General features: G+C 42.2%; 6 protein-coding genes and 1 long non-coding RNA gene across 19 annotated transcripts; 5 read left to right on the top strand and 2 right to left on the bottom strand.

The window, feature by feature from the left end:
• Positions 1-88,453: 88,453 nt before the first annotated feature.
• Positions 88,454-130,954, bottom strand: stradb (STE20 related adaptor beta). The gene is made up of 12 exons (XM_048533676.2): positions 130,656-130,954; positions 128,297-128,353; positions 118,435-118,488; positions 116,892-116,988; positions 115,756-115,877; positions 114,171-114,279; positions 113,919-114,042; positions 111,122-111,293; positions 107,843-107,947; positions 106,463-106,701; positions 105,824-105,866; positions 88,454-88,551 (listed from the first exon to the last, which is right to left on the bottom strand). Exons 2-12 carry the CDS (start codon positions 128,306-128,308, stop codon positions 88,528-88,530), a joined length of 1,101 nt encoding a protein of 366 aa, XP_048389633.1. The 5' UTR covers positions 128,309-128,353; positions 130,656-130,954; the 3' UTR covers positions 88,454-88,527.
• Positions 130,955-141,467: 10,513 nt separating this feature from the next.
• Positions 141,468-215,760, top strand: trak2 (trafficking protein, kinesin binding 2). Of its 6 annotated transcripts, none has more exons than XM_048534348.1 (16): positions 141,468-141,600; positions 164,573-164,895; positions 176,974-177,168; positions 188,145-188,221; positions 189,098-189,214; positions 191,904-192,113; positions 195,638-195,716; positions 197,424-197,554; positions 197,694-197,768; positions 200,210-200,344; positions 200,942-201,018; positions 201,468-201,668; positions 203,900-204,204; positions 205,131-205,439; positions 206,718-206,817; positions 211,019-215,760. In XM_048534348.1, the coding sequence occupies exons 2-16, from the start codon at positions 164,841-164,843 to the stop codon at positions 211,704-211,706; spliced, it is 2,754 nt and encodes a 917-aa protein (XP_048390305.1). In that variant the 5' UTR covers positions 141,468-141,600; positions 164,573-164,840; the 3' UTR covers positions 211,707-215,760. The 6 variants fall into 6 exon arrangements, with proteins under 6 accessions (XP_048390305.1, XP_048390308.1, XP_048390306.1 ...); XM_048534349.2 differs by lacking the exon at positions 141,468-141,600 and adding an exon at positions 141,757-141,877; XM_048534351.1 differs by lacking the exon at positions 176,974-177,168.
• Positions 215,761-227,066: 11,306 nt separating this feature from the next.
• Positions 227,067-263,194, top strand: LOC125454265 (flagellum-associated coiled-coil domain-containing protein 1-like). Of its 4 annotated transcripts, none has more exons than XM_048534858.1 (16): positions 227,067-227,168; positions 227,494-227,565; positions 229,558-229,614; positions 231,939-232,008; positions 234,185-234,306; positions 235,102-235,122; positions 237,116-237,209; positions 240,939-241,000; positions 242,346-242,443; positions 243,223-243,275; positions 245,301-245,400; positions 248,000-248,103; positions 251,451-251,522; positions 252,815-252,904; positions 254,401-254,510; positions 262,912-263,194. In XM_048534858.1, exons 3-16 carry the CDS (start codon positions 229,577-229,579, stop codon positions 263,012-263,014), a joined length of 1,137 nt encoding a protein of 378 aa, XP_048390815.1. In that variant the 5' UTR covers positions 227,067-227,168; positions 227,494-227,565; positions 229,558-229,576; the 3' UTR covers positions 263,015-263,194. The 4 variants fall into 4 exon arrangements, with proteins under 4 accessions (XP_048390815.1, XP_059503641.1, XP_059503642.1 ...); XM_048534860.2 differs by having other exon boundaries at positions 227,087-227,190; XM_059647658.1 differs by lacking the exon at positions 235,102-235,122 and having other exon boundaries at positions 227,079-227,565.
• A 6,511-nt stretch (positions 263,195-269,705) lies between these two features.
• Positions 269,706-387,009, bottom strand: usp40 (ubiquitin specific peptidase 40). Of its 2 annotated transcripts, none has more exons than XM_048533971.2 (32): positions 386,722-387,009; positions 379,392-379,753; positions 372,653-372,720; positions 361,665-361,778; positions 358,295-358,459; positions 353,470-353,616; positions 349,250-349,393; positions 345,413-345,541; positions 343,195-343,299; positions 342,239-342,346; positions 340,456-340,783; positions 337,123-337,204; positions 324,419-324,590; positions 321,525-321,609; positions 320,125-320,195; positions 314,158-314,504; positions 311,910-312,039; positions 308,418-308,475; positions 303,233-303,286; positions 302,800-302,888; positions 300,674-300,760; positions 296,676-296,712; positions 296,356-296,420; positions 294,485-294,559; positions 293,692-293,821; positions 289,344-289,438; positions 282,820-282,938; positions 281,834-281,899; positions 280,106-280,316; positions 276,001-276,096; positions 275,357-275,451; positions 269,706-273,394 (listed from the first exon to the last, which is right to left on the bottom strand). In XM_048533971.2, the coding sequence occupies exons 2-32, from the start codon at positions 379,594-379,596 to the stop codon at positions 273,274-273,276; spliced, it is 3,798 nt and encodes a 1,265-aa protein (XP_048389928.1). In that variant the 5' UTR covers positions 379,597-379,753; positions 386,722-387,009; the 3' UTR covers positions 269,706-273,273. The 2 variants fall into 2 exon arrangements, with proteins under 2 accessions (XP_048389928.1, XP_048389929.1); XM_048533972.2 differs by having other exon boundaries at positions 303,233-303,283.
• Positions 286,852-308,966, top strand: LOC125453880 (uncharacterized). Its single transcript, XR_007247885.1, has 3 exons — positions 286,852-286,972; positions 300,718-300,856; positions 308,440-308,966. It is a non-coding gene; the product is annotated as an uncharacterized LOC125453880 (long non-coding RNA).
• Positions 387,010-442,840: 55,831 nt separating the features above from the next.
• On the top strand, positions 442,841-463,057 carry lrrc3 (leucine rich repeat containing 3). Its single transcript, XM_048535031.1, has 2 exons — positions 442,841-442,975; positions 461,929-463,057. The coding sequence occupies exon 2, from the start codon at positions 462,036-462,038 to the stop codon at positions 462,819-462,821; it is 786 nt and encodes a 261-aa protein (XP_048390988.1). The 5' UTR covers positions 442,841-442,975; positions 461,929-462,035; the 3' UTR covers positions 462,822-463,057.
• Positions 463,058-521,433: 58,376 nt separating this feature from the next.
• mdh1b (malate dehydrogenase 1B, NAD (soluble)) lies at positions 521,434-575,690 on the top strand. 4 transcript variants are annotated; one of them, XM_048535169.2, is made up of 10 exons: positions 521,434-521,543; positions 523,806-523,918; positions 526,862-526,996; positions 532,235-532,377; positions 535,846-536,345; positions 550,972-551,113; positions 563,286-563,461; positions 565,364-565,503; positions 566,741-566,894; positions 574,369-575,690. In XM_048535169.2, the coding sequence occupies exons 1-9, from the start codon at positions 521,522-521,524 to the stop codon at positions 566,852-566,854; spliced, it is 1,485 nt and encodes a 494-aa protein (XP_048391126.1). In that variant the 5' UTR covers positions 521,434-521,521; the 3' UTR covers positions 566,855-566,894; positions 574,369-575,690. The 4 variants fall into 4 exon arrangements, 3 of the variants coding, with proteins under 3 accessions (XP_048391126.1, XP_048391127.1, XP_048391125.1); XM_048535170.2 differs by lacking the exon at positions 574,369-575,690 and adding an exon at positions 570,117-570,473 and having other exon boundaries at positions 535,912-536,345; XM_048535168.2 differs by lacking the exon at positions 574,369-575,690 and adding an exon at positions 570,117-570,473.
• The last annotated feature ends 1,026 nt before the right edge of the window (positions 575,691-576,716 follow it).

The following is a 576,716-nucleotide window of genomic DNA, read 5'->3' as shown; positions in this document are numbered from 1 at the left end:
CTGATGTTTGTTGAGCTCTCTTCAGGTACTTTTTATTTCCTTGTAGGTAGAATGACTGACTGGCTCACAAATTGAAAAGCCTTTTAGTTATTGTAGAAAAGCCACAGCTTACAGCAACTGGTGAGGGCAAACTAACTCACTTTTTTCAGGTTAAAGATACTTTTTACTGCTGAGAAAGACCACATCCTCTTTGAGAGCTCCTGGCCATATCGTTCACACCCAGGAGCTATTCAGCTACCTCGGAACCAACCACATAGGTGTTGGCAGGAAGAAGACCTTTGTCACTGATAACTGGTCACCACTGCACAGATCTATCAGCTACTTGTTGCCAGTCGAATCTCACTTTATACACACTCCTAGCTCCAGTTCATCTGCAACTCACCTTCCCCGCTGGTTGATCAAGTTTAGAATAAGTGCTGGTAACTTGCTTCTGAAAAGTGCAATAATCCTTCCACAATCCTTGGTTTCTAAAAAAGCTCTTTCCCAAGTCTAGTCTACTATCAAAAATACAGAAAAATTAAAAGATATGGTCTTTACAATAGCACTTAGAATTACAATGTCAACTACAATCTTTCGTCTTTCGATTTCTGTCACCAACTTGTCACATTTTAAAGTTTAAGAGGGGAGAACTTTTAAAGTCATAGTCATAGAATCATAGAGCTGTAAAGCATGGAAATAGACTCTTTGGTCCAACTTGTGTGTGCTGACCAGATATGTTAAATTAATCTAGTTGCATTTTCCAGCATTTGCTCCATAACCCTCCCTATTTATGTACCCATCCAGATGCCTTTTAAATGTTGTAATTGTATCATCACTTCCCTGGCAGTTCATTCCACACATACACCATCCTCTGCGTGAAAAAGCTGCCCCTTAGGCACCTTTCCCCTCTCACCTTAAACCTTTGTCCTTTAAGTTTTGGACTCATCTGCCCTAGGGAAAATACCTTGGCTATTTCCCTTATCCATGCCCCTCATGATTTTATAAACCTCTATAAGGTCACCCCTCAGCTTTCAATGCTCCAGGGAAAATAGCCCCAGCCTATTCAGCCTCTCCCTACAAGCTCAGACCCTCCAACCCCAGCAACATCCCTGTAAATCTTTTCTGAACCCTTTCAAGTTTCACAACATCGGATTTAAGGTAACACCAATAGAGGCTGCATTACCTCAGTTTGTACTTTTGAGCAGTAATTTGCTCTGTTGTGCTACAGTACTTGAACGTCCATCAATTACACAAAGGAACTGAAGGAGCCAAAGCCATGACACAAAACATACCACCAGTCATTGCTTAAGCTTATTTAGTTGACTTCACACAGCCTGGCGATTCGGGTGCTTCAATTGAATCTGCAACTCCAGCCTAGCAAAATAAGCGAAAGTATTTGTTCCACGAAATGACACAATGGTACAATGATTATACTATGGTACCAGCTCTCCAGAGAATTTGCATTCCAATCAAACAAACTAACTTAAATTTTTAAACTTAGAAAAAGCCATCAGTAAAAGTGATTATAACATTATTAAATCATCATAAAAATGGTGATGGTCTTGCGGAATTGCTAAACCAGTAATCGAGAGACCCAACCTATATTCTGGGGGCAAGTCTGAATCTCAGCTTCACAGATAGTAGAATTTAAATTCAATTTAAAAATGTGGACTTAAATGTCTAATGATGACCATGAAACTACTGTTGATTGTCGTACAAATTCATCTGGTTTTCTAATGTCTTTTTGGGACGAAACTGCTGTCCTTACCTGGCCGGGCCCATATATGACTCTGGATCAATGGAAATGTGAGCTCCTGTTAACTGTCTGAGCAAGCCAGTTACAATCAAGGGCAGCTAGTGATGAGCAATAAATGCTGGCCCAGCCAGAGCACCCATTTCCCATGAGTAAGTAAAAATAATGTCGCTCCTGGAACCACACTGATTTAATTAAAGTTGGCCAACCTTATCCAGTCTAGCCTATAGGAGATTCCTTCATGTCGTTAGCCAATGAAAGCGACTTTGTCAGCCCTTACCACCTTCCTGGGAAACTTGTGATGAACAATAAATGCCAGCTTTGCCAGTAATATCTGTGTCCAAAAAATACACACTTTCAATTGTTGGTTGAAGGGAGGATTGGGACCAACTAACTGACTGCATCCATGTAATCATACTTTAACAGAAGCCCTCAGGTTCTGGAGGAGTGAGGAAGAAAATTAATGAATGAACTATTCAGCAGTGATATTAGGAAGTACTTTTTCACACAAGTGTTAGTTATAATTTGGAACCTTGTTCCCCAAAGCACCAAGGCTGGGGATAAATGAAAATGCCAAAACTTTGTTTTTGGGTTACTGTTCAGTTTGGGTATTAAGGCTTACAAAACTGAGATGGGTGGAAGGGGGCTATAGTACAGATTAACCACATTTTAATAAGGGGATAGGCCTGAAGGCTGATTGGGCAGAAGCTATTTCTATGTTTCTGCAGCACGTTTAAAATTGAGAAATGTACAAGGTGGGTCTTGCACTGAGCCAACCGTAAGGAAGGAATTCCGAGTGGTGGAGGGTCTGTCCATCGAAGGCAGGAGGGAAAGATGAGGTATCCGTCTCTCTCATCACATGTCACTTCCCACTCCTTGTTGAGCTGATGGCCATCATAGAAACTTGTCATGGTCACTCTCTATAGACAGCGTTTGTTTAGCTTTTTATCTCCATCGATGCTGATGACGAATGATATTGTCCCAGTTACCCTTTATTACTCTGTTCTTTCCTACAGACAATCCTCCTATTCTTGAGGCTGAAGAACAGAAGATGGAAGTTAAGGTATTGAACACAAGTCACGCCCAGTACACGTCTCAGAGTGCAGTCTTTATCAGAACGGTGTACACTCACCCCACTGGCATTAGTCTGACCTGCTCTGCTGGGGAAAAAAAAGACGTGCCTTATTTATACATTGCAATAGACTCATAAAACGTAAGTGGGGCACCACTTACCCTTCACCTGACCCTTCTGTCACTGCCCGCTTCCCCCCTCCTCCAAGATTGAATCCCACAGGCAAGTCACACTCAAATAGGGGTCATTGTGAACCTAAACTCTGAATGTTGTCAGCAGGCCCTTCCACTGTGGAGTCCATCATATTCCAAGTGCAAATTAACATCGCGTTCTCAGTATGGGCAATAGTAAACACTATTTATGGTGTTAGGGTTATAGGCCATAGGCAGCAAGCATAGCCTTTCTTTACTGCTCAGTCCAGCCTCTGTTTGTCTGACACATTGATAAGGAATCAAATCTGTGCTGTTCTCAGCTAAGGACTCTGATCTAATCCTGTGTTGTTCTGCTCAAGAAGGTCCTAGTGCCTTGTCTGTGATTTACTGTGATGCTGTAAAACAGGGAGGATGTGGGGATGCTAGAAACCCTATCAGACTGGAGCCAGTGGTAACCAATTAGCCAAGACTCCTCTTAGCTGGTCTGCGAATACATGTTTATATATTCAACAAATACACCTTCTGAATAAACCTGCTGTTGAGCTGGAGTGTGTGCAGTACCATTCCAAAGTTCAAAATCTAGGCTTACACCTCTGTGCACTGCTGTGGAGGTGATGCATTGTCAGGGGGTCACAGAAAGCACCCTCCTGTCTTCGCAGGACACAAAATGCTTTCTCGTTCATGATGAAGTTTCAGAGCAAAATCTTGCGGCTGCGCCACAGGGAGGCTATCACTCCTGCTGCCGGTGTGGCACCAACCTATCAGTGTTGAGTGAACGCAGGGGTGCAGTGGTGGGAGGGCCACTGGACGGGAAGACAGGGTTGGGCTCTTGACTGCTCCCCAGACCCTTCCACCATTGCTTTGAGTCAGGGACAACACTTCCACTCTCCTTCCCTGGCACTATCATTCAACACCACATCAGTTTGCTTGTCATGGTGCTGCCTGTATTGCCACCTCTCCACCCAGAGCTGGGTGATATCAGGCCCTTAAGTATGTGCGTGAATCTGCCATCTGATTAAATGTGCTCCTGCCACCCCAATACCAAGCTCGCCACAGGTGAAGGCACTATATTGTGCCTAATTTATCAAAGGTGCTGTATAAATGTAAATGTTTTTACATAGACACAAAGCCAGTGCCACCCCAACGTCTGGAATTTCCACTTCAGCTCGATGTAAGATTTTTTTTCACGCTTCTCCTCATGTGAATTAGCTTCACAACCCACATTTCAGGAACTGCCCATGCTCTCAGTCCCACATTCCCCGTCCACATGGCTTCAGTCACAACATTATGCTGGTGCTTAGGAGATGGGGAAATATTTGTTCAGTTTGAAAAATTGGGGTCATCCTATTATCTAAACTTGCAAATATGGCTTCTTCTGAACAATGAACAAGTGATTTTGTTTCTGTATCCACTCTCCAGGTTTTAAAGCAAAACTCACAAAAAATCCCTAGACTTAGTGTATGGTGTGGTGTTTTATGCCTCAGTGACCTGCAGTGATGATAACTTCCACGTCGTATAACTGCAGGAGTAGTTTTACCCAATGCTTTAAAAAGTCTGCTCCCATGCTTATAGCAGCTCACCTACAGTTTGATTTCTCTTTCTAATTAGTCACATCCAGCTTTAACTAGTCATACACGTGAGATAAATACCAGATGCACATCATCAGAAATCAAACAATTGAACCAATGTAAACTGGATTCTGGGTAATCCAAGATGGAGGATGGGAAAAAAATTGTGGCTGTAAGAGCTGCTCCTTTTTTGATGTGTCTTTCAGTGTCTGAGCTGATTTCCTCAAATTTTTGGATCAGTAATTAATGTTTTGTAAGCTGTTGCACTGTTTTGGAACTTGGGGGGAGAAAAAAAAACAAAAAAAGGCACCTTTTTAAGAAAAGGAGGAAGAGAGAGGGAGCAGATACCACAAGGGAGGTGAAAAATGAACAGACACAGCTATGTGACTGAGCAGTGAACCTACACAGCTGACTGCCTTTACTATTTAGTAACAAGTATCTTTGGATATCAAAGTTTTTTGTGAATCTACAATAGTGAGTAGAATGAGTGTTTTTTTGATTATACCTTTTATTGAGATCTATCTCTTGATTAAACTTTAAAAATATAAAACATAGGTACTAAGTTATCCTGGAGGATAGTTTTAAGAGCAGTAAAACTGCACCATTTGTAGATGGTTAAGGTGCAAAGATGGCATTTGGTAGAATGATGTGTTCTTCCGGTTGGATGTGGAGGGTTAGGGAGAATTTCAGTGTTCCTGATGATTATAATAAAAACCAAAGGAACTGTGGATGCTATAAATCAGGAACAAAAACAAAGTTGCTGGAAAATCTCAGCAGGTCTGGCAGCATCTGTGAAGAAGAAAAATGAGTTAATGTTTCGGGTCCGGTGACCTTTCCTCAGAATGCCAATGTTCTGGCACCTTAATGTTACAGGATATAGATGCTACAGGAAAGATAGAAAAGGAGGCAATAGAGGTGGAATAACATTACAGCTGTACTTAGGGAGGATATTCCTGGGAGTATGTCCAGGGAAGTTATTTGGGTGGAACTGAGAAATAAGAAAGGGATGATCACCTTCTCCAGATGGTTACTATAGACTCCTCAATAGTCAGTAGAAATTGAGAAGCAACTTTGTAGGGAGATCTCAGTTATCTGTAAGAATAATAGGATGGTAATTGCAGGGGATTTCAACTTTCCAAACATCGACGGGAACTGCCATAGTGTTAAGGGCTTGGATGGAAAAAAAATTTGTAAAAGGTGTACCAGAAAATTTTCTGATTCAACATGGGATGTAACTACTAGAGAAGGAGCAAAACTTCATTTAGCCTTGGGAATTAAGGCAGGGCAGGTGAATAAAATCACAAGGAGCATAGATAAGGTGAATAGCCAAGGTCTTTTCCCCAGGGGAGCAGAGTCGAAAGCTAAAGGGCATAGGTTGAAGGTGAGAGGGGAAAGACTCAAAAGGGACCTAAGGGGCAACTTTTTTCATGCAGAGGGTACTGCGTGTATGGAATGAGCTGCCAGAGGAAGTGGTGGAGGCTGGTACAGTTACAACATTTAAAAGGCATTTGGATAGGTATGTGAAGAGAAAGGGTTCAGAAGGATATGGGCCAAATGCTGGCAAATGGGACTGGATCAATTTTGGATATGTGGTCAGCATGGACAAGTTGGACTGAAGGGTCCGTTTCTGTGCTGTACAGCTCCATGACTGTATGGTGCTCCTCAAGGGAGGGTGCAAAAACTAACAAAGCAAGAAGGCTATAAAATTGTAAACTCCGAATTGAGACAGGTGGCTGTTGGAGCTACAGAAAGCCTTAGGCAGTGCTTGCTGAATAGTTTATCTTGCCTCTGCTGAAGTTTTTCATGCACAAGACATATTCACCCAGGGCTAATCCATTCACTGGAAATGCTCCAAAGATGGATGTGCGCGGAATGATTCTCCTCAATTTCTGACTGACGTTTTGGCTCTTGCAGCAATTGCTCAGCCCGGTTGCCGGAGCTTTAACTGTGCAAAGCTCTGCAGACCAGACAACACCCAAGTCGAGCACTCAACGAGGCACACTGTTCCCACTTGTAAGTTTGCAGCTAATTCTCCACGTGGGGGCTATGAGAACAGGTGGGCTTGTAACTTGTCATATGCAAGATTGATTGGATAGTTATCTTTTTAGATGTTTTTGACTAGTTTGGACCCACCAACAACTTGTCACATGCAAGAGGGGACATGTACCCTAAGACAAAATAGCAGCTAAAAATATGCACATGGTTCAAGGTTGCACCCAGTGTCTCCCATCCATTAATTGGTCAATTGTGCTTCACTCCATCCAGTTCTAGTTGGCGGCAAATGCCTTAAATGCCCACCTACTATTCTCTGAAACTCTCACCCAACAGCCATGTTATTTAATTACTCCTAAAGTTCAGTATAATTCTAAACTGCCTCCCCCCAGTGCTTGGCTGCTGTGATATGGGGGAGGAGGTGTCATCAGGTGAATAAAAGTGGGATTTGGACCCATGAGTGGGTTTTATTTGGGCTGCGATTAGGGTAAGGGTTTATAATTTGTTGGCCAGGAACCAGCTTGGCGAGATTAGAAAAGGGGAGGGGCAATTGTCAGCCTCCTCATACACTGGGCTCATAAACAGAGCTGTCAATTGACTTGACCGATGAGTTTCTTTCACTTGTCATGTTTGCCAAGAGGAGACCAGGCTGAGATGTATGACAAACAAAATGCTGGAATCCATCCGTAAGGAGGTTGTAGCAAGGCATTCGGAAAATTTCATTTACATTAAATAACATATTTAAATTTTTCTCTCATTCTGAGTCAGGCAGTGGTAAAAGAATACTGATGAGCAAATTTCAGAAAGATAAGATCGGGAAAAACATACTGTTTAAAAGTAAAATTCAGTGTAGAAAAATTGATAATTTATATTGATAATAATATTAATAATTTATTACAGTTATTAATAAGAATGACCATTAGGAAGTGCTGAGCAGCAAAAATAAAATCTTCTGCTACCATCTGAGTTAATAAGCAGAGGCAGAGAGAAACAAAGTAGGCCCCAGGTCCTGACCACCAGGGAAATGGGTAAAGACAGGACCATACCAGATTGTGTTTAACCTAACTGTGTCACTATGTTCACCTCTGAAGATGTGCACTCTGAACTTAGCCAACCTTGGTGAAATTCACAGAAGAGCGAGGGTTGGAATTGGGTCACTTCTCAGCTTGGGTTTTTCTTCCTATCCCGTCTGCTTTGTGGAATCGCGCAGTTTATTTACCTTCAAATCCGGTTCAGAGGGAAACAGCATTAAAATATTTCTTTTGTTTGAACAGCCTGCAGTATCCATGTAACAGGTGAGCAAAACTAACATGACTCTCCCTGCACAAAGCCCGGAAGCTCAATTATACCAGAGGTAGTAGGAACTGCCGATGCTGGAGAATCTGAGATAACAAGGTGTAGAGCTGGACGAACACAGCAGGCCAAGCAGCGTCAAAGGAACAGGAAAGCTGACGTTTCGGGCCTAGACCCTTCTTCAGAAAATTCTGAAGAAGGGTCTAGACCCGAAACATCAACCTTCCTGCTCCTCTGATGCTGCTTGGCCTGCTGTGTTCATCCAAATCTACACCTTGTTATCTCAGTTATACCTGCAAGTTGAACAACGGTGACTGCTCTGCCCTACTGAACCCCCAGCATTAACCATGCCATTCTTCCAGCATCTGTATTAACCTTTCCACATTTCCAAGCCTGCATAAGATTACTTTACCCTTTTTTTTTCCCCCTTGGGGCATTAGCCAGCATTTGTCACCAAAGCCTTATAGCCCTTAATTCACTAGCTTGCTTAGCTATTTCAGAGGGAACTTAACGATAGCCCCCGTTTGGGAAACCAGTAAAAGTGCTGGATGAGACATACCCAACACAGAAGGAATCCATTTGACCCATTACACCCGCTCTGGCTCTATGACCTCCTGCCAACATCCTGCCTTATCCCCATATCCCTGCACGTACTGTTTTGACTTGTCTTGTATACTTCAAAATGGACAATGTGTACAACCAATACATTTGTGTTGATTATTAACTGTTATTCCCCCCCCGCCACCCTGATGGGTTGTTATTGTAGTTTTGCAGTGCACCCTCTGGTGAATTTGAATTTACTTATTTTTTTATTTGGGGTGTGCATCTGCCTGTTTAAATCTTGAATCCTCATGCAGTGAACAGCATCAACTTTGACTGATGCTTATTGGCCAAGTCCTTGTCCACTCCTCAGTTGTTGGCTGCAGCTTGACCCGGTCATGACAAGCCCTGCCCACTGTGGTTGACATTCTGACTGTAACCCTTCAGCTATTTCAATCCTTTTGAGGCTCAGGATGACATGGGTTAAATCAAAATTAGCAGCAACAATCAGAAAAATCTACATGCAGGACATTTGAAATAGACTCTGGGGCCAAGCAAACAAGGCAAAAACTCTTAAATCACTCACGTAAAATTACAAAGCTCCAATGAGATCCCCCGATTTTTATTTGGACGGGGATAATGGGAACTGCAGATGCTGGAAAATCCAAGATAACAAACTGTGAAGCTGGATGAACACAGCAGGCCAAGCAGCATCTCAGGAGCACAAAAGCTGACGTTTCGGACCGTAGGCCATCACAAGGGTGATGAAGGGTCTAGGCCCGAAACGTCAGCTTTTGTGCTCCTGAGATGCTGCTTGGCATGCTATGTTCATCCAGCTTCACACTTTGTTATCAAAGGTCAAGGTGGAATAGCTTTTCTACAAACTTCTAACCTTTCAGTTAGAGACAATTTTATTGAGAATTGCACAAAAGAGAAATTTCATCCTGATTTGAAGTGATCATCATTTCAAATAAAATACAACAAGTAGACATTTCTGGCAAAATTACTGCCGTATCCATTCCTTTTGGGTATAGTAGTTTTACAAAAATAAACAATATGTTCAATGTGGATTTCACCAGCTTCAAAATCTGCCCTCCCCCCACTGCATCCCAAAACCAGCCCAGCTTGTCCCTGCTTGCCTAACCGGTTCTTCCTCTCACCCATCCCCTCCAGCATCTGCAATTCCCATTATCTCTGACCACCTTGACCTTTAAAGGGTTTGAAGGTTGAGAAATTCAATACCTCTTTCTTGTCAAGTCACTGTTAGAACCCATGCTGTGCAGTCTCCCCGCCTCTAGAATCACAGTTAGTACATGCCTTTGAGTGTCAAAAAACCTGTAATCCTGACTGCTTGCACCAGCCGAAACAAGAAGTCTGTGAGAATCTCTCACCATGTCGGTGTCAACATGTTGTACTGATTTCTAGACAATACTTGCATTTACCTACTTCATCACAGAATGCAGGGTGGCCTATGTTTTTACGTTCAAAGTATTTGCACGGCATCATCTTTGTTCTGTTCATCGTTCTGTCTGAGAAACTGGAGCTCCTTTTTTGTAAATAGCATGGTTAATTTTCTTCAATTTTCGTATCTCCATCCAGTCTCCAGACTGACTGGCCCATTAGATTTCTCACCCCTTCTTGCAAACTGTTTCTGAGTAATTTCTGTTTGAACCTTACCCCAAGCCTATCTTGTGTATGACCCCTGAGAACAAATGCAGAGTTAAGTTACTGTAGGTGTGTTACATCCAACATTACTTCATGCTTATTAATTCCTCTATACTTGATGTATCTGTTTACTTATGGGAGAACAAGCCTTGTACCCTCAGTACAGCAGTGAAGTTGGAATAGCAAAAGCAGACAATAAGGTCTGTCATAAGAGGAGCCAGTTATCCCAGTTGGGTAAATGGCAAATGTGTGTTTCAGAATAACACCAATAATGCAAAGTTCAAACCCTCTCCACACTGTGGCAGACTTGGGTCTGCTTCCTTCCACTGCACTATAGTATCACATTAAATAATTATGGGTGCTATCTGGAGACTATAAAACAATAGCTTCAGAAACTCAGCCCTTTCTATAAGGTCAGTAAAGCTATGACTCAATTAAAGTTCACTATTTGATTGTTTTCTTAAGTAGTTGTGCATTATTAACCATTAGCTGGTAAAAACAAACATGCTTTGCTTCTAGCCTATGTTTATTAAAGCGTCTGTATACAGTGTAATACCTGGGAATACTAGAAGTGTTGCATTATTTGGACCCACATTATTTTCTGGATCAGAGGACATTGTGGGTCCAGCCCTTGTTTGATTAAGGCAATAATCTGGATAGGTCAATGTGAATGTTCATCTGTGTCTGTGACTAATGTTGACTTTTGCTCTTCCAGATTTCACCCTTTACTGTCCAGTCTGTTACAGTTCCAGAGAGACCTCAGGAAAGCAAATACTTCAGATCGATGAATTTTGCCTCAATTGTCACTTTACATAAGCAGTTTCTTAAATTCCTGGTATGAAGCCTTCTGTGTACTGTGCCTAATAGATTATAAGATCCAAAGGAAGCTGGAAATGTCTCTTTCTGAGGAAAGAAACAGACTTTTCATCAGAAGTGATGGGAAGTAGAAATTTCTCAGAGGTTTTAAGGCAGTGGAAGTGGGGAGGGTGCCAGAAGAATAAAGGAGGAGTTCTGCAATAGGGGTGGAGACCACGGGAGATTAAATAGCAAAAGATTTCATGAAACGACAGCCAAAAAGAGTGGCAATGGATATAGAAATGAAATGGGGAATGAAGATAAGTCTAAATGAGGCATAGCATTGATGTAAAAATCATTGGATTGCAACTAGAATGAATGGAGAAAGAAATGGGACAGAATCAAACCATTGAAATGATGGGAAAAGAAAAACATTCAGACCAAAATGAAGACAGCAGTTATGACCTAATATTGTTGAACTCAGGGTCAAGTCTATTAGGCTTGTGACTATAGCAGCTTATGCCTCATTTAGATAGAGTCTATTTCATTATTATATCCACTGTCATCCCTTCCAGCAGTTGTGTCCCAAAATCTTTTGTTAATTGATCTTCCTTGGCTTTCATCTTTTTGTTTAGCTTCTCTTTTGTTCATGCACCCTCTCCCCCTTGACTTAAAAACTCTTTCCATTGCCATTTCTAATGAGTTATGAAGGGTCATTGATAGGAAATGTTAACCCTGTTATTCTCTATAAATACCCTCTGACCTGCTGAGTTTCTGTATTTTTTTTATTTCAGGTTTCCAGTCATAAGATCATATGACATAGGAGCAGAAGTAGGTCATTCAGCCCATTTAGTCTGCTCTGTCATTCAATGAGATCATGGCTAAACTGATAACTCTGAACCCAACTTTCCTGCCTTTTCCCTGTATTCACTGGTTCACTTACTGGTGAGAGATCTGTCTAGCTCAGCCTTAACTTTATTTGATGATCCAGCTTTTATAGACTTCTGCAGTAAAGGGTTCCACAGATTCATTGCCCTCTGGGAAGAAATTCCTCCTCAACGAGGGCTGAAGGGCCTGTACTGCGCTGTAATGTTCTGTGTTCTATGTTCTATTTCTGTCTTATCCCACCAACCCATTGCTCTGAGATTATGCCTTCTGCTCCTTGTCTGTCCCATAAGGGGAAACAACCTCTCCACATCTACCATATCAAGCCCCCTAAAGGTATGATATTTTCTCTTATTCTTCAAAACCCAACCTATTCAATTTCCCTTCAATCTCTCCATAACCAGGATAAACCTTGTGAGACTTCTATGGACTATTTCCAATCCCAGTATATCTCCTTAGATAAGAGGACAAAAAATTGCTCATTGTACTCTAGGTGTTGTCTAAATTGTGCCTTGCATAGTTTTGAGCTAGATGTCCGCACTGTTATATTTCATTTCCTTTGAAATAAAGGCGAACATTCTATCTGCTTTCCTTATTACCTGCAGTACACATATGTTAGTTTTTTGTGATTCGTGCAGAATGACCCCTAAATCTGTCTGTGCTGCATCTTTCTGTGGCCTCTTTCCATTTAACTGATATTCAGCTCCTCTTCTTCCTATCAACGAGCATAACCCCACATTTTCCCACAATGTGTTCCATCTGCTAAGTTTTTTTTGCCCATTCATTTGACCTGACTACATCCCTCTGTAGACCCTGTGACATCCACAACACTTGCCTACTCACCTATGATTTCACCATCTGCAAACTTGGCTATAATACATTCACTTTCTTCATCCAAGTCACTAGTATGTATTGTAAATAATTGTAGCCCAGCACTGATCCACGGGGGACTCCACCAGTTACACATTATCATCCTGAAATTGCCCCCTTACACCAACTCCTTGCCTTCTATTAGTTAGCCAAACCTCTACCCTTGCTGACAGACCATCCCCAGCATCATGGGCTCTTATTTTATTAAAACGTCTTACGCATGACACCTTGTCAAATGTCCTTTGGAGATACAAATAAATTGCTTCTCCTGGTTCTCCTTTAACATGTTTGTTAGTTCAGAAAACTCTAATAAATTTGCTAGACATGATTTCCCCTTGCAGACTCTGCTTGGTCATATTCTATATTTTAAGTGCTCTGTTATATCGTTTAACAATAGATTGAAACATTTTCCCAGTGACAAATGTTAAACCAATTGGCCTGTTGTTACGTGTTTTATTGTCTCCTTCCCTTTTTAACTAAAACTATTATATTGGTGTGCTCCCATCATCTGGGACTCTGCCAGAATCTAAGGGTTCTTTAAAGTTTACCACCCGTGCGCTCATTATCTCTATTTCACTACCTACTTCCTTTAATATCCTAGGATGCATCCCATGGGGTCCATTACTATCTCTAATAAATTATTTTCTCATTATAAAATATTATAATTTGTTCCTCATCCCTCTTTTAACCCTTGATTATTTAGTATTTTGAAATGCTATTAGTGTCTTCAGAAAACTGATGCAAAATACTTGTTCAAGTCCTCTGCCATTTCAAGGTTCCTCATTATTATTCCCCAGCCTTATTCCCAAAGGAGCCTATGTCCATTTCAGCCTCTCCCCTCATATTTATACTTTAAAGGGACACTTGATGTTTCTTTTGATATTTCAGCTTCCCCACAAATCTTATTTTCTCCATCCATTCTATTTTAATTGTCTTTCACTGCTTTTTGAAACTTTCCCACTTCCCTGGTTTATCAATAATAAATTCCTCTTTAACCGTGATTGGTTTAGTACTTTTTTAGGTTATTTCTTCACTGGGATGTATCTTTATTGTGATCCTTGAACTATTTTCTTAAGTATCTACCATTGTTCCTGACTACTCTTTGCTGCTAAACTCCTTTCCCAGCTCACTCCAGCCACCTCTTCCATCATTCTTTTGTAGTTACCTGAGCGCAGTTGTTTCTAGCCAAGTTGTTGTGTCTCAAACTGAATGCTAAACTGTACCATATTACGGTCATTGTTTCCTAAGGAACCATCTTTTACTCTTTAATCTTTGACATCTACTCATCCTGCCATCGTTACACATTAACAATTTCAAAATAACCTGATCTCTGGTTGGATCCACAACATATTGTTCTAGGAATTTGTCCCTAATGCACTGTGAATTCATCCTCATGGCCGTCTCTGCCAATTTGATTTTTCCAGTCTACACAAAAATTAAATTTACCCAGGATTAATGTGCTTCTTTTTAAATATGCCCTAATTACCTCCTGACATGTTTTTTGTACAACAGTATAACCATCGTTAGGGGCCCTATATAACATTCTTACCAGTGTATTTTTCCCCATGTTATACTTTTTATCTCCATGCGTATGGATTTTACATCGTTGATCCCAGATCATTTCTTGATGCTGTACTCATTCCATCTCGCACGAACAAAGCTACTCTTTCCTCCTGCCAATCCTTTTGAAGTCACATACCCCTAAATATTTAGTTCCTCGCTTTGATCTCCTTGTAACCATGTCTCCATGCTAACTACACGATCATGCACATTAATGTCTATTTGTGCTGTTAATTCATTTATTTTGTTCTGAAGTTTATGGATATTTAAGTAAAGAATCATTCAGTTTGCCTTTTTACCATTTTTTTCCTCCTTTGATCCTAGTTGGTGCTGCTTATCGATTTTTGCACATTCTGACCCTTCCTGCAGTATTCTGGGTATCACTACTTAAAAAGCTGCCCTGTAGTGTTACCATATCCTTTTGCTCAGTAAGTCTGTACTTCCGCTTTCCCAAAACACCAAAAACATTAACAAAGCCTGCTGACCAGTGAGTTTTTTCCCTGCATTTGCGATATGTTGTGGTGTGTGCAGGTCACCCATTGATTTATGCCTTTCCTGTACTTTCCTCTCATCTGGAGATTTTATTTCTTGCAGTAAACCTTACTCAGAGCATCCCTTTCTCCTTCTGGCCCAAATTCCTACTTTGAACCAAATTCCCAGAAATTTTATTGCAGGAATACTCATTTGCACTCTATCTCTGGCAATGTCTCCACTCACACTGCCCATGCACTGACAGGAGTTAATGGGCAAGTGCACTTTGAGGAAATTTGATAAATACATGAGTGAGAACACAAGGCCTTGCAAATAAAGGGGTAGCAGGAGGATTCCATAGAATATAAAGACAATCATAGGCCATCAACAACAGCAGAATCAGGTGCCAACACGATCTACAACCGCATGGCTGGGCATATCCTCCTCTCTTCCATTACCATCAAGCCCAGAAATCAACCCTGATTCAACGGAGAGTGCAGGAGGGTATGCCAGGAGCAGCAGTAGGCATACCTAAAAATGAGGTGTCAACCTAGTGGAGGTACCAGGCAGGACCACTGTGTACGAAACAGCATAAGCTACATGCCATAGACTGAGCTAAGTGACCCCCTGGCCAATGGATCATATCTGCAGGCCTGCCACATCCAGTCATGAATGATGGTGGGCAGAAACTACTCAATGAAGGAGGTGGGTCCACAAATATCCCCATCTTCAAAGATGGAAGGGCCCAAACCATTAGTGCAAAAGATAAGGCTTAAGCTCTCACAACAATCTTTAGACAGCCGAATGGATGATCCATCTTGGCCTCCTCCTGTGGCCCCCTGTATCACAGGTACTAGGCTTCAGCCAATTCAAATAAATCCACTTGATATCAAGAAATGGTTGGACACACTGGCTACTGAAACATTTATGGGCCCTGTTGACATTTTGGCAATAATTCTGAAGTCTTACACTTCAAAACTTGTCATGGTCCTTGCTAACAATGTGGGAAAATTTCCCAGGTATATACTGTACGCAAAAAGCAGGACAAATCAAACTTAGCCAATTATCGCCCTATCAGTCTACTCTCAACCATCAGTAAAGTGATGGAAGATGTCATCAACAGTGATATCAAGCAGCACCTACTCAGCAATAACCTGCTTAGTGACACCCAGTTTGGGTTCTGCCAGGGCCACTCATCTCCTGACCTCATTACAGCCATGGTTCAGATATGGAAAAAAGAGCTGAATTCCAGAGGTGAGATGAGAGTGGAAGCCCTTGGTATCAAATGTGCATTCAACCAAATGTGGCATTAAGGTGCCCCAGCAAAACTGGGATTAATGGATATCGGAGGAAAATCCTCCTCTGATTGGATTTGTACCTTGCACGTGGAAGATGGTTGGGGTTACTGGAGGTCAGCCATCTCAGGTCCAGAACATCCCTGCAGAAGTTCCTTGGATAGTGCCCTAGGGCCAAACATAGAATAGTACAGGACAGTACAGGCCCTTCAGCCCTTTCATCAATGACTTTCCGTCCATCATAAGGGATGTGGGGATGGTTGTACAATGTTCAGCACCATTTTCAACTCCTCAGATGCTGGAGCAATCCATGCTCAAATGCAATAAAAACTGGAAAATATCCAAGTTTAGGCTCAAAAATGGCAAGTAACATTCATGTCACACAAATGCCAGGCTATGACCAGCTCCAATAAGAGTCAACCTAACCACTGCGATTTGACATTCACTGGTAATATCATCACTTAATTCCACAATATCAACATCCTGGTGATTCCCATTGACCAGAAACTCAACTGGACTTGCCACATAAACACAGCGGCTGCAAGAGCAGGTCAGAAACTATGAATACTGCAAACGCGTGATTCACCTCCTGATTCTCCATTGCCTGTCCACCATCTTCAAGTCGGCAGCATGCTGGAATACTCCCCTCTTGGATGGGGTGCAGCTCCATTTACATTCAGGAAGCTTGATGCGATCCAGGACAAAGCTGCCTTCTTGATTGCCACCACATCCACAAGCATCCACTTCCTCCGCTACTAATGCTCAGTAGCAGCGGTGTGTACTATCTACAAGATGCACTGCTGAAATCCACCAAAGCTGCTCAGACCACACCTTCCAAACCCACAACTACTTCCATCTGGAAAGGCAAAGGCAGCCGATACACAGGAACACCACCCTCCAAGTCTTTCACTATCCTGACTGGGAATGATATCAGCGTTCTTTCAGCATTGCTGGGTCAAAATTCTGGAATTCCCTCCCTAATAGCATTGTAGATCCACCTATGGCACATGGACTGCAGTAGTTCAAGAAGGCAGCTCACCATCACCAACTCAAGAGCAACCAGCGATGGACAATAAATTATTGCCAGCCAGCGATGCCCATGTCCTGTGAGAGGATTTTTTTATAACTTTGGTCAGCTAGCCTGTATCTGTGTTAGAGATTTCTGCGTAAAATGTAGAGAGGAATTGGTTTCACTGGCAGGATGATTGATAACGCAGGGGCAACAAACTGAAGATAATTGCCATTTATGAAGAATAATTGATATAATTCTAGTGAAGAATTTTTGCACCTTCGCCAGTATCCCAATCTCATTTTGTTTTTGTGACACAGAAGAAAGGTGCGTTGAAAGCAAGAGAAATTCCTTTACAAAGTCAATTTCATCATTCAGAAGACATTGCTGGATTTGTTGATTTCGAGTAGTAACTCTTTAAAGGGAATTGACTGTGTACTTGAAAGGGAAATGTTTACAAGGCTGTTAGGATGTAGCAGTAGTGTAGAACTGATTGGTGATCTTGATCAAATGTTTGTGATGAAGTCAGAAACTGAATGGCATCCTATGCTATATGAGTCTATGAAATCTGAACAAATCTAAGCCACTGCTCTCGACCACTTGTTACAGCTTCCTGTCTGCATGCAATTGTTAACCCTTGTGTAAAGGACCGAGGTTGACAGTTAAACAGGAGCTACAAAGATCTGACCACAGGATAGATCTTTAATTCTTTTTACACATAGCCATATCACACTACAATTAAAATGCAGTATTTGCTCAAATAAAGGAGCTAAGGGCAAGGTTTTTGTGAGTGAAGGGAGACAGTGTTTTATTACTAACCCTACCGAAAAAAAATGAAATTGGAACAAACACACACACACAGATTGACAAAGGTATAAAGTTTCGGAAAGGAGAGTATCTAGAGCAGAGATCAAGAATAAGCAGTTGAAAAGTCAGAGTCTTGTAGGTGTTGGGTGTTAATCTGAGACCAAAGTTATTTAGTTCATGACTTGCATCCTCATCTGTGACAAAATTTGCAGAGATCCTTGAGTTCTTAGTGAATTGATATTTCCCCAATTTGCATAGTCACTGGCTGTTGCTTTTCAAGAGCAAGGCTTCTACTTTGACTGTTATGAATCCATTTTCTTCTCTCTGCTGTGATTGAAATACAGTTCAATTGCCTAATTCTACGCCTGCTTTCATTGTTTACCACAAACTGGATAATCCACAGGTGACTTCATCCCAACGTGTGAAACTTCCAGAAAAGCATGAATCAACCAAAAGAGTTTCAGTCCCATTACCAAACAATGTTAATTTTTGCTCAAATTGTCTTTTTATTTATAATGGTTTCATGAGTTTGGTTGAATGTGGTCAGGTGTTGACTTCAGCCAACACAGTTCGTTTTTGAGATAACAAGGTGTAGAGCTGGATGAACACAGCAGGCCAAGCAGCATCAGAGGAACAGGAAGGCTGACGATTCGGGTCTAGACTCTTCTTCAGAAATAGTTCCGAGATAGTTCCTACTATCTCTGAAACAATGAGTTTGTTTTTCTCCTCTATAAATAAAACATTTTAGTCCATCAAGTCCCTAGGTGTTAACGTCAGAAAATGCAAATTGAATATGAGTAGTCCATTTTTACCACTATCACAACAATGATCACCAGCTGTATTTCCAATTTCTGTTTCTCCTCAGAATTCAGCATTTTCTCTGAGAGTGCGAAGGCTGGAGGTACCATCATCTAATATGTCAGAATTTGATCGTTCCCAAGTGGAGCCTGTGAATGTTACACCTCACGAAACAAAATCTTCCTTCAACCAAGAAATGGGCTTGGAAAACAAAGATTATCTGCTAAACTCCCAAAGTGTTGTAAGTTCAGAGCCAGATGGAAACCTATAGTGATACTCAAGCGATTTGAGTCTAAATGATTGGGTGGGTTTTGCTGAACTGTTACAAACAATTTTATTTTATATGTTTTCGGGATGACCTGTTGGATGTTAAATATTCCTGGTTCAAGGTGTTCAGAAAATGTAGAATAGGGAAAAAGGAAGGATGGGATTTTTGATTAAGTATGAGAGAAAGAGTTCTTTTCAGAAGATCCTGGGATAAGTCAATTTGGTTGGAGCTAACAAATAAGATGTAAATACTTGGTCCAGCCTATAGACCACGAACTAGTAGGAAGGATGTAGAGGAACAAATTTGCAAAGAAATTATAGAGAGGTGTAAGCATCGTACAGTATCTATAATGGGAAACTTTAATTCCCCTGAATATAGACCGAGGTTGTGACAGTGTAAAGAACAGTCAGGGACAAGTGTTTCTACACTGTTCAGCAGAATACCCTACAGCAGAGTCTGCCTATTCGAACAAGAAAAGAAGCAAGGCTAGACCTAGTTTTTGGGAATGAGATGGCCAAATAGTCCAACTGACGATGGGAGAACATTTAGGGGACGGTGATCATTATATCATCAGGTTTAGGATGATGTTGAGAAATGACAATGAGCAACGTGGAGTAAGAACAGTCAACTGGTGGAGACCTAACTTCAATGGGGCAAGAATGGAGCTGGGCTGAATAGGCTGGAACCAGTGCTTGGCAATAAAAACAGTAGCTGAGCAATGAGCTACCTTCAAAGAAGAAGTGGTTTGAGTACAATCAAGGTATATTCCTTCGAAAGGAAAAAGTAGAACAAACGTATCTAGAGCTGCCTGGGTGACAAAGGTGATAAAAAAATAAGCTGATGAAGCAGCGTGCTTATGACATGTGTCAGTAAATACAAATTGACAACAAGAGCAATACACGGGTTAAGAAGGAGTGTGAAAAAGAAAAGAAAAGAATCAAAGATAAATCAGGAAAGAAACAGACTGGCAGCCAACATAAAAAGAGACCCCAGTCTTCTGTAAAGGCATTAATAGTAAAAAGGTTGTAAGAAAGTAGGTGTGCTTGATAAATTTGATGAGGAGGAAGCATCAGTGAAGGTGTGTGTACCTCAATTTGATAACGGTGAAACACCCTGAAATGAGTATTCAGTATAGATTTAACAGGTACAGGGGAAAATGTGGATGACTTAGGAAAATTCAGTATGGATTTGTTAAGGTAAAGTCATGTCTGATGGACTTGCTGGAGTTTTTTTGAAGGGGTTACAAAAGGTTGATGTGGGGAAGACAGTTGATTTAGTGTCCATGGATTTCAAAACGGCCTTTGATACAGTGCCACCCAACAGGCTTGTGAAGGAGGTTCGGTGCCATGCAATAAAAGGGACAGTAGCAACATGGATATAAATGTGGCTGAAGGATAGGAAACAGAGAGTATTTTTTGATCAGGGAAAGCTTTGAAGTGGACCTCCTCACTGGTGAGTATGGGGACCGTTGCTTTTCATGACATTCATGTGTGAGCTTGATCTTGATCCGCAGAAGGCAGTTTCAAAGTTAAAATTTGAGGAAGACAATGCAGAATTTCTCAGGACATTGATAGTTTGATAGTGTGGGCAGATAGGTGGCAGATGGACTTCAGTGCAAAGAAATGTGAGGTGATACACAATCAAGGAACATGGAGAAACAATATCAACTAAAGGATGTACAAGAACTGAGAGAATATAGGTAGAGAGATCTTTTAATAAAGTGTTATAGGCTTCATTAACATGAGTATCGAGCACAAGGGCAAGGAGGTAACCTTGAATTTACATGGGACACTGGTTAAATCTCAGCTGGACTATTGTGAACTGTTCTGGGAGCCACATTGTCAGAAGGATGTGAATGCATTGGAAATAGCGACAAAGAGGTTTAAGAAAGTGGTTACAGGAATGAGAAAATTCAGTTATAGAATCGTCTGGAGAAAATTGGACTGTTTTCCTTGGAGCAAAGAAAGCTGAGAGGAGATAGAAATTTTCAAAATCATGAAATGTCTGGACAGTGTCGATGCAGAGAAACTGTTCCTGCTTTTAAAAAGATTGAGAAACAGAGGATATAGTGTTTAAAATGCAAAAACTAAAATGCGTGGAAAGGAGAGTAATAACATGGTGAGTGGTTCGGGTCTAGAATGTACTGCCTGGAAGTGTGGTGGAAGTAAGTTCAGTTGGTGGAAGTAAGTTCAGTTGAGGCATTCAAGAGGGTATTGCATGATTCTTTAAAAAGAAGCAATGTGCAGGGTTATGGGAAAAGGCCAGGGGATTGGCTTTAATTAAATGCTCGCAGAGCCACTGTGGATACAATGGGCTCAATGGCCTCTTTTTACATTGTAACAATTCTCTGCAGCAGAATGTACTGAATAACCTTAAACAACCCAGGAGAAGGCAGCAGAGCTGGTGTGAATTGACACATCTTTCAGGGACACTTTGTATGATAGACCCAAAGATTCTTAAAGTTGGAACATTCCAGTTGGCACTTATTCTGGACTCTGCTACACACACAGTTAGTGATCCGCAGTGGTCTATCAGTGAGCAATCTGAGATAACTGACCAGATTTACCTTGTGGCCACTGGCACAGCAGGGAATCTCAGAGAAAGGGAGTGAGCAGTTAGTGAGTGGCCAAGAATTCCCAGCTTTAGTGAACGATGTTTCCGTCTCTTTAATTTCTACCAAAAAGGTAGAATTTCAGGAGACAATACTGAGTCAAAGTCCCAGAGACATTGCCAGAGGAATGTGTGATGATTTTTATCTGTGGTTGTGCCTTTTCCTGTTTCAGCCTTTCCCTCCAAAGACAGTGAAACCAGAACAGGACAAGCTGACAGTCCATGAAGAGGCAGATGAATTGGAACTAAATCTTAGGACCAAGAGCTTGACAAGTATGGTGAGTCCGAAGCCACTTCATAAACTGAATGTTTGTAGTGTTTTCTATTTAATTAATTTGTGGGGTGTGGGCATTGCTCCCTTCGTTGGTGTTGTTGGCCTTGAGAAGGTGGGAGTGAGCCACATCTTGAACCGCTGCAGTCACTATGCTGCAGATAGACCCACAGTGTCCATAGGAAGGGATCTCCAGGATTTTAACCCAGCAATAGTGAAGGAATGATGACCTGTTTCCAAGTCAAGATGGTGAATGGCTTGGAGGGGAACTTGCAGGTGGTGGCATTCCATCTAGGGCAGCGCAGTGGCTCAGTGGTTAGCACTGCTGCCTCAATAGTGCCAGGAACTCAGTTTCAATTCCACCCTTGGGCGACTGTGTGGAGTTTGCACATTATTTCTGTGTCTACGTGGGTTTCCTCCGAGTTCTCTGGCTTCCTCACACAGTCCAAAGATGTGCAGGCTAGGTGGATTAGCCATGCTAAATTGCCCGTAGTGTACAGATGAGGTGGGTTGTGGGAGGATGGGTCTGGATGGGATGCTCTGAGGGTCATTGTGGACTCGGGCCAATGGGCCCGTTTCCACACTGCAGGGAATCTATGAAATCTGTTGCCTGTGTCATTATGGTTGGAAGTGGTGGTGGGTTTGGATCCTGTATAAGGACCTTTGGTGTTTATTTGCAGTGCATCTTGTAGATAGCGCACCTTATTGGAACTGAGTGTTGGGGGTAGAGAGAGTGAATGCTGAAGAAATTCGTGTCCGAGTCCTGATTATTGAATTTCTTTAACAATGATTTATGTAAATATTTACCAGCCTTACATCCTACTGTATTGCTGTTGTGGATTGCAACAAGAAATCTGAACACCTCATTCTAACCAATAGAATGACACTACAAAATCTGACTTTTTAAAATCAAAACACAAGTTTTAATGTATAAGAAATAATTAAACAGGGCAACCATTATAATCGCAATATGATTTATAACTACATATAATTTGCAGTTCTTGTTTACCTTTAGAATTCCTTTATAAGGCATTTCACTCTTAAAGTTATTCACTTGTTTAGGACTACCGTAAGTATGCCATGATCATCTGGAGAATTCTCCCCAGTTCTAGCTGGGAGTATGGTTCAGACGGGCTTGGATGTTCACAAAATCATGGGAGGAGCATTTTGCCAAAGCGAGGCAGAAACTGGGCTTTTGACAGCATCACTCCCTCTCCATCGACCAGAATAAAAACCTAGTCATCAGGTGTGAGTTTGTACATGGCTCAGGTCTGGCCCATTCCCAGAACCTGCACTATTGCAGTCTCCCGAGCCATCTTCTAAGAAGGATTTTGTCCACAGTATAAAACTCTGGAGAAAGGGTGGAGGGGGTGGGGGAGGAGCGTACCCAATGCCACCCTCATTCTGATGGCCACCTTCGTGTGTAGCTGCATCAAGCTGTGCATAGTCCTTCAGTACACAAATGCCAAGTGCCACTGTGTGCTGATGTTCTATTTGTCCACATTGTTGCGAAAGATGAGACTGGCCTCGTTGCTGCTGAATGCTCCAAGTAGTTGGACTGTTCCATATCACCTGTCCTTTCCAGAGAAATTTGCAAAGAAAAACACTTTTGACCACCAAGTCCATCAGGAAGTGGTCAGTACATCGCATCCTCGGGACCTGGGCAAAAGGAGAGGGTAAAAGTCATTTGGCAGAATGCCTCATCACCAGAACTTTCCAACAAGCACCAAGACACTGCTTGGCTAGTAGTAAGAAAAGCATTACCTGTGAGATCCATTCATGTATGCCTGGATTCTGTGAGCCACTGCACACTGCCTTCAAAGCAGCTGCGGGATTTGGAGACGGTCTCCCATCTTTGGAAAGACGGTCTGGAGACAGATGCAGTGGTTCTTGTCGAGGTTCATCCCGAGCAGCTCTGTGATGCAGAACCCTGTGCTCTACAGTCTGTTCCCCGGCATGCACACCAAGACAAACATCAGCTATGTCTGGAGAACCATCAACTTGGTGAAAGACACTCTTGGAATTTCGTCTGCTCGAAACTTGTCAATCTTCCAGATTAAGGTGTTGACCCCAACCAAGTGTTGCAGACTGGCACATTCCAAGGTCCAGGATCACATGCTAAAGGACGGACTAAAGCTTAGAGCAGCTGATACCAAGGTGCAGTAGGGAAAGACCACCATTTAAGGTCTTTATGCCAAAATTAAATAGGCGTCTATTCAGTAATTGGACCTTCTCGGTGCCTCAAATGTATGTAAATATCATCTTGTACAAAGAAGAAATGCCTTTGGTCTGGTTATTGGATAGAGTCAAATTCCTATGTGTACTGATGTCTTCTTATGCTGCTGTACAGAACCAAACTGTTCTAGTGGCTAAGTATGTTTAAAAGGATTTTTTATGGATTTTTTATTTATATTTGAAATAAAACAAATCTAATTTTCAAACTTAAGGCAGCTGCAGAGGGGAAAGGCCACGATCTAAGATTTTTCTGCCAATATATAAGAAGGGTCTGTTCAGTTGTCAGAACACCCTGTTGCCTCAAAATTTAAGTGTATACTTTTCCTGCATGTGTTAAAAATGCCTTTGTGGTGGCAAATGCACAGTAGCTCTGTGGGATGTCAAAGTCCACTTTGTCATTTCTGCCTCTTTTCGTCTACAGAATATATTGAGAACTACTCACAGATAATTTTTTTGTATATTTTTGCAATCAAAAGAAACCTTTCATTTATCACCACTTGACTTGTTCCTTGTTCTGGCCACTCTTCAATGCTATAACCCACAGGTGTAGTAAGCTGGAAGCCCTGCTATTCCTGAAGTCATCGCAAATAGAGTCATACGGTCTCTTTCTAACCTGTATATTCTATGACTCTTCAGTCCTACTCATCAGCGCCGACTAGATAGCGTAAACTGACCTGGCTCCATTTGCCAGCACTTTAGCTCTAAACTTTTCCTATTCATGTAACCATCTAAGTGTCTTTTAAATGTTGTAATTATAGCCACTTCCACCATCTCCTCTGGAAACTTGTCCCATACATGCACCACCCTCTACGTGAGAAGTTGTCCCCCAGGTCCCTTCTAAATCTTTGCCCTCTCACTTTAAACATATGCCATCTAGTTTTGGACTCCCCTACCCTGTGGAAAAGACATTGGCTATTCACCATATCCAAGAAATCTAGTTAAATTAGCCATTTTTCCTGAGTGAGGAACTTAGGTCAAATGAACATGCACCATTAGTTTTGTATACTTAACTAGAAGATCAAAATCCGGAGGAATGGAATTGTGGGAGATATAGCAGTTTGGATCGGAAATTGGCTTGCTGAAAGAAGACAGAGGGTGGTAGTTGATGGGAAATGTTCATCCTGGAGACCAGTTACTAGTGGTGTACCGCAAGGGTCAGTGTTGGGTCCACTGCTGTTTGTCATTTTTATAAATGACCTGGATGAGGGCGTAGAAGGATGGGTTAGTAAATTTGCAGACAACACTAAGGTCGGTGGAGTTGTGGGTAGTGATGAAGGATGCTGTAGGTTGCAGAGCGACATAGATAAGCTGCAGAGCTGGGCTGAGAGGTGGCAAATGGAGTTTAATGCAGACAAGTGTGAGGTGATGCACTTTGGTAGGAGTAACCGGAAGGCAAAGTACAGCGCTAATGGTAAGATTCTTAGCAGTGTAGATGAGCAGAGAGATCTCGGTGTCCACGTACACAGATCCTTGACAGTTGCCACCCAGGTTGACAGGGTTGTTAAGAAGGCATACAGTGTTTTAGCTTTTATTAATAGAGGGATCGAGTTCCAGAACCAAGAGGTTATGGTGAAGCTGTACAAAACTCTGGTGTGGCCGCACTTGGAGTATTGTGTACAGTTCTGGTCACCGCATTATAAGAAGGATGTGGAAGCTTTGGAAAGGGTGCAGAGGAGATTTACTAGGATGTTGCCTGGTATGGAGGGAAGGTCTTACGAGGATAGGCTGAGGGACTTGAGGCTGTTTTCATTAGAGAGAAGAAGGTTGAGAGGTGACTTAATTGAAACATATAAAATAATCAGAGGGTTAGAAAGGGTGGATAGGGAGAGCCTTTTTCCTAGGATGGTGACGGCAAGCATGAGGGGGCATAGCTTTAAATTGAGGGGTGAAAGATATAGGACAGATGTCAGAGGAGTTTCTTTACTCAGAGAGTAGTAAGGGAATGGAACGCTTTGCCTGCAACGGTAGTAGATTCGCCAACTTTAGGTACATTTAAATCGTCATTGGACAAGCATATGGACGTACATGGAATAGTGTAGGTTAGATGGGCTTCAGATCGGTATGACAGGTCGGCACAACATCGAGGGCCGAAGGGCCTGTACTGTGCTGTAATGTTCTATGTTCTATGTTCTAAAACCAGAATTGTGAACAACTTGTCGTTAAATGATGGTAGCAAACAATTACTCACCTAAAGCTCTACAACTCTACGAAACGTAGAAATGCACTTAGGCAGATTTTTTTTAAATTCATTTGTGGAATGTGGGTGTTGCTAGCTGGGCCAACATTTCTTGCCCATCCCTAGCTGCCCTTGAGAAGGTGGTGGTGAGCTGCCTCCTTGAACCGCTGCAATCCTCCTGCTGTGGATTGACCCACAATCCTATTAGGGAGGGAATTACAGGATTTTGACCCAGCAACAGTGAAGGAATGGTGGTATATTTCCAAGTCAGGATGGTGAATGACTTGGAGCGGAACTTGCAGGTGATGGTATTCTCATATACCTGCTGCCCTTGTCCTTCCAGATGGCAGTGCTCCTGGGTTTGGAAGGTGCTTTCGGAGGATCTTTGGTGAATATATGAATATACTGTGTATTAAGTGTGAAAAATATAGTGATAATATAATTCAACAGTATCAATATAGAATACAAGATTTGGTGAGAGGTTTTATTTCAATGCATTCCTTCAATCTCTTTTAGTTCTTCACTTGTGACGCAAAGTTGTTTGCATTAAAATTCAGCCAATCAGTTATTGATTGAGCATTGATCGTTTGAATACACCAAAAGGCTTCTTTCAGCAAGGGATACGCGAAAAGCAATTTGCAGGAGAAGATGATACAGCTGGCTGGATTTGCTAGTGTGCTTCACACACAGGAAGGAGGGGGAGAGATTCCTTAATGCTTTCCCTTCAGAATGCAGGTTCTGTCAGCCAGTCTTACTTATACACAGGACTGGTCTCCTCCTCAGACAACAATCCCAATGTTGCTGCTCTCACACCCATCTCAGCTGTTTTGATGAAAAAGCCAAACAACCTATGTCACTGATAATAAAATGTGAGGCTGGATGAACACAGCAGGCCCAGCAGCATCCCAGGAGCACAAAAGCTGACGTTTCGGGCCTAGACCCTTCATCAGAAAGGGGGATGGGGAGAGGGTTCCGGAATAAATAGGGAGAGAGGGGGAGGCGGACCAGAGATGGAGAGAAAAGAGGATAGGTGGAGAGGAGAGTATAGGTGGGGAGGTAGGGAGGGGATAGGTCAGTCCAGGGAAGACGGACAGTTCAAGGAGGTGGGATGAGATTAGTAGGTAGGAGATGGAGGTGCGGCTTGGGGTGGGAGGAAGGGATGGGTGAGAGGAAGAACAGGTTTGGGAAGCAGAGACAGGCTGGGCTGGTTTTGGGATGCAGTGGGTGGAGGGGACAAACTGGGCTGGCTTTGGGATGCAGTGGGGGGAGGCAACGAACTGGGCTGGTTTTGGGATGCGGTGGGGGGAAGGGGAGATTTTGAAGCTGGTGAAGTCCACATTGATACCATTGGGCTGCAGGAGGGCTGGCTCATTGAGTAAATTCGGGATTGAGGTAGAGTTTTTATCAGGAAGAGTATTGAGGGAAAAGGCATGCAAATGGGAGGTGAGTGTGAGCAGGTTGGCCATAGATGGGCAGAGCAGACTCGATGGGCTGAATGGCCCACTCCCGCTCCTCTATTGTAGCTCTTTGAGGTCTGCTCCTGACACCCTCCAACTGCTGGCCCACATCATCCGAGCCAACCCCTCCCTCTGCCCTTCCCCAGGCCCACCGCCAGCCCGACTGCCTCCTACTCTCTCTCGCTCTCTCCATCCTCTACATAAATCTACCCTTCTCTTATCTGTCTCCTTCTCTCCTCCGCTCCCTCCTCACACCTCTCTCTCTTGCCTACTCCTGTCTCTCTTCCTAGCCCTCCACACCTCTCTCTGTCTGTCTATCCCTTTTCTGCTTCTTTTCTCTCACTCTATCCTGGTCCCTCTCTCTCCGCCAGCATAAATCTCTCTCTTCTGCTCTCTCTCTCTCCCTCTGTCTTAGTCCCCATCTCCGTCACTCTCTCAGTTCGCAACAAACAACTGCACCTCCCAGTCGCGAACCATTTTAACTCCCCCTCCCATTCTTTAGATGACATGTCCATCATGGGCCTCCTGCAGTGCCACAATGATACCACCCGAAGGTTGCAGGAACAGCAACTCATATTCCACTTGGGAACCCTGCAGCCCAATGGTATCAATGTGGACTTCACCAGCTTCAAAATCTCCCCTTCCCCCACCACATCCCAAAACCAGCCCAGTTCATCCCCTCCCCCCACTGCATCCCAAAACCAGCCCAGCCTGACTCTGCTTCCCAAACCTGTTCTTCCTTTCACCCATCCCTTCCTCCCACCCCAACCCGCACCTCCATTTCCTACCTACTAATCTCATCCCACCTCCTTGAACTGTCCGTCTTCCCTGGACTGACCTATCCCCTCCCTACCTCCTCACCTATACTCTCCTCTCCACCTATCCTCTTTTCTCTCCATCTCTGGTCCGCCTCCCCCTCTCTCCCTATTTATTCCGGAACCCTCTCCCCATCCCCCTCTCTGATGAAGGGTCTAGGCCCGAAACGTCAGCTTTTGTGCTCCTGGGATGCTGCTGGGCCTGCTGTGTTCATCCAGCCTCACATTTTCTCCAGCATCTGCAGTTCCCATTATCACTGATACAACCTATGTCACTGGGCGGGTTTTCCCAGAACTCAAAGTGGAGCTAGTTTGTGGATTGGAGCAATGTAAGCCGAAGCATCTCTTGGGGACCTGTCCGGCAAAATCTATCGAGAGTACAGTGAGCTGCAAGGTTTGTAATCTTGCTGAGTTTGAGAGTTCTCCCAGCAGACAGCGATGCCTCTCCTACACTGTCAGCTGTTCCAGACCCATCTCGTGGCAAAACAGTGAAAGCTTTGCTGTGTTCATCCAGCCTCACATTTTATCAGTTAAAGCTTTGCATTAATTTTAGAAAGATGGAGTCTCACCCAAATTATCCCTGTCTTTGTTGGGGAGCACTATCTGCCTTGGGGAAAGGGTATCAGCGTAACAGTGCATACAGATTTCCCATCAAATAATTTCCTTGACAACCCTGGTTCAGTAAATGACACTCACCCCTGTGTTGGAGGATGACAATGACAGGGAAACCTAGAGACATTGGGAGAAGGGTTGCGTGTCCCGATTTATCTTTTGTTTCTTCATGTTGCAGTATAACTATATTACACCGATCATTACTGAAACAAACTCCATGCTTTCAACAACTGAGACTCAGAAAGATGCAAATCCTACCAGTGCTCCAGAAAGCAGTAAGCTTCAGGAAATGTCCATCAGCTTCCTAACAACCAGCCACCCAGAGCCTGTAAGTCTATATTGCAGTAATATAATAGAGAATGGTGAGATAACAAAGTGTAGAGCTGGATGAACACAGCAGGCCAAACAGCATCAGAGGAGCAGGAAAGCTGACATTTTGGGCCTCAACCCTTCTTCAAGTGAACACGCTGGGCTCGAATCTGCTGGAGTTTGGAAGACTGAGAGATGACTTGATTAGAACATATAAAATCCCAAGGAGTCTTGACTATTGTGGAGTAGATGCAGAGGTGAGTAGTTAATTTCTGAAGAAGGGTCTAGGCGCAAAACATCAGCCTTCCTGCTTGTCTGACGCTGCTTGGCCTGTGTTCATCCAGCTCTACACCTTTGTATATCAGATTCTCCAGTGTCTGCAGTTCCTACTATCTCTGAAACAGTAAAGAATGGTGGTAATTTTTAAATAATTTAAGAAAGAAAGAAGGGCAGTAATAAAGTAAACCATTTGAATCTTTGCTTATGAATCCGTTTATTTATAGGAGGAATATAGAACATTTTCAGGGAACTACCTGTGGTAGGAAAGACATTGGAATGTTTATTTCACTGTAATAGGCCATCTCAAAGTTAAGAACTTAAGCAAATAGTCAGCACAAGTTTCTGAAGGGCTCAAGTTTAATCAATCTTTCTAAACTCTTTGAAGTGGTAACAGAATAGACCAAAGTAACGCAGCGGATGTAATTTATAGACATTCAAATGGGTCTTTGACAAAATAACAACAGAACACTCAAAATTAAGTTCTGATCATGTTCACTCGGGGGCAAGGTGCAGTGTGGAGTACGCTGGCTGCAGAACAGAATACACTGTAAAAGTAATTAACTCACGGGAGAAAATAAGCAAATGTTGTTTACAATTGGAGCCTTGGGGGTTTCTGATGTCACCGTTTGTATGAAGGATTTGGACTCAGGAATTAGAAAAACAAAATCAAATGTGTGGATGACACCAAGCTGCGAGTGATAGTTGACACTGGAACATAGCAATATGATGTCTTAATATATAGAAGAGGAGCAAATAAGGAGATGTACTTATTGGAGATAACAGTATTGGTGAAAAATGACACTGATATCAGTTTGTCATAAATAAGATTCATATTTTTAAAAACATGATTAAAAAAATACTGATCACACTATGAGTGGGAGTACTGAGTACCCCGTAGTTGGAAGGAGGCAGGGGATGGAGGAGATGCTGAGAGACTCTTCTATGTTCTTGGGAGTCTAGAATTAGCCATTCAGAACTAGGATAGGGAAGATTTTCTTCACTCAGAGGATTGTTAATCTTTGGATGTCTCCAGCCCAGTGGGTTGCTCAGTTACAGGGTGCATTCAAAGTAGAGACGGATAGGATTCTGAGCTCAGAGGGAACCAATGGACATAGAGATTGATGGGAAAGTTGAGGTCAAAGATCAGTTTTGATCTTACAGAGCAAGCTGGGGGGATTATTTGTTTAGTCCTGATTTTTTATTTTGTTTTTCTTTTTATATAATGAAATTGTGGAAATGAGCAAATGAACAAGATGAATTGGGTTGTAATAGAGAAATAGAATGAAAATATTCAACCCCTCGAACCTACACCACCATTCAATTACACTATTCATAGTCTGTCCATTTGCCAGTAAAAAGCCTAGTCACGGGTCGACCACACTTTTTGTAAGTAAATGTTTCCTATTGTCTCTCCAATGTGGACTGGTTCTGATTTTAAGTTTACATTCCCTTGGACAAAACTGTCCCACCAACTAAAAGAGTTGGTTGCTATCTATCCCCATTAATTCAAAATCCCAAAACCTCAAATGCAATTACTCCTTACAGCTCTGATGCTGCCCGGCCTGCTGTGTTCCTCCAGCTCCACTCTGTGTTATCTCTGACTCCAGCATCGGCAGTTCTTACTAGCTCTGCAATTACTCCTTGACGTTTTATAGTAAATGGAGTACAAACCTAGTCTATGTAATCTTTCTCCATAATCTAACCCAGAGGCATTGGTAACACGTTGTGTATTCCTTCCCAGGGCCAGTCTAAGGTGTAGTGCCCTGAATTGCATGCAGCACTCAACATGGTCTAACCTTGGCATGGTTATGGCTGTTTCAGAAGCTCCTCTCCTTTATGTTTTAGACTGCTATTCAAAAAAGACTGACCTCCCGTTAAGCTGTGATTTTATTTTTGTTCCTGACTTACTTACATTTTTTTCACAATTTGTTTATGGGATGTGAGTATTGCTGATAACACATTCCATGAAAGAAATGCTTAAAAGAGGAACTTGATTGTGGTACTGGGTGGGAGGAGACATGAATAAGAGCAGAAGGGTAGGAATGGCACAAGCCTATTCCGACATTCATAGTGGGGCAGAACCCATGCTTGAGGTAAATGGAAGAAATCAGAAATTCAGTGATATTGTGCCATGCTGATACTTCATGACAATATCAGTGTGAGTGGGCACTTATAAAGATTTAACCTGTGTTTTTCTGACTTTCTAACCAATTATGCAATTGTTCCTGTTTGCTATTATAATGATTTTTCTCTCACTGGTAAGCTTCAAACAGTTTTAACACCTCGAAACAGCTTGGGAAAGGAGGATGATGAGCAGAAATATATTCCAGAAACCATACCTTTATCAAATGTGAGTATAACACCTGAATATGAGCATTGTTAGTGGGGAGTCAACCGTCGAATGGAGAACCACTTTGACAGTCCAGAAATTTAAATTCACAAGTTTGGATAGTTATTGGTGAACTGCAGTCAAAAGCATGAATATGATATTTGCTCAATTATCTTTCCTCAACACTTTCCCATATATTTTTAATCAACCCATTTAGGTGTTATAATAGATCTCTGGAGCAGGTAGGACCTGAACCTTCTGGCCCAGAGTTATGGGACAACTCTACTGCACCGCCACATGTTCACTGGGCATCTTTTATCTCTCAACCGATATCACTGCTCACTTGGGTGGCACGGTGGCTGAGTAGTTGTGGCACCAGGGACCCGGGATCGATTGTCTGTGTGGAGTTTGCACATTCTCCCTATATCTGTGTGGGTTTCCTCTGGGTGCTCCGGTTTCCTCCTACAGTCCAAAGATGTGCAGGCTAGGTGGATTGGATATGCCAAATGCAGGGTTTCAGGGATAGGGATGGGTCTGGGAGGGATGCCATTCAGAGGGTTGGTGTGGATTCAAGAGGCCGAATGTAGAGATTCTATGATCTCATTACTATTTATAAAACTTGACTTTTTAAGAATTAGTTACAAATTTCATGACATGTGTAATGTGTAGTATTAGAATGGGCTTGAAATTCCCTCCTGTTCTCCTCAAAGAGTTATAGTGAGGGTACAATGTTTAAACTTTCGAAGGGAAGTTGTACACCACAGTTGCATTTTACGAACCACCTGCAGATGGCCAAGGAAGGGGAGGGACATACAAAACAAGGGAAGGTATTGAGTGAATGGCTATCACAGACCCTCTGTTGGGTCGGGAGACCAGCTGAAGAACCCTGGCACCCACCCACCAGTTTGGGTGAGGTATAAGAAGTGCCCATCTAACCAGGCACTCTGTATTCCAAAGGCAGGCTCCAACAATCCTGGGCAAGGTACTAGCATCGATTCCAGAAAGCAGTGGGCTTTTGGAACTGCGACAACCAGCTTCCTAACAGTCAGCTTCCCAGCTCGTGCAAGGCTGTTAAACTAAAGGGCGGTTGTCGTGGTTACATGATTTAAGGTACAAAGTTGCGAAGAGAACCTTCAGAAAAATCCACACGCAGACCACTTTTTGTTTTGGAAAAATGTTCAACAAAAGCTACAAGGTAACTTGGGGCACCTTTGTGGGTTGGGCTATCTCCAATTAAGGGCTGCATTAACCAATCACCATTTGGTAACTTAAGACTTCAGTTGGCTGGATGGATGGTTTGTTGACGCCGAATGATACCAGCAGCATGGGTGCAATTCCCTAACGGACTGAGGTCACCAGGAAGCATTAGCCTTCTCAACCATTCCCCTGACCTGAGGCGTGGTGACCCTCAGTTTAAACCACCACCAGTCGCCTATCTTTGTAATGAGAGAGCAACCTCATGGCCTGGTAGGACTATGTCAACTCTGCCTTTTCCTAATTTTTTATACTGTTGTATCCAGGTTGAGTTCAGGAAATGATAGACCGGTCAGCAAGACATTGATAGAAAATCAGTTGGCTATTTTATTGCAAAGCTTAACCGAAAAACAAAGGGAAACCAAAAATATCACAGTGAATAGAGATAACAAAGTGTGAGGCTGGATGAACACAGCAGGCCAAGCAGCATCTCAGGAGCACAAAAGCTGACGTTACGGGCCTAGACCCTTCATCAGAGAGTATCACAGTGAATAGTCACTCAGATATCAGAAGGAAAGTCTTACTTTGCCAAGCTGCTTGAATTGTCGACAAAGGCAGTGCAACAAATACGTACTTTCATGGATGTTCAAAGGGAATTCAGTGATCTACCATACGACGGATGCACAATTAAATCAGAAAGTGGAATTCTGTTCTGCAGAAAATAGCCGAAACTGCATCACTGAATTCATTCAGGGCTGATTTGGATACAATCTTGAGAGACAGGGATTTAAAGGATTATTGGGTGGTGGGAGAATGCAGGCAAGGTAGGGAAGTTCAAACTATAACAAAGCCAGCCATTGAACGGCAGAGCAAATTTGAAAGGCCAGCTGGCCCACCCCAGCTGCTTGGTCCCGTGTTCCTATAGCTGCAGAAAGGATGGTGTGTCAACAAGGAAAATGTGATTACAGGGAAGGCAAAAAGATAGACAGCAAGCAAGGGAATTAAGATGACTAGTGCTCATTTCTCATCTCACAGTTCCTCCGACAACACTGGCCTGGCAAGTTATCTGTCTGATTCCTGACAAATTGGGGAGGCACAGCAGTGTGATTAAAAGGCCCAGGGACATTGTGAGAGACGTGTGGAGTATGATCGTGTAGGTCCCTGTGTGCAGGGCGGATTATCTGCATTTATTTAATTCTTTATAATACGCTCTTATCCCCGCTTAGAACGAGGCTTATCTGAAATAAGTCCAAGGCAGCCTGACAAGAAGCAGGCAGACAGCTCAGACTCACTTGAAATTATTTCAGGCTTAACAACCAGCCTGACCCATGTGGTACGCCAGGGGCTAACTGGGATGCTGGAGAACTGTCAATCTCAAACCCCCTTCCTTCCTCACTTTTCCTTGGAATCCCATCTGCAGCTCCTTTTCCAAACCCCTCTTCAAGTCACGATTCAGTTTTCATGTTCTCAGACAGTGCATTCCGAATTATAAGCACTCACCGCAGTCGAGTCTCAATAAAGTTGTGAATCAGCAGAGGTATACACAGGCTAAAGCCCCAAGATCCATTGGAGACAGGTTTACAAACTGGCGAATCTCTACCTCTCATCCTGAGGGAATGAAAACAGTTCATAAAACTGTCCATAGTTCATGTTCTTTGTGCAGTAAATGATCTCAACAATCAGATGTTCTCAATAAGATTCAGTCGCTGACACACTTGCCTCAGAGTTCAATGATTTTGCCTCAATTTTCTGGGGACTTGCAGACTATGTTCAACCTAACACCTCTGTAAGTACTGATGGAGTGCTACATTGTTGTCGGAGGTTCTGCCTTTCCAATGCGATGTTAATTTGAGGACCCATTAGTCCCCTCAGATTCACATAGTCCTGGCTGGAAGAAGAGTAAGATAGTTCTCTCTGCTACCATGGGAGGTAATGACCTCTCAAACAAGATCATTTAGCAGATTGCTTTGTCCATTTTGAGAATGCTTTTTGAGGGAGACTGTGATGTACAAGTCACCTGCTTTGCAACAGTGACTACAGATCAAAATTGCATACCTGATTATGAAATGTACGGGGATATCCTGGCGTTTTGAAAGGCCATGGTTTAATTTGTAGGGTCACATTTTGTTTTGTCAGGTACTTGCGCTTATGATGGTAAATTCCAATCCCTGACAGAGTGACACTTATGTCGCTCAGTTATGGGAGAATGTCCAGGTTGTCTTAGCCATGTATCTCTTAGCATTGAAATGACAGTAATTACCTTCTTCTGTATCACAACTGAACCCTCTTTCTCTCTTTCTTTCAGGGAATTAAGCTAGGATCTCTTTCAAATGCAGATTTAGGTGATGATAGATTTTCCCACTTATCTCTTTATGCTGAAGGCATCAGTGTAGTGTTTCATGTGACATCAGCAACAGATGCAGGTGTTGCGAAGTTGTGTAGCGTATTCATGAATTGGAAGGCAGGAAGTAAGGATTTGTTGGTATAAAGGATAGTGGGGGAAAGCAGTGCATGGTCCCTTTAAGAGACTGTGCTTTGTGCTTGAAGTTTACAAGTACTGTACACACAGTCCCAGAATTAAAGCAAGTGTATCAAAAGGCTTACAGCTGGTAAGCAAAACAGCAGTTTTGTTTAGGTATTGAAACAAGTTGAAAGTTGAACTTAGCCAATTAATTTAAAACAAGCACCTAGATATAGAAAACCAATTGAATCTAAAACTGATGGTTTTGACAACCTAAAACTAGTCATATTATAAGAAATTGATGTGTCACTGAGGGGTCTATAAGACAAGGGTTTTTGAGAACCAGCTGTCATCTGAGGGCAAAGCAAGCCTTCCATCTGGGAAATAAGCCCCGAGATCTCACAAGAAATCACTGAGCTCTCTAAGAAAGCACCATCTATCAAGAGAAAGGTTCAGCAGAATTATAGCTCAAAGTCCTCACCGAAGAAATTACAAAAGAAAAACATCCTTGCACAGAATCAGTGGAAGAAAGGCATTTGTGGTGTAACGGAGAAGGCAGGGCATTCCAGAAGATACAGCCTGTGTGAATTTGGAGAGATTAAGTTTCAGCTTATGACTGTCTTTTAACTGAGTTTATATAAATGGAACTTGTGTTTATTTGAACAGCATTCCAGTGGAATTTGGCCCAATTAGGAAGCAGTTAGTAGTCTAGGAGGGAATTGTTCAGTTTGTTAGTAAATCTGTTAATTTGTTCACTGTTAGGATTAAGTAAATAAATAGTTACTTGTTATTTATAAAGTGGATCAGGGATTTTCTTTCGTTTAATCACTCTTTTAACAGATTGCAAGGGGAAACACAAGCTTCTTTGGGTGTTCCGAGGGTAATTATTAGAAGGGAACGTCTACTCCCGTTATAACAGATTGAGGCTTGTGTTTCGGTTTTAATTATCAGAAGAGTTCGATTTCCCTCTTCTCCATAACACAGATTACATGGTAGGTACAGAATTACCCAAGTATGAGACTTCAGCTCACAGAAGAGAACTCAACGAGGTTCATTTATAGGAAATGCACTCCCAGCAAAGCCTTTTCAAACCTGAAACATTCCAACTTTAATTTATGTGGGACCAGAGTTCATTTTTATCCTGGGCATTCTGATTTACTATTTGTCAGTAAATATGTGGTTTCATTTGCATAGGTTTCAGTCTCATTGGTTGCAAAGGAGACATTCCTTGCTCACTTGTGGCATAATTGTGACTGTTTTGTAAACTGTGTATTCTTTTGTAATTTTCAGTTATTCCCATCCTCTGTGCTAATGAAGATTGAGTTTGTAAATTTGTTTTTGCAGTGTGGCTGACAATAAAGTGGCTGTGTATCAGTCTGTATTCTTAGTTGCCTGCAAAAGTGAATGCCTTTGCAAACCTTGGAGTGTTAGTGATTCTGTGTAGACTTACCATAAGATGTAGGAGTGGAAGTAAGGCCATTCAGCCCATTGAGTCCATTCTGCCATTTAATCATGACTGATGGGCATTTCAACCCCACTTCCCTGCACTCTCCCCGTAGCCCTTAATTCCTTGCAAGATCAAGAATTTGTCAATCTCTGCCTTGAAGACATTTAACGTCCCGGCCTCCACTGCGCTCTGTGGCAATGAATTCCACAGGCCCACCACTCTCTGGCTGAAGAAATGTCTCCTCATTTTCAATCTAAATTGACCCCATCTAATTCTAAGGCTGTACCCACGGGTCCTAGTCTCCCCGCCTAACGGAAACAACTTCCCAGCGTCCACCCTTTCTAAGCCTTGCAATATCTTGTAAGTTTCTATTAGATCTCCCCATAACCTTCTAAACTCTAATGAATACAATCCAAGGATCGTCAGCTGTTCATCGTATGCTAGGCCCACCATTCCAGGGATCATCAGTGTAAATCTCCGCTGGACACGCTCCAGGACCAGTATGTCCTTCCTGAGGTGTGGGGCCCAAAATTGGACACAGTATCCTAAATGGGGCCTTGTAGAAGCTGGGTTTTTTCAATTTTTAGAAAATGTGGATTAAAATGAAAGGGAACTCTTTTGAAGCTCAGGGATTTACAAGGATGGCTGTGCATTTTGAAAACAAGGAATTTGACATCTTCTGTGAATGACTTTTGTTTAGCTGTGATTTCCAGCAATGTGCAGATGAACTAGAACCGAGGGGTAGCCTAGAAGTGAAGCTGATTGATTTTGACTTGGCACCAATGATCAATGGCAGAGGTTCTCTTGCCTGCTGCCAGTTGTCAGGTGGCTGAACAGCTGGGGTTGCGAACAATACAGAAACAGAAACTGGTCAGACCGGAGGAGAAGCCAGCAGATTTGCATCAGCTGAAGACCTCTCTCTTTCTCAGTTCTTGACAGCAAGCCACTTTCAATCTGAGGAAACCCGCTTACCTTCAGATGCTGCGAGTTGTCACTTTGGACCAGACAAGTCAAAGACCTTTCATAGGTGAATCAGCCAGCCAGTGCCCATTGCTAGTCAGAGAGATCATTTGGAAAACAAGGATGAATCTTTCTATCGGCAAGAACCTTCCCAACTTGTGAACAAAAAACTGTTTTACAGTTTTCCCCCAATCTATGTGTGGGTTTTTTTTGTTCCTATTTAGGTTTGTCTGTCTGTTTGTAAGGGAGAGTTCATAAGGGGTTTTGTGTTTTCTTTAGCAGTGATTTATGCCATTTGTTTAAAGCTGTGAACCTGCAATAACTGTACAGAGACTGGTATCCCATCACTAAGTCACCCTTTGTTTACATGGGCACAGCACATGGGCTCTGAACTGCCAGCTCAATGTCAGTCCTAAACTGAGGAGACCTTCTGAATCCCCTGTTTATATCTGTCAGCCAGGGCTCGCTGATTGACCCAGGTTAACAGCCCCAATCAATGATCACACAGTTAATGGATCTATCTGGCCCTTGTTCCAATCACTATAGAAGCTGTAGCTAGATTTAATTACTGTATCAAATAATAATTCCTGTTAAGTACAGAAACCTGGTCTATGCTTTCTATAGCAGAACAGGCTATGAAGGGGATGAATGGCCTACTCCTGCTCCAATGTTACCATCAACCTGGGTCTGAAAATCAAGTAGCTTGGGGATTTTGCACATCTATTTTAAAAACTTTAAATTTTGTGACATAGGGAATAGCGGAGCTTGATTTCCAGCAGGCTGTGACAGCATTGAGTCATAACAGTACTGAATCGTGATAGTACTGAGTCCTCACAGTACTGAGTTGTAACAGTCTTGAGTCATGGCAATATTAAGTCATTACAGTACTGAAATCGAGAATTGCCAGGATGTTGCATCTGAGTCAGAGATGTGTTATGGGCTGAAGGACACTTGGAGATGAGCTTTCCACAGTCTAGGCTTCTGGGTTTTCTTGATGGTGACTGTTAGAAGGTATGTTGTCAAAGAACCTTGACCAGGATCTGGAAATGCATCGTGTTGAGGTCACATTCTCCGGCCACATTATCCTGTTTTGATATTCAACATAGTGACAGGTCCATTGATGAAATTATTGCTCTGCCTTGGACAATGGCAAAGCATTTGAAGGTTGCAGCTCTCCAGACAGATAGTGAGTGTTCCATTTGCCTGCTTGCTTGTTGAGGTTTCAGGAGATTAGTTAGTTTGGTTAGAATACACAGTGTTATCTTGGCTTATTATTTTACATTTGAGTTTGAAGAATTCTAGTGATACCTGATCATATGGAAGCAGGCTCTTTGATCGATTCGATGCTGACCATCCGAAGAACATCCCACCCAGACCCACACCCCTATGCTATCCCTGTAACTCTGCATTTACCCTGGCCAACCCACATATCCCTGAATACTATGGGAAATTTAGAATCCACCTAACCTGTACATCTTTAGACCATGGGATAAAACTGGAGCATGCAGAGGAAACCCATGCAGACACACAGAGAATGTTGAAACTCCACACAGAGGGTCAATTGAGGCTGAAATCAAACCTGGGTCCCTGCCTCAGTGAGGCCATAGTGCTAACCACTGAGCCACTGTACCACTTGATTGTTATTTTTCTTTAAACAGGTCAATGAAAAGATAAATTTGACTTTAGTTTTTAAACAAGGCATTTCTTTGCAACTACATAATACCAGATAGTTGCTGGTCTTGGTTGTTTGAATTCACTTCAGTAAAAGCACCTAATTATTACTATGACTGGATATTTTTGGCTGTTCCATTTGAACAGTGATATTGCAAGAGGCTGGTTTTGGATTTCTCTTCAGGAAACCCCTCCAAAGGGATAGGCTTCTCAATGTGTGTCAACTGTTTCTGAAACCCATTGTTGTGAATCCACTGTGCAACCTGATTGTCCTCTTGAAGGGTGACTGAAGGACCTTTCTGTACTGTGTTTCCTGAGCAAGCTGCAAATGCCAAGACCCCAGACACAACTATATATATTTGATGATGCACATGTCAGAATGTCAGACTGACAGCTGTCTGCATGTCTCAAACTGTATCCTTTTTCCTTTAAAGGACTACGACTAATTGGCCAAAGTGGTTTTTCTTCCCCAAAATGCACTTTTGTGGGGAGGAATTTAATTTTGTCCTCTACCCACATGGGTATGCATTAATATGTATATTTTGAGTTATTTAGTGGGGTAAATGTTAATAATTAAATACAACAAACTGAGTGTGTTCACAATTTTGTATCTTCATTGAATGAGTTTTGTTTGATAATAAATAAATGATTTTGTATTTATTAAAGAAACCTGTTTGATGAAAATTTTAATGTTAAGCCTAATATAGATTGGCCATTATCAGGAACTGGATAAAACAATTAAATTTGTGTCGTGATCCATGAAGGAATGAGATGAGAGAGAGACTGTGTACTCCTCCCATCTCAGTCTTAACAGTTTTTGTAGCAGCCCTGTTGTTGGATTCACGCTACTGACATAAGTGATTCATTTAAGCTTCTGCTCAGTGGCTTAGTGAAACTTTGTTCTAATTTCTTTTTATGGCGGTACTTAGACATAAGTGAAACTTGCTGCTTTTGGTGTTTAGGCATAAAGGTCACTTTGTGTTGTAGCTCTGCTTTAGCACCTCATTGTAAGGTAGGCTCAATATTGCTCCTAACATTATTGTCTGGTCTCGGTATTGAACCAGGATTGATCTCATGGCTTGATAATGATGGAAAAGTAAAGAATGTATTGGGGCACAAATTTACAAGGTGTTGTGATTCTGCTACTGTGGATGGACCAGAGTCCTTCGTGAGTTCCTTGTTTATGGCTGTTATATCTGTTCATTGTTGCACGTGGACATTAGGGGCTTGTAGCAATGTTGCAACAAAGACAGAGTGATGCTCCTTAGAGGGTATTAATAGCTACAATTAATCTTTGTTTCTGTATCTTATGTAATAACTCTTATGCATGTAATTGTGTGGTGTTGAAGGTGACTTGACACGGGAGCTAGGGGAAGCAGTCTGGGACCAGCTGTGGAGCTGAGATGATGCACAATAAAATATCCCCTGTTTAGGGTTACTTCCAAACTACCTCATCTTCTATTCATGGCTCTCATGAACCACAAACACAACATAACTACATCACATTTGAATTCATAACCTTCACATAATTGGTGTAATTAATTAACATGTAACATTTTCTAAAACTAGACTTTGATGCCCATAATTTTTAAGTTGGGATGCTCAGAAACTAAAATGAGCTAAACAAACTGCAAAACTCACAGTTCATTGGCTACATTGCCTGTTGATTTTGGGTTAGTGAGGAAGACCTTAGAGGGAACTGGGATGGGAATTCCATATTCTTGTTCTAACCAATGCCTGCATTTTTGTTGAGAGGCCTATGTAATGTTCCACTTGTCCTGTTTTGTGGCAAATGTTTACAGCAGACTTAAGCTGCAAGGTCACCTCAGAGGCCCTTCACTGAACAATAGATTCAGTGATAGAAATCACATTCAGGCCAGTCATAGAAGGGATGAGACATTTCCACCTCACACCCCACCCAGACCCATTTCCCAAACCCACCCTATGTGCACGATGGACAATTTAGCATGGCTAATCCATCTAGCCTGCACATCTTTGGACTATGGGAGGAAACCACTGCACCCAGAGGGGCCCTACACAGGCACGGGCAGAACGTGCCAAGTCCACACAGATTGTTGCCCGAGGGGGAATTGAACCCACGTCCCTGGTGCTGTGAGGTGGCAGTGCTAACCGTTGAGCCATTGAACCACCATGCTATCCTGAACTCACCTCAGGATTCAGTGTTCAATAACAGTAAAGTGATTGTATTGGGGTCATTGAATCCTTTCAAGACTCTCATCTTGGCTCAGTGTATTCAAGATCTGTGTTAGCGGGATTATTGAACTTGTACAGTCTGAACAGTCTCTGATAGGAGCAGCGGAATAACTTCCTCAGAGGAATGAATATTCCAACAGAGGGAGGTAGATGTTTTGTAAACAGTATCAAATCTGGCCAAATGGTTTTGCATGAGGAGAAATTCAGTGAAAGTATGTCGGATCGAGTTGAAAAGTTTCTTGTTAACGGTCCTTGTGCAGTGAAGGGGGAATCTCTCACACAAGCTACGGCAAGAGTCAATGGTTGATTCACATTTATCTCAGATACTTGTGAGTAAGAAGTACTAATCCCTCACACACAACGTGCACTAGATTAAAACTGATAGCCCTATTCAATGTGGGAGAATTATGCAGTATCTATCAGAATAGAAATGATAATTCCTGTGTTATTTTTATTGAACTCTCCCTGCCTCTCTCCCTCTCTTTTTCAATATAGTATGAGCAACAAGGAACTGTTTCCCCATTGGAAATCAAAGATGAGGAAATTCCTAAAATAAATATTCCCGATTCAGGCAGTGAAGTGACTTCTGACGTGATGTCAGAAGCAAGCACATTTCTCACACATCGACCAACAGATCGAGACTTCACCATCCCTGAGATTCCACCCCATGAGAGAGAACTTCAGGAGATTGAACGCTGGGAAATGAACTTTCAACGTAATCTCTTCAAACCAGAAGCATCCCTAGGGGTATGTTACATTGTAGAGATCGGTCTGAAACCTGGGGCTTTCTGTTTTGCTTTAGTTTCTGATGATGAAGTATGTAACATTTGATTTTATTCCAGTCGTTGCAGCTTTCCTGATTGTGTCATAGATACATTGCAGCTTTGCTGTGCACCCTGTGCATTCCCCGTCATTTCAGAGCATTTCCCTTATTGAACAAAAGGCGCTTTATCCTGCTGCATCAGTCCACCAGTTAGGCCTATCACCAATTATGACAGCTCTGATGCAACCAACACCCATCAGCTACAGACTGATTATCACCAGATTTAGATGAGATAGGGTTAAGGTTAGGAGAAACACATCACAATTGAACCTAGCTATCCCACTAGCAAATGTGCACTCACTGGGCTCACAGGGAGATAAGTATAATACAAGGATGAGGACAGAGGTCAACATAGAGAACTGTTCAGTTCAGTGAGTTAATCATGGCCAACACCATAACAATATCGGAAACATCCGAGTTACAGGAAATAGGATCACAAGAAGATTATTTCAACATGGATGAATGGTAACATTGACTCCACCCCAGCTGCCGTATTCCCATATCCATGATTCCCTTTATGCCCAAAATCTTCCATTCTCAGTCTTGAGCTGAACGTCCAGAGCTCCTGAGGATAGGAAATTCCAAGGATTGACCCGAAATGAAGAGGTTTCTCCTCATCTATTTTCACATTGATATCCTTCGACCTTGACACTATCAGCTTCTGTTCTGGACTCTCCAGTGAGTAGGGACAGCCTCTCAGCATTTACCCTGTCAAGACCCTTAGGAATTTTCCACTTTTCAAGGAGACTACCTCCCCTTCTCCAATCAATATAAATTGCATCAATATAAACCAAGAGCCAGAAAGTAGGAATTGCCTGGTTCATCCCATCTCAGTTGGAACAGACACGATAGACCTCATAGCTCCTCCTGTGATGATCATGTTCTCTGATCTATGGGCTGTTACCAAAAGTTCTGTCCAGTGTTACTTTTACGCTGTTGTCGTGGACAGTTTCCAGTTGAAATAATTTCCCTGGCAACTTCAGAGGGCATTGAGTCAACCAGACACTGTGTGGCGAGAATCATACCTAGCTGATGTTAGCTCTCAATTCAGTAAGTTACAGAACACAGTTACCTAAAGTTGACCATCGATCACCAAAATCATGGCACTCTCCATGGTGGGATTTGAACACTCAGGATTCCCAGTGCCATTCTGCCATAATCATCCAGCTGGAATGCCAACAAGATCTTCATCAACAGCAAATAGCTGCATTATTACAGCCAGTAATGATCTGGTACAGATTCCCAAACAGAAGTGTCATAAGATGTATAGACTTCTCTCTACATTCCTGCAGAATTGTGGACAGAAATTCTGCTCTGCTTCTCTGTCTTTTGAGCAAAAAAGTGTTTGACCTGTGGTTTCACTTTCATGGTTCTAAAAGAATCCTAGTGCATTTTCCTGAAATTCTTCAGATGATATTCCAGTAAAGAATTTGAAAACTCTCACTATGGCCACAAGGGATACCTGCTACTATTGGTACTGTCATCTGAGTAAAACCTAGGATGAAAGGGTTATCATATGAGGAAAGGCGGGCTCTGTATCCAGTGGCGTTTAGAAGAATGAGAGGTGATCTTATTGAAACATGTAAGAATGTGAGGGGACTTATACATGGTGTCCCTGAGAGGATACCTTCCCTTGTGAGAGACACTAGAACTACAGGACAGGGTTTAAAAATAACAGGCCTCGTATTTCCAAATGAGAACAAAAGAGTTTTTTCTTCTTTAGAGGATCATTGATCTGTGGAATTTTCTTTCCCAGAGAGCAGTAGTGAAGGGGGAGGGGGTTCTGGGTGATGTGGGGTGTTGGTTATTGAATATTTTTAATACTGAATTGGATTTTTTAAGTGACAGTGGAGTCAAAGGTTATCAGGGCAGGCAGAGCTGAGGCCGCAGTCAGATTAGCCATGACTTATCAAATGGGGGAGCAGGCTGGAGGGGCTTACTCCGATCTCCATTCATATATTTGTGTACATCTTGGACAGTAGCAATTTCAGAAAAATAATATCACAGCTCAGCTACCTCTGTCTCTCTGTCTTTAAATGCAGAGACTGATGACAAAAGTAACTGATGATCTAGAACAACATCCCCAACACCCAACGACAGACTCAGAGAGTCACACAACAGCCAGCGAACGCAAATCTACATCCGTTTTTGTGGTAGACATTAATTTCCCCGAAAGGAGAGGTTAAAGTTGTGAACTGGCTGCCCTCTCCTAGAGAGGTCTTGGATCACGTTGCATTATTTGCAAAATGGGCAAGGGAGGTATCCCAGGTATCCCTGCCAAAACACTTTTCCCAATCATTGTCAAGAAACAGAAAATACTAGAAACACTCTACAAGTGTGGTGAGAAAATCAGTGCTAATATTTCAGGTCAGGACTTCACTTTAGATTTTCTGTGAAGCATAGTCATTGTTATAATAGAAGCAACACAGGCAACCAATGTGTGCACAGTTAAGTCCCCACCGACTTGGACAAAGTATCCAACGAGGAAAAAGAAGTGCAGGGTTATAGTGACAGAGCAGGCAACTTAGACAAAATGGGTTGATCTTTCAAAGAGTCAACGTAGGTGTGATGGGCCAAATAGATTCCACACTGAATGTTTCTATGATTCTAATTCCTAATGCATACAAGAGATTAATTCCCTATTCTGTTCTGGGTGCAGGAATGGAAATTGCAGAAAAATGTCACTACAGCTTACCTTCAAATGCCAGAATCCTGGCTTAGTTTACAGGAGCATCCAAAGTCACTCACTGTGCAGGGTACAATCTGCATTCCGGGCAGTGGAAATTTCAGAAAATACAGGCGTTAAACCGTCTCTCTCTCTCTCTCTCTCTCTGTCTCTGTCTCTCTCTGTTTGAATTGCAGAAACAGCATGACGTACATGAAAATCTGCTGGAGATTGAAAAACCAACACCTATTACAAGCTGGGAGATGGACAGTGAACTGAAATCACCAAGTAAAAGACTGTTGTACTTAATAGACACAAACTTTCCAGAGACATGGACGAAACCACTACAGATAAAAGACGGCAATGATCGAGAAGGAATTGAATCTTTGGCACGCAGGAAATCACTGCAGGAAAACAAAGAGGTGCAAGAGTTAATTTATTTCTTTCTTCTCTTGATGATTTCACCTCCCACCCTCCCCACAATGGCCTCAATGCTTATGGCACAGTGGCACACTTTCATTCCTCCCCCTCACTAGCAACTATTCACAAGTGAGCCTTTGCAGTGAGTGTCAATCAGTTACTTGATCACATGGACACTACAGCTGGGCATATTGCCCGGGTCTCCTCGCATGCACCTGGCTGACATCACTGTATGGAAAGCAGGAGTGTGAGATACGACTGCTGTTTTCTCCACCTCTTCGTGAGCCATGCCAGCTGTCAGAGCCTGGTGCCACACTCATGAGACTGGACCTGATCAGCAAGCTGCTAATGAGGTTTATCACTCAGAAGAAAAATGGTAGAGGATCAAAATCTTTCTTGGTTTTGGAGCTCAATTCAATCGATAAATTTTCTCAATTTTTTTTTTACCCTTCTTGGTTTGAATGCCTCGCCCTTCAGTTCTGAAGAAGGGTCACTGGACCTGAAACATTAACTCTGCTTTCCCTCCCCAGATGCTGCCAGATCTGCTTGTGTTTTCACAGCAGTTTCTGATTTTGGGGTTTTTTTCAGCCTTCTCTGTTCTTCAAAGTTGCAAATATTGTCACTGCCCCAGCACATTGCAGTCAATTGCTCTTGATTGCCGTACAATGAAGTTCAGAAGAGATCTACCAGAACGTTGTTAGGCATGAAGGTTTTGCGTTATAAAGAAAGGCTGGATAGGCTGGGACCTTTTTCACTGGAGCACAGGACGTTGAGAGGTGACCTTATAGAGGTTTATGCAATCATAAGGGATATAGATAGGGTTAATGGTGGGTGTCTTTTCCCGAGGATGGGCAATTTCAAGACTGGGATCACATTTTTAAGGCGAGTGGAGAGCGATTTAAAGAGATGGGGCAAATTTTTTTTACACTGAGAGTGATTTGCATGTGGAATGAATTTCCAGAGAAAGTAGTGGATTTGGGCACAGGTATAATGTTTAAAAAACACTTAGCTAAGTACATGAATAGGAAAGGTTTAGAGCGATATGGGCCAGGAGCAGGCAGGTTTTAGAGATAATTGGAACTGCAGATGCTGGAGAATCCGAGGTAACAAGGTGTGAAGCTGGATGAACACAGCAGGCCAAGCAGCATCTCAGGAGCACAAAAGCTGACGTTTCGGGCCTAGACCCTTCATCAGAAAAGGGTGGTTTTAGTTTAGTTGAATCTGTGACTCTATGACTTGAGAAAAGAAATGTCCATTGAGCTGATTGGAATTTACTCCTTTCATAGCCTGAATGTAAGATTAACAAACACAATCGTATGTTGAAGTTCTTAATGTTGCCTCTTGATGGCCCACCAGGTAGGTTGGTTCAAGCATGGAACAATGAATAGTGACATTCTTCCTATAGTTGCAAATTACACTCCATTAATTAAGAAAGGAATGAGGGTGAAACCAGAAGATGACAGATGGCCTCTTTGATACCTGTTGTGGGAAGTTCCTGGAAATTACCATCAGGGACAAAGTGTGAATAGATATGAGGCAATTAAAGGTGTTGATATTGCCAGACTTTATTGTGAAACTCAACTGACTGATTGAGTTTATGGAGACATAGAACCCTGTGGTGTGGGAGCAGGCCTTTCAGCCCATCAAGTTCACACCAACCCTCTGAAGAACATCCCACCCACCCCCACCATATCCTGAATTTCCCATGGCTAATCCATCTAGCCTACACAATCTTGGACACTATGAGCCATTTAGCATGCACATCTTTGGATCGTGGGAGGAGACCCACACAGACGGGGTGGGTAGAATGTGTACACTCCGCACAAACAGTTGCCCGATGGTGGAATCGAACCCCAGGTGCCTCGCACTGTGAGGCAGCAGTGCTAACCACTGAGCCACCGTGCCGTCCCAAATCAACTGGCTGAACTGAATTTGGATTTTCCTGGTTCCGGTCGACGGGACGCACTCAGATACGTTTCCACGTGGTCAGGCAGATCCCAGAGCTGTAGCTGCAGTGGAAGAATTTGGCTCAATGCATGGTTCATTCTGAAGCACAGGTCGCCAGCCCTGAAAGGGGCTTTTCTTGGGGTCTTCGATGTATCCACTTCACGCTGAAGATTAATTCCTGTGGTGGCAGAGATATTAGGAAGGGACACAACGGGATAGAGGAAGCCCGTCTTCTTTTCACCATATTCCAACACTGCCCCCCCCCCCCCCCCATCCCAAGAAATGTAAAGAGTTGTTTGAAAAGTTTTGTGGCATTCACATTGTCTCGCCTGTTTAGCCATTGCTTGAAATATCAGCTCCCCGTCCAGCCCCATCTTGTGGCCACAGCGATCCCTACACCTTTCAGTCACATGAGGCATTCGATATATTGGAGCCCCTGCTGACACAGCCAGCCAGGGGACAGCCTGGGGAATTTGGCTGTATGTGGAGATCATATAAGACAGCTGCCAGCACTGTCACCTTTGCAAGGGTCAGTCCCACTTGAAAATTCCCACGCCCATTTTCAGAGATTAGTGGTTATTGTTTTACAGCACACAAGAGATGGTTCAGACTCTCCTTCTTACTCAGATTTTGCCCAATATCCTTTTAATGCCTTTGAAGAGCAGCCAGTGTTTCCATGTCGAAAACATGGAAGCTAATTTTGGTTGCAGCAAGCTCCGATGAAACAGGAATGAGATAATGATGAGATAATCCAGAGTCTGGAGGGGCACAAAAACAAAATTCCAATTCTGCACGTGCCGGAGTTCTTAATATGGGTGGCGTGGTGGAGAATTGTGCTGGGGACCCAGGTTCGATTCCGGACTCGGGTGACTGTCTCTGTAGAGTTTGCACGCTCTCCCATCCGGGTGTTCCAGTTTTCTCCCACAGTCCAAAGGTGTGCAGGTTAGGTGGATTGGCCATGCTAAATTGCCCCATAGGGCCCAGGGATGTGCAGTCTAGGGTGGATTGGCCATGGTTAATGCAGAGTTACAGGAATGGTGCGTATCTGGGAGGGATGCTCTTTGAAGGACCAGTATTGACTCAATGGGCCAAATGGCAGGACTGGCTGTATCTAGGGGGAGAGCAAAAGAGTCAGCATTTTGAACCATCTGAGACATTGACTCTGTTCCTGTCTTGACAGACATTGTTAAATTGGCTAAGTTTCCCCATCACTTCCTGTTTTTATTACTGAGGTGAGCTTCCTTGCTCTCCTTTTGAAGTAATGCCATGCAATCTTTCATAGCCACAAGGGGGCAGCTGCGGCCTTGGTTGAACAGCATCCCCGGGAGGCACCTCCTTGCACAGGCCGGGCAGCACCCTGTTGTGTTGGCCCAGAGTTTCCCTGCAGTGGGAGCTGGGCTCAGAGCCATTGTTGTTGGGGGAGGCGGGGTGGTGCAGAGGATCAGAAAATTACCTGCAGTTTTGCTCAAAAATCTTCTCCTACTTTTTAACAGAGATTTTTAGATATTTGGACCAGGCAGGATTTCTCATTGACCACACCTCCTCAGTCAACACTGAAAAGTGACATGGATGACGAAGAGAGTACAAACGTCCCTGAACCATTCATCACTTCCAAGGTAATGGCAGATCTGCACTGATCCAGGGTCATGTGTCTGAAGAGATTGACCAGCAACAAGGGGTCAGTGAAGTTTGTTCAATCTGGTGGGGTTGAGGATGGGAGTGAACTGCTGGTTGGACTACATTTGCACGCACATACACACACTTACATGTACACACACACTTATGCATACACAAACATGCACAGACATACACTCACTCACGTGTACATATACACACACACGTACACTCCCTCACACACCCACACACACACACATATACAAAGGGTCATGTACACACACACGCACTCGAGTTTATTTGTGCCCATTTTGTGACTTTTGGAGGTTTACAACCTTTGGTGTCTCTTGGTTTGTTCAGGATCTGCTGTCTCGGGCCATCAAGCGACGTTGGTATCACTGATGGTGATTAGAGACAGCAGATTGAGAGGCCTGGCCATGTGATCGAACCTGTAGGATCCATTGTGCAAGCTCCTGTTGGAATTGATGCTCAGGATGTAACGTGTGAATGAATGAGATATGCAACCAGTATCTCTCTGTACAGCATGTAGGCAAAGGCGACTGAATTTCAGAATTTTCGACACACCTTGAAGACAGTTGGCTCCTTGAATCACAGAATCCCTATGGTGCAGAAAGAGGCCATTCAGCCCATCAAGTCTCCTTGACTCACCAACAAGCATCCCACGCAGACCCAGCCTTCCTTAAATTTTAAATTAATTGACAGATTCAAGGAAATGTAACAATTGTGATTGTGTGTAAATGACTTGGCCTTTAACACTTCTGTTTAATGTTAGACGTACAATTTTTACTGCACCTTCTTACGATTGATGCTGGAAAAATACCCCATTGTTCGAGGGCCACTGCTCTCCACAGGTCACAGCATAAAATATAATTACCTGTTACAGTTTGATCTCCATCAAGTTTTAAGCTGCAAGATCGATCCGTCAGATTTCTTGATAAACACAATTATGAGTTTATCAGAACAAAATATATGTATTAAAGGTACAATAATTGGGGAACACACACAACCAGTAAAATAGAAATATAAATGTTTGCTTCCTCAATGTCCTTAAATTGCACACACAATCATGAAGGTGAACGCTCTTCAGGAAGAGCGGAAAAAGAACCAGGTTTCTCTGCAAATTGAATAACATTTGGCAAGGGAGAAACAGAGTGAACCTTTCAGATCAGTGACCTTCCATGGACACTGAAAGATGTTCTACATTCAACAACATGTGAGCAAATACAGAGTGAAGAGGGTGGGGTGAAGGTAGGAAGAAAACAAAGGGAAGGGTCTGAAAGAATAGGATGAAGGGCCGGAAAGATTCTCCATTTGATTCCTGACATTTGCCACTCTGCCAGTTTGTGTGTCTGTGCTACTGGGTCAAAGGTGTTTGCTGCCAGCAGTCACCCCTTTGTTTTTACTTTGTCTCAGCCCGATCTAGTGCTCAGGGATAGAAGATGCACCATTTTAGACTATTTATAGAACAGCACTGTTAATCATAAGGTGATTTCTTGTGTGATAGCAATAAATGGATCCACATTTATTTTGGCATCATTGCTGGAGCTGTAGGGATAAAGGTATCTGCTTCCTCCAAAAATGCATTGTCCTTCACAGTCTGAGAAAGATATTAGGAGAGGGGGAGGGCCCGATGGAACATGAACATCAACCCCTTTGGAACCATTACCTCATACAGCAAGGACAAGGTAAGAGAGGTGAGAATGGAAAGAATATAAAAATAATATGTTCAAGCCCACAGCGCCGCAAATGATTAAAGCAGGATAGCAGAGGAAAGAGGAAGCACAGCGAGTCTGACAACATGGCAAGTATTTACGTGGTCCAAGAACATCATGGAAGAAAGTTAAGTCATCCCCAGAAGATACTCAGATGCTGGAAAATGGTTATTGATCTAAAATGACTTGGGAGGATTTCCATCTCTTGGCATATCGCAAGGCAGGAAGGCCTTGAACCCCACTGCTTCTCCCTAAACCGCCAAATAATGAGCACTCAAGGCCTCATCCATTTGCCGCTGATATTAACCCAGTACGGATTGGCCTGATGTCACATAGGGTTTAGTGGATGCTCCCCGATGCTTAAGGCCAACTTGTCCTGAACCCCCCTCTTCCCATGACCCCTACCCTTCAAATGCTCTGCTGCCTGTGGTTTGGGTTACACCACAATCCTGGACATCTGCTTCTGTGTCGTTCCCTGGCCACACTGCTGTTCAAAAGATCTGCTGGGTTGTCCTCAACCAACAGGCCTGGGTGGGCAGGATTTCCAGGGTCCACGAATCTCGGCAAAGACCTGTCAGTCATCACTTGACCTAATAGCAGTAGATCTTCCTGTAGGAGGCAGCATGGGGTCCTGACCAGCTCCAGTGTGATTTCTCGTATCTCTGTTAAATCCAACACAACTGGACGCTGCCTGTATCCTATTCCAGTATGTTTTATTTTGACTCCCCGGCGTAGGGAGTAGAAACCAGACTGAGGTTCCATTGAGGCCTGAGAAACAGGATCGTGCCCTTCAGCTCAGTGCTCTCTAACCTTTTGGACTCAACATTGAGTTCAATGCTTTTAGAAAATAACCTTTGCTACAGATTGGACACAAATCTACTCATTTCCTTTTCTTTGTTATTTCGCTTGGGCTGGGATGGCTGCGGCCCAGCCATTCACTCCTCACCTTGACTCAATTCTATTTCTTTTCTTCACCCATTACCAATCCCTTTGGTGCCTGCACCACAATCATCTGTTGATTCATCTCTGCTGCCCACCAGCCTATGTCACATTTTCTTTCTTGCTCTTCCTCCCTCTCTTCAGCTGCACAAATCCTACAACATATCTATCGGTCCTCACTTCTGCTGAAAGCTTGTTGGCTTGAGACATTAAATATCTTTCTGTCACTTCAGAAGCTGCCTGTTCTGCTGGCTATTTCCCGCCTTTTCTGTTTTTTTTTACTTCAGATTCCCCGCATGTTCTGTGTCTTGCTTTTGTATTACCCATGGTTCCTCCGGTCAAACATTCTACATTCTACATGCAACAAATTAATATCAATGAATTAGCAATCCTGGGCCACATGCTGATGCTCTGGAGCCATGTGTTCAGATCTTACCCTGGCACATGGTAAAATTTGGATATTTTTAACGTCTGGAATTATCAGCCAGTTTTGAGTCAACTATGTAACCACTGGAGATTGTTGTTGCAAAAAAAAACCCAAATTGTTTACTGTTATCAATTACAGAGAGAAATCTGCTGATCTCACCTAGTCTGGCCTACTTATAACTCCAGAGGCACAGAAATGTGGTTAACTCTTAACATCCCTCAGGGCAGTTAGAGATGGACAATAAATACTGGCCTAGTCTGTGGTGCCCACATCGCAGGAACAAATCAATAAAATTCTATATTTCCTCCTATTTAATGTCAATATTTGTTCCAGCTATCATTCAACAATCTGGACCACCAATCTGTTTTCAGTTTTGTCTCCCTGAAATCAGACTTCTAATGGCACGGCCCCCAAGCACTGACAGAAGCTGGCAAGTTATTTCCGAGCTGATGGTGTTATTGTTGCTGGACCCCTTTATCTCTCTCCGACAGAATTTTGTGTAACTGGAAAGAATAAAGGAGTCCAGGGTTACATGGGACACAGACAGGAAGCTGGAGATGAGACCACACCCAGATCAGTCATGAACTGATTGAATGGTGGAGCAAGGATAACAAAGCGTGGAGCTGGATGAACACAGCAGGCCAAGCAGCATCTCAGGAGCACAAAAGCTGACGTTTCGGGCCTGGACCCTTCATCAGAAAAAGGTGGAGCAAGTTTGCACCAAAGCCCTGAATAGAAATCATAGCCATTTGCAGATTACAGTTCATAATAACTTGAAGAGAAGGGCATGGAAATGACCTGAGTTCATCAACCACATTTAGCATTCAGACTTAGCTCCGAAATAATGAAAGTCAATAAACTGATCATTTTAATCTATTCTGCAAATTTCCTGTTACCACAAAGCCCAGTGAATAGTTTTACAAATGTTTATATGTGAGCAGTGAGTAGAGCTAACAAGTGGAGGCAGCGGTTATGATCAGAAATTGTTGAACTCCAGGTTGAGTCCAGAATCACAGCCCTCGAGGTGTGTCTTGCATTCCTTTACTTGGCCCATTGTGAGCTCCCTCTAGTGCGGAAACTTTCTCATCTCCCTTCCACCTCATGACTTCTGTTCATTCATGTCCCCTCCCACCCCATCCCTTGCCTACCTTTTTAAAAAATGTTACATCTTAAAGCATTCCCAGTTTTATGAAGGATCGCAACCGAATGTTAATTCTGCTTCTTTTGTCAGAGACACTACTGGTCAGCTGAGATTTCCAGTGGTCACGGTGCTTTGTCCTTGACTCAGTTGTTACCTCGGCCTCATCTGTCACAGTGTATGAGTATGCTGTAGATGTTCTGCCTTGTTCAGTAGAGGAGACAGAGTGAAAGTTAGAGACTCGTGCATCATTGCAGAAAGTAATCACATCCTTTCAATTTTTCGATACAGAAATATGCAGGAAAAGATCACAAACCAATATACTCAAAAACTACAACCTCAGTTTTCTCACCGGATATTTCAGAGACTGAAACAGAAGCTGAAGAACTTACAGATGACTCACTTTTCCAGAGGTATCAGGTAATAATGGAACATTGTTTATTATAATTCTCCGAAACTGAGCAAAGTGGATTGAGGAGAAAGTATCAGCGAATGTCAAAAAATGTTAAATAGTAGAAGAATTAATTGTAGGTGGTATAATTCGAACAAATGGTAAAGTTAGATCCCAGAATGAAAACTGGCCTGGCCGATCATATGCCTAATTTGTGCAGTTGGTTAGCATGGTGCTTAGTCACTGAAACGTTATTCGCATGAGGCTGTAGACGTTCTCGAGTCAAACAGTCATACAGCGTGGAAACAGACCCTTCAGTCCAACCAGTCCATGCCAAACATAATCCCAAACTAAATTTCCCACCTGCCTGCTCCAAGCCCATATCCCTCCAAACCTTTCCTATTCATGTATCTATCCAAATGTCTTCTAAATGTTAGAATTGTGCCCACATCCATCATTTCCTCAGGAAGTTCATTCCACATGCAAACCACCCTCTGTGTAAAATATTTGCCCCTCATGTTGTTTTTAAATCTATCTCCTCTCACCATAAAAATGTACCCCCTAGTCCTGAAATTCCCAATCCTGGGGAAGAGACAACTACCATTAATTCTGTTTGTACCCCTCATTGTTTTATAAACTTTTATGAAGTCACCTCTCAACCTCCTGTGTCCCAGTGAAAAATGTCCCGGCCTATCCAGCCTTTCTTTATAGCTTTAACCTTCCAAATCCAGCAACATCCTGGTAAAATGATTTGCTGAAACAATTTTATGAGTCTGCCAGCATAAATGATTTTTCAACTCTGGCAGCATAAACTTTTCTCTGATGTAAAAACTTGAAATCATCTTTATAAACTCCTGGCTTGGAAGATTCACAATCTAAAAGCAATTTGGCAAGGGAGGCTGGTTTCACTTAATTCTTAACATAATTCTCCGAAACAAGAAAATGTTTCTTCCCCTTCTGAACTAAACTTCCGATTCTTCTGACCTGTCCAAACACTAAACTAATGTATCTGGTTTGTTTTAAACTCAGCAGCACAAACATTTCATCCAGTAAAACCACAGGTAGCCTACTTGACTGAAGTTACATGCCTCCTTGGCAATGATGTGTTTAGGTCACTGTTTCGAATGACGTTCTGTCCTTTTAAGAACAAATCACCTTCACAAAACTGACCGTAATCGACCTGCCTTCATTTTAAAATCCAAATCCCAGTTTTAAATTATCCTAATACAGACTGGGGAAAATATAAAGGCCATGGTTGATAAAGAACTTCAACAAAAGACACACACATAAGATCTATCTCAGCCAATGAAGAATGAAACAGTTTTGGATCTAGTTATAAGGAATAAAGTAGGGTAAATCAGCGAACATTCAGGGAACAGGAAACATAATATAATTAGATTTAAAGATGGTAGTATTTGGAACCAGGTGGACCTTGTTGACTACAAAATCCTTGATTGGGATTGTTAACCTGGGCCTGAGATTAGCATCCCTTAGTTCAAGGGACTGACTTGGAGCTGGTTGGCCACAGCCAGTGTGCTGTGCACAAGTAAATAAATTTGATGATGGGATACCAGCCTCTGTGCAGTTATTGGAAAAAAAAATTATGGAAACGGGTTTAAAAAACCCAACAGGGTAACTATTTAAATTGAAGGGTGCAGTTTGATGAAAGATCCACCACTTGTGGCCAGAAAGACAATAAATTAGTAATGGGGAGCTTTAAGGAAGAGGTAGTTCAAATCTGAAGGAAGCATATTCTTCTAAAGTGTTTAATGCAACACTGGGAAACCTGGTGTATGACAAATATGAGGTACCGAATAATCCCGAAAACAAACAGCATGTAAAGAGAAAAGAGGTCAACTGAAAAATGATATGCCTTGCGCAAGAACAAAAACTTTGAAAGTGGTAGTGAGTAACAGAGGGAGAACTGAAAATTATTTTACTATCAAATAAAAGAAGCGTTAAAAGCCTTGAATGGTGCACGAGCGGAACAAAGTGAAATCATCTTTTGGGACAGAGGCATGACTGAGGGATTGAATGAGCGCTTTGCAGTCATCTTCACAGACATAAGTTCAAGTTAGTCCAAAATTAATTCTTACCTTGGGTTAAAATTAACAGCCAGCATTGATTTCTATCCAGTAGACAAAACTCATTTTGCCATTCTCAATAAATCGAATGAAAGGATTTATAAACATTTCATCTGTTCACACTCAGCATTATTTGCCCAGTTGATGGCGATTCAGTTGTGTTCACAGTTTTAAAAATGGCTCAGTATTTATCTTTGTTTTCTAATTTGGGAAATGTAAATTTCTCTAGACCTCATTGGTCTGCAGTGCTCAGTATAGACAATGGTGTGGAGTAATTGAAAACTATCGATACATCTTTGAAAAAAAATTACCTTTATATTTCCCACTACAGAGAAAAACATCCACTTCATCTAAGCCAAGAGACTCGTCATCGTATGCATCACTGATGACCTCAGACAGTGAAACAGATTTTGGTGAAAATGCATTCATTGTGTCTCAGGTGAGACAGTATTTAATATTGACCCCTAAACAATGAAGGGCAGACCTCTTCTCGAATTTCAGATATGTGTGAAAATGGCAGGGCAGTTCCAGCAGGGGATTTCAATTAACCAAATATAACCTGAGAAAAGAACAAATGGGAAAGGTGTGGAGGGTACAGAATTCCTGAAATGTGTAGAGGACAACATTCTTAGCCCAATGAGGATGCTAGATCTAGTTCTGAGGAATGAGGTGTTTCTGTTGGGGTCCTGTAATTTTAATGCTGGCCAATCATCATCAAGAAGGAGGTCCACTGCTACTGTTTCCCACCTCCTCATTGGTCAGCCAGCATCCGTCAAGTGGAAGGTGAATCCTGACTGCATAGAATGCCTATTTGGAAGGCTAGGTACAGTTCAGATATATACCTAGAAGGCCTGGGGATGTTCTAAAGTTGCTATAGGGTCATGCATTAGGAGAAAGATGCCTCATCCATGCTCAAACCTTCCAAGTATCAACAGCATCATCAGTCAGAAGAGATTGCATTGATATGACTTGCAACGTAAGGTCCCTTTGTGTATCAATGCTGCTAAGGGTCCTACCAATTACTGTATGCATGATTTCAATGGCTTTATTTGTTAAATCATTAGAACATTTCTGATGTGTATCTCATTTCAAATGGCGTCATTTTACATTGGTAACATCCATCTGTTGTTACAAAGTCTGATTTGTCTTTGGCTTGATCAGTCAGTGGATCGTATCAATATTCTTTTATCAAGGCAATTCTTGCAACAAGTTGTGTTTCTCCACTCCTTTCAGTACAATCTTCCAATCATGCAATTGGAAATTGGATCTTTTATTACCATATTCACATTTCAATATTGAGTAAATAATGTCCACTATTTAGATGGGGATTTCATGAGCCATCTGTAAAATTTTATACCAGTTACGAGCTGATGTACTTCCGCCTGGTATTTGAAGTGGTTTCCATTTCCTCATTATAATTTTGCCTTTTAATGAGTAACACTCAGGAATTGGTTCTGATTAAATTTCGGGGTAGACCAGTAGATTTTTTTTTCAGTATAGGATCCATTTGTTATATTCCTATTCAAAGAGTTGGGTTAAATATGTTGCCCTCAGTCCCTATTTTCAACTCTTTTACATAAATTTTCAAAAGTTGTATCAGATAATTGAATTTCAAGTCATCTCCCTTTTTCATGTCTTCCTCCTCTTTCTGTCTAACTCTATGAGCTTTAGATCCAGTCACAACACAGTCAGGGAACAACCCAGGAAATTCTTCCAATAGCATCTGTATTCCCTTCCACTGGTTGTTCCATTACCCTCAGTGAGGCTAATATTTTTGAATGAGCCATGATATTGCCCTGTATAAAATCAATTTCTTCTAAAGGTATTTGTTTTTATTGCTCCACCTGCATCTTCTCCATTTTCTAATTCATTCTTTAATCCAATTCTGTATAATGGTACCATTTTGTATCACATCCTTATTTATATGCAATTAATATCTTCATTAATATCTAATACCTTCATTAGCCTCGAGAAGACAAATGGTAACCTCAGCCAGTATTAATGACTGACTTTCTCCACTATCTCTCAGTAATTTTTATTGATTTACCTCCTGATGAATAAGGAACAATCTCTATATTTTTTATTTAAAAAGTAAAGCTCAAGTGATCTGATTCTCAATTGTTGAAGTTTTCTTGACTGTCCTGAGTCATGTCTTCCACTTCCAGCAATTGGCTTTAGTATGCTCAGTCTTATTACACTGAAAGGACATCATATTTTAAATCTCTTTTCAGCTCTGTCCTTTCTCCCTTATCATTTTAGAATCTTTCTATTTCCTTTATTCATTCATGGGACGAGGGCATCACTGGCCAGGCAGCATTTATTGTCCATCCGGAATTGCCCAGAGGGCAGTTCAGAGTCAATCACATTGCTGTGGGTATGGAGTCACATGTAGGCCAGACCCGGTAAGGATGGCAGTTTCCTTCCGTAAAGGGTATAAGTGAATCAGATGAGTTTTTCCTGACAATCGACAATGGATTAATGGTCATCATTTACTTCCTTGATGATTCAAATGTTGAGCATTCATTTTAATCATCCTTAAAAGATTTGTGCTTTTATTTCCACTTTCAACTCACCTGCTCAGTTTTTCAGTTTAGCTTTAGCCAAAGATATCAAATAATCCACTGTTATGCCTTCTACCTCCAGAGAAGTTTTTGCAATATCCGTAGCCATTTTGAAATTCCAATCAATTCAAAACAACTTGCCTGTTTATGTCCAGTACCTTCATGTGTTAATTTCTTTAAAAGAGACACTGATCCCTCTTAAATTTTTGAAGTCCTATCTTACCAAAGGCCCCCATTTAGTTATGATTCCAACTAATGGTAATACTGGGCAAGTCAAACCCTAGAGTAAAAACTGGCTTGATGGATCATCAGTTTTTTCCATTGTTTACCTGGCGATTAGACACTGAACATATACATTATGAAGCTGCCAATATTCTTTAACAAAATGGCACAACTTCATTACACAAAAGAAAAACAAGAAAAGCTGTATTTTAGAAATATATGTATATAAGTCCATCTAAAAACATAAACAACAACATAAAATTTCAACTTTTTCTTCCCATTGATATCTTTTTCAGATACTCAGTCCCAGAGAAATGCCACTCCCATGTCAACTCTTTAATTTCTTACTAATTGACACTTTCCATTTCTCTTTAGAATGCTAAGATAGTTTTATGACCCTTTTATGGCTCAGATGGCCTGAATTACTTTCTGCTTTGACAATTTGAAAATGTTTATGCAAACTGTTACAGGCTGGAGGTTTCACAAAATAAAAATATTGTGCTAGGGTGAAACTATTCTCTTGAACTCAAACTTAGTCCCTCTGCTAGGGTGACACTGTTCTCCTAAATTGAATTCTTCATTGTTCTGACTAACCTCAGACTGAAATAATGGCCTCTGATCTGTCATAAGCATTCCTTTTTTTAAAATCTTTATCAGTCACACCATTGTACTGTGCTAGGCATTTGGCTGAAGTGTATGCTTTTTCACAAATGATGTATTTATGTCACTATTCCAAATGTCTTTCTGACCGCTTGAAAATTGCCTTCGCAGAACTGAAGCCGAATATTTCTAAGTTATCATTCTGAATTCCCAAATGATGATTATATATATTGTACTCCTTTATCACAACACAGTAGATGCCACTTATTGTGAGCTAGTAGGAAGTAATGTACTTATGGAGAATGTAAGAGGCAGCATAATCAAAATGGTTGTATATTGATGGGGGTGAGGTAACAGAAGGACTGAGGGCTGCACACTCAGAAATCTTTGAAGGTGGCAGGGTGAGATGGTGAAGGTAGCGTTTAGAATACCTGGCTTTGTTAAACAGCGGATTTGGGGACAAAGCATGGAGGTAAGGCTAAGCCTTTCCAAATCTCAGGTTACTTCTCAGCTGGGAAAAACCATCATTATGTAACTCTCTCACTCACATTCTCTCTCTACCTCTCTCACATGTTCATCCTCACTATATTTCTCTCTCTTAGTTCTTTGCAATGTCTCTGTAACCACACTTACTTTGTCTTTCTCTCTCTCTGTCTCACTGTCTCTCACTATATCCATGTCTGCCTCTCACTCAGTCTCTCACTATCTCTGACTTCCTTTCTCAATCAACTCGCTCACTATTTCTCTGTCTCTCCCTGTTAGTAACTCCCCCTGTCTCTCAATCACTCCCTCACCCTCTATCCCTCTCTCAATAATGCTCCCACTGTCTCTCTGTCTTTCCTTCCCTCCCTCACTACCTTTCTTTCTCACTACGTCAATTCCTCACCTCTCACCTTTAGCTCTGGAATCCCTCATCTCCTCATTCCCTCACCCATTCTCTCCTTTACTCACCTCTTCACTCTCTTTGTCTCCATAATTCTCTCTCACTCAATCCCTCACTCATTCTCTTACTTTCACATCCCCTCACTCCTTACTTATCTCCTCACTCTTCCCATCACACACTCCCTCCCTCATACACAAACTTGGGAGGCCAGCCCCATCATATTGATGGTCACCATGAGAAGGAGTAGGTTTCATCTTCTGAAGAAGGATCACTGGACCTGAATGTAAACTCAGCTTCTCTCTCCACAGATGCTGCCAGACCTGTTGAGTTTCTCCAGCAATTTCTGTTTTTGTTTCTGATCTCCAGCATCTGCAGTTCTTCTTTTTGTTTTAACCTCAGTTTCCAGCTTTCTAACTTCTAGTTTCCTGAAACAGAATTACATTTGCTATGTTCCAGTGTGTTGGGATCTTTCTAGCATCAGGGCACTTTAGTATATTACAATCAATGCATCTACTATCTCAGCAGTCACTTCTTTCCAGACCAATAGATGTAAGCTCATCAGAACAAGGGGACTTGTCAGTCTTAAGCTCAAACAGGTTTACAGGTATCCCTGATAACAAAGTGTGGAGCTGGATGAACACAGCAGGTATCCCTATCTGTTATGCCTTTAATTAAGTTCCCACCCCCACCACACCCCCAAAAGAGTATACAAGGCAGCAAGAACTCAGAAAATATATGCAGCAGTACAAACAATAATTGTGATCTATTTCCTTTTCAATACAGGAACATAAATCAGCACGTGGGAGCTTGGACTTGTCGATGGCTAATTTGTTACGCTCCAATAGAAATTCATTAACTGATATAGATGATGAATTCCTCATGTCACTGACATCTTATAAGGTAATTACAGAGCTGCCCAAAGCTGAGGTGCACGTCACACCAGCAACAACAAAAGAATGACAAAAAGGAAAGTGTCAGCAAATGTGTATTGAAGGTTGGAGGTTGTCAGTCGTGTATAGTGATCTGTACGTTTACAGGGCAAGGAGTTTATTGTGAACTGTCCCACATTAAGCAGGTCATTCTAACATGAGGAAATCTCCTTCTACCATTCTTGAAAGATTGAATGAAAGGTTTTTTCAAAAGGTTTGTTTGTTCCTGTTTAGTGTGCATGCCCAATCAATGGTGAATCACTCACTGACCTCCACACCCACCATGCATCAGTCACAACTACTGCCCTCCTCAATACAAAAGGAGGTGCAGAGGAATTGAAAAAGATATGCAGCTTGTTTCCAATAACTCATACCTTTCTACTTTTATGCAGAAGTATATAGAAGGACAAAATGCAATGAACTTAGAAGACAAAGAGTCACTCACATCTGTTTCCAGTTTTGCTACAGAAATTCTCATGGATTTGTCTGATTCTCAGGTACATGCAACGTTGCTTAAAGCTGGGGTATACCTGAACGTGGTCGACTTCTGGTTGTGTCCATAGTCAAGTCATTTGGAGAACTAGAATAATGATTTGATGAAATGTGTTGAAATTCCACACAGTGGCAATTCAGACATTTAGGTTCACGCACTAAACAAGTGCAACACAAAAAAGATAGCATCGTGATTGCTCAGAACACCAATCTGGCTCGCTGTTAACCATTTGAGAAGGAAGCCTCACTCAGTGTGATCTCCACATGAGCAGCAATGCACTTGACTCTTAATTGCCCCCAGTTTTGTTATGCTGAAAGTACATAACTGGTTCTTTAAGGTGTAATTAAAGCAAATACAAAAAGAAAACATGCACTTCAATACACAGCAAATTTATTAGCTTCATCTATGTAATATATACAACTAATGAGTGAATCTGTTAGCTTAAACTATATTGTCATGTACAATTAACCCTGAACGGTCTGGTTTGGAGATACCAGTTTTTTTTAAAGCCCAACAGTATACCAGCTCAGCACCCCACTCAGTTGGCTAGGAATGGACTAGAAACGCTGGCCTTACCAGTGATGCTAATATCTCCTGAATAAATTTAAACAAACAGCTGGTGATGTTAACTGTGAAAGGGCGAATTGCAAAAGGGAATGAATGATCAAGTTTGGAAACTATTGTAATTGTCACAGGCAGCAGAATCCTTGTTAAGTAAATTACAGCCTTTCCTTTGTCTTAGCCAAGTTCTTTGAAAATCCTTTTGTCCCTTGAAGTAAAATTGTGCCCTAGCAATCACCTCTAACCTTTAATAAAGCCAAACTGTTTAATTTCCTCAGAGACTCATATGACCATATTTATCAGAAGTTTAATTTGCGAACTTCTTCTACTCACTACTAATGACCTCTTTTCCACTTATTACTTTGACCCAGCGCTAATTGCTGATCTTGGGTTAGCTCTTACACTTTTGCCCTTCAAGACTGACATTAAAGTGTCAACCAGAATAGCCCCAGTCCCAAACAGTATCAACACCTCCTGAAAAAAGCCATTTCTGCCTGATCATTGCTGAAATCTATCTGTTTCTGAATGCAGAAAGTATTAGCAACGTCCAATTCCAAATCAGATGCAAAAATAGACGAATCTGAGAAAGAAAGAAACGTGAGTTCAAAACGTAAGGAATGGCCTGATCAAAAGAGAGAAATTGCCATTTCATACATCAGGGATTTAGTTCATTCACATCATCCTATATCTGCAGAAAAAAATAGACAGAATGAGCAGCTGAACCTGGTAAGTGGTAGATATTAAAATTTAAAGGTTTGGAACAAAAGTGTTATGATTTGGAACATACAGTGTGCTATACAGACTTTTTTCTGCCCTGGCTGTGACCTTGGTGGGTCTTGTCTCCCTCTCAGTAAAATCTGAGTTATTCGTAACAGGTACAACTTTGCTATTATCATTTGACCTTCATTAGTAACCAGGTCACTCTATCCTCTTGACAAACCTCTGCTCAGTTCTCGCAGGAAATCTACTTTGAGATTAGGAATCAAGTAAGCACGAGGTGGTGGTTCCTTTCCCAGAGAGTGGTCAGCCTCACAAATACATTGCCAGCTGGTGGGTCAGATGCTCACCCTTCTCCACCTGCTGAATCTCTTCTAAACTTAGACACACTCACACTGGTAGCTGTCTTTGAGAAGGCACATGTGATTTCCTGGGCTTGGCATTTACGTCTGGAAGAGGGTCAGAGGGGAATTTAGCATTCACTGTGTAAACCTGTTGTCATTATCTCAGACCATATGAATATCACAGATGAGGCAGGGAGGCAGCTCTCTCTGAGCTGCTCATGTAATAAAACTCTTGATACTCTCTAAGGGAAGAAATTCCTCCACATCTCTGTCTTAAATGGGATGACCCTTTAGTCTGAGATTTTACTATTTGGTCCTAAATTCTCCCACAAGGGGAAACAACCTCAGTGTATTTATTCTATCAAGTTATCGAGGGTTAGCACAAGGGAAATTCTTCATTATAAATTTAAAAAGATGATGTCAGAAGCATTAGCAGGTGAGACAGTAACTAGGAAATGAGAGATGGTGGAAAAATTACCATAAAATTAATGAATGAAACAAACTGATCTGACTCATCTCGTATATTTCAAAATGAGCTCCAGTACAAACAGAATATTCATTTCAAAGCATTACGTTTATTTTTTGCTGGTGTTTCTTTGGGGCTGGAAAGAGTGAAAAATAGAAGTTGCATTTCATTCATCTCTACCAGCTTACCCTTGTCTGCCTTTCTGCAATTACGTAATAGACTGTCTTGTGGAACAGTGGTTCGTGTCCAATTCTCTGAGGCAGACGATCCAGGTTCAACTCCCATTGCAGGACCCAATGTCCAAATGAATTAGTTGTCAGCCTGCACATCTTTCCAGTGTGTCTAAATGAAATGCAGGAACAGAAGTAGGCTGTTCATTCTTTCTGTCATTCAATAAGATCATGGCTGAACTGATAATCCTCAGCACCTGCCTCGTCCCCATACTAACTAATAATCTTTTTATATTAGTTTTCAGCTTGTTTCACAACACATCTACATCCCTCTACAGTAAAAACTAATTCCACAGTTTCAATACTGTCCAAGAAAAGAAATTCCTCCTCACCTCCGCCTTAAATGGGTGACCCTTTATTCTGAGATTGTGCCCTCTGGTCCTAGACTCTCCCACAAGGGAAACAACCTTTCCACTTTTTTCCATATCAAGCTCCCAGAAGGATCTTACAGGATCTTTCTCATCCTTCTAAATTTCAAGGAGTACAAGCCCAGAAAATCCCTCCATACCCAGAATTAACCTAGCAAACCTTCTCTGGTCTGTCTCCAATGCCTGTTCCTCTTCCCAAAACTGTTCACAGTCTTCCAGCTGTTGTCTAAGAATAGGGAGAATTCCCTGGTCAGCCGTACTGGATACAAAGTGACACCCCTTTAAGCTATAATCTCATGCTTTAGCCAAGCAACCAGTTTGCAGAAAACATAGCTTATGGAAAGCAAGTGTATTTTGCCTGCTTCATACCTCTGTAGACATTGGAGTTCTTCTTGTGCAATGTTCTTCCTAGATGCGGTTAATCTTAAGTCTTCCGTGTTGCGCCTGCTTCCATTAGCAAGCTACCCTCTGTGGAAAAGAAACTTCCCCTGAATTAATCGATTAGTTGGTGACTATCTGATATTTATGACTGCACAGTGTCGGTCAGCTCCAGAAGGGGAGCGATGTTGCTGTGTCCACTTGATCAAACCAATTTTAAAAACCTTTCTTAGTTCATCTGTTAGCTTTTTCTCTTCCTGAGAAGACAGCCCCGGTCTTTTCCAACTTTCCTTACTGTTTAGGAGACTGAACATGGATATTTTTCCATGTCATGATCACCCCTTCTGATGTCAACAGGGTCTTCTGGCTCAGATGCAGGGAGTCACCTACTCACCCACAGGGTGTGCATCATGATCAGTCACGTGCTTTCTCCTAGTGACTCCCATAAGGTGTCCAGCAGCATTTTTAAATGGGATCCTTAAGCAATGAATGTTGATAGAGATTCCACTGAATTTCAGAACTCCTCTTCCATTCTCCGGCAGCATGTAAAAGTTAAAAACTTATTATGTCTAAGGAGGACTCAAAATCCTCAGTCACTAAAATATTCTACAAATGACACACTGCAGAAATAGACTATGAGACTATCCAATTCCCTACTTTATGAACAGTGTGTAAATTTAATGAATTCATCCTGACCACATATGATCTGCGGACTTGAACACAATGCAGTTGACCTTTGTTTATTTTTCTGTAAATTCAGGAGACCTGCATTTTGTAATAACTGTAAATATTTATCCTGAAATGTTCAATATTTTGCATGGTCCTTTAATTATTTTCTGCTTTATTTTTATTTTCATTACAAGGAGATAACTTTATTATGAATTATGAATATTGACTTTATTTGCACAGTCATCTTATCTTGACACCTGCCACCCTGGAGATGTTTTCAATAAACCAATTTTCTGTCTATTTGCAGTAGACTCTCATTCAGCTGTTCACTGTCTGGAGTGGGTGATCATCCAAATTCCAGGTGCCAAAATGCTATGCAGCTTCTTCAGTGAATGCTAGCAGGCGATTTAAATAATAATCTACACCTCTTGACTCTCTAGCTGGCCATTCCTGACATGTTTTGTTGTTCTCTATATGTAAGCCTATGTGACATATACCACAAAGACTGGATTTTTGTTGAGTCAGATATCTTGAAGTTTACTTACAATACTAACCATTTACAATGCTATAATATCATAGACTTGTATACATAAACTAGTTTCTGCAACTACTAATGTGTGTGTACTATTCAGTGACATAACTGACTGATTAGCGTTACTTGATTACGCAGACCGAGTGACTGAAGGTACCTTTGTACTTGAATGTCACATGTCATGATGTCATGTGATTATCCAAAAGGTACAGACCTGTCTGGTGTGGAATCTATGCTCTAATACAGCAATTCTTAGCACATGCTTCCCTTAATAAAACAGCATTCTCTGTTAAAGGATATGCTAAACTAATACTGCAGTTCCGACAGCTTGTTGTGGCCATCTTAGAGGCTGTTGACAAGTAAAATATGTCAGAAAAAACCAGCCCTCAACACCTTGAGGATATACTTTACATCACAGATTTAATAATAATAGTAATCTCCTGGCAAAGAATCCATTCAACTTAAATCGCTTTCAACCTCCTGTGTGGTGTTAATCTGTCCTAGTCATCTGTGGTATCAACAGTTAGATGGCTTCAAAGCTGAACATATTGTGGACCCCCACCTAGCCCTTTATAAACTGAACTTTTAGCAGTGAATGGGTTTATTAAAAGCACTGAGTGTTCCTTGAACACTAACTTGTGAAACACTTGCATTAGCAGTCATAAAAACTGAATGTTCCAGTCATTATCTTGGCTTCTTGTTTTGCAGTCAATAGACCACAGATCACACTGGTCTTCCATGTTCAGTGTGTGAGGCTGTGCATAGCAAGATAAAAATGTATGCTGCAGTATTAAAAATAACAATATCTTTCTGTTTAGAACAATTTGAAAACAAGATTAATTTCAGCAACATCAAGTTCGGGTTCAGAGACGGACTTAGAGTATGACGCAGCTCCTAAAACTTTTAAAACATACACAGCTTATCAGGTAATTATTGAACCCCGCTAAACTGAGGCTATAGATGAAAAAGGCAAACATGAAGATGTCTTTTGTGGGACAATAAGCTGTGCATCTTAAAATGTGAAGGAGTGAGATGTTTTAGAGGTGATTTTATAACATTTTAAATCAACCAGAGGTATATCTTGGACAAGGTAGTATTTTGGACCTAGACCATCCGGCCCAGAGGCAGACAATGAGATGTAGAAGCAAACGTAGGCCAGTCAGCCCATTCTGTCTGCTCTGCCATTCAGTGAGACCCCGGCTGTTTTAATAATTCTCAACTCCACTTCCCTGCCTTCTCTCCCCATTGCCCTTGATTCACTGCATGATTAAAAATTTTTCTGTCTCAGCCTTGAATACACTGAAAGACCTAAACCTGTGAGGTAAGGGATTCCATGAAATGACTGCCCACTGAGGAAAGAAATTCCTTCTCATCCCTGTCCTAAATGGACAACTCCTAACTCGGGGACTACACCTTCTGATTCTAGACTCTCCCAAAAGGGGAAGCAATCTCTTCACTTCTAACCTGTCAAGTTCCCTAAAGCTCACTGGGATGGGACCTCTGAGCACAAGTGCTGCTCCAGCAGATTTGATAGTTTGGTGATGGTTGTCCAGACATTCTCAATGGGAGCCCTCAATGTCTTTCAGAGCATTGAAAAAAAAAGAGGCCCGTGGATCCATACACCCGCTCGGTGGATCTTCACTTGCTGCTGGTTCTGAACCGCAACCACCCCAGGCTGTTTATCACTGGGCTTTCTGACAATATTCTAAATACTGTGTCCTTCTGTGTTACTTTTGGATGTGAAGCAAGTCCACAAGGCCATCCAGCCACCATGACGTTCGTGTCAGATGGGTGAGCAAGTAGCCTGTGAGGAATATCAGGAAAATGACCACTATTGAAGGAACTCCTAAGCCTTCATTGATAATGGGAACTGCAGATGCTGTAGAATCCAAGATAACAAAGTGTGGAGCTGGATGAACACAGCAGGCCAAGCAGCATCTCAGGAGCACAAAAGCTGACGTTTCGGGCCTAGACCCTTCATCAGAGAGGGGGATGTGGAGAGGGTTCTGGAATAAATAGGGAGAGAGGGGGAGGCGGACCGAAGATGGAGAGAAAAGAAGATAGGTAGAGAGGAGAGTATAGGTGGGGAGGTAGGGATGGGATATGTCAGCCCAGGGAAGACGGACAGGTCAAGGAGGCGGGATGAGGTGGTAGGTAGGAAATGGAGGTGCGGCTTGAGGTGAGAGGAAGAACAGGTTAGGGAGGCAGAGACAGGCTGGGCTGGTTTTGGGATGCAGTGAGGGGAGGGGTTGAGATGGGCTGGTTTTGTGATGCAGTGGGGGGAGGGGACGAACTGGGCTGGTTTTGGGTTGCAGTGGGGGGAGGGGAGATTTTGAAGCTTGTGAAGTCCACGTTGATACCATTGGGCTGCAGGGTTCCCAAGCGGAATACGGGTTGCTGTTCTTGCAACCTTCGGGTGGCATCATTGTGGCACTGCGAGAGGCCCATGATGGACATGTCGTCTGAGGAATGGGAGGGGGAGTTAAAATGGTTCGCGACTGGGAGGTGCAGTTGTTTGTTGCGAACTGAGCGGAGGTGTTCTGCAAAGCGGTCCCCAAGCCTCCACTTGGTTTCCCCAATGTAGAGAAAGCCACACCGGGTACAATGGATACAATATACCACATTGGCAGATGTGCAGGTGAACATCTGCTTGATATGGAAAATCATCTTGGGGCCTGGGATAGGGGTGAGGGAGGAGGCGTGGGGGCAAGTGTAGCATTTCCTGCGGTTGCAGGGGAAGGTGCCGGGTGTGGTGGGGTTGGAGGGGAGTGTGGAGCAGACAAGGGAGTCGCAGAGAGAGTGGTCTCTCCGGAAGGCAGAAAAGGGTGGGGATGGAAAATTGTCTTGGGTGGTGGGTTCGGATTGTAGATGGCGGAAGTGTCGGAGGATGATGCGTTGTATCTGGAGGTCGGTGGGGTGGTATGTGAGAACGAGGGGGATCATCTGGGGGCGGTTGTGGCAGGGGCAGTGTGGTGGAGTTGGAGGGGAGTGTGGAGCGGACAAGGGAGTCCCGGCATCTTACCCTGCAACCGCAGGAAGTGCTACACTTGCCCATTCACCTCCTCCCTCACCCCTATCCGAGGCCCCAAGATGATTTTCCATATCAAGCAGATGTTCACCTGCACATCTGCCAATGTGGTATATTGTATCCATTGTACCCGGTGTGGCTTCCTCTACATTGGGGAAACCAAGCGGAGGCTTGGTGACCGCTTTGCAGAACACCTCCGCTCAGTTCGCAACAAACAACTGCACCTCCCAGTCGCGAACCATTTTAACTCCCCCTCCCATTCCTCAGACGACATGTCCATCATGGGTCTCCTGCAGTGCTACAATGATGCCACCCGAAGGTTGCAAGAACAGCAACTCATATTCCGCTTGGGAACCCTGCAGCCCAATGGTATCAATGTGGACATCACAAGCTTCAAAATCACCCCTTCCCCCACTGCATCCCAAAACCAGCCCAATTCTTCCCCTCCCCCCACTGCATCACAAAACCAGCCCAGCTCAACATCTCCCCCCACTGTATCCCAAAACCAGCCCAACCCGTCTCTGCCTCCCTAACCTGTTCTTCCTCTCACCCATCCCTTCCTCCCACCTCAAGCCGCACCTCCATTTCCTACCTACCACCTCATCCCGCCTCCTTGACCTGTCCGTCTTCCCTGGACTGACCTATCCCCTCCCTACCTCCCCACTCATACTCTCCTCTCTACCTGTCTTCTTTTCTCTCCATCTTCGGTCCTCCTCCCCCTCTCTCCCTATTTATTCCAGAACCCTCTCCCCATCCCCATATCTGATGAAGGGTCTAGGCCCGAAACGTCAGCTTTTGTGCTCCTGAGATGCTGCTTGGCCTGCTGTGTTCATCCAGCTCCACACTTTGTTATCCTAAGCCTTCATGTTCATCACAATGAAACTTCAAGTTGTGTCCTCACAGAGTGCGACAGGGAGATTTTCCCAGGAGGTCAATATCATGTCTCCATAAGGCACTCTGAGGTACGTCACCTTATCCAAGTGTACATTAAACAAGCAAAGCTTTCATATCGCATTGAGAGCTCTAGAAGTCTGCCAGCAGACCAACATAGTTACCCACCCGCTGAATCAGAAACCTCCATTGCAAATACCTGATCGCGTCCTTGCATGCTTACAGTGGCATATGCAATTATAGCAGCTGAGAAGCGTTTTTTTTTGGGTAATGGAGTGAAATGTTTAGAATTTGAGGCTCTGCTTGGGAGAATTGCAGTAATCATCCTTCGCTCTCTCATTCAGCAGCGCCCTCCCACTGGCCTGTTTTCAATTTGCAGTCCATTGGCAGGTCATTCATCCTCTAATAATGAATACAAAGAATTATGTCTCAATATTTGCTGTTGTATAAGGCAACTGTTCTGAAAGAGTTCCATGTCAAAGTTGCATTAAGTCCCACTCAATCCAATAATGTCGCACAGTCTTTGAATTGAGAAGCAGGCATACTAACCGAAGGTTGCAATGGAGAAAGATGTGTTATCTCTGGCTCCTGATATGTATAACTAGTTAAATATTCTTTGTACCTGCTACTATCATGTATTAAGTTACAACTTGTTATGTTACACCAGTGCCTCTTCTCATTAAGGTTCAATCATGGCTTCTCCTCTACCACTGGTAATTAGACACGTTCTTCAACTCAGCTTGGTAGTGGATTAGGGCTCTTGTGGTGCAGTGGTAATGCTCCTGCCTCTAGACTATAAAGTCCAACTTCAAGTCACACTTGCCTGGCATTTAATTATTCCAACCACAAGCCACCAGTGGGTGCTACCAATGTGACATGGAGTTCAGCAATGGACTCCAATGCTGAAATACAGAATCAAAAATGAAGAGAATCCATTTAACCCAGAGGAATAAAAGTATCAGATGACAAGTAGCTTACCACTTTAAAACATTGCCTCTTTAAGAAGACGCAGAGAAGTCAATCAGCAGCTGAAATAAATAGCCAGCAGTCAACAACTGAAGTCTTGTTGGACTGCTAGTTCAGTTTGGGAAACTTGGTCTGCATGGATGAGTTGGACTGAAAAGTCTGCTTCCACGCTGTCTGACTCTAAATCCCATTTGCCAATGAGGTCCACCCAAATAGGTTGCTTTTTCTTGAAGAACAAAACTCACGGGAGTAGCAGCAGGGTTTAAAACAGCACTCCAGAAGAAAATCTTGCCCTAAAGTTAGTAAGAGGTGCAGGGAGATAAGTGCAGACCAGGGGAAAAAGGTAGCCACACTAGGAAGAGACAGAGAAAAACATTCTTTGGGAGCAATTAGGAGTTTAAGGAATTAAGTTTGAGATCCCTGAGAACAAAGAAGAGACTCTCAGGGATCTCAAACTTAACTCCTTAAACTCCTAAGAGAAACTTCTTTGTGGAAAAAATGGAGAAGGAAAGAAGTGAAAGAGAGGACTGTATTTATCTTTCAACACCAATATTGCCACCATCCAGCTAAGACTCCCTCAGGCACAGTTACAGTATGTGGAACAAGGATCAGAAAACTCATTTATACTTATAAACGGTAATGTCAGAGAAATTACTATCTTTTAAAGGGACCAAGAGGTAAATTGAAAAGAAAGAAGAGCCTAACAGAAGAAAACAAGGGTCACACCTGGTAGATTAACTAATGTTAATTCGATCTGCAGGCAGGGGCAGCAGTGTGTGACTGCGAATGAGGCAGGTAGCGGGACCCTGCAGACAGAAACACAGGAGCTACAGGCCTTGACATTGTCCCATGGCTATGAGGCACTTGCTCTCTGCGTGGATGAGGAACAGGGCTGCAGGAAGGATGAGTCAACTGACCATGGCACCATGGTCCAGGAGGCCATTCAAGAGGGAGGAGCTAAAGGACAGATTGTCGTTATCGGGGATTCCATCATCTGGGGGATAGACAGTTTCCTTTGTGAGCAGGATAGAGAATCCCACAGGGTGTGTTGCCTGCCGGGGCCAGGGTCCGAGACATCTCTGACCAGCTTGAGAGGATACTAGAGAGGGAGGGGGAGGATCTAGTTGTTGTGGTCCACGTAGGTACCAACAACAAAGTCAGGACTAGGAAAAAAGACCTGTTTCGGGATTATGAAAAACTAGGAACAAAATTAAAGAACAAGTCTTCAAGGGTCATAATCTCTGGATTGCTGCCCGAGCCACATGCAAATTGGCATAGGGAGGCAAGGATCAGGGATGTACACACGTGGCTAAAAGAGTGGTGTGGGAAAGAGGGTTTCCTTTCCATGGGGTATTGGCATCACTTCCGGGACAGAAGGGATCTATACAGCTGGGATGGAGTCCACCTGAACAGGGCCGGGTCCAGTGTTCTGGTGAAAAGGGTAAATAGGGTGGTTTATAGGACTTTAAACTAGTAAGTGGGGTGGGGGGGAGGGAGAAGTGAGCATAGAGGGAGAAAAGCAATTAATGGAAGGCATAGCAGCAGGTTAGCAGGTGATGAGGAAGCTTCAACTCCATTGAAAATTAGGAAAAATTAAAGGGAAGGAGAACTCGAGCTGTTAGTAATGAGGGTAATAGGACCCAAAAAGAAGGTGCAAAACTGGCAGAAGGGTATTTTATCCGAATGCTTGGAGCATTCGAAACAAGGTGAATGAGTTGATGGTGCACATCATGGCAAATGGGTATGATTTAGTGGCTATTACAGAGACATGGTTACAGGATGGTCATGACTGGGAGTTAAATATCCAGGAGTATCAATCTGTTCGGAAGGACAGATAGAAAGGTAAGGGAGGTGGTGTCGCTCTGATTTTTTAAGGATGATATCAGGGCAGAAGTGAGACATGATATAAGTTCTACTAAACAAGAGGTTGAACCCAATTTAATAACTGGGAATGAGGAAATAGCTGAGACATTAAACAGTTATTTCACATCGGTCTTCACAGTGAAAGACACAAATAACATGCTGAGAACTGATGGCAAGAAGGTTATAGTAGGTAAGGCCCTAGAAACTATCATCATCACTAAGGAGGCAGTGCTGGGTAAGCTAATGGCGCTAAAGGTAGACAAGTCTCCTGGCCCTGATGAAATGCTTCCCAGGGTGATGGGGGAAATAGCAAATGCACTAGTAATTATATACCAAAATTCGCTGGACTCTGGGGTGGTTCTTGCAGGTTGGAAAACAGCCAATGTGACGCCACTGTTTAAAAAAGGGAATAGACAAAAAGCAGGTAACTATAGGCCGGTTAGCCTACCTTCGGTAGTGGGGAAAATGCTTGAATCTATCATTAAGGAAGAAATAGCAAAACATCTGGATACAAGTTCTCCCACTGGGGACACCCAGCATGGGTTCATGAAGGCTAGGCCGTGCTTAACTAATTGGTGGAATTCTTTGAGGACATTACTTGCATCATGGACAATGGGGAACCTGTGGATGTGGTGTATCTGGATTTCCAAAAGGCATTTGACAAAGTGCCACACCAAAGGCTGCTACATAAGATAAAGTTACATGGTATTACAGGTGATGCATCGGCATGGACAGAGGATTGGTTGACTAGTAGAAAGCAAAGAGTGGGGCAAATGGGTGCATTTTTGGTTGGCGGTGAGTGGCTAGTGGTGCGCCTCAGGGATCAGTGTTGGGACTGCAATTGTTTACAATTTGCATGTATGATTTAGAGTTGGGAACTAAGTGTGGTATGTCAAAATTTGCAGATGACACTAAGGTGAGTGGTAGAGCAAAATGTGCAGAAGACACTGAAAGTCTGCAGAAGGATATAGATAGTCTAAGTGAGTGGGAAAAGGTCTGGCAGATGGAGTACAATGTCGATAAGTGTGAGGTCATCCATTTTGGTAGGGATAACAGGAAAATGGACTGTGTTTTGAATGGTAAAAAAAATTGCAGCACGCTGCTGTGCAGAGGGATTTGGGTGTTCTTCTGCATGAGTCGCCAGATGAGACAGCCAATTTAATAACTGGCAATGAGGAAATAGCTGAGACATTAAACAGTTATTTCGTGTCAGTCTTCACAGTGAAAGACACAAATAACATGCTGAGAACTGATGGCAAGAAGGTTATAGTAGGTGCAAAGGCAAATGGAATTTTGTCTGCCATTGCTTGAGAGATGGAGTTTAAAAACAGGGAGGCTATGCTGCAGCTGTATAGGGTCCTGGTGCGGCCACACCTGGAATACTGTGTGCAGCTTTGGTCTCCTTACTAGCAGTGCCTACTAGCACTGGAGGGGATGCAGAGGAGATTCACTTGGTTGATTCCAGAGTTGAGAGGGTTGGATTATGAAGAGAGACTGAGTAGGCTGGGAGTATACTCATTGGAATTCAGAAGAATGAGTGGAGATCTTATAGAAACATATAAGATTATGACGGGAATAGATAAGGTGGAGGCAGGGAGGTTGTTTCCACTCGCAGGTGAAACTAGGACTAGGGGGCATAGCCTCAAAATAAAGGGAAGCAGATGCAGGACTGAGCTCAGGAGGAACTTCTTCACCCGTAGGGTTGTGAATCTGTGGACTTCCCTGCCCAGTGAAGCAGTTCAAGCTACCTCGCTGAATGTGTTTAAGGCAAGGCTAGATAAATTTTTGAACAGTAAAGGAATTAAGGGTGATGGTGAGTGGGCGGGTTAGTGGACCTGAGTCTCGAAAAGATCAGCCATGATCTTATTAAATGGCAGGGCAGCCTTGAGGGTCCAGATGGCCTATTCCTGCTCCTAGCTCTTACGTTCTTCTGTCATATTTGGGGAAAATTACCCCCTTATTATTTGGTCTGAAAATTAAGTTGTTTACCAAAGGATGTACTTTGTGCTGCATTTTCATGAATGCTTGTGATCTCTGTCTGTTTATATCCAGGATATCTATTGGCAATACTTCAAATTTCTTCCTGAAGGCCCATTTTTTTTTTGTAGTAATCTTCTGGCAGAAGATCTTTATATTTCTGAATGATGGCTAGAATCCGAGTTACTTGTCACTGGTAATCACCTGAGACAGTGGATAGAAATGTCCATGAACTACCATCAGCACTCAAGATAAAGCTCCAGCCCAATATGAAACTAATCCTGTCCATTTTACAAACCTCCACTTCACCACTCACAAGAAATCCAGATACACTACATCCACAGGTTCCCCATTGTCCACCATGCAAGTAATGTCCTCAAAGAATTCCACCAAATTAGTCAAGCACGATCTAGCCTTCATGAACCCATGCTGGGTGTTCCCAATGGATGAGTGGATGTATAAAAGGGTTCTGCATTCACAATGAACATTCATCACCTGGGAAATGGGGAATCAGCCACCTTGAGCTGTGGCTCATCTGTTATCTTGGATGCCAACTGCACAATGGGAAACAGATCTCAGATCTCACTGCTCTGTCTCACTCAAAGCAGGAGATGGGGCAGAGTGTCTGGAAAAGGCGGCAGCATTGTGAGCAATCATCTTTTTTTTTAACTGTAGAAATTTTCAGCCAGATCTCGTGACCAGAATTTGTTAGAAACGAGCCTTTCATTGAAGGCAGATGGAAACTCAGACCAGGAATTTTCTGCTTCTGTGCCGGGTAGAAATCTCACAAGTGAAAACACAACAGATGAAGATCGCTATAAAGATACGGAAGAGGTCAGTAATTTATGGTGTTAGAAGTGGAATGCCGTCAGGAATGCAGTTTTCTTGTACTCCGGGTAAGATTGTGGAGTTTTATCTCTGGTAGCAAAAATTGATTTATTTTGGATTTTTTGATCTGTTCCCTCGGATTATCAATTAAATTATCACTGACTATAATTAAAGATGGAAAGAGCTGAGCATCTGATTGCATCCAGAAGTGGCCGTGTAGAGGGTGACATGTGAACTGCACATGCCCACTAAACTCATTCAGGCAGCATTTGTAAATTACAGTTCTGAGGAAGGGTCACCGGAGCCAAAATGTGAACTCTGTTTTCTCCTTCACGGATACTGCCAGACCTGCTGAGCTTTTCCAGCGACTTTGTTTTTGTTCCTGTGTTTGTAAATTACAGAGTGCGGTCAGAAATCCCACACTGCTCACTGGTCACATGCCAGTTAAGTGGCAGCTAGGCTTCGGGTGTCCATGACCCTGTGTAAGGGAAGGCCACAGCTCTTAATCAGGGGAGTATCTGGCTGCACACACCCTGGAGAAACTTGAGGGAGGAGATACTCTCTTCCAATGATGTTCCAGAGGCCCTGGATGTGAGGTGGGAGGGGAGGGGGCAAGAATCTCCTCTCTCCACCTAGTGGCTGGATGTCCACACTAGCATCAATGGGAAGAAATTGCTGGGAATTTGAGCAGCGAAGAGCCTGCCAACTCCAGATTTGTCCCTCTCAGTACTGCAGTTGACAATGTGTCATGCAGACCCCCTTAAAATCGAACATTCAGCAATGAATCTTGAGTTTTCCTTGCATTTTTACTGTCCTATTTACTTGCATTGTTATTGTTAACAGCTGTAAATCAGTCCCTCTAGATTCCATCGCTCTTCCACTTTATTTAAATTCTTACTGTCCAAGGATTTGTAACCTCTTTATTTCCACTCTCAAAATTCAGTGTCTGAAAAGAATCTATTCCTATCCACTCAGTCTTTGAGCCTATTATTCCCCCCATATTTTGTGATATTCCTCCATAGTAACTCTATGTCCTGACTTGATGCCAGTCACAAATCTTAACACTCTATTCACATTCCTGAGTCCAGATTATTTGTGTGACTCACGGGCATCATTTCCCAGTGCATGGGGCACTTGGAGATGGCACCAAACATACCAGCCCTGAAAAGAGTGAACATCTCGAACATCTCCCACCGCACGGGGCTCTTGGCGCTGATTCTGAGGGTCCTAGATACTAGGCAGATGGCCCAGTTCTCTGGGCAAGCCTGCTAGCAAGTTGGCACACACCGTGGCACTGAGCAGGGGGGCAACTGTCTCAAGGCTTTGCATGTGGAGAGCACTTCCTTCAATCTGCACTGAGCTCTAAGCTGCCTCGACAGTGCAGTGCAGAGATCCTGACCGCCTGCAGTGGATGGCTCGAGTCTGATCATGTAACTGGGGGAAAGCAGGTAGACTGCAGGGCTGCAGATCTAAACTGGGAGACAATCTGTGCTTCTTAGGTGTTCTCCAACAAGACCAATCGTATCCTGTCTCTAACTCAAGTTAACACGAGTACGTTTTTTCCTGAAAATTTAATAATACCAGTTTTTGTGTCTTTTTTTTCTGAGCTATCTCAGCAAGATGTACCAGGTAATTTCTTTTACTTTAATCCTGGTAAAATCATATTTTAAGTGTATATTATTTTTATAGCCAGATGGTCTGCACCCGAACAGGAGTGTGTAAATATCCTTTCAAGGAGGTTTGCTAGCGCCACTTGAGAGGGTTTAAACAAGATTTACACTGGGAATAGGAATCTGGGAGCAAGTTTCAAGTAGGGAACATGAGGCAAAGACTTAGTGAGTGACTCTCAAAGAACAAGCAAAGGTTAGGGAATGTACAGCACAGGAATTTGGCAGTACTAAAAGCTATAAATGTAAAGGCAAAGAGTATGGCGAATAAAGCTGATGCACTGAGAGTACATGGCAACGCCGGAGACATTACCAGGATACTTCATGCCTATATTGTCTCTATCATCTCAAAGGAGAGGGATGTAGAAGTTCCAGTTAAGGAGAAATGTGAAATACTAGATACAATAAACGCATTAAGAAGGGAACTACTGAAGGGACTGACCTTCCAGAGGGTGAATAAATCACCAGGACTGGATGGATTGTCACAAAAACTGAAATACTGGAAAAGCTCAGCAGGCCTAGCAGCATCTGTGGAGAGAAATCAGAGTTAGCATTTCAGGTCTGGTGACCAGATGGATAAAATCCTTCAAAGTTAGGGAGGGAATAGTGACTGTTCAGAAGTTCATTCTGAATTTGAATTTTGAATTTGAAATAGCTTTATTTTAACACGTACTGACATGAGTGTAGTGAAAAGGTTACATGTCGCCGCTTATAGGGCAATCTTAGTTACAAAGATACCTGGGTACAGATTCTTGAGTATAAATTCTTCAGTAAAAGAAAATTGGAATAAAAGTCCAGCACTACAGATCCTCAAAAGTACAAGATCATAGTAATAAATTAGAAAAATAAAGAAATAAAAGTTTAAAATAATAGTCCTGCCACAATAATATAAAAAAAGAAATTAAAGGAAACATAAAAAATGAGAGGCTTTGCAAATTTCACACAATACAGTAGAGGTACCAGAGATTGGAGCTCTGCAAGCATTGTACCATTGCTGAAAAAGGACGTGAGGGATAGGATCAGTAACTAAAAGCCTGACTTCCATGATAGGCAAATTATTAGAATCAAGACTGAGAATTAACTGCTATTTAGAAAGGCACAAATTAATCAGGGGTAGCCAGTATAGTTTTGTTCAGGGGATTACAGCCCTAATTGCATTTTTTGATGCAATAACATAGAGGATTGATGAGGTAGTGCAGTGGATGTTGTCTACCTGAATTTTGGGAATGTATTTGACAAGGTCTTGCATATCAGAAAATTAAAGACAGGGATACAGGGGAATGTGGAAAATTGGATCCAAAACCGGCTCAGCGACAGCAAGCAATGGGCAATGTTTGACAATGCTTCTGTGAGCAGCAAGTGGTTTCAGTGTTGTTCTACAGGGCTCAGTGTTGGGTTCCTTGCTGTCTGTGGTATATATATGTGGCACAGTGGTGATATCCCTACCTTTGACCCAGGATGCCCAGGCTCAAGTCTCAACTATTCCAGCGGTGTGTAATAATATCTGAACAGGTTGATTAAAAAATAGTTTAGATTTAAATATGAGAGGCATGGGTTGGAAATTTGCAGACAACACAAAAAATTGCTGTGTAGTTGATAGTGAAGAGAGCAGCTTTGATTGCAGGAAGGAATCAAAGGTTTGGTTGAGTAGGTGAAAAATGGCATTCAATCTGGAGAAGTTCAAGGCTATGCATTTGGCGGCAACAAACAAAGCAAGGGAAAACACTGAGAGAGGAAGAGGAAGTGAGACACTTTGTCACACATGCCTACAGGTCCATGGAGATTGGGAAGAGAAGGTGATAGCGGCAGTCTATGGAATGCTTTTCTTCATTGAATGATGAACTGAATGCAACAGCAGGGATGTAATGCTGAAACTATATCAGACGCTGGTTAGGTAACAGCCAGATTTTATGAAAAGTTCTGGTCACCAGGAAGGACAAAATTGCTCTTGGGCAAGTACAGAGGAGACTCACAAGAATATTGCCAGGGCTTGAAAATAGCAGCTTTGAGGAAAGATTGCATAGGTTAGGGCTTTTATTTCCCCTTGACAACAGAGGAGGCCAAGGGGATGATTTAGTTGTAGCACATTAATAAATGAGGGACTAAGATAGAGTGGACACTAAATTCTTGTTTTCTCTTGTGAAGAGGTCAGATACCAGGGGAATAGAGTTGGGGTGGTTGGTAGAAGAATGAACGGGGACAATGAGGTGGAATTTTCTGCCCCCATAGGGAGTAGGTATCTGGAATTCTCAGCGTAATTTGGTGGTTGAGGTGGAAACACTGAATTTATTTAAAAGGAACTTGCACCTGGAATGCTGTAACCTGCAAGGCTACGGACCAGGTATTACAACATGGGATTGGAATAGTTTATTCAGCTGACACAGTCATGATGGGCTGAATGGCCTCTTTCTGTGCTGTAATTTTTTTTATTGTTCTATGTTCCTGGCTGGAATCAATGGTTTCAAAACTAGAGAGAGGGAAATGGAAGACTGCCTCTCCTGCGGGGATATGGGTTTGAAAGGTTCTAATCTGCTCTTGTTGAATAACACCAGAGGTGCTTAAACAGGAAAGATTTAAAGACATATGGGCCAAACGTAGTTTAATTTGGGAAACCCAGTCAGCATGGACAGGTTGGGCCGAAAGGACTGTTTCCATCCTGTACGACTCCCTGAGTCACTTACTGGTGATATTCTAGTTTACTCAGCTGCAGGCTACTGCACTATCGCATGCTCACCACACATTCCATGGACATGCAATTAAAACCCTGCCATGACAACAAGGATGTTTAACCCACTCCCAACTGAGTGTTGTTATCCTGCATGCTGCATAGTAATGTGATCTTCATTTTGAGAGATGGAAAAAGTCATGATCAGCGCTGAGGCCTCCAAAACCCCATCAAGGGACGGCTTAAAAAAAAACTGCCTTTTTCTCTGAGACCGGGTAACTAACAGTCAAGCCACTGGTGTTGGACCTATACTCACAGGCTGGAATTGTGGAATGCACATAGCATAAAGATCAGGCTGGGCCTGCACTTTCCTTCTGGGCTCACAATTCAGAGGTAAGGGCTATTGCTGAGTCCTGAACAAGTTCCCGAGGATGACAGTTACATGTTCACATTTAGTCAGAGGTGCTCCCTTCATCTTCACAGAAGCAGGTTCCCTTACCGGGTTGAGGGCAGCAGGCATGCTCGCAAGCTAGAGCTCAGGTCGATCAGCGGTCTGCCAGTCTGGGGACAGCAGCAGCAAGCACACTAGAGGGCCAGCCAAACATTTACCTGTTGCCAAGATTTCTGAAATAAAAATGGTTCTACAGCCAAGTTGGTAACTCCAACTCAATTTCTCAGGGGGCTACTGAATGCATAGCTGGGCTTTCATGGTAGGAACATGTACATGACATGAAATTTATTGTAGGGCCTGTATAGATTGTACTGTAGTTGGTAAATAGTGAAACAGTTGAAAATAACCTGAGTGAAATCTACAGAAATTTTCTCAGAGAATTGACCATCTCAAGAGATCAAAGCCCAAAGTTATCATGGCCACAACATCAATAACAAGGCTATTGTTGCCTAAGACAAACCTCTGCTCGCCATTTGAGAAATCAAAAGAGAAATTTCAGAAAGAGTCCATATGTTCACGGTTGACATTCCTCACTCAGTAACACTGGCAATTGTGAAATGAAATATCCAGGATTGGCTCAGTGGTAAGCACTGCTCCCATACAGTGCTGGAGACCTGGGGTGGATTTCATTCACCCTGTAGTGTGCAGGTTAGGTGGATTAACTGTGGTTAAATGCGAAGTTATGGGGATAGGGTCAGGTCTGAGTGGGTCTTTGGAGGGTCATGCAGATTTGATGGGTCAGACTGCAAAGGTTTTGTGATTTCTATAAACATAACTATTCCAAGATCTCACCGGCTTCCTTGTTCAGAGTAAGAGTCAAGAGTAACAAAAAAAAACAGAAGAAACTCTGCGACAAATAATTGTATTCTTCTATTTAGGATCTTTCAGATAGTGATCCCACGCTGGACTTAGTCAAGAAATTATCATTAAGTTCAACGAAAGAGACAGATTATCCAATTCTGAAAAAGGCCTTAAAGCACAAGGTAATTCTTCACCTGCCCAAGGCTGGGACCACATCTGATGAAGTCAAACCTGCAGGTCATTGGGAAGAGGTCACTAATCCCTGGTTATTCAAAGTTCAAAGGTTGGAAATGCTGTGCAGTGATTCTGTATGTCAAAGAACAGCAAAGTTGCTTTGTCCCCAGGGTGTGAATTTTGGAGTTTCCCCTCCTTTTGGTGAAGCTTGATTTATTCATAATGTCTTACTGTATTGCGTCAGGATAACATGACAGGCGTGGGTATCTGATTGTGACCAGAAATGGATGGTTAAGGTGTGGGACACAATCTGCACAGTCTGATTGTAACTGACTCAGGAAACACGGCATATCCTAATGAGTGAGGTGTGCAGCTGGCACTCCCATTCTGCCCAATGGCTACACACGGTCTTGAAAGCATAAACATAGCTTGATCTGACAGATCTGTCTTGGTCTTGTAGCAGGTGTTGTACAGTCACAGAAAACTACATGCAGCTTTTCTGAATCTTTCTCTTATCAATGCAGAAACGTAAGGCAAGACATCAGAGAGTCAACTGGTCAAGGTTGGGAGCTGAAAAGAAACATGATACATCTAAATTCACTGGGATAGCCTCACGGTCTAAGGTACTCACAGAACTGCTCAAAACTGGGGTCACACTTCCTCTGCAATCCTTGTGTATTAAATGTTGAAAGGGGTGGGACTGGAGTATTGCAGTTTTCTGACATCTCTACACAGCTAAGTGGAGTTTATTTATACCCTGGGTGTGCTCCCACAGTTTTCTCTTTTACTGATAAATTCAGATGTTGATTTATTCAGATATCTCAATCAACTGACCTGGGATGATCAAAACGCCATTGAGATCACCGATATCTAGCAAAATGGAAACACTGGCTACCCAATCATTTTGGAATTGAAGGCGCACAGAGGACAGGGCATGCAAGATGAATTGAGTCTGACAGCTGTTCTTACTGGTTGTGTTGGAAACAGAATTTTAATGAGAAAGTAGAGATGAACTTAGACAGTCATAGACCTGCAGATGAGTAATGACAGTCATTCATAAGTAGTGGCTCCACCCAGTTATAATAAGGAGGTATTGCAGGTAGCATGTAGAGTTTCTATGGCAGAACATGTAGGAATACAGGAAACACAGGCATCAAACACAACTATTTTAGTGGCCAGGACTTCATAAAAATGTTGTGCTGCTCTATAGAACATACCATATGTATGACAGACGGTAATCAGACCAGCACCTTTGATGACTAAACCAATTTTTGTAGAATTCAGTCGGATGTTAGTAGATTGTGTCAGATTATTCCCAAAAACTAAAACAAGACATCAGTTGTAGATATGACAGCCCGATTCCATGAAACTATTCCTTTTAATTACAAATACAGCAACGAAGGTATTGCAAAAGTTAGTTCAGTTTTTTACTCCTTTTTTAACTCTCTTGTGTGCATTGCTGGCTGGACCAGCATTTATTGCCCATGCCTAATTGCCCTTGAGATGATGGGGAAGTTGCCTTCTAAAACTGCTGCTGTCCATGTGCTGTAGATACACTCCAATGCTCTCAAGAAGGGAATGTCAGGATTTTGACCCAGCGACAGCGAGGAAGTAGCGATATATTTCCAAGTCAGAATGGCAAGTGTCTTGGAGGGGAACTTCTTGAGTGTTAGTGGAGCTACACCTATCCAAGCAAGTGGGGAGTATTTCATCAGACTGCTAACTGTGCCTTGTAGATGGTGGACCAGCTTTCTTACTGCAGTATTCCTAACCTTTGACTTGCTATTGTAGCCACTGTATTTATATGGTGAGTCCATATGGGGATGATCATTGCCTCATATTGTCAGCCAAATCTGGATTTTATCCAACTCTTGTTGCATTTGAACATGGACTACTTCAGTATCTGAGGAGTTACAATTGGTGCTGAATATTGTGCAATCATTGGCAAACATCCCCACTTCTGACCTTATGATGGAGAGAAGGTCATTAATGAAGCAGCTGAAGATGGTTGGGCTTAGGACACTACACTGAGGAACTCCTGCAGAGATGTTCTGGAGCTGAAGTGATTGACCTCAAACCACAACCAACCTCCTATGTGCTAGGTATGACTCCAACCAGAGAACAACTTTCCCCTGATTCCCATTGACAGCAGTTTTGCTAGCGGTCCTTGATGGTACACTTGGTCAAATGCGGCCTTGATGTCAAGGGCTATCACTCTCACCACATCTCTGGAATTCAGCTCTTTTGTCTGTGTTTGAACTGATGCTGTAATGAGGTGAGGAGCTGAGTGACCCTGGTGGAACACAAACTGGGCGTCTTTGAACAGGTTGTTGACTATCACTAGAGGTACCATCTGATCAGGGTTTTAACTTTATACCCAAAATATCCCAGGAAATTATTAGCAATTTGTGTAAAAAGCAATCAGACTGTATCTTTGGAGAAATTCCATCAGTCTCTCAAAACCATGATTAGACCATAAGACCTAGGAGTGGAAGTAAGGCCATTCGGCCCATCAAGTCCACTCAGCCATTTAAATCATGACTAATGGGAATTTCAACTCCACTTCCCTGCACTCTCCCCGTAGCCCTTGATCCCTTGTGAGATCAAGAATTTGTCGATATCTGCCTTGAAGGCATCCACGTCCCGGCCTCCACTGCACTCCGTGGCAATGAATTCCACAAGCCCACCACTCTCTGGCTGAAGAAATGTCATCTCATTTCCGTTTTAAATTTACGCCCTCTAATTTTACGGCTGTGCCCACGGGTCCATTAGGGCATACTGTCATGAATACCCACAGCACTGGGACAAAGAATTGCATTTCTTATGATTTCTCACTTCTCACTGTAGATTCTGCAAATGAATCTATGGGTTTTGGAATCTGTGGGTCCGTTGAATGGACTTATGGCCATGAGATTAGAGGTCCATAAAAATTAATCAGGGAGAAGTTCTTAAACCAAAATAATGAACCCTCAATGTTGAATATGTACCACGTTTCTAGAAAGCCTCACAGGAGCATGTAGAGTAGCTCAAGAACATTTGGAAGTTTTACCAGTGAAAATAAAAGAATAGGCAACTAAACATTCAGTAAGTGGAACTTTTTCAGCAGGAAGTGAAGTATTGATGATGTTACTTCTGCAAAACAGATCTCTGAAAGCAAAAGTCAGTAGTCTCTACAGAATAGTTGCGGGAGCTAGTAAAGAGACTTACTTAATAAATACGCCTGATCATAGGAAGAGGAATTGGTGATGGTCAAAAGGAATTAAGTGTTTACTGCCAAAAATAATCACCTTTCTGCTTTCAAACACAGAAGCCTGTAGGAAAACATCTCAGTCATGATTTATTAAACTATAAACCTTCGTTGACCTCGATTTTAAGTGCAGAGAGTGATCAGGATGTAGATGAAGGAACAAGTCTTCCCATGTCTGCCTCTGATGTTAATGGACAACAGTTCGAAACAAAGACCACGGCTGAGAACGACAAACAACAGGAGAGTTCCCAACAGGAACAGGTCAGTAATGCCTGTTAAAAATTAAACAATTCATACATATTCAGTGCAATGGAGTTTCTTTGTGCCCTGAGCATGAAGAAGGAGTCGTTCTCCTTTTTGGTTAAGGTTGACTTGTTCAGGATTTAGGGCCTTGGTTTATCAAGGTCCCCTGGTATGGCCAGCAATAATGAGAAATGGCAGTTTGAGAGACCAGGAATGGGCACACAAGGCACGGGACATACAGTGTTGTAATTGACCCAGGTAACACAGAATATCCGTACCACCTTATCGTTATCATGAGTGAAGCAGACAGAGTCTCCTGCACTGCTTGTTTGGATGTGGGAGATATCAGATTGCAGGCATCAGTGGTCCCACTTCTGTCTTAATTTGTCCTTCTCCTGTGCTGGCAGCATCTCTTCCCTTGGATAGCTCAGCTTATCCACCTTCCATTCCTGCCCATCACTGTTCCCTCCCATTTTCTTTGACGTCATTTACAAGTCATTTACAGCAGCACTATAACATTCATTTGCACCTACCTTACTGCCCTCTTATCCTTGTGTGTTCTAAGCTACATTTGCTTCTGATCGGTCCAGGCTTCACTCTTAAAATTCTCAACGTTATCCTTGAATCTGCCCTTTGCCTTGTCCATCTCTTTTTTTGCCACCTCCTGTGTGCCTCCAACCATCCAAAACCCTGATCTCTTCCAATGCTGGTCTCTTGCACCTCCCCAGTTCCATCACTCCACCACCAGGGGCTGTGACTCCAGCTTCATGGATCTAAACAGAATTCCTTCCCCAAACCTTCCCAGGTGTTCCTTCTTTTTAAAACCCACTTCTTTGACAGAAGTTTAGATAACCCATCCTAACACCTCCTCCCATGTCTGTGTGTCCAACTTCGTTTGCAAACACTTCTCTGAAGGGCTCAGGGTCACTTTACTACTTTAAAGGAGCTACATGAATGTGTGTTGCTTTTGCAAGAGGCAGTGTGAAGTGATTAATGAGAATTATGTTTAGCAATGCTGGATATGTCATTTCTATTTTTAATACTAAAACATCTCAGCCTGAATTTGGCCCAGAATTTTCCCTCATTGGCATCAAACTTAAAGAATGGAAATGAGGCTTAGGTGCATCACCACACTGTTCTTGGTTTCTAACTTTAAAAAAAAACTGGCCAATACTGGGGCCATCCGAGATGAAACCATTAAGAAAATAGCCAGAAGGAAGGGGTTGTTCTCTTTAAATGATGGAAGCAGGAGGAGGTCACCTGGCCCCTTGAGCCTGTGATGCCTTTCAATATGATCATGGCTGAGCTTCTATGTAAAAGTGCACTTTCCACCCAGATCCCTCTACCTCGATCAGCTAAAATCCAAACATTGGATCAATCTCCCTCCTGACTATAATCAATAACTGAGCATCCACTGTACCCTGTTCTAGAGATGTCAAAGATTCACGAAATATCTTCTCACTTCTATCCTAATTGTTCAACCGTTTATCCTGAGACTGTGGCCCTAGTTCTATAGTCAGCAGCCAGAGATAACAGATCTTAAACATCTAATCATTCTACACAACACCTCATTTTCTGCGTGGGGACCCTACAGCCCTGCGGGCTCAATATTGAGTTCAATAATTTTAGGGCATTAACAACTATTCACCCTCCCAGCCTGATCATTAGCAACTCCTTTGTCTGTCGAACTGTCTTTCTCTCTCTTTGGGATCTATCCTAATGTTTATTCCCTACCCCACCCACCTCCCTATTTTCCCAGCCACCATCAGTTCTGAGGAAGGGTCACTGGACCCGAAACGTTAATTCTGTTTTTTCCTTCACAGCTGCTGCCAGACCTGCTGAGCTTTTCCAGCAACTTTGTTTTTGTTCCTGACTTACAGCATCTGCAGTTCTTTTGGTTTTTATCTAAACATCTACCTGTCAGGCTATCTCTGAATCTTCCAGGATTTGGTGAAAACACCTCTAATTCTTATAAACTCCATACAGAAAAGATCTATTCTACCAAATTTCTCCACATGGTACACTGCCCCTACGGCAAATGTATCCTTAAGCTCCAATACCAAATTAGTATTTTAGGTCTGATCTCAGTAAAGCCTTGTAAATTTGCAGGAAGGTGTCCTTACTTAAATTCTTGAATTCCATTCCCCTCCTCCCTCACAATTAAATCAAACATTTGCTCTCCTAATTATTTGCTGTGCCTATATATTAGCTTATTGTGCTTTGTATACAATCCCTCTGAACACCAACATGTATAATTTTCACATCTTTTATAAAATAGTCTGCTTTCCTATTCGTGAATTATCTTGCATTTCCAAATAGTATACACCAAAGGTTTTTAGCAACTCAGTTAGGGTATCTATATCCCCTCACAGTCTGTGTGCTCCTCACAGCCCTAATTTTCCATCTAACCTTGTGACATTAAATTTGAATACATTATATATGGTCCCACCATCTGAGGCGTGCAATGGACTGTAGATAGTTCAGCCTCCACTACAGTTCCTTCACGTTGGTTTGCAACAGATTGTCAACCTGGAAATGACTTATACTAATTCTTTTCTGTCTGTTAACCAATCCTGTATTCTTGCTAAAATATTACCCTAACCCGGTGAGTCCTTGTTTTATGTGGCAATCTTTCACATAACATTTTGTGAAAGCATTTTGGAAATTTGAATATTTTTCACACAGTTGTCCTGTTTGTCTGGTCTACTAGTCACATTCTCAAAGAAACAGTAATTGAATTATCAAACATCATTTCCCTTCCATGTTTTTCTGCCTAATTATGCAATGACATTTGAATGATTTGTTATCCCTATCCATACAATGGATCCCAAGTTTCCTGGTGACTGATGCCCAGTCAACTGACTTGAAGCTCCCTATTTTCTTTCATTCTCCATTCCTGAAAGGAATGCGTGTTGCCTTTGCCAAATTAAAATTATCCAGGATCCTTCCAGAATCTAGGGAAATTTGGAAGATGACAATTCACTGTGTAGGAAATGAAGGTCCAGTAATAGTGGCACCAATGGATATTGGTGGTACTGGTAATAGTGGCACCAGTTGATATCGGTAGTACCAGTAAAACTGGGGCCATTACCTGTATTACTAGTAGCCCATTATGGACTGCCAGTAATACTGGTTATATACTATGTTTCCAGTTTATCCAGCGGTATTTATTGCTGCTGCACTTATATGTTGCAGGATCGAAAGAGGATCAACTGATATCAATAAGCAACTGAGAGTACAAAGTTCTTTTCTGATGTGTGTGTGTGTGTGCGTGTGTGTGTGTGCGTGAGGTGCTCCGGATTAATATGTGTGATTTAGCACAATTTGAGATTATAGCTCTCTATATGTCCAGTCAAACATTCAGAATAAAAGTTTTTAATTCAAAGCTGTGCAAATTTTATTGTGGTAGTGGAGAGAAAAAGGGCAAACACACAATAAAAATGCAGGCACTGTTTACGATGAGATTGAAACTGATATCTGTCAATTACCAAGACAAAACCCTCGGAGGAAATGTTTGGGTAATGGCAATGCAGGTTTTTTTTCCTCTGTGGAAACCAATAGGCCAGATTTTCCAAACACTGGCAATTTCAACCAGATTGATTTTCTTTAACCTTTTTTTAAAACAACAAAAGATGTTCACATTTCTAACGAGATGCCACTTAGGGCTCCTTCAGAAATGCGAAGCCGTACTTCAATTCAGATGCGTCACTCATACTACCCCCACGGTCCCTTTCTCACAGCCCTCATCTGCCACATTCTGAGATGTAAAGGTCCAGAATCTCAGACAGCCCACTGTGACAGCACCTGTGAAAGGGTAAATGTATAAGGTAAGTGAGAGGTTAGAGATTTGGGAACAACATTGCCTCGAAGCTGCATGGAGGTTACTTGCCACCGATCAACATGCTGCCACATTGACTTCTGCTGGTGGAAGCTGCTGCCATGCATGGGCCTCGGAAGACCCCGCAGCTGAGACAAAAATCAGTGGAGGGAATTTTGAGTGCTGATGTGCCAGATAGATACAGTTGTCAGGTAGGTAGGGGTCAGGTGCCAGTGAGTAGGCTGCCAGCGTACCAAGGGGGATGGTTAAATGAAGAACTGGGAGAGTTTCACAAAGTGATAGATGAAAAATTGAAGCACATTAGCCTACTTTCAGTTAGCACTTTTTGCTGAAGTGGAAACATGCAGTTTCACTTCATTGATTTCCTTGTTAAAGGTGGATGTACAAGATAGTTTATCCTGGACCAATGAGATCTTTCACACAAGATGGAAATGGATTGCCTCAGTTGTAAGAGTTTAGTGTGAAAGCTCCTGACCTGAAGTGTTTGATTAGAACCCTGACGATGAGTTGGTCCAAGCTCAGTTTTGTTAATATCCAAGGAATGGACTTGCATTGAAATTATAAAGGTGAAGTTATGGAATTGAAATTATAAGAATTTGAATAGCTATGAGATAGAGAAATGAGAGAAAATGTTGGCCATGAAATGGCTTGGGGTAAAAAAGGATGGTCGAGGTGCAACAGTTTTTAGAGACCAGCAAGTAGGATGCCAAAATAATAAAGGAGTAAGGTTAAAACCAAAATGTGATATAAAGAAACATAATTCTGTTTTAAAAGACTGGATATACCAAAGCCAATTGCTGAAATTTAAATGGGAGACCAATTGCACAAATAGGAATATCTAAGGAATCCTCAGAAAAGGGGACAGTAAGAAAGGTAATAGGTATTAAAACTGATATGAATAGAACAGCAACTCATATTCCGCCTGGGAACCCTGCAGCCATATGGTATCAATGTGGACTTCACCAGTTTCAAAATCTCCCCTTCCCCCACTGCATCCCTCAACCAGCCCAGTTCATCCCCTCCCCCCACTGCACCACACAACCAGCCCAGCTCTTCCCCCCCACCCACTGCATCCCAAAACCAGTCCAACCTGTCTCTGCCTCCCTAACCGGTTCTTCCTCTCACCCATCCCTTCCTCCCACCCCAAGCCGCACCCCCAGCTACCTACTAACCTCATCCCACCTCCTTGACCTGTCCGTCTTCCCTGGACTGACCTATCCCCTCCCTACCTCCCCACCTACACCCTCTCCACCTATCTTCTTTACTCTCCATCTTCGGTCCGCCTCCCCCTCTCTCCCTATTTATTCCAGTTCCCTCCCCCCATCCCCCTCTCTGATGAAGGGTCTAGGCCCGAAACGTCAGCTTTTGTGCTCCTGAGATGCTGCTTGGCCTGCTGTGTTCGTCCAGCCTCACATTTTATTATCTTGGAATCTCCAGCATCTGCAGTTCCCATTATCTCTTATCTATGAATAGAACACGTCCCTAGAATACACTAAAAGAGAGATTGCTGAAGACAGTCATGATGATTCCTTTTTGAAGACTGACAAAGAGAATGAGATCACTGAAGTTCCGAGTATTTTATTTTAAAGCAGGGAGGTATTTCTTTATGTTTTGAATGAAGCAGGTAAATCAATAAACATATTGAGAGTCACAGGAGCAAGTCAGTCATTGATGCTGATTAATGGTACTGTCGTCTGTCCTCCAAAGGAGTTAATGGAGAAGAAATATTAATTGGAGGAATACATGGAGGTTCCAACCCAATCCGATTATGCAGTGTTGGATTAAAAAGAGTGACTTCATAAATGAAGAAGTTGTAGTTGGAGTAATGAAGCAAATTCCTATGGAAGGAATTTGTTTTATTTTGGAAAATGACTAGGCAGTTTCAAGAATAGTGGCATCACTAAGGGTGCTAGAAAAACCAATGGTGGTAACAAGAAACTGCAAAGTTACAGACAGAACATCCTGGAAAATTTTCTTTCTATAGTTAAATAAAACAAAGAATTGTGGATCCTAGAGATCTAAAACATATAGAAACAGAAATTGTTGAAGAAATTCAATGGGTCTTGCAACATCTGTGGAGGAAAACTGGACTTTAAGTATTAATTCTGCTTTATTCCCACAGATGCTGCCAGACCTGCTGAGTTTGTCCAGCAATTTCTGTTTGAGTTTCAGATTTCCAGCACCTGCAGTTCTTTGTTTCATATTTAAAAGGCTCAATCCACAAAGTGGGGAAAGAGATTAAATTCATGATAAACAATGACATCATTGACCCAAGTCATAGTAGGTGAAACTCACCAATTATGATGGTGCTGGAAGTGTAAGGCACACAAAATATCTGAATTATTACAAAAATCAACATGGTAACAAAAGTGGACTGATATCTGTTCAAAAATTGGAGGACCGCAATAAACAAAGTGGACTTATACAATTCATCACAAATAAATATCGACTTGCTTAGAAATTATTGGCAAATTGATCAATGGAACTTGCCAAAGGAATGTCATATTTTGTACCACCAGTTGGACATTATCAATGCAAAGTCTTGCCATTTGGAACAAAAAATGCACAGCAACATTCCGATGATTAACCAATCAAGTAATTGAAACACCGTGTAAATGTATTTTCTTCATCAACATTGGTTGTTTTTAGCCAAACTTGGGAAAAACATTTATACCACTTGACTCTCAAGACCAGGAACTGAAATCAACAGTTAAATCAAATCTATAAACTTGATAGAGAAAGGAAATCACTGATGTTTGAATAAAGATTTGCAACTGAGTTAGAAAGAATTCATTTTTACTCTATATTTTGAAATCTTTCAAATTGTGTTAAATGTAAATACCTTAGTTTATACAATTTTATCCTTTGTGTGTATCAAATGTCTCTTTTTTTTGTTAAAACCAGATCTGCAGCATTGCATTGTTGTATTTCAGTGAAAGACTGCCTTGTTAAATAATAAAAAAAATCTATTAAGCCATATTTCAGTCTGGGCTTCTGATTTGTCCAGTAATAACATCAGCTCACATCTCAACACTTTACTAAGCAAGCCTATAGTGACAGAAAGAGAAACACATTCACTAGACAGGTTTAAAATTGATAAGGAAGTGGTATTTGATAGGGTGTCAGTACTTTGATAAGGCACTAGCACTGAAAGAGTAGCACCCAAAGATATTGAAGGAAGTGAGAGTGGAAATTGCAGAGGCACCGGCAATATTTTTTAAAAATCTTCTCAACATCTGAGGGTGGTTCCAGAGAACTGGAGAATCATAATTATAACATCTTTGTTCAAAAAGTAATCGGAAACCAGTCAGTTTAACATAAGTGGTAGGGGAATTTCTTGAAATAGATATGGAGAGTAGAATTAATTGTCTGGAAAAAATGTGTGTTAATTAAGAAGCACTAGCAAAGATTTCTTAGGTGAAATCTTGTTTAGTTAACTTGCAAGTGAGTTACTAAGGGTAACGATTTGATGTCCTGTGCATACATTTTCAAAAGGCGTCAATACATTGGCACACAACAGGTTTGTGAGGAAAGTTGTAGCTAATGGAATAAATGAAACAATAACAAAATGATACAAAATTGGCTAGGGAATAGGAATCAAAGAGTAATAATTAATGGATAGTTTTTGAAGTGAAGAAAGCTTTCCAGTAGAGTTCCCCGTGGTCTGGTTTTGGGATGACAGCTTTTGCTGATATATAGATCTTAGTGTGCAGGAGGTCAATCACCAAGTTTGCAGATGATTGAAAACTTGGAGGCACTATAATGTGGTGGAGGAGGTTCAATCAAGAAGGTATTGGATGATCATTTAAATAGACATGGTATTAATGATTATGAGAAAGACAGCAGGGTGGTACTAAGTCACAATGCCCATTCTGAAGGCCAATGCAGAATGACCCCACTTTTTGTACCTCAACAATTCCAATTCTGTGAAACAGCTTCTCACTAAAATGTTTACCAATTTCTTACTATTTAGCCCTCAAATTCTGCTTTCCCGTGCTACACCAATATTTTGTTAAGTCACCTCCTTCCTGAAGCATTGCAACAGTTGAGGTGCAAACTCCCATTCAATTAATTTGGGCTGAAATTCCCAAGTTGCAGATATTCACTGTAGATTAAAGTGACCAGAGATTTCCTGACCTCTGGCGATTCGTGCTTTCAAGCTGCAGTTATGATACACCGATCCTGCCATCCCTACCTAACTTGGTTTGATATAGTTAGTTATAAACAGATTTTTTAACTATTTTGTTTTGCCATTACTTATTTAATAAAATAATAGTTATAGTTCCCTGATGCTTTGTTTAAACTATTGCCCTATCATGTTCAGAAAAGGACACACAGGAATGTAGCATACACCGCACATGCTGATGTTATTGACAGGCAGTGTGTGATATTCTTGCTCCTTGACCATACTCGCAAGTTCTTGTTACAGGGTTAAATTTTTTGTGTCCTGCTCACAATTTGGCCCTGGAACTGAAATTCTATCACTTACATCTAAACTACAGATTCCCAATGATACAGATTTTCAGTCATTAAGGGAATCAAGGATGATAGAGAAAAGGCAGGAAAGTGTAATTAAGGATTATAAGATCAGTCATTGATTAGCAGTGCAACCGAGATATGCTGAATGGCCTACTTCTGCTCGTACATTTTATGGCCATCTTATGGTGATTAATTTCTCCACAGCCTCTTAGTGCCTGCATCCCACCCATCTTAATCTCACCCCAATTCGCCATTACAATGTAGTTGGTTAAATTTGGTTACATTTGTGCCAGTGGAGACCTATGCTTCAAAATCATAGAATTGTACAAAAGGAGGCATTCAACTCATGTATGACCAAAAGAACTATCCAGCTAGTCACACTCGTCAGTCCTATCTCCATAGCCCTCTAAATTCATCAGTTTCAGATATATATCCAGCTCTCTTTTAAAACCACCAATGCAATCCACCTCCATACTCTCCCAGGCAACACATTCCAAATCCTCACAATTCATGGAGCAAAGAAATGTCTCTTCATCTTGCTCCTAGCTCTCTTGCTGACAATCTTGAAATTGTGATCACCTAGTTACTTATGTATCAACTAATGGAAACAGAATGTACTTCAATACTCAGTCAAAAATGTTCACAATTTTGAACACCTCGATAAGGTAATCTCTTCATCTTCTCTGCCAACGAAAATAAACTAAATTTCTCTAATCTTTCTTCATGTCTAAATTCCCTCATTCTTGGTAAATTTCCTTTGCACTCTGTCCAGGGCTTTAATGTCCTTCGTTAAATAAGGTGCCCAGAACTGAACACAATATTCCAAAAGCGGTCTGACCAATGATTTGCCCTTCCTTGCTTTTGTACTGTATGCCTCTGTTTATAAACCCAAAGATCCTATAAATCAAATAAAAACTGAAAGAACTGAGGATACTGTAAATCAAAAACAAAAACTTAAGATCTTCCTAGCTGCCATCAGCTCTGAGGAAGGGTCACCGGACCAGAAATGTTAACTCTGATTTCTCTTCACAGGTGCTGCCTGATCTGCTGAGCTTTTCCAGCAACTTCAGTTTTTGACCTTATAAACCACCTTAACAACTGTTTCAACTTGCCTGGCCACCTTCACAGAATGATGTACATGAAGACCAAGGTGTGCTCTGCTCCTGTACATCCCTCAAAGTTTAGCCTGTTTTGTTTGTCCATGTTTTTCTACCAAAATGCATTAACTCACATTTGTATGCATTGAAATTCATCTGCCAGATATCTGCCCATTTGACCAGATTTGTCAATGTCCCTCTGAAGTTGCTCAACATCATCACAATTCACTATTTTTCCCTAACTTAGTATCATCTGTAAATTTAGAGATTTGCCCTCAAAACCAAGTCCAAATCATGTATATAAATCAGAAAAAGCAAAGGTCTCAATTCTGACCTCCCAGCACCACTTTCAACTCATCTCCAATCTGAGAAATGCCCATCTACACCTATATAATGAAGTGTGAAGCTGGATGAACACAGCAGGCCAAGCGGCATCTCAGGAGCACAAAAGATGACGTTTCAGGCTTAGACCCCGCATCAGAGAGCTCTCTGATGCAGGGTCCAGGCCCAAAACGTCAGCTTTTGTGCTCCTGAGATGCTGCTTGGCTTGCTGTGTTCATCCAGCTTCACACTTTGTTATCTTGGATTCTCCAGCATATGCAGTTAGAACATAGAACATTACAGCACAGTACAGGCCCTTCGACCCTCGATGTTGTGCCGACCTGTCATACCGATCTCAAGCCCATCTAACCTACACTATTCCATGTACATCCATATGCTTATCCAGTGACGACTTAAATGTACCTAAAGTTGGCGAATCTACTACCGTTGCAGGCAAAACGTTCCATTCCCTTACTACTGAGTAAAGAAACTACTCTGACATCTGTCCTATATCTTTCACCCCTCAATTTAAAGCTATGCCCCCTCGTGCTCACCGTCACCATCCTAGGAAAAAGGCTCTCCCTATCCATCCTATCTAACCCTCTGATTATTTTATGTTTCAATTAAGTAAAGTTCCCATTATCTCCGCCCATCTATACCTACCCTGTTTCCTATCTTTTTAGGCAACTTCTAATCCATGTCGCCAAGGACCCAACAATCCCAAACGTTTCTAATTTGCTAACGATACTGTCCTGCAGCACTGTATCAAATGTTTTCTAAAATTTCAAATGTACAACATCCAAAGTACTACCCTCCTCCACTACCTGTGTCACCTCGTCAAAGAACACCATTAAATTTGTCAGAAATGGCCTGTCCTTGAAAAAGCCATGTTGACTATCTAGCATTAAATTATTTTTCTCTGTGTACATTTACCTTTTTTCTGAGAAGATTTGTAGCTCAGGTTGTGGATGAAGCTGTAGACATGCTTGCTGAGCTGGTGGGTTTGGTTGCAAACATTTCATCACCCTGCTAGATAACACTCTTAGTGCACCTCTGGTGAAGTGTCAGTGTTCTGTCCCACTTTATTTATATGTCTGTTTGTTGGACTATTTGGTGCCACTTCCAGTTCTGTTTCTCAATGGTTTGTACACAGGGTCTAATTCAATGTGTTTGATGATGGAGTTCCAATTAGAATACCAGGCCTCCAGGAATTAGTAGTTTTGAAAGTAACTACTAAACTAGTATTAGTAGATCTTGTACTTCCATGGTGTCGTCCTCATAAATGTTGGTGTCCGGGGTTGCCTGCAGGCTTGATTCTAGGTACCTGATAGTTGTTACAATTTAGTAGTTGTGTTCAACTTCTAATGGACAGTATGATTTTCATGATGGAGGGAAGACACTGCTGGAATCAGGGAGAGGACAGCAAATATCAAAAACTCAAGTGACCAGAGGGGCATCAGATCTTGCCAGTAGTCAAACAGTGACCAAAGGTTCTTACTCAGCCTCACCAAAGAGAAAATGTTTTTCAAATCTATTATTTCCTCAGCATTGAATGAACTGGAAATGAAAGCATGTGACACTGAAGAGCAGATGAAAGGGATAGAAAACATTTCCATACAGGCAGAGGACAAAGAGCACCAGTATGAAACATGGCAGCTAATGTAGTGCCAGTTCATACTTGTTTTGGAAGGGGAGAAATGGAAGAGTCAAGCAGGAGTATCCATGTACAATTCCTAATGTTGGGAAATCTGTTTCTGATGGGACAGGTCTGACAATGGAATCTAGGTCAATCAAAGCCAAATAGTACTGAGCCACATCTGAATTTATTGGTGGCTCAACAATTTAACTGGAATAAGATTTTCTCTGATTCCTGAAACCCAACTAACACATCACCTATGATGCTATGGGCATAAAGTAAGAAGGTTGAAGGCTCCTTTGTGTCAGGTACTTAGTGCCCAACTATAAAGGGTCTAGCCTCAGGAAAGGCAGGGTGAAGGGATGGCAGGAACAGGTCAAAGCCTTGCACCTTGCCCCAGCCCTCAACAGTAACCCTGCCCATTCTTATGTCTCCAAGGTGGACTTTGGCCCTCCAGGGCCCTTGATTGTGTGGGAGCCTGACACTAGTAGGTTAAATGTCTGAATGCTGCTCAAATTGAATTAATTTTCTCCCACACAGAAGTGACAGAGCATTCTGTCAGCATTTCTTCAATCAGTGCAGAAAACTGTGCACGATCATAAACTAAATTTCACCCATGAAATAGTTCCGTTCTGGATTTTCCAAATTTTTTTTTCCACGAAACCTTTTTTACGTATATACTCACCACCGAATCACCCACTTCACCTATTAAAAGAACAATTAACAATCATGGTGCACAGAGACAGTATAACAAAAATTGGGAGAACAGGAAAAGGGGAGGGAACTAAATTAAAGTGGAGTTGGAGGGAGAAGTAATACACTCCAGCTTCCGCAGCACCCACCTTTCCCTAAATCCTCTATCGTGAGATAACTTGACCTGACATAGTACAGGTTCATTCGCTTGTAGGATTCAAACACATTTGTTGTTACATTGATTGCAAATATACTGTAGCAGATGGCAGAGGTTTGCAGCTTGCTTACAGGACTTTTCCATAATTTCCCTTATGCTCAGTGTTAAGTCTGGTAGGGCAGCCAGTAAAGCTACAATCAACTCAATCTGATGGTACATACTGACAAGGTCACAGTGATTTAGAATTCATCCACCAATGGAACATAAGTTATCGCCAGACTGAAGCCAAAGTTCCAAAAGGTCAAGATAGCAAATAATCATGAATGACACTTGGTGCCTCGGATTCAAGGGTGAATCTATCATCCCTCGATAGTAACAGGTGCAGATTGTATTCTTTGTTTCTAAGCTGAAAGCCAAGCCAAACATTACTATATAGAGAAAAAATTTAAACTCTATTAATGTAAGATTATTCTTCCTTCCTGCCAGTATTAATAGTTCCTCCCTCCATGGACCAGGGCTTCACCTGAATTGAATGTCACCTGAACAAAATATTGCAAGACAGACTCAACCTATTTAAAGTACTATTCTGAACAGACAATATTTGGAATTTAATTCTAGTCACAAGTGGTCAGGGATTAGCGATGATGAGAATAAATTTTTTTTAAAAAACAAAAAAGGCCTTTCTCAAGAAGTTTTTTCCTTAATTGGCTGTGTTTTGCTGATCCTTTCCAATAACCATTGTTCAGTTGGTTTAGTTCAGTCATTAAGCTCTAAACAATGTTCAAAGTTACAGAAAAGCCAGTTATCAAATACATTTTAGTCACATACTTTTTCTGAACCCATTATGAAGTGAAATATGCAAAAGGTAAATTAGTTCCAATTATTATTCCCTTTATTAAAAAACATCATTTGAAAACTGGTGACAAACATAGAAAAGTGATTTTATTTCCTGAAGTAGTGGCAACAGACTGAAAGCTTCAAAATGGGCAGATATGCTTTCGGCTTTACTGTCCAAGTCTGCATGTGATATTTAACTGAAGTCCTTTCTGTCCTCTCAGATGGGTGTGAAAGATTGTGGTACAATTTGAAAAATGGGAGAGCCCTCAGTGTCCTGGCAATGGACTGAAATGTCTGTTTTCATGCTGTTTGACTCTACGTACTTATCCTTTAATCAACATGCCAAAAACATTAGAACAAAAACATTATCTATCACATTGTTTGTGACTGCTTCCTAGATACAAACTGGCCGCTAGGGTTTCCAATGCAACATGTCAAAAGTACTTCATTGGTCATTTGAGATATCCTGAGGTTCTACAATACAATATCCCTTAAAAACCACTGTATAAATGCAAGTCATTGTGGAATAGCAGCTGGATCTATTTAGGCAATTGGACTTTTGAGATAGCAATCATTCCAGATAATTCTCTGGTTAAGTCATACAGTGAACTCTTAGCACACTGATAAATGATCATGAGCAAAGAGACTGCAGTCCAAACCATTCAATCACAACAGAACACAGTAAGTGTTCATCACTTCCAAATAAAAATGGTTACCAGAAATATACTCATTTTCAACAAACCAGCATTGCTGTTCTTCTTGGGAAATTGAATAAAATAAGCGAGATTAAAATGTTACAAAAGATTCCTTTATCTTTTACCAAAACAAAACTGACTGAAATTAGATGCTTTACTTTTTAAAAAGTCAGGATATTAAGCATATGTCAAAAAACACAACCAGCATCATGTCAAGTCTCAGTCATACAGCACAGAAGAGGCCATTCTGCCCACTGATACTATGCTGACCTATCTACACTAATCCCACTTTCCAGCACTTGGCTCAGGCTCAAATGTTATGACAATGCATGCTCATCCAAGTAATTTTTAAATGTTGTGAGATTTCCCCCTCTACTACTCTCCCAAATGTTTTACCTCAATGTTTTATCTCAAATCCCCTCTAAAACTGCTGCCTTGCACTTGAAAACTGTGCCCTCATTATTGACTCTTCATCTAAGGGTAACAGCTGCTTCCTATCTAACCTGTCCATGCCCTTCAATCTTTCATACCTCTATCAGGTCCCTCTTCAATTTTCTCTGTTTCAAAGAAAACAACCCTAACCTATGTAACCGCTTCATAGAGAAAATGATTATTCTGCTTCTACACCTCAATCACCGACAGCCAGCCAGGAGTTTAGCAACACATGCCACAAGTTGTTTTATTGCATTGTATGCAAGTCATATATTGCACTTACAGTTATACATTTACACAAGAAGGAAAAAGTGGTCCATAGCAAGATACAAATTTCAGTATTACTTCTGTTGATCCCACAACAAGTTTGCTTCTTAAATGAAACTTTCCATAGGCAATCACATTAAATCATAGCAAAATTTCAAGGCACTTTCTTGTGCAGAATAAAGTTAGCAAAAATTAAATTTATTTTTCAATTTAACAGTTTTGACATATAAAACACGCTCTACAATTAGGTTAAATGTTTCTCCAACAGAAGGGGCCCATAGGGAAAGTAAAGAATCCAAAGTATGTTGTATTAAATCATTCCAGTAAATAGGTCTTCATTATTGAATATCAGCATTATATCTAAATTCCTTCCAGCTTGTGAGAAGGATTTGTCCCTTTACCTACAACTTTGTACACTGAACTTAAAGGTTGTAAATGCAAGATATTCAAGATGGAATCAGACTGCTAAGTTGAAAACAGTCTTATAAACTAATAAAACATTTGGGTATTATCTGCTTTTAAAACCCTTTCCCTTTCACTACATATGACACCAGGTATGAAACAAGTGAAATTATATTCAGCAGTAAAATGTTGAATATATCCTGTGAACCTCTGTGACACCCTGTTTATTTGGTCCATCATAAACATATATGCCTGATATGTCACCAGTTATTATCAATCACTTATCTACAGGAAGTCTGGTATGAGAGCTGTTATGGCTTCATCCTATCGCAAATGCTTAGTAAGAGTATTGTTGTATCTTAAAGTTATTCGATTGCCTTTGGTGTTTTATTGACATTCAAGAATACTCTAAATGTTGGCTTGTTACCTTATGATTATAGCATATACTCCATTATTCACTACACTTGGAAAATAAGATGAGTGAGTATTCTGAGATGGATAGCAGTTGTGGTTCGTGCTATTGGTGAAAGCTCTGTTTTGTCATAGATCTGTTTGTTTGACTGGAGGTGGGGATGTAAATATCTTTGAAGGTGGCCACCAACAAGGTGGTTCGGCCTGGACTGTGGAAGCAGCAGCAATGGTTGCTGAACAACCTTTCCATTCAAGGAGAGAGCGAGGGGGAGGGGAGAGCGAGGGGGAGGGGAGAGCGAGGGGGAGGGGAGGGCGGAGGGCGGAGGGCGGAGGGCGGAGGGGGGAGAGGGCGAGGGGGGAGAGGGCGAGGGGGAGGGGGGAGAGGGCGAGGGGGAGGGGGAGGGCGAGGGGGGGGAGGGGGAGGGCGAGGGGGGAGCGAGGGGGAGCGAGGGGAGGGGGAGGGGAGAGCGAGGGGGAGGGGAGAGCGAGGGGGAGGGGAGAGCGAGGGCGAGGGGAGAGCGAGGGCGAGGGGAGAGCGAGGGCGAGGGGAGAGCGAGGGCGAGGGGAGAGCGAGGGCGAGGGGAGAGCGAGGGCGAGGGGAGAGCGAGGGCGAGGGGGAGGGGAGAGCGAGGGGGAGGGGAGAGCGAGGGCGAGGGCGAGGGGAGAGCGAGGAGAGAGAGAGAGAGAGAGAGAGAGAGAGAGAGAGAGAGAGAGAGAGAGAGAGAGAGAGAGAGAGCGCGCGCGCGAGCGGGGGGGCGGGAGAGAGCAAGAGAGAGAGAGTGGGGGGAGAGAGAGCGCGCGAGGGAGAGAGTGGGGCGGAAAGAGAGAGCAAGAGAGAGGGGTGAGGAAGAGAAAGAGCCAGAGAGCAAGGGGGAGGGGGAGGGGGAGGGCGAGCGGGGGAGGGGAGGGCGAGCGGGGGAGGGGAGGGCGAGCGGGGGAGGGGAGGGCGAGCGGGGGAGGGGGGGAGCGGGTGAGGGAGCGGGACAGAGAGGCAGCGAGGTGGGGGGGAAGAGAGAGCAAGAGAGAGAGAGCGCGAGAGCAGGGGGGAGGAGACAGAGAGAGACAGAGCGAGACGGGGGCACGAGAGAGAGAGCAAGAGAGAGAGTGGGGGGGAGAGAGAGAGAGAGCGCAAGGGAGAGAGTGGGGCGGAAAGAGAGAGCGAGAGAGAGGTGTGGGGGAGGGAAAGAGCGAGAGAGAGAGCGAGCGAGAGGGGGAGGGGAGGGAGACCGGAGGAGGGGAGGGGGAGAGAGAGAGCGAGGGAGCGGGACAGAGAGGCAGCGAGGGGGGGGGGGGAGAGAGAGCGCGAGCGAGAGGGGAGAGAGAGCGCGAGAGCGAGGAGACAGAGAGAGAGAGAGAGCGCGAGAGAGAGACAGCGCGAGGAAGAGAGAGAGCGCGGTGGGGGGAGAAGAGAGAGAGACAGAGAACAGAAGGGCATGTGCATGAAAATATACAGGAAGCAGAGCTCTGCTTCTTAATCAAAGTGGCAAAAAAGGTTTATTAGTTACCGCTGCTGCCTAACACTTATCAGTAGCCAATTTTGTTAGTTATTCATTCATTTAAATTGTTAATTTATTGCTTTGCACATTTTTTTCAAAATTCACATTTACTGTTATGCTAAATTCTCTGCCTGCAATCTGCTCACCTGTACTTCTGAATAAGAGAAAAATTGAAGTATGACTCTCCAGTTGGACAGCACTGCTCTTAAACATAATCAGGGGACATATTTTAATGACAGTAAAATAAATAAACTTACATATTGTACTACACTGCCTCATTGCACTTGTTCAAGCACACCTTTAAAATGTATGACTATGCAAATGAGCTTGACCAGAAACTTGCATTGTATATTCTCTTTCAAAAATTAGTCCAATTTTGACTGTAATCTGAACCAAAGTGGGAAGTCCAGTCCATGATATTTACAAGAACCACCACTAACACTATATTAGGTGGTCTTACATTTAAAATGGAGAGGAGGTCATTCGGCTGTAGATGTGTCTTCAGAAAGCACTAGAGTCTGGTCATTGAATTTACCTGAATCAGATTAATACATTTTTGATAAACATGGCAGTCATGGTTCTGAGGGGATGCAGACAGGATGATGGAATGGACGCCACAATCAGATCACCCATGATGTTACTGATTGGCAGAGCAGGGTCCAAGTGTTGATGGCCTACTCCAGCTGAGTATTTATCTGAGATGCTAAACATTCTTTACTGGGCAAGAGAATAAGATTACATTCGAGATCAACAAGGTTTTTAAAACTTCAATAATGACCTCAGACAAAGATAGAAATACACCTACACTGTGAAAGAACATTAAGAATTTAACTAGGATATTAAGATACTTGGAAGACCCTGATTTCACAAAAAGAAAAACATGTGATTTTAAAGTGTTATAAAGGTGAACCCATCTGCAGACTTGAAAAGAAATGACTGAACTACCTACAGATAATACAGTTCAGTTACACATAAAGTTAAATGATCAGGAACTGATGTGACTTTGGTGAAATATAAAAGGGAAATAATTCTTATTCCTTTGACAACTGATAGTGAAAGGGGTATTTTACTGGTGTGAAGCAAAGACACTTAATGGGCCAGTGTAAAATTAGCCTCATTACGTCACAATTACACCCAAACCTCATCCATTTAAACTGAAGAGGTTAGATACAGATTTAGGCTATTTAATCTTAATTTCCTCCTTCAGCCCTGGATCTTTCAGGTGATTTTGTACTGAACCTTTTCTAAAGCCAATTTTATATCTTTCTTGAGTTGTGACAAATGCCCTTCAAATCTCAAAAGTACAGCAGACGAAACTTCAAGTTTTTATTCCAAGCAAAGCCTCACTTTCGAATTCCAGCCCTTGTGAAAAAGATTAACATTCTGTTAGTCCTCTTGTACCTTCAAACTAGCTTTTAGCTATGAGAAGGTGGACACCCAGATCCCCTTCCTCCTCCACATCTAACAAACTCATTGCAAAAATATTCTGGTCTGTTTCTCTCCAAACTGACACAAAGGGCCTCACTTCCCCAACTGAACTCTTGTCTGCCTTATTATTTATAATGTCCTTTACAACCCCATCTGTACAACATATTGAGCCTCTTATCGGGTGCAGCATCAGTATAGGTTCTGCAGACAAAACCCTTCTCACCCTCAATTAAACAACCTAGTTATCGCTATGAATCAGCTGGGTTGAATTATTTAAAAGTAAGAAACTCAAAAGTACCCTGTTCATGAAGATGGGTTCCACTGGAAAAAATCAGTTCGTGTTACTAACCTGAAAATAACTGCATTAATTTAGGGCGAGTTAAAAGGGAGGGTCCGAACTGAAAACCACATTTCCAGAACGAACTGAAATTCACATACTCCCACATAATATTCAATAATAACCAGGTTTTATGTTAAATTACATCTCACATCAAGAACAGATTGAAGGCACTGTGTACACTCTTGCTGAACAATGCAAGAGAAAAGATAAAATATAGCGTAAACACAATGCACACATCTCTAAAGATTGGGTCCCATTTCAAACAATGGAAGAACACAGCACGAACACTTTGTAAACCTTTTCTTCCACTAAGCCAGGAGAGAAGGCCCTCCCCTAAGCAAATGGATGAGAATCCTTCAGTGTTACCTGCCATTTGCACTTCTCTCTCTCTTTCAACTTCTACTCACTGTTTTTCTTGCTTGACTTGGTGCCCACCTCAGCCTAATACTGAACCTCAACAAAATTAGAAACTCAACATAGTGGAAACTGCAAGTCCAAATCCGTGTTTAACCTGCTACGGCATAGAGAGCTCACTAAAGCACCGATGCATCACTGAAGTGTGCCCTGATAAATTTAGCCTTAACTTTACTGTTACATCTGTACAGAAAATACAAAGATATGTTCAAAAATATATTTATGCACTTGTACATGTAGCCAGTAATCTAATACTGAACTAGAAAATAAGTCCAATCGGACTGCAGGATCAATTTGGATTAAGCTGCGTAAATGTACAGACTATTTACAGCAGAGTACGCAAGTATATACACGAAAAATACTCAATTTTATACGAGGTCATTTTCCATGCCTTCAGTCACCTTAATAGGCGATTGACTTCAGTTGTCTCCAATTCAAGCCATTTTGCTTTTTTCACAAATAAGAAGAGGGATTTGGTTGGAAGCTGACAAGTCAAGTCAAGTCAAAATTCCCAGTCACAATCTAGCTCTTGTAAGGGACTGATTGAACCATCCACCTGTGACTGCAGCCCTTCTTTGGCTGGAGAGCCAGACAGTGGCACTGCTGGTTGAAGCAAATTAATTAGTGTCTTCCTGGTCTGCTTCTTAACCTGTACAGACGAGAGAGAGAGAGAGAGAGAGAGAGAGACACACACACACACAGAGGAAAAATTAGAGCCAGAGTGAGATATGCTGCAAAGGTTAGGGCTTTCAAAATGACTAAAGCAAGTCACCAATGCAAGAGATAAAGTCTTCTAGATTCAAACTTTTGTACTAAATAAAATACTTGTCAGCATTTTCCAAGGAGTGGCAATCTCTTCAGCCATTCTGTTTTATGAAAGAACAGAGCTCCACATTACTGAGAGGAGAATCCGATCATTGCTTCTTTGGAAGCGTGCAACCACGGTTCCATTCTGACACCTCTTTTGTAATGCAGAAAGATCAGTCGAAGGCAAACCACCCTCCATTTTTTAAATCACAGTCTGTCACAATATTCTGATATTTAAAGGTTCAGACAGCCACTTTGACAGCTGCTGTCAAAAAGATAAATCAGGTAAGTACGATGTTAGGGTGCTAACTTGATACTCAGCAGTGTTTGGGGCAAGTAGGACCAGGCGGAGGGGTTCTGGTGTGACAGCAAGGGTTATGGTTGGAAAGAGGGATTGGGTTGTGTTGGCTCCAGTGATGAGGGCATCAAGTGATGTCCATGTCAGATTGGCTCCAGCAGCAAGGGTTCCAAGTCAGATCCAGTGTGGCCACAGTGAGGGGGGCACGTTGGCTTGGGTGAAGCAGGCAGGGAGGTAGGTCCAGCATGGTCAAGTGGACTGGCAGTGGTGGCCGGGATGTATTTGGGTCAGATTTGGTGGTGTTTTGTTGCAGAGCAGAGAAATGGAGGAGTATGTCAGACAGTGGGGTAACCGGCGTCTTTAAGGGGCAGAGGGGAAAAGAGTGTCGGTTCAGAATCTGAGGGAATGTAAGGGTGCTGAGGGAGGACAGGATACGGGATGTGAGAGCTAAGTATGGGGTCAGTTGCTTAGTTACTCAAGGGTTGGTTCAGTTAAATTTTATTAGAACTCTCCAAATTCTTCAATTTAAATGGAGGCTTGAGGGTTCCACAGAGGAACTGCCTAACACAATCTTCAATTTCCTAGTCAAGTCCTTCAAAGTCTGCTAAGATGGGGATTCCACAAAGTCCCCATGCAATATTCCTGTCCATCGAGTAATAACTGTCTGGCCAATAGAAAATCCAAGACAATAAACAGTGTAGAGCAAGAAGAATGCTTGCAATAATGAATGCTGAATTTTACATCTGCATCTGTATCACAGTAGTTGAATCCAATACATTGATATACATAAGGCACACTCACCCGCCCCCTCCTTATAAATTGTATTTTATTCACTGCATGCGTTCTTCATTATAAATCCACTAAATTATGACAAACGTCTAGAAAATATTTATTTTGCCATAAGTTACAAAAACTGTATAACCCTATTATCTTCATCCCTCTTTTTCTCTGTCTCAGGACTCAAGGCACCTCCCTTGTCTATTTTCAATATTTTCCCAGTTCAGAATAAAACCTGAGTCAACACTCACCTGTCTGAAAAAGGGGTGGGTCAACAACATACTTGCTGATGGTCTGGAACAGAAGAGGTGCTTATTGTCCATTGAATGCAAAATAAGATTGCAAAGACTAATGTGACAATAAAACAACACACAAAAGCCAAATATATTTAAGTGATAAACATACAAAATTGGAACAGAAAGATGACTGTATGGGCCACTGAGGCTTGTCAATGACTTAATATGATCTAGATTAATCTTGAAAACAGAAATTAACCATTATGTAGCAGACAGGTAGATACTTACAATGCAGACAGCTGCTGTGTTCAACAGTTCCTCTGCAAAGTCACTGACAGATGGTTTAACTTACTTGATTTCAAGGGACCGTTGTGCTTGTTAGATGGATTTGCTGCAATTAATTCCAGACAGTAGTCTGACTATACAGGTGCAATTTTTTAAAAACCACATGGGTATATTTAAATCCAGGGCAGTCATGCAGTACCTAAATTCTTAAAAATCAACCCTTCATGCAATAGCAAATAGAGACAAGAAACCTAGCCATAGGCAAAGAATACAGGCAAACCACACCCAGCTGAAACATATCAAATGAGAAAAGGATAAAAATATTGAAATTGATCTAACCTAAATCAAAAAGTGAATTAATATACACACCGATTTCCAGGCTCCCTCTGTAGACAGAGCTCCACAAAGCTGTGAAAGGCTGACGAGAATGTTTTCTTCATAGAATTCTGAGATCCTTCCTTTGTGTTTGTCCTCAGCCTGCTGCAGGGTGCAACACTCTCTCCAATTCCAGAATCTACACCAGAGCGATAATTCTTCATCAGTAAATTCTCTGGAGGAAAACTGAAGTCCACTAGACACAATGAGCCCTTCAGTTTCTGAAGCAGCATCTATGAGAAATGAAATAGGCAATACTTTGAACTTTCCTCCGACACTTCCGCCATCTACAATCCGACCCCACCACCCAAGACATTTTTCCATCCCCACCCCTGTCTGCTTTCCGGAGAGACCACTCTCTCCGTGACTCCCTTGTTCGCTCCACACTGCCCTCCAACCCCACCACACCCGGCACCTTCCCCTGCAGCCGCAGGAAATGCTACACTTGCGCCCACACCTCCTCCATCACCCCTATCCCAGGCCCCAAGATGACATTCCACATTAAGCAGAGGTTCACCTGCACATCTGCCAATGTGGTATACTGCATCCACTGTACCCGGTGTGGCTTCCTCTACATTGGGGAAACCAAGCGGAGGCTTGGGGACCGCTTTGCAGAACACCTCCGCTCAGTTCACAACAAACAACTGCACCTCCCAGTCGCAAACCATTTCCACTCCCCCTCCCATTCTTTAGATGACATGTCCATCATGGGCCTCCTGCAGTGCCACAATGATGCCACCCGAAGGTTGCAGGAACAGCAACTCATATTCCGCCTGGGAACCCTGCAGCCTAATGGTATCAATGTGGACTTCACCAGTTTCAAAATCTCCCCTTCCCCCACCGCATCCCAAAACCAGCCCAGCTCTTCCCCTCCACCCACTGCATCCCAAAACCAGTCCAACCTGTCTCCGCCTCCCTAACCTGTTCTTCCTCTCACCCATCCCTTCCTCCCACCCCAAGCCGCACCCCCATCTACCTACTAACCTCATCCCACCTCCTTGACCTGTCCGTCTTCCCTGGACTGACCTATCCCCTCCCTACCTCCCCACCTATACTCTCCTCTCCACCTATCTTCTTTTCTCTCCATCTTCGGTCCGCCTCCCCCTCTCTCCCTATTTATTCCAGAACCCTCACCCCATCCCCCTCTCTGATGAAGGGTCTAGGCCCGAAACTTCAGCTTTTGTGCTCCTGAGATGCTGCTTGGCCTGCTGTGTTCATCCAGCCTCACATTTTATTATCTTGGATTCTCCAGCATCTGCAGTTCCCATTATCTCTAATACTTTGAACTTGTCTGTCCCGTTCCCCTTCATCCACCGGTCAGGCGCCATCATACATAATATAAAGGTACAATTCTCTACATTAAAAATCGGTCACCTGTGTAGGCAGCATATCTTGAAAGGGAACTTGGCCTCTGGCTAACTCACATGCTGTGATCCCAAGGCTGTAGATGTCAGACTTTGCATCATATCCATGCAAGTCCTAATGTGGAAGAGAAGGCACAGTGTATGACACTGAAAAGGAGAGGTAATAGGCAATGCTTTGTATACTGCAATTTGGAGTGTAGATACTGAAAAGCAGTTACATAAACCATAATACAGTGAAAACATGGGCTTCTGTCTGAAATAACTCCAGAGGCCATTATCCCATCACCAAGTCCTCCTTTGTTTACAATGTCAAGAGACCTGTTTATATCTGTCAATCAAGGCTCCCTGATTTGGACCGGGTTAACAGCCCCATCAAGGAATTCATTCCATGAGGCCCACCTGACTGACCTCATTGTAATCATTACACTATCTGCAGTGAGTCGGTCTCCTTTGACTTTTTTTAGACAGAGTTGGGCTTATAAAAACCAAGCTGTTTTCATCCTCATTCGACTTGTTTTTATTATTGTCACATGTACTGAGATAAGTGAAAAGTATTGTTTTGCATGCTATCCAAAAGAAATCATACCATACTCAAGTATTTCAGGGTATCAAAATAGAATGCAGAATATAGTATTGAGGGGGAGAGGGGGATCAACTTTATTATTAAAGAGGTCCATTCAAAAATCTGATAACAGTGGGGAGGAAGCTATGCATGAATCTGTTGGTGTATATTTTCAAAAAATAATCAAGTGGCAAAATTGGATCATTTCCATGCCAGATGTCCACTTTTTAAGTAATCAACCTCTTCAGGCTTGTTATGACAAAACTTTAGAAGAGGTAGAACTCAAACCCAGGCCTTTTGGCTTGGAGGTAGAGACACCACCACTGTGCACAAGAACCCCAAAGTGCCAGATTTCTAAGCTTTCCTCCTAAGCCAATAGTCAAACCTTGGCTCAGTACACTCCATGGAGAAACTATCCGAATGTAAAAAAGAAAGCATGTTGTGAAGTGGACATAAGGAGGATTCAAAAGTTACATAGATTTGTTAAGTGAGTGGGGAAAGATCTGGTAAATTGGAATATAATATGGATAGATGTGAAATTGTCCATTTTGGAAGTAAGTATAAAAGGGAAGCATGTTATCTAAATGATGTAAGCTTGCAGAGGTCTAAGATGCAGAGGGACCTGGATCCTGGTGCATAAGATCACAAAAGGTTAGAATGCAGGTACAGCAAGTAATTAGAAAAGCTAACTAGAAGGTTATTGGTTATTGTAAGTGTTATTAAAGACAAATGTATGGAGGTTTTGCAAGTTATACAGGGAATTGGCAATGCTACATCTTGAGTACAATGTATAATATTGATTTTCCCCATTTAAAAGAAGGATGTAAATGTATTGGAAGCAGAGGAAAGGTTATACGTGCTAGGCTAATAGCTGTTGGAGTTTAAAACCATTAAGAGTGACTTGATTGAAACATACAATATCCTGAGAAGTCTTGACAGGATGCACATGGATGCAAGATGTGTTTTGTGAGAAAATCCAGATCAGGCATTACTGTTTAAAAAACAAAAAAGGGATCATCCATTTAAGACAAAGATGACAACATTTTTGCAGAGCGTCGAGTGTCTGTGGAACATTTTTCTTTAAAAGATAGTGGAAACAAAGGCCTTAGGTATTTTTAAGGCAGAGATGGATAGGTTCATGGTAAATGAAGGATTGACAGAGTATCATGGTTAACTGAGAACATGGGTTAATCAGATCAACCATGATACTACTGAATCATGGAGCAGATCTGGGCAATTCCTGCTCCTAACTCGTGAGTTCATATAATTCTCCCACAAACAGTTGTTAATGGCATGATCAATTGAAAATATCAAACAGGGACTGATAGACTTTCATTAAGTTTTAGAAAGTAAAATGAAAATAAGGCATATCAATGGGACCAGGACGATTTGACAATGGAGAGGTCTCGGCTCCTGGCTGCAGGGCCAGAGAGGCCCGCATATGCTGTCTTTGGTGAAGGCTCACCACAGTAACAGCTAATCAGGCAACTAAAGGTTACTAGCAAGGCAGGATGCTCATTCTGTTGAGAGCTGCCAGTTTGAAGCATAGGATTGTGGAATGGTCCAGCTGAGGGGTAAATGATGGCAAGGGTCTGACATGTTTGGTTTTAAAGGTGATCACAAAATCATAGAATCCCTACAATATGGAAGCAGGCAATTCAGCTCATTGAGACCACACTGACCCTCCAAATAGCAGCCCACCAAGACCAACCCATCCTTGTATCCTTACATTCCTCATAGCTAATCCATCTACCCTGCACACTATAGACAATTTAGCATGGCCAATCCACCTAATCTACACATCTAGTGACTGTGGGAGGAAACTGAAGCACCAGGAACAAATCCACATCAAAACAGGAAAAACGTTGCTCGAGGGAGAAATTGAACCTAGGTCCTTGGTAGTGAGAGGCAGCAATGCTAATCACCTGACAACCATGTTGCCCCAAATGGAGATGGTACAGGGATTGCCAAAGCAGGAGACCAAGTAGTAGCTCTCATTCCCAATGAGAAGTTCTTCAATCAACCACTAATGCCCTTTTAACGAGGTCCCCCAGCCTCACCCCACCCACACCACCCCCCCCCCCCGCCGAACCAAATCAACACCCACCCGCTTCCAATCCGTAAGCAACATCCACAAGTTTGTCATCTGCCCTGCTACTGCTGGATTATTATCAGAGGAGGGAAGATCCCCTTAGTTGAGCATTAGTTGCTGACTTCAAGCATCAACTGGTCCATGGAAGCAAGGCAGTGCAATGGCATAATCAAAGTAGAGATGGGAAGGTGGCTTAGAAATAAAAACCAAAGAGTCTCCATCCATCACCAGCCCACCTAATTGGACACCCTCTCCAACTTCAAACCTGCCTTAGAAAGGGCATAAAATATTGACCACAAAGTAAAGATACAGAAACCAGCCATGAACTAATTGAAGAGTGGAACAGGCTGGAAGGACTGTGTCTCCTCCTCCTTTTCCTTTATTTGTGAATACATTAGCTCCAAGGATGTTAAAAAATTATTTTTATTACATCACACTGCTAACTATTTGAAACCCAGCATCCTCATTAACAACTGCAGATATTGCACTCTAAATGTATCTTAAAAAATCTTAAAACCATTTGCATGGATAGATAGATAAATCAACTATTCTACATCCATCACACAAATTTAGGTGAGTAGTCAAGATTGTAAGTTGTGATTACAGGCAAGCAGACAACCAAGCAGAAAATGTACCTGCTGGAGAACCTCAGGGCTCAGCCAAGGCAAAACAGATGCACTGAACTCTGGGAAGTCATACACAACCTTTAGCCTTTGTCCATCTGTGATCATATTGCAGAGACCATGCAGACCAGTGAGGTAAATGTGACCCTCTCCAGATATTAACATGTGGTTGGGTCTAACACATCTGTTGAAGGGAAAAAAAAACATTTTTTTGGAACCTGATGGGCTCAACTTGATTGCATTTGAAAATATTTTCAGAAGAGCACAGGAACAGAAAATGGGGGCAAGAATAGGGCATTTGGCCCTTTGAGTCTGGTCTGCCATTCATGGCTGATCACCCTACTTGGTACTCTATTTGAGTTTTTTTATCTAATCCTTTGATTCTTCTAACGCTAAGAATTATATTAGATGACGAGGTGTGGAAGTAAATACAATATAACTAATAATGGCAGTCAAAATTCACAGATAGGTCCACACCAATTCTGTCTCTTGCATTTTTCAACAGACTTCAGCCTGCATCATACTATCCCTAAAGTTTTACGTCAGCAGATACCACAACAACAGAAACCAACAGGAAACTATATAAATTCAGACAATGTGGGGAAGTTTTTGGGATTTTTAAAAGGTTCTTTTGTGGGACATGAGCAACCCTGGCAAGGCCAGCATTTGTTACTGCTCCCTAACTGCCCTCAAAATTATGGCAGTGAGCTGCCTTCTTGAACCAGTGGAGATGATCAGGCATGGATACACCCGCAGTGTTGTTAGATATGGAATGCCAAGATTTTGAATCAGTGATCGTGAAAGAACAGCAACATAGTTCCAAATCATAATGGTTGTGGCAGAATGATGGTGCAGGGTAGATCTTTCAATGCACCTGTTGCCTTTGCCCTCATATCTGGTAGAGCTCTCAGGTTTGAAAGATATCAAAGGAGTCTTGGTGAGTTGCTGTAGTGCATAATATTGCTGGTACACACTGCTGCCACTATGCATCTGTGGTGGAGGTAGTGAGTGCTTATTTTGGTGGATGGAATGCCAGTCAAGCAATCTGCTCTGTCCTATTGAGTAACTTGACAATTCCAAGCCTCGGACTTGCTCTTAGGTCATACAGCATGGAAACAGGCTCTTTAGCTCACTCATCCATGCCGACCAAGTTTCCAAAGCTGAGCTAGTCCCATTTTTCTGCATTTGGCTAGTATCTCTCTAAGCCTTTCCTATTCACATACTTGTCCAAATGTCTTAAATAGCAGAATTGTACCCACCTCTATCACTTCCTTTGAGACTTCATTCCATATATGCACTATCCTCCGTGTGAGAATGTTGCCCCTCAGGTCCCTTTTAAATCTTTCCCCTCTCACCTTAAACTTATGCCCTCTAGTTTTGGATTCCCTTACCCAGGGGAAAAGATCTTGGCTATTCACTCTGTCTACACCCCCCTTTTTTTTAATATAAACCTCTATAAAGTAACCCCTCAGCTTCTTATGCTCCAGGGAAATATATCCCAGCCTATTCAGCCCCTTTAAACCTCAGATGACTCAGTCAGTAGACAGAGAAGTTAGATCTGTCTCATTGCACTGCAATGGAAATAAATATTAAATAACTATGCTAGAATAGAGTACGTGCGATTTATACTTTTATATCAGACAATCATTCAAACCAGGAAGATGATAGTGTTACAAATGCACCATTACAAATACATGTAAATGCATACTAACAAACACTTGCTATTTTTGGTCCTGGTAAAGGAGCAATGCTTAAACTGGAGAAAAACAGACACTTATTCTGCCCGGGTTAAGAGAATTGTTTTAATAGGACAAATACAGATTTCATTGGTTCCTGATCCAAACTGAACACTCTCTATGATCTCATTGCTCTAATTTCTGTCACCTCCCTAAATCTCAGTCCTCTGAGATCTTTGCGCTCCTCCAATCCGGTATCTTGCAGGTGCCCGATTCCAGCACTCCACCATCAGATGTGCCTTCAACTAACTTCCAAGCTTTGGAATTCACTGTCTAATTCTGTGTCTTTGAGTGCTCTTTAATGTGCTCCTCAAAGTCTCTTTCACCAACCTCTTAATCACCTACACTAGTATGATCCTAGATGCTTTGATGTCAAATGCTGTCTGATAGGGTAGTTTGCAGGATAGTAAAGGTATTTTGCTATATAAAAGATGTTATATAAATGCAAATTGTAGTTGATTGAGTAAATTGAAAGCAAACAAAAAAATTTGCTGGAAAAGCTCAGCAAGTCTGGCAGCATCTGTGGAGGGGAAAACAGAATTAACGTTTCGGGTCCGGTGACCCTTCCTCAGAACTGAGGGAAGGGTCACTGGACCAGAAACATTAATTCTGTTTTCCCCTCCGCAGATGCTGGCAGACCTGCTGAGCTTTTCCAGCAACTTTGTTTTTGTTACTGATTTACAGCATCCGCAGTTCTTTTGGAGCAAATTCAAAGCCTCTTGCCATATCTCATAGGAGTTATCACATACCATTTGTCTACTGCATCACTTACCGTGAGATTTTCTTTATCATTTTAGTCTAAAATTTTATAATGGACAACCACAAGAACACTACTTGCATATCTGCCTCTAAAGAGTGAAAGTTACATCCTGACACAGCTATTTTGACCATGCTAATGCACACATGAAAAATGTAAACAAGATCGCAATGCAGTTTGGTCTCCAAAATGTACTTGTGAAAAGCATAAAAACATGACAGCAATGAAAGATTTAAGATTACAAAAAGTGTGGCAGGTGAGTGAGGAGCAAGCTCACTCAAAAATTAAGCCTGGTTACCTTAAATTCTAAATTTACCTGTGAATGCATCCAATTCGGTGAATATAATCCAGTGCCTTCAAAACTCCATGAAAAATGTGTGCAATGAGACTTTCACTCATGCCTTCAGTAAAATACAACTTTAGGAGGCTGCTGGCTGAACCTACTCAAAGTCAGAAAGACAAGCTTACAGAAAATGTATGCACATTGATTAAATGTGGCTTTTAAGTACAAAATGTAGGACATAGAAGATCATAACAGAGGAAGTTGTCTGTTCAGATTTTATCTTACCATAAGCTGTGAATGCCATAATGACCCATAGCTCGCAGCCCTGCGTGAAAATGGCTCTGTGTGGCAGAATGTTTGGGTGCCGGAGAAATTGCCAGACAAGAAGCTCATTCTGAAAACAAAGTGTAAAATCTTTCGGTGAAAAGCAACATGCTGGGCACTGTGGCCATGATCAAAGGACCATGTATGATCTCCTGTTTGCTGCTTCTGGGAAGCAGGGAGAATTCTTGCTTCGACACGTCAGCAGCTATAGTTTTCCTTTGGCTTTGCTATTAGAAAAGTATTACAAAACATTTATATCCAGCTATAGTACAAACAAGGCCAGTGTCTCAGTTGTTAGCCTCAGAGGACTAGGGGCCCAGGTTCAATTCAAGCCTTGGGCGACTGCTTGTGTGGAGTTTGCACGTTCTCCCCATGTCTGTGTGGATTTCCTCTGGGTGCTCCAATTTCCTGCCACAGTCCAAAGATGTGCAGGTTATGGTGATTAGCCATAGGAAATACAGGGGTACAGAGATGTAGGGAGCCGGGGGGTGATCTGGTGGGCTCACTGGTTAAAATGGCCTGCTTCAACACTGTTGAAATTCTATAAGCAGAGTCTCATTCTTCAGTCAATGAGTTGAAGTCTGATAATTGATGGTTACCTCGGTTCAGCTCAGGGCAGTAGCACTTACGATGCTGGGAGTGTCTTCAACACTCCTTTGTGAGTAGCTAGCAGGTTGGCATGGTCAGACAGTTTCCATGTCCTGGTAACCATTTAACAATTACCAGCTATAAAGTACTGGTATGTCAGCATCTTCTAATGAAGCAAGTGCTCCATAATCAAATAAGTCACACTTTCATAAGTGAGACGTAGAAGTTAAATCAAGAAGTAAAATCCTGCAATTATTTAGTGAACAACTGAATGCCCAAATGGGAAATTTCAGGATGTGGTTGGGTGAATTAAGTGTGAGAGGGGCAAATTGATTTCAGCATTTGTAATTATCTTACCAAGCAAAGTTCTGCACTCAACTCACCCACAATAATTCCCATTTATTTTGGGCAATTAGTACTGGAGGACCTAGAGAGGCTGTCGTTAGAACATGTGCAAGTTTATGCCATTTTAGATATAGGAAAGCTGTTGCCATTAGTGAATACTACAAGCATTGGGAGATGGGTTTAAGGCTTTGGTAAGAGATAAAGGAACAGTGTGAGGAAGAATTTTAAATAAATCAAGTAGTGGTGTCACAGCTTTTGCTGCTTTTGAAAGAGGTAAAAGTGTAGACAATGCATTATTTTGAACAGTAACTGGATAGGAAGTCAAGGAAAACAAACTTGCAGGGAGTATGAGAATTCAGCAGCAAAATGTGGGAGAGTGGATTTCCCTGCATAGAACCAGCTTCAATTTGATGGGCCAAATGACCTAGTTTTATGTTGTGTCGACATTATTTGCCAAAGGGTCACTGGCTGCAGGGAAGAGGCTGTGGGGGACAGTTCAGACGACTCAAATCTGTCAAACTATTCAATAAGTTTTAAAAGATATAAGCTTAATTAGCCAACAGTTGGTACACTCAAGATGTAAATTTTTTCTTACCAGTTCTATGATACTGACCTGCAGGGAGGCTAGATTGTCTTCAGAACAGGTGTCCATATTAGTGCGTTTCACAACCACCATTTTACCTGATGGGATGTGTTTAGCCAAGTTCACTGTGGTTAAATTACTAAAACTCTTGCCTACCGCAGAAAAACAACAAAAAAAACCCAACATGATAATCAGATCCCAAGCTTCCGTTGTTGTAGTAAAACCACAGACAAAATACTCTGCACTGACAGGATATGCATATTGTCCCTAGAATGATTTCACAGTTCAAAGTCTTGAACTGACATATCCTGGCCAATGGAGTGCTGAGAGAATGCTGCGTGGTCAGTGATATTGTTTTTAGGGTGACACTAAAATAAAGTCCTCATTTGCCCACCGATTAAAACAATCCCGTGGCATTATTCAAAGATGAGCTGCAGCATTCTCACCAGTATCAAAAACAGAAATTGCTGGATAAACTCAGCAGGTCTGGCAGCTTCTGTGGAAGAAAATCACAGCTAACATTTCAGGTCCAGTGACCCTTCTTCAGAACATTTCCGTTTTCCAGGGCAGGAACTTTCCTGGATACCAGCCTAAGAGTCACCTTACTCAATTTAAGTCTAGTAGGATTCCTTTGGTGTCCCGAGTTTGCAGACAGGCAACTACAATGGCTTGCTGGACAGGATTCTGAAGACAATTTTAATAATTTGGTCAGGGCTTGGCTTTATTTTGGGATTTTTCTGTGGGCTGACCTGGAGTTCCTCTGATCAGGATATGCCCTGAGCGAGGTTGTGCAATTACGTACACTCACATGGTATTCCTCGAGCTCAGTTGGACTGGCGAGGGCGTCCACTTCCATCGGAATGTCCCGCATCTCAAGCTTCACTTGCCACATTTTCTAATATTAAAGCTAGCTGTACCACTGTTTGAAGTCCATTGGGCTTCAACTAGTAGGTACTTTACATACTTACCTCATTAATCCCACATACCAAACCATCTCTAAGGGGTGAACCAAAGTTTCAGATTTCTGCCAGTCATCTCAACGTCATCAAAAATCCCGGTATGGATTCTCCTGGTTCTTGATTTGCCGAGTAAAAACATTAACTTCTCAGAATTAGAGGAGGTTTAGACAATGTGGTACCAAAAGCTACTTTACACATTATTTTTACCTAGTTCAGATAGAAGCTCATAGTGACTGGCACTGTTGGTGTATATTATGCTAGCATCTTGCACAGTGCTCCTTGACTGTCTAGCAACTTCATTGCTCTGTGTGGAAGAAAACACTAATTAGGATGATAACGTGCTCAAGAAATTAAAAGAGAATGACAGTATGGTGAATTAAACATATTTACTTATCGGTATTACATCCCGCTTTAAATATGTCCAGATAGGCCTTGGTATCAGGCAAATGAGAGGGGACAGAAAAAAGCAAACTGTCAGAGTTTGCACATACAAGGATCATTGAATACACCAACCATCTGAACTGTCGCGCATATTAGACTCTTATGGCTGAATCTTCCTAGCTTTCTACGGCAGGTTAGGAGGCAAAACCAGAAGTTGGAAGATAACTCTTCAGTTGATTACTTAATGTGTTCCCATCTCCCAGCATCCTTATCAGAGGCATTGACGACATGACAGACTAACCGCCTGATGCAGCAGTTATCAGATTGGGCCTATTAGTGGGCCACTTGTGGGAATTTTGATAGTGCAGTCAGGATCCACCAAGAGCACATAATATCCTTGTTGAAACTGGAAAGCAACAGGAGGAAGCCTAGCAGTGTTAAGCTGGGGACCATCAAAGCCTCAATTCCATCAGCAACTAGGGTGTGACAGCCACAGCTATCATATGGAGAGACTGTGGCTTTGCCTGATTTTTTCCAATCTTTCCTAATGCTGAAGTTTTCAGGCACCCTGTCATTCTCATGGCTGCTTCAGCAGCATGCACTTTTACCAGTCAGACATCGTGATGGGCCATGACTTTGGAATGTAGTGGTTCAAAAGCCATCTGCTAAACTTAACAACCCTGGCAAGATTGTAACCAACACCCTACCAAAGCCACTTCCAAGTTCCTGATCTACAATGGAGGCTGGTATCAGGATTGTGTCCCTCCAGACAATGGCTGTAGCTGTCGCCTCCTAATGGCTGGTTCTCTTTAATCAGCTTAAGTATTTCAATTTTCTGGTTATTAAATTGAATAGCGGTTCTCCCAAATATTTTCTGTCTATGCTCTGTCTTAATTTACAGTCATGTTCTAAAAGAGGGTAATTTACGTTGTAACATCCATCGCCTACATTTTAAGAAAGTAATAATTGTTCTCATCATGAGCAGCATTCTTCTGCCTATGTGTCCCTCTCATAATACAGGTTTTATTTTACACATCAGAACAAGCAATTTAAACTGGAATCCCTTCTAGACCTAAATGGACTATTGGAGGTACTGAAACTACATTCTCAGCCTTGAACTACTCAAATCAAATCTAGGATATTGTGAACATTGGTACGATACACTAGAAATGTTCGCTGTATGAATATTAGGAAACTTATGAGAATGTTACTATTTATTGCGAAGGGTATTGAAACTACTGGCCAAAAAAGCTTTCAACATACTAAAAGGCTAATCCTTCTCATCACTATCACATATGTTTTCTCTCTTGCAGTACTAATTTCACCTAAACTGAAACCTGCCTGATGCAGACTTTAATGTGTCACCTACCTGGCTTCCAGCATCAATTGACTCTACTTCTCTCCTGGAAAAACAGGAACAGGCCTTGAAAGAATAAAGTGCAAAATTACAGGTTACATCCATATCATGTAATAGAAGCCTGTAATTTATTAACCAAATAACAGGAAGGAATACGAAATGAATAAAATTTGAGAGGAATATCTGATACATCAAAATAAAAACAGAGCTCCAGAAAATCATTTCTAATATGATTTTTCTTCAGAACTCTAAAGTCACACTGAATTTGAAACATTAACTAGGAAACACAGAACTTTAGGTCCTGGAGATCTGGATCAGAAACAGAAATTGCTAGAGAAACTCAGGTCTGGCAGCATCTGTGGTGAGAAAACATTGTTAATGTTTTGAGTTCAATGTCCTAGCTTCAGAAAGTCCAGTTCAGAAGTTTCTCCAGCTCTGTTTTTATTTCCGTTTTATTACAGCATCTGCAGTACTTTGCTTTTACCTGATGCCTCACACATCAAACCATACACAGACTTTACAGCACAGTAACAGGTCATTTATCACAAGTCTGTCCTGATGGTTCAACTCCAAACAAGCCTCTCCTAAACTAATTCTTCCAAACCTGTCAATATATCATTCTGCTATTTTCTCCCTCATGTATTCCCCTGCCATTAAAAATGTATTTATATCATTTTCAACCATCCCATGTGGCAGCAAATTCCATGCACTTCTTGGGTGGATGTGTTTCTCCTGAATTCTTTAAAGTTTACAAATAGGTTGCATCAGCAGGGAATTCAGCTGCTTCAGCCTGCTCTGCCATTCAATAACAGCATGACTTATCGGAGTGTACACTAAAATCTACATTCCTACCTTCCCCGATAATTCTTCACCCAACTTCTTAACAAGAATCTATCTACCTCATTAGACAGCCTATCTATTCCAAGTATTAGTCTGGTAAATCTTCTTTGGTCTACTTCCAATATTTTTACATCCTTCCTTAAATAGGGTGACGAATACTCTGTACTTCAAATGTGATCTCACCAGTTCCCTGTATAACCAAAGCATAACCTTCCTAAATAAGAACCAAGACAACTGCGGATGCTGTTAATCAGGAACAAAAACAAAGTTACTGGAAAAGCTCAGCAGGTCTGGCAGCATCTGTGGAAGAGAAAAATAGGGTTAACGTTTCGGGTCTGGTGACCCTTCCTCAGAACTGATAGTGGCTGGGAAAATGTCGGTTTATTCGCAAAAATAGGGAGGCGGGTGGGGTAGGGAGTAAACGATGGGATAGAGCCCAAAGAGAGTGAAAGACAGTTGGACAGACAAAGGAGTTGCTCACAATCAGGCTGGGAGGGTGAATGGTTGTTAATGGGGACTGTTAGTGACTAACAACAGGGGGTGTGTCGTGGCAGACTATGTGGTAACAAGGCCTGGTGTGTGGGGTGGGGGCCTGGGACATGGGAGAGTTTAGGCCCTAAAACTATCGAACTCAATATTGAGTCTGGAGGGCTGTAGGGTCCCCAAGCGGAAAATGAGGTGTTGTTCCTCCAGCTTGCGCTGTGCTTCACTAGAACAGTGTAGCAAGCCAGAGACAGAGATATTGGCCAGGGAGCAAGGTGGTGCATTGAAGTGGCAGGCAACAGGTAGTTCAGGGTCTTTTTTGCGAGCAGAACATAGATGTTCTGTGAAGCAGTCACTAAGTCTGCGCTTTGTTTCCTCAATGTAGAGGAGACCACATTGTGAGCAGCGAATGCAGTAGACTAGATTCTTGGAAGTGCAGGTGACGTGTTGCTTCACCCGGAAGGTATGTTTGGGGTGATCGCTTCGCAGGACATCTACATTCAGCTCGCAAAAAAGACCCTGAACTACCTGTTGCCTGCCACTTCAATGCACCACCTTGCTTCCTGGCCAACATCTCTGCCTCCAGCTTGCTACAGTGTTCGAGTGGAGCCCAGTGCAAGCTGGAGGAACAATACCTCATTTTCCGCTTGGGGACGCTACAGCCCTCCAGACTCAATATTGAGTTCAATAGTTTTAGGGCCTAAACTCCCCAATATCCCAGCCCCCCACCCCACACACCAAGCCTTGTTACTACAGTCTGCCACTACACACAACCATTCACCCTCCCAGCCTGATCGCTAGCAACTCCTTTGTCTGTCCAACTGTCTTTCTCTCTCTTTGGGCTCTATCCCATCGTTTACTCCCTACCCCACCCACCTCCCGATTTTCTGCATATAAACTGACACTTTCCCAGCCACCATCAGTTCTGATGAAGGGTCACTGGACCCGAAATGTTAACTCTTTTTCTCTTCCACAGATGCTGCCAGACCTGCTGAGATTTTCCAGCAACTTTGTTTTTGTTCATAACCTTCCTAATTTGGGATATTGAATACCCCTCACAATAAATTGTAACATTCTATTAAGTTTCCTAATCACTTGCTGTCCTTGTGTACTAAAATTTTATGATTCATGGACTAGGGCAGGGCCCTATGAATCTTAATGAATCTTTTCTTTCCAAATGGAAAATTTCACATGTTCCCACATTATACTCCATGTGCCAGGTCTTTACCCACTCACTGTTGGTTCCTTTGTGACTTTATATTCACATTGCAATTTACTTTCCTACCTAGCTTTGTGTCATCAGTGGTTTTAGCAACATGCTTTGATGGTATTAGACAAGGACTACCAAAAGTTGATTGGGGGCAGACGTTTGCAGGTAAACGCACTGCTAGAAAATGGGAAGCCTTCAAAAATGAGATAATAAGACTCCATAGACAGTATCTTCCTGTTAGGGTGAAGGGCAAGGCTGGTAGGTGTAGGGAATGCTGGATAACTAGAGAAATCGAGATTTTGGTCAAGAAAAAGAAAGAGGCATATGTCAAGTATAGAAAACAGGGATCAAGTGATTTCCTAGATCAGTAAAAAGGCAGTAGGAGTATACCTGAGAGAAATCAGGAGGGCAACAAGGGGACATATAATTGCTTTGGCAAATAGGGTTAAGGAAAATCAAAAGGGATTCTACAAATAGAGATTGAACAAAACAGGAACGAGAGAGAGATTAGGACCCCTTGAAGATCAGCAAGGCCACCTCCATGTGAAACCGCAGGAGACAGGGTAAGATGCTAAACAAGTATTGTGCATCAGTGTTTGCTGTGGAGAAGGATTTGGAAGATAGAATGCATGGGGAAATAAATAGCAACATCATGAAAAATGTCTGTCACAGAGAAGGAGGTGCTGAACATCTTAAAATGCATAAAAGGTGGATAAATTCCCAAAATCTGATCAGGTAAACCCTAGAACTCTGTGGGAAGCAAGGGAAGAGATTGCTGGGCCCCTTGGTGAGATTTTTGGATCATCGATAGCCATAGGCGAGGTGCCGGAAGGCTGGAGGTTGGCAAACATTGTGCCACTATTTAAGAAAGGTGGTAAGGGAAGGCCAGGGAACTATAGACTTGTGAGCCTGACATTAGTGGTGGGCACGTTCTTGGAGAGAATCCTGACAGACAGCATTGACACATGCTTGGAAAGGCAAGGACTGATTAGGAATGTTCAGCATGGCTTTGTGTACGGGAAATCATGTCTCACTAACTTGAGATAGTTTTTTTGAAAAAGTAACAAAGAGGATTGATGACGGCAGAGTTGTGGACGTGATCCAAATGGACTTTAGTAAGGTGTTCAACAAGGTTCCGCATGGTTAGAAAGGTTGGATTACATGGAATACAGGGAGAACTAGCTATTTGGATACAGAACTGGCTCAACAGTAGAAGACAGAGGTGGTGATGGTGGGTTGCTTTTCAAGACTGGAAGCCTGTGATAATAGTGAGCCACAAGGATTGGTGCTGGGTCCACTGCTTTTTGTCATTTATAGAAATGACTTGAATGCGAATATAGGAGACATGGTCAGTAAGTTTGCAGATGACACTAAAATTGGAAGTGCAATGACAGCAAAGGATGTTACCTCAGCCAACAATGGTATCTTGATCAGATGGCCCAATGGGCCGAAGAATGGCACGTGGTTAAATTTAGATAAAAGTGAGATATTGCATTTTGGAAAGGCAAATCAGGACAGGGCTTGTACACTTAATGGCATGGTCCTGGGAGTGCTGCAGAACAAAGAGACCTTGGAGAGCAGGTCCATAGTTCCTTGAAAACAGAATCACAGGCAGACAGGATGGTGAAAGTGGCGTTTGGTGTGCTTGCCTTTATTGGTCAGTGCACAGAATACATGAGTTGGGAAGGTCATATTGCGGCATACAGGACGTTGCTTCGGCCACTTTTGGAATACTGCATGCAATTCTGATCTCCCTCTTACAGAAAGGATGTTGTGAAACTAGAAAGGGTTCAGAAAAGATTTGAGGATGTTGCCAGGGTTGGAAGGTTTGAGCTATAGGGAAAGGCTGAGTAGGCTGGCACAACTTTCCCTGGAGGAGGCTGAGGGGTGATCTTACAGAAGTTATAAAATCATGAGGTGCAACTAGAAGGCATAGGTTTAAAGGTAAGAGGAGAAACATTAAGGGGCAACTTTTTCATGCAGAGGGTAGTGTGTACACGGAATGAGCTGCCAGAGGAAATGGAGGCTGGTACAATTACAATATTTAAAAGGCACCTGGATGGGTACATGAATAGGAAAGGCTTAGAGGGATATTGACTAAATGCTGGCAAATGGGACCAGATTTATCTAGGACATCTGGTTGACATGGATGAGTTGGACCGAAGTTTCCATTTCCATACATCTCGAACTCTGGCTGACATCACCTGCTCCTTCATTCAAATCATTTCTGTCAGTGATAAATACCTGAGATCCCAACATCAATCCCTGCAACACACCACTCATTACATCTTGCAGGAAAGAAAAATATTTACGCCTACACTCTATAATCCATTAAGCCAGCAAATTTTCTATCCACGCAAACATGCTAAACCCCACACCATGAGTTTTCATTTTCCACAATTTGACACCATATCATACCTTCTGGAACTCTAAGTACTGTATCTCCAAAAGTTCGCCTTTACCAACAATATACATTACTGCCTCAAAGAACATGAATAGATCTGTTAAACATGATTTCCCTTTCACAAATACATATTAACACTGCTTGTTTGCCCTGAATTTGTCTACGTGCCCTGCTGCATGTTCTTTAGTGATTGCTTCAAACATTGTTCCAATGACAGATACTATGCTTTCTGGCCTGAAGTTTCCTACTTTCTGTCTCGCTCCCCTTGTAAAATAAGGGATTACATTTGCTACCTTCCAATCTAATAAGACCTTCCATGAATTGAAGGAGCTGGAAAATTAAAACCAATGGATCAACAATCTTACTGGCCACTCTTTTAAGATCCAAGGATGAAGTTGATCAAGATCGGGCACTTGTCAGTCTGCACTTCAAAAATTTACTGAGTAATAAACTTCTAGTACTGTAATTTTCCTGAGTTTCTTCCTCTCTTCCATTTCATAATTTATAACTGCTTTTGGCTGTTACCTCTACAGCAAAGATCAATCTCAAATATCTGTTCAATTAATCAATTATTGCCTTATTTTCCATTATTACTTGGGCACTTTCACTTCCTACAGAACTAACACTCACATTAACTTTTCTAAAATATTTATAATAACTCTTACAATTTGTTCACATACTTCTGTCTAGCTGTCACTCATATTCTAACTTTTCTTCCCTTTATTAATTGTTTGGTCATGCTTTACTTTTTTTTTACAAACATTCTATCCGACCTTCTGACCTTCCTCCATTACATTCTTTTTGTTTTGAAGTTTGATACTATCCTTAACTTTTATTATTATTTAAGGGTCGTGGTTCATCCCATGGAGTTTTTTTTCACTCTTTGGAATATTTTAGAATATAAGATAGCCCCTATTAAATCTTAGTATTGATGTTCCTTAATTTTAAACTGCTGGAAGTTGAAAGATCCTTCTCCATGTCTACCCTATCAAACACCCTCAAATTTTAAGGTTTCATTTTGATTATCTCAGCCACTTATTTTCTTGACACTTGTATCCTTTTATATTTCAAAAGAATCCTGTATTTGTAATCAAATCTTGTAAATTGTTTTTGCATAAGTTTCCTCTAGTAAGCCAAATTGTTGACCCAGATCTTTAAACTACCAGTCATGCCACACTGAAGCTCTTAATTAAACCCCCAATACATCTGTGTGGCAGAGATAACAGATCAAAAAAAGTACCTAACTAACTCACTTCACAGTGATATCTCAAAAACCCTACGCTGTATCCTTTATTGTCTTTAACATGATTATTCTTTGGAACCTTCCCACATCTCTTTCTTGTTTTGCTACTTTACCATTTTTGCAAGTCTTTCTTGCAGAAGAGCTATCTTTCTTTAATTTTCTAGGTCTGTCTTCCTTTCCCTACTTCTGTCTTGTTTGTGTTTTATGCACGACTGTACACTTTTGCTCTAGTTGTCGTCTTTTATATCTCACCATAATCATTGGAGAATTGTGCAAAACCCTTTTATGTGGCTATATTGGAACTCAGGCATTATAAATATTGTAACATGAACAGGCTACGGACTATTTTCTTTCAAAAAAAAAATGATCTAACAGAAGTATTTTAAATTACGAAGACACACAGACACCTGTTTGAGGTAAGGCTTACACAACATAATGGGCTAAAAAGTGAAGCAGAACAGAATAGCGGATAAAAATACAGCCCTCCCTGATGAGCTCAATGCATTTTACGCTTTTTTTGAAACAGAAGATCAGCAAAATGTCGTCATCTGCCCTGGCAGCCTCGGATTCACCTGTTCCCTCAGTCACTGCAGCAGACCTCAGATTGGCCTTTGAGAGTGAACCCACGGAAACAGAGACTGGCCCAGATGGAATCCCTGGCCATAGCCTCAAATCCTGCGCATGCCAGCTAGTGGAAACATTTGCTAACATCTTTAACTTCTCCTTACTACATTCTGAAATCTGCACCTACTTCAAGACGACCACCATCATCCCAGTACCAAAGAAAACTCATGCAGTGTGCCTCAATGACTACCACCTGGTACCTCTAACCTCCACATGCACAAAGGGCTTCGAGAGGTTAGTTATGGCTCACATCACCTCTAGCCTCCCAGTCAATCTTAATCACTTGCAATTCACCTACCGTCACAACAGGTCCATGGCAGACATCTCCCTGGTCTTATACATCCCTGGAATATCTGGAATACAAGGATACCTACACCTGGCTCCTATTCAATGACTTCAGCTCTGCCTTCAACACCAGAATTCTAAACAAACTAATCTCCAAACTCCAAGACCTAGACCTCTGCTCTGCCCTTTGCAACTGGATCCTCGACTTCTGACCCACAGACTGCAGTGAGAACAAGCAGCAGCACTTATTCCATGACAATCCTCAACACTAGCGCCCCACAACGCTGTGTAGTCAGCCTCTTACTATACTTCCTATACACTCACAACAGTGTAGCCAAAATTCACCCTAACCCCATCTACAAGTTTACTGACAACACCATCATTGTAGGTCAGACCTCAACAATGGCAAGACAGGATACAGGAAAGATTGAATGCTTGGTGTCATGGTGCACAGATAATCTCTCCCTCAACATCAGCAAAATGAAACAGCTGGTCATTGACTTCAGGATGCAAGGTCGAGGGCATGCCCCTGTCTGCAACAATGGTGCTGAGGTGGAAATGGTCAAAAGCATGAAGTTCCTAGGAGTGACAGACAGCAATCTGTCTTAGCCAACCACATTGATACTACAGTCAAGAAAGCACAACAATGCCTCTACCTCCTCAGGAGGCTAAGGAAATTTGGCCTGTCTAGAAAGACTAATTTTTACAGATGCACCACAGAAAGTATTCTATCCAGATGCACCACATCTCAGTATGGCAACTACTTTGTTGAGAACTATAAGTACAGAGAGTTGTGGACTCGGTCCAGTCCCGCACGCAAGCCAACCTTCCATCCATACTTCTCGCTGCCATGGGCAACCAAAGACTCCTCCCACCCTGGTGAGTATTACTTCCAACATCTTCCATCAGGCAGAAGATGGAAAAACTGAAACACACGAAGCTTCTTCCCTGCTGTTATTAGAATTCTGAATAGCCCTCGCAAATTTTAATTTTAACGTTGATATCACCCTTTGCGTGCCTTGTCTGCAGCTGTAACATTGTATTCTTCACTCTGCTCTATTTCTAATGCACTCTGCGGTATGATCTGCCTGTACTGAACACAAAACAAAACTTTTCGCTCTACCTAGGTATGTGTGACAATAATAAATCAAACCAAACATGGTTCTGTATTTCTTTTGTTCACCTGTAAGAAAATTTTGGCCCTGCTGCCAACCCTCTCCCATTCAGGCCTTTTTCCCACAACTTCGACAGCCTGAGAAAAACAAAAAGCTGGAGATCGCAGCAGGTGAGGCAGTATCCATGGAGAGAAAGCTAGCTAGTGTTGAGTCCAGCTGACTCTTCAGAGATGCTGAGAGAGAGTCAGATGTACAGCAATGGAAACAGACCCTTTGTTCCAACTCGTCTATGCTGACCAGATATTCCAGATAAATCTAATCCCATTTGCCAGCATTTGGCCCATATCCCTCTAAACGCTTCTTATTCAAATACCTATCCAGATGCCTTTTAAATATTGTAATTGTACCAGTGTCCACTTCTCGTGGGTGAAAGACTAGGCTGTTGGCCTGTTTCAGAATCTCACCCAATGATGATGCATCCCTGGTCAATACGAGATTGGTTTGGAGGTAACAGTTGTAATTCCTGTCCCTGATGCCCTGACAAGGGGGTAACATCGATACTGTTGCCCCGTGTGTCTAGAGTTTTCAAAAGTATCTCAAAGATGCTATGTTATTACTCAATAAACTGCAAGAAACAATGACCAGTCTTGCTTGTTTCAGGGAAGGCAGGCAAATGTTGCTTCCACTAGCGTAAGAATAGCTTCCTCAGACTACAGGAGCAAATTACTGCAAATGCTGGAATCTGTACATCTCCCCTTAGAGCAACAGCATGGAGGTCTCCCCTTGTCAGGACATCAGGGACAAGAAGTACAAATGTTACCCCCAAAGCTACCTCCTATTGACCAGGGATGCATCACCATTGGGTGAGATTGGGAAACAGGCCAACAGCCTAGTTTTTCAGCCATGGATAAAGATCAGGAGAAGTGAGAACCAAAATATATCCATAATAAAATATGATGACAAGAATTTAATTTATTTCTTAGTGCAAACCATCCATTTCTTTAGGTAACTCAGCTGCTATTACCTGTTCAGGGACATTATGTTGCAGCTATACGGGACATTGCCGACGCCACGTTAGAATACTGCATATAATTCTCGTCTCCCTCTTAGAGGAAAGATGTTAAACTTGAAAAGGTTCAGAAAAGATTGACAAGGATTGCTGCCAGGATTGGAGGGTTTGAGCAATAGGGAGAGACTGAATAGACTGGGGCATTCTTTCCCTGGAGCAGAGAGTGAGGAGTGACCTTAAAGAGGTTTATATAATTAAAAAAATCATGAAGGGTAATGGATAGGATAAATAGCCAAGTTTTTTTTTCCCCCACCAAGGGAAGGGGAGTCCAAAGCTTGAGGACTTAGGTTTAAAGGTGAGGGGAAAGATTTAAAAGGTAATTTTTTCCACACAAAAGATGGTGCGTGCATGGAATGAGCTGTCAGAAAAGGAGGCGGGTACGGGTACAATTACAAGATTTTAAAGACATCTGGATGGGTACATGAGTAGGAAGGATTTCAGTCATATATGGGCCAAATGCTGACAAATAGGACTAAATCAGTTTAGGATGTCTCGTCTGTTGGTCTATCTCGAGTTGGACCAAAGGGTCTGTTTCTGTGCTGTATAACTGACTGTATCTTGTATTAATTAGCCACTCTGATAAAACTATGGATTGACTCACCAGAAAAGGCATGGAAGCTCCTGATATACTCGATAGCTCACGTTGAGCACAGTAACCCTAGAAGTGAAAAATTAAGTATGTGAAGACCGACTCTCCGGTTGTAGATCAAGCACAGTCCCATATAATAGATGCAGGGAAGATTCTTCTTAGTGGGTTGTGAAAATATATAATGCTGTATTACTTTCGTTCCTATATTTCTTCCATTTGACAGTCACATGAAATCAAATGGCAACAGCAATAAAATGAATAAAGAACATCAGAAAGATCATCAGCCAGAGATGAGCTTTAAGCTGTAAAAGAGAGAAATTCAAGGAGGTAGCTCTGTGGGTAAATATCACTGCTACATATTCACCACAGGGCCCTTCTTTGAATTGTGGTGTTTGTTTTATTTTAATTGTTTATGGTGTTCAATAGATCCCTAGACACATTAATTGTTGATGTACCACAAACAGTAGCACAAAGTAAGAGCCACTTTTTATATAGTATTTTTTGTTTTGAAAAAAATGTCATGGCTCTATGTTATTTCTTCTTTATACTTTTTCATAATGGGTTAAATATTATACCCCACTCTATCCTAACCTAGTCAAACCCAGCACTCTTTCATATCCATCTTTTCCAGCAGATTGCCTGTCCTGCACAGTTGCTAATATTGTACCACTGGGAACTCACCAAAACCAGTGAACAAAACAACAGCAATGAATTCCATACTGAACATCTACTCCCAGGCTCCCTCAGACTAACCATTTTAACAACAGCAACAAAAGATCTAAAAGACATCATATGCCAATGCAGAGGATCGGTGGACTTGTTGCCTAAATATGCAGCAAAATGTTCACTTAATCATCAATTTCTCTTGGCCAAGAGTTCCCATTCATTTTTCAACTGAATTATTTTCTTCAAAGATGTGAATAATTTTACATAGCTGCAGGTTGTTTCCCTTATAGGAAACATCATGCTGTCCACTCTTAATGTCAACTTTCAAACATGAGACTAGATCATAAATTAGTTTTTCTGGCCAGTCTCCAATCATCTACAAACTTAAGTTCATGTGAATCTTTAATAGCCACATAACTTCCAGTTATCCATCACCATTCACAACCACTGGCTCCCAAATCATCAATGTGTCAACTTTAAGATTCTCATTCTTGTGCTTAACTCCCTCCTTAGCTCATCACTTCAATTCCAGCATTTTCTAGAACTCCACATTCCTCCATCACTCATGTCTTATACAAGCCCAATTCACTTCAACCTAACACTGACGGGGTTCTGTTCTAAGACTCACCTCCTCTCTCTCCCCACCACAACGTTTGGCCCAGTCAATTTTTGCCCAATTACATTCAGGGAAACACTTGGGATCTTTTATTCCAAAAAGCTTGCAACACAAGTGTAAGGGTGTTTCCTTGTAATACCTATATTTAAAGGCATGCTAGCAGACTGATTCTCCCTCCCACCCCTTCTGTCCTGGATCCTGCTGCAGATCACTCACAAAACAAGGATTAAACCTGCTAACTTCCTAGTCTGCATAGCTCACTCGCAATAACTGCCAGACACTGATGAACTCTTCTAAAGGAGAAACCAAAAGCAACACATGAATAAAAATTGAATGATGGTAGACTCCTTGCTACTTGTGTACATCCAACTGTCAAAAAAAATGTCATTGTTTTCTGTGGGTCTTCTCAAGAGTGAAGAGTTCATCGCAAGATCAGAATAGCCATTCACAGAACTGGCAGTTCAGGTTGCAGTTGTTGGTTCTTGGAAGAAATGTGCAGTTGTGCCAACTCTGGCCATGCTGAAATATAGTACATTTGGTGCAGGTGAGTCCTTAAGTGCATGGCGATACAGGTTTCAGCACTTGCTTCCATGTGGACCAGTCAGCTGAGTTTGGAAAGCTCTTTTGTTTTAAATGTCCATGTATGGTTTGTACTGACCAGGACGTTATTTGCCCTGAGACAGCGCCTCATAGAAGATCTGCTGTAGTCAGCCATACAGAAGATATGGTCTCTGTATGGAAGTGTAATTTTGGAGGGCAATCTCCAAACTGTTCAAGTGTGCACAATAGAGGAGCTTGTTGCTTGCAATTTAGCCCTGCCATGCTGGCCATACACAAGCAAGGTGAGTTTTTCTGTTTACAAACTCTACAAAAAAAACCCATCCAGATCGCGATGTCCAAATCCGTCCTCTGGGTGAAGGAAACAATAACCATTCCTTCCTCTACAATCCACCATTCACTAAGATAAAGATTTACATGCTTCCTCAATCCCCTACCCCCAAACTCTGTACATGGTTCCGGGCCAAGCCTCCCCGTAGTTCTGTTTCTACAAAAGGAGGGGACCAAACGGACGCTCACTCACTCACTCACTCGAAGAGAGACCAGGAGGAGCTCCAGCAGACGTAAAGCTCTTCAACATCACCCAGAAGGAGGCTAGCCCCCACTACCAGCGGCAGCTTCACTCTCGGAACGTAATCCCGTTCCGATCCATAACTCCCATTGCTCCCATCCACACGTCGACAGCGACCCCTTTTCACTCTCTGTTCCTCGTGGGGGGGTAAGGAAAGACTTTCCTGTGCCACCAGGGAGCCTGCCCCTTTCTTTGGGCGACTTCGGAGAACAACGACCCCCACTTCCTACTCGACACCACCACCGTAAATATGGGCATCGCCGCCCCTCCCCCACCAATAACACGGGCTGCCCTTCCCCCCAAAACCACGGGCAGCCCCGCCCCTGCCTACCCACCCCACTATTAACACAGTCCCCACGCTCAGCACGCCCCTCTTAATATTAGCCGCCTCCCCGCGCCCCCAACCACACAACCATTCCACCCGCAGGGTCCGCGAGCGGCGGCGGTTAGATTTCGAAGGAGGTTTTGAATGCGGCTGGCAGTTTACCCGGCGTTCTCGCGCTCAGTTGATGAAGGGGTCGTTGGAAATCATCCAGATCGGTGCACCGTCAGTTGGCCACTCAATGAAACCTAAAAAGGGGGATAAATAATATGTTCCCAAATTGAGTCAGATTACGACCCGATACTTAACTCGGGTCATAAGTACATTCTCTCTCTTCCCTGAAATTGGTGGCCATTTGACCCTACTGCTCCAGGGAGATCTGAATTTCCTCCTCCAACCCGCGCAGTTCACTCTGTCGTGGCTGAAGATGCAAACCCTTGCCCCACGCATGGAGAACGGGCGCGGGAGTGGACCATGCAACACCCTGAGCCACTCTCTACCACTTATGGCTGATCTTCAGCTTCAAATCCACTTTACCACCAAACCCTAAAATTCCGAGACCAAAATCGGCCTAACTCAGCGTTAAATGCAGTTAATGATGGCAGTCCCGCAAACCCATCAGTAGAGCATTTGGAAGATGGTAGAGGGGTAAATGACCATGGGACGTAGGTTTAAGTAAGAAGCCTTCACCCAGAGTGATAACGAAGTGTGCAACTGGATGAACACAGCAGGCCAAGCAGCATCTCAGGAGCACCAAAGCTGACAGAAATTCCCCAGCACGTCAATGTTTAGCTTGTGCAATTATGGATGTGTTGTCCCAGTCAAATTTGTGTCTTCGTCCGGGTGTACTGGGACCAGTGAGAATTGGTTGTGTCTCTTGGTGGCTAGCTGGTGTTCATGTATCTTGTCAGTTTTCTTCCAGTTTGGCCTATTATTTAATGTTTCTCACAGTCCTTGCACATTATTTTGTATATAACAACGGTTTTATTGGTTGTAGGTATGGGATCCTTTACGTTCGTCAGTAGCTGTTGCAGAGTGATTGTTGGTTTGTGGGCTACCCTGATATGTAGTCATCTCTGATATGTCTCTGACATATGGTAGGATGACTAGCATGTCTGGCCATGTTGTATCTTCTTGTGGTCTGCCAGGGAGGTAATGGCTGATTCTCCTTTTTGGATGTGGATACAACGTGGCCAGACACACTAGTTATCCTACTGCACATCAGAGACACATTATAGATGACCACAAGACCACTCAGACCCCTAGGTATCAGGGTAGCCCACAAACCAACAACCATCCTGCGACAGCTATGGATGAACGTAAAGGATCCCATATCCACAACCAATAAAACTAATGCAACATACAAAGTACTATGCAAGGACTGTGAGAAACATTGCATAGACCAAACTGGAAGAAAACTGCAAATAAGTATACACGAACACCAACTAGCCACCAAGAGACATAACTTTTTGTCACTGGTCTCAATACACACGGACAAAGAAGGACATGAATTTGACTAGGACAACACATCCATAGTAACACAAGACGAACAGAGACATGCCAGGGAATTCCTGGAGGTCTGGCATTCCACCCAGAATCCATCAACAAATACATTGAATTGGAGCCGATACACAAACCACTCAGAACCAGAAATGGAAGTAATGCCAACCACCCCACCGAACCGAAGTGGGACAGAACACCAATTGTTCACTGGAGGCGCACTGAAGATGTTACCTAGCAGGGTGTTGAAATGTCTCCAATCAAACACACCAGGTCACCAAGCAAGTCTACAACCTTATCCGCAACCCAAGCTATAAATCGTCTCAAAAACATTAATTCAGCTGTTGATAGGCCATTCAATCATGATTGTGATGAATGACGGAGCAGGCTCAAATGTCTGAATGGCCTCCTCCTGCTCCTATCTTTTATGTTTCTATGTGGGTGTTTCTAGCTAGACTAGCATTTATACTCCATCCCTAACTGGCCAGAGGACAGTTAAGAGTCACCATACTACTGTGCATCTGGAGTCACATGTAGGCTAGATAGACAATGCTTGCCGTTTCATTTTCCTAAAGGACAATAGTGAACCAGACAGGTTTTAATGACAATTGGCAGTGGTTACATTATTTGTCTTGGTTTTTAATAAAGATCTTTATTGAATTCAAATTTCACCACATACCATGGTAGGATTCAAACTCATGTCTCAGAGCATTAACCTGGGGTTCTGGATTGCTGGTCTGGTGACATTATTGCTACATTACCATGTGGTCTCACCAAAGCCCTGAATCATTTATCAAGCCTTCCCTATTTTTGTACACCAGCAGACCACAGCGTTCAAGGTCAGTTAGAGATGGAAAACAAATTCTGGCCTTGCCAGCAACTCCAACATCCCACTATAAGAATAAAGAAATAAAAAATTACAACTGCTTCCACCAATTGGAAAGATGTCAGAAATACTTGTTCATGCATACTGAGCGCACATTGTGGGATGCATTGGTCAGCTTTGATTAGTTATGTCTGAGGTTATTAGTTTCTTAAATTTATTAAATGGATCATTATTAAAGGGCTGTCTTAGAATAAAGAGGAAACACCATGAATATGTTAACTGGTGTGTCAATAGCAGGACATCAGACAATTAAACCCTGAAATGAAGTTCTTATCAGATTGAATTAGATGTGTTAGAACAGTATGTTTGCTGATGACACCACTATTGTAGGTTAGACCTCAAACTATGACAAGACCGAACACAGGTAAGAGATAGCAGCATGATGTAAAGTCAATAATCTTTCCATCAACGTCAACTAAACAAAGGAGCTGGTCATTGCCTTCGGGAAACAGAGTGGAGGGCATGCCCCTCTCTGTATCAATGGGGCTGAGGTGGAGATGGTCGAGAGTGTCAAGTTCCTGGTCCACCCACATTGACATGACAGTCAAAAAAGCACAATGTTTCTACTCCCTCAGGAGGCTAAGGAAATTTGGCATGTTCACAAGTACGCTTACCACTTTTATAGATATCTGGATATATTACAGCATGGTATGGCAACTGCCCTTCCCAAGATCGCAAGAAACTACAGACAGTCATGAACCCAGTCCATCACGCAGACCCGCCTTCCATCCATTGATTCCATCTATAGTTCTTGCTACCTCAGGAAAGCAACCAATATAATCAAAGACCCCTCTCACCCTGGTTATACTATTTTCCACCCTCTTCTGTCCCAAGCAGAAGATATAAGTTTTAATACATATGAATTGATTCAAGAACAAGTTTTTTTTTCCCCACTGTTATCAGACTTTTTAACAGACATCTCAAATGTTAATTCTGATTTCTCTATGCCATACTGTATTCTGCACTCTGTTCTGCTATCCTGATGCACTTTGTGCCATACATTCTGCCTGTACAGCATGCAAAACAACACTTTTCACTGTATCTCAGTATATAACAACAATAATCAATCAAAATTGTTGCCTGCTTCATTGGAGTTAGGAAGGCTAGATTTGTTTTTCTGTACAGAAATGGAAATGAATAGTAAAAAAATACATAGAAATAGTTTAAATTTTCAGACAATTGTACAAAAGCACAAAGCCAACAGCTACTGGTGCAACATTACAAAAATATGTGAATGCACACAAACAGAAAATTCTTTTTATTGCTTCACAGAAAAGGAGCAACGTTTACACTGCTGAAGGAAAAGAAGAAGCCTCTTATTCTATCCCTGGATCAAGAGAATTGGCTTTAAAAGGATAAATGCACTTCTTGTTCTTTCCCAATCCACATTGAATGTGTAATGTAATCCTGATTTTACTACTTTACCATAGACAAAAGGACCTTCAACTGTTTAGCCTCCAAGCAATGTAAACTGAAAGGTGAATGTAAGGTGCAGATGTTTGTTAGTGTTTCAGTCATCATGCTTTGATGAAGTCTTTTACTGGAGAACACTGCCAACTCTTTAGTCTCCATTCCTCCCTTCACCCACTCTTTCATCCCCTTCCTCCTTTGTGGCCACTCCATCCCATGCATTTCCACAACTATTCTGCCATATATTTAAATAGTTATAATTCAAGAGAGTTTTGAGGAATCTTTCAAAATCTATCAATATTTTTCCAAGTTTTTCCAAGAGGTCCATTAAACACAGGTAACATGTCCATGCTGAACTTGTGCCTGTGTTGATGATGCTGCCAGTTTTTTTCTGAATTCTGTGATGCGTCCCTCCTATTAAAATTCTGCTGATTTCTTCTCTGTGGTAATGTATATCTTCCAGCAAAAGATCGTATTACCTTACTTTAATCACAAGAAATGGAATAGGTATGAGGAACAGATAATCTAACAGTCATTCATCCTGAGAAAATCAGTCTAGTGTATGTTGTACACAATCAGTAGCAGTACCGACCCCATTCTGATTAGACAAGGGATTGAAGAATAAACCATTAAACATCAAGACATTTTTAAGCCTCTGATTCCTATTTTAGTTTACAGCACAATCCTTTATTAGATAGGATGACGTTCAGTTGGCTCAGCCAGGAACCAGGGGAGATTATTGATTGCTTTGTAAATTAACTGCACCACCTCAGTGTCAAAAATGACGCTCATAAGGGGCCATGTCGTAATGATGGTGTTGGGTGATGCTTTTGAGGTGCTGAAATTCATACTACAGTCCAAAATACCCTTTCATTAGCAGAAGCCCAATTGATCTCTAAAAGAATAAAGAAAAAAACACAACAATTTATTGTAATTACTGTAATATCTTCTAGTTCAGCAGGCAGCTTTTGTGTAATCTTGGTCCTCTGCCAAAGTACTAAGTCATGTCTTCTCATGAACATTGTGCACCATCCAGTGCTTGCTTAAAAATCTGAAATTCTATCCATCATTCATTTGTTTCATGCTTGGATTCAGATGGCTTCACAATTAGCACATTTTCCATTTGATGATTTTCAAGTACCCACTCAGCAACTCTTTTTCTATAAGTTTACCTCTGTTGGCACAATTTTGTTTTGCCATCATCTGAAGTTGGTTTGATACCTTTCTCCAGTCTCTCACAAGTTTCTCTGAAACACAAAATTGTCTTCCTGCTGCACATTTATTTGTCTTCTCTGCAACTTCAATAATTTTCAGTTTAAATGCTGCTGCATATTTTTTGTTTTTTCTGGAGGACATTTTTACACAAAACGAAGAAGAAATTTCAAAACGCATAATAGCACAAAACAATTCATTTCCTCATTATAACATTTATGTTCAAGATAATATCTTTACTCACAAATGCTGATCAGTTATCTGTGGAGAACTAGGGTCGACTTTTACATGAGTTACATGGAAAATTCCAGATTTTTTGGCCAAAAATAGGGGGTCAACTTTTACATGAGATCAACTTTCACTCGGGTATACAGTTAATTCTGAGCAACATGAGCAACTCATTTCAGGTGATCACTTGAGCTCATAGCATGGCTCATTTAAATTTGCTAGAAGTGATGTTCATATGTAAATGAAAAGCACATATTGGCCTGTTTCTATGCTGCATCACTATGACTCCACATTCAAGCCCTGCAACAACTTTGAATTACCCAAGAGCTTGGAGTATTATTGTTCCCTGTTGCTTTTTCCATGGCAGTGTCATAGTCCACTTGATAACCCATTGGTATCCTTTGCTCCTATAATATAAACCATCGTGATTGTTTGAATTGTGGAATTCTTGCAGCTGTCCTGATCTGTGCAAGATAAAAGCTTCTTAAATATGTCTCCTTTTACAGCAATTGTATAATGCTAACTTGGCTTGCAGGTAGCATTTCCTCATCAGTAAGAATGTTGTGAGTTCAAATCCCAATTCAGGATTTGTGATTGTAATTTATAGTAATATATTTAGTGTTTTATTGAGAGAGTGCTGCATTGCCAGAATTGTCAACTCTCGATGAGATATGAAACCGACAATATCCCTCATCCACCCACGCTTCTGACTATTGAAGAAGTAAAAGATCGTGTAACATCACTTCTAAAAGGGACAAAGTGTTCTCCTGATACTGTAAGTATCCAGACACTGCCCACTTGTTTCTCTTGTCACATCACCCTGACCCAGCGCCCAGTCATGGGCTAGCCCTGAGTAACAGACCCAGGGAAAGTCTCTGTAGGGTTCTGTGGGCCCCAGTTTGAGAACACTATTACATAGTGTTATTATGTGTTACATTATGTGTTTCCTTGAGAAGATATCAACAGAACTGATGGCCCAATGTTCCACAGGTAATGTCTACCCTGGCCAAAGCAAGGTAACTATTCAATAACTATTGAATTAGTATTTAGTATGCTGATGTGCATAACTGTTAAATTCTGGTTTTAATTAACACCTAAAAGAACAGTTCAACATATTATGCAACGATGAAAGAGCCATGTTAACCTAATTAAACACCACAGTAATAATTCAATGGTCTACCGGTCCTATTCTTATACAGCAATAACTAAGCTGTTGACTGCATAACAACCTGAACACTTGTTATGGCTCAGATTCTTCTGCTTTTGTTCCACAAGAATAGAAAGAAAGAGTTTTCACCATTAATGATCACTTATTGCCCATAAATGGTTACAAATTGTAGCTTGTGACTCCTGGCTTACTGAGTTTGACATTGATCCTACTTTAGAATAATAACTACATTTTGAAAGCACTCAAGCACATTGAGACATGATAAGTTCAAAATAAAAACAGGATTTTTCTTATTTTCTCCTTATGTTATCCATCAGTTTTCTGAACACATGCATACACCCACAGAATCACAGAAGCAGGCCATTCAGCCCACTAAGTCCTCACTCACCCTCCAAGCAGTATCCCATCCAGACCCAGCTCCCTACCCTGACCCTGTAATCCCGTATTTCTCATGGCTAATCCACCTAGCTTGCACATCCCAGGACAGTACAGGGAATTTAGCATGGTCAATCCACGCACATCTTTGGACTGTGGGAGAAAATCCGAGCACCTGGAGGAAACCCAAGCAGACCCAGGGAGAACATGTCATACAGACAGTCGCCCAAGGGTGGAATCAAACCTGGGTCCCTGGCACTGTCCAGCAGCAGTACCAACCACCAAACCATTGTGCCAATCTATTTCTCAGCAAATCTTATTCCATTGTCTAAGACAATCATACTTCAAAACAATAATCAACTATATATCATTCAATTGTCCAAACAGAATATCTTCCTATGTAGAAAAAGAAAGAATTGTGAATACTGGAAATCAGAAACAAAACAGAAATTGCTGCAAAATCCAAGCAAATCTGGCAGCATCTGTGGAGAGAAATCAGAGTTAATGTTTCAGGTCTAGTGACCCTTCTTCCTCAGACCCTGTTATCCTCCTGGTCAACAGAAGCCCTCATTTCAAAATGACTAGAATACACGAGCAGAGATGTGCTGCTGAGGCTGTTAAGGCTCTGGTCAGACCACATTTGTAATATTGAGAGTAGTTTCGTGTCCTGTATCTAAGGAAAGATGTGCTGGCACTGGAGGGGTCCAGAGAGATTTACACGGGGGATGAAAGACTTGTCACATGAGGAGCAGTTGAGGACACTGGATACGGACTCAATTGTGTTCAGAAAGATTAAAGAGGGATCTGATTGACACTTGCTTACTGGATAGGGTGGATGTGAAAAGGTTTTTCCACGAGTAGGAGAGTCTAGGATCCAAAGGTACAGCAACAGGGTTAAGGAATGACTCTTTAAAACAGAGGTTTCTAATGAAACCCTTTTGCATGGCTTCAAGAACAGCAAAGCAAGTTAGGCCTTTAATCATTAGAGTTTACAAGAATGAGGGAATGCTGTTTAAAAGACTTGTTGGGACCTGATGAAATCACGAGATTCTCTGCTCATTGTTAGTGAAAATCTTGATGTCCTCATGGTCACCATCCAGGAGGTAGACCATGGAAATCTAGAAATGACTTCTCTGTCCAGTTTTCCTTCTCTCTTTCAAAGGAATATTGCAGTTACTGCCTCACACTGCTCTCTGACACACAGCAGATGAGAATATGAAGCAGCAGCAATTCTAGGATAACTATATTGTTGGATGTACCGACCTTGGGATGAGATTGATTTCCTACTTGGAGGAACATTAAAAGTCCTATCCACTCTCTCAAAAAAATAGCAGGTGAGTTCTTCCCCTCTATTCTGGTCAATATTTATTTCTCCAATGCCACAGAACAAATTATGGGGTCATTATCACATTGCTATTTGTGGGATCTCACTGGGTAAAAATTTAGCCACCCCACTTCCGACAATACAACAGTGTCTACCGAACAACAAAGCATTTCATTGGCTGTAAAGCGCTTTGTGACATCTTGAGGTTGAGAAAAGCGTGAAAAAGATGTAGATGCTTTCTTCTTGGGAGCTTCAGGAGTTTTAGTTCTTCCCATTAATTTAGTTCCAATGCTCACTGGGTTTTTTATCAGCAATGTTCACATGAGACATTCTACAACCTGCTACTCCCAAGACAAAAGTAGAGCTGGAAGCTCGATTTGGGAAACTGTCCATGATCCTTTCATCATTGATGTAGTATTCCATTGTTTTGTGTTTAAACACATGGGTCTGTTTCTGTTGATGCTCACTTTGCTTCGTTGCTTAAATCTGTAAAAAAACACAAAACTGTAGGAAGAGTTGGAAGCCAGAGATGAAACACGGAGTTGACATTTCGAAGCATTTGGAAAAAAAAACTTATTCTCACATGGAAACTAGTGTCATCTTTGTCACCTGATTGTAATATTGAAGACTTGTACTACAGAACAAGCTGTATCTTTATCCATGCACATCCACAAATACATCTACCCAAATAAGGGGACAATTGTCCAGGTATGTCCTGTTCACAAAAAAAGGACAAATCTAAACAATTACTCTTCATCAATCTTTCTTCAAGCATTAGTTAAGTGATGGGAGGCAGCATTGACAGTGCTGTCAATTGGCACTTAGTAATAACTTCTTCACCAATGCTCCATTTGAGTTCATTAGGCCAACGCTGATCACTCCAGTCTTACTCCAAACATAGAAAAAATGCTGAATTCCAGAAGCAAGGTGGACTATGTCACTGTCCTTGATATCAAGGCAACATTTGACCGAGTATGGCAAAGTGTCCTAACAAAGTTTAAATAAATGGGAATCAAGGATAAATTCCCCATTGGCTGGAGTCATAGCCAATGCAAAGTATGATGGTTTTGGCTGTTGAAAGGCAATCATCTCAGTCCCTGAATTCCTCAGGGAAGCGTACTATCAAATTATTCCCAGCTGCTTCATCAACAGTCTACCTAGGCAATGTTCAATTTAACTTGGAACTCTTCTTTTTCCCACATGCAGCAAGAGCTGGACAATGTCTAGCCTTTGGATTATAATTGTCAAGTGACATTTGCACCACACAAATGCCAGGCAATGATTACCGCTATCATCATCTTGACTTAAAGAGATGACATCCCCAATAATTTTAAAAAAGTGACTTTTGCAGATGACTGTGCAGTTTATGCATTAAAAACACAGGATAATATCAATTTACTGCAAGACACTCTTCTGGAATTGCTTGAATGGCAGGACCAATGATAGGGAGCATTCAATGAGAAAAAATGTCATGCCACATATATTACAAAAAACATGGATCCACCCACAGATTGCTTTAAATTCTACTGTCAAGTTCCCTAACAGGTAGCCACACAACCATACCTGGCATTTATTGTAATAAAACAAATCGGCAATGAGGACTTTGCAGTCAGCAGATAACACCCAAAGTAAATAGAGTTCTTGGATTTCTGAGGAGGAATCTTTAGTATGGCAACAGAAATATCAGCCTGGTAGTCCACCAACCATTTGGTGAAATACACCAATGTCACGTTGTTGCATACTTGGAATTGTATTCACTGCAGCAAAGAATGAGAAAAACAGGCTGGCCATGTGCTTTAAAATATGAAATAAACTGGTGGGAATTGACAGGAAAAAATGCTCTCCATGAATGATAAAACACAAGGTCTTTACCTCCACAGGAGCTACCAGACCTGTTCATTTTCGCCCTATTTGTTCCAGATTTCCAGAATCCGCAGTTCTTTGTTTTATTATAAAACACAAGGTAACATATACAACAGGGCAATTTGTTTCCAAGGCACTGTTTCGAGACAATCATTCTTCCCAAGGACAAACTCACAATGGAACAAGCTGCCAAAGGAAACAGCTACAGTCCCCATAACTAGAAATCGTCAACACCTAACTTTAAACTATCGAAAAGCTTTTCATGATCATCGCAGTGGATCAGGCTTGGCCAGTACTACCTAAAAGCAAAATACTGCGGATACTGGAAATCTGAAACCATTAACGTTGGCGGAATTCAGGCAGCAGTCTGAATTGCCTGTCAGCCTGAGGCGGGACCGCCCTCCACAAGACCAGCGGCTTTGCCTTCGTCGTTTAGTGATGACGTCCAACCTATTGGCTAAAGGCGGACGAGGAGCACGGTCGATGGTTGATGACGGTGTGTGAGAGGTCTGTCGGTCGTTAGTTAAGGTCTCTGTTGGGCGTCTGGTTGTGATTTGAGTTTGGCTGCTGTCGGAGCGAGAGTCTAGGCCTGGAGTACACACGGTTGGGGTTGGCCGGTAAGTTCTGTGTGGTTTGGTGATGGGTGTCAGCGGCCACTGGATTGAGGGAGTCCAGACCTCCCTTTAACTGTTTTCTTTGCCCGCCTCAATCTTTATTTTTTGTTGCTGCTCCCGTGTCCATCAATCTTTGTGATGAAACCTTCCCACTGTCACAATCTGACCCACTTCAAATGTGTGTGGTCACGACTAGTTGCGGTGTTAACGCTGGAGGTTTGCCTAGCTGGGATGGATGGTGGGCCAGATCTTTTCCATCTTTACAGCAACATCTCCCACAGTGAGTATTAGACCCTGGCTGCCCTCCGTCAGCTTGAGCCCACTTCCTCTAGAGGTGTGTAATTACATCGCTGAGCAGATTGCTTCGGATAACATCTAAAGTTGTCCTGTCCGTTTGTTGGCTCCTACCATTTTCCCATTTTTCTCTCTAACCTACGTTGACTCCCGGCTCAAGCAACGACTCGGTTTTAAAATTCTCACCCCAATTTTCAAATCTCTGACATCGACCCCTCCCTATCTGTAACCTTTGCCAGCCCAGCTATCTTCGTCCCTTTTTTTTACATTTAGCCTTTTAAGCGTTCTCCGTTTCAGTTGCTGGAATATGTATAGGTGTGCCTTCAGCTGCCTTGGACACAAGGGGTCGGTTTCCCTTCTGACATCTGGCTGCAAATTTGTGCCGCTCCGGATTTATTAACCGATAAATGTTGCTCGAAATTTGTGATCGTTTATTGAAAATCGAGTGTTTATTATTTGTTTCTGTCCTGAGTAAAGTTGCTGAAGTGTGAGTGCTGCATTGCCTCAGATTAAACTTTGTATCCTTTCGTTGTATGTACAGTCATTTGAGGCCTCGAGTATTGTATATCTCTCTATTGTGACTAAGCCAAACAAGCTTGCAGATATTTTGCAAAAAAGAATTATCAATCTCTAAATGTTTCTGAAGTATTGTGTGCAAAGTACGTCAACATCAGAAATGATGGTCCGATTCTGCTGTGTAGTTTTTGTTGTGGGGAAAGTTAGGAGAATGTAGATTTGGGGTTGAGTGCAGAGAAGGAAATTGAGAACATGAGGCAAAGAGCTAAATTTGCACTGTTCTTATGATGTTTCTCCACTCCTCTCACTAGATTCAGTGTTGATGTATCTAAGTGTGAGTGGTTATTGGATGGCCAATTGAAATAAAGTGTTGGTAACACTGCCACCTGCAAGTTCCCATGCCTTCCAAGTCGTTCATTATCCTGACTTAGAAATATACCATTATTCCTTCAGTGTTACTCGGTCCCTCCCTCCCTAATAGCGATGTGGGTTTACCTAATCAAAATAGATTTCAGCGGTTCAAGAGACGGCTCACAACCACATTCCTGAGGGCAACTGAGGATGGACAATAATTGCTGGCCCAGCTCTTGATGCTCATGTTCTGTGAATGATGAAGATAAAGTAAAGGTGGGCTTGAAAGTGTATCTACAGTACAATCTGAGCTTCAAATAACTTCAAACTCTCCATAGATTTAAATCTGAGATTAAGAGCTTTGAGGGCCACTCATCATTGAAGCTACTTTAACGTGAGTTTCTGTCTTCATACCTGGTTTGTGTTCTGGTTTTATTGCATTGCTTGCAGAGTTTGGAATGTGTTTTCTTCCACAGTCAAGTTCCATGGTAATAAACTTTACTTGACTATACCTGTTTAAAATTTTAAGTTTGTGGGTTTTTTTGGAAACTGACAGAGGGAAGGACAATATGCATATGTGTGAAAGCGAGAAAGAACATGCTTGGATATAGGAAATAGGATTGGGAGAGTCAGTGAGAGATGCATCTGGTTGGATTAAAGGGAGAAAAAGATCTTTTATGTAGAAGATAGGTACAAGACCTATATTAATACTGTGTCTTTCATGATGTGAGGTTTTCCCAAAATTTTTTGCAACCAGTTTTATTTTTTCGCAGTGCATTCGTAGCTGCATAAAATGCAGCAATAATTTGGGCACGAGGGGCCACGACTTTGATCAAATCATTGATCGGTCTATACTTTTCCATTCTCTTTGGAAAAGGTCGTAGGGGAACGTTTTGCTCTCACCCGAGAGTTCAGTTGGACTCTTTATTTCATATCAAATCCAACAGTTGGCACCTCTGATAGTGTATCATTTCTTCAGTATTGCACCAGAGTGTCAGCCTAGAGTTCATGCTTGCGTCTGTCAAGTGAGGCTGGCAAGCACACCTTGTGACGCAAAAGTGAAAGTAGCAGCCACTGAGCCAACACATACAACCAGTTATAGTACCTGGGATGGCAGTGTTGATGTTTCAGATCACTTGACTATAAAATGGTTTGTTCTGCTCTGGTGTGGTTGATTTGTGAGGGGAAAATTTACAGATACTGCATCAAGTTTGAGGTATCTGCATGCTATGTGCTATCATTTATATGCATAACTCAGTCCTTAAATCCATAAGTTTCATCTGTAAATTTGAACAGACTGTGTTCAGTGTTGAAACAGTTGTAAAACTCCTGGGCCAAAATAGTTATTGCTCTTCCAAAGCTCTGCAATGACCCGGAGCAGGTTGTAATTGAAAATTAATCATCGTGCCGTTGCCATGAGCAGTCTGGGATGAAAGCATCAGTGTCTTCAACCTCATATTTTATAAATAAACATAGTCATAGAGGCCTATGCTGTTATTTTAACCTTCCTTCTCTAATAAGAGTTGAGGGAGCTGTACTCTATATTGAACTCCAGGCTGCCCCTGCCCAGTGAGTGTTGGGGAGGCTTTGCTTTCAGTTTAAAAGTGTAAATGAAACTTTAGCTTGTTTACTTTCAGTTTAAAAGAGTAGATGGAGCTTAAATCTGTATTTAACCCAGGGCTGTACCTTTCCTGGAAGGTATTAATGGGGACGGTGTTGAGGGAACTTTACCTTCAGTGTAAACGTAGAGGGAGCTTTACTCTGAACCTAAGTTTGTGCTTTCCTTTTCCCTGGGAATGTTTGGGGACAGTGTCGAGGGGGCTTTACTTTCAGTTTTAAAAAAAGTAGATAAAAGTTTACTCTGCCTAACCCTGTTCTGGCCATGTCCTAGGAGTGTTTGTTTGGGACAGTGGAGGCAGCCTCACATTTTAATTTGTCCAGACAGTCATGCTTTCAAGTGAGAAGAGTCAAAGTGTCTCTACTCTTTATCTAGTCCCATGCTGTAACTGTCCTGGAAGTTTGATGGGGACAGTGTCAGGGAAACCTTATTTTCATTTTGAAAGAGTTGAGGGAACTTCTGGTTTACTTATTGCTCAAAGACAAGAGGGAGGTTTACTCCATATTCAGTCCTGTGCTGTCCCTGTCCCATCTACTTCTCGATTAGAAGAGTAGAGTAAGCTTTACTCTGTATTTAACTCTGTCCCAGGAGTGTTTGGGGATGGTATTGAGGCAACTTTCCTTTTATTCCTTCTTTTGAAAGAGTGGAGGCAGCCTTTCTGTCAGCTAAAAAGAGTAGAGTAGCTTTACTTTCAGTTTCAAAGAGCAGAGGGAACCTTTCTCTCTGTCTAATCTTGCACTAAACTTGGCCTCGGATTGTTTGATGGAGACAGTGGCAACGGACATTTACTTTCTGTTTAAGAATAGAAGTCTTCACTCAAAGCACTTTGCCCCATCAAGTTTGCGCTGGTCAAAAACAACCATCTAACTATTCTCCTCCCACTTTCCAGCATTTGGCCTGCAGGCCAGTATATGAATAAAATGCTGTTGGACAGTCGGGAATCAACAATTTTTGTGTCAGAAAGAATCAGCTTTTCATTTGCAATACTGTGCAAATCAGGTGTATATCAATGGTGGGAGCATGGGAGAAGACTGGTGGAGATTGGGATATCTTGTGGTGAAACTTCCAGAATACATTCATTTGTTGGCTATTGGAGAGGAGATATTTAGTTTAGCACCTGAGACAGTTCACACTCCTTTGCGTGACAAGGATGAATGCAGGAATTCACCAAAGATCCTAAGACTGTCCAAAACCATGACCACTTCCACCTAGAAGGACAAGTGGCAGATACATGGGAACGCCACCATCTGCAAGTTCCCCTCCGAGCCATTCACCGTCCTGACTTGGAAATGCATCACCATTCTTTCACTGCAGTTGGTGGCGTACCCATGCGTCAGCAGCCCTTGTCCTTCTAGGTGATTTATGTCACAGGTTTGGAGAGTGCTCTTGGAGTCTCGGTGAGTAACTGCAAAGCATCTTGTGAATGGTACACACGGCTGCCACTGTACATCTGTAGTAAAGGGATTGAATGTTTATGGTGGTGGATGGGTTGCTAGTCAGCTGGGCAGCTTTATCTCTGACGCGGTTGAGCTTCCTTCTGTTGCTGGAGCTGTACTGACCCAGGTAATTGGAGAATAATCCATCACACACCTGACTTGTGTCTTGAAGTTGTTTAAAATCAGACTTCGGGAGTCAGGAGGTGCAGTTATGCTTCTTGTCAATTTAGGCTGCCAGAATGTTGATGGTTAGGATTTCAATTGTGATCTTGCTATTTAAATGAGAAGAAATGGCGAGACTGCCTTGTGGGGAGATGGCTGTTTATTGAAACGTTTAATGTGTCAATTTTTTAAGAGCTGTACCTATTCTGATTGTCTAGCTCTTGCTGCAAATTGGCACGGACTGGCTTATTATTTGAGGACTTCTGAAGGCTGCTTTAGATGATTGGATGATTATTCCAGCAGTCAGTAATAATGTGTACATCTTACAATGGCCAGGAAATCATCTCTTCCTGTCTGTCTATTTTTGTCTTAATCATTTCCATCTTGCACAGAGATTTTCATCAGCAAAGCTGTATAATGCAGTGGGGAAAAATGTATTCTACATTAATAGCAGACTATGGGCTCACGGATAAGTTAACACAATGTTTTAGATAAGCCTTTTGCCAACTATGTTCTATGCTCATTCCATCTTAATGGTAATAGAATCACAGAATTGTTAGTGCAGAAGGAGGCCATTTGCTCATGTATCTGCACTGGCTCTCTGAGCATTTTGACGTAGTGCCAGCCTCCTGCCTTTTTCCGCCCATAAGCCAGCATATTGGATGATTATATTTAAATAGAAGTATTGCCATCTTAAATGCCTTGATTGGACCTATCTCCACCATGCTCATAGGCTGTGTATTCCTTATCCGGACCACACTTGATACTTCTGCAAAACACTTTTTTAAAACATGTCCTCTGGGTTCTTGATCCTTTCATGAAAAGAAACAGTTTCTCCCTATCTATCCAATTCAGAACTTTGATTTTGAATGCTTCTACCAAATGTCCCCTTCACACTCCACTCCGCAGGAAAACAGTACCCGCTTCTCCCACTCTGTCCTGTTAACTAATATTTCTCATCTCTGGAACCATTATTATAAACTTCTTTCACAATGTCTCCAATGCATTCCAAATCCTTCCTATAGTGTGGTGCCCAGAACCTTGCACAAAAGTCTAGCTGAGATCGAAACAGTGTCCTTTATAATTTAATAATAACTTTGTTTGTACTAGCTGTAAGTACTCTCTGGCCGTGCTTAAGAAGCTTAGACACTTGTATACTTTGTTAACAATTTATTCTATCCTGCCACTTTTTAATGACTTGTGAACATATACACGCAGGTGTTGCAGGTCTTGCATACCTTTTAGAAAAACACTCCTTGTTTTGTTTTGTCCCTCCATGTTTGTTATACTCACTTCACTTCACTTCATCTGAAACCTCTCTCTCCTCCAACTTGCCAACATCCTTTTGAAATTCTACACTGTCCTCCTCACAGGTTACAGATTTCACCCCCCCCACCCCAAGTTTTATTTTGTCTGCAAACTTTGAAATTGTCCCCTACACCCCATGATCTTGATTACTTATTGCATACAACAGGAAAAGCAAAGGTCCCAATACCGATCACTGGAGAACTTAACAGAACATTTCTCGAGCTTAAAAAATAATTGAAACATATTGTCAGACAGTTTTTTTTTATTGATGTTTCTGCTGCCCCTTTTCGTCCATGATCTATAACTTCCCTCAAGCCTGTGTGATACTGTATCAAATGCCTTTTGGAAGTTCTCTTACACCACATCCACAGCTGTGCTGTTAATGACCCATTTTTCAAAAATATACTTTATTCATAAAAGTTATAAAGGTGCTAAAACAGTTTTGTACATTGTGTTTCTTTGCAGTGGGAAAAACATTAGAATTTTATATTCTTTAAGGCTTCCCTGCAGTTGCAAACAAGGGCATTTCCTACTCTGAGGTACTAGTTGAGCAGTAACAAATGGTTCTTTGCAATCCACCCACATTTTATTTTCCCATGAGACTATCAATTCTATGCTGAAAAATTTTATTTCTAGGAGGTTTCAGGGATTAAGATGACTTGATTTGTAATTGGCCCTATCTTTACAACCTCTCTTGGACAAGGATGTATGTTTACATAACTCCAGTCTTTCGGTACCATCCCTTAGCCAGGGAGGATCAAAAGATTTTGTGAAGCCTCTGTGATTTCCATTCGGTTCCATCAGCATCCTTAGACACATTTCATCTGGTCTCATACCTTGTCAAATTTAAGTTCCAACAGCTTAAACAGTACCACTTCTTTTTTCAATTTTAAATCCTTCTGAGTTTGTTCCTCTATAAAGAACTTGGGGGTTTCCCTTATGTGTTAGCTGTTTGTCTTTCTATCATAATCCATCTTTGCTTCTTTTGCTTAATTTTCACCTCCCTTTAGAACTTCTTACTTTCAGCTTGGTTTTCAATTGTATTTACTACCTAACACCTGTTAAAAGTGCAATTTTTTTCTTTGTTAATTTGTATTTCCTTTATTATCCAGGATTTGTCCCTACTTTTCCGTTTTTGAGGGATATATCTTGACTGTGTTCAAAATATCTTCTCTTCACCCATTGCTCCATTACTGTTTTCCTGACAATTTGCGTTCCAGTCTATTAGACTTAGCTGTGTTCTTGCCTGAACGAAGTTGGTTCTCTGCCAATAGATTATTGTTGTTCTGGAGTGACTAATGTCCTTTCCCTATCATCCTAAATCTTATCACACGATGATCACTGCCCCTTCAATGCTCTCTCACTGTCTCTTGATCTATTTGACCAACCTCATTCCCAAAAATTGGGTCTGGTTGTGCCTCCATTTTTAGGATAAAATGTAGGAAATTCTCCTGAACACAATTTAGGAACTTTCACCCCTTTATAGTACCACTGTCCCAGTCTATATTTGGGTAATTGAAGTCCCCAGTTTTAACTACACTATGATATCTAGACGTCTCTGCATTTTTGGCAGATTTTTCCTCTGCATTCTTCCCACTGGCTGCTGGCCCTAGACCACACCTGAGCAATATATTACACTCTTGCTCCTTAGCTCCAGCCAATTAATTTTATCCTTGAACCAGAAACATCTGAAATATCCCCTTTCTTCAATACTGTAATACCTTCTCAACCAAAAACACCTGTTTTTCTCCCCCTTTCCTATCTTTACTGAATACCTTGTAACCAGGAATATGTAAAACCAGATCTGCCTCTTTTTTAAGCCAGGACTCTTGTTTCCACAACTCCGTAATCCCACAAGCCAGTCTGTACCTGTAATATCTCAGTCTTATCAACTGCACGTTCTGCATTCATATACATGCAGTGTAATCCTAATTTTTTGACTTCATTATGGTCTCCTGTATTCTGACTTACCTACAAATTTACTATTTTCTTTGTGTTGTCTATGTCAGCATTTTGTACACCCTGGTATTTCTTGTATTCTGTCCTGGTTGTGCTGTAATTGAAAAGTTGACAAATTGAAGAGAGGTTCATGTACTACATTCAATAGAGGGATACTTGTCCTCTCAAAAAATAATGTGCTGCTTATGAATTCTGGAAGGAGCAGAGTTTGCTTGTCAGAATAGTATCTGTTTTGCCTTTTTTCTGTTCAGTTTAGGAATAATAAATTCAAGTGGAATTCACTTTGGATTATGGAATATAATTCACTTCTCTAAGAGTAATAACTCATACTCAATGTCTCTAGACATCAGAAGGCATCAAGTCCCCAAGCTGAGTTAGGATTGTTGACTTGGAAGCCAGCCAGATCTGTCTGGGAGATGGATTACCACATCAAAAACTCTTCTGGTGCTTTTTAAAAAAAGAAATTAGTAATGAGCGTGGAACGTGCCATATGTGAATCTTCCATTAAACAAAATTTCAAAATAATATTAAAGTACCAGGCCCCATGCTACTATTGTAAAAAGGCCACTTACAGTGCTGGTAATTCTGTGCAAGGCTGTACAGTGCCATTGGCTTTTTAAAAAGTTAGCAAAGGAAGAGGGCTTCAGAAATGAACACTTTTTTTGTTGTGTGCAGCAGCTATTTACTTTGAAATCGGTATATCCCGGTCACTGAAGAATTAGGATACTGTGTATTTGTACTGAGTGGTGAAATGTCATTTGATGGTTTAGCATATGTCCCTTACTATTTTATGTTAGATTTTGCCTCTACAGATGCCTTGGTACCGGAGTGCATACTGTTTGGATATTCTCCTCGGGTTGATTGGCAAAATTGTAAAATAAATCTCGTGATTAATATCACTTCTCTACAACAGGGTTAACTTTTTATTTTCTGGAGGGAGTTTTACTGGGGAGCTCTGGGGAGATTGTAGCCATGCTGATTTTCCTGTGAGTCTAAAGGATTGCAGATGTTCAAGAAGGCAGCTTGCCATCAGCTTTTCAAGGGTGCCAAAGGACAGACAATAAATGCTGGCCATCCAGTGATGCTCATGTCCACAAATGAATTTTTAAAAAATCTGTGTAAACCTTGTCAGGGACATTTGCATCCCATGAAAGAACATAAAAGACAGATGAACAACGCAATGATCTCTGTTACCATGCAAGCAAGTATACCACTCAGCATGATCATAGTCAAACATTGGCTCAGTATAAAGGTGAGTTAATGCCTGTATTTATGGATAATGGGCAACTTTTCCAGTAATCTGTGGCTAAGAAGAATTACCCTGGGAACTCTGTTCCCCCACGGCTGCTGCGCAGTTTACACTGCTGAATCTTTATTGAATCACCATGCTGTTGGAAGGTGCATTCTGTGTTCTAATCAATCATTGCTTTTTTTTTAAAGTTAGTCCTAGTCAGGGAAATTAGCTGGGGGATGACCAAATCCAGACCAAAATGCATTTACTAATGGTCGACATGTAGAGGAGATTGAGTGTCAACAGCAAGTTTATTACTTGAGTTAAAGATGGCATTGTACTGGGAAACTAGAATCAGAGGACTGAAGGATGCCATGGAAGGTAATATAAGGTTTGTAGAGACAAGGCGTAACAACAATGTTATGAAGAAATTTCAGAAAGAATAGTTCAAATTTAATAGGGAATGCTTTTAAAATTTCAGACAAGTGAATATTTAGTGGTTTATATGAAGGCATTGGAATAATGAAGTCTATGTGCAACAAAGAATGTGCAAAGGTTTGGTGGCAGAAGGAGAGCAATGTTACATGAGTGGGCATGGAGTTAGGTGATGGTGAAATGGAATTTAAAAGTTCGCTCAATACCAAATCAAATGTAAGGATTCTATTAGTTTCACTTTGAGTACCTGAAACGGGGACCACAAACAACATTTGTGAGGGCTGCTGAGAGATCCCACAAGACTATGTTGGAATCATTGCTTTTTTATGATGTGTAGATGACTTGTACTTGGATGTGTTCTGCTTTCTGTGCTATATGAACTTGTGGTTCCAAAGGTGTTGAATTTGAAGTTTCCACTTTCATTTGTAGCTGTTGGACTGTGCTTGAGGTCATTGTAGAGTTGTTTTTAAAATTTTGTTTATGTATGAGGGTGTCACTGGCTAGGCCAGCATTCCTTGCCCATCTTCATTCCCCAGAGGGCAGTTAAGTCATTGACATTGCTGCTGGTTTGGAATTGCGTGTAAGTATGGCAGTTTCCTTCCCTGAAGGACATTAGTGAACCAAATGAGTTTTTCTAGTTGTCAACAATGGCTTTATGGTAATCATTTGGCTCTTAATTCCGGATATTTATTGAATTCAGATTCCACCATTGAAACTTGCTGTGGTTGGGTTTGAATCCAGGTCCCTGGAATATTGTCTGGGTCTCTAGATTAACAGTCCAGTGATAATACCACTAGGCCATCATCTCCCTTATTCCTAAAGTGAGATCATTGGCAACAATTTGAACAAATGTGACTCCAAAAATTTAAAAAGGAAGGATTATCTCGTGTTGTGGGGGGGAAGAGCATTAACAGAGGGATAATCTCATATACTGTACAGCCAAATATGCATTGCTTAAAAAATGTCCCAATTCACTGAGCAACTCCAGTCTCAAGCTGTCATACAACACTCAAAATGTCATGCACTTATGGTGGAATTACCTCGCCCATCACATTAATGAGAAGTACTCACATTGTTTAAGTTGTATGCGTGTGCATTAAGATATGCATTATTTGGTAATCCAGCAAGTAAAATGTTCTATCTGCCAGAATGCTTGATATTCAGCCCCTCAACCCCCACACCGGTTGTTATTATATATAGTCAGATGAAGTGATTGTAAAAGAAATGACTTTGTGAAGACTGAAGTACTTTTCACTGAGCACTTACAGTGAAAAGAGTCAAAGCTGGAGACAGTCTAAGCCTTTGCATGTTGCAGTGTGCATAAAGACATGGTTTTGTTTGCAATTGGTAGAAATAATAGAGGTCGTGACTTCCACTTTGGGAAGTCCCATTTTAAACCGGATCAAATGGAAATCCGGTAGCAAGGCATCCTTATGGGGGTGATTTGATCTTTAAATCTCTGCTTATCTTACTTTCCCAGTTGGGAACCTGTTCTCACTAGTACTGTGCTGAGTGATTAATACAGGTGACCTTTTCCTCTATTAGCAACATCAGGTTTTTGATCATCTTCTCCAAGCCTATCTGACTGAGTTTTAGAACACTGCAAAACCAGCTGCTCCATCTTTTTGTATCCAGATGTTAAAACTTGTACCCTACTTTTAGTAAGTCTTTGACCCAGAGCTTCAGGCTTGTGCATGTTTTCTAGCTCTTTGAATGCCCCTCTCCAAACTTGAAGGAGATTGTTTTAACTCATCCTTTATGAAGTGCAGTATTTGTTAAACTATCTGGTAGATGTATGTGGGCCTTTGGAAAGGATTATATAATAAATTAAGTTTTGTTGCTGTATGAGATATTACAGCTAACACAGGTATGCGAACAATAACTAAGAACAAAATTGTCTTTATGATATCTGTTTTTAAGAACAGAAATATTTAACGTGGACAAGGAAATCAAACTTTTTGCAGTTCTGGGAACAGAAATGGTGTGCAGATTCCATTTTGAGATTGGAGGGGATAACAAGATCAAAAAAGTCAATAGAAAAAAAGTCTGAATAAAATATTAACAGTATAAGAAATTAACTGTTGGCTGGACTTGACGGGAATGTATTGAGAAACAAGATTTTCACTGCCTAAAGCAGGGTACCCAAGAACGTGAGAGGAATGTATGCAGTGAGGACATGCTAGCCAAAAGAATTCATTGGAAAGGCACTAGATGAGTGTCAGATGACTCGAGGAAGGTTAATAATCTGGAGAAAGTGAGATGAGCACAAGACGGTATTGAATTGATGTGCAGGAGAGGAATAATCAGTCAGAGTTAGAATATCAGTTACCGCACATGTCAATTAAGAGGAGATTAGATCACCATGAACATAACTTGACATTTCTACAGCCAGGAATAGTAAATTCATTCCAGCTTTTTTGTTTGAATAAATCTTTCATGAGATCTATTTTTATTCAGTGGTGTGCACTCCTCAGATGGCTGAGCAAACTGTGACATTGTAAGATCCACAAGTGATCTTGCTCCTGTGACTTTATCTTAACACCAAGCGCCCTTACCACTAGAAGTAATTCAGATCAACAGACCATCCTTAGGGCTACTCTCAATATATTGCAGACAGTGTCGCATTGTCGGTGATTACAATACCAAGCTTCAGCTACTCTCAGCGTGACTGTTTCAGTGATGACTTTTTGTTCTCAATAGCTTTGGTTCATGTTTGCCTGTTTACTTTTTAAAAACAGAAACTCTGCATGTTATTAAAGTTCATAGCCAATTGGATGCCAATGTAAGCAAACCTATTTTTAAATCCAACTATTTTAGTTGGAAAGTCCACCCCAAAGTGATTTCTCAGTAATTCCAACAGCTGCCTCCTTTGTAACCAGGTGTTAAAACTTGTATCTTTAACTTTCAGTAAATTTTGATGAGAACTGTTAGGGTTGTCACTGTGCATAATTTGTAGCTTTTCAGATATCCTTCTCCAAACTTCTTAAATTCCCTTTAATGCAAGGTAAGATTACAGAAACATGCTGGAATTGCCTTCCTCAGGTATGTGACCCTTTTTGGAAGGATAAATGTGAAAAGAAATTTTAACTAAATGCCAATTTTAAAGGACATGCAGGAGCAGATGGATGTCGATCATATGTAAATATTTGAAGGCACCACAGTAATCTTTGTTAGTGTTTAAAACAAAAGCAGTCTTAATCTGCCCTTTTCTGATTTGATTTTCAATCGACTATCTTTTGCAGTACCTATAATGGGTTAGGGTATGGAACAGGATTGGCAGGAGAGCCAAATTTGGCATTTATTCATTCTCACAGTGGAGCTGCCTCCTGAGATCAGTTATACAGCTCCATAAAGAAACATTGGTGTTATGAAATGTACCAAAACTCTTTTAAACCAACAAATTTTTTTGTATCATAGTCACTGTCAATCTGTCCACATGAATCAATAGTAACCAGATCAGCTGTTTAGAATTGTTGGTTGACAGAAAAGTATTGGCTAGGACACCTGTGAGCCCTTTCTGCTGTTACTTTTGAACAATGCTATGGGATCGTCTCATCCTCCCAGAGTAAGTAGACAAGACCAAGATTTAACATCTCATCTGAAGGATGGCACCTATGAAAGCAGAACACTCTCTTCAGTACTGAAATGAGAGTAGAAAGTGCTGAAATACTTCGAGGCTCAGTCAGCAACTGAGGAGAGAGAAGCAAACTTAATGTTTTGGATCAAGGACCTTTCATCAGAAACTGGGAAAGTTAGAAATATAATAGTTTTCAGCAAGCTGGCTGCTGGGGCAAGGACTAAAGGAAGGTCTGTGATAGGTAAAAGACAAGACAGTTTGAATGACACAAAAGTGATATTCCGTGCTAAGTGGAATAGTGATGGGACAAGAAAAAATGCCAATGACGTGTTGAGACCAAATGAACTGTTATTTGGAAGCAAAATTAAGAGGAAGACCAAAACATACAAAGAAAGGGAAACAAAATGGAATTATGATATGAAATTATTGAATGTGTTATTGAGTCCAGACTTAAAGTGCCTAATCAAAAATGAAGTCCTGTTCCTTAAGCCTGTGTTGAGCTTCACTGGAATAGGCCAAGGGCAAAGATATCAGCTTGAGAGCAAAGCACAGAATTAAAATGAAACTCATGTTTGTGCTTGCAGACTGAATGAATGGAAATGCTCCACAATAAGCCTAAATTAAAATTGATGATCTAGTTTAGATAATGTAAAACCTATGCCTACCTTTTGGTGTTCACAATTCAAACCTGTTCCCCTTTTATCCCAGTTGTATATTCATTCAGTTGAGATATTAAATTGAGGTTCTTTACTTCTGGTTGTGGACCAAAAAATCCAGTGCATTCTTGTAAATGGAGTCACCATAGTCTCAGGAGAACTCACTCTTTGCTCTGGGGGGTGGTTTTAGCTTGAGGGTCACCTCACCTCAGGTGAGGGAAGAGGTTGAGAAGGAGGGTTCCTAATGGTAATGTAGGAATTGAACCTGCGCTGTTGGCCTTGCTGTGTATTGCAAATCAGCTGTCCAACCAATTGAGGTAACCAACATGCATATTTTTAAAAAGGAGGAGTGGAAGCAGTTATCCCCTGTGTTCTGGCCAAAATTTGCTCCAAATACAATAGTTTAAAAACACAGATAATTGTTTGTAGCATCGTGTTGTACACAAAATGGCTGCTGCATTCTTACATCGCACAGTGAGTACACTTGCTGTGTATTTAACAGTATGCCAATTCAGGAAGTTGTGAAAGCACTATAGAGAGAAAAGTGTCTTTTGTTTTGGTAGGTGGAGTTCCAACTGAATATTTACTTGAAGAAACAATAACTTGTAGGTCATTGGCAAAGAGCAGGGGAGTGGGTTTAGACAGTCCTTTCAAAAAGGCAGCACAGATGAGCTGAACAATCTATGAAGGAGGCCAATATTCTCTCAATGTGGTAAACAGGTTAGTAAGAAAAAATAATTAAACTGTAAAAGGAAATCCTCAAGTTTTTTTTTTAAACTTTCATTCCTACGTAGGCTGATGGTTTTGCTGGATAGGCCAGCATTATTGCCCAGAGGTCATTGCTGTGGGTCTGGCATCAAATGCAGTCCACGATGGCAGTTTCCCTCCTTTTAAAGGATATTAGTGAACCAGATGGGTTTTTTCCCATCTATCAGTTTCATGGTCATCTTTGGACTTTTCCAGATTTTTATTTAATTCAAATTCCACCATCTGCTATGGCAGCATTTGAACTGGAGTCTCCCGCACATTACCTGAGTCTCCAGATTAACAGTGTAGCAATTACTAACATTAGGCCATCGCCTCCCCATGTCTACTCCTGCTTCATTAGTTCACTGTGCAACTATTGGTACTTTTAGCCTAACTCCAGGAATATCAAAATATACCTTTTACTTTGGACTAAAAATTCTCTCAAATGTTCATTCCTTCAAATTGTCTCCAAGCATGTGACTCATGAATACAGTAGAAGCAAACTGGTCACTAAAAAGCTAATTTTAAATTTTAGAAGCAGAAAATGCTGAAAAGAGTGGAGCAATTCAGCCACTATCTGTGGAGGGTGCAACTTTTTATTTTTAGATACGAGACCTTCTCTGAGCAGAAACAAAGACCATTTAAAAATGAGCAAAAATGAAGATGGAGGAGTGCATATGAAAGAAAACGCTGAAGTGGAAAATTTGAGATGGCTAAGTAGCCAAAGTGATATTGACATAGGGTAATATGAAACATACTAAGAGATTGTGTTTAAAGGGCTTTCAATGTCAGAATCAATGAAGTGGCGGTGAAAACGAGCTCTAAAAAGGAAACTGGAAGGGTTAACAAAGTACCACAGACCTCAGCGGCCTATGAAGCTGATAGCAAAAGTGATCTGGTGGAAGGTTAAATTTCATTTTTTGGCGAAGTTTATTCAAGTTGGTGAAGTTTCTAGTTTTCTTTGAACTCAGCTAGAATGATTATCTCATTGGTATGCTGTTATGGTGTCCCATTTCTATAGTGTAGGAAGTTCAGGAAATGAAATCAGACTGCTGATGAACAGGAACTTGCAGCATCTGCTTAGCCACAATGCAGGCAAAGGAGCAGCATCGCATGTTTTATATGGAGAACATATTTGTATAGTGACTGCCCATGTCCTGTTCAAAATGGGGATGATTGGGTAATTCTTCTTTAGTGACTGCTGTTGATTTTACACACACACACCCACTGTTATGAAAGTAACCTTCACTTGCTAGTGGAAGAACTTACTAAAAGCCTGCAGTAATTTTGGCATAATCTCAGTTTGCTGTAGTTGAGAAACTTTAAACAGTAATGACTACTAATGATTGTATTTATGGAATAAAGATTGTTCGCTATTGGTAAGTTCTGTCACCTTCTAACTAATGCTGTTGATACTTGCTGTGGGGGAGAGGGGGAAGTTTCCTCTTGTTTTATATTTAATATATTAGTAGTAACTGTCAAAGTAAATGTAATGTTTGAATTTGAATGCCAGATTTGCTGATGCAGTAGTTGCTGTATGCTGCAACTGTGAGCAAATCCTAATGTGGCGGGGGCAAGATTTGGTGTGTGTTTATCAGATTTCTACAAGATGCTTGTGTCTGATATTTATATCAAAGATATTAGACCAGGTATTGTAACTGACACCACTGCAGGAGCTTGTCAGGACAGAGATTTTCTACTGAACCTATTCAGTAATGTTACTACACACACCACAGCAGATAGACCTCGCAGCAAGGCCTTCTGGCCCAGAGGTGGGGATACTACTACGATGCTACAGAGCCCTAATATTATGACATCTCTCTGGAGCAGGTAGGACTTGAAGCCAGGACTTTTAGCTCAGAGAAAGGGACTTTGTTATTGCACCGCAAAAGCCTCTCAGTTCATCAGGATAGATATTTTTCTAACCAACCCATTTGATAATATTATTACACACCTCTGAACAAATGGGACTTGAACCCAGGTCTCCTGGCCTAGAAGTGCTACCGCTATGCCACAAGAGCCCTAGTTCTTCAGGATTGTGTACTCGGCCTATACATCTTTAGTTGCATCAGCAATGACCTTCTCTTGAAACTCCCCATTGTGCGCTTGCTAGCAGCCATTCCAATGTTCAATTCCATTTGGTACTCCTACTGTAATAATAAAACAGCCCGTGCTGATGTGCCACAGGACCATCGGGTTTCACCTAATAATTGACAAATAACATGTGCTGCAAGTGCGTGACAGTGACCATCTCCAAGAATCTAAGGACTTTTTCGTCCATTTTCAGTATCATCATTGTTACTGAATCCATCATTATCAATACTGTAGGGGGAGTCATATAAATGTAATGGCCACAGCATGTCAGCAGTCATGTATTCTGTATTGGTAACTCCACCTGATTCCTCTGTATCTTTCAACCATCTACAAGACAAGTGTTTGTTGGATGGAATGCTCTCCACTGGATTAGTGCAGCTATGAAAATACTCAAACTATATAGCATCTAAGACACAGGTATTAACCTGTTTGGTATCCAGCATGTAAACATTTATTGCCTCCAGCTCAAAATGGCTGCAGTGTGATTCATTCACAAGTTATACTGCAGCAGCTTACCAAACATAGTCAATAGCACCTCTGCTAGCTAGTAGGCCAAGGACAACAAGCACTGGGACCGTCACCATTTTCAAGTTCTCTAAGTGTCCTACCATGCTGACTTGGAGCTGCCTTGCCTTTTCTTCATATTGCTGGATCTATGTTCAGAGGGTTGTAAGCTTGGGTTGAGTTTTAAAGCACAGTTTTAGGTGCTGACTTATTTAATCTTGCAGAAGACCAATAAGATTTACTGGGCAAGTAATCCAAAGGTTCAGACTAATGCTCTGGCAACACTGGTTCAAATCTCACCATGGTAGCTGGTGAAAAGTTTCAACGAAATAATATAAAACTAATGTCAATAAGGGTCATCAGACGTTATCTTCAGTTAGTGAAAACCTATTTGTTTCACTAATATCCATTAGGGCGAGAGAAGACATTGGATAGATGGGATTCAGTTGTCATCATCCACTTTGGTACTAATGACATTGTTAAGACTGAAATAAATAATTTTGATTTTTAAACAGTTCGCAGTTACATTTGAAAAGCATCAGCACTGGGGTAGATAGAAGCTGGGACAAGCTTCACCCGAAATGTGCTTGGACGATGTCCTGGTAAATCGAATAACTAAAAATGTGGAAATGGATTTAAGTTGCTTAGTCGGGGGAAGACACAAGTTTACAAAGCAAAAGGTTGTGGTGGCATTACAGGGTAACAAGTTATTTAACGATAACCAGAATGGGCAGGAAGAAACAGGGTGTACAAGCATAAAAACAGCAGCAAATAAGGTCAAATGGGGATAAAATGTTTTTTACAACAAAGCAAAATTAATGTCTCTTTAGCGAGTCTTGAGAAGATTTGTAGCTCAGGTTGAGGTTCTGGATGTGAGTTTGCTTGCTGAGCTGGAAGGTTAGTTTTCAGACATTTCGTCACCATTCTAGGTAACATCATCAGTGAGCCTCCGACGAAGCGCTAGTGTTATGCCCGCTTTCTATTTATCTGGTTAGGTTTCCTTGGGTTGGTGATGTCATCTTCTGTTCTTTTTCTCAGGGGATGGTAGATTGATGTGCAGGAGAGGAATAATCAGTCAAACAGAGACACGCACGAGGATTCCTGGAAGCATGGCATTCCAACCGGAACTCCATCAACAAACACACTGGCTCCAAATCAATCTACCATGCTCTGAGAAAAAGAACAGGAAATGACATCACCAACACAGGAAACTAACCTTCCAGCTCAGCGAGCAAACTCACATCCGTAATGTGTCTTTACTTGAATGAACATACTCTTTGAACAAAATAAATGAATTCACAATGCAAGTAGAGGTTATTTTGATATAATACATCCATTATGGGTTCACAGTTACAAGGAGATCAAGGAAGAGAACTAAATATTCATATATATGAGGCTTTCTGGAAAGATAAACAGAAGGAAAGGGTGGTGGGATAGCTTTGTTAGTATAGGATGAAATACATACTGTAGGAAGAAATGATCTTGCAGCAGAAAATGTAGAATCCCCATGGGTGGAGGTAAGAAATGACAAGTGAGAGTAATCCATAAGCCCCCACTGTTATGGAGGGCAGAATAAATCAAGAAATAATAGGGGCATGTAAAACAGGCAATACAGTAATCATTGGTGATTTTAATCTTCTTACAGATGAGGAAGGTCAAATGGGCAGAGTTAGCTAGCAGGAAGAATTTGTTGTGTATTTGGGACGGTTTCCTGGATCCAACCAAAAATTAAGCTATTTTGCATCTAGTAATGTGTAATACAGCAGGTTTAATAAATGATCCGAGTGATTAGATTTACTGCCTTTTGTGTTTTGAAAGTGTACTGTAGCCCTGTAGGATGTCAAATTCCAATCTTTGTGTTTCCTTTTTTCTGTCCTTGGACGGAACAGCTCGAGAACACTGTGCGTACTTATAGATAAATGTTTTACAAATGAAATTATTTTCTATAACAAACACTGTGTAGAAGATAGTAGATCCATAGGTTGTAATTTTCCATGAATCTTTAAATTCGGGAAAAGTCCCATAGTAGTAAACTGCCAATATAACACTCTTATTCAAAAATGGAAGGGGTCAAAAAGCAGATTAACTGTGCCAGTGGATTAAGTTTTTCCTTAGGAAAATGTTAGCCTATTGTAAAAGATGTAACAGCAGAGCATTTCAAAATACATAATCTAATCAACAGAGTCAGCATGAGGATCGTATATAAGACATACGAGTGGAAGTAAGGCCATTCGGCCCATAGAGTTCACTCCGCCATTTAAATAATGGCTGATGGGCATTTCAACTCCACTTCCCTGCACTCTCCCCGTAGCCCTTGATTCCTTGTGAGATCAAGAATTTATCAATCTCTGCCTCGAAGACATTTAACATCCCGGCCTCCACTGCGCTCCGTGGCAATGAATTCCACAGGCCCACCACTCTCTGGCTGAAGAAATGCATATAAGCGTGGGTAATGGGTCTCTTATGGCGCTGAGGCAGTGTCCCCACAATTAAACATAGTATCAAGTCTCACCTGCTTCAGAATTGCATTATAACATGTCCAAATAGGTTGATTAAAAATATCTATGAGCATGGTAGACAATTGGCTAATGAATAGAGGACAGAGTTGGATAAAGGGGGCATTTTTCAGGATGACAGCCTATTAACTTAATGGAGTGCCACAGGGATCAGTGCGGGAGCTGTAGTTAATAACTTAATACATTCACTTCTTCTGTCACCAAGTTTACAGATGACACAATAGCTGTGAAGGCAAGCGAGGATGAGACAAAGTCTGTAAAGGTGTATATATAGCCAGTTGAGGTGAGTAAGCAAAAATTGAAAAAGTGGGCTGATGAAATGTAATGTGGAAAAATGTGTCGGTAAAGGAGCTAAATAGTATTTAAATGGAGAGAAACTGCAGAAAGCTACAGCCCAGAGAATTTGGGAGTCTTCCTGCATGAATCACTAAAAGATGAAATATAAGTTCAGCAGCTAATAGGAAAAGCAAATGGACTGTTGGCTTCTTTTATCTCAAAGGAAGTGGTATATTAAAGTAAGACAGCCTTCTTAACATTATTCAAGGGACTGATGTGATCACAGGTGGAATACTGTGAAAACATTTTTGGCCTCTTACCTCAGAAGATTCTCTAGACTGATCCTGGGCATGGATAGATTTTCTTTTGAAGGGAAGTTAGATGGTTGGAATTGTACTCTGAGTTTGGAAGAATGAGAGAAGACCTTTTTGAAATATATACAGCTCTTGGAGAATTAGATAAGATTAATGCTGAGAGGTTGTTTGTACTTGGAAAATTCCATAACCGGAGGGCATAATTTCAGAATAAGCTGTTACCTGTTTAAGAAAGTTGAGGCAGAATTTTGTGTCTCAGAGGATAGTGAATTTGTGGAATTCCTTATTGTAGAGGCTGTGTCATTAAGTTTATTCAAGGCTGAGATAGACTGATGTTTAATCAGTAAGAGAATCAAGGATTATGGGGATACGGCAGGAAGGCGGAGTTGAAGATTATCTGATCAGCCATGATCTCCATGAATAGTGGGGAGAACCCATTGTGCCAAAAGGCCTACTTGTGACCTACATCTTCTGTAGAATTCTAGTCTCTATCATTTTGTAAGCACCTAAGGATTAAGTCATTTGGGCAACAAAGAAGTCTGAGCTTGTGGATCCGGAAAATATAACTGAGTGCTGGTTGAACCATGTTCAGAATTGAATTTGCAATTCCGGAAACTGTGAGCTTCGAATTTGAAACTTTGCCCAGGACTGGCTGGCAGATAATTTGGAGCACTGAGATTACTCAGTGCAATGTGTTACTCACTCGTAATGAAAATGTTGCTGAATTATTCAGGCCAGCACCTCGTTGAGCAACCAACCAGTGAGTAGTACACCAATTAGTGTCACAGTGCTTGCAGACTCTGTTCTATTATAAATTATTGCATCAGTGGGGATTTGCAAAATCAGGGTTTCTGTAGTGGACACGTAACTAAAGGAGAATTCACCTTTTTATTATCAATTTATGTTTTTAAAAAAAAAGTTTATCTATCTTTCATCCATTCTCTATCCCATTATATTTGTATAGGAGAGATGAAGCAATTGTGCCCTGAGTCAGCGCCACTAATTATGTTCTTTCTCCCTCTGATCTGTTTTCTTTCTTTCAAAAATCAAAATTATTGTCTGTCTTGAACAAACTATTAGGACTTTGTGTAATTCCAGAAAAATGCCCTGATGAATCCATTGAAGTCTCTCAAGCGTCCACGCTGCCCTTTAAAATTAAAGGAGCAAAAATATTAGCCATCCTGCTTCGCTGCTTTATTTCATTACTTAGTTTTTATTTTGTAACTTTTTAAAAATTCTTTCCTTAAAATTGATTCTTAGTAAATTGTAAACTGTCTGTGACTTCACTTATTTTTATTTCAAGCATTTTTTTCCTTTCTACATTATCTTGGGTTGATTTTTTTTTCTTCTCCCAGTTCCACTGCGGGTGGTGTTTTGGTCTGCTATTGAGTTTAATTGATTTTGTTTCATGGCTGTTCTGTCTTTTGTACCTGAACAGAATGGGCCCCATGCTCTTTGATTACAAAAATGAGAGGTGAAATATATTTTTTAAAAACTCTAAGGGGTTTTGTAGGGTTGATGCTGTGATGACTTCCTTTTGCACTGTATGTTAAACAGATGTCCGTGGCCTTTAGAATAAAAGGTCAGTCATTTAGGGCTGACAGGAGAAATTTCAGTAGTCGTACAACTTTGGAATTTCCAGAAAACTGGCTGCTCGGCCAGCAGGTAGATTAAAAGCTGAGACTGACGAGGAATCGAGGAATGTGGGATTGGGGTGGGAGAGTGGTTTTTCTGTAAAAGATCAGCCAATATTATAGTGAATGATAGAATGCACTCAAGGTATAATGGGTACTTATTTCCTGTTATCTTTTGGCTGTCCACACAGCCTTTTTTAAAAATTAAAGTCAGGGTGGTGGAGAGCTAGATATTGGCAGGAGTGCCAGGAAGAATGCTCCTTGCTTTAATTAAGAGCCATAATATATCTTTTTAATTGCGACACAAGAATAAATGGAGATTCAATTTAATGTCTTGTATGAAAAACAGTACCTCCAACAGTGCAATACACTCTTGGTGCTCTCAGGAAAGAGTATTTTGTACTGAGATAATGTACTGGGGGGCCTTGAGGTTAGACTTGAAGTCACAACTTTCTGGCTTGAACGTCAGAGTGACTGAATGTGACTGACAGTTTAAAATGTAGCGTTATCTTAAAAGGTTAGCATTATCTTATCAAGTAGATGATAGATCGATTTGTTTCATTTCTAGCAGGACAGCTATATACTGGCTTGATGATCTACTGTAATACGAGTATAGTTGATGCAGGTCAAATAATGCAGAATGGAAAGGTATATAAATAGGAATGTAGTGATTGAAATCAGTATTTCAGATATCCTGTTGAAGTACTCCCTAGGACTGAATGAATGAGCTGTTTGAATACTTCTAAGGAGCATGCTTTTTATATACCCCAAAAGCTCAGCTTGCAAGATAAATACAAACCTGAAGTTGTGATCCGTTACGGGTCATTATTAGCTCCAAAAGCGCTGATAGGTTACAGAGTTGCTCCTGAATTTCTGAATACAATTCAGAATGTGGGTTTTGAAATTTCCATTCCTTTAAACCATAAGGATAGATATCAAGATATTGTGTAGTGCCCAGGGTTGATGCTACATGAACTATAAGACCAGCTTGGTATCATCAGTTGAAGATGTGCTCAGCTACTTCACTGCACCTCCTTGGATATTTATTAACCTTCGCAAAAAGTTGCTCCATTTTTCTACAAGATAAACTGTAACCCACACAGTTAAAACAAGAGCTGAACTCTGGATTTCTGGACCTGCCTAATAGCCTAAAGTGAAAATTCCAAACTTCTCTTTGGCCCTATTTCTTTGATTTATAATATAATTTGCTTCCATGAATGCCCTTTATAAAGCACTAAGTAACTCTGGTGTTAGCTTACTGCACTAACTCCACTGCCAGACCTATCAGGTTGCCTGGGGAGATAAAGAAATTCATACTAAGTGCAATATTTTTTGTTTTGACCACAGGTTGCATCTGAACACGAGGTATCATGCTCATTTCCCTTTTGAGCAATCTGCTTGGACTTCGGTAGCTTTTCCAGTTCCATCTTGGCAGAATAAGATGAGTAGAGCAACTAAGACTTTAACGTGAATCTGAATGTACACAGCAATATTGAAGATTCCACAGGATGGTATGCTGTCTTCACGAAAGCAGTGAATCTTCTGTCTAGTGTGAACTGTTTGAGAGTGGGCTGCGACTAACAGAGAATTTTTCCAGAATGCCTTTGGACAAGTGATGCCAGAAAAAAATCCCATGAATGTGAATCAAAAAGAGACAGGAAGCATCACTGGTAAGAACAGAAACAAAATTCTGCATTTGAACTGGTGAAAACTGAGCTTTTCTTTTTAAGTGTAATGTGGGATTTGAATATAATTGCATAATACTGAACTCAGCAGCCTGCTAGTTACAGGCATGATTCTGGCCTAAGTAGGTGAGCCAGGATATCAATGAGATTTGAATTTGCCTGTCAGGGAAGTATTTTGTTAAGCTGGTATCTCCCACTTCCTACAGACTAAGGGGGTGGCCATGGGCACCCGCATGGGCCCCAGCTATGCCTGCCTCTTTGTAGGTTACGTGGAACAGTCCCTCTTCCGCACCTACACAGGCCCCAAACCCCACCTCTTCCTCCGGTACATTGATGACTGTATCGGCGCCGCCTCTTCCTCCCCAGAGGAGCTCGAACAGTTCATCCACTGCACCAACACCTTCCACCCCAACCTTCAGTTCACCTGGGCCATCTCCAGCACATCCCTCACCTTCCTGGACCTCTGTCTCCATCTCAGGCAACCAGCTTGTAACTGATGTCCATTTCAAGCCCACCGACTCCCACAGCTACCTAGAATACACCTCCTCCCACCCACTCCTGCAAAAATTCCATCCCCTATTCCCAATTCCTCTGCCGCCGCATCTGCTCCCACAATAAGACATTCCACTCCCGCACATCCCAGACGTCCAAGTTCTTTAAGGACCGCAACTTCCCCCCACAGTGATCGAGAACGCCCTTGACCGTGTCTCCCGTATTTCCCGCAACACATCCCTCACACCCCGCCCCCGCCACGACCGCCCTAAGAGGATCCCCCTCGTTCTCACACACCACCCTACCAACCTCCGGATACAACGCATCATCCTCCGACACTTTCGCCATTTACAATCCGACCCCACCATCCAAGACATTTTTCCATCCCCACCCCTGTCTGCTTTCCGGAGAGACCACTCTCTCCGTGACTCCCTTGTTCGCTCCACACTGCCCTCCAACCCCACCACACCCGGCACCTTCCCCTGCAACCGCAGGAAATGCTACACTTGCCCCCACACCTCCTCCCTCACCCCTATCCCAGGCCCCAAGATGACATTCCACATTAAGCAGAGGTTCACCTGCACATCTGCCAATGTGGTATACTGCATCCACTGTACCCGGTGCGGCTTCCTCTACATTGGGGAAACCAAGCGGAGGTTTGGAGACCACTTTGCAGAACGCCTCCGCTCACTTCGCAACAAACAACTGCACCTCCCAGTCGCAAACCATTTCCACTCCCCCTCCCATTCTCTAGATGACATGTCCATCATGGGCCTCCTGCACTGCCACAATGATGCCACCCGAAGGTTGCAGGAACAGCAACTCATATTCCACCTGGGAACCCTGCAGCCTAATGGTATCAATGTGGACTTCACCAGTTTCAAAATCTCCCCTTCCCCTACTGCATCCCTAAACCAGCCCAGTTCGTCCCCTCCCCCCACTCCACCACACAACCAGCCCAGCTCTCCCCCCACCCCCCCCCCCCCCCCCCCCCCCCCCCCCCCCCCCCCACTGCATCCCAAAACCAGTCCAACCTGTCTCTGCCTCCCTAACCGGTTCTTCCTCTCACCCATCCCTTCCTCCCACCCCAAGCCGCACCCCCATCTACCTACTAACCTCATCCCCACCTCCTTGACCTGTCCGTCTTCCCTGGACTGACCTATCCCCTCCCTACCTCCCCACCTATACTCTCTCCACCTATCATCTTTACTCTCCATCTTTGGTCCGCCTCCCCCTCTCTCCCTATTTATTCCAGTTCCCTCTCCCCATCCCCCTCTCTGATGAAGGGTCTAGGCCCGAAACGTCAGCTTTTGTGCTCCTGAGATGCTGCTTGGCCTGCTGTGTTCATCCAGCCTCACATTTTATTATTTTGTTAAGCTGATGTTTTATTGGTGTAGTGCTAAAGGCTAACTTAAGTTTTGACATAACTTAATTTTAACAAATAATATTTGATGGTCTATTTTAAATTCTAAGAGTCCAGTTCAAAAACAACATAATTTTCTCTTTGGCTCTACATGAGTTGGGTATCAAGTTTGATTCCACGGCACCGAAGTGTCTATTAGTGTAAATTAAGCAAAAGCATTGACACAGTTCTGTTATGTCTTGGTGCTTGTGGTATTGACAAGTCATGTATTTTAATAATTGTGTGCTTTACCTGTAAACTTAATACGTTGCCAGCAGCAGTTGTGGAAGCAAGGTCATTGGGGTCATTTAAGAGACTGCTGGACATGCATATGGTCACACAAATTTGAGGGTGCATACATGAGGATCAATGGTCGTCACAACATTGTGGGCTGAAGGGCCTGTTCTGTGCTGTACTGTTCTATGTTCTATGTTCTAAAATCATGTCACAGACTATTGAAAGAAGGATAGGAGATTTTTGAAAGACTCCAGGGAGGTAGGAGGGCAGAGGGTTTTAAACGGAATCTGAGACAAGTGAAACTTGAGCACTGGAACAGAATGTAAAAGAGCTGAAGAATAAGTGTAGAGACACTGGGGATAGTTACAGCCAGTGAGGAGCATGTGGAAAGAGGACCAAAATTTTGAAATTGATTACGTTGGGAAACCTATGAAGGCTGTCTAAGATAGATGTAATGGGAACAGTGATAGGCGTTGGTTGCGGTTGTATGCTGAGTACAGTGGAATAGTGTCCGAGCTGCAGTTTGAAAGGGACAAGAATTGAGGGTGAACCAGCCACTAAGTTGGATGTTCCCAGGTTTGATTACTTCAGTGTCTGCAGGTCAGATGGAAATGAAGAATAATGTTACCAAAATTGATTTTAGGATGGATTAGCAGCTAAGGAAAAGGATATTCATGGGATCCAAATAGAGATTTAAATTTGCCAGTATGGAATTGAAATTGAATTTCTTGTCCATCCAGGATATGATGAAGGAAAGAGTCAACAATGCACCCAGGTGATTATTAAATGGAAGTTGACTAGGAGGAGAGATGGAACAACATGTTTTGCATTTCTAATTTCACTTTGTTCTTAGTCATTCAGTTGGAAACAAAGTTGTTTCAGGAGGTACTTCTGATTTTTGGAGTGGTTGACTCCGATGGTAATGTGGGTATAGGCAGAGAAGCTATTGCAGGAGATCAACTGAGCCTGTTGGGCTGGTTAATAAAAGGAACCAGGGAAGTGGAGCAGGGCAGATGCAGTGCAGGAGAATGGAGAGGGTATCCTGTGCAACATGATTTGAAGAAGAATTGGCTGAATGAGAGGAAGCAGCAAGCACTAGGTAGGAAAGTGATTCAACATTGACAAGATCTAATCAGTTGGAGTGCCTATTGTAGCACCTACACTTAACAGAAAGAAGTGTTGTTTTTTGTTTGAAGAAAAAGCTTTTACAGCTGAAATCTCCATTTTGAAAACTGTTATCTGGTTCCAGGATGCTGCTGCCACTCAAATTCAGCCTTTTACTTTATTTGCTTACTATTGTGTAATTACTAGTTGGGTCTGTGGTATGTGACACATTTGAAATACAGGCAAAGCAAGGATATACAGTGAGACTCTCCGAAATGTGATCAGTGGCCTTTGTGTAACCTCTGAACTCTTGCAATTAAGTCTTTAAGCAAATTTAATGCTTCTAAAAGGTTTTAATGTTTTTTGGGATATCCTGTTAATAATTGTTTTGTGGATCTGAATCTGTGGACAGGGCTGTTCGAGTGCAGTTGATCCACTGGTAGATAATCTTCAAGCAGATATAAATTTAACATGGATTTCAACTTTGCATGTAGCTGCAACCAGTGAAGCCAGAATGCTGGAACACCAGCGGCACATAAGCAAATCACTTCCTGGAAGCAAATCGAGCTTTTAATATTCTGTAGTGAACCCAACTAAATTTCAAGCCGTAGTCAAAACTTGAGGAGCCAAATTACAATCTCATGAGTGTTTTAGAACATAGAACATAGAACATTACAGCACAGTACAGGCCCTTCGGCCCTCGATGTTGTGCTGACCTGTCATACCGATCTCAAGCCCATCTAACCTACACTATTCAGGCTATTCAGCCTCTTACTATAGCTCATCAAACCCTACAGCTCTGGTGACATCCCTATACATCTTTTCTGCACGATGTTGCAACCTGGTGAGGGCCTGTTGGAGGAATAGAGGAGTGGGTTGCCTGGATTCAGGAATACACTGAGGCAAGGAGACAGAGAATGTTGAATGAAACTTACCTTCATGACATTTCATCAGGTAGCAGTTTCTCAGAATATTTCTCTCACAAGACTCTTCCTATATAATTGGACTACTGCATACAATACTGCATATTTAGATGAGGCTGGAGGACCAAGAGGAAAGCCTCATCTAAAACGTTCTTCCAACATCCCAAGTGTTCCCACTTCCACCCTCCTTTTAGACAGTGCATTCCAGCTACTCAACACCCTCACAGGTTCACTCTGCATCTTACCCTAAAATTGTGCCCCCTGGTTACTGACACCTCAACGAAGGTGTTTCTCCTGATCTCACCTAAGTAAGTCCCCTACAATGATATATGATGGCACTGTGACTCAGTGGTTAGAACTGCTGCCTCACAGCACCAAGGACCCAGGTTCGATTCCACCCCCAGGCGACCGCCCGTGTGCCGTTCGCACACTCTCCCCATGTCTGTGTGTGGGTTTCCTCCAGGTACTCTGGCCTCCTCCCACAGTCCAAACACGTGTGCACTAGACGGACTGACCATGCTAAATTGCCCGTCTAAGGGTCTGTAGGATGTGTAGGTTAGGTGGACCAGCCATAGGAGAAGCAGTGTTAAAGGGATAGGGTAGAGAGGTGAGTCTGGCTGGGGTGGAAAATTGGTGTGGACTTGTTGGGCTGGGTATTTCCACGCTGTAGGGATTCTATAGGTGTGGACCTCAGCCAGGTCCATGTCAAATTTCTGTGCTTGAAGGGAAACAACCTCAGGTTGTCGAGGCTCTCTTCAAAGCTGAACTGTTAAATGTAGCTTTTGAACAGGTATTACATCCACAATTATCTTACTTAATGCTAATCAGTTCTGATGCCAGCAAAAGTGATGGCCAATGCAAACTTTCTGTATAACGATGTTAACACCAAAGCCAGAGAATATCTTCATATGTTCCTCTGCTGCCATTGAGTTAAAATCCTGGGACTTGCTACTTCACAGTACTGTATTTGTTTCTACACTCCCATAGGCTGCAGCCATTCAAGAAAGTGGCTTACAATTGTCATTACCCACCTGGGTCAGACAGAGATGTCTGAGGCAAAGTGGTACCGTGGGAGCATGTAATAGTTGTGTTGATTGGGTGTTTATATCAAGAACAAGCAATCAATGTTATTGGAGTTGCTGGTGTGTGAATTGGAATAAAACACTGAATGGAGCAGCATATGTCTTGACTCTGTCCAGTGAACATTTTAAAATCTCTAGTGTTTATCAAAAGCCAATTTATTAAGAGTAGTGGGGGATAACCAGTAAATGCTGGCCTATAGGTGATGCTCACATCCTGTGATCAAATAGATATAAACAAAATTTCAGTTATAATATGTAAGTGAACTAATTAAGCACATAAGGCAACTTCTCATTCAATTTTAAATGAATCAACACGTAGGGCATGAATTGTTCTTCCATTAGTTAGACTTGCCCTTGTGCATTTAAGTCTCCATGATAATTGCTTTAAAAGTTGCTGATGATAGTGCAGTGCTCTCAATTACAAAATGAATGTGGCAAATCAGTGGTACACCTTAATGTGTAAATGGAAAGCTTCTGAATTAACAGTGTTAAGACCGAGAATGAAGAGTAGGTGAATTCAAAGTCAAATTGGATATAGAAAGGAAAACAAAGAGAGGGAAAGAAAGGATGGATTTTGAAAAAGGAAAAATAAGCAATGTTAAAATGAAATTAATTTCAATTTATTTTAATTAAATATTCAACAGCAAACTAGTAATGAATGACCTGCCTACTTACTGATGCAGTTAAGCTAAATATTCCTAAATCTCCCCCAAGAGACATGTGACATGGATCATCCTTTTCACACAAGAGACCACAGTTGATCTTTATCCTTGCTCATAGGAGCTAGTATGATGAAGCTAAAAAGTGCTTGCGTAATGATAGTTGATGCATTCAGTTTAAATGCAATGAACAGGTTGTACCAGTTGTACTCAAGAAATTGCTGCTTAAACAGGGAGGTGCAAGGCTGTGACTCTGTGATGATCTGGATGCTAAATTTGCCATAACCGTTTGGGATCCAAGAATTCTGCTGTGAGCAAATACATTACTAACCAAAGTAGAGAGATTTAAACAAATTTGTAAAGGACCTATGGGGTGGGGAAGGGGGTGAAGAAAAGGCAGGTTTGTCAGTTGCTCATAACTGAAATGCACTGCCCAAAAGTATGGAATCAACTCCTAAAAAATATTTTTCTTAAAACCAATAAGAGAAGTGCTTGAAGAGGAGTGATTTTCAGGGTTATGGTGTCAGGTTTGTTTTCAGAGACCCTCCTGGACTTGATGCAATAATAAGACACTGGCCTGTTTAGAAAAACACAAATCCTTTTATTACAAAGCAAGTACAAGCTGTGGAGAATCACTGTACTCAACCCAGTACAAAGTAAGTAATTCTCTCCGAGCAGCGGACAGTCCCCACTTCTTATATTTTATGAAGTACATATTACATAAAACAAGCTCACAATGACATGATACATGAAACAATTATTCCAACAGACAAAGATAGGATACAAAACAATTAATACATCAAGAACATAAAAGACCAGGATATAGTATCGATCGTTTGTGAAGTGACTGTTAATGGCAAGAGGCGATTTCAAGTTGTTAATGAGACAGATTGTAATTTCAAGTTGCTGATGTGTCTGGCTGGAACAAAGTCAGTGCCCTAGCCCCTTTGTCAGAGACAGAAGTTACATACTTCAGAAGTCTCATACCTTTACAAATGTTCCTCACTTAACCTTATTTGAGACAGTTTAATTCTGTTCAGTCAGGAAGCATAAGGCGGTGCCTGCACACCTGTGTGTAGGCAGATAAAGGACATGCATTTATACAGGTATAGAAATCAATGGGATGTTATCCCAATAACTTCTTAATGGGAGCAAAGCTGTACGTGAGACTAAACTGGACTGTATATTTAAAGAGCTGACGCAAGTCTGACTGGCCTAATGAATCTTGCGCCATTGACGGAGGTCAATGATTATGCTGAGGGTGTAAAATTAAGTAGATAGTATTGGAGAAGGCTAGCATGGTTAAATATGATTAGTGAAAACACACTTTCTAATAGTAGAATGCATGGGGCGGATATAGTTTGATGTTACTGAGTCACATTTAATCCCATCTGGCCACACCCAGGTGTTGTATTGATTCTTTATTTATAAGTGATGCAATCAGTTCTATCTCTGACTTCCCATCAGAAAATAGTGATACTTACACCCCAGAGAGTCGAGCAGATTTACGTTTCCGTTTATCAAAAATTACACACGCTCTTCAGTGTTAGCTTAAACTTTATACTGAAGTGATTCTCTGAGAAGAAATAGTGGGCATAGAGAAACCAGTATGGTGTGCATAGATTCTGACCAGTGTCATTTGAATGACTGTTGTGCTGCAGTCTTTCTTTATTGAAGCAAAGATTCATCTAACTGGCCCGAAAGGAATTATTTTGAATGTGGATTACTAAAATCCACTTTTTTTTTTGAAGTTTTAGCTCTTTAAAGCTTCATATCCTGGCTGACTTTGGATCAGAGAGGAGGAAAACTCTTAAATATAACCCATAATGTGAAATATTGGGAGAATTTTCAGAATTTCATATCTAATTATTGTTCCAGAACTACTTTAGTCTCCAAGCACAGTTTCTACTGACTCTCTATTCCACAGAGACCTTGCTACACTTTGGGAAAACTCAATTGGTTATGATTTCAATAATTTGCTCTATTTTTAGAAGTCATTGCAACAAAATAAGGAGATTTTTGTACTGTCTGATCTTATTTTTGATGGCTAAAGTGTGTTATGAATAGAATTTACAATTCTTAATGTTGACCAACACCTGCATTGCAGCATGTTTATTAACATGTTCAATGAAGTCGGAGTCACAGAGGTCAGAAAAAGGCCCTTTTGTCCCATCAAATCTATGCCAGTCAGGAACAACCGTCTAACTATTCTAATCCCTTTTTCAAGACTTGGCATTGCCAGCGTACATTTACAAAGTACGTAAGTGTTATGAGATTTTCTGAAAAAGAACATTTTCCCAATGTCTGTTTTTTAGAAATCAAGTACATTTTTTTAAACAATTGGAGCAACATTTTAAAATTTTTAAAATTTCTTGAATTCTTAAAGTAATATTGACTTGTTTTCATCTTGTGCATCCATCAATTCTATATATGTGTTTATGCTGTGAATGAGCTTCCTCCCACTCGATGCTTACTTTGTTTCATCATATTCTGCAAATCATTTCATCCTCGTGTATATACCTGTACAATATGTCTCAACCACGACAAGTCGTAGTGAATTCCACATCCTACAGCGGGACATTGACAGGATGCAGAGATGGGCTGAGAGGTGGCAGATGGAGTTCAACCTGGATAAATGCGAGGTGATGCATTTTGGAAGGTCGAATTTGAAAGCTGAGTACAGGATTAAGGATAGGATTCTTGGCAGCGTGGAGGAACAGAGGGATCTTGGTGTGCAGATACATAGATCCCTTAAAATGGCCACCCAAGTGGACAGGGTTATTAAGAAAGCATATGGTGTTTTGGCTTTCATTAACAGGGGGATTGAGTTTAAGAGTCGTGAGATCTTGTTGCAGCTCTATAAAACTTTGGTTAGACCGCACTTGGAATACTGCGTCCAGTTCTGGGCGCCCTATTATAGGAAAGATGTGGATGCTTTGGAGAGGGTTCAGAGGAGGTTTACCAGGATGCTGCCTGGACTGGAGGGCTTATCTTATGAAGAGAGGTTGACTGAGCTCGGTCTCTTTTCATTGGAGAAAAGGAGGAGGAGAGGGGACCTAATTGAGGTATACAAGATAATGAGAGGCATAGATAGAGGTGATAGCCAGAGACTATTTCCCAGGGCAGAAATGGCTAGCACGAGGGGTCATAGTTTTAAGCTGGTTGGTGGAAAGTATAGAGGGGATGTCAGAGGCAGGTTCTTTACGCAGAGAGTTGCGAGAGCATGGAATGCGTTGCCAGCAGCAGTTGTGGAAGCAAGGTCATTGGGGTCATTTAAGAGACTGCTGGACATGCATATGGTCACAGAAATTTGAGGGTGCATACATGAGGATCAATGGTCGGCACAACATTGTGGGCTGAAGGGCCTGTTCTGTGCTGTACTGTTCTATGTTCTATGTTCTATGTTCTTACTACTTTGAATTATTACAAATTCAGAAGGCTTTCTGAATTCATCTTTTGGTCAATGTGATTGTGTTATTTAAGAATTACCTTTTTTGAGTGAAACATCTCCACGTCTATTCAATCAAACCCTTTCATAATTTTGTGAGGTTACCTTTCATTTTTGTCTTTTTGAAGAGTTTTGTTCAGTTTTTTTCCATAAGGAAGTAAAATTTGAGACAGATGAGCTATCTTTCTGATTTTAACTGTTCTGATAAGATTTTGAGCAAGCTAATTTTTAAATCTAATGTTAATTTGTTCCTAGGGAGTATTTTTACGGTTATTGCCATTTATTCATTGGAGTTCATTGCTCCATCGGATAAACAGGATGTCTGGGAGAATACACTAATACTTGAGCACGATCAGTCATGCTGTTTGCAGAAATATGTTGATTTTAGTTGACAGTATGACCATTGCTGCTCTTTTGTACTTCTATCCAGAATAAAAGAAACTCACCAAACTTCTTTAAAAACTGAAAATGCTCCTTAAATCACGAACAAGGTTTATTCTTAAAGTATCAAATATCACGTAACGTCTAATTTATGATCAGAATTAAAACCATATGTCTTTCGTTTCAAACACCTCACTGTCAAAACACACAAAGGAAGCCATCTCTGCAGAATGATGGTTTTTTAAGAAAAACGCAAAAGAGAGAAACCTGGTCAGCCAAGTATATAGAAGCAGAAGGTAGAATGTCATTACTTCTCATAGCCACGTGCTTTGCTGTTGGCAAAGTTGACTTGTTAACAAAGAGAGATGGATGGTCGAAGTCTAGTTCTGATTGCCGTCAGCCAGGATTCAAAAATTGGGGAATTTTCGTTGGAAAATTTTTAGTCACAGTTCAGCCTTTCAGATTTTACAAGTTAGTCAGAAACACTGGTAATTGGAAATTATTTCAAGTTCTCAGAGCTTCAGCTGTGAAAGAGATTCCTGGAGGATTGGTGCAGTATCTGCGGTACGCACTTCACAACCACCTTTAAACCTTAGTGTAGAATTCTAAATCTCGATGGTTGCTAAGTAACCATTTGCCTGAAGCCCCTAGTTGTTTCAAAGCCATGATGATCATGTTAAAGCGATAAACTCTTCCTCTTATCTCCTTAAGCTTTGACTCTTTTTTTAACAACGTCTTTTTTTCAGTTTACAGTAGGTAACTTCCAGTGCTCGTCAAACTAGTGATCTGTGGGGGCTGTTGTGGTGCAGTGGTAATGTACCAGCCTCTGAGCTAGGAGACCTGGGTTCAGGTCCCACTTGGTCCACGGGAATGTAATGACAATACCCATGGAAAAGAAAATATCAAGTTGGTGACCTTAGTGCTTGATAAAGTTATTTGATCTGAAAATGTCAAAACTGTGTTACATCTTCCCTTTTTATTCTGTATAGTTCCTAACTATAAATAATTCCCAGCACTTGCAATGTGACTTGATTGGTACACATAATTTCTGACAAGAAAACTGTCAGAAAAGGTCGGAAACTGAGGGTTTAATGCATCTGAGGAACTCTGTGTTTGTAAGGGAGAAACTACTGGGGAAATTACTGAGATCAAAACCCCAACAATCCTGACTTTTATAGGCTATCTCTTTGGATTCTATGAGTACATATAAAGAGACTGTATGACTTGACAGTAAGGAATTCTAGAATAGTCCCAGTGGATTGGAAGGTGGCAGCTGTAACACTGCTATTCAGAAAAAGATGGACAGACAACAGAGTTACCAGTCATTGAAAATGCTGGAATCCGTTTTGAAGTAATTGGTAACAGGCACTTGGAAAATCATTTGGTTACAGTCAACATCCTGTCATGAAACATGAAACATTTGGGAAATCAATTGCAGTTCTTTGAAGATATTTTAGCTAAGTTACCAATTATAACCCAGTAGAACTAATGTATTTGGATTTTTGAAAGGCATTGGATAAGGTGTGACATGGATGTTTATTCTGCAAGATTTAGGGTTTATGAACTGGAGGAATATATTAGCATTTATTGAGGATTGGCTAATGGTTGAGAACAGTTGGAAGAAATGAGCCATTTTCAAGTTTACGGGTGGTCACTTGTGAGGTGCAACAAGGATCAGTGTTGGAACTTCAGCAATTAATAATATACATTAACAACTTTGTTAAGAGACAATGGCGATGTGTCCTGGCTTGATGTGGAGCTCTGGGAATAAATGCTGTGCCAAATACAGATTCTGCAAAAGGATATATACAGATGGAGAGAATATGAGGGTACTGACTTTGGTATGAAAGCAGGTTGTTTTTAAATGGTAACAAATTGAGAGGTGTTTGGTGCACAGGGAAATCAGATGCTGTTAAGCCAATTTTAGCAAGCAGGAAGGGCCCGGGTTGGGGATAATATCAGGACCGAGTAAACAGGGCCTAAAACTATAGGGGCAAGGGTTGCGGGGTTGTGGGCCAGGAGCAAAACTGGGATTTCGGATCTTTGTCCCTGGGCCTGCATGCATGTCCAGCAAGCAATAGAGAAGGTAAACCGTTTGTTAGCTCTTATTACAAACAGTTTACAAGCATGAGGAAGTCTTGCCACAATTTGTCGGCACAACATTGTGGGCTGAAGGGCCTGTTCTGTGCTGTACTGTTCTATGTTCTATGTTCTAATCGTTCAGAGCTTAATGTGACTACACTGGGAATACTGAGGTGTGCACAACACAGTTGTGATTCTGCTCTGATGAATGTGAAGTGGTGACCCTGAAAAGTGTTTCTGTCCCTTTTACCAGATGTGTGCAGCAGTGAGGATTTGCCTGAAGTGGAACTTGTGAGCCTGATTGAAGATCAGCTAGCCAGGTACCACCTGCGGGCAGACTCCCTCTATCTCTATCAGAACAAGGATTGGGAGCAGGTCCCCGAGTACCCTGGCCATGCATCTAGCGAGTTATCTCCTGCCCAGGCCGAGGAGACCTTTCGCTACATGGGTAGGTGATCCAGTTGCTGGAATTTTTCATTTAATTCATTATCCCAGAGTTTGTGGGTTTTCATGAAGTGAAGAAATTTGCAGCTGATCTTGATGGAATCTTGCTGAGAGATCTCTGGCAAGTACTTCACCCATAGGTATGTACTGATAGGCACTTGATTAAATTGCTGTTCACTGCTGCTCCACACTGGGAATATGTATTATCAGGATATCCAAGCAGCCAATCACAAATGAAAATGAAATGAAATTAAAATCACTGTTTTCAAAAAAAAATCTACATAATACAGATTAAAATTTGGGGCATGCACCTGAGGTGAAGTAGAAACTAAAACATTTCTAAAACTAATTGATCAGTGATCAGTTAACAGCATTCCAGGGCAAATTTTGTCAAATTTTATTAATCATACTGCAGTTAAATGCCCACCTACACATTTGAAACTTTTTAAAAAAAGTGTTCATTGTAGGTGCAGGATAGCTGAAATGGTTTGTGCTTGCAGGTTCTGGTTTTGTCCCACAAGTTTGCCACAGACTTCAGGTTTTCTGTACTAATTTGTATATATGCAAAATCCTAAAGTTATGTTAGTTTCTGAAGAGTAACAAGAGCTCATTGTTGACCACAAAACTGGTTGGTTCCCTCGGTTCAAAAGGCAAATGATCTGGCGATCTACCCAAGATCATGCTTGTGCACATGCCTGCCCCTTTTTCAGAGCACAGCCTCAATTTTTGACCTGTTGAATGGATTTAGTTTAGTAAATGGGTGCAAAAGGTCAAACAGGAAATACAGGATGTCTTGATGTGGTTGCATCAGAGTGTGCTAGCAAAACTGGAATCATTGAGTATCAGGAGTAAACTCTCTGGGGTCACACTGGGGCATAGGGAGATGATTATCGTTGTTCAAAATCAGTCATCTCTGCTCCAGGACATCTCTGCAGGAGATCCTCGGGGTAGTGTCCTAGATCCAACCATCTTCAGCTGCTTTGCCCCCATTTCAGGTCAAAAGTGGGGATGTACGATCATTAACGAAGAGTGTTCAGCACTATTCATAACTCCTGAAGCAGTCCGTGTTCAAATGCAACAAGCTCTGGACAACATCCAGGCTTGGTCATTACTTGCCATGTCCGCCCCTCCAATAAGTGACAACCTAACCACTGTCCCTTGATATCGCTGCTATCACTGAATTCCCCACTAGTAACATACTTGGAGTTACCAGTGACCAGAAACACAACAGGACTTGCCACAAATACTTTGGCTATGACAGTAGGTCAGACTAGGAATACTGCGGCAGGAAACTCATCACCTGACTCCCCAGAGCCAATCTATCATCTACAAGGCATAAGTCAGGAGTGCAATGGAATACACACCACTTTCCCAGATGAGTGTGGCTCCAACATCACTCAAGAAGCATGATACAATCCAAGACAGAGCAGCCGTTTAATCGCAATCATGTCCACAAACATCCCTGCCCTCCACCAGTGATCTTCAGAAGCAACAGTGCGTGCTATCTACAAGATGCACTGCTAAAATTCACGCAAGATCCTTAGAGAGCACCTTCCAGTCTCATGACCACTTGCATCTAGAAGGGCCACAGGGCAGCAGATACGTGGGAACGCCACCATCTCCCAGTTCCCTTCCAAGCTATCAGTCACCACTCATCATTCTGACTTGGAAATGTATCACCATTCCTTCATTGTCAAAATCCTAGAACTCCCTCCCTAGAAGGCATTGTTGGTCAACTTAGTGCACAGACTCTGGTGGTTCATGAAGGCTGCACACTACCAGCTTCTGAAGGACAACTTGGAATGAGCAATAAATGCTGGCCAGCCAGCAATGCCCATGTCCTATGAGTGAATGGGGAAAAAAAAGTGTCTATGACACATTCTCACAGTCCACCCCCTGTGAGATGAAGGGCAAAGCTGGTTATCACTCTGTCTCACTTGGCATAAAAGTCTGCCCTCTTTTTATGGAGAGATTTTGTTTTTTGAGACGTCAGAAGTTAGCTTGCACACTGGCATCTACAGTAAGTATTATGGCCGATATTGGAATGCTAGATGTGCGGCAGTAAACTCCTCGAACCAGCAGTGTGGTAACACCAGTTCATATTTTGGGTTGTTGAGGGATAAATGCATTTGCCAGAGATCTTTAATGCCCACTTGAGAGCCATGGGGTGGTGCGGCCCCATTTTAAAGTTTCATCTGGAAGACTGCAACTGTTGCAATGCAACAGCTGCTTAGAATGCCAGCCCAGATCCTTTTGTTCATGTTGAAGATAAGCATTGATACTTGGTAGCTGAGAGGAAGTTGCTTTGCAGCCAATTCAAATGTCTGGACGCTGTTCGTTGACCAATGTGGGCTGCTCCTCTTGGTGTCTAACAAGTGTTTGTTTCATGAAGTGAAGACGTGCTGGTACAGAATTGATCCATGACTTGAATGCATTTAATTTTAAATAGCTTGTTTAGTGTTTGATAGTTGCATAGAATTACAAGATGCTTTTTGCTCGCCTCTCCCAGTCTGGCTACATGAATGTGCCTGCAATATAATGTCAGAAGGTAGATATTTCAGGGTTGTGAATGTCATGGAATATGTTTGGGATAAATTCCATCTGTTTGCATATAACTAACCTTTTCTTTTGTATATGCGGTTGGAACTTTCAATATTCTTAGTGAATCTCAAATTCTTGCAAGCCTACTTTGCCACCTCCAAGGTCCTCTCCTTGATTTGTTAAATTAATGGTCTTTAACCAGGAATTTTGTTTTGCCATACTGTTAACTTCTTTGTGGCAAGGTTAATTCACAGTGGAGCTAAGTTTTGGCCATTGATATTTATCAACCAACTGGTTGAATTTTCTTTGTAAAGAATTTTGCTGCTAATAGCAGTACTCTAATCACACCGCTTCTAATACTCGGCAAGTCCTTTTTGCAAATATCTGAAGGTGGGCTTTGATCTTTCCTCTTCTGGTATGAGGTCATATTGTGACTGACAGGATGTGAGGATGCCACAATCCCCAATGTGTATGTGCACTTTCTAGGACGCAAACAATTGAAAATTCATGAAAGCTGCTAATAACTTGGTGATCCTGTGTAAGACTTCCAGGAGAAGCTTCTTACAACAGCCCTTTTCGATTATGTGAAGGAACACTGATCTTTTCTTTAGTGTTTATGACCCATTCACTCCCATGACTCCAAGTTATTATCTAAGGAATGATCTGCACTTAAGCATTCTGTCCTGTTCTGAGGTGGAGAGTGTGATGAGCACAATCCTCTTTGAATAAGTGTCATAACGGTAATGTTACCAAATTAATAATCTCGGACCATCAGCACTAATATTGTACAAATATGCTGTTTAATTCTACCATGTTTAAATTTAAATTCAATACACAAAAATCTTGGAATTATAAGCTTGTCCAACTATGGTCGTGTAACCCTTGCCATTTGATCCAAGTATCAATTTGGTTCACAAATGCCTTTTTCAGTACAGAAATCTGCGATTTTTTTTTTTTTTTGGTGTGGTCTGGCTACTGATAATGCCCACAGTCTCAGCTGTGTGGTTGACTGAAATGACCTGGCAAGCCACTCTGTTCAAGGGCATTTAGAGAGAGTCAATTGAATGCTGCCCCAACCAGCAGCACCCACATCCCATGAACAAATTTGGAAAAAACCTCCAAACCTGGCGTAATGTGGAATAATTGTCTAATTATGAACCTGAATGGTTGACTTTTGACCAGGCATTGCTGTTTCCCACACCACATTGTTTATCATGTCCGCGGGATGAAGTGCCCATTCAACTGACATTAAAGTGGCCATAGTGTGGATTACTAAGCCTTTTCAACAATTGCATTTCTGAGGCTGCTGCAGGAATGGAAAAATGACCTGTGTAAGATCCCTGCCCTTCCCCCTACCAATCACCACCAAGCCTCAGAGTTACCTGGAGGACCTGCTGTTGGAACTGAGGGGCTACAATGAGGTGAGCTGCAAGGGTCTAGAGGAAGGGGGCAGGTAACAGCCAAGGAAGTTGGTGATCCCTACAAACTAGATACTGTGCACCAAGAGCATTGAGAGCTTCATGATGGGACAGCAAGTGATTGGTGGCAGACCCACTCTAATTGGCCCAGCATCCTGTTAGGCAGCAATGCTGCGGTCAACCCAAGATACGGCTCTGTGTATCCATCTCTGCTGCCCTTCAGTGATGTGCACCTTCTTGGCACTGGCGATGTGTTTCCACCACCTTGCTTGTTGCAGAAGGCAGTGGATGAGTGTCATTTAGTTTCACTGAAGAAGGTCTTTTTGGTGTGCTGCTGCCTTGGTGACCCTGGCAAGGCTCAGCAAAGTGAGGAGCTCATGTGCTGTAGGGGAAAAAAAGGAGTTCTTTTTGTAATGGCTCAGTTGCTTTCCTGCCAAACCAACAAGGTTTCCCTGCTGGAATTGCACTCCATCTGGGGAATGGTTGGGGGGGGAAGGTACAATTGTATCAGGTCCTGGCACAATACTATTTTGTGGGATTTCCACACTTTGCATTTTCTGAAACCCAGGTTCACTGGTTTAGAAGCATACTACATATTCAGGATGTGCTCACAAGGTCTGCATTTGTGCTGTACTGCCTAATGTTAGAAAAATGTTACTGCGAGATATGTAACAATGTTCTGAGCTGTTTCTACAGACTTCATCAGAGTCTCATCTTGTAGAAAAGGAAAGACTTGCATTTATGTAGGGCTTGTCATAATCTTGGAATATATCTAAGTGCTTTTATAACCAAAAAAATGCTATTTTTAAAAAAGTATAGCCGCTTTTTTGCCAAGTTAGGGAATGTTGCAGCCAGTTTGCATTCACTTGGATCCCACAGACAGACGTGATAGTGACCAGAAAGGCTGTTTGTGCTTTTTAATTTTTGAGTAGACAGGAAGCCAGGACGGCTTCCCAGGTATTCTTCGTGCTGTCTGAGATCTTTTTACATCTAACTGAGGAGGAAAGCAGAGCCTTAGATTAACATCCCATCTGAATGATGGCCACTCTGATAGTACTGTATATTCCCCAGGTCTGCACATATGTGTGGAATTCCAGTATGAAACATTCTAACTCAGCAGTAGCCCACTGTGCCACAACCAGTGCCAAGAAAGTGGTAGCAATTTGGTTTGAGTGTCATTCTCAAGTTAGATGTTGCCTTTGAATTGTCATCAACCGCACCACTGTCTCGAATTCTAATCTACCACAGAGCACTCGGATAATAATGGAGACACCGTGAGAATCCCATTTCATTTCAAGGTAGATTAGGCAGCGTAGTGATGCAGAAACTGCTCCTAATTTAGGAAAGCTATCAACTTTTATACAAGGTAAGTTTTTTTTTGGTTCTTGATTTCTTAACAGTGTTTTATTTAATCTCTTTTCCTAATAATTATTTACTTGGAACTTAGTAATTTTTAATCTTTTTGTCATATGTAGGGCTGTTTATTTTCCTGGCTGGGGGTACGCTGGAATGAGGAAGCAATGGTGGGGGAATCTTCTATTTAATGCTGGTACATGTATAACCAGGTGGAGTAGTGTTCATTTCAATGCAAAGAGATGTGTTCTAGTGTGTATATCTTTAACATTTAAGCAGTAAACAGTTAGTTAATTTTTAACTCCCAATCTCTTAGATCATATGCAGCTTCCAGTCTCCTCTTCTGCCCATGTGGGAAGGAGGCTATAAAATCACTTGCACTGCCAATAAACACACAGCAGTTCAAATGACTTTGAGCTGTGCTATGACTTTAAGATGCTCTTGTCCTTTGTTGCATTGTTTAGCAGCACATGCCAACTAGCAATAGGTTTGTGAAAGATCAAGACACATGGGGCAGTGTTAGTAGCTAGCATTGGATTGTAAAGATTTGTGGTGTATGGGATCTTACCATCATGGAGCATCCGAATCAAATTGATGCTTGTGACAATTGCAATGAAGAATATCTGGCAATACTGGTAAAGGAAGGTGAGGCTAAATAATTTGTTAATTCCTACATGTAGCAATCTAAATCAATTTCTGAAGGTTGCTTGTTTGGGATATTTATGGCAATGTGATAAGTAGTGGAGAGGATGTGTGGTAAACATTTTTGATGCTTTACTTGGACAGCGTACTATATTGAGTGATTTTCTGCCTTAACTGAACTTGCACAATATGAACAAGTTTTGGCAGCTTTCCAACTCTACATTGCAGCAGCTGAAGAATTTACTGTGTTGTTCTAAGGTGACCTTGGTGGTTTTCACTCCGCTTAACCAAGCAGAGTGACATTGTGGTTGGTCGGCCCTGGTTTTGAAACTTGTCTACAGTGTGCATCGCTTTCTAGGTTCCTCTTAATTGTCTCAAGAAATCTCAGCTGCATAGAAAATTTTAGAACCACATTGTGAGTATGTATTCTTTCGATTAGAGTGATTCCTGTTAAACAAGATTGATATTCAGTCACCCCCTAAAACTCCAAGAAACTGCATGCTGTAACACCTTCAGCATGTTAAACATCCCAAAGCTCTTTCAAAACGCTTTTCAGACCTGTGACTTCTGCCATTTTGAAGAACACTTGCAAGCTTCCTTTCAAATGGCACAAAGCTGTGACTTGGAACATTAGCACCTTTGTTCCAATGACAGTATCAAAACATTGGCGTTTTACATTTTTAGAGAAGTGCTTTTGAGCTGTTGGCAGCTCACTACAGTCCGGCTTCTCTGACAGGCACAGAAATTTCTGTCATCCCCTATCCCTGAAGGAAGCCACATGTGATTAAAGTTTTCACTCTCTTATTTTGCATATTTTTAATGGAGGGGGTGAAAAATGTGGTCAAAGAGAAATTTCATTAAGTATCTCGCAGAAAGAAGGTAGAAAGTAGAGAGTTGGAGACCTGTAAAGAGGACGTTCCAAAGCTTAGTGTCCAGGCAACTGAAAATGAAAGAATTTAAAATAATGTAGAATTTTACAAGTTTGTGGGACTGCTGTGTGCAAAATGACTGACTGACTGCTCTGTTCCACGCATTGTAATTGGCATAAGACCATAGCTAATAGGACCAGGAGTAGGCCCATCAAGCCCGCTTTGCTGTTCAATAGCATCATGGCTGATATGAGACATCAGCTTTTCATGCCCTCTCCCCACAACCCTTGATCAAGAATCTATGTCAGTCTTATAAGGACTGTGTGCTGACAATACTCTGTGGCAAGGAGTTCCAAAGATTCTCCACCCTCCGGGGGGGCGGGGGGGGGGGGAATTCTCAATCTTAATCTCAGAATAATGAGCTCCAATTTATGCCTTCTGGCCCTAGACTCTTCCGGGGTGGAAATTCCTGTCTGCATTTAACCTGTCAAGCCCCTTAAGTATCTGATGAGTTTTCTGAAAGATCATTGAAACATATTTTGTAAGCATTTTCAAATGTTAATTTCCAAGTAATTGAGACTCTTAATGTATTTATCTTGAATACACATTCATGTACACATTTAAAATCATGTGTAATCTTTTGCTATTTTGGCATAATAGCTGGAAATGATGAGAATAGCACCATATGCATAGGAGTGCAGTGCTATGTCTTTTTATAATAAAGAACAAAGAAAATTACAGCACAGGAACAGGCTGTTTGGCCTTCCAAGCCTGTGCCAATCAAGATCCTCTGTCTAAACCTGTCACCTATTTTCTAAGGCCCTTTGCTCCCTGCCCATCCATGTACCTGTCCGGATACATCTTAAAAGACACGATCGTGTCTGCGTCTACCACCTCCTCTGGCAACGTGTTCCAGGCACCCACCACCCTCTGTAAAGAACTTTCCACGCATATCTCCCATAAACTTTCCTCCTCTCACTTTGAACTCATGACCCCTAGTAATTGAGTCCCCACTCTTTGGGGCGGGGGGGGGGGGGTGTGGTGGGAAGCTTCTTGCTAACCACCTTGTCTATACCCCTCAGTCTATACCCTGCAGTAGTAACCTCTGAAATGTCCCATTTTGATTAACATGCTTCATACAGCTTTGGACTCTGACTCTGAATTGTCCAAATACTTTGAAAATTGCATTTTGATTTAGGATCATCGAGCATTTTTCATCATACAGTCAATGTAGGCGTTGATACAGGTACATAGTGCACTTGATATTCAGTGTTTAATCTTTCTGTTCAGAGTCCTACAGGTTTATCAACGGAAGTGTGAGCAAACTTGGTATGAGGGTGTAGTTTGTTTACGAGATGAGGGCAGAGATCTTTGTTTCATGATATTATAGATAAAAGGACTTATTTAGTATTTGAATAAAGTTCTCAGGTGATGCGCGGGATATTAGCCTGCCCTTATCAGGTTTGCCTTGGCCTTAATGACTGGAGTTGTATTTATAATGTACCAAGTCTGCTCATCCACCATTTTTGAGTTGCGTTAACTTGCAGTCACCCACTGCCTCTAAGTGAAAATTCCCATCCTCATGTTAGCACCCCGCTGCCTTGATCCCATCCTTCTTTATTTTTGTTAACTTGCTACAAAGCTTCAATCCCACCAAATTTTCTCCTCCTCTAACTCTCAACTTGTGCATTCCCAGTGCCTTTCACAGCACCATCTCTTCTCAAAACCAACCATTTTATTATGGTTATTCCATTTAATACATTTTTTTTATTTAAGTCCATATTTTATTTGCTGTCTAAGGCAATCTTGCACTGCATTTCTGCTACATTTAAACTTGAGTTATTGTTGCTCCTTTTCCAAAGGAGTAATAGAGGTTGGTATGATTCATCGACTTAATGGGTTCAAAGACTTCGGAAAGTCCAACGCCCAGCATAAACTATGGACAATATATTTTTGTTTGTAATTTGAACTTCATTTTCTGTTTCCAAAACATTCAGGCTTGCATCCAAAGTTCAAATAACATTCCTTGTAAACTTCTACATCGAAGAAGAAAAATAGTCAGAATCCCACCTTTAATTATTCAGCTGGCTGCTGACCCAGGCAAGCAAACAAGGACTTTTGTTTACATAATGCCTCTCAGGATGTGCTGAAGTGCTTTACAGAATTCTACAAGCAAAATCGTACAAATAGCAATGATAGAAAAGAGTAGTTAAATTTCTTCTTTCTTTGTGATGTCTGTTTAAATATTGGCCAAGATACAGGGGAGAGCAGCTCCTGTTCCTCTTTGAAAAGTGGAATCGTGGAATTTTTTAGGTCCACGTGGTGTTGTCTTAAAATGCAGTCTGCCTAACAGTGCTGCACACTCTCAGTAGTGCATCAGAAATGTCAGTCTGGATTTCGCTCCAAGGTCTCCAGGACAAGCTTTTAACCCACAAGCTACTGACTTGGAGATGAGAATGCTACTGATTGAGCTGCTGCTGATTATTACAATATTTAACATTCTCCAAACAAAGCGACAGAGAAATCTGCATTTGTTTGCCCACTGTAGGCAGCATGCCTAAATAGCTTAGGAACACATCCACTTCTGTCAAAATATCAAAATTATGATTTAATCAATCTATTCCACTGCACAATCACTGTACTATTCCCCTCACAACATTTTGTATGAACACTGCCAGAATTCAACCAGTTGGAATCCAGTATCTTCCACTGGTGTTGGCAAGTCTAGAAATGTTAACTAGCTTTCTTAAAAAAAAGGTCAAAAAGGCTTGGGGCCCAGTTAGAGATCAACAGAGATATTAGCCCTGTTTCAAACTCATGCACTGTAAGAGTCTAATTCAGAAGTTCACTGATGGATTTTTTTTAAAAACTTGTCTGGAATCTGGCCAGTCCACCACAACCAGCCCACAGCGCACTGCTGGGTACAAAAGCCAAATGGAGTGGTTTGAAATGTGCACGGTATCAGGTTGGCTGCATTTGATAGCAATCTCACCGTTGAGCTACAATATCATAGCTTTGAGTTGTATTCTGAAGATTTGAGCCTGTAGTCCAGTCTGTCACTATGTGCTGTACTGACGAGATGCTGTTTTTCATATGCAGTGTTAAACCAAGGCATTTTCTGTAAGGTTGACATAAAATAATCCATCACATCATTTTTTTTTAAAATGGGGAAGTTTCCCTTGACGTCTTGGCAGATATTTAGGCTCTTGAAATAGGTTGTAACTATGTGTATATAAAGCACGGTTGTTAAATTTCTGCTGGATTGATGTTTAGAGCAACAAACTGAAACCAGTTGCAAGCAATAACGGCAAGTACAGCCTAGCACTCACTTTACAGGATTTGGAACTTAATTATTGTTGAAGGTCATGATAACAAAGTCGAGATGATTGTATGTAAGCGCAATACATTTTAGTCATAAATTTACCATACCTTGCTCTGTCTTTTGGTTCTTCCCAATTCCCTTCCAGCTATTTGTTCAAATTGAAACATTTTCATGAGTGAAGTTGCTGTTTGCCATGGATCGTTAAGCTGAATGTTGTCAGTCCCATGTAATAAATTACTCTTTTTTTTGGTTTCTCTCCCTATAAACAAATGTCCATTGTCCCCCAGCTCAATTCCTACTTGTATTTCCTATTTACCTTTTATGGGTGAAGACCCTTGGGGTGAACACTGTTTCCATGTTGCAATGGTGTTCCTGACTCCTGTCACACCTATCCTCTACAGTTCATGCTTTACCCAGTACAACACATCAAGGCTCAGCATCTGGTTAGAAACTAACAATGCCCTCTAAATTGGTCCCTCATCAGCTAGAACAGAGCAGTGTGAAAATGTAGGAGTGGTGCATTAATATAGGTTGTGTAGAGAGAACACAAGTCATCAAATACTTTACTTCTCGTGACCAATTCTTAATCCAAACAAATCAATATATTAGCTGTGCAAATAGCAGATAGAATAAACAAGGAGTGACTGTTTTCAATAGGAGGGTGCAGATTTAAAGGCATGATTACTTTTTATGGTGGCATGTGTTTTTGGTGTTAATGTTACATCTGTAGGATGCTGTTCTGCAAATAGAATTGTGTTCTTCTGTTTTTTTCCCCTTGGTTTGTTTTAACCCAAAGTAAAAAGTTGTTTATTGTAATTTCTACCTCCCTCCCCAGTTCTTAGCTCCAACAGGGTGGATCAGATGACCAGGACGTACAATGACACCGAAATGGTCACACACCTGCTGGCTGAGGTGAGCTGTGCTTTAGTTACAATAACGTGACCTTAACTCAACTATTGTGAAGGGAAATGTTTAGAAATCAAAAAGGAGCATTAACATATACTATATCAGTCAGTTCTATAGAATGTAGCTCTGAAACTGATGCAAGGACTGGTGCAAATTTGACACCTTGCATCTTTTACAGTCAATATTTGAAATTTTCACAAACAGAATCATTCTGCATTGAAAGCTGTTTAGCCTATTGCAGTTACGATGGCTTATTAAAAATGTAGCAATCAGTGTCACTTCTTTTGCTCTTTTACACCATCCTGTAGACTTTTCTCCTTCAAATTTATATTCAATTCCTCTTCGAAAACTCCTATTGAATCTGTTTCCAGGCAGTAAATTGTTGCAACTTACTCATAATTAACTGAGTAAGAAATAATTACTTTCTTTCCTCCGATTGTTTTGCCAATTAACTTAAGTCTGTGGTCTTGGATTATCAGCCTTGTTGCCAGCGGAAACAGTTTCTCCCTTTATCTCTGTCATAATCTCTTCTTTTTAAATACACCCGCTTTGTTTATTCCCTGAGGTTGAACATGTATTACAAGTTGAAAAGATGCCTGTGCTTCTCTAAATGTTGTATTCTCACTTGCACCCTCAACTGACTACTTGGAGATTGCAATAATCCAGTATTTGAGGTATATAGTTTTTGCTGGTTTAATCAAGAGTGCCAGTTCATAAGGCACAGTTTAAAACAAAGTTTGCTATATTTGTTGGGTTAGATAGTAGATTTTTGGAGTTGACGAAATGAATTGAATGTGCAACCGCTAGGATACGATGCTGCAAGATGTAAGCCTATAACACCTGTGAGAATGTCATTTTGCATTTTGTTTTTTTTATTGGCAGAGAGATCGTGATTTGGAATTGGCTGCCCGAATAGGTCAGTCCTTGTTACATCGGAACCGGGTACTGACAGAGAGAAATGAGCTCTTGGAAGAACAGCTGGTTCAGGCTTACGATCAAGTGAGTGGTCATTTTCAACGTGTGTGTTTAATTATGAAATCAAGCGTAACTGATTCACTTCTAGGGAAGGAAAAGTGTTGTTTTTTCCCCAGTCTAGCCCACAAGTGACTCTTGTCCAATGCTAATGCCCTTTAAAGTGGTTTAGCAAGGCCCTCAGTCAAAAGGTTAATGCTAGTCTTTCAATCCCACATTCCAAGAATGAATAGATAAAATAAAAAATCTCAAATTTTTTAAAAACTCCATTTGATTCAGATGAGTAGACTTTATAACATGGTATTAGTTTAAAAATGGACCCTTTGAAATCAGAATGTTATCACTCGAGTCCAATGTGACTCCTGTTGTGACTGAAGAGGAGTCGTATTGATATCAAAATGTTAATTTTGCCTCTCTCCACAAATGCTGCCAGACCTGTTCGATTTCTCCTGTACATTCTGATTTCATTTCAGATCTTCATACCTGCAATACTGTACTTTTTTCCTTTGGGGATCCATTGTTTTGATGGCAGGAAGGGTTTTGGTAGCTCTAATATGGCCTGGTCTGTACATCTGCTCCCACGTCTTTGTAATTGCTGATGCGTTATTAATGTGCATCACGTGGGAAATCAGCAATTCCCAGTTTGTGGATGTTCCGATGCACTGCAGCGTTCCTACAGAGGACATAGATTCACAGCATGTAGCAGTTGTTTAGGGAACAAAAAAACCATTAACAGCTCAAATCATTGGTTTGCAAAAAATTGCTTTTATATGTTTTGTATATATTGTTTGAAAATGGTTAAAATGCCTGTTTTTATTTGCGAAGCATCCAGTGCTCACTAATTTACAGTACTTTCCAGTCCAAAAGACTTTTTTTTTTTTTTTTTACTTAAAATTCTCATTCTGATTCTTAGCATGCTGCTGTAGCCTTAGTTCCGCCTATCTCTGTAACCTTCACTACTCTGTGAGATCTCTGCATCAATCCAATTCTTGCCTTTTGCACGTTCCTGACTTTCATTACCCCCACCCAAACCCCCAGGTATTTATGGTAGTGTCTTCACCTGTCTAGCTCCCAAGGTTTAGAAGTCCCCCTCTAAATCTCTCCTTTTGGTTTTTATTTCTCAATTTGGGTTGAATGGCTTCCTACTATACTGTAAATTTATGATTCTATGATCTTGCTCCTCCTTTTAAAATGTTCTTTCAAACCAATCTTGGATTACACATCCTAATATCCCCTTCTGTGGATTGTTTTCAGATTTTATTTGTGATGTGCTTTAGATGCCAGGTGTTATATCAAAAAAAAAGAAATTCTGAAAGTACTCAGTGGTGAGCTAGTATCTGTGGGGGGGAAAGCACAGGTATTGTTTCAAATCAAAAGCCCAAGTCTGAAAAGAGATTATTGATCTAAAACAATTGTTTTTCTCTCTTTTTTTTTACTACTTCAGATGCTGCCTAATCTGCTTGCATCTTTTCAGCATTTTCTTAGTATTATTTTAGTTCAGATTTGCAGAATTCATGGTATTTTGTTTCTGTACTAGAATTATTCATTTTAGGCATTTCACACAAAAACTTTGGACCTCTTAAAGTCCAGTAAATGTACAAATACCACTACACCGTGTTTGAAGGTATTGAAGACGTGTACTTTTTCTTTAGCATCTATAACATCAAAGTATCCCTGACTTTTTACAGACATATAATGCAAGGCATGAATGTCAAACAAAAGGGGTTGGAGATGTAAGAAGAACTGACTTAAAGCTTGGTTAAAAAATGGCTATTTTTGGATTCGGGGGATCCGAGATGGAAGATGAGAAAAATTTGTGTGTAAAGAGCTGTTCCTTTTTTTTTAAAAAAAAATATTTTCAGTGACTGAGCTGATTTTGTCACATTTTTGAAGCAGTAGTTACTGTTTTATGAGCTGTTGCATTGTTTTGGAACTTTTGGAGGGAGAAAGAAGATCAAAACAACAGCACTTTTTTTTCTAAAAAAAGAGAGGGAGAGAGCAGTTACTATTTGGGAGGTAAGTTAGAAAACGAGCAGTGAACCTTCACAGTTGACTGCCTCTGCTGTTAGTTTCCCTGAGGGTGGTGAGTCCAAAACTAGAAGGCATAAATTTACATTGAGATGGGAAAGAATTAAAAGGGACCTGAGGGGTAGCTTTTCCACACAGAGGATGGCATGTGTATGGATGAGCTGCCAGAGGAAATGATGGAGGCTGGTACAATTGCAGCATTTAAAAGGCAATGGATGGGTATATAGAAATGGTTTAGAAGGATATGGACCAAATATTGGCAAATGGGACTAGATTTATTTCGGGTATCTGGTCAGCATGGCCAAGTTGGACCGAAGGATCTGTTTTCATGCTGTAAAGCTCTATGAACAGATGATGGGAGTGTGGGATCTAGATTGCTGAAAATACAGAATTTGTGGTGTACTTTTCCAAAGCAAATTATTGTTTGTGGCAAAATACTCTTGTGGTGTAGTCACATTTGCAAAATGTGAAACTCAGCAGCCAATTTGCATTAATCAAGATTCCACAGAGAGCAATGTGATAATGACCAGGTAATTTGTTTTGTTTTAGGTTGAGACCAGCTCTGGGAACAGAATGCTGGGAAGAATTTCCCAGCTGTCCCCCTCTATCCCTGAATGTTGCCCTTCAGATTCACTTGTATCCAGTGTTTTCCAATTATCTGTTGTTTAGTCCATGTTTTTTCCATTAGGTTAACCAACTGCAGCATGAGCTTTCCAAGAAGGATGACCTCCTGCGAGTGGTGGCCAATGCTTCAGAGGAGAGTGAATCTGACTCCAGCTGCTCTACACCACTCCGCCAAAATGAGTCATTTCATCTATCACACAGCTTGATGCAACTGGATGTTTTGCAGATTAAACTGCGAGAACTGGAGGACGAAAACCTCTCTCTTCGTTCTGAGGTAGGTTTTATAACAGCCCTGAATTTAGAATAACATGGGTGTACCACATATAAGACATGTCACTGGCCTAGTTGTATATTTTGCTGTTTTGCAGATGATGATACTAGAAAGATATGCTGGGAGGCTCATGCATCAGACAATTTGCCCTGAACGGCTTTTACCTAAACACTCTGAAATTCCCTGTATTTCAGTGGAGTTCGTATTGTTCTGGTGACCTTGTGTGATTTACACTTCTTAAATTCCAAGCTACCGACCAAGTTTAAATTTGTTTATTTGAATACAATCATAAAATAATTGCAGTGTTATAGGAGGCCATTCGGTCTGTGTCGACTGTCTTGGAAGGTACACTTGTTTGCAAATGGTAGAAATGAGAAATTCTCTTCATTCGAAAAAGTTGTGGAGTTTGCTACCACAGGCTGATGGAGATGTTTCTTGAATGTATTCAAGACTGAGATGGAGAAACTTTGCATACTAGAAGATGCGAGAAATTTGGGGTTAGAGAAAATGAGGTGAAAAATGAGCTCTAATTAAAAGATATACTTAGCCTTCTCAAGATGTGGGCTTTGCTGATTTGGCTGGCATTTATTGCCCATCTGTAGTTGCCCTTGAGAAGGTGGTGGTGAGCCACAGCCTTGAACATGCAGTCCATCGGATGTAGCTATTCCCACAGTGCAGTCAGGAAGGAAATCCAGAATTTTGACCTAGCAACTGTGAAAGAACAGTGACATAGTCTCACGTTGTGTGGCTTGAAGGAGAACTTGTGGGTGGTGCTCCCAATCATATGCAGCTCCTGTCCTTCTTGACATTAGAGGTTGTGGGTTTGGAATGTACTGTTGAGATCGCTTTGGTGAGTCATTGCAGTGCATCTTGTAGGTGTTTTACACTGCTGCCACTCTGCATTTATGGTGGAATGTGCAAATAGTTAAGGTGGTGGATGGGGTGCCAATAGTTCTATCAAGCTACTTTGATGTTTTGGGGGCTACACAGGCAAGTAGAGAGTTCAACACACTCTTGAATTCTGCCTTGTAGATGGTAGACAGACTTTGAGGAACTAGGAGGTGGGTTATGTGCTGTAGAATTCCCAGTTTCTGACCTGTCAAAGCTGCAATATTTATATGGCTGGCCTAGTTTCAGCTCATTGGCAAGCTCTAAGACATTGCTCGTGGGAGAATTTAGCCATGGTAATGCCATTAAATATCAAGAAGATGAGCATTGTTCATCAGTTGTTTGGCTCTCATTAGCCCAGTCCTGGATGTTGACCAGGTTCTAATGCATACGAATATGGACTGCTTCAGTCTCTGAGGAATCACAAATGGCTGAGCAGGGTCGCGGGGCTGAATGACTTATTCCTAGTTTGAACTTATTGTTCTCATGAGTTTGTCTTTTGTTCTGCATTTTTTTCATGGATACAATGTTAAAACTGGGAACTCGAAGCAGAGTTGGGATCCTGTGTCCTGCCTCTGTACACAGTACAGTTTTGTTTTCTATTCACCCAATACTGATACTGCTGCAACAACGCCCAAATGTTTGCATACAAACATTTGACATCGGTGAAGCGTTGCAGAAGCCAAAAAAAGGAACAGAACCTGTTGGATTACATTAACAACTGATTGGCCAGTGTGAACCACTTCCGTTGCAGTGGAAATGTTTATGATGATTCCATTTTTGGAATCCTGCCTGTGAACCAAATAACATATACAATTGGTGAATAAACACTTTTAGAAAAGCTCCATAAGACTCTCATCAAGGTTTGGACAGTTTTAAAAAATTGTCATTCAGCATTATATTATTCGGAACTGTGTGAGCCCAAAGTTAACGTGACCTTGGTTAAACGATTGGGCACAGGACAGCCACAATCAGTAGTATTAATGTTAGGCAGCATGACCAGGATTAGCCATTTAGGCAGTAGCAGTTTTGTGCTAACTGGCACCAGTTAACTGAGGACCTTCTTCAACGTTTACAGAGGCACCACGAAAAGCATACTGTCCGGGTGCGCAACAGCCTGGTATGGTAACTGCTCTGCACAGGACAGGAAGAAAGTTCAGGTTGTGAGCACAGCCCTGACCGTGCCAGACGCAAACGTCCCATCCACGGATTCCATTTATACTACTTGTTGCTGTGGAAAGGCTGCCAATATGAAAGACCTCTCCCACACTGGTAACGCTGTCGTCCAAACTTCCCTCAGGCAGAAGATACAGAAGCTTGAACACACGCACCAACAGGTTCAAGAACAGCTTCTTCCCTGCTGCTATTAGACTGCTGAATAAACTCTTTTTAGCTTCAAATAATGTTGATCTTGCTTTACGCACCTGTTGTGCAGGTTATAACCTATGTCCTGGTTTGCTATGTTCTGCCGATATTGCCGCAAAACAAGGCTTTTCACTCTTTATTTGGGTACACGTGACTACAATAAATCAAATCAAATCTAATCTAATCAAACATAGGCTGACAGTATGGGCTTCTGGAAACATATAACCTGTTTAGCAGCCTGAGGTGGTACAAACAGCCACCTAGATTAGCAGCACAAACACTGGTGAGTACAACTATGTATAGGTGCCTGGAACTGTCAGCAGCATTAGCAGTATGAGTGCCTGGCGTACAGCATTAGCAGTATGAGTGCCTGGCGTTAGCAGTGTGTCACTTGTTAGTGTACGTCATATCTCTCCTCTCTTGGGATTTTCTTGGTGCCAGTCTCTCAGTTCACCAATTGAATTTCTTTAACAGCAGAGTTGATAATTGCCGAGGTTCTGTTCAAGGTTAATGATTGATATTGCACCTATAATTTTCATTCCTGGCACTGAGATTTTAAAACTCATCATAAAGCTATTGTTGATTTTGCAATGCTGTTAATGAATATTTATGCTTAATCCTTAACATGCTTGGTCACACCTTTTGAAATTAGCTGTACACAGTGATGCAGTACATCCCTTTAAAGGATCAGAGTAAAGTTATGATGAGTGGGACAAAATGATGCACAGTTAATGTGTTGACCCTGGTTTAAACCTGGTCTAAACTGTTACAAAAGAAATCCATGTCTGATAATGCAACTGATATAAAACATACTTGAAAAACTCTACGTGCTTCTGAACCATGAGAGTCTTGGGGATAAAACTGCCACAATTTGTCTATTTCACTTACTTCCTGACGATGGTTAGAGGGGGAAGGGGAAACATTCATATCAGTTTGTTAGGTGGGAATTTGCTTTTAGCAGGTAGGTAATGAAAAAGCGTGTTATTGGAATAATGTAAGAGATGTACCTGCAACCAATGGCCTGGTGGCAGCATTTCCCGGAGTTTCTTCCAAATTTTTTGTTTACAGTTGAGCATTTGTTTCATTTTGTGCTAACTTTCTGACATCCATATTAAACTCTGAGCATGCAAGAGCCACCACTGACTTGAAAACAGTGGGAGCTGCCAGAGGGTCTGATGCTGGGAAGTAGCAGCTGCAGTGCGATATGAAGAAGTAGTTTGTCAATATCCTGAACCTAGTCTGATTGTGTTTTTCTCTGTTTCTTCATTCCAAAGGCTTGTCACCTGAAGACAGAAACTATCAACTATGAAGAGAAGGAACAGCAGTTGGTCAATGACTGTGTGAAGGAATTAAGTAAGAATGAATAAAGGAAAAGCGAGACTCGTATTTATGTAATGGCCAGAAATTCAAAGTTGGAAACCCAATTTTTGACCTTGATCAGACATTTAAAATAAAACATTGATACTTTTAGATGACTCTGGAATATCCTGGGTGGACACTTTTTTTTAGTTATGAAACAGAGGCCTAGCCAGAAATCCTTGTAGCTAGCTGGACAGAAAATCAGAGTTGATAGCGCAACCCCTTTGGCAGCAGTAAAATGCTATGTTCTGTGATTTTAAACGTTCAGTGCAACCAGTAACTTTTAACAACTACTGTTAAAGGTTAAGGATATATGAGAGTTGGGGTAGAATGCCACATGGGTGAAAGGGGTTGACTGTTGTTAAATTAAAGAATGCCTCTAGGGTAAGTCAAGAGGTCTGATCCACACTGGGAGTTGTTGGATTAAGGGCTGTGTGTAGGGCCTTGGACTGGGAATTGCTGTCGGATCTGGAAGAAGGGCAACATGTCGGGGGGGATGGGTCTTGTCGAGTTGAAGGGGCCTCCAGACTAGGGCAGTGCAGCTATGAGATGTTGAGTTGATGGGAGTCAGTGATGAATCAAGTATCGTTATAATAGATAGCCAGGAGTTAGTCGATTTTTGATACTCTAACTTACCCTGATAACTACTAAGCTAAAGTAAGTCTGGACTGTCAGGCGTTTCCCCCACACAATTTTTCAGAGGGTTCCAGACATGGGGAATTTCCTATTGGAGTTTTCAGTTTCAAGGAATTGGCAACATTGGGATTTCTGCATGGGCTCTGTGCCACTCCGGTCTGTACTGCTGCAATGAATATCTCACCATTGGCATATCTGGGTTAATGATTTGCACAATCTGATATTAGAATGTCAGCCAATGAAATACTTCAGACTAGTCACCACCGTTGTACTCCCCCATTTTTCCTTAAAATTATGCCATGCGATCTTTTATATCCACCTATAGCAACGGACTGGATGTAAAAGAATTTTCAAAACTTAACACAAATGTTAAAGCAAATTTCTCTGTTGGACATATAGGAAAGCTGACCATATGGTTTGAATGAAGTTACCCACAATCTTCAGTTGTCGAAGCATCTTTCAGACACCAATTTCCAGACTTTCCCAATTTTATATTTAAGGTCTCACCCAATGGATGCCATCTCTGTCAGGGCAGTGCAAACTAAAATGCCAGCCAGGATTTTGTATTAAGGGTTAAACTGAACGCCAGAGGATATTTGCAGTCTATACTCCAGACTGTCATATCCAACTGTAAATCATGGCTCCTGTGCAAAAGAATTGTCTGTCATTTTATTGCAACAATTTCTGAGCCTACAACTATGACTTTTAAATCTGAAAATGCTGGTCTTTAATCTCTCTTCACATGTCCTATTGGTAAAGCACCACTCAGTGCAGTGCTCAGTGATGTAGATCACAAGGTCCTTCGGTTCAGTTCATTTTGCATGTTGTATCTTTTGTTGTTCATCTGGTGGTGTTCTGTAGTGCCTTCTGTGCTTGCATTTCTAAGGGTTGGTGTTGCAGATTTGGGAAGGTTCTTTTGGAAGAAACCACAGTATCTGCAGTATCATCACGGAATTTCTATTGATTTGAATGATCTGTCACATTCAAACGATCATTATTTCTTTGTTGTCTTAACTTACCTTGTTCTCCCATTTCTTTCTTTTTAACCTTTTTTCTCTTCTGAAGAAGAAACAAATATCCAGATTTCCAACTTGGCAGACGAACTGTCCAGAAAGAATGATGACATTGCACGTCACCAGGAGGAGATCACCAACTTGCTCAGTCAAATTGTGGAGCTCCAGCTTAAAGTCAAAGAGGCAAGTGTGAAAAAACATGTGAACTGTGATAAAGAGTTTAACAAATTCTATCACCAAGGTTGGTGGGGAGGCCTCCCTACCACTTGGTTTTTGTTTTGATTTCAAAACATGTCATGGGTCTTGATATTTCTTTTCCCAGTGTGCCATTGAAAAAGAGGAACTTAAACAACATTTACAGGCATCCAAAGATGCCCAAAGGCAGCTCACAGCAGAAGTGAGTATTTCACTTTTTAACCCTATGCCAGCTGTTTACATTTTAAGAAAATGCACCATTACCTTGTTTTAAGGTTGCACCTGCTCTAACCTCCGATAAGGAATTCTGACTCTGTTGAAGTGAACATATGACAAAATATAAGAGCAGTAGACCAATCATCACCAAGTCTGCTCTGCTATTCAGTGAGATCATGACTGACCTAATAACAGCAATTTCTGTTTTCCTGTCTCGATTCTCTTATTAATGATAAATCTGTCCATCTCTGCCTTGAATACGCTTAACTATCGTACCTCCACATTTTTCCATATCCAGCTGTTCAGTCTTAATGTCAGTGTCCGTTTGTTGCTCAGTTATGGGTAGATAGTGCGCATACTCTTGCATACTCTGGGATTAAAGAAGAGAACTGTATTTCTACCCATAGATGATAGGATCTGCAGATGCTGGAGAATCTGAGATAACAAGGTATAAAGCTGGATGAACACAGCAGACCAAGCAGCATCAGAGGAGCAGGAAAGCTGACATTTCAGGCCTAGACCCTTCTTCAGAAATGGTGGAGGGGAAGGGGGTTCTAAAATAAATAGGGAGGGAGGGGAAGACAGATTCATAGAGGAGAAGATAGGTGGAGAGGAGAACAACCAGTCAAAGAGGCGGGGATGGATCCAGTAAAAGTGAGTGTAGGTGGGGAGTTAGGGAGGGGATAGGTCAGTCCAGGGAGGATGGACAGGTCAAGGGGGTAGGGTGAGGCCAGTAGGTAGGAGATGGTGGGTGGGGCTTTGAGGTGGGAGGAGGGGAGGGGTGGGAAGTAGGACAGGTTTCGGAGGCGGGGACAAGCTGGGCTGGTTTCGGAATGCGTTAGGGGGAGGGAAGATTTTGAAGCTTGTGAAGTCCACATTGATGCCATTGGGCTGCAGGGTTCCCAAGCGGAATATGAGGTGCTGCTCCTGCAACCTTCGGGTGGCATCGTTGTGGCACTGCAGGAGGCCCAGGATCAACTGTCATCTGAGGAATGGGAAGGGGAGTTGAAATGCTTCACGACTGAGAGGTGCAGTTGTTTGGTGTGAACCGAGCGTAGGTGTTCCACAAAGCAAGAGGCTTGGGGACTGCTTTGTGGAACACCCACGCTCGGTTCGCACTAAAACTGGGCAGTTAACTAGGCAGGTAACAAATGGCATTAATGATATTTCCAGTTTTGTCTAGTTAGAAGTTAGATTTTGGAGTTATAAAATCTAAAATCAATCTCGATGGTATGAAAATGATTCACCAAAGGTGAGACCAGAACTAACAAGGAGCACATCAGACCAGGCTGAGGCTCTTTTCTAAAGAGAAGGTTGTGGAGTTGATAGCATAGATGTAGAAAAGATGTTTTGGTTTCTAGAGGAATACAGAACTATGAACCATAAGTATAAGACGGTCATCAATAAATCCAATGGGGAGTTTCAGAATCAAATTCTTAATGCTTGAGAGTGGATTGTGTGGAGCTTTCTGCTACAAGGAGTAGCTGAAGTAAATAGTATGGATGCATTCAAGGGGTAGCTACACAAACACATGAGGGAAGAGGAGTAGAGGAAATGCTGATTATCTGAGGTGAAGTAGATGAGCTGAAGTTTTTGTGGAGCATGTCTATTAGCACTGACTATTTAGGCTGAAAGACCAGTTTCAGTATAATAACTTCAGAACACCTTAAAGGTAAATGTAAATGTAAATGCAAATATCTCACTGTATTACTAATCTAATGTACGAACATCTCTTCAGCATATTTTGTTTTATCTTTGATAAACAGTACAACATACAGTTAAATGGTGGCCTGCTGTATCATCTCACATTTAAATTAACTAGTGCCTGCTTTGATTGCACAAGCATTGTGCAGTACTGGAACTTTCTCAAAATTTTGGTCTAGGTTTTATGTTCAAATTCCTGGAGTTATCCTTGAATTTACAAGGTTCTGACTCTGAAGCGAGAATACTATCCACTCGGTGTGAACCAGCGAGGATAAATACTTTCCATTACAATATAGAGGGAATTGATGTAAAACTTCTTGGATAAATCTCCAACAGCAGAACCATGTGTGTTAATAGCTATTGGTTGATTTGTGCCTTTCTCCTAATTCACTTTCTAATCCACTTGATTTTTTTGATCATGCATTTTAAGATGCCTTCATATAAATTAGCCAAGTTGCAAAATATCTAAACACTGAAGATGTATTGTTGGTGTGCTGCTGCTGCCCCTTGTCTTTATTGCAGTAGTTACGGTACACAGAAATGGATATTATTCCCCACTCCTTGTGTCTCATAAGTCTCATATCCTCACAAGTCGCACCCCCACATGCTGGAAAACGAGGGTGGTGGGTCACATTACCTGATTTGGCAGAATGCTTTGTTTCCAAAGTTTATAGATTATGGTGGACCTTCTTGACATTTTAATTTTGCTCCTGTTCACTGCAGCTGCTTGAAGTGCAAGACCGGAATGCTGAGTGCTTAGGAATGTTGCACGAATGCCAAGAGGAGCTAAAAGAATTGCGAAACAAATCAACATCGTCCTCACTTCAGCGGCCCCAGTCCTACAGCATGTTCCCAATGGTATGGAGACATCATCACATCAAATCCACACTTTTTTTACAGTCAATGCATTAAATATCACTGTTTTAACTCATGAGTATTGATAACTTCAAAGCCAAAGATATGGACAAGCTGGCTTGTCCCTGTTGACTTTCACACCAATCCTACCCGTATAACAATGTGATAACTTTGATTTGTTTAATGTCAGACAATGCATTATTATAAGATGCTGATATTCATATTGGAGTTATATACATATTTACAGCCCCTAATTTTTTAAAATTTTACAACTCACCAAGTATTCATCAAGATTAGATAGATCTTTCTAATCTTTCTACTCAGAAGGTTGAGGCCAGCGGTTGCATGGGTCTATCAGCACTTGCAAGTTCTCTTCAGACACTAACCATCCTGACTTGGAACTATGTCACCATTACTTTACTGTCTGTGTCCAGATCCTGGAACTCGCTCTATAACAGGGTTGGGATATATCTATACCCAGTGGACTGCAGCAGTTCAAGAAGGCTATCAATTTGAGCAGTTGAGGAAGGGCACTAACTGCCCAAATAATTTAATAAAAGTAGAATTGGAAACTAAATATGCAGCGTGATGTCTTTACAGGATTCCATCGCCGCTGAGATTGAAGGAAGCATGCGGAGAGAACTAAATTTGGAGGAGTCGACCATTCAAGACCAAAGGTAAATGGAAATAGTTCACTTGCTCCATTTTTGTTCCAACTGTACTTTGAAAGGAGAAAGGTTTGTTTGAACAGAAACCAATCTTCATAAATCCAAGAATGGTTCTCCTTCCCACCTCTCCTTGTTTGTGGAATACAGGAACAAGCTTAGGTCAATTAATCTCCCTGATGTTCCGCCATTCAATTCGGTCACGACTAATCTGTTTTTTAGCTCTGTCTTTGGTTCCATAATACCATCACCTGATAAAAGTTTACTAACCTGTTTTAAATGATTCACCTGACCTTCAGGTTCATTAGATTTCTGTGGGAGAGAGTCCTCGATTTCTTACTACTTTTTTTAAATGAGGATGTGCTTCCTGATGCCATCCTAGAATCCCACTCCCAACCACACCAAGGAACGGTACGTTTATCAATACTTTAATTCATTTACCTTTTGTGTTTTTGCTTCAGGAATCAACACAAACGGGTTTTCCATACTGTCAGAAGTATCAATGAAGCCATACAATCCCACAAGTTGGCATCCCCTCTGGGATCCATCCCAGGATCTGGTTGCTCATCTGTTGTCATGACAGTGAAACCACACCAATCTGTCATGGGGACAACTGGTACAAAACTGACAAATAACTCTGCAAATGAACAGGATGCTCACTGGTAAGTAGCAGATATTAATAAATTGCCCTTCTACAGGTCAAAGTTTAGTGAACAGGTCAGACAAAGGAAAAACATTCCTTTTATTCCTTCTATGCACTGTGTGTCTGGTGTTTCAGCATAATGCCTGAAGACTTATTAAATGCTTGTTATCAAACGCAACAAACTGAATCATAGCATAAAACTGTACCTGAACTGGATTTCATTCCCGCTGTGTGTTATGGCTAGCTTATTTATTAGTGTCCTTGTATTTTTCTCACTTTTTTTTTGCACTAGCATTGGTGCACTTATTAACTTGTGATTTTATGTGGAGAGAGAATGAAATTCATATGAAGTAAAAACAAAGTGCTGGAGAAACTTGGCAGGTTTGGCAGCATCTGTGGAGCGAGAAACAGGGTTAACATTCAGTTTCCAACATGAAGTGTTTCTGGAACTGAAGGGGGCTGGAAAAAGCAGGAGCCAGGATCAAGTGGAATAGAGATGGTGAGCGTGCCTGGCACAAGGAGAGCTAATGACAGTAGAAGAGGGACATAGGTACAAAATGGCAGTTAACGCTAAGTTTGAGTAGAAGAAAATAGGTCAGCAGTGCTGAGTGAACCCAAGCTAACAAAGCATGAAGGTGAGGGAGTGTAATCAAATTGGGAGAAAGTGTTTGTTGACTGAAGTTGTTGAACTTAATATTGAGTCCTGATGGCTGTAAAGTGCCTAAGATAAAAGTGAGGTGGTATTCCTCCATGTTTCATTGGGCTTCGCTGGAGCACTGTAGCAGGTGGAGGACGGAGATGTCAGCATGAGGGCAAGATGGTTGACTGAAGCTTGAAGGCTGGTGCCATTCTTATGAACAAAGCGGAGGTTAGTCACTCGGTCTGCCTTTGGTCTCACCTATCTAGAGGAGTCCACATTGTGAGCAGCTGAGACAAATTTGAAAGAAGTACAAGTAAACCACGACTTCATCTGTTTGGGCCTTGGACATTGAGGAGGTAAAAGGCCAAGAGTTGCACCTTCTGCGATTGCATGGGAAAGTGAGTCAGTGTTAGTAGTAACAGAAGTGAACCAGGGTCTGCAGAGGAAATAGTCCCTTTGGAACGTGGAGAGTGGAGGGGAGGGGAGGGGAGGAGATTATAATCAGAATCAGAATCAGTATTTCACATCAGAATCTGAAGAGCCTCACGTTTGTGGCAGATGGTACAGACTCATTTCTAATAAACTAAGGGCATCCACAGAATGGATGTAAGCAATAGGGAAGGGTGAACTCTATTGTACAGAATGCATTCAAAATTATTACTTTTTTCGTTTAAACGGAAAAAAAAAATATATATATAGGCTGTGTTTGTCAGTTTATTAATATTAAAAATGGCAAGTATAGAATCGGGCTATTGAGCCCAACTAATCTAGCAGATACTTATTCTTCATGTGAGTGTCCACTCAATCTACGTAATCTTTATCCTATCAAAACATCTTTCGCTTCCTTGCTGCTTCTAAACTACATTTTGGTCTTTATGAACTGCTCCATGTAATAAGGAGTTCTACGTTGTAATCTATCCCTAGGGAAATAAGTTTATACTGTGTTTTTCTCTGTAAATATAAATGGCTATCTTAAATTTGTGGCTTCTAGTCTTGACTACTTCCGCAAATGGTGATATTTGCTCTGCATCTGCCCTATTCAACGTTTCGATGAGCATTTGAGATGACAGGAATAATATTGAGGCAGTGAGTTAAGGTTCCCTTAATTCTGACATTATAGTAAAGCAGCTGACTATGGCACAAAGTCCAGTCTTAATTTGTCAGTGGGTTTAAGGAATTCCTTAGCATAGAGTGACGTAGTTTCTTTGATTTTACACACATTTCTTTTCCGAGTTGGATCGAGCCTATCAGATGGATGAGTAAATTTATTTCTCCCAAGGCTTTTCCTTTGTTTACATGGGTGCATTATTTTGCTTTTAGATGGTGTTTGAAACAGAATAGTTAGTGAAACATCTAATTCTCAACTGACAGCCTGTTACTCTGTGTAATATATCACTGGATTGAATTAACAGAGATGTTGTAATCTGCATATAGCTTGCGGTATGTTCCGAATAAATAAAAATTTACTAACACTCACTGTCACCTCTTCTGTGCACTTAGAATTGACATGCAACTAGGAGTTTCTGGTTGCACATTAATGTGGTCACCAGCCATTCATTGTCAGTTAATTCACCTTGGCTTGTCACTCATGCTCTTATTTTATCTCTCAGCAATCTTTCGAAGACCGGGAAGCCTGGTACCCCTGGGGCCAAAGACGTGGCCACTGCCCTGCGCCGGCTTTCCTTACGGCAGGAGAATTACCTGAGTGAGAAAATGTTCTACGAAGATGAGTGGGACCGGAAGCTGTTGGCCCTGGCAACAGATGAGGAGAGCAGCTCCACTACACCAGCTGAGAGCGTGGTGTCCACAGGGACCAATGTCACGGATCTAACAGAGATGTCCTGTATTTCAGGAGTGTCCAGCTGTTTCCGCACGTTCCTACCGGAGAAGCTGCAGATAGTCAAGCCAATAGAAGGTAAGAGTAGACACTTGTGGGTGGTCAGATTTTACTATTAATTGTAATTGCCATTAATTTGAGCAGAACACCTCAACCATATGGTGAGATTTTAGTATAGCGGCAGCTATGAAATGCACTAGGTATAAAGAAGGATCTGATGAAAGCTGGTCATTGGCCAAACCAAAATTCCATTGGGCCCAGTTCCACCGTTCAATTATAAGGCAATCAAACCTCCATTGTAAACATTATGATTTATTATATTGGGTAGATCAAGGCTGTGTAGCCAATGTTTTTAGATAATCCTTTTTAATCATTGGTTCATCAAGTTAAACACAATATATTTTGACAACTAATGTATTGTTTCAAAACATTCATCTTAAGACTACACGCAGAGCAATTTGTGATCCTGCATTTAGAAACTCTCAAAGAATTCCCTTGGAATCAGGGGCTTAGTCTTTTCATGCAGCTCATTAGTACCTCTTCTTGAAGGTGACTACAATTTCTAATTAAAATTTGCATTGTATCTCAGCTTTTATGCATTCTTTAAAAGAAGAATATCTGTTGTCTTGTTCTTGCTCAGTTTGACTGTTTTATGGGTCATGGGTCATCAAACAGATTGCTGACTCTCTACAAAAGTTGGTGCGAAGCCTCGTCTATTCCTATCCCAATATCCAAAGACCTTTTCTGCTACAGTGCTGTCAGCATTATTGCAAGCGAAACAAGATGCATTTTGCTATCATATTCTATAGATTAATTCTATCAACATAGCCGGTTCAAGCATAATTACTACATAGTTGCTCAGCCTTTATATTCCAAACATGGTAAACATGTATTCGTTTTATTTACCACCAGTGACTTTGATATTTTATGCTGATGATGTGTTTATCTTATTAACCCTATAGATGATTCTGTTTTTTAAATTGTCTTTTCGTCCCGCTTGGTAGGTTCTATGACTTTGCACCAGTGGCAACAGTTAGCACAGCCCAACTTAGGTACAATTTTAGACCCACGACCTGGGGTCCTTACTAAAGGCTTTGAGCCACTGCCAGAAGATGATGTCTATCACCTGTCTGATCTTGAGGAGGACAGCGAGGAGGGGATCACCTTCAAAGCCCAACGCACTTCTACACCCGAGGGAACGAAGGAGAAGGAGGAAAATGAAGATAATGAGAAGCAGCTACCAAAGATGCAGGAGATACCACCAGATATTTTTCTGCCAATGACCACTTTCTCTTCCCAGGAAGCAACAGCTGGTGAGTTATGCTTCATAATAACTAGTGGACTAATAAACTGGAACTTTGTGCAATAGGAGCCGATGAGCAAGAATTGGACAGTAATAAGTGTGAATGTTTTGGTAAGGTTGTACATCAGACTACAGTTTCTAATTAAAATTTGCATTGTATCTCAGCTTTTATGCTCCCTTCTCCCATTGGAAGAATGCCAGGAGATTTTCCTGGGTTTTGAAAAAGAGGAATTTATATAAATTGCTTCTACAGTCTCTGATCTCACCAATGTTCTTCTTAAATGGAGCTTGTACCAGACCCAATGGGAATACCGTCTAATTTAGTCATACATCCTGTCATCTCTGCAGATTTGTGTCTGCAACTAATTTATTCAGCACCTAATGTGTAAATATACATGTAATAACCTCTCTGGCCACTTTTGTGTTTTAACCGAATAAATCTCATGTTCTGATCTTTGAACCAATATATTAGCCCAATAAATCAGACAGGAGTAGGATTCTAAAATTTGTTCCAAATCTCAGGTTTTATGCCTTATTTCACTCGTTGCTTTATACATGACATGCTTCATGTTAAATAGCACTAATTTACCTAAGTACTGTCCTTCCAGTGTGTTACAGACAGTGGTCAAGTATACAGAACTTTCCCGATGTAGACTACAGTTTTCCCCATACAGGTGCTTAACATCAAGATGCCTTATCTAATGAGGGAATAAAAGAATCTTTTCTGCATTAAGAATCGTAATCTGCATTTAACAAACCACAGCAAAAGGCTGACACTAATATTTTTAAATGAAAAGTAACCCTTTTATTGGAAAGGGATGAGCTGGCTTTTTATCCAATTTCACTTTGAAGTTACGCACAAGAAATTTGATGCTTAGTTCATGCCCTTCTCGCATTCTGATCATGTTGTGTTGTGGGGAATGAACTGAAAATTGGGGATTATGAATAATTATTAAAAAGTATGCTTGAAGGATAGCATACAACTAAATTGGTGCCAAAATAACATGAAATATGTCATTTATCACTTTAATTGAGAAAAAGGGCATTTAAAAACTGGGCTTTAAAACAAATTACTTAATTAAATTCATGTTTGATTTGCCTAAGCTTTGAACTCTTTCAACCAAATAATTCGCAAGTGGCCAAAGGTGTTAAGTGTAGGTTGATGTATATAAACATTGATGTATGTATCTTTTTTAAAATGGACCCCATACAAAATTTGATCTCTATTATGTGTGAAATCTGCATCATTGCTAGCATGAACATCTTTCTTCTTTGTCTCTGTATCTAGTGCGAAATCCTGGCAAATGTCTGTCACAAACCAACTCTACTTTCACCTTCACGACTTGCCGGATCCTCCATCCCACAGATGTTGCTCAAGTCACAACAAGGCGAGTTGTGAGCCTACACTGTTTTCCTATAGAACTCCATCTCCATTTATCAGCAGCCCTGTTTTAATTTTTTGTTTTGAAATGGCAGGAACTTGAGAAAATTTACCAGGTTTCCAATTATAGAATGTGTTACCGAGAGAGGCCGTTCAGCCCCTGTTTTGTATTTCCAGCTTCTAATAGCCAATTGGAACGACTCCTTGCTCTTTCCAATTTAGCACTGCAAGTTTCCTTTCTTTTAGAAAGGACATGTGTGCACGTTTATATACTATTTATTGAATCTTGCACCACTTTCAAGCAATGCATACTGATCATAGCAACTCACTGCATTAGAAAATATCTCCTCTTCCCTCTGTTTCTATTCTTAAATCTGGTTACCGACTTTCCTGCTGCTGAAACCACTTCCTCCTTATTTACTGTATCCAGTCCCTGCTTAAATTTGAACACACACCCTTGCCAGTTCTCCCCTCTTAAGGGAAACAATCCCTGTGACAAGATAAAACATTTTAAAGCTTGAGTAAGGTGATGCCTAAATTTTTTCTTGAATGAAGGTATGAAAGAAGTTATACAAAACAAAATTAATGTTCAGATGTTGAAAATACTTAGAGTTGGCAGCACCGTTGGAGAGAGAAACAGATTTAATGTTTCAGGTTGATTATGGGAAAATTGTGATTACCCTTGAGAGGGTACAGAAGGGATATACAATGATGTTGACTAATTTTTAGTGACAGGCCACCTCCTTCCTCTGCTACATTGATGACTGTATCAGCACTGCTTCTACGAGGAGCTTGAACAGTTCATCACCTTTAGTAACACCTTTCACCCCAAACTCAAGTTCACCTGGACCATCTCCGATACCTCCCTCACTTTTTCCTGGACCTTTCCGTCTCCATCCCTGGTAACCACCTCAGCACTGACATCTCGTTCAAGCACACTGACTCCCATAGTTACCTGGACTCCACCACCTACACACATGCGCGCGCGCGCACGCACACACATGCCTCGGACGATTGCGATCCTGTACTCCCAATGCCCCTGCTCCTGCCACATGTGCTCCCAAGATGGAGCGTTCCACGCCCGGTCATCACAGATGTCCGTCTATTTCAAGGACTGCAGCCCTTGGCCCCGCGCCCCTTCCCCCACACGCACGCACACACCACCCCCGCCACCTCACCTTTGATGATCAAAAATGTCTTTGACTGCATCTCTTACATTTTCCACATTTCTGCCCTCAAACCTCCTGCCCCCAACAAAAATAAAATCAGAATCCCCCGGCCCTCACATACCACCCCACCAACCTCCTCTGCCACCTATAGTTCGTCACATTTCCCTCTGCACCCCATCTGCCTTTTGTAGGGACCCCTCACTCCACACTCTCCACTAACCCCACCCCACACGGCACCTTTACCTGCAACCTGCCCCTACAACTCTTAACCCCCCCCCCCGCAAACTTTTTATTCAAGGCCCAAAGCAAACCTTTCATATCCAGTAAGAGTTCACCTGTACATCCTCCAACTCGGTCTACTGTATCCATTGGTTCCGATGTGGCCTCCTCTACATCAGGTTCATAGAGCATCTGCAGTCTGTACGCAACAAATGACAACACCTTCTGGTTGCCAACCATTGTAATTCCTCCCCTTGCTCCTTCGGTGATGTCCATCCTAGGCCGCCTCCAATGTCACAATGACACCACCCACAAACTGGAGGAGCAGCACCTTATATTCTGCCTCAGGAGCCTATAGCCTGATGGCCTAAACATAGAATTCACCAGTTTTAAACCCTCAACCTCATCCCATGTCCGGTCCTCCCTCTTATCCCCACCTCCTTGACCTGACACAACCTGTTCATTTTTTTTTTCCCACCTATCTGTCCCACCCATCCCACTGACCAATCCCCACCACTCTCTACCTGCACTCATCTATCACCATCGCACCTACCTTTCCTGCCCCGCCCCATCCACCCCAATTATTTCCCAGCTCCCTTCCCCCTCTCCATTTCTGAAGAAGGGTCCTGACCCAAAACGTCAACTTTCCTGCTCCTCTACTGCCTGGCCTGCTGTGTTCCTCCAGCTCCACACTGTTGTATATGTTTAGGGTTGTTTTCTTTGAAATAGAGCTGACTGACTTAACCAGATCAGTGAGTTTAATATTAGGTTCACCACATCTGTTTGCGGTTCAGAAGTTGGGACCTTCATGATTCCCTCAGTCTTTACAGGAGTTGAATTTGTGTTCTTGGAATCACTCTCCTCTTTGCAATCGATCCAGCTGAACTAACCAACCCCAGAGAGGCCTAGATAGAGTAGCTAGAATGGCCCTGTTCCCCTTGGCTGAGGTGTTCGTAACTGGGGACGCCGATTTAAGGTCAGAGGTGTTTTCACCGAGATGGTGGTGGGGGATCAGGAACTGACTGAAAGGGTAATAAAAGTAGAAACCTTCATTACATTAAAGAGGTTCTTCAATAGGGTTTTGAAGAGCTCTAACCTAATATGGGTATGGATCAAGAGCAGGAAAATGAGATTAGACTGGATGACACACTCCTTGCTACGAGTCATGTTTGACCAGGGGTTCAATGGGTTGCTTGGACACTAAACGCCTTCTATTGTCAGTGAAAGTGGTGGGTGCAGGTACAGGTCTAACATTTAAGACATTTGGATAGGTATGTGAATAGGAAGGTTTAGAGGAATATGGGAACCTAGATGGCATAGACAAGTTGGACCGAAGGGTCTGTTTCCCTTTTGTATGACTCTGACTCTAGGGCTACTTGAGAGCTAGTACAGACACCGTTGGTTTGAATGGCCTCCTTTCCATGTTGTGTGTTTTTTATTCTATAATCAAGGAAATACAGTCTATGTACATCCCAGGTTCAGTCTGAAGAAGGGCCACCGAACCCGAAACGTTACTTCTGTTTCTTTCCTTCACTGATGCTGCCAGACTCGCTGAGCTTTTCTAGCGAACTTTGTTTTTGTTCCTGATTTACAGCATCCGCAGTTCTTTTGGTTTTTATTGAGGCTAATTAAACACATCTACTACCGTATCAAATTTTAAACATGGCAACAGAAGTAAGCCATTTAGCCTGTTCGCCCTGTCCCGCTATTCAGAGATCGTAACTCCTTATTTTCCTCAAATCCCTTAATAACTTTGTGTAACAAACATCTCTGTCAATCTCACGTGTCAAATGAACAATTAATCTAGAATCAATTGCTGTTATAAAGGAGTTTCAAACTGTTGCCACACTTTGTGTAAAAAGTGCTTCCTAATTTCACTCTTGAAATGTCTGGCTCTGATCTTTAGACGATGCCCTAAACATAGCCACCCTTGTGGAAACAGATTCACTCTCCTTACCTTGTTTTCTCTCCTTAGTACCTTTTTAAACTTTGACCAAATCAATTTCAACATTTTCAATTCCAGGGAATAAGCCCCATTTGTGTAATCATTCTTCTATTTTAACCCTTGGAGTTACAATAACTTTCCAGTAAACGTATACACAACTCTTCACCTTGTAGCTTTTCACTCCTTCAGGACTGGTCATCCCCACAATAGTGAGATACTGCTCTGATGTTCTGCCTCATCTTTTAAGATGTTGTAACTTGAGGTATGGGGCAGCTTGATGGACGATTTGCTGTCATTTTGAATGAGGGGTAGCAAGCTCCTCCCAGTCATTAATGTCAGTGTTGCCACTTCAAGGAGAGCTTCACAATGTCTTTGAAGCACTTCCTTCGTCCTCCCTCAAATGCTGGTCATTAGTGAGTTGATTTATTTAAAATAAACTAAATAAGCACATGTCAGAGAAATGAATAGAAGGATTTGCTGATAGGGATAAAAGTGATTTATGTGGTGCATAAACTTCAAAATAGACCAGTTGGGCTGAATGGCTTTTCTTCTGTGTAATGAAGGTAAATACATGATGTTGTCTTCCAGTGCTTACCTTTTTTAAAGAGAGTACTTGGCGAACAATTTTACATAAATGTCCAATAACCTCCCTGATTTTGAAGATCAGGGTGACCCACGATGTCATGTACTGATCAGACTTAACATGGATAGATTTTTGTGGTTGGTGGAGTGCTATGCAGTGGAAATATCCATATTATTTATGGAGCGAATCATTTAGGCTCAAGGAGATGAAATCCTGCTTTAAGTGAAATATCTTTGCTGGGTATTTGATGTGACCATTTGTGTGATTTATCTCTTCCACTTTTTTGTTTTAGTTTCATGTACGGTCCAGTGCCAAACATAGGGGGATCGTCCATCGACATCAATTCCAACAGCCCCAGAGGTGCTTGCCGTCCAAGCATCGATGAATCCTTCATGAAGACAAGGGAGTCAACTACCACTCTGAGCAGTACAAGCAGCCTGACCAAACTGCTGCTCGATCGTGGGATCTCTGCTGGCATTTATCATTGCCCCCTTTTGAAACGCCCACCTGTGCCTCGCCCTAAGACGTTAGCTATACCTTGTACCCCACCGAACTCGCCCTGCTGCTCTCCGTGCCCATCGCCCTTGCCCTTTGACACACGGAGGGCCATTGACAACTTCCTGGCTTCACGGCCAGCTGAGACGCTGCTCCAGGAGGTTTACTGCCTGAAGCCTGGGCGGAACCGTGCAGATTCTGCTCCCATCGGTCTGAACTTGGTCAAGAAGCTGCAAAGGATGGGAATTGCCCAAGTGGTCAACCCCAAGAGCACCCAAGAGCACGATGAGGGCGTAGAAGGCAGGAACAGGCAGCATAGACCTGATGCAGCAGTGTTCATGGGAACTGGCAGCAGCCTTCTGGGAGGTTTAAGGCGGAACCAGAGCCTCCCCAGTGTGATTGGTGGACTTGGCATTACGGTACCAAAAGTGGGCAACTTAACTGAAGACCAGCCTGAAATTACGTCTGATTTATCGGCACAGTGATGACTGAGGTATCACTGGTGTGAATGTTTGTCCCCTACCCCACTGCAGAATACTAAGTGGAACAAAGGGTTTTTTCTTGTTGTTGGAAGGCCCCTGAAAGTCTCAGGATGGTGAGCGTAAGTGCACAAGTAAGCAGAGAGCATGAAAGAGCCAAGGAAGGAAATGGAAATGGGAATGGTTTAAGAGATGAGAGGGTAAATGAAGAGAACCGATTATAATAAAACGAGGAAAGAGAAGTGTGGTAAAAGTGGTTTTTTTGAGGTTTTGCAAAGGGAATGATGAAAACGAGACAGCTTCACACTATCAATTGAAATAATTCTGCAAGTTAAGCACAATTCACAACTCTCATTCTATTTCACAAGAATATTATATCATCATATCTGCTCTGCCACCAAGTGCTAGAAGCACAAAACAACGCATTGAAGCACGCTCCAGAAAGCTTTATGTGGGAGAAGCACAGTTTTAGTAACAATTTGCAGCACTATTAAATGGTTGTGAATGAATACAACAATTGAGAAACTCTAACTGCCCCAGTCCAATAGTTGTGCTATATTCCTTTGTTGTCCACACCTCGCAGTGCACTATCAGTGTTTGCGATGACTGACTAGCATTTTCAAACCACATGTATTTTGGCATTTTAGAAATCAGTCATTGCACCAGAACCTGTTTTGTCACGAAATGTAAATAATCCTTTAACTTCTGCCTGCGTGCTCCTTAATACTCTGCTTTTGTAATGTCACTTATTAATCCTTATTTAAATGCTCTGGGATGGTTTAGGTTTTCTGAAAGCTGTTTCACAAGGCTCCTGGCACACTTTTTTTTGCCTGAAATTTGAAAGCTTTTCAGCCTCAAGGTATTGCATGCATCTCTTTTGAGAGTCTTTGTAATCAATTCTGTAACGGTGACACAACGTCAGTCTCAAAGCTGTGCTAATCTACTATATGCTCAGTTGGATATTGGGTGCCCTTGGCATTTTTGCAGTGAGAGTATCAGTTGGCATAATACATGGCCTTAGCAACACGGGGAATGAAGGACATGTAGTTTAATAACCATGTATATTAAATGAAGTGTTATCTAGAAGTGACCTAGGGCTTTATAATGGGAGCTGGTTTGGGTGGATGAGGGTGGGGTGCAGTTGCTGAGCTTTATACTTTTATTGTGAGTTGTTTTATTATTTCATATAAATTCCTAAGGTGTCTTTTTTTTGCACTGTTTGCTAATATGTTGTAACTTAATATGACACAGGCTGCTGAATTCAGTTGTAAAATTTGCAAGAGTCTGTAAAACCTCAGGTGGGATCACTAGCAATGCAAGTGAAACGAGCTGGTCACGCATCAGAATGTCACGGGTTTGATTTGTATTTCTTTGTACTGTGCAGTTTTGGCCTGTTTTGGTTTTGAGTGGAATGGAATGGACAGGCTGGGTTGTTAAGCATGGGACTGGCACAATGGATTCTATCTTTTTTTGGATTTTAAGGTGCAGCCTGTCGGAATGTGACAAACTTTACAAAATAAGGATGGTAAATTCACTGCAGCCAAAGAGCGCATGGTTTGATTCAATTTTGTCATTTCAAAAACAACAAACCCATGTGGTAGAGTGAATGAAGAGGGGAAAATTTTAGTCCAGGTTGACTTGACAGTGTAATTATGGTTCCTGTTGTCATGGCTCAAGTATATTCAGACTTTAATAGAATTCTCAGTGTTATTGGCATGATGCAGCCTGATTCTGTTTTATTCAACATGTAAATGCATTTTAATTGCTCTGCATTCAGAAACCCTTGTTCTTTTTCTCTCTTGCTCACACTCCGGCCTGTGCTTTGACTAACAGGGAGGGGTTCAATCAGGCAAAGTAGTGATATTGTCTTGACTATGTGTAAGGTTAGAGTTGCCAACACTCTTTACACACATGCCAGGCAGTTTGCCACATGTCTTCCACCATTTCCATACCCCAATGCCCTCCCCCAATACTCCATGTGACATATTCTTCCTCTTGTTAGTATTTGCAATGCTCTGTTATCCAATTAGGTATTTCTTTATTGATTTTTTTATCTGTAAAGGACAGTTTGATCACCTTTTTATAACCTAAAAAGTAATGCGTTCAAAAGTTTTTTTGTTTATAAATGCATCTATTGTATCTTGAATTGCTTCTTTCAGTTCCCTTGAAATTAGTCACTAAATTCTGGCGACTCCAAGACAGTCCTGGAGGGTTGGCAACCCCAGCAGAGTTTTGTGTTCATTTTTAACAGTTAAATTGTTTTTTTTTCGTAGGTTCACTGTGTTCATCCATAATCTGCAAAGTTGCAGTAATGGACAAAAAAAGGCAGAGTCCGGCTTTTTTCTGAACACTACTCAAATGTTGCATCCACAAATGGTTCAGTACGTGTGGATTCTCCGGGATTTCTCCCAACCTGAGCATAAAAGAAGCACTACTTCATTTGGCAAAAGATACTGTTTTGCACTTTAAAATAACTTGCACTTTTTGGTTTGTAATCCAAAGTAATATAAAGAAAGGGAAGCTTGTGGAATTTAATGCAGAACAACATTCAAATTCTTTTTCACCGTTAACGTTCCTTCATTTTTCAAAGATTTGAGGTTTACTTTTTGCTTATGGATTTTGCAATCAACCAACTTCCGATTTAGACTTTAATCGAGACAATCCTGTATTGGGTTGGACTGCACAAACCCAGGGATCCCTGCTCATCTATGACTTGTGTATTAGAGAGATGGCATAGTCATTACTTGCTGTTTGATATCCAGTAGTTGTACTAAACAGGAGAATGCAGATCCCTTTGGTACCTAGAACCTTCAAGTGTCCTCACTTTTAACAGCGTCTGTTGCACCTGTATCTGTAGCTGTGATAGACTGTGTCTCCCAGTTGAACTGTTGGTCAGTGGCTGTGTAAAAATTGTCAAATGAGACTTGGAGCAGAATATTCCTTTGCCCAGTGCTCATTGTACATTGTCTAGTTTTGCCTAGACTTCATCTCAAGATTCTGATTAATGGGACCACAAACAAAGTACTGTTAAACTGAATAGCTAGATATTGAAATCTTCAGTTTCAACCTCCCATGGTTTGTAAATGCGCATTCTGTTTTAAATACAGAATTTTGACTGTGGACATTGGTGATAATTGCACTTGTATGCAACTGAAATGTCGTTGTGTACTTTTTCAAATGAAATTATGAGGAGGTGCCTTCTGTTTACAGAGCTGGTTTGAATTTAATCTGCTGTCCATGGAGCAGTACCTCACATTTCAGTCTAAATGCCACATTCAGTAAGAGCAAGTCACTGATGCCCATCAGGCCCTAGGATCCTTGCTAATTTAGGAAGCAGAGATAGAAAGAAACAATTATTTGTTCAGAGCTCAATTGAGTCTATATTCAGATACCTGTGTTGTTGCTTCTGGCCTTGCATGATTCATTTCTTTTATAATTAAATATATATTTGTAAGATTGAGACTGTAGACTGACCAAAGGTGTTGTAGCTGTGTGACAGGGAGGTAGAAAATATCCTAACACCTTGTCTGTCTTTTGGGGTGTCAGGTCCTTGACCAGATGTCTGTTTCTTGGCAATGCAGAGAAGGGAGTTTGCCCTGTCTGATGTTTGTGTCTCCGGGCAGTATGCAATGTGAGCAGTTAGTCTTTACTGAATGTAAGCCATCCTCAACCATCTGTATCATGGCATTTCATTTGCCAGTCTCTGGGAAAATCTTGCACTAAACTTTTATTTTGGGTAGGGGGCATTAATCTTGTCCCAGTACATGACTAGCTTTTTTTGTTTTGCTTCCTCAGTTATTAGCTTTAACTTCAATATTTGACGTGTCCCACCCTCATGTTCTAGCAACAATGAAATACAAGAGATGAGTCGTGTTGGTACCTAGCTGGATTTAATATCTCAGCCCTTGCAGTTTATATTATAGAATTACTCAAGAACAATTGTGACTATTGTGACTATTTGTTATGCATTATTTAATATTGTAATAATTGATGTAACTGCAAAGTTACATGGGATTTCTGAGTCACTTCAACTCCCAAATAAAAACATTTTTGTAAAATCCTCCCAGTTGTTGGTTCTGTCAGTTACTTTCACTATGTCGTTTCCAGTCTTGGGCTGATGTGAAGTCCTGGTGGTGGAAGACACGCGAGTCGGATTTCTCAAGTCTCGTGGTCTGGTCGCTCTTGGTGTGTCTGGCAGTAGAATTATTGAGAGAAGGGAACTTCACATTGAATGTAATACAGGAAACAAATCACATCTTACTTCTCGAAGCAGCGAGAGGTTTGTCCAAATTCTAAAAGATGGCTGTGCAACAAATATTACAAATGGAAGCACTGACCAGTGGAGCCAAATGGCGTTGCAGCTGTCAAAATAGCAACCAGGATTCACTCACTTATTAATAAAACAGTATCACTGGACTTTGCTACCTAATCTTTCTAATTCCTGGTAATAACTGAATTATAGATGTCAAAACGAATCCATACACTTGGCCACTTGCAGACTATTACCAAACCCTTGGAGTGGTGACAACCGAGAGCCCACAAGACGGGAAGAGTTTTGCAGTGGTGACACTTGACACTTAATAGATTTGATCATTTAAGGCCCAATTTGCATAGACAAAGATGAGTTTGTAGCTTCTTAGGATAACACATTCTGGTGCTGACCAGAGAGGACAGTGTCCTAGACCTGGTATTGTGCGTTGAAAGGGGAATCAATGAATGATCTCGTAGTTAAGGCATCCCTAGATTAGCAGCAACTACAATATAATGTCATGTTCATTTTGAAGGAGAAGGGAAAAGATCAGAGACTAAGTGTAAATGTGGCAGTTATGAGGACTTGGAGGCAGAACTGGCTAAAGTGAATTAGCAAATCACATTAAAGGTTAGGCTAATGGAGATGCAGTGGCATAGAATTAAGGGGATATTTAAGAATACACAGTATAGATACTGGGTTCAAGGGATGGACCTACCATCTGTGGTTCACTAGAAATTTTAAAGATGGCATCAAGCTTTATCCTTTTTTTTATCTTAAAAAAAAGGAGCAAATAATTGAGTTTTTAAAAAAAGGCAAGTCTAAAGATTAGACACAGTTTTTAAAAATGACCGATAGAGAGGGGAAAAATTAGTGAGGAAAGCTAGCCAGAATAGTAATGCAGTAAGAGTTTCAACAGCACATTGATGAGTAGGTGAATCAGCACTCGAGACTGCTCCACCATTCTAAATATTATGGCTGATCTGCCCAGGATTCAACTCTTGTTTTAAAAATCTATCCACTTTTTAAGTATTTTTGGATCCAACCTCTACAATTGAGGTAGAGAATGCCAGGCATTCACTATCCTCAGATTGGGTATGGGGAGCAGAACACTACACTACCCTAGGTGTGGCTTCACCCACAGCCTCACCTATTCTAAAACTTCAACAGTCCCTGTCCTGGTCAGAGTGATAACAGCCAAAATATAATTTGCCTTTCAAATAGAAGAGCCTTTATTGTCATGGATACGTGAATGAGTGCAGTGAAATGTTTGTAATGTTGCTGCTTTGTGTGCCATCTTGGGTACAGCGTACCTAGGTACAGATACTTCTAAGTGTTTGTTGCAGAATTCAAAGAGCAAAAAAAAAGTCTAGCTGGTTTTACAAACACTCTCTATTTACTCAGTCCAGAATAAGAATGAAATGTATCTTGAAAAGGACTAAAATTTTAGTCCTTTTCACTGAGTCCATCCCCACTGAGCTTGCTGCCTCCGTGGGCAGACCTCCTGCCTGGACTTGTCTCTCAGGTTGGCCTAGGCTTAATCTTCTCCTGCACCGGGCTGGACTCTAACTAGCTTCTGTTCTCCATTCCCTCCAGGAGGTGTAGTTGAAATTAAAATTTGGGGGGAGGTAGAAAAACTGCAGAAAAGAGGGAGAATAAAAAATAAACTGGTGAGCAGACGAGCTCTAGCTGGCGTGTCCTACTCTGCGGCTGTCTTGAACAGCCTTGATACTTAATGCTCCTTGTGCAAGCAACAGAAAGGATGCAGAAGAACACCCAGATTCCCCTCCATTGCCCTGTTTCTCTCTCCCCATTGATTCTTCCTACCAAAGTAGGAGTATTATTACAATATGCATGACCTCTCTCCGACATTAAATTTCATCTGACAAGATTTTGCCAACTCAACGTATCTCTCCCATCACTGCATGCCCTCTTGTCTATTTTATGTCAGCAGCAAATTTGGATACGTTTCACTCAGTCCCTTCCTCCAAGTCATAAATATAGGTGGTATATAACTTAGCAATGATCCTTGTGGTACTCCATTAGAAAGATGTAACTAACCTGAAAGTGCTGGACTTTGTGTGTTAACAATTCATGCTATTTCAATACTACGAGCTCCCTACATTAAACTCTTCTGTAGCACCTTTTTATACACCTTGTTGAAATTCAAGTGCACTACATCAACTGGCTCCTTTTTTATCAGCTCTATTATGTTCTCAAAGAACTCTCTAGCAAATTTGTCAAACATGCTTCCCTTTTACAAAACCATGTTGACTCTGCTGAAAGCTTTTCTAGAGATGCTGTGCTGTTTCTTCCTTCACATACTCCAGAATTTTCCCAGTGATTGATGTTATACTAGAATGCTGAAAGGCATGGTTAGAGTGAATATGGAAAAGATGTTTCCACTTGGAGAGACTGGGAGCCAAAGGAACAATCTCAGTGAAGAGATGACCCTTCAGAACTGAGATGAGCATTTTCTTCAGCCAGAGAGCAGTTAATCTATGGACTGCATTGTTACGGATGGCTGTGGAGGCCAAGTTATTGAGTGTGTTCAAGACCACGATAGATTCGGTTCTTGATTAGTAAGGAGATCAAAGGTTACATTGAGAAGGCAGGAGAATGGGGTTTAAAAAACACACTGGCCATGATGGGCAAAGTTGGGCCAAATGGGCTAATTCTGCTCCTGTTTCTTTATGGTCTTATGACCTAACTGCCTTATGGTTTCCTGCTTTCTGTCTGCCTGCCGCCTTTAACATGGGGGTCACATTTAGCAGTTTTTCAATCTGCTAGAACCCAGATTGTTCTGGAATATTCCAGAACAATGATGCCACTAACCCTGCAGCGCCAACCATTAAATGCTACATCCTTTGTGTTAGAGACTTTTGCAAGACTTTTCCTTCAATTAGCACCTTGCTCATTAGATACCTTTAGGATCTTAATAGTGTCCTACATTGTGAAGACTGATGTAAACTATTAGTTTAAATTTCCTTTTCCCCTGTTGAGTATTGGTAATGCTCTAGTCCCCATCCTCCAAGACTTCCTCACTCACTTTAGCTACATTTTTTTACATATCTGTGGAAGATTTTGCTTGTTTTTTATGTATTTTGTCCATTTGTTGTCATTAATGAATTCTCTCCCTCTTTTTATTGTTTTTATTTTAGTCATCCACTGCTGGATCCTCTGGCCTGCCATTAACTTTGCTATTTTGTATAGCTTAGATTTTGATAGGATACTCCTCTTGAATGCCTTTGAGAAAGATGAACCACCCCAAGTTTATAGTATCCTTTCTGACAAATTTGCCAAGCATTATGAAATTACGCTTAAATATCTGCTGCTGCTCATCCATTGCCCATCCCCTTAGTCCATTTTCCAAACCTACTTTAAACATCGTATTTTTTTTCCATACCCTGTATTTCCCCTGAAATTGACAATACTGGTTTGAGATGAGTTGTTCTCCCTCAAACTGAATTTGAAATTCCACCATGTTGTGGTCATTGACAGTTCCATTATGGCTATCACCGTCTCAGTGCTTGCGAACCCAAAATTGCAGCTCATAATTCTGGTAAAACAAGGAGCTACTCTGGGAGAAGCAAGTTACTTGTTTGAATGATAGTTGCTCTCTTGAGGGTGGGGTCAAGTGAGGTAATGAATTAATTTTGGGAGTCAGATCATTGCTTCTTTAAAACTGTTTCTGTATCTTGTGATCAAGATGATGCAACACTGTCCTCTACTGGAGGAGGTACATTACAGCACACATACAGAACGGAAATAATCAATGAGTCCACAAGGTGACAGCATTTGGGCAGAACCGACAGGAACGTTAAGCAAAACAGAAGTTTGGCATTGAGACAGTAAAGTGAGCAAATCTTTAGTGATGTCTTGGGGTTGGGGGGGGGGGGGGAGAGATATGTGAACATTTTGATAAAGTCTGAAACATATTTCAAAACTCCTGGAAGTAAAGCCACTCACCATCCTGACAGAGGAATATATTGCTGTTCTTTCAGTGTTGCTGGGTCAAACACAGATAACACATGCTTCATGAGGGTAGCTCACCATCACCTTCTCAAGGGCAACTAGGAATGCACAATAAATACTGCTGTGGCCAGCAATGCCCACACCCTCTAATGTATGAAAAAAGACAAAATATTGAGTGAAAGGAAGTTTATAACAAGGACAGGAAAAAATAAAAACGTTCATTTAAAAAAAAAAGTGTCCTCTCTCCAAAAGAGGCCTCTTCTTAGTTAAGTGCAATGAAACCTTATCCCACTGAACATCAGAAGAAGGGTCACTGCACCTGAAATGTTAACTGTGTTTTCTCTCTGCAGATGCTGCCAGACCGACTGAGCTTTTCCAGCAATTTCCATTTTATATTTGATTTCCAGCACCCACGGTTCTTTGGATTTCTTTCCTTTTCCCCACTGACTCCTGACTGAGAGAATGAAAAGGCCTGAGATGGGGGAGGTGGTGGGGGGGGTGGGCGGGCGATGTGACGGAAAGGGGTACAGGGGCCTGTTGGACTAGGGGCAAGGTGGGACAGATTTCAAAGTGATTTCAGCAATTCAGCTCTCAATTGCACTTTGGGAAGTCTAGCTCTTAGACCAGAAATAGGTCATTCAGTCCATCAGCTCTGCACCAATCCTCCAAAGACCATCTCTACCCTATCCCTGTAACACTGTATTTCCCATTGCTAACCCACCTAGTCTGCACATGCCTGGACACAAGGGGGCAATTTATCATGGCCAATCCACCTAACCTGCTCATCTTTGGACTGTGGGAGGAAACCTGAGCAGCCGGAGGAATCCCGCACAGACATGGGAGAATGTGCAAACTCCATATAGACAGTTGTCCAAGGGTGGAATCAAGCCCACAACTCTGGTACTGTGGGAGCAGTGCTAACCACTGAGCAGCTGTGCGACCCCTTCACGCTCACTGAGACAGGAGAGGGGATGGTGATTAGGGTTCAGTATTTTTAAACTTGCTTGTCAACATGTAGAAGGTTCAACAAATTCAATAGCAACTTCAACAGCCACAACAGAAAAAGACCAAACAATGGCAACAGCAGCACTGTCATTTCAGCCATAAACACACTCAGCATGAAGGACAATTTGCTGAGCAAGACAGAGGGAAATTTGGTTCAAAGTGGGATAAAAGTGCAGAGGGGGTTCAGAAGTCCTTTAAGCAAGATTTACTGCAAGGTGCCAAGCCTCCAAAGTGAGGGGTGAGTGGGGAGGAAGACAGGCAGGTGTCAAGAGGATGACCCGCAGTGAGACCAGCCACAGAGTAGCATCACGAACGACAGCAAAACATTAATGCGGGTAAGACTGCTTATTCTTTTTCTCAAAGATAGTCTGTGCTTGATACTGGTGTAAATATAGATGACAATAAAGTGTAAGAGAGGAAATATGAGAGTAATTAGTTCTTAATTTAAATAAAATATGATAGTGATGGATAGAATGGGTGATGTATTGCTGCTGCAGCACATCGGAGCTGCTGGACACCAAGGTAGCTGAGAGTGAATACCTTTGGCGTAACAGTTTGCTATTTGAGGAACTTTGGATACAAATCGGAGAGCTGCAATCCAAATTACAGGCATCATACCACTTCAAGAAGGGGAAATGTTAGCATTTTGCTCAGAGGCAATCAAATTAGGTAATTTCACGTTTGATCTGTGATCATAGACCGGAGGCTGTGTCTGCAGGAGAGGAAGCTATGGACACCCAGGGCATACTGTTACTTCCCAACTCAAGCCTCCAAGGGTTTGGTGACATGGTGCAATGAAAACAATCTGTCTGTTCAACATCGGCAAAACTAAAGAAATGACTTCAGAAAGGAAGGAGGAAAACATGATCCTGTCCAAATCAATGGAACTGAGGTTGAAGGGATGAAGATCAGCAAGTTCCTCAGAGTGACGATCACTGATGATCTGTCCTGGCCTTCCCATGTAGATGCAACAGTCAAGAAGGCACGATAATGCCTCCTCCCCTTCAGACGGCTCAGGAAATTTGACATGTCCATAATGTCCCTCACTAATTTCTACTGATGCACCGTTGATAGCATATTGTCCAGGTGTATAATGGTCTGACATGGCCTCTAATATGCCCATGGCCATAAGAAACTGCAGAAGGTGGAGTACACAGCACAAACCAACCTTCCATCCATGGACTCCATTTACACGGCTCACTGCCACAAAAAGGCTGCCAGCATCGTCCAAGACCAATCACACCCCTGTAATGACCTCCTACAGCCTCTTCTGTCAGGCAGAAGATACAGAAGCCTGAACACACGCATGAGCAGGTTCAGGAGCTGCTTTTACCTTGTCATTATCAGACTAATAAATGGACTTTCCAATCTCAAATAATGTTGATCTTGCTAACATTGATCTCAGCTAGCGCACACCCTGTGCAATGTAACCTGCATGTCTCTGCCTAAATCTTTTTAATCTGTACATCCTTTGCTTACTATGATCTGCCTGTACCGCTCCTAAGCAAAGCTTTTCACTGTATTTTGGTACATGTACCAATAACTCAATCAATCAATTAATCAAGGGTCTGAGGGGGCTCACGAATCTGGAAATGGACAGCATGTCCACCTTTAGAGTGTCCCTGAGAAGAGACTACCATGGATCCTGGCTGGGACCCGTACATACCGGTATGTCTCCTTGTAAGGAGGGGCACCTGGAGTGCTATAAATGTCGCCATTACGTCAGTGCTGATGGGCATGCTTTCTCTGAGACCTTGGCACACTTGGGAACATTTCACTGTGGAGGTGGTAGAGATGCTGAAGATACCTGCAAGACAGAAGACAAAGCTTTGTGGCCAATGGTTAGAAGTGATGTGCATTGAAATAAAGGGACAGTGGGGTTACTGTGAGAGTTGCAGTGGAGTGAAAAATGGAGCAGAACCAGTAAGAGGCTGTGTGGCATTTACTCTGGTGGAGTGGAGAAGCTCATTGACCTTTTTAAGGGCTGTTCCTCTGCATTGACCCAGGTTGTGACCTCAGACCAGGCTGGCACAGACTCCTCTGCCTCTAGCAAGAGGATGCCCTTCCTTTGCACAATCCCATTCACCAGGGTCTCCATTGTCTCTGTCACAGAATCTCAGTGCCATCTTTGCCTTCTCAAACAGGCTCATCAACGAGCAGGGCAGCTTCACAATGTCAATGCTTGCCTGGGTGCCAGCTCCAGGGATACTGGTGTTTTGGGGCATATCCAGTGGGTGTTCCAGGAATGGCACGTGGTAAGATGGGGCTAAAATTTATTCACTTGTCCGATGTGGGTGTCACTGGCTGGCAATTTATTGCCCATCCCTAGCCACCCTTGAGAAGGGCGTGCTGAGCTGTCTTCTTGAACTACTGTAGCCCATGTGTTGTAGGTTACAGTGACAGACAGGGCCATAGGAGCTGGTGGAGGGACGTTGGGAGTGAGTTGAGTATGAGTTAATGAGTTGTGTTTGGTAAAATACAGCGAGAAATCTCATTGAGTCTCATGGTGAGAATTCATCCAAAAAAATCCAACGGGCGCTTAGCCATAAAAACGTAAAATTCATCCTGTGGCATTTTGCTTGTTGAAGTTGTATTTGTATTTTGGACGTTGAGGCTGTTCGTGTCAATCTTTACATTGCGGTTGGAAGTCCTTTGTACTTGTTAACAACTCCAGCAGGTAGAAATGTCAACATATTCAACATAAAAGCCCCAGCAACTTGAAAAACACCTTCACCATGCAAAACAAAAACAACATAGTCTATTATAAATGATGTAATAGCAGAGCATTTAGAAATCTAATCAAACAGGGTCAGCATGACTTCATGATGTCCAGAATTTACTAGAACTCTTTGAGGAGGTAACAAGCAGAATAGATGAAAGGGAACCAGTGAACGTAATACATTTGGATTTTCAGAAAGTGTTTAAGATATTACCTGTTCGGCTGTTTAAGAGCCCGTGGTGTTGGAGATAAATTTCTTTTTAAGTGTGGACAGAGGATTGGCTAACTAAAAGAACTAAGGATGGGGATAAGGGGGACATTTTCAGGAAGACATCCTCTAACTAGTGGAGTGCCACAGGGCTCGGTGCTGGGGCCACAATTAATTACAACTTATATTAATGACTTGAATAATGAAAGTGAATATGTTCCAGCCAAATTTATGGATGACGCAAAATATAGGTGGGAAGACAAGTAGTGAGGATGACAGAGTCTACAGAGGGATACAGAGAGGTTGGGTAAGTGGGGGAACAAAACCTTAGCAAATGGCATATAACGTGGGAAATGTGAGGTTACATGCAAGAAGAATAAAGGTGCTGAACTATATTTAAATGAAAAAAGACTGCAGAAAGCCAGTGAACAGAGTGGTTTGGGAGGCCTCACCCATGAATTATAAAAAGCTAGCATTCAAATTCAGTGGGTAAAAGGGAAAGCAAAGGGCTTTTATTTTAAAAGGAGTAAAGTATAAATATAGGGAGGTTTTGCTAAATATACAAGGCACTAGTCAGATCATAGCTGGAATGCTGTGAACAGTTTTGAGCCTCTGATCAAAGGAAAGATAGAGTGGTACTGGAGGCAGTCCAGAGACGGTTCACTACACTGATGCAATGTTATGTATATTTGAGGATGACATTTTTAATTGGTGAGAGAATTATGTTTTGGAGAAAAGGCAGGAAGGTGGAGCTGAAGATTATCAGATCACCCGTGATCTTGATGAATGGTGGAGTTGATGGGCTGAATGACCTACTTTCTGCTCTGAAGTCTTATGGTGATCTTAGCTTCATCTTTGAAATACACGACGAAATGCAGCAGAAGCCTCATACTGAAACCCACCAAACAAATGCAATGACATGTTCAACTTTGAAAAGCACCAAAATTAAAATATTGCAAAATACCAAGGAATTACTTTTTTGGCAATCCTTCTCACATCACATTTCTCCACATGGGACCAGATGGTGTGTGGGATCTTGCGTTCAACTTTGAAAAGCACCAAAATTAAAATATTGCAAAATACCAAGGAATTACTTTTTTGGCAATCCTTCTCACATCACATTTCTCCACATGGGACCAGATGGTGTGTGGGATCTTGCGTTCACATGATCTGCACCTCCCCCTACACTGCAACAATGGCCACGTCACAAAAATAAAAGCTTGAATGAAGACCACAGTCTATTAACACAGAGGGCTATTCATTGAGGAGGGTCTGTGCACAAGGAGGAGTAAAGGGCTAGGGAATGCACTGACACAGAAGTGTCTTCACAGGCATGGAGGCAATTAAACAGGGTCTATTAATAGGGAGGGGGTAGCTAGACAGAGCTTTGATCAAAAAGAGGGAGTATTTAGACATAGTAACAGGATGGGGAAATTAAGATGGGGCTGTTATAGGGATGGTATATTTAAACAGTGCATGTAAACAGGATGGTGGTAATAAGAGTGGCTGTTTTCAGAGCGAGGGTATTTAGCTGAGCTGTCTTCACAGAGTTTGGGGTATTTAGATAGGCATGGGAGGCTATTCAGGGAGCAGGTGGGGTATGTTCATGGGGGGGACAGGGTCTTAAAGGGGAGTTGCTGAACATAGAGGCAGAAATATGCAAGGAAGCTTTTTCACAGGGAGAGTTTTTACAATCTTTATCCTTTCTTGGGATATGGTTATCACAGGCAAGGCCAGCATTACCAATCTCTAATTGCCTTTGAACTGAGTGGCTTGCTTGGGTCATTTCAGAAGGCATTTAAAGATCAATCGCATTGCAGGGGTCTGGAGTCACATGGTTCCTTAAGAATGTCAGATTTCCTTTCCTAAAGGACATTCACCAACCTAATCAATAATAGGACTGAGGACACCTATCAACATCAGATTTTATTAATTGAATTTAAATTACAGCAACCGTTGTGATCCAAATTGCCAGAGTATAAGCCTTAGCCTCTGGGTTACTCGACCAATGACATTATAAACGTACCATCTTCAGACACAGGGTGCCTAGACAATGCTGTTCATAAACTTCTAGTCATCTGTCTCAACAAGAATCCAATCTCTACAGTAAATGTCACATGAGCTAACATATAGGATAGCACAAGCACCATATCACACTGGCAAGGGTGTTTCAGCCCTAGAAGCAATATCATGGTGGTATATCAGTTGATACCTGGAATGAGTGGGCTGTCTCATGAGGAAAGGTTGGACTGAGTTTTTTTTAACGCTAGGGTTTAGTGGAGCAAGGGTTGACATGATTGACATATATAAAATGCTCAATGATCTTGATAAGGCAAAGTTAGAAAGATGGTTTCCTCCTGTGGATGAGTCCAGAACAGTTCTGATGAAAGGTTATTAGATCTGAAACATTAATTCAGCTTTCTCGTCGCAGATGCTGTCAAACCTGCTGAGTCCTGCCAGCAATTTCTGTCTTTGTTTCACAAGATGGGAAATTGGGAGCAATATTTGACAAGAGTGTAAAAATGATGGAAAAGGTGGGGAGTTGTGATTTGCGGATTTACTGGACAGGGAATAAACTGGGGAGGGAGGGAATAGAATATTCTGGCGGTGGGTATGGTGAGCTTGTGGGAATGTTCACGGACAGGAAAATAAATTGCAGGGGCTCAAAACGTTAAGAGTTGGAGCTGCACCCCATCCAGGCAAGTGCGGAATACTCCATCACACTCTTGACCTGTGCCTCAAAGATGGGGTACAGGGTTTTGGGGACTCAGGAGGTGACTTACTCGCCACAGCATTCCTAGCCTCTGACCTGCTCTTGTTCTGGCCATTAAAATGATCTGCAACAGTAGGGCTTGAATGAAACAAGATAGTGAAACAAGGAAATTGAACAGCAGAATGAATGACACCCAGATCCAGAGTTCTCCTGTGTGTGAAGTGACCAGACTGCAAGCTGCAAATCTCCAGGTTTTGACTGGAATTATGTTCAACAACTGAAGCAAGAGAAGGGCTTCATGGCTCTCTCTCTCTCCCTCCCCACCTCGGAACAGTCCACAGGCTCCATTGTGATTCATGATGAAAACAATGAACGTCGTGACAACCTTTGGTCAAGTTTCACGGTCACTGGTTACAAAGAATGGAGAACATTCTGCAGTTGCCATGGTGACTGTTTGCTTTTTGGTGGCGAGCTCTGCTCACTTTCTCATTTGTGACCACAGATGATTGGAGAATTTGCCTCCAACTGTGATGGTGCTGGGCAGAGAATTCACACATCCTATATCCATCTAAAATCACAGCAAGTTCTCCATCTCTGAAGTCAGTGTTCCTTTGCTTTCAGGTTTGCATTGGGATTTGTATCTGAAAGAATTAGCATTCCCCAAGTGGAAATTAAGTAATTGTTTCAATCTCGTTGAGTTTATGTCTGAGTAACGAGGGACAGGTAGAGACCCCAAGGTCTATTGAGCCTGACCCACTCAATTCTAACAGCTACACACACAATGCACTATAAGCCTGCAACTACCACCCTCTAGAAACAGAACCATTCCTCACTTGAAGGAATGCTCCAATTCTTATCAGCGTGATTATGATGAACTGAAAGGTCTTCTGCTTGACACATTTTGTTTTGATGTTTTTAACTCAGTGCATCGTTGCCCAAAGACACTCAGCAGTTTAGGCAGCTTCTAGGAAAGAGGAACGAAGTTCACGTATTCAGGTAAGATTTTAAATGTCTCAAGGTGTGTGTGTGTGTGTGTGTGTGTGTGTGTGTGTGTGTGTGTGTGTGTGTGTGTGTGTGTTAATAAATGGAAGAGTGAATGAGTGAATAAATGAGTGATGGAATGAGTGAATGGGTAGCAGAGCTGGGTTAGGAGGAAGTCGGGGCAAGCAATTGGTGAGGGGTGCAAGGGTACCGTATGGATTGCAGTGCTCAGGTTGGTTTCGTAGGCTGATCTCGCAGTCAGATCAAGTATAAACATTTTCAGGATCAGTGTCCAGGTAAATCTCACCTACCAAGATTCTGATCCTGAACTCGATATCAGACACATTTACGGATGATCCCACGCAGCACGGGTCAGTGTAACAGAAGCTTAAAGTTGTAGGACAATTTCAATGTGAGTCTGTCAGGTGTTCCACAGGGGATCTGTCGCACACTTGCCAACTTTACACAAAATTCCTAGAATTGGGATATGGGAATAGTATGTTTCCCAATGATGTCGTCGAGGACAGCACATAAATGGGAAATAGCATGGGACAGGGGTCGAGGGAATTGTTTGGGAATGGGATGAAAAGCCATTGACAGTGATTCCCTAGTTACAATTGAATGACTAAGAATGGAATCAGTAGAATGCAGTTGTCAATGCCAGAGGGTCATGTGGGCAATCTTGTCAGAGGTTACAGACAGGTTGAGAAGAATCTACTTCTGTCAGTGTCACATTGGATGTCATTTAAGATCCTCACCAGAGGCGTTTTTGTATTGTGAGGAGGGTGGGGTGCTGATTACAGGAATTCAGACATGGACAACAAGACAGAAGTTGCTAGGGTCATCGGGCCCGAAATGTTAACTCTGACTTCTCTTCACAGATGCTGCCAGAACTTCTGAGCTTTTCCATCAACTTCTATTTTTGTTTCCGATTTACAGCATCCGCGGTTCTTTTGGTTTTGATTCAGACATGGAGTTCTGGGAACATGGAGCATCAAATCTGGGAGGCAATAGACCCTGCGGATAGGACATTGCGGACAGGGTTGGGCCCACATGGGCGTGGTTGAAAGCCTGTAGGTTGAGGATGGTGTGAGTGGTAGGTGGATCACATGGGCAGGATGAAAGAGGAAAAAACGGAGGGAAAGTCATCTTAGAAAATTCTACCCTACGGACCAGGTTGATAGAGGCAAGTAGAAAATCCACGATCAGATCCTGGAGACTAAGAGGCACATGAGGTGGAGCAAGTTTGAAAAGCTGAGGTCCTCAAATGAGGAGTGGGGAAACAGAAGCAATACCACCAATCATAGCTAGACTGCTGGGAGACTCAACATGGGGCCTGGGGGAGTTGGACAGGGAAAGGATTGTGCTAGCTTGAATGGCCACCATGCCAATGGGTGAGAGGGTGAATGAGGGACTTGTGGTTGCTGCTTGTGAACACACAGCGCAGAGTGACGTATCGAGCCAGTGTTTGTCAACAGCAGCACAGAGGAAAGCTCTGAAGGCTTATTTAAGGGGGATCCAAGCTGTCAGCAAAGAGCAAGAAGGTGCAGGAGTTCCAAGAGATTGAGGGCAGAGATTTGGGAATGCAGATGTAGTGGGTGGTAGGAAATGAAAGGGGACCTTATGCCCAACGGCAGGAGAAAGGATTTCAAGAAGGCAGACTGAAAACAGGCAAGGATACTAACAAAGTGGAATTGCAAGTGTTGGGTTTGAATCTGGAGGGGGAGAAAAGGAGAGACTGGTTATGCTGCAGCTGTCAGAATATGTACATCCTGGTAGTGAATGAGGAATACAGGGAAGCCTGGACAGACTGCAGAGTTTGAGAGCAGTTGCACAATGGGTCGGAGTTGCTCACGACCACCTCACGATGAAATGTGTGCTGAAACAGAAATGAAACTATTTCCCACCCAGATGGACAGCAGAAGAGGTAAAATATTGCACTAGAAATGCCAGACTTCTCATTTAAAGCAGAAGATTCTTAATTTTCTCCATCCTTTAACTTTACAGACTGGCTGAATCTAACATTATGAACGAGTTGTGTGGTCGTCTATCGCCTAAGTCTGGGTAAGATGGGAAGATTTGTTCGTAACTTATTTAGAAAGATTTTAACCTGGTCAAGTCAAAGTTTAGAGATGGCCTTAATTAAGGACAAACTCAGGATGAGGGAACAGCCATTTGGGAGCAAATGAGGAGGAATTTCTTCACTCATAATACATGTAAATCCTTTGGAATTCTCCACACCACAGAGTTGTGAATGCTCAGTAATTAACTGTGCTCAAGACAGAGAGCAATAGAGCTTTGGATAATGAAAGGCATCATGGGCTATGGGATGAGATGAGAAAGTGGACACAGAAGGTTAGCCGTGACCTTATTGACTGGCAGAGCAGCCGATAGTAGAAGCAAATTACTGCAGATATTGGAATCCGCACTCAAAAGACCAGTTAATACAGGCAGAGGGCCAGAGATCTTCCGCGAATCTAGCCTCGACATGAGAACCCAACCATTCCCTTAATCTATGGCTCAGATCAGAAGACAGACTAATGACACACTCTGGTTTTTACAGTGAAAAACAGGATTTTTATATATGTTGTGTTTACAATGATCACTTACAATGTGGTTGCAGTGCCCTCTCCCTCTCTCTAAACAACCAATCCTGTGAAACACCTGACCAATGGTGGACACTCCTATGGATTTCCCTTGGTTTTCATAATGCCTAACAGTCATTTCAATCGCTAGGCCTTGGGATCTTTCTATGTCACATTCCAAAGTTATTGGCTATTCTCCTTTGGTCATGTCCCTGACTTGCTGATCTGTAAGGACTGCTTGAATTCTGTTCATTGCATTCCACTTGCTATCTTTATCAAATTCCATCATTCCTCTTATATAAAAAGAAGTTGGTAATGCTAACTTGTATTATAAAGTTTTATAATTATTTATACTGTTAGCACTCTTTAGATAATGAGATGTGCCAGGCATCTCTTTAATGTTTTCTCCTCATGCTTTTATCATGCTTTGGTTATATATGTGTGCCTATAATTACGTTGAAATCTGTGATTATTTGACAAATCTTTAACTAGAACCTACTTCTTAATATTGTAAATAGTTTCAAAGAAACAGCTAATTCCTGTGACATAACTTTAGCTACTATTTTGAATGGCTGCATGGTGCTTAACTGTTCATCTAATGGGACAATATCCTTTCCTTAATGAGACTGGAATTAATTATTTGTAGTTTAATGATTCTTCAAAAGTTCTTTTCTATGAGCCACAATTGCATTATTTCACCTGTTTTTGTTACAGATCTTTGAAATGTTCATCCTTGAATATTTCTTTATTGAGGCTGCCTCAGCATTTCCTTGTAACTTGTTGTTCGGACAATGTTTCACTTAAATGCTGAAGCACACTTTTCAATTCTGGCCATTTTGTGTCTCAATTAGAGGCGGCTCCAGCACTTGCCGTACTGAAATATGAGCCAATCAGCGTGGTCAGGGTTCAAGTCCCACCTGCCCCAGCTACAACTGAACGGATTGATTTTAAAATACCTAAATGGGGCCAGTTATCGTGGTTGGCCGGATGTTGGTTTGTGACGCCAACAGCACAGGTTCAGTTCCCGTACTGGCTGAGGTCACTATCAAAGGGCTACTCTCTCAACCTCACCTGAGGCACGGTGAACCCCATTTTCTCCAGCCACCCCCAAGCCCCCTCTCTAATGAAATCAGGGCTCTGCTAAATCGAATGGGTCAAATATGGTTAGTTTAGCTTTTCAAGGTCATTGGAAGTGCCCATTAAGAATGAATTCTGATCACAGTTGACGGAACTACTGAACCAGTCAGATCCCTGGATGGAATCTGGCTTGACAGTTTCTTTTTGTCTTAAACTGTTAAAATAGAGGTCAGTCACTGAAGTAGAAAGTGAAACGTGTTTAACATTAGACCAGAAGTTTATTACACAAAAGACAAAATAAATGTAAACAAAGAAACCCAAGCTACCTCATTGTAGGTGGGTCTTAGCCCAGTGTGGTTGAAAGCAGTCAGGTCTCCTCCAAACTACTTTAAAAATATTCAATCTCTGGGTTTCTGAACCAAAATCAACCCTTGATTATTCAGACCTGAAAATAAACCAACCACCTTCAATGCTTCACCACCTCTTGTACACCACCAACAATTTCAGCATCAGTTTCTTTAATACACCACATGAGTCTACATATATTTGCTTCCTGAGACAGAATCAACGCTTCAAATCCAACACAATCTGACTCTTCTTCAGAACTTAACTCTGTTTCTCTCCCAATGGAAGCAGCCTGGCCCCTGTCGAGTTTCTCCAGCATTCTCTGACCTTGTTTCGGGAACTTGCATTTCACAGCTTCCCTTTTTGTTGCTTCATCTCCAGCATGACAGAAAATGCCGTGGAAATATGTAAAAGATGTGGGAGAGGGACGACGTTCCCAGAATTGTACAAGGTAAGACATCAGTTATGCACACAGACACACAAATCTATAGAGTGGCAGACTGCAGGAGGTTCCATGTGTTAATGGTGAATGGTGACAATTAAGTTCAGCAACGTTTAGTACCTAGCCAGAGATGAATTCTTAGTGTCATACAGCACAGAAACAGACCCTTCAGTCATCTTGTCTGTACCAGCCAACTTTCCCAAACTAAGCTAGTCCCATTTGCCTGCATTTGGCCCATATCCCTCTAAACCTTTCCTATTTGTGTACCTATCCTAATGTACCTGCATCTACTATTTCCTCTGGCAATTCATTCCACATACAAACCAATCTGTGAAAAAGTTGCCCCCCAGGTCCCTTCTAAATCTCACTCTTGGCTATAGAGGATACAAATTTCTCTGCTAGGGGCCCTGTAATTTCTTCCCTAACTTCCCATAACTTCCTGAGATATATTTGATCAGGTCCTGGAGATTTCTCCCCCTTAAGACCTCCAGCACCACCTCTTCTGTAATGCAGACTGTTTTCCAGATATTAACCTTTATTTCCCCGAGTTCCCTAGCCTCCGCATCTTTCTGCGCAGTAAATACTAATGCAAAATATTTATTTAAAATCTTGACCATTTCCTGTGGTTCCACATATAGACTACCTAGTTGATCTTTAAGGGGTTACTATTCTCTCCCCAGCTGCTCTTCTGGTTTTAATGTACTTGAAGAATCTCTTTTGGATGATCCATAATCTTACCTGCTAAGGCTATCTCATATCTCCTTGTCACCCTCCTGATTTCCTCTTAAGAATGCCCCTACACCACTTACACTCTTCAAACATTTTCAAACCTTGATTGAGGATAAATAGAAAAGACGCAAAATAACCAGCATTAGCAAAACAACAAAATTGTAATACTGTGTCGCCCAGTTATAGAGTCAGGAAACAGACCCTTCGGTCCAACTCGTCTGTGCTGACCAGATATCCTGAATAAATTTACTCCCATTTTCCAGCATTTGGCCCATGTCCCTGTAAACCCATCCTGTTCATGCTCCCATCCAGATGCCTTTTAAATGTTGTAATTGTACCAGCCTCCGCCGCTTCCTGTGGTAGCTCATTCCATTCACAACCATTCTGTGTGGAAAATGTTGCCGCTTAGGTCCCTTTTAAATCTTTCCTCTCTCACCTTAAACCTATGTCCTCCAGATTTGGACTGCCCCACCCCTGGGAAAAGGCCTTGATCATTCACCCTATCCATGCCCCTCATGATTTTATAAGCCTCTTTAAGGTCACTCCTCAGCCTCCGACCCTCCAGGGAAAATAGCCCCAGTCTATTCAGCCTCTTCCTATAGCTGAAACCCTCCAACCCTGGCAACATCCTTGTAAATCATTTTTGAACCCTTTCAAGTTTGACGACATCCTTCCGACAGCAGGGACACCAGAGCTGCACACAGTGTTCCAACTGGGGCCAAACCAATGTCCTGTACCGCTGCATGACTTCCCAACTCCTGACCTCAATGCACTGACCAGTTAAGGCCAACATACGAAACGCCTTCTTAATTATCCTGCATACCTGCAACTGCACTTTCAAGGAACTACGAACCGCTTAAAAAGAGATGGGGTGGTTTTATTTTTCTCTCACAGTTTCACAAGAGTTTGGAACTGTCTCCTGAAAAAGTGATGGAAACAGAGTCGTTGAATATTTTTGGGGCAGAGGTGGATAAATTCACTAGTGCTTGTGGTAAATAAACAGCATGATGACATTTGTCTCAATATCCCTGCAAAAATGTCTAATCGTTCAGGCTCAGTTTGTTTGAAAGTGTTTAGATTAGATTAGATTCCCTACAGTGTGGAAACAGGCCCTTCGTCCCAACAAGTGCACACTGCCCCTTGGAGCATCCCACCCAGACCCATCCCCCTATAACCCACACACCCCTGAACACTACGGGCAATTTAGCATGGCCAATCCACCTGGCCTGCACATCTTTGGACTGTGGGAGGAAACCGGAGCATCCGGAGGAAACCCACGCAGACACGGGGAGAATGTGCAAACTCCACACAGACAGTTGTTGCTGAGACTGGGGTCTGAATTGAGCTTCATTTATTGAGCTCAGGCCCTCTGTCTCTGTGTTATGTTAGTAAAACACAGTCAGAGTGAACTACAGTTTTAAGACAGCAGACAAATGATGATGTTCATTTTACACAGAAAGAGGAAGCAATTGTCATTGCACCAGGATACGAGTTATCACGGACTAAAAGTAACATTGCTGTCCACCTGTGTGATGAATTCTTCAATCGGATTCAACCTCTGAAGCCATTTGCTTCAAGGTAACCTCACTACTACAAATTTTTTAACATCTTTTCTAAAAGGAGATAGGGAGAAAGAGAGTAAGCTGTAGGGCTTTGATTTGTAACATGCCTTAAAAATATGCACTAACTGATGTGCTGTGAACTGGCTCAATCGAGGCTTTCATTTTCAAACGGCTGCATCTCTACGCAATTCATTTTGTTCAGCTTGCTGTACCTGTCCCTGTCACCCTGTGCCACGCAGCTTGCTGTACCTGATCCCGTCACCCTGTGCCACGCAGCTTGCTGTACCTGACCCCGTCACCCTGTGCCACGCAGCTTGCTGTACCTGTCCCCGTCACCCTGTGCCACGCAGCTTGCTGTACCTGTACCCGTCACCCTGTGCCACGCAGCTTGCTGTACCTGTACCTGTCCCCGTCGCCCAGTCCCAGACTCGCTGTACTTGGCCCAGTCCCAGACTTGCTGTACTGTACAGTTTGCTGTACCTGGCCTAGTCTACCTGTGCTTCCTCTATGTTTCCATCTCCATTTGCTTGCTATATCTATCTTAACTCTACACTTGTGCTTACTAATTACTGTGTTTCATTCACACGATGTGTAAACTTGCCTTAAGCAGGGTATGTGTCATTTATCATGTTTTAAATTATAGTCTTCAGGGTTCTATAAAGGGGAGCCAGTGTGTGTCAGGTCTGACGTTATTTCTGTTGCTGACGTTAAAAAAGCAAAATCTCGATAATGCAGAAGATTGGAGTTTTTGAGTAGTACTTTAGATTCACTTTCCACCATTAATTCATTTATGTTTTATTTAACTTTTCAGGCCTCCATCTGAAAGACAGACGTGAGTGTTTGTATCCAGAATAAGTCATTATTCAAAATGCCAATTAACTCTAACCCAACAAATTGAATTCCTTTCATCAACCTCCCTCTTCCACCAGATTCAGAAATTAGATTTAAAATTTGTCAGTAGCTTTGGGTATTAAATTGGAAGGCTGATGGGATTGAATAAATATTTTTCTCACAGCCCAGGAGAATGCAATAGGGTTTCCCAAGGATTGGTATTAGAACAAATGTTTTCCTTATAAATGACCTTGATTTCTGTATACAGAGCACAGTTCAATTTTCCTGAATAATTCAGAACTTCACAGCACATGAACTAAATTGTGACAGTAACGGATATCAGGACATACAGAGATTGATGACAAGGGCGATATGTGGCAGATGCAATCTGATGTGTATAACTAGAGCAACAATATAAAATCACAGAATCCTGCTCGAGTGTAAAAAGGCCATTCAGCCCATCAAGTCCACACCAACCCTCTGAACAGCATCTCACCCAGATCCATTCCTCTACCCTATCCCTATAACCATGCATTCCCCATGGCTGATCCACCCAACATAAACGTTCCCGGGCACAATGGACAATTTGGCATAGCCAATCCATCCAACCTGCACATCTTCGGACTGAGAGAGGAAACCCACACAGACGTAGGGAGAATGTCTGTCTGGAGTTTGCACAGTGGCCTGAGCATGGAATTGATCCAGAATCCCAGGCACTTTGAAGCATCATGCTCACCACTGTGCCACTAAGAAGAGCAGTATAATCAACTGTTCCTATTCGCAGAGGAATGTGGGAATCGAGGCTCATGGAGGTGGGGCAGGGACTGCCAAGTATTCCTAAACCTTTGACTCTGGCAGGCCACACAATTACAATCAGTGTTTTAAACAGGGCCAATAAGAATAGAAACAAGGAAATCACATTCAACCTACATAAGGTACCAGTAGACCTCAGCCCAGTTCCAGTCCTGGTATGTTGGGAAGAATGTCATGCAGTTGGGGAGCTACTTTTTTTGTTCTCTGACAATTGGGTCAGACTGTTCAGATATAAAATAATTTGCAAAAGAATTAGAGGAGAAACAAGAAGAACCTTCTTGAGAGAATTAATAAATTATGAATGCAAGGCTGGAAATGGTGGTACAATCAGACTCCCCCCAGGAACATTTTAAAAGGTAACATAGTTAGTATCTGAAGAAGACTAATTTGATAAGTCATGAAGAGGCTGGAATGTGGAACTAAGTTGGCTAGCTCTTTCAAAATGCTATTCCAGTTATGATGAGTTGAATGACCTTACTACTCACAAAGCGATCAAATGACAGCCAGCACTACCTCGCTATCACTTCCATCAACCTCTTCCCTTCTTCTGAATTAGCTAACATCCAGCCCTGCATGCCGATTTAAACGGTCTAAGCCCTGGATTCTTAAATTCTTTCTTTCAACCTCTCTTCCCTCATCTCCTAATTTTAATGCATTCCTTAACTCCTTCCTATTTGACCAAACCATTCCAAGATCTCCTTCTACCGCTCAGTTTCTTTTACCTGACTGTGCGGCTATGAAACACCTTGGGATATTTTCCTACTGAAAGAGAGTTATTCCACAGTGAAATTTTGTTACCGATGGATAAAGAACAAGCCAACTTTGCTCCCTTCAATGACTTGAGGCCCATTTCAGCTGGACTCAGCTTCCTCAGTATAGACCAAGGACTGAATGAGGCCTGAGCCAACTTGTTGCATTGTCTCTCAGATTTTCATTCACTTAATACCCTGAGCCATCGACTTCCAACACATCAATTAACTGACATTTTCTCGCACTACACCATGTACGTTGCGGTGAAAGCGAGACCCACCTGGACAGTGGTGCAGCCTGCCTGAACATGGTTGAGCACCTTTGCCCCTCCCTTCTGTGTGGCTCAGTTTCTATTTGCGTCTTAAATTTCTGATCTGAGCTACCTTGAAATCTGCAGCATTGATTAAATGTTCAAATCTTGTGCTTTCCAGAGAACAGCTTGTCACAGACCTGCAGAAACAGATCGCCGAGCTGGTGAACTTACTGGAGCAGGAAAGTATCAAGCAAATGAGCATTGTAAACAGGGTGAGTTAAAGAGCTCTCTACCTGTTTGAGAATAGACCAAAGTCTGACATGCCCCAGTTTTTACACTTCAGAGGCAAGGTGCCAGTGCTGAAGCATGAAATATTCACACATTATACTGACTTCCAGCCCCGTTTGGATTATAATATCATCGTTTCAAGGGGTTTTGACAATTTGTAAAAGCAAGACTCAGTTGGGGATAACTACAGATTAATGAGTGTCTGATTCGGGAGTTAAAACTCCATGTTCTGGGCAGTCCTGTGAAGTAGAATGTGGATCTCCACCTTTGAATGCTTGTTTGACATGGACTGGGATATCTGTGTCTTGTGGGCGAAGGCCCTCATAACATGGACTGTGAATCCTCAATCCATAATGGGGTTAATTACACTTTCTGTCTCCATGGTAATTTTAGCTGTCATCCACAAAGGACCATGGGTATTTCTCTCCAAGTTGTAGGGGCACCACTCCACATCAAGCATGGAACAAGGAAGGGAAGCCAGTCTCCATGAGCTGCTGCAGCCAATGTTTGAATTGAACCTGCTCTTGGTATTGTTCTGCATCATATTTTAACCAACTTAGCTCATTGACAGATGGAAGGAAAATCACTGTAGCTTATCAGATTGTTAACCAAGCCTGCAAATCCTTCCACTACTTCATGCTGTGGAAACTAAGTACTACATTACAGTACCTCTTATGTTAACTCTACCAAGGTTTACAGTTATCATAATGAAAAATAATCTGTTGCTGGATGTGAGTTTGCTCGCTGAGCTGGAAGGTTCGTTTTCAGACGTTTCGTCACCATTCTAGGTGACATCATCAGTGAGCCTCCGATGAAGCGCTGGTGTTATGTCCCGCTTTCTATTTATCTGTTTAGGTTTCCTTGGGTTGGTGATGTCATTTTCTGTTCTTTTTCTCAGGGGATGGTAGATTGGCTCCAAATCAATGTGTTTGTTGATGGAGTTCCGGTTGGAATGCCATGCTTCTAGGAATTCTCGTGCATGTCTCTGTTTGGCTTGTCCTAGGATGGATGTGTTGTCCCAATCAAAGTGGTGTCCTTCCTCATCTGTATGTAAGGATACTAGTGATAGTGGATCATGTCGTTTTGTGGCTAGTTGATGTTCGTGTATCCTGGTGGCTAGCTTTCTGCCTGTTTGTCCAATGTAGTGTTTGTCACAGTTCTTGCAAGATATTTTGTAAATGATGTTTATTTTGCTTGTTGTCTGCGCTGCATCGGAGGCTCACTGATGATGTTACCTAGAATGGTGACGAAACGTCTGAAAATGAACCTTCCAGCTCAGCGAGCAAACTCACATCCAGAACCTCAACCTGAGCTACAAATCTTCTCAAAACTTGCTATAATCTGTTGCATTATTTGATACCCAGTTACTGTTTGGCATCTGAATCAAATTGGTACAAAAGTTGGGACAAACATTGTGGTTAAAATGTGAAACTCACTTTGATGCCTTTGAGGAAGCTAAGTACGTACACAATGGAGAAAGGAATTCACAGTTCTCTCTCTAGTCTGGAAATCTATTGTTCAGAAGCACCAGTTGTCTGTGAATGTTGTGAGCAGCCGCATTATTCTATGTCGTTCCAACTATGTGCAAAATAAAGCAACATGTGAAATCTCCTCTTGCCTTAATGTCATGGGTGTTATTTTTAATGCACGACTAATTTAATTCTTTGAAGCCAAAAAGTCCAAGATACAGAAGATAGCTTCCAAAGACTCCAAATTGAAGATGTTATAGCCTCTAAAGATATGCTTATAAACACCTGTATTACCAGCATTCAATTTGCTTACCTCAACACCCTGGGGAACAATCATTGATTGTAAACCTAGCAAGGCTAATCCTATAAATATTGTACAGAACAGGCCAAATACTATATATTCTGTGGCAAGTAACTCACACCTTGACTCCCAAAGCCGTTCCACCATCTACAAAGTACCAAGTGTAAGAGAATGCTTTCCATCTTCCTCACTGAGTGTGAGCTCTAAAAACAGAAGCTTGGCACATTCTAGGATACAGCAGCCCAACTGACTGGCACACCATAATAATAAAATGTGAGGCTGGATGAACACAGCAGGCCAAGCAGCATCTCAGGAGCACAAAAGCTGACGTTTCGGGCCGAGACCCTAGGCCCGAAACGTCAGCTTTTGTGCTCCTGAGATGCTGCTTGGCCTGCTGTGTTCATCCAGCCTCACATTTTATTATCTTGGAATTCTCCAGCATCTGCAGTTCCCATTATCTCTGATACTATTTTAACCCCAACGACTGGCACACCATGGCTGGTTATGTACCATCTAAAAAATAAACCTGAGCAACTCACAATATTTGTTCAACAGAAACGTCCAAACCCATGATCCCTATTACCGAGATGGACAAGGCCAATGGGCAACATGTCTGCATCATCACCAGCAAGTTCCCTCCAATTCACACACCACATGACTTGGAGCAGGTGACCATTCCTTCATTGTCACATGGTCAAAATGCTGGAACTCCCTACTTAACTGCATAGACTATGTGGTCTAAGGATGTGCTGATGATAGGGTGGGATGATGTTGGGCTGGGGAACTGGTCTGCAATATAAAAATCAGCATAGACCAGTTGGGCTGAATAGGCTGCTTGTCTGCTTGGAAACTGAATATAATAAGCATCAGCATAGAAATCATGTTGGAGTGGTACAGAAACACTGAAGTTTCTGCTACACTGAAACATGTGGTCATGTCATGTACATCAAAATGCATCTGTGCGGTTAGATGATTTCTATGGATCCTTCAATTGACTTGTGCACCTCAGGACATGGCAGCAGTACTCTAATCTGGGTCCTCACCCCTTTAAGCTGCCCCTTACACCAGGGCATGAGAGTAAAGACAAGATTGGGCCAAGGGATGTGAAGCCAGCCATTTCAACAAGTTGGTGGAGAGAAACCAGCAATTTTGCCAGAACTGGTGGGTTAGAACTATCAGGAAAGAACAAAAAAATCTCATTTTTTTTCTAGAGAAAGCTGACTCAATAGAGACGTTTAGAATTACGAAGGGATTTGGTTTAATTAACCAGCATAGACACGTTATAACACACCTCTGAAGCAGTGGGATTTGAGCCCAGAAGCAGAGAGAAGTTTGGTACAGTAAGTATAGAGATGTTTTCACTTGTGTGGAATCCGTAGTAGGACACAATAAATTTATTATTTAACAATTGACTCCAATTAAGATTTCATAAGAAATTTATTTAGCCAAGGTGGTGGTTAGGATATGGGACTCAGGAATAGTGGTGGTGAATAGTGAAAATGCCCGTAAAGGGAAAATAGACGAATAGGTGAAGGAGACATGAACTGAAGGAAATGCTAACAGGCTGTGAAAAAGTGGGTGTGGATGAAACCTTACACTGAGCAGAAACACTGGAACAGATCTGATTAGCTGAATTGTCTGTACTTTTACTGTAATTCAGCATCACTCCAGATCCCTGTTTTCCGATATAATGCAATTTGTTCCCACTCAGATAGTCAGAGTTATTCCAAAACATCAAGCAAAAGCTGACATTGATTCACTCCATGCACTTTCTCATTCACTTTCCATTCCATGTCTCATATTTTGCTTGCTGCAGTTAATTCAAAATGAAAATGAAACCACTTGAAGTATTGTGAGGCATGCTGTGTGTTTGTGCAAATGCTGCTGGAACATGGAGATTCAACAAGTTAATGTGTATTCAATGTAAACGTTGTTGGTTCCAGTTCCAGACCGAGGGCAGAGAAGCAAGCTTGGCGATGCAGCGAAAGCATGAGGAGGAATTGAGGTAGGACTGTAAATAACTGTATGGGGTGATGTTGTGATTCTGATTTTAAAAATGCTTCAGCAAATAATGCAATCAAGATCTATAGTTACGTAGTTATACTGTATGTGGGAAGTTGTGTCATGTCTAACCTGAAAGCATTGACTGAAGGTTGAAATAAGATGATGCTTTGGCTGTTCCATTATTGAGTCAGACGGATGTTGCGTTTACTGTGGCAATATGCTGGATTTTCCACTCCAATACATACACTCTTGAAGACAACCAGAATAATGGTGGAAGAAGGTGGGATTGCCTGTCAGGGTTGAAGTATGACTTGCCTTGGTGACTTGGGGCAATCCTGGTATGGAAAACACATCTAGGTTTCTTACTTCGGTGGTGGGAAGATACGTAGAAAGGACTCAATTCTTCCTGATTGTCGCAAAGTTGAGTAGAGTATTTGTGGATTGGAAGGCAGGATGTTAGAATTTGGTGTTTGTAAAAAGCTAGTGGGGAAAAGCATTGCATGGCCCCTTTAAAAAATTGTGCTTTTTCTATGCTTGGAGACGTCTGTGAGCAGCTTGGAAGTTTGCAAGTACAGAGAACCTCCAAATTGAAACATTTGTATCAAAAGGCCATGATAGTAGCTGGCCAAGCCGCATGTTTACCGAGACAACAGGTTTTTGAATCTAGCCAATCAATTTTAACTAGACACTTAAGATACTAAAAACCTATCAAATTTGCATCTGATAGTTTTGACAACCTAGGACCAATCAATTGGAAGAAACTGATATATCATCAGGGGTGTAAAAGAAGGGGACAGTTAGAAAACTCGCACAGGCTAACTGCTATCTGCTAGAGATAAGTTCTCAGCTTTGAGAAAACAGAACCATAGCAATCCTAGCTAAGATTCCTGACAGAAGAATTAATAAAGAAAGCATTCCTGATAGAAGAATTGATGAAGATGATCATAAAACATTCCAGAATTTGTAACCAGGCTGTAGCTTTGAGAGACTAAATTCTATTGTTTTGTTATATCAGTGGGACTTGTATTTATTGGAACAGTATACCATTAGAATCTTATTCAGGAATAGTTAGTAGTTAAATGGGGTTAATTCGGTTTGTTAGTAGTTTAATTTGTTCACGGTTACAGTTAGATTAATAAATTGTTAGTTGTTGATTGTAAAGTGATTGTCAGGATTTATTTGATTTATCCACTAGAAGTTACTGAAAGACAGGTTACACTCCTTTTCACACTTCTTGTAACAGATTATAGGGCGAGGTGTGCCTCTTTGGGTGTTTTGGGTTTGGCTCTCAGAGCAGGGTCAACGTCTGCTTTATAATGCTAATACCAGGTTTACTTTAATTTCAGAAAGATTTTGGAGATGCACGCTCTCGAAATCGAGGAACAGCAGAGCAAGTTTGCTGCGATCCTGGCATCACAGAAACAGAAAGCAGAGAAAAAATACTGTATGTCCAATACAACAAAACAGGAACAGCTCAGCAGGTCTGGCAGCATCTGTGGAGGAGAAAACAGCATTAACGTTTCAGGTCCGGTGACCTTTCCTCAGAACACGTTCTGAGGAAAGGTCACCGGACCTGAAACGTTAATGCTGTTTTCTCCTCCACAGATGCTGCCAGACCTGCTGAGCTTTTCTAGCAACTTTATTTTTGTTCCTGGCTTACAGCATCCACAGTTCTTTTGGTTTTTACAACAAAACAGGAGTGGATATATTTAGAATTCTTTCAATTATGGTCTTTCAACCTCTCTCAAAGTTGATGAAAACTATTCACTGACAAATTAGCCTTATTTGGTTGACTGGGCTTTCCATTACAGTTTCTTAGTTAGATTTGAGAGTACTCTATATAGATTAAGATATACAGTAAATAATTGTTCTTTACTGAAGATGCCAGCACTGCCAGTAAGTCTGCCTCCCCACCAGTGCAGTACAGTTTCTATTTATGTCAGAAAACGTTTATATGCATTTTCACGTGAAGCACCATAATGCCTGCCCTTGAACATGCACATTACTGTGAGATGTTATCATGAGAATTTTTAAAAATGCAGTGGAACTATTTAATTAATTGTTAGTCACAGCCTCTTGGCTATGTTTTCCGTACCTGGACCAATCTAGTTTATGGTATGTGGAAGAATCAGGAAGGGGCTGGCATATAGTTCATACCATAACTAGATTGATTTGCTCTGTGACCTTGAGTGAAAGAAGGTCCTCTCTTCCTTTATTCTGTAGATGAGCTGAAGAATCAGTTTCAAAATTTACAGGCTGCATTTATATCCTTTAAGGTAAGCTGTAACTTGTTGTTGACTTGTAATAACAAACAATATTAGGCTGTGAACTGTCACGAAGAGAGTGGTCCTTTCACATGTTCATGACAAGCCAGGGTTCCCTATGCAGACAGACAATCTCCATGGCTGGGCCTCAGTACAAACTTTATGCACATTACCAAGAAATGTCTACAGACTAAATAGTGAATTAATGACCTCAAACTCAGCAAATAAGGAAGCTATTGCTAGGTTCCAGGGCCTCAGATTTGCTAAGTAGTGAATAACATACAGTATTTAAATTTATATCAAGCCATCTCATGTTAAAATGTCTCAGTGTTGATGGCAATAAATTACCTTTGGACTGCAATGTAAGAACAAGGAACAGGAGTGAACCATTCATTATGTATCTAAGTATAGCTTCCTTGCCAACTCATATTGGTGGCATTTTTTCTAATGTTGCACTCACTATCCACGCGTCCCCCTGCCAACTGTTTCCCATGAAACAAAACACATCCCACCTTTGAAGGAGGAAAGGTTTTGATTTGGAGTGTGCCTGAAGTTCTAGTGCAGCCTCTTTCTATCTCTCTGTAAAATCTGATACTACACACATCCTAGGAATTTGACTTAAATCTTGGCTTAATAACTTCCAAATTCCTGCACGATCCCTCTACAACCTAACACTAAGCATTTTGCAATTTCTACTTCGATTGATTCCTACTCCTTTCACTGCTAGTATCCTGCTCTGTTCCCTCCAACATTGGTACTTTAAAGTTTCTTTCGTCTAATGTGCTTTTCATTTTCCAACCAACTTTTCCCTCTTGCGTAGTATCCATTCTTCTGCAATTTCCAATATAAAATGCTAAGTTATGTGCCACCACATTAAAAGTGGCATGCAGCTACAAGTTAGTGCTAAAAGAATGGCACAACTGCCCCGTTCACTAAGTATCAATATTCTACATGAACATTTATTAAATTATTTCAAGAGAAGACTAATGAGAGGAATAAGTGATATTGATAATTGAAATATTTACATTTTATGGGCGAGGTCTACATGTATAGTGATCAAAATAGTGTGGGACAGAGGGTGTTTGCCTGTTAGTTATTTTTCACAAGTTTATGCTAACTGCCACCATCACATTTTAAATAACCCAAGTTTGGAGGTAATAATATTTAATCCTCTATATATTTATTGTATTAACACATTAAACTGAGACAACATAAGGCTAGAAATGAAAATGTTTGCTGACAATCAGTGTTCAGCTGCATTCATAATTCATCAGATATTGATGATGCAGACCATGCCCATATGCAGAAAGACATGGTCCATATCCAGCTTTAGGATCATACACAGTAGGAAGTGCCACACATCATTGTTAACAGCCCTACCATCAATAATCCTGCTAGTCATCATATACTAGAAACAGTCGGAACCAATCACGTAAATAATGTACTCAATGCTCAGGTTAAAAATTACAGCAAGTAACGATTTCTGCTTCCCAAAACCTTTCTTCATCTACAAGGCACAAGTCTCACATACAAGGGAATGCTTTCCACCTTCCAAGATGTGTGCAGCTCCAAAACTCAAAAGAAGCTTGGCACTTTTCAGAACACCTTCAAGGACAATTAGAAAAAGACCAGCTTTGTACTAAATCACATCAATTAATATTTTTTTTAAAAAGCCCAGTCAGCCTCTCAAGCCTGTTCATCAATTCAATAAGAGCACATAAATCATATGGTTGTTTAAAAAAGCCCATCTGGTTCATTAATGACCTTTAGGGAAAGAAGTCTGCCATCCTTACCTGGTCTGGCCTACATTTGACTGCAGACTCTAAAAAATATGGTTGACTCTTAACTGTCCTCTGGGAAATTAGGAATGAGCAATAAATGCTGGCCTGGTCAGCCAGCCACAGCCAATTAGCAAATGGTTTTCAAATGGAAATTGAACAAATGATACTTAAAGTCTTCTCATATTTTGTGACTTTAAAATTCCATACGAATATAATGTATTCTCCCCAAGTAAATAAGATTTTTTTTGTAACTCAGGAATCCATCATTGAAGAAATTAATGAAAGGCTGGCTCAGAAAGAACGTGAACTCAATGAGAAGCATGAAATAGAAATGAAAAGGGAACTGGCTTTACAGAGTAAGTGGTTCAATAAAGAACTGTTGACATATAGGTATTTTTCCCATCAACCTATTCATTACACACCTCCAGAGCAAGTGGGGTTCAAATCCGGGGCTCAAATCCGGGCCTCCTTGTCTAGATGGAGAGACACCCTCAGGAATTCAATTGAATTCATGCCGTTGGCCTCATGCCGCTGCATTGCAAACCAGCTGTCCAGCCAACTGAGCTAAACTGACATACATAAGCTATGGACTGAGGAGTGGGGAAGAAGGCAATGTTCTCCTCGTATTTATACTGAACATTGAAAGAAATTGTAAAGAAAGACAGTAAATACTGGAAACACACAGTAGTTTTGGCAGTATTTCTGGGACAGAGAAACAGAATACATGATTCTGCAATTCACATCTCTTCTAAACACACATTTCCCACTATACTTTGTCCTAGTATCACTTCCTTTGGCTCTGTCCCACCACTTGTTTCTTTAATACTTAACGTCTCCAGTTATAGACCTTCCCATTTGTTCTTTTACTACCCTCTCCCTTTTCACCAATAAACATTATTGCAATACTAAACTTTCATCAGAATTTAGAAATTTTATCATCTGAAAAAGGTTAACTGTCTCTGTCTCGACATAGATGCTATCTGGCCTGCTATATATTTTCAACCGTTTGTGGTTTTATTTCATATTTCACAGCTCTAGGGCTGTAAAAGAAATAGTGTCACTTCAAGAAGCTGAGTTCAATGTCAAATCATGTACAGAAAGACAAATAAAGAGAAGGAAACTGGACCATAACAAACATGAAAGAGAGACAAGGAGGAAAAAAAAATCTTGTTTTAATTTTACACTTCAAAAACTGCCAACAATTAGTATCTGAAGAATTAGGAAACCATGCTTATACTTGTTCAATTCCAGAATTGATTAGCAGTAACCAACAGTCAAAACATTGTTGCAAAGGTAGTTTAACGTCAATGATGACGTCCTGTGATTAGTTCGCATTGATTACACAAGTACAATAACCTCAAGCAGTTCATCAATTGATAGCCAGACCAACCAGTGCGGTGTCATTTCCATGAAGTTAAAAGAAGAGATGCACTTTGGATTTCCATGTTTAACCTTGATCTGCCCTCATTTGTTGATGTTGCACTACTTGCGCTCAAGTAATAGTGAGCACCATAAACACCAGCATTCTACAGTCAGTAAACTTCGGGCCAAAGTATCTCTCATGTTAATTAACACAAAGAGCTTCCTATCTCAGTCACTCTGCTGGGATTTTTAATCAGCCTGCACAATGATGTAATGGCATGCTTCTGGAGTTGGTGGGACTCGAACCTGGGCCATCTGGCTCAAACATATGGGCACTACCACTGTGCCACAATAGCCCACTCAACCACGATGCTGGGTAAGCAAGGAAGTGAACAGGATCTAGATGTGCCTGTTTCAACTATTCATGTTATACATTTAATGGTCTGGACAAAGGAACTGTGAGGGCGTTGTTGCTAAGTTTGCTGATGACACAAAGATAGATGGAGGGGCAGGTAGTATTGAGGAAATGGGGAGGCTGCAGGATGACTTGGACATGCTAGGAGAGTGGACAAACAAGTGGCAGATGAAATACAATGCAGCAATATGTGATGTTATACATTTTGGTCAGAATAGAGCCATTTCTAAATGGGGAAAGGGTTTGGAAATCCGAAGCACAAGGGGACTTGGGGACCCAACTTCAGGATTCTCTGTTAAGGTTAACCTGCAAGTACATTTGTCTTCCTAACTGCCAACTGAAATGTTAGTACTATTTTGAGACGAGTAGAATATAAGAACAGAGAGGTACTGCTAAGGCTGTGGTCAGACCACATTTTGAATATTGTGAACAGTTTTGGTCCCTGTATCTAAGGAAGGATATGCTGGCATTGGAAGGGATCCAGAGAGGGTTCACAGGGATTTCCCAGGGATGAAGGGCTTGTCATATCAGGAACAGTTAAGGGATCTGGGTTTGTACTCAATAAAGTTTAGAAGGATGAGGGGGAATCTGATTGAAATTTATAGAATACTGAGGGGCCTGGAGCAAGAACATGGAGAAGATATTTCCACGTGTGGGAGAGACAAAGACCCAAGGAGACCTACCCAGAGTGAAAGGATGACCCTTTAGAGTTGAGATGAGGAGGAATTGCTTTTAGCCAGAGTGTGGTTAATCTGTGGAACTCAATGCCACAGGGGGCTGTGGTGGCCAAGTCATTGCGTGTGTTTAAAACATAGACATAGGTTCTTGATTGGTGAAGGGATGAGGGTTATGGGGAGAAGGGATGAGGGTTATGGGGAGAAGACAGGAGAAAGGGGTTGAGAAACATATATCAGTCATGATTGAACGGCAGGGGAGACTCGATGGGAAGAGTATCCGAATTCTGCTCCCACATCTTATGGTCAGAAATCCCTAAACAGACCCTGAATAAATCGACCCCTTTACGTTCTGTCATGCCTGTGGCATTGCACAAAAACTAAAAGGGCACTGTACTTAAAATAAATCACCCATAGGAAAAGTATGCAACGCAGGGCTGTTGTTATACAGTGTAATATTCAACAATGACAGCGTTTGACTGAAAGATCTATTCTTTCCAACAGGGAATGCTCTGCAACGTAAATGTGATGAAGAGAAACAAGCGATAGTAGACAGTTATGAACAGCAGATTGACGCCATTCTTAATCAGCACAAAGGAGAGATGGATGTGAGTAGAATCTCTAATACCATGCCAACTGGGATAAATGAAGCATCACATTTTATGATGTTTTGATCATTTCTCCACATTAATGATTTGAAAATAAGAATTACTTTGAATGGTGGGGAGGGAATGTCTAAGGTGTGATGTATCTGCACGAGATTGACTAGCAGGACCAGCAAGTCCTTTCGCAGGTGTTAGTGTTACAAGCATGACATCTACAACATGCACTTATAAATTGTTTTAAAAATGGATGTGTTTGGACACGGTACCTCACACCTCCAAGGATTTGATCCAATCCTTCTGGTCTAAAGCCAAGGAAATTACCAATACACCACAAGATCCATAATTTGTATTTACATGTGCCCCCTTCAACAAAGTTAAACAGTCCAAGGCATTTCACTTTAACTTTCTTCAAGCCAAATGTGACACCAAAACACATATTGGGAGATGTGACCAAAAGTTTGGTTAAAAAGTTTAAGTTGTTTAAGTCAATTTAAAGGAGGAAAGACAGAGGCAGAAAGAGACTGAGTGGTTGGGGGAGAGAATTTCAGAGCTCAAAGCTACCAGTAACGGGTGGTGAAAATCAGGGATGCTGCAAGAGCCTGAAATTGCAAACCTCCAGGATTATGAACATAGACAGAAGGGGAGGCCATCGAAGGATTTAAGAATCATAATCATAATTTAAATCAAGCAGCATCAGCATGGTTTCACAAAAGGAAAATCGTTTCTGACTACTTTAGAGTATTTCGAGGAAGTCTCAATCTAAGTGGATAGAGGGGATCCAGTAGAGATGTCATATTTGGACTTCCAGAAGCCGTTTGATGAGGAACTCTCAAAATGTTACGTCATAGGCTAAGAGGTCATGGTGCTGGATGCAGTATATTGCTGTGGATAGAGAATGTACTAATGGGCAGGAAATGGTGAGTAGGGAATAAAATTTCCCTTTTCAGGATGGTAACCATGACCAGTACGGTTATAGGGATTAGTGCTGGGACCACAACCGTTTACAATATATATTAATGACTCGGAGGAAGGAAGTGATTACACTGTAGTCACATTTGCAGATTACACTAAAATAGGTGGAAAGGCAGATTGAGAGAGAGATACAAACAGTTTACAGAGATATTGATAGGTTAAGTAAGTGGGCAAAAGTTGACAAATAGAGTACAATGTAGGAAGTTCATTTGTTGTTGATTTTGGAAGGTAGAACAAATGAACGGAGTATTATTTAAATGGAGAAAAATGACAGAAAGCTACAACACACAGGGTATTACCTGTGCACAAAACACACACAGCTACCAGACAGGTACAGCAGGTCATCAGGAAAGGTAATGGAATGTTGACCTTTATTTCAAGGGGTTTGGAATATACGAGTGGGGAAATATTACTGCAAAGGTATAAGGTGCAGGTGAGACCACATCTGGAGTAGTGTGGGCAATTTTGGTTCCCTTATCTAAGGTATCATTTCATTAGAGGCAGTTCAGAGAAGATTCACAGGATGACCCCCCAGTATGGAGGGACTGTCTTATGAGCAAAGTCAAAACAGGTTTGGAGTGTACTTAATTAAGTTTAGAAGAATGTGAGGTGATTTCATTGAAACTTACAGATTCTTAAAGAGGGCTTGACAGGGTAAATGTTGAGAGAATGTTACCCCTCATGGGAGAGTCAATGACCAAAGGGCACATTCTCAGAATAAAGGGGCATCGATTTAAGTCAAAGATGAGAAGGGATGACTTCTCTCATTGGGTTAAGACTCTTTGCAACTTGCTGGTACAGAGAGCTGTATATGGATATTTAAGGCTGAGACTCATAGATTCTCGATCAGTAGGGAAATCAAGGGTTATGGGAAAAACACAGGAAGGTGTGTATGAGGAATGTCAGATCAGCCATGATTCTATTGAATGGCAGAGCAGGCTTGATGGCCCACTCCTGTTCCAATTTCTTACGGTTTTTTGAGAATTTTTAAATTGAGGCTCTGCCGGTTCAGGGTGCTAGTGCAGGCCATACTGAGACACTGCGTACATGCAGAATTAAAGCTGAATTTTGCACGATTGCAGTTTAGTATGTGTCTTCCTGTCCACATCGGGAAACGAAGCAGCCAAAATGGCGTGAGGATCATTGGAAAGTTGGGGACGGAGCCGAGGTTGGAAGTTAAGGCTTTTCAGGTGGGAGGTTAAAGGCCAGCAGATTGGCAGAGGAAAGAAACGGACTTTTGATGACAAACTTTTGATGCTGGCTATGGTAAAGTTTAGATCAGGTTACTCTTGGAAGCTTGTTTCCATTGCTTTATATTAAAAGGGCTATCTTAATATCCTGGGAATATAAAGCACGAGTGTAATTGCCAAGATTATACCATAACTTAGCACCCATAAAGAGATAAATTAAGTTTTTTAAAAAAATTCTTCCTTGGTGCAAACTGCCTCTACGTCTTACAGTTAATCTTCTGCCTTTATCACCTAAAGGCTTTTTGGAGTTAATATGCAGACAGGGGAACAGGAGACTCATCAGCCAGATCGCTTAATTGCGATGCTCATGATTGGATGGCATCTCATAATTAACACATTATGCTTAAGCCCCATGATAAACATACACCTTTGAGTTCATTATTTTCTTTTCCTCTGCCCAAAAAAAATGGGCTGAACAGAATTTGCAATCTTTTCTCAGTTAGAGATGGAATCGCATGGATCTTTCTGTCCTGTGCTCTGAAATAGGTCATTTGCCAATCCCCTCACTACCATAGGAGTGGTGGCTGTTTATACAAATGGTAATGACTGCAACAGCAAACAAATGGGGGTGTAATTCAAGTGTTAGAGATAACAGTACGTTCAATTCTGCCAGGGCTCCGTGCCCACTTTCCACCAGGGGTTCTCTGATCAACAATTGGGAAAAGGAACCCCTCATTCATTTATTTAAACCCCATCCCACTAGCACCACCTTCTTATTCCTGATCACACTGATACTGAAGCTAAAATGTATTGCCTCCTTCCTGCCCTTGCAGACATACCTCGGACTATCTGATTCAGCACAAGCTAATGATTTTCTTGGTTTAGATAAATCTGTACTGTAAAGTTGTCTAAGTCCCAGAGGAACATACAACTCAGACAGAGAGAGAGAGAGAAACAGGATTGGTGGTTGTTTAACCTGAGGGTCACCACACCTCACCGGAGGGTAAAAGGTTCAGAAGTCAGCACCCTCACAGTTACCTTCTGACTCTCAAAATTTTAAAAACAGTTGCAACTAAGTCTGAGCCTTGGATTTCCCAGTTTGCAAGATGCAGAAATGAGAGCTTTATTTTAGCAAACAGCCTACATCAGATTGTTAGATGGATTTTAACACTGTCTCTGCTTTCTCAGGGTGCTGCACAGCAGTATAGTGCCATTATGGACACGGTTGATGAGTTGAGAAATGCAAAGGAACAGATCAAGGTATAAACGTGTTACATCAGTGCAGACAATGATCACCTCTTAACACGCAAAGGCCAAATGATCTTCCCTGATCTTCAAAATCAGCACAATCACTGGATCTCCCACCGTTTATATGCTCACTGGGGAGATGTCGTCTTGTTTTTTGGGGAGAGGTCAATTAGGGCTCAAAGTTTTTTTTAAAAGGGGTCCTGTTCAGGTTTTCCCCCGAGGGTTACTTTGTGATTTTCAGGGGTTCCCTTTTTCTCTCTCACTAGCTCCTTTATTTGGTGATGAAGTTAGGGGGCAAGATTACCCTCTGTATTAACACTGGATGAAAGCAGGAATTGGACTCTCACAGGAGCAGAATTAGAATAATTCATCAACACCCACACTAAACATGACCACTCCATTAAATGTAAAGCCACAATTCATTCAGGAAGCAGCCATTTCCTACACACTGCTGTTTTGAAATTGGCACCACAGGCATAGGTTAGCAGAAAAAGATTTATTACAAAATAGCTTGTACGCACTTCCACACAAAAAGCCATCACACTAAAGATGCTTTCAGGTGACTGGCCTGGTCACATCTAAATGGTTGCATGTATGTTTCAAAGTGCTTTTAGATGCAGCAACACATAAATGGAGACTTGGAGTCAACAATATAACTACGAAACTCAAACAGAAGCCATTCAAAAAGAATGGCTATTTCCATAACTGCATCTGCCACTATCTTGCCTTCTAAGTGTCTCCATTACTTTCAAGTCCCAATTCAGGCATGCAAAACCCCAAATCCTCGTTATGGAATTAAACAATGATGATTTTAAATTTTGATTTGGTTTAAAAGTCTATTAACTTTACCACAGAGATGGTAGGGAAAGAGCATTCATTTGGACTACAATAATGGGGTCAGAGAGAAATGGCACTTTCTTGCCCGTGAAAGCAGCTTAGAATGTTGTAATCATAATGTTCCCACTGGCAATGGAGTCACACCCTGGATGTGCACAGCTCTGGTTTATTCCTTCCTCTGGAATTAGCCAGGGAACATTTGCCGACTCACTTTGTTCCTGAGGGGTGGAACCAGTAAGAGAGATTTCTGTCGATTGCACGATTCCAGTTTTCAAATTACAGGGAGACAACTCTCCATGTAAATGACTTGCTCAAGAGCTGTATTCTCATGGGACTGGGAACAATCTGCCTGTAAAATTCTCAGACAGGAATCCTCATGCAGGAGAAGGGAATTTAAACAAATAAAGTGGGGGATAACTTACATCTGTCAAACACATAGTAACATTTAGCCTATCGTTATTTCATAGGATCTGCTGCAGCAGCTGGAAAAGAAGAATGAAGAAATACGGAATCAATCTGAATATCTGAGCTTTCTTGAGGCAGAGCTAGCATACGATGTAATCTGGTATTCTGTCATCTTCTAGTAAAGAGTTCCAGCCCTGAGCTCTTCGAGCTAATAGATGTTTCTTGAAAGCTGGTGTCAGGAACAACAGCAGCTTCCATTGTAAAAGCAAAGTGTTCTAGCTTTGTGTGTTTGCTGGTTGGCTGACCTCAGTCAAAACATCATAGGAGCAAGTGCTACATGGAGTTGTAAACTGACTGATGCTCCATATTACCTTTTGGTTAGCGGTTTCTCTGTCTGTATCATCGAGTGTGTATTATGAACTACATCAGGTTATTTGAAAGGGATCAGATGCTCCAGTATCTCCGTCAAATATTTTTCCTTGCTGTGTAAATTAGAGATACTGTATTTGCCTACTTAACCATTCTTAGAGTTCAAAAGTCCAACTTTGCCTTAAAAAATTCAACAAGGTAGCCTCAACTGCTTCACTGAGCAGAGAATTTCAGTTTCACTACCCTTTGGGTGAAGAAGTCCCTCATCAACTGAGTCCTAAATCTGGTCCCCCTTATTTTGAGGCCATGTGCCCTAGCTCTAGTTTCACCCACCAGTGGAAACAACCTCACTGCTTCTATCTTATCTATTCCCTTCATAATTTCTATAAGACTACCCTTCATTCTTCTGAGTTCCAATGAGTATCGTCCCGGTCTACTCAATAGATCCTCATAAGACAACCCACTCAACTCTGGAATCAATCTAATGAACCGCTTCTGTACCCCGTTCAGCACCTGTATGTCCTTTCTCAAGGGAACAGCCCACACTGTACACAGTGCTTCAGGTGAGGTCCCAGCAGCACCCTGTACAACTGCAGGATAACCTCCCTGTTTGACATACCTTTAGAAATGTCTGGGTTCATTACAGCCAGGGAGCTGGATGGCTAGTCGTGTTTGACAAACCAGTACAGTAAGAGGAATAACTAATCAGATAGAGAGAATACAATTTATGTGGTGAACATGCAGTTTCCTTTAATATAGGCTCTAACAGGAGAAGCTCATGGCAAAAATTCAGATACCTAATAGGCGAGAAATGGTAGAGGAATGAATAGAAAGTTGTTTGGAAACAGGGGGGAAAAAGAATTTAATTGTTCCTCTGATTAGACAAAGTCTAGAGAAACATAATAGAACATTTTTAAACTGAAGGGGTGAGACAGAAGAGAGAAGGACAGGGAATCATAGTTGTCCTGTCGGCATGCAGTCCCACAAATGACATGTGCCTCAGGTGTTTCACATAGGCATTTTTTTAACCAACAAGGGTAATTTCATTGACTGCAGGTAGCTGAAGAGACAGACCAATGTACGTCTGTTTCAACTCTCCCTGGGAGCAGAGACAGGTTCCTTCCCTGTTTGGATATGGCTCAGTTACAGAACCTACATCCATCACTTTCTCTCTGGCCAGTCACAGCGTCCTCAACGTATTCTAAATATGGTCTCTATTGTCTTGAAGGGAAATGTTCTGAGCTGGTTTTATTTTCAATTACATTGATTTCTATTCCAGAGAGCTAAACTGGCTGAAATTGAAGGAACTTACAAGTCAAACATAGGCTCTATGAAGAGAAAATATGTGACGTCCATAAAAGCTTTAGAGGATCAGAACCTTGATCTAAAGTAAGAATCAAATTTGTGCCTTGCATTTTTCCTAATAAGAGCAAAACAGCGTGGCTGCTGGAAAACTAAAAATAAAAACCAGAGTGCTGAAGAAACTTGGCAGGTTTGGCAGCATGTGTAGATAGAGAAACAGGAATATTGTTTTGAGTCCAGAATACTGCCAGACCTGTTGGATTTCTCCAGCACTTTTTGTTCTTATTCCTGCATTTCTCTGCTGAGTAAACAGCTGGTTTCAACAAAAGCTATCAGCAAACAAAGTTCACTCCGTATGTTTCATTCTTAAGCAAGTTTTGTTTAGCTAGGTGTATTCCTTTGTTTCATATCTTCATATACATGCATTTCTCCTTTGGCAATTGAGTGAAAGGTAGGCTTGGGGGCTGATTATCAACCTGGCTAAACACAACATGAAGATTCCTTCTGTGATCAACACGTCCTGTGGTTAAACTTGAATTTAGAGCTTCTCGTTCTTAGACACTTTACCCACCGAAACTGTACTGAGTGAGAAATTTGTGTCAGAAAGTAGAGTTTCAAATTTAAATAAAGGCAATTACAAAAGTATGAAGACAGTATCAACTAAAGTAGAATAGGAAAGTAAGTTAGAAAGTTAAACTGTAGCAAAAATTTCTAGAGATGATTCTTAAATCTGAAGGATATACTCCTTTGAGAAAGAAACATTGCACAAGCATGAATTACCATCCAGGGATAACTAAGGAAGTCAAGGATGGAGTCATTTTGAAAGAAAAAACATGCAATGCTGAAAAGGTTAATGTTAGCCCAGAAGACTGGGATATTTTGTAACCAGCAAATCTAAAAGCAGAAATTGGAGCATAAAGAAAAACTCCAACACCACATATACAAACAGACCTCTACAAGTGTAGAAAAAGGAAAATAATAGCTAAAGCAAGCATAAGTCTCTTGGAGGATGAGAATGGGAAATAGGGAAATGGCAGTGTGTTTGAAAAATTATTTTGTAACTAACTTCATAAAGAAGGCACAAAAAATACCCCAAAAATGGAAAAAAATGCAGCAAGCAAAAAAAAGAGGGAGGAACTTAAAACAATCACTAGAGAATGTAATAGGTTGATTGTCTGCACCTTAGGGTTGTAAAGGAAGTGGCTGCAGAGATGGTAGCTGATTGTTTGTAATTTGCCAAAATTCGCTATATTCTGGAAAAGTTCCAGCGGATTGGAAAATTTCAAAGCTAATTCAAGAAAGGAGGCAGATAGAAAGCAGGGAACTATAGTCCAGTGAGCATAATATGTCATCAAGAAAATGCTAGCATTGATTATTAAGAAGGTAACATCAGGGCATTTAGATAATTATAATACATAATTGTAATAGCCAGGCTAAAAAGACATGGTTTGTGAAAGGAAAATCATGAGTGACACATTTATAGGAATTATTTGAGGATTTAACACATTTGCATAAAGGTGTACCAACAGTTGTAGTGTATTTGGACTTCCATAAAGCATTCATTAACTGCAACATAAATGATTAATGCACAATGTTAATGATTCCAGCTGATTGTAATATTGGGCAAGTCATTCAGAAGCTTAATTTTCGAAGAGGGTTACCATGGCAGTTAGTTATTGAACATATTCACACAGGGCAGCCAATGTTCTATAACAAAAAGACAAGGTTTTATTGCACATAAGTTAAAAACAGAAGGGTCTAGGCCCAAAACATCAGCTTTTGTGCTCCTAAGATGCTGCTTGGCCTGCTGTGTTCATCCAGCTCCACACTTTGTTAAACCTAAACGTATGACAGTTTTAAAGGTCTTAACATAATCTGCAAAACAACTTTTCCCCAGCAATATCCTTCATAGATACTCAATCCCAGCAAAGTGTTACTCCATTCTTAACTCTAATTTCTTACTGATTGAACCTAGAAACAATCGCCAAGAAACTTATCTCTAGCGCTGATGACTAAAACTTCTTTTCAGTACTGACAGTTGAAAACATCTACATAAAGTCTCACAGCTTAGACACTTCACAAACTAAAACCTCTTTGCTGGATGAAACTGTTCTCCTGAACTGTTCTGAGGAAGGGTCACTGAATCTGAAATGTTGCTGCCAGACCTGCTGAGCTTCTCCAGCAATTTCTATTCTTGGTTCTGAACTGAACTCAATTCACTAGTGGCTTCGAGGCTGCTTTCTGCATCTGACATAAGAATTCACCGTTGTAAACACTTCACCAATTAGCAGCACAAGTACCCAGCTGGGCATTTAACAGAAAACACATGCTTTCTTGGAACTGATGTAGATAATTTTTTGTTCTAAGTGACTTTGACCACTTGAAAAAACACTTCACAAACTGAAACTACATCTCTCTTACTTCCACTACAAAGCAGGTGTAAGCTCAGTGATAATAAAATGTGAGGCTGGATGAACACAGCAGGCCAAGCAGCATCTCAGGAGCACAAAAGCTGACGTTTCGGGCCTAGACCCTTCATCAGAGAGGGGGATGGGGAGAGGGTTCTGGAATAAATAGGGAGAGAGGGGGAGGCGGACCGAAGATGGAGAGTAAAGAAGATAGGTGGAGAGGAGAGTATAGGTGGGGAGGTAGGGAGGGGATAGGTCAGTCCAGGGAAGACGGACAGGTCAAGGAGGTGGGATGAGGTTAGTAGGTAGATGGGGGTGCGGCTTGGGGTGGGAGGAAGGGATGGGTGAGAGGAAGAACCGGTTAGGGAGGCAGAGACAGGTTAGACTGGTTTTGGGATGCAGTGGGTGGGGGGGAAGAGCTGGGCTGGTTGTGTGGTGCAGTGGGGGGAGGGGACGAACTGGGCTGGTTTAGGGATGCAGATGGGGAAGGGGAGATTTTGAAACTGGTGAAGTCCACATTGATACCATTAGGCTGCAGGGTTCCCAGGTGGAATATGAGTTGCTGTTCCTGCAACCTTCGGGTGGCATCATTGTGGCACTGCAGGAGGCCCATGATGGACATGTCATCTAGAGAATGGGAGGGGGAGTGGAAATAGTTTGCGACTGGGAGGTGCAGTTGTTTGTTGCGAACTGAGCGGAAGTGTTCTGCAAAGCGGTCTCCAAGCCTCCGCTTGGTTTCCCCAATGTAGAGGAGGCCACACCGGGTACAGTGGATGCAGTATACCACATTGGCAGATGTGCGGGTGAACCTCTGCTTAATGTGGAATGTCATCTTGGGGCCTGGGATAGGGGTGAGGGAGGAGGTGTGGGGGCAAGTGTAGCATTTTCTGCGGTTGCAGGGGAAGGTGCCGGGTGTGGTGGGGTTGGAGGGCAGTGTGGAGCGAACAAGGGAGTCACGGAGAGAGTGGTCTCTCCGGAAAGCAGACAGGGGTGGGGATGGAAAAATGTCTTGGGTGGTGGGGTCGGATTGTAAATGGCGAAAGTGTCGGAGGATGATGCGTTGTATCCGGAGGTTGGTGGGGTGGTGTGTGAGAACGAGGGGGATCCTCTTAGGGCGGTTGTGGCGGGGGCGGGGTGTGAGGGATGTGTTGCGGGAAATACGGGAGACGCGGTCAAGGGCGTTCTCGATCACTGTGGGGGGAAAGTTGCGGTCCTTGAAGAACTTGGACATCTGGGATGTGCGGGAGTGGAATGTCTTATCGTGGGAGCAGATGCGGCGGAGGCGGAGGAATTGGGAATAGGGGATGGAATTTTTGCAGGAGAGTGGGTGGGAGGAGGTGTATTCTAGGTAGCTGTGGGAGTCGGTGGGCTTGAAATGGACATCAGTTACAAGCTGGTTGCCTGAGATGGAGACTGAGAGGTCCAGGAAGGTGAGGGATGTGCTGGAGATGGCCCAGGTGAACTGAAGGTTGGGGTGGAAGGTGAAGTGGATGAACTGTTCGAGCTCCTCTGGGGAGCAAGAGGCGGCGCCGATACAGTCATCAATGTACCAGAGGAAGAGGTGGGGTTTGGGGCCTGTGTAGGTGCGGACGAGGGACTGTTCCACGTAACCTACAAAGAGGCAGGCATAGCTGGGGCCCATGCGGGTGCCCATGGCCACCCCCTTAGTCTGTAGGAAGTGGGAGGAGTCAAAAGAGAAATTGTTGAGGGTGAGGACGAGTTCAGCTAGGCGGATGAGAGTGTCGGTGGAGGGGGACTGGTCAGGCCTGCGGGACAGGAAGAAGCGGAGGGCCTTGAGGCCATCTGCATGCGGGATGCAGGTGTATAGGGACTGGACGTCCATGGTGAATATGAGGTGTTGGGGGCCAGGGAATTGGAAGTCCTGGAGGAGGTGGAGGGCGTGGGTGGTGTCACGGACGTAGGTGGGGAGTTCCTGGACCAAAGGGGAGAAAATGGAGTCCAGATAGGTGGAGATGAGTTCGGTGGGGCAGGAGCAGGCTGAGACGATGGGTCGACCAGGGCAGGCAGGTTTGTGGATTTTGGGAAGGAGATAGAAATGGGCCGTGCGAGGTTGGAGGCTGTGGGTGGGAGCTCAGTGACTGCTTTTGCTCCTGCTCTGAATTCTTATGATGTCCTCCATTGTTTATAGTTCTGAAAGCAGAATCTCTAGCACAGAATCAGGCAAAATTGCCCAACTATTCCGTGCTGAAGTTTATGATCAGACACCTCCCCCCTTTCTCCATTATGGTAACAGGCTCAAATTCCAACTGTACTTTGAAGAGACTGTTCCTGAATTCCTTACTGGATTTATCGAAACCATCTTGTGCTTCTGCGTTTTATTTTGGATTCCACTTAACTACAAAACATCTCCACCCTATCAAAATTAAATCTTCACTTTGAAAATCTATATTTGGTCAAACTGCTAAAGAGCACAAGCCTGTTCATTTTCCCTGAAAGTTAAAAGCCCTCAGTTTTTGGCATATGCGCTCATTCCTCTTCATCATCAACTCTCCCTGATGGCGAGACTTCTTACAAATTTGTTCAATCTTACATTACTCAGCATTTGTCCACTTCCAGTCATGGCAGGCCAGGGAATGCTCACTGGAGTGAGGACTCAATTATTGTACAGCTAACCCTGGAGCACAAAAGCCAATTAAATTACTCAATTACAATCACTTAATTCTAAGGACGTGCTTTGTTATATGATTCAATACTCTGGAAATTTAAATAGCCTGATCTTAATCTGAGACTATGTACAGACATGGTGGATGAGAGTTCTTTCATGAATGAATAGATTTAATTAGTTGCTTGGTTGACAAATTTGTGTGAGTTCTTTTATTTTATTAAATAATTGGATGTTTTCTTTTAAAAAAAATTCGACTGAATGAAACTCCCAGAAGGTTGAAAGTCTTCAGAAGAAAAGTCTTTGAATATTTTTAGGCAAAGGTAAACAGATTCTTCATAAGTAAGGGGACATGAAAAGTTAAAGGTTGTTCAAGACGGGAGCAGGGATCTCTTGCTGCAATCATGCAGGATCCCGATGAGACTACACCTGGGGTATTGTGTGCAATTTTCAACTCCTTATCCAAGGATGTTCTGGCTATGGAGGGAGTGCAACAAAGGTTTACCAGACTGATGTACTAACACAGGCTTGGTTGATTAGGACTATATTCACTAGAGTTAGAAAGGTGGAGGGGGTGCGGTATCATAGAAACCTGTAAAATTCCAACAGACTAAGGGGGTAAGTGCAGAAAGGAGGTTCCTGATGATTGACTCCATGGTTCTGGACTCCTCTCACTTTAAGGATACAGGCAGGCCATTCAGGATTGAGATGAGGAAAAAAGTCTTCACTCAGAGAAGCAAAACTGGAATTCTCTGCCACAAAAAAAAGTGGTCGAGACCAAAACAGTGAATATTTTCAGGAGGGTGTTAGGTATAATCCTAAGGGGTGAAAGTATTAAAAGGGATGAGGAGAAAGCAGGAACAGGATACTGAATTGGATGATCAGCCATAATCATTTGGAATGGCAGAGTAGGCTCAAAGGGCTGCCATCCTTATGAATTGTTTATTTAATTGATGAAATTAATAGCCCATATTTAACCACTAAAGAATGGCCTATTGCTACTTTTATTTTCTGTGTTTGCATCTTCAAATTGAGTCTTAAGTCAGCCTTTAGTAACAAAGGCCATAAAGCATTGTGGTTTCTTAAGAATTCCCAATGAATGTTCAGATTCTGAGGCATAGTTTGGCCACTCAGTGTATTTTTGATCAAAGTATCAATTTCTATTGACACTAAAAACTGATTGAACTCCCATTATTGCCAACAAATTATTCCTTTAACTGCAGAACAGTACATTATAACAGGTACAGAGAGGTTGATAAGACAGAATATAGGAATATGAAAAGGCTACTCAGTTAATCTTCATTAGATTATTGATCAACAACTCAACTCCATTTCCCCTCACTCTCCATCTATATTTCTGACATTGTGACCCAAGAAAATTTCAACCAAACCTACTTTTGAAAATTTTAGTTCAACTGGCGTTCGCAGTCTTTTAGGAAAATATAACCTTCTTTGTATCCACTGAAATCTTTTGCTGTCCCATTTAAGGTTCTCATGACTGAGAAAAAATTTTTTTCATGAATTTTAAGCGGATTATCTTGCACTGAATCCCCATTTGTCTGCTCAATCATGCTAATTTGTGGACAATAGAATGGTTGTACGGGGAAAGTACAGGAAGATATGTTACATATGGTGAAATACGCATGCACACACAATACTGTGTATACCCAATGGTGGCTAGCATTTACTGGGTATTTTGTGCAGTTCTCAGGTTTATATCATATTGTTGTTTGGAAAGTCACTCCAAAGCAGTGTGCATAGCTAGCTGTGCTAAGGTACACAGATATCTATGCAGCATTCAATCAGTACAACAGCTCAGTACCTTTTTGCTTATCCATTAAGTAAGCTGTATTCATTGTCACAGAAATACTGTAGTTTAGTCTCTTACATTTTGGCATACTCGAGTTTCCTTGAGTTCACCACAGAGGTATATGTAACAAACCTCCCTCCCGCCTTGCTCCTTGAATGTGCCATTAATTTCTCCAAATGTTTGCAACAATGTTGTAAAACATGGCAATTTTCGAAGCTGTACTCACTTTGCTGTAGTAAAAGCTGTCATGCAAAGGCAGATGCTGTGGAACCCCACCATTCTGTGGTCAATGTGATCCATTAATATTGTTCTTAGACATGGCATTGTTGTAGCTGCTTGTGAAGATAGACCAGGTACAATTTGGCCCAGGACCCCTTTCACTATTCGGATCAGGATTGATTTCCTGACTTCCAAGACCCTGTCTGGAAAAGGATTTCTAGTTTCAAACAATGTAAGTGCAGATTCATGTGGAATGGCTTCAATTTAAACAAACTGAACACTGTACCGAGAAATTCACTGAGCAGCCTACCCAGCAGGAACAAGCAGATCTGCACTGATTCCAGACTAGATCCCACATTTGTTATTTTTTGACTGGGTACATTTTGTCAAGTTTACATTAGATGAGGGTTCCACCGGAGAGCTGCAGATCCCTCTGATGTTCCAGAAATTTTGCTTGAAATTTCAGGCACCCCTGATGATACGTTTGAAGCCATTCTGACAGAGTTGGATGGCCCATCAGTTTGAAAGCTGCCGTCCATTCAAAGAAATAGTAAGGAAAATTCTTAGGTCTCTCAACCTGTAGCTAAGATTAGGACTAACTGCATCATGATGTCATGTATATGCATCAATAAGGGAGAATCACTGCCAGAGATGTTATTTTAAAATCAGGCTGCAGACTAAAGTTTTCATTTATTCTTTTGGATGAATATGAAGAATCTCAGTGTTTTTTGCAAATGAATTAGGTAGATCTCCAGGTATGCTGCCTAAGAAGTACCTCTTAACTTACATCACTAAGTCAGCAGTCTTTGCTTTATTGCTGCTTGTGGTATTAGCCAAGTGCACTCTGACAGACTCCTTACCTACATTTCAACAGTACCTCATTGTGCACAAAGCAATTTGGCACAGCCTGAGTTGTGAATGTAACTGTACAAATGTAAATCTTCCCTTTCTTCTCCATGGAAATTTTGTTTTAATGTAGTGGATTATTAATACAAATTACAGAAAACCCTGACATAAACACCTTCACTGACTGAGGATTGATTCTTCGTATAAACTTTTCACACTAGATTGTAAGGTATAAGTACGCTTTGCATTCCCCTGCAAAATAGATATATTTAGTATTTCAAACAACACAATGCTTAGCTGTAGAATTAAAACAATAACAATGATTAAATATAACAATTGTGCAACTTACCAAAGAAAAGATTTTAAGTCAGTTTCATGGCTTAATGTGCAGATAGAAGAACGCTCTTAAATTATGGAAAAAGTCCCTCATATAGTTAGAATAAAGCAATTGTTATAAAGGAACATGTCTAAAAGAGTTACTCATTTAGTTGATAGATATGTTCATGTTCGATTTCTGTAGAAAGTACCCGCATTTAATTAATCAAAGTAACTAACCATGATTTCTTTGTCATCTTTCTTCAGACAACTGTTTTCTATAAAGGCTGAAGAACTTTGCGCCCTTAAGGCAATGATTGAAGAGAGAGAGAGAATAGATCAGCTTGAAAGAACAAATATCCAGCAATAACAAACAGTCTTTGCAACTAGCAATCTCGCCAATATAGACATACTGCAGCCAGCACCTCTTCCTGCATCAAAGCAGGGGACTGGAACTTGTCTGTGTGCATCACGCCCTGATGAAGCTGGAATTTGGATTTGTGGAGCAAAAAGCAGTGAGGAGCTTCCTTGATTCTTTTAAAGGGAAAAATAAATTGGCTTGAATATAAAAAGTCTGATTGACAGCAGTCATTTTGTTTGGTCAACAGAATAAATTTGGACTTTGCAAAACATCCGGCCTCCAGATGTATCTATTCACCGGATGCAAACGTTGAAAATTTCCGGTGTAGAGGGAACTTCAAAGTTAAATATGATCCACTCCTTCCTTCTGACATTTCACCAGGGTATTTCGGTATATTCTGTAAAGTCGATAGGTTCACATATCATGCAATTTCAGTTGGATAGAATTTAAATAATGAGGTATGCAAATGGTACTAATTAATGCAGATAGAGGAAAATCTGCACAATTGTAACAAGCAATAACAAAGAATGATCAACATTACATTGCAAGAAAACAATGCATGATAATGTCAGAGAAAAGGATTGCACTCAGATGCAAAATAAGTGAATTTAAAGAACAATAACGTACAGAATTGTTTTCCTATCTGGGTCTCCTAACACCCAATGGGAAGAAAGTGATCAAGACATAAGACTTGAAAAATAAAATCTGATATATTTGCAAAATTTATTTTTAAGAAATAAGCACATCTCTCAGGAAAGCAAAATGAGATAACGAAAAATTCTAGAATCACAGGATCCTTACAGCATGGAAGCAGGCTGTTTGGCCCATTGAGTACACACTGAACCTCTAAATAGCATCCCACCCAGGCCCAACCACCCACCCCATCCGTGTAACCATTCATCTACCCTGGCTAATCCACTTGGCCTGCACATCCCTGGACACCGGACAATTTTTCATGGCCAATCTACCCAACTTGCACTTTTTTAGGCTGTGGGATGGGGAGAAGCTCCACACAGACAGTCGTCTGAGTGTGGAATCCAACCTGGGTTCCTATGCTGTGAGGCATTGCTGTTAACCACTGAGCCACTACACCACTCTTCTACATCTAGTTAATATTAAGAAATGGAATTAAAGCAAGATAATGGAAGATGAAGGAAACAGGGGTGTGTTTTTTGAAACAAGTGATAAGTAGTTGGATAATGCACAAAATTAAATTAAAGAGCAAGTTAAGGCAAATACAGACAAATGAAAATTTGTGGATAATCATCAAGACAGTTACAATTCTTTGTGTTATTAGAAGGGAAAATCAACTGGTAGTGACTAGAAAAATTAAGAGTAGCCGAGGAGGAAATACATCAACAGGTTAAGTAGTAGAACATGTATAAGAAAATGAATGCGAAAATGCCAAGAACCACGAACGTTGAAGAGCCATATTCACTAACTTTGGAAGACATAGCAACTGAAGACAGATGATCTAGGTTCCATAATCACCAGCAATCTGTCATGTTCCATGCATTACAAAACCTGTAGCTTTTATATCTAAGCAACGTGACAGAGCACCAAACGCAGGGTCTATCAAACGCTCTTCTATGGTAGTGAGACTGGGCATCACAGGTAGGGAAAAACTGTTCAGGCTTTTCTCTGTTTCAGAGGTAGTAGGAACTGCATATGCTGGAGTTTTCTGAGATAGCAAGGTGCAGAGCTGGATGAACACAGCAGGCCAAGCAGGAAAGCTGACATTTCGGGCCTAAACCTTTCTTCAGAAAGTCAGCCTTCCTGTTCCTCTGATGCTGCTTGCGCTCCTGCGTTCATCCAGCTCTACACCCTGTTATCTCAGGCTTTTCTCTGTCACTGTTTCTGATATATCCTTAGCATCTGTTGGCAAGGATACTAAAAAAACCAGTCAACAACCCAAAGAACATGCTTATTTCACTAGCACATGCTCATTAAGCCAACAGCATCTAGGAGACGATGGCCTAGTGGTATTAACACTGGACTGTTAATTCAGAGATCCGGACAATGTTCTGGGGACGTGGGTTTAAATCCCACCATGGCAGATGGTGGAATTTGAATTCAAAAAATATCTGGAATTAAGAATCTAATGATGACAGTGAATCCAATGTTGATTGTCGGGGAAAAACCCATCTGGTTCACTGATGTCCCTTAGGGAAGGAAACTGCCATCCTTACTTGGTCTGGCCTACATGTGACTCCAGACCCACAGCAATATGGTTGACTCTTAACTGCCCTCTAGGCAATTAGGGATGGACAATGAATGCTGCCTAGTCAGCAGCACCCTCATCCTGTTAATGAATAAAGGATCTGTACTCAGCTTGACTATATTCACTGGATGGAAGATTGCCATCTATCCAAAGACCCACTGTATGATTGAATTGGATGGACACTGAGCCACAATCTGACGGACATCCATTCCTCTGCTACAAGGACACCTGTAGGTGAAATATGAAGATGTCAGACATTAGCATTTACAATTGAAAGATAGACATTAACAGCTGCGACCTCTGGGCACTGGCTGTTGGATGAGGTGAAAAGAAATGAAAACCTCAGTTGGTGGGAGAGAGTCCAGAGAATCCTGAACCTTCTCAGTCTCTTCAAATATGGCAAAGACTGCCACACAAAAGTGGGCTCTATTCCAGGCAATAACAGCTCTGACCATGACAGTGAAAGGCATTGTCTCGTGAGATGAAATCTGCCAGGTTGTCATTGAAATAATTGGGAGCTAGGATTCTGAGCCATATTCTATCAAGAAGGCACCATTGAGAAGCAACTGAGGAAGATTCCGTGAGAAGTTGGCTCAGTCAGCACAATTGAGAAGGGGATCATATAGACAGTGGCTGAAGTAGGCAAAAACAAGACTATCGGGCATTTTGAGCCCTGTGTCAAGTAGCAGCCTTATGCTGCCGAGGAGTGGGTGTGATAGTGCACTGTCACACAGCTCCTTCTGTAATGTGCCTTTACAAAGAAAGTCTGGAGAAAGAACAGTGGCTTTTGTCAAGATTCGTCCCGAGCAGCTCTGTAATGCATGACTCTGTAGTTTAAAGTCTGTTGCCCAGGATGCACACCAAGATAAACATCAACTGTGCCTGGAGGACCATCAACTTGGTGAAAGACACTCCTTGGTCTACCTGATAGTTGTTGCCTTCCAGAGCAAGGAGTTGATCTCAACTGAGTGTTGCAGAGTGGCACACTCCATCCAGGTCTACATGCTAAGGGATGCACAAAACTTGGGACAGCTGCCACCAAGGCACAGTGGGGAAAGACCACTGTCTGAGGTTTTGCTGCTGAAATTAAATGGGCTCCGATCAGTTATTAGACCCTCTTGATGTCTCAAGTATATGTAAATAAAATCTTGTACAAGTAAGAAATGCCTTTGGTTTGTTTGCTGAATAGAGTCAAACTCAAAATGTTTGTTTGGTTCTGTAAAGTAGCGTAATGAAGAAACAAACTGCTTCAGTGACTATGTGTGAATACAAAGATATTTTTATGAATAAAATATATTTTTGAAATTAAAAAACAGCCTTACCTTGATCATGGGCTATTATGGCATCTGCACTTCGTAACATCACAAGTTCAAAGGTGAAGTTTTGGACAGAAGGGCTCTTGATTGGTAAGTACTGGTTAAGCGATTTCTTTTCTCTTACCTGCAATTTCCATTAACTTTCCATTATCCATAACTGGGATTTAGAGGAGGACGTAAACTGCTGTTTACAGAATACTGTTTTCAGTATTTTTTAAGTGAGAATCTAGCACTTGGGATCATCTGATTAACTGTAAACTATTATTAAAAAAATTTCTATTATGAACAGATGCTAGTGGTTAAAATGGCAGTGGGATAGTATGCTTCTCCTGCAGAATGCGGGAAAGAAGAGACAGTTTGAACATCCTTGTCGACTACATCTGCAGGAAGTGTGTCCAATTGCAGCACCTGTGAGACCACATGGATCAGGTGAAGTGGACATACTTAGGAGTACGCAAAGCATCAGACGAGAGTTTTTGAGATGTAGTCACACCTGAAGTGCAGGCTGATAAAACAGGTGACAACTAGAAGCAGCAGGCTAACAGTGTAGGTCCCCTGTGGCACCACAGCTAGCTCTGTGGTGTAGCATCGAGGGTCAAAGTACAGTAGAACAGTAGTAATTGGAGACTCAACAGTAAGGGGCAGATAGGTGTTTCTGTGGCTGCAAGCAAGACTCTAGAGAAATGTGTTGCCTCCCGAGTGGCAGGGTGAAGGACATAACTGATGAGCACAGGGCATTCCCAAAGGGTTGGTTGAGGAACCAGAGGTCATGATCCATATTAGTACATAGGCAGGAAGAGTGATGAGGTCCTGTAGTGGGAGTTTGAGGAGTTAGGTAGAAAGTTGAACAGCAAGACCTCTAGGGTTGTAATCTCCAGATTATTCCCTATGCCATGGGCTAGTGAAGTTAGGAGTATGAAGGTACCACAGTTAAAAATGTGGCTAAAGAACTGGTATAGAAAAGAGGGCTTCGGGTATGTGGATCATTGGGATATCTTCCAGAGTGGGTTGCACCTAAACTGGAAGGGCACCAATATTCTGACAGGGAGGTTTGCTGTGCCACTCAAGAGGATTTAAACTAGTGTGGCAGGGGGATGGGAACCATAGTCAGTCAGCAAGTGTCCTGGCACGTCCAGGAGGGTTTCTTGAAGCAATATGTAAATAGTCTGACTAATTTTTTTTTATTTTGAGGGTATTTTCCTGACCAGAGATCTGCGACAGGTGGTGTTCCACTGGGATCAGTGCTGGGACCCCTGTTGTTAATTACTGGAGAAGAATATAGGTGAACTGATAAGTATTTTGCGGATGACCCAAGATTGGGGGATAGTGAGGAGGATTGCCAGAGGATACAGCTTTACACAGACAGGCCAGACACTTGGATGGAGACATTGCAGATTGAGTATAATTTAGACAAATGTTAAGTGATGCATTTTGGAAGCGCTAATGCAGGAGGGAAGTATACATGGCAAAACAGAGGGATCTAAGCGTACAGGTTCACAGTTCCCTAAAAGTGGCAACACAAGTGTATAAGGTCATCAAGGCAGCATATGGCAAGCCTACCTTTATCAGTTGGGACACAGTGTAAAAATCAGCAAGTCATGTTGCAGCTGTATAGAACTTTAGTTAAGCCACAATTCTGGTTGCTACACCATCAGAAGAGTGGGGAGGCTCTGGAGGGTAGAGAAAAGGTTTACCAGAATGTTGCCTGGTTTTGAGGGTGTTATCTGTGAGGAGTAATTGGACAAACTTGATTTGTTTTCACTTGAACGTTGGAAGTTGAGGGACAACTTGATAGATGTTTACAAATTTGTGACAGGCAACGGACAGAATGAATAGTCGGGGTCAATTTTCCAAGACAGAATGTCAATTATAGGTTTAGGGTAAAAGGGGAAAGTTTAAAGGAGATGTCAGAGACAAGTTTTCCTATAGACAGATAAGTGCCTAGAATGCACTGCCAGGAGAGGTGGCAGAAGCGGATACAGTAGCAACATTTAAGAGGTATCTTGACAGACACATGAACAGGCAAGGAAGAGGAGGATACGGAACCAAGCAGATAAGTATTTCAAACAGCCAGCACAGATAAGTACAGACTTCCTTCTGTGTTGTTTGATGCTCTAAACTCTGGCAGATTTTTACATAATTGAGGAAGCCGGGGCCTATAATAGGCCAGTTCCAATAATACTGCTGCAACTATCATTATCTATCTATACATCGAGCAGAGATCAAATCTGCCCCAGGTCATTGTTAAGACGACTCAATGACATATGCAGCACATTCATCCACATAATTTTGGATAAGAGAAAATCCAGACTTGATTATCAACTCTTTTTGGTTGTCATCAGCACTGAATCTTGCCCTGTCCTAAACCAACATTTATACATGATTAAAAAAATCTTGCATTTATATGGAATTGTTACAGAAACTTTTGTTCTTTAATTTGATAAAGAATGTGCTTTTACTAAAGTCTGTCCGCTAAATTGGTTTTTCAGTAGATGTTACCACATTCCTCCAATTCTGGCCTTTGGCTCCTCTTCAAATTCAGTGGCCCACCACTGGGATACTTTCAGCTATCAGACCTGAATTTCTGGAACTCCTTTTGTGTCTTTCTCCTTCTCTAAGATGGATCATTTAGCCTATCTCTGACCATGTTTTTGGCATTTGACCCAATATCTCTCATGTTTTGGTGCCAAATGTTGTTTGATAACAACTTATGGAGGATTTTGGGATGTCTAACAATGTCAGAGGTGCTAAATAAATGAAAATTGAGGGTTTTACTGCTCCGCAACAGCTTATAATCATCCAAACAACTCTTCAATATCTAGTGAGCTTCAAAACTGAGGTTCTCAACTACCTACAATTTGTACCATCGTCAGGTGAATACATAAATCATCGCAACAAACTCAAACTTTACACCAAAGTGTTGCAAGGAGTGTAAGTCTGAAAAATGCAGTTTGTCTACACTTGTCCAATGGTTCACTGGAACAGTTTCTGCGCACTACTGGAATCCGTGATCGAAAGTTCATGCAAAGATATATCTGGATCAGTAATGAATAGTCAGATATTAAAATTCAAAAACCATCTAAAGCAAAGAAAGGAATACCACAATCACAAAAGCTGTTTTGTATAAATTCTTTAATCAATTTATAGATTTACATAACGTATTGCACTTGTTTATGTCCTTGATAAAAATAAACTGATTCCAATATCTTAGGAAAGTTCATAAAGTAGTTTCCCACTTCACAGAAAATAGGTTAGAATAATGACTTGATAAATAATTGGTTGCTCACATTGGAGGAGCTTTTCTGCAGCAGTTTGTTAAGTATTTTTCTACTAGGTTCTGAAGCCCTCGAGCACCAGATTTGCAACCTTGCTGGTCCTGCAAGTGTTTCTCTCTTTCTTGGACCACAGCCTGGATGACACAAAAAAGTGCAATTCCTTCACACCAAAGTCTCAATTATTCCATGCCAAAACATGATTTGCTCTTCCTTCTGTCTGCGTTACACTATGTTGCAACACTCTCTCTTTACCTGTCCCAAAATCTAATGGATGGGACTGAATTATTTACAACACAGATCTACATAATGTTTAGTTTTCCTGAAACTCTTGCAGGAATTCTGAGTCTCTCCTACAACTTTGGTGAAAATTCAGTGCAAGGGACCAGCAGTGGATTGGGAGATGCTCCACAGGAAGTTCCCAGCATCTCCCACATGGCAATATATAGTCGAAAAGAAGAGGTCAAAACAGCAATGCGAACTTCATGTTGCATTCAAAGACTATCAGTATAGAACAAATCAACTCAAACCATTCAAATGTATACTGATCAGCTCCTGAAGTAATAAGGATCTGCTAAAGACTGCCTTGTTATTTGTCTTCATTAACAGAATTTGCCTTTTAATACTAAATTATCCACCTGGTGTACTCTTCTGTCCTCCTCTGTATTTACATTTACTTTATTTACTGGAAGCAAGTGGAGTTGGAGGGAAGAAGTTTAGTTTAAGGTTGTCTTGGAATTACTTAATAATTAGTGGACCCAATCAGTAACTGAGGTTGTTCACATTTTCAATCATTTTAAAATCATTTTAAAACAATCCAGTGTTTTACTGGATGCTGCATTGATTGAAAATAGACAAGAGTATCACTTTGCACTGAACCTAATTTGAAAATGAAATAAATAATTGCCAAGGTTACTGATGGATCAGTGCAGAAGTAGGTCTACCCCAGAATCACTGCATGATGTGAGGCTGAAGCTGAAACTTGTTTTATGGAGATAAAAGTTAACGAGGTGGGCCATTTGGAAGAGGAATTTGCGATCAACATACTGGTAACTTACATGCAAACAAACAGTGGAAAATGGCATTTCACAACACACACCAACAGTCTAGTTTTACGTGGCATCTACTGGCATAAATAATTACAGGACAAGGCACTAATTTAGGACAACTGTTTTAGAAGGGATAACAAGCCCCAAAAGGGCTACGTCAGATTTTAAAAACTAACAACAAATTAGAGCTACAAGTGTTACCAATAAGATAAACAGCTGAACTGATCATTTTTTTAAAAAGAAAACGTATTTAAGGACTCTGCATATATCTGGTCCATTGTTACTGAAAGAAATATCAAGTTAATGGTTATCAGCCTAAAAGCCACCTGGTCACCTATGGTCCTGCTTGACCACACTAGCTCATGTCAAATAATCCAGTTCTTCTGAACCAAACCATTGCACACTGCTGGTAACAGACTGCTCAAAAAAAAGCAAATGTTCTCTATACATCTTGGGAGAATAGGCTTTCAAATCCTCCTATGCTGCTTCTCACCCTTTCTCGCCACAATGAAACCATCTGCTTCCTTCTGGCTTAATGATGCACATTACTTGCTGTGCGCAGACCTGAAGGCTTTTTGGTTCAATTTGATATTATTTGTTTTGTTTCTAACAATTTGGGCAATAACGAGGAACACATATACTGCATAGGTTACCATATTATGTCACAGCACATGTAAAATCTCTAAGACATATCCATATCCTGCACAGTAAAGAAAACAATTACGTGCCAACATCATATTCAGTTTAGCATTTGCAACAGTTCCACAATTTATGCTGAAATTCTTCACTCAGGCACTGGTAACTGGAATTCAACCAGATTTTAGAGGCAACATTTTACAACCTTGCGTTTGGAGAAGAAACATAATTCTGAAGAGTTTCTAATTATTTTTGACTGAGAAAAATTTGCAGATTTCTCTGTAGCATTTGCAAATTTCACAAGAATATTTTACAATATTGCAGAGTGATTTTCTAATTGTTGTCCTCTACTTTCAATTGCCTCAATCTCCTGAAAAGTCCAGTGCAGATCAATACATCATAAGACTCAACCTCCTGTGCAAAGAGGCTCTGCACCTGTTTGTCATACTCTATCAGCAATAAACAATGGTATTCTGTTAGATGGGGTCAGTTAACTGCTTACATTTTTTAAAAATCTGATTGTCTCCTCACTCCTGTGCCACTGAGTATCAGAAGCACACCAAGGACTTGATACTTGATCGTACTTACACTACCAGAATAACCAGAAATTAAACGAAGTGGAAAGTCTTTTATTGTATTAACGTAGCAAAAGGGAATTGGTCTGTCTGTCCTATTGGTCATGTAGAAACTACATTTGACTGCTCGACAGTTAGTCCACCCGAGAGATTAAAAAGTGTCTTTTAATTAAGGCATCGGATAGCCCAGAGTAACTGGCAAAGTAACTAGTTCAAAATAAGTAGTTTTGTTGTCATTGTGACAATTAAAGTTAGGAAACAAAAACTCCAAGGGAGATAGTACCCACTGGCAACACAGGCTCATACATAAACATTTTTGCTCCCTTCCATGGAAGTAAGCATTATGACTCTACCTCAGTTTACACCATTTTTGCATCAATGTTAAAAGCCAAGTTCTCTCTGACCTGGGAACTCCTGAGGTTACAAATGTTCATGGGAGGGACATAGTCCTTGCCAACAAGTCAGATTCTCACTGAAAGTCAGACCATAAAATCCACTAACTGTGATACTGTTACACCTGTCCAGTGTTAAAAACATCCTTCATGTCACAACCAGTCAGCTTTCTATGTGATACAAGCCTCCACATCGGTGAGAGATCTACACTGGATTTTATGGTCCAATCAACATATCAATGACCCCTGAACTGAGAATGACATTTTCACAAAAGCACATTAGCAGAACATTACATAAAGCATTGACAGCTGCAACACTGAATTTCCTTAATGTAAACAAGCACCAATTGCTGGTGTGTCAGAAGCTTTGAATTATTTCTTGGGAACAGATTCCCATTTATTGCATAGGTATTTAAAAAAAATTAGTTCTGAATACTAGCAAGAACAAAATCAATTTCTTTTAAAATATTGATTTAGGCAGTTATTGACAAAACAAAAATCAAAGACGCTCTGGAGAAAATTCTTCTCTTAGCTTTGATTATGCGCTGTCAGGTTTCTCCTCCCAGTTTGAGACAGAAGGAAACCTCATCACAAAACACCAAACTGGAGTGAAGAATCTGACAGCTCTTGCTGATTAATCCTCAAACATAATTCTGTAACTTAGACCACCAGCTACCTTCACTCCTGCATATTTAATAGGTAGTGAACGTCTGATCATTCATTGCTCCTTCTCAACTCTGCACTTCTGACAGTAACTGCAAGAGCTCATCTGCTCTTTTAGGTAGCCTCATTCAGATTCCACAGCTGTTATCTGAAGTCTGCTACACTTATTGACAAGGCCACCTCTGGTCTGCGGGTACGAGCACAAGGTTTTTGTTTTTCATGACATTCTGCGACATCTCCAATCTGCTGGACAGTAGCTTGATGACTGCAAAAGAAAACAAAATATCATTGGCTGCATGTTTAGATGATTAAGCTTGCACTTACGTTTACAATTCTTAATATTTCAGGCTTGATAATCCTTCTGTAAAGTGCATTGGAAAGTTTTAGTGTGCTGAAGTTGCTAAAGTTGACATATAAATAAATTAAGAGCACAGAGATTTTTAAAACAACTTAATTAAATAAGAAAAACCGAAAGAACTGCGGATTGTAAATTAGGAACAGAAACAAAGCTGCTGGAGAGGGTCAGTAGGTTTGGCAGCATCTGTGAAGGGAAAATCAGAATTAATGTTTCGGGTCCGGTGACGTTCCTCAGTACTAAAGTAATTAATTAATTAAATGAGCCTTTTCAGTTCAAACTTCTGCAGGTTAACTGCTGCATGTCACAAACACTAGATCATCACAGCACACTAGATCATTGTCACTACATCTTGTACAACATTTGGAAGTTTGAAGAATTTACAGAAATCAACTATTCTTTTATCATAATTTATTTTCACACACCCCACTGTTCTCGTTCAGTTATAGATCATGTAAATTGCTCATTTGTTCGGGTTTTAAAACAAACTGGATTATGTTGTGCTTAATGGAGAGGAGTCACTCTTCTCAAATGATAACATTTCCAGTTAGATTGAACGATATATTGTACAACATCATAAAGATAACTTCAGAGAACAACATCTTAGAATGACTGATTTAATTGTGAAATAAAACAGTCTTTACATCTCAGGATTAAAGTCAATGTTCACGTAAAAATACAAATGTACAGATTAGGAGCATAAATTGGCAAGTTTGTACCTTGAACCTGCTCCACCTTCAATAATATCATTACTGATTTGAGAGTGTTGCACATTCCTATCTACCCCAAAAACTTTTGATTCCCTTTCCTAACAAGAATCCAGCTCTACCCTGAAAATATTTAATCGTCCTGCTTCCATTGCCTTCTGAACCAGAGTTCTAAAGTCACAATTCAACATTTCTCCTCACCCATTCTAAAGGGCAATAGCTAACTTATAAACAGTCTGCTAGTTCTGAACCAGCCCACGAGGGGAAACATTATTACCATAACAATGTGTCAAGGCCACTCAGGAACTTTTACTCTTCAATAAAGTCACCCTGACTTTTCTAAACTCAAGTGAAAACAAGCTGAACCTGTCCAATGTTTCATCATAGGAGAAAGCATTCATTCCAGGTAGCAAACTAGTAACCTCCTCTAAACTGTCTTTAATACACTTAACCTCAATCCTTTAAATAAGGGCACCAAACTGCACAGCTATTCGAAAAGCAGTCTCACCAATGCTCTATATAATTGAAACATAACATCTTTACTTTTATATTAAATTCATCTTGAAATAAAACAAAGCATTTCATTGGACTTAATTATTAGCTCTATCTTCATACTGACATTTTGAGACATGCACACTAGAATACCTTGGAATTCTGCAGTCAACCTCTGTTGAATCTTTTATTCTTCCTATTAAAATTAATAACAACACATTTTTTGAATTATATTCAATCAGCCAGATTTTTGCCCATTCATTCAACTGTCCATATACATTTGTATCTTCCTTATGCTCTCTTGAATTGATTTAAATGAGCTCCTAATCTGAACTGCGGGACCCTAATCTTTGAAGGCTGCATATCAATGACCACTCAATACACAGACATTTATACAGTGGTAAAGAAGGCACAGAGATGACCTTATTTGCGTTTGTGCTTTAAGGAAACAGGTAAACTGGAATGCCAGCATCTCACCTCCTTCCAAATTTCTTAAAGTGAGTTTTGTTGAACTTTATTGTAGAGACTACAGATCACTAAAGATGACTAGAAACCCATAGCATAAATTAGAGATGACTTGGTATGTTACAACACATTCCTTAGAGCAGGTAAGCTTTTGTGGAAATAATACTGGATGCCGGCTAGCAATTTTAAATCTTAGCAAACAAATTACCGTTTGTCTTTACTATTGCCTTCCAGTCTGAGTTTCTCCTTCCCTATGTCATCAACTACAGTGCTGAAGTCCTTATTTTTGTCGATTAGTAGGTTCTGTAGGAATAAAATGTTTAGAATTATCCAATGAAGTGTAAGAAACTAAGGTCTTCCAATACAATTTGATCAATTCTCATTTCATCCTGCAACACATGAACTATTCCTCTTAAGGCTTGGTGGCTTTTAGGAATTCTCTCATCCTATGCTAATTTGACATTCGGCAAAATAAACTGTTTCTCAGAATACTAAAAAATACAACTGCAGTAATTTGTGCAGATTTGCCACAGGAAAAGTAGGATTACAAAAGTCCTGAGTAATTCTAGACAAATGGAATTCAAAAGCAAGGGAAGTTATTATAATAACTTAAGACTATGCTTGGCAGAAGTCTGGCTTTTGCACTACAAAATAAAAAGTAGAAACACTGGAGAAGGTCCAAAAAGCTTTATAAGGACGATACAAGAACTAAAGGGTACAAGAAGAATGTACAGGCTGGAATTCTTTTCACACTGGAGCATAAACAATAGTACAAAACAATTCACATATTGTAGAATTTAATATAAAAACAGATGGCGATGAGCAGACCAATAGTGTCAACCTCAGGCTCACCTTAACACCAATAATATCTCCATCTTTGAGATAATAAGGCGCTCCCTGAAGGCTCTGCAGTTTCTTTTTCTTCTTCTTCTTTGAAACTTGTTGTGTCTAAAGAGAAAAGATGAGGTTTAGACCACTAGACATGTTAAGCTACAAAGTGCTCAAACCGTACTGAGCAAACACAAGGTTGAATGTGAATGAGCTTTGATATATCAAAGCTAGAAGAAAAGGCACATTTTCCTCAATGTCCTGGTCAATACGCGATTCATACCAGCATCATAAAAACAGATTCTCTCATTCCTATCTTACAGCTATTGGTAGAACTTGCTGTGTGCACATTGGCAGACATTACAACAGTACATAGTTGCTTACAAAGTGTTTCGGGATATCCATAAGTCACGAAAGGCTCTATAATAAATTCAAGGTTTCTTTTAAGATCAAATTTTACTAAATACTTAATTAGCAAAAAAAGTCAATCCGTTCATAGTATGAGAAAACATGAACTTAGATGCTGTATATTCCATTTCAACATAAGGTAGCCTTCGGAAGTACAGTGCACCAATCAACTATCAGCTTCTTCAACATAATGACATTAGAGAATAATCAGTTACTCTAAAGCCAAACACTGATTTCAGAAGCTGTAAAACAACAGGGGATCAAGGTAATGAACAAACCGTAGTTGGAACCAGAAGTTAATATAAAGCTATAATGACTCAATTTTAACTGTGGTATTGAATTACTAGAAGAATTCCAATTGAGCTGCTCCTGCTCAACCTCCTACACCGAGTATAGGAAGACCAATTATTAAATGTTGCAGACATTGGTTTTCCCAAATAAAGTATATTGATATTTTTCAACTGCCCACGTTACTCATATGCTGCTGTGTTAGCAATGGTCAAAAACAGCTTGACTATGTAAAGACACAACCGTAATGACAGTACAACCAATTTATTCGGAGCTTTTGTGTGCATGGCATCTTTTATTAAACCAAGTCTTCTAACATGCTTTGATGGCAGAATGGTGATCATTGAACAGCATATGCAGAAAAATGTTAGACAATAATAAAGATAAAGAAGGGATTTTGACCAAATGGATCAATGGGCTGAAAAATGGCAGATTGGGTTCAATCTAGATAAATGCAGGGTATTGCACTTGGGTACAACAAACAAGGGTACGGCTTATACAATTAACGGTAGGGCCTTGGGTAGCACTGTACAGCAGAAGTACCTACAGGTGCAGACACATAATTCTTTGAAGTTTGCGCCACATATAGACAGTGCAGTTAAAAAGGCGTTTGGCACGCTTGCCTTCATTGCTCAGTCCTTAGTATAGGAGTTGGGAAGTTATGTTGAGGTTGTACAGGACATTAATGAGGCCTCTTCTGGAGTACTGTACTACTAGGAAGATGAATGTCAAGCGTCTTTTGCTCAGGGCAGGGGGATATTAAGACTGGGGGCATATTTTTAAGGGCAGAGTAAAAGATTTTTAAAAAGGCATGAGGGGCAATTCTTTTTTCTTTAGAGTGGCTCAAATGTGGAATGAACTTCCAAAGGAAGTGGTGGTTGCAGGTACAGTTAAAATGTTTAAAAGCCCGTTGGATAAATGAAAGGGAAATCTTTAAAAGGATAAGACCAAGCACAGACAGGTCGCAGTTGTTTAGTTTGGGATTATGGCTAGCATGGACTAGTTCAACTGAAAGGTCTGCTTCTATGCCATAAAACTCTATGGCTATATTGTTAGACTGCAGAGGGTACAGATAAGTTTTACCAGGTGTTGCTGGGTATGGAAGGTATAAGTTACAAAGAAAGGCTGGATAGGCTGGGACCTTTTCCATGGAACATAAGGTTGAGAAGTGACCTGTTAGAAGTTTATAAAATAATGAGAGGTATACATATAGTTAATGATAGTTGTCTTTTCCCTAGGATCAGGAATTTCAAGACTGGGGACACGTTTTTAAAGTGAGAGGAGAGAAATTTAAAAAAAAAGACGAGAAGCACATTTTTTACACAAAGAGTGGTTCACTTTTGGGATGATCGTCCTGAAAAAGTGGAGGATGTTGGTACAGTTACAATGTTTAAAAGATACTTGGATAGGTACACAAATAGGAAAGGTTTAGGAGGATTATGGGCCAGAAGCAGGCAAGTGGGACTGGTTTAGTTTGGGATGATGTTTGTCACGGACTTGTTGGACAGAAAGGTCTGCTGCCGTGCTGTATGGCTCTATATGAAGGCACTACAGAGACTGCAAAAAGTCATGCAGGCATTAAGAATACAGAAACCTTTCACAAGAATGGGTCCATGGATGAGTAACTTCTGTTTTCTTTGGAGAAGGGAAAATTGACAGGAAAGTTAGAAACACAGGATCCCTACAGCGCAAATACAGACCATTCAACCCATCCACTCTGCACCAACCCTTTGAAGTACATCCCACCCCCCACTACTTTATCCCCGTAATCCTGCATTTACCATAGCTAACCTGCCCAGTCTGCACCAATCCCTGGACACTATGGGGCGATTTAGCCCGACAATTCCACCTAATCTGTACCTCTGTGGACCTTTTTGGATTGCCAAATTTGATACAGATATTTAACTCATGAAAGTCTGTACGAAGAAGTTAGGATAAAACTGTTTCCACTTGTGGAAGGAATGACTGGGAATCGAAAAATTTGGTAAATGGCAAAGAAAGCAAAGGAAACATGAGCAGAAGTTTTGTTTTTGCACACAGTAAGAGGGGAAGATCTAGAATGCAATGCCTGAACATGTGATGGGGGCAGGTTAAGTCAAGGCATTCAAGAGTGAGAAGCAGTTTAAACTGAAAAGTCAAAATTATGGAGGAATGGCACTAGGTGCAGTACTCATGTTAACTATGTTTTCATCTGCGCAGACCTCAAGTTCTTGCACAGCAGCAATTTCTGGAAACAAATGTAATTGCCACGAACGATAATCTGCACTCCAATCATGATGCATGGACCCCTGGAGCGGTTGTGCAGTCATGCAGCTTACAGGGAACGATGACTAGATTGTTTACAGGTGTCAATGCAGATACAATTGAAACAATTATGTGAAGCTTTGGAACACTGAAAAGTAGGGAAGAAAAGTTTAAATAAAAAAGGATTTCAAGGGATCAATGGCTGGCTTCTGCCACTGACACAGGAACATGGAAAAATAAGCAGGCCATTCAGAACCTCAAGCCAGTCCCCCGTTAAATGAGATCATGAGTCCATATACCTACCTTTGTTCCATATCGTTTAATACCATTGCTTAACAACAAATTTATCTATTACAGATTTAAAGTTAACAACTGATCTAGTATCCATGGTTGATTGTGGAAGACCATTCCAAACATCTATCGTCTGTGTGTACAAGTGTTTCCGAATAGACAAGGGACCTGGAGCAAAGAAACTTCCAGTTGACAGGCAGAACAGTATGAATGAACTGAAATTATTTATGCAAGCAAAGCTTGTGAACATGGGAGATGGCTTATAAATGAAAGGTGTGGACATAGTGTTGCACAGCAGAGCTGGGAGTCTAAGGTGAGCTTTGCAGAAATAGAAGGCTTGAGATTATTACGAGCTGTAAGTGAAAGTATCATTAAGGCTACAGAAAAAGGAAATGGGCAACTTTACATCGTTATGTTTTCTTGGTAACAGACCAGGTAGGATTATGGCTTCATTGAGATTGACACGTCTGCTGATTCAACCTGAGCAGGGCAGTCAAGGACAGGCAGATATGAAATCTGTACCAGAATTTTTGGAAGGAGCACACTATTTCCCATATATCCCATTTAAGATTGAACTTTGCAGGACTTGATATCCAATATGATACACAAAAATGGAAGATGAGAAAAAGGTTTCTCTCAATGGTGTACATCTAGATGTTAATTCCAAGTGTGAGGAAGAATTTACAAAACGAACAGAAATTGGTGGAGAACAGGGGAATACCAGAGAACACAGAATAGATGTTGATGAGATCATTTGCACTCACTTTCTAGCAGGAGGCACAAACGGATCACTACTGCTTATTTAGCATGCAGGCACACACGTCACGCTAGATAAAAGTGCATTATTTAATTCTACTAAGCTCGCACAAGCAAATACAATGAGAGTCTTTCTGCTCACCCAGCTGGTCATCAGCATCCATTCAAACTGATCTGGAAAATATTTGGCAATTTCAATCTGTTCCAGTGGCAACGAATAGTGCTGTATGATTTTTTGTTTAAGGGTGCGAATTGTGCAATCCTTGGATATGTCCCAAATGAATTCTTCAGCTGGGTAATACATCCTTTCACCAGGCACTGCCATCTTCAGCCGCAAGAGCAACTCAGTAGACCTGAACAAAACAAGTGCATTCACCAAAAGATACCGAATCTACCATGTCACTTCTCAAACAGGCATGCATATTTTCTTCTTATTAAATTCACTCTAGGGAAATTGGAATTGCTGGCATTTATTGACCATCCCTAGATGTCTCTGAAGAGAAGGTATCGAACCAAATTGAAAATTGCTAACTGTATGATAATGATGGTGCACTCTCAGAATTCCAGGTTTGTGATCCATTGCTAACAAAAAAAATGATGTAATCTGTACATCAGGATGATTTTCTAATGGTTAGCAACAGATCTAGAATTCTAAATTTGGGATTTCCAAGAGTTAACACCGGACTTGTTGAGAGAAAATATTGGTGAAAAACATCAGTAAGGCAAAAAATTACATTATGAAGGAAGTACAAGGGAGGAGCACAGATTTCCTTCTCCAAACTAGGTGTCTGCATTTCTACATATTGTTCAAAATGCAGCTGCAAGAACAGTTTCATACAGATGTTTGGGTTTATTAACCACCTTTCAGATGAAGAATTAAATCAAGGACCCAAGCTGTCTACTTGAGTGGATTTGAAATATTCCACGTCAATGCTTTGCCAAGCAGGGGGAATTATTTGCAGTACCTTAGCCAATATTTATCCCTCAAAAAACTTTGAAAAAGAAAGTTAGCTGGTCATTATCGCATTGCCGTTTGTATAAACTTGCTGTGCCCAAATTGGCTGCCAGGTTTTCTACGTTGAAACAATGACTAAATTTCAAAAGCACGGTGAACAACCCAGTGGCCATGATACGTGTCACATAAAAGGAAGATTATTTTTTCCTTTTTGGGTGCCAAGATTACAACTTTTGGGTCAATGCAGTCAGTTCTCCAGCATCAAAATCCCTAGGCAATTTAAATCCTATTCATATTGACATTTCTCACTCTCTGGTTTACCCAAGTAGACATGCAAGTTTAGAAAGGACACCACTAGAGTGCTGTTGCCTCATTACTGGATAAAATAAAAATTCAGATTACCAAGACCAATAGGGTGCAATTTATAAAGAAATATTGAAAGCATTGATCCAACGTCCAACATGGTCAATACAAATGATTTAACACTGTCTGTATTTGTTTTCAGCAACACAGTAACCAAGAATAAAGTGAATTTTAAATCATTAGAAGAGAAAAGTAGTGTTTGGTCATCTTCAGAGTGCAGAAACCTCCTCATTAGGTAGTGAAAATAGCCTTTGTTCACTATACAAAAGAATCTGGTTACGCATCTCTACGACACTCCTGAATTATCAGCAATAAAAAACTCGAATACAGTATAACAATGAGTTGAAAACAAAACAATAAATATACTCAGATAACAAGGTGTGGAGCTGGATGAACATAGCAGGCCAAGCAGCATCAGAAGAGCAGGAAAGCTGACGTTTCAGGCCCAGACCCAATTTTTTCTGAAGCAGCTCATCCAGCTCTACACCTTGTTATCTCAGATTCTCCAGCATCTGCAGTTCCTACTATCTCTGAAACAATAAGTATACTCACGTTAGATTCTCTTCTGCTTGCAGTAGTTGAATTCCAATCTCTGCAGTAGGCCCCAGTTTAAATTTGCTGCAGACAAAAATAATAAAACTCAGGAACGAAATTAGGCATGCTTCTCAATTTAACAAATCTTGACTCAAATTTGTCCAGTACTTACACACAATTTACAGGAGCAGAATATAGAATACCAGCAGGACATGCAGAAGCAATGTACAACAACAGAGAAACATAGACAGATTTTATAGCACAAAGGAAGACCATTTAGTCTATTGTGTGCATGCTCTTTGGTCTTAATCCATCTCCCAGCTGTTGTACTATACTCCTATGGTTACAGAACCTCAAATGCAAATGTAACTGTTTGTTAAACACAAGGAGAATCGCTGCCTATTAAAAAGAGCCAAATCCACACCATTCTCCAAGTGAAAAAACTCCAACTCAGATTCGTCCACTAATCCCTTAAAATCTCTGTTCCCTGATTATTAACGCCTCACTCCGAATGGAAACGGTAGAATTATTTCAAGGTTTTTCTATTTCAACGTAACTAAATATTCAGGCTTGGAGACATAACGGTTTCATGAGGAAGAATAATCAACCCTTGAGGCAGCTACAGGCAGTAAATGCAGCCACATCTACAGAACAAGTAATTAAACAAATAGATTCCTTTTGAAGATCCAAAATTTCAGGTTCTAATTCTAGAGAATGTTCTGGCATAGAACAAGTTCAAATACTAATCATTCTGCCTGCTAAGTTAAGGGAGCATAATTATCTAAGACAGAGTTTCTCCAGCCTTTAGAATGAAGTGCAGGTACAAATGAGCCAGCTCATTCACTTTGACAAACTGCAGGTAAACAGTCTGTATGTGGAAGTCATGTCACAAGAGTTGAACAGGTTTAATGTAATTACCAGCTGACAATTACCCGTAGCTGCTAGGAAGTATTTACCTATAAAGTCAGTAGCTGGCACTTACCTAAACTGCTGCTGACACTTACCTGAGCTGTTGCTGCTGGTTCCGTAGAATTTTGACAGGACATTTATTCTCCACCAGCCAGACTCTGAGGAACTCAATTGAAGGAACTGAGAGACCCTGCAGCACAGGCAAGGTCAAAACCTACAGGAGGGAAGAGAAAACATAGGAAGCAAAAATACCCAGAGGTGTACATTTTAGGGAGGTGACAAATCAAAACACCCTCCTGCACACATATGCGCACAGATTCAACCACAAAGACCCATCGCTCATTTCTTTTGCTTTATATATGCAAATCCACATTCATCCCTTCTGCAGTTTCCTTTTACTTCTGTAATTCATTGCTTGAACTTTTTTTGGTAAAGTACACACCTTTTGTAAGGATTATGCTGGTGGGGAATGGCTCATTTATTTCAGTGGCAGTGGCAATTGTAATGTTTCTAAATGAATTACAGCTAAAATGAAAGACTTCAGATTTCAGGGTTTAGTAGAGTACATAAGCTTTGACCTCAAGAGGCAATCTTTCCACCTTGTTCCCTTGCAGAACAGCATCAATTCCCAGCAACAGAGGAAACAATAGGCTTTAGTTGAGAAGGATTATAATTTTAAATCAGGACTTTCATTGGCACTGTGAATGTTGGTGCAACCTTGCCAACAATTCATTTGGGGAAAAAAAGAGAAATGCTGAGAATTACTGGTACCACATACTTACAAATTAAGATATGCAGCAGACGGAGATTTTGACAGCACAGAGAAGTCCTTTTTCTAAGAAAGAATCAGGTCTGTGGGAGTTAGAACTGGGAAGTTTTTCTGTTTAACAACAGATCTGGAAAATAGCAGCTAAAAATAATATGAAATCTGAGGATCACGGAATTCTAAAAGCAACCAGAGGGAAAAGCTTACAATGGAAGAATAGTGAAGTAGGCGAAGGGAGAACTAGCCATTTGGATACAAATTGGCTCAAAAGATAGGTGACAGAGGAATGGTGGTTGAGGCGATAATAAAGGTGTGGAGCTGGATGAACACAGCAGGCCAAACATCATCACAGGAGCAGGAAAGCTGACGTTTCAGGCCTAGACCATTCTTTTTGTGCTGGAGGCCTGTGACTAGCAGTATACAGTAAGGATTAGTGCTGGGGCAACTGATTTTAGTTAAATGATATGGATGTGAATATAGCAGGTATGGTTAATGACACCAAAATTGGAGGTGTAGTGGACAGTGAAGCAGGTTACCTCAGAATACAAGGGACCTTGATCAGATGAGCTGATGGGCTGAGGACAAATAGTTGGAGTTTAATCTAGATAAACGTGAGGAGCTACGTTTTGGTACAGCAAATCAGAGCAAGACTTTTTTACTTAATGGTAAGGTCCTCGGGCCAAACAAAGAGAGCTTGAAGCGCAGGTTCATGGTTCCCTAAAAATGCAGTCACAGGTAGATAGGATGGTGAAGGCGGCATTTGGTGTATTTGCCTTTATGGGTCAGTGCATTGAGTCTAGGAATTGGGAGGTTATGTTGTGACTGTACATGACGTTGGTTAGTCCACTTCTGGAATGCTGCGTTCAATTCTGGTCTCGCTGGTATGGGAAAGACGTTGTTAAACTTAAAAGGATGCAGACAAGATTTACAAGGATATTGCCAGGGTTGGAGGGTTTGAACTCTAGGGAAAGGCTCAATCGGCTGGGGCTATTTTCCCTGGAGCATCAGAAGTTGAGAGGTGAACTTATTGAAATTTATAAAATCGTGAGGGGCATAGATAGGGTGAATAGTCAAGATATTTTCCCAGGGTAGGGGAGTCCAAAACTAGTGAGCTTGGTTTAAGGTGAGAAGGGAAAGATTAAAAGGGACTTAAGGGGCAGCTTTTTCAGCCTGAGGGTGGCCTGTATATGTAAAGAGCTGCCAGAGGAATGGAGGAGGCTGGGAAATTTACAACATTTGAAAGGCATCTGGATGGCTATATGAATAGGAAGGGTTTAGAAGGATATGGGCCAAATGCTGGCAAATGAGACGAGATTAATTTAGAGTATCTGGTTGGCATGGATGAATAGTCCATGCTGTACATCTCTATGACTGGTTGACAACAAGAAATTCCATTCTTGGACAGGCACAAAGGAAAGGATATAGTTGGGCGAGTTCCCAAATACGTTGTCTGCTGAGTGGAATGGTGAAGGATCTTAACGAAGGTGAATGATGTCAATAGGGTGAGGTCTAACTTGACTATGGTTATCCACAAAGACATTTTATTCATTGACAGCTTGTTCAAATTAAGGAACAGAAAGGGAAAGATTAATGTCTTGTTTCTAATAACGCAAGTTGCGGTTTCTTATCTTCTGAAACTACATTCTTTTAAAAATCCTACATGAATGTTTCAGAATCCTCACGCTGTGGGAATTTCAGCTTTTTTTTCCATCTTTTGGTGCAAGAATGTTGTAGATTTTGTTTAAAAATTGGAACAACATTGCCTCTAGTTACAATCAAATGTTTACATTCATTTGGAAAGTCTGCTGTAAAAGGAAAATGACAATATAATTTACTGGGATTTTTTTGTAAACACAAGTTGTTTTGTTTTACTGTTCCATGCAAGTTTCGTTAGTTATATCCAAACTTGAGTATTTCTGAAAAACATATTTGTCTAAGCTTTTAGTCTGAACCAACCAGGGCTGTTCAGAAGAAATGCCAATGCAAAGGGAAAATATTTATCCTGCATGACTGGCTGGTTAGTAAGCAAACCAAGTTAAACATTTAAATTAGAATCGCTAGTGCTTTGAATGGAAATGTTATGACTTTTTGGTGAATTTGCTAATTTAAATGTTTTACTGTAGTGGATATTTTGAATTTGAAAACTCAAAGAAAAGCTAAAAGGTCAAAAAAATTCAGCTTATTCTAAAATGCTATCACTCCAAAAAGAACGTTTTTAAAAAGTTAATTAGGTACACATTTTTAACGTTAATTAGGTACTAATTGTTTCTGATGTTTTAACACCTTTTCAATTTCTAAAGTTAAAAAAATTCTGCAAGTTTACAAAAGGTATTTCAAAGGCATATTCAGAAAACAAAATAGAATTGCATTTGATTCGAAGCTTAGCATTTTCCACTGATCCTGGTTTTCAATTTACCAAGGATGAACAGTTTTATTGTTTGAAGTAAAATTATAAATGGCACGTTGTTGAATTTTTAAGCTTCTAAACTGTACAGAAAATTCTGATTTGATAAATCAAACTCTGAGGCTTTAGTGGCTTTTGTTTTGAATTGGTGACCATGGCTTTCTAGGCCTCAGTTTAATCCACCCGTTTAAAGAATTCTACAGTGCTAGAAGACATAATGGCCTGAAATTTCCAAGCTCACTGGCGACAGACTAGGAGTCAGGGAAATTTGCAAAATAGTGCAGAGGGGTCAGAAAAGGGCTGTGCATGTCGTCTTCTCACCATCATTCCATTTACCAGTGATGGGAACTGACCGGCTCAGACACTGCCCCAGGAGGCAAAATGAGCCAATTAAGTCATTAATTAAAAGGTCACTTGCCAGTTCCAAGTACATTTTGCCTGTATCAGTAGGATCAGATGTCGACTGGGAGACTGCCAGGAGAAATCTGCTTGGTGAGTGGGGTGGCTTACAGACACTCCATGCCACTGGCACTCAGTGCTTCCCCAAATCTGGCTTGCCTGCCTGGCACCAGTATCTCCAACCTCACTTACCCTCTCCCGGAAGTTGCAGCCTTCACAATGGTTACTGCTAGCATTGTGCTGCTGAGCTGCCACACCTCAGTCTGACTATTTTGGCCTCAGCAGCAGGATTTCACCTTCAACAGCTAAAAACCCCATATGTCAAAGCATGGTGACAATTTGCATTACAGGCTTGTCTTTCAAAACACTTAACCTTAATACATTCAGGCTCAAGGCTACTTTGAGAGTAGAGGTTGATAAATCACCAAGCATGGTCGTTTTTGTTTTGAAACTAAAACTTCTAATGATTAATTCATGAATTACTGAGAAAGGGTAATCATATTCTCATTAAAAGAAACTAGGAAATGCAGTCCAGATCATTTTGCTGACTGCATCAGGGAAGAACGTTTTGAGGAAATAAGATTCAATCTTGACAAAGCTAGTTACTTAAATAATACTGCTTTTTGGATCTTGCATAATTCTGAAGTGATAAAGTGACTCAATATATTTGGCTATTTGGGTAAGTGGATGATCGATCACAAACAAAATGTGATGCTGCGATTACGTAGGAATGTTTAATCTATGTTTTCTAACTTTAAAACAACAGGGCTCATTAAGATAGAATGGTCATTAATAAGAGGGTTTTAATAGAGTGAGGGAAAGTCATCAAAGATGGAAGACAGAGCCACAAAAATCTCACCACTAAATGGGAATTCTTCTAAAACTGCTTTCATGATTGACTTGGAATAAATTATTTTTGCAACGTACACTAAAAGACAGCACTTTGGTATCGATATGCTTTCCTAATTTGGACTAGAATTTATAAGTGAGAAGTACACTTCTTATTAGTGTTCTCAATGATATTTATGCTTTTAGTTATGCCCTTTTTAAAAGAGAATGTACTTGATGGCCTAAGCACTAGCTAGACATTGGGGCTATAAAGGAAGATGAGCAAGATCCAGATACTCTCCCAATCTACCAGTCCTGATCTTTTAATAAGATTAGTCTAAGAATGGCTTGTTATCAGATGTCACGTGTGACATGATAATGGATCGCTGATATGTGTGCGCGCAAATGTAATTTTTTTGTACTAGTGTTGTACTGAATCATACAAAACATTTGCACTTAAGGCAGCAATGTAATAATGTAGTCTGTTGTGGGTATTTTGAAGAACATGGGCATTACAAGGTGACCTTAGTTTTCATTTCCAAAAGCTTAGTTTTGAATAAGTGTCATGCCTTCAACTTTCGGCTGACTAAACCTAGTTACAAGTGGCCTTGTTATTGCAAAAAAAATAGAAAATAGGCAGTACAGAACAAAAACCTTCAATAGCTTTTACTTCACCTCTGCCTTTTTAGGAATGTTCAAACTTTTGTTATTCGTTAAAGTATAACCAACTACTAAACCTTTTTACTGATTTTCTGCATAAAGCTTTTGCTTTTCCATAGTTTAATCTTAATTATTGCCAATTTATAGTGTTCACTAATTTGGATTGGTTTGATTACTCTGTTAGAATTAGGTAAATTGTGTTCAAAACAAGAATTTAATTAATTGGGACTCATTGATCTTAAATGTCCTGCGTTATGTCATCACTATGAAGCAGAAAATGCATGTGCTGAAGCTAAAAATCAGATAACGGAGGCCTAGAACCTTGTGCTTGGATTCAGAGATTTGTCAAGCCAACTACAGGGTAGACTGGAATACAGAAGATACATACGTGATGGATCTTCTACTCTGGTTTTTGGAGTACTTCCTAGAACATAACAGCCGCAACAGTGAAGAGGTGCCAGCGTGGGCACCTGTCCAGGTACAGACAAGTATTAAGAGAGGAGGGAATGAGAAATGAGTCATACCTTCTATCCAAAGAACAATAATTAATAAACATTCTCAATTGTTACTTATAACATGCTGCTGTAATACTATAATGCACTAACTTTCACTTATGACTTGATAGATGTTAAATGTTACCCAAAACATGGAGTTAGTTTCAAACCACTGAACCACATGCACAAGTTTCAGATTTCTTATAGGTGATATTGTAGAAGCCTGGATAAACTGCTGTTGTTCATCTTTTAATAAAAACTGGATTGATTGATTGATGTTTACAGTGATGGATGAGCTGGCAATTAAACAAACTTATGACAAGAGTCATACTGATTGCCATCTCAAGGTTATCTTCGTAGAATCCGTGCAGTGTGGAAGCAGGCTATTCAGGCCCATCAAGCCCAAATCAATCGTCCAAAGAGCATCCCACCTAAACCCACCCCTTACCCTATTCCTGTAACCCTGCATTCCCCATGGCCAATCGACCCAAGCAGCACATGCCCCAACACAATGGGCAATTTACCATGGTTAATCCACTAAACCGGACATCCTGGATGCTGTGGGCAATTTGGCATGGATAATCTTGCTAACCTGCACATCTTTTGGTCTGTGGGAGGAACTGAAGCACCCAGAGGAAACTCATGGAGACACAGGGATAACATGCAAACTCTACATGGACAGTCGCTGAGGGTGTAACTGAGCTCAGGTCCCTGGTGCTGTGAGGCAGCAGTGCTAACCACTGAGCCATCGTGTTGCCCCTCGTCATGGATGTATGTGGGGAGTTGGCGTCCTGATCACAACTCAGAAAAATGGAATAAAACCAAAGTGCTGTAGATAATAGAAAGTTGGAGAAACTCAACAGTTCTCTGGAGACGGAAACAAAGTTAACATTAAATTCAGCATGACACTTCTCCAGAACCTTGCCAGTGATTGCTGTGCTTCAACTGTAAATTAAAAAAACACAACTTACTGAAGAAAATTCATAGCTCTACAAGCTATATATACCACGCCGATTTTCAACCAGTATACAGGAAAATCAAAAAGAAATATACAATGTGTTGGCCTACCTGAGTTTTTAAGTCCTCTAGACTAGCTTCTCCAGATATCTCAACATTGCCAACGCACTCCAGTTCAGTCCCCATATACTGCTGCAATGAAAAATCTGTAACACAAGAGTTTCACGCATATATCATAATTACTACTTGTATACTGTAGAATATCCAACAGATCAATGGCAAATAACATTCACACAGAATATGATCATCTTCAACAATAGAAAGTCTAACCATCACCCTGTCATACTCAATGGCACTACCATTACTGAATCCCACGTTACCACTGACCAGAAACTTTCTGGTAGACAAGAGCAGGTCAGAAGCTAGGAATTCTATAGCAAGTAATGTCTCCCCAGAGCCTTTCCACCATCTAACTGGGCACAAATCAAGAGTGTGATACAATACTCACCACTTGCCTGGATGAGTACAATTCCAACAGCACCCTAGAACCTCGACACCATCTTAGACAAAGCAGGCTCCTTGGCTGACCACCTCATTTACTCTCCATCGATGTACAGTGCCAACTGTTTGTACCATCCATTCTGCAGCAATCAAACAAGTCTCCTGCCACTGTACCTTCTAAACCCATGATCATTACCATGTAGCAGGCCAACAGCATGGAATGGGAGCCCATACCAAGCTCATGGGAACACCATCATCTGCAAGTTCCCCTCCAAGATATACATCACTCTGTCTTGAAACAACATTGCTGTTTCTTCCCTGTCGCCGGGTCAAAGCCTGCAATTCCCTTCCCAAAAACATCTTGGAAATCCCACATTTCAAGGACTGCAGTGATCCAGGGCAGCTCAACACCACCTTTCTCATCTATCGATGGATAATAAATGCTGGCCTAACCAATCATGCCGCACCTAAAGAACAACAAGTAAAAAGAGATACACATGGCAATGTCTCAAGAAATACACCACAACGTATTTTAATTCATACAGCACAGCCAAATAATTAAAAGTAGCATGTGAAGTATGTTATTGAACACTTCGATATTATGCCAGTAAAGTCTCAACTGTATTACCCCTCCATGGACTGTGAAAATGACAATTTCCTGAAAAATCAGAGATATGTGAGCTGGGCTATCAGTTCTACTCAACATTAGGATTTGGAAAATCCCAAAAGTCAGCACTATAATGGTTGAGCCATCCTGTGTCTATACATGAACAAAGTAGTTATTGCATCTGCAGTTCAACATTCTAGATACATCCAAATTGTCCAACTGGCAAGGTCTGAACACAGTGCTTTTTCTGCCCATAAATACTGGCTCTCATACAGTGCTGTCACTGGACAGGTCTATAGAAATACATAACAAAATTGGAAATGATTAAGTGAATGTCCTTCATACTGATTTTTGAGCTGTGATTTTTTAGTAATTACAGATGTAGATAATGTAAGTGATGAGATTGGCTGCCAGAGAGAGATGCTTCTTCGATTTGGTCAAGTAGAATGAAGAGGCGGCTTTTGGCATATTATAAACAGGGATTCAGCTGGGATAGAGAACTTTGCAGATCTGAGTCCTCTCATTACGAAGAGGCCAAAGTGAAGGTCATGATCTAGTCCATCAGCCAACCTATAATTTCTAGTGATTTAATAATTGATCATTGAGGGCTTTTGGAGTTGTGCATGATATGCAGACAAGTCAAATACAAGAACATGCAGAGAGAAAAAAAAATCAACATTTAATAGACACAGTTAAATTGTGGTAAAGAATAACAATTAATTTTACATGACTGATTAAATTAACAAATTACATTTAACACACACACAATGGGGAGACAGTCAATGTGTCAAAGGTCCAAAATGTGGGAGCTTCAGGACCCAAAACTGGTCTAATGCAATCACATCTGTAGAAAATGTCTGTAACCACAGAAACTCCAACTCAGATTTACTGATTTGGAGGCTAAGATGAGGACATTGCAATGTATCAAGGAGGGAGAAGAGATTTCTGGATACGAGCTCCAGAAAGTTTGCATCCCTGAGAATAGCACAGTCCAGATCCATGCGTAGTTAAGACCATAAATGAGGAGAAAAGGTGTCAGACAGTACTGTAGTAGAGAAGCCTCAGCCTTTGCAATGATTTAAGAAGATCACAATGTTTACCTGTGTGGACAAGAGCAAGGTCTGTAGAGGAGGATCAGTGGACAGACCAGAGCATTTTGGCTCAGGATGTCTTTGTGATCACCCGTTGGAACAAAGTTCTGCTTGGAACTAAGCACCAAACTGAAGAGCAGAACTTCATGGATAATCTCCTGATTACTACTTAAGCCATGAGTCAACTGGCACAGCAGACATCCATTTAGTAAAATTAATACATGGCTCAAAGACTGCTGTGGATGAAGTAGGTTCCTGTTTGCAGGGTACTGGCATCAGTGCTAGAGAAAGCAGGGCCTGTATCAATGGGTCAAGTGCTTTAGCAAACATATAATAATGGAAGCAGACAGTGCCTTACACTAAAAAAAAGAGATAAGGAATCAAGCTTCGGTAGATGTAACAAATCAAAGCAGAATAGTACAATAGTAATGAGAAACTAAGGTCAGAAAATGGCAGGAAAGGAAAGGAAAAAAAAAAACTAAAAATACACTGAATGGACAATTACGTGTGGCCAAGATAACAGATGAGAAAAATCACACTGATAACATCAGCCTCGATGAAGTGTTTATAGAACACTTTTGAGATAGTTTCTCAGAGCGCCACATTCTGGAACCTACCAGGGAGCAAGTTATACTACACTGTTATTATATCATGGGGTTGGATTAACTAATCACCTCAGCGCAAAAGCATCCTTGGATAAGTGACTAAAATTTACATCTAGTTTGAAAGGTTGAAGAGTGGGTCTAAAACTAGTACTTTCAATTTAAATTAAGAACAACTGTATGGGCATGAAAGCTGAGTTAGGTGAAATGGACTGGAGTACAGGGAGTCTGCATTCCACTTTAAGCATCTTTCGTTTTGAACTTGCTACCTTTATTAGGGCCAGAAATCCTGTACAAATGTAATAAATTAGTATACTGATCTCCTTACTTCAGGAAGAATGTAAATGCATTGGATACAATTCAGAGGTGTTTACTAGATTGGTACCTGGAACGAGTGGGTTGTCTTCTGAAGACGAGTTGGACCGGCTAAGCACATATTCACTGCAGTTTAGAAAAGACTTGATGGAAATAGAAGAATAGTCATTAGGAGGTGAATATAAAAAGGGCTTTTCTTCTTGTGGGTGAGTCCAAAACTAGGAAACACTATTCTAACACTATTTTTAGGGAACACCTTTGTAGGACAGAGATCAAGAGGACGTTACCTCTCAGAAGGCTGGGAGAGTTTGGAACTCTTTGCCTCAGAAGGTGATGGAAGCAAAGTCATAGAATATTCTCAAGACAGAGGTAGACAAGTTCTTGTGAGGTAAGGGAATCAAGGGAATGTAGAATTCAAATGAACATCAGCCAAGATTGTATGGAATACTGGAGCAGGCTCAAGGAACAGAATGGCCTACATCTGATTCTACTTTGCATGTTTGCAACAAGGGGAAATAATCTGAAAATAATAGTTTTACCATGTAGCTAGGGATATAATAACAGAAGTAGACCAGACATTCCTTCAGACATGTTTTGATATAACGCTCAGATATAATTTTCCTTGTCAATTGCAACTAAGTTTTCTAATCATTCGTAACAGAGGCATTTAAAAAGTGGTCATGGATAAAGGTATCCTCATCCAAAGTCAAAGTTGAGAATTCCAAAAGAATCAATGTTAAAAATGAAGCTATGTTCTGTGTGGGCCTCCCTTAGAAGAAAAAAAAATGTTGCTCCTGCACCCTCTAAATTGAAATACAAATCTTTAAATGCTTAATTCCCACATTGGTAAATGGGTAGGCAGCAGCTTCTGTGAAGAAGTTGGGACCTGGAGAGTGGATGTCCCTTGCTACAGGCCACTGTGCACCACTGGGAGAGACTGCAAGTTGGACAAGGAAAGGTCATGCAAAATGGTAGCATTCAGGTCAGGTTCTGTAATATACTGCTGTAAACAACATTATAATAAATCTTGCACTTTCCAGTACTTATAACTCACTGACATTAAAGCAAAATAGTGTGAAACAAGGCCACTTTAAATATGGAATATCTATATTTCATAAAACATTTCACACAACTGGCTGAAACAATTCCAACACAAACAAACCAAGGCATCCTTTTACAGCTGTACATTCAAGTAAACAATCCAATCCAGTGTTTTCTCAAATAACATAACCACTCTGAAAAACTCCAGAAATTGGTCTACCAAGAATGTTGCAAAGTCACATTACATCCCAATCCATCATCAATTTCAAAACACTACAATTTGCTCTATCTTGTTTTCCTACCTCTGGCACTTGACTCGAAACTTAAAGCACAGAGTTTATTTGCAATGTTTTCCTGCTCGTCTTGAAAGCAGCCTCTATTTTCAGAGTTCAGTGGAGGCTGGTAGAGCCAGACAGGTAACATCAGGAATCCCTGTGAGAGATACACCAAGAAACTGAAAAAGCACAAAAAGGACACAAAAGAGACTTTTATTTTTCAATCAGGCTCGGTCCGTGAAAGCAACCTATTGCCTGTAGGCCAAGTCATGTAGCAGAAGTCCACTGTTTCACTCATGATATAAATCTTTCTTGGGCAATAAGCATGATGCAGGCATATCTGGGGTTGTTCTCTTTATAACTAAAGAGGGTCAAAGGGAGATTTAATAGAAGCATTCAGAATTATGAAAGGCTTTGAAAGAATAACGAAGGAGAGGCTGTTTCCACATAAGGGATATCAGTAACCAAAGGGAACACATTAAATATAATTAGCAAAGTAACCTGTCAGAGATGAGATGATCTGAAATGCATGAGCTGAAAAATTTGTGGGAAGTACATTCAGTACGAACTTAAATATATGGAATATATTCATGGAAAATACATTTTAAAAAGCAGCCTTCGGGAAGCCGATGGAAATAACTGGATGCCTTTTTCACAGAGGGGCAGACATTGGATGATGGGCTGAAAGGTTTCCATTTGTGCTTTACAATTTGTTTCACTGAGCTAACACAGAAAAGATAATTTGCTTTTCACATAAAAATTAAGCGTGGAATTTGTGGAGCATTTTTCCTGATTGACTCTAACACAGTGAAAGTTTTACCTTTGGTGGAAGCCTTCCCTCCATGATGATCAGTGTCTCTCCATTTGTTATCTTCACGTCTGTCAATGTGGCTTCCTACAAATATCAACATGAATAAAAGCAGTTGTACAATGTTAAGCTTCCCTCCTCCTTCTGTCAATTTTCTCCTGACTCCTTATCCTGAAAGTACTGAATACACCGCTGAGCAAGAGTCACTGGGTGCTACAGTCACTAGTTTGCTCAGCTTCAGAGTGTCCAGAAAATGATACAAAATACAATCACCCTCACATATACTGAGATTCATAATCACAGAATTAAAAGAATTTCAGCTGAGACCATGAAGAATAAAGTCTACCAGCCCAACCGAAATCAATCTGTTGAACAAAGAAACATAGAATCTGTGATTTACACTGTTCATATCCTCTACATAGGAATAGAAGTCAGTTATTCAGCTCCTCAAGCCTGTGCTCTCATTTATTAGTTCTTCACAAATCTGCTACTTGACTTCATCCATCAGCCTTACTTCCATACCTTCAAAAGCCAAGCCTAAGAAAAATCTATCTTCAATTTCAATATTTTCAATTGGCTGTCAGCCTCATCACAATTTTTTTTTGAGGAGGGAGGTATGTGAAAGAAAGAAAGAGATTCACATTTTCATCTTCCTGAGCTATCTAAAAAGTAATGCACAGTCTTTTTGAAATCCAACATTAGTTGGAAAAAATGTGATGGAATCTTTTAATTCCTTCGGTCAATGATGAAAAACCATTTTTATTATCCATCCTAATTGCACTTAAGAAACTGATACTGATTCTACTCTTAAACTGCTGCAGTCCATGAGGCAAAGAAACACCCGCAGTGCTAATAGCAAGAGGGTTCCAGGATTTTGATCGATTGACAATGAAGGAACAGTGATATATTTGCAAGTTGGGAAGTTGTACAAATTAGAGGGGGCTCTTGCAGATGTTGGTGCTCCCATGCACCTCCTGCCCTCATTCTTCAAGGCAGTCGAAGCAATGGGATTGGGAGGTGCCACAGCACATCTTGCGGATGATACACACTGTAGCTATGAAACACCTGTGTGGACAATACTTCTAATAACATAAGTCGTCCAACGGGATGAAAAGCATTAGTAGTTGAAGGTTCATCTCAGTCTCACCTCTTTCAAACGTCACCCCTTATCCCCAAGAAACTGAACAAAGAAAGAAAGAAGATGGACCTTCAATGTAAATCACTTTTTGTCCCCTCCTTCCAAATGTTTGTTTAATCAAAAAGGAGTCTTTGTCAATTATGAATGTTAAATATTACATAAATCATCCTTAGGATAACAGTATATATTGAAATTCTAGATCTTAAAACCACTAAAGTCTTACAAAGTAATAACATTCAAATTCTCTACGTCAAACAAAAGTATCTATTATGCCGGAATAATTTGTCTTTTTTTAAAATGAAAAAGCTGAACACCACATTCTTGTGCTATGGTACATGTGCACTGAGACGTCTATTAGAACTACCACAGTTATACAGTCTGTCAGTTGACAGTACACAACAGCCACCTAAAGAATCCCTAAATTTCCAGCTGAACAACACAAGTGTGAAGGATATAAACTTTCAAGTAAACTCAGGTCCCAAAATATGCCGCTGTTTGGTTGTCCCAAAGGCTTTATATTGTATCAAACATGTTTTTGGAGTTACATCTGTTTGAGTTTAAATTCTGTTGTGTGATTTAGACGGTAGAGATACCCAAACATTTGACTTTGTCTGAAACCTGATCAATTACTCCAGTTGCATAGTGGGGTGAAGATCACACAGTTATCAAAACAATCAATGACAAATGAGTAAGGGCTATCTAGTGTACATCTGTGATAAAGCTAATTTCCACCTCATTAACTTACTTCATCTTTCAAAATCTCCCCAGCATCATAGCACCAATCAGTTTTCCTCAAGTGCCAATACTCCCCTGTGGATAAATAGCAAGAGTTTAACATAACACAGAGGCAGCCATGTAAACGTTTTATAGTACTGACAATTCTTCTAAAGACAGTCAACTTTCATTGGATGTGTGCTTCCCGATATCGCTTCAGAAAATTATGCTTTCACTGTTGCAAATATGCTTCATCACAAATACACTAATGCATTAATTTTGCTGAATCCTTTACTGGAGGCTGTTATTTTGGCAGTGAAGATACATGCTAAAGGGGATATTCTAACATACCTGTTAATGCAGCTTTTTCCAACATCAGCTTCAAGCACTGGAACGAAAGACATTTCAATAAGCGTAGGGATAGAATAGGAGATGTGAACATCAGGAAGGACAATGCAATGATTGGCTGAGATCTGGTGCAACAAAGTTTTGAATTGCTACAGTTTGTAGAAGATGGGATGATCCAGGACTTAACATAAGAACATAACCTAACATGAGAACTAGGAGCAGGAGTAGGCCATTCTCTCCTTCGAGCCCACTCCGCCATTCAATAAGATTATAGCTGATCTTTTCGTGGACTCAGATCCACTTAACAGCGTTCTCACCGTATCCCTTAATTCCTTTACTGTTCAATAAAAAAACCTACCTTAGCTTTAAAAACATTGAAGTAGCGTCAACTACTTCACTGGGCAAGAAATTCTACAGATTAACAACCCTATGAGTGAAGAAGTTCCTTCTCAATTCATTGCTCCCTCTAATCTTGAGGCTATGCCCTCTTGTCCTAGCTTCAGCTGCCAGTGGGAACAGCCTCTCTATTTCTATCTTATCTATTCCCTTCATAATTTTATATGTTTTGATAAGATCCCCCCTCAATCTTCTGAATTCCAATGAATATAATCCCAATCTACTCAGTCCCTCCTCATAAGCCAACCCTCTCAACTCTGTAATCAACCTAGTGAACCTCCTCTGCACCCCTTCCAGTGCCAGTACATCCTCCCTCAAGTAAGGAGCCCAAAACTGCACACGGTACTCCAGGTGAGGCCTCACCAGCACCTTGTACAGCTGCAACATAATATCTCTGCTTTTAAACTCAATCCCTTCAGCAACGAAGGACAAAATTCCATTTGCTTTCCTAATTACTTATTGTACCTGCAGATCAACCTTTTGTGATTCATGGACAAGGACACCCAGGTCCCTCTGCATAGCAGTATGCTGCAACTTTTTAACATTCAAGTAATAATCCCTTTTACTATTACTCCTACCAACGTGTATGACTTCACATTTATTTAGATTGTATTCCATCTGCCAGACCTTTGCCCACTCACTCAATGTATCTATGTTCCTCTGCAAAGTTTCACAATCCTCTGCACACTTTGCACTGCCACTCATCTTAGTGTCATCTGCAAACTTTGTCACCCTACATGTGGACCTCAATTCCAAATTATCTATATAAATTGTAAATAATTGCAGTCCCAACACCAATCCCTGAGCCACACCACTAGTCACTGATTGCCAGCCAGAAATGCACTCATTTATCCCCATTCTTTGCTTCCTGTTAGTCAACCAATCCTCTATCCATGCTAATACTTTATCCCTAACGCCATGCATCCTTATCTTATGCAGCAGCTTCTTGTGTGGCACTTTGTCAAAGGCCTTTTGGAAATCTTGGTACACCACATCCACTGGGTCCACATTGTCCACCTGGCTCGTAATGTCTTCATAAATTCCAAAAGATTTGTCAAGCATGACATGCCCTTCATGAACCCATGCTGCATCTGCCCAACGGGACAATTTCTATCGAGATGCCTTGCTATTTCTTCCTTGATAATAGACTCATGCATCTTCCCCACTTCACTAGTTAAGCTAATCTGTCTATAATTCCCTATCTTTTGTCTACCTCCCTTTTTAAACAGTGGTGTCACATTTGTTGTTTTCCAATCTGCTGGGACTGCCCCACAGTCTCGCGAATTTTGGAAAATTATCACTAGTGCACCTGCTATTTCTCCCACCATCTCTCTTAGTACCCTGGGATGCATCCATCAGGGCCAGGAGACTTATCAATCCTTAGCTCCATTAGCTTGCCCAACACTACGTCTTCTGTAAGTGTCAATTACTGCAAGGACAGGGCAATCCATTTCATAAGACATTAGTCAGAAGGTCTGAGTCTGAAACACATTAATCAAAGCAATAATGAAAAGTAAACGAGCCATTTACATTCAAGGATGTTGTGCTGATCTATAGTTCTCTCATATGGACGTTTAAAGAATGCAGCAGTTTATTAAAGTAAACAATTCCTCTATAGTACCCAGCACAGACTGTTGGAATGAAAATTTCCTGCCAGCACTAACTACAATAATCCTACATGAAATGAGTTAGGCATTCTCAAATCCTTGTCATTTCGCTCTGACCTTAGCATAAAACTGGGATTCTAGGATACTTCCTATGCTGTGATATAATTCCAAGTCAGGATAATTAATCAATGTATCAGGTTATTTTAGCTCATAGTCCTCATTGAAAAAATTATAGAGATAAAACACCCCTGACAGCAGAATTAACGGGAGAAAGGTGTTTGTGAAGAAACCGGAGATGACAGAATATTCCAGAAGATAATCTTTCCAAGTTCACACAGATTAAGTTATAATTTATTGCTTTTTATTAATTGGGTTTATATTAATGAAAATAGTCTTTATTTAAACAGCATTCCAGTAGAATTTAGACCAGCTAGGAAGCTGTTAGTAGTTTAAGGGGGAATTGTCAGTTTGTTAATTTGTTCATTGCTGGGTTAAAGAAATAAATTATTTCTTGTTACTCGTAAACAGGAGAACAAGGATTTTTTTTCTTTCTTTTAACACTCTTAACACATTAAGAGGGGAAAGACGAACTTCTCTGGGTGTTGTGGGGATAAGTATTATAGGGAAACCCAACTCCGATCATAACAGATTGGGGCTTGTGTTTTAGTTTAATTTTCAGAGGCATTTGGCCATTTCCCCATCGTAACAATAGTGGCAGTAGTACTGAAAACATCCTTCAGGCCAGGCAGCTTTCCTAGCAAAACTAATCTAATAAGTCTTGGGCAAATAGTGGCATATCGGTAATGTCACTCAACTGGTAATCTCAAACATCTGAATAATGTTCTGGGGACATGGATTCAAATCTCACCATAATAGATGATGAAATCTAAAATCAATAAAAATTCTATAATAAAAAGCTAGTCTAACTATCATAAAAAGCTCAATAAAACCTATTAAGAACCTTAAATAAAATCTCATATTGCATGTAGGAAATATGTCATCCATGCATGGCCTGGCCTACATAAAGAGACAGAAGCAGAATTAGTACTGCTGCCTCACAGCGCCAGGGACCCAGGTGCAACACTACCCTCGGGTGACTGTCTGTGTGGAGTTTGCACAGTCTTACCATGTCTGCAAGGGTTTCCTCCAGGTGCTCTGGTTTCCTCCCACAGTCCAAAGATGTGCAGGCTAGGTGGATTAGCCATGCTAAATTGCCGGTAGTGCTCCGGGATATGTAGATTAGGTAGATGAAAGGGGATGGTTCTGGGTGGGATGCTGAGGGTCGGTGTGGACTTGATGGAACGAAGGGCCTGTTTCCACACTGTGGGGGTTCTACAATTCTACAAAAAAAACTTAATTGGGCCAGCCTTAGGCATACTGCGGCGACAACAGCAAGTCAGAAACTGGGAATTCTGTGGCGAGTAACCTGCCTCCTGATTTCCCTGCTATCCTATAAGACATAAATCAGAAGTGTAATGAAATACACCCACTCACTTGGATGAGGACAGCTTCAACAATACAAGAAGTTTATCATCCAGGATAGGTAAAACAGCATAAATGGTATTTCTTCCACTATCTTAAGCCTTCAAAACTTTCAGTGTTGATGCACATGCAAGGTGCACTGAGGCAACTTTCCCAGGCTACTCTCACTGCACCTTTAAATCCATGACCTTTATTACCTTGCACAACAAAGACAACAGATATATGTGAACACCATCACCTGAAAGTTCTGCTCCAAAGCTTAAACAATCCTGACTTGGAATTATATCACAGTGTAGGAAAGATCCTAGAATTTCCTATTTAACAAGTCTGTTGTTCTACCTGCATGACATAGACGACAGCATTTTAAAAAGACAGCGCGCCACTGTCTTCTGAATAGAAATGGGATGCTCACAAAAGAGTGCAGAATATAGAAATGAGTCTTCAGGCAGCCTCCTTGTTTCATAGAACAGTGCAACATTAGTGGCAAATAAGAACATTGCAGTCTACTCAACTTACCTCTCGGACTGAGATGCTCTGTTCTACCACGATTTCCATTTCAGGATTCATATGGAGATTGTCCCCAACAGAAAAGTACAAGAACAGCTGAAAGAGGAATTAAAGGCAAAATCAATTAAAAGTTATACAAAAGCATCTTTGCATCAACAGTCAAGAGTCCAAGAGAATTCTGGAAAATCTGATGTAAGTAAATCTGACAATACATGGCATTTTGTGCCAACTTGCTGTGCCACAAAATGCAAATCATTATAAATTGTGAGATTGCTATGTTTTGGGACTCTAAGGAAATTAGTGGAATGAAGTGGGTCATATAACCTGTCTGAATTCGGCTCAACTACAAGGATGAGTGGACATGGTCAGTAGTATGTGTGCTGACTGTAGGCGGTAAACTGTTAAGTCTTCTGCTGGGAGGCATTACAAACACTTGAATGTTAAGCGCTCTATTTAATTCTAAGATTGTAAATGGGGCTAGGGTTCTACAGGATATCCAATTAGCATGTCTACATGGATAAAACATCTCTGTGGTTCACATAGCTATGGTGATGCGTCTTAAATAGAACAGAAGTCAACAGGAAATCATTGAGATTTTAGATTAAGGAGATTTTAGAACAAAGTTGAGGAAAAACTTCTTCACCCAGAGAGTGGTGGATATATGGAATGCTCTGCCCCAGAAGGCAGTGGAGGCCAACTCTCTGGATACTTGCAAGAAAGAGATAGATACAGCTCTTAAAGATACAGGAATCAAGGGTTATGGGGATAAGGCAGGAACAGGATACTGATTGTGGATGATCAGCCATGATCATAATGAATGGTGGTGCTGGCTCGAAGGGCCGAATGGCGTATTCCAGCACCTATTGTCTATTGTCCATTGTCTATTATAGATTTATGATGATATCCATGAATTTTGTAGTAAAGTCAATCTGGAAGAATCAGGGAGGGGGAGAAAGAGCGAGGGCGGAGAGAACCACACACAAAAAAAGGAGGAAGGGAGGGAGGGAGGGGCGTAAGAAGGGGAGAAACAGCATGGTGGGGGCGGTCTGAGCACAAGAGAATGAGCAGCATAATAGAGAAATACAGGAGGGCTAAGACAATTAGGGAGGCACAGTGGTTCAGTGGTTAGCACTGTAGCCTCACAGCGTTAGGACCCGGGTTCAATTCCAGCCTCGAGTAACTGTGTGTGGAGTTTGCATATTCTCCCCGTGTCTGCATGGGTTTCCTCCGGGTGCTCCAGTTTTCTCCCACAGTCCAAAGATGTGTAGGCTAGGTGGATCAGCCATGTTAAATTGCCCGTAGTGTTCAGGGGTATGTGGGCTCTAGGTGGGATGCTTCAAGGGGCGGTGTGGGCTTGTTGGGCCGAAGGGCCTGTCTCCACACTGTAGGGAATCTAATCGAATCTAATTCTCTCTTCATTATTCAATACTTTGTAGGTAGAAAGGAACTTGAGCTAGACAGAAGAGACTAAGTTTCTGAAGCTTTATTTGAGACCGGAAAATTGCCCTAGCTTTGGCTAGGGGGAACTTCCAGGGGATCCTCACCATGCAAGTGAGTCCTGAGATTAGAATTAGCAACCGGGGAAGGCAAAAGGAAGAGGACCATTGGGAGCAGAGTAGAGCTTTGAACTTGCTTCAGTAGAAGTGAGTGTTCATTTAGGGGGCACAGAAAAGTGCAACGTATGCTTCTGTCTGTCACATTAGAAGTCGCATGGGGATATTTTCTGTAGCTGAAGTACAGGTTGCCAACAAAAGTTGTGTTCGTCAATGTTGCTTGAAATTGGTTTGATACAATAAGAGTCATAAAACTTGAAATCTTGTGGTGTGAACTTTTCAATGGGTCACGAGAACTCAAACATGTTTTTAAAAGACATGGCTTCTTACAGCGAGTGTAACAAGATGCTACTAGACCTGTTTCAGGATACAGAACACTTTTTTCCTTCTAGGTGAAAAGTATTTCAACAACCATGTAGCCATAAATAAGTCAGGACAAAGATACAATGCTGACAGATGAATTCAAGATCAACAGAAGGAAATGTTGCCTAATTAAGAATATACTCTTCGCAATGACAGTGTAAATTGATAAAATAGCATCTTCTAAAATACGCAGAGAACAGCCCTGATCTTTCTCCTTACCTGTGTACCTTTTGGAGTGTGGCCTGGAAAAAGTGCTAAACTGCTTCCTGTTTTCAGTCCAATACCTTTCACAGTCAAATCTTCACTGACTATAAAATTAAAGAAAAAGCACACATCACGATTTAAACTGATATCCTAGGACTGCATTAGTGGTGCTGGTGGAGAGACAACACCACTAATGAGGAAACTGGCACTAATTCAGGGCACCAAACAGATTCCCAAAGTCACAGATGAGCACTGCAGGCCAAGCAGCATCAGAGGAGATCTTGAATTCAATCTATCCTGCTCCTCTGATGCAGCTTGGCATGCTGTATTCATCCAGCTCTCCACCTTGTTATCTCAGATTCTCCAGCATCTGCAGTTCCTACTGTCCCAAAGTCAAATGCTGAATGGCTTGCTAACACAGTGCTATACTTATGTGGTCATTACCCACCTGGAGGGAGTAGTTTTCCAGTTCTGTCAATTGGTCTCAAACAGGTTCCATCTACTGTAACATAAAGAAGCGTAAATTAAACAGATCAAGATGTAGCAGTTGTCAATACACACACACTAAAAGCTGACCTTTTAATAAATTTATTTGGAAAAAATTCAGTTTATCTCTCTACTCCCCTACTGCTGAACTGAATCATATAGATCAGAAGATTCAAAGTTTCTTACTCTGCACTAAGTTATAGACGGTAGCAAGAAAACAAGAAGAATTTGCATTTCTATCATATCTTTTCAACTTAAGGAGGGCCCAAAGCAACATATAACTATGACATGCTATTGCTGTTATGATTCCTGACACCCAAGTAGCCAAATTTATCTTACAATCTGGCTAGGAAACAATAACATTATTAAAAAGTGAGAGATCCAGGGGGCTTGCAAAAAAAAAAGCCACAAGACTGCACTGTTTTGAACAAATATCAACAACCTTTACTATACATTAGAACAGTAAACCACTTAGAATATAAGACATACATGTATTAAAACACTGAGAATTAACATGCGGCTCAAGTAGGTAAATCGACAGTAACTGAATGACTCAGAGCACACATTGAATAGTAAATGTGATCAAGTCAGATTGCATGGATTTTTCAGAATTCCCCAGGATGTTACAGCCACATTCGTCCATCAAATCTCTTTAAATTTCACTAGCCATCATAATTCCTCACTTTTGCTGATCTGGCCTTCAAACTCCCTCTCAAAATCCACTCCATCACAAGTTGCCTCCATGGTTTTCCCATTTTGGTTGATCACCTTTCTCTCCTGTGGACTGAGAAACTGTGCTCCCTCGCAGCTACAATCTAGTTTTGCTCAAACTGAGAGCTTAACCAAGTCAGTACAATTCCACAGTTTTTCTGAGCTCTAACCTGGTTCAGTTTCATCCAGTAAACACTGCTTGTGAGCTTTTCAAACTGTACTCGCAGCTTTGGTGAACTTTTAATGGCATATGGGTTGATCTGGAGCTTCTCTTCTTCCACAGCTCCCTGGACGTCCCTCAGTTCTCACTAAACAGAGCTACTCAGCTGCTGCAGGATTTCCAAGTCATCATTACACAAAATCTTTTTAACTAGTAGCACAGAGAACATGCAGCCGAAACTGTTCCAACTCAAAGACTTACTGCCTGTCCCCTCTACCTCGTCTTCACAGACCCCTAAGCTATCTTGAGTAACCTATTGAAAGCCTTGCATGTGACCCCTCCCCTGCTGCTGGGCAGAATTAAATGCAGCCACCCAGCAATTCTTGGGACTGAATGTGCTCACAATGTTACAATTCACAGAAGGCTGGTTTCCGAGCACAAATATGCTTACAAAAAGGAGGATTCATCACATAGCCCAGAAAGTGGGATAGTAGATAAAATACTGGAGCCAATCTTTACTCAATCACAACCAAATAGTGAAACATTAAAGCTGATACCTCAAACCTCAATCACGCACATTTTTACAACCTTTTAGCTGGTCAAACCATACCACATTCTCAAAAGTAGTCGCACTTTTAATGTAGGAAATACAGTCAATTATCACACACCCAGGTCCCTCTTTGCGTAGTTAAGAAACGGATATAAGGAGTCTGTGGGACTCTCTTATGCAGATAACAGTGAACGCACAATTATTGAACATTTCTGAAGCAGATGTTGATAGATTCTTGATTGACAAGGGAGCCAATGAACACTGGGGAAAGGGAAAGAAGTGGATTTGATGCTAGTATCAGATTAATCACAAGCTTATTTTTTGAAGAGATGCTAACCAGGTTATTGTCAGAGTAGAAAATTCATTCACAAGGTGAATGGTATTGGATAGGCTGTCTGTACAAAAGTAGACAAGGCACAAAGATCAGCTAAGGTGTATCCAGGATACTGAAAGAGGCAAAACTGAATTTGCAAGGGCACTAACAATAACTGTCTACTTCCTTAGACTCAGGAGTGGTCCTAAAAAGACTACAGAATTGCAAACGTTAAGTCCTAATTCAAAAAAGGATAAGCTACAGAACTGCACACCAGTTAGTTTACCTGAGGTGGTTAGGAAGCTTCAATAGTAATTATTTGGGACAAAATTAATAGTCACATGAACTAACACAGGCTAATTTGAAAAATTCATGCCAGCTCTCCTTAAGCGAAATCATGTTGAACTAGCTTGCTGGAGCCTTTTTTTAAGAAAAAAAAATGAGGCAGAAGACATAAGGACAAGGAATTCCAGAAGACATTTGGTATTGAGACACTTAACAGACTGGTGAAGCAAATTTGAGCTCATGGAATAAATGGGACGGTAGCAACATTGGTACAAAATTGGCTGAGTGACAGGAAGCATAGGATAATGGTTAATGGGTGTTTTTGGCTCGGAAAGCTTTGCAGTAAAGTTCCCCAGAGGGCATATGCCAGATCCAGGTTTTCCTAGATATGTACTAATGACCTAGACCTTCACATACATGGGTAGTATTTCAAGTTTTCTGCATAACATAGAAGTTGGAAGTTCTGTCCACCGTGAGGAGGAGGTAGTGTTGAACTTCAATTGATGAAGTTCAATGCAGACAAGGTAATGCATTTTGGTAGGAAGAACACAGAGAGACAGTATAAAATAAAGATTACTACTATAAAAGGGTAGCAGGAGCAGAGTGGGTGTACCTGTGCATAAGTCATGAAAGATGGCAGCAAGGTTGAGACAGTTAAAAAGCAGACAATATCCTGGGCTTTATTAATAGGGACATTGAGAGCAAAAGCAAAGAGGCTTGTTGAACTTGTATAAGATATTTCTTTGGCCTCAGCTTGTGTACTCGGCCCAGATTTGGGCACCACACTTCAGGAAAATCTGATAGCTTTGGAGAAAATGCAAAAGAATTGTTTTAAGGATGAGGAATTTCAATAATAAATGTAGCCTGGGACTTGTCTTCTTGGAGAATAGAAGGCGAGTGGATATCTGATTGAACTATTCAAAATCATGAGGGGTATGGATAGAGTAAACAGGGAGAAAATATCCCAATTAGTGGAAAAAAAACAAGAATGCAAGGGCACAGATTTAATATAATTAGTAAAAGCAGCAGAAAAGACACGAGAAAAAAAAAAATCAATCATTCTCACACACAAATGGTTACAGCCTAGAATCCACTGCCTGAGGTGTGGTAACAGGGAACACTCAAAATGAATTAGGTTATTATTTGAAAAGGAACTTTGTACATGGCTGTGGAGAGAAGGCAGGATTATGTTAGATGCTCATCTGAATAGCCTGCACAGTCACCATGGATCAAATAGCTGCTTTCTGCACTGTAAAAATTGTGATCATCAAATGGTCCAGCAGCTTTGACAGGCCAAATGGCACACTCCTGCTCCTAATTCACTTGTTAATTCAGCGTAGAAACAGCAATGCACTAATGATCTGATAACGTATTTTAGCACACTGTTGCACTGGTTTAAGGAATACCCCTGATTATGCAAAGGAAAAATCTGGCGATGCTTCTTTCATCTAACTGAAGGTACAAATGTATGGACATTGGGAAAAGCAAAACCAAAATCAGGCACGATTCATTTGCAGTCAAGTAGACTGAAGCATTCAAAAATGTCTGCCTCGAGAGATCTTTGACAGGAAGAAAACATTTTTACCTACCTGTTTAGGCAGATGAACTAGCACACAATACAATACTTAATAGCGTTATAGTGTGCATCAGAATTTCATTTATGGGACAACTTTGTTACTTTCTAAGGTATCTGATTACTTGTTAATAATTCAATGGGTATTTGGGCATGAGCAAATCCAGGTCCACTATTTGCACTGTTGGGAATAGAGAGTTGGGAATACATATTTATATTCAAGGCAGATTTTGGATTATTTGGGCATGTTCTCAATTTAAAAGGGGATATAACATGTGATTTATTGGAAATGAAGCCAATAGTTTAACGCATGCTGTAATCCACCTGCTGTTTTCACCAGAAATCAGCAAATTTGGAGAAGTAACAACACAATGTTTTCAAGGAGATTAAAAAACCGGGTTTTTTCATGAATTACATGGAAAACCTAGCTCAGAGAAGACCAGGTAACATTCTGCAAATAGAAATCTGTTCTACAAATCCAACAGAACACAGGGAAGTCTTCTGGAAACTGCAGTATCTCCCCTAAAAACAGTTTTTCAGAAGGCAGCCTTGGTAACACAATAGGAGGTGTCAAATAACAGTATTTCTACAAACCTGGCAAAGCCTGAAGTAGTGGGCTGTGACTAATTTTCAACAACTCAAGCCCAAGGTGCAAAAAATGATCAGAGGTATAGATAGGGTGGACAGCCAGTCTTTTTCCTAGGGTGGAGGTAGCTATTATGAGGAGGCATAGTCTTAAAGTGAGTCGACGTAGACATAGGGGAGATGTCAGAGGTAGGTTCTTTACTCAGAATGGTAGGGGCGTGGAATGCATCGCCAGAGATGGTAGTGGAGTTGGCCTCATTAGGGGCATTTAAGCGACATTAGTTAGGCGTATGCATGATAGTATTAGGTAAGGGTGGAGGTTAGATAGAGCCTAGGTTTAGGGTAAAAGTTTGGCAGGACTTTGTGGGCCGAAGGGCCTGTACTGGGCTGTACTGTTCTATGTTCGAAGGTAATTTAAAATCAGAACTGGACATCTGTCACATATGGCTGTCAGCAATTAAGCCTTGTCAACAGGAAATTCAGCAGACAGAAAAAAAAAGTCAACACATTTTATCTTTTATTTCCTGGTCCTTGACCCATAGGGTTTTTTCTTTTACTTTTGCCTTTTGGTTTCAAACATCAGTATCTCTGCAGAGACTCTTTTTTGTGTGGTAAGAATGTATCTGTGTGTGGGATTAAGGGGATATATTTTTAATGTCAGACCATAGTTTAGGTCTAAATCAAAGTTCACCAATTTTTTCACAATAAGCTTTGCTCATGTTGAACAGATTATTTCGAGTTCATTTAGGAAGTTGGACAGATATTACTTCTGGTAGCAGCGCTACAGAGAAGCGATTGACCATTTTGACACCTGAATCAATATTTACATTAATGGTGTAACTGGAGGAGAAGGAATCAATGCAAGTAAGATTTAGGAATATTTTCATCTGGCCTCCGACGGTAAATCTTGTTCTCTGAGGGTCAGGGGTGATAAGAAAATTGCCATTATCCACAAAAAGACACACTTTACCTTGTTTGTCTTTCAATTTCAGCTTCTCAATGGCATTCGCTTTGATTTCCGAAATCAACTGGAATGTTGAAGAAAATTCATACAAGCGTATCAAAGAAAACACATGAATACAACAAAAGCCTGCAGTACATAGTACCTTCAAAATTGTAAAACCCAAGGCATTTCATGGGAGAGTTATCAGTGAACATGTGACACCAAATCACTCAAGGTCATATTAGGACAAGCGAATAAAATTGATCAAAAGAAGCAGGTTTATAGGATAATTTTAAGAGCGGGATATGGAGGCCTTTGCGCCACTGTATTTAATTCAGAAACTGCATACTAAACTTATCTAACTGAGTTTGTTCACATGGGAATTACTAGTACAATAGTTTTAAATAAAACAAATATAATAGTAACTTTGCAACAAAGTATACTTCAAGCAAATTAGCTATTTGGAAACAAGTAGCAGACTATCAAATTACAATTCTTTCTACAATCATCAAAAACAAACCTATTTAAATGTACAGACGAGTAACAAGGAAATCTTCCCTACTTCAGAGTAGTTATGCACTGCAAACTGGATGAAGTTACCACTGATGGCTTCATTACTAAAACCTGGTTTTGTACATATATAATTAAAGACAGGTTTGGGCACAATGTATGGTGTCTTAATCATGGGCTGCTGCTTGTACACCCTCCCTGGCAAACGTACAAAGGGGAGAATCAACCATGTTTTGCAGTTTCAAAAGATGGCTAATGAACTCTGCTCAAAACAGCATATTGGGTGAAAACAGGAGAGGCACAATTTTGACTGAGATACTGGAAGGCAGTTACCTAGGAAAGACAATGCTGACTAATACTGAGGAACAATATTCAAAGACAAAACTTTGGTCAACGGCAGTATAAGCATGTGCCAAAAGCTGTTTAATAGCTTTCCCATACTAGAGGAGTCTCTCACTCTGAACTGCAGAAACAAAAAAGTGGATGGATGGAGTATTATAGTCATGTTTTTATATTGACAAAAATAGAAATTGCTGGAAAAGGGCACACCCATGAGCAGAAATCAGCATTAACATTTTGAGTCACGTGACCCTTCCTCAGAACTGATGGTAACTGGAAGACAGGGTCAGGCTAGGGAGGAAGGAGTAAACAGGCCTCCAGCGAAGCTCAGTGCAATATGGAAGAATAGCACCTCATTTTCCACCTAGGAGCCTTGCAGCCATCCTAACTCAATGTCAAGTTCAAAATCTTTAGGGCGTGAGCTCTCCCATGTGCTCACCCGAACCCCCACTACCTGGCCTTGGTATCACGGTCTGCAATTACACACCACCTATTGTTGGCCACTAACAGTTCCCGTTAATAGCCATTCACCCCCCTAGCCAGATCATTATCCACTCCTTCGTCTGTCTAACTGCTCCTCTTTCTCTTTGGGCTCTATCCCGACCTATCATTTACTCCTACCCCATCTCCCAACCCCACCCAACCCCTATCTTTTGCATGTAAGCCAACATTATCCTAGCTACCATTAGTTCGGAGGGTCACTCAACCTGAAACATTAAATCTCTTTCTCCCCACAGATGCTGCCAAACCTGCTAAGCTTTTCCAGCAATTTCCAATTTTGTCTCTGATTTGCAGCATCTGTAGTTCTTTCCATTCTTATGTTTTTATATTGTATTAATTGCACACTTTAGTTGAATATTCATAGAAATGCAATAGTACACTACAAAAGAATTGTGAACTGGTTTTGAAGTGTTTTACTAGTTTCTATCTTAGTTGGGGTCGCAGTATGTTTCAGATAATGTTAAACTGTTCTCTGGACATGGTCTACTTCATTTAAACACAGGCATTACATTTACACTCTGTCAGCAATGTGGCACTATTCCCTTTTCTAATAAATTAGTACTTGCGTGTAACAGTGCCTATGCAGATGAAGGATGTTTATTTGTTTGACTGGTTTATTATTACTTTTTAGTTTCAAAATGATAACATCTTTAATCTGATCTTCCAATGTCATGTCCACTTTATGTATTTTCTTGGTAAATTTTGAAGCAAAAAAATGTGTTAATATTTCTGCTATTTTGCTACAAGCTCCATAATTTCGTGCCATCCAACCATTCATAACTCTATTGCCACCTCAACTTTCCTTTCATTTAAATTTAATTTTTGTGCCTGTAGAATGTTTGTGTTTTGCTTTATGCTCCCTGATCATTTTGTTATTTCCCTTTGCCCTCCTGTTTCTCAGGCATCTCTCCTGATCACTTCATATTACCCCTACAGCAATGTCTGTGGCCTATGCATCTGGCCTACCTTTGTTAATCCCTTATGGCTTTATTCATCTATGGTATCTTACTAGTGTTTAGTTTCTCATGTTTTCACGTCATGGGCTCTCAAACACCATTCTAAATGTTTTTATATTGCTATTCTACATCATTGCTTGAAAATATTGATTTTCACTTTATTTTCTGAAATTCTTTCTAGCCCTTCAGAAGTCAGTTTTACTCCAGTACATTGGTCTCTATCATCTTTATATCATTCTCAATTATTAATAGAACTTAATATTCTCACTATTGCCAAGATGATCTCCTACTTTTTCTTCTTAAAAAGTCTGCCTTACTCCCACTACGAGACCTAGCAGTGAGGCCTCTCTTATTTTGTTTTGATACAATGAGTCAAAAGTAGTCCTTGTATACTTGAGGAACTCCATCCTCTTACCAAGATCTTTTGCAAATTGGTTGAAACCTTCTGTGTTTATTATTCTTTTATTATTATTGGACAGTAAGAAATAAAAAAGAAAAAATGTATTTTGGAAAAATATGTTGATTTCAAAGTCCAGGCTATGCTATCAACATGTTACACTTAAACATTATTTTCTTATGCTAGCATAGACATTAGAATCTCCTTCCCTATGATAGGGCCAGTCACGAAAGAACACATTCTAAAGAACAAGGAAAATGACTCTATACAGACTTGAGGGTTTTCTGTATCCCTGAAAAATCATTTGAATTTTTCAGTCTGTTTTGCCTTTTCATCTTCTCAACCCCAAATGTGCAACCAACAAGGACAAAAGCAATAGATATACCAAGTGAGACAGGATTCTGACTTAGACATATATCTCAGTTCCTTCATTAGCAACTGATCAAAATTCTGGATCTCGTTTCCTACTGACAATGTGGGCACACATTCACCATAGGGACTGCTGTGATTCATGAAGACAGTCCAACTTCACTTTTTCCAAATGTGATAGGATTGAGGTAATAAATGCTGATCCTGGTTTGACAGCTGAACACCAAAAATTAATACTTTTTCAAAAAGACATGGTTGTCAAGGCAGCAATCCGAAATGACTCACCCTCTGTGGAGCCAAAAGTGCCATTTCTTTTCCCTGCTCTAATTGCTGTGATCATTAATTTGGTGTGTGGCACACATTTGAGGAAATTTCTTTACAAGTTCTCGTTATCACAAATGCTGTTAAACGGAAGCAGCTTGGATCAGTATACAGAATGCTACTTACAGTCTCCATGGTGACTGGAATGGTCACCGTTGTTCCTGCAGTTTGCGACAATTTCTCACCACAGTAATTCTTGACCTGCAGCCAGCTGCGGTCAGCTACAGCTATTGGCATACCATTCGATGTAAGAACACTATAAGAGTGGTAAAAATAGGGATAATTAAATCTCATTAAAGCTTATTTTATACACATGCAAACACAAAAGAATCAGTTATTGTTCAGTTATTTTCTGTGTACCAATTACAATTTCATGGAACCACCACTGTCATTATCCAACTTCTAAAGAATCTTGAGCAACACTTTTGATTTGCACTGAATATTTTATTCCTTTCAAGTTTGGCTACCATCTGTATCCAACGTATCCTGTTCCACAAGAGAGGCTTCAAAACTATTTGAAATTCCTACATCGCCCAAAGTTCACTCACAGGGGCAATCAAATCAGAGAAAAGTTGCCCTTATGAATAGGTGAATAAAATAACGTGGAGTACTCTTTCAATCTCAGGCTGGTAATATGCTCACCCAACGTCAAATGAAGCAGTGAAAGAACCGGTGACTGAAGAAGGAGTGAACTGGCAAAGTGCTGACAGTGAAGGCACTACCAAGGAGTGTGGAGGCAAGATCCAGGAGCTGGAAGTTATGTGCTAAAGGCCAGGACCAGCAACGGCCATTTTGCTAATATTAGGAGGGGCAAGTGGAGTGTCATTTCCCCTAAAGTGACTCACTGGGCTCAGGAGGGATTGACAGGTACGAAGTAAGCGCATATGGATAGAGGAGAAAGGAAGGCCTCAAGAGATCTGGATGGAGGGAGAGAGGCTGGAGCTGTCTTCTGGTTTAGACTTCGAAGTAAGACTATTCATTATATAATAATAATAAATACGGCTATACGTGCTTATCTCAAATACACCAAGTCTTAACTCATAGTTACATTAGGTAAGGTCAATGCTGTCTTCTTCATGTGCTCATGTTAATGTGCATGAGAGACTTCCAATTTACACTACTGAAATCCCAGCAAACGTATTGTGATCTACCTCCACCCAAATGGTGTCATTTAACACTATGGCATCATTGCAGGCTCCTGAGTCCTTTTACAGCATCAAAATTACAATGCGCCACTTGAATGGTCTGAGTGGGACAACTATTTACCAGTTCAAAACAATTGGATCAGACAGAAGATCCTAAGACGTAGGAGCAGAATTATGCTAATGTTCTGGGCACACGGGTTTAAATCCCACTATGGCAGACGATGAACTATAAACTCAATTAAAATGTTCAAATTAAAAAGCTAGTACAACTGTCAATCATCGTTAAAAACTTCATTAAAGGCCATTTAGTGTAGGAAATCTGCCACCCTTACCCGATCTGGTCTACATAACACTCTAAAATATTGGAGTGGAATTCGGCCATTCAGCTCGAGTCTGCTATGCCATTTGATCACGGCCGATTTGTTATTCAACCCAATTCTCCTGACATCTCCCTGGAACCCTTGATCTCCTTACCAATCAAGATTGTATTTGAGTGTCTTTAAGGCAGTCATAATAACTTGGCGACCACTGTCCCTGCAGCAAACGAGTTCCACAGATTAACCATTCTCCGGCTGAGGAAATTCCTCATCTCAGTTCTAAAAGGTTGCCTCAGAGTGAAGGAACAATGTCTTTAGGTCTCAGTGTCTCCAACTAGAGGAACATCTTCTCCACATGCACTCTATCCAGGATATTTTCAAGTCCTCTTGGGCCCTCCCTGACTCCAGTGATTGTTGAAAGATCAGCACCAATGCTTCTACAATCTTCCTCAGCTATCTCTTTCAGAACTCTGGTGCACAGTCCATCTGGAGTGCATGATTTATGCATCTTCAGCCCTTCAGCTTCCTCAGCACCTTCTCCTTAGTGACAGCTACTGCATTCACCTCTGCCCCCGGTTCTCAAAGTTCTGTTTTGCTGCTGGTGTATGCAGTGAAAACTGATATAATGTTCAGTTTCTCTGCCATTACTCTGCTCCCCATTACTACTTCACCAGCCGCAATTTCCACTGGTTCATGCCTGTAACTTACTTACCTTTTAGATATATAAAAAAAACTCTTGCAAGCAGAAGGAAAATTAGATAGAACATTATTAGGAATTAATCATGTACTTTCCTTGGCATTCCCATATAGAACCAAGCTATACTACATAGAGCAAAAATATAGGTCTGACAATAATGAAGTTTTAAGGGAGAAGTAAAGTTGTCTTTGATTAACAATAAAGCAATCTCTTACCTCAGGTTACAGTACTTTTGGTCTGATACTAATATAGTGTCACCATCCTTCAGCCTTAGATCTGCAAGGCTCTTGTGCCCATCCTCAGCATCATATGCAACCCAATTTGTGGACCCTTTATTCTCCAATTTTTTCTTGTAATAAACTGTCAGCTCATCTGGAGAAATCCCTGTTGACAGAGCTAGAATGTCTCGTGCATAAGACAGCAACGTGTTCCGTGTGAACACCCTTTCCATCTCAATGAACTGCACCATCTCGGTTTCTGATTTGCTCCTCAGTGTAGGACACAATATTTTAAGCAGCATGGGTTCAAACTCCTCGCCAGCGTTCATCTCCACTCCATCAACCTGACAACAGACGTAACAAATTGCTCAATATTCACTACTCTAAATTGCATTATTTGTAAATCTATAACCTCAATAAATCTCATCAGGTCAGAGGTAAACAAGCAACAGGGCCACTTGAGTTGGGGAACTTGAACAAGGAGAAATGAAACAAACAGGTGAGCAACAAAGTGCAACACAAAGTAACAATGGAAATATGCATGGTAGAAAAACACTGCAGTAAGTTTACTTAGCTCTGGTACAATCATGTGCAAATTACTGTACAAATTACATAAATATACAGAGACAGTAGGAACTGCCAATGCTGGAGAATCTGAGACAACATGGTGTACAGCTGGATGAACACAGCAGGCCAAGCAGCATCAGAGGAGCAATAAAGCTGATGTTTCGGGTCGAGACCCTTCTGAAGCATCCCACTCTATCCCCGTAAACTTGCATTTCTCATGGCTAACGTACCTAGCCTGCACATCCATGGACACCACAGGCAATTTAGCATGGCCAATCTACCTAACATACAAGTGTTTGGACTGTGGATGAAAACTGGAGCACCCACTGGAAGCCCACGCAGATATGGGCAGAATATAGCTGGCGTTTAAGGGCACTAGTTTAAGATAAGGAACCAGTATCTTACAGGAGAACTGAGAAAACATTTTTTTTCATCCAAAATATCATAGACATACAGAGTGTGCTGCCCAAGTGGGAGTTTGAGGCAGATGTTCTCACAACACCTAAAAAGCAACAGTATAATTACTTAAAATGCTGGGGCATAGTAGGCTATGAACCAAATGCAAGTTAAATGGGATTAGTATAATTTGATGTTTATTGGTCAGCACAGACATGGTGGCTGAAGGGCTTGTTTGTACAGTGAATGGCCCTATAGCTAATAATAAGTCATACCAAACCCGAAACATCATCAATTCTGATTGTCTCGCCACAGATGTTGCCAGGCCTGCAGAGTTTCTGCAGTATTTGCTGTATTTGTATCTGCTAAATTAATGCTAGTTTGGCTTTTCCCAGGGTAATTTAACTCCATGCTTCATTACAGCCTTTGTCCAAACACGAACAAAAGAGCTGAATTCAACAGGTGAGGTAAGAATGACCATCTAAGACATCAACGCTGCAATTGACTAAGTTTGGCATCGAAGAGCCCTAGCAAAATTGAAACCAATGAAAATCAGCAGAAAGATCTCTAATGGTTGGAACTGTACCCATTTTAAAAGAAAACAGTTGTAATTGTTCGAGGCCAATCACTCAAACTGAGGATGCTGCTGGAGGAGTTCCTCAAGGTTGTGACCATGTGGACCAAGTGTATAAATACAATAGCTACAAGAACTGGTCAAAGTCTTGGAATTTTGCGGTAACTCACAACTAATTTGCCAAAATAATAAAATGTGAGGCTGGATGAACACAGCAGGCCAAGCAGCATCTCAGGAGCACAAAAGCTGACGTTTCGGGCCTAGACCCTTCATCAGAGAGGGGGATGGGGGGAGGGAACTGGAATAAATAGGTAGTGAGGGGGAGGCGGACCGAAGATGGAGAGTAAAGAAGATAGGTGGAGAGGGTGTAGGTGGGGAGGTAGGGAGGGGATAGGTCAGTCCAGGGAAGACGGACAGGTCAAGGAGGTGGGATGAGGTGCAGTTGTTTGTTGCGAACTGAGCGGAGGTGTTCTGCAAAGCGGTCCCCAAGCCTCCGCTTGGTTTCCCCAATGTAGAGGAAGCCGCGCCGGGTACAGTGGATGCAGTATACCACATTGGCAGATGTGCAGGTGAACCTCTGCTTAATGTGGAATGTCATCTTGGGGCCTGGGATGGGGGTGAGGGAGGAGGTGTGGGGACAAGTGTAGCATTTCCTGCGGTTGCAGGGGAAGGTGCCGGGTGTGGTGGGGTTGGAGGGCAGTGTGGAGCGAACAAGGGAGTCACGGAGAGAGTGGTCTCTCCGGAAAGCAGACAGGGGAGGGGATGGAAAAATGTCTTGGGTGGTGGGGTCGGATTGTAAATGGCGGAAGTGTCGGAGGATAATGCGTTGTATCCGGAGGTTGGTAGGGTGGTGTGTGAGAACGAGGGGGATCCTCTTGGGGCGGTTGTGGCGGGGGCGGGGTGTGAGGGATGTGTCGCGGGAAATGCGGGAGACGCGGTCAAGGGCATTCTCAATCACCGTGAGGCCATCTCCATGCGGAATGCAGGTGTACAGGGACTGGACGTCCATGGTGAATATGAGGTGTTGGGGGCCAGGGAATTGGAAGTCCTGGAGGAGGTGGAGGGCGTGGGTGGTGTCACGGACATAGGTGGGGAGTTCCTGGACCAAAGGGGAGAAAATGGAGTCCAGATAGGTGGAGATGGGTTCGGTGGGGCAGGAGCAGGCTGAGACGATGGGTCGACCAGGGCAGGCAGGTTTGTGGATTTTGGGAAGGAGATAGAAACGGGCCGTGCGGAGTTGGGGAACAATGAGGTTGGAGGCTGTGGGTGGGAGGTCCCCTGAGGTGATGAGGTCATGAATGGTGTTGGAGATGATGGTTTGGTGGCCTCAAGGCCCTCCGCTTCTTCCTGTCCCGCAGGCCCGACCAGGCCCCCTCCACCGACACTCTCATCCGCCTAGCTGAACTCGTCCTCACACTCAACAACTTCTCTTTTGACTCCTCCCACTTCCTACAGACTAAGGGGGTGGCCATGGGCACCCGCATGGGCCCCAGCTATGCCTGCCTCTTTGTAGGTTACGTGGAACAGTCCATCTTCCGCACCTACACAGGCCCCAAACCCCACCTCTTCCTCCGGTACATTGATGACTGTATCGGCGCCGCCTCTTGCTCCCCAGAGGAGCTCGAACAGTTCATCCACTTCACCAACACCTTCCACCCCAACCTTCAGTTCACCTGGGCCATCTCCAGCACATCCCTCACCTTCCTGGACCTCTCAGTCTCCATCTCAGGCAACCAGCTTGTAACTGATGTCCATTTCAAGCCCACCGACTCCCACAGCTACCTAGAATACACCTCCTCCCACCCACCCTCCTGCAAAAATTCCATCCCCTATTCCCAATTCCTCCGCCTCCGCCGCATCTGCTCCCACGATAAGACATTCCACTCCCGCACATCCCAGATGTCCAAGTTCTTTAAGGACCGCAACTTTCCCCCCACGGTGATTGAGAACGCCCTTGACCGCGTCTCCCGCATTTGGGGACTGCTTTGCAGAACACCTCCGCTCAGTTCGCAACAAACAACTGCACCTCCCAGTCGCAAACCATTTCCACTCCCCCTCCCATTCTCTTGATGACATGTCCATCATGGGCCTCCTGCACTGCCACAATGATGCCACCCGAAGGTTGCAGGAACAGCAACTCATATTCCGCCTGGGAACCCTGCAGCCATATGGTATCAACGTGGACTTCACCAGCTTCAAAATCTCCCCTTCCCCTACTGCATCCCTAAACCAGCCCAGTTCATCCCCTCCCCCCACTGCACCACACAACCAGCCCAGCTCTTCCCCCCCACCCACTGCACCCCAAAACCAGTCCAACCTGTCTCTGCCTCCCTAACCGGTTCTTCCTCTCACCCATCCCTTCCTCCCACCCCAAGCCGCACCCCCCGCTACCTACTAACCTCATCCCACCTCCTTGACCTGTCCGTCTTCCCTGGACTGACCTATCCCCTCCCTACCTCCCCACCTACACCCTCTCCACCTATCTTCTTTACTCTCCATCTTCGGTCCGCCTCCCCCTCTCTCCCTATTTATTCCAGTTCCCTCCCCCCATCCCCCTCTCTGATGAAGGGTCTAGGCCCGAAACGTCAGCTTTTGTGCTCCTGAGATGCTGCTTGGCCTGCTGTGTTCATCCAGCCTCACATTTTATTATCTTGGAATCTCCAGCATCTGCAGTTCCCATTATCTCTGATACTAATTTGCCAAATCCTGTTTACCAAGTACAAGAGTGTGATGAAATATTCTTCACTTGCTGGTTAAATGCAGGTCTAAGAATTCAACACCAAACATCAAACAATTGGCATCTTACCACCATCTTAAACACTGAATCCTTCCATTACTACCATATTGTGCAATAATGCGTATCATTTAAAAGATGCATTTCAGCAATTCACCAAGATACCAATAACAACATCTTCCAAGCACCATTTCTTTTAAACTGCACAGACACACAGCTGCGGTGAGGTTCCACTCATGCTGATTAGCATGCCGATGCACTGATTTCCAGCTTTGGAAGTTAAACACAGACATTGAAGGTATACACACTGATAAATAAATTAGAGGGAGTATTGCTTCCAAGCACACCAGCTCGACCTTTAGAAGATCAAAATCAACAGACACATTAGAAAACACCTTTTGCAAGTTCCTTTCTAAACTATATACAATCCTGCCTTGGATCTATACCACTGTTCCTTCACTGTAATGGGACTAAATGCTCAGAAGACTCTTCCAAACAGCACTGACATTGTACCTAAATCACATGAATTGCTGTGGCTCAAAAAGGCAGCTCACCACCACTGTGTCGAGGGCAGTTAGGGGTGGGCAATACATGCTGGTCATGCCAGTCATGTACACATCACAGAAACAAGCAAACTGTCAAATTAAAAGGAAAGAAAAGCACATGGAAAGGAGAGAGAAGGGAACAAGTGCAGAATACATAGTGAGCATGCACAAAGACGGACAGAAGAAGTTATGAATGTATCCATGGCAAACATAAAATAATTACAGAAAACTAAAGAAAGACAGGGACAGTGAAAAATAACAATTAGCAAAACAATTTTCAAGAATAAACATCATAACATATAGATGCTGATCTAGAAATCTAATGAAGATATTTTTTAAAAAGTAACAAGAATTGACAAGGTAGGGAGAACCTATTTCTTCCGGTGGCAGGGACCGGGACAAGGGGGTATAACCTTAAAATCACAGCTAAATCTTAGACATGATGTCAGGAAGTACTTCTTTACATGAAAGGCAACGTAAAGTTGGAAGGCTCTCCCCAAAAAGCTGGTACAGCTGGGAGCCAATTTTTAAAAGAAAAATTGGCTAAGGGGGTGCTGGATAGTCTGAATGGCCTACTCCCGATATCCTATATTTCTAAAGCAGAATAGATATATAAATATTTGCAACTTCTTATCAATTGATCATGCATATGCGGGAGTGAATGGAGAAATATTGACTTTCACGCACATAAACATGGAATTATGCTGCTGTTTGACTTCTAAAGCCTTTAAGTCCCCTTCCCCCCCACCTCATTTTCAGTCCAAACTGATGAGATGAAGGTTCCCTCAATCTTAAAGACTCCCTTTGAAATGAGTTAGAGTAGTTTCAGCTATAAAGAACAAAACTTGCCAAAGTTCAGAAGTAAACTGACAATCTCACACAGATGTCACTGCATAAATGATTTAGGGAAAAAAAAGTGAACGAACAAGTAACTCACTGAGGCATGTTGATGGGCTTATGGGGTTAAAAAAATGCTTCAGTCAGCAACTAACTGAGCTGTTCTTGACTCAGCACTGATTAATGCGAAAACAAGGTGCCCAAAAGGGTAAGTCTTCCCAGAGCTATTAACCCTTACACTGTAATAAGCATAATACAATAAACACAAAAGAATCAAAAATCAATCACAAACAAATTAATTTTTTAATTACCTGGTTACCGTTCCATATAAAGAGAATGGCTCCATCCGTGATGCCCAGACTGTACAAAGAGGTGTGGTCCTCTGGGGTAAGAAGGGAGGAAACTGCAATCAATACATAGCTTGGAATGTGTTTACATATTATTACTCAGCATATTGTGGTGAATAATTCCTGGCATTGCGCATTATGTTCAACACTGATGTTGCAAAGACGAACATTGAAATTACAGGTTTCGCCACACAATTACAGCTTGTCGCGGTGAGCCAGCGTAGTTCTCTAGATGGCTACAGCATGGCACTGAACGAAGCCATCAGTGTGGGTTCAATCCCTGCATGAGCTATGGTAGTTTATGGAGTCTTTTTCCCTAGCTTTTCACATTTAGATGCGAAATGAGACGTACAATTGACCCTCTCTAAAAGGACAGAGATGTCTATCATTCTCCTGGAACGATGGCTAATTACGTAAATACATCTCATTTAATGTTCATCAGGAATGTTAGACAAAATGTTAAGAATTTCATAATTAGTGTAGTCTTTTTATTGTATAAAAATACAATATTTATATGAAAAATTAAACTATGGTTACAAGTTCACTTATATACCACACACATTCGCAACTCTTTCCACTAACTAGTCCTATTGATTCATTGTTTGTGTCTTGCCATCACAGCCACACTTCACTAAAAGTCATTGATAATTAGCAAGGTTAGTTTTATCTCAGAAAAAAGTTGGAAATGAAAACATGTCTCAGATGAATAAATTAAGGCTCATGTTATTAAAACCAAAAAACACTGACTAAAGTCTAGCCAGGAATGGACTGAAGATTAAGAGAGTAAATATAGCTAGAAATGATCAAATATTTGAAAATGCAATGAAAGGACCATAGAAATGACATGCAATAAAACTCAATCAAGAATCATTAAATGTAGATTTATAGGATTAGGCAAACATTCTGGTGTTTTAATTGTTTATTGCTTAAAATAGGAAGTGTCTCTTTTGCAGAGCCTCCTTAAGGGTATTTAAAAAAATACAAGCAGGATTACGGCAAGGTGAATTATACACAGTCGATTGCATTGTATGAGACAAAGAAAATAATTCTGAGCCTTTCTAAGTTATCCTACTAATAATACAGAAGTGACGTGGAGGTGCTGGTATTGGAATGGGGTGAACAGAGTCAGAAATCAGATGTCACCAGTTTATAATCCAACGAGTTTATTTGAAATCAAGTTTCACAGCACTTGTGTTTCATTCAGCAGCGCTCCAAAAGCTTGAGATTTCAAATAAACCTGATGGACTATGACCTGGTGTCATGTAACTTCTAACAATATAGAAGGCAGCTGCCATGTATTTGCTGGCGGTGCGGCATGTTTTTCAACTCCTACTAATTGCTTCTCTATTTGTTTTTTTTCTTACCATGGAAGGTCTCGTAAAGGTGAAGACCAGCAGGCAACTTCTTGGCAGCAGTGATGACCATATCACCCTTCCAAAATTCCAGCAGCTGTAATGAGACATTAGTGGTCATATTATGTACTTGCATAAAAAATGGTCTGTGGATCAACAAGATTGACTCCTAACAACTGGTATTGCTAGAACTCTAAAGAGGAAGATTCATTCATGACAGAATTTTATGACTTGAGGAATGGAATGGCTGTCTAACCTCAGGTTCAAGCCTATGCCATTACTAAACTATAGGAAAGAGGTGGGCAAGAATATTGGGGTTTCACATTGCTCTCATCTGTATCATGATGTTGTTGCTGTTGAGCATCTGCACCACAGGAACTGAAGAAAATATACGAGGAGGGAGGGAGAAAGATAAACAGCATACATGAGAGAGGAGAGAGAAAATACAGGAAATTAAATCTTTTACTCTTATGAAACCTTTCTCAAGATCTCCCAAAGCACTTTAGAGCCGAATTAAGCACATTTTGAAGCAAAAAGGAAGATTCCATAACCAGGAATGATAATGCTTAACTAATCTGTTTAAGTAAATGTTGGTTAAGAGATAAAAATGGGTCAGAATGAAAGATCCCATTGCCTAAAGAGCTACAAATGTAACCTGTGGAGAGAAAATATAATTAATATTTTGGGTCTGTGATCCTTCTTCGTAACACTGGACTCAAAACAGTACCTCTGCTTTCTCTTCACAGATGCTGCTGAACCTAAGTTTCTGTAGCACGTCCTGTTTTTGTTTCAGATTTCCAGCATCTGCAGTTCTTTTTTATGTTAAGTATTTGTCTGGTTATTAATAACAGCAAAATTATTCAAAACACAGCATTTTGTCGTGCAAATAACGTAATCTGATATTGCATCAACACGCATCATTGCTGAAAATGTTATTTCAATTTTAGAACTAAGGTTTTGGTAAATTCTGAAATGGTAGCTGTATGAAGTTTTGATATTACCTCTTGTTCAAATATGATGAAATAACGAACAGGCAGTTTTATTAATTTTGTTCTTCTAAACTTGAAATTATTGAGAAGTTTTTACAGAGTCATACAAGTATTACAGTGCAGAAAGAGGCCATTTTTGGCAGATGAAGTATAATGTAAATATATATAAGGTTATCCACTTTGGAGCAAAAACAGGAAGGCAGATTATTATCTGAAAGGCAAGAGATTGGGAACAGGGGAGGTACAACAAGAAATAGGTGTCCTTGTGCACCAGTCACGAAAAGCAAGCATGGAGGTCCAAATGGTAGTGAATATGACAAACTGTATATTGGGTTTCATAGCAAAAGGACCTCAATGCATTGCCGCAATTGTGCAGGGGATTGGTAAGATATCATCTGATATATTGCATGCACTTTTGATCTCCTTACCTGAAGGAGGATGCTCTGGATATAAAGGGAGTGCAACAAAAAGTTTACCTGACTGATTCTGGGGACGGCAGAATATCATCATTGGCATTTAGAAGAATGAGGGGAAATCATATGAAGATCTAACTTAAAATTCTAACAGGAGTAGAGATGGCAAATGCAGGAAGGATCTTCCAGATGACTGGGGTGTCCAGAACCAGGGGTCAGAGTGTAAGGATGTGGAGTAGGCCATTAGGACTGAGATGAGGAGAAATGTACTTACCCAGAGAGTGGTTAGCCTGTGAAATGCTCTAACACAGAAAGTGGCCAAGGCCAAAACATTGAATGCTTTCAAGATGGAGTTAGATATAGTTCTTAGGGTGAGTAGAATCAAAGGATACTGTATGGATGATCAGTTATGATCATGTTGAATGGTGGAGCAAGCTTGAAGGGCTGAATGGCCTGTTCCTGCTTTCATTTTCTGTTTCTATCATGTCTGCATTGAGCATTTATCCTCATACTGTTGCACATTGTTCCTATTCAATAATTATTCAATGCCCCTCTGAATGCCTCCACTGAATTCGCCTCCACCACGGATTCCCGACCCAAACCATTCATTGTGCATACAAGATTTTTTCTCATCACATTTACAACATTTGCAAATCATGTTAAAATCTCTTGTTCTCAATACTTTTACATATAGGAACAATTTGTTCCTATCAACCAGATCCAACTCATGATTTTGAGAAGTTTTATTTGATTTCCTCTTAGCCTCTTCTCCCCAAGGAGAACAGCCCTAAGTTCTCCAATCTATCTTCACAACTAAATTTTTGATGTCTGCAACCACTTTCCTAAATTACTTCTGCACTGTCTCTCCAATGTGTTCACATTCTTCCTACAGTTTGGCATCCAGAACGATACACAATATTCAAACTTAAGTTGAACAAATGGTTTATACAAATTTGATATCATATCTCTGCTCTTGGACATTATTAATAAAGGTTAGGCTATTGTATGCTTTATTAACTGCTCTCCACCTGTCTTGCCGCCTTCAATCATCAATGCATATATACTTAGGTCTCTTTGCTCCTCCAGCTCCTGAAGTACAAAAATGTGATCAATAGTGATCTAAAAACATCACAACAGATTTCAACACCCATGTGCCCCCTCAAATTAAAAAAAACTTAACATTTCAATGTCAGTAACCAGAAAATTTAAGATCATTGTCAAAGAAGTCAAGGAGGGCTGTTTTCCATTATGGAGCAAATAGTTGGCTTCCTTGAAGAGTAGTGGAAGCCAGATTCAATCTAACTTTCCCCGATTAACATGAAAAGGAGAAATTTGAAGAGTTATGTGGAAAGTGCCCAAGGATGACGATTAACTGAATGGCCCTTCCAGAGAATCAACACAAGCAACAACAGCAGGACAAATGCCTTCTCTGTTTTATTATTCTATGTGAATTTAGCAAGAAGATTTAGTACATCATTGTCATTAACGAATATTCTGCACTTACCTGGAAAATAGCTTGTCTAAGATCACCAACCGTTTTCCTCCTATCAATGGTTATCGTCAGTACGCTGTCCTTCTGGGAAGAAGCTGGGTGTAGGGCGCCATTTTCAAATTTATACTCAGGACCCAGGTGAAGATGGACTTCAAAGTTATTGGTTGCAGAATCAAACTCTGCCCTGGATTCGAAATGGCACAATAAAAACATGTATCGGTCTTTTTTTATGAAGTGGTCTTGATACAAAGGGAAATTTTGGTTTGTAAACAGCATCCCTCAAGACTTGCTTGAAAGCTGACTGACTTCAGTTAATGCAAGGATTTGAATGCCACACGGCCAATGAGATCATTGCATCTCATGTGACCTACATTAAAATCAAGGTTTCAGAATTAAACAGTCAAACTTCTACATGTAGAAACAAGGAACATGGGATAAAACTAGTAGTAACAGCACAGACTAAGGAACAGAAGCACAAAACAGTCATAAAGATCTCCTGTTCAGACTGGAAGGACATATCAGCGGTGTTCCAGAGGACTATGGTTCTCTCTACATAATTTGAATGATCTGGACTTGGATATACAGAGCATTATGTGAAATTACAAAATGCAGTTTAAAAAAAAAACAAAAGAGGACAGGAACAGACAACAGAAGGATACTGTTTGGAAAAACAGATACATGGCAGAGATATAAATTGCAGGAGGAAGAATGAATAAAGATAATATAAACTAAATCATAAAAACTTGAAGGGGTGTGAAAAAAATAGAACTCTGCTACACAATTGTTTGAGGATGACGGGAAAACATTTTTAAACCGTCCATGAAATCATTAACTTTATTAATAGGATCAGAATCTAAAAATCAGAAAGATTCTGTTAAGAGATAATGGGAACTGCAGATGCTGGAGATTCCAAGATAATAAAATGTGAGGCTGGATGAACACAGCAGGCCAAGCAGCATCTCAGGAGCACAAAAGCTGACGTTTCGGGCCTAGACCCTTCATCAGAGAGGGGGATGGGGGGAGGGAACTGGAATAAATAGGGAGAGAGGGGGAGGCGGACCGAAGATGGAGAGTAAAGAAGATAGGTGGAGAGGGTGTAGGTGGGGAGGTAGGGAGGGGATAGGTCAGTCCAGGGAAGACGGACAGGTCAAGGAGGTGGGATGAGGTTAGTAGGTAGCTGGGGGTGCGGCTTGGGGTGGGAGGAAGGGATGGGTGAGAGGAAGAACCGGTTAGGGAGGCAGAGACAGGTTGGACTGGTTTTGGGATGCAGTGGGTGGGGGGGAAGAGCTGGGCTGGTTGTGTGGTGCAGTGGGGGGAGGGGATGAACTGGGCTGGTTTAGGGATGCAGTGGGGGAAGGGGAGATTTTGAAACTGGTGAAGTCCACATTGATACCATATGGCTGCAGGGTTCCCAGGCGGAATATGAGTTGCTGTTCCTGCAACCTTCGGGTGGCATCATTGTGGCAGTGCAGGAGGCCCATGATGGACATGTCATCAAGAGAATGGGAGGGGGAGTGGAAATGGTTCGCGACTGGGAGGTGCAGTTGTTTGTTGCGAACTGAGCGGAGGTGTTCTGCAAAGCGGTCCCCAAGCCTCCGCTTGGTTTCCCCAATGTAGAGGAAGCCGCACCGGGTACAGTGGATGCAGTATACCACATTGGCAGATGTGCAGGTGAACCTCTGCTTAATGTGGAATGTCATCTTGGGGCCTGGGATGGGGGTGAGGGAGGAGGTGTGGGGACAAGTGTAGCATTTCCTGCGGTTGCAGGGGAAGGTGCCGGGTGTGGTGGGGTTGGAGGGCAGTGTGGAGCGAACAAGGGAGTCACGGAGAGAGTGGTCTCTCCGGAAAGCAGACAGGGGAGGGGAGACTGCACTGCCACAATGATGCCACCCGAAGGTTGCAGGAACAGCAACTCATATTCCGCCTGGGAACCCTGCAGCCATATGGTATCAATGTGGACTTCACCAGTTTCAAAATCTCCCCTTCCCCCACTGCATCCCTAAACCAGCCCAGTTCATCCCCTCCCCCCACTGCACCACACAACCAGCCCAGCTCTTCCCCCCCACCCACTGCATCCCAAAACCATCCAACCTGTCTCTGCCTCCCTAACCGGTTCTTCCTCTCACCCATCCCTTCCTCCCACCCCAAGCCGCACCCCCCGCTACCTACTAACCTCATCCCACCTCCTTGACCTGTCCGTCTTCCCTGGACTGACCTATCCCCTCCCTACCTCCCCACCTACACCCTCTCCACCTATCTTCTTTACTCTCCATCTTCGGTCCGCCTCCCCCTCTCTCCCTATTTATTCCAGTTCCCTCCCCCCATCCCCCTCTCTGATGAAGGGTCTAGGCCCGAAACGTCAGCTTTTGTGCTCCTGAGATGCTGCTTGGCCTGCTGTGTTCATCCAGCCTCACATTTTATTATCTAAGATTCTGTTAAGAACAGGTTAGGAATCAGCTGAAATAGAGTTTTCAATTATGGGCAACAATACTGTAGGAAAGCCATATCATGGATGACAGTCTTTAATTATGGAGAGAGATTACCAAAGCTAAAGTTGTTCTTAGAGCCAAAAGAGTAAGGAATTGGAATGAAATATTCAAAATGGTGAATCATTTTGACAGAGCAAATGGGCAATGTTTGCAGTGGCAAAAAAAGCTGGTAGCCAGAGGACATTGATTAATAGTAACTGAGAAAAGAATCTGAAGCAACATGGGTAAACCTTTCTTACGTGAGGATTGAGAATGCTCTGTTTGAAAGGCTGACTAAAACAGTCAAGAGTAATGTTTAAAACAGAATTGGATATTTCCCTGGACAGAGAAAAATTACGAGCTACAAGGAAAGTACAGGGAAATAGAATTAATTTATTATCTCTACCGATAAATTGACAAATGCACAATGGGCTAAATTGCTTCCTCCTGTGATATATACCAGTCTACAATCCTGCAAATATACCATCTTTCAACTTGTCTGTTCTGGGTTAATATAATTGTTAAAAAACAAATGTTCTGTGCTCAAGTTTGTGGTTTGTTGCCGTGCATTACTTGGCAAACAAAAAATGTCTATTGATATGACAAAATTTGTTGTCATTTGTGTATGGAGTGAAAGAAGGCTTTAGAAATGCAGCATGCCAGTTCAGTAGTTGATATTAAAAGGAAATCAAAAGCATCAATGGGATCATAAATGGAATTAGGAGGAGCTTCCAGCTGCATTATTCACAAACTCTAAGGTAACTTCAGAATATCTGTACGTACTTAAATCTGAAACAGCCTGAACTCTTATCCATTCATTTTCTGTTGTGCCACCTGTTAGGTCACTTTCTAAAGTTCTCACACCATGGTAAAATTTGTGGTTCAGTAATGTTTGCAATTCTGTTTTGAGATGGTGCACGCAGTAAGCAGATAGTAATCTTCCAAGATCCTGGAAAAGTCCCAGGTGATTGATAAAATATCAACGAAACATCTTTATTTGAGAAGGGAAGGAGACAAAACTAGTTAACCATGGACCAAGAAGATAGCAAGAACTGCAGATGCTGGAGCCAGAGATAAAGTGTGGAGCTGGAGGAACATTGCAGGCCAGGCAGGATCAGAAGAACTGGCAAACTGACATTTCAGGTCAGGACCGTTCTTCAGAAATGAAAGGTTTCTGAAGAAGGGTCGTGACCCGAAATGTCAGTTTTCCTGTTCCTCTGATGCTGCCTGGCCTGCTGTGTTCCTTCAGCTCCACACTTAAATATGGACCAGTTGGCTTAATGTCCGTCATTGGGATAAAGTTAAAGACTGGATATAATAGCACAGCATTCAAAAATACAAAATATGATCAAGTAGAGTCAGCATGGTTTTATGAAGGGGAGATCATGCTTAACAAATTTAGAAGAATTATTTGAGGAAGTAACAAGCAAGTTAGACATAGGGGAAGCTGTGGATGCAATGTCCTTAGAGTCCTTTATTCATTAACGGGATGAGGACTTTGCTGACTACTTATTGTCCATCCCTAATTGCCCAGAGGGCAGTTCAGAGTCAAGCACATTGCTGTGGGTCTGGAGTCACCTGTACGCCAGACCAGAGAGCTTCCATTGCTGCGAGAACATTAGTGAACCAGATGGGTCTTTCCAACAATCGACAATGGATTCATAATCATCATTAGATTCTTAATTCCAGATATTTTTATTGAATTCAAATTCCATCATCTGCTATGGTGGGATTTTAAGCTGGGTTCCCTGAATGTTATCTGGGTCTCTCTGAGTTAACAGTCCAGCGATAATACCACTAGGCCATCGCCTAGGGCATCCCCTGGTGTTCGATAAGGTAACACATATTAAGCTACTTTAGTGTTGGTGCTAGTATATTAGCACGGACAGTGAATTCACTAACTAACAGAAGGCAGTTGGGATGGGCGGAGGGGTGGGGCATTTTCAGAGTGACAACCTGGAGGTGTGCCACAGGGGTCACTGCTGAGGTCACAATTACTCGCAATATATATTGATGGCCTGGATGACAGAAGTTAATGTACTGCTGTCAAGTTTGTAGATGAGAAAAAAAACAGGTTTGAAGGCAAGAAGATAACAGTTCTGAGGAAGGGTCACCGGAACCAAAACATGAAATCTGATTTTTTTTTCACAGATGCTGCCAGGCCTGCTGAGCTTTCTAGCAACTTTTTTTTTCCCCCTGATTTACATCATCCACACTTCTTTTTTTTAAAATCAGATAACATAGTCTGCAGAGATGATGTAGACAGGTGAAATAAGTGGGCAACAAGTTGCCAGGTGGTAAATTATAGAACATTGCAGCACAGAGATAATGGGAACTGCAGATGCTGGAGATTCCAAGATAATAAAATGTGAGGCTGGATGAACACAGCAGGCCAAGCAGCATCTCAGGAGCACAAAAGCTGATGTTTCGGGCCTAGACCCTTCATCAGAGAGGGGGATGGGGGGAGGGAACTGGAATAAATAGGGAGAGAGGGGGAGGCGGACCGAAGATGGAGAGTAAAGAAGATAGGTGGAGAGGGTGTAGGTGGGGAGGTAGGGAGGGGATAGGTCAGTCCAGGGAAGACGGACAGGTCAAGGAGGTGGGATGAGGTTGGTAGGTAGCTGGGGGTGCGGCTTGGGGTGGGAGGAAGGGATGGGTGAGAGGAAGAACCGGTTAGGGAGGCAGAGACAGGTTGGACTGGTTTTGGGATGCAGTGGGTGGGGGGGGAAGAGCTGGGCTGGTTGTGTGGTGCAGTGGGGGGAGGGGATGAACTGGGCTGGTTTAGGGATGCAGTGGGGGAAGGGGAGATTTTGAAACTGGTGAAGTCCACATTGATACCATATGGCTGCAGGGTTCCCAGGCGGAATATGAGTTGCTGTTCCTGCAACCTTCGGGTGGCATCATTGTGGCAGTGCAGGAGGCCCATGATGGACATGTCATCAAGAGAATGGGAGGGGGAGTGGAAATGGTTCGCGACTGGGAGGTGCAGTTGTTTGTTGCGAACTGAGCGGAGGTGTTCTGCAAAGCGGTCCCCAAGCCTCCGCTTGGTTTCCCCAATGTAGAGAAAGCCGCACCGGGTACAGTGGATGCAGTATACCACATTGGCAGATGTGCAGGTGAACCTCTGCTTAATGTGGAATGTCATCTTGGGGCCTGGGATGGGGGTGAGGGAGGAGGTGTGGGGACAAGTGTAGCATTTCCTGCGGTTGCAGGGGAAGGTGCCGGGTGTGGTGGGGTTGGAGGGCAGTGTGGAGCGAACAAGGGAGTCACGGAGAGAGTGGTCTCTCCGGAAAGCAGACAGGGGTGGGGATGGAAAAATGTCTTGGGTGGTGGGGTCGGATTGTAAATGGCGGAAGTGTCGGAGGATAATGCGTTGTATCCGGAGGTTGGTGGGGTGGTGTGTGAGAACGAGGGGGATCCTCTTGGGGCGGTTGTGGCGGGGGCGGGGTGTGAGGGATGTGTCGCGGGAAATGCGGGAGACGCGGTCAAGGGCGTTCTCAATCACCGTGGGGGGGAAGTTGCGGTCCTTAAAGAACTTGGACATCTGGGATGTGCGGGAGTGGAATGTCTTATCGTGGGAGCAGATGCGGCGGAGGCGGAGGAATTGGGAATAGGGGATGGAATTTTTGCAGGAGGGTGGGTGGGAGGAGGTGTATTCTAGGTAGCTGTGGGAGTCGGTGGGCTTGAAATGGACATCAGTTACAAGCTGGTTGCCCGAGATGGAGACTGAGAGGTCCAGGAAGGTGAGGGATGTGCTGGAGATGGCCCAGGTGAACTGAAGGTTGGGGTGGAAGGTGTTGGTGAAGTGGATGAACTGTTCGAGCTCCTCTGGGGAGCAAGAGGCGGCGCCGATACAGTCATCAATGTACCGGAGGAAGAGGTGGGGTTTGGGGCCTGTGTAGGTGCGGAAGATGGACTGTTCCACGTAACCTACAAAGAGGCAGGCATAGCTGGGGCCCATGCGGGTGCCCATGGCCACCCCCTTAGTCTGTAGGAAGTGGGAGGAGTCAAAAGAGAAGTTGTTGAGTGTGAGGACGAGTTCCGCTAGGCGGATGAGAGTGTCGGTGGAGGGGGCCTGGTCGGGCCTGCGGGACAGGAAGAAGCGGAGGGCCTTGAGGCCATCTCCATGCGGAATGCAGGTGTACAGGGACTGGACGTCCATGGTGAATATGAGGTGTTGGGGGCCAGGGAATTGGAAGTCCTGGAGGAGGTGGAGGGCGTGGGTGGTGTCACGGACATAGGTGGGGAGTTCCTGGCCCATGGTGAATATCTCTTGATGACATGTCCATCATGGGCCTCCTGCACTGCCACAATGATGCCACCCGAAGGTTGCAGGAACAGCAACTCATATTCCGCCTGGGAACCCTGCAGCCATATGGTATCAATGTGGACTTCACCAGTTTCAAAATCTCCCCTTCCCCCACTGCATCCCTCAACCAGCCCAGTTCATCCCCTCCCCCCACTGCACCACACAACCAGCCCAGCTCTTCCCCCCCACCCACTGCATCCCAAAACCAGTCCAACCTGTCTCTGCCTCCCTAACCGGTTCTTCCTCTCACCCATCCCTTCCTCCCACCCCAAGCCGCACCCCCAGCTACCTACCAACCTCATCCCACCTCCTTGACCTGTCCGTCTTCCCTGGACTGACCTATCCCCTCCCTACCTCCCCACCTACACCCTCTCCACCTATCTTCTTTACTCTCCATCTTCGGTCCGCCTCCCCCTCTCTCCCTATTTATTCCAGTTCCCTCCCCCCATCCCCCTCTCTGATGAAGGCTCATTGCAGCACAGTACAGGTTCTTCGGCCCTCAATGTTGTGCCGACCTGTCATACCGATCTCAAGCCCATCTAACCTACACTATTCCACGTACGTCCATATGCTTATCTAATGACAATTTAAATGTACCTAAAGTTGGCTAATCTACTACCGTTGCAGGCAAAGCGTTCCATTCCCTTACTACTCTCTGAGTAAAGAAACTACCTCTGACATCTGTCCTATATCTTTCACCCCTCAATTTAAAGCTATGCCCCCTCGTGCTCGCTGTCACCATCCTAAGAAATAGGCTCTCCCTATCCACCCTATCTAACCCTCTGAATATTTTATATATTTCAATTAAGTCACCTCTCAACCTTCTTCTCTCTAATGAAAACAGCCTCAAGTCTCTCAGCCTTTCCTCGTAAGACCTTCCCTCCATACCAGGCAACATCCTAGTAAATCTCCTCTGCACCCTTTCCAAAGATTCCACATCCTTCTTATAATGCGGCGACCAGAACTGCACACAATACTCCAAATGCGGCCGCACCAGAGTTTTGGGATTATGTGAGGTTATGCACTTGCCAGGAAGAATAGTGAGTTTAACATTAATGAAGTGGAGAAAGACTATAGAAAGCTACAGCACAGGAGGATTTAGGAGTCCTCATGCATTAATGTTATAGCATACCAGTTCAGGAGGTAACAGGAAAAGCAAATGAAATGTCAGCCTTTATTCTAAAGGTAACAGGAGTGTAAAAATATTGAAGTCTTGGTATGCAGTAAGTAGGAACAGAACTGCAGTCAGAAATAAAATTCACATCACTACAAATCTTTTAACATGCTTGTTTTGCCAGTAAATTTGCATTTAAAAGTCTTACTGTAAATCCTCAAACAGCAACTTTCCTACCAATTTATGCAGTATTTTGCCTGAGCCAATCCCCTGTGCTTTTCCCAAGTTTTTCCCAGTTTTAATATAGTAAAAAGGCAGTTTTAATTTCTCATTCATGTATTTTCTAGCACACCAAGGGAATGCAAGGGAATCCACGAAGCAAGAGGCAAGCAGTAAGAATCACAAGGTATGAGCTTCCTCAAGCAGAATCAAACACTCGCTTTAGTACTTCTGGAGCCATTTAGAAAAACTGTGCAAGAGATATAGTTCCTAATTTACTAAGACTGACCATACTTAAAAATCAAAAGCTGCATTCCATTTTGATTGTGTCTGCACCTTAAAAGAGGAGTAAATTTATGAAAGGCAGGTCATCCTTTTCCTTTAAATTACATTGTTAGTAATAGAGTTCTTTATAGCAGCGTAGCAACTTGGTAGGGTTGAACAAAGGGAACAACAACTTGTATTTATAAAAAGTGATTGAATGCATCTCAGAGGAGCACCAAACAAAAAAGGTCACGAGCCACATCAGGAGACACTAAGTTAGATGATTAAGTTCTATACAAAAAATAATTCAATGAGTGCCTTAAGGGAGAAGTGCAAAGCAGAGTGGTGTGGGGATAGAATTCAACAATTTAGGCACTAGACAATGGAAGACATACCACCAACACTGGAGCAATTAAAATTGGGTATGCTCAGGAGAATAGAAGTAGATGAGAATAAACATCACACAGGATTGCAGGACTAAAAAAATTACAGCAGTAGGGAGGGAAAAGACCATGGAGACATTTGAAAACAAAGATAAGAATTTCTATCCAATGTAGCAGGGTTCATAGATGAACAGGACTTAATATGAGTGAGGATACAGACAGCAGCATTGCACAAGTCCTTAAATCTGTGGATAGTGGAATAGAATAGGAAACCAGCTAAAAGTGCATTGAGATAGTCAAATCTATTTGTTTTCATGCATGAGAAAGTCAAAAGGAAGACATTAAGTTTCAGGATATCACTACTAAATCTAACAAGGAATTCAGGAGAGAGACCTCTTTACCCAGACAATGGTCACAACGTGGAACCTGTCACATCAGTAGCTGAGGAGAATAGCACAGATGCATTTAATGAGAAGTTAGATAAACAGGAGGGAGAAATAAGAAGAAACAAGAAGAAATAATGATAGGATTACATGCAGAGGGCGAAGGCTCATGTACAGCATAAACACCAGCACAGAAGGTTGGCTCCAAAGATTGTTTTTGCGCTATAACTTCCAAGACACAGTATTGGCATCCTATTTCCAGCTCTCTATTACTGAGGAAACGTTGACCACATCACTGAAGTTAAGGCAGTAGCTATAACAAGGCATATAATTTAACTTGCCCAGCAATACTGCATTGTCAAATCGATTGGTAAATGGTATTTTAAATCATAATGGTAAGAAGACATTCAAAAGTAATAAATATAAACTTGAAACCTATTGCTAGAAAATTTGTTGTAAGTTTAATTATCTGTAACCATCTGAACAAATTACAAACTTTGGCACACTGAATCAGTTGGCAACTTATAAGATGTCTTTAAAAATCGCTGTTTTCCAAAGCCCAATCAATAATATTGTGGCAAATATTGAATAAAAGATTTTTTTGGGGGAAAAAAAATGCTCTCTCATGACTAAATAAATTTATATGATGAACAGCTCAACCATTCAGTACATTGGGGAAATCAAACAGATTGGATGAACGTTTTATGAACATCCCTGTTCAGTCCACAAGTATGGCTACAAATTTCCAGCTCCTGTCATTAAAATTCTCCACCAATTTGCACAGTCTCCTCACGTTCTCAGCCTACAGCTGCACACCAGTAATGATCAAGTTAAGTATGAGGAGCTGTACCTCATCTTCTCATTACAGACATTACAGCCTTCCACACTCGATAGTGAATTTAAAAATTTCAGAGTGCAACTTCTGCCCCCACTTGGTCAGCTTCACAGATTTTAGTTTTACGCTTGTTTCTGAACCATGCCCGTTTACCAATCTGTCATTACCGCTTCTTTTGACATTGCATTGTTAACTCGTGTCATGTAATCTCTTCTGCCTCCACCCCAACACACATTATCAGTTGTTCTTTTTCCAAACCTCTTTTTACTTGCTTAAAACCTATTCTAACTTACTAACATTTCTAACTTATCCCAGTTCATAAAATGAAACATTAACACCCGCTTTCAGTGGATGCTGCCTGATCTGCTCACTGTTTGTAACATTTTCTGTTTTATTCAAATTTCAGTAACTTCTTGGTGTTTCAGTAGTTTTGACCTTGGTATTATTTTTCTGAATTATGCATTAAAAACAACGGACAAAAATTTAAAAAATTTTGTTACAGGTCAGAGAAATCTAATTGAGAAATAAACACATTTTTGAAGGATAACTTATGCTCAAGGAATCAAACTGTGGGGGTTACCTTTTGCAGAAATATGGCACATGTCAAGTACTATTGATCACTATCTGTCTTGAAAAAAAAGTCATGTTTTCTGTATTTTTATATGTTCAATCTAAATTTGGGATTCATCTCTTAGAATACAAATTTGCAGACTTCAATTGGTTAAACCCCAAAATCAGAGATCAGAGAATGAAATAGGCCAGAAATTTGGGTACAACCATTTTAGGCAAGCCAGGCACAAACTACTTTCCTGTGTGAGCGGTGATGGCAAAACTCTTCCAACAATGGCCCACTGGTTTCACTTCAATGCAGTCAGTGAGGTGAAGAGGAGAACAAGATTCAGCCATTGGAGTCAGGGTGCTGAGCAGTCTACTTTCTACATCTAGGAATCAGCTGCAGTTGTGTTTGATGATTATCACCATCAATTTCCAATTTTTAAATTAATGCTGAATTGTTGTATTTTTTTGCGGTGAATGTCCCTCCAAATTCTGGTTCCCCTCGAGGCCATTTTTTAAACTTTCACCTCATTGTTGAAAGATAAAGGTTCGATCTTAGATTGAGAGAATTTTCTGGTGAGCCTGCAAATTCAACAAAATTAAGCTGCAGGGTCAATATGGTCATGGTGCCCAGGGGGAGGAGGAATAAAGCAGTAGAAAATTTTCCCAATCCAATAACAACATATTTGGAGGTGCAAATGGCTAGGAAAGCAGTAAACACTTTCCACATGGCTCTCTGACATGGGAGACACGCCTGGATGTGGGACTAAGGTGAGGCGACACTTCAATCAGCATGCTCATCACACAGTTGAGCAAGCAAGCAAGCAGAGCATTAATTAAGGGTATTTTCTCAGCATGCTGCAAGTTTAACAGTATTGCACGGAGCCCTCATGTTGGGAATCCAAGAATAGTTCAGACAGGACATCTTGGTCGAAGGCCAAATGCCACCAATGGCTGTAGTAAACGTTGATATCAGGGTGGTGAAAGGCAAAACGGGTTTATCAAGGTAGGATGTATTCTCTTCGAGGAGAGACTATTGCTTTTTGGTCCTTTCTGTGTTCCTTCCTCTGGGATTTTTTAATGACACTACCTATCTTTAGTACTCTTTCTTTTCCAGCACTGCTTGCTTCTCCCAGTGGAGATGCCAGCCAGCTACTCTTTCGCACTCTTCCATTAGTCCTCAAACATCCCATTCTGCCCACCACTGCAAATGTACAGGCAGCCTCTAAGGGATGGCAAGCAGTCTGACAAGACGCTTGGGCTCAGGGACCACAAATGGTCCTGAAGATGATTTCCTGCTGCCATTGTGAATATTTAGCTCAATGCCGCAGTCTGAATGTTATGAAACTCACCCTGAACAGAAAAAAATGAGTGCAGTCTATTTCAATAGAAGTTATTAAACACTGTCACTAAGAACTCAGCCAAATGGCAGAATGACTCAGGATCACTTCAATATGTTAAAATCTTTGAAGGTTGCAAGTATATTCTTACATGGAAATTGAAACAAAAATTAACTTCCAATATAGTACAATTACAAGCCACTTGTTTTGATACATGATCAATGTTTTTCTAATAACATTCACTGCTAGGAAGATTGGTTTTGTAGAAGTTAAATGAACTGGTACATTGACTTAAGCCTAGATCAAAAGGCAGGGAGATGGTGGGCTGTATCTTTGAATGAGCTGTAAATGTTTTACTAATTTCAAGGGTTTTTAAATCACAATCAGATCAAATGATTAATGGACACGTGATCAATTCATTTTGCCTCACTAATAATTTTGAAACTTTAGTGGAAGGTACTGGTGATGAAATGGGTGAGTAAAATATTCACTTGCTTCCCAAACTTGGACTTTAATCTGTTCTGTATTTCAGAATTATTTTCTTCTACCCTGTGAAATTTAGGCTTATTCAAACCTACATTTGGTGGGTAATCATTCGACGAATATAACTGCAGTGATTGGCAAGTAAGACAATGGATTACACCCTCGCTGATATTTCCCTATGCTGCTGTTTACAGCTCTTCCTTACTGCCAAACTCCTTGTTATTGAATTCATTTCTCAATTTTTCTCATTTGCTTATTTATAGTCTCAAATATAAAATTATTTTTTATTAAAAAACTTAAAATTCAATTCCAAGCAGTGATCTCTGAGAACACATCTCTAATTCACATTTCTGTAGAGATTACCTTTGTTTTTGAAGGCTAGCATCCAGGTTGGCTATCTCTTCCAGCAAGTCAGGAGGTACTTTGTACCTTGAGTTTCCTCGAGCTATAGGAACATGAAAAATTGAACAAACTCAATGTTTTACTTGAGGAACAAAAAACAAATTTTCATGGCTCTCATTACAATAGACAACACATGCAGGAGTCGGCCAGTGGGCCCTTTGAGCCAACACCACCATTCAGTATGATCATGGCTGATCATACACAATCAGTATCCTGTTCCTGCCTTATCCCCATAACACTTGATTCCACTATCTTTAAGAGCTCTATCCAACGCTTTCTTGAAAGTATCCAGAGACTTGGCCTCCACTGCCTTCTGGGGCAGAGCATTCCATATATCCACCAATCTCTGGGTGAAGAAGTTTTTCCTCAACTCTGTTCTAAATGGCCTACCCCTTACTTTTAAACTGTGTCTTCTGGTTCTGGACTCACCCATCAGCTGAAACATGCTTCCTGCCTCCAGAGTGTCCAATCCCTTAATAATCTTATACGTCTCAATCAGGTCCCCTCTCATTCCTTAATAATCTTATACGTCTCAATCAGATCCCCTCTCATCCTTCTAAACTCAAGCGTATACAAGCCCAGTCGCTCCAATCTTTCAACATATGATAGTCCCGCCATTCTGGGAATTGATCTCGTGAACCTACGCTGCACTCCCTCAATACCAAGAATGTCCTTCCTCAAATTTGGAGACCAAAACTGCACACAATACTCCAGGTGCGGTCTCACCAGGGCCCTGTACAGCTGCAGAAGGACCTCTTTGCTCCTATACTCAATTCCTCTTGTTATGAAGGCCAACATGCCATTAGCTTTCTTCACTGCCTGCTGTACCTACTTGCTTGCTTTTGTTGACTGATGTACAAGAACACCTAGATCTCGTTGTACTTCCCCTTTACCTAACTTGACTCCATTTAGATAGAAATCTGCCTTCCTGTTCTTGCCAAAGTGGATAATCACACATTTATCCACATTAAACTGCATCTGCCATGCATCCGTCCACGTTACCCTGTATTCTCATAACATCCTCCTCACATTTCACACTGCCACCTAGCTTTGTGTCATCGGCAAATTTGCTAATATTACTTTTAATGCCTTCATCTATATCATTAATGTACATTGTAAACAGCTGCGGTCCCAGCACTGAACCCTGTGGTACCCCAGTGGTCACTGTCTGCCATTCCGAAAGAGACCCGTTTATCACTACTCTTTGCTTCCTGTCAGCTAGCCAATTTTCAATTCAACTCGGTATTTTGCCCCCAATACCATGTGCCCTAATTTTGCTCACTAATCTCCTATGTGGGACTTTATCAAAGGCTTTCTGAAAGTCCAGGTACACTACATCCATGGGTTTTCCCTTGTCCATCTTCATAGTTACATCCTCAAAAAATTCCGGAAGATTAGTCAAGCACAATTTCCCCTTTGTAAATCCATGCCGACTCTGACCTATCCTGTTACTGCTATCCAAATGAGTCATAATTTCATCTTTTATAATTGACTTCAGCATCTTTCCCACCACTGACGTCGGGCTAACCCGTCTATAATTCCCTGTTTTCTCTCTCCCTCCTTTCTTGAAAAGTGGGACAACATTACCCACCCTCCAATCTGCAGGAACTGATCCTGAATCTATAGAACATTGGAAAATGATTACCAATGCGTCCACGATTTCTAGAGCCACCTCAAGTACCCTGAGATGCAGACCATCAGGTCCCAGGGACTTATCAGCCTTCAGACCTAACAGTCTATCCAACACCATTTCCTGCCTAATATAAATTCCCTTCAGTTCATCCATTACCCTCGGTCCTTCAGCCACTATTACATCTGGGAGATTGCTTGTGTCTTCCCCTACATCAGCATAAAATGTAAGAAGCCACCAATCTGGATCAACTCTGCTAAATCAATTGAAAGTAATGAATTGTACTACCTCACATCTCCACTACACCCATGGCTGCATACCTACCTCTGCGTCAAATGTTCCTTTCTTTAAAAGATGCAATGCTGTCTACCTCAATGACAAGGCCCATGAAGATTTGTGGATTTGCATGGGACATCAGAGAATAAGTAGCTCAAACAAAACCTCACTTGGTGTTTATGCACAACTCAAAACATTCTACCATTATTTCTAAGCTAAACCCACCACTGAGACCACTGATTTCCTTATTTGTTGCTTCCCTAGATTTTCCTTCTCCCAATATGCTTGTTTAGCTTCCCTTACATATATTGATGATATTTGCTTCAACCATTCTCTACAGTAACAAGTTCCGTTTTCTTTATAAAAAGACAGGTTTCTTCTAAATTTCCTTTTGCATGTCTTAGAGTCCCTCGGCAGAAGTTAGTCTCTGGTTATGAAATTCCACATACGAGATGGATCCATTATAGCAAAACACTGCATGATTATTAGAATATACCTGAACCCATTTTCATTTTAACATAACATGCTGTGAAGCTGGATGAACACAGCAGGCCAAGCAGCAGAAGAGCAGGAAAGCTTGACGTTTTGGGTCGGGACCCTTCAGATTTTCTGATGCTGCTTGGCCTGCTGTCTTCATCCAACTTCATAGCGTGTTATCTCAGATTCTCCAGCACTGGCAGTTCCTACTATCTCTGTAACAATTCACTTTAAAATGCAAGCTTTGGCAATGTCCCAGTTTTATTCAATTGATGGTGAATTTGGCAATGTTATTATAGTACTTTGAGGTTCATGACAATCACATTGGGCATGCTGCAGTGCAATGTGGCAGCATATCACTTTAGTTTTAGCTCAAATTATTAATTGGAAGCATTAAATGCGCTATCACTACATGAATAATTAGCCCCTCAAAGAGCACATTCTCTATCAACAGACAGGATTATGATCGATCATGAATAAGCACAAGTCTCCGCAGAGTGGCAAGTAGGAGGTTGGTCAAATAATCAAGATTGAGATAAGGCAGGCATGAAAGACTAAGAGAGCAGCAACAGATGAGCTGAGGCAAGACGACAGTTGGGCAATGTTATAGTGATGGAAATCAACAGACTTAGCGATGTTACAAATGTGCGCCTGGAAGTTTGTGTCAGGGTCAAATATGATAATAAGGCTGCAACAGTCTAGTCCAGCCTGAGGTAGTTGTCAGGGAGAAGAATGGAGTTGATAGCTAAGGAACATAATATTTGGTAGGCACGGTACTCAATTTCAGAGGACCAACAAGAGTCAAAAATTGTTTTAGCCCAAATTCCTGAAGAAACTGACTAGCAACCATTATTATACCATACCATCCCCAAATTCTGCTACAATTTAATTGAACCTTTGATTTATCATACCTTCTGCTGGTCGCTGTAGTTGAGATTTTCTATAGAACAGCATGTAGGCACACTCCTTGCCCTCAAATTGCTTCTCAATGTCTTTCTCTTGGATAGGCCGCACTTGGGCATCATCAAAATCAAACCAGTGTACTTCAGAAGTAGGTATCTTGGAGTGTCTTTCTGTCTTGTCAGCATGTGCGGTGCTGGCTTTGCTATTTTCTGTCTGTGCTTTCTCGATTTTGGATTTGTTGGGCTGCTGCCCTGAAAAGTCATGGTCAGTCTGTTTTACAGCAACTCGTGCTCCATCCGCTTTGAACAGAAACACATCAGGATGATTCTCCAAAAACTGAAAGGAAAAGAGGGAAGAGTACAACAGAACTTTAGAACAATGACACAGCAGCATTAAGATTGAGCAGAAGAGCCAGATGAGTGACAGTTCCGATACACTTATCTGGGAAAGGTGGTGCTGTAGTGGTATTATCAATGGAATAGTAATCCAAAGATCCAGACTAATATTTTGAGAACATAGTTCCACCACAGCAAACTGAATTTGAATACAATTGCAATCTGAATTGCAGCCTCAACACTGGCATCTACATAGCAACATGGTAAAATGCTCAGATTTGTCCTGTCCACAAAAGGCAGAATAAATCAACCCTGGTTAAATACGACTTCATCAGTCTAATCACAATCATAAGATCATCAGCAGTGCTAACAAACTACACTTATGCTGCATTTACAGCACAATAACATTTCACTGATGCTCAGGTTGGATTTTGCCAGATCCACCCAGCTCCTAATCTCATTACGGCCAATGGTCCAAACATGCGCAGAAGTGGCGAACTCCAAAAGGTGAGGAGAGGATGCCTGACCTTGATATCAAGAGGATGTTTACTGATGACTGTAGAATGCTCAACACCACTCACAGTTTCTCAAACACTGAAGCAGTCCACAGCCACAATAAAATGCAGCAAGCGCTTTCAGGTCTCACCTGACAAGTGGCAAATAACACACCTGTCACACAAGTGCGAGACAATGATCATCTCCAACAAGAGAGAATATAATCATTGCCCATCAGCATTTAATAGCATAACATCACCAAATCCCCCATTAACAACATCCTGAGAATTGCTATTGACCAGAAACTGAACTGGACAAGCTACATAAATACAGTGGCTACAACAGCAGGTCATAGGCTAGAAATTCTGCAGCAAATACCTCAGCTGCTGACTCACCAGAGTCTGTCCACCATCAACAAGATGCAAGTCAGAAGGGAGACGGAATACTCCCCACTTGCCTGCACACATGCAGGTCCAATAACCCTGAAGAAACTCGACAACTGACACAAAGCAGCATGTTTGATTGGCCTGTATCAACAAACATTCGCTCCCTCCGCCAACATCTTGATTAGCAGCAGTCTATACCATGTGTAAGAAGCACTACCGAAATTCACCAAGGTTCTTTAGATAGCACCTTTTCAACCATATGATCACTGCCATCTAGAATGAGAGAAGCAGCAGATACATGGGATTACTACCAGCAGCAAGTTCCTCTCCAATACACTTTCTATCCTGACTTGAAAATATATCACTGTTTTTTCAGTGTTATTGGGTCAAAATTCTGGAACTCTGTCCCTTTGTGCTCATCACTGAGGGTGTACCTACCCCAATTAGACTCCATGTGCCCACAAAGTTTGTAATCACTACCTTCTCAAGCTCAAGTAGGGATGAGCAATAAAATCTGATCCAGCCAAAGGTCACATACCCTGAATGCATCAAAAACACAGTGTGCAGTCTCCTACCTTTCTTAAAGGTCCATATTGCTTGCGGTACCTTTTGTTCCATGCAACACCAACTTTCTCCAGTAATTTTTGACCCAGTTGATCTACCAGTACACCAGCAGGGCCCACCTAAGTGTGAACAGAGATAGGAATACAATAGAGTAAATGTGTTAAAAGTACTAACAAACATTTCAGCACATTGTTAAGTCCATCATGATGGCATCAGCAAAGTAGTCCTTGCTATCTGAATTACCAAGACTCCAGTTGGAAAGGTAGCTATCAAGTTGTGCACGTCACTCATCGGAGGTATAGGACAAGAAACATCAATGACAGTTTAATTATTCAAGTCACCATTTAACTCCAAAATAAAGGCATTTGTGAGGCACTTAATACAGACTGAGACTGAGCCGTTATGCAACATACAATTTGTGCAAAAATGATCTCAGGAGATTGGCTAGTCAAAACACTGAAAAAAAAATGCCAACCAATCAAGCTCACTACTTTCATAGACTCTGCACAATCACAAAATCTAATATTGAGTCTCGACGACTCTTCAAAGCTGGAGTGAAGCACAATGAAGCTCTGAAGAAGAGTCACCTAGACCTGAAACATTATCTTGCTTTCTGTCCTGGGATACTGCATGATCTGCTGTGTTCTCTAGCATTTTTTGTTTGTAGTTCAGATTCCAGAATCTGCAGTAATTTGCTGCCACATAATCTATCTGATCGATTTAGCCTGCATTAGAGGTTGGAGTCTAAAGGAGTTATGTACAAAAATTACTTTCATATGGTTTCTTTAAAATAGTTAACTTGAGTATTATCAAACAAAATCTAACATTTTACTTTGGAGCTCATGTGTTTTCACATTTTCTTATCTTGGATCATCATTGAAATAGACTTACTAACAGAGAATCACAATGCAATAGGCTATGAATAGCTGTGATATAAACACAAGGATATCCTTATGGAACACAATACCTGCACTAAAATAGCTTTCAAGACTTCTACAGGATCCCCCAATTTCAGCAAGTTGTCTTGATTTGTTGAATCTTTTGATGAGTTGACTACTGCTGTCTGCTCATCCTATGAAGAAAAGCACATTCTCAATACAAGTTATCACTGGGTCTTTAGCTGGGCATGATGTGAACTATTGGGAAAAAAATTAAATAAGGGAATAAAAAGAAACTCATAAGGACATTGCAGGTAACTTGGTCACAAGTTTTCAAAACTCTCTACATTCAGAAATTATGTCTTTGGATTAGGAGGAAACAGAAATATGGCCCTGTTAGTCAGTTTAGCGTCACTTGTGGGAAAATTACTTAAAGCTATGCAAGACATAGCAAGACTCCGACACACTCAAAACTGATTCGTTTACAGGCTTAAGTTCTAGTCCAGGCTTGCTCACCAATTGAACAAGTAATAACTAATTAAAGCGCGTCATAGATGAGGGAAGTCTACGTCACATTCAACTGATTATTGGAAATTTCTTTGAGGTAATCATGAGCAAGGTAGATGGGTAAGTGACTAAACATTCTGCCAATATAGACGTCCAGAAGACATTTCAAAAGGCTTCACATAAAATGAGCAAAAATGATGTAAATGCATGAATTTGAAGGTAACCTTGAGATGTGAGTCAGTAATTGACTGAAATTTAGGAGAAGGAGTGTTAACAATAAAAGGAAATAGTTTCTGATTGGCAGATGAGAGAAGTGGTGTTCCCCATTTGAGGCACTATAGCGCTAGAGACTCAACTTTCCATCATACAACTTAAAAGGACAAATGAAGAAATAGGGAGCTGCATCGCTAAGTTTGTAGATGACACTAAGTGAACAGGTACAGCAAATTGTGTAGAGTGGAGCCAAGAAGTTTTCAAAAGGACCACAAACAGATTATGCGGCCAGTTGAAATGATGATTGATAGAGTTTAACACTGGAGCATGATGTGGTAACCTGCATAGATGTTGAGAAATCAAACCAGAAAATTTCCTGAATGGTGAAAGGTGAAAGATTAGGAGTTATGGCAAAGCAAAATGATTTAAATGCCCATCCACAAAGACACTGAAAGCTAGTTCACAAACGCAAAGAATAATTTAAAAGGCTAACGATGGCCTCCATTTCAAGAAAATTAGATGCAAAAGTGAGGAATAGATGCTTCAGTTGTTCAGAGTCTTGGTCAGGCCCCACGTGAAACAGAGTTCAGTTTTGTGCACAGCATCTTATGAAAACATATACTAGTCTTGGAGAGGATACAATACTGAATCACCAGAATGACACCATGTTTAAAGAGTATATGTATGAGGATCCGTTGCTGAAACTTGTTTGCAGATATTTTGTAATCAATGTGTTCGAAGATGTAATGACACACCTCTGGAGCAGGTAGGGACTTGAATTCACCACACCACAAGACCCCCAAACTTGCTTGGCATTTAACAAAGCTTAGAAGGTTGACAGGTGATCCAATTTAAAATGATTTTCACATGATAACAGGATAGAGAAGTTACTTATTCTGACAGAGAAATCATGAATAAGGGGGTTATCTTAATACTTGAATTAGGTCCTCTAGGAATGAAATCAGGAAGCTCTTTTTCATACAAAAGGCAGTGTAGTCCTGGATCTTGCCTTACAAAATACAGTGGGTCCCGCGTCAACTGAAATGATCAAGGTTAAAATCAATTGATTTTTGTTACATAAGGTTATCAAGAAATAGGGAGAAAAAAACTGGGTCAATGGCACTGAGGTACAGACCCACAATCCTCTAAAGGATTGGCAAGACAGGTTCAATTTATGACAATTTTCACAAAGAGGAACTAAAACTTCGATCACATTTAACAACCGATCTGAGGCTTATTTATTTCCAAAACTGTCCTTCCTACAGGAATGTTTTTAACCTAAAAATTCTAACAAACTAGAAGTAAAGCACTACCACAGACAGTTAGGAGACCATAATCTGGAATGTTACAGACAAATTGCTGGATAGACCAGACTGATGGGTGGCAGAATAATGACAGTACGGCCACGAACTCAAGAGATGTCACATAAGTTACAAGGAATATATATTTTAATCTTAGTCAAAACAACTAAAATGAAGACATATGCTTCTTGGGATAAATATTTTAAGCAAAACGGTTATAGACATTCATTAACATTATGAAAAATGTGAACAGCAACAACAGTTGTTTTTATAGCAATTGACTCACAAGAGAGAACCAAGTGCCCAGTTGATCAATATCTTTGATGTATGCGTGGTAATGCCCTCCGTAACAACCTCCTTTGTGGATGATTACAGAAAAGAGATCATACTCGTATTCAGAATCTGGGAGATTATCCTACAAGACAAAACAAGGAAGGTGAAGAGATTTTCAACAATAGAAGTTATTTATTAAAGCAATGTGCATTAAAATGGCATCTTTAATGGAGTACCATATCCTAACATATCTTACAAAAATTCAGAGAAATAATGCCAGCAGACAATATTAAAACATGCTACTAATTGTTTAAGTCAAAAGGGGTCGATTTGAACAATGTCTTAAAGATGGGAAGTGTGCAGAGGCAAAAATTAGGAAAGGAATTTAAGAGTTTATAGATTAAAATCTGCTTCAAACACTTCAAAACATTTTACACCTTAAATTTAAAATAAACCTAGTGTCTTTTCTTTTATTGTGACTAATGGCATATCAAGCAGTATGGTCAAAATCTTTCTAGAAATTAAGAACTTACATTTATTTATGTTCATTCCCATCCTCAGGATGTCTCAAAGTGACTCAGTCAACATATCAGTTATGGGTAGTTTGAATTTATTTTTGTCTCAAACTTTCTTAGGCAGTCCCTTGGATCAAGGATAACTTCCTTCAACTCCAGGGGTATGGTTTGAGGTTGTTGATAATGATGGTTCAGTCTGCACTTTGCCACATATGGAGTAAGTGGTCCAAGAACAGTAGGATAGATGGATTTTGGGAGGTTTCTGTGCTCCCTCAAATGCCTCAATGTTGTCTGCAAATTCCTGACAAAGTCTCTTGATATATTCAGAGCCTTTCTGAATTAGATTCCCTCATTTTGGCCATTCATATGTCAGGGACTCGCATGACTGGCAAGTATGCTTGACCTCTTTCCAGATATCCTCAAAGCATCTCTGAAGTGTTTCTGCTATCTTCTTAAGAGTCTCCTATCACAAGAGTCTTGAGTAGAGCAAATGCTTCAGCAGTCTGAGGTCAGGCATATGAATAACACGCCCGGCCTAGAAGAGCTGGTTTTGTAATTAGTGCCTCAATACTAGGCACGATGGCATGCAAGAACATACTCTCCCTTTGTTGCCAGACAACTTAGAAAATCATCCAAAGAACGCAATAAGTCTTCACTGTTTTAAGATGCCTGCTATAGGGTTATCCAAGTCTGCAAAGCATATAGAAGCTCAGAAATCAGGTGGCCAAGTGAGCCATATAAGTCTGGGTTTGAGATCTTCGTCCTCAAGTATTCTTTTCCTCAGTTGGCTGAAGGGTGAGCTGGAAAATTGGAAACAATGATGAATTTTCTGGTCTAGGTCTGCCCTTTTCGAAAGGAGGCTCCCATGATAAAGAAAACCACCCAGTTTTGCAGGGCGTCATACATTATCTCAATCAAATGATCGAGATGTTTTGTTCTAGCAGTTGGTTGAATGAGGATTTTTGTTTTCTGAGTGTTTAGTGAAAGGTGTATTTTCTTCCTTGCTTTCAAAGAAGGAGTCACCAACAATGTGGGTCTGTTTCTAAGCAAGTGTGCACACATGCATTACCTACATGCTGGAACTCGATGATCAAGATTGGAATGTCTTCAACATTTAAGTGAAGGCAGCACAATTTGAAGAGCTTCTTGTCTGCAATAGTTTGGTTCTCATTGTTCACATCACTGAGGTAAGGATTACTGGTGATTCTGTGGTAAGATTGACATATGACATGTCATCAAGGAGCAAGTGGACATTGGTGACATGCTTATAAAAACAGCCGAATTTGAGGATATTCTATTGGCTTTCAAGTTGACATTCAAATGCATTACAAAATTGAAAAAGGTGGTATGTACAGCAGTAGGTGTTGTTGTTTGTATTTCTTGAATTTGCCATGCAGTGAAGATCATATTTGAGGTATTTCTCGTTTGCAAAAAAATGCGGTACAACTCTAGAAGGAGTGCTTTACCCACTGCAAAGCAGCAGGTGAGGAGGATCAAGGCAGTAAGCTTTCCCTCTGACTAACAGCAGAAATATTCTTCGGTAATCACTGAAATTGCACTCTCTCTCTTCTTGGATAGAGCCCCTCAGATTCCCACAGTAAGTGCGTTTCTTCATAGATGAGCGAAATTAGGTTGGATAGTTGTACTAGTCATACATACCCTCTGTACCACAGAATTTCAGAGATTCCGTTTGCTCCAGAAACTTTATTATCTTTCCAGTTTAAAAAGACTTTTGCAACTTCACTTCCGACCAGGCTAGCTTCGAGCCCCAAGGATGTTCTGGTCAAAGTTACACATGTAGAAGACCAAGCAGCAGCCTGGAAAGTACTGAACAGGTCCAATGAACAAGAACAGGCTGTGCAGAACAACAAACTACCTTGCCCCTACTTATTTAAATCGCGTGGCATGTACTATATTGACTAAAAGGTATAAGTACTACCAAAAGTAAAACATAAATACGCCATTGTCCCACAGAACCATAGGGCTGTTCTCTCATTAGACAGACAACTGGTGGTGTTTAACCTGAGGATCACCATCCCTTCAGGAAGGGGAGAGATTGAGCAGGACAGACTTTCATGATTAGCTGAGCTAGAGTGGGAATTGAAACCAACATTGTTGCCATCACTCTGTAATGCAAACCAGCCTTATATTGCGAAGCAGCCAAGTGAGCTCTATGAATGGCCTCCTCCCCCTTTCTTTGATATTTCTATGTTAATTGCAAAGTTTACAGAAACGGCCATGGATCCGCTGCTCAGTGTGAAAGTCTCAACAGTCAATATGCCTAAAGAAAATCAGCTTTAACATCCTTCTGGTCTTGGTCTCCAACGTGCTATTTTTAGACAACTTCACATTGGCTACTGAAAAATCTATCACAGGATTAGCATAAATAGGAAAAGTAATTAACTTTGGATGTGGTGTAATCATGCCATTTTGAAAATGTGAACACTGCTGAAGCACAGGATACCACTGACACTGTTAATGGTTGCATCACATTGATAAAGCTTTAACAGAAAATACTCAATACGTTACACCTTAAAAAATGCTTCATTACTGCTATCAGCATCAGCACCCAATTGCCATTCCACAGTCAAGCAATTTTTTCTCCAGCAAGTTTTGTTTTTCTGTCTGAGGCTGCGGCTGCACCAAACTGAGTGAAACCTCAGAATACAACTCTGACTCAATCTGCAACTACACTTTTGTTTCTATATCAGTCTGAGGGCAAAGCTGCACCTTTCCACATGTTCACAACACCTAATCTCAATACTCTGCCTTGTGGACGATGAAAGGCAAGACTTATGACCAAAATATTTCTTCTACAACAACATAGCTGGAAATAAAATGTTGCGTGAAATAGATCAATTGGGATTTATTAAAGACAGTGGTTAAATAGCTCACCGACATTACTACCCCAAAGGGGATAAAAAAGCCAAGATATGATGGTTGTCTTTATATCATAGCAACAATTCTAACCACTTATTTATTCATGCAAGTGTTCCAGCTGGATGTCAGCCTCAAAAGATTAGATTCTGATGCCCACACAGAGTGAGGCCAAGACAGACCAGCAATTAATGCCAAAACCTCCTAGATCAGGCGGTGCAGTGGTACAGGAGGTACTCATCGCTACTCATTACAGAAATTCACTGAACCTCACAGGGGATATTAGGATTTGGGTTATATCTTTTGTCAGAAATAGATGCTTCCTTCCAACTTACCTATGCAAAAAAAAAAAGATACTTTTTAAATCATCCATGGAAAAACACTGCAGCAATCAGCAGAGTCAACTGCATTCAAGATGATCTTGAACCTTTAAAAGTGAAGCAGAAACCATGACCCACCTGCTCACAGAAGGGCCGCATATCCAGCCTGATTGGAAAGGAGTAACAACCCGTTTCCTTGTAACGTTCACACTTGGTAAAATCAAAGTTGAAACGCAGTAAAGAAATGGTGAGGAATGTGGGGAGATGCCGTAGCTTCGCTGACTGCAAAACAAAAGCATGGGACAGATTGCACTGTTAAACTTAACTCATGCAACCAATCAAATCTGATTTTCAGAATTACATCCAATACAAGAGCCAATGATGTTCAGCTACAAAACTAAAACCTCACCAGCAAGGCTTCAAATTTTGTCCATTGTTCATAGTTCAAAGTATACACACTGTTTCTTTAATATTGCTATACTTTTATAATTCTTTGAACATGACTTGATATGATATAGGGAGAAATCGGAAACAAATACAGAATGAAGGAAAAACTCAGTTGGTCTATTGGCGTCTTGTGGAGAGCGCGAGAGAAACTACGTTAATGTTTCATCTCCAATATGACTCTTCTGCTGAATTCCTGTAACTTTTCATTCCCCTACAGATTAATCATCTAACCAGTTCAGCCTCAAACATAATTAATGACCCAGCCTCCACTGTTCTCTGTGGTGAAGAATTCCAAAGAGTTGTGGTCCTCTGAGAGAAGACAACATCTCATCTCCACATTAAATGGAAGTTGTTAATTTTGAAACTTGTAGCTTGGCTACAAATCGGTCTATGGCTTGCAGTTGATGCTGTCTGACATGCAAATAGTCCCGTTTGGTTGCTTCTCTGGGTTGACTCTCATTTTTAGATGCGCGAGGTGCTGTTCCTGGCATCCCCTCCTGCTCTCTCCATTGAGCCATGAGTGATTGCTTGGCTTCATCGTAGTGGAGGAGTAGGAATAGGACTCACAGATGGTCAGTCAAGTTGCCACATCAGTTCAAAGTCTGTCCTATTTGGCACAGTGGTGGTGCCACTCAACAGGATGGAACGTATTCTCAGTGTGCAGGCATGACTTCATCCACACAACGAATGTGCAGTGGTAACTGTTACAGATTCTATCATGGACAGGCACATCTGCAGCAAACAGATTGGCAAGGATGAAGTCAACTACACCTTTCTCTCACCATCTGCTGCAGATCCAGTCTTGGCCAGTTTGCTGTCATAGCTGCAATTTCTAAATCAGTAGTGCTGCTGCCAAGCCACTTTTCAAAGTGGATATCGATATCCTACGACAAGACTGCACAGTGCGATCTCACCACCCTCCGTGCTTCCTCTATGTGTCGTTCAACATGGAGCAGGACCAATTCATTAGTCAAGAGAGGGCTGTACATGAAATCAGCAGATTTCCTTGCCCATGTTGAACCTGAAACCATGAGTTTTCATGAGATCCATAATCAACATTAAGAACTCTGTGGGCAACTCCCTCCTACTAGTATACGACGGTGCTCCCACCTCTGCTGGGTCTGTCCAGCAGTTGTGAAAAGACATATCCAGGGATAGTGAAGGCAATGTTTAGGACATTGTCTGTAGGTGTGATTCCATGAGTATGACTATGTTAGACTGTTGCTTGACCAGCTCGTGGGACAATGTTGGGACTAGTTGTTAGTTAGTTAGGAGGACTTTGCAGCATTGACAGAGCTATGTTTGCTGTTGCCATTTTTAGTAACTAGGTCAATGCCAGGTGGTCCATCCAGCTTCATTTCTTTGAAGAGACTTCCTAGCAACTGATACAACTGAATGGCTTGTTAGGCCATTTCAGAGGGTGGTTGAGAATCAACCACATTGCTGGTGCTCTGGAGTCATATGTAGGCCAAACCATGTGAGGACGGCAGATTTTTTTTCCCCTGAGGAACATTAGTGAACCTGGCTGCCATCTGCCATGGCGGGACACGAACCCAGTCCCCAGAACATTAGCTGTGTTTCTGGATTAATAGTCGAGCAATAACGCCGAAAAACCACTGCCTCCCCTCTTCTGTTGGAACAGAAGTGGCCTTATCCAATGAAAGAATTGGCGCCACATCTGTAAACATCCACCCCCTCCATCACCAATGCTCAGTAGCAGCAGTGTGTAGTACCTACAGGATGCAATGCAGGAATTCACCAAAAATCCTAATACACGACCTTCCAAACCCACGATCACTTCCACCCAGGACAAGGGCAACAGACACATGGGAACACCACCGCCTTCAAGCCATACAATCTTGACTTGAAAATATTTCACCGTTCCTTCACTGTTGCTGGGTGAAAATCCTGAAACTCACCGCCCACACCTTCACTCCACTGCCAAACCATTGTGGGTCAACGAACAGTACATGGACTACAACAGTTCAAGAGGGCAGGTCACCGCCACCTTCTCAAGGGCAACTAGGGACAGGCAATAAATGCTGGCCAGCCAGCAACACCCAAATCCTACGAATGAATTTACAAAAAACACAGAACTCCATTAAAAACTTGTGTTAGCAATTTAGTCACACCTGTTGGAGAAGGTTTTAGCTACAACTCAAGATTTCTCCTCAATATGTGTGTGCCCCCAACTGATTGACTCTGGGAATAGATGAAACTTCTTGGGAACTGAAATTGTTCATTATTCTCTGGTGGGTATGGATTAGCGAAACATGAATTTAACTATCAACTTCAAACAAATGGCAAGAAAGTGCACACTATTCACTTGTCTTTACTTCAGAAAATGAAAGCATGCCTGCTATTTAGGCTAGCAATTTATTTATAGTTAAAAATAAAAAACAAAAAGACACAACAGGTTATAAGTGCAATCCAATGAAAACAAACATGCAGAATCAAAAATCTTGCTGGAGCAGAGCACCTCACGACATCTGCAATTATTCTTACTTTTTCCTCCAACCTTCAGCCCGAAAAAGGACTTCTTGAACATTAATGGCTAATGGTGACCATATTTCCTTAACTAATTAAATTTAAGGATTGAGAAAGAAACAGGAAAAATAATGAAAGGTGCATCAGAATGAAACTGCTAAAGCAGATGCAGAAAATAGTGAAGAAAATACAGGCAGGAATTAATAAAAACAGCAGAGATATTTTATACATATTTAATGATAAATTTACTATATGGAAGGAACAAACTCAAGTTTATATATTTTCCATTACAGCCCTGGTGGATCAACTGATATTGTAATACGACAGTATTAAATATGTATTTACACTGTTTAATACCAGGTGTCCGCTGTTGAGTTCCACGTATTCACCCAGTAACTCTAACAAAAAAGGGAGGCAAAGGACAAGATACTGTATATGAGAGGCAAACTAAGAGCACCAGCAGGATATTGTGAAATCAGAGCTTATACCATATCTCTTCTGCATGTGGTCAATTTGTGCAATTGAAAATGCATATGTTAAGATACAGTAAACTTTCTGTTCGACAGTACTAATGGGACTGTGAGTGTGTCAGTTGATTAAATAATCTGGAAAATCAAGAGGTCCGCATAATCAATGTGAAAACACACACCAAACAACAGAAACGTAATGCCAGGTATTATACACATCACTGTTATACCTCAAATGCAGCATAAATTATTAAATAATATTGCAACTTTTCCTCAAATAAAAGAGAGACTTCTCACTCACCCTACTTACTGACGGCGCAGACACTGCAGTATTGGAGGAGAAATTGACTTGCAATTGAATCAACTGTTGATATTTCATTTGGCCATTCAATTGAACAAGTATACTTAAAATTGAGGCAAATAAATTTTTAAAACTATAATAATTGGACAGAATAATACAGTAAACACAGTATTTGAAGTATATAATTTTTGCAAGTTTATCGAGCGCACTGGTCCATAAGGTTAGTTAAAACAAAGTTTGCTGTATATAACATGGTTTATTCTGGTTAACAAGTCCACAGTTGTTGCAATTTTAACTCCCTGTGGTTTTCTCTTGCAGTATCAGGATCACTTATGCACCCTGCCAATGACATCAACTCTAAATTATTCCACCACTCAGAAAATTGACAGGAATGGATGAATGGTGGGTTTTAAACCACACCCATCTGCATTCATTGACTTCAATAGGAAGAAATGTTAGACATTAAATCATTTAACCTGATCCCACAGGTTTCCCATTCAGCCAGTTAGGTTAAAATTGCCCCAGTAGCGTTTGAGCAATCTTGACAGTTCTTTAATATTGTGAGCTTATTTATATTTGGGGAGTGCAGCCTACCATCTAGCACTTTACAGGATCTCGACACCAAAGATATTCTTAAGATGCAATGGCAAACTTACCTTAGTTGCTTTAACCAATTTCTCACACCTTCCACAGTGGTAGAGATTATCATTATCAAAATGCTCTTCTTCAACATAGAAGGTACACAAAGCTTCTTCCAGTCCACAGACACCTTTCACAGCTACAGTCAAGTCCAGGAAGTCCTCCTGCCATGATGGTATCCACAGAGGCAATGAGAACAAGTTACTACAGGGAGAACATATTTTTAAAGAATAAAGAACATCAAAAACATGCATTTAGGAATAAAAGAATGAAGGGAACAAATTACAAATGCAAGTATAAAACAAAATAATGAGAAATATGCAGTATAGTCAAACCGTCCAGGAGCAGGAAATTGAGCATGGCTGTTTAATGTCTTATTTTCCAGTGGGAATGGGCTGGACATGAACCGAGGAGCAAGGAGGACAGAGGAGATCTGAAACTGCATGTAGGTTGCAGCCTGACAGCAATCAATAACAGGGCTGTAATTTGAACAGAGAAAGTGGATTGAGCTCAGAAATCCATGCAGCTCATATTTGGGATTTGGAAACCTAAATATCAAGAGAATGGAATTTTCTGCCTCAAACAATCTGGAATTCAATTATGGAAAAAAGCATAGAAGTATATGATTGGTTGTGAGCGATGGTTATGTTCTAACTACACTTTCCATACCACCACATTCAACTAGAGAGCAGAGACTAAGTACTGTTGACAGACAGCTGATAAATTCTGTAAGTGCTTACATATAGATTCACATTACTCATTAATAGAATTTTTCAAGCAGAGTTATTATTATATAGGGCAGAACTTCAGAAGGACACTTACAATTTAATGGAATGTGGAAATAAGTGGCAAATGAAATTCAAAACAGAAAAGTATGAAGTAATTCGGAGAACATGCACATAAATCATTGAAGGTGTAGGACAGGTTGAGAACACTTAAAGAGTCCAGCATTTTAGGTTTTATTAATCATATATAAGGAGGGTCTGTTGAACAAATATTAAAAACTGGCTTGACCTCATCTTTCCATGTTGCAACTGGAGTACTGCATATTGTTCCAGATATTACATTCTAGGAAGAATTAAATTAGACAAAGTGCGGAGAAGATAAATGAGAATGGTTCCAAGGTTGAGAAACTTCAGTTACTTAGATTGGAGAAGTTGGGAATGTCTTCTTTAAAAAAAAGAAGAAACTGGGAAATTTGATCAAGGTTTCTGCACTTAATGACAAAGGTAGATAGAAAAAAAACACTCCCGTTGGTGGAAAGATTGAGAACCAGGGACACACATTTAAATTAACTGGCAAGAGAAGCAATGGTGACAAGAATTGTTATAGAGGGTGCTTAAGATCTGGAATGCATTGCCTGACAGTGTGGTAAAGGTAGTTTCAATCAAGTCATCGAGAAGGAACTGAATATTATCTTAAAACTAAGTAATGTGCATCGCTATAGGGAGAAAAGCATTAAGACAATTGTTAAGAGCTAGCACAGACACGATAGATCAAATGATCTCGTTCTATGCTGTAACAATTCTATGATTTTGTGCACTTTTAGATCAACCATGAACTGGTTATGTTCTGGCTCAGAAGTGAGTGTGCTGCGACCAAGACAGATTGACATAAAAACGTGACTCATTATTATGACTCAAAAAATGCACTTTGTTAACAGGATATACACAGCATGTATGAGAATTTTTAACATTACGTATTAGATCCCCTGTAGCATTGCAGAGGATGAAAAGGATTGCCTGCTTTATAAAAGAATCAGGACGTTTATGTAATGTGGACAATAAAGTAAGGTCCTGCCCTTTGTTTTGAAACGCTGGATACTTAGAACCTATCCCTGCAGTCAGTACATTGTAAAGGATAAAATCCAATAGTATTAATCATTAAAAGCTGCTCTACTGGAGAAAGAGTTTCATTAAAAAATAAGGAATATATCATTTACCACTCCGGCCCACATTACAAGATTCTTCAGCAGAATGCAATGGGCTATTAAGTGCAGCTGGTAGATTATTTGAAGGAGGAGGAAGTAGACAGAACATAGAACAATACAGCGCAGAACAGGCCCTTCAGCCCTCAATGTCGTGCCGACCTGTGGACTAATCTAAGCCTATCCCCCTACACTACCCCATCATCATCCATATACTTATCCAAGGACTGTTTAAATGCCCCTAATGTGGCTGAGTTAGCTACATTGGCAGGCAGGGCATTCCACGCCCTTACCATTAAGTAAAGATGGTTGACATAAATGTTGACATTGCAGATGTGGTACATTTCAGTCCCAGCATGATACTTAGCATTTAGGTCTTTCAAACCATAAACTGGTGGATCCAATCACGCAGCGTATCCTTTTGGCTACACCTAGAAGACAAGGTATCAACTACACCCAACCAAGCCCATGTTTGCAAAGCTCACAACAAAGTCCAATATTAGATGCAATTCCATGTTTTGTCAGGTCTCATTTAGTCAAAGGGTCAGGTAGCCACATAGACAGGAGGCTACAAAAGTGGAGGCATTGAGGACCTTACTGCAGATAAAGGAACAGGCACAAAAGAGAAGATATCAGAGAGAACTGAGGACACCATCAGACACATTCATGCAGCTCTAAGCTGCACAATCAAAAGCAGCTTGTCCCATATCGGACACATTTTTGCTCAAATCATTTACTTAACAGTCCTCACTAACATCATGTATAACCGGAATATAACATCCTTATTTTTGTACTTGTTTCTGCTTGAGTAAACAATACAATTCCATTAGCTTTCCTAATTATTATTTTTGCAATTCACGCACTGCGACTAACTGAGAACCTTCCTGCATCTTGGACATCGGCAATCGTGCACCAATTAGATAACATGCTTCCATTTACTCTTCCTGCCAAAATGAGCAATTTCATATTTTGCCATTATACTTCATTTTCAAAATCTGAGTGCTTTACAGCCAATGCATTCACGGTTATAATGTAGGAAATGTAGCAGCCAAAGCACACATTGTAAGCTCCAACAAACAGCATTGTGATAACATTTCAGAGATAGCAGGAACTGCAGATGCTGGAGAATCTGAGACAACAAGGTGTAGAGCTGGATGAACACAGCAGGCCAAGCAGCACCAGAGGAGCAGGAAGGCTGACGTTTCAGGCCTAGACCCTTCTTCAGAAATTAACTTCTCATCTGTGGATCTACTACACAATAGTCAAAACTCCTTGGGATTTTGTATGTTCTAATCAAGTCATCTCTCAGTCTTCTAAACTCCAGCAGATACAAGTCCAGCGTGTTCAACTGAAGAAGGGTCTAGGCCTGAAACGTCAGCGTTCCTGCTCCTCTGATGCTGCTTGGCCTGCTGTGTTCATCCAGCTCTACACCTTGTTATCTCAGCATTGTGATAATGACTACTTTATTTGTTCTTTCTATTTTTAATTGAGAAATCAATATTAACGAGAGCACAGGGGACATATCTTTCAAAAAAATTATTCATCAGATGTGTTCGTCACTGGCAAATCCAGCATTTGTTGCCCATCCCTAACTGCCCTTGAGAGTCAACCACGTTGCTCTGGGTCTGTAATTGGGGACCGGAGAGTTTTTTTCTCCACCCCAAAGACCTTCAGTGAACCTTGCGCGTTTTGATGACAATCAATGATAGCTTTTGAGCTAAGTTTTCAGTTTCAGACTTCAAATTTAATTTAGAAGTTCCATCAACCGCCCTAAAGGGATTTTGAACCCTTGTCCTCAGAGTATTAGCCTGGGTCTTTGGAAGATCACTGCAATTCAATACACCACATTGTTTCCTGGGTAACAACCTTCTCAGGCTTGCTGCAGTACTTCAGCAAAGCTCAGTGCAAACTGGGAGAAGAGCATCTCATTTTCTGCTTGGGAACAATATAGCCATCTGGACTTGATATCAAGTTCAGTGATTTAGAGCTGGAGGCACCTTCCCCCATGCCTTTACCCCAACCCTGACACACCAGGTCTTATAATCACACACCACCCATTGTTAGCCAATAATTGTCCCAATTAGTAGCTATTCATTCTCCTAGGCTGACTGTTATCCACACCTTGGTCTAACTGTTCTTCTCTCCCTTTGGGGTCTATCTCCACCTATCATTTATTCCTCACCCCCTCCACCGACCCTATCTTCTGCACAAAAACCAACATTTTCCTGGCTACCATCAGAAATGAGGAAGGGTCACTGAGCCCAAAACATTAACTCTGATTTCTCTCCACAGATGCTGCCAGACCCACTGAGCCTTTCCAGCAATTTGTTCCTCTTTTGTCTCTGGAAGATCAGTTCATTTACACACCCTACCATAACTCAACTCCGTCTCTAGCTAGTGGGATTTTGAATTGGTGTAATTGGGTCATGGGATGTCTTACATTCCTCTAGATAGGCAGGCGAGACTTTAATTTAACATTTCATATAAAACAGGCAGTTCAAATAGTGCAGCCCTCACCTAGTCCTGCAGTGGAGTGTCAGTGTTTGGTTTTATGCCCAAGCTTTAGCCTGAGATGTTTGAACCTGGAATTGTGTTAGCGACTCAGTGACATGGCTGAAACCGGAGGGACTTCATACACAAATCTTTGAAGATGGCGTAACAATGAAGAAAGCAGATGAAATTTAATGTAGAGGATGTTAGTCATTTTTTTTAAAAATGAGGCCTCAACTGGTGTATTATGTTCAATTCAGAGCACTTTAAGGAGGACGTAAGGATCTTAAAGAGGGTGCAGATGAGATTTATTAAGACAAGGAGGTACGTCAGCAAGTGGAAAGAATGAAGCAGCTGGGGTGTTCTCCTTATTGCAAAGAAGGTTGAGGTGATACAAGACAAGTATTCAAAAAACAGTTTTATACCTGTCTTTCGCTAATGTTGCCACACTCCTTACAGACGATCTTGTTAACAACTATTCCATGGTAGAGTCTGTTAATGAGGTCATGCCCAGAAGTTCCAACTAAAGAGCTCTCCAGTGCACTGAAGAGAATTCGGTTCAGTTCTTGTACGTCATGCTGGCTAGTCTCCTGGAAATTAATTTTAACTTATTCAATTACACGTTCAATCAAACCCTCTTAAAAGTACATCAACAAAATACAAGGCGAAGGGCTTTCAAAGAGAAATGATGATACGACCAGGGAAGCAAGAAAGCAAAACTGCACATTTTATCAACCAATTCACAAAATCATAGCTGACGAATTCCACAAAGGCCTTAGTCCTACATTTCAACTTGAATCAAACAATTTTAGTCTTCCCACCCTCCTCTCCTTCATAACATCAAATTACTTGAGCACCCCTGGAACTCTCCCAACACAGCACACAACCTGAAGACTTGAATATTCAGCCAAGATTTTAATCATTTCTTCTAGCCTGTAATACCATTCAGCTTTATAATGTCGAAAGAGCTTAATAAACTTCACGGTCAGGTTTGGCTGGGAAATCCTCTAAAATATCAACGTTAACGTGAAGTTTCTCAGAACGTCTGTTGCATTCAAGTGATCATACTAACAGGTTTTAGAAAGGAAAAGATATCCAAAATTTGTCTAAAATAGAAAGCCAGAAAATTTACAAGTGTCTGTTGTTGTATAAACTTGCCTCACCAAAGTATACTCAAGTATGATCAGGGAGAAGGTAGGGCCGATCAGGGATAGCGTAGAGAACTTGTGCGTGGAGTCTGAGCAGATAGGGGAAGCCCTAAATGAGTTTCTTGCTTCGGTTTTCACTAAGGAAAGGGATCTTGTTGTGAATGAGAACTTTGAGAAGCAGGAAAACAAGCTTGAACAGATCAAGATTGAGGAAGTTGATGTGCTGGAAATTTTGGCAAACATTAAGATTGATAAGTCCCCAGGGCCAGACCAGATTTATCCTAGGTTGCTCCAGGAAGTGAGAAAGGAGGTTGCTAAGCTGCTGGCAAAGGATCTTTGCTTCCTCACTCTCCACGGGTGTCGTACCGGAAGACTGGAGGGAGGCAAATGTTGTTCCTCTTTTCAAGAAGGGAATAGGGAAATCCCTGAAAATTACAGACCAGTCAGCCTTACGTCTGTGGTCAGCAAAGTTTTGCAGAGAATTCTGAGGGATAGGATTTATGACTATTTGGAAAAGCATAGCGTGATTAAAGGGAATCAGCATGGCTTTGAGGGGGGCAGGTCATGCCTTACAAATCTTATTGAGTTCTTTGAGGAAGTCACGAGACAGGTTGACGAGAGTCGAGCAGTGGATGTGGTGTACATGGACTTCAGCAAGGCATTTGATTAGGTTCCCCGTGGCAGGCTCATTCATAAAGTCAGAAGGTATGGGATACAGGGTGACTTGGCTATCTGGATTCAGAATTGGTTGGCTGACAGGAGGCAGAGAGTGGTTGTAGATGTTAAGTATTCTGCCTGGAGGTCAGTGCTGAGTGATGTCCCGCAGGGCTCTGTTCTTGGGCCTCTGCTCTTTGTAGTTTTAATAAATGACTCGGATGAGGAGGTTGAAGGGTGGGTTAGTATGTTGTCTGAAGACACAAAGGTTGGAGATGCTGTTGATAGTATCAAGGGCTATAGCAGGCTTCAACGAGACATTGACAGAATGCAGAGGTGGGCTGAGAAATGGCAGATGGAGTTCAACCTGAATAAATGCGGTGATGCATTTTGGAAGATCAAACTTAAATGCTAAATATAGGATTAAAGGCAGGATTCTCGGCAGTGTGGAGGAACAGCGGGATCTTGGTGTTCAAGTGCATAGCTCCCTCAAACTTGCCACCCAAGTGGATAAGGTTGTTAAGAAAGCATATGGTGTTTTGGCTTTCATTAACAGGGGATCAAGTTTAAGAGCCGCGAAGTTATGCTGCAGCTCTACAAAACCCTGGTGAGACCACACTTGGAATAATGTCTCCAGTTCTGGTCGCCCTATGAGAGGAGAGGAAAGATGTGGAGGCTTTAGAGAGGGTGAAAAGCAAGTTTACCAGGATGCTGCCTGGACTGGAGGGCTTGTCTTACGAGGAGAGGTTGACTGAGCTCAGACTTTTCTCTCTGGAGAGAAGGAGGAAGAGAGGTGACCTGATCGAGGTGTACAAGGTAATGAGAGGCATGGATAGAGTCGATAGCCAGAGACTTTTCCCCTAGGGCAGGATTGACTGGCACGAGGGGTCATAGTTTTAAGGTGTTAGGAGGAAGGTATAGAGGAGATGTCAGAGGGAGGTTCTTCACCCAGAGAGCTGTGAGCGCATGGAATACTTTGCCAGTCGAAGTCGTGGAAGCAGAGTCATTAGTGACATTTAAGCGACTACTGGACATGCACATGGACAGCAGTGAATTGAGGGGAATGTAGGTTAGGTTATTTTATTTTTGGATTAGGATTATTCCACGGCACAACATCGTGGGCCGAAGGGCCTGTACTGTGCTGTACTCTTCTATCTATCTATTAAGTCTCACCATCCCCAGAGGCTAGATTATTACCACGTATGTGGGAATTGAGTTTAAGGGGACAGATTAGGTCATCAAATAAAAATTATAACCGTCTTTCAGACCCTGGTCTCCTCAGTTGATTACCTCGTGATGCAAAGAATTTTAAAGCCAGGGTCAAGCATAATGATGCGGCTAGCTCAAAAGCAATAAAGAGAGGGGATCAGGTCAGCTCCATATTCTTGGTCAGATTGATACAAAACAGTGAAAATAAAATTAATTTAGCAGTTAATAATGCTGCCTGGAGAATTTCTATCTAAATCTAGACTTATCAATAAAATGGAGCACAATGAGGAGCAGGAGGACGTTGGTGAAAGGTTGAGGTGATACTGGAACAGAGATTGGTGCTTAATGGTGGCTATATTGTTTTCTAGGCAAGCTGGAAATCAGAGGTCATAATGGTCACCTCCTAGCAATTAAATACCTGGACAGGGAAATATAGCAATAAGAATAAGTCATTCAATCCCCAAAAAATTTGTTCTCCGTATAATTAGATCATTATAAGCCCTTACCCAATTATCTGCCTTGATTTTGCACTCCTTAAAGAGCCTCACAAAAACCAAATAATCTGAGTTCATTAATTTTTAACAGACCTTTAGGCTCGACAGCTTTCAATTCCGATTTCCTACTACCCTCTGTGTGAATAAAGGGCAAAAGAGAATAATGTGCAGCCAGGCAATTTGTCTCCACTTCAGCAGCATACAACTGAGGGAAAGTTGGCTTTGCCTTCCTAAATCCCTACAGCAATCCAGCAAGTCAAGAAATAAATAATCAATGTTACACAACACACCTCATTGCTTGTCCAGCCAAAGCTATCAGTTAGGTCAGATGTAGATGCAGCCAGCTGATCTGCAAGCAATAGCTGAGCAAAAAGTCTCTGCAGCTCCAAAGGGATAACTCGAACCTAAACAAAAATGTAATTATTGCATTCAATCTTAACACATTGTCACAGTTTAATAATCAAAATTAGATTTCATTCTGGCCCCAGTGCAAACAATGACATGGTTAAACCCAACATAAAAAATGACAGCATCAGAACTGCTGATTCTTTGGAGCAATAACAGTCAACATCATACTGAACTTTCCAGTCATTATGAATGTTATATGGTACAAGAGATAACAAAAAAGGACAAAAATATTCAGGGTTAGTATTCTTGAGAGTGGTAAATCACTTAGCTGAGATAAAATGTATCTCAGGTTGCTCACGAAAGCAGGGAAGAATAGTACAGGCTCTACCATGTTTCAATACTGCTAGCATTGTAGTTTTGTTCCGAAAACAAGGAAAAATATAGCCTAAATAGAAGCCAGTCAGCTTAACCCTGATTGTAGGTAAATTATTAGAAAAGAATGCTGCAAGGAGATAAAATTAGAGACGCACAGATTAGTCAAGGACAGTCAGCTTTGGTAGACAAAAGCTGTGTTTGACTAACTTGACTGAATTATAGAGTCAGAGTTGTGCCACACAGAACCAGACTGTTCGGTCCAACATGTCCATTCTGACCAGGTATTCTAAATTTATGTAGTCCGATTTGCCAGCATTTAGTCCATATCCCTCTAAGCCTTTTCTAGTCATGGATCCATCCAGATAGCTTTTAAGTGGTGTAATTTTACCCGTTTCCACCACTTCCTCTGGCAGCTTATTCCATATATACAATACCCTGTGCCAAAGGTTGCCCCTTAGGTCCCTTTTATATCTTCCCCCTCTCACCCCCACGACCTCTAGTTTTAGATTCTCCTACCTTGGGGGAAAAGGCCTTGGCTATTTAACCTATCCATGCATCTCATGATTTTGTAAACCTCTATAAAGGTTACCCCTCAGCTTCCGACACTTCAGGGGAAATAATAGCCTCAGCCTATTCAGCCTCTCCACATAGCTCAAACATTCCAACCCTGGCAACATTCTCAAATTTTTTTCTAAACCCTTTCAAGTTTAATATTTTTCCCATTTCAGGGGTTCCAGAACTGAGCGCAGTATTCCAAACAGGGCCTAACAAACTGTTGTACAGCTGCAACATGATCTCCCAACTCCTAAACTCAATGAACTGACCAATGTAGGCAAGTGTACCAAACAGCTTCTTCAATGCCCTGTCTACCTGTGACTTCACCTTCAAGGAAATATGAACCTGCACCCAAGGGTCTCAATGATCGGCAACATTCCCCACGACTGTACCATTACGTATATAAGTAGGGCTGTTGGTTTGTTTGCCAAGCTAGGAGGTGGGTTTGCAGACGTTTTGTCACCATAAGCTTTCGGAGTAGATTTGTAGCTCCGGCTGTGGGTGTTGAGGCTGGTTGGCTCGCCGAGCCGGTTTGTTGTTCCGCTGACGTTTTGTCACCATGCTTGGTAACATCCTCAGTGCAGCCTCTGATGAAGTGTCGGTGTGTTTTCCCATCTGGCTTTTAAACTCTGGGGTTCACTGCCATGGAATGCCTCACTTCCGGGCTTCCTCCGTAGTGGAATGTATATGGGGTCAAGTTCAATATGTTTATTAATAACCTGCTTCGTGGAGTGCCATGCTTCCAGGAATTCTCGTGCTTGTCTCTGCCTAGCCTGTCCCAGGATCTTGGCACTGTTCCAGTCAAAGTCGTGGTTCTTCTTGTCCATTTGGATTGAGATGAGTGAGTATTGATCATGTCTTTTTGTAGCCAGTTGGCGTTCATGACGCTGAGGATGTTACCAAGCACAGTGACGAAATATCTGCGGAACAACAAAACAGCTCGGCGAGCCAACCAACCTCAACATTTTGTCACCATACTAGATAACATCATCGGTGCAGCTCCGATGATGCATTGTTGATCTGTCCCGCTCATTATTTATGTGGTCCGGTTTGATGTGGTGATTGGCTTTATTTCTAGGCGTTCTGCTTCGTAGTGGTTGGTATGTGGAGTCTATTTCCACGTATGTTAATGGAATTCTGGGTTGAGTACCACGCCTCTAGGAATTCTCTTGTGCATCTCTGGTTGGCTTGTCCTAGGATGGTCGTGTTGTCCCAGTGGAATTGGTGGCCTTCTTTGTCTGAGTGTGTGGACTCGACCAGCCAAGAATGGGCTGCAACACTGGGAAAAGCCATCACCAAACAGCACAAGACAAAGACAAAGAAAAGACTGGTCCTACAGAAAAAACCAAACCCACCAACAGCAATGACACAGACTAAGCAGACCCTTGGATAAGAAACCCATCTGACTGGCCACTCACAGATACTAAGAAAGCCATCCTGACTTCTTAAGGAATTTATACCCGACAGGGAAAATTAACTAAACAGACTACCAGAGGATGAAACTGGGAGGATCAAGCACACCCCGCTTCTACGGGCTCCCCAAGGTACACAAGCCATAAGTTCCCCTTAAACCCACGGTCTCCTTCACAGGTACATCAACATACAGACTGGCTAAAGAATTACAATGTAAACCGATACGCCTAGTAAACAGCTCAACTCACTCGGTTCAAGAATTTCTCAAAGATACCAGAATTGACGAGGATGAAACTATGACCTCCTCTGACGTGACAGCACTGTTTACTTCCATTGTCATCCCCCAGCTAAGGAAACACTAGCCTCATTACCAGACGAACCAGTAATACTGAGCCCCTACAACACCAACACCATCTGCAAGGACCGCACCCTCAAACTACTAGATTTATGCCTCACAACACGCTTTGTCTTCAGCAGCCAGCTACTAAAACAAAATCAACTGAACACCCATGGGACCACCCATATGAAGACCTATAGCTGAAGTAGGAGTACAAAGACTAGAATGGACAGCCTTTCCCACTATCCAACCAAAACTAAGGATCCACTATATGGATGACACATGTGTCATTATCAAGTGCACAAAACTGGAGAAAATTCAACAACTTATCGAAGACATCCTCACCGGCATAAAATTCACCAGGAAGGGGAGAACAACAAACGACTCCCATTCCTGGGTGTCATGGTCGAACAAAGGGCAATGGTGAGCTCCAGACCAGCATATACAGGAAGACCACCCAAACAGACCAAATACTTAACTGCAAGAGCAACCACCCCAACACCCACAAATGGAGCTGCATCAGAACTCCATTCGAAAGGGCCATAACACACTGCAGCATGCCGGAACCACACAAAGCCGAAGAAGAGCACCTCCAAAGCGTCTTTGAAAACGGCTACCCAAAAAGCGTAGTCTGCCAGTATTCACTCAACAGACAACAACATGCCCAAATACACTAGTCACGCTGCCATACATCAAGAACATATCAGAGATGACTACCAGACCACTCCAGCCACCAGGAATCTTGGTAGCACACAAACCCACAGCTACACTACTGGCAAGAACAAAGGATCTCACACCCACAACTAACAGGAACAACATTATATATAAAATCCCATATATGGACTGCCACAAACACTACATCGGACAGACCTGGAAAAATCTAACTATCAGAGTACTCTTCTAACTAGATACCAAGAGACACGACCAACTATCAGTCATTCCCATACACTCACACAAAGGCCACCAATTCAACTGGGACAACGTAACCATCCTAGGACAAGCCAACCGAAGACACGCGTGGGAATTCCAAGAGGCCCGGTAGTCAACCCAGAATTCCATCAACAAACATGTGGAAACAGACCCCATATACCAACCAATACAAAGCGGAACCGGAAAGGAAGCCAACACCCACATCAAACCGGACCACATAAATAACAAGTGTGACAGACCAACAATGCTTCATTGGAGGTACACGGATGGTATTACCTAGTATGGTGACAAAACATTTGCAAACCAACCTACCAGCTCAGCGAACAAATCAACAACCCCATCCACAACCTGAGCCACAAGTCTGCTCAAAAACTGTAAAACACAAGTCTTGCCCTGATTTGCCTTACCAATACACAACACCTCACATTTATCTAAGTAAACTCCATCTGCCACTCCATGGCCCATCAGATCAAGTTTCTGCTGCACTCAGAGATATTCTTCTTCACTGTCCATTACACCAACAATTTTGATGTCATCTGCAAAGTTACTATTCCTTCTATATTCACATCCAAACCATTTATATGCATAGCAAAAAGCAGTGGACCCAGCACTGATCCATGTGGTATACTGCTGGTCACAGGCCTCCAGTGTGAAAAGCAATTCTCCTCCTCCTCCACCACACCCCATGTTCAAACCAATGTCATGTCCAAATGGCTAGCTCTCTATGGATCCCATGTGATCTAACCTTGTTAACCAGTCTAACAAGAGGAACTTCGTCAAATGTCTTACTGAAGTCCACAAAGACAAAATCCACCGCTCTGCCTTCATCAATCCTCTTTGTCACCACTTCAAAAAAACTCAATCAAGTTGGACAGACATTATTTCCAATGCACAAAGCCATGCTGACTACCCCCAATCAGTCCGTGCCTTTCAATATACATGTAGATCCTGTCCTTCAGAATCATCTTCAACAACTTAACCACCACTGATATTGGGTTCACCAGTCTACAGTTCCCTGGCTTTTCCTCACCACTTTTCTTAAATAATGACACCACACTGGCCACCCTCCAGTCTTTCAGCACCTCATCATGGCTGTCGATGATAAAAAAAATCTCAACGAAGGCCCAATAATCACTCCTCTAGCTTCCCACAAGGCTCTGGACTGCATCTGATCAGTTCCTGGGGATTTATCCACATTTGTGCATTTTCAGACATTGAGCATCACCCCTCCATAATACAAACACTTTTCAAAATATCACTATTTATTTGTCCAAGTTCTCTAGCTTCCATATCTGTCTCAACAGTGAATACTGACACAAAATATTCATTTATTATTTAATATTTCACCTATCTCCTGTGGTTCCACACATAGATGGCCTTGTTGATCTTTAAGGGGGCCTATTCCCTCTCCAGTTACCCTTTTGTCCTTAATGTACTTGTAGAGTCCCTTTGGATTCTCCTTAACTCTATTTACCCAAGTTGTCGTATGTCCCATTTTGCCCTCTTGGTTTCCCTCAAATATATTCCTCAAGGGATTCATTTGATCACAGCTGTCTATATCTGCCGTATGCTTCTTTCTTTGTCTTGACCAGAGCCTCAGTTTCTCTAGCTATCCAGCAATCCATACATTCTAACATTGCCTTTTGCACTAATAGGAATAAACTGCCTCTGGATTCTTGTCATTTCGTTTTTGAAGGCCTCCCACTTTCCAACCGCCCTTTTACTTGGAAATAGCTTCCTCCAATCAACTTTTGAAAGTTCTTGCCAAATGCTAAATTCCCCTTTGTGTTCAAGATGTGTAGATTAAGTGGGATGGGCCTGGGTGGGATGATCTGATGGTTAGTGTGGACTTGTTGGGCCAAAGGGCCTGTTTCCATACTGTAGAGAATCTAAATACTGTCAAAATTAGCCTTCCTCCAATTTAGAATTTTAAATTTTAGGTCAGACCTATCCTTTTCCGTAACTATTTTCAAACTAATAGCATTATGATCACTTACTCCAAAGTGCTCCCCCACTGCCATCTCAGTCACTTGCCCTGCCTTATTTTGCAAGAGGAGGTCAATTTTGCTCCTTCTGTAGTAGGTTCATCCAATACTGAAGACAATTTTCTTGTACATGCTTAAAGTCTTTTCCATCCAAGCTGCTAACAGTGTGACTGTCCCAGTCTATGAGTGGAAAGTTAAAATCCTTTACCATTACAACTCTGTCATTCTTACAGATATCTGAAATCTCCTTACAAATTTGTTTCTCAATTTCCCACTGTCTACTGGGGGGCCTCTTGCACAAATCCAAGAAGGTGATCATCCCTTTCTTATTTCTCAATTCCACGCAAATAACTTCACTGGATGTACTCCCAGGAATAGCTAGGTATAGCTTTAATGTTCTCCCTAACCAAATTGCCATTCCATCCCCTCTCATGCCTTCCTTTCCATCCTTCCTACAAAACCTATACCTTGGAATATTAATCTGCCAGTCCTGCCCTTCCTTGAACTATGTTTCTGTAATAGCTGTGATATCCCAGTCCCATGTTCCCAACCACACAGAGTTCACCTGCTTGCCTTCAGGCCTCCTGTGTTGAAATAAATGCAACTTAATTTATCAAACTTACCCTTGTTTCCTACCTTGCTCTTGTCTGCCTTGATTATTTGCCCTACTCCACTTCTCAACTGATCCAGCCTCAGATCACTTTTCTCACCATCTTCCATCTCTGTCTTCACCCCCTCCCCCTTCCTCATCAGCTTCTCAGCCACAGATTCATCTGCTCTATCCTCGTATTCCTACTCTCACTACCAGGTGGCACCAGGAGTAATTCATATATTACTGCCCTTGAAGACTTACTTTTTAACCTCCTGCCTAATTTCCTATATTTGCTCTTCAAAACCTTGTCTCTATCTGTCAGTATGTCATTTTTCAGAAAGTTTGAGAGAGTACATTTTACGTCTGCTCATGCTTTATCAAGTATTTTGCCAATGCCCCACAAGGCAGGCTAGTCAGAAAATTAACGTCCTTTGCATCTAAGAGAAAATGGCACGTGACATCCAAAATTGGTTAAGTGGCAGGACACACAGTTATGATTGATGACTATTTGGGCAATTCCCAGTTGATAGTTTCAAAGCACAGTGCCCTTCGATGCACATGGCATAGATATTTTCTGATCAACCTGTTCAGAGATGTTATTACACACCTCTACGGCAGATGGAACTTGAACTCATGCGCCCACATACTAATACAGGAAAGCATGATTAAGAAGCTTCCAGTCAACAGAAACATTAGCAGTGCAATTGATAATTAGGAAGAAAGCTATAGACTGCAAGAAGCTAGCAAAGACTGATCAGGTAGGTAAAGAAGTGGCAAATGAAATTTAATTCCGACAAAAATGAGGTAACACATTTGAGGACTACACAATAAATAGTAGGATTCTGGGAAGTTGAGGAGCTCAGGGATATTACATTGCAAATCTACAGAGCCCTGATGACAGCAGGACAAGTAGATAAGGTGGTCAAGAAAGTTTTAGGGAAACTTTCATTTATAGGTCAAGGTCGAGAGCATAAGAACTTGGGAGTTATGCTAGAATCTATGTAACACCAGTTTAGATAACAGGTACTATGTACAGTTCCACTCAACAAAATACAGCAGGCATGCAATCACATTAGAGAAGGTACAAGTGAGACTTTTTTTTCTTTATTCATTCATGGGACGAGGGGTGTCACTGGCTAGTCAGCATTTACTGCTCAGAGGGCAGTTAAGAGTCAATCAAGTTGCTATGGGTCTGGAGTCACATGTAGGCCAGACCAAGTAAGGATGGCACTTTCCTTCCCTAAAGGACATTAGTGACCGGACGGGTTTTTCTGACAATCGACTACGGATTTACGGTCATCATTAGTTTCTTAATTCCGGATATTTATTCAATTCAAATTCCACCATCTGCCATGGCGGGATTCGAGCCCAGGTCCCCAGAACATTATGTGGGTCTCTGGATTAACAGTCCAGTGATAATACGACGAGGCAATTGCCTCCACTGCAGAGAATATTAACAGGAGAGGAGCACTGAAGCAATGAGGACAGGGTGGCATGGCTGGTATTGTTTTATTGGAACAGTGCAGAATGAGGAGATTTAATTGAGGTATATAAAATAATGAAGGGTACAAAACAGGGTGGAAATGAACAAACTTACTTTGTTAGTAGAGAGGTTGGGCATGGATTTAAAATAATTAGTAAAAGGATCAGAGACATGTGCAAGAGTCGTTTTCTCTACCTGGCGAGCAATGTAAGACTGGAATTGCCTAAGTGGATGCTAGAGACAGAAAACATCACTGCATTTTAAAATGCTTGGATATATACTTGAAGAGGCTAAAGGGATATGAACCAAATCTGAAGGGCAGAATAGGCAAAATAGGTGGCACGGTGGCTCAGTGGTTAGCATGGCGGCCTCAAAGCGCCAGGGACGCAGGTTCGATTCTAGCCTTGGGCGACTGTCTGTGCAGAGTAGGCACATTCTCCCCATGTCTGCGCGGGGTTTCCTCCAGGTGCTCCGGTTTCCTCCCACAGTCTAAAGATGTGCAGGCGAGGTGGACTGGCCATGCTAAATTGCCTGTAGTGTTCAGGGGTGTGTGGGTTATCAGGGGATGGGTCTGGATGGGATGCTCCAAGGGGCGGTGTGGACTTATTGGGCCGAAGGGCCTGTTTCCACACTGTAGGGAATTTAATTGTTTTTGGCTAACACAGGAAATGGGTCAAATAGCCTCCTTCTGTTGTGTATTTATTTTTATTTTTCTATATACTATACGTGCACACAATCTACAGAATAACTGTCTGGTAACACTGGCAAGGTTCACTGCTGAATTTGCCAACCTCAATCTCCCAGCCAGATTTACTTTTCTGAGCATTCATGGGATAGATATGGTAAGAGATGACAACACAGAGGTGAGGACAGTTTTGTAGGAAGCATCAACAGACACACCTATCAATTTGAACAAGAACCATAAATATTAAAAGACACACCACAAACCCATTTATACCTACCAAGTGTTTTTCTTTTTAAAAGATACTTCTATCAAAATGTCAAATTTTAGCACAATAATTAATAAGTTAGCTTTCCAAAAGTGAGGCTTGACAGGCCAAGTGGTGGCTCTGTGGGTTTAATGGAAACCCCCTGCAGTGGCACATCCTACATTCTGACAGTTATTTAATAAGGAGCTAAAAAGTTTAAAAAAAATCATAGAAGAAACTCTTTCAAGCAGTTCATGAAACCCAACCAATGATGTCATCAGTGCAGAAATAAATAACTACACTTACATTCTGACTTTAATAAATGCTAGATTTATCCCAAAGCACTTCACAACTAATGAAGTTCTTTTGAAGTGTTATAACATGGGAAGATCCATTAATTACAGGTGTCTAATAAGTACCAGACTGAAATATGTACAGCTTCAGGAGTTTTCTTCCAAAACGTTATAACATCAGTGAGCTATTTTTGTCCCAAAATGTCATTTAGCATCAAAGAATATTTCAGGATCTGCTCATGGTATCAGAACAGTGAAGTCTGGTTCAGAAACTCTCACTCCAGAGTTTATATGTCTTGTAGCTAATTGTACACCTAAGTATTAAATATGCCATGTTCTGGGTTACATTCTGCAATATCAGAAAGGGTCGGACAGCAGGAAGACAGCTGTGCCACAAGTTTCAATGTAAGTGACCCTTTGTTCCAGTTTTCTGTTATAAAATTTGTTAGGAGATAATTCTGTGTCGAAAAAAGTCAGGGGGTGGAGCTGGAGAAAAGCAAATTAAGTGTCATTACTCAAAGTAGTTACTTACTTGAAATATAATTCTGAAGTTTAATTGATCACAGAATAAACACTTATTTGTTCATAGGGTCTCAAAAGTTACTAGGCAAAAACAAAATCAGAAGGAATAGCCCTTCTGAAATTCAGGTCTGGCAGCACCCACAGAAACAGAAACAAAGCTATTGGCCCAGATATTCCACTAAGGGTCAGAAACCTTATTTCTGAGCCTAACTGGGTTTTTAAAAATGAGCATCTTGCCTTTAGACATCTTCTGCACTGGAGATTCCTGGATCAGTATCTGTTATAACACACCAGTCCAGGAATCCACAAATTTGACAATTGAGAAAATCAACAAGGAAAGCATATCCCCCTCTGCGACAGTCAGTGCATCACATTAATGTTAAATTTAAATCATTTAATGTACAGCAGTACAGCCAGACACTTTTACATCTTCACGAAGGCATCAGTACATACAGCAAGCATTGAGTTTAGTGCCAGGTGGGTGGGATGCTACCTGGGTGGATTTGGAAGCGTGACAGGTAAGCATACAAGTGCTTACGGTGAGAGTGTTTTTGATCTGACAGCAAAGGTAGGGGGTGGAATGCATTGCTTGGGTCATAATGAGGGGCAAATTAAAAAGATACTTTATTCTCAACCTTGCTTGGATAACTATTACACTTCTGGGAGTTGGAAGCCTCCAATGTTAATGAACTCTTTACAAGGGTTTCAGACATAAAAGAAGAATGTAACAGGCTTCAATTTCCCAGACAATTCTCACAGAATCAGCAGCATCACAGATTCTGCAACTATCTAAGGGAAGTCCGAGTGGTATTATTGCTGGATTGTTAATCCAGAGACCCAGGTGATGTTCTGGGGACTCAGGTTTGAATCCTGCCATGGCAGATGGTGGACTGTGAATTCAACAAACATCTGGAATTAGGGGTCTACTAATGACATGAATCGATGATGGATTATGGGACCATTGAAATATCTGGGCCATTGCTTTGAGTCAATACGGTTCTTCGCAGAGCTGATGTGAGAGTTGAAAACTGATGGCTGTTATACTTTAGGAAACGGTAGGGAGGAGCGAGTGTATAAAAAGGGAAGGTCAGGAGAGGGTTAGAGGTTATACAATATAAAGTCTGTCACTGCCCCACCTCCAGGGTTCTAAAAAGGAGTCATACCTTTCTCAAAACATCAAAACAGTTTCGTTCTCTGCAGAGACTGCCAGACCTGCTGAGTTACTTCAGCATTTTGTTTCTATTTCAGACTTTCAGCACCTGTAACATTTTGCTTGGTCCCGTACAGATCACATTGAAATAAAATGTCCATGTTAATACACAAGCAAAGTGAAAATAAACAAAACTATTTAAAGTTGTCAGGAGCCCATCAGCAGCCTTTAAAGAGGACCAATAAAACATAAAAGGCCTTTGTGTCGATTTAGTCCAATTACTTGAATGTGTATACTTTAGCTTTTTGGTTTGTACTTAATAATGAAGTAATAATGTCAAAAATAGATAAATGTGAACATTCTCACCTTCGATTCGGGTTTGTTTTTGTCTGATAAATTTCCCAGTTCCTCAGGTCCCAGGGCAAACAATGATTCTGATTCCAAAGAAGAGATGAGATGTTAATTAGACAGTTAAAACTTGCATTTATATAAAGCCAGTAATAGAAAACCTGGGCTTCACAGAAGTTTAATTAGTCAAGTTAAAGCGAAAGGAGGAGACATTATGAAGAGTAATCAAAAGCTTTATCAGAACTAGGACTTAGAGGAAGAGTAAGAGCTGTCAAGAAGGAGAGCGCTCGGGAAGGAAATCCAGATTTTAGGGCTCAGACACATGAGTACACATTCATAATAGGTAGTGGGGAGTACGAGATAAACATGGCACTAAATTTTGAGAGTGATAGATTTCTTGCCAAGTTTATGGAGTTCACAGAGAGGGTTAAGGCTGTGAAATGATCTGAAAACTTAGATATGTTGAAGGTCCTCAAGGCAAGGTAGGCTAATGAGGACAGGGATGATAGGTGAGCAAATTTGAAATGGGTTAAGACATGGGCAGCTGATCTTCAGATGAGCTAAAGTTTACAAGGGAAGTGATGGAAGTTTGACCATGACAGTGTTGGAATGGCTATGTCCAGAAGAAACAAAAGAACTGAAGTGGAAGTTTCAGCCACAGGTGGGCTGAGTCAGAGATGAATATAAATTATGTGATAGAGGTGAATGTGGGCAGTTGTTGTGATGGGAGAGCATGTGTGTTTGGAATTCAGTTCAGGAACAAAGAGAACACTGAAACGGTGAATACAATTTTGCCTGTTTAACCATTGAATTAACAAATAATAACAATTTGTGTTAAACATCAAATTTTAATGGGTTTAAATAGGTACGCACCTCCATCAAAAGCCAGTTAGAACAGTTTTCCACAAACTTCTGCAAAGCATACCATCACACTTTGGAATAACTTGCTTTCCAACCAACTTCCTCCTAGCCAGTAACTACTTCACGTTGATTTTTTTGAAACATATTCAAGGATGTCAGCTTTGCTGACTGGGTTAACATTTATTGTTCATCAATAAGTGTCCTGGAAATCAATTGTGGTAACAATGCCACTAAGGAGGAAGTTCCTCTGCTGCCCTTGCCCTTCTAAATGGCAGCAGTCATTGGGGATGTGGAAGATGTTGTCTAAAATGACTTGGCGAATTTCTGCAGCTCATCATGTAGATGATACACATTGCTACTACTGCGGGTCAGTGATGGAGGAGTTGGCTGTTTGTGGATGCAGTACCAAATCAAGCAGTTGCTTTATCCTGGATGGTGTCAAACGTCAAATGCTGTTGCATTCATCTAGGGGAGTGGGGAGAATTCATTCACCCTGCTGTCTTGTACACTGCAGACAGTGGGCAGGCTTTGTGGAGTCAGGAATTGAGTTACTTGCTGCAAGATTCCTAGTCTCTGATCTGTTCTTACAGCCACAGAATTTACATGATTGGTTCAATTCAGTTTCTGGTCAACTGTAACCACCAGGATGTTAATACTGGGAGATTCAGTATTGGTAATTCATTGATCATCAAGGGACGATCGTTAGATTGTCTTGTAGAAGACAGCCACTGCCTGGCACTTGTATGACACAACATGTTCCTTGCCACTTATCAGCCCATATGTCCAGATCTTCTGCATTTCCACATTTACTGCTTCAGTGTCTGAGGTGTTGGAAATGGTGCAGAACATTATAGAGAGTTTTCCCCAATTTCCATGGCAACATAAACCACCTGGGGTAGGAATGCTAATAAATTGACCTTGAAACCCCAACTCTCTTTTATAAAATTAGACAGTTTACAACTCAACATTTGCAACTAGTAATCCAGTCGCTGTCAGAAACAATGGTAGCAGCCTGTGTGCTAAGTATAAACATCTGCACCTTCCTCCCAATAAAACAATCTGCACTCCCTATAATCTATAAGAAACCATCAAGGCTCATTGTGGAGCAGAATCAGAACAGATTACAGAGACTTTTCCCCAGGGCAGGATTGACTGCCATGAGGGGTCATAGTTTTAAGGTATTAGGAGGAAGGTACAGAGGAGACGTCAGAGGGAGGTTCTTCACCCAGAGAGTTGTGAGCACATGGAATAGTTTGCCAGTGGTAGTCGTGGAAGCGGAGTCATTAGTGACATTTAAGCGATTGCTGGGCGTGCACATGGACAACAGTGAATTGAGGGGAATATAGGTTAGGTTATTTTATTTTTGGATTAGGATTATGCCACAGCAAAACATCGTGCGCCGAAGGGCCTGTACTGTGCTGTACTTTTCTATGTTCTATGTTCTTTAACTTTCAAAGTACATGGTCATAAATCACCTTTCACACAATAATTAAATTTCAAATTGTTTCCATGTTCTTGGTTAGGCTATTTAATCAGTGATCTGGTTTGCTCAAAAGGGCAGGAACAACACTGCTCATTTCTGATAGTCCCTCTGGATTTAACACTGGCAGGTGAAAAGTACATCACTTTTTACCCTCTAGAATTAGTCTTTCCTTTGGTTATTCTTTAAAAGCAGATCTTACATTGTCACCAGGGTGCTGACTTTTTAAACTTGGTCTTTAGATTACCATTCTCTTTCAGAACTACAAGTTCTTTAATGTCCACTTATCAAAAAAATCTCAACTAGCCAATCATCCAAGTTGTCTTTCTCCCTTTTAAACACAGGATGATGGTTCTCCCTCACCGTTTAAAGAATCTCATTGAAGCTACATCAATGGTTCAATTGTTACAAGCTCTGTAGACAGCAACCACTTATTCTAATTCAAACTTCCAGTTAATAGCTGTATACATGACATTAAAAAAATTCAATATTTTAGTCTAACTAATAACTGAAAAAATATTACAACTAGATCTTATTTTCTTTTGGAAGGGAACTTGTATTTTAAACTACCGAAAGCAATTTCTCCTTTTACACTTATTGCACTCTCCGAAGAATTATGGGCCTTCCAGCAAACAGTCAAGAGTTGCTCCTTCTTTCAATGGGTTTCCATTTACCAGTTCATTGTGTGAGTAACTTCAAGTGACCACTTCCAGGAATTTTCCTTAGTTTTTGTTAAGTTTCCTAAATGTGTGCACAAAAATCTGTTCAATGATTCTATCCCTTGCTACACCAGGACACATCTCCTGGAATCCTTAGCTGACTGTAGGATGCATCTGTCTAAAGATTGTGTTCTCCCCTACACTGAACTGTGATAGCACATAGGCCAAAACAGTTTCTTCTCTCCACTGACTATACACCAAAATTGCTGTCTGTCTGTAGCTTTCATTGATTTGTAGGGGTGCCTGTAACACAACTTCAAAAATTGCTTCCTCTTCATTCTTCCCATAGCAAAATTAATCACATGAAACTTGTATCTGGGTAGAAATGCTAATTAGCTACTTTATACCTAGACCTTTTTTTAAATCTAAGAAGTAAATGGACAGTTAACAACAGCACAACTGTTCACAACCTGAAATTTTCAACACCTTTCCAGGACTTTAACAGAATGTTGCTTCTGCTGTGGTCTTCAACAGAGAACACCATGCACATCGCCCCAGTGGCAAACTCTGGTCTCAATTTGATCTTTAACCATCCCTGGCCTGTTGTCAAGCAGACTTCACATGACTCCCTCCAGTTTGACTTGAATTAAAGACAGTGCCAAACTATGATAATCTTATTAATCTCAATGATAATTTTTACAAGTCCTGATAATTCTTTCTTATAGGCTCTCATTATTTTACATTCAGTTACCTTCCCAATTGGTACAATCTTTACCCAATTGCTTGTAAGCACGTTCCACAGTTTCTTCACTTTGAAGTGTTTTTCTCCGCTCTAGGACTCAAATCCATCAACGTAATTTCACACTGACAGCATCAGTTGGAGACAAGTGATTTTGGTGTAAAACAATCTCATTGTTCCAACATAACAAAGTGTAGAGCTGGATGAACACAGCAGGCCAAGCAGCATCTTAGGAGCACAAAATCTGACATTTCAGGCCTAGGCCCTTCATCAGAAATGGATTTCTGCTGCTGTATTCTGTTTTGACACCTGTGACTTAGGATCTACGAGGGCATTCAACCAAGAGAAACAAAATTTGTGATTAATGCGTTTCAACTCTTTGCTGTCAATCTAAAGTTTACAGTTTATTTATTTTCAAAAATCTTAGCTTTTGATTGTCTGGATATGGCTTTACTCAAAATGGTAATTTCTGCAGCAGATTACAAATAGTTTCCAATTTCATTAGAATACTCAGTTTGAATGTATTTCATTACTATACCTCGAAATAGCGGTACTTTACCTCATGCTAGGGCATTTCCTCAATATGTGATCAATATAATTAACAGGCAACTTCGACAATATTCCAACAATAACAGGCCCACTGATTTAAGTCTAGTTCAAAGTTATTCTATACTATGGAACAGTAAACAATTTCCAACCAGACCCTATACCGAAATGTTTTATTTCGATAATGCTTTATAGAAAAACATGCATCTCTTGCTAATATTTGGGACTAAACCAATATTGTATTTCAAATAACAAACCTTTCGCGCCTTTATCAGACAACATCAGAGCTAATTCACCTTCAAATACATAAGGTTTAATGTTATAATTTACAGTCAGAGTAAATACATTCAATGGTACTGATTTGTTACAAACCACTCACTGGCAGAGTTTTCTGGACTGACACAGGATTTTCTTACAAACGTCATTGGCTCAGCTTTCAACTTCCTGTCTTTGCTTGCTCCATCATACGGCAAAAGTAATATTTTGGCCTCCTTGCATCAGATTTAATGTCTCCCATTGTCTCTTTCACTACTGAGAAGAACTGCGATATCATTTCTGATTCTAATAAATATTATGTTCACTATTATGTCTTCTGTCCAAGGCTTCTCTGTGGGTTTGCAGACAAAGATTTGCTGTCACCAATGTGTTATAGAGTCATACAGCACAGAGACAGACCCTTCGGTCTAATCAGTCCATGCCAAACGTAATTCCAAACCAAACTAGTCTCAACTGCTTGGTCCTGGTCCATGTCCCTCCAAACCTTCCCTGTTCACGTACTTATCCAAAAGCCTTTTCAGCATCATAATTGCATCCACATCCACCATGTCCTCAGGAAATTCATTCCACGTGAACTACCCTGTGTAAAAAATTTGGCCCTCATGTCTTTTTTAAAATCTCTCTCCTTGCACCATAAAAACGTACTCCCAGTCTTGAAATTTCCCCCATCCGAGGGAAAAGACAACTACCATTAAATCCAAATATTCCCCTTCATAAGTGTCATGTTATGGGATAATCCATAATGCTCAGCCAAAACAACTACTTCCTTTATTTTGTAAGCAATATAGTCTTCTCAGTGGTATTTGATTCCTAAAGGAATGTGACTTTCAATTTTTCACTAAGAAGACGAGTCTAAAGCTTTCAAAACAAAACAAATTCCTGGCAAAACTCAGACTGGGAGCACCTGTGGGAAGAAAGCAGACTTAACATTTCAAATCTGGTGACTCTTCATCACAACTCACATTCCACATCTTATTCCTCAGGTGATTGCCACCGGTTCAAACTTACCTTACATGGATTCCAACTGAAGTTTCATCCTTAGTGTTTTGAAACCACCCAAAAGGGTTCTGATGAAGAATCACTGGTCTTGAAATGTTAGCTCTGCTTTCTTCTCACAGATGCTGCAAGACCTGCTGAGTTTCACCTGAAATTTCTGCTTGTTTCAGATCTCCAGCATCTGCAGTTCCTTTTTATTTAAGGTTTTCAAACTGGTCAAGCGTCATTGGGCGATAACACTGAACAAAAATCATTGATCAAAGACCATTTCTTTACCTCTAGCAAATTCCACAAATGTTTCTTACTGTCTTTTACTTAAATTTCTAAATTTTTGATTATAAACTGCTGAAACTAATACAAATTAAGCATAGCAATCTTAGCTATTTCACAATCTGATCAAAGAGCCAGCACTGGAAGAGTGCAGTGGTCTTGCAGGAATGAAGGAGAATACAAAGGTTGAGGAGGAAATGTCGTGAACAATTTGACAGCAAGGGTGAGAACTGAGGCATTGGTGAGTCAGGAGTCAAGGCAGGTCAGTTGGCACAAGGGTGACAGGTGAAGGAGACCTGATGCAAGTTAGGATACAAACTACAATTTTTGAATGAACTCAAATTTACAGCAAGTGCAAGGTGGGAAGTCAAGCAGAAGGGCTTTGGATTAGTGGAGACTAAATTTAACACACCAAATGATCTGAAGTTTGGTGATGTTAGAGGTTGAAGTAATGGCATTGATGGCGAACAGCATGTAGAATTGGAAGTTAACTCCAAATAATACCAGAACTCCAAAGTTATGTATAATCTGGCTAAGCCTCAATGGCCATAGAGACAATATGAGATAATAGCTTTTAAAAAAAAATGGAGTTTACACGGTTGTCTGAAATTGATGGTTGAGGCTTTTCCAAGCTAAAGTGAAAGAAAATTCTGCTCATCCAATACTAGATTGCTGGATAGAAGATACCTTCTTACCATCAGTCTTCACTGGTCGCTCCAATGAAGTCTGTGTGCACTGACCTATTGTAATACCTTTCTCATTGTTTCATTTAAGTAAAATAATTCAATGCCAATCACTGAAAACACAAAGACAGGTAATAGCGAAATGACTGTTGCATTTGCAAGAAAAAAAAAGCCGTGTTTTGAAGAACTAGTTATTCTGATCAACCCTAATGCTTTCCCCCCCCCATTTCACTTTCAAATAACTTACCTCGGAATTCAGGTGTATATAGCAAGGTCTGAAGCAGTGAGTTGAGGTAGCAGGTGCCCCCCTGATTTTTGATTCCACTGAGGTTACTGGCTGCTCGGTGTGGTGGTGGGTCAGTGTCCTTTTTCCTAGATTTCCACCCATTCATAGTTTTGTTCTCAGAAACAAATCCAACATCTTCCTCTTCTTCAAACATGTCCCCAAACATCCTGCAGAATTCGAGGCACGCAACCTCTCATTCAGTTGCTTTAGCCAAACAAACCAAATGTGCAGCTCTAAAGTTTACTGCTATCTCATTTTTAGCAACATTAGCTGTTTTGATTTGTGGATAGCTGTAGATTTGAAGTTCAAACAGTGTATTTCCCCTGAAACAAAAAAAAATACTTGCAAGTTATAAAATCAAAGAATGATACAGGACAGACTTGAGGGCATTAAACCAGTAGAATCTGCTTTTGGTTGAACTATCTAACTAGCCCCATTCCCCATCTCTTTCACCTAAAGTGTGACCTTTTCTCAAATGATTATTGTACTCCTTCCATGATTCTTTCAGTCAGTGTGTTCTTGAACACAACTCACTGTGTAATAAAATGTTCCTTCATGTCACCTCCGATATTTTTTGCTAATCATCCTAAATGTATCCTTTGGTTACTGACCATTCTGTCCTGGAAGCAGTTTGTCCTTCATTAGTCTGTCAGTGCACACTGAAAAAATAGGCAATAGCATAAATGGTTAACCAATATATACTCCATTGTCACAAAAAGTACATCAGCAATTTCTAACTTAATAGTTTTAGGTTAGAAATAAGGAGGAGTTATCATAATGATTCCTGATTTATATTCCTGAGTTGCTCATATCCAGCAGTTTGTTAAGATTGTTATACTGCACTTGGGAGATAAGAACAATTAGATCACCCGAGTATCAAGTTACCAAGGGCGAAACACTAAGTAAATGAAGATTCCTAATTAGCAAGATTTACATGAAATATTAACTAGGAAAGCAACAGCTATAAATATATTATAAAACAAAAATTAAAAGTGTTGGTAACTGTCAGAAAAATCAGACAGAATTTGCAGAGTGAGCAGACAAGTTTATGTTTCAGGAACGCGTAACTTAACTCCTGCCAGACTGAGAGGTTTCTGGGGCTTGGAGAAACCAACTTTCACAGGGCACTTCTGAATTCTCATGCTCTCACATGCTGTATATGGGTATGAAACGATTAAAACTTGATGTAGCGCAAAAAACACCATCTCCTGTGATGATGCCATGGGGACTTGGTCAAAGGAGCACCTTGGAAGAGACAGACTTGGGGTTAATATGATCCCAACAGTCCCTGTAAAAATGTAAACCATATTCATGCAATCTGGAAGAATTTCTATAAATACCTAAAAACTTCATATTGTTTAGTCAACAAGACTTTCTAGTTAAACCAGTTCATTAGATACCCTAACATTCACTAGACAACTTCATGCTCAAAGCAACTCATACATAACATCAGGTGCATGTATATTCATATATTGGCTGTTTAAACTTATTTTAATGAATAATTGATCATTAAGAATTAAACTGATCAGTTGTTACGAATCAACGCAGGCCTTACGACTTCTCTGTATAAAGCTTTTTGGCCACTTATACTACTACCAAGATTTGAATAAGGTACTCATTCATGGGGATCCAATGTTCTTACAGCAAAACCTTAATACAATGTAAGCTGATGGTAAGGTTCAATACATCAGGAACAGCAATAATAAAGCTTCAGCAGTTTACACTTCACTGCCATGAGATATAACTCCAGATCTTAAATACTTCATCTGCTTGCTATTTGCACAGATTTAGCTTATAACATTGCTGGTGTACTGTATTCAATCCAGAAACTGCAAAAAGTCTCAAAAGTAAGGAAACTGTGTGAATTTGATAATGATTGGTGGACAGTTGCCACATTCACCCTGAGCACCTCTCAACTTAATGGCACTCAGCAATTGTTTTATCAGCCTGTTCAGACATGTTATGACGCACGTCTGGGGCAGGTGGAGCTTGAACTCAAACAAGAGCCTTTAATGATATCTGTATTCTTGGTCATGCGAGCAGATCATAACGATATAATGGCATGCTTTTATTTACTACTACATCAACAAATAATCAGCATTAAATAAAAACAGATACATCACGTGGATGCTTTTTGTTTAGAAAGTTGTTTAGAAGTGCAGTTGAATAAAAGTAGCTTTCACCGCAGCCTGAGATGAATTATGAGTTTATAGCAATTTGAGAAACATCAATTTGCTGAAATGCTATTACTTGAGATCCTTCAATCAAATTTTAAGCAGTCACCACTACCACCACTTCCACAAATTTGTTTTTAATATAGCTGTGCTTAAAAACACATGCAAATTCAACCTTACCTTTAAAGGAACATACAAAAACCTCATGAAATTATACTTTAAAGTTTACAGATGCATTAACTGTATTTGTTATAAGAATGTTATGCATCCAAAATGTCGTGGTTATAGTGAACCAAGTTGGAATGCACCTAAACAAGCAAGGCCTGAGGCTAAAGCATGTGCTACAACCCTAAACTGACGTGAACTAAAGAATTCCTAAAATCTAGTATGATTGAGCATGAAACAGTAAAGACTGTCTCCGATATAATTTTCTCTCCAGTATTCTGCGTTTGTCAATGCCATCTAGCCACTATGGTAGATAACATTAAGTGGCTCCCTTTCCTTTGGCACCATCTTCAAGGCTACCATTAATCATTCAAATTTCCACTCGCGATTCATTCCAACTCTGACGTTGCAAAGGAACACACCAGAATAAATGGAGTAAAGATTGATTTGACTGAAATAAGTAAGCTATTAGGTACGAATGATAATAGAAGATGGCAGATTTGTTGCACGAGTTAGAAGGATAGAGATAGTTAGAAGTACATTCATGAAAATGAAGCATGTTTTAATAAGAACAAAATTCATTGGATTCTAGATTCTACTTTCTTGAGTGCCTCAGAAACCAAGGCAATAAGTAAAAGTCTATGGACTTAGGCTTAGTTGAATGGGAAATGTCTGTGCGCTTGTAAATTAACTACACAGAATGAAAGGTGGTGCTGAACAGAGAAGCATGGTATACAATGACGGCCGACCTCTTGGTGAGAATAGCTAGAAGAAACAACTGTCTACCTTATCGTATACCTTCCCTTTAATTTTTCTTTGCACCCCTTTCCTTTATTTGCAGAAGACCTATAACATTTCTAAGTTACAGTGTATCTCAGTTCTGAAGAAGGTCATTGACCCAAGGCATTAACTCTTCATCTCCCTGTCTACTGGTGCTGCCTGGCCCAAATAGTTCCAGCATCTTACATATTAAAGACTTTCGGCATTCATCGTATTTCGCTGTTGAATCAGTAGGAAGTTTGAGTGGGATTGAACACAGAATTATTGAAGCCCAAAAGATGGCCATTCAACATGCCTGCACCAGATCTCTGAATGAGCATTTCCACATGAAGCTGGTCTCTGAAATCCTGCATTACTTCTTTTCAAATAACAGTCCAACACCTTTTTGAATGCATTGAATATGCCTACATCCAATGGACTCTCAGACTGTGTATTCCAGAGCCTCACTGTGTGAAAAGCTATTTCTCAAATCAATTTTCCTTCTTTTGTCAATTATGTGAATAATTAATTAAATGTGTGCCATCCTGTTCTCAATCCTATCACAAATGGAATATATCGTCCCTGATCAGACCTTCACGTCTTTGAATATCTCAAACAGATCTCCTCTTGGGTTTCTCTCCAAATAAAGCAGTCATAACTTCTCTAGTCTCCCTGTGTAATTGAACTTCCTGGAACCATTCCCATGAAACTTTTCTGCCCACTTCACATCCTCCCTGAAACATGGTTCCCAGAAACAGGATGCAATGTTTCATGTCTCAAGAAGCAAGTTACTATAGTTCAGTGCCTCCCATGCTTCCTATAGTACAGTGACCCCATTTTGCAGCTTGAAAATTAACACAATCCATTAAGAATCAAGGTTGAAAGGATCCCCTCCTGTGCAAGAGGGCACACGTCCCTCAGTGTAGAATGGAGATGCTAAAACTCAAGTGTTCAATAGAGCTCACAGAGGTAAAATATCAGTTTGTAGTCTCAGGCTGAGTCATAGACATGTACAGCACAGAAACAGATCCTTCGGTCCAACTTGTCCATGGCAGCCAGATATCCTAGATAAATTTAATCCCATTTGCCAGCATATTCCTCTAAACCATTCCTATTCATATACCCATCCATATGCCTTTTAAATGTTGTGATTATACTAGCTTCCAACACTTTCTTTGGTAGCTCATTCCATACACGCACCACCCTGTGTGAAAAGTTGCCTTTAAATCCCTGTTAAATCTTTTCTCGCTGCCCTTAATCCTATGTCTTCTAATTTTGGACTCCTCCACCGGGGGAAAAGACCTCGTCTATTTATGCTATCCATGCACATCATGATTTTATAAACCTTGAATAGGTCACCCTCAGCCTCCAATGCTCCAGGGAAGATAGCCCCAGTCTATTTAGCCTCTCCCTAGCTCAAACCCTCCAACCCTGACAACATCCTTGTAAATAATTTCTGACTCTTTCAAATTTCACAACATCCTTCCTATAGGAGGGAGAACAGAATTGCACACAGTATTCCAAAAGTGTCTGTACAGCCGCAACATGACCTTCCAACTCCTATACTCAATACAGTGACCAATAAAGGCAAGCAGACCAAACGCCTTCTTCACTATCCTATCGACCTACGATTCCACTTTCAAGAAACTATGAACTATGAATCATCAGATCAAGATCCCATTGTAACCCAAAGTAACCTTCTGCACTGTCTAGTACACCTCCAATTTTGATGTCATCTGCAAACTTACTAACCATACCACCTATGTTCACATCAAAATCATTTACATAAATGTTGAAAAGCAGTGGACCTCGCACCAATCCTTGTAGCACAACACTGGTCCAGCCACCAGGTAGAAAAGCAACCCTCCACCATCAAGCTGTCTTCTACCTTTGAACCAGTCCTGTAGCCAAATGGCTAGTTTTCTCTGCATTCCATGCCATCTGACCTTGCCAACCAGTCTACCATGTGGAACCTTGTTGAACACCTTACTGAAGGCCATACAAATCACGTCCACCACTCTGCCCTCATCAATCCTCTTTGTTACTTCTTCAAAAAACTTATCAAGTTAGCGAGACAATTCACATAAGAACACAAGAACTAGGCACAGGAGTAGGCCATCTGGACCCTCAAGCCTGCCCTGCCATAAGATCGTGGCTGATCTTTGAGACCCAGCTCCACTTACCTGCCCACTCACCATAGTCCTTAATTCTTTTACTGTTCAAAAATGTGTCTAGCCTTGCCTTAAACACATTCAGCGAGGTAGCTTCAACCACTTCACTAGGCAGGGAATGCCACAGATTGACAACCCTTTGTGTGAAGGAGTTCCTCCTAACCTCAGTCCCACATCTGCTTCCGTTTATTTTGAGGCTATGGCCTCAAGTCCTAGTTTCACTTGCTAGCAGAAACAACTTTCCTGTCTCCACCTTATCTATTTCCTTCATAATCTTATGTGTTTCTAAGAGATCTCCCATCATTCTTCTGAATTCCAACGAGTATAATTCCAGTCTACTCAGTCTCACCTCATAACCCAACTCTCTCAACTCTGGAATCAACCGGGTGAATCTCCTCTGCACACCCTCCAGTGCTAGTATATCATCTTCTCAAGTAAGGAGACCAAAACTGCACACAGTGCTCCAGGTGTGGCCTCACCAGGACCCTATACAGCTGCAGCATAGCCTCCCTGTTTTTAAACTCCATCCCTCCAGCAAGTGCAGTCAAAATTCCATTTGCCTTTTTAATCCCTGCTGCACCTGCAATCCCACCTTCAGTGACTCATGCACAAGGACACCCAAGCCCCTTTGCACAGCATCACGCTGCAATTTTTTACCATTTAAAACATAGTCCATTTTGCTGTTATTCCTACCAAAATGGATGACTTCACACTTATTAACACTGTACTCCATCTGACAGACCTTCGCCCACTCACTTACACTATCTATATTTCAGTGTCTTCGGCACACTTTGCTCTACCACTCACCTTAATGTCATCTGCAAATTTTGACACACGTCACTTAGTCCCTAACTCCAAATCATATATGTAAATGTAAACAAATGAGGTCCAAACACTGATCCCTGAGGCACACTACTAGCCACTGACTGCCAACCAGAAAAACACCCATTTACCCCTACTCTTTGCTTTCTACTGGTCAACCAATCCTCTATCCATGCCAATACATTACCTGTATTACCGTGCAACTTTATCTTATGTAGCAGCCTTTGGTGTGGCACCTTGTCAAATGCCTTCTGGAAATCCAGATGCACCACATCCACAGGTTCCCCATTGTCCACCATGCAAGTAATGTCCTCAAAGAATTCCACCAAATTAGTTAAACATGACCTACCATTCATGAACCCATGCTGGGTGTTCCCAATGGGACTGCTTACATCCAGATGTCTTGCTATTTCTTCGTTAATGATAGATTCAAGCATTTTCCCCACAACCAAAGTTAAGTCAACAGGCCTATAACTACCTGCTTTTTGTCTATTTCTTTTTTTAAACAGTGGCAGCACATTGGCTGTTTTCCAATCTGCGGGAACCACCCCAGAGTCCAGTGAATTTTGGTAAATTCACAATTTGGTAAATGCACAAAGCCATGTTGACTATCGCTACTCAGTCCATGCCTTTCCAAATACATGTGACTTCCATCCCTCAGGAATGCTTCCAACAATGTCAGACACAGCAGTCCATAGTTCCCTGGCTTTTCCCTACCAGCTTTCTTAATTAGTGCACCACATTAGCCAACATCTTGTCTTCCAGCATCTCACCTGTGGCTATCCATGAAATAAAATACCTCAGCAAGGCACCCAGCAATCACTTCCCTAGCTTCCCACAGAATTTTAAGGTACACCCGATCAGGTCCCAGGAATTTATCCACTTTTATGGGTCTTAAGACATCGGGCACTTCTTCCTTCACAGTATGGATATTTTTCAAGATGTCGCTACTTATTTCCCCACTTGGGACCTTGAACCACACCTTTGGCAAGTCGTGTGGCTATGTGGGAAATTTCTGACCATTTGAAGATAAATCAATGCAGAGTGACATCTCTGAACTCCAAAGTCTCAAATTAAAGATGTGGTGGAGATTAAGGCACACAGAGAGGAAACTGATGCCTACCAGCTTCTTTTTTGCCTCTCTGTTAATATCTGCAACAGCAGAAGTATGCATAAGACATAATTAAACAAAAGTCTTACCATTCCTACAATTCCACTAGTCTGTAACTTGCATCCACAGACTGTAGAACCTTCCAGAACAGAAAAGAAGCACATTTAAGAGAGAAAAGGGCCAACTTCGGGCCCAGCAACACGCACTTCGACTCGTAGCTGAGGTTATTATTATTTTGATTTGATTTCTATCCCGATTTTTGTCTAATAGCAGAGAAGGAAACGTTTAAATCCAGAATGAGTGCCTGACATTGACTTATCTTGCAGCAACTGCGTCTGCCCGGGAACCCCCCACAAACAGCCATGACTGTTCATCGGCTGCTGAATGCGCCTGCGCCGCCGCGTTGCAAGCTGGGTTCTGTAGTCTCCAACGTGTTGTTTAGTACGGAGAGGGTGGGATGAAGAACTACAATACCCAGCTGCCTATTAGACTGTTCTTAAGTTCTCCTGTGAGGAGGCAAACTTTGGAAGGCTGGAACGACATAAAGCGATTCAACAACTTTCCTTCTCACTAAGTAATCAAATACATATATAAGCACCCTGATCCTGATGACTATGGGTTAATGTCTCACTCCTGGCCTAACATTACAGGTGTAGGACCGAAAGAGTACTTGCCAAGGGTGCCTTCTTTTTGGATGAAGCTTGAAGCCAAAGCCCAGTCGCTGCTGAACTTGTATGTTAAAAAAATGCCCAGTGGCAATAATTCGAAGTATATATAGTCCTCTGCAGTTTCCTATGATATAACAGTAACTAAAATTCAAAGATTTTTAATTGGTTAAAAAGGGTCTTGAGATCTCCCATATACAGAAAAATCCCAATATAAGACATAGGCGTGGAAGTAAGGCCATTTGGCCCATCGAGTCCACTCTGCCATTTAATCATGGCTGATGCGCATTTCAACCCCACTTCCCTGCACTCTCCCCGTAGCCCTTAATTCCTTGTGAGATCAAGAATTTATCAATCTCCACCTTGAAGACATTTAATGTCCCGGCCTCCACTGCAATCCATGGCAATGAATTCCACAGGCCAACCACTCTCTGGCTGAAGGAATGTCTCCTCATTTCTGTTTTAAATTGACTCCCTCTAATTCTAAGGCTATGCCCACGGGTCCTAGTCTCTCTGCCTAATGGAAACAACTTCCCAACGTCCACCCTTCCTAAGCCATGCATTATCTTGTAAGTTTCTATCAGATCTCCCCTCAACCTTCTAAACCTTCTAAACTCTAATGAATACAATCCCAGGATCCTCAACCCTTCATCGTACGTTAAACCTAGCATTTCCAGGGATCATCTGTGTGAAATCATGTTCCGTGATCATCCATGTTCCTTCCTTAATGCAAGAAACTCCATTAGAGAACTATGAAAAAGGCTCAAATTCAGTGAAAATTCAAATAGCGTTTTGTTGTTAGTTAGCTGAATAAAACAATGTGAATACATGCATGTGCTAGCTCATTCAGCAACAAACAAACAAACAAGGTTAAGGTCATGCCCCTACATGTTCTTAAATTTGAATTGAACATGATTTAACTTGATTTTTAAACAGTGGGTACGATATACCTTGTTTCTTCATAGAAACATTTGTCATGTGCTGAAAATTTTGTCAAACATTAAGATTGACAAGTCGCCAGGCCCAGACCAGATTTGTCCTCGGCTGCTTTGGGAAGCGAGAAATGCAATTGCTTCGCCACTTGCGAAGATCTTTGCATCCTCGCTCTCCACTGGAGTCGTACCTGAGGACTGGAGAGAGGCAAATGTAATTCCTCTCTTCAAGAAAGGAAATAGGGAAATCCCTGGCAATTACAGACCAGTAAGTCTCACATCTGTCGTCTGCAAGGTGTTAGAAAGGATTCTGAGGGATAGGATTTATGACCATCTGGAAGAGCATGGCTTGATCAAATACAGTCAACACGGCTTTGTGAGGGGTAGGTCATGCCTCACAAACCTTATCGAGTTTTTTGAGGATGTGACTAGAATAGTTGATGAGGGTCGAGCTGTGGATGTGGTGTATATGGACTTCAGTAAGGCATTTGATAAGGTTCCCCATGGTAGGCTCATTCAGAAGGTCAGGAGGAATGGGATACAGGGGAACTTAGCTGCCTGGATACAGAATTGGCTGGCCAACAGAAGACAGTGAGTGGTAGTAGAAGGAAAATATTCTGCCTGGAAGTCAGTGGTGAGTGGGGTTCCACAGGGCTCTGTCCTTCGGCCTCTACTGTTTGTAATTTTTATTAATGACTTGGATGAGGGGATTGAAGGATGGGTCAGCAAGTTTGCAGACGACACAAAGGTCGGAGGTGTCATTGACAGTATAGAGGGCTGTTGTAGGCTGCAGCGGGACATTGACAGGATGCAGAGATGGGCTGAGAGGTGGCAGATGGAGTTCAACCTGGATAAATGCGAGGTGATGCATTTTGGAAGGTCGAATTTGAAAGCTGAGTACCGGATTAAGGATAGGATTCTTGGCAGTGTGGAGGAACAGAGGGATCTTGGTGTGCAGATACATAGATCCCTTAAAATGGCCACCCAAGTGGACAGGGTTGTTAAGAAAGCATATGGTGTTTTGGCTTTCATTAACAGGGGGATTGAGTTTAAGAGTCGTGAGATCTTGTTGCAGCTCTATAAAACTTTGGTTAGACCGCACTTGGAATACTGCGTCCAGTTCTGGTCGCCGTATTATAGGAAAGATGTGGATGCTTTGGAGAGGGTTCAGAGGAGGTTTACCAGGATGCTGCCTGGACTGGAGGGCTTATCTTATGAAGAGAGGTTGACTGAGCTCGGTCTCTTTTCATTGGAGAAAAGGAGGAGGAGAGGGGACCAAATTGTGGTATACAAGATAATGAGAGGCATAGATAGAGGTGATAGCCAGAGACTATTTCCCAGGGCAGAAATGGCTAGCACGAGGGATCATAGTTTTAAGCTGGTTGGTGGAAAGTATAGACGGGATGTTAGAGGCGGGTTCTTTACACAGAGAGTTGTGAGAGCATGGAATGCATTGCCAGCAGCAGTTGTGGAAGCAAGGTCATTGGGGTCATTTAAGAGACTGCTGGACATGCATATGGCCACAGAAATTTGAGGGTGCATACATGAGGATCAATGGTCGGCACAACATTGTGGGCTGAAGGGCCTGGTCTGTGCTGTACTGTTCTATGTTCTATGTTCTATGTTCTAAACTCTTCCTCTGGAATAAGATTATCTAATGAGAGAGCAGCATTAGTCCACAAGGACTATGGTGACAGGCCATAGCTGGGGTGCTGTGTGCAATTTTAGTCGCCACACTAGAAGAAGAATGTGATTGCACTGAGAGAGGGTACAGAAGAGATTTCCTTCAAGCAGAGAACGTTGAAGGGGTCCTGACAGAGTTATGATGGGGTCTAGATATTGAGAAATATTTTCTCTTAGTAGAGGAGTCAATAACTAAGGGGCACAGATTAAAGGTAAGGATCAGGAAGTGTATACAGTATTTGAGGGGAAAAAATGAGAGTGCCGTGGGTACCTGAAATTGCCTAAGAGGGTGGTGGAGGCAAGAACTCTCGTCATTTAAGAACTATGTAGGTGAACCCTTGAAAGGCGAAAGCCAACTGCTGGAAAATGGAAATAGAATGCTTGATGATTGGCACAGACACAATAAGCTAAAGGCCTCTTTGTGCTGAAAGATTTAGCAAAGATTTGTAGCTTGGGTTGCGGTTGAGGTTGTTGACTTGCACACCGAGCTGGCTTGTTTTTGTTCATGCTGACTCAGTCAAACATCCTGAGCCTGTGAAAGGCACGTCATTCATCTGAGTTTTCTACGTGTTTACTCTGCTCATAAAGGACAGCATAACATAATATGTACAAGAACTATTTTATTTCTTTGCTTGATAGCTTACCAAGCCATCAGTTAATGTGCATGGTGACCTATTTAATGGACCAAGTTTATTACCTTCTATCCATATACTGTCTGTTTCTGTTTTGAACATAGAGTCTCTAACTCCATCTGTACCCAGAGAGGAAACACAACAGAAACTGAATTACAGGAGGCTCTACAGAAACTTGCACTCAAGATCCAACTCCCCCCCACCACCTTGTTTCTATCCCATAATAGAATTCAGAAAACAATACTAACTCAGTATTAATTAGTAAACAATTTCACTGAACCAGGTGTTGATGCAGTGAATGTCGGACTATTGCATTCAGAAAAACTTGAGAGATTAAAGTGCCCTCGTTATCTTGTTAGAGCAGAGCACAGGGAGCTTCGTCCTGTTTTTTAACCCACAAAAAGCCCTGTCTGTGAATGTAGGGGAGCATAAGAAAACCTATTTTTATCATCAAATCTGTGCTAGATCCAAATATGTGGGGAAGGTGGAGATCTTGAAAATACGATGCTAACTAACTGCCCATCTTTCTCGGTAACAGTGAACATTTGTTTAGTGCCTTCAGTGTAGTCAACCATCTCAGAATGTCTTGCAGGAAATCCCCAAGCTACCTAAAGAGATATGAGACCAGCTGACTAAAAGCTTGATCAAAAGGGATAATATTTTAAAGGGTGTTTTAAAGGCAGAAAATGAGGTAGAGTGCTTTAGTTAAAGAATTGCAGAGTTTAAGGCCTGGGCAACTGTAAGCACAAATGGTTAAGCAATTAAAATTGCTCATGTTAAAAAGCCCTGAATTAGATGACAGAGATCTTGCACGGTTGTGAGGATTAGGGATTATAGAGTTCGGGTGGGGTGAGTCCATGGAGAAGTTTGAAAAACATGCACGGGACTGTTAAAATGTTGCTTGTTTGGAACCAATAAAACTCAACACGTGGTTAATAGAGAAACAGAACTTAGTATGAATTAAGATTTGGCTGTTTGTATTTCAAATAATATCAAGTTTACAGAGGGTAAAATGTAAGAGACTAGCTGTGAGTGCTTTTGTACAGTCTTATTTGCAACAAAGGCAGGAAGGAGGGTTACAACATCAGAAGAGCTGAATCAGAGATTTAAAGCAAATGTGACTGAAATGAAAATAGATGAGATAATGGGAACTGCAGATGCTGGAGAATTCCAAGATAATAAAATGTGAGGCTGGATGAACACAGCAGGCCAAGCAGCATCTGAGGAGCACAGAAGCTGACGTTTCGGGCCTAGACCCTTCATCAGAGAGGGGGATGGGGAGAGGGAACTGGAATAAATAGGGAGAGGGGGGAGGCGGACCGAAGATGGAGAGTAAAGAAGATAGGTGGAGAGAGTATAGGTGGGGAGGTAGGGAGGGGATAGGTCAGTCCAGGGAAGACGGACAGGTCAAGGAGGTGGGATGAGGTTAGTAGGTAGATGGGGGTGCGGCTTGGGGTGGGAGGAAGGGATGGGTGAGAGGAAGAACCGGTTAGGGAGGCAAAGACAGGTTGGACTGGTTTTGGGATGCAGTGGGTGGGGGGGAAGAGCTGGGCTGGTTGTGTGGTGCAGTGGGGGGAGGGGACGAACTGGGCTGGTTTAGGGATGCAGTAGGGGAAGGGGAGATTTTGAAACTGGTGAAGTCCACATTGATACCATTAGGCTGCAGGGTTCCCAGGCGGAATATGAGTTGCTGTTCCTGCAACCTTCGGGTGGCATCATTGTGGCAGTGCAGGAGGCCCATGATGGACATGTCATCTAGAGAATGGGAGGGGGAGTGGAAATAGTTTGCGACTGGGAGGTGCAGTTGTTTGTTGCGAACTGAGCGGAGGTGTTCTGCAAAGCGGTCTCCAAGCCTCCGCTTGGTTTCCCCAATGTAGAGGAAGCCACACCGGGTACAGTGGATGCAGTATACCACATTGGCAGATGTGCGGGTGAACCTCTGCTTAATGTGGAATGTCATCTTGGGGCCTGGGATAGGGTTGAGGGAGGAGGTGTGGGGGCAAGTGTAGCATTTCCTGCGGTTGCAGGGGAAGGTGCCGGGTCTGGTGGGGTTGGAGGGCAGTGTGGAGCGAACAAGGGAGTCACGGAGAGAGTGGTCTCTCCGGAAAGCAGACAGGGGAGGGGATGGAAAAATGTCTTGGGTGGTAGGGTCGGATTGTAAATGGCGAAAGTGTCAGAGGATGATGCGTTGTATCCGGAGGTTGGTAGGGTGGTGTGTGAGAATGAGGGGGATCCTCTTAGGGCGGTTGTGGCGGGGGCGGGGTGTGAGGGATGTGTTGCGGGAAATACGGGAGACGCGGTCAAGGGCGTTCTCGATCACTGTGGGGGGAAAGTTGCGGTCCTTGAAGAACTTGGATATCTGGGATGTGCGGGAGTGAAATGTCTTATCGTGGGAGCAGATGCGGCGGAGGCGGAGGAATTGGGAATAGGGGATGGAATTTTTGCAGGAGGGTGGGTGGGAGGAGGTGTATTCTAGGTAGCTGTGGGAGTCGGTGGGCTTGAAATGGACATCAGTTACAAGCTGGTTGCCTGAGATGGAGACTGAGAGGTCCAGGAAGGTGAGGGATGTGCTGGAGATGGCCCAGGTGAACTGAAGGTTGGGGTGGAAGGTGTTGGTGAAGTGGATGAACTGTTCGAGCTCCTCTGGGGAGCAAGAGGCGGCGCCAATACAGTCATCAATACAGTATTGGAGGAAGAGGTGGGGTTTGGGGCCTGTGTAGGTGCGGAAGAGGGACTGTTCCACGTAACCTACAAAGAGGCAGTCATAGCTGGGGCCCATGCGGGTGCCCATGGCCACCCCCATAGTCTGTAGGAAGTGGGAGGAGTCAAAAGAGAAGTTGTTGAGGGTGAGGACGAGTTCAGCTGGGCTGAAAATAGATGATCTCAGAAATAGAACAAATGTGCGATCAACAGCTTATTATTTTGAGAACAAAATGTGAGGCTGGATGAACACAGCAGGCCAAGCAGCATCTCGGGAGCACAAAAGCTGACGTTTCGGGCCTAGACCCTTCATCAGAGAGCTCTCTGATGAAGGGTCTAGGCCCGAAACGTCAGATTTTGTGCTCCCGAGATGCTGCTTGGCCTGCTGTGTTCATCCAGCCTCACATTTTATTATCTTGGAATTCTCCAGCATCTGCAGTTCCCATTATCTCTGATACTATTTTGAGAACATACTGGTTTGCTATTCAATGGAGTTAAAAGCCAGGGGGTGAAGTTTTGACTTTGAGGGACTGAAAACAATGACTCCAGTATTTCATTGGAGGAAAGCTCAGGTTGTTCAGTCCAGGATGTTGGATAAGCAGTCTGATAATTCTGCAATTATGGAGGAGCCAAGAAAGGTTGTGGTGAGGTAGAGCTGAATGATGCCATTGTACATGTGAAAACCACCAGCATGCCATTGGATATTATTGCCAAGAGGATGCATAGACATGAGAACTAGGAGTGCACACCAGAAGTAATAGTGTAGCAGCAAAAAGAGGAGCTATTACAAGTAATTCTCTCAATATAGAGTCACAGGGTTATACAACATGGAAACAGCCCCTTCGGTGCATCTTGTCCATGCTGACTAGATATCCTAAATTAGTCTAGTCCCACTTGCCAGCATTTGGCCCATATCCCTCTAAATCCCTCATATTCAAGTATCCATCCAGATGACTTTCAAATGAGGAGGATGGTATGATGAACCTTGTCAAGCCTGCAGACAGGTTGAGAAAAACCTAAAGGAAAGATTAACATTGAAACAATTTTGCAAAGTGCTGGTGAGGTGCAATACTCAAGGGGGTATTCATCATATGTGACCTTACAAAAGCGTGTTGCTGTTTTAGTTCATCTTAAACCCATTGTACTTGAATCAATTCATAAGATGCCGGATGTTCATTCATGTCTAATACAGGTTCACTTTGAAACAAAAATAGAAGTTGGTGGCGAAACTCAACAGGTCTGGCAGCATCTGTCAGGAGAAAGCAGAGCTAATATTTTGTATCCGGTGACTCATCATCACAGTTCAGATTGCTGCGGGAGCATTTGGTCAAAAGTAATTTAGGCCACAGTCAAAGTTTGAAAAAATACATGGATGTTAATCTGAGATAGTAAGAGCTGCAGATGCTGGAGTTAGAGGTAACACAATGTGGAGCTGGAGGAACGCGGCAGGCCAGGCAGCATCAAAGGAGCAGGAAAGTTGACCTTTCAGGTTGGGACCCTTCTTCAGAAATTTCTAAAGCAAGGTCCCGACCCAAATGTCAACTTTCCTGCTCCTTTGATGCTGCCTGTCCTGCTGTGTTCCTGCAGCTCCACATGATTTTAATCTGACGCTATTCACTTGAACAGAACTCCATGGGATCATAACATACATAATAGACATCAAAACCCTGAGTGGTTTGCACTTTTGGAAGTCCTGACATTCTTGATTTCATGGCTTCTACAGAAGACTCAGGTTTGTCTACCTACTATTTGCGTCATTTCCATTTTGTCCATTTTTTCCTCATAATTACAATTGATTTGACATTTATTTTCAATCTATATTCCAAATTGCCTGATGGCTTTGTATAAACATCTGTTGTAACCTCTTTTTTTATTCACAGTCAGGATTGTAACATCCCTGCAGACAGTTTAGCAATTCTCAACGATTATCAGCCGAGCCTCTAAAGTCATATAGGCTGCTTTCTGTGATAAATGAAGAACATTTGTGGAACAGTTTGATCGAAGCAACATTCTTTTCTCACTCTCACTGCTGCTGTTTGCCTATTTTGAGTCAGTCATGCCTGGTTGATTCCAGCAAAATCTCTGAGAGAAACTTTTGATTGTAGTAAGTTACATCTAGAGACTACATCTATATACCTCTGTAATGGTCCTCATTGGCAGCTATTGATTCTCCCAGGATGACCTTTACCCATTCCTTTGCCTGCCCAATTGTTATTCTATCTTTCTCTCTGGACTCCATCTTGACCTATCATTTTCTCCAACCCCATTTTCACCCCCCCCCCCATACTCAACCCATACATCAACCTTTTGTTATCTACAATCAGCTCTGAAGAAGGAGGTGGAATCCACAGTGCCCTACAGTTGGAGCTTGTAGCTCAGTTTAAAAATTACAGCCCATCAAAGGGACTGCCCTAAAGCTCTTATTCACAGATAAAAGAAGAAGTCTGGATCTGTCTTCCTCAAAAACCAGTGGGCCTATGGCTCAATTGGAAATTGCAGAACTGTGGTTGAGATATTTTTATAAACCTGGAAGTATCTGTGGAGAAAGAAACAGTTAACGCTTTGAGTCCGATAAAATGTTTCCTCTAAAGAAGAATCATATTGGACTCTACACAGATGCTGCCGGACCTACCAAGTTTCTCCAGCCTTCTCTCATTTTTAATCCCAGATTTCCAGAACCTGCAATATTTTGCTTTTAATTGTGAGGCTTTTTTGTTTACTTAGGTCATTAAGATATCAAGAAATAAGGTGGGCACATGGAGTTATGGTGAGGATTAGCCTTGATCATATTGAATGTCATAATAAGTTGGAGGGGCTGAATAACCTCCTGCTCCATATTCCTGCAAGGAGCAGAAAGGGAAAAAATTTGTTGGGGACTAAAGAAACAAATTAGAGGGATGGCTTTCTGGGTGCTTCTTGAAAGTAGAAAAAACAACAGTTGTAGTTGTAGAAAGAACAGCAGTTGGATGGAATGATTTTGGAAGCAATCTCCTGCATGTGGAAGTCAACAGTTGAAAAAATGGTCTTCAGTATTCTAGTACAGCTTGTAGGGAGTGCGCTGTAAATGAGGATTGGAGGAACTGTTGATTTTGGCTGGAATGTATGGCTTGATATTTCCTAAACAGAATGGAGGTTATGGCAATTACAAAACAAAAAACAAAGATCTCACAGTTCATTCACAAGGACCCAATTTTAGATCGCTTGAAAAACTAAATTTAAAATTAACCAAAGTACAGAGCAGTGGGTTTGATAAAAGTTTACAAGATTGTGACCAGTTCAAGGCAGAAGGGTAGTAACCCAGAGATAATGGGAACTGCAGATGCTGGGGAATCCAAGATAACAAAGCGTGAAGCTGGATGAACACAGTAGGCCAAGCAGCATCTCAGGAGCACAAATGCTGACGTTTCGGGCCTAGACCACTGAAGGGTCTAGGCCTGAAACGTCAGCTTTTGTGCTCCTGAGATGCTGCTTGGCTTGCTGTGTTCATCCAGCTTCACACTTTGTTATCTAGGCTAGTAACCCAGGTGTCCGGGCAGTCAATCCTTAAGGTGGAGGTGGAAATGAGAGTTTCAGGAGTTTGTGAGAGCAGTGTTCAGAGGAGCTTGCATGTTTTTATGCCAGATAAGGATGAATAATTTTTGCAGTTCTTTAAATATTTGCAATTGCCTATCTACCGTCATCCTGTTATATAACACTATATCATAGCTACCTCATACCTCTTACCATCGTAATTTCCTTTATTTAAATTCCGGACCCAAGTCTCAGAAACAAGTACATCACTCTTCATCTTAATGAAGAATTCTATCCTGTTGAGGTCACTGTACGCTAAGGAGGCACACTCAACTAGATTGTCAATTATTTTTTCTGCGTTACACAATATTCAGCCTTTTCTCTTTAGTTGGCTTCTTAATATATTGATTCATAAAATTATCTCATATATGGTCCAAGAATTCACCCTCTATGATATTGCTAATGATTTTATTTGCCCAGTCAATTGAAGTCATCCATAATTACAGCCATGCCTTTATTACTTGCATCTCTAATTTCCTTTTTATTGCCATCCCCTTTGTTACTTCTACAGTTCAGGGGCTATACACAACTTCTATTATTGTTTTCTGCCCTTTGCAATTTCTAAGCTGAACCCATATAGAAGCTACTTCACCAGATTGATTGCATTAATTTCCTTTCTAATTACAAAAGCTACTCCACCTCCTTTCAGTTTTTTGTCTATCCTTTTGAAAACCTGAAAACTCCTGGATATTCAGTTCCCATTCCTGGTTACCCTGCAGCCACATGGTGTCTCTTGAATTCCCAAAATATCATACCTATTTCAATTTATTTACAAAATTAATTCATAATTTTTATTTGCAAATGCTGTATGTATTAAGGCACAAAGGCTTAAGACTTGTCCTCTTAGTATTCTTAGACCTTTTCACCATTTCCTAGCTTGATTCTAGTCCTTGAACTCTCTGCCTGTCACCTTTCTTATTTCCCATTCTGTTTGTTCATTTTCGTCCTTATTTCCCTGTCATCCATCTCTTTGTGTTATTTCCCATCCCCTGCCGATTTAGTTTAAATCCTCCCGAACAACACTCAATTGGAAAGTGCTTAGAATGTGAAAAAATCTGGTATCAAATTCAAAGTCAATCACATCATTTTCTTTTTAGGGAAACGTAGATAAATGTGAGATAGAAAGAAATAGTAGATTTTGCTGATTGATATAAACAAAGACTTTGATTATTGTCACATGTATCGAGGTACAATGTATTGCTTTGCATGCTGTCCAGACAAATTATATCTTACATAAGTACATCAAGGTGTTTGTGTGGAGTGTGAATGTTGTCATGTATCAGTGACTGGATTTTCTGAAACTGTCCGAAAGATTCAATGTAATTATCTGGCTTTAGTGACAGACCACATCAGCTCAGACTCAAATTGAATATTGTCGTGTGTCCAGGTTCACCAAGTGTTAGAATTATTCACATGAGTTTATGTGAAATGGGAGTATAGGCTGTTGGCCTGAAAAACTCAGGAACCATACTTCAGTAATATTCTTCCACTAAGGAGTGAGTAGTAATCTTCTAGGGGAAATGTGGATAGAAATTAAAGAAGATTCACTTTTAAATAGTGTTTTTAAGGCTTTAAAGTGTCCCAAGGCCTTTTTGAAATGGCAGTCATTGTTGCAGGAAACATGATTAATGATTTGCACAAAGATTCTGCAAATAGAAAAGGGAAAATGATGAGACAATCCGTTTCCATGATGCTCGTTGAGAGTTAATTTAGGGAGAACTTCACAGCTCTTCTTTGAAATACCCCCATACGATCTTGCACAATTTTTTGAGTCAGCAGAAAGCGGTTTGGTTTAATATCTCATCTTGAAAACAGCACCTCCAGAAATCCACCCCTGCATTACTATGCGGGATGGCAGCTGGGATTATGTCCTCAGGTCTCTGGAGTGGGCCCAAGACCCAAAACCTTCAGACTCAGAGGTGAAGGTTGAGCTGAAGCTGAGGGAGCCTGGCACATTCCAAGATTATACACTTTAAAATGACATTAGGCATCATTTTACCCACAGAGCTAAGGGCAGAGTCTTTTTATGACATAATATTGTTGAGGGGGAAATAGTGATTTGTAACTTTTGTTGGAAAGGCTTAGCATGATATGCTTGGACTCTTGTCACAATTAATAATTGCACAACAACTCGAATAAAATATAAATCTTTTGCCTGTAGTAATATGGAAAATATTAGCTCACATCAAACTAATACTTCAAGGTTGCCGCAGGTCTGTGGCAATGAACGTTGGTACATGCAAAGTGTGACAGACACCTTTATTTATAGATCACTTTATTTTATAGATCACTTGAAGCATCTCTGTGCTGAGCAAGGGATTAATTACCTCTGTAGGCAATTCCATGTCATCTTTTCAGCAATAAAATTTAAATGTGACAATTCAGCAATTTTCGTTGCAAAGGACTGTGGCATTTAGGACATTTTTGAGGGGGCTGAACAACATCGAGAAGTGATAATCGAAAAGGAGCCATTACTACCTGGTATTGTTACCTGGAAATACAGATGTCTTAAAAACTGAATTTTCTTTGTATTAACTATGTAGAATGATATTGCATTCATCAGTTTTTACAGCAGTAATTAGCTTTACAAACTTCTAGCAAATGGAAGGAAAGGGAAGAATTTCAAGAGGCACCAAGGTCACCATGTTCATTGAATAGAGTCAACAATTATCTGGAAGCAAATGTATCCTCTTATTAGTGTATTGAGAAAACAATAACACTTATTCTTGGAAAGAATAGTAAACTAACCATCAGATGAATGCAGCTAAGGGGACAATTTTCATCCTGGTGTCACATGTAGCTATTCCACGTTCATTAGCCAAAACGATTTTGACATGTAATGAACAAAACATAAGTGGCAGATCTCTACAAATAGGGACATCAACAAGTACTCAGGGGTAAAGAGTGGTTTTCATCAGGCAGATGAGGTCCAGATTTGCATACAATGCTCCAAATGTGGCCTAACTGAAGTTTCATACAAATTCAACATGATTTGTCAACTTTTATACTCAATGTCTTGACCAATGAAAGTAAACATGCCAAACACACTCATTACCACCTTGTCCACTTACGTGGCCACTTTCAGGGAGCTATAGACTTGCACCCCAAGATCCCTCTGTATATCAGTGCTCCTAAGGATCCTGCCATTTACTGTATACATTCCTTGTGCATTTGACTTCCCAAAATGTGTCCAACTTGTCCAGAATGCCCATCCTCTTTCCAGCTTTACAGCTGTTGTATAACCTGCTGTATCCTTTGACAACCTTACTCATTATCTACAACTCCAATTCTTGTGTCATCTGCAAACTTACTAATCAGACCACATATATTTTCATCAAAATAATATATATATTACAAACAAGAGAGGTACCAGCACTGATTCTTGTGGAACACCACAGATCTCAGACATTAAGTCAAAAAAAACTCTTCCACAATTACCTTCTTCTCTGACCAGGACAATTTTGTGTCCAGCTTCCCAACTTACCATGGATTCCATGTGACTTAATCCACTGGAGCAGCCTACCATGAAGAACCTTGTCAAATGCTTTAGTAAAGTCCATGTAGACATCTACTGCTCTAGTGTTATCAATCGTCTTCATCACTTCCTGAAAAAACTCAATCAACTTTGTAAGACAAGACCTGGTCCACACAAAGCCTTGCTGACTATTGCTAATGAGTCCATTCTTTTCCAAATACAAGTAAAGCTTGTCCTTAGAAATTTCTCCAATAATGTCCCTTCCACTAATGTAAGGCTCACTGGCCTATAATTTCCTGGATTATCCCTGTTGTCTTTCTTAAACAAAGGGGCAACACTGGCTATTCTCCTGTGTTCTGAATCCTCTGCTGTGGCTAAAGAGGATACAAACATCTCTGATAATAAAATGTGAGGCTGGATGAACACAGCAGGCCCAGCAGCATCTCAGGAGCACAAAAGCTGACGTTTCGGGCCTAGACCCTTCATCAGAGAGGGGGATGGGGTGAGGGTTCTGGAATAAATAGGGAGAGAGAGTGTTGAGGCCCCAGCAGTTTCTTCCCTTGCCTCTCTCAGTATTCGGGGATAGATCCCATCAGGCCCAGGGGACCTATCTACCACTGATGTTTTTCAAGACACCCAACACCACCTCCTCCTTAGTATCAACACACCCTAGAATATCAACGTAGTCCTCCCTAATCAGGCCATCCTCCATATTCTTCTCCTTGGTGAATACCGAAGTAAAGTACTCTTTAACTATCTCAGGCATTTCCTCTGGTTCCATGCGTATATTCCTTTCTTTGTCCTTCAGTGGACCTACCCTTTCATTAGCTACACTGGACTATACATAAAAAATGCCTTGGGATTCTCCTCAGTCCTGCATGGCAAGGACATTTTGTTGGGGAGACATTTCAAAGAATAGCCTTGAGTCCCATGTTTAGCAACACAAATCAATCTTTATTTGGAGCTCCTTACCAATGCTGCATGGGAGAAGTCTCTGGAGACAGTCTCCAAGACACTGAATTTCAAAATCCGGAATAGCATATATGACTACATGGAATATTAACATCAGTGCTTGCTACCCACCTTCTGTCACACACATCAAATCTTGTGACTGCATTGCCAATGATGGACAACACTCAGACATGATCTCACGGTGTTTACCAGACATCCTTATCATCTACCTTTGGGTTTTCACAATGCATCTTACTCAATGACGTTCCAATACTTCTGCACCTGTTATTCAATATCAATACATTTCACGCCCCCTTTTAGCCCTCCTAGTTTCCTGATTAAGCTTTTTCCTATTTCTTCTTTACTCCTCGAGGGCTTTGTCTGATTTCAGTTTCCTAGACCTTACATAAACTTCCTTTTCCTTTTTGACTAAACGTTCAATATCTCTTATCATCTAGGGTTCTTGACTCTTGCCATCCTTAGTTTTCATCCTCATAGAAACAAGCTGGTCCTGAGCACTGGTCAACAGAGTCTTAACGTAATTAACCAATGTATCACGTCTAAACTTCTTAAACTCAATAGTCTCTCGGAAAATGACTACAAATTATCAACTATATTTGGTAACTGTGAACATAACTCCTAAGATCGATAGAATGGCACAGAGTTTAAATGCCAATGTATTTCCACAGTAATGAGCCTCGTGTCAGATTCGGATATCCAGTTTATATAAGTCAGATTGGTTTGAAACAAACCCAGAGTGCGGACAAAACACATTTGTCATCATGGCTGTAACATTTCAAGTATGGGAAAATAAGAAATGAATGTATTCATATAGTGCTTTTGTATGACTGATGGCTGTCTAAAGCACTTTACAGCCAATGGTTTTTTTTTGAAGGTTATCACTTCTAATATGGGAAACACAGAGCCAATTTGCACTTAGCAAACTCCTACAAACAGCAGCGTGTTAATGATCAATCAGTCAATTTTGGTGTTGGTGATTATGGGATAAATAATATTCAGGACACCAAGGATATCACACTGACCTTGTTTGAAAAAGTTCCATCGGATCTTTTACATGGTGTAAAAATTCCATAATGATAAATGTTACCGTTATGATGGGACAAGTCACAAACTAGAGTGATATATGTCTTGATAGATCATAAGCTTACTGTTACACTTGGTTACTCTAGTGTTTAGGCACTGAAGATATTTACATGAGACTCTCACTGTTCTTTAACAAAAAACAGAAATTTATTACACAATAGAAAAAGTAAACTAAGACTATTTAGAAAGGTTTTAATAAAAACAACAAAACAAAATTCAATCTTTCTCCAAGTGATAGCCTTTACAGATATTCAATTCCAATGAAAAGTGTCACTCTATCTTAACTCTTTAACTTTTTATATAGCTGACTGTCCACTTTTGATCTTATCAACCTATTTTTAGTACTCACAGCTTGAAAACTTCTACACAAACTCTCACAAGTTAGAGACTTCATAGGCATAGATCCTTTTGCCAGAGTGAAAGTATTCTCTTGAACTGAAACATGATTCTGAACTGAGCTCAAAAAACTTAGTGACCCATGGTTTATTTTCTCCTGAGATCATAAAAGTTATAAACACTTAATCAATTAACATCTTAGGTAGTGTGCTAGGCAATAAATTCAAATGGCTTCTTGGAAGTTGTATCTTTAGTTCACTGTTCAAATGATTTTCTGACTTATTTAAAAATTGCCTTCACAAAACTGAAACCACGCAACTATTCTACCTCTATTCTAAATTCCAGAACGATAATGATATATTATTCACTTAATAACAATACACACAAGCTGGCAGATGGGTCTTCGGTTTAATGTCTTATCTGAAAGATTGCTCATCCAACAGTGCAGCACTCTATTAGTACTGCACTGGAGTCTCAACCTTGATACATATTCTCAAGCCCTGGAACGAGACTTGAAGGTCTCTGTGTTCTGCAATCTTCACCTGATCATGCTGGTTTAGGTGGACATTGAAGATCCTGATTCAAAGATAAGCTGGGCGCCTGACAGCATTCTGCCTCCACAGAAAAGGGTCCAATAGAGTAAATTATGAGCTGTTTCCAGTATTAAATAGATCAGGAAACATTTGTCAGAGACTCAAGGTTGTTGGCAAAAGAACAACGTGGGATATGAGGTGAAATTATTTTAAATGCCGAGATGGTGTGATCGAGAAAACACTGCCTGATAAAAGGAGCCAGATTCAATAACTCACAAAAGGAAATAGTATAAATATTTGAAGAGGAAAATTGCAGGATCATTGGGAAAGAGTAGGGGGGGAGCTAATGCATTGTAAAGTCATAGAGATCTATTGCACAGAAAAAGGCCCTTTGGCCCATCGAGTCTGCACCAGCCAAAAACAATTATTCTAATTCCATTTTCCAACATTTGCCCGCAGCCATGAATACTTTGACATTGCAAGTTCACTCTTAAATACTTATGAAGGTTTTTGCCTCCACCACTCTTATAGTGAGTTCTTGATTCCTCTGTATAAAAGGCTTTCCTCGCATCCTCTCCAAATCTTCTGACCTTGGCTTGAATCTGTGTCCCTTGATCATTGATTCCTGCACCATAGGGAAGCGTTTTTTCCCTTCTGCCTGCCTATGCCCTCCAAAATTTTATATAGCTCAGTTTAGTGGCCCAGTGTGACCCCACCTGGCAGCAGCAACCATCAGTGGCGAAGTAGGGTCAGGGCCAAAGCCTTGTGAGCATGTGCCTGCTTGAGGTCAGTGGCAGTGAAAGTGGCTGGCGAACACAGGCAGGTCTTAGCCCACCATGGGAAAAAAATGGCTACTGCAGGAGAGCATGAGCCGTCTTGGGGAAAACCTAGCTTGGAGCATCTCCAAGCCGATGGCTTATGAAAAGTCAATAATGTTTACCTGTTAACTTTATGTTTCTACGTTTATATTATGAAAACTGTGGTGCTGAAGTTTTTAACTTACTTTCGTTATTTTTCTACTTCTGTAACTAAGATGTTGCACCTAGGTATTTGTAACTAATATAGTGCTGTGTGTGGCGACATTGTGCACTTTTCTCTGTACTCTTGTACCTCTTCCTTGAATACACGTGACAATAAAACCTAAATCTAAAATTATATTTTCCCCCCAAGTCTACCATGTTCCAAGGAAAACAAGTCTACTTTTTCCAACCTCTCTTCATAACTAAACACTTCATCCCAGGCAACATCCTGGTAAATCTCCTCTGCACCCTGTACATAGCATGCCTTCTACAGTGCAAATTCCAGAACTGAACACAATTCTCTACGATGGCATAACCAATGTTTTATACAGTTCCAGCATAACTTCCTTGCTCTTAAACTCTGTGCCTCAGCTAATAAAAGCAAATATCCCATATGACTTCTTCACCACTTTATCTATCTGTCCCACTACCTTAAGGACCCAATGTGCATGCACACTAAGGTTCCTCTGTTCCTTGGTGCTTCCCAGGATTCTATTGTTCATCGTTATTCCCCTCCTTTGAGTATCCTGCCCAAGTGCATCATTTTGCACTCAACCGGATTGAATTCTAATTGCTGCTGATCAGCTCCTCTGACAAGTCTATCTATATCTTTATAAATCTTATCTCTCTGTCTTTGAAACAGCTGGCACTTCTCTGATGGGCTGAACGGCTTCATTCTTTGTTGTATCATTCAATGGCTTATTAAAAATAAACAGAGGAAGATATCAGTACCGCAAGACATCAGAGAAGGATCTGAATGACGGAGAAGTAAATGCACAACAGGGTGACATCTCTGTTAAGAGACTGTGTGCTCAGATCTCTGCAGAGATGTTGAAACCCATGACCTTCTGACTCAGAAGCAAAGATCTGAGCCAAGACTGACATCTATGGGCATTAACTGCGCTCCTGGTCTGTTGAATTCCCAGATGCAACTGTGACATATCAGTCTACTCTTGATCATCAGTAAAGCATGGGAAGGTGTTATCAATCAGTGCTATTAAATAGCACATCCTCAATAATAATCTTTTCACTGATGTTCAGCTTTGGTTTGGCTAGGGCCACTGAAGTCCTGACTTACTAATAGCCTTGATCAAAACACAGACCAAAAGAGGTGAATTTCAGAGGTGCAGTCAGATCAAAGGCTCCATAGACATCAAAGAAGCATTTGACCAAGTGTGGCATCAAGAAACTGGAATCAGTGAGAAACAAGATCATAAATTGCTGGAAATACTCATCAAACCTGGTAAGCATTTGCAGAGAATCCAGAGAATTCTTCAGAACTGGACCCGGAATGTTAACTCTGCATTCTCTCCATAGATGCTACCAGACCTGCCGAGTGTTCCAGAATTTCTGATTTCCAGGATCTGCAGTTCTTTGCTTTTTTTTGTTGGAGTCAATGGGCCTCAGAAAAATCTTTTCACTGTTTAGAATCATACCTGGCACATAGGAAGATGCTTGTGTTCGTTGGAGATCAGTCATCTCAATCCTGGTACATTTTTGCAAGCGTTGTTCAGGGTAGTGTCCTAGGCCAAACCTTCTTCAACAGCTTCATCAATAGTCTTCCCTCCAGCATTAGGTCAGATGTGGCAAAGTTCACTGATGATTGCACGGTATTCAATACTGTTTGTGACACCTCAGATATTGAAGCAATTTATGTAGCAAAACCTGGGTGATATCCCAGTTTGGACTGATAAGTAGTAAGTAATATTTGTGACACATAAGTATTAGGCAATGACCATCTCCAATAAAAAAGAATCCAGCTATCCCCCTTTGGCATTCAATTGCATTACCATCACTGAATACCCCACTATTCGCTATTATTATCCTGGGGGCATTACCATTGACCAGAAACTGAACTGGATGAGCCATGGCTATAATAGTACATCAGAGGCTAGGAATTCAATGATGACTAACTCACCACCTATCTCCCCAAAGTCTTTCCAACATCTGCAAGGCGTAATTCAGAAATGTGAATGTTCTCCACTTACATGCATGAATGGATTTAACTCCAACAACACTCAAGAAACTTCATACTATTCAGGGCTCTGGGAGTGTTGGTCCAGGATTCTCTAAAGGTTAACTTGCAGGTAGAGTCCGTAACTAAGAAAGCGAATGTAATGTTGTCGTTTATCTCAAGAGGGTTGGAATATAAAAGCAGCGATGTGCTTCTGAGGCTTTATAAAGCTCTAGTTAGGCCCCATTTAGAATACTGTGTCCAATTTTGAGCCCCACACCTCAGGAAGGACATACTAGCCCTGGAGCGTGTCCAGCGGAGATTCACACGGATGATCCCTGGAACGGCTAAGGATCCTGGGATTGTACTCATTAGAGTTTAGAAGGTTGAGGGGAGATCTAATAGAAACTTACAAGATAATGTATGGTTTAGAAGGGGTGGACACTAGGAAGTTGTTTCCGTTTTTCTAGACCACATACCATCTTATAAACAATGCAAGAACGACACAGGGTTGAGCGAGTGCATCCAATTCAAAAGCCTGAGCAGATTTGGGGTCTGTTGTCTCTAGAAATGAGAGATTGAGCAGTGACCTAAGAGATTTTTAAAATTGTAAGGGTTTTGACAGAGCAAACAGAGAAGACATTTCCATGTGTGGGCGAGAACAGGACCTGAGGGCATCATATAAAAATTCAGGTCAGCCATCTTTCGCAGTTGCACTTTTGTAAGAAATAAGAACACTTAATAAATATCTTAGGATAATATAGCACTCTTTATGGAATTAGTTGACACAGCAGAAATTTTTCCTCTCTCAAGAAAAGGATAAACAATTCTCAGCAGTAAGTGATTAAGACAAGATAGAGATCACAGACCTTGCACTCTCCACACTGATGTAACAAGAGTGTCCAGCCCTTCCTGAACAGACATCAAAAAGTCTTCTAGCGCCCTTTTACTTCCTAATCCATGCAGGTTTTCAGGAAAAGATCGTAATTAACTTCCAGCATTAGGACAAGCCAAAAGCTGATGTCGGGCCAGACAGTAGACAGAGGAGGTGTGGAGTGGCAGGCTGACCAACTTGACATCTTGGACAGCCAGCCTGTCATTATTGTTGGAAAAGCTCAAACAAGCAGCAAACTACCAGTCCCTTGAACGTAAATATATTAATAAGTACTCAGGGACAAGTGCCAGAGCTTGTCAGGTCATCACCTTCTTCAGATATGGAAGCTGGACCAGGGAAGTGGAGGAAGACTGAGAGAAGAATTCCCTCACATTTCAATGAGACAGCAGAATATCCTCACTCTGCGCCGTTTGTCCTCTGAAATCACTGAACTGGTCTTAATTGTCATGTTATGCTCCCTGCCTGTTTAGCTAATGCAACAAGTCTAAACTGCTGTCTCCTAAATAGCCTTAGTGATCAACCTCATGGTTACTTAACCAAAATAGATAGTCACATATTTGTATCTGCAACCACTGGACCCAAAATCTTAAATGGTCATCTATCTGGGCCCAAAAGCTCTGAAATTTCTTCCCTAAACCTTTCTGCCTGTCTTTGCTGTTTGAAAATGTTCTTGAAACGTGGACATTTGCCAACCTTTTGCCTACTCTATCCTAATATCCTCCTCAGCACCAAATTTCCTCTGAATCTGTGAAGCAGTTCGTGGCCTTTTGCTACATTAAAGGATGCTGCATAAATGCACACGGTCGTTCTTGTAAAAGTGGCCAGTCTCGGTGCAGGTGCTAATTTCTACCTGCTCCGTCTGTCATGGCGGGTAATTGCACTGAGGAATGCTACAAGGGTAGAAATGGAGGGCAAAAGTAGAAATGTCAAGCTGAAGATTTACATAATCCGTGGGAATGAAAGAAAGGTAGATGCATTTTCTGCCTTACATTGAATGGCAAGGGAACCTAAACAAGGCTGAAGTACTCTGAGACAAGTGCATAATTTTCCATACTGATGAGCTTTTGATATGATTGCTGCCCTTGACATCCTGTAGAGAGGAGTGCGCTAAATTGCTCATGGCAAATCGTGCATTCAAATTACATGATTTATTTTAGTCCTTTTTAGTTATATACCTTAAATCTGGATCATCACTAAAATAATTGCTGCGATTTAGTTTGCTTTGTGAACTACTTCCAAATCTCTGATTAAATATGTTTAAGAGTGTGCTTGCATTTTTTAACCATTTTGTTCTCAAATGGAGGCCAGTCGATCCATCTTGGCTCTGCAAGCTTTGAAAAAGAAATCCTATTAGCCCCATTCCCCTACAGCACAAAATCAGGCTTACTTTCCTGACATGTAATTCAGTTAACAATAGCTGGTTTAATTGATAACAGTGTTAAAATAAAACCCAGGCAAGAATTTAACACATGCAGCAAACAGAGCAAACAAAGGCTTTCTCTTTACTGTTCTGTGAATTTGTGTTAATCTTTAACAACGACAAAGTAAAAAGATTAAAAGCTATATATACATTGTTCAGGTGGGGACTCATATCATACGAGGGTCATTAACAGATGACAGTGTGGCATTACCATGTGAAATAATGGATGCAGGCAAACACTCGGGGAAAGTAGCTGATCATTAGAGTTTAATTGGGTCCCCTGCCTGTGGGGGAGAGAGAGAGATAATGGGAACTGCAGATGCTGGAGATTCCAAGATAATAAAATGTGAGGCTGGATGAACACAGCAGGCCAAGCAGCATCTCAGGAGCACAAAAGCTGACGTTTCGGGCCTAGACCCTTCATCAGAGAGGGGGATGGGGGGAGGGAACTGGAATAAATAGGGAGAGAGGGGGAGGCGGACCGAAGATGGAGAGTAAAGAAGATAGGTGGAGAAGGTGTGGGTGGGGAGGTAGGGAGGGGATAGGTCAGTCCAGGGAAGACGGACAGGTCAAGGAGGTGGGATGAGGTTAGTAGGTAGCTGGGGGTGCGGCTTGGGGTGGGAGGAAGGGATGGGTGAGAGGAAGAACCGGTTAGGGAGGCAGAGACAGGTTGGACTGGTTTTGGGATGCAGTGGGTGGGGGGGAAGAGCTGGGCTGGTTGTGTGGTGCAGTGGGGGGAGGGGATGAACTGGGCTGGTTTAGGGATGCAGTGGGGGAAGGGGAGATTTTGAAACTGGTGAAGTCCACATTGATACCATATGGCTGCAGGGTTCCCAGGCGGAATATGAGTTGCTGTTCCTGCAACCTTCGGGTGGCATCATTGTGGCAGTGCAGGAGGCCCATGATGGACATGTCATCAAGAGAATGGGAGGGGGAGTGGAAATGGTTTGCGACTGGGAGGTGCAGTTGTTTGTTGCGAACTGAGCGGAGGTGTTCTGCAAAGCGGTCCCCAAGCCTCCGCTTGGTTTCCCCAATGTAGAGAAAGCCGCACCGGGTACAGTGGATGCAGTTTGGGCACAGCTTTGCGTGATCCAGAGTGTGGCCTCGGCAGATTTTGCACTGCTTCTACTCTAATCTCCGCTTTCCTAGAAAGGTGCCCATAATGAATACTCATGGGGATTTGCTGAATAATACATAGATGGCCCAGAATAGACTAGGCCTGATTCCCTGGCTACCTATCACCATGGCAATGAGACGCTGTTGTCCAGGAGACTTTAATGAGCTCAACTTTATATTAACACCAAGCGAATTTCCCCTGTTTCACCGGTTGTTTGATGTCACTTGGAATGATGGACGTGTTAAAACTGTCTTTCTTATGTTTGACCTGCCAATAATTTTCTTTTGTACACATAGAGGGACAGACCTCACAGAAAAGTTCCAGTAGGCCCTCAAGTCATACTCTGTGAATGGCATGTGAACCATGGAAGTCAATCCAAGAACTGTACCCCTGAGGCTTCATGGAAGATCAGTCATTTGGGGACACTTTTTGTGTGTAAATTGATTTCAAAGACCAGGAGGCACATTTTAAGTTTAGACGAGAAAGGTTTAAAGAAGACATGAGGGGCAGTTAATTTCAACACAGAGAGTGGTTCGTACGTGGAATGAACTTCCAAAGGAAGTGACAGATGTGGGTATAGGTACAATGTTTAAAAGCTTAGATAATTACATGAATAAGAAATGTTTGGAGGGATATGAGCCAAGCGTAAACAGTTGGGACTAGTTTAATTTGGGATTATGGTCAGTATGGACTGGTTGGGCTGAAGGGTCTGTTTCCATACTGTATGACTCTGTGACCTTACAATAGCACAACAAAAATCCCAAGTACCTCATGGGTGGCCAGGATCAATAGATTTATTGACCAGGGAAACCACAAGAAAGCGGAGGAGTAAACCCTGTCCCACCCGATGTTCAATACAATTGTGGCTGATCGTCTCTCTGAACACTATCTTCCATCACCATATCTTTATTCACCTTTATTCCTTTACAGTCCAAGGAGGTACCACCAGCAAATATTCTACGGAGCCCAGCTTTGCAGGTTTTAATTTCTTTTCTAATTATAAAGCAAAACGCTGAGAGGAAATTAAAAATTGAATGTGTGGTTCTGTTCAGTGTTTCTCCTGGCTTGCTCGCTGCACAGTTCCAAGAGATTATAGGCAGACTTCTCACAGAAAACAGCAAAATGCCAATTTCATCAGGTTGGAGGGTTTCTTTCCGTGGCCCCCAGCGAGATTTCTTACGCCACTCTCTGTAGCTCACTTCATATTGTATGAAGACCTGCTTGCCCTTTATTCGCCCTTCTTGCCATGCTGGGACATGTTGAGATTCCTCCCAGCGCCACCACTGTTAAAGCCTAGCCATTGCCCCAGGTCCAAGAATTGCCATTCAGGCCTTGCCTATTACTTAGGCACATAGCGGCAGGGGAGCCAAAAATGATGCTGCCTCTTCTCCTGGTAACAGGCACTGTTGGCTTGCCTTTTAAGCGGCAATAAATTTAAAGTCAACAAGTGATCACTGCACCCAGCTCACATCTGCTGGAACCCAGCGTCAGTTTAGTCCTGGCTGGCTTGTTGCGTCTGGCACTGCAGGAATCTATCATGCGAAAGGTGATGTTGTTCCTGCTCATTGTCCTCCCGGAAGTGTTGCCACTCACATCCCCTCTTTGCCTGCTCCAGTTGTGCACAGCACAATGCGCTCAGATTACGTGGCACACTCACTCTGGAGTGCACTGCAAGGCATACCACCTCAACCCCCCAGATCAGTCCAAACAGCAGAACCTTATCTTCAGGAGACCTATTGTCTGTTCTATGATAATTACACTAATTAAGGTAATGGTAGAGTCCTGAGGAGTGTTACCAAACAAAGAGAATTTGCAGTGCTGGTTCATAGTTCCTTGAAAGTGGAGTCACTGGTAGACAGCGTGGTATAAAAAGGCATTTGGTACATTGGCCTTTATTGATCAGTGCATTGAGTATCAGAGTTGGAATGTCCTGTTGCAGCTGTACAGGACATCGCTTAGGCCACTTTTGGAATGCTGCGTTCAGTTCTGGTGTAGAGCTGGATGAACACGCCAGGCCAAGCAGCATCAGAAGAGCAGGAAAGCTGACATTTCGGGCCTAGACCCTTCTTCAGAAATTCAATTCTGGTCTCCCTGCTACAGGAAAGATGTTGTTAAACTTGAAAGGGTGCAAAAAAGATTGACAAGGATGTTGCCAAGGTTGAAGGTTTTGAGCTATAGGGAGAGACTGAATAGGCTGGGACTATTTTCCCCAGAGTGTGGAGGCTGAGGGTGACCTTACAGAGGTTTATAAAATCATGAGATGCATTGATAGGATGAAAAGGCAAGGTCTTTTCCTCAGGGTAGTGGAGTGTAAGACTAGAGGGCAAATGTTCAAGGTGAGAAAGGAAAGATCTAACAGGGACCCAAGAGGCAACTTTTTCATGCAGAGAGCGGTCTGTGTATGGAATGAGCTCCCAAAGGAATGATGGAGGCTGGTAAAATTGTAATATTCGAAAGGCATCTGGATGGATACATGAATAGGAAGGGTTTAGCAGGATATGACCAAATGCTGGCAAATTGGAACTGAAAGAACTGCAGATGCTGTAAATCAGGAACTAAAACAAAATTGCTGGAGAGGCTCAGCAGGTCTGGCAGCATCTGTGAAGGAAAAGACAGAGTAAATGTTTCGAGTCCAGTTCTGAGGAAGGGTCACCGGACCTGAAATGTTAACTCTGTTTTTTCCTTCACAGATGCTGCCAGACCTGCTGAACCTCTCCAGCTGTTTTTGTTGCTGGCAAGTGGGACTAGATTAATTTAGGTTATCTGGTCAACATGGACAAATTGGACCAAAGGGTCTGTTTCCGCGCTGTATGACTCTATGACTCCATGACTATGGTCGAAGAATGGGTGGCATTGTATCTAAGCTCTGCCTCAGTCAGGAGGTTATATAATGGAGTCATTAGCCATTAGTGCAGAGAGTAGCCCTTGTCCCCCAGTAACTGTCCTGGCAAAACATTGGACCTTGAAACAAATGAGGAATATGAGAGTTTTCAAGGAAATTGGCATCATGGCAGCTGCCGGGGTCCCTGCTGATGACAGATGACCGGTACATTGATGGAATGGAATCCACTCCTGTTCATGAAGTCAGCCACATTGTGGCCAGGTGCCCTCAAGGCAACGTTTGTAGAGTCCACGGTGCCCTGGATCTGTGCAAAGTCAGCTATGTTGGCATAGCCTCCCGCCCAGGCTGCAGCACTGTCATCATGACAGGGCATCAAGATGAAGTGGTATGATCCAGCACACATTGCATCTGTGACAGGCTTGATCCTTTTGTGGGTCAAAGGTCTGAGATGCCACACAGATTCTGGGAAGCAGCCCGTCGTACAAACATTTAGTACAGCTGGCACCTTGACAACCAGCAGGACAGTACGGCCACCCGTTCCTTCATGTCACAGGTCTCACACCATTAGTTGGTGTATTTCTTAGTCATGCTAAACCATGTGATACACTGTCTCCCTGCTAAAGCCAGAGTTGTAGTGACCATTGCTGATCTGCCTCCTGCAGTAACCCGTGCCCACCAATACGCCACTCTTTCCCACTCGCACGCATTGAGTTGCCTCCTCTTTCATAATTATTGCCCCCTCTGTATGATGCCTCCTGTTTCTAAAATTGACAACTCCAATTTCCTAACAGACTTGGACGGACAGCACCAAATATGGAGTCACCAGACCCCTGAGTGATTTGGTGCTGCTCCTGAACTGGTTGACTGTGACTCCCCTCACTGGTAGCACAGGACCCTCAGGACTGACTGAGGCCCACTCCCTAGACGGTGGTTTCACAGAAATCCCAGCCCTGGAGGCCACATGTGCTGGCTGGCCATGATATTGGACTATGTCCTATGCCTAGTTAGCAGGGTCCTCCTGACTGAAGGCTAATCCTCGCCTGACGTGACTGAGAATTACTCCCCTTAGATTTTGAGCCATGGCCATAATGGTTGAGGCACATACAGTGTGGTTGCACATGGAGCAGCTGTAAAATTGACAAAACACAGACCCAGACAGCAAGATGTCCACTCCTTCATCTGTTGACAATGATGACAACTTGCCTGGCTTTGTGTTTGCACTAAACAGCAAGGCAACACAGAAGCACTGTGAGCCTTTAGCCTCTGGCTGAGAGGGCAAGACGCAAAAAGGCCAGACAGAGATGCTATGATCATCTAAGCAACCTTAACGTGGATTGGGCACTAAGACAGCAAGCAAGGACATATACCCTGGTCGAGTCCATGACCTGGGTGCCTATTCATGTATTTTGGCAGCAGCCTTACATTCAGAAGTGCTGGTTTGCTCCAAAGTGCAGCATTGAGGCATAGAACTATATTCTAATTGGGTGGGAAAGAGGGGAACTATGTTGAAGGCAGCTCATGCAGCATACTTTGTGTGCCTACGACAGTAGCCCAAAGGAACAGGTGGAGAGCCAGAGACTCTAGGTGCCTGCTCTGACTTTCATATCAGGAGTTATTGCTGTCTAGTTACTGTCCAGCAGTTGGGAGAATGTGGGAGTACTGAATGTGAATGAGGTGGGATTCGGTCATAATTACATGCTAACATGTGCAAATGGATGCAAAGAGACCCCTTGCCACTGGAAAATATCAACTGCAGTCTTTCCAAGGCTGCAAATAGCCCGTGAGACACGGAAGAAATCCTTTAGAATGGAATATCTGTGTTTCAATAACAATTCACAGGCAGAACAATTTCATCCTTTTGTTTGCTTTTAAAGTGAGATGTCTCGGGGAATTTTTCAATACAGAAGTAGAATCCTTTATCGTCAAAACAGCTGTTGTGGTTTCTATTTTTAAACTGCTTATGTGGCTGAGGAAACCATGGAAATGGCCTTGATATTTCCAATGTTTATGATCCACCATTAAATGCAAATTGTTTTATGCAATGTTGGCATTCATTTTAAAAGAGTTAGAAAACAAGGGCAAGGATACACTGCTGAGGCTGTACAAGGCTTTATCTGGTCAGGTCACATTTGGGCCCCCTATCTAAGGAAGAATGTGCTGGCATTGGAGGGTGTCCAGAGGGGGCTTACAGGAATGACCTCAGGGATGAAGGGCTTTTCATATGAGAAGTGGTTGAGGACTCCAGGTCCGTACTTGGTGGAATTTAGAAGGCTGAGTGGGCTCTGATTGAAATTTATGGAATACTAAGAGGTCTGGTTAGAGTGGACATGGAGAAGATGTTTCCACTAGTAGGAGAGACTGGTACTAGAGGGCATGGCCTCAGAGAGAAAGGATGACCCTTTAGAACTGAAATGAGGAGGAATTTCTTCAGCTGGAGGGTGGTTAATCTGTGGAACCCATTGCTGCAGAAGGGAGGCCAAGTCATTGAGGGTATGTAAGACAGAGATAGATAGGTTCTTGATTGGTAAGGGTATCAAGTGTTATGGGGAGAAGGCAGGAGAATGGGGTTGAGAAACATATCAGCCATGATCAGATAGTGGAGCAGACTTGATCAGCCAAAATGCCTAATTCTGCTCCTATATCTTAGAGTCATAGAGATGTACAGAACAGAAATAGACCCTTCAGTCCAACTAGTCCATGCCAACCAAAATCTCAATCTAAACCAGTCCCACCTGCCTGCGCTTGGTCCGTATCCCTCTTAAGGTAATGCAAATGATCTTTATTTCATTGTAATGTCAATCAGAGCGTAAAGTGAGTGGCATCACATTCCCATATGACGTAGTGGATCACTCTATGTGATTAGACATTGGATTTAACTTTCCAGGACTTGCTGAGATGGGGGAGGGGATCAGAGGTGGATGAAGTCCATTAACATTGACACTGGACAGCATGCCAATTTTCTGACCCTGAACTTGGTGCTACTCATTTATACTGGTGTGGATTAGGATTACCCACCCCCATGTGGTGGGCAGCCACATTAGTTTAGAACCTTGTAAAGCCCATTTAAGAGGAGATTGACCGGAATTTTCCGCCAGTGCCCCAAACCAATTGGTGAGAGTGGTGTGGATTGACAGGAGGTGGGATGGGATTTTCCCTTTAACACACCAAACTGGTGAAGGGGCTAGTGCTCCAGCCAGATCTCCGGGCCAGTCCTGCCTGCTTATCTCTTTTCATTTATTTCAAAAGTATACGTTATTCGTAAAAAATCTTTGTATACACACAGAGTCACTAAAGCAGTTCAGGTCTGTACAGACTTTGTTTATAGAGAATGAACATATTCAAGGCATTTCTTACTTACACAGGATTATATTTACATATATTTGAGGCATTGGAAGGGTCTGATAACTGAATGGACCCACCATTGTCCTTCAATAGATAGACCTTCCCTTACGGTGAGTTTTAGTGTGTTCCTCAGCCCATAGTCCTGGGCCTTGGAATGTGCCAGTCTGCAATTCCTGGTCGAGGTCAACTCCTTGTTCTGGAAGACCAACAACTTTCAGGCAGACTGAAGAGCATCTTCCTTTGGGTTGAGAGCCCTCCAGGTGTAGTTGATGTTTGTCTTGGTGAGCACCCTGGGGAACAGCTCCTAGAGCATCGCAGAGTTTCTTGGGACAACCTTCGACAAAAGACATTACATCTCTCTCCAGACCTCCTTTGCAAAGACACATTTGAGCAGGAGATGTGTGACAGGCTCTTACCCCACCCCTCACCTTAATCGCCACCCTGCCAACCCCATTGACATGATGAAAAAAGTCTCTCTTCCTTTTACCTGTGGAATAAGGGCACCAGAGGATTTGGGAACCTTCTGCTTGGCTGTCTTCACTCCATTTCTGCCATTTCCAGCAGCCAGAATGCGCGTCCACGTTAAGAGTTGAAGGTTGACCGTAGGCTTTGCAGAGAATGCAAACATGCAGTGCGCAGTTGGCACTGGGCTTCACTCTGCAAATAGCAGTGATGAGCAGAAAGTTGGCACAAAGTTTGCATACTGTCTGTATTACTTCTTTCAGGTGGGAGAAGGGGACAGGGTGAAGGAATCACCACTCCCAAAAACATAGAAGTTGGGGGAACAGAGGGTTCCGCAGTCAAGATTGCTGCAAGTAAACCAGAAGAGGTTTCCACTTGGGATAAGGATGGGGCAGCGTGTTGGCTCAGTGGCTAGTGCTGCCACCTCACAGCACCAGGGACCTGGTTTGATTCTAGTCTCTAGCGATTCTAGCCTCTGTATGTGTAGAGTTTGCACATTCTCCCCATGTCTGCGTGGGTTTCCTCCAGGTGCTCTGGTTTCCTCCCACAGTCCAGAGATGTGCAGGCGCGGTGGATTGGTCATGGGAAATTGCCTGTAGTGTCCAGGGATGTTTGAGTTAGGCATGGGGAAATGGAGGGGTTGGGCAAGGAGTCAGGGTGGGAAGATGTTCGGAGGGGCAGTGTGGGCTTGTTGGGCTGAATGGCCTGTTTCCACACTGGGGGGATTCTATGATACAGAGCATCTGCCTTGTGTATGTGGTCAAATCTATATAGAATAGAGCTTAAAATCAGCACATCCTGAGTCAGAGCTTGGTGTGTGTACATCTCAAAACCTTGCAGTTTGATGAGTGTAAATTATTAAAGAAATGGATTGGTGAGTCTGCTGACCCTTGGCTGTCGATCTCGCCTCACCAAAATGTGTGTGCTCAACAGCTTTCTGAGGCTAAGAAAACCATCGGTGCACAGTAAAATATTCCATTTTGTTCCTCTCAGCGGTGTGTGAGTGTACAAAACAGCTTGTGTTTTATAATTCGAATAAAAATGTCTGTGTGTAGCAATTTAGCAAGAGCATTTTCAGTAAAGTAAGCCTATCATCAGCAAGCATAGAATCGAAAATTTCATGCTGGAAATGTTATTTTTTTTACTTAACTTCCTGATTATAGAATCCCTACAGTGTGGAAGCAGGCCAATCAGATCCTTGAGTCCACACCAACAACTACCTGCCACCACCCCTCACTCCCCCACCACCAAACAACATCCCACCGAGAACAACCTACCCACTTGCCTGCTTTTCCCATAGCTATTCCACCCAGCCTGCACATTCCCAGACACCATTAGCAATTCAGCAAGGCCAATCCATTTAATCTGCACATTTCTGGATTGAAAGGCCTGATATCACTATTGAAATGAAAACCTTGATGGCTCACCTTAAAAGGAGGCATTCATGTCTCAAATAAAATAGGCCTCACTTTCTTCCTACTTGGATGGGGAATTCCCAGACCTTTACCTTAGAATTCCCCCAATGGTTCTTTTTTCAGTATTATTATTAACGCTTCAGTTAAAAAGGAACAATAATGTTTTCTCCTGATTGTTCAGAACGCTTCCTAAACTTTTGCAAGGTGTTTACTGAGGTGACATTAATGCTATTCTCTGGTGTTTAATCCACAAGGTGGAAACACATGCAGTCTGCTGATCTTTTGCGAACACTTGGGGCTCACTAATCCAGAATCTCTGCCACACTCATCTGTTCCTTGGAGTCTGTAGGATTCAACAACTGTGTCAAAATGATCTTGCGTGTAAATGCAGCATCCTGAGGACGTGGCTAAGTCAGGTGCCTGCATAAATAAGAGGTAGCAGAGCACTTTGGAGGCATGTAACTACTTTAGATGAGTGTCTTGATTGAAGGTGACTGATCTGCTGAATACCCTATCACGACAGCTCCCTTGTTCTGCTGAACTAAGCGTGCGTGGCAACAGTCACCACAGCAACAGTCTCATCAGTGTCAACAGACATCGAGGCCCTTACAGTAATAAGGACGCACTACCACTTCCATCAGCAAGGGTGACAGTGCAAGAGGCCTTCATTAGAACCAAGTGCCAGTGTTTCAGGTTTCTTCAAAATCTTAAACATAGATATTCAGATAAGAATTGTGATGAGCTTGCTCATATGCATTATTTGTTATTTTGAAAGGCCTCAATTTAATGTCACACTCGTCAGTAAAGTTAGATCGCATGGAATTCATGTGCTAATTGTATACAAAAATTGGCTTAATGGCAGGAGACAGAGGGTGGTGGAGGGTTATTTTCAGAGTGGAGGCCTGTTACCAGTAGTGTTCCGCACAGGTTGGTGCTGGGTCCACTTTTGTGTATCATGAGGGCTATAGATAAGATGAATGGCAGATGTCTTCCCTAGAGAGGCGGATTTCAAGATTTGGGAGACATATTTTTGAGGTGAGAGGAGAGAGGGGCAATTATTTTACACAGAGAGTAGTTTGTGTGTGGAGTGAACTTCCAGAGGAAGTGGTGGAGGTAGATACAGTTACAATGTTTAAAAGACATTTATAAATACATAAATAATTAAGAAGGTATTTGATATGCTTGCCTTTATTGGTCAGTGCAATTAGTATAGGAGTTAGGAGATCATGCTGTGGCTGTACAGGACATTGGTTAGGCCAGTTTTGGAATATTGCATGCAGCTCTGGGCTCCCTGTTCTAGGAAAGATGTTGTGAAGCTTGAAAGGGTTCAGAAAATATTTACAAGGATGTTACCAGGGTAGGGGTTTTTCAGCCATGGGAGAGGTTGAATAGGCTGGGGCTATTTTCCCTGGAGTGTTGGAAACTGAGGGTGACTTATGGAGGCTTCAAAAATCATGAGGTGCATGGTTGGGGTAAATAGACAGGCTCTTTACCCTGAGGCTAGAGAGTCCAAAACTAGAGGCATAGGTTTAAGGTGAGAGGATAAAAATTTTTTAAAAGACGCAATTTCTTCACGCAGAAGTGGTGCATGTATGGAATGAACTGCCAGAGGAAGTTGTGGAGGCTGGTACATTTACAACACTTGAAAGGCACCTGCAAGGGTCACTTACTTACTATATGAATAGTGAGGGTTTAGAGGGATATGGGCCAAATGCTGGCAAGTGGGTCTAGCTTTACTTAAGATATCTGGTTGGCATGGACGAGTTGTACATCTCTATGACTTCATGATCCCATAAGAAATGTTTAGAGTAATATGGACCAAGCATAGGCAGGAACAGTTTAGTTTGGAATTATGGTTGCCATAGACTGGTTGGACAGAAGGGTCTGTTTCTGTCCTGTATGTCTCTATAACTCTCGGTCTCTATGACAATAGATGTTTGATCATGCAGCATTTCCTCAGAACCTTCTTCACTGTCCAATATACCACCGATTATGGTATCATCTGCCAACTTACTAACTGTGTCTCCTATATTCTCATCCAAATCATTTATATAAATGACAAACAAATTGATGCATACAAGTGAAGGAAAGGAATAGAGGAGCAGAGTGAGAACAGGCAATTAGACTGGGCCTAATGCAGTGTGACTTGCTTACAAGAAAGTAACTTGCATTTACACGGTGCCTTTCAAAGACTTAGAATGTCTCAAATCGCTTTGAAACCAATGGAGTCCTGTTGTAATGCAAGAAACAAGGAAGTTAATTTGTTCAAAGCAAGGTCCCAAAAATGGAAATGTAGTATGTGAATAGGTCACTCAACAGAGGGCATAATCTACTATGTAACCTGCAGAGTATGCTATTGTGGAGACAATAATGATCAGAGAACACTTGAGGGATAAATATTGGCCAGGGTTGGGCAATTAGCCTTCCTCCTCTGTAATTCTCCTGGGCCAGTCTCTGCTACGAAAGGCATGTAAAAGAAGCTGGCTGTGGCCTCTGAACACTGAGATATGTTGACAAATTGTTTTTTAAAGAAAGAGCTCGAGAGCAGCTATGGCAGGCTGAGCCAGCACATTGGACTTTAAGTAAGACTTTATGTAATTCTTGTTGGAATTTGGACAATTTCTCAAATCCAAATGGAGAGAGGATATGAAAGAGACACAGTGAGACAGATCAGTCACCAATATCACTAATCCTTAACAGAGTGACAAGCATTGCACAGTGAGATTGGAAACAGATCAGAAATTGGTTTAAATAAAGGGTGCATTTTCAGCAAGCAGATTGTACAGATGATCTTCTAATCACACTACGATGTAACAAAAACAAGCGCTAATTTTTGCAAGGATAACCCCTAGAGTGGCACTGTGACTCAGTGGTTAGCACAGCAGCCTCACAGTGCCAGGGAGTCAGGTTTGATTCCACCCTCGGACAACTCTGTGTGGAGTTTGCATGTTCTCCTTGTATCTGCATGGGTTTCCTCTGGGTGTTCTGGTTTCTGCCTACAGCCCAAAGATGTGCAGGTTAGGTTGATCAGCAATGTTCAGTTTCCACAAAATGTGCAATGATTGGAGATTAGGGGGGGTTAGCCATGGGAACTGCAGGGTTACAGGAGTGCAGTAGGGGGTGGGTTTGGTTGGGATACTCTTCAGAGAGTCAGCGTGGACTCGATGGGCTGAAAAGCCAGCTTCCTCACTGTAGGGATCCTATGATAATAGGAAGACTAGGATAGAAGTGGGGAGAAGTCATGCACAATGCCCTGGTTCGGCCACACCTGAAGCATGGTAAACAGTTCCAGGTGCCATTTTGGATTTGGAGGGACAACAGCATAGATTTGCTAGAAAAATACCTGGATTGCAAAGGTTAAATTACGAGGAGAATTTACATCATCTCAGGAATGTAGAAGGCTGACCAATGATTTTATCCAAGTTTTCAAGAAAGCAAAGGGGAACAGCTATTGTCGATAGAGAGAAAATATTTTCCGTGGTGCAGGGATCTAGGATTAACAGACAGCGTCATAAAGAGTAGAAGGAGATTTTTCAGGAGAGAAATCAGGAAACCTATATGGGTAAGAAAGCTTGATTGGTTGGAACTCTCTTCTGCAAGTGACAACTGATGGTCTCCCAAAAAGGACAGAATTCTATGAGTTCTTCTTTTGTCTATTTTCCGTCCATGACATTTCAATTATATATGTAGCTGCACCTCTATGTCTCTTTGGACCTGCACTGTTCCTAACGACCTAATGGTTTCTAACTGGTCAGAAAGACTGTCTCTGAAAGAGGTCATTTTTGCTCACATTGAGGTAAACCCATTCACTGGTTTAACCCAATCGCTTCATCAAACAATACTCCTCTAAGTGCTGCACTTTAATTGATAATCCTGCAAATGAGATTATAAGTGTCATGGAACAAGGGGAAATAGCTGCAGAGAAGCAACAAGTCACACCAGGGGGGTGGTGGGTGAAGAAGAACTCTGGTGGCAGTGGCAGCAATGACAAGGTGAGTCAGACACGGCTCCACCCCTTGCCCCGAGGAGCAAGAAACGGGCCCTGGGCTGACAGCCCCAACTCGGACTCACAGGCTGAACCGAGGCTCCAGGTCTACAGTTAGGCCCAGGTGTCTGGAAGTGAGGAAGCGTTGGTGGAAGGGATGGCAGAGGACCCTCCGAGTGAGGCAGTGTCTGGAGGAGCACCAAGTGGGGAACAGGAGGTACGGAACCCGTGCACTCCCAGACCCAGGGCTCCAGCTAGGGCCCAGCAGTCATGATTGTGGCTGTGGCAGAGGCCGGTAACCGAGAACCCAGAGCCTGTTACCGAGACCCCAGAGCCTGTTTCAGCGACCCCTCGGCTGATGTTAAGCAGTGACTGGAGGAGCAGCGGAGGGGGAACAAGAAGAAGAGAGAAGGATGGACTCTATTACAGTAAGATCTTGCGTTGTATCCAGTGTTGCAAGATGGCACCAGAGTATGGTGACAATTTGAGTATAACACATGAGGAAACACTTTTCACTGTAATTTTACACACATGTGACAATGAATCTAATTCTAAAATTCTGTCTATTTGGAACAAATTTGGATGCGGTTCCATCACACTTCTCTGAACACATCTCTTGTCACTAGCTGCCCATTGTAGAACATGTACTCATTATCCTCACTCTCTGTCTCCTTCCAAGCAGCCAGTTTCCCAACCAGTTCAATAATTTGCTTTTAATTCAACTAGGGACCTTATTAAATGCAATCTTGATGACCATGTTTCTGCTATTCATCGATATTCCTCTCTCTGCTAGTTTAGCCATCACATCAGCCAGAACAATCAGATTTGTCAGGTACAATCCATCCTTTACGAATCAAACCTGCTCCCTCGACTAAGCTGAAAACTCAGTCATCACTCTATCTTTAAATGTGGGCACTAGCAGTCTCTTTTTATAACTTGGCAGTCTTTTATTCTTTTGGAAGTGTAAAGTTAAGCCACTGAAATGTTCTCACAAGTTTTTTTTAAACCCTGGAAGGAAACTGTCTGGACCTGAAGATTTGTCACTCTTTTGTGTATTGTTTTCTTCATTACTGTGTTTGTTTATGCAAGTCTTGATGATTGCTGTATGTGAGTCAATACCTTTGGGATGCCTGGCATGCTGATCTCTTCACCTACTGTAAATACCGACTCAAAGTAATTATTCACGTTTTTATTGACAGCACAACTGCGAGCAGTTGTTAAGGGACACGCATTGCTTTGAGCCATTGTTTTTGTTGGGTGTAAATGTAAAAATTTCTGTGTCGATTTTGATATTCCTTTGCGGATTTCTCTTCATGTCTCTTTAATTCTGACATCTCAATAACTCAGCTTCCCCACCCCAGTTCAGTGTATCCAGTACTTAGCCTGATATAGTAGCAGTTGAGTAATGTGATTGGCCATTTGATTATATTTGTTCTGCACGGTGATGTTATACAATGCAGCTGGGTGTACTGTGCGACGGAATAGAGAGGTGGGATCTAAATTCGAGCTGGGCTTCCTCGACATGCAAAGCTCCTGATCAAAGGGTAAAGTCACCATTGTCCTATACGGCCATAGGACTTGTCTCTCATTACAGAGAGATGACTGGTGGTGGTTTAACCTGAGGGTCACCACTCCTCAGGTGAGAGGAGAGGTTGAGGACAGTCCTTCATGGTAACTGTAGTGATTGTAATGAGGCCATCCATCTGGACCTCATAGAATACGAGTTCCCTGATTGGGGCTCTTAACCTGCTCCAATCAGGGAGCCCTGGTTGACATATAAAGAGGGGCATTGTCAGAGATACTGCCACCCTGATTGCTAACTCTGAAGAGACATGACGAAGGTCAAGCACTGTTCATGTGTAAACAAATGGTGACGGGATAGTAGCCTCTGTGGAGTTATTTCAGTAACCTCAGCCCCTGTACGGGAATTGAACCCACACCGTCAGTGTGTCAAACCAGGAGGAGAATAGTTTTTGCTTTGTAAGTATGTTGTAATCCTGTGGTACAGTTAGGGTGAAGATTACAGTTTGGTTAAGGAATGACAAATAAATTCTTTCAAAGAATAAACCAATTATTCCCTCTATCCCTCTCTTTCCACCAAATCATGCAAATTCCCTTTTTCAAGTCTGCAGCCTTTTTGAAAGTTACTCTTAAATCTGCTCCCAATCCCCCTTTCAGGCAGCTCATTTCAAACCAGTTACTGTCTAAAAACAACCCTCTTCTTTTCCGCTATTAAATGTTAATATTGTATTATTGACTGCCAAGCTCGAAGATGGAGTACATGACAACGTCAAATTTCAAAGTAAATTGAACAATGAACTGCAATGGGATTATGGAAAGTAACTGCAGCAGTGGGATATGTTTTTGCTCATTAAAGGATCGGGCTCGACAATAATTTTAGCTTAGCAGTGTTGGAGAAGGGTATGGCTTGAGGACATGCAACATCACCAGTATCATTTCTGGATCATTAGTCGACACTTAAAAATAAATCATCAGTCACAAATGACATACTGACACTGATTCTTCAAGTCTGGATGGCAGAATATAATATAGTAGTAATGGAGTAGCTGTGCACCAAGCACAGAGAGAGCTTATTAATGCTAATTTCTGTATTCATCGGTGGGATTTGGGTATCGCTGGCTGGCCAGCATTTCTTGTCTGTCCCTAATCACCCTTGAGAAAGTGGTGGTGAGCTGTCTTCTTGAGCCGCTGCAGTCCTTCTGCTATGTGTTGACCTACAATGCTATTAGGGAGGGAATGCCAGGATTGTGACTCAGCAACAGTCAAGGAATGGCGATATATTTCCAAGTCAGGAATGTGAGCGGTTAGGAGGACACCTTGGAGGTGGTGGTGTTCCCAAATGTCTGCTGCCCTTGTCGTTCTAGATGGAAGTGGTCGTGGGTTTCGAAGGTGCTGTCGGAGGATCTTTGGTGAATTTTTGCAGTGCATCTGTCGACAGTACACACTGCTGCTACTGAGCGTTGGTAGTGAAGAGAGTAGATGCTTATGGATGTAGTGCCAATCAAGAGGGCTGCTTTGCCCTGATTAGTTTCAAGCTTCTTCAGTGTTGTTGGGGCTGCACTCATCCTGGAAAATGGGGAGTATTCCATCACACACCTGACTTGTGCCTTGTAGACGGTGGACAGGCTTTGAGGGCCAGGAGATGAGTTACTCACCGCAGTATTCCTAGCTTCTGGCCTGTTCTTCCAGGCAATGTGTTTACGTAGTGAGTCCAGTTGAGTTTATGGTCAGTGATAACCTCCAGTATGTTAATAGTGGGGGATTCAGTGATGGTAACACCATTGAATCTCAAGGGGCAGTGGTTAGATTGTCACTTATTGGTGATGGTCATAGCCTGGCATTTGTGTGGTATGAATGTCATTTGCCACTTGTCAGCTCAAGCCTGGATATTGTCCAGATCTTGTTGCATTTAAACATGGACTGCTTCAACATCTGAGGAGTCACGAACGGTGCTGAGCATTGTGCAATCATTGGTGAACATCCGCACTTCGGACCTAATGAGGGAGGGAAGGTCATTGATGAAGTAACTGTAAATGTTTGGGCCTAGGACATAACCCTGAGGATCTCGTGCAGAGATGCCCTGGTGCTGAGATGATTGATCTCTAACAACCACGACCATCTTCCTATGTGTCAGGTATGACTCCAACCATCGGAGAGTTGGCCCCCTGATACCCACTGATTCCAGTTTCACTAGGGCTCCTTGATGCCACACTCGGTTGAATGCAGCCTTGATGTCAAGGGCTGTCACACTCACCTCACTTCTGGAATTCAGCTCTTTTGTCCATATCTGAACCAAGGATGTAATGAAATTAGGAGCTGTTGGGCCCTGGTGGAACTCAAACTGGGCATCACTGAACAGGTTATTGCTGAGCAGGTGCTGCTTGATAGCATAGTTGATGACACCTTCCATCACCTTACTGATGATTGAGAGTAGACTGATGAAGTGGTAATTGGCCGGGTTGGATTTGTCCTGTTTTGTGTACACAGAACATACGTGGGCAATTTTCAACATTGCCAGGTAGATACCAGTGTTGTAACTGCACTGGAACAGCTTGGCTCGGGGAGCGGCAAGTTCTGGAGCACGATTCTTCAGTTCTATTGCAGGAATGTTGTCAGGGGGCGTAGGCTTCAGTATCCAGTATCCCAAATTTCATGATATCACATGCAGTGAATTGAAGTGGTTAAAGACTGGTATCTATAATGCTAGGGACCATTAGAGGAGGAGAGATAGATCATCCACTTGGCACTTCTGACTGAAGATTACTGTGAATGCTTCAGCCTTACCTTTTGCACTGATGAGCTGGGCTCGTCCATCATTGAGGCTGGGGATATTTGTGGAACCTCCTCCTCCAGCGAACTGTTTAATTGTCCACCACCATTCACGACTGGGTGTGGCAGGACTGCAGAGCTTAGATCTGATCTGTTGGTTGTGGGATTGCTTAGCTCTGTCTATCACTTGCTGCTTTCACTGTTTGGCGTGCAGGTAGTCCTGCTTGATGGCTCCTCCAGGTTGAAACCTCATGCCATACATAATGCCAAGAAACACACAAGATCTAATGGTAGCAATCTCATCGCTGAGTCAGCAGCTGTAGGTTCATAGTCCCACTACAAAGTTGTGAGCTCAAAATATTGACTGTCACTTCCAGTGCAGTACTGAGGGAATGCTACATTGTTAGAGGTGTCATCTTTATAAGGTCAGATAAAGTCTAACCCTTTCACTTTAACATTCCACAACACAGTTCAACAGTAAGTATTGGAGTATTGCCCAGTGTCCTGACCAGTGTTTGTCCCTCAAATAATGTCACGAAAATGAGTTTGTCTGGTAATTGTCACTTTGCGTGGGTTCCCATCGGCTTTTGCATTGTCAAAGTGGTCCTACAGCCGACTCATGATTACCACTGTGGGGGCGTGTTTGGGTACCCAGCAACAGTCATGATTGTGGCTGCGATGGAACCTGTTACCAAGGCCCCAGAGCCTGTTTCAGAGACCTAGGCTGATGTCAAGCAGCGACTGGAAGGGCAGCGGAGGGGGGAACAAGAAGAAGAGAGAAAGATGGACTCTATTGCAGTAAAATCTTGCGTTACATTCAGTGTTTCAAGATGGCGCCAGAGTGTGACACAATGTGCGTATGGCCCACAAGGAAACACTTTTTGCTGTGTTTGAAAAGTTGGATTCAGGCGATAAAATCGATGGCATCTCGTATTTGGTGAGGTCCAGCAAGCACCTCATTGCAGCGAGGGCATCGGTGACGGCGAGATGGCGCTGAAGAGAGGCAACCTTTGCTACATGGTGGCATCGCGGTGAAGGGAGCTCATGCCTGGCCCATGACGGAGCACGTAACGAGAAGGACTGTAAAGTTGGACACTTCCTCTATATCTGCATTTTTCTGACTTTGTATTCTGTGTTTTGGTTTATTTTTCTGTGTTTTAAGATGGCGTTGGAAAGTGGCGCCGCTGTTGAGCACAGTATTTTGCCACAAGATACACCTGACAATAAATAAATATAGTTCGAGTAGCCTTGATGTGGGAAACATCCTCACCCCAACCCCAGTTCTCAAAGGTATCCCAGAAGATTACACTGCGGGCTGCAAGAACACACAAAAACTCTTCCCAGCAGGCAACTCCAGACTCTTCATTCATACATGCAAGTAACTCAGAATGTCAGCAAGCAGAGTATGGTATCCCGCACAGGGATACAGCATCAATTAGGTTCAATGGGATGGCCATGTCAAGGCTGAGTTGCATCCCACTCTTTGCCCTCTGACTTTCCTATCCTGCTCCGACACATTGCTCCTCAGAGCAACATGCCTTGCAGCTCCATTCCTTCTGCTCTCTCAAGGTGCCTCCTCACATCTCCGTCTGAACAGTCACCCACAGACAGCCACCTTCCCCGAACTGACAGGTCATGCCGGACGCAAGCACTCACCCTCCACAAATGCCTTCTATGCTTCGCCTCAAATCATTCTGTTTCTCATGCACATAACTCTGTGCTTTCTCGCCTTTCAAAGGAAAGTGCAAACTATCAGGGAGAAGCAGAGGTTGGGGTTGCCATCAGCCTTTGATGACAGTAGGGAAGGAGGTGGTGACGGTGGCTGGCACAGTGGTGCAATGCATGGCATCACGGCCATTGGAGATGGACAGAGAGGCCTGAAGGCAGAATCAGAAATCCCAGTCGCGGGGCACGCAGCACAAACTCACATTAAGCCTGTCAGCAGAAACCGAAATACAATCATCTGTGCCATGCCGCCTTTTAATTTGTTCAGATTGTCAGTTTGAATTGGTGCCTCTTATCTCCCAAATTGCTGGATAAGGCCGAGGATCTGCAAGGAGAGGCCAGGTATTCGAAGGAAGCATTTATGCTTAGCTCATACATGCCTTCCAGGTGACAGCTCCAAAACACAAAAATCCAAAGCTGATGTTTACATTGTCACAGGGCGAGCCTGAGAGAATGCCTACAGATGTGGAAGCAGGCTATTCGGCCTTTCAAGTCCACACTGAATCTCCAATGGCCATCCCACCCAGACCCACCCCCTGTCTCTGTAAGTCTGCATTCCCATGTCTAATGCACCTAGCCTGCACACCCTCAGATGTTATGGGCAAGTGAGCATGGTCAATCCGCCTAACCTGCACATCTTTTGACAGTGGGGGGAAACCAGAGCACTGAGAGGAAGCCCATGCAGACACTAGAAGAACGTATAAACTCCAAACAGACAGTTGCTCAAGGCTGGAATCAAACCTGGGTCCTTGGCACTATGAGGCAGTAGATCTAACCACTGAGCCACCATGCCACCCATCAACCTCTGTGATATAATTAATACATTTACAGGTAATCTGTCACAATCTTTTTCTTAAGGAAGTTATAGCATTTAATCATTCAGCTATTTTCTCATATGTTTATGCTATTTATTTAAAAAGCTGATTCAAATCTCACAAGGGAGCAGGAACTGGGGTTGGAGGTTATCGGTGAAGTGAGAAAGAGTTTCCATCAGAGGAAACAGGAATCTCCGAGCTCTGCTCCGCTCGACGTGGATGCTGAGCCTCAGGGCTGGCAGCTCAGAGAGCCAGAGACCCATGGACTGTTGGAGTCAGAGAGGTCTGGCAGCCCACTTACCACCCTCTGTGTAATTAACCTGCTCCTCACATCTCCTTTAAACTTATCCCCTTTTACCTTAAACCTATGTCCCCGGTAAATGACATTTCTACCCTCGAACTATCCGACTATCCATTCTATCCATTGCCTGTCATAATTTTGTAAACTTCTATCAGAGTGCCCCTCAGCCTCCAGTGTTCAAGTGAAAACAAACCATATTTGTCCAATCTCTCTTCATTGCTAATATCCTCCAAATCAGGCAACATCATTGTAAACCTTCTCCAAAGTCTCCACACATCCTTGTCATAGAGTGGTGACCAGAATTGTAAACAATACTTCAAATGTGACCTAAGTTAAATTCTATACAGTTGCAAGATGAGTTGCCAGTTTTTTTCTCTACGTCCCAACCAATGTAGGCAAGCATGCCAGACATATTCTTGACCACATTATCTACTTGTATTGTCACTTTCAGGAAACTGTGGGCCTGTGTTCCCAGATCTCTCTGTATGTCAATGGATCTGCCATAATAACGTATTTACTGTATACTTCACTCCTGCGAATGATCTTCCAAAATGCACCACCATGCACTTGTCTGGATTAAATTCCACTAGCTGTTTCTCCACTAGCTATATATATCCTGCTGTATCCTCCGGCAATCCTCCGCATTATCTGCAGCTGCCCCAACCTTTGTGTTATCCACAGGCTTACTAATGAGACCATTTATTTTCCCCTCAAAATCATTTTTATATATAACAAAGAACAGGGGTCCCATCACTGATCCCTACGGAACTTCACTGGTTACAGATCTCCAGTCAGAAAAACACTCTTCCACTGCTACTCTCTGTCTTCGATGACTAAGCCAGTTCTGTATCCATCTTACCAATTCATTGTGGATCCCATGTGACTTCACCTTATGCATCAGCTTATCAAGAAGGCCCTCACCAAAGGCCTTGCCAAAGCACATGTAGACAACATTCACTGCCCTACTCTCATCTTCGTTACTTCCTCAAAAAACTCAATCAAGTTTGTGAGTCATGACCTTTCCCACACAAAGCGGTGCTGTATGTTACTAATAAATCCATATCTTTCCAAATAAGAAGAAAATACCATTCCTAAATATCTCCTCCAATACTTTCCTACCCTGGTGTAAGGCTCACTGGCCTGTAATTTCCCAGAATATCCCTGTTGCCCTTCATAAACAATGGAACAACTTTGACTATTCTTCAGTCCTCTGGGACCTCCTATCTCGAAAGGGAATACAAAGATTTTGTACAAGAATCCAGCAATTTCCTCACTGCGTCCCTCAGTATTCTGGGATAGATCCCATCATGTCCTGGGAGCTTATCAATTTTAATGCTTTTTGAAACACCTAACACTTCCTCCTGTTTTATACTGATGTGCCGCAGAATATCCACATACCCCTCTCAATTCACCATTCACCATGTTCTTCTCCTTTGTGAATACCAACACAAAGTACTCATTAAGGACCTCACCAATTTCCTCCGGCTCCAAGCATAAGTTTCTTCCTTAGAATCTGAGTGGACCTACCCTTACTCTAACTCTTTCTACCCTACCATTTCTTTCCCTACCCTTTCTATTTGCTTCTTATACACATTAAAATGCCTTGAGGTTTCTCATAATCCTGTGTGCCAAGGACGTCCTATGGCCCCTTTAGCCATCCTAACTCCTTTAGTTTTTTTATGGCTTTCCTTATGTTCTTTCTATCTGTCTTCAGTTTCCAAAATCTTGTGTATGTCTCCTTTTCCTTTTTGACGAAACTCACAATTTCTTTTGTCATCCAAGGTTCCTTAATCTTGCCAATGTTATCCTAATGCAATTTCTCCAAACTTGCAGACAGCACTAAAGTGGGCGGCAGTGTGTGCTGTGAGGAGGATGCTAAGAGGCTGTGGGGTGACTTGGACGGAGTGGCTGAGTGGGCAAATACTTGGCAAATGCAGTATAATGCGGATAAATGTGAGGTCATCCACTTTGGTGGCAAGAACAGGAAGGCAGATTTTTAACTGAATGGTGGCAGTTTAGGAGAAGATGAAGTGCAACAAGACCTGGGTGTCATGGTGGAACAGTTGCTGAAGGTTGGCATGCAACTGCAGCAAACAGTGAGAAAAGCTAATGGCATGCTGGATTTGAGTATTGGAGTAAAGAAGTCTTGCTGCAATTATGCAGGGCCTTGATGAGGCCATACTTGAGTATTGTGTGCTGTTTTGGTCTCCTGCTCTGAGGAAGGACATGCTTGCTATTGAGGGACTCCAGCAAAGGTTCACCAGGCTGATTCCCATCCAGCAGGACTGGCATATAAGAAAAATTGGATCAACTGGGCTTGTATTTGCTGGAATTTAGAAGAATGAGAAGGGATCTCATAGAAACATATAAAATCCTGATGGGACTGGGCAGGCTAGATTCAGGAAGAATGCTCCTGATGTTGAGAAAGTCCAGAATCAGGGGTCAAAGTCCAAGATTTAGGGGTAAACCATTGAGGACTGAGATGAGGAAAAATTTCTTCACTCAGAGAGATGTGAGCCTGTGGAATTCACTCCCACAGGAAGCTGTTGGGGCCAGTTTGTTAGATATATTCAAGAGGGAGCTGGATGTGACCCTTGAGGCTATAGGAAGTATAGGGAGAGGCCGAGAATGGGATACTGAGATTGCAGGATCAGCCATAATCATATTGAAGGTGGTGTAAGCTCAAAGGGCCAAATGCACCTATTTTCCTGCACTTGTTTTCTATGTTTCTGTGTTTCATTTTCAGAAGAATATTCTGATCCTGAACTCTAATCAACTGGTCTTTAAAAGATTCCCACACACCAGATGTCAATTCACCCCCAAACAGCTGTCCTCAGTCTACATTCCCCACATTGTACCTAATATCGTGATAGTTAGCTTTCCGCTAATTTGCTGCTTTCATCTAAGGACAACTTTTATATTTATTCATAAGTAACTTAAACCTACGGAATTATGGTCACTGTTCCTGAAATGCTCCCCAATGAAACTTTGATCACCCGGCCAGGCTCATTCCCCAATACCAGGTCTGGTATGGTAGCTTCCATAGTTGAGCAATTTACATATTGTTTGAAAAAAATATCCTGGATGCATCTGTCAAATTCTTCCCCATCCAAGTCCTTAGCAGTAAGGGAGTCCTAGTCGGTATAGAAGTTAAATCATCCACCACAACAACCCTGCTGATTTTACATTTTTCCATGATCTGTCTACATAGCTATTCTTCAATCACCTGCTGCCTGTTGGGAGACCTGTCTTACAATGCCATCAACGTGTTTGGACTCTTCCTATTCCTTAGCTCTACCAATAAGGCCTCACTGGTTAAGCCCTCCAAAGTGCCCTCCCTTAGTATAGCTGTGACATTCTCCCTCATCAGTAATGCAACTCCCTCACCTCTGTTACATCCTTCTCCGTCTTTCCTGAAACATCTAAATCTTAGAATGTCAAGCTGCCACTCTCGTGCTTTTCTTAACCACGTCTCTGGAACAGCTACAACATATAGTTATATCTATTAATCCAAGCTCTAAGTTCATCTGCCTTCACAATAAAGCAAATACACCTCAGCCAGCCAGAGCTGTCATGTCTAATAACCTCTCCTTGGCTATTCTTCCACTTAGCCTGAACTGGCCTGAGTCTCTGACTCAATATTGGTCATTTTACATTCTGACCTATTGCTCTGGTTCCCACCCACCCCCCGACCACACTAATTTAAACTCTCCTGAGTGATACTAGTAAACCTCCCTGTCAGGATATTGGGGCCTTCCAGTTTAGATGCAACCTGTCCTTCCTATACAGGTCCCAACTGCCCGGGAAGACATCCCAATGATTCACATTCCTGAAACCCTCCCTCCTACACCAGGTCTTTAGCCACATATTTAACTGTAGCCTCACTAGCGCATGGTACAGAGCGTAAACCCAAGATTGCAACCCATGAGACCTGTTTTTCAATTGCTACCTAACTCCCTGAATTCTCTTTGCAGGATCTCGTCTCTCTTCCTGCCTCTGTTGTTAACACTAAAGTGTACTATGACTTCTGGCTGCTTGCCCTCCACTTTTGAGAGAATCCCATGCCTGCTCAGAGAGATCCAGGCACTACGGAGGCAGCACACCATCACTCATGGCCACAGGAACACCTATCTGTGTCCCTGATTATCGAGTCCCCTATCACAACAGCTCTACCGCAATTTAACCCTCCCCGTTATGCAACGGACCTAGATGTGGTGCCACTGCTCTGGCTGCTGCTTTTGCCGATAAGCAATCCCCTCCAACAGTATCCAAAATGGAATACTTGTTGGAGAGGGGAAATAGCCACAGTGGACTCTAGCACTGACTGCCTCCCCCTTCCAGCAATCACTCTAATCCCACTTTCCAGCGCTTTGCTATTTGAGAGTAGCGGCTGATTCTGTCAGCATTTCCAGAGGGGCTTACTCAGTACTGGACAGAAATTAGAGGAGAGTTCTGATGACTAAAGGATATTAAGGCACTGCCCAGATTGCAGAGAAGAGTTACGAAGGCAATAACAGAAAAGTGTGGGTATTTATAAATAGGATTGATAGGCTTGGTCCCTTCCCACTTGAAAAACAATGACGGCGCAGGGTTGATTTAATACTTAATTTAAGATTATGGAAAGTGAACATAGAACATAGAACAGAACAGCGCAGTACAGGCCCTTTGGCCCATGATGTTGTGCCAAACATTTACTCTAAACCTAAGGTCTGTGGGAGGAAACCGGAGCACCCGGAGGAAACCCACGCGGACACGGGGAGAATATGCAAATCCTTGGGTGGAATCAAACCTCGGTCCATAGTCTCTGAGGCAGCAGTGCCAACCACTGAGCCACCTGTTCTAATTGTATGTGTACTCAAAGTTTTATATCTTCTGCCGGATGGAAGACGGAGGAGGGGGTTGGGGATAGACAGAATAACCAGGATGGGAGCGGTCTTTACTTACATTGGTTGCTTTACAGAGGCAGCAGGAAGTATAGATGGAGTCAATGGATGGGAGCTGGTTTGCTTGATGGACTGGGCTGTGTTCACAACTCCGTAGTTTCTTATGGTGCTTTAAACTGCTACTTTATACAGAAAGGAGAAAAACCCGACTTTATCTGCTCAGTGCATCATTCAAATGCAGCTCTCCAGCTTCTGGCTAGCAGGACTATGTGGGCAGACTGGGAGAGGAAAGACGGAAAAAGGGCACTTGGAAGTGAGCTCTCTGCCTGTATTTTCCTGCTCCTCCTCCCTCAATCAGATTCCTACAGGCTGAAGAGATTACTGATGTCCATTTCAAGCCCACTGACTCCCGCAGCTACCTAGAATACACCTCCTCCCACCCACCCTCCTGCAAAAATTCCATCCCCTATTCCCAATTCCTCCGCCTCCGCCGCATCTGCTCCCACGATGAGGCATTCCACTCCCGCACATCCCAGATGTCCAAGTTCTTCAAGGACCGTAACTTCCCCCTCCCCCGGCAGTGGTCGAGAACACACTTGACCGCGTCTCCTGCATTTCCTGCAACACATCCCTCACACCCCGCCCGGCCACAACCGCCCTAAGAGGATCCCCCTCGTTCTCACACACCACCCCACCAACCTCCGGATACAACACATCATCCTCCGACACTTCCGCCATCTACAATCCAGCCCCACCACCCAAGACATTTTTCCATCCTTGTCTGCTTTCCGGAGAGACCACTCTCTCCGTGACTCCCTTGTTCGCTCCACACTGCCCTCCAACCCCACCACACCCAGCACCTTCCCCTGCAACCACAGGAAATGCTACACTTGCGCCCACACCTCCTCCCTCACCCCTATCCCAGGCCGCAAGATGACATTCCACATTAAGCAGAGGTTCACCTGCACATCTGCCAATGTGGTATACTGCATCCACTGTACCCGGTGTGGCTTCCTCTACATTGGGGAAACCAAGCGGAGGCTTGTGGACCGCATTGCAGAACACCTCCACTCGGTTCGCAATAAACAACTGCACCTCCCAGTCGCGAACCATTTCCACTCCCCCTCCCATTCTTTAGATGACATGTCCATCATGGGCCTCCTGCAGTGCCACAATGATGCCACCCAAAGGTTGCATGAACAGCAACTCATATTCCGCCTGGGAACCCTGCAGCCCAATGGTATCAATGTGGACTTCACCAGCTTCAAAATCTCCCCTTCCCCCACTGCATCCCAAAACCAGCCCAGTTCGTCCCCTCCCCCGACTGCACCACACAACCAGCCCAGCTCGTCCCCTCCCCCGACTGCATCCCAAAACCAGCCCAGCCTGTCTCTGCCTCGCTAACCTGTTCTTCCTCTCACCCATCGCTTCCTCCCACCCCAAGCTGCACCTCCATTTCCTACCTACTAACCTCATCCCGCCTCCTTGACCTGTACGTCTTCCCTAATCTGACCTATCCCCTCCCTACCTCCCCACCTATACTCTCCTCTCCACCTATCTTCTTTTCTCTCCATCTTCGGTCCGCCTCCCCCTCTCTCCCTATTTATTCCAGAACCCTCACCCCATCCCCCTCTTTGATGAAGGGTCTAGGCCCGAAACATCAGCTTTTGTGCTCCTGAGATGCTGCTTGGCCTGCTGTGTTCATCCAGCTTCACACTTTATTATCCTACAGGCTGAATCCTGCTCTGATGACTGAATCTGCCTTTACTGCGGTACAGATGGGGCAGCGTTCAAAACCCAGAGGCCAGTGTATATGTGATTTCACAAAGGGAGCTCTGCTTCCAGCTCTAGTGAAGCCACAGAGCTTTCACCATGTAAAAATAGCAAAAAAATGAAGAATGAGACTTTGTCATTTCACAAAGAGGGATCAACTAGCATTCTGCAAGTACGTTGCAGTCAATTTAGCATTGCTATTAGTGGACCATTAGCATTACATTAAATCTCCATTGTCCAGCCACCTGCCAAGTGGCCATCATCCTTAGAGAAATGAGAGGACCAGAGAAGGACATGAACATGAGTGTCAGTGATTGCTTACTGTTGAGGTACAGAGCTATGGTGGTTCCCCACCCTCCTATATGGCTCTGAGACATGGACTGTCTACAGCGGACACCTTGAGGCGCTGGAGCAGTATCGCCAAGGCTGTCTGCAGAAGATCCTGTGAATCTATTGGGAAGAAAGATATACCAATACCAGCATCCTTAACCAGGCCAACATCCCCAGCATCGGGGCACTGACCGATCTTGATCGGCTACAATGGGCTGGGCACATCATCTGCATGACTGACACGAGACTCCCCAAGCAGGTGCTCTACTCACAGCTCCAAAACAGCAGGCGAGTTCCAGGTGGATAGAGGAAGCGCTTCAGTAGTGCCCTCAAGGCCTCGCTGGCAAAGTGCAGCATTCCCACAGATGTCTGGGAATCACTGCCCCAAGACCATCCATTGTGGAGGAAGAGCACCCAGGAGAGCATTGAGTACCTGGAGGCTTGCTGTTAGGAAGAAGCGGAAGCCAGGCAAAACAGCGAAAGGAACACACTGCCACACCAATGTTCCACCCACCCCTTCCTGTGACCACCTTCTGTCCCAAGTGTGACAGAGCCAACAGTACTGTATTGGCCTGTACAGCCACCTACGGACTTACCCTGAGAGTGGAAGAGAACCATCCTCAGCTGCGAGGGACTGTCAATGAATGATTGGCTGTTGGGTCGGGGCTCTGTTATTCTACAGGGCTTCACAGCCTCAGGTTACCTGAAATCTGTCTGAATGTTAGAGGCACTTCTGGCAGCTAGGCGAAAGACTGCAGACGGTGGAGTACTGGACTGTCAATTTGATCCTGGGCACCCTAATGCTGTTGGCAGTTCTTAGGTGCCGATGGTATCCCATTGGAGTTCATTGATGAGTGGAGACATTGGGTGGTGTTTGACATCTGACATCCTGTTTACGGGAATAAGACCTCAAAGATTATTTGATACAACACAGTGTGAAACTGGAGGAACACAGCAGGCCAGGCAGCATCAGAGGAGCAAGAAAGTTGGCGTTTTGGGCCGGGACCCTTCTTCAGTACGTCCTAACTCGAAACGTCAACTTTCCCACTCCTCTGTGGCTGCCTGGCCTGCTGTGTCCCTCCAGCTCCACACTGTTATCTCAGACTTCAGCATCGGCAGCTCTTAATATCTCAAAGATGATTTTCATTGGTTTGCACAGTAGAAGTACAAAATGGAGCTGGGGTCACTACATCAAGAAATACTTTTTGCTAATGTTCAAATTCTGAATGCAAAAATTGTTGAAAATCAACTTTAAGATTTTTTTTGACATGAAGTTAGAACTTGATTTTGATACACAGTAATTCACTTGCTGAAATGGAAAATAGTGGGCTATCTGGAAAATGGGAAGACAGTATTCAGTCACCTGTGGGATATGATTCTGAACCAGGTTCAGACTAGTTGGACAATGTTGTACACTCTTTGCTGGTAGTTTCCGCCTATCTCCATCAAAGCGATTAAAGAGAATCAAATAGAAGCAGCTTAACCTGATGCATTAGTTCTGTCGATATCTACTTCTGTCTAACCCATTGTGGCTCAACTCCAATCAGCCTGGTTGTGATGAGGATGCTTCATTTTGTTTTTAATCTTTCATGGTATGTGAGCCCCATTGTCATGGTCAAAGTTTGTTGCCCACCTTTCAATGTTCCTATGCAAAAGGTGTTAGTCAGTTTCCTTCTTGAATTGCTGCTGTCAAAATCTTTTTCTTTTATTCCAAAACAAAATATTTTTCATAAAAATGTTTTTATATCCATACATTGTCATGAGAATGGTTCAATTCTGTATGCAATCTTTACATATGCAGAGTAAACAAACCCAAAGCATATCTTGAAGCACCGGGAGGGTCCGATATCTGAGCAGACCCCCATTTAACCTTTGGCAGAAAGACCTCAGACAATAGTCTTTCCCCTCTGAGTCTGGATGGCAGCTGCCCCAAGCTTTAGTGTGTCCCTCAGTCAGTGTTCTTTTTATTTCAAAAATATACTTTATTCATAAAAATAGATTTATGTACATACATAGTCACAAGAGCATTTCAGTTCTATACAGTCTCTGCATGTTGAGAACAAAACAAAAACCCAAGGTATTTCTTGCTTATTCAAAACTATATATACGTACATCTGAGACACCAGGAGAGTCCAGTAACTGAGTGGACTCGTGCATCTATACTGCTGTTAGGAACGAAGTTCCGGGATTTTAATCCAGTGAGTTCAGCCAGTGTGGAATGATAATTGGTCAGGATTGTGTTACTGTAAGTATTTAGAGAGAGAGAAGACAGATATAACCTCAACAATCTGGGACTGAGAGAAAAGTGTCTTAAAAGTCCAGTCTGAAATTCTGGGAAATGCATTAAAGTGTCAGAATTGAGATATTCTGGGAGATATGATGGTGTCGTTGGTGGCTCATAGAACATAGAACAGTACAGCACAGTACAGGCCCTTCAGCCCATGATCTATTATCCTACTAACATCAATCTACACTGCATATCCTACATTTTACTGTTCTTCATGTGCCTATCCAAGAGTTGTTAAAAAGTCTCTAAAGTATCTGACTCCACTGCCACTGCTGGCAGCACATTCCACGCACCTGCCCCTCTCTGTGTAAAGAACAAAGCTCTGACATCTCCCCTATACCTTCCTCCAATCACCTTAAAATTATGCTCCCTCGTAATTGTCATTTCTGCCCTGGGAAAAAGTCTCTGACTATCCACTCTATCTACGCCTCTCATCATCTTGTAAACCTCTAGCAAGTCACCTCTCATCCTTCTTTGTTCCAATGATAAAAGCCCTAGCTCCCTCAGACTTTCTTCATAAGACCTGCCCTCCAGTCCAAGCATCCTGGTAAATGTCCTCTGCACCCTTTCCAACGCGGCCACATCTTCCCTGTCATGAAGTGACCAGAACTGAACACAATATTCCAAGTGTGGTCTAACCAGGGTTTTATAGAGTTGCAGCATAACCTCATGGCTTTTTATCTCAATTCCCCTGTCAATGAAAGCCAACACACCATAAGCCTTCTTTACAACCCTATCAACTGGGCTAGCAAGTTTGAGGGATCTATGGTTGTGGACCCCAAGATCTCTCTGTTCCTCCACACTGCCAAGAATCCTGCCATTAACCCTGAATTCTGCATTCAAATTTGACCTTCCAAAATGAATCACTTCACACTTTTCTAGGTTGAATTCCATCTGCCACTTCTTTGCCCAGCTCTGCATTCTGTCAATGTCCCACTGCAACTTAAAACAGCCAACCACGCTATCCACAACTCCACCAACCTTTGTGTCATCGGCAAACTTACTAACCCCACCCTTCCACGTCCTCATCCAAGTCATTTATAAAGATCACAAAGAGCAGAGGTCCCAGAACAGATCCCTGTGGAACGCCACTGGTTACCGAGCACCAGGCTGAATACTTTCCATCTGCTACTGCCCTCTGTCTTCTATTGGACAGCCAGTTTTGTATCCAGACAGCCAAATTTCCCTGAATCCCAAGCCATTTTACTTTCTGAATGAGTTTACCATGTGGAACCTTATCAAATGCCTTACTAAAATCCATATACAGCACATCCTCTGCTCTGTCTTCATCAATGTGTTTTGTCACATCCTCAAAGAATTCAGTAAGGCTTGTGAGGCATGACGTGCCCCTCACAAAGCCATGCTGACTATTTCAAATTAAACTGCGATTTTCCAAGTAATCATAAATACTATCTCTCGGAATCCTCTCCAATAATTTGCCCACCACAGAAGTAAGACTGACCGGTCTGTAATTCAGGTTTGAACTCGTCTCACCTTGAAGACTAGAAGGTTCCACATTCATGTCCCACTCCAAAGATTTAAATACAAACTTTAGGCTGAAGCTGCCATTTAAAAGTGAGGGAGTGCTACACTGTTAGGGATGCCATCGCTCTGGTGAAGCGTTAAATCAAGGCCTCTGTTATAAATGTAAAACAACTTTTAGCACTAGTTAAAGAATGGAAGAGGTGGCATCTCGGTTGCCTGTCTTTTCCTCAAACAACATAACAAAACCGGTTGTCCAGCCATTCTCATATCATTGTATGCAAATTGTCTATGATGTTTCCTGTATGAGAGACTACTCTTTAAAAGTACAACAAATCTTTTATTAACCAGTACCTATGTGACCAGGAAGGTGCCAGTTGATCAAACATTCCTGATAATCAAGAGGGCCACATAATCAATGTAAAAGCACACAGTAAGTAAAGGAAACACAATGCAGGGGGTATACACATCACTGTTATATTTTATCACAGCATAAATCATTATAATAACAATACAACTTTACCTCTTAAATAAAACTTACCAGCAGAGAGCCTTCTTGCTCACACTCTCAACTTGCTAATCAGAAGTTGCAGTATTTGAGGAGAAATTGTCTCAAAATTGAATCAATTGTTGATAGTTCATATGGCCATTCAATTGAACAACAAGTATACTCACATTGAGATATATAAATTTGAAAGCTATAATAATTGGACAGAATAATAATATAATTTTTGCTAGTTTATTGAGGGTGCCAGTTCATAAGGTACGAGTTAAAACAAAGTTTGCTGCACTTCATTTACAATGGGGTGGTTTGGGTCATCCTGAGACTGATAAAGCATGTCCCCCACTCTACCAATACTATTGAGCTTTGTGGTCAATGCTGTTTACATGAATGTGATATACGGAATCAGAGCAGTGGTCAATCCCTCAGGCCTGCTCGTCCATTCAATGAGATTGTGACTGATCTGCTTGTGTTTCAAATTCCTGTCTATCTGATAACCTTTAATTTTGCTGCCTAACAAGAATCTATCTACCTCATAATAATATTCAGTGATACTACTTCTACTACCTTCTGAGGCAGAGAATTCCAAAGCCACACAATCCACTGAGAGGGAGAAAAAAACTCACTCATGGGATATGGGCATTGATAGGTAGTTAGCGCTGCTGCTTCACAGCACCAGGGACTTGGATTTGATTCTACCCTCAGGCGACTGTCTGTGTGGAGTTTGTACATTCTCCCCATTTTGTGTGGATTTCCTCTGGGTGGTCCAGTATCCACCCATAGTCCAAAGCTGTGCTGGTTAGGTGGATTGGCCATGCTAAATTGTCCCACGGTCTCCAGGGATGTGCAGGCTAGATTAACTAGCCAGGGTAAACGCAGAGTTACGGGAGTGGGGTGGTTTGGGTGGGCTGTTCTTTGGAAAGTTGGTGTGGACTCAATGGGCCAAATGGCCTCCTTCTACTCTGTAGGGATTCTATTCTATGATTCTAAGAACGGCTCTAGTACTCCAAGGATGCGCAGGCTCGGTGAGTTAGCCGAGGGAATGCAGAGTTATAGGATAGGGTAAGGAGGTAGGCCTGGGTGGGATGGTCTTCAGAGGGTCGGTGTGTACCCAAAGAGCTGAATGGCCTGCTTCCTCACTGAAGGGATTCTATGATTCTATAGCCAGGCCAACATTTATTGTCTATCCTATTTACCCTTGAGAATTGCCATAAGAGAGGAAGTTCCAGGATTTGGACCCAGTGACACTGAAGGAACAGCAATATATTTTTAAATCTGAGCGATGAGTGGCTTGGAGGAGATCTTGCAGGTAGTGGTGTTGCCATGTATCTGATGCCCTTGACATTCTATGTGGTACCGTCAAAGATGCTGACAAAGAAGCCAGAGTGAGTTATTGAAGTCCATGTTGTACATGGCACACTCTGTTGCTGCTGTGCATTGGTAGTGCTGATGAATGTTGTCTGAGTCTTGCTGCATTTGGGCGTGGATTACTTCAGAATCAGAGGAGAAGCTAACAGTGCTGAACATTGTGTGATCATCATTGCATATGTCCATGTCAAGAAATGGCTGATACTGTGAAGGGGCTATAGATCCTGACAACATTCAGGCAATAGTACTGAAGAACAAACCACAGACCTGGTCAAGCTTTTCCAGTACAGCTACAACACTAGCATTTAGATAGTGCGCAAACTCTGCCCAGGTTTGTCTAATTACAAAAAGCAAGACAATTCCAACGCAACCAATTACTGCTCTGTCAATCTTCTCTTGATTTGCAGTAAAATGATGGATGGTCGATCATCAACATTGCTGGTAAGCAGCACTTGCTCTCTAAAAACCTACTCATTGACACTCAGTTTGGCTCCTGTCACAGCCACTCAACTCCTCACCTCATCACAGACTTACTCCAAATATTGACAAAAGATCTAGTCTCCAACCATGCAAGGGCTGCAGAGGTTTAACAAGGCAACTTACCACCACCTTCTCAAGAGCTGTTACGGATGGGCAATGATTGCTGGCCCAGCCAGCAACATCCACATTCCATGAAGCTATATTGAACCTTGTTTTCTGATCTTTCAATAATGAGCCGGGCCCCTCAAAATGGTAGGGGTTCCTTAAGTTAACATAGCTGATGAAGAACAAAAAAATTGATCTGTGAGTTTTATTTACAGAAAGCAAGACATGGTCGTTGAGAGCTGTGTAATGTCAGGCTGGGCATTTATTTGGGGGATAACAATAAAAATTGCTGCCTGTCTGAAATGTGTGGTACTGAAGTAACTCTGGAGAATAGGTTGTCTGCCTGAATAGCTCTTCCAAAGAGCCAGCACTGTAGTGATGGGCAGAATCGTCTTGCTCTGTGCTCATTGATCCCTGGTGATTCATTTTCCCATCACTTTGTTACACTGGAGCTTCCTAACTCAGCAACAAGCTTTGCGATAGGGAACGGAGATGTGGTGCCAGTCTTTGAAACCTTGCCAACAAGTTGGCAATGATACAGCTTTTTTTTGGCTGGGTCCTGATGTAAGAAATAACCTCTAGTGTCACCCACGAAAAAAGAACAAAAATTGCAGGGTTCAGAAAGGGAGGGTGGAAAACAGATACATCTGACAGAGATCTATGCGACACTCTTGAAATAGAACGTATTTATTAAGACAATCCATTCTGCCCAGCTCTGCCCTAATCTCAGTGGCACAGAGCAGTGTCAATCGAGAGCTAGCCCTGCTGCTATTGGATGGGAAACGGAATGGGGCTGTCCAAGGCTAGAGGGGCTGGAACAGAGGGGAGGGAACAATCAGGTGAACAAGGTCTGTGACAGAGGGGGTGTGAGAATGGAGACAAGAGGGAGAAAAGAGACAGAGGGGATTGAGATATCATCAACAACTAAGACTGAAGATCAGTAAAAGCAACTGCAGTCTGCTGAGGACAGGTACTGTGACCCGGTGTGCAGCTTGGGTTAGCACACAGAAATGTTCATGCTAAATGTAACTGCTGAGGTGGTTTGGTTCCTTGCTGACAATTTGAGCAACTTAGCAGTTGTTATGAGCCAGGTTTTCTGCCCTGCAAAGGTGGATAGTTCTGCTTATTTATATCTGGAATTAATGCAGTTTTAAATATTTCGTGCCGGTTAGTAGTGAACCAAATTTACTGTGCGCAACTGGATGTTAGGATTTTATTTGCAGATGAGAAGGTTTGCGGGAATTAAATGTGCTTATTGGGGGTGCTTTGATTTGATAGCAGAATAAGCGTTGACTTGCTAGAAGAGGGAAAAGGATCTGTCAGCTTGTATTGTGCTGATCCCTGTCACTGTACCTGCGTCCTGGGAATGCTCACTGCCAGGAAGAAGCAAGCATTTGCTTTCTAATGTGCACAAATGCTCCCTTTGGGAATGTGGTTCTGGCTGATATTCCATCCATCAGTCCAGATGTTAACAGCTGACCTTGGCATTTCAGGAATATGAGCACGGTGGGTTGGGAAAGGTGTGTTCCAGGGAGAGAAGGTTATCCTTTCGCCAGTTACATGTTCGTGGTTCCAGTTTTGTCCAGCTTCCCCCATAAACTCACTAGGCTGTTTCCAACGTTTGTACAGTCCTGCCCTTTAAACCATTTGGGAAGGGGCTGGGGGTTAAGAGTGGGGATGGTAGCTCAGACTGTCTCTTTGGATATATGATAACATAGATGAATAATCATCGGAGCATTGACATGTCTTCTGGCAGTGGGTAATGCTGATCACGCAAATGATTAATGGGAATAATTACTTGTTAGCTCCCCTGCAATAAGTAGCCAGCGAGTCTGCCACATGTCCTCAGGATAATTTAGTAGTACCTTTTTTGATTGAATTGTAATTAAAGTTTGTCACCGATTGTTGATTGGTATTAGCCCTTCCTTGTCTTAACATCCCCTTTCCCAACATTTCCATGAACAAGCATAACCTCTCTGGAAAAGAGACAGGGGAATCTCTACATGCTAAGCTTTCATCTGCTCATATCAGCAGTGGGCATGTCAGCTCCTCATGATGGTCTTTCTTCCTTCATGGACTGATATGGGACAGGAGGTAACCATTCGATCCATCTAGCCTATCCTGGTTTCTTTGAAAGAACACTCCAGGAGGTCTCTCACCCGCCCCACTCTTTCCTCACAGCCCCTCAAGGGTTTCAGCTTCAATTATTTATCTCACTCCCTTTTCAGAAAGATACATTGGAATCTGCATCTGCCGTCCTTTTCAGGCAGTGAGTTTCTGCGATCTGGAGAACTTGATCGTCAGGAAGAAAACTCCCTCTTATCTGCTCGTTGGTACTATGTCAATTAGCATAAACCAGTATTAGATTCCCAACTCTCCTGCCAGAGAAAATCATTTCTTTCCGTTTACCCCCATCAAAATTCCTACTAATTTTGAGCACCTTTGATGCATTATTCACCGAGGTATTTTCTTTCGGGAGATTTGAGGCTAGGATAAAGTTCTCCCATTTTCAGTTGTTAACATCTTGTCTTCGCATCCATCGGCAGTCACAACGTTGGGTCTTCAGATTCCATCAACTACCATTGATGGATTCCACTCCCAGTGTTTAAAAATCTTAAAGGTGGCTAAAGGATAGATGGAGGGATGCTAAGTTATGCCAGTGCTGTGTAAAACAGGGTTCACACTGCCTCTGGAGTACTGGGTTGACTTTTACGTCCTGCACCTCAGGAAAAGTATCTCGGCTTTGGAGGGGTTGCACTGTAGATTCACCAGGATGACACTGGGCGGGGGTGGAGCCTATCTCGCAAGTATGAACCTACAAAGGCTGAGTCTGTATTCCCATGAATATAGAAGCCTAAGGTGTGATGAACTGAGTTGTTTAAGATGATGATTAATTAGGCAGGTAGAGACAAACTAACCTCCGAATGGGAAAGTTTTCCTGATCTTTGGCACAGTGATAACCATTACACTGAGCTCAGTGGATAGCACTGCTGCGCCATAGCGCCAGGCGCCTGGGTTTGATTCCATCCTTGGGTGGGCAGTGGTGACTGTCTGTGTGGAGTTTGCAGCTCTCTTTGAGTCTGCATGAGTTGCCTCTGGGTGTTTCAGTTTCCTCCCACAATCCGAAGATGGGTTGGCCATGCTGAACAGCCCATGGTGCCTAGGGATGTGCAGGCCAGATGGATTAGTCATGGGAATTACAGAGTTACAGGGTCTGGGTGGAATGCTGTTCAGAGGGTTGGCGTGGTATGGTCTGCTTCTACACCGCAGGGATTGTATGATTACATTTCAAGCTGAGGGTGCTACATTGGATCAGCAACATTGGTGTCAGTAGGGTCCCGACCCGAAACATCAAGCTTTCCTGCTCCTCTGATGCTGCTTGATCTGCTGTGTTCATCCAGCTTCACACCGTGCTATCTCAGATTCTCCAGCACCGGCAGTTCCTACTATCTCAGTAGGAACATTTTACTTTGAACATACAGAAACTGAAACAAGTTGAATCACTGTTTCTCCTTTTCCTCATCTTTTCTGCTTCTCCCTTTATTGTCTCATCAGTTTCTTACTGACTCCTGTGCCTACAGAACACTCAACACTCAAAGGATATTCTTCATCCATGCTCCTCAATGTTAGCCTCTCAATGTCTTAATTGGAAGATAAAAGCTTAAGAAGGGCCTTGAACAGGTCCATGGTAAAAGGATGCTTCACCTCATGGGGGAACCTAGGACCAGGGGCACAGTTTCAGATGAAGGTGTTCTTAGAGATGAGGAGGAATTTTTTTTCTCTAAAGTTGTTTGTCTTTGGAATTTGCTTCCAAGAGAGCAATGGAGGATGGGTCATTGAATATGTTCAAGGCTGAGTACGGCACATTTTTTGGCCCACGGTGGAGCTGAGGGGGCAGGCAGGGAAGTGGAGTTAAAGCCACATGATCTTTTTGAATGGTGGAGAAGTTTCAATGGGCCAAATGCTTTATTTGTTATGATCTTGTGGTCAAGGTGGAAGATGGCTTATCTGGATCAAGCGAGGTATTGAAAGTGACATCTATTTTCTTTGCTTATGGGATGAGTGTGTTGCTGTCTCAGCCAACATTTATTGCCCATCGCTAATTGCCAGGAGATGGGCTAAGAGTCGATCACATTGTTCTGAGTCTAGATTCACATGTAGGCCAGACCAGGCAAGGAAGTTTCCTTCCCTACAGGACATTAGTGAACCCGATGTGTTTTTCCCCTGACAATCGACAATAGTTCATGGTCATCATTAGACTCTTAATTCCAGATTTGATTTTAAAATTGAATTTAAAATCCTACTGTGGTGGGATTTGAACCTCGGTCGCCAGAACACAAGCTGAGTTTCCAGATTAATAGACTTGCAATAAAACCATTAGGCCACTTGCCTCCCCTTAAACTTTCACAGCTAAGGGATTGCAAGGTGCTGTAGTGTTTGTAATGTATCCACCGAATAATTCTGCTGGGAATCATGAGGGCCCAGAAATTCGGCTCTTGAAACACAGGCAGCCCTGTCATTTTGGTGCTTAGATTCCCTTTTTATTCATTTGTCCTGTTTCTCCTGGTGGATGAATCCGAGGTCTGAATGCCAATAGCAATGCAGGGTCGGAGAGGATTTAATGGAAGATGAATTGGTGCACAAACATAACACTGAATGCCCCCATGATGCAATATCTGAACAGTGGCCCGATTTCTCGGATCATGCTGGGAGATGACAAAGTGCCTTTAACAGAATGGAGTTTTATTTGATGCAGCTAGAAAAATGCTGGCATGGGAAAGGGCAGAGAAAAAGCCCTCCATTATATATAAGTGGTAATACAATTCACATTTCACATTCTCTTCCTCTTTCTAATTTCATCGCTCTTGCTATCCTTTTTCTTTTTTAACTTCCACCTCTCTTTCCACTCTCTTTCTTTCCCTTCTGCTTACCCCTCATTCTTTTGGATCCGAATTTTCTTTTACATTTTACTGTCAGCATGTGTGATCACCAGCAAGGTCAGCATTTTAGACAGCAACGTGTAGAGCTGGGTGAACACAGCAGGCCAAGCAGCATCAGAGGAGCAGGAAAGCTGATGTTTTGGGTCTGGACCCCTCTTCAGAAAATGCCACCTTGATTGTCAACATCAGTAAATACAAGCTCATCTGATGTATTTATTTGGAACTTCTGCTGGAGAGGGACAGTATCAAATATTGTTGAGGAAACTTTAGTGCCATCATTTAGAATATACTCCAGAAGTATTCATTTTTATTCACACAGGATAGGGCCCAGATCAGATGAGTTGGGCAGCATAGTAGCTCAGTGGTTAGCATCTCTACCTCACAACACCAGGAATCCAGGTTCAATTCTAGCTTCAGGCAAATGTGTGTGTGGCATTTGCACATCATCCCTGCGTCTGTGTGTGTTTCCTCCCACAGTCCAAAGATGGGCAGTTTGGCTGTGCTAAATTGTCCAGAGATGTGCAGGCTAGGTAAGTTAACCATGGGAAATGTAGGGATGGGGTGGGTCTGGGTTGGATGCCTTGTGAAGGTTGGTGTGGATTTGATGGGCTGAATATCCTGCTTCCAGACTGTAGGAATTCTATGAAGTCGTCAGTGAATGAACCAAAGTCATATTCTAACAAAGAGTTGTTTTCTAACTTTGATGATTCTAAGGACTTGATTTTCATTATCAAGGCAGGAAGCATGAGGTGAGGAAATTTCCCAATTCAGCAGATCTGTCTTCATGTACTTAGCCCCCACACCACAGTATTTTCAGTCCAGGGAGACATGGTGCAATTGAGGCAGGCCTACTGACTTTGGAAGTGGTTTGAATATGGTTACAGAGATGGGTGAATGCTGAACCAGGCTCATTAGAGGACCCCCTTCAGCTCTCTCTGTGGCTCTGGCCCAGTTGTGTTAAAGGCCATCAACATTGTCTCCAACTCTTACACCATAGAGTGGGCACCCCTTACTTGCTCCCGTGCCACCTCCATGGCCCCCTGCATACTCAATGCCACTCTCCAAGCATGCACTAGAGAACCAATGAACCATATAAAACAATGACACGTCTTGAAGTACTATTGAAAGAAACACGCAATCAAAAATCGCTTTGCATAAAAAACCGTTCTTATCATCCTATAACTTGTCAGTCAAAAAAAAGCATTGTAGTATTAATAACAGAAGCTGTACCTCACCTTACACCTCTTAATCTTACCTAAATAAACATTGAGAGAATATTGTTTGAAGAAATAGAAATTATTATAACCTCGTAAGGATTTATCAGAATGAGAATAACTATGGGTGCAGCATTGCCATCAGAGCCAGGCTGTTTCTGACCTCTTCTGTTGTGGATCACAGGTTGGAATTAGAAACTGTATCAGTGATAATGGGAAATGCAGATGCTGGAGAATCCAAGATAACAAAATGTGGAGCTGGATGAACACAGCAGGCCAAGCAGCATCTCAGGAGCACAAAAGCTGACGTTTCGGGCCTAGACCCTTCATCAGAGAGGGATGAAGGGATTAGAAACTGTTAGGTTAAACACATTTTTTGAGTCTGTCTGTGCTCAGCAAGTCTTTATACCCAAGCCATCCTGTACTCGACATCGTACCTGTATCTCGTCACTGTTCAAAGTGCTATGTAGACATAGGGTTATGTCTTCATTCTCTTCACCTTGGGGTTGCAGACAGTAGTGCCATTAACTGCAGTTCAGTGGTGACTTTCTTGTGTTTGAGTCTGAATGTCATGGACTGAAAAGACAGTACAGAGAGTTGAGCTCAAAAAGTAGGCAGTGCAGCGCTGAGGGAGAGCTGCAGTGTTGGAAGTGCAGATAAGATGGTAAGTCAGTGCTACAGATGTCCTCTCAATAGACCATGACAGGATCTTATGGCACTGTTTCGCAGGAGGGTGGGTGCGGGCGGAGGGGGGGTGGGGGCGGAGGTCACATGAGAGGGATCCTTGGTGTCCTGGGCAATATTTATGTCAGATACCAACAGTCTGGTCACTACACTCCTGTTTGTGGCACAGTGGCTAGCACTGCCGCCTCACAGTGCCAAGGACCTGAGTTCAATCCCAGTCTCAGGCAACTGTTTGTGCGGAGTTTGTATGTTCTCCTTACTTCTGCTGGGTGCTCTTGTTTCCTCCCACAGTCCAAAGATGTGCAGGTTAGGTGGACTAGCTACACAGTTGTGGAGGGGTTAGGTCTGGGTGGGAGGCTCTTCAGGGAGTCAGGGTGGACTTGTTGGGCTGAATGGCCTGCTTCTACAGTATAGGGATTCGGTGCTGTGCACAAATAGCTGTAAGTGTCTGTCAGTCAAGCAGTAGGTACTCTTCAAAGTATCTCATTGACAGTAACATGCATGCTGCAGGATGCCCTGGGATTGTGACAGGTGCTACAGAAATGCAGGTCTCTTATTTGTTATAACCGGGAGCAGATCCGGGTGTGATACTGGTCATCCATTTTGGTGTTTATTAGCACTCTTCAAACTGAGTCCCGAACCTTTCCCTCCCAGGTCAATGGCTCAAATTCCTCCTCCCACTGCCCCTCCCTCCAAAAGCCGCCAAACTGTGAGCTCTCAGGCTGGTTGAAATTGGGATTCAGTTACCCCTTTTCCAAGGGCTGTACTGTTGCAGCTGTTGCCCCATTCTAGTTCCTAACTCTCTTCATCAGTATCTCCTCTGCAGCAAATACAGTGGAGCAGATCCATCAGCATTAACAGCTCAGTGTTCTATACACGGTGGAAGTAGGACTCTCTCCGATTAGATGGAATATTGGCAAGGGGTGCACGGGGTGGGAGATGGGAATCCAATAAAGCCCTTTGAAATACGTAGCCGTAACCAGGCAACGGTGGGCTTCAGTTCATTGACATCCACAATGTGCAGACTTGCTTCCTATTTTGTTCCTCTGTAGTATTGGTGATTTGACAGATTGAATCTGCATTGAAGTTTAATTTTCTGCTTGTTGTTTCCACGACACATAAACACAACACACATACCGTTTATAAACACACGCACACTTACATAAAGCCACATATACGCATGCTGACTAATACTCTGAAATGCACACACATCAAGCACAAAGATATACATGCACAGGTAGGAATGGACACATTACTCGGTGCAGTTTTCCCTTCCCTGGAGGTGGCGAGTAAAAATTCAAAAAGGCAGCTAATTGGGTAACTTGACCATAGACATATACTTGCCCCTTTTTGCCAATTCAGTAATCAATTCTGTGGGTGACCTTCTCGACTTGCCAGCAATAAAAGCCCTTAAAGTGGTCAATTAACAGCTACCTAAGGGCCTCAAATTGACACTGGCCGGATGACCGAGCTCCCTGGCAGATGACAAAAGCACCTGGTTTGGTGAGTGGGAAACATGGGACAGCCAACCTGCTGGGTAGGTGAGGGGATCCATTTGCCCCAATCTGGGTCCAATTAACAGTAAGGGGATCACCACTAAAGCCAACCGTTGCCTCCAACTCCCAGCATCTCTCTCCAGTGACCCTTACCCCATGAGACTCCAAACCAAAAGACGCTTGTACCTTCTAAAAATACATATACAGGATGATGGCATCGCTGGCTAAGCCAGCATTTATTGCCCATCCCTAAATGCCCAGCGGGCAGTTTAGAGTCAACCACACTGCTGTGGGTCTGGACTCACATGTCGGCCAGAATGGTTAGGATTGCAGATTTCCTTCCCTAAAGGACCTTAGTGAACTATATGGGTTTTTATGACAGTTGACAGTGTTTTCATGGTCTTCATCAGACTCAAATCCAGATTTTTTAAATTGAATTCAAATTCCACAATCTGCCATAGTCTAGCAATAACTCTTATCCATTGCTTCCCCGTTGGATCCCCTGAAGACTGCTCTTCATGTGATAATCTCTCGGACCCCGAAGCTGCTGGTCCCTGAGTGGGTTAGACAAGACTTCACTGGTGAGTCCTGTGATTGGTTGAGAAGCTTGCAGGCCAGGTCTTCCCGAACTCAGCTTGGGAGCTTCCTCACTGGTGGGCAGAGAGCCAGTCGGCACTGAACATGATACCCTCCCCCTCTCCCCCCAACCTCTGCAAACACTAAGTGTTGACCTTCCTGTAAATGGTTTAAAATGGCAGCAGCGTCAATTGACACCATCAACACTCAGCTTATACCTCAAAAAGGCCAACAACCTGCCAATAAAAGAGTTAAGTTATGTAGGTTATAATCCTTCCTCAAGTACAGAAGATTGAAGGGCAGCGCAGTGGTTCATTGGTTAGCACTGCTACCTCACAGCGCCAGGAACCATGTTTCAATTCCAGCCTCGGGCGACTGTCTGAGTGGAGTTTGCACATTCTCCCCGAGTTTGCATGGGTTTCCGTTAGGTACTCCGGTTTCCTCCCACAGTCCAAAGATGTGCAGGCTAGGTGGACTGTCCGTGCTAAATTGCCTACAGTGTCTAAGGATGTGCAGGTTAGGTGGATTGGCCGTGGGAAATGCAGGGTTACAGGGATAGGGAGGGGTAGGTCTGGGTGGGATGCTCTTCAGAAGGTCAATGTGGGAAGGGCTAAATGGCAGGCTTCCACACTGTAAGGATTCTGTAGTTCAGAGTTATCACTGGATGGAGAGAGAGAGAAACTGTTCCCCTGAATGGGAAAAGTCTGAAACAAAGTTAGATGAGGTTGAAATCAGCGCTGATGGAAAAGAAACACTTACAAAGTGGAAAGGAGAAATAGATTAATTTTCATCTGGCAACTGAAGTTGAGGTTACCCTCACCACAATAGGAGTTCTTTCAATACTTTACACAATCCCGTTAAATTTGTTTTCTTTCGAAAAATAGGATAGTTGCCATTCCCAATCAGGGCAAATTGGCTAAAGCCTCCAGTAAAAGAAGAGTAAAATGTTACTAACCTCAACACCAAGGAATATACTACTGTAAAGTCGTGTGCCCCACTGTAAACTTTGGCTTGTTCAGTTCCTTTCTTAGAATCAGTGTTAAAGCCCTAGACAGCATTTAACACTCCACAAAATCACTGAATAGCAGATGATCTGCTCATGATTATGTTGGGATCCTGCTATGCACAAACATGTCCATGTTTTACACATTACCCCAGTGACTCCACTTCAGAAACACTTCCCTAACTGTATGAAAGCCTCTGGGGAGCTCCTGAGGCAGTGATTGGTGCATTTTCAATGCAATTCTTTCTTTCTCTGCACCCCCATTAATATTGACTGTTTCTACACATTACTGCAAAATCAGTATTGCAGAAGGCACTAATACAATTGTAGCTGGCTCTGAACTCCTCTCACAAAAGTCACCTTTTTGGATAGGCAAAGAGAAAAAACTGAGAGACTGAAGAAAGAATTCCTCAATCTTCAGGTTTTGCAATTGGATGTGAGATAGTGGATCCAGATTCCATGATAATAGGATTTAAAATGAGCTCTGTACTTCATGCTCTGCTATCCTGTTGAGTTTCACTTTAACGCATATGTAATGCAGTATGGACTGCATAGTGAGGCGTGACTTTTATCCCTGTATTACAAACTGGCCTTAGCCCATTAAACAACCTCGATTTGCCAATCTTAATGTCTGTTATTAGATTGCTAAGCAACTGTCCACAGCCCGCTGTAAACTAAAAGTGCCTTGGAATCTGTTAATGCACCCTCTTGGTAGTGCTTTCTGCGATGACATTAGCCTTTAAGAGATATATTTTGTCCTAGGATTTTTTTTTTGTGAAGAAAGATTGAGGCAGTGGGGCTGAACAGTCTGCTCAGAACTATTAGATTAAACAGTTTGTCAGGCCTTGATTTTTTTTAAAAATAGGAACAATAAAAGCAGACTGAATGGGTGGGGTAAGCTCCCATATAGCCAGGAGTTTTAGTTTCAGTAGTCGTTGTTGCTGGGTCATGGAGCTGGGTGGAAGCTGCGGTTCATCTCTCCCTGCTATGCTCTCTCTCTGGTCTTCTCTTAATGCTTTTCCTCCTGGACTGGAGGATTGCCTGTAAGACCATTTATTTTTCTGAATTCATCTTTGTCAAGCTTGTGTTTATGGAATGTTACTATATTGGAATTGTTGATTAGGAGTAGTTAATAATCTATTATTCCATTAAGATTTCCAATACAGTTGTTATTACGATATTTTTCAATTTCTTTTGCAGTATTTTAACTGTAGTGTATGAATAAAGTATACTTTGCTTAAAATCTGGTAGATTGACCAACTAAATTACATCTGGAATGCAACACCTCGCAGTTGCCTTCAAGATAAGAAAAGATCACGGTCTAGTCTACCTTCTTAATATATTTTAGGGGTGTTTAGTCTGGTCCATAACACTGACACCAAAGATACCAGCATCAGTTCAAGCATCAGTTTGAGGTTGTTTAATGGGCCAAGACTAGGGGTGACCTGATGGAGGGCTTTAAGAGACGTATTAAATAGCTTGTCGAAATTTAGAAGTTTTTCCCCGTTTGTGAGGCCATTCAAAAGGAGAAGCCTTAAGTCACTGATCATCTCATAATGAACACAGGAGAAACCTCTTCCCCAAGATCATACTGAGAACTCACTACCAGTTAGCATTGTTGAGGTGAATATCATAGGTTCATGTAATAGGAAGTTTGAGACATATGTGAGGGAGAAAGGTTTAGAAGCATGTGCCAAAAGCTGATTCGGGGCTGGAGGGGTTATTGTGGATGGCATTGACCAGTTGGGCCGAACACACACACCCTCCCTGATCCTGTACATTCAATATGATCCTGTGTCAAAGTGCATTACTTATCAAGTTATCAGATTTGATTTATTGTAGTCACAAAAGCAAATCAAGAGAAAAGGAAGTGTCTTTGTACAATGGGTTGGAGCGCTGCCCCAGACATCCATTAAACAACAAAATGGGCACTATTTTTGGAATCAATAAGCACATTTAGGTGGAGCTGCCATAATTAATAAAATGTTGCAGAACATTGGATAGGCTGAACGGCCTGCTCCCATGTTCCACAATCCGAACCTTGCACACACATTTCGCGTGATTTTTCTGGTTGTGTTTCCAAATTATTGAAGTTCCAAATCTACAGCCCATACATATAAGATAGGTGCTAATAAGTCTGAAAGGAAATTCAGGGGAAGCTTCGTTAGCCAGAGAAATGGTAAAACTGTGAATCTTGTAGAAAGGGAATAGTTGAGGTGCCATTCGCACAGATGCGATAAAGGGAGTGAGAAAGAAATGATGACTGGGTGATACAGGAGGGGAAGAAGCACATACAGAGCATAAATACCAACATAGGTTAATTATACTGAATGGCCTGTTTCTGTGCTGTGGAATTCTTTGTTATTCTGGGAAATAATGCAGTACTGAGTTGGAAAGCCTTTGAGAATTAAATTTGAATAGCAGCCCAGGGTGATGGGTGGGAAAGTGCTATTTCCCTGTAGATTGCAAGTTTTATTGTTTAATGAAATCGGGAAGTTTCTATTCCTTGCAGATGTACGTTGGCAGCACAAAACAGCATCCAGAATATTGCAGGGTCTTGCTGGCATGATTCGGAGTCTGTGATTTTTGTTTGTTGCAGCCTGTGCAGAGTGTGAAAATGATTTAGCATTTTAGCCTGATATTGCCATCACTTCTGAATCAGAAAGTCTGTGGGGGTTGAACACAAGGTCAGTACTGGAAGATAAGCCTGTCATGCTGTACCACCAAGGGAGCATAATGTCAGCTGGAAAGGCTTTTAACCAACAATAGTAAAGTTAGCATAGTCCTCTTGGACCTCAGGGCTGCTGTCCCAATAGAGAGAGATGACTGGAGGGTGGTTTTAACTTGAGGGTCTCCATGCTTCAGGTGAGGGGAGGGGGTGAGAAGTGGAGTCCCTCACGGTAACATCAGCTGGTGTGGGAATTGAAATTCGACGCATAAAGTTGGTCACTGTTACGAATTAAGTCTATGTTATATGGGCTCACAAATCCCATGCTGAATAAAGACATGATCAAAGTGGGAAGCTTGCGATTTCATGCCTTTCTTAACCCCTGGCCACACGGTGGGTCATATGATCTACATCCTGGAGGGTAACTTTACCAGCATTCCCACTTGCCTATTATTCAGTGCCTTGATTTTCCTCTCTGGCTGTGGCACGTACAGATTCCATCAGGTGCCTCACTTCCTTTTGACTGGTCAGGTTCTCAAAGCCTGTTTGCAAGTTATTTTTAATTTGCTCCTGTGGCATTTTACAGCACAGGAATGGACAATGTGCCTCACTTCATTCATTCGAGTGTTTGTCTTGTAGTCCATTTCTCTCCCTCTCCCCTTGCCAACTTCATCTCATCTATTAACATATAGACTTGCGAAGCCAAGGTGTACAAGGCCAAGAGCCAAGTGCTGGAAAATAGGATTGAAATAGGTTAAGTGACTGTTTTTGACTAGCTCAGGCTCAATAGGCCAAAAGGTTTCTTTTTGCGCTGTACACCTCTATGACTATCCTTCTATTCCTTTCTCTCTAATGTACCTTTACTCACTTTCCCCAAAAATGCATCAAGAAACACAGAATGGTTAGGACACACGAGGAGACCGTTCAGTTCATTGTATTGGTGCTGGCTGTCTGCAAGACCAATTCATTCTAAGGGGCTTTTTCCCTACAGCCCTGCTATTCTTCCCTCTTCAATATAATAATCTATTTATAAACATTCTAATACAGTAACCATATTATATTAGCAATTAAATGTGCCTCCGCTACACTCTCAGGCCAATCCCAATATCTAGATCTTTACCATTATTACTTTGGAGAAATTCCTTGCATTATGATTTAAAATTCCCAGGATGTGTCGTTTAAATAATCTTCAAATATACGGCTCATCCATAATGTTCAGCTTGAAGTTTTATCACTTTTCCATACTGTTCTGGTGTATTAAATGACAATTAAAAGATAGATGAATTTATTTTTAAAACATTGTGGAAAAACAATATTTAATAGCCAGCAACTCTATCAAAGCTTTGTTTTGATTACTAAGAACAAACACTTTTTTAAAAAAAAATTCCCATCTAAAAATAAATCTATACATTATTTGCCTCAACTACTCTCTTTGGGAGTAAGTTCCACATTCTCACTGCTCTCTGCAGAAAGATGTTTTCCATGAACTCTCTGCTGATGTTTTTCCCAAGGTGTGGGAGTCCAAAACTAAGGGATAGATTTAAGGTGAGAGAGGAAAGATTTAGAAGGGATCTGAGGGGAAACGTTTTCATGCAGAGGGTGGTGCATGTATGGAACAAGCTGCCAGAGGAATTGGTGGAGGTCGGTACAATTACAACATTTAAAAGGTACCTGGATGGGTACATGAATAGGAAGGATTTAGAAGAGCATGGGCCGATTACTGGCAAATGGGACTGGATTAATTTAGCATATCTGGTTGGCATGGACGAGTTGGACTGAAGGGTCTGTTTATGCCCTGTATGACTCTATCCATGTAACCCATACTATTGACATCACTCTGCATATGCCAACAGCTGTGCAGGCAACTGATCTAACCAACCCAATACCAACAGTAGCAACACTCTAACCTTTGTACCAGAAGAGTTGACAGTTTAAATCTCATTCTAGAAACTAAGGCTCATAATCCAGACCAATATTCCAATGACATCTTTCAGATGAGCAGTTAAACCAAGAGAATTTGCCTTCTCTAGACGATGTAGAATACCCCTTGGCATTATTTTAATAAAGAACACAGGTGTTCTCCCCAGTGCCCTGGCCAAAATTTATTGATTAACTAAAATCTCCGAAAGAGATTAATAAGTCGTCGATATCAATGCTGTTTGTGACAGCTTCCTGCATGCAAATTGATTGCTGTGTTTCCTTCATTACAACACTACAACAGTTTAAAAGGAATGCTTTACTGGCTGGAAAGTGCTTTGGAATATCCTATGGTTGTGAAAGACACCTGCAATCTCTTTCTTTACTTTAGTTTTGCATTGTCAAGCTGTTTTAAACAATCTGCCTAATCGCTTGGGCTCATGAGGCTATTCAATTCCCCAACTAATGCAGCAGAAAAAGATTAGATGGTTATTTGTGGACATTCACTCCTACAAGAAGCTGCTAGTACATCCAAGCACTGCACACCCATTGTAACTAAATTACAAAATCTTTGTTTCTGAAGCTCTGGAATTCCTCCCTCAACCCCACTGTCACTCCACTTCATTCTTCTTTAAGATGTACCTTAAAACCCATTAATAGACTGGAATATAATGTGGGCAAATGTGACATTGTTCATTTTGGAAGGGAGAACAAAATAGCAGCATTTTTAAATGGTGAAAAACTGCAGACAGCTACAACACAAAGGGACTTATGAGCACTTCTGCACAAAACACAGAAAGCTAGCACACAGGTACAGCGGGTAATCAGGAAAGCTAATGGAGTGTTGGCTCTTATTTCAAAGGGGTTGGGGTGTAAAAGGAGGAAAATCTTACTGCAATTGTACAAGGCGCTGGCGAGACCACATCTGGAGTCATATGAGCAGTTTTGGTCCCTTTATTTAGGAAAAGAAACCTCATTGTATGCAAGGAGCAGGAACGCCTGATGTTTTCGGGTTGGGACCCTTCTTCAGAAATGGGGGAGGGGAAGGGAATTCTGAAATAAATAGGGAGACAGGGGGAAGTGGATAGAAGATGGATAAAGGAGGAGATAGGGTGGGAGGAAACAGACAGGCCAAAGAGGCGGGGTTAGAGCCAGTGAAGGTGAATGTAGGTGGGGAGTTGCCGGGGGGCGGGGGGGGGGGGGTGGGGGGGGGGGGGGTAGGTCAGTCCAGGGAGGACAGACAGGTCGGAAGGGGGAGGTCGGGATGAGGTTAGTGGGTAGGGGATGGGGGTTGGGCTTGAGGTGGGAGGAATGGTTAGGGAGGTGGGGACTAGCTGGACTGGTTTTGGCATGTGGTCACGGGAGGGGAGATTTTGAAGCTTGTGAAGTCCACATTGATACCCTTGGGCTGCTAACCATTCCTCCCACCTCAAGCTCCACCCCCATCCCCGACCCACTAACCTCATCCCCACACCCCCCCCCCCCCCCGACCTGTCTGTCTCTGGGGACTGACCTATCCCCCTCCCCCAACTCCCCACCTACATTCACCTTCACTGGCTCTAACCCTGCCTCTTTGACCTGTCTGTCTCCTCTCACCCTATCTTCTCCTTTATCCATCTTCTATCCGCCTCCCCTAATCTCCCTATTTATTTCAGAATCCCCTTCCCCTCCCCCATTTCTGAAGAAGGATCCCGACCCAAAATGTCAAGCTTTCCTGCACCTCAGATGCTGCCTGGCCTACTGTGTTCATCCAGCTTCACACCGGTGTTATCTCAGATTCTCCAGCATCGGCAGTTCCTACTATCTCATTGTACGCAGTTCAGAGAAGGCTTGTAAGGATAATCCCCGGTATGGAAGGATTGTCTTCTGAACAAAGGCCAAACAGTTTGGGACTGTACTCACTGAAGTTTAGAAGATTGAAAAGTGATCCGATTGAAACATTTAGGGGCTTCACAGGGTAAATGCTGAGAGGAGGTTTCCCCTCATGGGAGCGTCGAGGCCCAGAAGGTATAGTCTCAGAATAAAGCGGCACTAATATAAGAATGAGATGAGAAGGAATTTCTTCTCTCTGAGGTTTCAGAGTGTTTGGATCTCCTTGTCACAGAGAACTGTGAGGGCAGCAACCTTGAGTATATTTAAAGCTGAGATAGATTCTTGATCAGTAGGGGGATCAAGGATTATGGGGAAAGGACAGGAAAATGGATGTAAGATGTGTCAGATCAGCTGTCATCTTAATGAATGGCAGTGCAGGCTTGAGGGGCCGAAGATCCTACTTCTGTTTCTATTTCCTATGGCCTTATGACAATTGGGCCGAGCTTTTCTTCAGCTCTTCAGCTTGTCTAATATCCCCTTATGTCTGGAAAGTTGCCCACTGAATACCAAACAAAGTGGGATATAGCTGCAATGACTAATCATTTCCCTCATCTCTGCTGAGTTGAATTAAACTGTAAGGATGGATTTTGACAAACGGAAGAAAACATAGGCCACTCATAACCTCTTGTCCTCGTTCTCTCTGTGTTTTAATTAAAAGAGTTTCTGTTACCTCAATGGAAGTGATTTAACGGAACATAGACGTTAAATAAGTTGAACTTTGCTGAAATAAAACTTCTGTCTTTTTGCTAAGTTTATTTATGTCTCACAGAGCATTACAAGCTAATTCAGAGTTGCTGTCAGTGAAAGTTTCACATCTACAGGGCTAGCGTGCAATCATAAGTTATAGATACTCTCACACATTAAAAGCCAGTTCGTTTGATCTGCTTGTAAGCATCAAATTTTTTAAAAAGTCAATACATTGTGTGAGATGTGTCCTTTCACCCCCGTTTTAAAAAAACTTAGCTTAAAGCAGCAGGAAGCACTGTTGTCAACATCAGCTGATGCTCTGTGGGAAATGTGATGAGCATACTCTTCCACTGTCCGAGGTGTGGTTAACCAGAGCGCCTTTGAGACAATCACATGTGTGTGGTCCATTTGGGAAGTTACCTTGATGGGAATATCAAGAGTGCCACAATGATCAGTATGTGGGCACCCCCGCACCCATTAGCAAATTCTCCCATTCTCAGTTCCCAGCTAATGACAAGGTGTGACCCTGGGAGTGGATCCCTGTGCCTGATTCTGGGATCACAGCTCAATTAAGTGCAGCTCTGCTTTGGGAGCTGAATCAAGCGTAATATCCTTACTCCCTGAGACGTGGCTAGGATGCGATGAATGTCAAATTAGTCATGCTTCTATTGAATGGCAGAGCAGGATTGACATGCTCCCATTCCTATTTCTTCAGGTCTTATGTTTTTATCATGGGAGAATAGATCAATGCTTTCTCTCTCCAGTAGACTGCAGTCTCCAACCCTTTACTTCTGATTATGAAACCAGCCCGGGGAACACGGGACAAAGAGAAACAGGAGCAGAGACAGCACAGTAACTCAGTGGTTAGCACTGCTGCCTCATAGCATCAGGGACGTGTTTGTTTCTAGCCTTGGGTATGGAGTTTGCATGTCCTCCCTGTGTCTGCATGTGTTTCCTCTGGGTGCTGTTGTTCCCTCCCACAGTTTAAAGATGTACAAGTCAGGTGGATTGGCCATGCTGAATTGCCCATAGTTTCCAGCGATGTGTAGGCTAGGTGAATTAGACATGATAATATGGGTTAAGGGGATAGGATGGGGATTTGGGTCTAGGTGGAATGTTCTTCAGAGGGTCAATGGGCCAAATGGACTCATCTGGACTGTGGTGATTCTATGATTCATTGGCTTCTGGAATCTGCTTCACCATTGGCAGATCCAACAGTGATCAAAACTCCAATTCCCTTCTTCTCCCTCAACGTTATCATAGATCGAACATCTGTCTGACTCAGCTTTCAAAGTATCCAATGAGCCTGCCTCTGTCACTCTCTGGAAAAGCAAAGTTGAAAACTAACAGCTTATGAGAGAAGAAATTCACAGGATCCCTATAGTGCAGATGGAGGCCATATGGCCCATCAAGGCCGCACTGATCATTTCCCATGGCTAATCCACCCAGCCTGCACATCCCTGGACACCATGGGCAATTTAGCATGGCCAATCCACCTAGCCTGCACATCTTCAGACTGTGGAAGGAAACTAGAGCATCAGGAAGGAATCCATGCAGACACTCACCCAAGGCCGGAACTGAACCTGGGTCCCTGGCACTGTGAGGCAGCACTGTTAGCCATTGGGCTACCATGCCTCCGCACCTCCTTATCTTGAAACCATGCCTGCTTCATCCTAGTTTCCCTTACAAGATTCAGCATCCACTTGGTCAAGCTCACTTAGAATTTCTCATACTTTAGTAAGATCAACTTTCATTCTTCTAAATGCACAACACTTTCTTAATAAGATAACCCCTTCATCCTCGTGATGAGAATATTTCTCCGATAGGGCACAGAATTTGAACACATGACGAGAGCAGAGAAAACCTCTACGGAATAGGTGCAATTTTCATACAAGAAAGTTTATTTTAAGTCCTGGCACGGCACTATAAAGATTGAGGAAGGGTCAGCAATAATTTTGCTGATGCTTTTAAGTCTCTTGAATTTTTATACCACTGGTTTCCTCAGATTGAATCATCAATTTGTAACTGACCGCTTCTGCGTTTTATTCTCCTTGGAAGTTTATGTTAGGCAGTTTCAGATAATAAGAGGAAGGGTTTTTTTCTGGAATTACCATCCCTAAACCTCTCCACCCCTCTCTCTCTCTCTCTTGCTCCTTATTCAAGGTGTCCGATATAATCTATCCTTTTAACTAAGATTTTGTCACCTGTTCTAATATTTCCTTGTGTGGTGTGGTGTCAAATGTTGTTTTACTGTTCCACTGTGCAGCAGCTTGATGTTTTTTTCCTGTGTTAATCGGTGCTATGTAAACGCAAGTCATTGTGGGCTGTCATGACTTTTCCCTTTAATTTTCTGTTTCAAGACAACATCAATGACTTTAGACAACAGGAGAGGATTGATGGGGTTAGAGCAGTTGGTGTTACGAATGCGGACTTTTAAAAGGCATCTGACAGGGTGCAGATTTGTCAGCAAAATTAAAACTCATTGGTTTCAAGGGTACAGTGACTGTGTGGGTACAAAATTGGTTAAAGGGCTAAAAGCACTGCAGTGCCATGGCTCAGGCTGTGAAGATAAACACCAGCCTAAGACCCAAAAGTCCAACGGGAGGCCAGAATTGAAGGAAATCAGTATTGGCACAAAAGTGATGCCCTACCTGGACCTAATTAACATATGAATTAACAGGGTTAAAGCCTGACAAATCATCAGGACCTGATCATTTAAATCCCAGAGTACTAAAGAAAATGGCCCTGGATGCATTGGAAACGTATTGAAGACCTATTTAATAGTTTCAGTGCATTGGGTCCTAGATCGTTCTATGGAAAGAGGGAATGGTTGTTGGTGTAATCTCACCATCCTGTTTTCCTTTAGTCCACAGGGTCTCTTCTGGTGCTTGAAGCTAGCCCCCTCGAGTGACTTGGCTGTTCTTGGAATGGATGAGCTACTCTAATGGGTTGTGTTGAGACCTTCTTCTCACCATGTCGCGGGGCAGCTTGACATGGCTCTGGTTCAAGGTCGCACAGTCGATGGCCTTGGGTAGTTTCCTGCTGGCCTTCTCTTTGCTTCAGGTGGTCACCAGCACGTGCCCCAGGAGCTGCCAGTGTTTCGACAAAAACGGCAAATTTGTGCGCTGCGCCGGCAAGAACTTGAAGGAAATCCCCAAGGACCTCCCTGCCGACACCGTGACCTTACATCTCAACTCCAACCGGATAACCAAAATACCCAGCAATGCCTTCAAGGACCTCTCCCTACTCAAGGAACTGGATTTATCCAAAAATGCCATTGAGTCAATAGATAGTGAAGCATTCAAAGGAATCCCCGAGGGCCTCAAGATGCTTGATCTGTCGAGCAACAGGATCCAGCGTGTGCCAAAGGAGGCCTTCAGTAAAATTAAAGCAAAGATCCGACTCTCGGACAACCCATGGCACTGTGAATGTTCGCTGCAGCAGATCATCGAGGAGCTGACCCTTGACCCGGAAACGGTCAACGACTTCATCTGCCACTCCTCGGTGCAGGAGGAGTATGCTGGCCAGCCGCTCATCCAGATCCTCGATTCAGGTATCAACTTCTGCAACATCCACCAGAAAACGACCGACGTCGCCATGTTCATCACCATGTTCGGCTGGTTCACCATGGTCATCTCCTACATTGTGTACTACGTGCGCCAGAATCAGGAAGACGCCAGGCGTCACCTCGAGTACCTTAAGTCGCTCCCGAGCACACAGATCACCAAGGAGTTTGACACCATCAGTACTGTACTGTGAGACAGATTGTGTGATACCTATGCGACCTTAATACTGGATGAGTCAGCAGCGCTCCTGGCTCAACCACAAGTGCCTCATTTGCTAATTAGAGATTGTACGCCCTTTGACCTTTTCTATGATTTTTTTTCTCTCTGTGCGTTTGAAGTTCCTAATAAAGCTGTCAGAACTAAAGAGCTGTGGTGACTTTGGTAGACGACAAAATATGACTGTCTTCTTGCCTGAGCCAAGTTTGTGAAGTGGAGGTTTGGGGGTGTGGGGGGGGGGGGTGGTGGGGCGTAGGTGGCTGATTCCTCAGAACCTTAAGGGAAACCTTAAGGTGGTGCTGCAGATCAAAGCATTTTAACACTCAGAACCAGGCAGCAGGACCGTCCACAGTCAGGGAGTGGCATGACAGGATGGGAGGAAGGACATAGAGGTGCTTACACATTGGGAGGAGAGAAGGTTGTACTACTGAGCACAGTCAATGGAGGAGGTGAGTAGGTGAATGTTCCTTAGCAATCTTGAGGTGGACAGGGGTTTGCGGTGGGGAGTGTCATTCTGACTGGGTGGACGGAGAAGGTCTTGCATGTCCCATGTACCCATCGGAGACACGAGAGGAGTATGCTGCTGGGAATCAGACCACTGTAAAATGTCGACTTTATCAGCAATGCATACATACGTCTGTGAGCCAGGATATCCACAGTGTTCCCATGTACATCATCCAATGCTCATTCCCAACGAGACAGGAAGACTGGGACCAATGTCCAGGAAGGCAGCACATTCAAGGGCAATTAGAGGTGGGCAATAAATGTCAGACCAGTCAGTCCCACTCATATTCCAGTATGGACTTAGTACTTGACTGTTGTATATAGTGGACGTGGACTTAGGTACAGTCTAATTTGAGGCGGTTACAATCTCTTTAAGGGCTACTGTTCTGCATGGAAAATTTTGGTTTGTGTATAATTTACAGCTTGGGTTATTTTTAGGAACAACAGCAACTGACTGATGTTATCAGACGGTAAGGACAGGGAAGATTTATTGTAGTGATCCTGTTTATACCTCACAACATCTCAGATTGGCTGTACGTCAAGAAACTGCAAACCGAATTGGGAGGTAATTTAATTTCTATTTCTAATTAAATATTCAGGACAAAGTAAAGCTCCTACTTGTCTTCTATTAAAAAAAAACAAATTATACAGCATTGAATGATATTCTGGTCACTATTCACCTTCAAGCAACACTCTGGAGAGAAGCAAGTTCTCTCCAGTGTCCTGATCAATATTTATGTCTCAATCAATATCATTAAAAACTGATTATCTGGTTCATTGTCATGTTACCATGCGTGTAAATTAGTTGTTCCCTTTCCTACAATGTAACAGAAGCATTCTTCAAGTTTATTTAGTTAGCTGCAAAGATGCTTTGGGACTTGGGAATGGTGTCATATAAATGTAAGTCATTTCCTTTTCTGCACATTGCAGTCTCATCATAAAATGAATCATTAGGAACTCAATGCAATGGGTTATGCAAGTTTCTCATACATGAAACAAAACAGCCATTATAAGCAGACAAAGTTCTACAAATAGCTAATGAGACTTCTAACAGGCTAATTTTCTAATCATAAAGGAAGGAATGTTGGATACTGAGAGAATTTGCATCCTTTGACAGATGCCTGACATCCAGCAAATTAGAGCTAAGTTTGGCCAATTGTCTTAAGGATACCATTTTCTTTGAAAGTAATGTTCCATTATTTTTATATTTAACCTGGCTCATGTTTATACACTGGGATGAGACTTGAACCCCCATTTTGTGCTTCTGTACTACCCACAGAACTAAATTAGCAATCATTACACTGTTGGAGCGAATAGTGATTGATTGCAGAGTATAATGTTATGGTGTCTGCATCACATAGTGTCATGGAATGATACAGCTCAAAAAGCAGTCCCTTTGGTCCAACCAGTCCATACTGAACATAATCCCAAACAAAATTAGTCCCACCCGCCTCTCCTGATTCATATCTCTCCAAACCTTTTCTATTCATTTATCCTTCCAGATGTCTTTCAAACATGGTAATTGTACTCACATTCAACACTTCCTCAGGAGGCTCATTCCACACACGGCCCACCTTCCGAGTAAAAAAAATTGCCGTAGGTCTTTTTTTTAAATCCTTCTCCTTTCAGCTTAAAAATGTCCCCCTGGTCTGAAACCCCCATCTGAGGGAAAAGATACCTACCATTAACCCTGTCTATACCCCTCATGATTTTATAAACCTCTATAAGGTCACTTCTCAACCTCCCACACTCCAGTGAATAAAGTTCCAGCCTATCCAACCTTTCTTTATAACTCAAACCTTCCACACCCGGCAACATCCTGGTAAATCCCTGAACCCTCTCCAGCTTAATAATATCCTTCCTATAACAGAGCAACCAGAACTGGATACAGTATTCCAGAAAAAGCCTCAGGATTCACAGAGTAAAGATAATTTTAACGTTTTAAGATGATGCAAAGGATCAGATTAATGACAATGTTTTGATAACCAGTTGCTCCTCAGGGTTTGATTAAGCCCATGGGTTCGTTTATTGAAAGCAATAAAGCACATTATAATTTATGAAGTTTACAATACAGCAGGCCAACTAGTTTCTATAAGAGTGCAGCTTGTAGTACCACAGCCAATTAAACGCCAGGTAGAATCACAACACTATATCCCATACAAAATGTTGTCCTTTAAAGCTGAACATTTTTAAAAGTAACACAGATGTGGTTATTACCAAACTTCTCCCTTGAGTATTTTTTCCACTATCTGTCAATTCCCTATTATCCATTTCACATGGTCACACAGGATTGGGATTACCTCCAAGTGTTTTTAAAATCAGATTCACAAAGTAATTCACACATTAACCAAAAATTTACATACATTGCACAATGCAGGTGCAGGCTATTCAGCCCAAATCTTCCATACGGACATTTATTCTTCACACAAAACCCTTCCCACCTTACTTCATCTTGTGCTTTAACCTCTCTTTCTATTCTTTTCTCCTTTCCCTGCTTATCCAGTTTCCCATTCAATAAATCCATGCTTTTCATCCCAATTACTCCATGAGGTAGTGAGGTCCACATTCTAACCGTTCTCCGAGTAAAGACGTTTCTCTTGAATTTTGTACTGGATTTATTAGTGACTATCATTTTGTTGTTCTGAAGAAGAGTCACACTGGGCTTGAAGCATTAACACCTGTTTTTCTCTCTCCACAGATGCTACCAGACTTGCTGAGTTTCTCCAGCAGTTTCTTTTTTCACATCATATTGTTGGGCCCCAGTTTTGGTCTCTCTCAAGAGGGGAAACATCACCTTGCAAAAATGTATCAAAGGTGTAAAGCTTTAACTGGAAGAGTCCTCAGTCAAAATGTCAATATGTTCCCCCTCCCCGCCAGTACTGACTGACTGGCTGTATATTCCCAGCATTCCTGAACATGAGAAGGATTACTTTCCAAACCCTGGTCCTCACTGAGTCTCTAATTACAATGTTGATAGCACTTCTGGCTCAGCACACTTGGATAACCAGCAGTCAAGTTCCAGCGACCATTAGAGTTTTACTGTAATGCTGATGACAGACGTTCTGTGATTGGAGTTTTTGTTTTGCTTCAGCCACATTAACGAGCTGTCACATGCAGGTCCTAATCTAAAACAAAAATGTAACCTAACGAGAATTATTCTCAACGAGGTGACTGGTTCCGCAGTTCTTTTAATGATTGCCGGCCCAGGGAAATTTTCCACAAGGGGGGCATGGGATTGCTTGATGGTATGATATTGTGAAGTTCCTGAGACTGTAGAAGGGATGATATTTACCGACGTTGTCTATGTTCATATTCAGCAAGACCTCCACAACAACACCCAGGCTCAGGCTGATAAGTGGCAAGTGATATTTGTGGCATTCAAATGCTCGGCAATGATCGTCTCCCACAGGACAGAATCTAACCATTGTCCTTTGACATTAAATATCATTACCATCACCGAACACCTCCACCCCCCTCCCCCCATCCCCAAAGCTATCAAGAGGCTGGAGGTTACCATTAATCAGAAACTGAACTGGACTGGCTATACAAATGCTATGGTTACAAAAGCAGGTCAGAGGCTAGGAATACCATAGTGAGTACCTAATCTCTTTATTCCTCAAAGTTTGTTCACCATCTACAAGGCACAAGTCAGGAGTGTCTTGGAATATTCCCCACTTGCCTGGATGGGTGCAGCTTTGACAATGTTTGAGATGTGCAATGCCATCCAGGACAAAGCAGCCTTTATGATTGCCACCTTCAATATCCATTCCCTCCTCCACCAACACACAAGAGGCAGCAGTGTGAACCATTTCCAAGCAGGATCCCGCTAACTCCCTTCACTAGCACCTCCCAAACCAATACCCTCTACTACCTTGAAAGATGAGCACAACAGATATAAATGGGAACACCACTCACCTGTAAGTTCCCCTCCGAGCCACTTGCCAACCTGATTTCATAAAATCATAGAATGCCTACAGCGTGGAAGCAGGCCATTCATCCCATCATGTCCACACAGACCCTCTGAAGAGTATCCCATCCAGACTCAACCCCCCCACCCACCCCATCTCTGTAACCCTGCATTTCCCATAGCTAACCCACATAACCTGCACATCCCTGAATACTCTGGACAATTTAGCATGGCCAAACTACCTAACCTGCATTTCTGTGGACTGTGGGAGGAAGTTGGAGCACCCAGAGGAAACCCACGCAGACATGGGGAGAATGCGCATACTCCACACTGACAGTCACCTGAGGCTGGAATTGAACCCAGGTCCCTGGTGCTGTGAGGCTGCAGTGCCAACCACTGAGCCTTTGCCGACTTGGAAACACATCAACATTCCTTCACTGTCACCAGGTCTTGGAACTTCCTTACAGCACTATGGGTCCACCCTAAGGGCAGCAATTTGTTCAAGAATGCAGCTCACCAGCAAGCCATCAAGGGCAATTCAGGAAGAATAATAAATATTGTGCCCAGGCCCTTTGAACACGGAGAAGGGGGAGATCACAAAGGGCAATGGGATAATGGGGAGCAATGTTGTGGGGTGCAGACATTATGTGGGGTGAGATTACCGGAGTATGAGTTTGACTGGGGTAGAGTGTCATACTTAACACAGGAGCAAAAGCTGATACGAATTGGGAATAGGAATAAGCAACTCAACTCCCTGAGCTTGATTTGCCATTCAATAGGATCACGGCTGATCTGACTCTAACCTCAAACTCACATTCCTACCTGCCCCAATGAGCTTTCGCATTTTGTTTAGCAAGAATTTATTGATCAAGAAACTGCCTTAAAAATTGTCAAGGGCTCTGGATCCACCACATTTTCAGAAAGAGAGTCCCAAAGATTTACTGCCGTCCCAGAGAAAAATATTTCATCTCATCTCTGTTTTAAATGAACAACTGTTACTTTTCAATAGTTACTTCCAGTTCTAAATTCTCCCATAAGAGGAAATACCTCCTCCAACCTGTCACAACCCCACAGGATCTTCGATGTTTTAATCAAGTTGTCTCCTACTCCTCTCAACTCCAACAGATAACAAGCCTAGTCTGTTCAATCTTACCTCCAATTCAAGATGTTAGTCAAGTAAAATTTCTGTGAACTACCTCTGATGCATTGATATTGTTCCTTAAATCATGAATCCAACTCTGTTCACAGTACTCCAGATGCGGTCTCACTGATGCCCCTGCATAAATGAAGCATAACATTAGAATAGTCTTTATTGTCACATATATTCAATGAGCATAGTGAAAAGTTTATACGTCGCCAATTACAATGCCGACTTAGATACAGAGGTATCTAGGCACAGCTTCTTTCGTTACAAGATCTTCAACAGTAGAGAAATAAAATGTCCAGCATTACATAATAAAAATTCAGTAGAACAGACCACGCCTGGCACCTAGGTTTCAGTCCACACTGGACCCTGGATCCAGATCCATGGCCAGTGACATGCCATGCTGGGATGCTGCTGTGGGAGACCGGTGGGTCACCACGCCACACACCAGGTCAGGAGATCACCATCCTCATGATAAATGATATCATTCTACTAGCTTTCCCAATTACTTGCAGTACCTACGTTCTAACCTCCTTCGATTCATGCACCCAGACATCTCTGCACCTCAGAGCCCTGCAATCGCTCACATGCTTTTTATTTTATGTGTCCTGCTACAGTGTATGACTTCACATTTTTTGACATTACACTCCATTTGTCACCACTTCACCTACCCACTTAATCTGTCTATATTTTTCTCAGGGCCTCCTTTCCGTCCTCTTCACAACTTAATGTCCTACATTTGTTTCAACACTTAAAATAAGAGCCAGGTTTTTAAAATTTATTCATTCACCCAATGAGAGTGTCTCTGGCCAGGAAACATTTATTGCCCATCCGTAATTTCCCAGAGGGCAGCACAGGGTCAACCACATTGTTGTGGGCCTGGAGTGACATGTAGGCCAGACCAGGTGAGGATGGCAGTTTCCATCCCTAAAGGACATTAGTGAACCAGATGGGGTTTTCCCTGATAATTAGCAATGGATTAATGGTCATCATTAGATTCTTAATTCCAGATATTTGTTGAATTCAAATTCCACCATTTGCTGTGGCAGGATTCGAACCCGGGTCCCTGGGACATTACCTGGGTTTCTGGATTAAAAGTCCACTGATAATACCGCTAGGCCATTGCCTCTTCAAGAAGGTCAGCAAGGGGGGGTGAGGTCAGGAGTCATTTCTTCACACAAAGAGGCTAGGAGACGGGATCCGCAACCCAGGAATGCGGAGAGTTATGGGAGTGAGGGAAGGATTGCCCAATGAGAAAGAAACAGCGTCATTTCTGGAAGGGGATCGTGAGGATGAGTGTGAAGTGGTAGAAAGGTGAAGGTGGGTGTCAGTGTTGATGGCGATATAAGAAGGTGCCTGGAGAGAGGAGAATGAGTGGAGAATGAGTGGATTTTTGTGTCGTTAGCAAATTTAGCAATCATAACTTCCACCCCTTCGCTGAAGTCATTTCTATAAATTGTAAATAGTTGATGCCCCAGCTTTGATCCCTGTGGCATACCACCATTACACCTTGCCAACCAGAAAATACAGATATATGCCTACTCTCTGCTTCCTGTTGGCCGGCCAATGTTCTAAACGTGCCAATATGTACTGACTACACTGTGAGCTTTTGTTCACCTCAGTGCTGTAGCACTTCTTCAACTAACTTCAGAAAATTATAACACATCTGCTGGTTCCCCTTCCACGGCACATATCACCTCCTTATAGATTAGGCAAACATGATTTCCCTTTCACAGTCAGTAAATTGAGTATCAGAGTTGAAATGTCATGTCACGGCTGTACAGGACATTGGTAAGGCCACTTTTGGAAAACTGCATTCAGTTTTGGTCTCCCTGCCAAAGGAAACATACTCTGGATGTGAGTTTGCTCGCTGAGCTGGAAGGTTAGTTTTCAGACGTTTCGTCACCATTCTAGGTAACATCATCAGTGAGCCTCCGGTGAAGCGCTAGTGTTATGTCCCGCTTTCTATTTATCTGTTTAGGTTTCCTTGGGTTGGTGATGTCATTTCCTGTGTTGGTGATATCATTTCCTGTTCTTTTTCTCAGAGGGTGGTAGATGGGCTCTAAATCAATGTGTTTGTTGATGGAGTTCCGGTTGGAATGCCATGCTTCTAGGAATTCTCGTGCATGTCTCTGTTTGGCTCGTCCTAGGATGGATGTGTTGTCCCAATCAAAGTGGTGTCCTTCCTCATCTGTATGTAAGGATACGAGTGATAGTGGATCATGTCTTTTTGTGGCTAGTTGATGTTCATGTATCCTGGTGGCTAGCTTTCTAAGAATGGTGGCGAAATGTCTGAAAACTAACCTTCCAGCTCAGCGAGCAAACTCACAACCAGAACCTCAGCCTGAGCTACAAATCTTCTCAAAACTCGCTAAGAAACATATTGTTAAACTTGAAAGAGTGCAGAAAAGATTTACAAGAGTTTTGCCAGAGTTAGAGGGTGCAAGCTATAGGGAGAGGCTGAATAGGCTGGGGCTATTTTCCCTGGAGCGTCGGAGGGTGACGGTCATCTTATTGAGGTTTACAAAATCATGAGGTGCATGAGGAAGGGGCGAATAGCTAATGTCTTTTTCCCAGTGTAAGAGAGTCCAAAACTAGTAGGGCATAGTCTTAAGGTGAGAGACAAAAGATTTAAAAGGGACTTAAGGGTTAGCTTTTTCACACAAAGGGTGGTGGAACGAGCTGCCAGAGAAAGTGGCGGAGGCTGATATAATCACAACATTTAAAAGGCGTCTGGATGGATACATGAATAAGAAGGGTTTACAGGAATATGGGCCAAATGCTGGCAAATGGAACTCGATTAATTTGGGATATCTGACATGGACAAGTTAGACCAAAGGATCTGTTTCTATGCTGTACAGCTCTAGGACGCTAAAACAATGTGGACTCTGCTGCTTATCTTGTGTTTATCTAAATATCCTGCTATAACTGCTTTAATAATAACTTTGAGCATTTTTTTATATGACAGTTATTAAGCTAACTGGCCTGCAGTTTCCTGCTTTCTCTCTCCCTCTCTTTTTGAATAAAAGACTAATGTTCACTACCTTTCAATCAAATGGGATCCCTGTGAATTGAGGCAATTTTGGAAAATTAAAATGAATATATCAACTATCCCATGAGCCACTGTTTCTAACACCCTAGGATGTAGTCTCTCTAGACTCAGGGACTTGTCAGTCATAGCTCCAACAATTTACAAGGCACAATTTCTCTGGTGATTGTGATTTTCCTGAGAATCATAGAACCCCGACAGTGTGGAAGCAGGCCATTTGACCCATTGTGTCCACACTGATTCTTTGAAGAGTATCCCGCTCCTCTATTCCTGTTATCCTGCATTTCCCATGGCTAACCTACCTAGCCTGCACGTCTCTGGTCGCTGTGGGCAGTTTAGCATGGCTAATCTACCTAACCTGCACATCTTTGGACTGTGGGAGGAAACTGGAGCACCAGAGGAAACCCACGCAGACACGGGGAGAATGTGCAGACTCCACATAGAGAGGCGCCTGAGGTTGGAATCAAACCCAAGTCCTGTGAGTCAGTATTGCCAACCACTGAGCCACCTTACCACACCATATTTTCTGGTTTAATTCTGCCTCTTGTAAAAACCACATTATTGGTTTTGTGATTGGTCAGGAAACTGAAAACATTGAGTTAAACAACTATGTCGAAACCCCCTTTTTCATGCACATTGGTTCTCACTGCAAATGGGACAGTAAAAAGCTTGCCATGCAGATACAACATGCACCAGCAGTCACCAATAATTACTGCCACACTCAGTTACCAGGCTGAGTGGCACATTCTGTAGCTGTGTATCTGCCCAATTCACTCTGTTTGCCTGAGGTTTAATAGTCGACAGACTGGGCTCATTAGTTCATGACTGAGTGCACAATCTCCTTCAGAACATATGTATAATGAGCTGACAACATGTTCAGCTTGAATTCATGCAATATGAAATAATACTTAATTGCATATTCAATTGGGAGTGAATACTTTCTGACAGTACAGCCAAACGTAGAACCCCTACAATGTGGAAGCAGGCTATTCAGCCAATCTAGTCCACAACAATCCTTCAAAGAGCATCCCACCCCGTCCCTGCATTTCTCATGGCTAACCCACCTAATCTGCACATCCCTCGACACTACAGGCATTTAACATCTAATCTGCACATCTTTGGACTGTGGGGGCATCCCCATGCAGAATGTGCAAAATCCACACAGTCAACCAAGGCTAGTACCAAACTCAGGTCCCTTGCACTGTGAGGCATCTATACTAACCACTGAGCCACCACACTGCCCCTAAACAGGCTGAAAAGGAAAGAAAGAAAAGACTTATATTTCAATTCACCTTCCACTGGCTTCAATTGCCCAAAGCCGTTTTATAGCCAATGATGCACTTTTGAAGTGCTATTCTAGTATAAGCTATGAGGCAGCCCAACTTACGGAAAGCAAGCTTCTGCAAAAAAAAACCAGAGAGATAACGATCAGCTTCTCAGCGTGTTGGCTGAGTGATAAAAATTGGCAAATAATGAAACAGAATTTCCAGTTCTTCTTTGAAATGGCGCTAGGGCAGTTTCTTTAACCATTTGAATGGCAAAACATGGATTTAGCTTATTGTTTTATCTGACAAACTGCACCTTCAGCACTGCAGTGCTTCCTCAGTACTGCACTGTACTGTTAGCCGATATATACAATGGAGTTCTACTTCAAAAAGGCTTAATTGGCTGTAAACATTAACTGTTAACTTTGTAATCGCTTCAGGTTGTGAAAAGTGATGTTATTATTCCCTATATCTAAAATGGAGAGGCAGAGAAGCTCTTCGTCCCAGCAATGGAGGCCCCGGTGTTGCGGTGCTGACAAAAGGAGGGAAATTAAGCAAGAATTTGTCCTGGGACAGAAAACCTTCCAAATCACACCTCAGCCACCAGTAGGAATAGACCAGTGTGGGAGGTTAGTTCCCAGAACGTGACTGAAACGCAGAAAGGAGGCCTACAGCTTCATTAGCTTTGTCACAGTAAGTTGTCAAATGTCTCAATCCATTTTGGTCTCCCCTTCCCTGCAAGAGCTGAGGCTCCAGTGCTCACAATCCTCCTGTTCGCGCCTCCCTTCGCTCTCCCAGATTAGAGAGGCCAAGCATACTCTGTCTCCCTAAACACTGCAGGTCCTGTCCTAGCATTACCGTTGCCACTGCCCTGCCTCGCAAAAGATTAATTCCTTTATTTTCTCGTTGAAATGAAGGAAGACCTTAATGTTAACTATTACCTTAATTGTTTATTTTTCTACTTATCCTATGAAGGTAATACTTAACTTTTTAACTCTTTTTCTCTTACTACTTTGTCCCTAAGGTTTTTGTACTTAGGTACTTTTGTACCTACGATAGTAGTGTGTGTGGTGGCATTGTACACTTTTCACTGTACTCATGTACTTCAGCACATGTGACAATAAAATCAAAATCTGAGACATTTCACTGTGACAGGCACATTCTGTGGACACCTCACAAGGTCTTCAGTAACACACTCCATTCTTGCTTGCGGGATGAGGTACGATTCAGAAACTGCAGATGAGGGAGTACAAACTTTCCATTTCCCCCACTTTATGCCTGTACAAGTCGTGTGATCAGGGGCATTGCTGATGCCCTGGCAATGCTGAAGAAGATGGGACACAGGCGTTCCTCATATCCAATCCTCCTTCTTTGTTCTCCTCCATCTCTTCTCACTGCTCACACACCGAACAAGAAAGATTACAGTTACTCACATCTATCTCACTCTGTTCTCCCTTCGCATTAAGCCAACCGTTTATCACTCCCTTTCCTGACAAGAACTGTCCTTGAACTACCTTAAAAGGCAAAGTGACGGTGTCTCTGTGGCAATGTCAACAAACTAGCAATCTGGGGCTGAGAGTTCAAACCCAACAGTAGCAGCAGCTGGAATTTCCATTCAATTCAAAAGGAAGGCCTGCAAATGAAAGTTAGTCATTAGTGACAGTGACTGTGAAACTACTGTAGATTGTCATATTTTTTAAAATGAAATCAGGTTCACAAATGTGACAGGTGGTGATGTTCGAATTCAACAGAACAAAATCGGGAATAAAAATTAACCTAATAGTCATAAAGCATCGAAACAGGCCCTGTATCCAGCTCACCCATGCTGACCAAGTTTCCCAAACTAAACTAGTCCCACTTGCCTGCTTTTGACACAATCCCTCTAAACCTTTCCTATTCATGTACTTATCCAGATGTCTTTTAAATGCAGTAACTGTGCCTGTGGTAAATATGTAACCACTGTTTATTGTCAGTAAGTCACATCTGGCTCACTGATGCCCTTAACAGAATGAAAACTGCCATCCTTACCTGGTCTAACCTACATGTGACTCTAGGCCCAGAGCAATGATTCGCTACCCCTTGCAACCCACTCAAGGACTTTCCTTTTCCCCCCTTATTCTTGAATGCAATGTGGGTGTTGGTAGCAAGGTCAATATTTGTTGCCCATCTCTAATTATCCTTGAGCTTAAATTGCATGCTGGGCCATTTCAGATGGCCCTTAAGTGTCAAGCACATTTCCATGTATCTGGAGTCACATGTAGGCCAGACCAGGTAAAGGATGTCCTATCTTTAAGGATAATAATGTCCTCAACAGAGGTGAATTAGTGAATCAGAAGGGTTTTTGTAACAAGCAATATTGATTACATCCTTGCCATTAGAATTCCAACATTTTTTTCCCCACTGAATTCAAATTTTACCATCTGCCACAATGAGGATTTGAACCCATGTTCCCCAGACCTTCGGCCTATGGTTCACGTATAGCTGAGCCAGTGATATTAACATTATACCATCACATCCCTTACCCATATATATGGATGTACAACACACGCTGGTGCACGGACATCAGCTTTATCCCATGGGAAGAAATGTAGGAAAGAAATTTCAGTTTTCCTGAAGAATAGAACAAGAAGTTACAACAATGTAGGGTGCTTTCTCAAGGCTTTCCAAAACCAGGAAAACGCTCATAAGATGCTCCATTTAATTCAATTTCCTGTAAATCTCAGTAATGTGGAATTACAAGTAAAGGTCCCTGGGAGAAAACATAGCCTTTTGGATGGGTTCGGGGTGCTTTGAAACTGCAATATTGAAAAAAACCTCTGCAAAACAATGTCCGTAACAGAAAATATCAGCATTTTGCCAGTTTCGATCGGAAAAGCTACAAAGATCTCTCTGGGAGGATAACGTAAAGAGTGGCAGGTGGAGGGTTTGACCTAGGTGTAGGTGGACAATGGGGGTCACAGTGTGGTTATAGAAGGCCAACAGTAGATGTGTGAGGGTGATGCAAAACCATTGATTGTGACAACAGATGGCCTGCTAGGAGCGGCTACAAGAGCAAGCACATAAGGAGAAGTAGGACAGGTAACCAAAAGTTTGATCCAAGAGCTGCCTTTGAAGGAGCATCATAAAACAAGATAGTTAGAGCAATCGAAACAAGGTTTAGGGTTTACCATTTTAGATGAAGGGATCACCTCACCAATGCAGCCCTTCACTGAAGTACCAGTGTGTAGATGTGCTGAAATCCAAAAACTGCAGTTTCTGATTCAGAAGTGAAAGAATTACTAATTGAGCCAAGCTGACACAAATATTACTTAGATTATAAAGCATGGAAATGGTGTGATTTGCAGATTCAATTATAAAACAGGATTAAAAATAATTGAGAGAGATTTTTTGACGAAAAGATTTTTCTGATGAAGGTTCTAGGCCTGAAATGTCAGCTTTCCTGATCCTAAGATGCTGCTTGGCTTGCTGTGTTCATCCAGCTCTACACCTTGTTATCTAAAAAGAAATTGAGATTTCTGTGAGTGATAGAGTTATAGAGATGTACAGCATGGAAACAGACCCTTCAGTCCAACTTGTCCATGCTGACCAGATATCCTAAATTAATCCAACCCCATTTTCCAGCATTTAGCCCATGTCTCTCCAAATCCTTCCTATTCACGAACCCATTCCAATGCCTTTTAAGTGTTGTAATTGTACCAAACTGCACCACTTCCTGTGGTAGCTCATTCTTTACATGCACCAACCTCTGTGATAAAACATTGCCGCTTATATCCCTTCTAATCTTTCCTCTGTCACCTTAAACCTGTGCCCTCTAGTTTTGGAATCCCCTACCCTGGGAAAAAGACTTTGGCTATTCACCCTATCCATGCCTCTCATTATGTTATAATCTATAAGGTCACCCCTCAGCCTCTGACCCTCCAGGGAAAATAGCTCCAGTCTATTCAACCTCTCACTATAGCTCAAACCCTCCAGCCGTGGCAACATCCTTGTAAACCTTTTCCGAACTCTTTCAAGTTTCACAACATCCTTCCTATAGCAGGGAGACCAGAACTGCATGCAGTATTCAAAAAGTGGCCTAACCAATGTCCTGTACAGCTGCAATGTGACCTCCCAACTCCTATATTCAATGCACTAACCAATAAAGGCCAGCATACAAAATGCCTTCTTAATTATTCTGCCTACCTGTGACTCCACTTTCAAGGAACTATGAACCTATACCCAAGGTCTCTTTGTTTGACAACGTTCCCCAGGACCTTATATTGAGTGTACAAGTCTTGCCCTGATCTGCCCCACCAAAATCTAGCACCTCACACTTATCTAAATTAAACTCCATCTGCCATTATTCAGCCCCTCTGATCAAGGTCCTGTGGTAGTCTGAGGTAACTTTCTTCACTGTCCACTGCACCACCAACTTAGGAGAGTGAAAGATTTGAATGTATCTTTCCAGATCCTGTCTGAACGTGTGCAAAACTAAACCAGGCCAAGAAATAAAGATATCGCTCAAAGCATGGACTCAAAGTGGTAAGGCCATAACAATAAGACCAGAATAAATAGGAACAGGATTAAGGCCTTTGGCTGCTCCATTCTGCTCTGCCATTCAATAGGATCATTGTTCTTCCAACATTCCTCACATCCACTTTCCTGCCTTTTCCCATAATCCTTGATTCCCCTAGTGAACGTATCTTTCTCAGTCTTAAATATACACCAGGACTGTGTTCCCACAGCTCTCTGTAGCAAGGAGTTCCAAAAGCTCTCAACTTTCTGAGAGAAGAAATTGCCCCCTTGTCTCAGTTTTAAATTGATGCCTTTTATTCTTAGACTGCACCCCCTCGTCCTAGACTCTCCCATGAGGGGAAACAACCTCTCAGCATTGACTCCATCATGTCCCTTGAGAATCCTATATATTTCAATGAGATCACCTCTTCTTCTTCTAAACTCCAGTGAGTAGAGTCCCGAACAGTTTAGCCTTTGCTCATAAGACAATCCCTCCATATCAGGGATCAATGTGACGGCCATCCTAGTCAAAATTTTATGCTTTTAAAGCCACACTAATCACATGATAAATCAGATGATTAATGAAATCAAATGAGCTTTTTAACTGGGGACTAATTACCAAAAATCTAACAGTACTTCAATTCACTTGATCCTTCCTTCCTTTGTGTGCATGCCATAGAGTCGTAAGAGTCATATAGAGTGGAAACAGACGGTCCAATGAGTCCATGGTGACCATAATTCCAAACTAGTCCTGCCTGCCTGCACTTGGCCTATGTCCCTTCAAGCATTTCTTATTCATGTACTTATCTAAATGTCTTTTAAATGTTGTAACTGTACCCACATCCACCACTTCTTCTGGAAGCTAATTCCACTTATGAAACACTCTGTGTGTAAAATAGTTGCCTCTCACACCCTTTTTAAATCTTTCTCTTCTCACCTTAAACATACATTGCACCAAACTTTAGTATTTTAGCAAAGCAATTAATCCCAAATGTGCAAAATGATGAGGCGTCTAGATGGAATAGATGTTGTTCCTATCAGAGAGGTTTTCGTTGACAAAAGTGACACATTTGAGGTGATAGGCAAGAGAACAAAAGGCTACATGTGGAAAATCCTATCTAGACATTTTCCTTGTCAACCTATTCAGAGGTGTTATTACACATCTTGGGAGCACATGGGATTTGGACCCTGACCTCCTGGGTCAGAGGCAAGAACACTACCATTGCTCTGCAAATGCCTATCTAAGCAGTGAGGACCTGGAATGCATCGCCTGAAGGTGTGGTGGGAGCAGCTGCAACCATGGCTTTCAAAAGGGATTTAGAGAAGTAGAGGAGCAGAAACATTTGGAGATCTCCAGATAAAAAGCAGGAGGAATGGGCTCTGTTAAATTATTCACAGATAAAGAGCAGGCTATGTGTAATTCAGATAAATAACCTCCAGCTGTGCTGTGACTGTAACACCAAAGCAAAATACTGCAGATGTTGGAAATTTGAAATAAAAACTAACAGCGCTGGAAAAACTCAAATGGTCAGGCAGCTTGTTGGGGAGAAACAGAGTTAATGTTTTCAGCTGTGGCCAAATGGCCAACAGCCTAAGCAGCTAGGCCTAACATAAAACTGGACACTCTCAACTGAGCACAGTTTCTACAAGCAAGACCTGATGGAATGCAAAGATGCCAGGGTTTCCACAGGTGATGAGGTCACCGCAATGAAGTGAGTCATTATGACCTGAAACCCATTAAGCGGTACTCAGCATGAAAAGACGTTACATTTGTGTATTCCCCAGTTTCAACTGGACTCCTTGGAACCTTGGATTAACCAAGTCTTGAAAGGGGATATGTGCACTAGCTTTTGACCTGGTATAACCTCATTGGATGCTGTGATCCCTGCTCTGTGATCCCATTGGCTGAAGCCAGAGAATATTCCAGAGGGGTGCAGAAAGGGATAAGAATGGACAGCTGGAGACAACTCTCTGCACAGATAGGTCTGGCTGGCTGAGATTTGTAATCCTGAAGGGAGAGGTGATGGCCTAGTGGCATTATTGTTGGATTTTTAATCCGCAGACCCAGGTAATGTTCAGGGGACCTGGATTTGAGTCCTGCCACAGCAGATGGTTGAATTTGAATTCAATTTTTTAAAAATCTGGAATGGAGCATCTAATGATGACCATGAATCCATTGTGAATCATTGGAAAAACCCATCTGATTCACTAACATGCTTTAGGGAAGGAAACTGCCATCCTTACCTGGTCTGGCCTACATGTGACTCCAGATCTAAAGCAATGTGGTTGACACTTAGCTGCCCTCTTGGATGGGCAATAAATGCTCCCTAGCCAGCAACACCCTCATCCTGTGTGATGAGTGAAAAAAACCATACAACAGATGAAGGACTTGTTGAGATCCATCTTCAAACCAAGACTGAGTTCACCTGTCGATAGAACTTAGTGAATTGAATAGAACCAAATCAAGACCACCAGAGCAGTTAGTATATGTGTCTTTTTATAGGCAGTAGGCCTGGTTTGCTGAGTAGTTAACTTAATTTTTGTTGTGTAAGAGTTATTTCTTTAACTCATAAGTATCTCAATAAAACTATGTTTGAACCGTGCAATCCTTTGTTTATCTCACAAAGTAAGATGACCTGGGTAAATGCATTTTGAGTTATAAACTAGTCCAGCAGAATACTTCATAGGCAGCATTTTAATTTGAAACGACCTTTCGTCAGAACTGAAGGAAGATCAAACGGAATAAGCCAGTGGAAAGGGAGGGGAATGACAAAGAGGAAGGTATGTGTTAGAGTGGAGAGCAGGAGAGTTTAAATGAGAAAGGGTTTCATGGTGAAAGACCCAAAGTGGGTGGTAAGGGGATGGTAAAGAAACAAAAACTCTGTCCAGATGGGGTTTAGATAGACATACAACAGCCTTATGCGGAATGCAGAGATGCTCTGTCTATCTCTGTTAATGTCCTGAAGGCCTCGGTTAGATCACTCTTCTAAATTCTAGGGAATAAAGCCCTAATTTGTCTACTCCCCCTCATAACTTACTCCCTAAAGTCCATGTATCATCCATGTAAAACATGTGTTGAACTCTCTCTTGGACCAAAACAGCCTTCCTAATGTTTGGTGCCCAAAAGTGGGTTCTAGCTAGGGTTTGTATAACTGTGGTGTAATTTCTGTATCCCTAAACTTCAGGCTAGCACTCCAACAGTCTTTATTGTGTTCTGTACCTGTTCGTGGCATTTAAAGAGCTATGTACCTGAACACCCAAATCTCAATGGATATCCATTGTATTTAACTTTGTTCCCTGATCTACCCTTTCTGGTCAAAAATGAATAGCCTGATGCTTGCTTACATGAAAATTCATTTGCTCCAACTTTGCCCATTCTACTGAATCAGGGATCTCTTTCAGGTTATGGTTGGGGCATTGGCAATGTGATGTCTTACCTCCTTTAAAACCCATGGAGGGAAACCATCAGATCCTTGAGACTAGTCATAGAATCATAGGATTTGTCACTCTTCATCTCCATTAATTTCACCAACGATGATGATTTACTGAAGCTATTTCAGTTTAGGCTGTGTCCCTGACCCTATGTTAACTTCTTCTCCTTTTATTCTCCTTTTTTTCTGTGAACACTGAAACAAAGTTATTGTCTAGCATGTCCATCATTTCCCCATGGTCATTGACAATATCCCCAATCTCAGTGTTCAATAGACCAATAGTACTCTTAACCAGCCACATTCCCTTTATATAATGATTAAACCTATCATTGTGTTTAATGCCTCTTGCAAATTTCTTCTCATAATCCTTTTTAGCCTTTTTAGGATTTGTACTGTTCTTTGCATTTTATAAGCAGTTTATTTTAATTTCATGATATCCCTTACCTTATTCGATGCCCATGGCTGTTTTTCCTTTTGTGAGGTGGAGCTTTTCATGAGTATAATCTGACTTGGGATAGCATTAAATGCTTCTTTGAACACTCCCCACTGTTTGTCTCTTGTTTTATCTATTAGCAGAGATTCCCAGTTTACTGTGGACAGTCTCTGTCTCATCCCATTAAAGGTGACCTTACTAAATTATAAACTTCTAGTATCTGACCTCAGATTGTCTTTTATAAATGCTACACGAAACTCGATCATGCTTCGATCAATATTTGTCAAATGTTCATGAACAATTAGATCACCAGTTAAATCAGGTTCATTGCTCATTACTAGGCCTAATATTGCTTGTCCTGTTGTCGCATATTGCCACAGGAAACTATTCTGGACACACTCTAGAAATCTAATTTCTGGTGGGTGCTTTTCTGTCTCTTCCAGAGTATATTAAGATTAAAATTCTTCCAATTAATATTCCTTTGCCTTTGTTACATAGTTGCCTAATTTCAGCATTTATACAATCCAGCACTTATGAGTTGTGATCAGGTGGTCTAAATATAATACCAATGGTGATTTTAGTTGCTTAACGGTACCTCAGTTCACCCAAGGTGACTCGGCTGGGTGTTTTCCCCTCATTGTATCCTACCTCACCATCAAAGTGATTCTGTCTCTAATCAGTTTTTGTTTTTGCAAATATATACTTCATTCATGAAAAAGGAACTCTTTACATACATACACAGTTACTAAAGCAGTTTGGATCTATACAGTTTTTACATACAGAGAAGAAAACAAACGTTGGGGTTTGACTTTCTCGATAGTCACAACTAATCTGAAGGCATTTCTTAATTATGCTAGGAACTATTTACGTGTATCTGAGGATATGAGGATCCGAGAACCGAATGGACCCCTGTTGTACTTTGGCAGAAAGACCTTAGATGGTGGTCTCTCCCCACTGTGGTTTAGTGGTAACTGACCAAAGCTTCACTATGTCCCTCAGGACATAGTTCCAGGTCGTGGAATATGCTAGTCTACAACACTTGGTTATGGTCAACTCTTTCAACCAGAAGACCAGCAAGCTTCAGGCAGACCAAAGAGAGTCTTTCCCTGAATTGATGGTTCTCTAGGCACAGCTGATATTTGTCTCGGTACGTGTCTCAGGGAACAGAGCACAGAGATCTGTATCACAGACCTGCTTGGGATGAATCTCAACAAAACCCACTGCATCTTTCTCCAGACTTGCTTTCATAGACCAGTAATGCTACCTCACCCCCTCTGCTGTTTTTTCTATCTCCTGTGTAAACCTCATTTACCTGGTATCTTTAGTTCCCAGCCCTGACCATCCTGCAGCCATGTCTCTGTAATACCACAGTTTGTAATTTGAATCTGTGCCTTGCAGCTCATTTAATTTGTTTCTTACACCCCATGCTTTTGTATAAAGGCTAATTTTGATTGCACACTCTGTCCTGTTCTTCAGCATCATTTTCTTATTTCTCCCTCCCATCATGCTGGATACACTTCATTTACAGTCCTGCCTTGTTCAGTAAAATGACCCTGCTCGTTCATCCTTTTAATCACTACTTTTACCTCACATGCTGCTCCAGTTCCCACTCCCCATGCTGCACTAGTTTAAACCCCCGGGGGTTAGGGGTGTTGGGGGGAGCATATCTAGCAAACACCCCCACCAGGATGTTGATGCCCCCTCCAGGTTTTTGTGCTTTTTGTATGGGTCTCTCTTGCCCTGCGAGAGATCCCAATGATCCAGATATCTGAATACCTCCCTCCCAGCAATCTCTTATGATTCTGGAACCTGGTCACCTCAAAATAATAACAACATCAAGTGTCTGAAACGATGAGCTGGTTGGATAGGAATATTGCAGGGTCTAATTTCTAGATTAAACCCACAGATCATGCCTTGAAAGCAATGGGCCTCAGGCTTCATTAAGGAAAGGTTGTGACAAAAGGTCCCCGTCATAGGTTCACTCTCCTGTGGGTAAGATGCACTAGCTCAAATCTTGGAGAGTTTGGACTTGTGCTGCTTTCTTTCCTCAAGCATGACTTAAAGATTCGAGTGTAAAAGCAGCAGATGGGCTGGGAGGAATCCAATTGCAGAAGGTGTCAAGAACCTGTTCTATTTATAAAATTAATCAGTCATAATTAAAATGCAAAATAAGATCAGTTACATGCATGGAATAATTCCCAGAGTGACTGCATGGTCCATGGCAATCACCATAAAAACATGCCGCAAACAAGTTGGCACTTGTAAATCACCAAATAAAGCTGCAAAAGGTGATAATTAATTTTATAACACAGATCTCTGCTCATGATGGAGAGCAAAGTGACTTGTAATATATGTTATCGTGCCTGATATTTTGCATCGAGTCAACAAACACGGAAACCATAGCAACCGGGACAGCAGGAATGCTTGATTATTCGATGTAACACTTTTCTCTGTTTGAAGACATACTTCAAAGAAGAGCAAGGAAGTTCAGAGAATCGCTACAATGCCGAAAGAAGACTTTCAGTCCATCAGTTCTGAACTGATCCTACAAAGAGTGTCCCATCCAGACCCATCCCATCTCTGTAACCCTGCATTCCCCTTGTCTAAACCACCCAGCCCACACCGTGATGCAATTTAGCATGGCCAATCCACCTAACCTGCACTTCTTTGGATTGAAGGGGAAAACCAGAGCACTCAAAGGAAACCCATGCAGACACGGGGAGAACGCGCAAACTCAACAAAGACAGTCGGCCAAGGGTAGAAACAAATCCAGGTCCCTGGTGCTGTGAGGCAGCAGTGCTAACCACTGAGCCACCAGGAAATCCATTTAGTCCATGGCCTGGTCAAATATCTAGCCTTTAATCAACAGCATTGAAAACGATTCTTCTGAAGATGTTTGCTTTCATAAATAACCTTCTTTGAACCCCTGGCAAAAATGCTTTCTGATACAAACGGCTGGATTGTACAAACCCTGTTGAGGTGGGACGGCTGGCGGAGAATATGTGCTGTAAAAGTTGACTGTCTTGCCACTCGTATCATAACCTGCGCCAACCCCTGACTGCGCCCGCCCATGCCCATGCTGCAATTGCACCAGCAGTGGGAGAGGCATCAGGAAGCCCATCCACTCCAGGTCAATTGAGGTCTTTAAGCAGCCAATTCATGACCACTTAATCTCCCCCCGCCCAACCCCACCAGCACCTTTAAAATTTGACCCACGGTGGGTGAGACTGGTGTCAGCTGTCTGCGTTTCATTGTTCATGGTGGAAGATGGGCACAGGAACAAATCAGAGGTCCCGCAAGGTATTCCATACCCTCCCCACCAATGTTTCCCACTAGCGACCATTGCTTCCAGTGGCACACTTCGGATGCCGAAAGCTGCCAGGCAATTGGATGGTCGGCAGCTATAAGAGGGAAGGTATAGCTCTTCCCTCATTCCCTCGGTTCACCCGTTGGCGAGTAGACCCCTCAACGGTTTCATGGTTGGGCACTGGGCTGGCAAAACGGAGTTTGGGCAGTGATGGGACAGCAATTGGAGGTTTGGAGTTCACTTCCAGTGAAAAATTCAAACCCAGTTTTCCACTTTTGAGGGAGGCCAAAAACCGTGAGATATAAATGGCAGCTGGCCACTACTTAATTCCACCAGGAATCTGGGACCAACTTCTTTTTCCCGGGAATATGGAATTCGACACAAGGAGAAATTGAGGTGTTGCATTTAAGGGGATAAACACACGCAAGTTAAAAGGCTAGATGGTTATATTAATAGGGATTGTTTAAAAGATGAAGCAGGAACATCATCACGAACTAACACGGTTGAAGTGATCTGTTTAGGGTCTGTAGATTCAATGTTAGTTGATACAATCTTGCTGACAGACCAGCTGAGCAAATCAGCTCAGAATCAACTCAAACATCACCATGGTTCCATAAGATATAGGAGCAAAATTAGGCCATTCAGCCCATTGAATCTCAGAAATGTGGAGCAATGGAGGAAACGTGACAGCCAACTGATGTCCAGCCAGCTCCCACAATCAACAATGAGATAACGTCTGTTCTTTTGCCTTGGTCCTGACGCATAGAGGCGTAGACATACAGAACGGAAACAGATCCTTTAGTCCAATTGGTGAGAATCTCCTGGCTCTTCGTCAATAATGCATCCAGCTGATGGAACAGATAGGTTAGAATGGAAGAACTAGGAGCAGAAGTGGGTAATTCGGCTCCTCAAGCCCACTCTGCCATTTAACATGATCATGGCTCAATCTCCTCTCAGCCTCAACTCCACTTCCCTGCCTGCTACCCAGAACCCTTCAACCCGTTACTAATTAAAAATCTATCTACCTCCTCCTTAAATTTACTCAATGTCCTGGCATCCACATTCTGTGGAAGTGAATTCCACAGATTCACGACCCTTTGAGATTTGAGGTTAATGTGAAACAGGGCACCTCTGACAGTGCAGCAGCCAATCAGTAGTCTGGAGTGTGTGCACATGTCCTTGAGCATCATTAGAATTCACCACCTTCTGAATCAGAGGAACAGTAGAGAGAAAACCGCAATGAAAGCGTGGCCAGGTAGCCGACTGACCCGTGACTCCACTGAAATATACAAGCGGGGTGGGCTGATTTCAATGCTATCAGTAAGTTGATGTGTATGAGAAGACAAAGAGGACGAATGGCCTGAAAGATGGCCCGTTTCTTATTCAGACCTTGTTGGTCCTCCAGACAGTGCCATTGCTGTGAAATGGATAAAGCCAGCTCTATTCCTATAACAAGTGGAAGTCAGCATATACTAATCAAAGGGAAGGGCTGATCAACTGGATTAGCTGGTGAAGTAATCGAAAGGGCTGATGAAGATATGGCAGTTGGTGTTTTGTGCATACATTTTCAAAAGTTGTTCGACAAAGCATTGCATCAGGACCAGTTCGCAAAATTAAATCGCATAGGATTAGACGGACAGTAGCAACATGAATTTAAAATAGTTATGGGGCAGACAGTAGTGCCAAAGAATTCTTTTTCAGAGTGTAGAGGTGTTGTGCTGTGCACAGCACAGAATTTACATGGTGAACAACAAAGATGGTGTACCTAGTGATTGCTGGGCTACCTATACATAACACGAACTAGGTACTTGGGTTCCATTGATTTGAAGCTCTTGTGGTTTATTTACAGCTAAAACAAATAAATACAACATTGAGTCATTTCTGGAGACATCTTTAGACTAGAGTAATGCAATATTAGTGACTGTGGCCTCTGGCCACGTAATGAAAAGTTGGCCCACCCGTATATTGAATTTTTAAAACAATACAGTTCTCAAAGCCAAGAAATCTTGAATGCTAAAAGTAAACTATACAAACACTGGATGATAGCAACATTAGCTGTATGGAGATAAGGACTGTATAATTTACCAGTATAGAAGTCTAAGCGTCCTTCTATCATTTTGGTTTGATGGTTCTCCCAGATCCTGTCACAGCGTAACCATCTGGAGATGTCGACTTTGCCGTAGGTTGTTCTTGATCCACAGACATGTTGCCAGTGTGTTGATCATTGTCTGTCACATTGTCACTGTCAGTCTGTGCTCTTTATGTCTGCTGTGAACAATTAGTGCGCGCACATTTCTTTTGGCTAGCTCCCATTCCTTCTCAATGCTGTTCCACTGGGTGTTGTATCTTTATAAGATGTAGACTCACAGCATACTCTGGATATCTGTGCAGTTAAGGAGTTTCTCACTGTAGAGTGTATGCCCCTGACTGTTTGTCCTACATGTAGTTGAAATAATTCCACACTGGCATGCTGATCATGCACCGTCTTTACCCTCCCTTGTTTGTCAGAAGAGTGTTCTACAACTTAACAAGATTATTCTCACTTTCCTTTCCAAGCATGATCAGTGCAGGCAATGGTAATCCCACATCCAGAAATACGGGTTCAAGGTCTAACATGGCAACACAAAAATTTTGCTTCTTTCAGACTAAAGTGAATTTATGGCGTGAACCATTTGCTAAAAGAGGCTGTTTGATCTTTATTGAGGATGCCAATAGTTGACACCCCAATGGGACATATTTCCTGAATGGACTGTCAATTTAATTTTGCAATCAGTGTGTTTGCTTGAAGTGTTCTTTGATATTTGGAGAATAATTGCTGACTGAGATAAAGTCGTCTCCATTTACAGTATTGGTGGCCCTGGCAGACATTATACATCCTTACTGACTTCACAACAGATTCCTGGCCAATAGACAGCATCGCATGCCTGTCATCTCGTCACTCAATGTCATCACGTCATTAGTGCGGTTGTGATATTATGGCCCGATGGACAGCTTCAGGCATAGTTCTTGTATTCCTTTGAAAATGATGTCTTTCAAGATCCTACACTCATTGCTATCAGGCCAAAGGCATGTGAGTGTGCCTGTCATTTTTTAAAGTCACATTTTAGATATTTTCTAATCAACCAGTTCAGCCATGCTCTTGTGCACCTCTGGAGCAGGTTAGTCTTGAATTTGGAACTCCCGGTCCAGGTCTAGGGACACAACCACTGTACCATAAGACCCCTTCAGTCACCCATTTAATGATAATGTTCCACAGCATCTTCAGTTGGGGGTTCTGATTGAAGTTGTTCGCGTCAATGCTGACCAAAATGGAATAGATCAAATCTGAGCACAGCTTCCACCTTTGTCATCTCCTTTTTGCCTGCTTATTGATCGATTGGCATGCTTGCACCCTTGCCTGGATTTTGGCAATCTGCTCTGAGATCTCTATGTGGCGATCTAAACAGTGGTAATGCCATTGTGTTGCATGTCTTCCAGCTCCCACTTGTGTTATTCTTTTGGGTGCTGCACTTCCCGAGAGGGGCCGTGGATGCAATTGGATCTTCTCTGAGGTGCAATACTGCATTGCTTTTGAAACCCAACCTAGACATCAAACTTATTTGCGCACAATTGTAGTCAATTCTGGACTGATTTAAATGAGCATTCTTAGTTTCATCTGCTTGCAATGGTTCCTTGCTGAACACATGGACAGTCATCGTGTCAAGATCCATATGTGATGGTAATCCTACCACAGCTGGTTGGCTCATGTCTACCAGGTAAAATATTTCTGTTTCTCACATTAAACTGCCTTTGCTGCACTGTGTTGCTAATGTGCCAACTCAAGGTATGGGTAACCCATTGTACACAGTTAATTTGGCTGATGTCAGGTGTATAATTGAGTTTCAATGATTCAGACACATTTCTTCCTATTACAGGCAGGTAGGATGTTCGCACTAGTTTCTATTTGGTTTTGAGTATGTATTTGTCTGTTTTCTTTGGGCAAGTGCATTTACAGCAAAAGCTCCTTGTGCTGGACTTCATGCACATGGTGTGTGCATTCACAATGTGGAAAGTCTGCCTGTCTTCTGTTCTACACTTACTGTTCACTTTGGCCTATCGAGCAATGGGCTTTGTGCATTGGCTATTATTTCTGCAGGTTTCTGGTGCTCTTCCTGTTGCTGTAGCTGTGTTGCTGCTTCAGTCTGCTGTATGGCTGTGCCTTTAAAGCCAAGTCTCTTACATAGGCAGGGCCAGTAGAGGGGAAGCAATGGCTTTGTGGTATTTTTGTTTATCCTTTTAATCCAAAAGCTCAGCTAATGTTTTTGGGACCTGGGTTCAAATCCTGCCATAGCAGATGATGGAACTTAAATTCTATTTTAAAGATAAGCTGAAATTAAGAGTCGAATAAATAGAAGAATATAACAACTAGGAGCAGAAGTAGGCCATCTGGCCCCTCGAGCCTGCCCCACCATTTAATAAGATCATGGCTGATCTTTTAGAGACTCAGGTCCACTTAACCGCCCACTCACCATAACCCTTAATTCCTTTACTGTTCAAAAATTTATCTAGCCTTGCCTTAAAAGCATTCAGCGAGGTAGCTTCAACCACTTCACTGGGCAGGGAATTCCACAGATTCACAACCCTTTGGGTGAAGAAGTTCCTCCTGACATCAGTCCTGCATCTACTTCCCTTTACTTGGAAGCGATGCACCCTAATCCTAGTTTCACCTGCTAGTGGAAACAACCTCCCTGTCTCCACCTTATCTATCTCTTCATCATCTTATATGTTTCTATAAGATCGCCACTCATTCTTCTGAATTCCAATGAGTATAATCCCAGCCTACTCAGTCTCTCCTCATAATCCAACCTTCTTAACTCTGCAATCAACTGAGTGAATCTCCTCTGCAGCCCCTCCAGTGCTGGTATATCTTTTCTCAAGTAAGGAGACCAAAACTGCACACAGTACTCCAGGTGTGGCCTCACCAGGACACTGTACAGCTGCAGCATAGCCTCCCTGTTTTTAAACTCCATCCCTCTAGCAATGGCAGACAAAATTTTATTTGCCTTTTTAATTACCTGCTGCACCTGCAATCCTACTTTTAGCGAATCACGCACAAGAACATCCAAGTCCCACTGCAGAGCAGTGTGCTACAATTTTTCACCATTTAAAACATAGTCCATTTTGCTGTTATTCCTACCAAAATGAATGACCTCACACTTCTCAACATTGAACTCCAACTGCCAGAATTTTGCCTACTCACTTAGACTATCTATATCCCTCTGCAGATTTTCAGTGTCTTCTACACACTTTGGTCCATCACTCATCTTGGTGTCATCTGCAAATTTTGACACACCACACTTCATCCCCAACTCCAAATCATACCTGTAAATTGTAAACAAATGCAGTCCCAACACTGATCCCTGAGGCACTCCACTAGCCACTGACCGCCAACCAGAAAAACACCCATTTACCCCTATTCTTTGCTTTCTACTGGTCAACTAATCCTCTATCCATGCCAATACATTACCTCTAATACCATGCAACATTGTCTTATGTAGCAGCCTTTGGTGTGGCACCTTGTCAAATGCCTTCTGGAAATCCAGATACACTACATCCACAAGTTCCCCATTGTCCACCATGCAAGTTATTTCCTCAAAGAATTCCACCAAACTAATTAGGCACGGCCTAGCCTTCATGAGCCCATGCTGGGTGTTCCCAATGGGAGAATTTGTATCCAGATGTCTTGCTATTTCTTCCTTAATGATAGATTCAAGCATTTTCCCCACTACCGAAGTTAAGCTAACTGGCCTATAGTTACCCGTCTTTTGTCTACTTCCTTTTTTTAAACAGTGGTGTCACATTGGCTGTTTTCTATTTTTGTGGGAATCACCCCAGAGTCCAGTGAATTTTGGTAAATAATTACTAGTGAATTTGCTAGTTCCCTCATGACCCCTTTTAGTACCCTTGGATGCATCTCATCAGGGCCTGGACATTTGTCTACCTTTAGCCCCATTAGCTTACCCAGCACTGCCTCCTTAGTGATAGTACTAGTTTCCGGGTCCTCACCTGCTATAACCTTCTTGCCATCAGTTTTCGGCATGATGACCACGAATCTGTTGATTGTCAGAAAAGCCCATCTAGTTCACTAATGCCCTTTAGGGAAGGAAACTGGCATCCTTATCTGGTCTGGCTGACATGTGACTTCAGACCCACAGCACTGTGATTGACGCTTAACTCCCCCGTTTGGAAGTTAGGGATGGGCAATAAATGCTGGCCTGGCCAGAGACGCCCATATCCCATGAGTGAATAAAAATAAGTCCTTATTTTGTTATATACCTTGCAAAGATCTTAGAACACAGAACAGCTTTGTAGTGGGTACGATAGATTGTGCTCACACGCATCTTGTTTGATATTTTTATGTCGTGTACAGTGCCAAATATATTGTCTGCAACTAGTGCTTGCAGGTTGCTGTCCAGCTGCAATATCTTTGTGTTTTTCCACCTCCTGCAAGCAATGAATCAATGCTGCGACCTTTAATTCTAAGAGATCTTTTCAGAATGCTTAGAATGGTGTTGAGGCAGTCAACATCTGAATTATCCAGCCAGGCAATTCAGTTATGGAAAAATCACATTTGTATGCCATTGATTGACAAATTGATCAATTGATTCTTTCAGTCATTGCCTGCAGGACATCAATTTTAAGCAATGAATTCCAACATTTATTCTTAGATGAAGTTGAAATTCTAGGACATCCCATATCTTTGCAGGGTTTTTGTACTCATCCATGGGACGAGGCGCTGCTGGCTAGGTCAGTATTTATTGCCCATCCCTAATCACCCAGCAGGCCGTTAAGAGTCGACCACTGTGAGTCTGGAGTCACAAGTAGGCCAGACCAGGTAAGGACAGCAGTTTCCTTCTCTAAATTACATTAGTGAGGCAGATGGGGTTGTCTGACAATGTGTCCAGACTTCTTTTTTATTGAATTCAAATTCCACTGTAGTTCCCAGAACATTACCCAGGTCTTTGAATTAATAGTCCAGCGCTCGGCTGTTGTCTCTCCCGCTTTATGGTCCTCTTCAGATAGGTCTGAAGAATTAATTTCTGTAACAGCTCATTTCCATTACTATCAGTATGTCCATAACTTGCTTATCCAGTTCTGCAAGCTTTTGGTCTGTGAAGCAAAGCTGCATTCTCTATTTAAAACATTTGAACTTAGATAAACTATGACTTTTTTCTTGAGAGCACAGGAGACTGAGGGGGGATCTTATGGAAGTGTATAAGATCATGCAATGTATGGATAGGGTGAATGCACTCAGTCTTTTTCCCGGGGTTGGGGAATCGAGGACTAGAGGGTATCAGTTTAAGATAAGAGGGGAAAGAATAAACGGGAACCTGAGGGGTAACTTTTCTGCACGGACGGTGGTATGCATATGGAATGAGCTGCCAGCGGAAGTTGTTGTGTTAACAACATTTAAAAGGCTTTTGGATGAATACATGGATAGGAAAGGTTTAGAAGGATATGGGCTAAGTATAGGGAAATGGGGTTAGTGTGAATGGGTATTTTGGTGGGCATGGGCCAGTTTGGGCCAAAGGGCTTGTTTCCAAGTTGTGGGACTATGGCTCCAATCATTGGAAAGGTGATTATTTTCCAACAGACCGATATCCAAAGCGAAACCTGATTTTACCTCGGGCAAGGGGAGAGGTTGAGGAGAAGAGTCCTTCACTGAATAGCCAGCCAGTGCAGGAACTGAACCCAAGCTGGTAACGTCACTTTGTGTCACAAATCAGTCATCAAGGTGACTGAATAAACAAGCCCCCTCTATTAGTTTGTTATGCTTCTGGAAAATGATGAAAACTCGGTAGGTCTGTGTGTGAATGGAATGCCATTTTCCAACCCGGACGTCTTGACGAAGAGCGAAATAACTGCGGATGCCGGAAATCTGAAACAAATGTGGAGGATGCTGTGGAAACTCTGCAGGTCGGGCAGCATCTGTGGAGAGCGAAACAGAGTTAATGCTTTGAGTCCAGGTTGCCTAATCAAAATGGTAGATTTCTTTCCTTCCCTTCATGGAATGCTGCCAGACCTACTGGGTTTCTCCAGCACTCTCTGCCTTTGTCATTGTCTTCTTTGAAGTTTGCATCGCATGTAGATGGGGCAATTAAAAAGGCTTTTGGAACGTTTACCTTCATTACTCAGATCTTCAAGTATAGGAGTTGGGGGCGTCATGTTAAGGTTGCACGGGTCATTGGTGAGCCTCTTCTGGAGAACGGTGTCCAGTTCTGGTCGCTCCGTTACAGGAAGGATATTATTAAGCTGGAGAGGGTTCAGAAGAGATTTATCAGGATGTAGCTGGGAATGGAGGGTTTGAGTTATAAGGAGAGGCTGGATAGGCTGGCACCGATTTCACTGGAGAGTAAGAGGTTGAGGGATGACCTTACAGACACTTATAAAATCATGAGGGGGTTAGGCAGGGTGAATGGCAGGTGCCGTTTCCCTAGGGTAGGGGATTTCAACACTAGGGGGCATATTTTTATGGTGAGATTTAAAATCGAGGGGCAATGTTTTTACACAGAGAATAGTTCGTGTGTGGAATAATCTCCCGGAGGAAGTGGTGGATGCAAACACAGTTGCAACGTTTAAAAGGCATTTGGATAAGTTCAGGCATCAGAAATGTTTGGAGGATATGAATCAAGTGGAGGCAGGTGCGATTAGTGTAGTTTGGGACTAAGGTTGGCGTGAACTGGTTCAATTGTACGGTCTGTTCCCGTGCTGCATGACTCAATGGCTCTGTAACTGTTCTCCTGAAATCTGGTTTTGCAAATTGTTCTGTTGTTGGCAATTGAATTCCTGGTGCTCAAAATGATCAGATCTAATTGTTTCAGGAGGGCTTTCTCGCTGTGTGGCAGTAAAGTCCTTGCTATGGAGCCTGAACGTCCAGGTTTGAGACCCTCTCCGGGCTCTGAGGGGAGATGTATTCATAATGTGACCCAAAAGTTCAGGTGTCAACATGTGTGCCAACTAACCTGTAATATTCAATAAAAGCAGGCAATAATAGTGGGTGAGATTCCTGGACTGCCAGTTGTTGGAAAAAACTCGGAACTGCGTGATTCCATGGGGGATGAAGTGATAAATCGGATCAGATCTGGATCAGTCCAGGTCAGATTGGTACCAATCAATAGGGCATCAATCCTGCCTCCCCCTCTCTCCCTATTTATTCCAGTTCCCTCTCCCCATCCCCCTCTCTGATGAAGGGTCTAGGCCCGAAACGTCAGCTTTTGTGCTCCTGAGATGCTGCTTGGCCTGCTGTGTTCATCCAGCCTCACATTTTATTATCTTGGAATTCTCCAGCATCTGCAGTTCCCATTATCTCTGACTGAGGTTGCTTTGGAACCCTTCCTATGGCGTTGTGAGTCAGATCTGCCTTTGGGCAAGGAACTCACGAAGAGGAAGAAATGTTGCAGAGAATGTCACATTTAGGTGAGTGTCCAGTTTAAAGGCTATTAACAAAAATGAGCTTTCATTTCTATGTCTCCTTTCTTGCAATCCCAAGGCAGCTTGCTGCCAATAGGTAATGTTGAAGTGTAGTCACTATATTAAAGTTAGAATAGCCTTTGTCATCATGCGCACGCAAATAAATGCAGTGAAAAGTTTGTAATGTTGCCTCTCGGCACTAAGTCAAGTATAGGGTACCTAGGTACAGATACTTTAAGTTGTGATAGAATTGAAATAGTTAAAAAAAATAGAAGACTATCTTGGGGATACAGAGCTTAAAGGTCCAGAATGAGAGTAAACAGTGTCTTAAAAAGTACTCAATTATAGTCCACTGAGTCTGTGCCCACCAGGCTTCAGAACATGAGGCCTCTATTTCTTCACACGCTGACTTCTGTCCAGGACTCATTCCCTCAGCTGCCCCATGCTCGACCTGCTCCCACTCCAGGCTCCAGGCTCCATCCGCGACTCACCTCCCGGCTTGGCCCTCACTCGCTCTGCTCCTGCTCTGGGTTCCCAGCTCGACCCTCACTCGCTGTGCTCCTGCTCAGGATTCCCAGCTCGACCCTCACTCGTTCTGCTCCCGCTCTGGGTTCCCAGCTCGACCCTCACTTGTTCTGCTCCCGCTCTGGATTCCCAGCTCAGGACCTCATTCACTCTGCTCCCACTCTGGGTCCTCACTCGCTCTGCTCCAGGAGCAGGACGCGACTTGCTTCCAGGACTCGACCCCTCAGGCTGCAGCTCGTCTCCCGCGCAGGGCTAGTCTCGGACTCCGTTCTCTGTTCCCTGTAGGAAAATACTTAAAGTAGGGCAGTTCAAGAAGTTAAAAGTTGGGTGTGGGTGGGAAAGGAAAACTGCAGCAAACAAGATGGGTAAAGGAGTTGGCGAGCAGAGGACCTCCGGCCAGAGGGTCTAACTCTGCTGCCATCTTAACTGAATGCCAGAAACATAGCGATCAATTTGTGCCCAAGAAGCTCACATAAACAGCACAGACACAACTCTCTATGTTGGTTGAAGAGCAAATATTGACCGGTGATTCAGGGAGAGCTTCCCTATTCTTTGAAGCTGGAAAAGCAAGCAATAGTGCTGTATTCATCAGTTTTGCACTATCTACTGGGATTTGGTGCTTAGCTCCTGGAAAGAGGGGCCTTCAACTCACAACTTTGATGAGTCAAAGGCAAGACAGCAATTAACTGAGCCATAATGGCATTTGTAAATGAGAGAGGTGTGGGGGCTGGTCTCTTATATCCCCCCGTGGTTGAATAACACTCCAGTATTCCCTTTACAGGTTGACATGATTGAAGTGGCAATTTGATGGAGTACGGCAGAGCAACCACATTAATGACCCCTGGCATTTATACTGGTGCCTTCGCAGCTGGGCGTAGGGAAGGGGTAATGTTGGTGAGGGAGAGCTAACATTAAAACCCTGTGCTACCCTGTAAAGTCCCAGAGCAGGGGAATCTCCACGTGTTCGAAATGGTTTGAGAAACAAGTCAAAATACCTTGGTGTAACATTGGTGGCACCTGCATTCTCTTGTGGTCGGCTCTTGTTACTGTCCCTGTGGGGTGAACCTCTGAAATTTAACAAATCCAATGGCCTTTCGAGGCAAATGAGAACCAGTGAAGTAGACCACTTTAGTGCTTGAACCTGTTAAAATTAGGATGGCACGGTGGCTCAGTGGTTCGCACTGCTGCTTCACAGCAACAGTGACCCAGGGTCAATTCCAGCTTTGGGTCACCGCCCCTGTGGAGTTTGCATGTTCTCTCTATGTCTGCATAGGTCTCCTCTTTCAGTTCAAAGATGTGCAGGTGCAGGGGAGGTGAAGGCCTAGTGGTTTTATCACTGGACTGTTAATCCAGAGACCAAGATAATGCTCTGGGGACCCCGGTTTGAATCCCGCCATGGCAAATGTTGGAATTTGAATTCAATAAAATATCTGGAATTAAGAATCTAATGATGACCATGAATCCATTGGCAATTGTTGGAAAAGCCTATCTGGTTCACTAATGTTCTCCAGGGAAGGAAGCTGCCATCCTTACCTGGTCTGGCCTATATGTGACTCCAGACCCACAGCAATGTGTTTGGTTCTTAACTGCCCTCTGGGCAATTAGGGATGGGCGATAAATGCTGCCTAGCAGTGACACCCTCACCCCATGAATAAATAAAGGGAGAAGTGGATTGGCCATGCTAAGTTGTCCAGGGATGTGCAGGCTAGGTGGGTTAGCCATGGGAAATGCAGGGTTACAGGGAGATGTTGGGGGTGGGGCTGATGCTCTACAGAAAGTTGGTGGACACAATGGGCCAAATGGCCTGCTCCCATTCTATGGTTCTAGGAGTTGGGAAGCAGTTTCAAATCAATTCCAGATTGAGTGGGTGGTGGGAGTATCTCTTTTTCAGGTTTTAGCAAAGATTTGTAGGTCAGGTTGTGGGTGAGGTTGTTGACTTGCTCGCTGAGCTGGCTGGTTGTTATTGTACAGACGTTTCATCACCATACTAGGTAACATCATCACTGAGGCCTCCGATGAAGCAATATTGTTCTACTCCAGTCGGAATATTTTCTGTTTAGTCCATTATGGTGAGTAGTGTCCTTTCTGGTTTTGTCCTGTGTGGGTTTGTATCTTTTCTCTGTTGCCTTTCAAAGTGCGAAGCTAGGCATATATTCAGGAACACTCAACTCAATTCCCTTTTAACTGATAACCTCCAGCAAAAATCTGGCTGTAATTCAACATTAAATGGTCTACTGAATAGCTCTTAGCCTACAGCAAGTGCCATAGTTCAGCATTAAGTTGTCAGTCTCTAGGCTTTGCCTTCTGAAGTCAATTGACGGTGAAAACCGGGACATTGACTGCCTGTAGTTTTTGAGTACAAATTACTGAGATGTATACCCAGGTGCCATCTCAAATCAAGTACTTGGCTAACCAGTATTGTATCGAATTGTCTCCATATTAGCTAGAATGTGAAGGTTTTATCAAGGGTGTTTAGGATAAGTGAGAGCTAAGATAGCATCTGAGTACAGCAATAGGAGGAGAAAGCAAATGAATGCATAGATAGAAAGATGGTGCAGGAGGGAGGGCTTTAGATTCCTGAGATAATGGGACTAGCTCTCAGGACAAAGACCCCTGTACATGCTGGACTGGTTGTACCGAACCAGAGCTAGGACTGAGCTCCTTGCCGGGGTGTTTTCCTAGGATTGTTCGGAGGGCTTTTAACTGAATATGCAGTAAGGGAGAAAAGTCGAGAAGGAAATCCTGGTTTGCAAAATACTTTGGGAGACAGCTGACACTAGCAAGTGAAGTTAGAGTGAGGGATAAAAGAAATTAAATCCAGGATGGAGTCAGTGTGCATCCATGTCAATGCACAGAGTTGGGAAGTCACATCACAGATTGCTATATGAACACATGATGTTGTAGCATCAATGGGGACTTGGCTGAAGTAAAGGCAAGACTGGGTGTTCAAAATTTGTGGGTGTAAGTTATTCAGGAATGATAGAAAAGGAAGTAAAGGAGGAGAAGTGAAAAGGACAGGGTGGATCCTGTTGGGCTGTTCCCTGAGCAGACTAGCAAAATCATCCAGCAGAACGCTTCATCACCCGAACTTCCCAACAAGCACCAAGATTTCGCTTGGCTGTGGGTCAGAAGGGCACTGCTTGTCAGATCCTTCATGTGCCCCAGACTCTGTGCACCACCGCATGCTGCCCTGGAAGAGGGTCCAGCTAGGTAGACTCTGTCACAAATCTCCTGCTGGAACATGCCTTTGCAAAGACATTTTGGAGAGAGATGCAGTATGCAGTAGTCCTTGCTGAGGTTTGGCCCGAGCAGTTCTGTGATGCAGGACTCTGTGCTCTACGGTCTGTCCTCTGGGATGCACACCAAGACAAACATAGATGACGCCTGGAGGACCAGCAACTTGGTGAAAGTCACTCTTTGGTCTGCCTGAAACTTGTTAGTCTTCCAGTGTAAAGTATTAACCCTGACCAAATGTTGCAGGCTGGCACAGTTCAAGGCCCTGGACTACGTGCTGAGGGACACACTAAAGCTTAGGGCAGCTGCCTCCAAGGTGCATTGGGGAAAGGTCTTTCTGCTGCAATGTAGCGAGGGGCTGGTAACTATAGAAACCCATGTGGCATATATGGAAATGTGTATAGTTCTTGTCATATTTAGTTATTGTTCCAATGTTTGCAATCAGACTGAGAAATGTAAAAGATAGAAACAGGGGCAGGCCATCCTCGAGCCTGCTCCAACATGCGATTTGATCATGGCTGATCATTGGGCTCAAGTTGCGAATCCTGCTCTGCCTCCATGTACTTTGATCCCTTTAGCCATGAGCTATATCTACCTCCTCCTTGAAAACACAATGTTTTGGCCTCAACTACTCCCTGGGTGAAGAAATTCCTTCCTATTTCAGTCCTAAAAGGTTTACTCTTTATCCTCAAGCTCTGGACTCCCCCAGCATCTGGAATATCCTTCCTGCATCTAACCTGTCAAATGCTGTTAGAATTTCATAGATTTCTATGAGATTCCCTCTCATTCTCCTAAACTCCAGTAACCACAATCCTAAGCAGTTCAATCTCTTTTCACACATCAGATATGCCTGGCCTGTTGTGTTCCTCCATCTCTACACTGTGTGGACTCCAGCATCGGCAGTTCTTACTATCGCTCTTCAAGCATCAGCATAAGTTGCTAAATGGTGTCAAGTGCTCAACTGAGATTTTTACACTGTTTTCTGTAATGTCCAATCAGAATCATTTTTGTTATGCACACAGGTATTTTATGAACAAAGCATATTTTTGCAAAAGAAAATCTCTTTTGTACAACTACGTTCAATTAAGCCTGTTAATGTTCCCTCCGAGTAGACCTAATATTCCTGCACACACTCGCTGTCACAGACAGATGGGTAAATTGACAAAAAATGGTTTTAATTTATGTGCACATTTTGGGCAGCAGTTTAATTGCCTGTTATCATTTGCAGACGGAATGCTATTTGAGTCAATATAAATTAATTAGATGTTAATTATTAATTAAGCTGCAACAGTCCTGTAGATTTCAATCAAACTTTTTTTTCTCTCAATGTCTTTAGCATGCACTCAGTATTGAGATTTGATTGCTGGCGGCATGAAAGACTCTAGTCAGCAATTTTTTGGCAGCTTCTTTGAGTCTCCTAGGCGACCAAGATGGAATTGAAATGGTGGTTTCGGCAAAAGACGTTGCATTGCTGAAGGGGACTGAAGATTGTGCCTCGAATGTGCACCCAAAGGATCGTGACAGGGTAGAATGCCACACAGAATTTAGGTGACTGGTGCCCGACCTACTGCTCTGATCAGCCGGTTGGGATTTCAAGCTTTAGATCCAAGTAACTTGTGTTTTGAGCTTCACAGGTTGCTTGAGAGGTCCTCTGAAACACGCTTAGATGGTTTGCCAAACCTCTGCCAAGGCCCTGTCAAAATTTGTTCTGGGTGTTTTGAAGGATTTCACATGCGTACAGAACACACCCTGTGCTGCCAAACTGCTGGGGCCCCTTGCCATGGTCGCCCTGCTAAAGGAAGTACCTAAGGGTTGCCACTTGCTGCAGGCTTTCCTGGGTCCACAGGAGAAACAGGAGGGAGGACATCGTGGGGCAAGGTGGGGCAGCAATAACTGCTGCTGGAAAGAGTGGGTAGCAAGGTGAGGAGGCCACTGAAGTAGCTCCACAAAGACCAGTATCCTGCCACCTAGTCACCCTTTATTTACACGTGCATGGCACATGACACTGACCCATCTAGCTCAGAATTGGCTCCTAGAATGAGCAGAATTTCTGGTTCTCCCGTCAAGGGGAGGCGATAGACTAGTGGTATTATCGCTGGACTCTTAATCCAAAGACCCAGATAATGCCCTGGGTTCGAATTCCGCCACGCCACGTCTAGCCTACATGTGACTTCAGATCCACAGCAATATGGTTGACACTTAATTGCCCAATCCCTAATTGCCCAGAGGGCAGTTAACGCTGCCTAGCCAGTGATGCCCTCATTCCCGGAATGAATACATAAAAAAATGAATCTGTCAGCCAGGGCTCCTTGTTTGGACCAGATTAACAGCCGCAATCAGGGAACTCATATTCTATGAGGTCCAACTGGCTGACCTCATTATACTCACTACATCCCTCCCTGTCTAAATCCTGAGACAAAAACCTGCACATTTTCCCATAACTTCTGCTGGGCATTTTCATGCCAGATCCAGTTCCTCTGCCTCGGATTCTGGTGGCATGTACCGGATGATAGCCTGCCTCTTGCGTCTGGAGCATATTGGGAAGAAATGCATCATCATCTTCAGGTGGAACTGACTTTGAGGCTGCGACATCGCCATGTCCATCTTGTCCTCAGAGGTTTCTTCGATGCTAGACAGATGGGGGAGAGCTCATGGGCTGTTGACGGCCTTGCCGGATGTACTGAGGGGCCAGGTATGTTTTGCTCCTGCCCCAAGGTTTGCGAGGTTACAGCTTTCCTATTGCCCGTGTGCTTGTTCAAGACTCCTCACCTGTCTGAATTTTATACATTGCTGGACCTGACCTAGTGTTGACCAGGCCTCTTATGCACGCAGAGCCATTCCCGTGGTTTCGATTTCAAACTATGTCCTCTGAAGTCAACTGTCTCTTTTGCTTAGTAGAGTCTTGTGACCAACATTGGCATTCCTGTTGCTGTTTCACCCTCCTCTCTAGGTCAAAGAAGATCAGATTTAACCTGGTGCAGGGTCTTCTCCTCATTGACAACTCTACTGTAACATTCCCTGTAGTTGCATGAGGGGTGGTCCTAAAATCAAACAAGGACTGGGACAGTTTGGTATTGAGTGAAGCTGCAGGCTGTTTCTTTGAGCCTACCTTCAACGTTTGGACTGCTCTTTCAGCCAGGCTATTAGATGATGGATGGTATGGATCTGTCCCTACATGCCAAATGCCATTCAACTTCAGGAAATCCTCAAATTCCCTGCTGGTCAATGACAGCCCATTGTCTGTGACCAACATCTCCGGAATGGAGTTGCTCACAACTTTTGAATCATCATCCCTATGCTTGATGAATGAACTTGACGCACTTTGAATGGGTATCCACAACGACCAAGAACATTGAGCCCTGAGGCCATGGTTTAGCTGGCCATTCCCATGAGTGCGGGGGAGCTGCTGGCAGCAATTTCTGTCCCTGTTGGCACTCTGGGCACGGCCCCACCAATCTGGCAATGTGGGCTCAAATCCTGGCCACCAGCCATAACGTCTTGCCGACATCTTCAATTTGGAAACCCCTGGATGATCCTGGTGGAGTTCAGCCAGGTAATGTTGCTTGGGACAATTGCCCTTGCTCCCCAAAGTAATATGCCGTCCTCTACAGTGATCAGATCTTGCTGGGTCTAGAAAGGTTTCATTTCTGCTTGTGACGGCCCTTTTGTTTTCTCCATCACCGCCAGCTGTTTTAGTTTTGCCAGAACGGATCTTTTAGTGTCCACAGTCTGACATTGTAAGCAGTAACCAGGAGGGTGTCCAGAAAGTTTAAAACCAGAACAGTCTTCCAGTGGTGGCACCACCAGTGGGATGCAGCTCAAGGCATCCACATTTCCTACTTGGGGTCCCAGACAGTGTTTCAACTTGAAATCATATGCACCCAGAATAAGAGCCCACTACTGGATTTGACCTAAAACCATGGGTAGCACGGCCCTGTCTCTTTTATGTAGTCCTGGCAGGAGTTTGCGGTCCTTTACTATTACAAATTTATGTTTGTAAAGGTATTGGTGGAACTTGATCACATCAAAGATGACCTTGCTTTTCTATCTGGGCGTAACTTCATTTGGCATCAGCCAAAGCCCAGGAAGCACAAGCTATTGGGCATTCCTCTCCACTAGGCGTCCGTGAGCCAATAACATTCCGATACAGGGAGGCGTTGCATGTCAGCAGCGTAATTCAGTTGGGATTGTCATGTGTCAACACCTTAGACAATGATAGCTGCTTCTTCACTGCTATAAAGGCTACATCTTGGCTACGAAACCACTTCCAAGGCTGACCCTTTCTCAATAGCAGAACGGAGACCCAGTTACATCTGAATTTGCGATAATAATTCACAAACCCAAGGAAAGACCCAAGCTCCAATACAGATATGGGAGCCGGGCTTCCTTTGGTCACCCTCAATTTATCTTCCTTCGGGTGTAATCCGGTTTTATCGACTCTGTAGCCCTCTGTAGGTCACTTGGGGGTGCCTCAAATGCACATTTATTCCGCCCCCACAACAAGTAGTACATCCACCTTGGACAAATGTTTAAGCACTTTGTCCAAGTTCTCTAAGCAGTCCTTATTAGTCTTCCCAGTTACTAGGACGACATCCAGATACATCACATAGTGGGGTAGTCTTTAAAATGTTCTTTATTGTCTGCTGGAAAATGGCTCAGGCTCTTGATACCCCAAGAGGCAGTCTTGTTAATTGGTACAAATCCTAACCGGTATTAGTTGCAGCATACGTCTGGGAATCGTCATCTAATTGCAAGTACACATGACTCATAGCCTGCTTTGTGAAGGACAGATCTCCCACAAGTTTTGCATATAAATCCTGTATGTGAGGGATTAGGTATTTATCTAGCTGTGAGCAGTGGTTTACTGTTTGCTTAAAATACTCACAAAGGGGAACCAACCCATCAGGCTTCATGGTCGGTACAACCAGAGATGCTCGTTCCACAAATTGGACTGGTTTGATGATTCCTTTGCTTTCCAGCCTTCTGATTTCTGCCTCTACTTTCACATGCAAGGCAAATGGCACTGGACAGGCCTTGCAGAATCGTGGAATTGCTTCTTAGTCAATATGTAAGGTGGCCTTGGCCTCGGTCTCTGATAGTCCCTAGACCTTACTGAAAAATTTCCAGGTATTTAATTAGGACTTCACTCAGTCAGCCATTTTCAAATCGAACAGATTTGAGCCAATCAGGTTAAATCTTTCTCAACCAATTTCATCCTATCAGGCTTGGGCCTGATTCTTTTATGACAATCTTGGTAACTGAACCAGTTACTTCTCAAAAGACCGGAGCCGAAGTTGTGCCCTCAATCTGAGGGTTCACTAGTACAGCTTCTCGGGTTAGCTGAGGTCTTACACAAACTTAAGGGTTAGAGTCCAGAGTGAATTTTGTTACAGACTTGTTCTCTGAAATGGCCACACCGATATCAACCTCCATTAGAACCAGGTGACCATTCAATCTGACATTTTTGATTGGTTCTAATTTAAATGTTGCTCAGTAATTTATCTGTTCCAAACCAGATGTGAATGAACTTTGCAGGGAGTGCACTCTCCTGGATACTGGCCCAGGAGTTTTCTTACTCAATTCAAGCCTATTGGGTCTCTTTTGCTGCCTTGAGTCTGCATACTGTCAGCAACTACAATGGCCTGCCAGCCTGGATCTTTAAGGAAAACTGTTACAGTTTAGCTGAGATTGGCTTTGTTTTGGGGTTGGCAATGGACTGACCTACAGTCTTTCTGTTCAGGAAATGTCCTGAATGAGGTTATGCAATTGCATTCACTCAAATGGTGTTCCCCAAGCTCAGTCAGCCTGGTGAGCGAGTCTGCTTCTGTCGGTATTCCATTTAACTCATAAGCTTCATTTGCTGCATTTTCTAGTGACAAATCCAGTTGTAGTGCCTGTTAGAAGTCCAATTGGGCCTCAGCTATTAAGAGCTTTTGCATGGTTACTTCATTAAACCCACATAACACATGGTCTCTCAGTATCTCATTAAGGGTTGACCCAAAAATCACGAGCCTCTGCCAGTCATTTTAACCTTATTAAAAATCCCAACATAGATTCCCTTGGCTCTCGAACTGTCAAGTAAAACAGATAGCATCTCAGAGTTAGAGAAAGGTTGGGGTCATAATAAATCTGTCAGCTCTTGAAAGGTTTGTGTTTCTGGTACCTCAGGGAACAACCAAAAAGGCTGCAGGTCCACAAGCTGTCAGGAGAATTACTCATTACTTTTCATCTGCCCCAATGTCATTTCCCAGAAAAAAAAATTGCATTCTTTCCACATACTGGACCCAGTCTTTGACAGCAGGATCAAATGAGCCAAGCTTCCTAAATAGCAGCATGATGCCAGAAATACTTACCCCAACCCAAAGATAACTGTTGCAAGTGAATCTCTTCAGAGCATATCTTTCTCTCATCACCACTGAAATAACACCACAGAGACTGGAACGCTGTCACTAAGTCATACTTTATTTAGTTGTGGAGAGTCCTTGACACAGAACCAGCTCTCTCAGAGTGAACAGAGCCTCTGACGCTCCTGTTTATATCGGTCAGCCAGGATTCCCTGATTGGACCAGATTAACAGCCTCAATCAGGGAACGCATATTCAATGAGGTGCACCTGGCTGATATCATTCCAATCACACCCCACCAGACTGGTCCCAGTAGCGGAACCATATCTTCAGCCACCCCATCATCTGGTCCACCACGGCCCTGGTCACAGTACGTGCACCAACCTGGTGAAGGTGCCACATCAGCTGAGCGACCAACACATTACATCAAGGGAGTGCTCGCTGAGCTCTGACCCCCTTCCAATCTCAGACTCACACCAACCCTTTAATGTTTTACTATATTCAGTAGAATTCATCATGCTTAAATGATGCATGATAATTCAGTCATCTCCTCCTCCCACGGCACCTTTGCGAGTTTCACAAGTGATTGGTTGCTTTTGGCCATCATTAGCTGCTTCTTACATCATTGCTGTTAACTTCGGCATTTTTGAGATGACAATGTTCGATTTGCAAGGTCCAATGGCATGGTGCAAATTGCTATTGAGCAACATTTCAACCTGAAACACGTTCACTCCAAAAGTGCTGCAAATGAATGAAGAAATGATGGCAAATGAAGTGCAGGTCCAAAGACATGTGTCATGTATTTGCCCCTTCAATGTCCTGATGTTCAACAGACATGGGTCCTGCATTTTCACCCATTAAACTGGCATTGAATCCATTCATCCTGCTTGCTGTTGCAGCCATTTTCCTGTTGCATTTCCCATCTACTCAACAGCAAATGATGGCAGGGAACACAGCTTGAGGTGGCACTGGGTTCTGCCTGGTCACCAGGTTAGCACCCCCCACCTCACAGAGACTCCATGCCCCCTTTTATCTTGCACAATCTGAAGTGCTCATTTCCACCCACAGTCCCACATGGAGACTGACCACATCGAACGTCCCCCTCAGCTTGGATGGAGTCAGTGTCAGTTTGATGTTTCGTTCATTTGGCACTTCTGGTATGATGGGGAGCTGAACGTTAATGAGGCGAGCTGGATTGTTGATAAGGTGTTCTGTAATCCCCCTGAACTGGCAAGTCATATATAAGATGCAGTGAGTTGCTCGAAATAGTCCTGGCCAGTTAGACCATGCCATTTAGGGCCCGATAAGATTCCAGACTGCTGCGTAGCAAGATAGCCAGTATTATGACCAAGGTGCTGTTTCAAGGAGACTTGTACCGTGATACAAAGGCTACAAACGTTGCTTGCTGCACACGGGAGTCACCCAGCTGATGAGGGAAGAAAATGGTGACGCTTCCTGTGCAGCTACAGCAGATCGACAACACAGGTCAGCACTGAAAATAAGTACCACCATCACTGATTCCGCACACTGCACCCACCCAGCCCCGCGCAACCCCCATCCCATGCACCCCCCCACCACCCGAATCAATGGTAGCTGGTAACTGGCATCTGTGATAGTGCCTGCCCCTTGAGGCATAGAACATAGAACAGTACAGCACAGTACAGGCCCTTCAGCCCATGATGTTGTGCCGAACTTTTATCCTAAACCTAACATCTATCTAGCCTCCACCCCTACCTAATACTATTATCCAGATGCCTATCTAATAGCCGCTTAAATGCCCCTAATGAGGCTGACTCCACTACCCTCTCCGGCAATGCATTCCACTCCCCTACCACTCTCTGAGTAAAGAACCTACCTCTGACGTCTCCCCTATATCTACCTCTACTCAGTTTAAAACTATGCCTCCTGGTAATAGCTACCTCCACCCTCGGAAAAAATCTCTGGCTGTCTACTCTATCTATACCTCTGATCATTTTGTACTCTATCAAGTCACCTCTCATCCTTCCTGATTCAAAAGAGAAAAGCCCTAGCTCTCTCAACCTCTCCTCGTAAGACTTTCCCTCCATTCCAGGCAACGTCCTGGTAAATCTCCTCTGCACCTTTTCCAATGCTTCCACACCTTTCTTGTAATGAGGCGACCAAAACAGGACACAGTACTCCAGATGTGGCCGAACCAGGTTTTTCTATAGCTGGAGCATAACTTCATGGCTCTTGAACTCGATCCCTTTATTAATGAAACCATATGCCCTCTGAACAACGCTATCCACCTGAGTGGCAGCTTTCAGGGATCTGTGGACAAGAACCCCAAAATCCCTCTGCTCCTCCACACTGCCAAGAATCTTTCCGTTGACCCTGCATTCTGCTTTCAAGTTTTTCCTTCCAAAATGAATCACCTCACACTTTTCAGGTTTAAACTCCTTCTGCCACTTCTCCGCTCAGCTCTGCATCCTTTCAATGTCCCTTTGTAACCTAGAACAGCACTCCGCACTGTCCACAATGCAACCCACCTTCGTATCATCCGCGAACTTACTAATCCACCCTTCCACTTCTTTATCCAAATCATTTACCAAAATCACAAATAGAAGAGGACCCAGAACAGATCCTTGTGGTACACCACTTATAACTGAGCACCATGTTAAATATTTTCCAACCACTATCACCCTTTGTCTTCTAAGGGTCAGCCAATTCTGAATCCAATCTGCCACATTTCTCCCTATCCCATGCCTCCTTACTTTCTGCATGACCCTACCTTGGGGAACCTTATCAAACGCCTTACTTAAATCCATGTATAACACATCCACTGCTCTACTTTCATCCAAGTGTTTGGTCACCTCTTCAAAGAATTCAATAAAGTTTGTGAGGCATGATCTACCCGTCAAAAATTCATGCTATCACAAATCAAACTGTGCCTTTCCAAGTGGTCATAAATCCTATCTCTCAGAGTCCTTTCCAATAATTTGCCCACCACTGACAGAAGACTAACTGGCCTGTAATTTCCGGGGTTATCCCTATTCCCCTTTTTGAACAAAGGAATGACGTTTGCCTCTCTCCAATCTTCCGGCACAATACCCGTGGACGGGTGAGGGCGAAAAGATCATTAACAGACATCAGTAAAGATGTGCCCTGTGGCGATCCCAAGTCAGAGCTGGATTTCTTGCCGTGTGTGCATCGCCTTTTATAACAGAGGGATGCTGGAACTTCTCCGAAGCCAGATGGGTGGAAATAATGAATTTTCATTAGTTGCTTTCTGAGAAATTATAAAAAACTTCTAATTTACACCTGATGGGTGGGGAACTGCAATGAGTCAGCTGGGATGAATTAAGTGAAGCTACACTTAAAATAACTTCATCTTTTAACCCTCTCAAGTATGCAGAGTGGAGCTTTCTTATGCTGAAATGGCTGCCGCGTCGCTAATTAATCTAAACTAATTACAGGCAGAGAGCAATTTATAATGAATTGAGTTAATTTCCTCTTCATCAAGCGAGCTGCAGAACAAGGGAGCGCTTCACTACAACCGGAAGAAAGCCTCTATATGCTGACTGGGGTGCTTGGCAACAGTAACCAGGGCTACGGGTGAGATGGAGACTAAGCCAATGGGAGAGGTGCAAGGCTGCCATAACGGTGAACTATGCCTGAGTGATTAGAATTGGGATATGCTAACTTGGCAAAGGTTTCAAGTTTCATATGTTCAATGTTTGTGCTTACCTTTTTAGCAGTTGAGATGAACAGCTTCATGGGCCAGGGCAAGATTTTGGGAATTTGGAGGTTGAGAAGCTTCCCAACAAACCTGTAGTCAATTTGGACTCACCGACTGTGTTGGGAATAACCATAAGGAAGATGGAAAAGAGTGGGCACCAGCACACATCATTGCTGGATGCCAGCTCTAATAGGAAAGACACCAGTCTCCAGTTTTTGACTCCTTTCAAGCTGCCATACAGTACATCTGCTGCAGTGGATGTCATCTCCTGGACTGAACCATCTTCAAGCCTCTCAAACTCAAGATTGTAAATGCCCAACTTATGAAATACTTCAGGGTAGCTTTATTTAGCTTAACCAGTTACTTAGCTTAAGTCACTGATACATAAACTAGGTTTCTGACCCTCAAAGTGGGCGGCACTGTGGCTCAGTGGTTAGCGCTGCTGCCTCACAGTGCCAGGGACCCAGGTTTGGTTCCAAGCTGAAGACTATCTACGTGGAGTTTGCACATTCTCCCCATGTCTGCACGGGTTTCCTTTGGGTGTTCTGGTTTCTTCCAACAATCCAAAGATGTACAGGTTAGATGGTTTGGCCATGCTAAATTGCCCATAGTATGTAGCGATATGTGGGTTAGCAATGGGAAATGCAGGGTTACAAGGATAGGGTAGGGGTGTGGGTCTGGACGAGATGTTCTTCCTAGGTTTGATGGACTGAATAGCCTGCTTCCACATGGTAGGGAGTCCATTCTATGATTTCCGCATTTACCTTTGCTTTAAAATGCAAGTTCCCAAATAACAATATTTTACAAATCGTCATCACACTGCTGAGAAAATTTGTTTTTCCCTCTTCACGTTCTTTCATCCTTAGCCTTTTACCTTTCTACTGTTTTAACCTTAGGTTAGATTCCCTGCAGCGTGGAAACAGGCCCTTCGGCCCAACAAGTCCACACCGCCCCTTGGAGCATCCCACCCAGACCCATCCCCCTATAACCCACTCACCCCTAAACACTACGGGCAATGTAGCATGGCCAATCCACCTAGCCCGCACATCTTTGGACTGTGGAAGGAAACCAGAACATCCAGAGAAAACCCTCACAGACAAGGGGAGAATGTGCAAACTCCACATAGACAGTTGCCCAAGCTGTGAGGCTGCAGTGCTAACCACTGAGCCACCGTGCCGCCCCTTACCCACGTCCCACGTCTCTATACCTTACACACACACACACGCACACACACGCACACACACACGCGCACACACACACACACTCCCCTCCACAGTGCCCCATTCAGTTTCTGTGGTCAGATGCAAAGGACTGACTGTGACCCACACCCTCAAACAACATGACCAGATAGTCCCGGGCAATACACACCCAGGCCCTCTGACTGGTGCCTGTCCATTTCCACAGTCATTGAGGCTGAATCCTGGACTTGCTGTGAATACAGCCAACATACTGACTTAGCACCCAATCCCCACACTGCAAAGGCAAGGACCCCTTAACTGAGAGCACCCTGACTGGACACCTGCCTGCAGTCAATCCTCTGAACCCATATGGGATGCTGCCCTTGACTGACTCTGCTGCGACCCCCCTGACTGATGGGAGCTTTCCAATGACTTCAGTGAAAGCTGCACTGTTAAGATTTTGAGACCTGCCTGCCTGTGTACTACATCTGCCACGGTGGTAAGCTGCTGGCATGTGGCTTAGGCGTGAGATTGACTCAGCAAAGCATGCACTCCCTGGACTCAACAGCAAGGCAAGATGCATGTTTTTGTAATGTATTAATTTGTTATCCACTCGTCGACATGGATGTTGCTGTTTTGCTAGCATTTATTGTCCTTCCCTAGTTGCCCTTGAGAAGCTGATGGTGAGCTGCCTTCTCGAGCCACTGCAGTCCACTTGCTATTGGTTGACCCACAATGCTCTTAGACAGGGAATTCCAGGATTTTGACCAAGTGAAGGAATGGCCATATATTTCCAAGTCACACTGGTGAGGGGCTTGGAAAGAAACTTGCATGTGGTGATATTCGCATATCTGTTGCCCTTGCCCTTCTAGATGGAAGTGATCATGGATTTGGAAGGTGCTGTCTAAGGTTGTTTACTGAATTTTTGCAGTGCATTTTGTAGATACTACACTCTGCTGCTGCTGAGTGTTGATGATAGAGAGAGTGGATGTAGTGTCAATCAAGTGGGTTGTTTTGTCCTGGATGGTGTCAAGCTTCTTGAGTGTTGTTGGGGCTGCATCCATCCAGGCAAGTGAGGAGTATTCCATCACACTCCTGACTTGTGCCTTGTAGATGGTGGACAGACTTTGGAGAGTCAGGAATTGAATTATTTGCTGCAGGATTCTTAGCTTCTGACCCTTTCTTGTAGCCACTGTTTTGATGTGGTGAGTCCAATTGAGTGTCTGATCAATGGTAATCCCAACAAACGTAGAAGTCGCTGGAAAAGCTCAAAAGGTCTGGCAGCATCTGTGAAGGGAAAAATCAGAGTTAATGTTTTGGGTCCGGTGACTCTTCCTCAGACAAGAGGACGGGTCACCAGACCTGAAACGTTAACTCTGATTTTTCTCTTCACAGAAGCTGCCAGACCTGCTGAGCTTTTTCAGCAACTTCTGTTTTTGTTCCTGATTTACAGCATCCACGGTTCTTTTGGTTTTTAATGTAATCCAAAGATTAGATTAGATTCCCTACAGTGAGGAAACAGGCCCTTTGGCCCAACAAGTCCACACCACCCCTTGGAGCATCCCACCCAGACCCATCCCCGTATAGCCCACACACCCCTGAACACCATGGGAAATTTAGCATGGCCAATCCACCTAGCCTGCACATCTTTGGACACTGGGAGGAAACTGGAACACCCAGAGGAAACCCACGCAGATACGGGGAGAATGGGCAAACCCCGCACAGACAGTTACCCAAGGCTGGAATCGAACCCGGGTCCCTGGCGCTGTGAGGCTGCAGGGCTAACCACTGAGCCACTGGGCCGCCCAGGCAAGTGTAATTTGCTCGGCTTTATACTGTATTCCTGTTGATAGTCGGGATTCAGTGTTGATCACACTATTGAATGTTAAGGGTCAGTGGTTTGATTGTCTCTATTGGAGATGGTCACTACCTTGCATTTGTGTAACATGAATATTACTTGCCACTTTTTGAGTCATAGAAACAGACCCTTTAGTCCAACCAGTCCATGCTGAACATAATCCCAAACTAAACCAGTCCCACCTGCCTGCTCCTGGCCTATATTCCTCCAACCTTTTCCTATTCATGTACATATCCAAATGAGTCTTAAATGTTGTAAGTTGTACAGTCCAAGCCTGGATATTGTCCAGATCTTGTTACATTTGAACATGGACTGCTTCAGTATCTGAAGCGTCAAGAATGATGCTGAACATTATTCAATCATCAACAAACACCCCCACTTCTGACCTTATGATGGAGGGAAGGTTACTAATGAAGCCACTGAAGATGGTTGGACCCAGGACAAAACCCTGAGGAACTCCTGCAGAGATGTCCTGGAGCATAGGTGACTGACTTCCAACTACGATAACCATCTTTCTTTCTGTCAAATATGTCTTCAACCAGTGGAGAGTTGATCCCCTGATGCTCATTATTTCCTGTTTTGCCAGGCCTCCTTGATACCACACTCAGTTAAATGTGGCCTTGCTGTCATTCTCACTTCACCTCTGGAATTCAGCTCTTTTGTCCATGTTTGGACCAAGGCTGTAATGAGGTCAGGAGCTGAGTGGCCCTGGTGGAACCCAAACTGGGCATCACTGAGCAGGTTATTGCTGAGCATGTGCTGCTTGACAGCGCTGTTGATGACGCCTTGCATCACTTTACTGATGATCAAGAATAGGGTAGTCATTGACAGTATTGGATGTGTCCTACTTTTTGTGTACAGGACATACCAGGGCAATTTTCCACATTGTCGGGTCGATGCCAGTGTTATCGCTGTACAGGAAGAGCTTGGCTCGGGGCAAGTTATGAAGCACTAGTCTTCAGTACTATTGCCAGAAAAGTGTCAGGGCCCATTATCTTTGCAGTATCCAGTTTCTCCAACCTCTCTGATTTCACACGGAGTGAATCGAATTGGCTGAAGACTGGTATCCATGATGCTGGGGACCACTAGAGGAGGCTGAACTGGATCATTAACTCAACACATCTGGCTGAAGATTACTGCAAATGCTTAGCCTTATCTTTTGAACTGATGTGTTGGATTTCTCTACAATTGATGATAGGGATATTTGTGGAGCCCTCTCCTCCCATGAGTCGTTTAAGTGTCTACTATCAGTCATGACAGGATTTGGCAGGATTGCAGTGCTTCAGTTGGCTAATTATCAGTTTTATTGAACTTTTGGAGGGTTTCTCCCTGCAAGGCTGAGTGAGATCTCTCACCTTTTCCATGAATGTGGCCGGTGCTCATGAAGTGTGCCCAGTGTCCAAGATGGAGTCCATTTGGTGCAAGCCTTGAGCTAATGTCACCAGACACCTATTCTAACCCACACGTCGTGATTTCAGTGTCTAATTTGCTTAAGGCAGATGGTAGGATAGGAAGCTGCATATTAATAAGGCAGGATGCATAGTTATTTAGGTTGTTTACATGCAATAATTTCTCCTAACAGGTATCTCACTCCTCAATAGTTGGAATGTCACCTCAATGCTCAGAATGTCCTTTAAACATGCAGTGAGTTTCTCTAGATGTTGAGGTAGGCCTTGCCTACCTTCTTGCATGATACTGCCTTATCTCCTACCATTCAAACCCCTATAAAGTTCTGCCACACATCAGTTTTCTCCATATCCAAACCACCAAAACTGTAGCTTGCCTGTCTTTGCTGGAATCAAACCAACAGACCTGGATTTTATCACAACTCACTGAGGCATTGCACTAGAAATCAATGCTATTCCTGAAAAGATATCAAAAGCTAAAGATTTTATAAAGTATGTAAAGATTCTCTATTTAACATGATTTTCAGGCGCAGGTTGACAGAAAGCACAATCAGTCTTCCGTACTTAATAAAAGTTATTATTTATTACATGTATTTAGACTAGTTACAGGTAAGCAATCATGGAGTCATCCAGTCAATGAGATGTACAGCATATAAACAGATCCTCCGGTCCAACTCATCCATGCTGACCAGATATCCCAAATTAATTTAGTTCCATTTGCTAGCATTTGACCCATATCTCTCTAAACCCTTCCAATTCATATAGCCATCCAGATGCCTTTTAAATGTTGTAACCGTACCAGCTTCTACCACTTCCTCTGGCAGCTCATTCCATACGTGCACTACCCTCTGTGTGAAAACATTTCCCTTTAGATTTCCTCTCTCACTTTAAACCTATACCATCTAGTTTAGGACTCCCCTATCTAATCATGAACCGTCAGGAAATAATTCTACTAACTAAAATTCTAGTTCCCTGATCAACTCTCTTCTATATATACACAAAGCATAGACAGGAATTTATTTTTAAAAAAATAGGTATTACAGATGGAAGTAAAGTAGTTCAGTCATTGCCATTCACAAAGATTGGTGTGATTCTTGAGCTGGTCAGAATGCTGCTTCTCAGTTGTCCTTCTCTGGATGCTTCCACTGGTTTTCAAGAGGGCTCATTATCAAGTAAAAGTCATAGTTTATGGATACAGCTGAAGGAAAGATAAACTGGTTTTCTTCTGGCTTAACGTAGCTTTTACTGCAGAGAACAGAGCAAGCTCCTGAGTTGGTGGCAGTATGAAGGTTTCGCTATATCTTGTTCATAGCCACAAGCTGGTGTCTAGTCCATTGACCAAGCTGTTGCCGATTGAATCTCTATTTGTCCACACCCATCAGTTCTAGTTCATCTGCAAACTATGCGTCAATTACTGCTTGAACAAGCAGCTGCATAAAAAGTGCTTACAATGAATGTCACTTCCTTTCAAAAGCATGGCTTGATTTTTAGAACAGTTCTTATCTCATTTCAGTCCACAATTAGAGGTGGAAAATAACAGACACAAATTATTCTCCACTTCCTTAAGTTAAAGCTGCCATCAGCAGACTGAGAATTGGAGGGGGGTGCGTGAACACTATGGGAGGGAAGAAATGGCAATGTGAAAGGGCAGGCAAGCATAGCAGTGAGGTGGAAAGAGATGGGGAAGAAATGCATGGAAGGGATAAAATGAGGAACCAGAATCTCCTTCCTAGACACAGAAGGGGTGGGATGGGTTGGGAATGACATGAGATGAATGAATAGATTGGGAGCGGTATGGTATGGGATGGATGGAACGGCATATGATAGGGATTTTAAGAAGCACTGTGGCAGTAAAGATACCAATTTCACTGCAAATGCTTTGCTGTTTCTCTTAGTCTGAAGATCTGTGTGAATGGATGGTGATTTGGAATGATTTGGTGGTGGGATTGCTGGGTTCAGAATAACAATCGGACACTGCTCTCTAGTTAATGGTTCAGCTGTGGCTTGAAAGATTTAACATGTAAGCAGATGGCTCAAGCTTGCTGGCTCATCTATATTTTACACTTGACACATTAGCTCTGAGCGCTTCACATTCCCTGTGATAAATGCTATTATCACTTCCTCATACCAGCCTGTTTGTTTGTCATCTGCCTGTATCAACATTAAATGGATAGCTAATTATAGATATTCAATAGTACCTACTGTGCTTTGGAGTGAGGAACACCAGAAGAGTAACACATTGAACTTTTACCTCAGTAATTCGGGATCAGAGGCTGACTCTTGAAGTGAGATGTGTTTCTTGTGATTGCTAAACGATTCACTCTGGGGTATCACGAAGGACATCAACTGCAAGCGGATGTTAAGGACCCTCTGGGCAAAGCAGAGGATGAGATTTGAAAGAACTTGAAAGTATGTGTAGCGAATGAGAAATAGTGAGACAGGAGAATCATTTATTTTATTGGATTGCTAGATGCGGGTGAAGTCGGTGAAGCCACAATTATTGCCCTGGCCTATGTGGCTCCCAGGGCAGACTTTGGTGGATGGTACTCCCCGACGCTGCTTGAGAGGGAGTTCCAACATTCTCATCAGTGACAGAGTGAAGGAAGAATGATATCATTCCAAGTCAGGATGGTATTTGTCTTGAAGGGGAATCTTGCACGTGGTGGGTGTTTGCATGTAGCTGCTACTGAGATGGTGGAGGTCACCAGAGAAGAAAAGCATCTTGAAGAAGCCTTGACAAGTTGTAGGTGAGGGTACGCACTGCAGCAACTGTGTAACAATGGGACAGGCATTGTGTTGGAGCATTGTTCAGAGTACAGGTGGATTGGACAGCTGATGTCATGTCAAGTGACTTTGCGTAAGATCCCATCATCAGAGGAAGCTTGGCTGAAAACATGAGAGGCAGAAAGCCTGAGATTGAGGAATTGATGGCTGTAGAACAAAAAAGAATCAAGGAATTTCGATAATGTGGCACAATTCTTAATGAGTGGGAACAGTGCACCACCTTAATTCACAAGAGGCTACCATTTCAAGCTAATGTATTTACTTGCATTCCTCCTGCTTCATTTCCCCTGAATGTCTATTTTTTTCTCTTGGCTGAGTTCCTTAAACACACTCAGTTTTCCAACATGAGTAAGCTCGAACTTTCTGTGCAATGTTGATGGAGTGCTTGGAGAGGAAATATTTCTGGACACAACATTAGAATGCAATGTTTCTCGTCAGAATTGTTTGTTTACTCTAATCTGATAACCCAGATGTTGCACCATGCTCATCTCCATTTCAGAATAAAAGTTGTGAAGTCAGTGCAAAAATGGAGCAAGGCTTGGTGACTTTGAATTCACCCCTTCTCCTGCCCCTCTGTCTCCCATGACCCACACTTTAGCTTTGGACCTAGTAGCTAACAATTGGATCTACAAGTCTTCCATCCATGCTTCCAATGTCTCAGTCTCATGTGGTACCTCAAGAACGGATGAGAGCCAATGCAAAGGAATGGAAAGAAATCATTACAATATCTCCATTAAACTTAATATCAGTGTCTGGAACAAGTAGAAATCATCTTACAATTGGAACTAGTTCATGCAGGAATGGTGCCAATAAGTACCTCCATAGAGGAAGCAGGAGCTGAAGTAGCTTTGGTGAGTTGCTGCAGTGCAAAAATAGAAAGTAAACACTGCTGCCACTGTAATGGCATGTCACCTCACCTCTCTATCAACATCAGCAAAACAAAGGAGCTGGTCATTGACTTCATGAAGCAGAGTGGAGGGAACATTATCGCCTGTCTCAGTGGAGCTGAGGTGGAGATGGTCAAGTTCCTGAGAGTGATGATCACCAATAACCTGTCCTGGTTCATCCATGCTGACGCTATGGTTAAGAATGCCCAGAAACATCTCCACTTCCTCAGGAGACTAAGGAAATTCAGCATGTCCACAAGGACTCTTACCAACTTTTATTGATGCACCATAGAAAGTATCCTGTCCAGATGCATCACAGCATGGTATAGCAACTGTCCTTCCCAAGACTGCAAGAAACTAATGAAAGTGGTGAATGCAGCCAGGTCAATCACGCAAACCAGCCTTCCATCCACTGACTCCATCTGTACTTTCTGCTGCCTCGGGAAAGCAAACAACAAAATCAAAGACCCCTTCCACCCTGGCTATACTCATCAGGCAGGAGATATAAAGTTTGATTTTATGTGTGAATATATTCAAGAACTGCTTCTTCCCTGCTGCTTTCAGACTTTTGAAAAGGCCTCTGAAATATTAATTCTGATCTCTCTTGCTGCACCATCTCTGCGGCTGTAACACTGTATTCTGCACGTTGTTCTGCCACCCTGAAGCACTTTGTATGGTGCAATCTGCCTGTAAAACTCACAAAGCAACACTTATCATTGTATCTTGAGTCCTTGTGACAACAATAAATCAAATCAATCAATCACTGAATGCAGTCTGACAGCCTATATTTTATCCCAAAAAGCTGTTGTATTGTTGGGGTGGGGGGCATCGATTGAAAACTGGAGAACTTGGATTGATAGAGCTCTATTGGGTGACAGCAATAAGGGAAATGGAACCAGGAAAGGTAAATATTGTTAAAATACAGATAAGCTTTGATCTAATTGAATGGCAGTACAGGTTTGAAGGGCTGATTGGCCTCCTCCTGGTCTTGAGTTTATAATAGTGGAGCAAACCAGGAGTATAGTCTTCTAGTAGTACAACAATCCAACTGTACAGCAGCATTACAAAAAAAGGTTTTAAAAAATGCATCCCTTTTCTGCAATTGCAATCTTACTTGTTTCTACATTCTTTTGCAGTTTTAAGGTTTCCCATAACCCAGTAGGATGGCTCGGTGGTTAGCTATGCTGCCTCACAGCACCAGGGAATCAGGTTTGATTCCAGCCTTGGGTGACTGTGTGGAGTTCACACATTTCTGCTCTTGTCTATGTGGGTTTCGTCCGGATGGTTAGGTTTCCTCCCACAGTGCAAAGATGTGCAGGTTAGGTGGATTGTCCATCCTAAACTCCCCCCACCCCCAGTGTCCAGAGATGTGCAGGCTGGGTGGGTTAGTCGTGGGAAATGCAGGGGTACAGGGATACGGTAGGTCTGAGTGGGATCCTCTTTGGGGGAACAGTATGGACTCGATGGGCTTAGTGGCCTGCTACCACTCTGTGGGGATTCTATGGCAGCATGGTGTTTCAACACCCTGGAAAATATCCTAAGAACCTTGGGGGTGGGGTGGCAGTGGAATTTCCCATCTATGAGTTTTAATGAAGATCACTCCCTGGAGAGCCTCCAGACCTCAACACCCAGCTTTGCCTGGAGAGAGCAAAAACTGCCGATGCTGGAGTCAGAGACAACACAGTGTGGAGCTTGAGGAACACAGCAGGCCAGGCAGCATCACAGGAGCATCAGAAAACTGATTGAAGAAGGGTCCTGACCCGAAACTTCAACTTTCCTACTCCTCCGACTCTGCCTAGCCTGCTGCATTCCTCCAGACCCAAACTGTGTTGACCCAGACTCCCCTGTTGTCTAGAATTATCATGGAGTCTTCAGGAATCAAAGATTAATTTTCAGGGCATTGCTGCCCGCTACTCAAGGAGAAAACTCATAGGTAGGCACATTAAATGAATGGTGCCTTTTGGATACTTTTGTTTTTTTTATTACATTGCTGGCTGCAGAGGTTCTCTGTTAGTAATACCTCAATTTTAAAATTCTTCTCCTTGCTCTTGAGAGCATCCATATTGTCATCCTTCCTTATCTCCTGAAGACCTACGGTTCTTTGAGATTTCTGCATTCCTACCTGTCTGACTTCTTGAAATGGTCCAGATTTCTCTGCCACCGGCAATTATGCCATCAGGCACCTAGGATCCTAAGTTCTAAATCCCTCCCTAAATTTCTCTTCCTTTCTTTAATCCATTAGGAACCTGCCCCATTAACTGCTCTGACATCTGCGGATGTGTCAAATTTTATTGTACAACACTGCTATGAAGGACACTGGGATCAATATTACACTAAAGGGTCTATACAACTGCAAGCAGTTATAATTCAGAAGGTGAGACAGTGAAGGATTGCATTGGAATCCGACCTTTACTTACTTTTTCAGAGACACCACTATAAACATGCAACTCCAAGCCAAAAATCACCATTGTATAGATAGGAACACAAGTGAATCCCCACCATCTCAGAACATTTAAACACTTGAGATTGTTATTAAATATTGCATTTGACATACCTAAGGGTGGGACGTTTTATGATAAATCTTTCACAACTATGTCTGATGGAATGGTGTAAAATCGATTCATTGGGAATATAACAGTATATAATCTACTCGCAGAATTATGATCAGATTGGCCTTCCTTGCTGGTAGATGGATGCAGTGAGCAGCAAGACCACGCAACTCCTGGTTAATTCCTCCCCAGTGGGAAATGAGGTGTGTGTTTCGTGCAGGTGGATGGAGAAAGCCACTTGATTGTAAACACGTTGAAAGGCAAGCAACAATTGGGTAAGGTTCCACCTGGGAAATCCTCCAGCGGCAAATAGCATTCTGACAATAATTTGGGTTCAGAGCCTCTAACACTGTGGACACATACCTTAGTGTAATGAATGGGCCATACTTTGTCCTCTTCTTAAACTATCATGCAGACCATGCAACCATACCAAAGTTCCACTTGCAGCAACGGGATGATGACCAGAACATCTGCTTTAATGTTGTTGGTTGAGAAATGGATTTTGAATTATTAAGGTATTTACTTATAAGGTAATATTAATAACATTATTATAGATAGTATTCTCCACAATGCAGACATTTCTTCCAATTACAGACTGGGAAGACTGAAGGCGCTGTCCTTGGTTACCATCACAAGCTCTGCTCCTTATCCGCTGCTTCTACCTCTGTCAGGCAAAGACCAAGTGGCCACTTCTGAGCACAGACTTTGAACACAGACCATCACAATCAAATGTGATCAAATGCTGTAGGGAGCAGAATGATGCCTTTTTTTTTCAAATAGGGTTCTCTCCACCTGAGCAATGTCTGAAGCTTAAACAGATTGTTTGCAACCCTGCTGTCTTATCAGAGACTAAGCATCCACTTCCACTCACTTCCAAGACCTTCCACTTCCATTTCCATCATCTGACATCACCTGTCACATACCATATCCTCTGCTGGAACCCTCACTTATCACAAATGTTTGTGCCTGATATCCAATGATCAAACTGAGCTCCCACTTGACACCCTCCACCCAAAGCAGTTCACACAAAACTCAGGTGTCACGACCTCAATGTGCAGCAAATCCTGTTGGCTCAGCACCTCAGTGCTCGCTGACTTATGTTGGTTGCTGAACTGATAACAACTCACTGCTAAAATGCTTACATTCGTTTCCACATCTCTGAAGGCCATGCCCTTATTTATACCTGTCGTTTCCTCCAGCGCGACTAATCTGAGTCTCCAACACCTCTTTTGATCAGAAACAAAAGCAGTAATTGCGGGAAAAGCTCAGCAGGTTTGGCAGCATCTGTGGAGAGAAATCAAAACTGCAGTTCTGAGGGAGGGTCGCTCGACCTGAAATATTACCTCTGATTTCTTTCCACAGACCTTCTGAGCTTTTCCAGCAATTTTTGTTTCTCTTACTGATTTACAGCACCCACAGTTCTTTTGGTTTTTATCTACGTTAACACCTCCTTCAGTTGGAGTCGTTGGTAAGTTTGCCGAGCTGACTGGTTTTCATGCAAACATTTCGTCTCCCTTCTAGGTGACATCATCAGTGCTGAGCAGCCTCTGTTGAAGCATTGTTGTTCTGTCCCACTCTGAATTTAAATGGCCCGGTCTGTCATGACGGGTAGTCTTGTTTCTGGTTTTGTACCGTAGTGGTATATAAATAGGGTCTATTTCAATATGTTTGTTAATTGCATCAGTGGTTGAAAATAAGGCCGCCAGGAATTCTTGTGCTTGTCTTTGCCTCATTTGTCCTAGTACTGTAACTTTGTCTCAGTCAAATTGACATCCTTCGATGTCTGAGTGTATTGAAATGAAGGAAAATTGGTCATGCCGTTTTGCTGCGAGTTGGTGTTCATGTATCCTGGTGCTGAGTTTCCTGCCTGTCTGTCCTATGTAGTGTTTCTCACAGTTGCTGCCTGATATTTTATATATCACATTTGTCTAGCTCATTGTGGGTATGAGGTCTTTTGTCTTTGAGGGTAACTGGCAAAGTGTAACCGTTGGTTTGTGTGCTGTCCTTATTTCAAGAAGTCATAGTAGTCTTATAGTCAGTTCTGATGTGTTTCTAATATTCATAGAAAAATACAGCACAGTACAGGCCCTTCGACCCACGATGTTGTGCCGTGGAATAATCCTAATCCAAAAATAAAATAACCTAACCTACATTCCCCTCAATTCACTGCTGAGCAGTGCATGTCCAGCAGTTGCTTAAATGTCACTAATGACTCTGCTTCCATGACTACCACTGGCAAACTATTTCATGCGCTCACAACTTTCTGGGTCAAGAACCTCCCTCTGATGTCTCCTCTATACCTTCCTCCTAACACCTTAAAACTATGACCCCTCGTGGCAGTCAATCCTGCCCTGGGGAAAAGTCTCTGGCTATCGACTCTATCCATGCCTCTCATTACCTTGTACACCTCGAACAGGTCACCTCTCTTTCTCCTTCTCTCCAGAGAGAAAAGTCCAAGCTCAGTCAACCTCTCCTTGTAAGACAAGCCCTCCAGTCCAGGCAGCATCCTGGTAAACCTCCTTTGCACCCTCTCCAAAGCCTCCACATCTTGGGTAGGTTGGCCAGTGTGTTGGGGCATATAGTGTTTTCTCAGTGTTGTTTGTTTGCTAGGCACCAGCAGATGAAGCTGTTAGGATAATTATTGTTTGCAACGACTCTGATTAGGTGGTCCTCTTCGCTCTTGCGCAGCTCTGGCCAGACCAGGTCCAGACCAGGTAAGGATGGCAGTTTCCTTAACTGGTTTTGGCCCACATGTGACTCAAGACCCACAGCAATATGGTTGACTCTTAATTGCCCTCTGGTCAATTAGGGATGAGAAATAAATGCTGCCGAGCCAGCGATGCTCTCATCCTGCGACTGAAGGTGTCTGGATCAAGGAGCAGCTCAGCAATAACTCCACTGCTTGATTTATGGACATATCTTGGTCTTATACTTTATCTCCTTCAGATATCCCAGGTGTGCCAAAACCACAGTTTTAAAGTCTTAATATCATTATTATTATCTCTCCTGATGCTTGACTGGTGTATCTGGTTTTGTTTTCTTTTCTCTCTCCACCTCCATCTCTCTATATTTAGGCGCCAAAAGGACAGGAATGTGGAACCTTCTGTCTGCGGCTCTGGCTGCAGCCCGGGCAGTAAAAGGTGGGTGGCGCTACACCGGGTGCGGCCGCCATTCGGGGTCGGACGCTCCCGTTACCTAGCAACGCCTCAAACAACAACAACAAACAACAACAATGGCCAAGTTCGTGGTGGCAGGTGGGTCGGAGGCAGCTCCGTGTGTGAAATTAATCAAAATATGTAAAAAAAATTAAATTGGCCTGAGGTTATAGATTCGGTAATCTTAAATAACATTTAATCTGAGAGAGGGCACGGGCTCGGCCGGCGGGGGGGGGGGGGGGGGGGTGCGGAGTGTTTGCTTGGTGGTGGTGGGAAATAAGGGACAAAGTGGCCAAATAATAAGATTCCTTTTATTTAAATTTATGAATGAAGTGTATTTTTGAAAGCATCTATAAATAAATAAAGCAATTGCAAAACAGGGTTTGCTGGAAATACTGTGGGATTTTGACACTCCTTTACACCTTCAATCCAGTTGCAACAACAGCGACGGAAAAAAAAACAAAAAGGCACTTTCCTAAACATGAAAAGAAAATTAATTGCCTTCCCATTAAAGGCATTGAGGGGACCTTAAAACCTCGCAGGCCCTTATTATACTTTGGCCAGAAAAGACCTTAGGCTGAGCTCTTTCCCCACTGTGCCCCGGGTTGCAATTGACTACTGGCCTCAGTCAAAACCCCTGACCTGGGAGTGAAATAACTCCACGGAGGCCAGTGTCCTGTCACCAAGTGACCTTTTCTTTACAGTGGAAAGTCCTTGACACTGTTCTAGCTCCCGCAGAGCCAGCTGTCACAGTGAACAGGATGTTTGACACTCTTGCTTTTGTCTTTTGGCCAGGGCTCCCTGTTTGGACCAGATTAACAGCCCTAATCGGGGAACTCATATTCTCTGATGCCCACCTGGCTGACCTCATTACAATCACCACAAAAAGGAGGTGGTGTCAGGGGAGGTTAATGGACAGCAAGGATTTCTGTCCTGAATGCTTAGCTAAGTGATGTTGACTAGAATGAAGAGGATGAGTGAGAGAATTTACACTTTACAATTTATGTGAAGAAATGCCAAGAAATAGCGTACAAGAGCCACTCACAGCCTCTCAGGATCCCCAGAGGGTCTTTTAATTTTTGAAAAAGTTAGTTTAGTCCATGAGGTTGGGGGAAGGGGGAAAGAGCAAAATAACTTGTTGATGAATAGGAGGAAACTCATGTCGAGTAAAAGCACTGTCATGGACCACTTGAACCGAACAACTTGTTTCTGTGCTTCAGGCTCTACATTATTGTTGAGTTATATATAGTGTTATAATTGATGCTAATTTGCTCCCAACCAGGCTATAATAATAGGATAAATAACCAAGGAAGTGTGTTTTTTCTTGGTTGTTTAAGATTCATGAGAGCCCAGTGCACAAGGAGAGTCATAGAATCCCAATAGAGGCCATTTGGCCCATCAAGTGGGCACCAACCATCCAAAGAGTATCACACTCAGACCAAGCCCCCAACCTATCCGGTAACTCTACATTTTCTGTGGTTAACCCACATAGCCTACACATCCCTGGATACTACAGAGTAATTTAGCATGGCTAATCCACCCAGCCTGCACATTTTTGGACTGTGAGAGGAAACCAGAGCACCCACACAGACATAGGGAAAATACGCAAACTCCATATTTATAGTCACCCAAGACTGGAATCAATCTCGGGTCACTGGTGCCGTGAAGCAGTAGTGTTAACCTCTGAGCCACCATTTCTTTGTTCAACCAGGCACTGGTTTAATGTCTCTTCTGACACCTCCAGCCAGCATCTCCAGCAGTGCAGCACTGTCTCAGTACTACTTTAGAGTGTCTGCCTGAATCTTTGCCTACATCTCTAAAAGGCAGCTTAACTGTGTGACTAGAAGGGAATAGTATTATTAGTCAAAAATAACAGATAGCTCAGCAAAGATCCTTCCAGTGCTTGTGAAACTGTATTCCAATAACTGTGACCCTGGGTATCTTCAGGTTTAGGAAAGACAAGCAGAGAGGTCTATCGCCTTTATGAGCTGGCCAAGAAGAAAGAAAGACTTAAATTTTTTAGCACCTTGCACAAGTTCAAGATATCACAAAATGCTTAGCAACCCCACTTTCAAAGTGTGGTCACAGTCTGAAATGTGACAGATAATTTTCCATCCAAAGCTATACCATTGGAATAGGCAAAAACCTTTGGAAGTGGACAATGTAAGTGGATTCAAGGAGCAACTTGATGAAATCAGGGAGATTGAAGGGTTTGAGGGTCAGTGAAGAGAAGATGTGTCAGGAGGTTGATCTGTGAAATTAAACAGCCACATTGGATCAATTGACTTTTTCCATCCTGTGGTGATATTCTTGCAGCAATTTAAATATTTGATACACTTTGGTGTGTTTTGGTTTTCGCAGGTAAGGCAAACTGCCCTTATTATGCCAAGGCAGAACTGTTGGCAGATTATCTTCAGAAAAACTTACCAGACTTCCGAGTCTTTAAGATCGTCCAGTCACCTGACGATTGGCAGGTCAGTCACAGTAGATTGTAAAGCAGAGAAACTGTTTCAATATTACTGAAAAAAAGTTGGCTGTATTTCAGATCAGACATTTGTGTTACTTTGAATCTCATTGTTTATGAAGTTTAATTGGTGCACCTTACTTGGTGCCAGTTTTGATACTGAACACAATGGAACAGTGATATACTCAAAAGGAGTACGTGAAAATGAGGCTGTAGTGGATCCAAGATCCTGAAATTCTGAGTAATTCAGGCACATGGAATGAACTAAAGCTTGGGGCAGCTGCCACCAAGGTGCAGTGTGGAAAAGAACACTGACTGAGGTTTTGCTGCTGAAGTTAAATGGGGGTCTGTGGAAGGGTCACCGGGCTCAAAATATTAACTCTGATTTCTCTTAACAGACGTTACCAAACCTGCTGAGCGTTTTCAGCAGCTTCTGTTTTTGTTAAATGGAGGTTTGTTTACTTATCAGACCCTCCTGGTACCTCAAGTATATGTAAATATAATCTTGTACAAGTAAGAGATGCCTTTCGTTTTGTTTGCCAGATAAGGTCAAACCTCAATGTTTGTTTGTCTGTTTTCTTGTACAGAACTGAAGTGCTTTAGTGATTAAGTATATATATAATTTAATGAATGAAGTATATTTTTGAAATTTAGAACAAAATGTCCATACTGGACCAAATAAACAAAATTGGAGTTGAATGCCATTTGTAATATTTTAATGGCCATGTTGTCTTTAAAATAATTTAACAACATATAAAGGCAATGTTTCTAGGAAGGAGCCATAATTCAACAACCTGTCTTTTCTCTTGCATTCCAAGTTAGTATGGAGCAATAAGATAAAAGTCTTCCCTCTCTGCAAATTGTAAGGTCTCCTTTGTGTACCTTTGGTACAAATTGCCACTGCCAAAGTGTACAGAACTGTTCACAAGCTTTCATAAAATTTCTTCAGAAAGCAGAGGTAGGAAATATCATCATTGTTGATTTCACAGGGCATTTTTCAGAATTTTGCAATTTAGAAATTGATACTCAAGATGCTAAGGTTGAGCAGTTTTAATACCACTCCATAAATTCTGATACTATATATTTCTGATCTGTTATGGTAACAAACTGACATTACAGTGTCAGAATTTATCTAGGTGAATTCAATATATTTGTAAGTCATTGCTGCAAGTTTTAAATCATAACATCATTAATATACTGGCCAAATAATCTCACGCTATGCCATCATAGACAAAACAACTCATTTGATTGGCTGCCCATCCATCATCTTAAACATTCACTCACTCCCCTGTGGCAGCAAAGTGTATCTATAAGAACATCTATAAGTGTGTACCAAGATATGCAATGTTCTCTGTCCCGGTCAAAAACCAGCACAACACCTTTTTGAAGGCATGTAGGTTGTCATCCACCTGCCAGCACATTCCAATGACTTGGGGTGCACAAGAACGAAACACTAGTGAAGTACAACTATCTGTGAGAAGAAATGTCATATATGGCATTGTCCTTTAGAATTTTTTGAGACTTAAATACCCCACTTACGTGAATACCAGTATATGAAGGTGGTGATTGCTAGGAAAAATTGTCAAAGTCAATATTTCACAAGGAACCAAAGTGCCTTCAGTCGTTCTGAACTTGGTTGTTAGTAACACAGTATTCATTAATATTTCACCTACTAAGTTATTTTAATCACAAGATGATTCTTCAAGCACAGGGTAAGAACTAACTTCACCATATGTAAGATGTGACTTCTAAGTGTGCTGGAAAACTGAAAGAAGACAACAATGTGTTCAGTGATTTGCCTAGGCAGCCAAGAACAATCAGCCTCTCCTTTTTCATTTTAGTGACAAAATCCTCATTGTCCCAGATCATATTAATCCCTTAATGATAAGTGCTTGTTTGCATTGCACTATGGCTCAAAAGAATCGTAACTCTTGTAGCCATACTGTGCCACTTGGAGGAAGTATCAATAGCAACAAAGGAAGCAGTTCACTGAAACTTCTTCAACACCATCTCTCAATTACACAAGTTTTTTTTAACATTTTCATCTTTGTCTCTACATCTGGAAGTGCTATCACATTCGCCTGAATGGCTTTTCCCACCATCAAAGAGTTCTTCCACCTTGTAGGACATAGGTAGCAGCTGCTTAGTGTTAATTGTATATGAATTGTATCTGTAATTGAATTCAGTAAACATAAATGTACAGAACTGTCCATAAGTTGTTTGGAAATTAATTCAGAAAGCTAACAAGCTACCAAGTACTCAGCGATAGTAGGAGCTACAGATGCTGGAGAATCTGAGATAACAAGGTGTAGAGCTGGATGAACACGGCAGGCCAAGCAGCATCAGAGGAGCAGGAAGGCTGACGTTTTGGGCCCGGTCCAGGCCCAAAACGTCAGCCTTCCTGCTCCTCTGATGCTGCTTGGCCTGCCGTGTTCAGCCAGCTACACACCTTATTATCTCAAGCTACCAAGTATTGATACCTTTTGAGATTACTTTATGCAATAGATCCTCAATGAAAATTATGGTTGGATTCCTTAAAGTGCAATTTTAGGTCAAGCAATTTTAAGCAAATCAGAATTTCTAATTAAAACGGAAATAAAAAGCTGTAGTCAGGTTGTGTGGGACCTATAAAGCATTATATTGGCTCAGTTGAAATACCTAACATTGCTAAATTCCTGTATTGCTAGTTGAAATAACTTTCAAAATAATATAGGGAGGTTGCAATTATGTGAGGGGTCAGTGACTGGCAGAGGCCATGAGTTGAAGGCTCGGTGACAAGCGGGAGGGTAGCTCCACCTTTGGTGGAGGTCAGGGCACTGTGGGCTGGACCAGTCTTTAGGCAAGAACTCAGAAGAATTTTTAACAGTATGCATTATCTTAGCTACAAATATCTGCATTTGACTTTGGGAATCAAGAAGCCTACACCTTCATGCTTGTCTCTCTCTCTCTCTAGCCATGGCTTCAAGCATTATGTCAAAAAAATGGCTGGGTACATCATCAGTCCCCGATTATATGGCGAGAACTTGTGGACCGTGGAGGAAAGGGATTACTATTGGGTGGATTCAATGACTTTATGGAGTATGCACAGGTAGGGTTTATAAAACACATACTCCATTTCCCCAGGTTCCATTTGAAAGTTGGACATGGAATATCAGAATATACTAATATTGTGTATAATTTGTGTTATGAAATCAGACAGAATACAGACTTGGAGAAAACGTATGCATTCAAGTCACTCACTGGTCTATGCTAGTGTTTATTCTCCACAGAAGCCTCCTCCCATCTTAGTTCATCTAACACAATAAACATATCCTTCTCTTCATTTCTCCTTCACTTATTTAACTACCTTCCACTTAAATACATCTGTGTTGCACTGTTCAACCACTCCATGTAGCAACAAATTCTACAATATCACCTCTTTGAGTAAAGATATTTCTGCTCAATATTTTACGTTAGTGATTGCCTTACACTTAGGGCCTGTCATTCTGGATATCCAAACAATTGGGAAGTCCTCTCCATGTTCCTCTCCTATCAAGCTCCTTCATTATTTTGAAGACTCTAATCTTCGGTCACTTCTCAGCCTATGTGTTTTTTTGGAGAAAAGAGCCACCAACTGTTGAGTGCGACATAAAGTTGATGTAATTTTAGATAAATTCCGAAAAGATCAATGTTCATGTTACATGATGATGTCACTCAGTCTGTGAATGGAGACAAGGCAATCTACTCTAGTTTTTGGAGAGAGTTGTATGTACCTGCTCACTAAGGTCTTAGAAAATATAGTCATATTTATTCCTATGATACAGTAAACCTTCCTATATAAGAACAATGCGTGTTCTGTAGATACTCAACAGTGCTGTGTGCTTTAATCACTAGATAGGTACAGGATCAAAAATCACACAACATCAGGTTATAGTCCAATAAGTTTAGTTGAAAACACAAGCTTTCAAAATCTTACTCCTTGTTCAGGTGTTAGCAAGAGAGGTAGTATCAGATACAGAATTTAAATTGTTAAAGATCAAAGGGTCACACCACTGATGAGGATGTACTAAACAAATTTCAGATGCTGTTAAATCTTTAATCAGTGAGAAGGTTTTCATTGATTAATATGTACGTGTAAATCCCCCAATTCCTTTGAAGTCACTGTCCTAAGAAAACTAAAGGTTTATTAGTGCAAAGAAGAGGTGACATTTTAGGTCAGGCAATGCAAATTAGGTATGAGGCCTTGTGTGTGTGTGTGTGTGTGTGTGTGTGTGTGTGTGTGTGTGTGTGTGTGTGTGTGTACAGGTTGTATCAGGTCAAGGAGGCGGGGATGAGAGGGAGGGTTGGACGTGGGCTGTGGCCAGAGATAGGGAGATTTTAAAGCTGCTGAAATCCATGTTTAGGCCATTGGGCTGTAGGCTCCTGAGGTGGTGCTCCTCCAATTTGCAGGTGGCGTCATGGTGACACTGGAGGAGGCCCTGGATGGACATGTCGCCCAGGGAGTGGGAGGGGGAGTTAAAACGACTTTCAACCAGAAGGTGTTGTTTTTTGCTGTGTACAGAGCACGGATGCTGTACAAAATGATCTCTGAACCTCCACTTGGTCTCACCAATGTAGAGGAGGCCACATTGGGAGCAGCGGGTGCAGTAGACCATTTTGACAGATTTGCAGGTGAACATAGAAGGCTTGTTTTGTGCCTTGAATGGAGTTGAGGGGGGAGGTGTAGGGGTAGATGTAACACTTCCTGTGTTTGCAGGGAAAGGTGCCATGGCTGGTGGGGTTAGTTATGAGTGTGGAGTGGATGAGGGAGTTGCAGAGAAAGCAGTCTCTACGAAAGGTAGATAGGGGTGGGAAGGATCGGATTGTAGGTGGCAGAAGTGGTGGAGAATGATACATTGGATGCAGAGGTTGGTGGCGTGATATGTGAGCACAAGGGGTATTCTATCTTTATTTTTGTTGGAGTTGGGGATGTGAGGGCAGAGGTTCAGGAAACACAAGATATGTGGCTGAGGGCATTTTCAATCACCGGAAGGGAGAAGGTACGGTCCTTGAAATAGGATTCTGCTTAACTGAACTCATCCTCATCCTTAACAACTTTTCCTTTAACTTCTCCCACTTCCTGCAGTCTAAGGGGGTGGCCTGGGCACCCATATGGGTCCAAGCAATGCCTGCTTCTTCGTAGGATACATGGAAAGGTCCCACTTCCGCCGCTACACTGGCACTGTGCCCCACCTCTTCCTCCGCTACATCGATGACTGTATCTGCACTGCCTTGTGCTCCCACATGGAGCTTGAACAGTTCATCAACTTCAGTAACACCTTTCACCCCAACCTCAAATTCACCTGGACCATCTCCAATACCTCCCTCTCCTTCCTGGACAGCTATCTCCATCTCTGGTGACCACCTTGAAACCGATATCTATTTCAAGCCCGCTGACTCCCACAGCTACCTAGGCTAGACCTCTTCTCACTCACCTTCCTGCAAAATGTGATCCCCTACTCCCAATTCCTCCACCTCCACCACATCTGGTTCCAAGATGGGGCGTTCCACTCCCGCAACTCACAGATGTCCTCCTGTTTCCTGTTATAGCCTCTCAGTTCCAGCTTCATCTCCATAAGTCATATTTGCGCTTTCTCTAATGCAGTGTATTGAACTATTATTCTATTCTAAATTTGGTATACAGAAGTTCTGTATAAATTCTACATAACTTTTCTACTTTGAAGTTATATTCAAGAAAGGAACTCCAGTGGTGTTGGTGTATTTTTAAAAAAAATCAACTTGCTATCCTGTGTTGCTAGTTTTAATGATTTGTATCTCTACTCTATTTGGAACTCGTCAGCCATTTCCACACCCATTATGCAAATTTGTTAACATTTCTGTTGTATTTTGTTGCAGTCAACCTTAGGATTAACTTTATCCACAACTTTGGAGCAATCTGCAAATTTTGATATTGTACTTCAACCTCAAATTATTTAAGTAAATAATGAACATCGGCAGTCCCTGCATTGAATCTTGTGAAACACCATTTCCCACCTTCTGCCATTCTGAATAGCTGCTTTCTTGACTTGCTGTACTTTTAGTCTGATTGTTATCCATTCTTCTGCTTATCTCTGATTCCACATGATTTAACTTTAGTCATGAGTCTGCCATGTGATGACTTGAAAAAGTCCATATATATTGTATCCACTTTATTTCCCTTGTTCATTCTTCCTGCTACTTCTTCAAAGAAGCCAACACAGTCAATCAGAAATGGCCTTCCTTTCTAAATTCCATCTTGATTATTCTTTGTTACATTTTTGGTTATTAGTATGTGTTTATAAAGTTATCTGACAGATACATCAAATAATCAATTTTGACCACCCATGATTTCATTGAATGGCGGAACAGGTATGAGAGGCTGAATGACCTACTCCTGTTCCTGTGTTCCTAACCCCAGAGTTCTTATTGATCTGGTGTATAATTTTCTCCAGTAGTGGCTTGTTTAATGTTTTCTCACGCCATTCCATAGTATGCAGTTTTAACAGTGCCAGAAAAGACTTATAGAGAGACTTTCACTTATATAGCATCTCTTACATCGTTAGAGCATCCAAGTAATATTACAATGTTACTTTTGAAGAGCAGTGACTGCTTTAATGCGATAAATGTAAAAATCAATAGGCATAGAGCAAAGACGCACAAACAGTGGCAGAATCATCACAATCCTTACAGTGTGGAAGCAGACCATTTGACAATGGAGTCCACATCAACCCTCCAAAGAGCATCCCACCCAAACCCTGCATTTACCATGTCTAACCCACCAAACTGCACATCACTGGACGCAAGAGGGTAATTCAGCATAGCCAATCCAGCTAACCTACACATTTTTTCGACTATGGAAGGAAAGGGGCAGAAAGTCCGAACTCCACACAGACAGTCGCCTGAGGCCAGAATTGAACCTGGGTCCCTGTTGCTGTGAAGGAGCAGTACTAACCCCTGAGCCACCTGTGACATCCTGTCGTGATGTGATAATGAGCAAATAAACTTTTAGTGACAAGAAAAAAAATTACTGGAGAAATTCATCAGGTGGCAGCATCAATGGAGGGAAAACACAGTTAACATTTCGAGTCCAGTGACCTTTCTTCAGAATTGATAGCATTTAGGCCAAAGTGGTGCTTTGGATGATGATGGGGTGGAGCAAACGGTGCAAAGGAGTGAGAGGATAGATGGAGATGGAGCCCAGAGCAAGAGAAAAATGTAGGCAGTCAAAGAGATGGTTGATAGTAAGCCAAGGAGGAAGAAAAGCTAGGCAGGTGATAATGGGAGCTATTAGTGGGTGAAAAGGAGTTCGCTGTGCTGAAAGCACCCTATGTCATTGACAGAGCATGGATTGTGGAGGTGGGTAAAAGACGTGGAAGGAGGTGTTCAGACTCTAAAATTGTTGAACTCAATATTGAGTGCCGAAGGCTGCATGGTCCCCAAGCAGAAGATGAGGTGATGCTCTTCCAGCTTGCACTGAGGCTCGCTGGAAGATGACAGCAGGCTTGAAATAGAAATATCAGCATGGGAACATGGTGGTTTGTTGAAGTGGCAGGCAACTGGAAGCTTGGGGTCATTTTTACAGACAGAACATAGGTTTTCTGCAAAGTGGTCACCCAGCCCATGTGTCATTTGCCCAGTGTAAGGAGACCGCACAGCGAGCAGCAAATACAGTATACTAGATTTAGCGAAGTGCAGGTAAACCTTTCAGTGGTGGAGCTGGATGAACACAGCAGGCCAAGCAACATCTTAGGAGCTGAAAAGCTGACGTTTTGGGCCTAGACCCGTCATCAAAAAAACCTGGAATGGGATTTGAACTATAACTCACTGAGGCAATCTGGACACAATGATTTGACAAACAGGGGTGAAAAATAGGCAAATGTATTATTCTCTCAGAGAAACCTGGGTAAGGCAATTACTGTACCTGTCTAAGATAATAAAATGTGAGGCTGGATGAACACAGCAGGCCAAGCAGCATCTCAGGAGCACAAAAGCTGACGTTTCGGGCCTAGACCCTTCATCAGATGAAGGGTCTAGGCCCGAAACGTCAGCTTTTGTGCTCCTGAGATGCTGATGCTGGAGAATTCCAAGATAATAAAATGTGAGGCTGGATGAACACAGCAGGCCAAGCAGCATCTCAGGAGCACAAAAGCTGACGTTTCGGGCCTAGACCCTTCATCTGATGAAGGGTCTAGGCCCGAAACGTCAGCTTTTGTGCTCCTGAGATGCTGCTTGGCCTGCTGTGTTCATCCAGCCTCACATTTTATTATCTTGGAATTCTCCAGCATCTGCAGTTCCCATTATCTACTGTACCTGTCTGCTTGTTTTACAGGGTTATTATGGCTTTACTTCTGATATGATGACTACACTCATGCTCAAGATTGCAAAGGAGAACTTGAAGACTAACCAAAGTGAGCGTGAAGAAGAAGCATTTTACAGGATTCATGCTAAACCAATGGCAGTCTGGATTAGTGGGTAAGTATTTGTTTTCTGTAAAATTAGTCATCACTATTAATCTATTTTTCCAATCTTCTTCAACACACCTCTCTCCTAATTGACCATTGAACACTTTTTACATTTATGAATGTTGGTTTCTCTATATGCAATTCAGTTTTTGAGTGAGGGCAACCTTCTGGTCACCATAATTGTACTAATATTATTTATTTAAGAACTTACAAGACTCAGCCAATTTCAAGCCCTGTTTATGAAACAAATTCTTAATTTGTCAGAAGACAAGTTCCACTTCTTCAGTCCAATTGTTGAACAAATTCTCCACTGAAGCAATTCAACCCCTAATGAAACTAATATAATTAACAATTCGCTTCAAAGTTACAAATCATTTCCTTACCTGAAGGGTGATTTAAAAGTAACCTTTAAAATTGTGAATGGATATAATAATTTAGACATAGAGATGAATTTCTATTTGTGGAGAATCCAAACCAATAGCTGTAACACTTCTCTTTAGAGGAACTCTTGAGACCAGGGATGAGTTTCTTCCACTCTGAAGTTATGGTTCCTGGTAACAAAATATCTGATGTTAAATCTGCGCAACATGCCAGAGGTGGGAAAGATGGTATTTGATGAGTTGTGTGGTTGTGATACTTGAATTTTTATAGGCCCTTTGCATTGCCTTCCATCTGGGCCTGTTATGGATGCTTCTTCTCCACATATGTATATAAAAGGATAGACATAAACAAATCTAATCTGGAATTGAGACAATACCTTTGTACCCAGGGAGTGGTTAGAATGAAAAACTTGTGACTGCATTTGCAAATAGGGTGAATAGCTTAGACAAATTTAAGTGGAAGTTAGTTAATCCATGAGGGAGAATGGCATAGATGTATATGTTGATCTGTTCAATGAACTTGGATTGAGAGTAGATTGTGTGGTGCATGAACCTTGAATCAGATTAATTGGTTTGAGTACAAAGAATTTATAGCACTGAATAGACTGCCAATTCCTTGTAATTCTGAGTTTTAATTGTACAAAAGATAAATTCACAAATTTAAAACATATATCCTTTATAAAGTGTATTCTCAAGTCAAATTAGCGAATACATGACAATTTCATTGCAGCATTATTTTCCTGACGTGATATTTTGCAAACGTTAGAGAAATATACGTGCACTGGATGGAAGCAGAAAGTGGTCAATGGGGGAAAGACACTGACAATTTCTTTTAATGTGAGCTTTCAAACTTTGCTCTTGTATTACTTTCTCCAATTCCTAATGTAATCCTTAAGAAATCTTCTGACTGCTTGATTTAAAGAAGCATTAATGATATTCTGGAGTTTGTAAATTGCTGTTGTTTGTGAGAAACTTCACTGTCTGGAATTGCAAAACTTATATTAGAAGAGGGAGCCCATTTCAGAATTACTGTTTTGGTAACAGCGTTGTAATGACGTTGATATTGTGGAGCTATTTTTGGGCTTGTATATTGTTTTCGTGATTAATGTTTAAAATACATTGTAATACTTCCATAGCTGCTGCCTCTCCCTCCTCCTCACAAAGCAGCTGACTTGTGTATGACTGCTTGTTCCCCTATCCAATGTGTTGCCCAAGAGACCAATCTCATATGTCTGATCACACAGTCAGTGTGAATGCACCTAAGCTTATGTTCCCTCAAGTAGAGAAGAAAAAGGCTGATTAAACTCAAGGGCTTGCTAGGCCAAATGGACAAAACTGTTTCATCTGGCAGGATTGTCCAGAACAAAAGTCCAGAACATGTTCAGGCAGATTAGGAAAGCTAATAAATAACAAATAAAATAATATATCATGAAGGGTAAGGAAGTAGGGAGATTATTCTTCAGTTATACCAAGTATTGGTGAGACTGCATCTAAGCACAGCATTGGTCAACTTGTTTCAAGAAAAATGTAAATATGCTGAAGGCAGTTCAGGAAAGGTTTAGCAGACTGATACCTGGAATGGGTAGGTCGTCTTATGAAGAAAATTTGGACAGGCTTGGCTTGTATCCACTTGAATTTAGAACAGTGAGAGGTGACTAGATTGAAACATATAAATTCCTGAAGGGTCTTGGCAGGGTAGATGTGGAAAGATATGGAAGAATCTAGGTCTATGGGTCACTGTTAAAAGTCAGGGGTCAACCGTTTGAAACAGGAATTAGGCAAAGTTGTTTTCTTTCAGAGGATCATGAGTTTTTGGAACTCTTGAATGGAGGTGAAAATGGTGTGGAAGAAGAGTACTTGGATATTTTTAAGACATAGATAGATTCTCGATAGGTTACGGGTTAAAAAAGTTATCAGGGATAGGGTGGAATGTGGATTTGAGGTTATAATCAGATCAGGCATGGTCTTATTGAATGGCAGAGCAGGCTTGAGGGGCTCAATGGCCTTTTCTTGTTCCCGATTTGTACGTTTGTGGAAAAACCTTAAAATTAGAGTTAGCTCATGCAGGGATTATGTCCTGTATCATTTCCTCACATAACGGGTAGTGAAATTTGAAACACTTTCCTCCAGAAAAGCTGGAAGTCACTTGAACATTTCAAAGTTGAAAATGATGGCTGTTTATAAATAAGAGTATTAAGGGTTAAGCAACCAAGACAGCTAAACGAGATTGAAGTTTCATTCATCATGTAATTAAATTGTGAAACAGGCTCTCAAAGATGAATGGCCCCCTACGTTTGAAGCACAAGTTATTGTGAAGTGATCAAGAGCAATGACCCTGGCTGAACTCCCCTCACCAAACCCCAAACCATTCACTAAGCTCCCCTTCCCAGCCTGGGAACATTGAAGGCACTTGCATTGTTCCTTCAGTTGCTTCCTACAGAGATTTGTTAATCTAGGGGTCAATGTCTAACCTACATGATGTACACAACTCAATACCACACAAAAAAGTGAGCCTTAGCCATTGCTAAAGAAGCTGACCATAGAACCTGGCTCCTAGAAGCTTCAGTCAGTTTAAGTACATGCAGAACAAGTACTTTTCTAGCAAAAGTAACAATAGTTCTCAATACTCTGTTTAAATAATATGTGACACGTAGCTATGGAGCCTGCTGGGCGTAGAATGCTGACTGCATAGGTTTTACACAGGTGAGTTCATTCATAATCCTTGGTCTCTCCTGTGCCTACTGAACTGCCAATGTGTATCAAACCTGTCTAATTAGGGGTTCCTCTTACCCTTACTTTCTACATAAGTACTTGGTATGTTGAAAGGATTTGCAGGTTGATATTGAACATGTTGAGCAAAGTTATTGAAACACCTTCCTTGACCATCAAGTCCTGGAGTGGGACTTGAACCTGAACCATCTTAGAGATCAGAATGCTATTCTCTTCCCCGCAAGAGCTCCTTCCATCCATGGTACTTATTAGCAAATGTAATCATGCAGATCAGCTACTTTTAGAGTAAAAATCACTCATGGAAATAATCAATAGACAATGGAAGATCATTTACTTAGTTCACTTACATGATTTACTTCATATTTTAGAGCATTGTGTGCTGCGTGTACTAATCTGATCCCTACCTTGCTAAATGGACAGTTGTTTGGTCACAGCCAAGAGCTCAGCTTACATCTGCTACACATTGATGGCTCCCTAAGTGTTCTACAAGGCTTACAAATGGAGATTGAAGATATGGCCTGGCCTCTACTTCGAAAAGTAACAGTGCAAAATACCCTGAGAAAGGCTTTCATGGATGCTGAGATCATCATTGTTCTTGATGATCTTGTGCCAGAGAAGGGTCAATCAATTGAAGACTGTTACAGAGAAATGGCTGGTCTCTACCAAGAAATTGCAATTAAGATTGACACATTTGCAAAACCCAGTGCCCGTGTACTTGTGGCTGGTGATTATATCTTGAATTTGAAAACATACCTCCTGATGGATAGTGCATATGCAATTGATCACGAAAACTTTATAGCAGTATCAACTCAGTTGGAAGGAGAAGCCAAAGCACTGCTTGCCAGGAGATTGAATGTGAATCCAATGGGTGAGTATATTTTACTCTTTGTTGTCTCTTTTAAACATCTTTGCTCCGTCTTACAGTTGCACATCTCCACAGAGTTTTAACCAGGGCCGGCAACATATCCCTCCTTTAGTCAAATAAAGAGGTAAAGATTCCCACTGTATTAACTTGTGGCATTGAACAGGGCTTATCCCTGACTCCTGCACTTGTGAACTATTAAATTAGCCAACTCATGGGGCATCCGTCACATTTTTCAATTATTCTTCCTCTATGTAACAGATTTGGGAGCTAGCATGTTTTGAGAAGACTTGTAGCTCAGGCTGAGTTTCTGGATGTGAGTTTGCTCAATGAGCTGGAAGGTTAGTTTTCAGATGTTTCGTCACTATTTTATTTGAAAAAATATACTTTATTCATAGAATGTACAAAATAATAAAACATTTATACACCTACCCAATCATGCAAGCAGCTCCGGGTTACCCAGGGGGTACGTACACCAACTAAAGGAAAAAAACAAAACAAAGAAAAAAAACAAAAACAAAGAAAAAAGTACCCTGGCAGTCGTCTCCCCGCACAGTCCCTGTTGGCCCCCTGACCAGTTGGGGAAGGCGCCAGCTGGGTCCAGTTACCAGATCGGGCCCTTTTTTCTATTCTGGACGAGGGGTTTCATACGGTGGTCTTTCCTCACCGCGCCTTGGCGGCAGCTGCCCCAAGCTCAGTGCGTCCCTTAGCACGTAGTCCTGGACCTTGGAGTGCGCCAGTCTGCAACACTCAATCAGGGTCAGTTCTTTCAGCTGGAAGACCAACAAGTTGCGGGCAGACCAAAGAGCTTCTTTCACCGCATTGATGGTCCTCCAAGCGCCGTTGATGTTGGTCTCGGTGTGCGTCCCGGGAAACAGCCCGTAGAGCATGGAGTCCCGTGTCATGAGCTGCTCGGGACGAACCTCGACAAATACCACTGCATCCGCCTCCAGACCTCCTGCGCATAGGCACACTCCAGAAGGAGGTGATAGTCTCGTTTCTCCCCGACAGCCGCCTCGAGGGCAGCATGCGGTGGCACAGAGATTCCGGGCGTGCATAAAGGATCTCACTGGCAGAGCCCCTTCTCACCGCCAGCCAAGCAATGTCCTTGTGCTTGTTTGAAAGTTCTGGCGATGAGGCATTCTGCCAAACGACTTTGGCAGTCTGCGTGGGGAACCACACGACGGGATCCACCCTCTTCTTTTCCTGAGGATACTACGTGCTGACCACTGCTTGACGGCCCTGTGGTCAAAGGTGTTGCCTTTCAAAAATTTCTTCACAAAGGACAGGTGGTACGGGACGGTCCAACTACTCAGGGCGTTCCGTTGCAACAAGGCCAGGCCCATCCTTCACAACACCGGGGACAGGTAAAACCTCAGTAGGTAGTGACACTTGGTGTTTGCGTACTGAGGATCTATGCACAGCTTGATGCAGCCACACACCACGGTAGCCATTAGGGCGAGGATGGCGTTCGGTATGTCCTTTCCCCCGTTCCCCAGGTCTTTGTACATGGTGTCCCTGCGGACGCAGTCCATCCTCGACCCCCAAATGAAATGAAAGATGGCCCGGGTGACCGCAGTGGCGCAGGTCCAGGGAATAGGCCAGGCCAGCGCCACACACAACAGTACAGAAAGCTCCTCGCACCTGACAACCAGGTTTTTTCCCGCGATGGAGAGGGACCGGAGCGTCCACCTGCCCAGCTTCTGCTTCAGTTTGGTGATACGGTCCTCCCAAGTCTTAGTGCATGCCCCAGCTCCACCGAACCAAACATCCAGCACCTTCAGGTAGTCTGTCCTGACGGTGAAGGGGATGAAGGAGTGGTTGTCCCAGTTCCCGAAGAACATGGCCACGCTCTTACCCCTATTGACTTTGGCACCTGAGGCCAGTTCAAACTGGCTGCAGAAGTCCAACAGCCTACTCACCGACCGACTATCGGAGCAGAAGATGGTGACGTCATCCATGTACAGGGAGGTCTTGACCTGCAGGCCTCCGCTGCCTGGGATAGTCACGCCCTTCAGGCTCACGTCCTTCCTGATGGATGCGGCGAAGGGCTCCACACAACACACAAACAAGGCAGGAGAGAGCGGGCAGCCCTGCCTGACTCCAGATCTGACGGGAAAACTATCCGATTCCCACTCGTTGATCAAGACTGCACGAACGATGTTGGTGTAGAGCAGCCGGATCCAAAAACGGATGCCCAGCCCGAACCCCATTTTGGAGAGGACGTCCTCATGTAAGCATGAGAGACCCTGTTGAAGGCCTTCTCCTGGTCCAGGCTGACGAGGCAGGCGTCCACCCGCCTGTCCAGCACATAGGCGATCGTATCCCTGATGAGCGCGAGGCTCTCAGCGATCTTCCTGCCTGGCACAGCACAGGTTTGGTCAGGGTGAATTACTGACTCCAGGACAGACCTGACCCGGTTGGCTATGACCTTGGCCAGAATTTCGTAGTCCACGTTCAATAATGAGATGGGATGCCAATTCTTAATTTCTTCCCTCTCCCCCTTCCTCTTGTAAATGAGGGTGATGATGCCCTTCCACATGGACTTGCACATTTCCCCTACCCGAAGCGCACTATCGTACACCTCCAGCAGGTCCTGGCCGACCAGGTCCCACAGAGCGGAATACAGCTTGACCGGTAAGCCATCGCTCCCGGGAGTCTTATTCCTTTCCAAGGATTTGAGGGCTCTGTTCAGCTCGTCCAGGGATATCGGCCGGTCCAGCCACTCCCTCATGCCATCGTCTAAGACCTCCGTGATAGATGACAGGAACAACTCGGAGGCCGTGTTGTCTGTGGGCTTCGCGTCGTACAGTCCGGCATAGAACGATCTGCTGATCCTCAAAATGTTGGGCCGAGACGACATCACTGAGCCGTCGTCCTCCTTCAGCCGGCTAAGCACAGAGCTCTCTTTGTGCACCTTCTGAAAGAAGAAACGCGAGCACATCTTGTCCTGCTCCGCGGAGCGGACCCTGGACTGGAAGATTATCCTGGAGGCTTCCGAGACATCGACCCCCATCAACTGCAGAAGGAGCAGGTTCTGCACCTTTTTCTGGGGCCGCGACAGCTTTCCCCGCCTCTCTCTCGCCTTCCGAACACCCTTGAGGACAAAGAACCTCTTGATGTTCTCCTTCACCATCTCCCACCAGTCGTCCGGAGACTCAAAGAGGGGTTTCATGGTTCTCCAACCAGCGTACTCCCTCTTAAGCTCCTGGACGTTCTCTGGGGTCAACAGAGTCGTGCTGAGCTTCCACGTACCCTTGCCGGCCTGCTGGTCGTCCTGTAAGTGACAGTCGGCCAGCAGGAGGCAGTGGTCAGAGAAGAAACTGGCTCGATGCCGGTGGACCTGACCGAGGACGTCCGCGAAACAAACAGGAAGTCTATCCTTGAGTGGATAGACCCGTCTGGTCCCGACCAGGTGTATCTCCGCTGTGCTCCGTCTGCAGGGGCACTGAAGACATCAAGCAGCTTGGCGTCCTTCACCGTGCCCATCAGGAATCTGGACGTGACGTCCAGTTTACTTCCCCCCCCCCCCCCCCCGCCCCACCCACTGTCCCCACGCCGGATCTTCCATCTGGATCAACGATGCAGTTGAAGTCTCCGCCTAGGATGACTGGGCTGGACGTAGCCAGCAGGGGTGGAAGCCCTGCAGGATGGCCGACTGCTCACTCCGTACCGCTGGGGTGTACACGTTGATCAGCCTCAGGGGAGCGTTCCTTTAGGTGACATCAACCACTAGGAGGCGCCCCCCCCCACCACCTCCTGAACTTGAGAGATGGTGAAGTTGCACGCCCGCAGCAGAATAGCCAGGCCTGAGGAGCAACAGTCGTTACCCCTCGACTAAATCGAAGGACCACAGGTCCAGGCGCCTGACCATTTCCCGTACCTGCTGAGGTGCGGTATCCCGCACTCCTGCAGAAACAGGAGGTCTGCCTTGACGGTGGTCAGGTAGGCCAACGTGGACACACATCTTGCGGTCGACTTGACGCTGCGCTCATTAATGCTTGCAACTCGTACCCCCATTGTGGGCAGTGACCACAGTACCCCCCCCGAGTCCAAGGTCCAGCCCCTCCATCTGTCCCTTCATGCCCATTGCCCGGGTGAACTGCTGGACGCTCTCCTGGCTCAGGAAACCATCCATGCTGCCTTCCGGGTGGCATCCCCCCGTCGGGGTAACCTGGGGACATGGTGTTTCCTGCTTCCCGTCTGAAGGTTCCGGGGGGCCCTCCAGGGCCCCAGCGGCGCATGGCTAAGTGTCGGAGGGAGCCGCGGGACACCTCTTGTCACCTGGGATAGGGGTGCTGCTTTCCTTCTCCCTGGAAATCTTCAGCTTCTGCTTTGGGCGGGCCCTCTCCGAATCCCTCTCGTCAGAGGAGCTCTTATAGCCCCCCTGTAGCTGCCTCCTCCCGCCTGATGGTTGCGGTGTTGGGGCCGTCCGGCGCGCCTTCCTCCTCACCTTCCGGACCGTCGTCCACTCCCCTGGGTCACCTGTCACTTCCATCATCAAGTCCGGTTTGTTGGGGGGGAGCGGAGTCTGCAGAGGCACTTTGCTGGCCTCGGGTTCGTCCTGCAGGGCTGGGCCCTCCTGCACGACATGGCCCTCCTGCACACTAGGAGGGTTCCTTGCAGGGGCCTGGTGCCTTACTCTCCTCCGGGGGGGCTTGCCCCACATTGCCCCTGCCAGCGACCTGGGTGTAGGTGGACCCCCGCCGCGGGCATGGCCCATAGAGGTGGCCTGCTTCCCCGCAAAAGTTGCAGCTTTTTTCTTGTGGGCAATCCTTTGCAAGGTGTCCCTCCTCCCTGCAGTTCCTGCAGATGGTGGCTTTGCAGTCGGCCGCCACGTGACCTGACCTACCACAGGCGTGGCAGACTTTGGGAACACCATCCGCGTTTCCATGAGAAGGTGGATGAAGGTGCACCTGTGGACCGCACCTTCTTCATGAAGAGGGTCCTGTTGGACTGTTGTGGGTTCGCTGCTGCGGACATTTACTGCCTGCAGGATTTCCCCGGAGGAGGTTTCTACGATGTAACCTTCAGGAGTGCCAAGCTTTGTGATCGCTTCCTGGAGGTTTTCAAGGAGAAAGGAGGTGAGGGCCCCCTCTCTGTATTGACCGCTGTCCCGCTGTTCGTGATACCGGTGCAGAGGAGCCGTATGGTGACTGTACACATGTACAACCCGCATGTGCCAGCAGTTGATGTCCTGACCTTCCTTGGAAGGTACGTGAAGGTGGAAGGGGACTTAACCAACATCATGGACCCCTTCGGGATCTGGACCAGTAAGAGGCAGGTCAAGGTGACGCTGAGGACGGGCGCGGACAGGAACATCGTACACCCACCGTCCAGCTTCGCGATCGGGAGCAAGGGCTACCTGACCTACACAGGGCAACCTAAAGCCTGCCATGCCTGTGGTAGGTCAGGTCACGTGGCGGCCGACTGCAAAGCCACCATCTGCAGGGAGGAGGGACACCTTGCAAAGGATTGCCCACAAGAGAAAAGCTGCAACCTTTGCAGGGAAGCGGGCCACCTCTATAGGGCAGGCCCACGGCGGGGGGCACCTACGCCCAGGTTGCCAGCAGGGGCAATGCAGGGCAAGCCCCCCCCAGAGGAGAGTAAGGCACCAGGGCCCTGCAAGGACCCCCCTAATGTGCAGGAGGGCCATGTCGTGCAGGAGGGCCCAGCCCTGCAACCCTGCAGACTCCGCTCCCCCCCTCCCCACCCCCGACAACCCAAAGTCGATGGAGGAGGCGACAGGTGACCCAGGGGAGTGGACGACGGTCCGGATGGTGAGGAGGAAGGCGCGCCGGCGGGTCCAGGCACCGCAATCATCAGGCGGGAAGAGGCAGATACAGGGGGGCTGTAAGGGCTCCTCTGACGAGAGGGTTTCGGAGGAGGCCCACCCAAAGCAGAAGCTAAAGATCTCAAGGGAGAAGGAAAGCAGCACCCCGCTTCCAGGTGACAGGAGGCATCCTGAGGCTCCCTCCGACATATAGCCACGCGCCGCTGGGGCACTGGAGGGTCCCCCGGAACTTTCAGGCGGGAAGATGGAAACAGCGAGTCCCCAGCCTGACCCAGAGCCGGACTCTCCTGCCTCCGTACGCCCGACGGGGGGATGCCACCCAGAAGGCAGCACGGATGGTTTCCTGAGCCCGGAGAGCATCCAGCAGTTAGCCCGGGCAATGGGCATGAAGGGACAGATGGAGGGGCTGGACCTTGGACTTGGGGAGGGTACTGCGGTCACTGACCACAATGGGGGTACGAGTTGCGAGCATTAATGTGCACAGCGTCCAGTCGACCGCAAGATGTGTGTCCTCGTTGGCCTACCTGACCACCGTCAAGGCGGACCTCCTGTTTCTGCAGGAGTGCAGGATACCGCACCTCAGCAGGTACGGGCAATGTTCTGGCCCCTGGACCTGTGGGCCTTCGATCTGGTTGGGAAGTAACGACTGTCGCTCCTCGGGCCTGGCTATTCTGCTGCGGGTGCGCATCTTCACCATCTCTCAAGTTCAGGAGGTGCTGGGGGGAAGCCTCCTAGTGGCTGATGTCACCTACAGGAACGCTCCCCTGAGGCTGATCAACGTGTACGCCCCAGTGGTACGGAGTGAGCGGTTGGCCGTCCTGCAGGGCTTCCACCCCTGCTGGCTATGTCCAGCCCGGTCATCCTAGGCGGAGACTTCAACTGCATCATCGATGCAGATGGAAGATCCGGCGTGGGGGCAGCGGTTGGGGGGAGTCAACTGGACGTCACGTCCAGATTCCTGATGGGCACGGTGAAGGACGCCAAGCTGCTTGACGTCTTCAGCACCCCTGCAGACGGAGCACAGCGGAGATACACCTGGTCGCGACCAGACGGGTCTATCCGCTCAAGGATAGACTTCCTGTTTGTGTCACGGGCGTTCTTGGACAGGTCCACTGGCGTCGAGCCGGTGTTCTTCTCTGACCACTGCCTCCTGCTGGCCGACTGTCACTTACAGGACGACCAGCAGGCCAGCAAGGGTACGTGGAAGCCCAAAACGACTCTGTTGACCCCAGAGAACGTCGGAGCTTAAGACGGAGTACTCTGGTTGGAGAACCGTGAAACCCCTCTTTGAGTCTCTGGGCAACTGGTGGGAAACGGTGAAGGAGAACATCAAGAGGTTCTTTGTCCTCAAGGGTGTTCGGAAGGCGAGAGAGAGGTGGGGAAAGCTGTTGCGACTCCAGAAAAAGGTGCAGAACCTGCTCCTTCTGCAGTTGATGGGGGTCGATGTCACAGTGGACCGCCGCGAGGTGAGAGGCCAGCAGGCCTCACTCTTCACCGCGAATGCCTCCAGGATAATCTTCCAGTCCAGGGTCCGCACCACGGAGCAGGACGAGACTTGCTCGCGTTTCTTCTTTCAGAAGGTGCGCAAAGAGAGTTCTGTGCTTAGCTGGCTGAAGGAGAATGACGGCTCGGTGACGTCGTCTCGGCCCGACATTTTGAGGATCAGCAGATCCTTCTATGCCGGACTGTATGACGCGAAGCCCACGGACAGCACGGCCTCTGAGTCATTCCTGTCGTCTATCATGGAGGTCTTAGGCGACGGCACGAGGGAGTGGCTGGACCGGCCGATATCCCTGGATGAGCTGACCAGAGCCCTCAAGTCCTTGGAGAGGAATAAGAATCCCGGGAGCGATGGCTTACCGGTCAAGCTGTATTCCGCTCTGTGGGACCTGGTCGGCCAGGACCTGCTGGAGGTGTACGATAGTGCGCTTCGGGTAGGGGAAATGTGCAAGTCCATGTGGAAGGGCATCATCACCCTCATTTACAAGAGGAAGGGGGAGAGGGAAGAAATTAAGAATTGGCATCCCATCTCATTATTGAACGTGGACTACGAAATTCTGGCCAAGGTCATAGCCAACCGGGTCAGGTCTGTCCTGGAGTCAGTAATTCACCCTGACCAAACCTGTGCTGTGCCAGGCAGGAAGATCGCTGAGAGCCTCGCGCTCATCAGGGATACAATCGCCTATGTGTTGGACAGGAGGGTGGACGCCTGCCTCGTCAGCCTGGACCAGGAGAAGGCCTTCAACAGGGTCTCTCATGCTTACATGAGGGACGTCCTCTCCAAAGTGGGGTTCGGGGAGGGCATCCGTTATTGGATCCGGCTGCTCTACACCAACATCGTTAGCGCAGTCTTGATCAACGGGTGGGAATCGGACAGTTTTCCCGTCAGATCTGGAGTCAGGCAGAGCTGCCCGCTCTCTCCTGCCTTGTTTGTGTGCTGTGTGGAGCCCTTCGCCGCATCCATCAGGAAGGACGTGAGCCTGAAGGGCGTGACTATCCCAGGCAGCGGAGGCCTGCAGGTCAAGACCTCCCTGTACATGGACGATGTCGCCGTCTTCTGCTCCGATCGTCGGTCGGTGAGTAGGCTGTTGGACTTCTGCAGCCAGTTTGAACTGGCCTCAGGTGCGAATGTCAAAAGGGGTAAGAGCGTGGCCATGTTCTTTGGGAACTGGGACGACCACTCCTTCATCCCCTTCACCGTCAGGACAGACTGCCTGAAGGTGCTGGGTGTTTGGTTCGGTGGAGCTGGGGCGTGCACTAAGACTTGGGAGGACCGTATCACCAAACTGAAGCAGAAGCTGGGCAGGTGGACGCTCCGGTCCCTCTCCATCGCGGGTAAAAACCTGGTTGTCAGGTGCGAGGGGCTTTCTGTACTGTTGTGTGTGGCGCTGGCCTGGCCTATTCCCTGGACCTGCGCCACTGCGGTCACCCGGGCCATCTTCCATTTCATTTGGGGGTCGAGGATGGACTGGGTCCACAGGGACACCATGTACAAAGACCTGGGAAACGGGGGAAAGGACATACCGCATGCCACCCTCACCCTAATGGCTACCTTGGTGCGTGGCTGCATCAAGCTGTGCATAGATCCTCAGTACGCAAACACCAAGTGTCACTACCTACTGAGGTTTTACCTGTCCCCGGTGTTGTGAAGGATGGGCCTGGCCTTGTTGCCGCGGAACGCCCTGAGTAGTTGGACCGTCCCGTACCACCTGTCCTCCGTGGAGAAATTTTTGAAGGGAAACACCTTTGACCACAAGGCCGTCAGACAGTGGTCAGCACGTAGTATCCTCGAGACCCTTCGGGAAAAGGAGAGGGTGGATCCCGTCGTGTGGTTCCCCACGCAGACTGCCAAAGTCGTTTGGCAGAATGCCTCATTGTCAGAACTTTCAAATAAGCACAAGGACATTGCTTGGCTGGCGGTGAGAGGGGCTCTGCCAGTGAGATCCTTTATGCATGCCCGGAATCTCTGCGCCACCGCACGCTGCCCTCAAGGCGGCTGCGGGGGTGACAAGACTGTCGATCACCTCCTTCTGGAGTGTGCCTATGCACAGAAGGTCTGGAGGGGGATGCAGTGGTATTTGTCGAGGTTCGTCCCGAGCAGCTCCGTGACGCGGGACTCCATGCTCTACGGGCTGTTTCCCGGGACGCACACCGAGACCAACATCAACTGCGCCTGGCGGACCATCAATGCAGTGAAAGACGCTCTTTGGTCTGCCGGCAACTTGCTGGTCTGCCAGCTGAAAGAACTGACCCCGACCGAGTGTTGCAGACTGGCGCACTCCACAATCCAGGACTACGTGCTGAGGGATGCGCTAAAGCTTGGGGCAGCCGCCGCCAAGGCGCGGTGTGGAAAGACCACCATATGAAACCCCTCTTCCAGAATAGAAAAAAGGGCCCTATCTGGTAACTGGACCCAGCTGGCGCCTCCCCCAACTGGTCAGGGGGCCAACAGGGACTGTGCGGGAAGACGACTGCCGGGTTATTTTCTTTGCTTTGTTTGTTTTTCTTCTTTGTTTTTTTTTCCTTTTAGTTGGTGTACGTACCCCCTGCGTAACCCGGAGTGGTTTGCATGATTGGGTAGGTGTATAAATATGTTTTATGTTTTGTACATCTTATGAATAAAGTATATTTTTTCAAATAAAATAGAGTGACGAAACATCTGAAAACTAACCTTCCAGCTCAGCGAGCAAACTCACATCCAGAGATTTGGGAGCATTACTGTTATGTATATTATTGTTTACAATACAATAGATTGCCCATCAAAGTTCTAGTAAATCCCCATTGTGGGTGGAATTTATTGCCCTCCCCGAAGCAAATCTAGAGGCAGGAGTGCATAGAGTGGGATTCTGATTCTGTTGCAGTAAGCCAGGACTGTAAGACCTGTGGATACCCTTGCAGCTAGTTGAAGCTTTTCAGTGGGCAATTAATGCAGTAGGCAGTTACATTCTCATTTACATGTCCTCCCTCATTGTTTGCCAGCATCAGATATGGTTCACTGAGAGCAGACCGCCCCAACATTTGCTGCCAGACCCGCTCCCAGCCATGACTTGATAGCTGTTATGTATGGGCAAGAAGGCTCCATCCCCCTCCCCGCCCACCCCCACTTCCCACCCTGAGCCCATCATATTGACCTACATAAGTCACTGACTTTGCTGACTGAAAAGTCCTGTGAGCGCAGGAATGAAGACTTAATGGATTTTGTAATTCGCAACTATTGTCCTGAACTGACTGACTACCAGGCAAGTAATGGCAGGCAATTTTCCCTGTGCTACCCTCATTCAACATGGCTTAGAGTCGAGGCTGGCGGCATGAAATTGCAGGCCAGCCCACTCCTGATCCAGATCCCTCCCTAACATAAAAGCCCAATTAAGTGAGTCAAAACCAATGTATAAATTTAAATTAAACAGGATTGCAAAGTGCAGGATGGAAGAGTGAATATGGAGTGGTGACCAGAGACAAGGAGGAATGGAGAAGAGAAATGCATTTATAACATTTTGTTATAACTTCCGTAAACATTAACATTCCTTTTACTTCTGTACCCCCTCAGCTACTAATTATGTTCTATTAAACCCATTCCAAAACCTTTGTTAGCTTCCAAATAACCTGAACTCTCTATAATCTCCCGAAAACTCATTATTTTTTATCTACAGTCCTTCACAGAAGACACTTTCAACATAGCCTGTTTTTCCTCTCAAGCACACTCCTAAACTTATCCTTCATAAACTAAACTCCCAAACTTTATTATCCAAGTTTTTTTCCAACTCTTTGCTATCTGTTGGAGAAATCACTGTTGAATGTTCTATAATTCTTGACAATTTCAAAAAGCCTTCTACTAGCGCACAATCAATTTTGATTTAACATATATTTAACATGTACCTAAAGCTCTGTTATCCTTTAGATAATTTTCCCAACCCTATTATCCTGTGTATAAAATGGGTATCACTCTAAATCCCCATAATCTATGATTTCCTTTGGACAGATTGACAACTTTCTATGTTGTCTTTCAAAAATAATAACTCCAGATCCATTTTTACCTTTTCGAGAGCTCAGTTGGTCAAGCTTCTGAGCATAAGTCCCACTCAGTTCCTCCAATAGCAACATTCACTGCTACATCACAATTGCATGCAATGCACTGGAAAAATTGTTGAGGGAGAAACAAAGAATGTTGCAGGTATCCCAGGAAAAGACAGGCATGGCTAAGGCCAACAGAATTCTCATAACAACATCTTTTAATGGATGGAATAAGCACAATCAAAGGAGATGTTGCTCAACAATCTAGAGGAGTATGTTGGTAATGGGGAAAGACTGGTTGAGCCATCCTGTTGTCAGATGGAGGTTTAGAGAGCCCTTCAAATACTCTTAGTATCATTCGCTTAGTCTTTTATTGCCCTGTGTAAAACTTAATCAGAATCTTTTACTACACTCAAAATATCACATCTCCAAGCTCTCTAACAAAAAAGCCCCAAAGAACTGTGATGCTGGAAATCCAGAAACAAAATCAAACAATACAGGAAAATCTTAACAGGTCTGGCAGCATCTATGGAGACAGACCCGAGTTAATGTTCTGGGTCTAGTGACCCTTGTTCAGAACAGAACAAGTTCCGTAATGTGCATACTATAACACACGTCCAAGCCTTCTGTTGTCTGTATGATATAGCTGTTATTGTGCATAGCTCCATTGTTCCTCGTGTAAGCAATCTGTATCCAAAATCACTCTTACATATCTCTTCCTGATTTAATGGTGCAGATGACATGAATTGAATGGTCAAGCTTGCTTTGATCTAACTGCCATGTCTTCGAAGTTTTTGATAAAAGATGGATTGGTTAGGGCAGTAAAATGTGCATTCATACTTTGCAATGATGCTCAAACTGGATGCAGAAGGTAATTAATCGTTCAGGCCATTGCATTGTTTACTTCTGAACAAGATTGCATGCAAACAAGTTACAGCTAGAATAATGGGAACTTGTGCATTTGTAACTCAAAACAATACTAATTATAAATAATATTTTAGCCAGTTCACTGTTTATGATTGAATAAATGCCAGCTGCCTGCTGAGGAAAATGTTACAAATTGGAATCTGATTAAGAATTTTGATGGTTTATGTATAGAATAAAAGATATCTGAGAGTGAGTTACAAACTGGAATCAATCAAGCGATTTCAAATGACTTATGTATCTAATGACTGATAGAATGAGTAGCAGGCTGAAATCTAATTAAAGGGTTCCACTGATGTATAGAATAATGAGACCTGACAGTGAACCGCATTTAGGAATCTAATCAGAGGATTCATATGATTTATACATAAAATGATGTAATCCAAGAATGAGTTGCGAGGAATCAATTTAATAAAGAGTTTGGATGACGTGAGAATGAAGTTCACAATACTTATAACGACCATCTGAACCCAAGATTAGGTAACAGTCTAAGCTCATCCATGATATTTTTGAACGCTGATTGTATGTAATAGTTTTATTAAATTTGAGCTTTGTTTTGCTGCAGTAGTGGCTTTTGGGTAAAAGTGCGATTTTTGGCATTAATGCATCAATACAGAACAATGGATTTACTAGAACAAGAATTTTCACACTCCAGCCCATGGGTCATCTGTGCCTATGAGTGAAAATCACTTCTATTTCTAATTTATTTCTCACTCCAGGATTTTCTTGTTGGATTTTCATGGGGCTGATCTTTGGAAAGGGCTGCCAATGCTGTTGTCTCTGTGGCAGTTAAATGTTAAATTGGATAAAAGAAAGAAAGATTTTCTGTTATATGACATCTTCCATGGCATCCCAAGTTATATAATGAAAAACCATTAAAGTATGGTAAATGATTAAACTCTTGTTGTTTTAGAAACCATAGTTGTCAACTTGCGCACAGCATACTCTGTCAACAGCAATGAGATAAATCACCATTTGGAATAAATACTGGTCAGGCCAGTGAGGAGGAATCCCCATCTCTTCTGTAAAAAGTGCCTGTGGATCATTTATATAGAAGGCAGACAAGGCTGTGGTTTAATGTTGCTCTCAAAAGAAAGCTCTTTGACTGGAGAGCACTCCAGCTGCAGTGAGTGTCTGCCTGGAATTGGTGCTCAGGTGTCTTGCATGCAGTCAACTGAGTAATGGTTGAGGACAATTCTAGTTGTTTGTAGCAAACTCTTATGGCACAGTGATAGTGATCTTACGCCTGAGCCAGGTATCAGAAAATCATAGAATAGGAGACCCAGGTTCAAATCCCATCTGCTTTAGAGATGTGGAATAACATCTCCGACCAGCTTGATTAGAAAATATCTAGTTGTGACTAACCATAGTTCAAATTAAGCAAATCTGTCGGGCAGGAGGTGACATAGTGATATTATCGTTGGACTGTTAATCCAGAAACCCAGATAACATGCAGGGGACATGGCTTCGCATCCCACCGTGGCAAATGGTGAAATTTGAATTTAGTATATATCTGCAATTAAGAATCTAATGATGACTGTGAATCCATTGTCACTTGTTGGAAAAACCCATCTGGTTCACTAATGTCCTTTAGGGAAGGAAACGGCCATCCTTATCTGGTCTGGCCTACATGTGACTCCAGACCCACAGCAATGTGGTTGACTCTTAACTGCCCTCTGGGCAGTTAGGGATGGGCAATAAATGCTGCTTAGCCAGTGATGCCCTCATCCCGTGCATGAATGCAAAAAATTAGAAAGAACATTAATTTAACTTCTTGGGACTGATTCGCCCCACCCATTCACTAAACAGAAGCAAACCAATTGAAGTATGCAGTGTGCCTAGCTGTGCCTTCGCTTACGCCCATTCTCCCAGTCTCTTGTGGACTGATCTAGATGATCTTTTCCTGGCGCCACTGTCTGCGGAATATGAATCAAAACTGATGCCACCTGCTCATTACAGACCTCTTAGATAAAAGTTCACACCCACCATGCACAGAAGACCTTGTAACTCTCACAGCAACATTGCAGAGACAGAGATCAGGCCTAATATCTTGAACCATTTGCTGAGGTCAGGGAGTTCTTACTTGTGACAAGGAACCCTAAATGTTACTCATTAGTTATGCCTCACAGGACTATACATTATAACAAGTCATTAAAACAGAGATACTGATGAACGGGCGTTTCACCAATGTATGAGTTAATGTAGGCTGAGTGGAAATAAAATGTCATCAAATTAGTTATCTTTTATGTATTACAAATCTGCACAAAGATAAGACTGTTCTTTAGGTTGAATCTAAGTTCCAGCTCTCTATCGTATTACAGCAATTGTTTTTAAGTGTATTTATCGGCAAATGGCTTGTCATAGTTATATAAGCGATGTCCCTTTTCTTCATCCTCTCTGCAGATGTGAAAGATGTGATTGTTTGGGGAAATATCGGCAGAAGCACCTTTATTGATTTGCATAAAGCACGGGTCCATCAATACGAAAGTGCCATCTGGGGACCACCTGAGTTCTCACGTCCTGTATTGGAGATGCTGCATGTTAAGTATGGAGAAGGCTTTTAGTGGAGAGTTAGTCTGAGCATTATGCTGCACTTAAGCCTTTTCTGCTGTTCTCGCTGTTGCTAGTTTTGATGCTTAGTTTTGTATTGCTAGGGTTATTGTCATTTAAAGACAAAATGTTTCCGAAGCTATTGAGATTGATGCAATCATATCAATAATAATTACCATTCCTTGGCGAGTATGTGCTTGTAATGAAGGATACTTTGATTTGGAGAGGGTTTTGTCTGTGGTGGTGATCCACTTTGGTACAGAGCCAGCAGGTTAATCTAGGAATTGACCAAACCATCCCAGGCCAAAGAAACTGTCTGTTCCAAATGATTTTCTACATTCCCTCTATTTTCCCGTTTGCGACTTGAATGAACCCATTTTTTTGTTTCTTTACAAGACCCAATTTCACCTTCATTTACCTTGTACCATCATCCCTTTCCTCATTTAATCACTCCTATCCTGTACCGTGTTTATTTGCAGTTAAGCCGTGTCTCTATCCCACCATATAGGTGTGCTGCCATCATTCTATTGGGATCTATTGGGTCTGTCTGGTCAAAATGTGATAGATGAAAATCACATACTGGTGTAGCTAGAAGGGCTTTTGTGTTGAACAAAATGAGGTTTATTTCATTGTTAACAACTAGTTATAGATTTCATTGATATGGAAGACATTGTTACAGATACTTTGAGGAGGACCTATTAGTTCTTGTTCCTTCAGGATCCTAAGCTGCTTTGCCTAGATGTCCATATGACCTCATTATAGTTGGTGGTGTTTAAGGCATTCCTTGATATTAACTCTTTCAATCTTTACATCCTTATACAACATCACCCACCAAGATTTCTTTCCCTTGTTAATAGTGTGCAATTGAGTGGAGAATTAAGCTTGCCCATAACCCATCTAGCTTCAAGTCTCTGACTTCATAAATTCAGGTAATGTAGAATTTTCACTGTTCTCCCAGAATGTGTTCTCTTCAGTCTCTGTAGAGCTCAGGGTTGAAGACTGTTAAATTTGATTCTTTTCTTGACAGTGAGCAGACTGTGGGTCCCTTGCAGTTACTTTATTGCATTTGTAAAAATCAATCAGTAGTGAATGATAGATCTACATAAGAATAGAGTTCATGTGCTTCCTCATGCAAGTCTTCAGGATGTTGCCAGGAATTTGGAGGCTTTGAGTGATAAGAATAGGCGGGAACTTTTTTCACTGGCATATAGGAGATTGAGGGGTGACCGTGTAGAGGTTTATAAAATCATGAGGGGCATAGAAAAGTAAAATAGCAAAGGTCATTTCCCTGGGTTGGGGAATTTCAAAACTTAGGGGCATTTTTTTAAGGTGAGAGAAAAAAGATTTAAACAGTACCTAAGGGGTAACTTTTTCACACTGAGTGTCATTCACATGTGGAATGAACTGCCAGAGGAAGTGGTAGATGCAGGTACAGTGACAACATTGAAAAGAAATTTGGACAGGCACATGAATGGCGTTTAGTGGGAAATGGGCCAAACACAGGCAAGTGGGACTAATATAGTTTGGGAAACTTGATCTGCGTGGACAAGTTGGACCGAAGGGTATGTTTCTTTGCTGCATGATTCTATGGCTGTACAAGCCATATGATCTCTGAATGATCTCTACTGGGCTATTACTCGTTGGATGACCTGAACTTGTGGAGGTGAAAGCCTAGAGTATTATTGCTGGACTGTTAATCCAGAGACCTAGAAAATGATCTGGAGAACTGGGTTTGAATGCCGACATGGCACAGGGTGGAATTTGAATTCATTAAAAAACATCTGGAATTAAGAGTCCAATAATGACCATGAATCCATTGTCAATTGCTAGAAAATCCCATCAAGTTCACGTATGTCCTTTAAGGAAGGAAACTTCCACCCCTACCTAATCTGGCCTACATATGACTCCAGACCATCCTCTGGGGCTAATAGGGATAGGCAATAAATGGGGTGATAAGAATGAGGCAATAGGGATGGCCTATCCTGTGAATGAATAAAAAACATCTTTACTGTTAAGATACTTTATCCATGATCATTGCCCCAGCCCAAATATGCTGACTGTATCTCATATGATCTTGCTGCACATGATAGGACTGCTCCTTCTTAAATAGTTGTTGATAGTTCGTGGAGGTATATGTGGCATCAAATTCTTTGGTGCTATAGGGAGCTGAGACTTCAGGTTGCTGCTCATCAACAATTCTGACGCTGCTGAACAACACTAGAATTGGGTGGTTCTGTAATTTAGTAAGCATTGCCAAAGTCAACATTTTCTTCAAAGAAGTGCTTAAAAAAGCAATGTCTCGAAGGTTATGTAGTAATTGCTAAGTGAGGCAAAAGATTTGCCAACTGGCTTATCATCGCTAAAGTTCTTTCTAACTTTGGAATGCCAAACTCCTCAGTGGCTTTTGTCTTCTGTAGACTTGTCATTATACCATCACTGTTGACAATGTGTCCCAAAATGTGAATAAATCCTTTGGAGAATTTACACTTTCTTCCTTCTTTGTGCAAGTGCTTTAGAACTGCATGTGTTTTCTTATCAGCCCTCTGGACTGTTGTCCAATCAGTATGTCGTCCACATCCTTGAAGATTTTGTGGAATATTAGCTATAGACAATTGAAAAATGCCTGGAGTATAACATTCCCAAATGTTAGGCTGTTGAAGCAAAATCTCCAAAGTGGAGTTATGAATATGGTACATAATTTTGAATTCTCAACCAGTAGCACCTGCCAGAGTCTACTGTTTGCATTAAGTTTCATGAAAATTCCATTTTTGAATTATTTAGCTAAAGTTTCATCAACCATAGGCTTGGGTGGATTTCTTTCCCCACCATCTTGCTGAACTCCAAGTTCAACACAAATTCAGATGGACCCATTAGGTTTGGGTAAGGCAACCATATCTGAGCATCACTCAGTTGGTTTTGTAATTTGGGAAAATGGTGTTCATTTTGGTCACCTGATCAAATGGTTTATCGACTTGTTTCATTAAACGATGTGGGATCTTCCCGGTGTTTTGATATATGAAGGGTTAGGATCTATCTTCGGTGTGAGCTGTATGCAGTGCTGAGCTTTCTTCTTGCAGTCAACAATCCAGGATATACCTGTTTAAAGAAGCTCTTAGCTTTTGCTGTTTAACGCATTTGATTTATCAAAAAATGATGTGGATAAGACATATATATTGCTACTTGAGTGAAAATTCTTCATCATTAAAAAAAATAGTTTTTCTACTATTTGGTATTCCTCTAATAGCAAACCTTTAATCTTAAATTCTACGCCTTGCAGACGGTGTGGTTGCTGCTGTCATCAGACCGCTGTGTTTTTATCGACTAAGGATTACTTCCTGATAATGTAGTGATACTCCCCCCTATTCCTAACTGGAAACCTGTGAGATGACCATTGACATAAATAAAAAATGTAAGGTCTTGATCATCCATTTTCCCGAGGAACACTTCAGTTACTTTCTTCTATTATAGACTGTTCTACCTCATTAAACTCTTTGTGTGGTTAATTATTTGACTTTATTTTTTTCCGTGACTGTGTTCAACTTATTCATGTTTTCTGAACTTGACCTGATTTGTGACAGATAAAGCATTTACTTTTAATAGCTGGGCGTAGCTTGGCCTGTGAGGTGTCTTTGCTGCACAGTGCTAACAAGATCTTTTAGTCTCCTGTGCCTGCATACCTGCTATACTGGTTTCTCATGTGTCATTTGTGGTTTTCTATCTTCAGAATTGAATAGACTCTGCTGATCTCCTGTGCCTATATTGCAGTTCTCCTTTTAGGATTGATCTATGCTGCTTCAGTACTTCTGCTTCTCCTGCCATCTGAATGGCTTTCTCTCAAATCAAATCTTCTTTTGTTTAGAATAATTCTGACAAAGAATCAACAGCAACTCTATCAGTTTTGTCTCCTATGTAGTCTAACTTTGAATCACATGTAGTCACATTTCTGCACTACTTTGTAGAGATTTTTAATGAAATTCTGGAGGCTGTACTGCTCTGTTAAATCTTCATCATTCAAAATGTTATTAGTTTTGATCTTAAAGTAATTTTCAAAGACAATTTCAAGACATCTTCCTGAATATGTTGAGAGTCCCTCTTCCGCACCTACACAGGCCCCAAACCCCACCTCTTCGTCCGGTACATTGATGACTGTATCGGCGCCGCCTCTTGCTCCCCAGAGGAGCTCGAACAGTTCATCCACTTCACCAACGCCTTCCACCCCAACCTTCAGTTCACCTGGGCCATCTCCAGCACATCCCTCACCTTCCTGGACCTCTCAGTCTCCATCTCAGGCAACCAGCTTGTAACTGTCCATTTCAAGCAAACCGACTCCCACAGCTACCTAGAATACACCTCCTCCCACCCACCCTCCTGCAAAAATTCCATTCCCTATTCCCAATTCCTCCGCCTCCGCCGCATCTGCTCCCACGATAAGACATTCCACTCCTGCACATCCCAGATGTCCAAGTTCTTCAAGGACCGCAACTTTCCCCCCACAGTGATCGAGAACACCCTTGACCGCGTCTCCCGTATTTCCCGCAACACATCCCTCACACCCCGCCCCCGCCACAACCGCCCTAAGAGGATCCCCCTCGTTCTCACACACCACCCTACCAACCTCCGGATACAACGCATCATCCTCCGACACTTCCGCCATTTACAATCCGACCCCACCACCCAAGACATTTTTCCATCCCCACCCCTGTCTGCTTTCTGGAGAGACCACTCTCTCCGTGACATCCCTTGTTCGCTCCACACTGCCCTCCAACCCCACCAGACCCGGCACCTTCCCCTGCAACCGCAGGAAATGCTACACTTGCCCCCACACCTCCTCCCTCACCCCTATCCTAGGCCCCAAGATGACATTCCACATTAAGCAGAGGTTCACCCGCACATCTGCCAATGTGGTATACTGCATCCACTGTACCCGGTGTGGCTTCCTCTACATTGGGGAAACCAAGCGGAGGTTTGGAGACCGCTTTGCAGAACACCTCCGCTCAGTTCGCAACAAACAACTGCACCTCCCAGTCGCAAACCATTTCCACTCCCCCTCCCATTCTCTAGACGACATGTCCATCATGGGCCTCCTGCACTGCCACAATGATGCCACCCGAAGGTTGCAGGAACAGCAACTCATATTCCGCCTGGGAACCCTGCAGCCTAATGGTATCAATGTGGACTTCACCAGTTTCAAAATCTCCCCTTCCCCTACTGCATCCCTAAACCCGCCCAGTTCGTCCCCTCCCCCCACTGCACCACCCAACCAGCCCAGCTCTTCCCCCCCCACCCACTGCATCCCAAAACCAGTCCAACCTGTCTCTGCCTCCCTAACCGGTTCTTCCTCTCACCCATCCCTTCCTCCCACCCCAAGCCGCACCCCCATCTACCTACTAACCTCATCCCACCTCCTTGACCTGTCGTTTTCCCTGGACTGACCTATCCCCTCCCTACCTCCCCACCTATACTCTCTCCACCTATCTTCTTTACTCTCCATCTTCGGTCCGCCTCCCCCTCTCTCCCTATTTATTCCAGTTCCCTCTCCCCATCCCCCTCTCTGATGAAGGGTCCAGGCCCGAAACGTCAGCTTTTGTGCTCCTGAGATGCTGCTTGGCCTGCTGTGTTCATCCAGCCTCACATTTTATTATCTATATTCCTGAATATGTTGGTTTGTTTTGCACCTTTGTGAGTTATCAGCTGCACTCTCCATTGTAAATAGAAGTCTTTTTACATTTTTTTTCTGATATAGTATTTAATTTGGAAGTTATTTTCTACTTTAAGAAATGCATTCTTCAAGATGCATAATTCTGTATCCTATTTGGCCACCCCGTACTATAATCTTCCTGGCAAGATTATTTCTGATGCCATTTCTTCCTAATGTCACAGCTAATTTTCCTTGTTTAAAAGGCTTTTGTTTTGTGGTAAAAGCTGCTGCTTTGAGTTGCTCTGAATACTGGGATAACAAGGTGTAGAGCTGGATGAACACAGCAGGCCAGGCAACCTCAGAGGAGCAGGAAAGCTGATGTTTCGGGTCTGGACCCTTCTTCAGAATGCTCTGAATACTGGAGTGTTTTTCTGTATTTTGCATTCAGAATGGAATATTCCTACCTTTCATTGCCAAAATAGAGAATTCCTGTCTTTTTTTTTGCAGCGTCACTGGATAAATCCTGTCTTTCACAGCCTTAGTAAATGACTTTATTGCTTAACTGAACGCTTCCCACTGCTTGCAGCTTTATTAAATGATGCCCCCTTTAATCATCATGTCAGTAAAAATTCCCATTATTTGAGGTTTTTAGAGTTGAACCCGGGTTGGTTTAATTATTTTTTCCTGCATCATTCCCGTTGTCTTCAGCTCTATTAATGATCCCCGTTTCTTTCATGGCTTTTCATGGCTGGGTGATTTCTGCTCCATGTGGTTTAGCTAAATGTGTCCAGCCTTTAATCCATTTTTAATGAAGCATCTCCCATGTTTACTTGTTACCTTAATAAAGTCTTCTAACTTTCTTCTTCCGTTAAGCTAGTGCTGTTTAGGCTTCTGATGTACCCCTTCGTCTCTTTCATTTTGGCTTTGTGTGTCCCCAGGTCTACGACCTCAGTTTAAATTGCTTTTTCTTTGCTTGATTATCCTTGCTATATTGTGCCTTATGGTACCAAGCTGCCAAGGACAAAACTTGAGCTGTAGTTTCTTAACTTTTGCTTTCCCTGCCAGTGATACCTTGGAATCTTATGCCTGGATTTTCATGTAGGGCCTTCCACATAGCACACCTGACCCATATGTGACTTTGCATCAAGAACTCTGTTTCCGTACGCAGGGTTTGGGTTCTTAGTACAGTTTGTGAATCATGATGAAAAATGGGCTGAGTATGGACATAGAGGCAAGTTGACGAGTGGGCCCACCTCAGTTCACAGCAGCTCAGCTCTCAATAGTGTTTCAGGCTCTCTAAATCTTACCACTCATTCCTCCCACCATTCCAAACTAGGGCCCATTAAACCAATCATACCACCTCCTACACCATCAGATCCCTGTGCCACCTACCATGGCCTTTCAGTTCCCCTCAGATTCTCCATACCACCTCAGATTCCCTGTCACCGCATGTCCCCTCTAATTGCCAATGTCATTCCTCTGCCTCCTGTATACATTCTATAGCCACTCACCGGTATCCACTACATACACTGCAGAGGGCCATACAGTTAGAATGGGAATTATCTTAAATATCGATGTTAAAAAATTAACTCCCTGATAACATAAAATTCTTCTTCAAAATGTTGTTATTGATGCTGCAAAAAATGATCTGTTGAAAAAAGTTAATCCTTTAAGTGACCTTTAAGTTGTGTAAACAAAGAATCATATAGTTTAAAGTCACATCAAAAGTAAAATGTTACAACCTTGTAAAACTGTCAGTAATTCCCCTGTGTCGGGCATGTCAACAGACTGAGGACAACAGGGTTTGGATCTTCAAGTGATTACACCTTCAAAGCCCTGAAATTGAAAGAATTGAAAGTTAGTGTCCTCTCCATTTCAAAGCAGAGAGCTTGTCAATTTCTTTCAAAAGCAGAGGATTTTTTTGAATATCACAGTTCAGTTATAGCACCCAATGCGACAAAGAGAATCTTTGAAAATATCATGGCACTTTCTCCATTGGAAAGATCACTGTAATGAATGTCAACACTTACACAATGCTGGTCAATTTATTGGTTAACTTACCTTTGCAAATTTCCTTACTGGTGGCCGATAATGAATCACTCCATTCCAATACAACATCTAACAGTGACATTTGAAAATGTTGTGCCTATGTTTCAGAATGTTCTCAAATCCTCAGCAGGCTTCTAGCAGTGTTACAAATTTTCCAAGGGATGACTTCTTTTTGAACTCCTAAATCCTGCACGAGCATGCGAAAATCATGTGCAGGAGGAAGTATAATTTTCCTGTGATCCTCAGAATGGGAACACACAGCTTGGCAGAGGGGTGTATGCTTTTCACAATTCCTGACGCACAAAGAGGCTGCATGAAAAAAAGCAATGGGTCAGGTAAGCACAGAAAAAATGAAATCAGTTGAGTGTTTTGCAACCAGATTCGCATTTACATTGAGAGATGAAAATATGCCCATTTGACTCTTCACTTCCCTGTAGTTAACCTTCTCAGGAGAGCGGTATTAATTTCTGCAGCTTGGAATTCTGGTGCACAATAGGAGGAGCAGCACTAGCAACACCAAAAATGCCAGGAGCAGCATCAGTGACAGCAGCAACTGTGTTCTTCTCAGCTTCCTGTCCTCTTCATGACGGAGGGGAAATAAACAGCTTTATCTCAAAGGAGGCAATGTTCTCAACACAGGGTCTGCTGACGGATGATCAACTTTGTACATGGGAATGAGTGACAGGAGGCTCAGACGTTGCTGCACGCCACTGCTGATCCATGTACACTGTTGGTGCAAGATGTCTTCCAAGTCAGCCGACATTGCCAGTGACTGTTAATGTGGAGATATTGGTGGAATTTCACAATCTAATGGGCAGAAGTGCTCCTCCCAGGTGACCAATTCCTTGGTTGTCAGGGTCACCACTTAGGACCAATTTGCTACTACTGATGAGGCCATTCAGAATCAATTGTTAAGAAGAGTCATGTTGGACTTGAGGTATTAACTTTGTTTCACATGTGACAAATGCTGACAGACCTGATGAGTTTCTCCCGCAATCTGTTTTTTTTAATTCAGATGTCCAGTATCTGCAGTATTTTGTTTTTATTAGAATTAGAGGAGTCTCAGATTTTCTTTCTGGAATCCAATGGGATCAAGGAGTCATGAACTCCACACATGTGACAGTAAAGGTGTCTTGAGATCAGCTTGGAGTATTCATCGGTTGGAAGAGATTCCTGCTGTGCAGCATTCAGCTGGCTTGTAACCACTGGGAGTTATATCGTTTATGGATATCTGTGTAAGATATCCTGGAAGCTGCCATGATTCTTTAATTCTGCATCAGTCATTGCCTCCCATAGAGCTTCACACCCAAAAACACAGTCAGCAAATTAGACCCTGCGGACAAAAAGCTACTCTCCTAAGGATGTGGCTGTGGACACTTTTAAGAAATCCTACATGTGACGAGCAGGAGAGATTTGACTGAAGCTAACTGAGTACAATAGTGGTCCTTAAGCAAGCAATTAGGTTGCTGAGAGTGCATCTCGGTGCCAAGTCAGTTTGCAGTTTGTGTCCTGCTCAGTCCTGATGTTAGGTCTTGGCCCAAAACATCGACTGTCCTCCAGCTCTGATGCTGCCTGACCTGCTGTGTTCCTCCAGCTCCATACCTTATTGTCTGCGGTTTGTGTACCTGCCTTTGCTGTCCTGAATAACAGTGGTGTGGTGTGCTATGCTTGTGCAGCATTGTGCAATAGAGCTGACGGGGGAAGGATGAAGATAAAGACAGCTCTACATTTAACTCCCTAGGGAGGTGACTTAAATTTTTGGTATAATTTTCAAATTCCTGCATTCTTCCACTCATGCGTTTTGCTGTTTTTCACTTCACTACTGATGGCCCCTCATTTCACCTTTACTGGCCTGCCCTCTCAGTTCCCACCAACTTCATTCCTCTAAAAAAAACTCTCAAAATATTTTTCTTCAATTGTGTCTTACTTTCCCCAACTACTTCCTATTTTTAAATATTGTACTTTTGTTTAGCATCTGTTACTTTGCACACGTCACTATAAAGCATGCAGTATGCATGTCCTTGGATAAGTAGTAGTGTAGAGTTATAAATTGGTGTCTGTTAGTGCTAAAGCAGCAGCACAATTGTAATGTGCAGTAATATGTTCTGCATGACCATTTGATTTATTAAATTATTTCAAGGTATTGATAACGAACATAATGAGTAACACAGACAATTGAAATCTTTACATTTTAAGAGTGGGGCATGCAAATGGTGATAATTAGGAACTGTAATTTTGTGGGACAGATCAGAAGATCTTTTTGCCTGTCAGTTATCATTTATGTATTTGTATTATATTTTGAATTGCTCAGACTTGGAGCTGAGAAGATTGTACTTAATTTACTATGCATGTATTAAACTGTGACACATGAATTGGATTTCATCCTATAAAGAGATGCCTCCTTCAGCCACTATTGACTGTAGTGAAGTGATAGCTCATTCTTTAACATGCAGGAAAAATTGATAGGATTTAAAAATAAATAATGGCAAAATATACTGTCATGCAGCAATATGAGACTAGTTCGTAAGGACTGTTGTGATTCCTTCCACATTGCCCGTACAGTGAAAAATTGAGCCACAGCATGACAACAGGAAGGTCAATTAGCCACTTGTAAGCTGGAGGTGCAGTTCCACCCCTCAATGAATAAAGTCTTACTGCCGAGGCCCCCCTAAGAGCTTCGGTTGAGTTGAGGGTGGGTAGGCCACTCTACTCCTCCCCTTCCGCACATAGGTCAGGGGTAGATGGGTGCATGGTTTGATATTTCTGGAGGATTTTGTAGGCTTCCCCTCCACTGCCTGCAAACTCATAGGCAGGGGACCAGAAAATTCTGCCCAGCGTTTTTGTTTAGAAGAGTTCTGGCTTATTAATGATTAATTGAGCTTTTGGCAGGATTTCTAAACCAACCATGAGTTTTTTTTCTAAAGAAGCCAGGTGATTTTTAGACCAACTGTCTTGATTTTTAACAGCTTTTCTCTTGGTTTGTGAAATAGTTGGTTTGGCATGTTTGGTTTTATGAAATGTCATTAGTAGTTTCAGTCCTGTTGTTAGATAGGTGTGAGCTCATGACACCAATATCGCTATTTATTCAGTATTCTGGAGTCAATTAATTCCATCTTTTCAAGGAGAAAGAATATGATCAAGACCATCCCAGAAGCCTCCACTTCATAACCAACAACGATCTTCAGCAATCACATCTCTAACAAAGAAATCTCCTCCAAAGTCATCTTTTCTTTTCGCCATCAAAAGCCCCATCAATTTTCTGATCGCAGGCTTAGGATGAGGGCTTTAATTGGAGAAATTCAGGAAAGTAACGTAGTTCTCCTTAGACCAGAGAAAGATAAGGGGTGATTTAATAGAAAGGTTCAAATTTTTGAAAAGATTTAACAAAATAGTTAAGATTGAACTAGCAGGTGAATCGGTATCCTGTGGATGCAGATCTAAAATATTTGGGAAACAAATTGTGAAGGAAGGAAGATGAGGAGAATTTATTTTAAACAATGTTGTCATGTGTATTTTACAGTGAGAAAACAATAAAAATACAGCGAATAGCTTTTCCACTGTTGCTACATATGATGTGTTAAATCAAGCTAGCTTCCAAGCTCAGTGGGTTATAGGGAAGGTAAATGGAATGCTGCCTTTATTTCAAATGGAATGGAATATAAAAATGGGAAGGTTTTGCTAAAATCAAACAAGGCACTAGTCACAGTTTTAATATTTTGAAAATTCTGGGCTCCTCATCTGGAAAAAATGTTTTGGCATTGGAGGCAGTCCAGAGAAGATTCACTAGGCTTACACTAGATGTGAGGACTGTCTCATGAGGAGGGGTTGAGCAGGTTTGGCCTGTACTCATTGGAATATAGAAGAATGAGAGGCAACCATATTGAAAAATACAAGAGTCTTAGGGGACTTAACAGTGTAGATCAGCAAAGGTGTTTCTCATTGAGGGAGAATCTAAAACCAAAGGGTATAATCTCAGAATAAAGAGTCACCCATTTTTATACAAAGATGAGGAGGAACTTCTTCTCTCAGAGGCAGTGAACTTGTGGAATTCTTTACTGCAGAGGCTGTCAATGCTAGATCGTTAAGTAAAACCAAGGCTGAAATTTACAGATTTTTAATCACTTAAGGAATCAAGCGTTATGGGGAAAAGGCAGGAAAGTGGATTTGAGGATTATCAGATCAGCCATGATCTCATTGAATTGTGTAATAGACTCAATGGGTTGAATGACCTACTTCTGTTTCTATGCTTATAGTCTTTTAACTTGATGATTTCTAGCCTCCCATTCATGTGTGTCATGCCTTTCCTGCCAGTAATGCTTTGATTCATTTGTCACACTGAAATTGCTACTTTAATTGCAAGTTGCTGCATGCGAGTTATTCATTCAGCATCACTCACTGAAAATAGTTATCAAGAAATAGCTTACGTTTGCACTCATTATTACCTGTCATTGAGTATGATTGCTTGAAACTTTTGTTGCAGAAATTGGATAGAAGAAGAATTTGTAGAAGAATTGCACACACATCGATCAAAAATTCAAGCAGCATTGAAACACCACCTAGGCATATCCACTACCATTGCGATATACAATGTCTTGAATTGGTGGTATCATGACTCACCACCAGGGGAGTTTGTATCTCTTGGAGTTGTCAGTCAAGGTGAGCCATCCTATACAGAAATATCTTTTCTTTCTTCCATTTCCTTTGCTCTTCATCAACTCACTCATGTAGGGCAAGAGACAGTTCTGTAAGGAATTACTGATTTCAATGCTTCATGTGGAAAGCACAAAGAACAGTACAGCACAGGATCAGGCCATTTGGCCCACCAAGCCTGAGCTGACACATGTTCCCTTTCTAAACAAAACCTTTTGCTCTACATGGTCCGTATGCCTCTATTCCTGCTTATTTGTTTATATGTTAGGATGCCTCTTAAATATTACTATTGTATCTGCTTCCACCACCTCCACTCACAGTGCATTCTAGGCATCCTCTGTGTAAAAACCTGCCTCTCACATCTCACTTAAACCCTCTCCCTTTTACCTTAAACCTATGTCCCCTAGTAATTGACATTTCTACCCCGGACGAAGAGCTCTGACTATCCATTCGATCTATGCCTCTCATAATTTTTAAACTTCTATCAGATTGCCCTTTCAGCCTCCGATATTCAAATGAAAATAAACCAAGTTTGTCCAATTTCTCCTCATAGCTAATACTCTGCAATCAGGCAACATCCTGGTAAACCATTTCTCTACCGTATACAAAGCCTCCACATCCTTCAAATAGTGTGGTGACCAGAATTGTATGCAATATTCCAAATGTGGCCTAACTAAAGCTGCAACAAAAGTATCATCATTTAGCCCATATAGTCCTATCCTCAGTTATAAGTTTGAGACTTCCCAGCAGGAGTTTCAGGGGAACACATGGTTGATCTCTCTGCGTTCTAGTTCAGGAGGGATGAGATTGATTGCTGGGACCATTCCCTCTGGGACACCCTGGTCCACTCTTCTTTCACCCCCAACAATACCCCACGGTCCCATGGCACCTTCACCTGCAAGTGGCGAAGGCACAACACCTGCCCATTTACCTCCTCTCTCCCCACTATCCAAGGGCCCAAATATAACTTCCAGGTGAAGCAACAAGATGAAGACCCCAAGTTCCCATTTAATTGAATCAATTAGTGGTAACTGGCAGTTGAGCCGGTGAAAAAATCCCTCTCATGTTGACTTGGAGTGGCAGAACGCTGTTCTGGATTTGGGGTTCTTGCCTGTCAACAGGAGAGCCAGTGAGAGACTGTTGGTGTCTCTTGTCAGGAAGACTTGCTGGGCCACAAGCCAATCCAGCCAGTGGTGAGTCCACCCATAGGTGTAGTTGGAATCTCACCTTACCGCAAAGCCAGACCTCGGGAATGGAAGTCCCAACTACAAAAAGCTGATAGTCACTTGGAGTCTAGCAACAATTGCGCTCATCCCCACTTTGCCTTTCACTAAGATTATGGCTGATTTGATAGCTCCACATTCCTGCCTACTCCCAATAACATTTCACCCCTATGCTTATCAACAATCTATCTATCCTGGCCTTATAAATATTCAAGGGAATTTTAAGGAGAGTTCCGAAGCCTCCTGACCCTCTGAGAAAAGAAACTGTCCTCATTTCTGTCTTAAATGGGCAACCCCATTTTTTTAAACAGTGACTCCTATTCAATTCGCCCTGGTGTTCTGACCAATATTTGTCTCTCAACCAAAATCACTGAAACAGATTATCTGATCATTTTCACAACACTGATTATGGAACACACCGTACACAAATTGGGTCACCTGTTTCCTACATTACAGGGGTGATTAGACTTTTAAAAAGAGGTTTATTTGCTGGAAACTGCTTCAAAATGCCTAAGGATGTGAAAAATTCAATCCAGTTATGTGGATCAGCACACCCTGAGAGGAAATTAACCTTTACCCCTTCCCCAGGTTTCTGAAAATTTCTATGACTGCATCACGATCAGTTCCTATAAGGCAGTCCTGAAATATTTAATGAGATGCAGCATCTTTTGATCCTGTGCTCCAGGTGATTTTGGCATTCCATCTGGCCTCATTTTCTCTGTGCCAGTTCGATTCTGTGGTGGAAAATGGGTGATTCAGTCACAAATTGAGATTAGTGAGGAAACAAAAGACAAACTGAAGGACATTGTTCAAGAACTGAAGATGGTAAGGCCTCAATAGCAATAGCAGTTTATTTGATCTTGCCGAACAAAGTGCCCCTATCCAATGCCAACCTGATGAAGGAGTGCTCAGTGTATTGTCAATTCAGTATCAGCCATAGCCCTGTTGGCAGCATTTTCACCTCAGAAGCATCTGTAGGTTGTGAGTTCAAATCTCACTGCCGGACCTTAGCACAAAAATCAAAGCTGACACGCCAGTGCAGTACTGAGGGAATGCTAAAGATGATGTTTTCTGAATGAGACATTAAACTGAGCCCTGACTGCCATCTCAAGACTCTACATGACTACTTTGAATAAGCAAGCAAGCAATTTCTCCCTTCAAGCACAGAGAATGGTGGAGAAACTCAGCAGGTCTGGCAGAATTTGTGTAAAGACAAACAGAGTTAATGTTTTGAGTCTGGTCAGAACTGATGAAGAGTCAAACCACACTTGAAACATTAACATTTTTCTCTCTCTCTCCACAGATGTTGCCAGACCTGCTGACTTTCTTCACCATTCTCTGTGTTTGCTTCAGATTTCGAGCATCGGCAATATTTTGCTTTGAGTCAAATGATTTCTCCCTGTTTGATCAAATTTATTCTCATTCACCATTTTTAAAAGTAGATTTCCTGGTCATTATCACATTGCTGTTCCCGGGAGCTTGCTGTACATTAATTGACTGTTTTATTTCCTGCACTACGACAGTGACTACATTTCAAAAGTACTTAATAGGCTGTAAAGCACTTTGAGGTCTCAAGTGGTTGTGAAATGCGCTATGTAAGTTGAAGTCTTTCTTTTCTTTGTATCTATGCGCTCTGTGCTAATGATTCCTTAATGTGGCTTGGAGTCAAATTTTGCTTGGTAACACCTCTGAAAAATGGCTTGGAATATTTTACATTGTAAAACAGGTTGTTATTTGATGGAACAATTATTTAAACAGAAGAATAAATGGACTTTGTGTTGAATTGCATAATACATTTTTCTAGCATTTGAGACAGGTCAAACAGCTGTATCATTAATATACATGTACCAGTACCATACCTATTCCTGTCCTCGAAGGTCACTTAGTAAGGCTGAGGAGGCAACAAGGAGAAGAATGTCTTTCTCATATTAAATTGTAATGGGCAATCAATATTGAATTTGACGGCATTACTTAGATTCTTTGAACAAATTATGAAGTAGTATTGTTTGAATTTTTTCATTTCACTCATTTGTTTTTATTAAATTCTTACTCCATCTCACAGGAGCACAATTTTAATTTCTCTCATGAGAAGGAAACGGAGGCAAAATCCAATTTCTTGCCTGGTCTAGAAGGAAAATTGAAGATAAGAAGCACCGATCGAGTAGCCTTTTTTTAAACGGATGTTTCAGTTCTTGTGGAAGAACAGCAACAGACAGGTAGTTATCCATCACTCATTTGATTACACTGCATATGCAAGAGTATGAACTTAGGAAAATCAGAGGAATTTCAAGTTGTTAAAGAGACTCTTTTTTTTCCATTGAAACCACAATTGAACTTCTTGGTTTGCAAGGGGAAATTATATGCTTAGAAGAGTGTGAACAGCAACTTAATTCAAACCCATCGCAGCACAAAGGAGGTTAGACTCTGAACATGGTGTTAAACACCAACAGAGAAATCCAGTCCTCAAGGTGCAACATTGATCAGGCATCTAGAATTATGGTAGCAGACTCACATGGATGGAAGACTTGTGTCCTCACACATTGCAGAAAAAGTGGGCTCAATAGCATTCACTCTTTGAACACTACAACATTCCTTAAGGTGTCAAAATAGCATCCATTGTATGTTTCTGTCATAAAGTATCCCAGACAACGTGTTTAAAATGGGTTAATACGTGCACACTTAATGCCTGCTAGAAATATACAGAGTAGGCAGATCATGATGCAAATCAGTGTGCAATGCTAATTTAACAGCAACACTACTATTTTGGAGCTCCACACTCCAGCTTACACCCTCTCTTAACCTCCTACACCTGAATATGCCTTTTACACGTGAAGAATCCATTACCAGCACTATTTAAAGAAATCGTCATCTTACAAGCCAGTTACTGCACTTATTTATACTAGCTGTTGCTGCAATTCTAAACATTATATGTGTTTTTCCATACTTGTTAAAAAAAAAATCAAGAGTAGTGGCTGAGCTGACACTGAAGATCTTCCTATGGTCATGTGTTGGCTTGGCTACATAGTTAGTTTCAGACAAGGGCAGTGGCCTTTAGGACTTCCCATGGGCATTGATCATGATTAGTGGAATGCGCAGAGCAGCATAAGTTGCTGGAAGATGTTGATGGGGAAGGGCTGTCAAGCTGGAGACTATATTCATAGAAGGACTTTAGAAAGCAGATTTATGGAGAGCAAATTGCAGAAATGCTGCTGTCACCAAGTAGCCCTTTTGCACACTGAGCCACAATGGCAGGAGTTTGAATTTCCATAAAAGCAAGCTGAGATTTCACTGCAGCAGACAGACATTAGGCTGCAATGGAAGCTGAGACATTAGCATTAGATAGTACATCATGGTTGGCACCCATGAGCCTATAGGTGACTGCCATTTCCACATTGAAAAGGATGGGCTCCAAGGTCTATACATAGCCCCATCCAAAGCCATATTTCCCAAGCTCATTTATCTTCAAACCAGGTTTTCTGACAGACTTTTCAGTGTACTGAGTATATACACACATCAACCTCCTGTAACGTGGTTCTTTGAGACACTCACCTGAAGTCTCTACAGCAGAACTAATGTGGAAACTTATGCACCAGTGAGTTTGTATCTGTGCTATACTTCCCCTATCTCCAGCCTCACTCCTCCATTTGTGTGTGCAAAATATCACTTTGTGTGGATCTCACCTCGAAACAAACCTCTTAAATTACCTGCAATATTAGTCTTTGAATTGGTGGCTATTATTCTGAAATTACCTTCTTCTCTCCCCACTTGCTGTTCCCACTCAGGTTGCAGTTCCTGGGTAATTAAAATGAAATGGGGCAAATGTTGGGCATGGTGAGAGGTTAGGAAGTACATACTTATACCACCGGCAATCTGTAAGACGGAATAGAATTAGAGATAAGGGAGAAGTGGTAGAGAAGGAGGTACAGATGCAAAGTTACTCTCACCTTCAATAGATTCCTCTTGTAAGAGAATCTGGGACTGGGGCTTTCTGTTTCAAAATAAGAGATCACCCATTTATGGCAGGGTCAAGGAGATTTTTTTTCCTCACAGAGGATCAAGAGTCGAAAAGTGAAGAAAGTAGAGTCCTTGAATATTTTTAAGGCAGGGATAGATAGATTCCTGGTAAGAAAAAGGGTGAAACGTTATCAGGGTGGGTGGGAATGTGGAGTAATCAAATCAGCCATGATCTAATTGAATTTCAGAACAGGCCTAAGGAGCTGAGTGGTCTACTCCTGTTCCTAAACTTCATGTTTATATTCAGCGATGCCAATGTCCTCAGTTCGTTGATTTCTTTCTTATAGAGTCCACTATTGTCCCTCCTCCATGACATGCCTGTCCTCCTCCCATTAGCTCCTGATTGTGTATCACCTTTTCCATCAAAAACAGGGAAGCATGTCAGGGTACAGTTTGTTTGGGTGATGGAGCTATCGTGATTGAATTGTCAGCATAGTGTGCACACTGTGAGAGATGGCTTACAACAAGTGGTAAATCTGAGCATGTGCTGAAACATTTGGATATTGAATATGAGTCCTATTAATAGAGTTTGTTGGGAGGTGAATGCTGGGAAGAAAGGAATTGAGAAGCTGCCTAGTGACAATCTCCGCTGGCAGTCAAGCAATCCAGGCAGGCTACAAGGCCTTCTCTATTAGGTTGGCCGCTTCTGCAACTGCATGTCCCTTAGCTCTCGACAACAGTGGCTTAGGAGGGCATGGTTGGACTCATAAACATAAAAGGTTGAAGACTGAACACCGTCTCTCACCCTTACTTGCAATGGAAGACTGGTATTCCTTCTTTGCTGAATGGCCTCCTCTTGGCAAGTTGCAGTCTATTTTCAATCTAGGAATTGTGCGTAACATGGATGAGGTGATAAACTGGAAGAACATATATGACCAAAAATGGGGATGATTAAAAGGTAAAAGATTAATCTATCCTTATGTGTTTATTGTGCAAAAAAAATTATTCATTGAAAACAGCAAACTTTAACTATTGTTTCTGAGATAGTAGGAACTGCAGATACTAGAGAATCTGAGATAAAAAGATGTAGAGCTGATGAACACAGCAGGCCAAGCAGCATCATAGGAGCAGAAAGGCTGACGATTTGGGCCTAGACCCTTCTTCAGAAATGGGAAGAAACATTGGAAAATGTCCTAGGCCCGAAATGTCAGCCTTCCTGCTCCACCGATGCTGCTTGGCCAGATGTGTTCATCCAGCTCTACACCTTGTTATCTAAGCTTTAACTATTCTTAGCTTTAAATCAGTGACCTAAGCAAGCAAGTCATAAAAAAGAATAAGAAATTTTTCACTTTGACCTATTAATTTATGAAACAAGAGGGAGAGGGAGGTTGTAGTAATAGGTTCGGTTAGATACGGGTGCTTGGATCAGGAGTAGACTGACTTCCTTCTGTCAAAATGACAAATTATTTTCTGTTCTGTTACAGGCTGTGAATTGGGCCATATTTACTGTTCTCCAGCTCCTCAGAAATGTTTTGGAACACAGGATCGAAATGGCTTTGTTCACTAAACGGCTATTGTGCAATGTTTAAAGAATAGATCACATGATTGAATCATCTTTCAAAATAGGTGTCTCACTGTTGAGAGTCATTAAAAGAAAAGTTCTAAGGGCTTTGGTTTAACTTCTCGTATAAGTTTTTGTGTTAGCTCAAGTTATCCTGGTTTTGTTGAGATGGTGCTTGTCAATGACTTAATCAGGGTGCGAGGAGATACTGAATGCAGTGGAGGGGGTGAGGGATCAATGTCATTTGAAGTATGGTAATTAAACTAGCATCCCACAGTGACCTTATGATGTCAGTGATTTATGTTTCACCTCATGTGTGTTAGTTGGTTTAATCATCTGGCCAAAGCAATTATCCTGAATATGTATAACACACACAGATATGAGAAGAACAGGAGGACTCCAAGACCTGCCGCTGCTCATACTAATGAGCAGAACTCATGCTTCCTCCTTCCCACCCTTCAGTAATCCAATACTTTAGAACTAGCAAAGAAACACAAGAAAAGGGCCGGGGTGGGGGGGAGAAAGTTCTGGATGGAATCTTCCCAACCCCTGAACCACGAGGGCTTTGACAAGTCAGTTGAGATAATATGGTGAGATCAGAAAAATGGAATTCTCAATGCAAGAAGTCCAATTTTCCAAGTGTTAATGGCAAGATGAGAATCTCAACAGTAACCAGTGAAAGACCTATTTGCATGCAATAATATGTCATTATTACTTAATCTTGTCCCATTTCTGTGTAGTTTGCTATTTTCACAGGCAATGGAGAGAAGCTAGGCAGTGAGAATTCCTTAAATGGCAGTGAGAGCAGGTACCTGGCAGCTCCAGCTCTCTGCTTGCTCCTCCAGGCCTACACCTCAGTGCTTTGAGGGTAGCAACTGCCCGCATCCGCCAGCCAAGGAGTTTGGCATCGGCCCACACCAGCCTCACCACCTCATCATGACACATCTTCGAAGAATAGAGTACACCACTTCAATATTGCACTTTGGAACTCACAGACATCTTACATCACAACATTGCTGCCAGGATACCTTGCACACAAGGACACGCACCCAGCTCATGTATTGGCTACGTCTCAGGGCTCTTGGCTTTCGCTCTTAGCCTGCACTCACTTTGCATGTATTAGGATAATCACCGAATCTCTGCCTTGCCTCTCTTTTTGCCCACTGGCACCTTATTCAGAATGTACAGACACACAGTGCTTCAGTCTCACCTTGATGTTTAGCACAGAAATAAAGCCAGGCAGCTCATCCCATTTGTTGCCAGTGATCAGTCAAGAGGTAGACGTTTTGCCACGCTGCACCATTCTATGTCAATCTCATGTCTGCAGTATGTGCCAGCAGCTTACATGGTAAAGACACTGAATGTGCTTCAACCAAATGACATCATGTGACTAACTAACCTCATTTGTGTCCTGGAGGACTGTCAGGAGGCACCAGCACAGTCAGTCAAGGACAACATCTGATTTCAGTCCACGGTCCTGAGATATTCAGGGTCAGGAGGTCCATATCATGATAGTTGGAGAATGGGCCTTTATCTGCCATTGAGCTGCAGCGCAATCAGTTAGAGATAAATCATGTGCAGAGCAATGTAGATATCAGTCGTAGAGTCAGACATCACAGAAACAGACCCTTCAGCCCACCCAATCCATGCTGACCATAATCCCAAACTAAACTAGTCTCACCTGCCTGCACTTAGCCCATTTCCTTACAAACATTTCTTAATCCTTTTACTTATATTTACTTTTAAATGTAGCTGTACCTGCATCCACCACTTCCTTTTGGAAGTTCAATCCACATGCAAACCACTTTTTGTGTAAAAACAAATTGCACCTTTTTTTTAAAAATCTTTTTCCTGTCGCCTTAAAAATATGCTCCAAGCATTAAAATCCCCCACCCTAGGGAAAAGACACTTGCCATTCACCTTATCTATAACCCTCACAATTTTATAAACCTCTATAAGTTCACCCCCTCAACCTCTTAATGCTCCAGTGAAAGAAGTCCCATCTATCTAGCCTCTCCTTATAATTCAGGGGTCTGGTCAGCCATCAGTAGGTACTGTCCTTTCTAGTTGTTTGCGGGTTTCAGCCAATCATTCCTAGTGGGGAGGTAGTCACTTGTGGGGATTCGAAGCAGCAGGCTGTCGTGCAGAAGGAACAACATTATTGAAAGGAGACAAACCAATGTATAAAGGGTGGGTCTTTTGGGAGAGCAGGAAGTACTGTGGAAGGTGGGTCATTGATGGTCACCACCACCTTGGCTTCAGTGGGAGACAATGTGTAATGATGTCATGACTAAGCTGCATGCCTGGGACTTGGGTAAAGTGAGGAGATGAAGAGTTAAACAAAGGAGCTAGGTGGAGCCATATGGAAATCGAACCCAATGGGGTTGTCAGGGAGGACAAGGCAGAAAAAAACTTGAGAAGCTGAGCTTGATTCAGTCCATGAAGCTCTAGCTTTATTTTTATTCAGTTATAGAATGTGGGTATCGCTGGCTAAGCCAGCATTTATTGTCTATCCTTGATTGCCCTGAGGGCAATTAGGTGTTTGCTGTGTGTCTGGAGTCACATGTAGGCCAGACTAGGTGAGGATGGCAGTTTTCTTCCCTAAAGGATATTACTGAATGAGATTTTTCCTGACAATGGGAAATGGATTCATCATTAGACTCCAGATCTCAGAAATGTATTGAATTCAACTTCCACCATCTGCCATGGCAGGATTCGAACCCAGTACATTACCTGGGTCTTCAGACTCATAAGAGGTGAGAATCAATCCTGCACCTTTAACAGGCTATTCCTGGCTTGCAATGTTTGAACTGGTGCAAAGGAGGGAATTAAATATGGCTCCAGTGGTGTGAATCCAGGAAGGTCCTGTCCATGGTGGCCACTTCCTTGACTGGTAAATGCACGATCGCTAGAACACAGCTGCATAGCGGTGTAGCAATTACATGAGCGAGCAGCAGACAATCACGTGAGATAACTCACTAGAGATCACAGAGTGAAACCTTCCATGAATCCTGCTCAACCCAAAATTGACACTTGACCAATTGTGGGTAAAATTCTGTCCTCTACAACAAATGTCAGTGGAATCTGCTAGAAGATTCATAACTTATGCCCTAAGGCATCAAAAGAAGCTTTGGGAGACTATGATAATGATGTGGTGCATCTCAAAGTAAAGGGGAGCAACTCCCACATTCCAATGTCAACAAAAATGGCTTCTTCCCTCGAGAAATTATAAGGTCCTTTTTTTTAGAAAAGGCTCATATTATCATCAGTAATCTGTTCTGCAGCCTTCTGGGAGAAATAAATCTTGCAGCGTCCAACCACACTCTTTTCTCACCTATGCTCCCTGATCTCATTGCTGGCTGCTCACAATGCTGATGGTGTGGTCTGACCAAGCTTCTCTACAATTGTACTAAGACATAGATACTCCTTTATGCTAACTATCTTAAGGCCAGCATGCCATTTGTCTTCCTAGCTTGCTTGTTGGATGTACATGCTAGTTTTCAGTCACTCATGAGCAAGAACACCCCTGTCTCTTTGGACATCAACACTTCCCAATTTCTTACCATATAAGTACTCCACATTTGTCTTTCCTACCATGGTGGATAACTTCATTTTTAATGAAAGACAAAAAAAAGTAAGGAGAAGCTGACTCCATTGATGGTAAACAGAGGACGCAGATTTTCATTAATTTGTCAAAGAACCGGAGGGAAGATGAGATGTTTTCTTAAATAGTAAGCTGTTGTGATTGCCAATTCACCTAGATTCAATAATAATTTTCAAAAAGGGTATTGGATATTTGCTTGACAAGGGAAAATGTGCTGACCTATGGAGAAGAAAAGGATTTGCATAGCTCCAAAAGCCAACAGACACAATGTTGCAAATGGTCCCCTGTGCTACATGATATTGATATTGACATTGATTTACTATGAATATAATTACGGTATAAATTTCCCAGTGAAGCGGCAACAATTCCATCAGCATTAACTGTAGTATTGCTAATGAATGCCCAAAGTGGTAATCCATTGATGCAACTTATCATTATTGATGATAGCTGTCACAATTGACTGTCAACTAACAATGAGTCTGTGTGCATGGTTTCCAGCCTGAGAGCACTTAACTTGAAAGTTTACTTCAGAAGAGTCTTCAAATTACAAGTTATATTTCTTTCCTTTTAGAGTTATTCTTAAAGGTTGGTAAAGGACCAACCTGTCCCAAGTCAAGTTCCAGTCCATCCCACCATTAGGATCAATGGAGAAATCTTCCGAAACTTGGAGCATTTCCCTTACCCGGGAAGCTACCTCTCATTTAAACGTGATATTGATGCTGTGATTCAACAACAAATCCAAACCGCAGGCACGCTTTCAGATGCCTAAGGATGAGAGTCAGTTCTAATACCAAGATCTTTGGGTCAGGCTGTCATCCTTCTGACTTTTTTACATGGCTCCAAACCCTGGGTGCATATAGATGCCACTCACAACCCCTATGAAGTACCATCAATGTTGTTTGAGATGGACTCCCTGTATTAGATGGGTTAGCAGGCATACTAACACCAGCATCCTTCAAGCAGCCACAATTACTAGCATCAAGGCTATGGTCATTCAAAGCCAACTCCGCTGGGCTGGCCATGAGCTTAGGCTGCCTGTGTTCCAACTACCAAAGCAAATCGCCTTCAACCACTTCATAGAAGGTACTTGGGTAGGGGCCAGGTGGGGGTAAATCAAAAGAAGTGCTTCAAAGGCTCCCTGAAGGCTGTCCTTAAGAAATGCAACATAGATGTCAATGCATAGGAGATCCTAGTTCAGAAGAAATTGACTCAGAGGAAACCCCTTTAGGAAGGGCCATAATTCTTTGAGAACACCCGTTGACAAGGGGAAGTATGGAAAATGAACTGGAAAAAGGCATGTCGATAATCTCAAGGCCTGCTAACACCATCATCTCTGAACTCTCCATGTGCCCTTCACCATCTTGACTTGGAAATATATCACCATTCCTTCAGCGCCACTCGGGTCAAAATTCAAGAACTCGCTTCCTAAGTACTGTGGGTGTACCTACACCACATGGACTGTGACAGTTGGAGGAGTCTACTCACTGCTGTCTTCTCAAGAAAAATTTGGGATAGGCAATAATAGACGGCCTGCTAACAATATACATATCCTAAGAGTGAATATTATTCAGAAGGTGGGTAATCAGGAAACTGGTCAACATTTTGTATTTGGAGCAGGTGTATCAGTTTTGGTGGCCTTTTCTCATATGTTCAAGACGCATCAGAAGCAACAGAACTCCAGCAGTGGCCTAACCAATGCAGAAAACTATTCATGGTTACATCAGCAACAAATATCAGGTTTGATCAAGACACCAGAAATAAACGAGCACAAGAGATTTTGGGGGATTGTGGGTCTGGATGAGGTTTATAGAGATTGGGAGAAAAAAGACACAAAGTAATTGAAAAATTAGTGATAATGTTAGCATTTCAGTCAGCTCGGAATTTAACAGGCCTCAGTGCCTAGAATTAAAACTACTTATAAAAAATGTTTAACGAATTATATTTAAAATAAACTGGTGAAAGAATCTTACAGCATGTGACGCAAGAAAGTAATACAAAAGACAATACTGTAGACCAATATGGTAAACTTTACTAACCATTGTGTTACTTGGTTAATTTTGACTTTGTTTAACTCTGAAAGTAACAGAGGATCTACAAAATTAATCGAGTCTTCCACCCTTAATAGGCAGCATGCCTACATCTTAGATATAACAGAGTGTGGAACTGGAGGAGCTCAGGCAGTATCAGAGAAGCAGGAAAGTTGACATTTCAGTTTTGAAAAATTTTGAAGAAGGGTCCAAAATGAAATGTCAACTTTCCTGCTCCTCTGATGCTGCCTGTCCTGCTGTACTCCACCAGTTCCACACTGTGTTATCTCTGACTCCAGCATCAGCAGTTCTTACTATCTCTTATGTCTAAATCTTAATTGAGTTCAGAATGGAAACGTTTGTACTCAAGTCAATAGTGCCACCTACTGGCATAAGGACATTATGAGATCAAAAATCTGTCATTTGAAAAGAAGGTTGAGAGTATTGACCAAGCTGTTCAAATCGTGAAGAATCTAGACAGAGCAGGGAGAGACAGAGACAGCAAACAGGAAGCACTTGAGCATTTTTGGACCTATTTGAGAGGAGTGCAGCTCAGATTCACAACAGCTTAAAGGGTTAAATGACAATAGTTTGTGTGAACCTGGCCTGCACTCCCTTGAGTCTAGACGGTTGAGATATAATCTTATAGAAATGCTTAAAATTTGGAGTTTTAAAAGGTAGATGGAAAGAAACTGCATTCTCTGGTGGAAAAGGCAAAGATAAGGAGAAATCTCTTCACCTAGAGGATGCTGAACCTGTGATGTTGTCTACCGCAGAAAGATGTGGAAGTTAAGTCACTAATCTATTCAAAAGAGAAATAGATACATTTCCAGAAGCTAGACATCAAGGTGTTTGAGGAGACAGCGGGAACCTGATTTTGAGATAGAGGATC

Source organism: Stegostoma tigrinum, chromosome 7, assembly GCF_030684315.1.
Source record: "Stegostoma tigrinum isolate sSteTig4 chromosome 7, sSteTig4.hap1, whole genome shotgun sequence".
Lineage (NCBI taxonomy): Eukaryota > Metazoa > Chordata > Chondrichthyes > Orectolobiformes > Stegostomatidae > Stegostoma > Stegostoma tigrinum.
The sequence above is the reverse complement of the archived record's forward strand: the minus strand, read 5'-3'. Positions and strand labels throughout refer to the sequence as shown.

What these genes read in the sequence shown, in the direction of transcription:
- stradb (XM_048533676.2), bottom strand. An exon ending in CAATTGATGCTGGAAGCCAG is followed by an intron (nt 116,989 to 118,434) that starts GTAGGTGACACA and finishes TCTTCCACACAG; the next exon opens with AGCAATGAAGTTGCTAGACA. An exon ending in GCCCTGAGGTTCTCCAGCAG is followed by an intron (nt 107,948 to 111,121) that starts GTACATTTTCTG and finishes CTTCCACATTAG; the next exon opens with GACTTGCATGGATATGATGC.
- usp40 (XM_048533971.2), bottom strand. Translation starts at nt 379,596, where the DNA reads ATGTTTGGGGACATGTTTGAAGAAGAGGAAGATGTTGGATTTGTTTCT. An exon ending in ATATACACCTGAATTCCGAG is followed by an intron (nt 372,721 to 379,391) that starts GTAAGTTATTTG and finishes CTTTGGAATCAG; the next exon opens with AATCATTGTTTGCCCTGGGA. An exon ending in TTCCAGTCACCATGGAGACT is followed by an intron (nt 308,476 to 311,909) that starts GTAAGTAGCATT and finishes TCAACATTCCAG; the next exon opens with TTGATTTCGGAAATCAAAGC.
- lrrc3 (XM_048535031.1), top strand. Translation starts at nt 462,036, where the DNA reads ATGTCGCGGGGCAGCTTGACATGGCTCTGGTTCAAGGTCGCACAGTCG.
- LOC125454265 (XM_048534858.1), top strand. Translation starts at nt 229,577, where the DNA reads ATGAACGAGTTGTGTGGTCGTCTATCGCCTAAGTCTGG. An exon ending in AAGCATGAGGAGGAATTGAG is followed by an intron (nt 241,001 to 242,345) that starts GTAGGACTGTAA and finishes CTTTAATTTCAG; the next exon opens with AAAGATTTTGGAGATGCACG. An exon ending in AAGGGAACTGGCTTTACAGA is followed by an intron (nt 245,401 to 247,999) that starts GTAAGTGGTTCA and finishes TCTTTCCAACAG; the next exon opens with GGAATGCTCTGCAACGTAAA.
- mdh1b (XM_048535169.2), top strand. Translation starts at nt 521,522, where the DNA reads ATGGCCAAGTTCGTGGTGGCAG. An exon ending in GGCCAAGTTCGTGGTGGCAG is followed by an intron (nt 521,544 to 523,805) that starts GTGGGTCGGAGG and finishes TGGTTTTCGCAG; the next exon opens with GTAAGGCAAACTGCCCTTAT. An exon ending in TTGGAGATGCTGCATGTTAA is followed by an intron (nt 551,114 to 563,285) that starts GTATGGAGAAGG and finishes CTTTTGTTGCAG; the next exon opens with AAATTGGATAGAAGAAGAAT.
- trak2 (XM_048534348.1), top strand. Translation starts at nt 164,841, where the DNA reads ATGCCAGAAAAAAATCCCATGAATGTGAATCAAAAAGAGACAGGAAGC. An exon ending in AGAGACAGGAAGCATCACTG is followed by an intron (nt 164,896 to 176,973) that starts GTAAGAACAGAA and finishes CCCTTTTACCAG; the next exon opens with ATGTGTGCAGCAGTGAGGAT. An exon ending in TTCCCAGGAAGCAACAGCTG is followed by an intron (nt 205,440 to 206,717) that starts GTGAGTTATGCT and finishes CTCTGTATCTAG; the next exon opens with TGCGAAATCCTGGCAAATGT.